General features: G+C 45.6%; 2 protein-coding genes and 2 pseudogenes across 4 annotated transcripts; 2 read left to right on the top strand and 2 right to left on the bottom strand.

Annotated features, from left to right (window-relative positions):
- Window positions 1–41,357: 41,357 nt before the first annotated feature.
- Window positions 41,358–426,025, bottom strand: LOC144829079 (putative 2-ketogluconate reductase). Of its 3 annotated transcripts, none has more exons than XM_078687852.1 (8): window positions 425,984–426,025; window positions 413,543–413,634; window positions 369,772–369,877; window positions 336,063–336,474; window positions 163,772–163,943; window positions 148,736–148,914; window positions 115,971–116,067; window positions 41,358–43,811 (listed from the first exon to the last, which is right to left on the bottom strand). In XM_078687852.1, exons 4-8 carry the CDS (start codon window positions 336,436–336,438, stop codon window positions 43,655–43,657), a joined length of 981 nt encoding a protein of 326 aa, XP_078543978.1. In that variant the 5' UTR covers window positions 336,439–336,474; window positions 369,772–369,877; window positions 413,543–413,634; window positions 425,984–426,025; the 3' UTR covers window positions 41,358–43,654. The 3 variants fall into 3 exon arrangements, with proteins under 3 accessions (XP_078543978.1, XP_078543977.1, XP_078543979.1); XM_078687851.1 differs by having other exon boundaries at window positions 425,988–426,025; XM_078687853.1 differs by lacking the exons at window positions 369,772–369,877; window positions 425,984–426,025 and having other exon boundaries at window positions 413,543–413,605.
- LOC144826847 (E3 SUMO-protein ligase KIAA1586-like) lies at window positions 105,101–107,497 on the bottom strand. The gene is given in 2 exon segments (XM_078685321.1): window positions 105,101–107,136; window positions 107,209–107,497. Coding segments are annotated over 2 exon segments (2,325 nt in total).
- LOC144830012 (18S ribosomal RNA) lies at window positions 268,212–270,608 on the top strand (annotated as a pseudogene).
- LOC144829715 (28S ribosomal RNA) lies at window positions 273,735–274,753 on the top strand (annotated as a pseudogene).
- Window positions 426,026–508,363: the final 82,338 nt, after the last annotated feature.

Below are 508,363 nucleotides of genomic sequence, written 5' to 3'. Positions count from 1 at the left end.
AATGTAGCCTGTTTTTAAGGCTGCAAGAATTTAACATGTCAGAATGTCTGTCACATGTTTCCTGGCCATTCCAAAGTAAGGCAAAGTAGATGTGACTTTGAAGGAACTGCTCCGGGATCCCCGCACTGGGGTGTGACGATTCAGTGCTTATGATCTCAGTGGAGATTTCTCTGAGAAAGAACTAGGAATACAGGTAAGAAACCATTCCTTCTTGCTTTTTGGTAATAATCAGAGGTGATTTTTCATATATTTTCAGGGCGGGGTGCCAGACTATAATTTTTCTTTTCTTAAGGAACTATATTCTAGCCAGGAAACCAGACTCCCTACCACCTCAAATATTTAAAATGTTATGTTACAATCGAATACTGAGAACCATTTTGAGAAATACAAGGAAAGTGATCGGTCTAAAGTCCTCCGCGTTGCCTATGATTCTCCACCTCCAAACTAATGTACATTGCTGCATTTTGTCCCTCGAGTATGACAGACATTCACACGAGCTCAAGAAAAGCTTTTCTTTTTAAATTGACCTTGAAACATCATAGTTAATGCGTTGGTGGAGGTGCCCAAAATGCAGCCACCTTTTGTCAGAGTTTTTTTTGTATGCTGTACCCAGACTACTTTGGACACATAGTCTTGCATGGCCTGGGAATAGGCTAGCGGAATATGTCGAGGCCATAGCCCTTTTAACCATTTAACTGCTCATTGTTTCCAAAATCTAACATTCATGTCTGGATTTTCTATGAATGATGCCTGTGGTGAATCTGGTTTATTTGCATGGACATGTGAGTGCTACAATCTGTGTATACCTTTTAGAAGACAAAAAGTCATTTGTTGTACATTTGTGTGAAACTAACTGTTAAACCTGACATGCTTTTGATAGTGTTTCGCTAAACCTTTTGCTTCTTTCCTCAGGGGTTTTTGCGTAATCTCTTTTAGTGGCCTTAGGGCTCTTGGCACCTTCCCACTGTGAATGCAGTGTGAAAATGCCCGCACCCTTCCTCCACATGTTAGGAAGTAGTGCTTACCTGATGTTTTTTTTAAACATGCCTCAAGCCAACCATTGCAGGCCTGTGGGTGCGCACTTGCAACTGTGATGATGTTAAACATGTCAAGCCAGGCCTATGTGTGCGCAATTGCACTTATGCTTAGCTTGGCCTTTGTAAACGACTGACCAACCCTGAGGGGACCTTTCACTATCACTAGGGCTCCCTTGGGTAAGTCTTAAGTGGTAAAGCAAGTGGTGGTGAAAGGCAGGGCAGGTACACCCGTATGTTCCCTGCCCAGGTAGTGAAGAACACCCATTTGTGTTTTCACTGCCTATGAGGTGTGCTCCTCCTATAGGTTAACATGGTGAATGGAGGAGATTACTCCAATCTGTAATAGTGACTTGCAGTAGAGCAGCCTCATAATGTTTCCTATCATTGGATTCACCATGACAAACCCTCTTCTGTGATAAAGAGGGATTTGTCATTAATAGCTTAGAAATGCTACTTCTAGGAAGTGGTACAAAAGGGGGGGTGATGGACGAAGAATCCGAACCAATCAAACACTCACACCCACTCAACACACTCTGCCACCCCAGTTCAGACATGGCCATATGCAAATCAGTCTGACCCTGTGCCTCATGGGAACAGTCCAGCCCGAACTGCCAAGCCATGCCTTCCCTGGACCGGAAAGAAGCTTCCGAGGACCGGTTTCTGGCATTTCAGCCGTCTTCAGCCTGGCTTGCTTGAATCTAGTGGCAAAGTGAGCAAGGGACTCACGTCTGAGTATACCATGCCAACTTATGGCGAACAAAGTGGTACAAAAGGGGGGGGTGATGGACTGAGAATCCGAACCAATCAAACACTCACACCCAGTCAACAGATCTGGGTTTAATCCATCACCGTTCTTTAGCCCACTCTGCCACCCCAGTTCTCTGTACTGGGGTGAATGTATGACATTGTTCTGCATTCTGTCCATCACCTGTTTTTGCATTTGTCACCCCGAGTGGGACGGGTATGCTCAGACGTGAGTCCCGTGCTCTCCATGCCACTGGAATCAAGCTATCCAGGCTGATGAGGGCTGAAAGCCCGAAACCGGTCCTTGGATGCTTGTTTCCAGTCCAGGGAGGACCTGGCTTGGCAGTTCGGGCTGAACTGTTCCCATGGGGCACAGGGTCAAGACTGATTTGCATATGGCTGCGTTCAAACTGGAATGGCATGGTGAGCAAAAAAACGACGGATTTAGGCCCAGATCTCTGTACTGGGGTGAATGTATGACATTGTTCTGCATTCTGTCCATCACCTGTTGTTTTTGCACTTCTAGGAAGTGGGCATTGATCTGCTCTAAAACTCTTTGTGCGCCTTTTAGTTTGACTCCGGTCAACACTGGAGGAGCACATCTGTGCATTCTCCAGAGGCCGCTATAAACATTGGGCATGCAACTGGAACAACAGCCCTCAGCCATTTGCGGGTCTGGCTGGCTAGATTAGAGGAAGAGGTTTTGACACTTGGCATCTGGGAGCCAGATCATGGCCCCACTAAAGATTAAGCTCCACATTCCACTGCCCCGTAGCAGACAGGACTGAAATTTAGGGCAGACACCTGTGGTTCAAAGGGAAACAGTCGGAATCACCCCGAACTTCAAAGGCACACTACAGTATAAATACTGGCGCCCTACTTCAGCAGGCTAGAAATACACTTATGGGGATGTGGAACAGGTGATCCTGGAACTCTGTGGTGCACACAGCCAGAGGAATCTCTTGTGCACAAGGAGGATTACTGCCATTGGAAGGGACCGTGCACCCTTCCTTAGTGGTGAGTGGATTCACCAGTTGCCTCATTTCCAGGGAAGTGCAGAGGAGCGGATCCGTGTTCCGTTGTGCATCGGGTTGCCTGGGTGCTACTTTGATCGACATGTGTCTGATCGGGTGCCTCCTTCCTCCAAGAGGCTCCCCTGCTTCATCCCCCATTCCTTGATTGTTCCTTTTGTGCCCTCAGTGCAGTGGACCAACTGCCCTCTCCTCACTCGGCCTCAGTGACTTTGTGTTGCCACTTTGTTTTACCCAGATTGGGCTTCATTACCCCTCATAATCAACTCAGCAAAATCTTTGGAAGTCACTCTTGATAAAAATCGAAACATTCAGAAACACATCAGCACCGCAACAAAAGGAGCAAACTTTCAGATGAACACCTTGAGAAGACGCAAACCCTTCCTTCCCGCAAACGACTTAAAACTGGCAGTGCAAGCACTAGAATTCCCAAGACTGGAATATGGGAGTGCTTCTCTCTGCGGTCCCCACAGATCAACGGCTGCCCCCCATAGAGCCTCAATCAGCACAGCAGCGAGACTCATCACATGCTCAAAAAGAAACTGTCACATCTTTCCTGACCCTAGAGCCCTCAACTGGCTACCTTTCAAAGCCAGAATCCACCTAAAAATCGCATGTTTGACTTACAAGGCCATACATCACAACACTCCAAGCTACCTGGCACAGAATCTAGTGCTCTACTGTGGCAGTAGATTCTCCAGGAGCTCAAATAACCTTCGACTGAAACCTCAACTTTTTGCCAAGAAGAAAACTTATAACCGTGCCTTCTCGGGTATGGCGCCCAGAATTTGGAATACACTGCCCACAGAAACCAGACTTAATCCGTCCTTCGTCTCGTTCCAAAAAATTCACTTGAACCCTGTATTTAACTTGTATTTCTATTGTGTGCTCTCATTGAACTGTTTGTTTCCTATATATACACCTGTAAAGCGCTCTGATACCTGCAAGGGTCTTGTTCGCGCTATATAAAACCTTCAAAATGAAAATGAACAGAGAATGCTGCATACAGGTATGTAAATCTACTTTACATTCTATGATAAAATCAGTACATTTACAGCACAAAAAGAGAAATGGAATGTGTGGTGAAAGTGTGCGTGCTTGTCATTTGCGTGGTAAGTGTACTTTTAGTGTTCATGGATGTACAAGCGTGGTAATGGTATGTGTGGATAAATATGCGATGTAAAGATGTGCGTGGTAAAACCATGTGTGGTAATGTCATACAACCGTTGACTAAAGATACTCTCACGGCAGACCCCTGTGATAGATGGGCTTTGCACATGCGCAAATTACATGATGATGTGTTCACTAATGCCGATGAATCCAAAGAAGTGATGTAGACCATGCTGAACTGATTGGCCCCTATTTGGTAGGAGATTACTAGGTGGTAACTTGAAGAGCCGCAGATCTCCAAATCCTTGTAACAACCCAACACCCAAATTGCTTGAAGTTGTAATGACCTTAGTACATTGTATCCTAGCAAATTATGTTTGACTGAAGTTAAAGCCCTGTGGATAGGCTTTATTTTCACATAGATCTAAATCCAACTCCAGGACATGCTAGTTTATCATCTGATGTACTTAAATATATTGGATCATTCATTGATTTGTCTGTTATTCCCTGAGGATGGACGCAATGGCGGTTAGATGAAGGACAGTGAGCTGTTACAGGTTTTGTGTAAAGGATACATTTCTGGAATTACTTCAAATATATGATGGCACTGTTTCAACTTTGAAACGTGAGGCACAGAATATTTCAGCAGAAATAACTTGTCACAAATCCAAGCTTTAGAATGCAGGCAGACCATTTAACTGAAGCAGACAAAGCGAACTGACAAATAATTAGTTCAGATGCAAAAGATATGGACCATGTGGATGTTGGAACAGGAGTATTGCTAATCGCACATGAGAAAGAAGTGTAAGAAATGGGAGAAGTGGTAAAATACTTGCATGGCAGGAAAAATGTAAAATTAGTTGCTACCCTTTACATATGGTTGTTGCCTTTATGATTTATATTGATCAGCAAGGATTTCTAGGAGGTGAGCTGTTGAGCAAAATCCTCACTTAATTTGTGAATTGTGTTAATATGGCATCCGTCCTTTAACAGTGTTTTATACCATTAAACTCATTGGAAGGCCCTGATTATTTGCATTGGAATTTTGGTTTAATGGCCTAGTCGTCGTTTTTAATTTCCTCAGTTGTTGTTCCAGTAATTTGAACATTAGATCCATAACTCTTTTCAGCTATGTAAATGTGCGTTGGAAGGGAATCCAGCCAGGCATGCCTACTTTCGCCGTTATTTGCATTATACATTGAACCTCTTGTGGTCTCACTCGGTTAACACCAAAATACCAGGTTTTGTTAGCTTGTCACCAACAGTTAGATTATCTGCTAATGACAATTAGTCTTAATCAATGTCGCACCAACATATCTGCCTGTGGTGACCACAATAGCCACTTTTAGTTCATTCTCTGCACACAGTTATTGCTTTCAAAATGGGTCATCATGACATGGCACATAAACCGTGAACCTGCATGTATTAAAATTGACAAATTCTGAACATTAGCCTCTGATGACCATGAGAAGATATAGTTGCATTGCAAGTTGACAACTTTGCTGTGTTAAGAAACTTCCCGAGGGAGGTATACTAGTAAGCTTATAAGAGTTTTTAACTGATGATTTTATTTAATGATTAATGTGTACCCATTATTTCACGTTTTTGTTTGGTATTGCATGAAAAACGTGCAAAGGAACATGGATCTTAAACTATGGGAATGTGCTGCAACACTATAGATGGTGAGAAGTTGTGCATATCTTCACAGGATCAGTAATAGATTTTCTGTTTTTAGGGCGAGATGTGTTTATCCAAGATAAGAAAACCACATATCATCACCTGCAACCTGCAGGCCAGGAAGGACAAATGTACATTAAGACAGTTAAGATCCAATTCTTCCACACTTACTGCCATGGCTTGCCCACATTTTCCCTATTCCCTATTCCCATCCCAAAAGTTGGTGAGATGTCTAAGCTATAGATAGATACCTCAATGCATGCTATTGTTCTTACTGCCTCAGTTGTGAAGAAGTGTTAACATCTTCAATGGAAAAACTTTTTTATTTAAATGAGGGCAAGTTAATTCTCTATATTCAGTTGATAAATGCTTCAGGAGGGGAGACCAGTCAGTCACAAAGTATCTGGCTTTTTGTTTGAGGGCACAGAAGAGCCCCCATGCTCCTCCCCAACCACCCTCTATGCATTGTCAGTATGTCCCAAACCAAAGGAAGCCACTTATCTTGGATTGGAGCCATAATTTCCCCACAGAGGAGTATGGGCTAAGGTTACCAATGCCATAAATGTTTACCTTTTAGATCTTTTAGGCTTTAGCTCAGTGTAAGAGAGTCCCAAATGTACCACCCCAGGTGTCTCTGTATGTGGGATTCAACCATTACCTCGGTTTCATAGAGTATCATTTCCCAATATTTGCCCATTTTTTTACGTTTCCAATGGCAGCTTCTCCAGCAAAGAAATCACTCCGCACATCCACATCTGCTGTATATTCATCATCATCCAATCACCTATTTCTATGTATTGAGTATGCTGTGTAGAGTGTGGTATATGCTGAACAGTTAGTCTATAATAATACTTCATTTGGTGTAGAAATACATTTGACTCATAAGGGCATATTAACAAAGAAATGGTGGGGCGCTGCAAACAATTTAGCAGCACCGTACTTCATCATTTAAAAAAATGCAGGGATGCGCTGTATTCACAAGAATACGGTGCATCCCTGTGTTTCTGTTGCACAGAAAAAAGCTGCCTAGCGCCAATACAGACACTCTTGTGCCATGGTGCAAGGGTGTCTGTGTTGCAGGGATGATTGTTTGTATTCTGGAACGGACACCTTCTTGCACATAAACAATAATTAAAGGCGATTTGCTCCTACTATGTGTTCTGCATTATGCAGCACACACAGAGCAAAAACAAGGCAAAATAAAAGAATTTCTCCTTGCTCCAATCTAACGCCTGCTTTTCAGTGACATTAGTTTTTAGCGCTGCCTCAGATTTACAGATCCCTGTAAATCTGGGGCAGCGTCAGTAAGCAATGTGTGTTGCAGTGGAACACCCACAGCAACACCCAGTGCAATCCGCTTTCACGCAGATACCTTTGTGAAAGGGTACATTATTTACCAAGCGGCGTTATGACACGCCAAGTGACTTAATGCCGCTTTGTAAATATGAAGCAGGGCACTGCGCCACTAGAGCATCCTAATAAATGACTGCGGTGGCACAATGCCCTTGTAAAGATGCCCTATAGTTCCTTCAATTTCATCAGTACATCCAATTTCAAAGAATTCAAAGCCTTCAGGGCATTGGCCTGCCTTGGGCAGCCAGTTAATTTATATTCTGTTGAAAATCGAGGTCAGTGCTTTTCTCCGAAGGAAAGATATCTAGCAAAAACAACTGAGGAACATTGAATCCAGTTTTCACCTAGTTGATCTTCACTGGATGCATCAGCCTGCTTCTTTACGTTTGTCACTGGTCCTCTAGGTCAAATAAGGGATTTCCCTTTGGGTGAAAATCAAATCAAACCCAACACTCTATTCACAACTTCATGCCAACCATTCATTCACTAAGACCAATATCACCAATATAGTCCTATGAAGCTGTAGAGGTGGTATACAAATGAAATAATTTTATTCTAATGCATAAGATTTCTTTTAGAACCAGTCGATATTGTATTGTTTTTGTAAACTTGTGATTAGATCTTTGTCCGATGCAGCAAATGTTTCTGTATTTTAAAGCAATGTACAAGTTCATTTTGACAAATTGAGATCAGTAATTAATTGTTTTTCTGATATGAAATTTTGAATAGGAGTGTATATGATTAGAATTATAAGACATTGTTCACGTTTCATTTTGCAGATATGTATTACAGATATCTATTACAATATCGACTGGTTTTAAAAGAAATCCGATGCATTAGAATACAAATATTTACTTTGTATACCACCTGTATAGCTTCATAGTACTATCTTGGTCTTAGTGAATGTATGGTTGGAATGTTTGTGGTCAGTGAAGTTGCGAATTGAGTGTCGGGTTTGATTTGCACCCAAAGGGAAATCTACTATTTAACTAATTGCTGCTCTGGTGCCCTGCCCCTTTGGGGTGAGCCCCCCCTCTTACTCTTTTAATTGGTTCTCTTGGAACAGTCCTTAGTAAATATAACGTATTACACAAAAACTGAGGACATCCACTTCCACACTACAATAGCAAACCTCGAGACTAGCTGTGCATCTATTAATCCCAAGAATGTATGGGCCTCAAAAGGCTTAACCTCATTTGGGTAAAAAAAATACATTTATCTGTTAGTCTACAATGATTGTATGGTGCTTCTGCTGAACTGCTCCCTACCTTTATGTTCACCACCATCAATGTTTGCTAGTTCCAAGTCATTTCTGACTCCAAGCTGTCAATCCAACCACAGGTCGTTGTCTGCCAAAATGTCATATGTTCTATTTCCTGTGCCAGTTTGAAAGGAGTATGGATTCACACTAATGGGGGATATCTACCGCCTTCATGTGTCTTCAGGGAAGTGGGTGGGTGTTAATTTTGAACTTAATAGGAATTTACAAATTGCAGTTTTGCTTCCTTGTAGGAGTGGACCTCCTTATTTTTTGGCACCCACCTCTATATTGGCACATGTTAGCAGTCTACTTACCTTGTGGGACTTACCCCATTGCTAGTGTCGGTCCTAATGTCATATGAAGAGTTTACGAAGGGCTCGCAAAATTCACATAGGTAACATGGAGAAGACACTCTGTGATTTTATTGAATTCTAAAAACGAGTGCGTATCAAGGTAAATGGCAAGTGGCAGGATAACCTAGTTGCCATATCTAAAATCACATCACTGATGAGTTGGTCCTGCCAAATATGATTTCCTTCATGGGATTGATTTTGTTTCTTCTATTTTATGGTATTTTCTCCTAATCTGAATTAAATTACATCCAAATCGGGGGGGGGGGGGGGGGTGTAAATGTCTCATTTGAAGCTCAGCGGAAGTGTTGAACTGCAGTTTCCTAACCCACCTTTTCCCATGAGATATACTTTACATCCTAATTAACAGCAATTACGTAGTTGCAGATAAATCGTATTAATTGTATCTGAAAGAGACACATTAGTGATGGATTCCTTACCTTAGAATTACCCCCAGGCATCAGACTAGATCCGGAAAGTTTTCGGCAGCAGTACCCCTGCACCTCGGAAAGTGGCATTGTGCAGCTCTGCGTCCGTCGAGGCATCGTGATCACCGGGATGACGTCGCGGCAGCTACTTGGAGGCCTGCTTCGCCCGCTGACATCCAATCTTTCTTTTTCCTCTCCAGCAAGTGCAGATCCAGAGAGAGAGGTACCCCCAGTCCATTTTTGACTGAGTTTTTTGGGACTTTTGTCTCTCTTTTTCTGAGTCTTTGACTTCTGGTGTATAAGGAAGCCCGGTTTCAAGTCTTGCGAGGTTTGTCCCCGCATGATGTCAGTGACGGACCCGCACCGGGAGTGTCTCTACTGCCTGGGTCGTGACCACGACCCCATGTTGTGCCCCGACTGCCGGGCCATAGCTCCGGAAACTTTGCGGGAGCGGTCCCGAAAGTTGCTTGAGGCCCAGGAGTCGGCTCCGCGCCATTCAAGGTCCTGGTCCCGTGGGAGGTCGAGGGACCGGTCGCGGAGCCGCCACCATCGTTCGACAAAGTCTTCGCACTCGGGTCAGGTAAGGGGATGCAAAAGAAGTCGAAAAAGCAACGCCGCTCTTCGCCTTCCCCTAGCCTGTCATGCAACATGGCTCAGGGTGTGGGTGGTGCCTCCCCCGGTGTTCCGGCGGTGCCTACACAGTTGCTGTCGGCCTACCCGCGCTTCTTCGGTCTGTCAGTGACTCCGGCCCAGCTGCAGGAGTTTCTGTAAGCCAGCACCTGCCTCTTTGGCCCGTCGAGCCCCGCGGATCCAGCTGGGGGTCCTTGCCCTTCTTCGTCGGCGGCTACGACACCGACGTCAACAGCTCCGGCCTCTGCGCGACCCAATGGATCCATGTATGGATCCCAGCCGATGTCGGTTGCCCTTGTACGACCTCCACTGACATCGACGTCTACGGTACCAACACCGGTGTCTGCCGGCTCCCCGGCCGATGTCGTCCTCGGCTTCCACCCCGACGTGGAGACGGTTCCGGACTGGTGTCGATTGACACCGATTCTGACGCCAATTGGGAATTTTTATTCCTATCTCCATCCTCCTCCATCTTTCCCACCTGCCCAGCATGTTATGGAGGATGGGTAGTACTGGGAGGGGTCTGAAGACACTCTCGCAGCCCAATGCCAGTTACACCCGGACTGGGCAGAGGATTTGGGAGATGCCGGTGATCTGGATTTCTCACCAGAACCTGGCGCACTGTCTCCTTCTACCGTGGCTACGGAGGAGGGTGGTACTTATTCAGTGGTGTTGCTTAGGACAGCAGAGGATCTCCACCTTGAGCTCCCTACTGTGGCCGTTAGGACTAACCTCCTGACAGAAGTGATGCGGCCGGCGGCTTCCTCTGCCGAGCTGCGCTGCCCTTTAATGATGCACTTTCAGACGTCCTTTTGGGCACCTGGTCCAGGCCCAACACAGGGGCTCCTGTGGATAGGAACGTGGCCCGACACCATCGCCCGGCCCGAGCGACCCCATTTTCCTCTCCCAGCACCCTACCCCTGAGAGCTTGGTTGTCCAAGCCTCTGCGTCCCCAAGCGCATTCCCTTCCGCTCCTCCGGACAGGGAATCCAAGAAACTGGAGCAGTTTAGGAAGATTATTTTCTCTTCCGCCAGTTCAGGGCTGCGGTCAGTGAACCCTGCATGCCTCTTGGGTCGTTATTACCACTCTGTGTGGGATACGGTGGCGCAGGTGCTGCCTCAGTGTCCGGAGGAGGCCTGGACGTTGCTCTCCCAAGCTATTGCTGAGGGGGAGAGATGCAACCAAGTTCACGTTTCGTTGTGGCCTTGACACCGCCAACACGCTGGGTAGAGCTATTTCCATGACAGTGGCGCTACGCTGTCACGCCTGGCTAAGAATCACTGGTTTTTCAGGGGATGTCCTGAACACTCTGATGGACATGCCTTTTGATGACACTCCTTTTTGGCGACAAGGCGGATAGTGCATTGGAGAGCTTTAAGGACTCGCAGGCTACGGCCAAGTCCTTGGACCATTCGGCCACGCGCACTCCTTCGGCGTCTGCTTTGCGCTCCTTTTGTGCCCAAGGAAGGGGCGCCCAAACACATTTGTTTCAAAGCCACAGGCTTGAGCAGCAACAGTCTCAGCCCAGGCGTGGACATGGGACCCGCCGAGGTGGGTCATGGGGCCAGCGGGTGGGTCAGTCTACCACCTCCACTGCCTCCAAACCTTCCTAGTCCGCTGTTTCAGGTCCACCACACACCACTGGGCGGCAGGATTTTCCATCACCTCCCCCACTGGTGCACCATCACTACGGACAGGTGGATTTTACAGATTGTCCGAAGGGGCTACTCCCTCCCCTAATCGAGACCACCCCTCCAGCCATGCCACCTCAGTACCACCGCATGTCGGGGGATCACTTGGCACTTCTCCAGCAGGAAGTTGCGGCCCTCTTGGCCAAGGGTGCCATTGAGCCCATTCCAACGCCAGAAGTAGGTTGTGATCGTTACTCCCACAGGGATGTGGAATTTCTATAGCCCGACATCCAGGACATGTTGTTTGGGGTCAAGGGCAACAAGTTTCTATGTTTATTTTGTCCTTGGGACAGGTAGGCCAACCCCCTGCAGCACAAACCCTTTGGCTGCCAGTTTGCAGTACCACATTATGGATCAGGGAAGGAGACTATCTGCAGTTAAGGTAATATTTTTGCCCATATGTTACTGCTGTTCAAACTTGTATTTATCATCATAATAACTTTATTTCGACTTTTCAAGTCATAAAAGTACAGAGGTTAAAATATACGATTTACATTACATCACTATATTAATTTACAGTTGTAACTTTACAAGTTAAGTTAAAGTGCAAAAAGTACCCATGGTTTTCAGAAAGCTTAAGCAGAGTAATTTTTAGATCTGTTGTTTAAAAAAATAAATTAGTATAAAAACATTAAGAAAATTCTTACACGTAATGTTAAGAATATAAAAAACACTCCAGGAACAGTAGTAAGTAAAAAGAATCATGATGTTAAACATCGATTTCTAAAAGACGCCCTCGTTTAATCCATATTGCCTGAAGGAACTTGTATTTATGGTTCATTAATTGAAAGCCTTTATTATTAGGGTGAGCGCTCTAATTAAATGTTGTAAGCGCCGACAACACTGCTGACATCGGTGCCAGAACAAAAATGTTTGCACACGTTTTCAAAGTTTAGCAAAATGGAGCTATGTATAATGCTCCCGGAATGCCTTCTGATTTGATGCAAATATTTGCAAAAGCCTGAAATCTAGATTGATGATTCTTTGCTTTCACAAAATAAAATGTTCATAAAAAACATGAAAGCAGGAAGAAAAACATTTAGCTAAACTACTGTAAAGTTTCAGGTACCCTTTCTTTGCATCATCATTTAGTAACGTATGTTGATGGATGCTAGTGTTTCCCAAAAATATTTATAACGGAAAATCTGTGTAACCAGTTTCAATAGGATTATGGAAAACAAAAACAAACGAGCATTGGCAAAGCCAGTGGGTCTGAAATTAGTGGTCAGCTTTTTAGTTATGTCTATGTGTGAGTTGTTGTGCATGGTTTTTGTAAAACCTTATTGGGGTGCGAGCTGCTAGGCCCTCACCATTATAACAAACATTGGCAAAAGCTAAAATTGTTTTTTGGTCTCAAAATGCACACACTGCCACAGTAGTTACTGGCAATGAACAAAAATACTTTGCGTGCCGATATTCTCCTTGTGAAAGAACAGAATGCTGTCAACTCACAGTGAAGCCAGCCGAAACAGAACTATAAGAAACACAAAAGGTCACGGTCAACGCCAGACCATATTAGGGGCCCAATTATTAAATAGTCTGAAAAGTGTACCCAAGTACTCCTAGAAAATATTTGTGAACTGCATTTTTCTATGGGCAAATGTGCATGTGTAGATTTGCTCATGCGAAAATCTGAGTGTTTGCAAGTTCACTTTCACTCCAACCACTTTTTTCCGAACCCTGGAAGAAGGTTTATGTCTACCTGTCATGTGTCGCAAGTCCGAGGGAACAATCAGCCCGAACCCAGCGCTCCGCGCATATCGGGGAATCTAGGAACTACATTTCCCAACTGGCAATGGGGCAGTGACGTGATGGACGTACGGAGCGTACGCATCACGTAATCAAAAGGAGCCCGGCAGCCTCGGCGTTGCCGATAATTCTTGTACCTGCTCGGAGGACGGTTTGTTTCCGAGACTATTGCGGTAAGAAAGCGGAGTTAGTCCGTGAAGCTCTGATTCCTTGAGGCTCACTGTGCGGTAACAGTGCCTAGCGAACTGGAGGCGTGGAGCCCTATTTTGTTCCTGGATATTTCTCCCGGCTGGGGGAAATCTATGGTGCGGCTGCGCCACTGGTAATTCACTGTGTAGATCTTTTCGGTGCCACGCCGGGAAAAGTGGCGTTTTATTCTTCCGTGTGTTTTCCTCTTGGAGGGGGGGGGAAAGAAGTGAAACTTTGATTGCACAAGTAATCCTATTACCAGTCCAGGAAATCGAGGCTACTCCTCATCGACTCTTTGTGTTGTGTGTTTCCATTGCTCTTTCGAGTAGGGTGTGAGATTGAACACCCTTTGCACGTTTACAACTATTCAAGCGAACCAAAACTGAGGGCTACTATTCTTCCTGTTCTAAATACTTTGTTGTTACATCACTACGTTTGTGTTTTTCTTTTCTTCATACTCGGGGGACACATGAGGCGTACATATTCAGAGGGATAGAGCACACCCATTGAGGAAAGCGTATTACTTATTTTAGGTAGGTGTGTTAGTCCGCTCATTGCGTAATACATCCCTATTGGTTCAGGATTTCATATGATGTCTCTTTGTTTGGTTCTTTCACAGCTGGGTAGTGTGCCTGGTACCACCTCACTTCGTGTCTACTTGAGAAGCATCCATTTGTATTTTTCTTTACAGGTACGAGAAGTGGCACTATAAATCCTTTTCTGTTAGGTCGGGGTTTGCAAGAGAAGTGGGTGGCTTAGAAGCACCATATAGGGAGGGTCTTCTAAACAAGTTGTTCTTTGTTGTTTCAGGTCTCCCTCCCTGCTGTCCCCTTCCTTTCCTTCCCCGGTTGAACTTCTTCAGTAGTCTGTGTTATTTAATTCAGACTCTGCGGTCGTTTTTAAGGGGAGGTAATAGGCATAGCAACACAGCCCCGAAGAGGCCAGAAAGCAGAGCCTGACACTACCATTGTCAGGAGTAAATTTCCAACATTTTTCTGTATGGGAATATATTAGAAAAGAGTTTTTGATACCCTTAAAACATGTAAGTTAGTAGGTTTGCACCGACTCAAAAGGGCACTCTGACCCTGGAACTATTGCTTACCACTACTTTCAGCCACAGTATGTAGATCTGCGGAAATGTGGCAACATAAGGGGATTGCAAGTATTCAAACAGTACTATGGTATGAGCCCTGGCATAATCAAGGAGGCTATATCAGATCTCTTATATAATGAGATTGCGGCCCTAATTTGTCGCTGCAGTACATGGCATCAAGTGGGCAAGTGGATATTGTTACAGGACAAGTAGATTTATGAAGCAACCTGCCCCATGGACAAGTAGATATTTTATTAAATTCCACTCCCCTGTTCCCGCTACTTTTTGGTTCCAAATAAGGACAAGGGCCTGCGTCCTATTTTAGACCTTCGGAACATAAATCGCTTTCTCCGGAAGCAGAAGTTCAAGGTGCTCACACTTGCTCAGGTTTTGTCTGCCCTAGGCCCGCAAGACTGGATGGTAGCTTTGGACTTGCATGACACTTATTTTCATACCCCTGTCTTGCCGGCCCACCGGCGTTAACTGCGGTTCACCATAGGCCACAAGCACTTTCAGTTCACCGTGCTCCCTTTACGCCTTACCAGCGCCCCTCGGGTGTTCACAAAAGTGATGGCGGTGGTCGCAGTCTTCCCCTATCTTGACGACTGGTTTTTGAGGACGGGATCGCCCCAGGCAGTCGTCTCCCACCTCCAGACTACAGCCAACCTCCTGCATTTTCTGGGGTTCTCCATCAACATGCCAAAGTCACATCTGATCCCTCTCGGAAGCTCCTCTTCATTGGAGCAGTTCTGGACACGGTGAAGTTTCAGTTCTATCCTCCCGAGCAGTGAGTCTAGGACATTCGGGCTATGATTCCGATCTTTCAGCTCTTGTCCTGGGTTTCGGTCAAGATGACCTTGAGGCTGCTGGGCCTTTTGGCCTCCTGCATCCTGCTGATCAATCATGCCAGATGGCATATGCAGGCTCAACAATGGGACTTGAATTTCCAGTGGGCGCAGCATAAGGGGAACCTGTCCGACTACGCCCTAATCTCAGAGGGCACTGCACAACAATTGCAGTGGTGGCTCACAAACCAGCATTGGGTCAGCAGCAGATCCCTCTCCCTTCCCCAGACGGAGTGCACAGTGGTGACAGATGCGTCCCTCCTGGGATGGGGCGGCCACATGGGAGAGGCAGAGATCAGAGCCTCTGGTCTCCGGCGGAGCCCAGGCTCCACATCAAACCTTCTGGAGCTCTGGGTGATCCTACTTGAACTGAAGGCATTCCTTCCCTGTCTCAAAGGGAAGATAGTGCAGATGTTCACAGACAACACCACCGCCATGTGGTACTGCAACAAGCAAGGCAGGGTGGGGTCGTGGACCCTATGTCAGGAGGCTCTGCATCTCTGGACATTGCTGGAACGTCAATGCATTTCCTTGGTAGTTCAACAATTGGCAGGTTCTTTGAACGCCAGGGTGGACAAACTCAGCTGCTGGTGCATGATAGATCACGAATGGTGTCTTCACTCGAAGGTGGCGCATGGTCTCTTTCAACAGTGGGGAGAGCCTTGGTTAGATCTATTCGCCACCGGAGAGAACGTGCAGTGTCAGCAGTTCTTGGAATTTCCAAGGTGCCACTCGCTCAGCGACACTTTTCGTCATTAGTGGAGTCTGTTGTACGCCTTTCCGCCTATACCACTTCTACCCAGAGTGCTGAAGAAGATCAGGCGCGACTGGGCCCAGTCATTCTTGTGGCCTGGACTGGGCTCGAAGAGTTTGGTATCCTGAGCAACTCAGTATGAGTGTGGATCCCCCGATCCAACTGCCTCCTCGGTAGGATCTTCTTTCCCAGCTGCAGGGGACGGTCCTCAACCCGAACACTTTCTTTCCACCTTCGCACCCTTCCAGAGAGGAAGAGCGGCTCCACCATCTGGACCCAAAACCTGCGCTCTCATTTTACCTAAACCGCACACAACAGTTCTTGGTGGATGACCAGCTCTTTGTTGGCTACGTAGGTGCCAAGAAAGGCCGGGCTGTACACAAGAGGGACTATCTGCCGATGGGTCGTCTTGTGTATAAAAGCCTGTTATTCTCTGGCTCAAAAGGAACCTCTGGAGGGGGTACGGGCCCATTCTACCATGGCAACAGCAGCTATTACTGCATTCAGACGTGGTGTCCCCCTGCAAGACATCTGTCAGGCAGCTACGTGGGCCTCGCTGCACACTTTTACTAAGCATTATTGTCTTGACAGCCAAGTCTGGAGAGACAGCTATGACCGTTCTGTTCTCCGTGACTTTCTGGTGTGATCTTGGTTCGTAGACCCACCCCCGGGATTGGTATTGCTGGGGTATCTATTCTAAGGTAAGAAATCTATCACTAACTTATCTCTTTCAGATGCACAAGTTACTTACCTTCGGTAACAATATATCTGAAAGAGATATTAGTTAGAGAAAGATTCCTTACCACCCCACCCATCCTCCCCGTTCTGCAAACTAATTTCTAGGGTGAAGGTCATTCCTTCAGGGCCCCAGTTTATATGCATCAGTGGTCAGTATTTTGCATGGCTCTGCGTTCCTGGCGTGGGAAGTCGTGTACAGAACTGTCGTCAGTGCGCGAGGGCGGCGTCTAAGTAGCTGCCGCGACGTCATCCCGGCTATCACAACGCCAACTACGGACACGGAGCCGCACAACGCCACCTTCCGACGCCCAAGGATACTGCTGACGTAAACTTTCCGGATCCAGTCTGATGCCTGGGGGTAATTCTAAGGTAAGGAATCTATCACTAACTAATGTCTCTTAAAGATATATCTTTACCGAAGGTAAGTAACATGTGCTTTAAGTTGTACCAGGTCATGGTTAGTGTGATTGATTTTCATGAATGTGCTATCCTTCCCATATATTTTGCATACACCAACTACCCTGTCATCAAAACATTTGACCAGTTTTTCTTCTTTATTAAATCTTTAATGCAGTAGGTTTGCCAACAGTGTATGGCGGTTTGACAAATTACATAGTATATTAGCCACAGAAACAAGTTACGGTGGGGAAGTCCAAGCTGCTATTTTGTATAGAGGTTTGAGAGAAGGTTGAGGATAGGATGCCTAGAGTTCTCGCTCCAAATTTATTAGTGTTTACCACTAGTCTTAGCTGGTTTTTTTGTTTCGGTAGTGGTTGATTGGATTGTTGTTTATATGTGCATCTACAGTGTGGTGTCAGCCAAATTAACTGGATAAGTCTATCAGGAGCACTAAACATAACTATTTAACGTTGTCATCTTGTAAATATCTGAGGTGATCCTGGTTGGCTCTCAGATCTCAGACTTTACTCACCAGTGATGATATGCTTCATGCAGTCCATTGAGAGTTAAGAAGACACATCTGGTTGCATGGTGGGTAGGGCCAGTGGCATAAAGATGTCCCCTGATTCTCCTTGTGTATCCCTTTTAGCTGTTCATGAGGCACACATCTGTTGCCACCAAGATAATGAAAAACATATACATCCAGAGGCATCAATGGGAAAAAAGCATCACCCCTAAGCCAATCTATATTGAAAGGCACACACTCTACAGGGACACAGCTGATGCAAAACCTTACCCAAAAGCTGTTGCTATATTCTGAATTTGGTATTCACAAACAAGCTTAAAGTACAAGATCAGGCATGAGCAGAACATTCCCTGAATAACGTCGATCCTGATTATACAGTATACAACCCACGGCCATTCAAAATAAAGCCCGGAAGGTCAACCCAATGTTTACTGACAAGTTTCTCCCACACTGACTTCAATAATCCCTTTAACACCATCCACACTACCTCTCAGGACATCACAATTGATTCAATTCTCAAAATTTCTACAACTATGATAACATCACCGGTCTACCCAGTTTCATAGCTCCTATAAAAACATGTCAGTGGAAAGCCAAAAAGGCAAACAGATGACTTACCTTCAACCAGTCTACCCTAAAAGAAAAGGCCGAAATCTTTGAGTGTTGATTGTGTATGACCGAAGCCTGAGGAAGACAAATCCTCTTTAAGATCCTTGTAGTGTATGTTGATAATTGGGGTTAAGGAACTTCAGGATTTAAAGTTTCTGTCACTCTGTCAATGTGACAACTTGCTTCTCATTCTAACCTTTCGTGCTGTAAATGTATTGGTCTTGTGCAGTAAACCACTGTCAAAAAGTGTTCTGCGTGAATTAAGAATATTGGTCACCAACAGATTGTTAGAATCTGCTGCTTACTGATCCGTTTATCCTTCAAGTATGAACGAGAATGCTTCAGTACAAGTGAGAAGGACTTTCTCCCCGCCACCTCTTGTTCTATGTAGCCCTTAACATATTATGGTGTCAAACATAATCTTAGTAGTCACTGCTACTGTCTCTCCAACTCTCTGCATGCCTTCCTGCACTGCTCCTCAGATTCCACAATCTAACTCATATTCTTTGAGAAGCTCATTGGAACTCTGTAGATTAAATCATCATCCTGGAGAAAAGAGACAGAAAGATGTTTTCTTCTTCACAGTCAGTATGAGCCACTTCCAGCAGCTCAACCTGTAATTAACCACAGTAACCCCTTAACAAAGGAATGGCCCTAAGGCTGTCCTTCATCCTGTGGTTTGTGTTCCTGAAAGGAGAGAATATGAAAGAGAAAATCAACGAAAGAGTTTCATCTGAAACTGGTTGCTTTGGAGCTATCGCCCACTGAAAGAAAATGTACTCTGAGGCTATAGGTTTGCTTCATGGGTTAGGGACTAAATATTATTTTGAATGGTCAGTAAGGTTGGAAGCAAGTGCCGCAGGACTAGCTAGAAGCTGACCCCTGCACTACCTCTAGTGATACCTTTTGACTTCAAGAACTCTGCACACGTTTTGCTCTCTGACATTTGCATGTAAGGACAATACTCAGGAAGGAGGAGGAGCTCTGCATAGCGATGATCTTCGCTGTTTAGCCAACGCGGAGTTCAGTGTTTAGACCTTGCAGTGAAGACGTCCGAGAAGGTGCATCTGCCAAAACTCGGAGCCTGCAACTGCTATCCATCCCAAATTGTACCCTGATGAGTGACACCCCAAACCCATGTTTCCTCCAGCTGTTGCTGAGTGAAGGCCAAATTCAGCGGCGTTAATGTCCATGCGAGGTCCTCCGTAACTCGACCCTTCATTACTGCTACTTCTTCTGCAAGTGCTTTAAAGCCCCTTCTCATTCTGTCCCACTTCTGCAACCCATGTCTGTGCCAACAGTACCTCGTGGATTTTACTGTGAGTAGCTCTGTGCTTGAAGCGAGTGTCTTGATCACTGTGTGTATTAGACACTCCTAGTTGCATGGTGAGCTAGATAGACATTCGGAGAAATGTTTACGCCATAAAAATATATTACAGTTACTAAGCATATTATGACAATAATAGTAAAGGTCTTATATCTGTTTATACATAAACAACACTTTCTGCGATACTATGGCCCATAGCTATCAAGGTATAGTGTTGCCCTTGCGACATGCAATACCTAAATGAGATTTAACAAGCCACACAAGGCCACCTTGCTTGGGGTGATAAATCTAGAGTAATGCAAGGCAGCACAAATTGCTTTGGAGCAGGGAGGCGTTCCAGGGGTGGAGCGAGGGAGTGTTCCCACACTTCCATCCATGAGCTCTGACACATTCCCAGATTTACCAATACTCGTAGACTTGGGAAAGTGTAAGAATTGTGCGCTTCCCCACCAGAGGCACACCGAGGAGAAACCTCTTTATTTGTCCTCGTTTCCTCTAAGTGTGCTGCATTCTACACACACTTAGAAAGAGGAAAAGGTGCCCTTTCCTGCACAAAAACAACCCTGCCTACTACACAGACACCCTTGCACCATTGTGCAAGGGTGCCTGCATTGGTGCTAGGTGACAGTTTGTGCACCTGCGCAGGCAGAGAGCAGTAGTACGCCACATTTCTCCTCTCTCCTATCTCCTATTCATGCCTTGCAACAAGGTGACTTGTTGCGTTGTGTGAATATTTGATAAATATGCCCCTTTGTTTATTGTGAGCGCTTTCTGTGCTACCTGGTGTAGACGTTCTAACCCCCACCAACCTCCAAGGTTAAACCTTGATCATTGAGCCTCATCCTTGCTACCAAGCAATTCTGTGAGCTCACAGTAGTACCTAGATTCTGTGTGTCCAAGGACAGCAACAATGGTTAACATAAGGATTGCCTGTCTGCTCTTAAGTCAGCAGGCCTTACATGAAGCATATTATGTGACCAGGGTATCACTTGGCTCAGGTGGCACTGGCAGTGAATTTTATGTGATTTGATTATTCCTTACCTTCAGAGCATGCATGAGGATGCTCTGGTAGCATACTTCAACATACTACAAGACATGGAGTGATTATTATTCTGCTCACACACTGTAAACTGGATATAGCCTGCTCCTCATACAAAGGACTTTCCTTAATTATGGCTAATAATAAAATGTCTTCTAAATTAATAGCAGACGGCTCACACAAATGCCATTCTTTAAGAATCAGGCAGGATTTACTCAATCAGGTCAGATCTACCAAACATAGCCAGTTGAGACTCTTCTGTGTTATCAGCAGCAGTCGCGAGCTTCGAGGCAGAAGAGGCGTTCAGTTTTGTCAAGTGACGGTTTCCTTTGAGGTTCTTCACAGGACAGGGGCGGGTGAACTTTTTCTCTCTTTGGTAGATATATACCGACTCTTTTTTTACTATACAAAAATAACTAAAGGAGTCAAATGTCTTTTTGGTTTCATATGATGCACTTTTCTCTATCCCACATTTATCACTGCACGTCTCTTCACCCAACTGTAAGCACTGGATTTTTCTACACTGCCAAAAGAAAAGTTTGAAATTCTTTAATGATATACAATGAATGCAGATGGCCCTAGAGGGCGCTGGAACGCCCCCCCCCCCTGTTTATTTCGTGTGCTTTCCTGTCTCAAACACACGCCTGTCCCAAGTTGGGGAAAAAACGTAATGGAGATTAAAAACGAAAATCCACATACACACACACACAGTGACACACAAGCTTACAGTCTCCCACACTCATGGCCACAGTCACTCGTAGCAACTCTCACACACGCATGCATGCAGAAAACTCACCATCAGTCCAATACATCCCTAAAATCAACGCATGCGCACTTTCCACAGCCTACTATCGATCGAATTGTCAGGCTGACGATCTCACCGCCCTGAAGCCAGTGAGGTCATCAGCCCGGCAATGCACCATCCACTTGTGCTGGGCTCCACCCCTCGATGACGTGTTGTAGAAGTTTGCCCTGGGTGCTTCAGGTTAAAGCCCTGCAGTGCCAGAGCTTCACGTCAGTCAAGGACTGAAGCCTCACCACTCAAAAATTAGCTGGCATTTGCGCCAAGAATTTTCAATTCTATTAAGGGCACAGAGGCGAGGATTATGCTATCTCTCTCTTTACTGTATAAATCACAGCAGCCAATAAACATGCAATTTAGTATAACAAACTACATTGTCCATGATGCTTTGCATCAGCCACGCCTCCTTAGCCCTCATAAGAGCCCTGGGAACAGTCCCATCATCCTCTTTCTTTGCTTGAACTGTAGAAAAAGTCCACTAAACCAACAATTTTACGAACATCCTCCAACATGGAAGTTAACAGGAAACCCAGTTCCATCGCAATCCTTCAACTGGAAGAAACTTCTTATTCAGATTTCTTATCTGCGCCTAGGAAAGACAAACATGAACAACCCATGATTCCTGTTTATTACTAGAATTTAGTATCAACGGGTGGGTAAGCATGAACAATCACACATTGTAACATAGCCGGGTGGGATAATCCTCGCCTCCGTGTCCTTGATAGAATTGATAATTCTTGGCGCGAATGCTAGGTAATTTTGTATTCTTTTACAGGACCCGAGGCTTCGGATTATGCTAGTTTAACGCTTTATCAAAAACAACAGATGTTATGTCTCCCACCGGCCATGGCACCGCGCACAGAATGTTCACCAAACATTTGAATATCAACACCAGCTTCTTTCATAATGTATCTATTGTCGCAGCAGACACTGGTTTAAAAGGTTTTTGTACAGCAATCAGAAGTTGAGTAGAACCCTCAGGCCACAAATGGCGAGTACATTCCTCATAAGTTTTCAAGCATTATACAACACATAGTTTATCATTGCTAGGAAAAGCATTATACTCAACATGTCTGGAGAGAGTTTTTGTACGTCCTGTAATAGTAAAAGAAACTCCTTCCAGAGTAAATACTCTACCTGTATTCGCCAATGCGTGCACATCTGATGAACGTCTACAAGCTGACAGGCATAAAAGCATTGCTAACTTTGCAAATAACTGTTTTCGTGAAAGAAGATTATTCGATGGCCAACTATTAAAGAGACTAATGACTAAAGAGACATTCCATAAACGTGAATACTTTGGTTTAGGGGGATTCGCTACTCTTATGCCTTTAAGAAGTTTACATACCATAGGGTGCATACCAACCGGTTTCCCGTCTATCTGGGTATGCCCCGCAGAAATGCCTGACCGAAAATTATTCACTGACCTATAAGCCAAACCGCTAGCTGCCTTCTCTGAAAGAAAATTCACAATATTGGAAAGGCCTGCCCCCACGGGATCCAAGTGCCGTTCCACGCACCAACCTGTCCAGTCTTTCCAGGCTGAAGAGTATCGCTTCCTAGTGGAAGGGGCTCAAGCCTGCTTGATGAAGGCTGAAGCTGTCTCCAAAACTCCTGGCAAGTTCCACTGTAGCCTGAAAGCCTCCATGCCATCAGCGACAATCGCCCCGATAGATTCAGTGGGTGTTGTTCCCCGAGAGGTCCCAGGAGAAGAGACTCCAACCAAGGGAGCATCATGGGAAGATTGGAGCTCATCTCCAACAGTACCGGGAACCATGGCTGCGATCTCCACAGGGGCGTCACTAATATCACTTCCGCCCGTTGTCTGAGAATGTGAGAAGTCACTCTCGGAATGAGAAGGAAAGGTGGGAATGCATTGTTCACTGACCCCGACCAATCCTGAAGAAAAGCATCCGTCGCTCTTGCTGCTGGATCTGGCCTCCAACTGAAGAAATTGGGAAGTTGCCGGTTCAGCCTGGACGCAAATAAATCCGTCTGACACGGACCTCATATTTCCTGCAACCATTGGAATATGCTCGGCAGTAATTTTCAGTCGCTGTAGTCCCTAAGGTGTCTTGAGTTCCAGTCCGCTATGACATTGGACTGTCCTGTGATGTATTCCACTGTTATTTGACGACTCGGGCAATAATGCCAGAAGTCTTTGGCAATCTCCACTAGCAGAGACAATCTCGTTCCTCCCAACTTGTTTATGTACCTCACTACAGACACATTGTCCATCCAAAGAAGAATGCAACAAGAGGTCTGCTTGGGAGACAGGGTCCGAATAGCAAATGGCCCTGCTAGTAGTTCAAGACAATTTATGTGCAATGCTAATTCTTGGGGAGACCACCCTCCACCTATGGAAACATCTCCGCAGCGCGCTACCTAAACCCCAATGACTGGTGTCGGATTCGACAACCACCTTGGGCTGCGAGCCGAAAATGGCTCTTCCATTCCACATTTCCACGTGGCCGAGCCACCAGCGCATCTTGTCCCTCACCTCCTATGAAAGGGGAACCAGGTCTTTATAAGCCAGACCCTTCTGCAGGTGTTGTATCTTGAGCCTCTGGTATGCTCGGTAGTGCAATGGTCCTGGAAAAATCGATTGAATGGACGATGCCAATAAACCCACTACTCTAGCGATCACTCTGAGCGAAACTACCTGCTTGTTGAGAAGTGCCACGATCTCTTTCTTCAGGTCCTTGAGCTTTGACTTTGTAAGGCTCAACTGTGCCTTCTGGGAGTCTATCACAAATCCCAGAAACTCCGTTGTCTGAGACTGAGTCAGAGCTGACTTGGCATGGTTGATTACAAACCCCAGACTCTGTAAGAGAGAAATGGTCATCTGTAGGTGTTGCGACACCACCTCTGGACTGTGAGCCATGATCAGGATGTCGTCCAGATAAATGATCAAGCGCACTCCCTGCTCCCGCAGATGTGCGACCACCGGCTTCATCACCTTGGTGAAGCACCAAGGAGCCGAGGAAAGCCCGAATGGAAGGTCCAAATACTTGAACCACTGACCTTTCCATTGAAATGAAAGGAAACGGCAGTGCAGAGGAAAAATGAGCATGGACAGATAAGCATCCTTGAGGTCCAGTCTGACCAGCCAATCCCCCTGTTGTAACAAATCCGCCAAAAGGTGGATTCCCTCCATTTTTAAATGATTCTAGACTAGGAAATGATTGAATTCCCTCAAATTCAGCACCAGTCTGTGTCCGCCACCCTTCTTCTGGACCAGAAAGATATTGCTGCAAAAGCCATGAGGTTTGTCATTGCATAACGCTATTGCGTGCTTTTGTAGCAATTCTGCTATTTTGGTGTCTATAAAAGAGCACTCTTGTTGGGAAAAATGGAGAGGCATCGGGAGTTTGTCTTGACTGGGTGTCTCGTAAAATTCCAGATGGAAACCCTGAACCATCTGAAGCACCCACGCATCATGGGTAAGGTTGTGCTAATTATGTAGGAAAAATTGTGTACGACCCCCCAACGGTAAAAGAGACAAATCTGTTACGCTCACCTGCGGAATTATGTGCGTGGAAGCCCGCTCTGTTGCCACCTCCATGGAACCTGCACCTGTTGAAGCGACGACGAGTGGGGTAAAAAGTGCCCCCTCTAGTAGAGTCCCACTCTCCTCTTCTAAGACCGTAGTCACCTCTGGGGGACCTTGGTTAGTGAAATGGCCTAACGAGCGTCCCCTGTTAAAATGGGCTTGCTGAAAAACGCGCTCAATTCCTGATTGAGCTTTATCAAGTGATGTGAAGGTCCCTACGTATTTCGACACATTCTTCACAAAATGGTCCCCAAAAAGGTTTCCCTCGGCAAGGAGCCCTGGTTCAGCTGCCGCCAGATCGTTAAGATTGGTATCCCTTCGCATGAGCAAGGACTTACGCCGTTCCGTGGATATGGAGCAATTGGCATTGCCTAGCAGGCAAATGGCCCTCTTTGTCCATCCTGCGAGGATATCTGGATGCACTGGGGTTTTAGCCTCCTCGGCCACCAAGGCAATTTCCAGAATATTTGCAATGGGCCTACCACGTCAAGGAGCTTGTACTTACGACCGCGCCACGCGCGATCGATCCCTTTCTTCGGATCTTTGGTGAACTTTTTAATAAAAGTAAGTAAACAAATGTCTATCTTGGGAGTGTCCGCCAACTTATCAGGTAGATCAGGGCGAAGGCATTCCGCCCTAAGCCGATTCCGTACCTGCTCAACAAATCCTTTCCTTAGAATTTCGTGCAAATATTCAACGACCGCAGGCGCCAGGGCCCAGTCAGCTGATCTGGGGTGCACAATATTGCTAGGATTGAATAGGAAAGGGGTATTAGTTGGGGTCTCTGGAGTAGAAGAAGCCACCTTGGCTTTCTTTTTGGGAGGAGCCCCCTCGTCAGTTGTGGTGGTATCGGTGTTAGTGGTATCAGTGTCCACATATACTCTCTGTTTACTCTTCGCTTTGCCTGCCGAGGAATACTGATGATCGGCGCTCGTAGCTGGGGGAAGCGAAGTCAGTGCACTAGCATGCGGCCATTGACTCTACTTCACCGTTTCAGTAGCTGGTGGAGTATCTTTACGTGCCTTATCCTTCTTAAACCCATGAAGCTTGGCAAAACTTTCAACTTTTCAATCTGCTTAGTGATCGGTTTGAGAGCAGCTGCCAATGCTTATTGCACAGTGTTGGGTACTATGCTTTCAATACCCCTGTTCACCGCGGATTGGACGGAGGCGTCCAGAGCCTCCACTATATTATCTTCAATGACAGTCTCCTGCTGTCCTTCATAATAAACATCCTCCTCATCTTCTTAATGTACCCACTCTTCCATTATAATAGTGGGGCAGTGTAATCAATATTCTTTAGTGATGACACTATAACACATTTCTATCTTTAGGAGGAGTAATGGGGAGCCTGCCCACTTGCACACAAAGTCACTGAAAAGTACCAAGGTCCCCTCAGCAAAGCTGTACTCAAAGTATTGCAGCCTAATATAGGCGTAGGAGCCGAAATCACTATAAAAGGAGCGGGTGCTCACTCCTGCAGGGCACTTTTCTTGCAGCCGGTTAGGCGTCTTTCCTCCACCAGCCTTCCGATGCACAAAACGAGGTAGTAAACTGAAAATGGGCTGTTCCTGGCGTTCGCAGCTCAACGCGAGCTCAAATCCAACCAAAAAAACACCCAATGGGATTGCGTGAGCTGCGCACTTTGGACGATTACCACCCGGCTCCTGCGGTGCGTGTGGGCGATTAGGGAAGCCCCAACACCGGCGCCTGAAGCGCGCGGCCCAAACTGACCTCGTTTACGCCGCCCCGCGGCTTGGTACAGACGCGCCGAGAAGCGCGATGATCCAGCAATGAACACTGGCAGCGCCGGCAATCGGAGCAAAGCTCCTGCACACGGCGCCAAGCTCGCCTCCTCAAACGCGGCAGAAAACAGCCTAACTCGTGAAACAGACACAGTAAGTAATGCCACGAAAAACCCTCCTTTAAACAAACTCTCTTAACAATGCCTATCAAAAGCATACATTGTAAGCGCAGCACGCACTGCAAATTCTGGCATACCACCTATAACAATGCACAGTATCTCGGAGGTTACTTAACTCATGCTGTGAGCAGCAAAGAAAAGAAGATGATGGGACTGTTCCCAGGGCTCTTATGAGGTCTAAGGAGGCGTGGGTGAATCAAAGCATCATGGACAATGTAAGTTTGTTATACTAAATTGTATGTTTATTGGCAGCTGAGATTTATACAGTAAAGAAAGAGATAGCATAATCCGAAGCCTCCAGTCCTGTACTAGAATCCACCCTTCCCTAATTCGTGATGGAGAGCGGTGGAGTCACGCAGCCTCACTGACCCCACCCCACTCTGTTAGTAGTTGGGCAATGGTGGAGTTAGAGTCTGGAAGCAAGAAGCTGAGCACTGGATTCTGCACAGTGAATCCACCGGAGTTTCATGGAATCCACTGCGCAGACGCCAGTTCACAGCTTCCCTCGTTATCAATCATGCTGCCTGGAGTACCTGGTACATGCAACATTGGTCCCATGCAAGAAAGTTGAGAAAATAAATAACATATAGACAGAATCAATCTATATTAGGAGTGACATGTCCAGCCGGACAGAGGTCTTCCAAAATTTACTCAATTTACACGTAGTTATATCACACAGAGTACCTTCCACAAGTCAGCCAGTGTGGAACACAAGCCTGTGCCCAGCACTCACAGAGCGGGTACAGAAAGTGAGTATAGAGAGCAAAGAAGGGCTTTATAAGGCAAAGCACATTTTTCTGTTATAGATACAATTGTACAGAACATTTAAACAAAGCACCATTGAAACACATAGTAATCACGTTTTCGTTTTTTGGTACTTTAAAGGTCGACGGCGTTTCGGACCCCTCGTGAATCATGGGGACCATCATCAGGACATTTTCATTGAAAGCCTTAACAATAATATAGCCTCTAAATGCCAGAGATCCTGATAAGGAGGCAGTGGAGAGTTGCGCCCGCCCGCAATCAGGCGAGGAGTGCCGCGGTACATTATTGTTAAGGCTTTCAATGAAAATGTCCTGATGATGGTCAGAAAAACGTGCTTTGCCTTATAAAGCCCTTCTTTGCTCTCTATACTCACTTTCTGTACCCGCTCTGTGAGTGCTGGGTACAGGCTTGTGTTCCACACTGGCTGACTTGTGGAAGGTACTCTGTGTGATATAACTACGTGTAAATTGAGTAAATTTTGGAAGACCTCTGTCCGGCTGGACATGTCACTCCTAATATAGATTGACTCAGTCTATATGTTATTTATTTTCTCAACTTTCTTGCATGGGACCAATGTTGCATGTACCAAGTATGTTCCCCGAGGTCCCTGCTGACTAATTTGGGGCCCCTTGTTGTGTTAAAATTAGCGTGGAGTACCTGAGCAGATCGCACTGCAGAGTTTTAGCTTCACCCGGCGTCCGATGACCCTTCCCAGATACACGCATACATTTCAGGCAAGTGTCCTTGAAATAAACATTAAAGAGGCAAGGGTTGGCACTGGCTCTTAAAGCCGTACACAACCTGAGCAGTGACAAGTATGCAAGTGCTTGTTTTCAGTTGTGCAGGATTTGAAAGGCCATATTGTGGAGTTAAGGCAGAGCACATACTTTTTGAGTGTCCTTGAATCATATGTGAAAAAGCGCAGCGGTTCCACTGCTGGGATGAGAAAGAAGATATATGCACATGACCCAAACAATTGCAGTAACCTGATGTGCACTATATTGCCATTTTCAGGAGCAGAGTAGGGCCCGGTGAAAAACCGTAATGCCAAGGGACATAAAGTAAAAATGTTTGAGGTGATTGTAACTTCTACTTTCTGAAAAAAAAATGCTAGGTAAGGCAGTCATGCAAGCAAGGCGATGGCAGGAATACAAGTGCTCCAGGCACTACAATCTAGTTTAGTTAGAGGTGGGCGAGTGTTAGATGCGTAATTTGCATAAGTTCCTTTTAGAATTGTTATTGCCACTGCCAGGGCGCAATAGAAGGAGAAAAAAGAGAACAAAATTGAGGGAGTGCGTGAGCGGGAGAGTGGGCAAGTAAAGAAGAAAAACGGAAAACAATATAGACAGGAAGGAATACATGGAGAGAGAAGAAGCTCATGGGGGTAGTGCCAGGCTAAAAACCTCTAAAGGGTTAGTATAGGGCAGAACAATGTTTGGACCAGGCAGGCTCACCAAAATAACTACTGCCTCCAACACAAGGATTGGGAGAGCAAGTTAGGATTTCAACCTCAGTAAATCTGAGAGACTGTATGACGTAAACAAAGGAGCTGAACCTGCCCAGGCTGTCGGAGGCACTGATCTGACATATGACGAACACCATACCATCCCTTCCAGCCTATCAGAGGCACTGATCTGGCCACTGACTTTTGGTCTGTTCACCCTGCCTTCACTCGCTTCCTACAGTAGCCGCACTGCACACATGGCATCTAGCAGTACAAGAGATCCTCTGCTTTTCATGCTGTCCTGTTTCCGTTGGTTGGGTGTGCTTGGCTTTGGGGTCATTTTGCAAGCAGACCAGTTTGCGGATTGGGCACATTTTTTATTTGTTTCTAAAGTTTTCTTCACACTTATGCTATTTTTTGATCCCTTTTTTTAAACAAAAAGCAGAAAATATGTGGCGTAAAATCCACAATTTAAATTCATGTTTTTCAAAATTTTCTTGCGGGGGGAGAACTCCTCGCACCATCCTTTTTCAGTTCCAGCTTGCTCACTTCGCTCGCTCCTTTCCTCATTATACTCTGGTACAAAAAATTGTGCCTCGCCACTTTGAAAATCCACCAGCCGCCACTGACAATATTTGGAATACAAAATCGTTTATCTGCCTGTTTTTTGCTTGTCTTGGTGGATTAATGGCTGTCCTGTCTTATAAATAGTTAAGACTACATTTTCTCTATCAAATGAGACTAATTCCCTAAGTGAACCACTGTTTCATGCAAAACATATTACCCCCGATTTTCTAAAAATTGTGTGGTCAACCTTGTTTAAATATATACATCCTTTTAAATGTCTACACCAGGTTTATGTGACTTTCTGTCAAAATAGTCCACATAAACCCTACCATTCCCCATACTTGTACCAGAGAGGGCTTGCTTTCCTTTTGTGGCCTGGCTGTGAACTTCTATCTTCAACAATTGGGGTGAGACCTGTAGGAAACTTTCTGAAATTACCTCAATAAGAATTATGTTCGAACTTGAAATATCGCTGCTTGGTCTTTTAGAGGAACAAGCACGAATCAAAAGGTGTTTCCGAAGATATTCTTGGATGAGAGGCCCTGTATGTAGTCTCATGAACAGAAAAGGTTGATTTGATTTGATTTGATTAGAAAATAAATATTCTACCAAGCTGGTCCTTATATCCATGTCAAAGATTAGAGGCCGATTTTCCAATGCACCTTCAAAGGCTCATAAAAACAATTCCTTTGTTTAATAATAACCCATCGTCATATGCTACTGCTCTGAAGCTAACTGGGTAAATGTACTTGAAGTCGATTTGCTTCCTTCCCATGCCTGACTGATGAGCCTTGGTGTTTGCTTGATATGTTGCTTTCATACTACTTTAGACATATAGGTCCCGATGTAGGTAATAGGGAAATACCGATTTCTAAATATCGAATTTTACCGATTCGGTATTTAGAAATTGGTATTTCAGATGTAGGTAAGAATTCGGTAAGAAATACTGAATTCTTAATATTCGTTATTACCGAATCTGTAATTGAGATTCAGTAATAACGAATACCTACCCATTCATTCCTATGGGCTTGGAGGCCCATAGGAATGAATGTGAAGACATTCGGTATTACCGAATCTGTAATACCGGGAGGTATTTAAAGGGTGCCAGGGTGTCAAAAGGACACCCTGTTGCACCCCTGAAATGGGCATGTGTGCACATGTGGCACACATGCATGCCCTAAGGGCATGGATGTGTGCCACATGGCACATTTCAAAATGCAAAAAAATGCTTTTTGAAAGGAAATCGCTACTTATCACCAACTTGAAGTTGGTGGTAAATAGCAATTCCTTAAGGCTGAGGTGCACTGTTTTAAGTGCTACCTATATTGCATTTAAGTAATCGGTATTACTGATTCCTTAAATGCAAGGCCAATAAGGAATCCGTATTTATTACCGATTCCTTCCCTACATCCCACATGGCAAAATACCGGTCGGTAACAGTGAAATGTAACGAATGTCACTGTTACCGACCGGTATTTGCCCACCTACATCTGGCCCATAGTTTTATATTTTAGGGTTGTCTCCACCAATAATAATGGAATATAATAAAAGAGAGGTCCTAGAGATCTAAAGGAAATTCTTTGCTACAGACGTTCTCTAACATTTTCACTGTGCACTAAAAGCATTATGACTATCTTTGACTTTTATATAGACTAAAGTAGACAGCATTCACATGAATAAATATCCCAACAACGAGAAGCCCTCTCCATTATTCCCCAATCTAATCTTGACCCCTCTTCTGCACTTACCCCGCTCTAAAATCGATCATTGCCTGAAAACATCATGTAAAATGAAGACCCCAAAGCTCCCTGCTATTGGTCTGTGTCGAAACAGAAGTACTGAATAACTCCCTTCTCAGAAATGCGCCCTGGGGCCTATTAAACATGCAGTTATAACGCCGGCCCTGCAAATGGAGTTCAGAAACTACAGTACACACCATACCTACCATTCCCAAGCAAAATTATACAAGAAAAAGTGCGAAACAACTTGAGAAATATTTTTAAAATGTTTAGTCTAATATACAAAGGCTAATTCCGGTTCAGACTTGTTAGGGGGACGGATACCTTATTGGCTACTGCCAACCACAAGCCTACTTGACCTATCAAAAGCATGCGATATGGTTGTTCACCAAATCCTACTGAGAGACCTTAGAACTGGGGAATGGGTACTGGCTCAGTCCTGGATGGATCCGTTCTTTTATAACCAACCAGCCATGGGTGATATGACTGGCACATTGTCTTGTCCTTAAAGCATGTAGTCAGCATGGGCACTACTACTGACCAGAGTAATTAAATGACACCCGTCCTGTTTGCAACATACACAGATGATATTGGTAGGTAACCATGGGCTGGTTCTGATAAACCCTAACATTATTGGAAGCACTCCCGGTGCCTGTTCCTGTATGGTGGGGGACACCCATCAACACCATTCATTTAAAGTGGCCAAACATTCTCTGTTACCCCTCAAGCTGCAAACAAAAAAAAGAGAAAACCTTTGGGGTCGTGTATGGTCCAATGCTATTTTTCAGTGACAAAGATGTTACCTTTTAGCAAAATATTCTCAGAAAAGTACATCCACTCCTACATGTGTATTCCTGTGTATAAATGACCAGAGTATACTTATATTGTGAAAACTGCACTGCTGCAAAACAGTTTACACCAGTACTTACCTATCTTTCCAGCAGAGATACCGCACTCCGTCAGGACTCTGCCGCCAAGAGACCGCCAGTCCATCAGAAACAATGAAATAGTCTCGGAGGTATACTGCCAACCTGACGGCAGCGGCATACACCAGCCGCAACATCGTTATACAGTGGGTGGAAGACCGCCAACACCACAGTCTTCTTGGGACTGCCATGGCGGAAGTCCGGCGGTAAGACTGCCAAACTCATAATCGGGCCCTAAGTTTCCAGAGTTTGGTTGGTGCTTGAGGAAGTCTGCTACATGACAACTACACTGAAATCTCAACACTCTCCCAACTTCAAACTGAGTCAAATTTAAACCGCTGCACACCATGCACAAAAAGTTTTGACCAACCTAACAGCTACAATACAAATCAAGACACTCAGAAACATAAGATCCAGCCACTCCTGTTTTATACTTCACACTAAATGTGGACATATTACAAATGAAGGGAAGACCATGTCAGTGCATGGCTCCAAACTAATTGTTAGATGAAAAGTTACTTACCTTTTGGTAACAAAATTTATGATGGATACGTTTTTCACTTTCAGAGTAGTCTTTCCAGGCGTCAGACTAGTCTGAAAATAAATCATTTTCCCTGATGGTCCTCCAGCATCACTTGGTGGCAGCACACAGCTCTAGCCATGCCTCCACCTCTATATGTACTTCACCAGAGTATATTAGGTGCCAGCCAGGATGCTACGTCAGTTACTTATATTCATTCTGTGTTCCAATTAGGCATGCACAGAGGGACGGAGATAGCCAGGACAGTGAAACATACAGCACATAATATTTTATTTATCTAGCCACTATCTTATCACGGAGAAGTGAGGGAAGTAAAGAATCAGTGGGAAGATTATTTATCCACCAGAAATTTTCTTACCGAAGCAGGTAATTAAAAATGTTTTCTAAAGGATACATCTTTAACAAGATTGCTTGCCTTATAAATGAGTCCCAAAGTAGTACCACCATGGAAAGTATAAATAAGCAATGTAGGAAATCAGGCAATGTAACCGTCACTGCATGCCTGAGACATGAGATGGTAGTGCTTGGCAAAAGAATGCAACATGGCTAAGCTTCTCTGCAGATGTCGGCAATAATATCTCTGGGTCCGGCTAACACTAGAACTGTCTAAAACCCAATTGGTCCAAACCCAATTGAAAGATCTTCATTGGCTTCCTATCAAAAAGTGTATAACATATAGAGCTTTAGTCCTCACCTTTCGTTCGCTTGACCAGGTGGCTCCTCGATATCTGTGCAACAGGTTGTCATTATCAGCTAGGAAATGTTTAATATCTGAAAAGGCCTCACTTTTAAAATATCTTCGGTTACGTCTGACAACCAGGGGCGGGCGCTCTTTTATTGTGCTGGTGTCCAAGGCATAGCATTCGCAATCCTTGACTCTTCAGCTTTTAGAGAATGAAAGCCAGTTTAGGTCCCAACTAATAACTTGCCTCTTTGATTGTGATTAATGTCTCTGTGGTAGTTTCTTTCCTTGCCTCGAGTTGAGGGATGCCTTGTTGGCAGCCATGCGCTCTATAAATTCTTTGATTGACTAATTGATAAGACACTGGACATATGGGCTCCAGTCTATGCAGTTGCACCTGCTTTGTGGTTAGATAAGGAGTAAAGATGTAAGAGGCTGAACTATTTGGAAACCAGAGACTACCTTAGGTAATAACAAACAATAGGAAGGTGCAAAAACCCAAGGGAGGACAAGCGAAGCAACTCTGAAGTTCTTCATTCCTACAGGCAGAATTAACTGCTACCATAACAACTGATTTTAGAGTAAAAGATTGAAACAGGAAATTATGCATTGGTTCAAATGATATCCCATAAAAAAAATCAAAATGAGGCTAAAATGCGTCTGAGGAATAATAAATGGTGCAATTAAAGCATGCTTTTCAGAAAATGGGTACTTGTGGCGATCTAAAGAGACAAGGTTCATCAGACACACACATTAAAGTAGACAGGGCTGCTTGATAGCCCTTAACTGCAGCAACCACCAGGCCTTGTTGAGCAAGGGAAAATGCTGATTGCAGAACTTCAGAAAGGTGAAATTTAAAGGGATTGAAGTCTCCTGACTGCTACCACTGAACATCTGTTCAGCGGCCTCAATAGCTGAATTTAACAGCAGACATTCTGTCACCAAAGTGACATCGGTAACCTCCGCAATCAATCAATCAGGGGATTTTAAAGCGCGCTACTCACCCATGAGGGTCTCAAGGTGCTGTGGAGGTGGGGGGTTTGCAGCTCCGGGTCAGCCGAAAAGCCAGGTCTTGAGGGTCTTCCTGAAGGTGTACAGGGTTGGGATACGTCTGATGTTGATTGGTTGCTCGTGCCAGGCTTTTGCTGCGATGTAAGATAAGGCTCTTCCTCCAGCTCTGGTACTGAGGATGCGTAGGGTCGCTGCCAGGGCGAGGTCGGCGGAGCGGAGGTTTCTTTTGGGTGTGTTTAAAGAGATTATCTCATTGAGGTATTTGGGTCCGATGTTGTGGAGGCATTTGTAGGCGTGGGTGTGTAGAACGAAAGTTACTCTCTTCTCGTCGGGGAGCCAGTGGAGGTATCGCAGGTGTTGGGTCATGTGCTCATTTCGTGGGGTGCAGAGGACGAGTCTAGCTGCGGTGTTCTGGACGGTCTGGAGTTTCTGTAGCCGGGATTTGTTGATTTCCACATAGAGGGCATTTCCGTACTCCATTCTGCTTGTGATGAGTGTGTGGGTGACAGTCTTTCTGGCGGGATCCACTTGAAGGTCTTGCAGAGGATGCAGAGGGAGTTGAAACAGGTGGAGGCGACGGCATGGATCTGGCGAGTCATTGTGAGGGAGGAGTCTAGAATGATGCTGAGGTTCTGGGCATGGTCAGTCGGGGTGGGTGGGTTTTCGAGAGCAGAGGGCTACTAGGAGCTGTCCCACATGGTGGGGAAGGGTCTAAGGACAAGGACCTCTGTCTTCTCTGAGTTCAGGTTTAGGCTACTGTTGCTGATCCTGGCTGCAACATCTTTCATTCCTTCTTGGAAGCTGAATCTGGTGTCTTCGGGGTTCTTCGTGAGGGAGAGGATGAGCTGGGCATAGGTGGCGTAGGATACTATGCTGAGCCCATGCCTTCTGGCGATAGTGGTGAGGGGGCCATGTAGATATAGAAGAGCGTGGGGCTGAGCGATGATCCTTGGGGTACTCTGCAGTTGATCTCTGTGGGTTCAGCGAGGAAGGGTGGTAGTTTGATCCTTTAGGTTCTGCCGGTGAGAAAGGAGCGGATCCAGTCGAGGATGGATCCCCGTATGCCAGCGTTGTGAAGTCTGGCTGCAAGAGAATGATGGGAGGCGGTGTCAAAGGCAGCAGAGAGGTCTAGCAGGATGAGGGCCCTGGTGTGTCCCTGGTCGTGTAGCATGCGGATGTCGTCGTGGCGGCGAGGAGGGCGCTCTCGGTGCTGTGGTTGCTGCCGAATCCAGACTGGGAGGAGGCAAGGATGGAATTCTCTTCGATGAAGATGGGGAAAGGAATATAGCTGGCACTGCTCAATCTCCATGCATGCAGCTGCATGGTTTGGAGATTGGAAGAGAAGATCTGACCATTTTGTGAGTAGGTCAGCTCTTCATGGCAGAGACAGGGAAGGTAAATGCTGCTTGCCTACAAACCAGCATACCCATTCCTTCTTGCCTAGACTGGGGTGATCAGAACCAGCTGTGCTTGATCCTCCTGCACCATGACGGAAGCAGGATTGGTAGAAATACACACAGCAAGCAGAAAGTTCATCTGAAACTGACTGCACCCCCAGGGAACAATTCAGAGGGACATGTATGGCACAAAATCAAGGACAGATGCTGTTCTAGGTAGTGTCAAAGAGATCCCAAAAAATCCTAATCTGTAGATCACCTCTACCACTTGGGGATGGAGATCCCCCTTGTGCTCATATTAATGGAGTCTGTAAGGTGAGCTGCTACTGGGAAGAATCACTGTTGCTGCACTCACCTCCGCAGACAAATCGGTTCACCACATGATTCCGGATCTGTTAATATAATGGATAGTGGTGGTGTTGTCTGCCAAAATGTCATTGTTGCCACCCCCCTCCAAGATGGAAAAGAAAAAGTCCTTTAGAGCGAGACATACAATGTCCTGGTGCTGCTCTGACATGATTCGGAGGTCCCTCTTGGTCATGTCGCCTAGATCAACACCACTGCTCAGGAAGGAGGTATCCGGGACCATGGTATCTTCGATCCTCTTTCATAGATGACTGAGGGATCCATCCACCAGTGCATATCCTCATACACCAGCTGGAAAACCTGCACTTGAGCCAGGCGACTTCCTTAATGTTGCAACAACTGTCTCCACAGAAATGAGTCCAGGGCACTTATCTGCTATCAGCAACCAACAGAATACACAAGGTCAAGAGGTCTAACAGGCACAAGATGTGCAGGACTGGGATGTGATCTTTAGTCAGACACATTGGAATCATCACCCGACTATCGGTCCTCTGATCGAAGGGGGGTGGTCTGAGGGGTTTGGAAGCAGCAGAGCCCTAATGGGATGGTGGGGACTGAACCTGGTGCTGGTTCCACCGTCTACATCCACTCCTGTCTCAAAAGGAGCATTACATATTCTGTGGCGTTTTGATGGGCTGAAAGACGCTACCATTGTTCAGACCGTACAGCCCTAGAACAACCATGATCTTCCAATATATTTTGTGGTACTGGTAGGCCAGGCTTAGAGTGCAAGCTGAAGTCCTGCAGTTCTTAAAACATTCTGTGGGAGAAGAACTCCAATATTCAATTGTACCCCCAAATGTAGATCATCACCAAATTTACCTCAGGCCTTTCCACTCCAACACCCCATATCTTGTGATAAGTCACAACACTCCTTAACACCAAGCCCAGCAAAATAGGCAGAGTAATAGGTAGCTGGGACCACTCAATAACTAAGTTATAGATCATTATAAGTGAAAGGATTTTATTGCAAAATTCTCAAACTAAGCATTAAAGATAAATGCAAAATATATGCCATGAAGGCTCAGATAGAGAGTAAATAGTCAGCCTCTCTTATGAAAAGTCGGAAAGGAGAAACAAGGGAACCCTACTCACTATGGAACCTAGGTGATTAAGTAATTTAAGAAGCAATGGTTCCTGTGGAATAAATACTTAACAATAGTTGGGAAGACAAGGTGAAAATCGTATTTGGCCAGGTGTTATGGTAGGTGTCAAAGAGAAAGGAACATGCATACACTGACTCAGTTTTTTCTAAAGTTGTATTCAAAAGTGAATTACCAAGTTTTCAAAACACATATGAAAAGAAATAATATTTACAGGTGGGTATAGTGTCCCAAGTGAAACATGAACCTAAGTAACATAAGTGAAGTTTTGTGACAATATATACAAGGTTTCAAAGGATTTTTGTTTCTGAAAGTGACCAAGGTTTCAGATTTTTAAATACATAGTCTCTATATAATAATAGAATACAATTTCAATGGTTCACTTTTCCTTTTTTCTGTTAACGGCGTTTTGACCCTCTTTTGGGTGTAGGGTCTCTTCAGGACCTACAATTTGAGGGACATCTGAATGCAGAATTGCTAAGGTGCAGTTGAGTGATATAACCCGTGTAGAATGAATTGGGAATACTCACTAGGAGACCCAGCCGGGTTCCCTAGTAGGGGTGTAGATTTTAGCAATCCTAATCTTTTATGTAGAAGTTTTAGCATGTTTAAAGTGTGCTGAGGTATGCCCCATTGAGCCAGTTTTCCCCACAATCTGCCCCTATCAACTGTATGAGGCAGGCCTGAGGGATATGAAATGCACCTGTCTGGAGAAGTATCACTGGCATTTTGTACATTGAGGCAAATTCCAGCAACAGTATTGTATAGTAGCAAAAGATCAACTTCTAAGTTGTCATTCTTTGTCCTGCCATAGTCTGAAACTTCAATAGGAAACACATCTGAGTATGAACCAAACATCTCCAAGAGGGCTTCGCTTTGGGCCCTGGAGAGAGGCTTGCATAATGAGTCATCCTTAAAATTCACCTTGACCTTCTCCTTTGTAGATGAACAATGTGTCCTCCTATTGACTTCAAGTACACTGCCACAATAAAATCTGTGGGAAAAGTCACTATCAACTTTGAGACTGGCACTGAAGAAGGGAGTGAAAATATGTACCCTGGCTGTCCTGGACGTTGTCTCAGGTGTTAACCCCACAGAGGAGTTGTGTCAGGCGATATTGGGTTGAACCCATGGGAATCACTAAGCCCACAGGTATGGACACTCCCTTGGGGATGAGCCAATAGAGTTGAGATTCCATCAGGAAAGGTCCAGCAACACTAGCAGGAGGCCTTGACCTGCATGGGTTGGGTTAGTGTATGATAAGAAAATGTGGGTCTTAAGGCCATTTCTGCTAAATATTCACCCACATTGAGCAAGAGTCTGCTGTTGGTGTACTAAGTTATGGCCCTGAATGCTTCTGAGAATGGGTGTGCCTCAGCAAGGATGATGACTACTTCACCTTTTTATTACACTTTTTGTATCTTAAGTAGGATGTTTTCTAAGATGAATGCTTCCAGGAAGGAATGGAAAAAAGAGGAGAAACCCTATTGACCGAAGTAGGGACAGGGTAATCAAGTGCAAAAAAATGAAAAGGTCCCTACCTTGAACTATTTGTGGATCATATCTTGTAGTGTGTTGTGCTACAAAGTACACAATGTTAGTACTAGTCCAGCAATCGTTCCAACCCCGGTTGCAAAGGAATTATAATGATACATAAACAATGAAACGGAGTGGTGAATTAACAATGAAAGTAACACAGGAAAAGCGAATAAAATAATTCAGTTTTTATTTCAAAATTTTAAAATTTCACTTGAAGAGTTTAGTGCTGTTAAAATTCATACACTGACAGATTAATCATCATGGATACACGGTCACAGTTTCATAAAGTTAAAACACGTTATGTTAATAAAACCAAAAGAAAACTACAAAATAGTCAACGCAGCGTTTCGGTGAGATATGGATCAACCACCTTCTTCAGGACAGAGTTTTCTAAAAGCAATATTAAATAATACAACAATATATTAGCTTATACATCCATAGTCACAGTATTCATGTTTTTTCACTTGCATTACCTATTTTACACGAAAAAAACATTGTTATCTAATTTCCCTTTGCAACCTTATACACATCAAATATTGTTATCTAATCTGATCCATATATTCTCTAGACCTACCTATTGCAGTATCAACAACAGAACATTTCACCAATCCCTTTATCAATTGGGAGGTTTAACGTTCTTCTTGCGAAGAGTATAGGCAGACATACCCTAAAGACACAATGACATAGGTATATATTTTAAGCTAATTTTAACAAGGTGATACCTTGACATGATCTAGATATAATTGATCTACAGTTTGCTTGTAATCACATACGCCGTACCTTTCTATATGGTACTATTCCATGATAGTTGTGTTTCTAGGAGCCACCGATACGGTAAGGAGTAAAATTTGATAATCTTAAAAATTGAAAATAAAGAAACCTTAGATTTTATGATTATTCATTCACTTGTTACCAGTAATATACTGGTTAAAGGACTAAATGTACCTTAAGAAACCAGTTCCGTTTTGTGGAGAGTTAAGGTGAGCCGTGATCGTGCCTGTAGTCTATTGTCTTTCTTATATCATATAGCAATAAAGGTACTGGAAATAAAGGATTATGGGTATTGTTGTATACTTGCAGAGAAAATAGCTATAGTTTACATTTCTCCTGTATGATAAAAAATATGATTTGGACCTGTTTGTGTTGCTGTCTTGAAATTGCAACAAAGTAAAAGCAGACGAAATCTGAAAAAAACATAACAGAGGAGAACATTTGTTCTTGTCCCGGTCATCGGTATCACTTAGATATGTATTTATTTAGCATGAGGGGTCTGATACCACACACACCAGATTTTTGATAATAATTATTAACTTTTTACGCCTTTGAATAATGGCTGATAATATGACTCCCTTCTTAGATTTAATTTCTGTGTCCATCTAGGGATATAGTCTGATGCTTACTGGGACACTATGCTGATTTATTGCCGTAGCGTGATTACTAAAGGGCCTCTGGGACCTCTTGCACGAAGATACCCCTGACCTGCATATCCTCAGGAAAACCTGGCTGCACCAAGCATCAGCACATGACATCGCCACAGCCACCTCCCCCTGGCTAGAAGACTGACAGGCAAGACAGATATCACAGGCCCAGAGGCAGAATCGCCATCATCCAGAAGAAAGCCATCAGCTGCACCAAACCCATGGACACACCTATACTCCAACATGGAATACCTGCCATTCAAGCTCCAAGTCACAGCCAACTTCACCCCAAGTGGCACTCTCATCTAAAGACCCCAAGGCCATGCACCAACTTCAGCGACACCATCATGGACTTCATCGCACCACTCACCCTCAATGCTAGCAATTACCTCCTACTCGGATATCTAAACTTCCACCTTGAAAACCACACCGACCCTAACTCAAGAGCACTCATTAAAGAAGAACTTGGAAGCCTGGGCCTTACCCAACCACTAACCCATGTCACCGGACACCTTTGGAAACCTATTTTCATCAACTTCAGCAAAATCTGAGTCAATGAGCCCACACCAGTTCCCTGGACAGACCACGCCCTTGTCAAGTTCAGCATCCCAACGCATGCGCAATGACTGCCAGACCAGTCCATCAAAGCTGGAACAACATCACTGTAAAAGAAGCCTGGAGTATCAATCTCAACACCAACTGACTCGAACACTGATTCGGCCTCCCTAAAGCCATCAAGAATTTCAGCAATTGGATCACCTCCTATACTGACTCCCTGGCTCCCTCAAACAAAGAAATATAACAAGATCCAGAGAAAATCAGACTGATGAAATGCCACTGCAAACACGTGAAACACAAATAGGTAATGAGCCAGGACAATGCTGAGAGAAGCACATTCAAGTTTACCTTAAGACACTACCACCAAATGATCTGGACCGGCAGACCAAGTCGATCCTAGCACCGACAGAAGCAAATAAATCTTCGCCATTGTGAAATCGGCCACCTCTAACTTGATTACTCCCTCACAGGACCTCTGCAACAATCTCTCAATTCTTCAGCATAAAAAATCACTGGCATTTACAGCAACTTCCCCTCAGAAGAAACCGACTCCACCATGAAGTCCATCCACTCAAGGGCCCATCGGACCCCTGTCCCAAAACGCCTACTTCAGAGGTCTGCAATCCAGCAGCACCATGCTCGCACCCATTCTGTATGCCTCCACCTCTTCCGCGACGTTCCCAAATGCTTGTAAACAGGGAATTGTCATCTCGTTGCTGAAGAAACCATCTTCTGATCCTTCCAAGCGCGCCAACTACAGACTGATCTGCCTGTCACCTTTCCTGGTCATAGTGGTAGAGAAAATCATCGACAGACACCTCACTGAATATCTCACTCATACCCCCCAACAACTTGACACCACAAAGTCTTGTTTCAGACCAAACCACCACATGGACACTGCCCTCACCGCTGCCACAATGACATCTGCTTGACTCTTGACAGAAGAGACATGGCTGCCTTCACCCTCCTGGACCTCTCTGCAACTCTCTGATTGATCTGCTTCTTTCTGACCAGAAAGACTCAATCATCCAGCCTGGCACCATACACTGGGCACCCTGCAACCTCATCTGCAGAATGTTCCACAAGGATCCTCTTCAAGCCTGACGCTCTTCAAAGCATACGTAAATACTTTAGTCAGCTTCAGCTACTTTCACAATATCTACATCCTCTCCTGTGCAGATAACATGCAACTTATTCTCTCCCTCACGGAAAAGATTACCAGAATCCAGATTAAGTTCATTGCAATAATGAAATTGCCCACTGGATGAAGACCAACTGTCTAAAGTTGAACACCAACAAGACCAAAATCATGATCTTCGGGAAGAGCACATTATTGTGGTAATCCACATGGTGGCCAACAGAACTAGGATCAACACCCATCACCATCTACCTTGCCAAGAACCTCGGAATCATAATTGACATCAACAAGGTTTGACCGCCCAAGTCAATACTGTCACCAGCCATACCCTAAAGATGCTGAGAATTTCAAATGGCTCTCAATCAGCACCTGGAAAACCATCAAACATGCTCTGGTCACATACAAGCTGGACTTTGGGAACATCCTCTATGCTGGTATCAATACAAACTCACCAGAATGCTGCAGACCATCCAGACCTCTGTGAGCAAAATCCCTCAGAACCTTCAACGCCAAACTCATATCACACCACACCGGAAGCAGCACCATTGGCTTCCCATTCAGTATCGAGCACAATTCAAAGTCCTCAACCACACTTTCAAGATGCTACATGACACTGGCCCAGAATACATCAACAATTGCAACAGCTTTCATAAACCTTCCAGAATCCTCTGCTTGTCCGGACTCCTGCTTGCACAAATCCCTTGCATATGGAAAACAGGATCTGGCAGTCGAGTCTACTTCTACATTGCTCCTAATACATAGAATGACCTACTGCTACTCATAAGACCTTCCTCCTCCCTTCTTGAATTCTGTAATAAGCTGAAGCCCTGGCTTTCGAGTAGTCCCACTAGACCCTAGATATGCCTAGACTCACACCATCTCAGCACAAGTATGCCCTCATGAGTGATAGTGCTCTCTACAAATCTGCAAAACATAACATCACTGTAGGAAAGGGACTACAGTGCTTAATATTTTATGGAGTTACTAATGTAGTTGTTTTCTGACTGTACACAGGTCGACAGAAGAATGAAGACGGTAGTTACAGTACATGAGTTACATGGATATGCCCCACACATCCACATGCAACGCTGTCTGAGTGACTACTAAATAATGCAGCCATAATTTCCATCATTAACCCTACTTACAGAATTTGTGGTCAGGTAAGAAAATATGCAGAGAAGGAAATGCCCACTAAGTTTCCAAGCCCCTCTTCATATGTATTACTAATAATATGAAAATACTGGTTTTAAATGGATTACTACCAAAGTCTGTGGTTTCTAACTGTTTGAACAGATGAAACTATGAACCAATTTGCTCCATTAACAGACCTCAGAAGGATGGATAGCTGAGTCTAACCTGCAGGGATTCAAACTTGTGACATTAAGAAAATTGCATCTGTCAACACAGAGTTCGACTTTATGTTGGAGATGTGTACTGTGTTCATTTTCATACAACTCAATATTTTAGTTTAAGGCATATATATGATGAAGGTCAAAATAATGGGGGACACCTATTTTAGAAAGGTTTATTTACTAAAAACATTCTGCTATAGATTTCACTTTAAGAAGTATTGTTGACATTTTAGGGAATGTCCTCTGGTGTCACTTAGGGATAACTTCGTTCAGAATAGGTCGTCCATAAATAACAGCGTTTATGTTTTCAACCATTTTCATCATCACCTGGCGACGACATTGATGTGTAGCACATCCAACGTGAAGTGTTATAATGACATTCTTCATTTTCAGTAAAGGATGATCTCTGAGAACACAAACAAAAGAAAAAGGAGGGTGTTTCTTTTTATTGAGCATCATTTTTGTAATTCATAGTCAATCAATCTATCAATCACCTATCTTTATTTGGTTTCTTGCATACGAACCATAAAACAATAAATGAAAATACTAGTAAAAACATTCATAGATAACATGCAAGTTAAAACAATATATCCACAGGTGCCTGAAAAATAACTAATTTTACATGAAATAGGGAAAAATAGGATATATTAAATACAAACCCACAGAGAGCTGAGGCCTACAACTTCCATGCAAAGTTTTCATGTTAGAGACTGTTTTAGGCCTGCGTAGAACAGAGGCCTCTGCACAGAAATAACATGTTACCAATGACCATACATTTAGCGAAGCTAATTAGGTTGCGTTGTTCGTTAAAAGGTTAGAACAAAGCTTGCGGTCAGCAAGTTGAGCTACTGCATGAAACTTCGATCATATCTCTCTTCAGACTCAAGAAACCAGTAGTGCTTAAGCGCAGAAGCTGCAAAATTAGGTTACCACATTTTCCATCTGCTAGAGGAACAAGCCAAAATGCACCAATCACATAAGAGCTTGCTTCCTCTGAAGCACTGCGATTTCTTTAACTTTAAAGCTTGAACACATACATAGGAAGAAATACCAGGTGCACATCCTGCCTTAGTACATACTGACACACATGTGCACGCTTCTGCCGAGATCACACCTACAAGCCAGAGAACTGGTCACTCGCTTCTGCAGAAACCACAGCTTCACAACGAACTGGTAAAATGGCTTGTTGACAGAAACCGCATTCAAAAGGTCACATAAGCTTGGCCAATCAGCGTTGAGCAAGACATAACCACACGCTGCACAGTTAGATAAATATATTTGCTTTGTTCGAATTCCGAGAACCGAAACCCACATAGGGGGTTTCCATATTCGTCGTGTGAGGTTAAGCCCACCTATCTGTGCATCTGTTTCTGAGAAATTGCTTATGCTATCTTGTATGTCCTATGTGGGCATTGCTTAGGCAGGGATGAACCTTTGTGGTTTGGAAGAATAAATAGGGCTGCTTCTGAGCTAACACCCCAGATATCAAGTTGAATCTCCTCGGAGGTGATCTGATCTTACCTGTAGTGACGGATCCTCACTGCAGTACTGTAATAAACCCATATTGCTGTGTCAACTTGTTTTCTTGGTGTTTGTTCAATTGTTTTATCTCCAATAAACATCAAGAGTCAAACAACGCATTTCTCACACGAACAGTAACAGTTAAAAGAGGGCCACATTAAAACATATGAACTCATCCGATAATAACATTAAATAGAAAAGTGCAAGACGAACTTTTGAGTGCTTGCCTTTAAACACCAGTAAAATAAAAGACCTTTCCTGGCTTTTGTAGAAAGTACAAAACATAATAAAGTGTAGCGTTTCTTTGGCTGAATGATTATTACAGCTACATGGCTGGGGGTAAAACTGTAAGAGCTGCCATGAGGAACTGCTAATAAATGATGTATTACATTTAAATGAAAACGAGTCTAAAGAAACCAATAGTAATGAGACATGTTGTCCATAGGTACGGTTCAAGTGCAAGCGTGGTCTGTAGTGGTAGAAAGGCTTTTACTGTAACACTGTCCTTGGCCGATATAGCTTTCTCGTTGGCCCTCCATTCCGCAAAAGCTTTCTTGGTCCAGAGAAAGTCCTCAGCAACTAATGGGCATATTTACAAGGAAGTGGCTTAACGCCTTGCTCCAGCACTTCTGAAACGCAGGGCTGCACTGTATGTACAAGAACATGGTGCAGCTTTGCTTTTTCTCCTGCGCGGGCGCTAATTTAGCTGCTTTGCACCAATGCAGGTGTCCCTTCTTGCAAATAAACAATCTGAAATGGCGTTTTGAAACCTCTACGTGTGCTGCTTAATGCAGCAAACATAGAAGTTGCAAAAAGTATTTTTTTAATTATTGTTTATGTTCAGAAAGGAACACCTTCCTGCACATAAACAATCAATGGCGTTTTGTTGTGTCTATGTGTGCTGCACAATGCCGTACAGATGGAGGCAGCAAAAACGAGGAGAAATTAAACATTTATCCTTGTTGTGCCAGGGTAAGACCAGGTTTTCCCTAGTCTTAATTTTGGACCTGCCCATATTTATGCCACCCTTGTAATCATCTAAATGAATGGGTGTTGTGGTGTAACACCCACTACAACACCCATTCCCCATCCCTTTCACACTGCGTATAGCGTAAAAGGGGGCCTTATTCACAAGGCGGTGTTAAGCCATATTAAGTTGATTAACGCCGCCTTGTGCAGAAGCGGGACAAAAGGGGGTGGTGATGGACGGAGCATCTGAATCAATCAAACACTCACACCCAGTCAAAAGATCTGGGTTTAATCTGGGTTTTAAGAACGGTGATGGATTAAACCCAGATCAGTTGACTGGGGGTGAGTGCTTGTATTGTCAACGCTCCGTCCATCATTTCCTTTGGTTTGCCTTGTGCAGAAGGCAAAGTCCCTATCACCACCACAATGCCGTGAAAAGTGACCTTGTGGTGGCGATAGGGGTTTGTAAATATGCCTCTAAGTTTTCAGGATGATTAAACATTTCGGGGCTGCTTACTGCGCAAAAACCAGCCTTAATTTAGCTCATCCACGGAGTACTGGCAGCAAAGTCAAGGGCCAGGCAGTCTTTTGAGAAGGAGCAATGAAATGCTAAGCTGGGTGAACCCACACCGAATTCCAGAGGAGTAATGGTTGAGCCTTTAATGTGTCCTCCAGGCACCCAATCACTACTTCCTCATGGATAATAACAGAGGATATAGGGCTAGATGTAGGTAAATCGATTTTACTGACTCATAAATACCGAATTTTACCGATCGGTAAAATAGAAGGAGGGAGATGTAGGTAAATTCTGTATTTGATTTACTGATTCTGAAAAAATCGGTATTTACCGAATCGGTAAATACCGAATCCTGCAAGGGTGCAGGGGGTGTCACTTTGACACCCTCTAGCACCCCGAATACAGGCACGTGTAACATGTGGCACACATACATGCCCTAAGGGCATGTCTGTGTGTCACATTGCACAGTGTGCATGCACACCTGGATTCGGTATTTTACCAAACAATAGGATTGTGTGGTAAAATACCGACTCTAAAGGGCCTGCGGCACTCTCAGGAGTGTCACTTACATTTGGATTTACCGAATCGGTAAAAATACCGATTCGGTATTTTACAGAATCGGTAAATTTACCGTATCGGTAAATTTACCGATTCTGTAAAATAATGGCCCCTACATGCCAATTCCTAAATACCGGTCGGTAACGGCCGAAATCGGCCGTTACCGACCGGTATTTGGGCTCCTACATCTGGCCCATAGTCTGGGGGAGGAAAAGTAGATTTCTTAAAACCATATTTTCGAGCACTTGTAGCGAAGACACAATAGTGTACTCCTATATATCGTGGCCGTATGAGGCTATGGCAACACATTTGGCTCTATAAATATCGATCATAGCCTTGATGGCCTTATGGCCCAGCCTAGAATCAAAATCATGGACAGACATAATACTTCTAGAGAGCATATGTCATCTGGTCAGTACCCAGGGGGACCAGGGTAAAGAACAGTCAAAATGAACTCCCAAGTAGGTAAATACAGGCCCACGGGTAAGTTGATTGCCTTTAACGTAATACGATTTAGTCCTGGTGTTCTGGGGGGCCTAACACCATAACATGAGATTTACTGAAATTGGGGCCTTATTTATGAAGGCCTTGCGCCGCCGGTGCGTCACTTTTAACATGGGAAAAAGTGACTCACTGGTGGCGCAAGGCCTTCATAAATAAGGCCCTTGGTGTTTAAACCGAACGGCTCATAATTTTCACTTATTGGCTGAGTGGAACTTCTGATCCCAAGGCGGTTCGTGAAATTAGGACAGTGTTGTCTGCATACAGCAATAACAGAATTGAGCGAGAGCCCACTTTAGGTATTTCTATGCCCACTTTAATCAGTGATTTTTTTCTAGGCTATTGATATATAACGTGAACAAAAAAGGAGCCAAGATTCAGCTTTGGCGAACTCCCCAGTTAAAGTGATTCATAGTCATTAAGCATGGTTTAAGTTTTTCACATATCTGTGTGCACACATTTAGTGGTTAAAACATTGAGCGATGCAGTAAAACAAAGGCTTAGAGTAGTACTTTAATACTGATTGACATCTAGCTTCTGTGTTTCAATGTTGCTCGAAATTAACATAATTTAGTCGTGCCCACAGGCGAAAAAATGTCAACAATGTATGCAACTCTTTTGGCAGGGACATTACTTTGTTTTTCGAAGTTTATCAGCTGTACTTGAAAATTTTAAATTCGTAGAGGCATTATAAACTATGTTAATGTCTCTAGTGTTCTCAATTTATTTTCTTATTGATCATTGTTGAAGAAGGAGATAAAGCTATAGTGAAGGAAGTCTTAGAACTATTATCGCACTTGAAGGTTTATATGCAACTATTTGGAGTCAGGAAGGATCAAAGAGCGAGACAATATAAAAAATTGTTGGTGAATGTGGGTCTGTGGTGGAGGAGAAAAGAAAATAGCTTAGGGATGGGGCAGTGAAAAATGACCAATTATCCAGGATTGGTGCTTGTATGGATTGCTGTGTGGCAGTGGAAAAGTTGGCATAGTAGGGGATGCCTGCAAAGGTTTGATAAAATAGGTTGGCGTTGAAATAGCATCATGGCTTAATTTGAAATATGCCTGAAAGTAATAACAATTGCCTTTATTTATATTGAGGACTACTGAAGAGAAAATATTGCCTAAAAACGACAAAACATAGAAAGTATTTTTGACTTTTTGACTGTATTACAACTACGATGTACACACTAAAGGTTATACATGATTTCAGGACAGGATGTGAGTGAACCATATACCTGTGAATTAGTTTATGTTCTCTGTGTTAATTGATAAAGGAAGCAGATTTCAGAACTGGCAATATACCATGTTGAGGTATTTGTCAGGTTCCTGACTGATAGCTAATTGGCTTCTTTAAAAGAATGCATTACCAATTACTTTCAGACTGCGGAATATGTACCGTGTCTCCACCCCACCGCCTCACCACTCTTACCTACATGGGCCGCTCCTGGTACACACTCTCAAACAAAACCTCTGCCTCAGGTCAGATGCATTTCTGCTGGGGCCTTGGAATCAACATTGGCTGCCAGAGGAAGTTGGGAACTCTGAAAGAAGCCAGCGACCTGAAGAAAGCTGGGGCAGGGATTGCAGGTATTCATTCTTGTCCAGGTAGAAGGCCTACCGGCCTGTGAGCACCATGCAGGTTTGAAATTTTGAAAGAGTGTTTAAACAAATCAAATGAAAAACAGGAGCGAGAAATAAAAAGACGAGAATAAAAAACATGTTATGATCCAATAAAGAACTCCTCGATTGGGTATGAAATGAGATGGTGCGAGTACAAAATATCATGCGATTACTGCACATGGAAATGGAGCAGAGTTTTTTTTTCATGGTGTTCAGTTGTTGAAGCTTCATGTACAGGAAAAAAGCAACAAGAGTAAACACCAGAAGGAGCTTTCCTCAGATTAGGAGAGTCCCATGGGGCGTAGCAGATCTGCATCATCATCAGTCAGATTTGTTAATTCTGCCAGTTTCTGTGATAATGCAAAATCGAACACCTTACTGATGTAGCAGTGGAAAGATTTTGGTGGAGGAAAGGGAGAAGAGAAGAAAGGATAGACTCTGCCATCATCAGAAGAAAGGGGATTCCTCACCCTCCCATTCCACTTCTGCAGAAAAAGCACCAACTTCAACAGTGGGAAAGTATGTCGGATGCAGCAAAATGGATCGATAGATACTTATTTGGGGTTTTCTTCTAGTCAGACTGTAGATGAAGACTCCCCATTAGTTTTTTTACAATGTTTAAAAGCTTCTGGGCCAGCACTCCCTGTGCATGAGAAATTCCGATCTATGATTTTGAGAGAATGGAATAATCCTGGCCATCTCACAATCCTGAGACTCATACAAAAAATTTATATTCTGCAAGATGATGAGTAATTTTTTACCAAACATTATGAAATGGACGTTCATCCTGGCTACTTTATCAGGAAAAACGTCAGAGAGGAGCCCAGAGGAAGGGGTTCCTAACAATGTAGTGAATGAGAAAACTGAAGCAGAATAGAAACAAGCATTTGCAATGCAAATCGGTCTTGCTTTTGGGACCTTATAAGCATTTCGCCATGCAGCAGATTATTGTACATTACAGCAAAGTAGCGTAGCCATGGACTGTGTGGCAGTAGATTTGGCATCAGACAAGTGAACGTGGAATTTGAGCTCCTAGGAGTTGGTTGAAGACAAATGCATTGAATTATGGATACATTTTAATTAAATGTGGAGTCTGCAAAAAAGTCTGTGTAAGTCTGTGGAAATAAAAATGCATGTTCTTATTATTTGTCGTTATTACCAGCTTTTGATGTGGAGGAACTCTGCTCCCACTCTCTCAACCATGTATTTGTAGTCTAAACTATCAGTAGTAAACTAACTGCTAGTAATCCAAAAGAATGAAAACCTAGAACGGCAACTGACACTTGGCAAGCATGTTGCACTTTGCGAACAGTGGCTTCTGATCTCTTGAAAGTGACCAACTCAAGGTAGTAAAGCAACCAATCTGAGGGTGGCAACGGCAGTGTACACAAAGGAGCACCAGTGTGCTGAGAGTTCATCATGGCAGCATGCTCTCGGAGTTCACAAGCAAACCTGTGGCGCGCGCTCCAGGCTCCACTCACCAGTGATGGTCAACAGCAGTAGAGACAGGTACCCTTTACAGATGTGGAGGCTGATCAATGAGGCGCCACCACAGAGCAAGAAACACTTCTTAGAGCAGGGACTCTGCTCTGTAAGTTCGTGGCAAGACATTGAGCCTTAGCAGAAAGAAGCCAGTGTATGTTTCTCACCAGGGGTGCACCATGGACTGTGTGCGGGGGAGGGGCCCAAGGCAGCCATTGATAGGTAGATGCTGCTGGACGAGGAAAGACTGGGCAGGGCCGGGAGAGACGCGTGCTTGTGAATGGGAGGGTGTGAGTGTGCATGTGTTTGCTTATGAGTGGATGGGTGTAAGCAGTGGTTAATTTGTAGAAAAATAAGTGTGTCATAAAAATAGAGAAGCTGAGATTCATTTTATTTGTTTTTGAGAGAGGAAAAGTCAGAAACATTGAATATGGAGGGATAAGAATGTAACCTATTATTATATGTAGGGTGGGTGTGTATGTATGGATATATGTATAATTGTGCAATGTGTACTGCAAATTGGTGAATGCATGTATGTGCTTGTGAATGAATGGGTGTGTGTACTCGTGGTTGGGTGGACGTGAGTGGAACGGGTGTGTGTGTGTGTGCCCTCCTCACTACTCGCGCATGTTACCAGCAGCCACTGCTACTGTAGTGTGGAGTAACAATTACATAAATAAACTAACTTACATCACTAAATTAATGCATATATTTTCACACGGATAAGAAATAACACCCCAGCTCAATTATTATGTTTCTTAAACCACAATTTATTTTAGCTTAATGTTGAGAGAAAAGGTTAACTATGGTCGCCCGTGCTGTGTCACAAAAACATTAAGCAAAAACAGTGGACCCTCTAGAGTTAGTTATAGCATTTCTGAATAATTATAATCTGTAATAAGTACTATATTATCTGGTGTCCAGCCGGACACAAATTTTAATCAAAGTATTTCCAGTAATTACAAGAGCAACCAACAGTAACTGTGGGATACATTCCTGCATCCAGTACATAGGAACAGAAAAACATAACAAACAGTTAAACAAAAATAATTTTCAGGCAAAAAGAAGGAGGAAGCTATAGGTCAATGTTAATTCAAAAGGAGCTTTCCATAATAGTAATCCCCCTTAAATAACATTTATTTAAGTGTGATTACTATTATGGAAAGCTCCTTTTGTATTAACATTGACCTATAGCTTCCTCCTTCTTTTTGCCTGAAAATTCTTTTTGTTTAATTGTTTGTTATGTTTTTCTGTTCCTATGTACTGGATGCAGGGTTTTATCCCACTGTTGCTGTTGGTTGCTCTTGTAAATACTGGAAATATTTTGATTGAAAGTTTTGTCCGGCTGGACACCAGATAATATAGTACTTATTACAGACTATAATTATTTAGAAATGCTATAACTGACTCTTTAAGGACCACTGTTTTTGCTTAAATATTGTTACCCAAGGTCCTTAACTACCTTTAGGGTACCCTTGTACCCCTCGAACTCGTGTCACAAACACATAACAGCAGAGATAAATGTCAGTTATTCTGGCAAGAGGGAAGGTAAAAAAGGACAAAATGAACATAGAAAAAATAACGTCACCTACTACTATGTACGTTGCACTCAATGGAAAAGGCTTCGGAAACTACTATTCATACCAACGAGCTAAGTAAGGGCAATTACCACTAATTATGAATGTGTGAAAATACCGGCAGTGCATACTCCTGCATATATTAGAGTGGAGATAAACTGTAGCTCATTAACGACCCCTTCAGCCTACGGTTTACACCTTGTGCTTTAGTCGCCAGTCGAAGCATCATCAAGTCGGAGGCCTGCAGCAGGATCAGGCGACAGTAGGCATTTTGTAATTAAACATGTTTGTGACAAACAATGGCGCCTTTGTCTCTGGCATGCATGGGGTAGCTCATTGTTTGTAAACACCAGTCGCAGGGGTGTTCCTACCGGGATCCTGTTCAGCAATGCACTTGAAGAAACAGCCATCTCGTTAACCAGATGGCTCAGAGGGGTGATGCTCTCTCTATATGTACACAATATAGAAATCCAAAAATGACGTGCGGTCACGTAAGATGCATTGTCAGTCACTGGCCTGGAAAACTGCAAAGGAAAACAAAAAAGCACTGGCACTAACAGCCCTGTTCACTGGGCTCCTCGCGGTGCACTCCAGTCGGCACCAACAATGCAGCCGACCGGCCCTACTCACCAGGCTGTGTTGTGGAGGGAATTGGGGGCAGGTGGCGATCAGCAGCACTGAGCCCACGAGGCTTTGGTCCTTTTTCTGGAAGCCTGCAAGGCTCCAATCCCCCTCTCCGGTGTCGGAGCAATTGGGAAAGCTCCATTTTCCTCTGGCCGGTGTGCAGGGCCCTCCTCGGTGCACAGGAGCCCCGCCCACACTCAGGCGCAAGACGCCTGACTTTTGGTCTTTGCGTTTCCTTTTCGCGAGGTGGGCATGCTTGTGTCTGCGCACTACTTAAAAACAAGCATTTGCAAATGCAATAGGACTCTTATTTACGCAAGATCTATCCCATGTTAAATGGAAGTGCGGGCATGAAAGAAGGCATGTACGGGAGGGGTTGGGGGAGTGGTTGTGGTCCAAGAAGTTATGAACTGCGGGAGAGAACGGGGATAGACAGGGAAACAAAACGGTTTTTCAAGAAAAGGGGCTGATAGCCTTGGAAGAACAAAAATGACGACATGGCCGTCAGGAGGCAGGACTAACAAGCCAAAAACCAATCACAATGCAGAATTTATGATTAAAGCCAATCAAAATTATGGCTGGAAAGTGGGCGGAGCTTCCCCCTGCTATACTGTATACTGCATGCCTCGCAAAGCAAGCCGCGCGTTGCGCTGCAACGCTACGCAAGACCTAAAAAAGACTTATGTAGCTGCCAATGTAGCCTTAAAGTCAGGAATCTATCTTGCATACACCGCCCTGTCTCCGGTGAAAATATTATGACTGTGTATACAAGGAGAGGATTGTTCTGAAATGCTAGTGAATGGTGGAGTTACTGGCAAGATTTCTCTTGGACGTTGCATGTGATGGGCTTTGTGCTTCCTCTATGGGAGTGGGTGGCTCTGCTGGCGAAGCATCAAGTTTGGCACAGGGACTGGAAAGCAGGGAATTTGGAGAAAGCAGCTTTATTAAAGATCCTGTTTCAGGTTTAAAGCTTTTTAGGGATCAGCTGAATGCTTTGGCAACGAAAGTCTTTCAAAGATCACAAGCATACTCTACTATACAAGGACTGAGAAATTCTTCACTCCCTTCCAGCACTACTTCTCAAGATTCTCACAAGCAGGATAAAAGAAGGAAGCCTTTAGCCATGTTGATGTTCTAAAAAATCTACAACTGTACAATCTTTGATCCAGAAGCTGCATCATGCCTGACTGTTGGGGAGCAGTTGACCCGGGAGGTCGTGTCTGAGACTTTGTGGAGGCATGGGAAAAGCATGTCTTGGTTTTTTTGGGACTGAAAATTGTTGACAAAGATACAATATAATTCAAAAGGGGGTGGTGATGGACAGAGTATCTGAATTAAGCAGAACACTCCTACCCAGTCAAAAGATCAGGGCTTGATCCATCACCGTTTTTTAGCTCACTGCACCATCCCAGCTCAGAACCTGGCTATATGCAAATTAGTCTGACCCTGGCCCAGTGCATCATGGGAACAGGGCAGACCAAACTACCAAGCCAATTCTTTACTGGAAAGGAAACAAGCTTCCGGGGACACAGAACTCCTCCAAGGAAGGACTAGGAAAGCAGGACAGCTGAGTCTCCGTAGGAGGGGGTTCTGCAGAAGGAGGCAGGGTAGATGTAGGCAGGCCAACAGTCTGCAGTCCACTCAAGATTTTCTTAATCTTATCCTCAAACGCAGAGGCCACGGCATCACACAATTCCTGGGAGACGGGGATAGCCGGCACAGTACAAGGCGGGTTAGCTAGATTATCAACCGCCTTGAACAAAGCCTGCGATTTGTTAGGGGCCTTGGCCAGCATATCTACCAGAAATTGAGCCTTGGCCTTCTTCAGCTGGATCTTATATTCCTGCAGGGCAGCTTTATAGGTTACCCTATCAGCCTCCCTATAGTCCCTTCTCCAGAGTCGTTCCGCCCGTTTACAACGGAGCTTGTGCTGTCCAAGCTCATCAGTGAACCAGGCATTAGTTCTTCTAGGTCTATCCCTCACTTTCCTGAGAGGGGCCAAGACGTTCAGAGATATCTCAATCTGCTGGCGAAAAACCTGATAGCTTTTTTCCACACTCTCTTTCACCATGAATGGTCCGGGCAACAGATTCGGTCTAATCGGTTGTTTCAGTAGACGACCAAGCTTAGTGGCACCTGGCTCCCCTGTCCTTAGTAAACCGGGCAGGGAGATAGAGAGTGGGACCAAAGTATGATCCGTCCAGCATTGATTCATGAGTCTGACCTCCCCTACTGCAATCAGGTCTTTATCGGCAAATACCAGATCTAAAGTGTGCCCTTTGATGTTGGCTCCCAATTAGTTCGCTAGAATCAACTCCCACTATCAATAATGGGTCGTGCTGCCCTAATTCGCATGTCTATTTTACCACTTTTTAACTTCCTTTTTAGTGCAGCTCCCTGTGCAATTCAGGCTTCTTTTTTTAAGAAAGTGGACGGTATGTTTTCTTCTTTTCTGTGGGAAAATAAGACTCCGAGGTTGGCACTTAGCACTTTGAACTGTCCGATCACAGAGGACGTACTGTCTCTCCCAAATATTAGAGACTATTATTATGCTATTTTTGCGCATCACAATTGTAGTTTTTTTTTTTTGATGATCACGAGGTAGATAATTTTTTTATGAGAAAGATGTTAATTGAATTTAAGATTAACGACCCAGTAAGAGTCACCAAATATTTAAAGAAGGTACGTTATAAGTCTCTACAATGGCTACTTCAACAAAAAACTCAGCTTCTGAAATACTTTGGTATTTTTAGAACGAATAGCTCAACTAGCTTAATGAATTTAAGTATAGGAGAGATGGGTACTTTGGATAAAAACATTTTGAGGCTTTGGAAAGAAAATGGTTTTGAAAAAATTAAGGATTTTATTCTAGGGAACAGTTGGAAAACCTGGGAGGGAGTAGAAAGAGAGATCCGACATTCAAATATAATTCTGAAATGGTCCTTTATTAGCCTCCATACCTCACTGAGAGAGTTAGATATAGGTAACTTATTTTATAAAACATATATAAGTGAAGTACTAAACAGCCCGACGCAGAGGAAGATTAGCACTTGGATAAAAAATTTAAATGAAGATAAATCAGCCACTCTATATGATAAGGCGAGAGATAGGTGGAGGAAGAGAGAAGATATTGAGATTAATAAATCCACCTGGGACGAAGTTAATAAATTTAATAAGTCCATTTTCCGAGCTGCAAATTTTAAACGGATGCAATTCTTCACTAAATGGTTAATTTATAGAACACCTTCGTTTCTCCACAATATATATCCTCAAGTGGAGGATAAGTGTTTTCGTTGTGAAGAAAAGGGCAATTGGAAACATATAATATGGGAATGCACCAAAATACAGGAATTTTGGAAGGATATTGAAAAATATCTTAGAAATACAATCGAGACCCAAATCTCACTCAATGAATCTACCTCAGTACTTGGTTGCTCCCCTATCTCCACTCCCAACGATGAGTCCCTATTTATAGCATCCCTCGTAGCAAAATCACTTATTCTGCAACTTTGTAAAACAGATAAAATACCGACTTTTAATGCATGGAAAGCGAAAATATCTAAGATTCAGGGAAAGGGAAAAAAATACGCACTGAGGACAGGGGCTCCTAGAAAATATGATAAATATTGGAGTGTGTTTGAATGCTAGTCACTGTGGGTTCTTAACTCTTTTTTTTACTTTCTTGGGATTGAATGTTGGTTACACTAGACTGGCTCGTTCTTATATGGCCTATTGCAAAGTCTTTTTTCATTTATATTAACATATTGCGCAATGCACATTGCACTTTAAAAGAAATATCTTTTCTCAGAATTTGTATTCCTACTATGGTATATTCGCATCCTGCCTTGTATATATTTTGTATTTTGCACTTTCTAAATCTTATGCGAAAATCAATATGTATTGTTTTCTTACATCTATGAACTCTCAATAAATTAAAAAAAAAAAAAGTGAAACTAGACCTGCAAGATGCACACCTTCATGTTCCAATTTGTAAAAGTCACCAATACAGGATTGCCTCTTTCAGGTCTGTGTACTCCCTTTTGGCATGAAACTAGACTGAGGGTGTGCACAAAGGGGATTTCTCTCCACCCCTATTTATTCAACTAGATGATTTGTGCTCCATCAAAGATTCAAGCAGCAATCCATCTGAGGATGGTAATATCTCTTATTTAGAGGAACTTGATTAAATCAATTCTGTCTCCTATAGCTGATTGAGAGATCATCGGAGTAAGATTTTGAACAAACGAGGGCATGGTGCTGCTCCTGGAATCCAGAATGGCAAAGCTACAATCTACTGTTTCTGTTTTCAGGGATCAGAAAATGTTAAAGTGACTATAGGTACAAGCGGACATGGCAGCAACTTTTTCACTTGTCTCTTGGGCACAATTTCATATCAGAATTCTTGTTTGTCATCTTATAGCTTTAGGGAAATCTGTCTTCAGGTATCAGAACATCCAGAGGATCTTGACTCAACTGATCAGAGAGAAGCTAATGTGAAGGCTAATTCCTTCTAACCTAATTGCAGGAATTCTGTTAAGATCTATGCAGCCAAGTATCATAATGACGGATGTAAATGGATAAGGATGAGGAGCAACAATGCATTAAAGGGAAATTTAGACCAAGTGGCCTTCTCTGTACAAGACTCTCTCATTAAACAGGCTGTAGCTGCAACCAATTAAGCAAGATCCTCCTCAGATTTGTGTTTCCAGTAGTGACCAGAACAGAAAACAAGATAACAAAGCCATATATAAGCAAACCAAGGCAGGGGAGGGGGGTGTGGCCAACCGGCAATCATGGCGGACGCGAGCTAGTGGAGCTCTGTGCCGTGCCCTGACATTGCAACAAGAATCCTGAGACTCGCAGACCATCTGTGCTTTCTACGCAGTGCATCGAGCAGCTGGGGAGCCGAGGTGGCTGGCTACCTCGAAAAACTGTGTGTCTGTGCTGGGCTTCGCCCTGCATGCACCGGATTTCCCAGTAGCTGAGGAATGATCGGAGAGAAGGAGACCTGGAGGCCTGGTGACGCCGGAGGGTGTTCCCACCCACGACTGGCTGGTGATGCGGCGATACCTATTGTGGAGCCACAACGCACCTGCTGGTTCTCCAATACTGACGCCCGGGGAAAAGAGGATGATATGGGCTTAAAGGAAGCCATATATGAGGTACGAGGGGATCGGCGCTCCACAAGACGGCGGGTGGAGCTGCATGAGAGCCACGGAGGGTGTGCTGCTCTGTGAGGGACGCTCAAGCTTTGCTGTGATCTCCTCCTCCCTATTACACTTTGGAGCGTTGGGGACACATTGGCTGTCCAGTGCGCCATGGAAAACATGCTTTTCAAAAGATTACAGCCTATGCCACACGCCGCCATTGGTGCATTGTTAACTGTGCAGGAGCAGACAGAGAGGGCCCTTCAGTTACTACTGATTAGCGAACACTTTCCCGTTACCGAACTGCCAGTGTAACGGGGGATTGCAGAGGCATTCGGCACACGAGGTGCAACGACTCCATTATTCACTGCAAGCCCCTATGCCAAACAGAGAAAGCGATGGCCACAAACAAGTGAATAAAAAGTAAATACGAGCTGACATAGAGGCGCACGACCATAGGAACAATTTCCCATGTAAATATAGGAAATGGACAAGTGCAAACGTATCTATAGGAATATTCTCTGCAGGGTGTGGCGCTGACCGAATTAGCAGTCTGCGGGGTCGATGACGTCAAGGGGATGCGGTGAGCCATGCTGAAAGGAGAAGAGGAAGCATATCTACAACCTGGATAGAGAGAGCTGGCCCCGACGGGGAACGATCTGGAGTGCTTTAGTGAGACATGTGCTTGTGTTCTGTGGGCACTGCACTGTATGTGATGAAACAAGGCGTCTGGCGCTACTTGCAAAGTGGAGAACATCACAGTAAATTGCAGGATCAAGCTGTACCCTTTTGTACTCCGATAATGGGGCACAACCAAACAACCGGATCCCCCACTTCAGGAGCAAACAGAGAGCAACATGCAGGATACTCCAATAAGCAGCCCAGAGGAGGATGTGATACCTCCTACCTCCAGAATGACAAGCTGGACTTGATCTTAAAAGAAATAGGAGACACACACTCTGCCATAGAAGCCCAAATAAGTACACTGAGCACCAATTTCACACTGCTGAAAGCGGACCACTCAAAACTGGCAGACAAGGTCCAATCTAATGAAATATGAAATAGCTCTAGATGACCTCATAATACCACAACAAACAATACATACCTCTCAAATAGACCAGCTACAATGGCATTTGAAAGGCTTGCAGGACAGAGTGGATGACGCGGAAGGGAGATCCCGCCGGAATAATGTGCGCATACTGGGAATACCGGAAAAGAGCGAGGGTCTAATCCTACCCAATTTGTTGAAAAATGGCTGCATGAACAAGTGGCAACGATGGGCCTGACGGAGCACTACAGTGTAGAGCGAGCTCATAGAGTCCCACCTAAACCTCTTATCCGGGTGCGCCGCCCAGACCACTTATAGCCGGAATTATAAAGACAGAGACACAATACTGTGCGCTGCTAGGGAGAACGCTTCAACAAAATTTGAAAACATAACTATCTCACTCTATCCAGACTTTCCTTTAGGGGTCCAGAAAGCGAGAGTCACATTCCAAGATGTTCAAAAGAAACTACGGGACCATAACTTAAAGTATGCTTTGTTATTCCCTGCTCGACTAAAAGGGATCTATGACCAGAAAAACCTGTTCTTTGATAACCCAGAAGAAGCAGCGGACTGGGTAGAAATTACTTTGACACCACTGATGTCACAGGCTTCCTCTCACACAAGTCAATGCCATCAGTCCAAACCAGAACGCATTAGAGGATCGAGAACGGACAAGAGATGGCACCTGGGACCTGGGTCCAATGTGAACACATCGCCGGAGCAGATCACAGAATCTCAAAGACCTGACCGCGGTGGCTCTGGTGGAGCACAATGCCACGTCCATTGCGGAAACTGTGAACTCTTCCGAAGATACTGCTGCACATTCTGACTCGGAGAATAGTTTGGCGCTGTTCCCTCTGGTTACCCCACAGACTGCCAATGATTACTAAAGTTGGATGCTGAGATTTTTGTTTCTTAGTCTGGAGCCTTTACCAGATGATTATGTAACTCCCTATTATTTGTTGCCAGATGGTTTTGTCGATCATTGTCCTTGTACCAGGATAGGGCCCTAGCTGGAGCTCCACAGATGTTAGAAATTGAGTGCAGACTGATATGTGTAATACGGCTGGTGGTTATCACTCCCCCTATAGCGAATGCACCATGTTCTAGAAGTTATGAAGGTCCTGTTTAACTTTTTTTCATGGTTTGGTCCTCCAGCGTTTTATGGGGGAACCTAGTATTGGGAGCTTTATCAGGATATGGGGACTCAGCTGTACTTAGGGCATTTTACAGCCTGCATGCAGGGACTTGTGCCCATGGTAGTACGTTCTATAGCAAAACCAATGACGCAGCCTAGTAAATATACGTACACATTTTGGAATGTTATAGACTTGGGCTCCATACATAAAAGACACAGGATCCTGGCACAATTAAATTGTAGGAAGACACATGGGGGCATATTCTCAAGGAGCTATTTCTGAGTTAATGGCACTTTATCGCAGCCAAAGTCGCGATAAATATATTGCCCCATTCACAAGCTGGTGCTAACAGCCCATAGCACCAGTTTACCTGCGATAGCAGCCACAAAAAACATCACCACAGATTACCCCCACAACTATCGCTAATGAGATGCAGAGTAGGCGTTCCCAAGCAAAAAGCCATGACAACACCACTCTGCAACATTCTCAATGACCAGCCAGATCGGTGATAAGATCCCAAAACATGAGATAAGGCGTGTTAGCAGCAGGAAACTAACACCTGCTCTGATCTGGTATAAAGTCAGACCACAGCCAAAGCTGAAAGGTTTGCCACGAACACCAGACCTATTGGCTGTGCCAGTGATTTTGCTCAGCATGTCCCATGACAGGAATTGTTGCTTGGTGTGACTGTAATGATATCAGATTTCAGTGGGAGGCACTGTTTCCTAAATTATAGAGCACAACTTGATTTGCCAGAAATTTGCTAGAGGAACCTCTTTAAAATGTTAAAGTTGGTAGACGAGATCTGTTGATACGATGCAGCAGTGTATTCTCAAAAGCGTGGATATATTCATCTAGGGCAGACTTAAACCTCTTGCACTATTTTTTGATAGGGATGATCGAAACAAAGCATGTAAGACAAATGCATAAAAACGTACAATGTAAAATATCAAAGAGAAACTAGAAAAGTTAGTGACTGGAGCTGTGACCCAACTTTCCACTGTATCACAGACAGTAGCAGGGCGGCACTATTGTCACCCGTGTTTTTAGCACTAATTTCACTTTGGATTTAAAAAGAAATACACATTTTGTATCATCACCTTATAAGTGAGATGTAGGTGCAATGTGGAAAGTCACATTAAACTCCTTGCATGCTGCGGACGGCCCCCGGCAGTCACACGTCACGGTGGGTGTGTTTGGAAGATGGCCGGGGGTTGTCCGAACTCCGTCCACTCTTCATTTCGCCCGCACAGAGCGAAAATTAGGCCAGCGCGCATGGGGTTAAAGTAGTCTAAAAAATAACTTGAAGTCCTACTTTTTTTCCTTCAATTTAGGGCCTCATTACGATGTCGGTCGGAAAGCAAAACGGGCGACTCCTTGTCGGAATTGTTTCTGACCGACTCGCGTTCGGTGAGTCCGAACGAATGCTTCCGAACACCGTTCACAAAGTATCCCATGGACTTCAATGTGTTACGACTGACAACACAGGCTTCCATAGAAAAAAGGGGTAGTTGCGGAAAACCCTGCACCCAGTGGCGGGTTCCCCATGGTGCCTACCACACTTTGTATGGTATTAAAGATGGGTCCATGGGGTACCCCCAAGGCACCCAACCGGAGGCCTGGGATGAAAGGGCCCCCAAATTCCGTTTCTGACAGCCTTTCCTTGTCGGACAGACTAATTCGGAAAGACTGTCCAAATTCGACATTGTAATCCGTTGGTCGGAAACTCGGTCCATAGAGCTGTACATTTTGGCTTAGACCGGCTTAGTGTTTCCGAATTCTAGGCGGAACCGATTCGGAAACAACCGACTGCTTTCTGATCGTAATCGGTCGGTCGGAAATATTTCCAACTCGGTCGGAAACATAGGTTCCGACACAATTTAGGAGAATCAGACTGCGGTTCAGAGCCTTTTCTGACCGACATCGTAATGAGGCACATACTTGTTTATTAATTCATTTCCTGGTCACAATGCTGATTGCGAGCACCTTCCATCTAATTTACAGCATTTTCTTCAATACTCCATAGATCTACCGTGGGGGAATTAGAAATACAGACAGCTAATATTGGCTCTGCTAGTTCTGGTAGAGCAAGTTTAAGCTTATGTAAATCTCAATTACTGGGCTTTGCATATTTTGTCTCACTCTTATTTCTCCTTAAACGTATGCTTTTCACTTCACTTTTTGCATTTGTTAGACTGTTTTTGAGCAAATAAATGACCAGAGATGTTTTTCCAATGCCAAGAGCAAACCTTTAGTGTGATATTTGTATGCAAGAGCATACTTCGATTACAATTTTCATGCCGGCGGCAGCCAAATACATCAAGGATGTATCTTGCTTGACTTTGCATGCATGGCCACACCTCTCACACAATCTTGTTGCACAAGCGTATGTCCGGTAATGCCATTACAGTCACTAGAATTATTATGTGCATAGAAAATACCCAGAATATTCATTCCTCTTTGTAATAATACATCTAGGCAGAGAGGTAGGGAGGCCCGATCTTTTTCGCCTTAGTACTATTATCAGCTTTTCCTGTGAAAGATGCAGAAAGTAATTTTATAAAGTCGAAGAAAATGTAAGTAGGGTGAGGAAGTTTGAGAAGTGATTCCTCAACTGCAAAAGATCTAGCCAACAGACAGTGGTCCACAAGGCAGTTGAAGAAACTTACTCAGATATCTGGAGCTTCTCCTAAAATTGACAATGATAAGGCATTGGTACAGGTGTTACAGGCTGCATTTAGGGCAACAAATAAGTGAGAATGAACCTTTTTCTAACAGGTATTCCAAACAGTTTCTGGTGTAAATTCTGTCAACCTTTACAGACTAGACCCAACCAATATTTAGCTAGAAAATTAAACACAATCAAAATTTTGAGCCAAGTCTGCAGTATTGCCACAAGAGAAGGGTCCAATAAAGGCATAGAGCTAGGGTGGTTTGTTGTGACCAAAGAAGGATGCTTGAGAAATGGTTTCACTAGTCATGAGGGTCTTTAGGTAAGATGCAGTGCTAGGTGAAAGGATGATAAGCATCACCATTAAAAGGGATCACTGACAGAATATTGAAATCAGCGATGCTGTGTAACAAATATCGTGTCAAAAATGTTGTTTACAAAAACATTGTGTCCCTATCCTTATAATGTTAAGTCCAAAAATATAAAAATATATATATTGTTTCACACTAATATTGCTAAAATATTGTTTCTTTATATATATATATATATTACCTACTGGCGGTCGCCAGTAGGTATATATAGTTAGGATTTTTTCTCTATGGGTTTTTTGAAAATTCTATGTCTAATAACTTTGGCGTTTGTGGACGGAATTGGCTGAAATTTTCAGGAAAATGGCACATTTTGTTTCTGAGCAGCCCCTGAAAATTTTGGGGGGGTTCATCAAGGGGGGGCCGAGAAAAAAGGGGGGTCCCAAAACGCGTTTTTCCTATGTTAATTTCCATAGGGCGGTTGGCCTCACTTTTAGCCCGAACGGCTGAATGGATTTGCACGAAACTTGGCAAAATTGTAGGGACTGGTAGCCCGATGTGCCTTTTGTAGGTCTCAATATATGTGCTTCAGTGGATTTTGAGAAATTAAGGTTAAAAAAAAGATATATATCTGTAACCGCGGACTGGGCAGCGCTCCGCTACGCGTACTTTTCGCGCAACGGAGCTTTGTGAAGCGAAGCTGATTGGTTCTCCGGCGTCTGTCAACATTCCAAACAGTCCGTAGCGGCCGCCATCTTGTTTCTCGGTAGGATCGAGAGACAAGGGGAGGCGAAAGCGAAGGGGCAAATGACCATAAGGGGGAATAGTAGATCCTCGCTGACCCCCTAGGTTTGATGTGGAGGTTTTAAAAGGGCCCCGCGGGGCAAAAAATAATAATAATAATAATAATTGAACGGCTGAATGGATTTGCACGAAACTTGGCAAAATATTAGGGACTGGTAGCCCGATGTGCCTTTGCTAGGTCTCAATATATGTGCTCCAGTGGATTTTGAGAAATTAACGTTCAAAAAAAGATATATATCTGTAACAGCGCTCCGCTTTGCGTAACGGAGGTTTGCGAAGCTGATTGGTCATTCTGTCACTGGGCTATAGTTGGGCTACATCTGGCTGATATTTGGGCTACATTTGTTTTTTTGTGTGTCTGGCGGCCATCTTTGGGCTACATTGGGCTACATTGGGCTTCATTGGGCTACATTCGGCTAATTAGCAAATAGCTCATCGCAAACTAGGAATGGTAAAGAATCGCTATTTATTCCTTAAAGTTCGCTATTTAGGAAATGCAAATAACTTTGATGATACATATGGCGGTTCATCTCTAACAAGATAAGAAGCATAGGGATACATTTATGATGACTGGCGCATCACCAGGAATGTGTTAGTCATTCTGTGCCGCTGTTCCGTCACCTATGGTGTGCTGCATTTACAATGCGGCGCATCATGGGGCAAAAACAGCACAGATGCGTGATGTATCTGTGCCGTAAAGGTGGCGCATTGCTGGAGTTGTATCGCAAGTGTGATGAAGCTCCAGCAAGGGTCGGGGGTGCCCCTGTCGCAGGGTTTCTGTTCTCACACAGAACTGTGGACAGAGGATTGGAACCTCGGCGAATTAGGGTGTCCCAAAACTCACGTTAGTAATCAAAAACTATTTAGCAAGCTAGGTACAGTGTCACATTGGATATAACAAACTCTCAATGTTTAGACAATCCAGAATATGAACTTATAGTACCTCAGGATACGTGGAACTCATGAACAGTCGGTCGTTATAGATTTCTTAGAAACCAGAACATGGAGTTAAGAAGAACAGATGTGTATTTGAAATGTTTATTTACTAATGCCGTCTTCTCAGGCGTAGTACCTTAGATAATAAAAGTACACATATTATCAGTAGCAAAATTACCAGCATAGTTACTAGTACATAAAAAGTGAATGGTGATAGTATGTTAACATGCTGTAAATGAATAAGAGTTAGCAACACTTATAAGCAGCCGCGGGCCGTGGAGGGAGTTACGGTGAGGCAGGGAGGGGGAGAAGCAGGGTGGAGAATACAAGTACACATATTATCAGTAGCAAAATTACCAGCATAGTTACTAGTACATAAAAAGCGAATGGTGACAGTATGTTAACATGCTGTAAATGAATAAGAGTTAGCAACACTTATAAGCAGCCGCGGGCCGTGGAGGGAGTTACGGTGGGGCAGGGAGGCGGGGAGGGGGAGGGGCAAGGTAGAGAGGGCTCCACCCTGCTTCTCCCCCTCCCCGCCTTCCTGCCCCATCGTAACTCCCTCCACGGCCCGCGGCTGCTTATATCTCACCCTCCCTAATACACATATTATATTATTTGCTAAGAAGGTCTCTTTGTGTTGGTTTAGGGCGTGCCCATACTTTAGTGTCTTAGATTTGAAGGAATCACATCAGCATACACCAGCTCTCTCTTCATGTGAACCGTATCAACTGTTGTGTATGTGTGTTCGGCAAAGCAATATAAAACCCGCCTCATGCCCAGAATTGGCAGAAGTTGCACTTATGTTATGAGTATGAAGTCGTGGAGATCAGACCTCATAACAATTCTGTATCGTGTTGTTCTTGAAACTTTAGCAGTCGCTGTACAGATATAGTTTAACAAGTAAAGCAGATAGTAGACCAATAACATATTATTCTCATGTAAACCACGATGAACTACTAGGTGGAAAGCTAAAGCAACAACTAAGTGTCGTGTGCAGAAGTTGCAAAAAAGGAAAAATGGCGTTTAAACCGGTAATGAGCCCATGCTAACTTAACACGGTGTAAAGATATCCAGGACCTAGATGACACCTCCTCATGATCCGGAAACGAACTGAATAAGATAATAGAAGTGCCATCTCATGAGAGCAGATTGCAAGTTTATATGTGGACGGTCCGCAAGGTAAAGCATTAAAAACTAGGAAAATTTAATGCTAAAGAAAAATAAAACAGCCAAGTACTTTATCGAGTCTTAAGCCAATAGGCAAGGTAAATAATAAAAACTTGACAAATAAGTCAATGAATTGTCAATGAAATGCTAGTACTCAGCATATCAAACATGAAAAAGGTCTATGACATAACTGTGTATGCAAAATAAGCTGCAACAGCCTCCAATAGGAAGTCACCGTCTTCATCCGAAAACAGTTCAGCCATCCAATTTAAAAGCGGAAAAGAACATACGTGCTCTCCCAGCACCGGATCCTCTATCACCATCAGAGGACAGCTCGGTGGGTTTTCAAGAAAGCTCTGTTCCAAGAAAGACTGTGCTGCCGCCAGTAAATTCCAGGGACCAAGTAGTCCATGCATCAATGCCACAGCCATAATCCTTTCGCCAGGACAAACCAACTCGTGAGTAATGATAGGAGTCATCAGCTGATTAAAGTCGACGTCAGGAGAAACCGGTCCGCAGAGACACAAATCAATGGCCCAATCGAAATCACAGGTCAGGCAGTGAAATACAGGCTGGACACAGGTGAAGTAGGAGAACCGAAAAGATAATCCATATGCCGTGCTTAATATCGCCAACGGCATTGTGCCATAATATTCTAGCATGCGATTGCGGAACAGTGTCAGCAGCTGCAGGGTCGGAGGTTGCATAGGAGGGACATCCATATTTAAAAATGTAAAAAAGCACAAGAGCGTCCGCTGGTAATGCAAGTAAAAATGCCAATCCACGAACCAGAGTGCAGAAAATACAATGAAAGGAAGAAGGGATGACTCCAAAGATTTTCTCAAATGAAGTCACGAGACCACTGGTAACAACTTTAAAAAAGTGCACCAGGGACTTTGTGGAGGATGCGTTACAGATAGTCGGAAACATGTTGCTGAAATTGAAAGGCAAATGTTAATTGAAAAAGGTTTTGCACCTCTGTATGGGTGTTCGCTATGTGAAGTACGAAAGTTTTACGGGCCGAACTCAAGGCCACCTCTCTCTGAGACAAAAGAGCTCTTATTCTTGCCATGCCGTTGAAACGTGTCTCAAGGTTGGTATTTGTGGCCAGATTGAAAACTCCCTATGTTCATGTGTGGGAGGAAATAGAACATTTCTGCAGCAAATAACCCGTTCACTTACTGTTACGATAAAAGGAATACTTTTAATTAACTCAGAACAATCTTCATTATTGAGCATCAAATAACTACCATTTTCCAACAACTTGAACGTGGGGATGATAGCAGGAACTGGCGTGCCTTGCAACACGCAAGCCATATTTGGTCGGTGTTTGTTGCATGAACCGTGTAAATGTATGTGCCTACACATTAGTGAATGATCTGGCGTCTCAGTGCATTCCTCTCCATTGAGATAAACTTCTTGATCATCTTTGAAACATCTGTATGTGTATGGAAGCGACCAGACCTCATGAAGAAAAGCACTACCTAAAGGTTCATAACGACCTATTGGTATATATTTCATACAATTTGAAAACTTATATAAAGCAAAAGGCAGCGTTATTAAACCGTGGATAAGGCATGTTGCCAAAAAACCCGCAATCCTCTGCTGATGATGTCACTGAGCATGTCATGAATGATGTAATATGTGACATCATCAGCAGTGGATTACGGGTAATGGTATCTCTAGTTTACTCCCTTATAGCTGTCTTTCTTTTAACATAAGTGTCTGTTTCCTTCCCTTATACTTACTGTTTTTGGGTCGCTTCCGGTTCACGTACCCGCGAGCGAACTGGGAAGCGAACTAAGAGAAATAGAGGTTGGCACAGTTCCAAATATTGTACCAATTTTTTAATAACGGGGAGGTAGTTCTGAAAAGAACTTTTTTTTTTATTTTTCTGAACATTTTTTTACTGTTTTTGAATTTTTCGGAACAGTTTTATATTTTTTGGGGTTTTTCTTGGAGGGGGCAATGAAAACGATTCATTGTAAAGGGCTCAACAGGAGCAACAAAACAAAAAAAAGAAGTATTTATTATTTTGGGCGTTTCGGACAAACTTGCATATGATAGTCAATAGCTCTGTTGAGCAGAGTGATGCTTCTTTGTCCGTAGGAAATGAATCCATCGCAAAATGCGCAGATGTGTTTTACATCACCAAATCTCATTTGTATATTTGGCACCATCTCCCTGCCCTCTGGTCCCGTTACTTCCGGTACAACAGATCTTCTGGCCATAATAGGGAGATTATCTAGGTCGTTCCGAAACTGTGCAGCACTGTAGTTGTTAGGATGCCACCTAGTCATATGGCGATGCATTGTGTAGTTTCCGAAACTGTATTTTTTGTCGGTCCCTCTGGACAGTCTATCTTGACATATAAGGCAAGTTACGTATCTTGCATTTACCTTTTTCTGACCTTTGGGAATTTTAAAGAATTGCCAAATGAAGTTTTCTTTCCGGCGAGATGTCCTGGGCTGCTCAGGCAAAAACTGCCTCTCTTCGTGCTCTTCCTCCTGGTCTTGTTCTTCTTCTTCTTGCTGAATTATAACTTCAGCAGGTGGTCCTCTCTTCCTTGGAGGTGGTGGGGAAGCACCAGCTGAAGCTACTAAAGAAGCCATTGCTCAGTGATCACAAAGGGTCTTTCTCTCACAATGATGAAAGTCACAGTGAGGAAAGAAGGAGGGATTTTCATCATTTGGGAAAAACAAGAGTTCTCAACCAATCAAAAGTGTTCATTTTAGATTATATGACCTAGTCTTACATCATTAGGAAACCAAAAGTGAAATGAACCAATGAAAAGTGTTATTACCAAGTCACATGACTTGCTGTGTTTACGTTAAGCGCTTTGCAGGGCCTCCCGGTTTGCTTCCAGAAACCTGCGCTTTGCGACTCGCTTCGCGTACCAGTTCGCTAACGTAGCACGTCATATGACGTATCACGCGACAACGTGAAACGTCATGCGGACGGGAGGCGTCACGATGTTGTTTTCTAACGCGGCACTTGTGGTAAAGAAACGTTTACCGGCTCGCGGTCTATTTCGCGGCATCAAGGTCAGCTAACGGGAAGCTTCCCGATTCGCGAAGCGGGAACGAAGAAAAAAAAATATTTAAAAAAAAAATTATTCATAAACATATAAAATATATTTTTGGATTTAAAGAAGAATACATTTTACAGCTACAGATATTAGCTGTTAAAAAACCAATGAAATTCACTGAAAAAACCATAGGTTATAGACCATATATAGTTAGGAATTAGCATTTACAAAACCTTGAAAATTCACTGAAAAAACCATAGGTTATAGACCATATATAGTTAGGAATTAGCATTTAAAAAACCTTATTTTACTCACACAAAACCATTGAAATTCCATATATAGTTAGTTGCACTAACTATATATCGCGCACCCGCAATCCACTGCTGATGATGTCACATATTACATCATTCATGACATGGTCAGTGACATCACTGATGACATCACTGATGACAACATCCAGTGATTATGTGTTTCTGTAAAGTTTAAATATGTTTTACATATTGAAGAATGAGTGGATGTATAAGTGTCTGAATGAAGGTTTTAGTAGGTGCGTGATTGACTGTATGAGTGAGTGATTAAATGCGTCTTACTGAGTGCACGGGTTAGTGACTAAACTGTCTGAAAGTGTGCATCAGTATGTCTGTTGTTGTGCAAGCTGCTGCATGTGTTGATCAGTAGCTATATAAGTAGCTATATGGGTTATTGATTGGTTGCACAAGTATTTGTATGGGAGACTGAGTGTGTGTATGGCTGGCTGGGAGGTGTGTGACTCTGTGCAGATCAATGTGTACTTGTATCAGTGATTCTATAAGAGAGTAACTATGTGTTAGTATATGTTTCAAAAATGTAAGGTGTTCTGTGTTTAACTGTATAGATGAGAAAATGGAAGTGTGATTGATTCTTTTCAGGACTGACTAGGTGTGTGAGTAACTCCATGGATGAGTGGCAGAGTGTGAGTGTCTGTATAGGTGTATGAGTGCATATGATAGTGTTGTAAAGATGAGTGATTGTATGTATGAATGATTGTATGAAGTGAATGTGTGTGTAGACATAGGAATCAGTGAGTGCGTATGTAGTAACTAGTATTGGTGTGTCAATGGTTTCAAAAATGATACTCTCTATTTAACACTGGGTGTAACGGAGGTTATATTACAGTGTGAGGAGATGCATTGTATTATCACATGAATGATATCATCAGTGATGTGATCATTGATGTCAAGTGAGATGTCATCAGTGATGTCATTTGAGATGTCATCAGTGATGTCATCAGTGATGTCACTGACCATGTCATGAATGATGTAATATGTGACATCATCAGCAGTGGATTGCGGGTGCGCGATATATAGTTAGTGCAACTAACTATATATGGAATTTCAATGGTTTTGTGTGAGTAAAATAAGGTTTTTTAAATGCTAATTCCTAACTATATATGGTCTATAACCTATGGTTTTTTCAGTGAATATATATATATATATACATTACAGCTCCGTGGGGTTGTCCAAGTAGCGGGTTGTACTCGAGCCTGCGTGCGCCTTCCCCAAAGCGTTTGTTGGTATGGGCAGTTGCGTGTTTGAAATAGGCCCGACGCGTTTCGGAAATTTATTTTCCTCATCAGGGGCCAGCAGTAAAGTGCACGACGTCTACCATCTCCCTTTATGAAAACACAAATTGTGCTTATGGGAGATGTAGTCCATATGTCCTGGATGGATGCACTTTCAAATTACTGCCCGTTACAAAGGCTCTACCATGAGAACCAAACAACACTCCTGTCCTTATCCATCGCGCAGCTCCACATACGCGACTCCTTGAATAGCGAGTCTCGTGGCCCCCGTTTTCCGGGGTGGTGCAACCCAGCGGCAGGACTGCCGCTAATGTATATATATATATATATATATATATATATATATTACCTACTGGCGGTCGCCAGTAGGTATACATAGTTAGGATTTTTTCTCTATGGGTTTTTTGAAAATTCTATGTCTAATAACTTTGGCGTTTGTGGACGGAATTGGCTGAAATTTTCAGGAAAATGGCACATTTTGTTTCTGAGCAGCCCTTGAAAATTTGGGGGGGGTTCGTCCAGGGGGGGCCGAGAAAAAAGGGGGGTCCCAAAACGTGTTTTTAACATTGAGTTTTCCATAGGGCGGTTGGCCTCACTTTTAGCCCGAACGGCTGAATGGATTTGCACGAAACTTGGCAAAATTGTAGGGACTGGTAGCCCGATGTGCCTTTTGTAGGTCTCAATATATGTGCTCCAGTGGATTTTGAGAAATTAACGTTTAAAAAAAGATATATATCTGTAAGCGCGGACCAGGCAGCGCTCTGGTTCGCGGACTTTTCGCGCAACGGAGCTTTGTGAAGCGAAGCTGATTGGTTCTCCGGCGTCTGTCAACATTCCAAACAGTCCGTAGCGGCCGCCATCTTGTCTCTCGGTAGGATCGAGAGACAAGAGGAGGTCAAAACAAAGGGGGAAATAACTATAAGGGGGCATAGTAGATCCTCGCTGACCCCCTAGGTTTGATGTGGAGGTTTTAAAAGGGCCCCGCGGGGCAAAAAAAAAAAATAAAAATAATAATTGAACGGCTGAATGGATTTGCACGAAACTTGGCAAAATATTAGGGACTGGTAGCCCGATGTGCCTTTGCTAGGTCTCAATATATGTGCTCCAGTGGATTTTGAGAAATTAACGTTCAAAAAAAGATATATATCTGTAACAGCGCTCCGCTTCGCGTAACGGAGGTTTGCGAAGCTGATTGGTCATTCTGTCACTGGGCTATAGTTGGGCTACATCTGGCTGATATTTGGGCTACATTTGTTTTTTTGTGTGTCTGGCGGCCATCTTTGGGCTACATTGGGCTACATTGGGCTTCATTGGGCTACATTCGGCTAATTAGCAAATAGCTCATCGCAAACTAGGAATGGTAAAGAATCGCTATTTATTCCTTAAAGTTCGCTATTTAGGAAATGCAAATAACTTTGATGATACATATGGCGGTTCATCTCTAACAAGATAAGAAGCATAGGGATAGATTTATGATGACTGGCGCATCACCAGGGATGTGTTAGTCATTCTGTGCCGCTGTTCCGTCACCTATGGTGTGCTGCATTTACAATGCGGCGCATCATGGGGCAAAAACAGCACAGATGCGTGATGTATCTGTGCCGTAAAGGTGGCGCATTGCTGGAGTTGTATCGCAAGTGTGATGAAGCTCCAGCAAGGGTCGGGGGTGCCCCTGTCGCAGGGTTTCTGTTCTCACACAGAACTGTGGACAGAGGATTGGAACCTCGGCGAATTAGGGTGTCCCAAAACTCACGTTAGTAATCAAAAACTATTTAGCAAGCTAGGTACAGTGTCACATTGGATATAACAAACTCTCAATGTTTAGACAATCCAGAATATGAACTTATAGTACCTCAGGATACGTGGAACTCATGAACAGTCGGTCGTTATAGATTTCTTAGAAACCAGAACATGGAGTTAAGAAGAACAGATGTGTATTTGAAATGTTTATTTACTAATGCCGTCTTCTCAGGCGTAGTACCTTAGATAATAAAAGTACACATATTATCAGTAGCAAAATTACCAGCATAGTTACTAGTACATAAAAAGTGAATGGTGATAGTATGTTAACATGCTGTAAATGAATAAGAGTTAGCAACACTTATAAGCAGCCGCGGGCCGTGGAGGGAGTTACGGTGAGGCAGGGAGGCGGGGAGGGGGAGAAGCAGGGTGGAGAATACAAGTACACATATTATCAGTAGCAAAATTACCAGCATAGTTACTAGTACATAAAAAGCGAATGGTGACAGTATGTTAACATGCTGTAAATGAATAAGAGTTAGCAACACTTATAAGCAGCCGCGGGCCGTGGAGGGAGTTACGGTGGGGCAGGGAGGCGGGGAGGGGGAGGGGCAAGGTAGAGAGGGCTCCACCCTGCTTCTCCCCCTCCCCGCCTCCCTGCCCCATCGTAACTCCCTCCACGGCCCGCGGCTGCTTATATCTCACCCTCCCTAATACACATATTATATTATTTGCTAAGAAGGTCTCTTTGTGTTGGTTTAGGGCGTGCCCATACTTTAGTGTCTTAGATTTGAAGGAATCACATCAGCATACACCAGCTCTCTCTTCATGTGAACCGCATCAACTGTTGTGTATGTGTGTTCGGCAAAGCAATATAAAACCCGCCTCATGCCCAGAATTGGCAGAAGTTGCACTTATGTTATGAGTATGAAGTCGTGGAGATCAGACCTCATAACAATTCTGTATCGTGTTGTTCTTGAAACTTTAGCACTCGCTGTACAGATATAGTTTAACAAGTAAAGCAGATAGTAGACCAATAACATATTATTCTCATGTAAACCACGATGAACTACTAGGTGGAAAGCTAAAGCAACAACTAAGTGTCGTGTGCAGAAGTTGCAAAAAAGGAAAAATGGCGTTTAAACCGGTAATGAGCCCATGCTAACTTAACACGGTGTAAAGATATCCAGGACCTAGATGACACCTCCTCATGATCCGGAAACGAACTGAATAAGATAATAGAAGTGCCATCTCATGAGAGCAGATTGCAAGTTTATATGTGGACGGTCCGCAAGGTAAAGCATTAAAAACTAGGAAAATTCAATGCTAAAGAAAAATAAAACAGCCAAGTACTTTATCGAGTCTTAAGCCAATAGGCAAGGTAAATAATAAAAACTTGACAAATAAGTCAATGAATTGTCAATGAAATGCTAGTACTCAGCATATCAAACATGAAAAAGGTCTATGACATAACTGTGTATGCAAAATAAGCTGCAACAGCCTCCAATAGGAAGTCACCGTCTTCATCCGAAAACAGTTCAGCCATCCAATTTAAAAGCGGAAAAGAACATACGTGCTCTCCCAGCACCGGATCCTCTATCACCATCAGATGACAGCTCGGTGGGTTTTCAAGAAAGCTGTGTTCCAAGAAAGACTGTGCTGCCGCCAGTAAATTCCAGGGACCAAGTAGTCCATGCATCAATGCCACAGCCATAATCCTTTCGCCAGGACAAATCAACTCGTGAGTAATGATAGGAGTCATCAGCTGATTAAAGTCGACGTCAGGAGAAACCGGTCCGCAGAGACACAAATCAATGGCCCAATCGAAATCACAGGTCAGGCAGTGAAATACAGGCTGGACACAGGTGAAGTAGGAGAACCGAAAAGATAATCCATATGCCGTGCTTAATATCGCCAACGGCATTGTGCCATAATATTCTAGCATGCGATTGCGGAACAGTGTCAGCAGCTGCAGGGTCGGAGGTTGCATAGGAGGGACATCCATATTTAAAAATGTAAAAAAGCACAAGAGCGTCCGCTGGTAATGCAAGTAAAAATGCCAATCCACGAACCAGAGTGCAGAAAATACAATGAAAGGGAGCAGGGATGACTCCAAAGATTTTCTCAAATGAAGTCACGAGACCACTGGTAACAACTTTAAAAAAGTGTGCCAGGGATTTTGTGGAGGATGCGTTAAAGATAGTCGGAAACATGTTGCTGAAATTGAAAGGCAAACCTGTGTACGGGTGTTCGCTATGTGAAGTACGAAAGTTTCACGGGCCGAACTCAAGGCCACCTCTCTCTGAGACAAAAGAGCTCTTATTCTTGCCATGCCGTTGAAACGTGTCCCAAGGTTGGTATTTGTGGCCAGATTGAAAACTCCCTATGTTCATGTGTGGGAGGAAATAGAACATTTCTGCAGCAAATAACCCGTTCACTTACTGTTACGATAAAAGGAATACTTTTAATTAACTCAGAACAATCTTCATTATTGAGCATCAAATAACTACCATTTTCCAACAACTTGAACGTGGGGATGATAGCAGGAACTGGCGTGCCTTGCAACACGCAAGCCATATTTGGTCGGTGTTTGTTGCATGAATCGTGTAACTGTATGTGCCTACACATTAGTGAATGATCTGGCGTCTCAGTGCATTCCTCTCCATTCAGATAAACTTCTTGATCATCTTTGAAACATCTGTATGTGTATGGAAGCGACCAGACCTCATGAACAAAAGCACTACCTAAAGGTTCATAAAGACCTATTGGTATATATTTCATACAATTTGAAAACTTATATAAAGCAAAAGGCAGCGTTATTAAACCGTGGATAAGGCATGTTGCCAAAAAACCCGCAATCCTCTGCTGATGATGTCACTGAGCATGTCATGAATGATGTAATATGTGACATCATCAGCAGTGGATTATGGGTAATAGTATCTCTAGTTTACTCCCCTATAGCTGTCTTTCTTTTAACATAAGTGTGTGTTTCCTTCCCTTATACTTACTGTTTTTGGTTCGCTTCCAGTTCGCGTACCAGCGAGCGAACTAGGAAGCGAACTAAGAGAAATAGAGGTTGGCACAGTTCCAAATATTGTACCAATTTTTTAATAACGGGGAGGTAGTTCTGAAAAGAACTTTTTTTTTTATTTTTCTGAACATTTTTTTACTGTTTTTGAATTTTTCGGAACAGTTTTATATTTTTTTGGGTTTTTCTTGGAGGGGGCAATGAAAACGATTCATTGTAAAGGGCTCAACAGGAGCAACAAAACAAAAAAAAGAAGTATTTATTATTTTGGGCGTTTCGGACAAACTTGCATATGATAGTCAATAGCTCTGTTGATCAGAGTGATGCTTCTTTCTCCGTAGGAAATGAATCCATCGCAAAATACGCAGGTGTGTTTTACTTCACCAAATCTCATTTGTATATTTGGCACCATCTCCCTGCCCTCTGGTCCCGTTACTTCCGGTACAACAGATCTTCTGGCCATAATAGGGAGATTATCTAGGTCGTTCCGAAACTGTGCAGCACTGTAGTTGTTAGGATGCCACCTAGTCATATGGCGATGCATTGTGTAGTTTCCGAAACTGTATTTTTTGTCGGTCCCTCTGGACAGTCTATCTTGACATATAAGGCAAGTTACGTATCTTGCATTTACTTTTTTCTGACCTTTGAGAATTTTAAAAAATTGCCAAATGAAGTTTTCTTTCCGGTGAGACGTCTTGGGCTGCTCAGGCAAAAACTGCCTCTCTTCGTGCTCGTCCTCCTGTTCCTCTTCTTCTTCTTCTTGTTGAATTACAACTTGAGCAGGTGGTCCACTCTTCCTTGGATGTGGTGGAGGTGGTGGGGAAGCACCAGCTGAAGCTACTAAAGAAGCCATTGCTCAGTGATCACAAAGGGTCTTTCTCTCACAATGATGAAAGTCAGAGTGAGGAAAGAAGGAGGGATTTTCATCATTTGGGAAAAACAAGAGTTCTCAACCAATCAAAAGTGTTCATTTTAGATTATATGACCTAGTCTTACATCATTAGGAAACCAAAAGTGAAATGAACCAATGAAAAGTGTTATTACCAAGTCACATGACTTGCTGTGTTTACGTTAAGCGCTTTGCAGGGCCTCCCGGTTTGCTTCCAGAAACCTGCGCTTTGGCACTCGCTTCGCGTACCAGTTCGCTAACGTAGCACGTCATATGACGTATCACGCGACAACGTGAAACGTCATGCGGACGGGAGGCGTCACGATGTTGTTTTCTAACGCGGCACTTGCGGTAAAGAAACGTTTACCGGCTCGCGGTCTATTTCGCGGCATCAAGGTCAGCTAACGGGAAGCTTCCCGATTCGCGAAGCGGGAACGAAGAAAAAAAAATATTTAAAAAAAAAATTATTCATAAACATATAAAATATATTTTTGGATTTAAAGAAGAATACATTTTACAGCTACAGATATTAGCTGTTAAAAAACCAATGAAATTCACAGAAAAAACCATAGGTTATAGACCATATATAGTTAGGAATTAGCATTTACAAAACCTTGAAAATTCACTGAAAAAACCATAGGTTATAGACCATATATAGTTAGGAATTAGCATTTAGAAAACCTTATTTTACTCACACAAAACCATTGAAATTCCATATATAGTTAGTTGCACTAACTATATATCGCGCACCCGCAATCCACTGCTGATGATGTCACATATTACATCATTCATGACATGGTCAGTGACATCACTGATGACATCACTGATGACATCTCAAATGACATCACTGATGACAACATCCAGTGACTGTATGTTTCTGTAAAGTTAAAATATGTCTTAGATATTGAAGAATGAGTGGATGTATAAGTGTCTGGATGAAGGATTTAGTAGGTGCGTGACTGACTGTATGAGTGAGTGATTAAATGTGTCTCACTGAATGCATGGGTTAATGACTAAACTGTCTTAATTTGTGCATCATTATGTCTGTTGTGATGTAAACTGCTGCATGTGTTGATCATTAGCTATACGAGAGGCTATATGTGTTATTAATTGGTTGCCCAAGTATTTCTATGGGAGATTGAGTTTGTGTGGGGGTGGCTGGGAGGTGTGTGACTCTGTGCATAGATGTGTGAGCAGTTGATTCACTAGGTGTATGAGTTCAAGAGTGCATGTGGAAAAAGCTACATGGGCGGTTGACTGTGTGCATGAGTGTATTGATGAGTGAATGGATATCTCAATGCTACATGTCATAGTAAGTACATATGTAAAACACAGTACATGTGAGAGTTGGCATATATAAATAACTGTGCATGAGAGCCACTGAATGTGTGAGTGGCTGTATGGATCATTGTGAACTTGTATCAGGGATTGTATAAGAGAGTAAATATGTGTTAGTATATGTTTGAATAAGTAAGGTGTGTATAACTGTATAGTTGAGGAAATGGAGGTGAGATTGTTTCTTTGCATGACTGACTAGGTGTGTGAGTAACTCCATGGATGAGTGACAGTGTGTGAGTGTCTGTATACACTGAGTGTATCTAAGGTTATATTAGAGTCTGAAGAGGTTTATCGTATTAGCACAAGAATGATGTCAAATGAGATGTCATCAGTGATGTCATCAGTGATGTCATTTGAGATGTCATCAGTGATGTCATCAGTGATGTCACTGACCATGTCATGAATGATGTAATATGTGACATCATCAGCAGTGGATTGCGGGTGCGCGATATATAGTTAGTGCAACTAACTATATATGGAATTTCAATGGTTTTGTGTGAGTAAAATAAGGTTTTCTAAATGCTAATTCCTAACTATATATGGTCTATAACCTATGGTTTTTTCAGTGAATATATATATATATATATATATATATATATATATATATATATATATATATATATATATATATCCAACAAAACAGGAACACCCATGCGAGGGCGGCCACAGGGAGCAAACATATTCACAAGGAGGCATGGCAGCATGCTGGCAGGCGGCTTGCTGAGGCTTCATCAACAAGATCTGTTGCCAGACGCGTTTCAAGAGTAAAGACTCTCTTCTTCAGTGGCATTGTTACTGGATCTCTGAAAGCGCTGTTCAAATGCGCACTTGATTAATAACACCTGCCGAGTAGGGCGGAGCCCGCCGCCCGGCATCCTGGATGTTGTAGTGCGCAAAGTCTTGCTACAGTGAGCGCGCCATTTCAAATGTCCAAATTAATAATAAAAGTACCCATGTGGGTTTGATGGGGACATCAGCTTGACACCCGCCCTGCTTCTTTGCTGCCAGCGTGATGAGGCTGACACCGCCCTGTTGCAGTGCCTGTCCCGCTCCCTCCTCGATCCCAAACTCCTAAGTAGGTGCCTGGCGAGGCTCACAGAGTGATGGACCGCTCCTCTCGACCGGGACCGGCCGATATAAATCCAACAAAACAGGAACACCCATGCGAGGGCGGCCACAGGGAGCAAACATATTCACAAGGAGGCATGGCAGCATGCTGGCAGGCGGCTTGCTGAGGCTTCATCAACAAGATCTGTTGCCAGACGCGTTTCAAGAGTAAAGACTCTCTTCTTCAGTGGCATTGTTACTGGATCTCTGAAAGCGCTGTTCAAATGCGCACTTGATTAATAACACCTGCCGAGTAGGGCGGAGCCCGCCGCCCGGCATCCTGGATGTTGTAGTGCGCAAAGTCTTGCTACAGTGAGCGCGCCATTTCAAATGTCCAAATTAATAATAAAAGTACCCATGTGGGTTTGATGGGGACATCAGCTTGACACCCGCCCTGCTTCTTTGCTGCCAGCGTGATGAGGCTGACACCGCCCTGTTGCAGTGCCTGTCCCGCTCCCTCCTCGATCCCAAACTCCTAAGTAGGTGCCTGGCGAGGCTCACAGAGTGATGGACCGCTCCTCTCGACCGGGACCGGCCGATATAAATCCAACAAAACAGGAACACCCATGCGAGGGCGGCCACAGGGAGCAAACATATTCACAAGGAGGCATGGCAGCATGCTGGCAGGCGGCTTGCTGAGGCTTCATCAACAAGATCTGTTGCCAGACGCGTTTCAAGAGTAAAGACTCTCTTCTTCAGTGGCATTGTTACTGGATCTCTGAAAGCGCTGTTCAAATGCGCACTTGATTAATAACACCTGCCGAGTAGGGCGGAGCCCGCCGCCCGGCATCCTGGATGTTGTAGTGCGCAAAGTCTTGCTACAGTGAGCGCGCCATTTCAAATGTCCAAATTAATAATAAAAGTACCCATGTATATATATATATATCAGTCAGTTCAGGAAGCACAAAAGCAAGGAAATCCACAGGAAGCCTCGTATGAAGGTACACATTTTAATTTAGTAATCTTGCCAGCAGTCGCTCCACAAGAACCGGCACTCCTTGCTAAGGCCAGACGCGTTTCAGGACCAAATGTCCTTTCATCAGTGGCAGCAAAAGAATAAGAGTTCGCGCTGCACACGCTCAATTTGAGTTCTAAACACCTTCCCCCAGTGGGCGTGGCACTCCTGCGGCCTTCTGGTGCTCGTAGTTCCTGTGCATAGTATTACCACATAGGTGCGCTCTAGTTTCTTTTAGTTCGTGCATGTTCAGTCTATCCCAAGTGGGTAAATGCCTGCTTCTCATGTTGTGGCTGCCCCGCTTTGTAGAAAACAAAATGTACCTGTGCAGACTCCAGCCCTGAAATAGAGCGTGCACACCTTCCTCCCGATATTCCCAGCTCATTGTAAGCCGGGGCGGGCCCGCAATTAAGCAGTGGTCTTTCCTCAACGGCCGTGCCAGCCGTTACAAATCAGTCAGTTCAGGAAGCACAAAAGCAAGGAAATCCACATGAAGCCTTGTATGAAGGTACACATTTTAATTTAGTAATCTTGCCAGCAGTCGCTCCACAAGAACCGGCACTCCTTGCTAAGGCCAGACGCGTTTCAGGACCAAATGTCCTTTCATCAGTGGCAGCAAAAGAATAAGAGTTTGCGCTGCACACGCTCAATTTGAGTTCCAAACACCTTCCCCCAGTGGGAGTGGCACTCCTGCGGCCTTCTGGTGCTCGTAGTTCGTGTGCATAGTATTACCACATAGGTGCGCTCTAGTTTCTTTTAGTTCGTGCATGTTCAGTCTATCACAAGTGGGTAAATGCCTGCTTCTCATGTTGTGGCTGCCCCGCTTTGTAGAAAACAAAATGTACCTGTGCAGACTCCAGCCCTGAAATAGAGCGTGCACACCTTCCTCCCGATATTTCCAGCTCATTGTAAGCCGGGGCGGGCCCGCAATTAAGCAGTGGTCTTTCCTCAACGGCCGTGCCAGCCGTTACAAATCAGTCAGTTCAGGAAGCACAAAAGCAAGGAAATCCACAGGAAGCCTCGTATGAAGGTACACATTTTAATTTAGTAATCTTGCCAGCAGTCGCTCCACAAGAACCGGCACTCCTTGCTAAGGCCAGACGCGTTTCAGGACCAAATGTCCTTTCATCAGTGGCAGCAAAAGAATAAGAATTTGCGCTGCACACGCTCAATTTGAGTTCCAAACACCTTCCCCCAGTGGGCGTGGCACTCCTGCGGCCTTCTGGTGCTCGTAGTTCGTGTGCATAGTATTACCACATAGGTGCGCTCTAGTTTCTTTTAGTTTGTGCATGTTCAGTCTATCCCAAGTGGGTAAATGCCTGCTTCTCATGTTGTGGCTGCCCCGCTTTGTAGAAAACAAAATGTACCTGTGCAGACTCCAGCCTTGAAATAGAGCGTGCACACCTTCCTCCCAATATTCCCAGCTCATTGTAAGCTGGGGCGGGCCCGCAATTAAGCAGTGGTCTTTCCTCAACGGCCGTGCCAGCCGTTACAAATCTATATATATATATAGCTTAAAGTAGTAAATCTTAAATATTGTTATAGAAACTATTAATATAATGTTAATTACATAAATCTCACTAGTATTTAAAAATATATATAAATATACACTTATATGAGCACACATACATATATATATATGTGTGTGTTTACCTATATTCAACACAGTTATTAAAAATGTATATTTTACGTTGTACTAATTCTTGCTTTAATTCTTTAAATTACGTACTATAAAAATAAATCACATTATCTATCTTTCTATCTCTCTCTCTCTATCTATCTACCTATCTATCTGTGTGTGTGTGTGTAAATATATATATATATATATATATATATATATATATATATATATATATATATATATATATATATATATTCACACAAAGAGTTGCCACTTTAGGATTGAGCCACACACACAGGTAGGTAAAGTTCTTTGCGGTTTATTCAGGAGGCTGCAGCATGGAGAGTGAGCATCTTGCAATGAATCAAATGCCGACACGTTTCGTGAACAGAATCACTTCTTCACAGGCACAACGATAAGAACAAACGCAGAGCATGCCGGACACTTTGTTTTATGTTCTTGGTACCCGCCCAGTGGCTGTTTGCAAAGCATGATGGTACCTGTAGTGCCGGAAGTGTTCCCTCTGTGGGGTGCTGTGCGCTTGTCACCATAACGTGAATGAAAGCCCAAGTGGGTTTGCTGAGAATGTCACTACACCCAGGCCGCTTCGTAAGACTTCCTGCACGACCTCCTGCCCTGCTGAACACCAGATGGCATCCTTTACGGACCGCTGCTATTCGGCGGGGCTCATTCCACGACCGGGTCAGCCGTTTCAAATATTCACACAAAGAGTTGCCACTTTAGGATTGAGCCACACACACAGGTAGGTAAAGTTCTTCGTGGTTTATTCAGGAGGCTGCAGCATGGAGAGTGAGCATCTTGCAATGAATCAAATGCCGACGCGTTTCGTGAACAGAATCACTTCTTCACAGGCACAACGATAAGAACAAACGCAGAGCATGCCGGACACTTTCTTTTATGTTCTTGGTACCCGCCCAGTGGCTGTTTGCAAAGCATGATGGTACCTGTAGTGCCGGAAGTGTTCCCTCTGTGGGGTGCTGTGCGCTTGTCACCATAACGTGAATGAAAGCCCAAGTGGGTTTGCTGAGAATGTCACTACACCCAGGCCGCTTCGTAAGACTTCCTGCACGACCTCCTGCCCTGCTGAACACCAGATGGCGCACAGCACCCCACAGAGGGAACACTTCCGGCACTACAGGTACATGTTTGCCAAAGCATGAGCGGTGACGTTGGTGTGGCATATCGAATATTCTCCTCCAACCCCGCATGTGTGCCGATGACTGTGTCAGTTTGTGCGCTATTTGCTATTGCGTGCCACTTGCAAAAGGGACTTTGGACTTAAAACCCCTTCAAATGGAACAATATTCTGAGTTTGGCGGACTATATGTTAATGATGATTTCTTCACCTGGGATATTTATATCAATTGTTGTGTATGGACTTTTGATTTAGCTAAGCCGTCATAGGGGATTCTGAGCCTCGCAGTCCTGCTGTTTAGTTGCGATGTTCCGGAGGCTGATATTAGGGTCGAAAGTGCACTTAGTTGATGCAATTCGAGCCCCATGGATGTTGTTATGAGTCCCAGTTCTCTTTATAGTGTTCCAGGTGATTGATAACTTTGGATGCATTTTTTCATTCTGCCTTGTCTGCCGTAACTAAGTGATGGAGAACTAGGTTCCATTTGGCAATGTGGCAACAGTGGCGGCTGGTGACATTTGCAAGTGGTGAGACGTAAAATGTTCGTCCTTCTGCAGCGTAGCAACCTAAGGGGGGTTTGGGGGAATTAATTAGCAATACCGCGCGGTTGCCAAAATTAAAGACAAGCGCTGGCAGTTAATAGATGAAACTGGTTGCCTCCGCGCGAGCAAGGTTGGCTGCCACAAAGTTTATCCAATATCCAGCAGTTAATTACAAGCGAGCCTTTCCTGTGTAAGTTACCACAAAACTTGCTGAATTTAACTGACATTAATATTTTTCACATTACAGCAAAGTCTCTGAAGCTCTCCTGTCAGTAAGCTCCGCGCACAATGAGTTCATATAATGCCAGACACCAAGACTGAGCGCTTTGTTTGCGCAGCTCAGTGACTCGCGGAGAACAATAAATCGCATTCATGTCAGAGGGCAGGCCCAGCCTTGTGCTAATTACCGCTTGGTGTTGAAATGACTTCTGTGAAAATGGGAGCAGGCAGCAACATCAAGCCATGCAAGACAGACTTTTTAGCATCCTGCAGTAAATGTGAGATAGGCCCAGGCACACAGATGTTAAAACAGCGAATTCCCCCACATATTACGCTAATGGAAACCCTGTCAGGGAAAGTCAAATCCTAGATCTGTGGTCCGTCAAAATCGAGTTAAATTCTCTGTTCTTAAAAGAATATGAATGCCTGGAGGTGGTGAAAAGACCAAGCAGTGGAGACAGGGAGTTGGCATTAAAGACTGTGCTTTGTTTAATGAAATGTTCCTTTTCTGAAAGTTTTTGATACTGCCTATGATAGAGAGAAAAAAACAGTTACTGATGCAGTGAAAGACACTGATCTTGACGTGAAACGCTTACTTTCCGGCTCCTGCAACGACATTTAATCGCTGAAGCCATCACATAAATCTTCAGATTTAATAGGGACCACATTGATGGATTATAGAAAACAGAAGAGGAACTGTTGTCAGCCAAAGTTCACATGAATGCAGTCTTTAGCAGGAGTTTAGACAATCTATGCAGCCCATGTGAATTAATTTAGTGTTTGGGAGACTTGTACATATATGGCAGTGGCACCAGAAAACAACACCCGCCCTGGGACTGAATGTCAGAACCAGTTGTGGCCTGCATGACTTGGGGGGAGGGAGGGAGGTGGGGGGGCGTGCATTTAATTAAATAAAATAAAAAACAATACATTTGAAACTTACCAGGATGAGGCATCTCTTCCGCTGGACCCGCGTCGCATCACGTCTCCGAGTCACAGATGTTGGCAAATCATAAGACAGGATGCGTCTTGGGGCGGCTACACGGCAAGATCCTGCCATTTGACAGGGCATCGGGCTAATGTACATCACCGCCCGACAGGATCCTATCTTTAGACTCCTGCATTACACTAGGCATGCGCAGCATACCTAATGTAATGACAATGGAGTGGCCGTGCAGAAATGAAACCGCCCTCAGCTCACAGATGCGCAGTCGGAGTCTGCTGGACTCCTGCTGCTCTCGCCTGCGTGCCTGCGCTGTGCGTTTCACCATGACTCATGCGCGCACTTGAGGCTGTGAAGTTCACAGCCTCAAGTGCGCGCATGAGTCATGGTGAAACGCTGAAGCACAGGGCAGAAATGTAAACAGACGAATTGCAGTCTGCTTACATTTCTTGCTGCCAGTGAGCGGTTTTTCTGACGTGTCACGTTGATTCTGCCTAGTGGGGCGCTGCCCCTGGCGCCCCTATGGACCAGTCGCCACTGTGTGGCAATATATGGTCTGTGTGTATATATGAATTTAACATATAGCACGTTTTTAAGCATGTTTTATTGATATTCAGTATTGGGTATTTGCATGATTTGTGGAGCATTGGCGCCATCTTTTTGACAATTTCTTTATTTGAGACTACAATCTCAATACTCTCATCCTTCGGGCAGGGAACACATTCATACATTGATGTATTATATGTGATATTCCTATTTTTGGCAAAACAGGATGGCTGTGCATTTTGCTGTTATTTGTATGTATATACTTTCTGTACTAGGCATTCTAATTTTATGCCATGATCAGTGTGTTTCTGCCGGTCATGGTGTCACTCACGAAGTCTGCTTTCCATGTTTATTGAAGCCTATGTGAGGTGGGAGGGCTATATATAGTTGAAATGATATGGCGCCAAACAGATTGATAAAGCCTCCTGTGCAGGCAAAATGCGTCTCTCTTTCTTTGCGGGGGTCGTGGGAGACCTGAATTTAATAAACAAGCCTTATTCATTCCTACCTTGTGTACGTGCCTCTTCCTTGTGGGGTTGTGGCGTTGGATGGACTTTTATTTATATATATATATATATATATATATATATATATATATATATATATATATATATATATATATATATATATAAAACTAATGGCCAGCTCCGATCTGCTCCTATCCTGAAAGTCTCTTGGTGATTCATCAAGCGGGGGCTGAGAAAAAAGGGGGATCCCAAAACATGTTCTCCCCATGAAATTTTCCATAGGAACCGTTCATCGCGGCTACAGCACGAAATGCTCAACGCAATTACACCAAATTTGGCAAAGAGGTAGTCCTTAGTTCAGACTTGTGTCTTTTGCTTAAATGGTATAAATCCGTTCAGTAGTTCCTGAGAAAATCACATTTAAAAGTACATATATATCTATGGCGGCGCAGGATCCGCGCACCCTGCCGAGCACAAGCTGTATGCTAATTGGCTGTTAACACTCCAAACCAGGAAGTGTTGGTAGCCATCTTATGCCTCGGTAGAACCGAGGCACAAGAAACCTAAATAAATGCGCAAAACGCAAAAAAGGGTCAGGGGGTCCCACAAGGATCCCCAGGGCCCAAAATTTTTATTATATATATATTTTTTAAATGGACAAAATCTGCGCAGGGTGCGTAGATATTGCTGATAAAAAAATGAAGCACGGGCTCCCGCGCTTGGATGATAATTAGCCCCCGGGGGCATCTTGATAAAACAAAAGTGCAGGGGCACAAGACCCCCCCACACGCCCCGGGGACTGCCACCTCTCCGGGGCTCTAAATATGTAAATTGGGGGGTCCGTGACGGACCCCCAGCCCCGGGGACCACCACACCCCAGGGCTTTGAAGAAGGTGGGAGGGGGACCGGCCAGCTCCTGCAGTGTCCTGGGGTGCCCACCTGCAGTGTCCTGGGGTGCTATTTTTCCACATGGGGACCAGCATGTTAGCTGCTCCCTGTGTGGAAAAGCAATGCCGGCTCCCGCGGGGAGCCGTGGGACTGTGGGGGGATTGGGGACCCCCCACGATTCCCAACAGAGAGGGTCATTTCCGGGGGATGGGGTCCCCGGGGTTATTAGTGGCCGGGAGGGGTGGCCCTGCGGTCCCCCTTCTGAAATTAATTAGGAAAGGCCGGCTGTAAAAAGTTCATTCGGGTCGGGGACAATCGATATTTGCCCGGCGGTATTGCCTCTGTGACCCTCTAGTTATTAAATCAAATGAAGAGGCAGGCGCTGGAGACTGGAAAGCAGGAAACAAGGTTTTCTTTATTCTCTCCGGAGGAGAACACAACGAAACGGACAGAAGGTATCGTTCTGAGGTGCTCTAACTGTATTCCTGAGGCCTGGCCTCTTATACGCACATTTATGACTTTATTGCAGATTACACATACATGTTAAAGCTTTGATGTACGGAAAAGACATTCTCGGAACTCCCCTTTGGGCCCGTTCCCATACACATTTACAGTTGAAGTCCCCACCCTAGTCACAACAGGTGATGAGCATCGCGCAGCTGGATAATCCGCCGATTCACGGAATGTGGGGGGTTTGATCGGGTCTCATGGGGTGGGGGGGCTTTGATCAACCCGGGGATTCTTTGATGGGGGAAGCTTTCTATTGTACGGGGAGGGGCAAGGATGGTATCGGCAGAGCTGGGTGTCGGCTTGGGAACGGGGAGGATGAAACGGGCACACGGGGAAAAAGGGGGTTTGCATCTAAGGGCCGGAGATCATGAAAGGAAAGCAGGGAGGTGTCGCGCTGGGAACAGGATGAGGGCCTGGGGCAGAGCAGCGCCGAAGAGGGGTTTATGACTCAAAGGCAGGTGCAAGCAGGGGGTTGGTCAGCGTGCAGGCTTAGCGAAGGCAAAGGGCTATGTCAGGGGCCAGCGGCATGCAAAAGGGTTTGTTCTGATCGGGGCATCTTAAAATGGCGGGCGCGCACGACAAAAGTGTGGCATCAGGGGAAGAGGCAAGATGGCGCAGATAATGTTCACCAAAACGTACTAATTTTCGACAGTCCTCCCTTTAACATATTCAAGACATCTTGCTGGTTCATTTTCTACTCGGGTCTATTGTGGTGGACATGAGAAGGAAAACGGTAGGAACCCTAGGTGGAAAGAGTTGTAAACAATACATTTTAACATTTCTAGTTTTCAGGAGGTGGGTCTATTTGATAAACTTTGATAAACTTGTTCAGCAGGAAAGTCATAGGAATGCAATACAAAAACGGTTCTGTAGCGAGCAGCAAGTACATATCATAACGTGAACTGGCAGGTTATTACATATTTCAGATTTGGATTGGAGCAGGATCAGTACAATGGCGGCTGGGAGAGAAATGAGGCATAGCAAAAACGGTGATTGTGGATGTCAAATGTTCGAAGTTTTACGAGTTCTCATTGTTCTTTGTGGTCTTTCGTTGGCGCTGTTGAGCACCGGCGGTGGAGCTACGAGTCCAGCTCTGTTCTAAGTTCTGCGTTGCAGGGCACGACCCTTTCCTCGCGTTTCTGGTCGGTAAGGTCCTTTTCGCCCTGTGTCCTTTGAGGTGATTGTCAGAAAGTTCCGATGGAAGAAGAGCGTTCAAAATAGTCCATAGGGTAGGTCAGAGGAAAAAGGGGGATGGAGCAAGGCCAAATTGGGAACAAACTAGGGGAACGAGAGACTTCAAATAGGCGGGCGCGTGACAGAATTCAGAGAGCGGGGACTTGTCGACAGGCACTGGACGTCGAGCAGGGGCATCAGGTCGACCCTTTCTTTTCATGCTGTCGAAAGCAGTGCCTCGTCCTGCAGCTCTTTTCTGTCGTGGTCTCGCCTTGGCTAATGTCGCAGGTGTTCCTTAGTCTGTAGTCAGGCCTCGTGCTCCCACATCCGGTCCTTCTCTCCTCCAACAGCAGTACCCTTAAACAAGTTTGAAAAGACAGTCTTTAGAAAATTTGCAAATGAAGATAATCAAAAAGTCTATTTCTCTCCCAGCTCCAGGCAATGAATGAAAATGCTCGTTCTCACAATTGGCATATGAAATGACCGGTGACGGGCCTGTTGGATTTACTTATGACTTTCCTTCATAATTAGTTCACGACAGTTCATCTGATGGTGACCCACCTTCGTGAGACGAACCTGGCGAAGATATGCTGTTCTCTAGAGTTTTACATTTACAAAGGGTACTGTGAGTCATCAACATGGTACTACACTGGTATTTTGCTGAGAGACGAACATGACTAAAACATCTCCTTTCTATAGATGCCTCCTGCCTTTAAACTACTACGGGGTTCATTTCGGTTATTTCTTTACCTTGGGCTAATCTGTTAACCTTGTAAAACATCATTCTGGATCCTACGTAACCTTTTACAGCCCGATTACTTAATCAGGAAGGACAGGGGTTTTATGGGAAACAACCAGGGACATATACAGGGGAGGTAACGGGGGTGATCATTTTTTTTTTTTGGCTTGGGTATTGCGACAATTCAGAGAGGGGAGGGTCGCGTATTCTGCGGTCCTTGTTTTATACTATAGGAGCCGTTGACATGTAGTTCCCTTATTTCGGGTCAGATTAGGGAACCTCTGTCGTCTTACCTGTCCTTTCCCTTACGGCCCCACCTGGGTTCATTGACTTCTAGCGGAAAAGGAGAGGTAACGACGCGGTCTCAGGGTGATTGTATTAAAGACAAGTTTTTTTGTGCAAATACTGACGGTATTTGAAGCCAATTAGGTGGTGTGCTAGGGGTGGCAATCTGCCAATTTTGGGGCTAACCACTCGGAAGAGTGGGAGTGCAGAAATAGAGAGAGAGAGAGAGAGAGAGAGGGAGAGAGAGAGAGAGAGAGGGAGAGAGCGAGAGAGAGAGAGAGAGAGAGAGAGAGAGAGTGAGAGTGCAACGGCAGGCTAAATAGTACACGTGCAACAGAGAGGGTGGCAGTGTATTCAAGAAAGGCTATTTAGTGCATTACACAGTAAAGGGCATTCGCGGGTCTGCGTTAGGATCTTGTAATCATGCAGTTTGAGCATTAGACAGGGTAGAGGGGACATGCTTTGAGAAAAAGGAAGGAAGAAAGGAGGTACCATTTTGTCGCACTTTCTCGCATTCTCGGTCCTTTGACCAGTTGGGTCAACGCCTCAGTCACACACACACGCATTCCCTCACAGTTTCGCATCATACGTGACATGGGTTCATTCGTCCGGTCTGGTTTAAGGGTGATCACTTTTATCAGGTTGTGCTAATTTTTCGGGTTTGTTCGATACGTGAGTAGTTTGCAGGCGTGCTTAGACACCACCCTGCGGCGCTAGTCCGCTTCGAGTATTAGACGTGGCAAGGCTTCAGATCTTCGCCACACCTCGGCTGTAATCTCTGATGTAACCTGTAGAAGGAGGAAAAAAGGGGGGGGGGTGGGGGACACAGCATTCGCGCACATTCAAATACATGGATTCATAAGTCCTTTACTTACCTCTTACTCGTCTTCCCTCCTCGGGGCAGGGTCCCTGGGGATATGGTTTCTGGAGTCGAGGGGGGGGTAGTGTGTTCATATAGGTCGTGTGCGGGGAAACGTAAAAAGGAAACCAGAGGTGCCTAGTACGAGGTATCTAGTCAAAAGGATGTATCTCACTATCGGGGTCCTTAAACCTCTTTCAACGTTGTGGCGTTCTAAGGTTCTTCGGTTCTTGGGTCCCTGCTACTTTGGAACGTTGTACTTTATAATATTTACATTATTTCATTTCACCCTCCTTTTACATTCCCTCATTTACACCATTCGTTTTACCCATCCTTGGAAGTCAAGGTCTTCCTCTACGCGAGAGTTCATGAGTCAGTCGCGTACTTTTGAAAGCGGGGTGTCGTGTTGTCGATCCGATCCGTCCTCCAGGGCTAGGCAACCATCTTCTTTTAACCTTAAAGAGAGAGCAGAGTAGGGTGCACAGAAAAGAACTTTCCCACCCATCCCATATTGTTTTAAAATAAAGCATGTAATACCCGTCCATAGTTTCAAAGACTTTATTTTGCAAAATCATTTCAGCATATGGATTATGAGGGTGCGGTCGTATTTGGCCGGTCGTGGCAATGGCTAAAGTGCATACAGTGGGGGGTTTCGCTTGCAGCAATAAAAACATCGGAAAGTTTTACTCGTTCATTTGCAAGAAACTAAAACGTCTATTAATTGGCTGGGGGTTCGAGGGCATTTTAATTTCATAATTTAGAAGCATAATCATAATAGTTGTAATCAGATTTCCTATATGCATACCGTACGTGTGCGTCGTAAATGAGGTTTACATCAGTTATAAAAATATAATACATTGTACATTTGTAATCAACATTTGTAACGGGGATCTTTTCATACTGTTCGTCGAGTGAGTTCTCTTTGTCTTTTCTAGCCAAGTGTACAAAGGATCATATAAAATCTCAGAACATCAAGTTTATATTAGTGCGAAGGAACACCACGAGGTGTTCGTAAGTTCCGATTGATACCAGCGCCATGTTGGGCGGGGCCGGCTCAGTCCGGAAGCAGCATCAGGGGGAAATGTTTCCATTACTGGCAGTTTGGACCAGAGTCCTTTTCGGCAGTTCTAGAATTCACGCTAACAGAAGGTGTGGCAATGTCATGTTTGTTTCGTTGGCGATCAAGGCAGCCGTCCCTTACCGGAAACCTGCAAAGGCCGAAGGTTCCGCCGGGGACCTTTGTATGATCTTCAAGGCTGCGGAGATGCTGTCGGAGATGGGGGCTCGTGCTCCATGGGACAAATGTTCGAGTTGTATGGCTGGCCAAAGTTACTCTAGTGGCCGGGGCCCGCCTTCCAGCGGATCCAGACGCCATTTTGAGGCCCTACAGGGGCCACTCTCGTCGAGTTTGCAAGAATGGAAGAGATCCTTCGGAGTGAAAGGAAGAGGTCCCTGTTTTGTGTAAGCGGGACGTTCAGCTGGGGTGCAGCTGTGATGCCCCCACCTGGGGGGGCGAGGGAGACTCGTTCACATCGTCTCCTTCTCCCGGTGCACTCCATGCCGCTGCTTTTCATCGCCCCGCATAAAGGTCTCTCCACATCCGGTGTTCCCCAAGTGCCACCATTGTACGTTCGGTGCTGCGCAAATACTGGGGTGCCACCATTGTACGTTCGGTGCTGCGCAAGTACTGGGGTGCCACCATGGTGTGTCCGGTGCTGTGGAAGTATGGGCACCATCGCCTGACTGGGGGTGTTCGGCGTCGGGCTGGGGGCTGGGAAACCTCCTACCGGTGGAGGTGGGAGAGGCTCGTCCGCGTCGCCTCTCCCTCCCAGCCCAACTTGGACAAATTGTTGTGGAGGTACGTGCAGGACATCCCGCCGTCCAGGACTGCTGCGGCTGTGACGGAAGAGAAAAGGAAGAGGTGCCTCGTTCTCCTCTTGACATGTGGCGGGACTACCTTAGTCTTTCCAGGCCCGTTGCGGCCGGCCAAGGAGACATGTGGCGGGACTACCTGCAAATGCCCAGGCTGCGGGCTCCTGCCTCTCCTCCGGCTCCCCCATACGTTAAGATTTCCTGACCAAGAGTTGGCGGCCGGGCTCGCCTTATATGGGTTGCCGTTGGTTGGGCGTAGCCGTAACCCTGCCCTACTTTGGAAGGTTCCAGAATGGGGGGGGGGGCGAATGTTCTGTTTGACTTTCATTTTCTACAGTTTATCGTTATTATTCCTTGTTTGTTGTGTTAAATTAAAAGTTCAAGTTCATTAATGGTCTACGGATTTTGTTTTACCATTTCTTTCTTTCCAGGTTGCTTTTATGCTAAGTTTCTGCTAACAGAGGTCGAGTAACACGGAAACACGTGTAGAGGGATGACGCAGACTTGTACATTACATACACACAAACTCAGACGGGGGACAGTACAAGTACGACATACAAAGACCCAAGACAAATATAAAAAACAGTTATTGGTCATAATTATCTCTTTCCGTCTGTGAATTTTAAACGAGGCTGGGTTCCCGTCTTGACATTGCCCGACCTAGGAGAACTTGAGCATGCCGCTGAGATTTTCCTGGCGAAATCTGTGCCATCGGGCATAATCAAACGTGGTAGTTCTGTCTGGTCTGTCTATGTAAGTCGGGTTCTTCTTTGTCTCGCGCCTTTTCTCGTACTGTCGGCCTGTCGTTCCTGTCGGCCCCTTGCCTTTACTCACGCTCAGTAGAGTCGGGCATTGGGCTTTCCAGTGTCCGACATACCTACAAAAAGCGCATTGGTCTGACCCTAAGTCTGGTCGTCCTTTGCATAGTGTCGGGGGATAAGTTGTGGGTAGCGGTGTCCTGGGGTTGTCCTGTCGGTATATTTCTCTACTTGGTTTGTCCTCGTCTTTTCTCTGTCGTTTCGTAGCCTCTCTGCGCCACATACCGAGACTGTCGAGCATAATTGGCGTTGTCTTATTATTTCGAAGGGCTATTTCTAACGTTTCTATTTTATCAAGGTCAAAGGATCCTGCCAGTGGCCACTGTTTGTCTTGGCTATCTTCGGTATACCTGTGCCATAATTTATTATAAGCTATGGTGACTAACCCATAGTTTATGAACATGTCCTTATTAGGGGTGCCTTCTAGTGGAGCTATATGGTCCACCTCTAGCACCCGGTCCGGGCTAAACAGGCTATTTATCAGTGGGGAGAAGACAGACATGACGGCTCGTAACGAGGGACTAAAAGTCAGCACTGCCTATCTTATCACTAGGTGCAAAGACTAGACAGAATATTTCTATTCTACGTTGTTTGCAGGTAGTGAATACCTCATGGATCAAAAACCAAAAGACCGACAAATGACAATGGGGAGAATGAGTAGGACCGCAAAGATCTGCGTTACCTACCCTTTTCACTATCTGCAAAAAGGGTGGTCACTTCCCTGTTTGCAGACAGGGAATCTCCAGGAAACAATATTTTGCGAACAACAGTTCAGTTTCAAGCAATTATTAAGTGGGGGAGAAAGAAGACAAGCACGGCTGCTACCCTACCTATCCTCCACTGCTTGCAAAGAGAGAGAGCCTGTTGTTTCTCTGTTTGCAGACAGTGAATCTCCAAATAAAAAAAAATAAAAATAAAACGAGCAATACTAGTATTTTGAACAATCAAGCAATCAAACAAATTTTTCGCAACTTGTCGTGGCAACACGACCTTACCCGGACCATGTGGACAGTTTCTTGTCTTCCGAATCCAGCGCCCGATCGTCCTCTTTTTCTCGTATTTCTCACGGCACTCCTGATGGTTCCCAGTCAGGACCGTAGATCACTCGAGAGAGGTCTGTTCGGAACTAGTGAAGTTCGGATGATCGGCTGCCAGACGAGGGTCTATTGGGCAAGAGCTCTCCCGATCGTTGCAGTCGTTCACTCTGTCGTCGGGACCTCTCCCACTGGATCCATGAGTCGCTGATGGGCCCCACGCTTGGGACGCCAATTGTAAAAAGTTCATTCGGGTCGGGGACAATCGATATTTGCCCGGCGGTATTGCCTCTGTGACCCTCTAGTTATTAAATCAAATGAAGAGGCAGGCGCTGGAGACTGGAAAGCAGGAAACAAGGTTTTCTTTATTCTCTCCGGAGGAGAACACAACGAAACGGACAGAAGGTATCGTTCTGAGGTGCTCTAACTGTATTCCTGAGGCCTGGCCTCTTATACGCACATTTATGACTTTATTGCAGATTACACATACATGTTAAAGCTTTGATGTACGGAAAAGACATTCTCGGAACTCCCCTTTGGGCCCGTTCCCATACACATTTACAGTTGAAGTCCCCACCCTAGTCACAACAGGTGATGAGCATCGCGCAGCTGGATAATCCGCCGATTCACGGAATGTGGGGGGTTTGATCGGGTCTCATGGGGTGGGGGGGCTTTGATCAACCCGGGGATTCTTTGATGGGGGAAGCTTTCTATTGTACGGGGAGGGGCAAGGATGGTATCGGCAGAGCTGGGTGTCGGCTTGGGAACGGGGAGGATGAAACGGGCACACGGGGAAAAAGGGGGTTTGCATCTAAGGGCCGGAGATCATGAAAGGAAAGCAGGGAGGTGTCGCGCTGGGAACAGGATGAGGGCCTGGGGCAGAGCAGCGCCGAAGAGGGGTTTATGACTCAAAGGCAGGTGCAAGCAGGGGGTTGGTCAGCGTGCAGGCTTAGCGAAGGCAAAGGGCTATGTCAGGGGCCAGCGGCATGCAAAAGGGTTTGTTCTGATCGGGGCATCTTAAAATGGCGGGCGCGCACGACAAAAGTGTGGCATCAGGGGAAGAGGCAAGATGGCGCAGATAATGTTCACCAAAACGTACTAATTTTCGACACGGCCCCTGGGGATGGGGTCCCCGGGGCCATAAGGAGGGGGGCAAGGCAGCCCCCCTTACAAAAAATAATTTTAAAAAAGGGTCATGCCCCGGGAGATGGGTTCCCCGGGGCTGATTAAGGCCTCAGGAGGGGGGCCACGCGGCCCCCGGGGTCGACTACATTGAGATTGCGGGGGGGCACACTGCTCCGCAGACCCGGGGACCGTCACCCCCTGGGGCTTATTTTTAATTTAATAATAAAAAAAACATGTGTGGGGGGCTTAAACCCCCCACACGCCCCGGGGACCGCCACCTCCCCGGGGCTCTAAATATGTAAATTGGGGGGTCTGTGACGGACACCCCAGCCCTGGGGACCACCATGCCCTGGGGCTTTGAAGTTGGCACGGCCCCCCTCCTGGAGCCCTCGAGGGCCCTGGGGACCGCCGCCCCCCACGGCCGGATCCTGCTGTGTCCTGGGGTGCCCACCCCCGGGACACTGTAGTTTGCTATTTGGAAGAGAGAGCAGGAAACCTGCTCTCTCTTCCAAATAGCAAAGCGGATTGCTTTTCCACATGGGGAGCAGCAAGTTAGCTGCTCCCCGTGTGGAAAAGGAATACCGGCTCCAGCAGGAGGCAGGGAGCCAGCGGGACCGTGGGGGGGTTGGGGACCCCCTCATGGTCTCCAACGGAGAGGGCCAGCCTCGGGGGATGGGGTCCCCGGGGCTATTAGTGGCCCGGGAGGGGGCCACGTGGCCCCCCTCCTCAAATTAAAAAAATAATAATTAATTAAGAAAGGCCGGCCCCATCCCCCCTGCCATAAGGAGGGGGGCAAGGCAGCCCCCTTACAAAAAATATGCAGCCCCCTTACAAAAAATAATTTTAAAAAAGGACCATGCCACAGGGGGATGGGGTCCCTGGGGCTGAATAAGGCCTCGGGAGGGGGGCCACTCGTCCCCTTCCCAATAGTTATTTTACTTTTTTTTATTAGGAGGCAGGCCCTGGAAATGGGGTCCCGAGGGCCCATAAATGGGAAAATACAGGGGGGCTACGCAGCCCCCCTTCTTATAAAAATAAATAAATACCGGCATCGCGCCAGAGGCCACGCCCCCTCCTTTCAGCACTCTTCAAATGCACCAGGGGGAATGCATTCCCCTTGAATACTGGGGGTCCCTAGGGGCCAACTAGCCCACCAGGATCCTCCAGTATGCGCCAGGGGGCTGCGTTGCAGAGAGGTGTTCTGAGGCCGCGCCCCTTTCTACATCTCTCTGCAACGCAGCACTGCGGCGCCTAGTGGAGATAACTGGTGGGCTAGGTGAACCCCAGGGACCCTCAGGATTCAACGGGAGTTAATTCCCTAACTTAAAACACACCACGGGGCACGTTTGCACAGTGGTGAAGAGAGGGGGCGGGGCCTGAGTTCACATTTGTGCAAACACACCCTGTGGTGCGGGTACCTCCAGTAAGTGCCACGGAGCTGCATTGCAGAGTGCTGTAAAAAGGGACGTGGCCTTTGAACACTTCTCTGCAACACAGCCCCCGGGTGCATACTTGAAGTACCTGGTGGGCTAGTTGACCCCCAGGGATCCACTGGATTGAGGAGGAATGAATTATCTAACTTAAAACGCGCCACAGGGCATTTTTGCAGACGTCACCTCAGGCTACGCCCCTTTCCTTCACCACTGTGCAAACGCGTCCTGTGGCGTGTTTTAAGTTGTGGAATTAATTATCTTTCAATACTCAGGGTCCCTGAGGGCCAAATAGCCCAACAGGTATCTCTAGAATGAGCCAGGGAGCTGTGTTGCAGACAGGTGTTCAGAGGCCACGCCCCTTTTTACACCTCTCTGCAACGCAGCACTATGGCGCTTATTGGAGGTACCTTGTGGGCTAGTTTGATCCTAGGGACCCTTAGGATTGAAGGGGACTTAATCTCTCAACAGTGGTGAAGGGAGGGGACAGGGCCTGAGGTGATGTGTGCAAACATGCCCTGTGGCGCGTTTTAAGTTGGGGGAAAAAATCCCCTTCAATCCTGAGGGACCCTGGGGACTAGTAGCCCACCAGATGCTTCCAGGAAGCGCCGTTGCGCTGTGTTGCAGAGAGGTGGTGCAGGCTGTTCCCCTTTTTACATCTCTCTGCTACACAGCTCTGTGGCACTTGCTGGATGTACCTAGTATGCTTGTGGGACTCTAGGGGCCCTCAGGATTGAAGGGGAATTGTTTCCCCAACTTAAAACGCGCCACAGGGCTTGTTTGCACAGTGGTGAAGGGAGGGGATGGTGTAAGAAAGTGGCTCTATATATACTGGACCGAAGTAAAGTCAGCCGAACTACGAATTCTGATTTACTCACCTGTTATCAGGAAAGCCCTCAATGCTGCATCTTTGAGCCCAGTACTGATCCTGAAAAGTAATTCTAACCATACTTACCAGTAACTTGAATTTCCTTCCATAGGCTAACATTGACTGGTTTTACTTGGAAATTCTTCTAAGTGTGGAGTTTTGGAACTTTAAAATATTCACCTAAAATCGTCCGAACAACGAATTCCGATTTACTCACCTGTTATCAGGAGAGATGTCTGTGCTGCATCTTTGAGCACAGTACTGATCCTGAAAAGTAATTGTAACCATACTAACCAGTAACTTGAATTTCCTTCTATAGGCTAACATGTACTGGTTTCACTTGGAAATTCTTCTAAGTGTGGAGTTTTGGAACTTTAAAATATTCACCTAAAATCATCCAAACAGCGAATTCCGATTTACTCACCTGTTATCAGGAGAGAACTCAGTGCTGCATCTTTTTTGCCCAGCACTAACCCGGAAAAGTAATTCTAACCGTACTTACCAGTAACTTGCATTTCCTTCCATTGTCTGGTTTTCACCAGAAAAGTTTCTGTGTCTATTTTCACAAACAACAAACAAATATTCCTTAAAATCGCCTGTATGACTTAAAAGCATTCTTTCAACTGTTTACAGGAGATGTACCAGTGCTGGATGCAAGATCCACTACTGAGTAAGAAATAGTAACGATAACAATACTTACCTGCTAAGTGAATTTCCTCCCATAGGATAACATTGTTGATTCTATGTGAAGTTTCTGTCAACTTTTAAAATACAATAATATTCCTTAAAAATCACTACTGTAACCAAAACGGTTTTACTCAACGGCTTACAGGAGATGTCCCAGTGCTGGATCTAGGATCCAGCCCTGTGATTAGAAAAGTAATCCATAAAGTAACTAATTGCATTTAACTAGAAATTCCCATTGAGTTCAATGTTGCATTGTGTTTGAAATTGTGTTGCCCATTGCAACAACTGTAACTACTGTACTTAAAAAGTCTATTGCCTATTTGCAAAGTATTTAAACTAAAGTAATTCATTCTGAGAAAGTATATTTTGTAATGTAATGTAAAAAATAATATATCTAAAAATGAATAATTTAAAAAACTGTAGTAAATCAGTATTAAAAAAATATATAACAATTAATACATTAAAACATTGTCATTTACAAATCCTTTGAAATTCACTGGAAAAACCATAGGTTTCAGACATGTTATAGTTAGGAATTAGCATTTTAAAAACCTTTGAAATTCACTGAAAAAAACATAGGTTTTAGACATGTTATATTTAGGAATTAGCATTTAAAAAACTTTAGAAATTCACAGAAAAAAACATAGGTTTTAGGGGTGTTATAGTTAGCTGGACATTTTAGTCGTACAAAACCATTGAAATTCCTCCGTTATAGTTAGTTTTACTAACTATAACTCGCGTGCCCGCAATCCACTGCTGATGAAATCACATATTACATCAATCACTCAATCAATCAATCAGAGTACTTGTAGAGCGCGCTACTTACCCGTGAGTGTCCCAAGGCGCTGAGGGGAGGGGGGGCTGCTACTGCTCGACGAGCCAGGTCTTTAGGAGTCTTCTGGGGGCCAGTAGGTCTTGGGTCTGTTGTATGTGGGTAGGGAGGGTGTTCCAGGTCTTGGCGGCGAGGTAGGCGAAGGATCTGCCGCCGGAGGTCGTTTGTTGGATGCGGGGGACAGCGGCGAGTGTGAGGCTGGCGGAGAGGAGCTGGCGCGTGGAGGTGAAGAAGCTGAGACTGCTGTCATTCATGACATGGTCAGTGACATCACTCATGACATCACTGATGACATCTCAAATGACATCACTGATGATATCATCCTTGTGATAGAGTGGCAGACCTCCAATCACACTAATATAACATTTGATACACACATTCAAATATAGAAACTACAATTTCTAAACAATGAACATACCAATATCACTTACAACACACCTATTCAGTAATTTTAACATCTACATACACATTCACTCATTCACCAACAGTCTTATACAGTCACTCATACATGTACTCACTCATCACATGTACTCATACACCTGTACATCCTATTACACACCGCCACTCATCCATAGATTTACTCACACACATACTCACCCATGCTAATAAAGAATAAAACATCCATTTACTTGCATATACAGTTACACATACACTACCACACGTACTTCTATAGAAACTTATCATACTTACTCTTTTAAACAATGATTATAGAAACACATACTTTTTCATACAGGAAGTCTTCAAATCTCTCACTTTCACATAAACTCACTTATATACACCAATACTAATATATACTGGGTTAAAAATTATGTAGTTACTTATAAAGAAACTATTGAGACAGTCAGTCACTCACTAACACACCCATACACACACTCATCCACCCATACAGTCCTGCACACATACTGTCTTCAAAACATACAAACAGTGACTCACTCATTTATGCATGTATGCACTAAGTAATACCACCCACTGAACCATAAAGACACTCAGACACTCATATCCTTACTCTAAAAACCAAATAATAACCCATATAGACAGTCATGTAGCTACTCACACACCTATGCAGTCACTTATACACAAAGTGAGAGACTGATACAGATATTTACAAATTTAACCATCACTCACTAACCTAGGTATTTACTACGATACACTTAAGCAGTGCATTATACAATCAATTTTACAAAAAAATAAATCATCCATTTAGACACTTATATACCATTTATTCTTCCATCAACCTTGAGATATACATATATACAACATATTTAAACTTTATAGAAACACACATTCACTGGATGATGTCATCAGTGATGTCATCAGTGATGTCATTTGAGATGTCATCAGTGATGTCATGAGTGATGTAACTGACCATGTCATGAGTTTTGTAATATGTGACATCATCAGCAGTGGATTGCGGGCACGCGAGTTATAGTTAGTACAACTGACTATAATGGAGGAATTTCAATGGTTTTGTATGACTAAAATGTCCAGTTAACTATAACACCCCTAAAACCTATGGTTTTTTCAGTATATATATATATATTGTTTTACCTGAAACATAAACAATATTAACAATTACATTCTAAAACCTTAAATAAAAAGAAATACAATTTAAAAAAACAGAAAAAGACTTTTACAAAAAATACTGTAACATTTTTAAAACAAAAATATAAACAAATACTATAAAATGAAAATTAGAAACAATTATTAATAATCAATATATTTAATCAATGTTAGGAAATGTACTGGAGTCTGGGAATAATATATATACCATTCCCACTCCAGTTTATTCAACAGTAGAGAAAGTGTAGGACTTCTAAGGGGTTATATATAATTTACCGCTCCAAACAACACACCACTAGGGAAGGCGTTGTACATCGGAGAAGTCCAATTTACTTTTCCCTCTCCAGGCTGTGCAACAGTAGGGAAAGGGTTGGATTTCTGAGGGGTTTCATTTACTATTCCCACTCCAGTGTGTGCAACAGTAGGGAAAGCATTGGACTTAGGAGGGGTAAGATTTACTATTCTCACTCAAATCTGTGCAACAGTAGGGAAAGAGTTGGACTTCGGAGGGGTAAAATCTAATATTACCACTCCAAACTGTGCAACAGTAGAGAAAGCGTTGGACTTCAGAGGGGTTAAATTTACTAATCTCACTCCAGTCTGTGCAACAGTAGGGAAAGCGTTGGACTTCCGAGGGGTTAGAATTACTATTCCCACTCCGCTCTGTGCAACAGTAGGGAAAGTGTTGGATTTCGGAGGGGTTAAATTACTATTCCCATTCCAGTCTGAGCAACAGTAGGTAAGCTACTTCACTTCTAACACACTACATATTTGAATAACCCTATTAATTTAGAAAAAAACAAAACAATCTTAATATAAACATTATTACTTAACATAAAATATATATATTAAAAAATAAACAATTAACCCATTTACAAAATTCATAAACAATGTAATGACTAATTTTCAAATAATTTTTTTAACTTAACTTAACACCCTATTTGCCTACAAACCTACAAACTCGCAACTAAAATATAATTAAAACAAATCAGTATTATATATTGTACATAATTAATCATTAATCCAATAATGAATCATGCATTCATAATCAATTATTAATTAACTATTACTTGAATTCCAACCCTATACCCCAAAAACCCACTAGCCGCACCTAAAATATAACTAAAATGTGATTATCACACAATTTACACAATAATCAATTAAATATTTAGTAATAAATTAAACATTTATTGCTAATTAATTATTTCCTAATTAACTTCCCACCCTATACCTCAATAAACTTAGCAATCCACACATAAAATAAAAGTACATTAAAGCACTATTAAATAATATACATAATTAATAGCAATCACATAATTACTTAAACATTATTAATTCTTTAAAACTAATTATAGCCTAATTAACTTCCCACCCTATCCCTCTACAAACCCAACAACCCGCTAAAGCACTATAAATTACTATTACCAATTAAATTACACTCTAAATAACTTACAATTGCAAACTATATTTAATGAAATTAATAACAATTATACAAATAGTAACATAAAATTAATATATGAAGTAAAACACATTACAATTTACAAAACCAATATTTTTTACAACTACATTATTGAAAACGATATTAGCATCAATATTCTAACGGTATAACTTACTTGAACACGATTTTGTCTTTTGACATTTCTGTTTCTTGATATTTACAACTCAATATTTTGTCCAAATACCCATTAAAAGCAGGTAGTGGGCTGGACATATTTTTTTTGAAATTACAAAGATATGTAAAAATTGCAAAGAAAAAGTAAGAGCAGTGTTACTGAAGAAGGAGTAAATGATTGTTACATAAATTCCACTTAGACATTACGTCAGGGAGACCCTATTCCCTGGGGAAACAAGTGAACTGCAGGTCAACATTTACCATGGCCACATAATGAAGCACATGTGAAAAGAAGGTAAGTTGTATTGTGCGAGCCACAAAAACAGTGAAGGGCCAAATTTACAATATGTCACCTGCCAATGATGTCATCAGAGAACCTGGTTTGGCAGTTCGGGCTGAACTGTTCCCATGAGGAGCAGGGTCAAGACTAATGTGCAGATCTGTGACTGGGGGTGAATGTTTGCATTCTTCAGCATTCCATCCATCATCTGTTCTTTTTGCTTTTGACATCCTAAGTGGGGTATACCCAGATGTAGGGTATACCCAGACGTGGGTCCCGTGCTCACTATGCCACTGGATTCAAGCTAGCCTGCCTGATGAGGGATGATGCCCTGAAACCTGTCCCAGGATGTTTGTTTCCGGTCCAGGAAGTACCTGTCTTGGAAGTTCAGGCTGGACTGTTCCCAAGAGGAGCAGGGTCAAGACTGATTTGCATATGGCTGGGTCTAAACTGGTGTGGTGTGGTGAGTAGCAAAATGATAGATTAAACCCAGATCTGTGATTGGGGGCAAATGTTTGCATTGTTCATCATTCTGTTCATCATCTGTTCTTTTTGCTTTTGTTGCCCTAAGTGGGAAATGTATGCTCTAATGTGGGTCTTGTGCTCACTGTGCCACTTGATTAAAGCTAGCCTGGCTGATGAGCGGTGATACACCAAAATCTGTCCAAGGATGCTTGTTTCTGGTCCAGGGAGGACCTGGCTTGGCAGTTTGGGCTGGACTATTCCCATGAGGAGCAGGGTCAAGACCGATTTGCATATAGCTGGGTCCATACTGTGGTGAGCCAAAAGAAATGAGGTATTAACCCAGATCTGTGACTGCAGTTGGTAGAATGTTTGCATTGTTCAGCATTCCATCCATCATATGTTCTTTTTGCTTTTGTCGTCCTAAGAGTGGGAATGGTATGCCCAGATCTGAGTCCTGTGCTCACTGTGCCACTGGATTCAAGCTAGACTGGCTGATGAGGGGTGATACCCCCAAATTGGTCCCATAATGTTTGTTTCCGGTCAAGGGAGGACCTGGCTTCGCAATTCGAGTCGGACTGTTCCCATGAGGAGCAGAGTCAAGAACTGATTAGCATATGGCTGAGTCCAAACTGGGGCGGCGTGGTGAGCAACAGTGGATTAAACTCCCATCTGTGACTGAGGTTGAATGTTTGCATTGTACAGCATTCTGTCCATCATCTGTTCTTTTTGATGCTATCAATGGCACTCACTCAAAAAATGGCTGCCCTCCTGATGTATGACCTATGTAAAACTCATAGGATGTGTGCTTTGTGTCCAGCACACATGCTATGCCTTATGCTTCTGCTGTGAATGACCACTTACTGCCTCGTTTACACCTGAGTTTCACTGATATGGTTTTTGACGCAAAGTCAGATCGCACTATCTTTAGTCAGGCTTTGCATCAAAATGTATGAATTTTTTTAGCTGACCTATCTCAAAAATATCCTTTTGCATATATGACCTGTGGGTTGGCCCTTAACAATGGTTTTGGTTCTGTGCAGAAGCCAACTTTCCACGCTAAGGACCTTTACTGTAAAGTTAATTGATGCTACAATTAGCGCTGCTTTGCATCACACAAGCTCCTGTGAAACTTCTAGCATGCATGTATCTACCGCCTTCAGGTGAGAGGGTTTGATTTGAAGACCTTCTGACACTCACATGTGCCTTGAAATGTCCCTACTGTTGACATTTTGGGTTTATTTATAGCCTGCACAGAGTCCCCATAGCTTGTAGCACCTTATTGATGTATTTAATCAATAACGGTTTCTGAGTTTCTTCCAAATTCAGAGTCTATGGTGTCTCGCTGCAGGGACTGAGGTACTGAATCTAGTCTCATCGTCATTTTGGACACCTAAGGTGTGCAATGCTTCCTGGAATTGTGATCTGATCTGCCTTGATTCTGCCACTGTGTTCACTGGGTGCCTTCCAGGCCACAAAACATTGCGTGGTGTGATGTCATAGCCTCTTTCCATGGCACACAGACTCAGTTGAACAGAATGATGTGCATTCTGCTTTTGTACAGATATCTTTTTCATCCCAGGTGCCAATCCATGTAACTACATTTCTGCAAGCGTTTGAAGACACACCTGTTATTTACAGGGCTTAAACATAGAATAACAGAGGTAGGGAGTACTCAAAGTTATTGATCTTGGGCAGTGCTTAATTTGTAAAATATGAAGTGCAGGTGCTCAAATGTTTGTCAGAGGCCACACCTACTTTTATCTGGCTACGCCCACTTCATCCACTGGCTCCACCCACTTACTATATTAGCTCCACCCACATTTTCAACTGGCCCTGCTAAAAGTCAGAGGTAATATATATCTGGCTGATCCGAATTTCAGCAAGGGAGCCTTCCTCATAGTAAGGTTTTGATAGGAGGGTCCCTTGCCCTGTGAACATTTTGAAAAAGATTAACTCAAAAGTGCATTTAAAGCACAATTTTGGAATAAATTAGCTAAAATCTCTAATGCATTGAAAAGGGACAATTTCAGTGCTGTATGTGCTGATTTGGTGAAAGGACAATACTGGGGTAGGGTATGCCATTTTTAACAGTCTATGAGTTCTAAGGTACAACTTTTACATAGCTTATGTGCCAAAATAAACCAAAATGTAGTTAAAACACACTAAACGGAGAAAGTGAATAACATCATGCAAGGTACTTGAATTAGTCAGTCATGGCACTTCCAGTGGCCGAAGGGGTATGTGGTTATTCAGTACACTAGAGTATTTTGTTAGAGAAACAATTGAAAAAAGAGGATTACCAAGTGGGCTTTTTGCTAAAGCTTAGTCCCCTGGGGGCTATATGTGCATTTATTAGACACAGATTAGTTAAATAAAATATGGAACTATGCAGTTCTGTATCACACAGACACAACAGATTAGAAAAGAGGCATATATTCCAAATATGACTTTTTAATTAAAGATTTGTATCTTACTATAAAGCTCAGAAAAATGTAATCTCCACCAAAAGGACCTAGAGCTACCTAGGCCAAAGGAATAGGTAATGACGAGGCAGTTTGAATTTCACAGTATTGCAAGTCATAGCTATTAGTGCAAAATGGCCATAGTCAGTGCCATACAAAATCTAAACATATAAAGACAAAATAATGTAACATAAAACATATAAATACAAATAAATATGTTATAAAATGAAAAAGCAAGGTAAGTCTTATAAAAACAAAATAAATTATATAAAATATAATAAATATAACATCCAAACCAAGAGACAACTATAAGAAAATATTAAATAAATTGACACTGTCAATCAATGCAAATAAATAACCTATATAAAGTACACAACAATTAAATTTCCCCAAAAGTCCAGTAAAGCCTAACTTTTTTAAAACATTGCAATGACCCATTTTTCAGTTGGACTGGGCTAGCATCTATTTTTCTAGGAAAGCCCACACACAGTCTAAATCACTTGTGCATTCCAAGTCCTCCTCTTTCCTTGCTTTACTCCTAGTGTCATCAGCTGCTCTCCGTCCTTTTGCAAGCCATGACTGAACATACAGGATTGGATTGAATCTCTTAAATGGTGGACCAACAAGATTTAAAAACATTAAAGAAGATATTGTTTCAGTCAGCAATGATGCTCTTGTAGATGTGCAAATAAGATTCATTTGAGAAAAGCCCCGCTCATATTCTGCAGTACTGATAGCAATAGTGTGCAAAACCATCAAAAGCTCCTTGAACTGCCTTTTAATTTCTTTTCCTCCAGATTCCTTATACTCTCTGTACGCACGTATGGTTTCTCGGCTGGCAATGTTGAATCTTTTACACAGAGACTCAATGTCACTTTCACCATAAAGAACAGGTAGCTCATCAGGCCAGTACTGTTTGTATAAAACTTTCACTTCGTTAATCAGTGTATCATAGTCAGCCTTTTTGTCAGCAGAATTAGTACCACCTGTAGACAGCAAACGATTTTTCAGATTTTTTGCAAGGCTACGAAAAAACTGTCCCTGTTCAATGATTTTGTCAGTGGTCTTTCCTTTGTGCAGCATCACACCCTGGAATATATTTTCTTCCATTGCCTTTTTACACTGTGAGAAATGCTTCCCTTGCCTGTCTACCATTCCCTCAAACACTGCTATTTGCCGACAAATAGCCCGATGGGCATCAATGATTGTAGAATCACGTTTCTGTAACTCGAGTGATAACTCTGATAACTCCTGAAGAGCATCATACATGAGGCCAAGATTAGCAACAAACTGGATAGATGATAATCGCCTTCCTAGGCCGGTGTACATATTTCGATTGGAACTGTCACGGGAAGTATCAACAGCTGCACTAGTAAAATGCTTGTAGAGAGCAGGATAAGCATTCCAAACAGCCTCTACTGTTCTAAAGCTTGATGCAACCCAACGAGTATCTAACACTCTACCTATTCTGCAGAGCTGAATGTCAAGAACTTCTGCACACTCCTTTAGCTCCAAACGGTTTTTAACAGATGTGGCAAACAGAGAATATAGCTTGTCGAGTACGTTTTTGAAGTGATTTGTAGCGCCAATATCTTTCATGACATCATGAACGGCAAGTTCCAGGCGATGTGCTGAGCAGTGTCAGGCTACAATATTGGGAGAGATTTTTTCTTGCAACCTCTTTACAACACCACTGTGACGGCCAAACATCACTGAAGCTCCATCACAGGCAACTAAAACCAGGCATTTGGAGAGAAAGTCCTCACTTATATTAATAGGATCTTTTTTTAGAGCAGACAGTAAACTGCTTACTATGCCGTCAGCTGACAAATCACTCAGCTCAATGAGGTCAACAAAAATATTAGCTGGGGAGTCCATGCCAGGTAGCTGCATTCGCATGTACACAATTAAAGAACTTTTCCTATTTAACGCAGTGCCTTCATCTAGTAAAATACTTATTTTTGGGGAAAGTTCAATAATTTGAGCAAATATCTTCCTCTTCATTTCTGAGGATATGTGGCGTTGTATGTTTGAGCAAGCTACATTGGAGTGCAAAATTTGACCCATATCCAGTCCATTTAACTGGTGGCAGTCTATCTCTGTTTCAAAACCATACGCTGGCCTGTTCCGCTTTGCTTCCTTATAAGCTACACGGAATATTCTGGATGTTGATGACATTTGTAAAGATTGAGCTTTTGCAGTTACTTGCAATAAAGAATCTTTTTTTGCATTTTCTAAGATTTTTAAAGTTGCAACATGAGCCTTGCTTTGTGCATGTTCTTCAATCTTTTTTCTCAATGATTTTTGCTGTTGTTTTAGATTTGTGCCATATGCCTTCACAGTAGAGTCAGTCCATTCTTTGGACAATTTCATTCCCCTGGATTTCTCAGCACCAAGATCACGGACTTGGCGACACACAGAACAGCCAAGGTTAGGGCCTTTAACAATTAACCACGGATGCTTGCGTTGGAAATATATCTTTTGATCATGTTTCCAACCTTTAGGAAGAATGCCTTTCCTAAAAACTCTGTCTGAATGTGGTTTCAGCTATAATGTGTCAAATTGTTTGCTAGTGCTTGGAGTTTCCTCTGTCTCAGTAGCAATCTCCACAGCATGATGCTGGTCATCTCGGAGAGGACTATCTTGTGTCTTTTCTTCTGTAGGTGTGATAACGCTGCTGCTAGTAGTGGTGTCCCTCTCATCTAGTGCCTTCTCTTGCACTTCATCTTCTGTGTTGTTCCCTTCATCCAGCGGAAGTACATGGTCTTTTTTAGCTACTTTATTAGTAGGCTCCCCATCATCTTTGGGCTTAAATTTTGTGAAGTAGCTTGAAATCTTCTTCTGCCCACTGTGTGACATTCTAGGGAAGCAAAGTGAAATAAAACATGCTAGACATGTGCAAAGTGTGATGTCAATTCATCTAAGTAATTACATGCACAATTATTTTTTTTGCAGTTTGCTCCAAAGAAATGTATGCATCTGCACATATATTACCATCTACAACTGACTACAAGTATAATCCAAATGGATCTTACTTTGCCCACCCAAATTCAGACCTTTTCCAATACATACGCCTGTCCTGCAGCACTCACTGAAAAGAGGCACAAAGTCTTTAAAGTTTGCCTCACTTTTAAGCGTTGGCTTCCTGTAGTATGACAACTGAAGCAGGGTAAGGTGGAAGTGTGCAAAGTTAGTTACACACTGTGATTCACAAAAAGTATTCATTAATTGACACTCAAGGCCAGAATGGGAACCCAAAGCAGCCCTGGCAAGTTTTGTTGCCAGCCCCCATACAGTGCATAGCAAGCAAGCTTATTGACTGCTAGAGATGTTTGCATGGGGGTCATTCTCCCTTCAAGAACATTTTTTAAAAAGAAAAACTAAAATGGTGCACAACATATTTAGCCGTATCAACTTTCAAAGCATAGTAAATTGTACACCTAAATGAGGACCTGCATAGCCACCAAGGCCAGAAAGCATAGTAATCTCACACTTAAGTACTCAGACAACTTGGAAATGTCAGACAAAGGCACCCAGGCCAGAAATCATAGAAACGTCAGACAAAGGCACCCAGGCTAGAAATCATGGAAACGTCAGACAAAGGCACCCAGCCTCAGGCCAGAAATCGTGGAAACATCACACAAAGGCACCCCGGAAAGAAATAATGGAAACGTCATACAAAGTCAACCAACCAGGCCAGAAAGCATAGAAACAACACACAAAGGCACTCAAGCGACAAAGCATGAAAATGTCAAAGAAAGGCACCCAAGCCAGTGGTGCTGGAACAATTTCTAGAGTGTTGGTGCTGCCCTCAATGTTACATCACTGAAGAAGTCATAAGATTGTGAAAAACCCAAACATACACTAAGGACAAACATAGCAAATGAGCCTTGCTCATTCCGGCAGAGGTGGTGAGTGTGTGGTATGTTGCAGTAGATCATTTAGAAGCCCACTGCTTGTTGAGTGGTGTTGGTGTACCCAACTGTATGAACCAAAGCTTTCCACAATACTAAACTCACCACCCCAAGTACCTCAACTTCCTGCTCTCTCCAGTGCTGTGGTAGAATTCCTGCATATCAGCTGATGCTTTGGACAGTTAAATAGCTACCAGACATTGGTAGTTGTTATTTGTTAATGATATGTATGTAGGCATAGTAGCTCAACAAAACAGCTGTAACGATTCAAGATGGCTTGACATAGGTCTTTCAAGCAAAGTGAGCCCTATGAGGAAGAGAAGTTGTATAGGGACCCTACGCCCGCCGTAACATTCGGTATGTTTACTTTGGTACCTCCAGGGCTTGGCACTTTAACTTAAGGCAATCTCAGGAATGGGCTGGCGAGGTGAGCTGGCATTCTTCGAAATGGGGAAAACGGACTTACCCAGATGATCCAGTAAGCAGACCCGTGCTTTGGGTTAGGTAAGGCCTCAAGGGCACTTTGCAGGCAGCATGTAGGCCTGTGCTAAATGCTAAGAGAGTTAAACTGCAAGCTATCTCAACTCAAGCCTCTCCCAGAGATGCTGTGCTGGCTGGCAGGGGTTCTTTATTGAGCTTCCTGCAACAGCTATTAGGTCTGTATCAATGAGGGATAACTTTACATCTATGTTTAGACTTGAGCACCTGTGCATACTTATTTACCACATTAAAGTTACACATTTGAAAACGTAAACTTCAATGTAATGACATTTGGGAGTGAGAAACAAAGTCCTAAAATACTCTAGATAATTTGGACTACAGTTTAGTTGCAGGCTACACTAGAGAAATATTTTGTCTCCGGAGCAAAATAAGGTACATTTTTACCAAAACCTTGGTGTCCTAAAAACTTAAAAACATTGCTCAAAGTTGTTGAACAATCACCGACGTGTAACGCCCTGTTTGGGAGCATTATGTAGCGGAGTACCCCGTTTCTTACATTAATTTAGTTTAATAGCGCCTCTCATACCAGTTTAAGGTGTCAGAGCACTTTGCATCATTCACACATTGCATAAATACAATCCTATGTGTGTAACTCAGTAAAGGGAATGTTACATCAGACAGGACTACAAGGTATAGGAGTCACATGTTATCCATGATTGTCATTGTAGGCAATATAGTTTAGGAGTTCAAAGTCTGAAAAAGCGCAAATGCAGAATTCAAAACATACCAGCATTGTTAGGGGTTCTCTTCAATAAGAAGTGATTTCTACCCACATTAGACCCTTTTTGCAAGATTAGGATAAAGAAAGATTAGCCCAAAAAACATATAGCGGTACTATATAACTTGCCGTTTGCATGCAGCTCTTTGATGACAGACAGACTAGTTAATAGCTTGCTGTTCTATGGTAGCATTTTAACTTACAAACTGCAAGTAACAAAAGGATCTTTCCGACAGAAGCAGTAACACACTGATCTATTTTACATTATATGCACTTTTTGATCTGCATGGTAAACGTTATTTGCAGCAGGTATATAACCCTGGCCTGTACTACCTGCCTTTCAAGCAGTCACAGCTTCCCCTAGACAAACCTCCTGGCTGGCTCTCTCCAGGTAGACGATTAATCACCAGAGTTATCTTGACATTTTAATTTTTGCCTGAATATTACTGGAGCCCAGGAACTCGGCACCAGCTGCTTTGCCTTATGCTTTCTGCCTGAGAGCATATAAAGGACAGCATAGGCAGCATACATTGGCCTTACTGAGCTGGTGCCACATTGTGTTGAGGATACTGCGGTCTCTTTCTCCTTGCAGTAACAGTATGGGAAAGTGCATTTATATATTGCTGAGATCGTACCTTTCTTTTAAGGCCAGCTCAGTGGCAAAATTGTGCTGGCTTCAAGGGTAATTAGTTTCAAGGTTGTTTATTACTTGGGTAAGGGGTTGTATGATTCCTGCTGTAGCACAAGAAGGTGGCTCTGCATTTGCGTCATTGCAAGACGAGCCCCTGACAAGTTAATTAGCCAGGCTCCCATGCCCTCATGCACATGATCATCTCATATGCCAACATCACTTCTTGGTGCAGAGCCGGCTCAGGTGACGGATTGCCATTGGTTTCTTTGCAAGCAAGATCATCACACTATATTACTTCCCCTTCTTTAGTCCACTAACTCTCTTGTAAAGGCACCTGTATTGACAGGACTGGAGAAGGTCATGGGGGTTATTAGCACCAAAATCGCTTAAACTGAAAGGACACTTTCTCTCAATTCTAGTGTGTCCCTCTCCCTCCCTAGTTGATGTATGATTGACTACACCTTGCAATATAAAAAAGCGCTAGCGACGCGCCTGCGGGTGGCCTCCAGCTTCATCTCCCACCTGGGCTCCCACCTTCTCTCCTGGACCTCTTGACTTTTTGCTCTGTCCTGGCCGACACTTTCTTGCTGTTTTCGGACAGTTTTCTCTGGACTCTAGCCCTTCTCCCATTCCCTCATCCTTTAACCCTTTTCCCCGTGGATGATCCTCAAATGTTTCCTCCCTTTTCTGCTTCCCCTTCCCTCCATACTCTTGCATCCCTCCCACCCTCCCTTTGTGCTGTGACTGCATCCACACTTATGGAACTCTGCTCTTTGACTTATTGTAATAACTCTAATCAATGGTATTTGCTTTAGACCTTGCACCATATACCATTCCTATGTGACTCTTAGAGTATATCCATGTGTATCCCCTCCCTAAGTAGATAGAGATATCACTAGTATATGCCTAGAGTTTATCTCCTCCTTGTGTGACTTTATCTCTTGTACATTTGCAATTTTTTCTGTTTGTACCTTTTTTATAACGCATGTATTCCTAAGTCCGTATGTTTTCAACTGGTTCTTATGTAAGTCAAAAATTTGCGGCTTGTAACCTTCAGTCCTAATGTTTGAAACTGGGTCCTATGTAAAGCGCTCTGACACCTTCGGGTAAAGTTTGCGCTATATAAAATTGCACAAATAAATAAATAAATAAATAAATTGTTCCTGCCTTCAGTGTGTACTTGGTTTGTGTGTCTCTCTCACCCAGGACTGCTCTCATCTCACGCCGTATCCATTGCTTCAGAAAACCCAGCCCTGCTTTGCAAATTTTAATGTGTAAGTCAGAACATTTGCGCACGCTGCTTGCCTGGCACAGCCCCAACCCCCACAGATTTTATGAGCGTGCCCGGCCTGCCCTGAAAACGAAACCGAATCCTGCCCTGGGCCTGCATCCTGTACTGATTCCAGGCAGCCCGCAACTGACCAACAAATAGCTGGTGCACACTGCTGGCAACAACAAACATGATCGTGCATCGATTCGTGATGATCAAAGTACCAGTAGCCAGCAGGGCATCAGAAACAACATTTAAGCAGTGTGACGTCCATGAACATAAAAAATTAAATCTGTAGGCCTCACCTGCGCAGATTTATTAGTTAATTCATGATATATGTGTCTGCCGGCCTACGCCGCCTATCATTCCCAGGCCAATCTTCATGATAACCAACCAATCAACAATGAATTAATTTTTAAAAAACGTAATCCTGTGCCTGCGGCCCCCGCCGCCCCCAGCCATGCCCTGCCCAGTGCCATCCCTGCCTGCCTCGCCTCACCTGCCTGCGGAAGCGCAGCTCTGCTCATCATGAGGATTATTTATTTCGGCCGGCGCCGGCCTACCCCCCCAGGGCAGGCCATCTTGTCCAGGCGCTGCTCGTAGCAGTGGTAGGTAGACCAATCAGGATGATTTTAAAAACCTGACTGGCCACCACCAGTAAATTAATTAATCACTAGTGTAAGGGCGCCAGACCCTGCCTCGCGAGTCGCGCCTCGCCCTCACCTGCTGAGCGCTCGGATGCGCTCCCAACTCCGAGTCCAGCAACTTTGGGCGGCGAATACCAGATACTCGGCGAGGGCCAGGGAGAGGTGCGGGTATGCTGGGGCGGGCAGAGAAAATGCGCGTGCAATGCATTCAATTGCATGCAATCTGCGCACGCGTCGCTTCCTCTGGCGCGCACAGCCCCAACCCCCGCAGCAAAGCCCTGCCCAATGCCCTGCCCTGGCCCCTGCAACAACACTCAACAGTGTCCCGCCCACTGGGGCCCTGATCCGCGCCGCGGCCGGGAACTCTTGAAGAGAGAGAGTAAACTGGGAGCAGCAGGCACGTGACGTCACTGACACAGCAGTAAGTACTGCCAGTGCATGCATCATCGAAGTGAATCAACAAGTTTGGCACAACACTGACAGCAGTAGCACAGCAGCGCCACGCTCTCTGTGTGTGCCAGAGTCACCAGTCAATGCACAGTGAACCGCACGAGTCACGACTTTAAAAAAATTAAATTCTGAGGCAGGAGGACATGTGCACTTAATGCCGCGTGATAGACCCGGCCCCCATAATTAAGTGCCGGCTCAAATTAAGCCCTGATCTTGGGCCCGATTCACAGAACTAACTTAAGACAAAATCCTAAACGTACTCGCATTTACTCATTTTTATATTCACAGAAGGCACTTAATCATTTTGGTATTCACAGAAGGCACTTACTCATCAATGAGTGAGTGCCTTCTGTGAATACCAAAATGAGTAAGTGCCTTCTGTGAATACCAAAATGGTAGTAAGTTTAGAATATTGTCTTAAGTTGGTTCTGTGAATCGGGCCCCTTATGTCGAAAGGTAGCAACATGAAAAAAAGGGTCCTAAACATTGCACAAGGTGTATGTATCCTAGTTGGCCTTTTGTATCACAGAAGGCTGCAGGAAGTTCTCTAAGGCTATGTGAAATATCCCTTTGTACTTGCATATCTGCAGTATATTGGGTGAGTTCTGAATGTGACTTATGCACTCACGTTCAATTTTCGCTCAAGACACTTCAAAGATCATTTCACATGATTTAGGGAAAATCTTCCTGACATTTCGGTTTTTTCAGATGAAGCATAATGGTGTGACTTTACACACCCTTACTTGACTCCTAAAGAGATTTTCTGTATTTTCATGTCCGCGGTAATGCTGAGAGAAGGATGAAACAACCTAGGAAACGTTATAAGGAGTTTTACCTGGGATATCCCAGCTCACAAGTGATTTATATGTAATCTTTGACCTGCCACATAAACCATTAACAGAGGAACCCCATTGGCAAGGTGAATATGTTTCTGGTAGGCTTCCTTTACTAAACTGTCTTCACATCATCCCACCTATAAGGATCAAATATTTTATATGTGCCCTCTTCACAAGGCCAGCCACTCTCAAATAAACATTCTAAGCCAATTAACTTTCATATACTCATCTAAGTATACCATCGGAGAAATAGACAGTTCCGCAACCAAAGACTGAGTGATCAATACATTTCACAGTCTGGTAGCTCAATCCTAACCCACCATCTTGCGCAAGCTCAGGGTATCCAAAATGGAACCACTGACCTCCATTGCTTTGGCTCACACACATGCACCATGCATGTATCAGGCAGGATACACATTTTAAGATGCTTAACCCGCAGTTGGGATTTTTATCCTGAAGTGCTGGGCCACCACATACCAGAGGAACTTTACGCAGGTTTTCCTATAGGAATCCACTCCAGTGACTTAGCTAAAAAAGATTTGATCACACGATTAATTCTTCAAACATAGGGGCCTATTAGGATGGCGGACGGACCTGCGTCCGTCCGCCATCCCCGAGGTGGAGGGACCGTCCGCAGGGGCAGCGGTGGTCCCTCCAGTGCAATTAGGATGTGACCGCCACCCTGGCGGTCACATCCTGTATCTTTAACCTTGCGGCAGGTGCTGCTTGAAGCAGCACCCGCCGCAAGGTTAAAAATGCATGTTTAACATTTACATGCACAAAGCGGCAGGCACCGCAGGGTGCCTGCCGCTTTGTGCATGTAAATGCTGGGGGGTACCATAGGTACCCCCCATGTGCACCCACCACCACCCAACACCCTGGGGGCCCGCAACGGGCCCCCAAACACCAAAGACCACATGCTTTCCCCCGGCAGAAAACCCGCCGTGGAAAAGCATGTTTCCCTCTGCATCCTAATATGGCTGGCGGTGTCTGATAGATACCGCCACCATATTAGAGCTTTTCCGCCGCGGAACTGCAGCGGAAAACCGGCAGACGGTCTCCCCGTCCGCAGATGACCCCCCTGCCATCCTAATCTGGCGGGGGGTCTTTTCTATCACCACAGCGGTGAATCCGCATCCTCCGGGCCGGCGGTGGCTTCCGCCGGCCCGGAGGATGGAGATTCACCGCAATCCTAATCGGGCCCATAGTATGCTGCCACCACTGCTCTACATGCTAAGCCCAATGAAAGGAGCAGTAGACCTCTGGCTCAAAATACAGCATGCTTAGTGCACTCCTCTAGGTCAAAGGACAAGTTCCTGACTCTGAGAAGCTCCTGAGCAGGTCTAAGCCTCTGCTCACAGACTATACAAGCCTGATACAGGGGCCAAAAATAAAAAGCCAGGATGCCAGACACATGTAGTCGTGCACTCAGGGTAAGGGTACACATCTGTTCGGATGTATGACGTTACAACGCATGCTATTACAACGCATGCCTTTACGACGCAAGTTTTACAACGCAAGTCGTTTGCAACGACTTGCGTTGGGGGGCGCTGGATAGTGAATAGTTTAATTTACTATTCCAACTCCAGTCCCCGTGGATAGTAGGGAAGGTGTTGGAAACTATTCCCTATCCTAGAGCGCCCCACAGCGCAAGTCATTGTAAAAGTTGCGTTGTAATGGTTGCGTCGTAAAGGTACTTCGTTGTAAAAGTTGCGTTGTAAAGGATGTTCCCCCATCTGTTCACTATGCAGAGGACATTCCTGTCCCAACGGACTCCAGTCTGGGTAGGGAGAAGAGAAAGTTCAAGGAAATGCCTAGGGCAGTAGGCCTCTATCACTATAAAGGGCAATACTGTGAAAGACAACTAGAAAAGCACTGCCCCAGGGCAGACGTGAATTTGCAGCTTCCTGGGGTCAGCACATGTGTGACTGACGAAGCTTCTGCTTGAAGCAACCGCTCTGACATTTACTGAGCAGGCGGTACTTCAAAGGTGGATAGAGAGTCCCCCTTCAGACAGGTCCAGTGAGTGATTGCACCCACCCAAAGGCGGATGTCTGCGGGGTCTATAGGACTCTCTTTCCCCCTCCAGCAGGCAAGCCTTAGATGGCACACAGATTTGCACCACAGAAAGATGGTCCACAGTCAGTGTGCCTCCTGATGGCCGCTTTGCCTCTGCACTGCAGCTCATAATTTGTGCAGGTGCAAAGGCAAAGCGTTCTTTTATCTCTCTCTAGAAATCCAGGTTTATCATGCTCAGAACGCTAAAAAGAAGTACAAATACACACAGGCTTGTAAGATGAAGGCTAGTAGGCTACATGTTTGGTTGACAAAAAGAAAGTACAAAATAAATCATGAAGCTTTATACCTTGGTAAGGGTTCTGGGTATGTCACGTCAAGGGCAGCTGCCTTTATGGAACCGCTCTGTAGTGCCTCCACCAATGCATCTTGATCTACAACTCGGCCTGTATTGAAGTAAGAGGGCATTTAGAGCATGTCAACAGAGCACACATCCCATTCTGGTTCCCTAACCTATTTTTGAAATTCAGTAATCAACTTATGGAAGGTTTACTCCTAAAATAGGAATAGATTTCTAACTTTTTGGGACTTGGTGAGCATTAAAGTGCCTTCCTAAACCATAAGTGCCATCGACCATAAAATAACATATATTATAATGTAAAGAATAACACAAAAAATGTAACACTTAACATAAAACACTGCAACGCAGTACAACGTAACATAACATCTTGTTCTCTATACCATTGTTTTAGTATATTGCACATTACATGTGAGATGTTCTGGTTTGAAAATTTTAATTAATTTCTTCTACATGTCATTTGTAATTCACTATAAACTATTGTTTTTGTTCAGTCCATCTTACAAACACAAAATGCTTTGTGAATCAAGCCTATTGCTCACAAACAGTCGAACTTAATTGGACCCCGATTAACATTTCCAAGGGTGGAAAAGGTGTAAATTGTTACTCTTCAAATACTTATCAATAATTATTAGAAATAAAATAAAATAATATCAATAACAATGCTAATAATATTGGAATACTCCTAAATTTGAAGCACATTTCAGACATTTTTTTTAATACACAGAAGAACCTAGCAGTACAATAGCAAATCCACTGCAATCATATTTCAATGAGCACTCCAATGCGTTACGTTTACATTGGCGGAGTATTTTTAGGTGGAAAATTCAGTAAGCCTAAATGTGACTCGACTGTAAAATGTTTTGTCCACTGTGAAAGTTTTTTTCCCCATGGAGAACCTTCTTCCCTTACATCTCCATTGAACATGGGGGTGTTCCATCCCCATTTCTGCTCTGGTAACCCACGCAATCACTCCTTTGATGGGATCTAAAATACTGCCTTTTCAGAGTGGGAAAGTTCTTCACGGGGTTTGTGAATACCCATATCATGTTTATTTGTGGGTGATCAACTAATTTTGCAGGGTAGCCCACAATGAAGGAAACATATTCAAGAACAAAGCCTAAACTTACAAATGCAATAAACCTTGCACAAGTGTATTTTATGGATGTCAAATCCCACCAATCAAGATTTCTTCAATCGGGATTGAGATTGTTCACAAAGATTTTGTAGTGACTTAGGGCCAGATGTAGGTCACCAAATACCGGTCGGTAGCGGCCGATTTCGGCCGTTACCGACCGGTATTTGGTGATTGAGATGTAGGGGGCCTATATTTTACAGAATCTGTAAATTTACTGATTCTGTAAAATACCGATTCGGTAAATTTATCGAATCGGTAAATCTATATGTAGGTGGCACTGGAAACAGTGCCACAGGCCCTTAAGAATTCGTTATTTACCATGACATACTATGTCATGGTAAATAACGAATTCCTGTGTACATGCACATCTGTGCATGTACACCTGTGCCATGTGGCACACATACATGCCCTAAAGGCATGTATGTGTGTCACATGGCACACAAGCCAGAATCAGGGGTGCAACAGGGCGTCAAAGTGCCCCCTTGCAAAATCAGTAATTTTACCGAATCTGTATTTACCGATTCGGTAATTGACATTGATTACTATGGGCCTCAAGGCCCATAGGAATCAATGGCAATTACCGAATCGGTAAATACCGATTCGGTAATTACCGAATCACACAGATTCGGTAAAAATTATCGAATTTTTTCCTACATCTGATTTACCGAATCTAGAATACCGAATCGGTAAAATTCGGTATTCTAGAGTCGGTAAATCAGATTTACCTACATCGGGCCCTCAGTTTTGTATTTCTCTTGGCTTAATACTAAATAAGTAAGCTGGAATTCAGTAGTAAGCCAGGAGTACTACAGGAATAAGTCACTCTCACCCAGACCAAAATAGCCTATTTTATGAACTCAAGAGCAACTTAAGTGCATAGAATACGCTACAAAAAAGGAAGATAATGATTTGTGGTGCCCTTTTGCATGTACATTTTATTCCTTTGATTTTATCAGCGTTTTGTAAATTTTCAGCAAGAGATTAAATCACCACCAGAAATAAGAATGATAAAAGGAGCTATCCTGGTAAGGTGCCTCGCTGACATCTGGAAATTAGGCCATGTGTTCATTCTTAGGTCTCTATTGGTTTGTACAACAGTCTAATAATTCCAATGAATGTCTTTCTTTTTATTTATATTATGTCCTTTATAAAGCCTCATTTAACTGAAACAACAAAAGCTTTAGCGATAAAGATAGCGACAATGTTAGTTTCAAAAGTAAATTTCGTCTCACATGTATAGTACTTACTAATTGTTTATTTGTTAGGAATGTATGCATTTTATATGAGTCTATAGCTACAATCGTTAATGTTAACAATCTCATGGTTAGTAGGTAAGAAGCATTTAATTGTTCAGTTAAGAGACAGTAAAATGAAAAGAGAAATAGTAACAGTGAACACAACATCCTTCAGGCTTAAAGTAGAACGATGTTAATCACAGTGATATGTCCCCAAAATGACACCTCACGTTAAAAGGAAAGTACATAAAAAACAATTATAAAATAAAATAATCACCGGATTGGACAGTGAACACAATAACCACTCTTCCCGGGTGAGATAATTTCTCAATCATAGCACTGTCAGATAATTTTCCTATATTTATAGCTTTGATATACACATTAAAAAAGATGCTACTTCTTTCTTCATTGATTATTTAGTTCACTAAAGTATGCTGTCGGGCAAGGGTCGCTGGAGATGTGATATTCTTTTGGAGTATTAGTTGTGTTTTTATTTCTAAAACAGAAGCATCTGAATTGTAAATTTTTCAGAGAATATATTATTCAACTTTTTAATTGGCCACCTTCAGTCACATCAGAGTTGCTACTGACCGCCCTGCTCTCAGAGGAATGTGCTTAATGCAGTCAGGAGGCAGGCTGTAGGCATGACACAGTTTCACAAAGAGCTGGCATTAGGGAGGTGCAACAGTTGTCGCAGCACTAGGCGCCAAGCACATGGGGGTGCCTTTTGCATGACAGGCTATGGCGAGATACGAGCAGCCTGCAGAGATTTTATATGCCTTGCATTTTTAAAAATATAATTTCCACAGCATGATAGCTCTGGAGGTTAATGCACTTGATGGTGAGATCTGTGATTTGTCTAGTCACAGTTTTGACTGCTGATAAAACAGCATAGAGGATTAATGTTTCTTCCGCAAAGCACAACATGTAACATGCAGAGCACAGATTTGTATTCTATGTAGCTTACTGCTTTTGTCACAGAGATACTCTTGTTATTTGGAGTTCATAAGTTTAAATCCTTCTAATATAACACAATCAGCTATGAACATCAAAGCTCTGCGTGCAACCCATAGGTATAGAACCCTATTGGTTTTTTGCTCAATATTTCGTTATACTATCAATCAATCAATCAATCAACAATTTATATAGCGCGCTACTCACCCGGCAGGGTCTCAAGGCGCTGGGGGGGAGGGGTCCCTTACTGCTCGAAAAGCCAGGTCTTGAGTTGCTTCCTGAAGGAGAGATGGTCCTGGGTCAGCCGTAGGTGGATGGGGAGGGAGTTCCATGTCTTGGCCGCCTGGAAGGAGAAGGATCTTCCTCCGGCGGTGGCTCTGCGAATGCGTGGTACGGTGGCGAGGGCGAGGCTGGTCGATCGCAGCTGGCGGGTGGGCGTGTAGAAGGTGAGGCGGTTGTTGAGGTACTTGGGGCCCAGGTCGTGGAGAGCCTTGTGTGCGTGGGTGAGGAGTCTGAACGTGATCCTTTTGCTGACGGGGAGCCAGTGCAGGTCTCTCAGGTGGGCATAGTTGTGGTTGTGGCGGGGGATGTCCAGGACGAGTCGTGCGGAGGCGTTCTGTATGCGCTGGAGTCTTTTCTGCAGTTTGGCAGTGGTTCCTGCGTAGCGGGTGTTACCGTAGTCCTGTCGGCTGGTGACGAGTGCCTGGGTGACCGTCTGCCTGGTTTAGGTGGGGATCCATCGGAAGATCTTTCGGAGCATGCGCAGGGTGTTGAAACAGGATGAAGAGATGGCGTTGACATGTCTGGTCATCAAGAGGGAGGAGTCCAGGATGAAACCCAGGTTTCGTGCGTGGTCCGTTGGCTTGGGGGTGGTGCCCAGGGCAGGGGGCCACCAGGAGTCGTCCCAGGTGGAGGGGGATGATCCCAGGATGAGGACTTCCGTCTTGTCTGTGTTCAGCTTCAGGCGGCTGTTCTTCATCCATTCGGCGACGTCCTTCATTCCCTCGTGTAGGCTGGCTCTTGCGGTGGTAGGGTCGTTGGTGAGGGAGAGAATCAGCTGGGTGTCGTGGGCATAGGAGATGAGGTTGAGGTTGTGTTGGCGTGCGATAAATGCGAGGGGGCACATGTAGACGTTGAAGAGGGTGGGGCTGAGTGAGGATCCTTGTGGTACGCCGCAGATGACTTCGGTGGCCGCTGTTCTGAACGGGGGGAGGCGGACTCTCTGGGTTCTTCCGGCGAGGAACGAGATGATCCACTCCAGTGCCTTCTCTTGGATTCCGATGTTGCTGAGGCGCTGTGTTAGGGTGCGGTGGCAGACTGTGTCGACGCTGCAGAGAGGTCCAGGAGGATGAGGGCAGCTGTTTCCCCGTTGTCAAGCAGGGATCTGATGTCGTCGGTGGCTGCCATGAGGGCGGTCTTGGTGCTGTGGTTGGCTCGGAAACCGGACTGTGAGGGGTCGAGGGATCCGTTCGTCTCGAGGAAGGCGGCGAGCTGTTTGTTGACGGTCTTCTCGATGACTTTGGCAGGAAAAGGGAGGAGCGAGATGGGGCGGAAGTTCTTGAGGTCGGTGGGGTCTGCTGTCGGTTTCTTCAGGAGGGCGCTGAGCTCGGCATGCTTCCAGCATTCCGGGAAGGTGGTGGTGTTGAAGGAGGTGTTGATGATGTCCCGGAGTTGGGGTGCGATGATGGAGTTGGCCTTGTTGAAGACGTGGTGGGATTGGAGAGCTCTTTGATGATGCTGAAGAGTTCCTTGCTGTTGTGGGTGTTGTTTTCCAGTCGTTCTTTGAATGTTGTCCTTTTGGTGGTGCGGATCAGCTGGTGGTGTGTGCGGGTGGCGATCTTGAGGGCAGTCATGTTTTCTGTAGTCTGGTCGTGGCGCCAGGCTTTTTCGAGGGTGTGGTAGTTTTTCTTGGATGTTTTGAGTTCGTTGGTGAACCACGAGGCTTTCTTGCTGCCTGATCTGCTGGGTGGGTTCTTCAGTGGTGCAAGGTCGTTGGCGCAGTTGGTGAGCCACTGTGTGAGGTTGCGGGCAGCTTCGTTGGGGACCGTTGCGCTGGCGGGGGGTTCTGGCTGAGGGAGGTGGTGAGCTGGTCGGCGGTGATCTTGCTCCAGCTCCTGCGGGGAACCTGTTGCGGGTGGTGGTGAGTCGTGGTTCTCCTGAAGCTGAAGTGGACGCAGCTGTGATCAGTCCAATGAAGTCCGGTGGAGTGGCTGAAGGAGATAGGCTTGCTGGAGGAGAAGACGGGGTCAAGCGTGTGGCCGGCATAGTGGGTGGGGGTGTTCACCAGTTGCTTGAGTCTGAGGTTGGCGAGGTTGTCCAGCAGGGTGGTGGTGTTGCTGTCATTGTTGTTCTCCATGTGGAAGTTGAGGTCCCCTAGGAGGATGTAGTCAGAGGAGGTGAGGGCGTGCGGGCTGAGGACGTCTGCGATGGCTTCGCTGAATTGTGTGCGTGGGCCCGGGGGTCTGTAGATGAGAGTGCCTCTGAGGGTGGTCTTGGGGTTGGTGTGTATCTGGAAGTGAAGGTGCTCGGCAGCGGTGAAGGTGTCGTCGGAGTTGCTTGTGATGCGGATGGTATTCCTGTGGACGATGGCGATGCCTCCTCCAGTCTGGTTGACGCGATCCTTCCGGTTTTCCAAGAGGGATCCCTTTAGGTATTAATGCAGTCTTATTAGTATGATACTCCCAATCATTGTGTTATGTTTCAAAACCTGCGTTTATGGACCAGATTCACTAACTCTATGCTCTTGACACAAACCTGGAGCAAAGTATTGTTTTGGCGTTTATTTTCAAGTAATAATCTAGAATTGCATTAGACAGTAGTCCTAAAGTAACACAAGGTAGCACTATGCGCTACTTTACATCAAGGAGGAGTACTATGGGTGTTACATGGATGTTCCCTTTCACCCACCCATGGATTATGAACCTAATTCCAACCCACTGACTTTGGGAAAAAGGTATTTGCATCATAAAATTACACCTAATCGATGCAGGTGTAAAGTTGGAGACAAGATTTTGTTTCACCAAACCTTCCCAACTTTGCATGTGCGCTGCACCGAACAGCACACATACAAAGTGGTAAAGTATCCATCCTTGTCAGAGCATAGAATCTTGTGCTGGAAGCTTACCCTTCCAGTATACAACCTAAACTTGATATCACACACACACACGCCCTTGCACTACGGTGCAAGCGTGTGTGCAGTGGCCCACGGCAGTCTAAGAAGAGAGAGCAACAGCACCATATCTTAATAAAGATGGTGCTGTGGTGCTCTCTCCTTTGCATGCAATGTAGTGCAGCAACTTTGGTTGCTGCGCTGCATGGGAACTTTGTAAATCCGCCCCACTGTCTCTCCAGACAAAGCTTCCTTAACTTATTAATGCCTACTAGGATGAATGCCATGTGACTCCTACACCCTGTAGTCCTTATTGTCTTAAGCAACATTTCCTATGCATTCATTTACATACTTATTTTGCTCATTGGCTCTGCACAATAAGTTTGTGATCAAAGGCGCTCTGACACGGCACTGAGATGAATGTTGCTATAAAATACATGTGTGAGAGAGGCTAAGGAGAGATGGGGCTCCTCTAAAGGCTGGTAGGGAGGGAGTATGTAAATAAGTTAATTGGTTAAAGGGATTATGTTCTAACAATGAATATCGTTCCGTTCACCACCAATGCTGGAGCCAGCCCACTTTCATATCTATCTAGACATAACATGCGACCTGTGAAACTGGGCTTCGGTGTCCTGCAGTGTGAGAAATACAACAGACCAATCTTCACAGAAGAAGCAGCACAGACTAAAACGGCCTGACTCATTAAGAGGCAAGAAAGGTACAGGTGGGTGAAATAAATGTCAACTGCACTACCTAGTGGGGAAGTGTGGCTCACTGGTTAGAAGAGGCAGACCCTGAAGCAGAGATCGGCCCGGGACCAGGGTTCAATTCCCAACGCGGCAGGGTCTTGGGTCAATGTCTGCGGACTCGATAATTCTCGCTGAGGTGCCTACACTAACCATAGGTCCCACTCTGCAACTCTGGGCAATAGCTTGCTTAATCTCCACAACGGCGCCAGGGATGCCTGGCTTCACCTTGGAGGTGCCCAGGAGGGACCATCTCACAGGGAAAGCCAGGACGGGTTTCCCAGCGGTATACAGCGCCAGGACACTCCAAGATGGAGTAACAGTGCGCTTTACAAGTATACTTACTACTACCTAGAAAGACACACAGAAGCATATTCTCAAGCATTTATCGCCACGTTGGCGCCAATTTTCTGCCGCTAATGTGGCGATATTTTTATCGCCCTATTCCCAAACTGGCGCTAACAGCCGTTAGCAATAGCTTACTACCGTTTGCGGCTGCTATTACCTTCGCCAACGGTGGTAGCGATACCTAACACTAATCATATGCAATGTAGGCATTCCAGTGTGAAAACGCACACTAACCCCACTTCGGAATATTCTCAACGATCGGCCGGTGATGCGATCAAAAAACTGCTGCTAGAGTCCATTAGCTGCTGGAACTTAAGACCAGAAAATAGCTGGTCTTAAAAATGGTGATTACACTTGTGGCTACATCTCAGCAGGTTTTGATGCGGGACAGCGCTGCAAGCAATGTAGCCGCGCTGCCCTGCTACAAAACTACAGTGCAGGAATGCGCACCATAAATAAGGTAGTGTTGTATGACTTTATTCGATATAAAATATATCATAAAAGTGTACACGTAACCAATTTCATCATTTTTAAACAATCAAATATTAAAAAGAAATGGTAGCTCGTTGTCATACAAACAGTACAAATAGCGACATTCCACATGATTAAAACAGTATTACAAAATGCGAAAGATTCCTTAAAAACTGTACAAGATAAAACCAATTTGTCATAAACAATAAAAACCACAGTGTTAAAGGGGGACCTCACTTGGATGCCAAGGTCTAAGCAGTTTTTACCATCAGAAGCTTGCTTCTGGTTAACCACGCACAGCCCAAGTTTTTAGCTGCCCCTCAGATTGTGCTAATGGAGGATGTGTCCGTTCTTAAGATACGCAGCGCCTCCCTTTAATTCTTGGCTCCCAAGTTGGTACATACGGGTTTCAGCCATTTTCTTCTCGCGTGTTTGTACGCCGGACAGGCGAAAAGAAAGTGGGGAATGGATTCTGTAGGAGAGGCGCACCCAGGGCACCTGCTATCTTTCTCAATGTTAAGATTCCACCCTACTGTGAAATCCTTCAATGTGAGTGTTCCAAACCTCAGCTTCAAATATAGTACCCTCTCTCTCGGATTTTCAATAAAATCAAGAAAGGGTTATAATTTAGAGGTGGGCTTGTGATCTAGGAACTGCTCCGTCAAGGTGCCCTGCTTAGGGTTTCGTATGGTTTCTATGGTGATCCACTCCCAGTAAGCTTTCTTAACTGCCTGTTTAGGCGGCGGGGTCTGACTTTCCCATGCCTCTGCCAATCTGATATCCCCCACAAGCTGTTTCAGTTTACATATCCACTTTATCTTGTGGCCCGTGTCTAAACGGACTAATTTGGTCAAGGCAGAAGCGTAGTTACACAGTTCTGGGGTCCTTCTCAGGCGCACCCAGAATAATAAGGGGCGTAGCCTTGCTATTTTGCTAATTGGATGTTTTCCATAATCATGGCGGAGCGGGACTAGTGGGGTCGATGGAGGGAGCGAGACCAGTTCTCTAAAAAACTTATTCTCAGATCTCGCTAAGTCTGTGGTGTTCTCAAATCCCCACAGTTCTGCCCCATAAAGGGACAAAGGCTAGGCTTTTCCCTCATAAACTTCAATGGCAGGGGCTACTGGTCTACTATGAGAAAGTCGCTGATGTCTTGCAATTGCCCCTGAAACTCGTTTGTGGGTAAGCAACATTTTTGACAGATGGGAGTTCCACTTCATCGAGTTGTTGACCCGTACACCCAAGTAGTCGAAAGCTTCGACTAATTCTAATGGAGAGTCATTCAACTTAAATAGAAATCAGCGACTGAGCCATATACCGGTAACTAAGCAGCCCGTGACCAACTTTCCGATTTTCAACTGTCCAAAAAAGTTATTAAAACCCAAAGTAGACATTGAAGAGGGGACACATCAATCACTATTAATACCAAAACTCCAAGGTAGATCTCAGGCGTATAGCTCAAAAGAAGAAGGACAACAGTTCATCGCTATAGAAGCAAGTGTCAACCAGTTAGCCCAAATTAAAAGATTAAAAACATCAACACACATAGAGGAGATCGTCCACGCAACAAGCTTAGGTACAGAGAACTCAAATAAGGTCGAACTTGCGACCCTATCGACAACATCAAGTAACGCAGACTGGAGTCTGTAAAGTATCGATGGTGACCACTCACAATTGAACATAACACAAGGGAGCCTAAAGGGTGAACAAAAAAATAATGGGAATAAACTACGACAAAAAACTTGGACCACTGAGCAAGGGATTAAACACTACACAAGGACACAGGAGTGCAGCAGGCACAAGTCAAATAAGCACGGTGGCCAAAGGGTAACGACTAAAGGTGTAGATAACAAACACAAAGTAATTCTAATCCCGGATACAACCATGAGTGTCAATGCTACTTCTAAAAGGGACAAAATAAACATAAGACAAGTTACAGCAAAAGTCGATAAGACCAAGCAGGATCAGTTACAAGTAAAGATACTTACAGAGCAGTATGTTGAACATCGAAGCATAGGACCGAAAAAAGACGTAAGGTCAGATCTTGCGACTACCACTAATGAATACACACCCAACACAGAACTACGCGGTCAAAAAAGAGCAGGCCTGAAAGTAAAAACTAATGGTGGTATGTTACCCTGAGCAAACAGGGAATGATGATCATAGCCAGCAGAAAAAAAATACAATAGATAATGTAAAGGCTAATGGAAGCAATAAATTAATGAGAATTCGGCCGATCGACAACTTACAGCTCACTTTTGTGCAGTCGAATACCACAAACCCAACAGCAACGGGAAAGTTACTTTTTATACCCAATTACAAAACACAAGGCGCACAAGATTATCTAAACCGAGGAAACATCTTATACTTGATATCGGCAATCCGGAGCCTCACCCACATAACATCTGCCGACCTACTAGCAATTGAATTTATTAACCTTGGCAATAATACAGTCAAGGAATGTACCCTCACAACTTGGAGGAATGCGAAATTGTCAAGGAGATACTCCATGAAATCACAAAATTTGAAGAGTGGGGTATCTCGCTCAAAGAAGAGGAAATCCCAGGTTATCCATCTCTCCTATTAAGAAAGCGTTTTAAAAGAGATGATCACACTTGGGCAAGTCGATCAACATACTCGGTACTGCAAGGTGCCAGGGGTGCAGAACCCCCTAAAATCGGACAGTCGGACAGACAAAAGCACAGTATAAATGACCATTGAATCCACAGTTGCGCGGGTAAAACTGAACGAAGCATTGTAAAAGTTCTTTCCTGGAATATTGCTGGTGCTAAAGAAATTTTAAACGATAATAGGAAAATGGATACCTGGGGCACCTATGATATCATAGCCCTGCAGGAAACATGGCTAACAGAACCAATTGATGTTCCAGGCAGAATAAGTTTTCATGTCAATGCTACCCGCACACAGCGTTATGGTAGAGCGAAGGGGGGTTTGGCAGTCTACATAACTATTGCATTAAACATCAAGGCCTCTCAACTGGCCGCCTCCTCAGAAGAGATGCAAATTATTAAATTTGAGAGAGCAACACAGGCTAGCATCAGAACCATCATCTTAATTAATGTATATGCTCACCCAAAAATGAAAGTAAAAAAAGAGTTATTCCAACATATTAACAACATTATATCTGGGATCCGCCTTGATCAGCCTGCATGGGAGATAATCCTTACGGGTGATTTCAACGCTAATCTTATACAGTTACCAGAAGATGAGGACAATATCATTACCGCCAATGAATGCTGGGCCGTTGAATCACAGGAGATTCCGCAAGCTAAGAAGATTGACAAAGTGGGCAGGCAACTGATGTGGGACCTCGAGAATCAAGGGTTGCGAGTGCTAAACGGAAGAACTAAACAGGACAAACCCCCCTCAAGCACCTATATAGGCCCTAGCAGCAGCACAATCCTGGATTATACCATAGTTTTGCTCCCCTTGCTGGGATTGATAAAAAATTTCAAAATTATAGGTATTGCAGATAGCGACCATTCAATGCAGCATATTGAGATCAAATTGGCACTGTGTAAACATCTACAGGCCCCAATATATGCGGGGGAAATATCAACAATCAATCTAAAACGTTTAAGGTGGACGAGCACCTCACTCCCGCAAATAGAACAGGACGCAAAGCTTTTACTGCAAACAATAATTAAGGAAAACAAACTGTCTGTAGAAACATGGTCTGCCTTTGTGAATAAACTACCTAAGACTGGCACTAAGTTTAGCGAGAAGGCTAACCAAGAGAAATATGGTCATTTCAACAAGACCACACTTGTATTAAGAAGATGTCTGAGGAAGTCCATGAGACTAGCACAAGGCCATAGCTCAAATTCACACGTCTGGCAAACAGTCCGATTAATAAGGAAACAATATAAGAAACAAATTTGGACGGGAAAAAAAATCGTATTACTGACTTCTGGACCAAAATATTGCACAATATAAAAAAATCTGATTCCAGAGCATTCTGGACACAGGTAAATTCAGTAAGCAGGTCAGTACAAGCAATAAACACGACCTGTGTTACGGAAAAGGCATGGATTCAACATTTAATTGACTCTTTTTCGATAAATACATTGATGCCGCTGATCGCAACAGAAAACATAGCACATTGTACACCCAATGCAGTGAATCAGAAGAGCTTTGTTCTTGCATATTTAAACAATCCAAGTAATGAACAGCAAGGCACTGATCATACATCCTGTTCATACGTGGAACAAGAAATTTTGCAAATAATAAAGAGAAGCAGGAAAGACAGTGCACCAGGACCGAATGGCGTCCCCCAGGCTATCTACAAGGAGGACCCCCAGTTTTGGGCCTGTAAGTTCAACAGCCTGTTCAAGTCAATAAATAACACAAGTCGGCTCCCGGAAAGCTGGAGAGGGGCGTTTATAAATCCGATCTACAAAGGCGGAGACCGTAAAAATCCAGCGAATTACCGCCTGATAGCACTTATTGACGCAAAATATTACGCGTCCCTTGTGTTAATCAACCTCATAAAATGGTCTGAAGCCAATAACAAAATTCCGGCCAACCAGACAGGGTTTCGTCGAGGCACAGGCACCATGGCCAATGCAATGGCGATAAGTTTGATCGCCGAAAAAAGTATGCAAAGTCATCAAGCACTGTACTCCTGCTTTGTAGACTTCAAGGCGGCTTTTGACCGTGTTAGCCAACAGCTACTCTCGTCAAAGTTAAAGCAGCAGGGCCTGCCAGACACAATACTGAACCCTATAATGGACCTGTACACTGATACCTGGATGCAGGTTAAGATCGACAACGGGCGCCAGCTAACACGGAAGATCAGCACGTATGACCGATTAAAACAAGGCTGTGTCTTGGCCCCACATCTTTTCAATTTATTTATGGTTGACCTAACAACAAGGCTGGATCGGATTAATGCCCACCCACCTCGGCTAGGAACACTACGATTAACACACCTTTCCTATGCCGACGATGTGGTCCTTCTCAGCCAGACGAAAATAGGCCTGCAAAGCCTTCTGCATGAACTAGCTGGATACACAAAACAAAATCTTCTTGAAATAAATAGCAAGAAAACTAAGATCATGATAATAACTCGCCGTCGTAAAGCACCGCCACTCTTCGTAATAGATAACAAAAAACTGGAAGTAGTGGATAGCTATAAATATTTGGGAATACAACTGGACAGGCACCTCAATTTTTCTTGCCATTTCAAGGTCATCGAAAAGAAGGGAATAGCATTGTTGTATGCTTTTAACAGTTTATCGAAGCAACTAAAAGGCCCCCTTTTCAATCCCCTTTTGACAGTCATCAAAGCCAAGTTGCTTCCTACAATATCCTATGGCAGTGTGCTACATCATGGTAGAAGCGCCAAGCGTCTAGATAAAATTCAAACAAGTGTCTTCAAGCGTGTTTTTGGTTTACCGTGCAATGCTTTTCCGGCTCAGGTCCGGTTTCAGTTCGGCCTGCAGTCTCAAGAACTGCAAAAAAAAATGAGACTGTTAAGTTCTGGTATGACATCTGGATGCACAAGGAAATAGAAATTAATTCCGCCATGTGGGAAGCAATGGAAAACAGTCCCGATTCTCAATATACCAAGTTTTTAAAATTTTCCCTAGAAACCTCCGAATTAGCAACCCTGTTGCACACCAAGCTACCTGTACCGACATTCAAGCTGGTAGTTAAAAAGGTGGCAAACAGTCACTCCCTGATTAATGATAAGTCAATCCTTAGCCACTGTTCACATGCCTGGATGATACTTCAATCGTATAACAAGCCCAAACCTGTGCCCTACCTAGGGCTTGCCTTTCCGTCATACATCAAATTAAAATACCTCAGCATAAGGATGGGCAGCCTTCCAGCAAATGCCGATCGACCGGACTGGAGGACCCCAGGCCCCAAGGAGTGTGACTTATGCGGTGCCGCAAAACAAAACTTTATCCAGCGGATCTGCATCTGTCCAGCATTGGATCAGGAACGTCGGAGCTGGTTAAAGGCCAAGTTCAATGAACATGGAACACGCACTTGCCGTTCCGCAATAATACAAGTCATGTGCACAGTGGACCCACAACTGATCTGTAGAACAGTCAAATTTATTACGAAGTTTGAGAACAAAAGAAGACTCATCGTAAAGAGCCAATAAATAATTTCGATTTTACTATCACGTAAGAAGTTGTACTTGCCATTTTGGGTCAGCCCACGTCCAGTGCCAATGGACCTGCACAACTCATAGAAGATCGATTAAATTTGACATTAAGCTTATGGAAAAAAAAAAAGATATGAACTCTTGCACAAGACTAATACAAATCATGATCATGTGATCTGTAACGGCATTGACTATGCATACGATGTTTTTACAAATGGTTTTAATTTTTAATTATGCATGAACATTGGTCAATTTTAAATGATGCACTTTATTTTTGTAATAGTTTTTATTAACTACACAATAAAAGAAATACATTCAACTTGATGGTGTTCTTGAACCGTTTGGATGGTGCCAGTGCCATAAGCTTGGTTTTAGAAGTATTTATACACAGGCCCCTGAAATCACAAAACTGGCTGGACCGATGTAAAAGTTTTTGCAGTCCCATTGGGCTTTTTGAGATCAATAGGGTATCGACGTCAAAAAGCAGCGTGAGCGATTTTTCTCCTGCCAGGGTTGGTGCATCGGCTGGGTCCTCCCTCAAATGGTCTACCACCCCATTGACGAATAGGGAAAACAAAGTCGGGGCCAAAACGCAACCCTGGCGTACCCCTCTGTCTACCCCTACCTTCTCTGTCAGGTATCCCTGGCGACCCCACCTAATTCTGGCGTAATTCCCCTCACGGAGGTGTATGATGAAGTCCAGAATCAGAGGGGGAATGCCCAGGTCAGACAATACTTGCCAAAGCTTGGCACGAGGGACCAGGTCGAAGGCTGTTCTTAAGTCAATGAATGCCAAATATAGGCTGCCTTTCTCGATTATCACAGATTTCCAGTATATTGTAAGGAATCTGAAGCCCTGGTCCATCGTGCCAGCCCCCTGTCTGAACCCTGCCTGAAAGTGTGACAGGACGTTGTCCTCGTCCATCCACAACCTAAGCCTCGTAAGGAGGACCCTGCCGACCACTTTCTGGACAACATCGATTAAACTAATCGGTCTGTAGTTGGCAGGGTCCTCCCTATCCCCCTTCTTGTAGATGGTCACTACCTCAGCACCTTTCCAGGAATCTGGAACAGGATGTACTCTCGCGATGAGATTCATTACCCGAAAAATGAAGAGGGCCCACAGCTTTTGGTCGTTTAATAATAAATCGCCAGGAAGGCCGTCGGGACCCGCCGCCTTACCTGGCGCTATGCTTGCGATGGCCGATGACACCTCTTTAAGCCCAAATATATCCCCTGAATTGGGGAACTCAGTGGTAAATAGCCGAGTCCCCTGGTCAGAGGCTATACTCCCTACGCCTCCCGAATACAAGCCATAGAAATGGTCAAACCATTGGCGACCTGAAATGTGATTGGGAAGCGGATCTGCTCCCCTCCTGGTGCTTATATTGATGAGTTCCCAAAATGTAGTAGAATCCTTCTGGAGTGCAGCGGATTTGAGCTCCTGCCAGTGTGATTCTTCCCACAAGCGCTTCGCTTGGTCTATTGTCCTGGAGTAAATCTTTCTTGCTAGTCTTATTTTAGTCTGGTCTTTTGCCCTAAGGGCTAGTGATAAATCCTGTCTTTTTTCCCTGCATAAAGCAGAGTACAACAGATTGGTTGCTTGTTGGGTATGAGCTTTCCTATCCCTATTGCCCTTAATGCAGAAAAATTCCCCCAATCTTCCTATGGTCTCCTGATATAGCCCAGGGAACTTGGAGTCCTGTGTAACCTCGGCGGTGGAGTTAAATAGTTCAAGGTCCATGGTCCTCTGCTCCATGAAATCCCTAATGTTTGCCAGTAACTGCAGTTGGATGGTGTTACCTCCCTTGTCGACAACATCGAGGTTCGGTCGATCGCAATGGATGTAGTGTCCTCCTGTCGTCTAAATTGCATGGACAGAGGATTGTGGTCACTATCGAGGCTTGGAATGACCTCCATATCAATAAGGTCAGCCCATAAACTCAAATCTAATAATATATAATCAATGCACGAGGGGGAATTGATCCTGTTAAATGTGTATGATCCAAGGGGGTCTGAGCGGGTCCTACCATTAGCTGCCCTTAGATTGTGCTCCAAGGTTAAGGCATTAATTTGTATGGCTCTTTGGGTCCATTTCTTTATTGGCGCTATGTTAAGTGGTGGAATGGCCCACTTGGCATCCTCTTCTACAATGCCCAGGATGTCTTCTCCGCTCAGGGTTTCGAAAGTGCAGTTAAAGTCACCTGCAACAATAATCCCCGCGTTGGTATCTATAGCAGACAGTTCTAAATCTAGGGCTGTTAAAGTAGATGTCGCTTGAGCGCCTGGAGACCCTCTAGCGTAGATATTGAAGATCTCCAAGTGGGCAACATTTTTATCCCCTCCAATCGACAGACGCAAGATGTCCTCTGAAGGGGTATTGTGTTTAGTTACAGACCAATTGTGAGAAGTTGGCCTGATGTGCAGTGCTCACTATTCTAGTGATCACTATATATCAGTCCAAACAACCCTTATTGATGATTGGTTGTAAGTCAACCTTATAGACCAGCTATCCTAGTAGCATGGATACGAGCAGTCTAAGGCTAAGACTCTAGAGGGCGTGTTAAGCCAGCTGTTTTACCATCACATTACCCCTTGAACACCCAGTGAAAGGACACCACACAAGTGTTATGAAAATAAACAATGTATTTATTAGAATCACAACAACCCTGTACTCTTTATGAGGACAGGGTGCTAGGCACACAACAAAACTCTTACGAAAATACTTTTAAGTTAGCACGTTACACAAATGCCCGAGGGGCACGAAAAACCATATACACTAAAAGTGGAATGCGAATTACTAGCAGGTAAGTAACAGTTCTAATAGGCTTTGGAATCGCTAGGACTGGACTAGGGAATCGTTAGATTACTACTAGGAGGCCCAGGGGACTCGGGTGCAGAGTGTGCACTCTCACGCGGGATGCGGGACAAAGTCTATGGAGGCTAGTAGCGGCAAAGTTAGTGTTCACGGGCGAACCCGACCTGGTAGGAAGAAAATGACAGTGGATCCTGACCCTTGGATAGTGAGGCTATGCTGGGACACCGGAGTGCCGAAGTTACCTAGCCCAGGGGCTGCAGCTGCATAGGTCTGAAAAGACGTCGGGGATCTCGTTGCCGGACCGGGAGCCTGGAAGGAAGAAGTTGCTGGCAGGCGACCAGTGAAGGAAAGTTCGATGGATCCAAGCCTGGATCAAGGAAGAAGAAACCTGAAAGCAGAGGGGACCAAGTTCTTGAATCACTAGCCAGTGATTAAGTGGGCACCAGGATGGCACCGGGCGAAGTCACCGCAGTCAGGTGAGTGGGCGCTGCTGGGCTCTGCAGTCTCTCGGACCAGGAGGCGTTGTCGGCGACCAGGATGGAGGTGCGAGCTGTCCCACGAAGGATGAAGTCGTTGGCGTCGAAGTTACCCAGGATTGGGCAACAAGCCTTGGCTAAGTCAAGCCCACGCGGTGGACTCAAAATGGCGTCTTGAGTGGACCAGGAGGGTCCGGGGTGCTCCTCTTCTGGAAGGGAGCAAGAGCCAGTCTGGAGCAACCAGACTAGCAGCAGAAATGTCGTCGGGCGTCGTCAGGAAGGCCACAAGCCAGCGGGCTAGTAGCCAAACAACGCGGTGAGCAGTAAAAAGCAGAAGGGCCCCACGCAGATCGTGGAGATGCTGGGGGGCTGCTCTTCGGTGCTGGAGCTGCTCAGGGTGGGGGCTTCTCGGACCCCAAAGCACTCACCAGGAAATTACTCGGTGGGCTTGCTGTGCAGAAGTCGTGCAGTCTTGGCGATGGCCGGTCCCTCGAGGTCTCGTCGCACCCACGGTTCTCAGCTGGGCTGTAGAGGTGGGTAGAGGTCAGAGGTGCCAGGGAAGCCGGGTCTCGTCGAGCTGGGCAGTCGGATTCCGGAGGAAGGACGTGCAGCAGACCGCAGTGTTCTTAGATGGTGCCTGCGGATGCAGGGTGACTACTCCTTAGCCACAAGGGAGAATCTTGAGGAAGAAATCGTGAAGTCCTTTCGTGGAAAGTGGTATCTTGATTCCAAAGATGATCTGATTTGGAAGGGGGCCAGTCTCTACCTTTATCTGGGAAAAAGGGGCTGGCACGCGACTAGGTCCTGCCCTATGGGTGGGACCAGGAGGGGGGTGGTTACACCCACTTCCTTGGCGGGCTTTTCCCCAGCACAGGGTCTGGAGTGACCCTGGAACTGGTTCCAGCCAGCCTATGCACAGTGAGCACCGGGGTGCCACGTGCAGTCACCTTCCTCTAAAGCCCTGCCTACCTACAATACACAAAACCCTGTCTGGGACGGTGCTGGCACCGCCCCTGGCAGGAAACCCTTTGTCCTTATCTCCTGCTCTGGGAGGACTCCCAGCAGCAGGAGGGCAGACTTGTGTCTCGGTGGCAGCATCCATTTTGTGGATGCTAAGGCTCTGTCTGACTTTTAACCGGGTTATAGGTTACAGGCATGTCGTGTCCCTCTAGAAGGGTGGAATGCTAACCCCGTCGCCAGAATTGGCGAGGGGTTAGTATTCCAATTCGTATGACACCTTACTCGACATGTTTTGATAAAGCGATACCAGAGTTGGCACATAACCGCGAAGATTATAATGCACTTAAGAGTATATGGTATGCGATATCATGGAAACGGCTAAGGGATAGATCCCGAAAGCCGCAGACAGGCTCAGCTCATGCCAGAGCACCATCTCACACGATTCCAAGCACTCTGCCTTCAGGATTGTTAAGGCCTGCCATAGGAGTGACTGATAGGAGATCTGTGTGTCCATTTTAGGGTTAGATATAGGTATACTATATCTAAAGCAAAGGGTGAGTACACCACCTTGCCCCAGCTGTCGTGCAGCCAGTTGTGTCAGTTTTAGTTAGTCAATCCAGGGGTGGCATAATACATGCTTCAGCCCCTGGGAGACTTCTGGGTACACCTCAGCCCTGGGTACAGGGACTTGGAGAGGGCCCAGTGCCAATTCAGTACCTGAGTACAATTTGGATAGAGAGAACAGCTAGGCTGTGGGTCTGATTAGCAGGCCCACAGCCAGGGAAAGTCGTAAACCAGTGCAGCAAAAAGCAAAAATCTGGGTGATCATAGGATTGCAGACCCTACTCTCCTACATGACCCCCCCCCAAACTTTGGGACAATAAACTAACCTTGACCAGGTGAGTCTTCTTGCTCTAAGTGGAAATACCTGGAGAGCCCATCAGCATTGCTGTGATCAGTCCCAGGTCTATGCTCCACTGTAAAATCCATCCCCTGTAGGGAAATGGACCACCTAAGCAGTTTGGGGTTTTCACCCTTCATCTGATTTAGCCACAAGAGGGGCTTATGGTCTGTCTGAATGGTGAAGTGAGTGCCAAACAAGTAGGCCCTCAGCTTCTTCAGGGCCCAGACCACAGCAAAGGCCTCCCTCTCAATGGCTGACCAATTTTTCTCTCTGGGTGTCAACCTTCTACTAATGAAAGCAATAGGTTGATCATTACCATCAAAATTCAGTTGAGACAGAACAGCTCCCACACCCAACTCAGAAGCATCTGTTTGGACAATGAATGGCTTGGAGTAATCTGGACTCTTGAGGATAGGTGCTGTGCACATGGCCTGCTTTAGGTCATTGAATGCTTTCTGACAGCTTGCTGTCCACTGAACTTTCTTTGGCATCTTTTTGCTTGTCAGGTCATTAAGGGGGGTCACTATGGACCCATAATTTCTGACAAACTTCCTATAGTACCCAGTCAGGCCCAAGAAAGCTCGAACCTGAGTCTGGGTGATTGGAGGAGTCCAGTCCTTGATGGCCTGTATCTTACTCTCCAGTGGCTGAACCTGGCCTCCACCTACAAGGTGGCCCAGGTATACAACCTGTGACTGCCCTATCTGGCACTTGGTGGCCTTGATAGTGAGGCCTGCCTTTTGCAGGGCCTCTAACACTTTCCTCAGGTGGACCAGGTGATCCTCCCAGGTGGAGCTAAAGACAGCAATATCGTCAAGATAAGCTGCACAGAAGTCATCCAGCCCAGTGAGGACTTGATTCACCAACCTTTGGAAGGTGGCAGGTGCATTTTTCAGTCCAAAGGGCATTACCACAAATTGATAATGCCCTCCAGGGGTAGAAAATGCTGTCTTAGGTTTGGCTTCCTCAGCTAACCTGATTTGCCAATACCCAGCTGTCAAATCAAATGTGCTTAAGAAGTTGGCAGAAGCCAATCTATCTATAAGCTCATCTGCTCTTGGTATTGGGTGGGCATCAGTCTTAGTGACTGCATTGAGGCCTCTGTAGTCTACGCAAAACCTCATCTCTCTCTTACCACCCTGGGTGTGAGGCTTTGGCACTAGAACTACTGGGCTAGCCCAAGGGCTATCTGAGGGCTCAATGACTCCCAGTTCCAACATTTTCTGCACTTCAGTTTTTATGCAGTCTCTAACATGATCAGGCTGCCTGTAGATTTTACTCTTGACAGGCAGACTGTCTCCAGTGTCAACATCATGGGTACACCAATCAGTTTGGCTGGGTGTCAGAGAGAACATATGTCGAAAGGATTGCAGAACTTGCCTGCAATCCTGTTGCTGATGTTCAGTGAGGCTGCCACAAAAGACAACACCATCAACTGACCCATCATCAGGATTCTGAGTGAGCAGGTCTGGGAGAGGGTCACTCTCTTCCTCCTGTCCCTCATCTGTGGCCATGAGCAAGCTCATGTCCTTCCTGTCAACATATGCCTTGAGCCTGTTAACATGGAGCACTCTGAGAGGGCTCCTGGGAGTTCCAAGGTCCACCAAGTAGGTAACCTCTCCCTTTTGCTCAATGATGGTGTGGGGCCCAGACCATTTGTCTTTCAGAGCTGCTGGGGCCACTGGCTCCAGCACCCACACCTTCTGTCCTGGCTGGTACACAGTCAGTACAGCCTTTTGGTCATGCCAAGCTTTTTGAAGTTCCTGGCTGGCCTCAAGGTTTTTAGATGCCTTTTCCATATACTCAGCCATCCTGGAGCGGAGACCAAGTACATAGTCCACTATGTTGGTTGCAGGCTTTTTGAGAGGTCTCTCCCATCCTTCCTTCACCAAACACAGGGGTCCCCTTACAGGATGCCCATACAGAAGCTCAAAAGGGCTGTAGCCAACCCCCTTCTGTGGGACCTCTCTGTAAGCAAACAAGAGGCAGGGGATCAGGACATCCCATCTTCTCCTAAGAGGTTCAGGTAGTCCATGAATCATCCCTTTCAGGGTCCTGTTGAATCTCTCAACAAGCCCATTGCATTGTGGATGATAGGGTGTGGTGAACTTGTAGTTCACACCACACTCTTTCCACATGGCAGTCAGATATCCTGACATGAAGTTTGTACCTCTGTCAGAAACGACCTCCTTAGGGAAACCCACTCTGGAGAACACTCCAACTAGGGCTCTTGCCACTACAGGGGCTGTAGTGGTCCTAAGGGGAATAGCCTCAGGATACCTGGTGGCATGGTCCACCACCACCAGTATAAACTTGTGTCCTGATGCTGTCTGGGGTTCCATTGGACCAACAATGTCAATCCCCACTCTTTCAAAGGGAACCCCCACCACAGGTAGTGGTATAAGGGGGGCCTTTGTTGTGCCACCTGACTTACCACTGGCTTGGCAAGTGACACATGAGCGACAAAACTCCTTGGTATTCTCATTCATATGGGGCCAGTGAAAGTGTGAGACAAGCCTGTCCCAAGTCTTTGTCTGACCTAAATGACCTGCAAGGGGAATCTCATGGGCCAAGGTGAGAAGGAAACCTCTCAGAGACAAGGGGATGACCAGCCTCCTGGTTGCACCAGGCTTGGGGTCTCTTGACTCAGAGTACAGGAGTCCATCTTCCCAGTATACCCTGTGGGCACCTGTGGCATTCCCTGCAGCCTCAGCAGCAGCCTGCTGTCTGAGGGGTTCAAGGGAAGGGCAGCTCAACTGTTCCTTCCCCAGGTCTGCTCTGGAGGGTCCCCCTGAGCCCAGAAACTCAACTTGATCAAGTTCAAGCTCTTTAGGCTCAGTTTCCCTCAGCTCTTCTAGATCAGCCTCCTCAGAGACTTGATCCTCAACCTGGGGCAAGGGGGAAGGCAAAGCCTTACCCTTACTGCTCTTCTTCTTGGGAGGTGTCTGGTCCATAATTTCAGGATCCAGCACCTGTTCAGTGGGGCATCTTCTGGCCTGTGACCTAGTCACAGCAAGCACATGTGCTGGCAAGCCTAACATCTCCATGTGAGTCCTCTGCTCCACTTCTGACCATTGTGATGACTCCAAATCATTGCCCAACAAACAATCAACTGGGAGGTCTGAACTGACTACAACTTTCTTTTGTCCCTTCACTCCACCCCAGGAGAAAGCTACAATTGCCACACTATGACTAGTAGTGACATTGCTGGCATTGGTCACCAGGAAATCAGTACCTGGCATGATCTGTCCAGGGTCCACAAAGTTAGGTGTCACCATGGTGACACTGGCACAAGTGTCCCTATAGGCCTGAGCCATTTTGCCATTAATCAAAGGTGTCTGCCTGTATTTGCCCAAAGTATTGGGACTTATTTCAGGGGACATATCCATATCCCCTGTACAGACAAGGACAGCCTGAGTGAGTGTGCCAACTAAGTGGTCAGACCCCTCAGTACCCAAGGTTAACCCAACTAATGCCTTGGGAGTGACACTACCACTACTGACTGTACTAGGGGGTGCAGTTGCTTTAGGAGCTGTAGTGGTAGGAGTCTGTCCTCCTCCTCTTTTGGTGCACTCACTAAACCAGTGAGATTTACTTTTGCAGTACTGGCACCACCTTTTTGACTGGCCTTCTTGAGTCTTCTTCTTCTGGGAAGCCTGACCCCCACCCTCTTTGGTTTGTTGGGGACCTGGTGAAGACTTCTGGTCATTTTGCTCATTCTTAACATTACCCTTCTGGTCTGCTTTCTTCTGACCACCCTGGTTCTGGTTCTGGTTCTGCTTGATCCTTGTCCTGACCCATTTGTCTGCCTTCTTTCCCAATTCTTGGGGAGAGGTCAGATCTGAATCAACAAGGTGCTGGTGCAGCAACTGGTTCTGACAATTGTTTAAAATTTGTTCTCTCATCATTAGATTATACAATCCTGTGTAATCTGTAACCTTGCTACCCAGCAACCAGCCCTCCAAAGCCTTAGTGGCACAATCCACAAAATCAGACCAGTCCTGAGACTGAGTTTTCTGGGTGTCTCTGAACAGCAACCTGTACTGCTCAGTGGTTAAACCAAACCCATCAACCAGTGTATTCTTCAGGACCTGGTAATTGTTAGCATCCTCCACCCTTGTAGTGAGGAGCTTATCTCTACCTTTACCATCAAAGGAGAGCCACAGTATAGCTGCCCACTGACTCTGGGGAATGTTCTGCACAGTGCAGGCCCTCTCCAGAGCAGCCATCCATTTCTGGATGTCATCCCCTTGCTTAAAGGGGGGCACTATTTTAGTCAGGTGTTTAGTATCTAAACCCTTCTCTCTATCTCTTGGGAGATTGCTGCCACCAGTGGGAGCTAGCCCACTCATCTGCTGCTCTCTTGCCAGGGCAAGCTTCTCTTTGGCCAGGGCAATTTCTTCCCTTTCAATCCTCAGTTCAGCTTGTCTCATCCTAGCCTCATGCTCCTTTCTCTGAGGGGAAGTAAATCTCCTCTGTGGAGGATTCCTTCTCCCCTGAGAAGAGGCATTAGAGTGCAGAGATCTATTGGAGTCCCTAGAAAGAGATCTATCTCTCCTAACTCCAAGGTTAGGCCCACTTCGGGTTAGTACTGGGGGGCCCCCAGATCCTAGCCCAAGTAAGTCTAAGTTGGTCCTAGTTAGTCTTCTGACTACCTCAAGACCCTTGTCTACCTCATCCCCAGAGAGTACCTCCTCATCCTCCTCCTCAACTGCTGAATCAGTGTTGGGGAGGTCTGGATCCCCAGAGGTTCCCTCTAAGGCTGGCATGCTCTCATGTAACTGAGAGAGCTTTCTGGCATCATATGTCTCTAAGAGACCTATCAGAAAGGGAAGGGTGGGGTTAGACCCCTGCTTCAGTTTCCTGGAGACACAGAGTTGCCTCATCTCCTGAAAATTGAGAGCTGCATATCTTGAAGTGACCTGTGGAGGGTCAACACTGACCAGGGGAGTCTCAGTAGAGTCCCCCTGAGTCGACATGCTTTTCTAGTGAGGTGTAAGTGGTGCACTTACCTACACTATATGTTTGCCTACTGATCCCTTGCTAGAGTTGTAGTTTAGGGTGTGCTAGGCCCTAGGAGCTACAACAGCTGGTTCAGTAGAACTCAGAGTATTCTAAGCTAAGTTATATGTACCTTTAGTACTTATGTGATCTTTCACAAGATATTCTTAGGGCATGTGTGGTAAAACAACAGCAAGCTCAAATCCCAACCGCTGCTCACCAATGTGAGAAGTTGGCCTGATGTGCAGTGCTCACTATTCTAGTGATCACTATATATCAGTCCAAACAACCCTTATTGATGATTGGTTGTAAGTCAACCTTATAGACCAGCTATCCTAGTAGCATGGATACGAGCAGTCTAAGGCTAAGACTCTAGAGGGCGTGTTAAGCCAGCTGTTTTACCATCACATTACCCCTTGAACACCCAGTGAAAGGACACCACACAAGTGTTATGAAAATAAACAATGTATTTATTAGAATCACAACAACCCTGTACTCTTTATGAGGACAGGGTGCTAGGCACACAACAAAACTCTTACGAAAATACTTTTAAGTTAGCACGTTACACAAATGCCCGAGGGGCACGAAAAACCATATACACTAAAAGTGGAATGCGAATTACTAGCAGGTAAGTAACAGTTCTAATAGGCTTTGGAATCGCTAGGACTGGACTAGGGAATCGTTAGATTACTACTAGGAGGCCCAGGGGACTCGGGTGCAGAGTGTGCACTCTCACGCGGGATGCGGGACAAAGTCTATGGAGGCTAGTAGCGGCAAAGTTAGTGTTCACGGGCGAACCCGACCTGGTAGGAAGAAAATGACAGTGGATCCTGACCCTTGGATAGTGAGGCTATGCTGGGACACCGGAGTGCCGAAGTTACCTAGCCCAGGGGCTGCAGCTGCATAGGTCTGAAAAGACGTCGGGGATCTCGTTGCCGGACCGGGAGCCTGGAAGGAAGAAGTTGCTGGCAGGCGACCAGTGAAGGAAAGTTCGATGGATCCAAGCCTGGATCAAGGAAGAAGAAACCTGAAAGCAGAGGGGACCAAGTTCTTGAATCACTAGCCAGTGATTAAGTGGGCACCAGGATGGCACCGGGCGAAGTCACCGCAGTCAGGTGAGTGGGCGCTGCTGGGCTCTGCAGTCTCTCGGACCAGGAGGCGTTGTCGGCGACCAGGATGGAGGTGCGAGCTGTCCCACGAAGGATGAAGTCGTTGGCGTCGAAGTTACCCAGGATTGGGCAACAAGCCTTGGCTAAGTCAAGCCCACGCGGTGGACTCAAAATGGCGTCTTGAGTGGACCAGGAGGGTCCGGGGTGCTCCTCTTCTGGAAGGGAGCAAGAGCCAGTCTGGAGCAACCAGACTAGCAGCAGAAATGTCGTCGGGCGTCGTCAGGAAGGCCACAAGCCAGCGGGCTAGTAGCCAAACAACGCGGTGAGCAGTAAAAAGCAGAAGGGCCCCACGCAGATCGTGGAGATGCTGGGGGGCTGCTCTTCGGTGCTGGAGCTGCTCAGGGTGGGGGCTTCTCGGACCCCAAAGCACTCACCAGGAAATTACTCGGTGGGCTTGCTGTGCAGAAGTCGTGCAGTCTTGGCGATGGCCGGTCCCTCGAGGTCTCGTCGCACCCACGGTTCTCAGCTGGGCTGTAGAGGTGGGTAGAGGTCAGAGGTGCCAGGGAAGCCGGGTCTCGTCGAGCTGGGCAGTCGGATTCCGGAGGAAGGACGTGCAGCAGACCGCAGTGTTCTTAGATGGTGCCTGCGGATGCAGGGTGACTACTCCTTAGCCACAAGGGAGAATCTTGAGGAAGAAATCGTGAAGTCCTTTCGTGGAAAGTGGTATCTTGATTCCAAAGATGATCTGATTTGGAAGGGGGCCAGTCTCTACCTTTATCTGGGAAAAAGGGGCTGGCACGCGACTAGGTCCTGCCCTATGGGTGGGACCAGGAGGGGGGTGGTTACACCCACTTCCTTGGCGGGCTTTTCCCCAGCACAGGGTCTGGAGTGACCCTGGAACTGGTTCCAGCCAGCCTATGCACAGTGAGCACCGGGGTGCCACGTGCAGTCACCTTCCTCTAAAGCCCTGCCTACCTACAATACACAAAACCCTGTCTGGGACGGTGCTGGCACCGCCCCTGGCAGGAAACCCTTTGTCCTTATCTCCTGCTCTGGGAGGACTCCCAGCAGCAGGAGGGCAGACTTGTGTCTCGGTGGCAGCATCCATTTTGTGGATGCTAAGGCTCTGTCTGACTTTTAACCGGGTTATAGGTTACAGGCATGTCGTGTCCCTCTAGAAGGGTGGAATGCTAACCCCGTCGCCAGAATTGGCGAGGGGTTAGTATTCCAATTCGTATGACACCTTACTCGACATGTTTTGATAAAGCGATACCAGAGTTGGCACATAACCGCGAAGATTATAATGCACTTAAGAGTATATGGTATGCGATATCATGGAAACGGCTAAGGGATAGATCCCGAAAGCCGCAGACAGGCTCAGCTCATGCCAGAGCACCATCTCACACGATTCCAAGCACTCTGCCTTCAGGATTGTTAAGGCCTGCCATAGGAGTGACTGATAGGAGATCTGTGTGTCCATTTTAGGGTTAGATATAGGTATACTATATCTAAAGCAAAGGGTGAGTACACCACCTTGCCCCAGCTGTCGTGCAGCCAGTTGTGTCAGTTTTAGTTAGTCAATCCAGGGGTGGCATAATACATGCTTCAGCCCCTGGGAGACTTCTGGGTACACCTCAGCCCTGGGTACAGGGACTTGGAGAGGGCCCAGTGCCAATTCAGTACCTGAGTACAATTTGGATAGAGAGAACAGCTAGGCTGTGGGTCTGATTAGCAGGCCCACAGCCAGGGAAAGTCGTAAACCAGTGCAGCAAAAAGCAAAAATCTGGGTGATCATAGGATTGCAGACCCTACTCTCCTACACCAATTCAACCCAATATTGACCCATGCAAGAAGCCCACCCTAAATAAGATAGCGCACTTTCCTTGGCCCCAGTCATCAAATGTGTTGCAACACTTCTCACAACGCCCTTCTTGCGACAGCATGGATGCGCTGTATTCACTGGACAGCGCTCCATGATGCAAGTAATGACAGATACGTCAGGAATCCTGACGTATCTGTCTGCGCTAAAGTCACACATTGCTGCAGTTGTGTCACAACCATGATGTAACTCCATCAATGCATAGTACTAGCCTATTCTTGTGGCACTGCGTCACCGTCACGCCTGCTATCAGGCAGGCAGAAGGTACTGACGCAATGCCATTCATGCGGGGCTGCCCAAATGTCGACGTTGTTGGAGATCCATCGGAGCGGTTGCACGCTGTAGTGTCATTGTGTGGAAGCACTGGTGGAATGTTGGTGCAGAGGGAGTTGACAAGATGTTCTTCAGTGGCCTTGATCCAGCTGCAAGAGGGTGCGATGAAGGCGGTGGCTTTGGGTGAGCAAGGTGAAGACTTGACGTTACCAATGATGGTCAGTTCAGGAGAGTCCGGGTAGTGGCTGCAGTAGACGTTCCCGCTGGCGGAGATGACATGCTCGACCCTGTGTCCTGCTATGTGGCTTGTTGCAGTGACTTGCTGCTTGCGTCTGATGTAGGGGACCTTCTCCAGGAGGGGTTGGTGTCCTGGTCACTGGGGTTGTCCAGGTGGAACTTGAGTTTACAGAGTAGGATGTCGGCAGTGGATGGGAGACCCGGGGGTGCAATTAGGTCTACAATGGCATTGGAGAATGGGGGGCTATGGTCCGGGGGGCCTGCACATGAGGGTGCAGCAGGGGATGTGCTTGGGCTTGGTCCGGATCTGGGTGTTGAGGTAGTCCATGGTCACCTTTGGGTCATTAGAGTGTGTGGTCAGTCAGAGTGTGCTTCTGTAGGTGATGGCAAGGCCTCCTCCTTGATGGTCGGGGTGCTCTTTGCGGGTGAAACTGCAGCTGTCAGTGATGGCGATGGCGATGTCCGGTCCGGAGCAGAGGTTGGTCCTGGTAGGCGAGGTGGCGTCCAGGGTTGATGGCCAGGAGGGTGCTGGCTTCATAGCGGTGGAGTGTCCAAGAGGAATGCTCCTTGGTGCAGAGCGCGGTCCATGGGCAGACGGATGCAAGCAGCGTATTCTATGGGTTGCCTTTGGCACGGGAGGCGACCATTACAATGCAGGCAGTACATCGTTAACAAAGCAACTCCGACAATACAGGTGCCTTTACATCGCATTTGATGACAATGCATTGTGAAGTCAGTAATGGGGTAACATAGAGTGTTTGAGTTGGTATGGGTTCCGGATGTAAAAAATGAAAAATGGGGTGTGTTTTGGGGTAACATATGGAAATTGGGGTGTGTTTTGGGGTAAAATACGAAAAATAGGGTGTGTTTTGGGGTAAAATATGGACATTGGGGTGTACTTGGGGGTAAAATATGGAAAATGAGGTGTGTTTTGGGGTAAAATACAAAAATAGGGTGTGTTTTGGGGTAAAATATGGAAAATGTGATGTGCATTTGGTTCAAATTTGATTATTGGGTATGTTCTGGGGGCTCAAAAAGGAATTCCAGCGTTCACGGTTGGGTTTGGGGTGCAAAGGTTAGTTTTGGGTTGCACTCACTGAAGTGGGAATAGTGATAATAATGTCTCCGCTAAGCAACACCTACTCTACTGTTGCAAAGTGGCTAGTATTAATATGCATAGGAATGGAATGCACTTCTCAATGGCACAGCGTCCACCATTGAGAAGTGCTGGGGGGGCTGGACAGCTGTGAGGTGGTAATCGCTGGAAAAACACCGGGTGGGGCGTGGACCAGGGGATGTGTGTGTGAGCGGGTGTTGTAAATATTGTAATAAGGGAAGTCTTACCTTGAAGCCGGGTCCCGTGTCTTCGTTGCTCCTGCTCTCCTGCATCTGCTTCCAGGAACAGGAAGTAGGCAGCCAGGCTCCCTCTCCTGAGCCAATCACAACACTGTGATGTGGCGGTGGGATTGGTAATTGGTAACGGGACAAGGCATGTAGCCAGGGGCTGGAGGGGTTGGCATGTTCTTCAAGCAGGCTGTAATGCAGCCCGCATTACGAACAGGGAAGTGCGCATGACTGCTTTGGGCGGCCTGAGTGGGCCGACCAAACAGTCTATGCGCTCTTGAGTGGGCATGCCAATCTGCCCATGCCATGCCCCGTGCTTGGAGCAGTCCACCCCATCCTCCCACCCGCAAAGGAAAAATAGCACGGTTACGTCAGTATGTCATCATCATGTGATGATTGTTCCTCTTCTGCACTGCTTGAAAGTAGTAGGGCGACGCTCTTCGGCCATAGCAGATGAGCTATCACTGGGGGTATCTTTATACAGGACAGTGGTCCCTAGACAAGAGAAATTTCTGGAGATAAATATAGACTAAATAGGCACTATATTCTTTGTCCAGCCGGACAGTTTTATTTTCTGATAAACAGTTTTTACAAAGAATCAAGTGTAATAACAGCAGGACACCAGCCGACGTCCAACTAACACACTTAGGAAAGGGACAAACAAAGAATGTTGGAGGCAATTTCAACAGTCTGTGTAGTACAATTCCCAATCAGACAATATTGATTGCACACTATTGCTAGCATCAAATAGCACAATTCATATACATATAGTGTGACAAGGTCGACGACGTTTCGAACCTATAACTTATTCTAGGTTCATCTTCAGGACATCAAATGTATGCCTTCTTTTAAAAAAAGTCACAATTAACTTTTTAGCCCGTACTATGGGCAACAATTGCCACAGCATATATTAATACAACAAAGCAAGGAAAGGGGGAGAAAAACAAAATACACAGATTAGGGCAATTCTTCAATAAGAGAAATGATCACTCACTCAAAGTATAGGAGATGCTCGTTATATCAATTATGACCCATTTAGAACCGAACAAGGACATTCAAAAGTGGCAAATTCATTTCCACATTCAAAATTGTAACCATTGACCAAGAAGGATATAAAAATTACAATTAGGTCAAAGGACCATTAGTTTAGCAATTGACATAGCCACGCGAAATGTGCCCAGTGAATTTCAATTGTCATAATGATGTGCAACCAAGCAGAAGGTGGTAAGTGGCCAGCGAGTGAATTCTAAGGAAATTTACACGGAGTCCTACAAGTCCCCTACACCATAAGGCCGACACCTAAAATTAGTGAAATCAGATACTGCATGAGAGTAAGTGTACCTGCAAGGCTGGTATGAAGGCCAATTGCCTGGGTATTAAGAAATTGGTCCGCCTAAACCATATAAAATCAGTGATTAGCAAAGGATTAGCAAACATTTAAAAAAAAAAACCAATGGCAACACCACTAATAAGCAGAGTACAAGGCCGATAACCGCCTACCGAATGTACAACAGGACTACCGCAACTGATAGGGAAGGATGCTGAAAAGAGAACAGTGCCGTAATTACTAAATCATAATTACAAGAATTATAGAATTACGAGTAGGCAAGTGGAGCGACTGCCAATTCAGTGGCACGCTCTTACCGTAAAGTTGCTTTGAACGGGCCGTCAATGCGATCCGCGTCCAAGGGGAAAATCGCCCACACAGCCACGAAGACCGATAACCTGGAAGTAAGAGTAGCGGGGTCATGTGACACAGAATTGGCCAATCACGCGCCTGTATTGCGCGGCCATTTCAGAACAGTCGGGGAGCATAGGTGTATATTGGTAATGCTCACACCGGCCATTCGTTCTACCAATTGTTATTTTGTGCTGCCATATCGCAACTGTAAGAAAGCTAGCAACGGGCACGTTCCCACAATGGGTAGTTTTCGGTAATTGATTAAAGCCGCACACAGTAAAAACTACAAGGAGGGAATTTGCATCAGAACAGTGCCTCATCGTAAAAGCACGGCGGCGGCCAATGATAACAGACAGCCCAAATAGTACTCTTGGGGGTATGTCATCTACGTGTGCTAGGCCTGGGCGACTCGACCCCCAGCTGTCCTGTGCTCCTTGCCTGGACATTTACACCGTGGCGCAATACGCTGCATTGTCTCCAAATCTGGGACTCAGCCAGCTGGAGCCTCAGCCAGGTGGAATTTCGCAAGCCTGGGTACGGCAGTCATTGCCAAGTCCACTGGTTAACCTCCCGATGCTGTGGATGCAGCAGGGCCCCCTTAGGCGTGAAGTTGCAGCGCTCCCGCCACACAAGTTCGGTGCAGCTCAGGGGCCTCACCCTCCACAACGTCCGGCCAGCCCAATATCATCCAGCCTGTGATGCAGAGAGGCGGCACCCACCGTTGGTAATCTCCTCCATGCACCCGGTGTAGTGGTGGATCGTAGTATGCGATGCAGACCTCCCTATGTTGGTGCGCAGGAGTGCCTCTACAATTAACAGCTCCAAGGTGTGCAAGGCGGCCTTCTCACAAAGGTCAGCAACGTGTCTCCATGCGATCTGCCAGGCTTCACAATCAGGTACGGGTGATGGACGCACCTCAGTGTCTACTGCCACGGCTCATCGACTCCACAGCTCCTCCTCACCCCACTCCAGGCTCCAGACACAGGTCCAGAGAGGCATCCAGGCTCTAGATGCAGGTCCAGCAAGGCATCCAGGCTCCAGGCTCAGGTCCAGCAAGGCATATAGGCTCTAGACACAGGTCCAGCGAGGCATCCAGGCTCCAGACGCAGGTCCAGTGAGGCATCCAGACTCCAGACGCAGGTCCAGCGAGGCATCCAGGCTCCAGGCGCAGGTCCAGCGAGGTATCCAGACTCCAGACGGAGGTCCAGCGGGGCATCCAGGCTTCAAGCTCAGGTCCAGCGAGGCATATAGGCTCTAGACGCAGGTCTAGCGAGGCATCCAGGCCCCAGACCCAGGTCCAGTGTTGCATCCAGACTCCAGATGCAGGTCCAGTTAGGCATCCAGGCTCCAGGCGCAGGTCCAGCGAGGCATCCAGACTCCAGACGGTGGTCCATCAGGGCATCCAGGCTCTCATCTTGGTCATCCTGGATGTTGGCTGGCTTGCAGGGGTTGTTGATGTGGGCTGCACTTGGCCATTCTGCGGTTTGTTGGCTTTTATGCCTATTTCCTATTGGGGTTGACTGATAGGCTATTTTTTGCATTAGGGACAAGAAAATTGATGTTGGGCAGGCTAGCATGAGTTTTTTTGCTGCTAATGGCCAATCACTGGTTTTCCCCCGCTAACGCCAGAATTCCTATCACCATCACGTTAATGTTAGCAGCAGTTTTCACCGCTGATCGCTGTAGCTATCTCCCTGTAGCGACGTGTTATGAATACGTCGTTAACAAGACGATAGTTTCCCGCGGTGCGCGGTTAGCGATAATTTTAGCCATTTCTTGAGAATATCCCCCACAGTTCAGTAGCTCATCGTTCTTGACAGTACCGAGCCCCGGTGCAACTGAACAGTTGCACCACTGATAGCAATGCCCGTGAGAAAAGATCCATATTTTCTGTAGTTAGCTTGTGTGGTGCAGTGCCAAATGATACAACGTACCTCTGCTAATGTTTATAAGAGTAGCAGATGGTTTCATCAGCTCAAATTCCTTTTTCCCAATCATGTTGACTGTCTCTGATGTCAAAGTAACTGCTAAGATCACATAGTCAGATTGCCTCAGCAAATCTTCCAGCTTTTCACAGAAGATGGCCTCAACAGATGTTTCTTCTTCCTGTGTTCTGAAAAAGAAAAAACAGAATTTAAACAATGGCATTGATGAAGAGTAGTTTTATATTTTTTACTAGCTGTGCAGTATAATCAGTCACACACGCATGCACACGCACACACACACACACACCCACACACACACACACACACACACACACTCACTCACACACTCACTCACTCACACACTCACTCACACACTCACTCACTCACTCACTCACTCACTCTGTCTGTCTCCCTCCCTCTCTCTCCCTCTGTCTGTCTGTCTCCCTCCCTCTCTCTCCCTCTCTCCCTCCCTCTCTCACCCTCTGTCTGTCTCCCTCCCTCCCTCTCTCTCACTCTGTCTGTCTCCCTCCCTCTCTCTCCCTCTGTCTCACTCTGTCTGTCTGTCTCCCTCCCTCTCTCTCCCTCCCTCCCTCTCTGTCTGTCTCCCTCTTTGTCTGTCTCCCTCTCTGTCTGTCTCCCACCGTCTCTGTCTCCCTCCGTCTGTCTCCCTCTGTCTCTTTCTCCCTCTGTCTCTGTCTCCCTCCATCTCTGTCTCCCTCCGTCTCTGTCTCCCCCTCTCTGTCTCCTCCTCTCTATCCCTGTCTCTGTCTGTTCCTGTCTCTGTCTCTAACTATGTCTGTCTCTGCCTCTATCTGTCTGTCTCTGCCCCTATCTGTCTCTCCCCCATCTGCCCCTAACTCTGTTTGTCTGTCCCTGTCTGTCTCTGCCCCTATCTGTCCCTGCCCCTATCTATCTCTGCCCCTATCTGTCCCTGCCTCTATCTGTCTCTGCCACTCTGCCGCTATCTGCCCCTGCCTCTATCTGCCCCTGCCTCTATCTGCCCCTGCCTCTATCTGCCCCTGCCTCTGTCTGCCCCTGCCCCTGTCTACCCCTGCCCCTGTCTGCCCCTGCCCCTGTCTGCCCCTGTCTGTCTCTGCCCCTGTCTGTCTCTGCCCCTGTCTGTCTCTGCCCCCGTCTGTCTCTGCCCCTGTCTGTCTCTGCCCATGTCTGTCTCTGCCCATGTCTGTCTCTTCCCCTGTCTGTCTCTCGGGCAGTGCACACATACTGTTTCTACACGTCGCCGTCACCAGCCCAGAGACCCCCCCCCCGTAATGTAAAAGCCAGCTCGTTTTCTTTCTGAATGTGCTGCTTTGTAGGGTATGTGTCCCACCACTTGGCCTGGGGGTCACAGCTGTCACGGCCCCCCCCCCCCGAGCAGTCAGATCAAAGCCCCCTTGGAGCCAGTCACCGGAATACTTCACAGGTCTTTAAAAGACCATTTAATTGTTAATGAGGCCTTGTTGTATTTGACCTCTTCTTAGTGCCCCTGCATCTCCACTCTATGCCTGAAATCACCCGCCCCCATAAATCAACAACCGGCGGTGTTTGTGGACACTTTACAAAAAATAAATATAACACAGGTACATGTCTTCAAGGTCCGCGGGCCGCACAGGAAGGCTTGCCGGGCAGCTGACAGCCCGCGGGCCGTACTATGAGTACCCGTGGTCTAGGGTATTCTCTTTAAAGTGTGCAAACTAGTCCTTCTGGACACACTCTTTCTCTTGCTTTTTAAATAAAGCAGTTTTTTTTTTATTTTGAAATGCAGCCCATTTTTCTTAATGAACAATGAGATGCATTTAAAAAAGAAAAATGTAAGTTTACTTTTCATTTGATAAGTGTAGGCAGTGGTCCATGGGACCACTACAAGGTCTTAAAACATCCCCAGTTGCAAACGGGTTACCGCCTCCTTCACGGAGTCAGAAAAGTATGAGTGTTCGGCGACCACATTCCGGGTGCATACATGCCCCTTTGACCCTCTATCTGGTAGTGACCCCCTTGGCATGCCCCTAACTGATAGCGACTCTCAAACCCAATTTGCAATTTGGCAATAGCTTACCGAAACGTAACTAGGGCTTTGTCCATTTAAAAATGTTTTTTTTCTGGCGCATACAGCCCGATTCTGCGAATTGGGCCGTTTGCGAGCTGCAAAAAGCTTTGTGCATCTGACCCAGTGTTTGCATGGTGCTGGCTGAGCGAGAAGTGGAATGAATCTTAGACCAAATCTTGGTCCAGATTTGAATGGCGAAAGTCTGCCGGAGGTCATTTTCCCACTGTAATACAATTGTGGTTTGGATTCTATTTTTAGGAACTGTACGCAAGCCCATGTAAATGTAAGAAGCACTCAATTCAAGAGAAAAATTAAAGTAGGAAATTTGTCTGGGTGATTTTGTTTCTGGCCCTTAAGAAAGAAGCAAGGTGTATGATGAAGGGTTTTAAATGTTCATATTTTAAAGCAGAGAAGGAGGATACATTATTTTGTAGTTCCTGAAATGTAAGGAGGTGATCATTCAAGAAAAGCTGTGCTAAAGTTATAATTACTTTTGGAATCCAGTCTTTCCAGACGAGCATTCTGTTATTTATTTTCATATGTTTATTTTACCATATGGGAGAAAATTGTAAATTATCTAAGGGTAGGTGTGCACGAGAAAATATGAGTTAGGCTAGGGACAAGAAATGTGCAATTGTAGTGGAATAAAAAGACTTGGAAGGTTGTGGCATGTAAACTAGATCTCGAAATAAAAAAAGGGGGTAAAAAGAAAGTTTTCAGGTTTTTGCCAGATAGTGATAGTGGGGTCAAGTCCACTCAATAAAGAGGTCCAAATCTGTTTAAAAGTAGAAGCTGAGTGATATTTGGAATAATTAGGACCATTTACTCCACGGGATCTTTGGGTTGTTGAAGCTTACACAATGATATACATGCTTTGCTTTTCTTTCATAAAAATGTAATCAACAGACTGTTTATATATTTAAAAAATACTTTGAGAGATGAACTGAAAGCATCAATAAAGTAACCTTTGTTATCAGCAGCAGCATCTTTGTAATAGTGTTAAGGCTACTCCACCAACATAAACATAGAGGTGACCATTCTCTCAGACAGTGTTATTTTTGTTTAACTTAGTGTCGGATACCAAGAAATTTGGTATGTTTTTCCATTTAAAACCAGATTAATTAACCATCCCTTTGAGGTCATGAATTCTGATTTATCAATATTCAGCCTATACTCAGATAAAGTAGTATTCTTATAAAATATTTAAGAATTAAGGAATAGTTGTGTGGGTTGGATATGAAAAGTAAAGTATTATCTGCATAAGCAGTACATTTGACCTCAGTATCTATTTTTGTAACCTGAGAACTGACTGAAGTGAAGGGTCTTTCCTAAAAAAGGCCTTAAAAGGCTTTAGTAATGGAGAACATAGGAATCTCTGCTGAGTGCCTCTATGCAAATATAAATAAGGGGCTTTTAAACCATTAACAAAAAATTAAGTGGTAGATGCTGAAAGAGCAAACTAATATTTTGAGAATATGAGAGTTGAAACAGTGCCACTGCAATGATCTGAACATAAAATCCCAAAGAACATGGTGAAAGGCTTTTTCAGCATCAACTTTGATGTTTGCATAAAACTAATGACACTTGGATGCCTGGTGAACAATGTTCAAAAAAGTCCTAGAATTATCAGCATATATTCACTCTTTAACAAACAGGATTGTTTAATTCCACTTAAATCAGGGATGACTTAATTAATGTGAAGAGTCAAGATTTTTGCAAAGATCTTGCAGTCAGTATTAGTTGGGGATGTGGGTCTGTTTTTTCCACACAGAGAGAGATATTTATCTTTCATCTTTCTTAGGGATTAAGCAGAGCATAGCTTCAACAAATGTGCCTTGTGCAGAGTTTAAAGAAAGAAAGTGTTGGATTAATAGTAACAGTTTTGGGATTAATATCTGAGAGAATAGAGAATACAACTCAACAGAAAATCTGGTCTATGGGACAAATATTAATGTATTCATTCTTTAGAAAAAAAACATTCAACTGAATCTATATCATAAACTTAAAATAACCTAAAAGAAGAAACATATTTCATATCAGTGGTTCAATGGAACATTGGCTCTTTATCAACTCTAAGTTGACAACAAGATTGCAGAAAGTCATACATGTATCCTTGGTAGCAGTTCAATGGCAAGTCTAGAACCTTATTCCAATACATGACCACATATTGCTAGATTAATTCAAATATGTTCTTTATAGAGACAACTGCAATACAGTGCAGACCACCACCTTCCTTGATCTAGCTTTAGTCTTACATACGACGGCTGACAGATTTTAATAGCAGTCCTAAAGTTATGGATTAACAACATGGAAATAGGTGAACCACAGACTTTAAACTAATAAACCCAGAGGTTCAATTTGAAACATGAACAGATCACTCACTGATCAATGTCTTGCCATAACCACATCAAGGCCCTCCTGAAACAGTGTAGGCCCAATCTTTTTAGATGCATCACTGTAAAAACAATGGCTTCCACAATACATAAAACACAGTACATATACACATTAAGATTTAACCCCCATAATAGATTTGTTCACTATCATACTCTCAAACATTCTCAGCACAATAAATAATGTAGCAACAATAGAGGGAACCTAAAACATAAAAGGCACACATTTGATTATGAGGAGGAGAAACCCTTCTAAAAACATGTAACATAGATTCCCATAATGCAGTTACAAGGGCCAAAAGTCCTACGACACTCTTCCAGTTACAGAAATGATCATCCTAAATTCATTGGAAGGGCTCAATTTGCTTTTTAATAACTTTGCAAATTCTCTTTGACATTTTATTTAATACACAAATACTTAAATACATAGGGCCATAGACAACAAAGCCAACCACTTAGCTAAAAACTTACATGCACCTTCACTACTTTTCTGTCTAGCATTTCTATTTACTCTATGGCCTCAGCAAAATCTGATATGCTTTAAAGAACATAGACAGTATATTTAGATGGCAGATTTCTGCACAAAATCAAAACTTAAGCATTTTCTCACTTTTATTCTCTCTCCAGCACTTTTTAGAGTTTAAATGCCCTACTCTCGAAGCTTCAGGTCCCCGAATCATGAAATATACAATAGTTATTCACTATACACATCATATATCAAGATTTTGGCACTTGGGTACCTAACCCCACCCAGAATGCTCAGTGTCATGACCCACTCACTGAATGTTGACTTATGTGAGATCCCAGACACTGTAATTTGTGTCTTATGTACGAATGTTTTATTTATATACATATATATTGCGATATTCCTTCTCACATTTGGGAAAAGGCTGCTGACACTCCAAAGTTATAATGAGTGCCAAATAATTCAAAACTCTGCCGTAATGTGTTTTGGCTGCCAACACAGCCTTAATCACACAACGGAGTTCCATTTTGCACTGCCACTTTTAAAGTGCACCAGTTGACTTGAACATTAAAGACATACTAAGTCCAGTGACAATTTCTAAATTATAAATACAAGAGCTTAGCATAAACTTGCATGAATATTGACAAAAAATATAATGATTAGAGCAGAACCAACTTGATTAATATTGAAACTGTAAAACAAACAGAGATATTAAAGCATCATGCCATGAGTCATGCATACTGACGTTGTTAAGTTCAAATGGTATTATGTTGCGATGTTACTTAGCATACAGCCTGTGTTGACTACATATAATAGTTCATATAACGTCCAACTCTTGAGTCCATTTCCATAAACTATTCTAATCAATAACACTGACGTTTCCATCACTACACTTTTTTGTCCCAGGAGCAAAGCAACACACATGTATATATAGTAGCATTCCAGCTCGTCTTCTCCCAAAAGCAGGCACCGGCAACAAAGAATCAGAAAAAGGTGTTTATTCTTTAACAGAAACCTACATGGGACGACACGTTTCGGTGGTCATTACCACCTTGATCAAATATATATATTTTCAATGAAAAAATAGAGTTTAAAGCTTAGTTATAGTTAGGGAAAATATATTTCCCCTATGGCCGTGTTCAGTTTTTAGGACCTTAAATATAGATAAGAAGGAGATCCCTACCTATTACCACTTCATTAAAGTGGTAATAGGTGGGGAATTTATTTATATTTTAAGTCTATGGCCATGTACCAAGGTAGTTTCACAAATGTTGTGAAATTCTGCGAAAGTACAGTGGTGATAGACATCACTAAGTTTAAATGCCTTAAAAAATACTTACCCTACTTAACTGCAGTACCCAAAAAGCATAATCTATGCACCGTAATGTATACTACTGCTAAATTTCATGTAAATCCATTCAACCATTTTCGCGTTTGTGAAATACAATAGTCTATGCAAAATGCATTCATGGAAAAACACGTTTTAGGAGCTCCTTTTATTTTTGCACCTGTTAGAAATGGGATTTTTAGTTGGCTAAGGCTTGCGCCAAAGCCAGGCAGAAACCACCACTCTAGTCAGGGCAAGGGAGTTACACGCCAAGATAACCCCTGCTCACCCCCTTGGTAGCTTGGCACGAGCAGTCAGGCTTATCCTGGAGGCAATGTGTAAAGCGTTTGCGCAAAACACACACACAGCAGCAACACACTAGGCACACCACAAAAAGGAACTCCACACAAGGTTATATATAAAAATAGCCTTTGTATTACCATAAATACATTAGATCATAATCACGCAGATACACTGTGCCACCTGGCACTGGGCAGTATTTACAGGGGATTATATACACATGACAGGGCCACGTGGGTCACTGTCATAATCAGCACTTGGTAGAAATAGTACTTAGCACAAAATAACACTTGTAGGACACAACCAGTAACCACTGGTAAAAGGCAGGTACACACTACGCAATACTATTCACCTTAGGTATAGATCACGCAGGTACACATAAGCTCGCTAGCATAAACTATACTAGGCAAAACAACCTCCTAAGCATAAAAACACAGTTAGAGGTATCACAGGAATAAAGGCAATGCACATTACGCATAAATCACATTAGGCAATTATCACAGCCAAAAATCACCGATCACCTTGCGCAGAAACACAGTAAGTACTGGCCCCAGGCCAACTGGCCTTCCGTGGGGATCAAACGCCCTTTGTCCAGCAGTTTCAGGGCTGGCTGCACACACAGCCAAAGAAGAATGTGCAAGCGTTTTTAGGGCCTAAACGATGCAGCTGCCCACTAATTGCTGGGCAGCTGTGGAACTGCGCATCGGCACCAGCGTGCCTTCTGAACCCCTCTCTGGGGCTCTGAAAGTGGTTTGCGCAATGTAGCAGCTGCCCTCTGCCAAGTGGGGCAGCTAGTGAAAAATGGCACGGGCCCAGTGAATACTGGCACGCCTTGTGCCTGGTGAGCCCCCCTCCCCGGGGACTGTCAATTCAATGGCCCTAAAAACAATTCCAACTCGGGCACCACTGTGCCCCGGACCCCTCATGGGGGCCCTACGCAAAAGTATGCCCAACGTGGCAGCTGCCCACAACTACGGTGCCGCTGTGAGCCTCAAGTAAAAAGGGGGCACAGGTAGACAGGGACTCCGCTCTGGGGGAGCGGCTCGCCCTCTTGCAAGCCCGCTCAGCAGATGTGCCCCCAAGGTAGTGAGAACGGGCAGGAGGGGGGGCGGGCACCGGCAATGTGCCCCTTCACACTCCCCTCCCCTTCGCAAACGAGCCTTACTCACCGGGCTCCTCTGCGCTGCAGGTCTTCTTTCCTCCCCGGCCTGGGGACTCTCTCCTTTGCCCGGTAGCACTCTCCTGGGCACTAGGGACTTGATCCTGTCGCTCGTCCCAGCGCGGGGTAGGCTCCTGCCTAGGTCTGGAGGGTGGTGCTTCGTCTGTGGAGCCTCCGAGGCTCCAGGGAATAGGGGGCATGCGGGGCTCTCACCGCTCACGAGAGCCCCGCTGGACGCAGCACTTCCTTTCTCCTTCCTCAGCACCACGGGGCTCTCCCTCACTCTCGGGGGCTCCGGGTGCAAACGCCGGACATGTCCTCACGGGCACACGCAGGAGCACGGGGTAGGCTCCCGCTGCTTCCTGCTTCCTCAATATGCTCCGTCCATGTCTCCTCTGCAGCCGCCTGACTTCCTGGGTTTCCACGGGCTGCGGCGGTGATGCAGTACGGTACGGGGTAGGCACCCGTTAAAATACGGAGTCCCTGGCGGGGTGGACACCTGCTAGGGATATATATAAAAACACATGGGCACAAGGTCCCTGGCGGGGTGGGCACCCGCTAGGGACATTAAACCGGCGAATATGCGGGGTGGGCACCCACGCCAAAATCGGCAGATTGCAGGGGGGGGGGAATCTCCATGCCAGGGGTTTCCTCCCTCAAAAGGATCGCAGCCTCGTGCTGCTGGGGAGATTAGAAGCGCTACTCCTCTGGGGCAGCAAAAACACAGCGCTCCTCAAATAACGCGCTTACAGGCTCTTGAAGTCCCAAGTCCAGAGACCCAAAGGGAGAGCTTCTCCTCCGCAATGAAGAGCACAGAGATAGTCCCTTAGAATGCAGGGGGGCAAGGGCTGGGCCCAGGGGCCAGCTCACAGGGCCCTCCAGTAGGGAGGCAGTCCCCAGTGGCGATCCTTTTGGCGCCCATCAACAGCAGCAGGCCCCCCTCAAGTTAGGAGCAAGAGAGCAACTTTTGCATGGGGTCACAGACCCTTTTTATACACATATTTCCTTTGTCTGGAGGGTGAAGGGCAGGGGGAAAACCAGACGCAGCTGGTTCTGGAGCACTTTGTTGTGCTTAGCCCCTCTCCCCATTCACAGGACAGGCAAAGGACATCAGACGCACCACAGGGGGCGGAGCCAGCATTGTGGAGGGAAGGCCTAGCCCTATTCAGGTCCCAGGTGCACTCCTCCCTCCCATCAACATGCAGATCTCTCCATTCACCACCGGGGCAGACCCATCCTGACTCCGGGAGTCAGGCACACCAGCCAGCTCCAGCCAATCACAAGCCAGACAATCAATTCGCATTTACCCCTGTAGGGCTTGTATCGTGCGCGAGGATTCGACTCCTGTCAAATCAGGACTCTCCATGGCACTGCTTAACTGTCGGTCCCTACCTAGTCATGCGACGGAAATTAACTCCCTTATTATGGACCACGAACTGGATGTGCTATTCCTTACCGAGACCTGGATTTCTGCCAGCTCGGGCCCCGATATGGTAAGCGCACTCCCCCCAGGTTTTCTCATTTTTCATCTTGATAGACCTGTGGGGAGGGGAGGAGGAATTGCCATCCTTTATAGGGACTCGCTTGTCTGCAAGGCTCAGGATGGGGGGGTGAGTGACTGTGAGAGCTGTCAATTTTCGGTCCGCATGTCCCCTACTGCATCCATGAGGGGTCTGCTGATTTATCGCCCACCCGGAACTATGGGAATTTTTTCTAATTCCCTTCTGGAAACTATTGCTCTTCTCGCCTCCTCTACAGGTAATTTTGTGGCGCTAGGTGATTTTAACATCCACCTTGAGGATCCCTCCAACACCCTGGGAACAGACCTGCTAGGCGATCTCAAAGCTTTTGGGATCAACCTGGCTAACTCGGGAGCTACTCATGTGAAGGGCCACCTGTTAGACCCTATATTCTCCAACTCGGACAACCTGAAGTCAGGTCCGGCGTTGGCTCTGCCTTGGACAGACCATTTTATGGTGCCCGCACAGTGGCAGTTTGACATCTTAGCTGCGCCGGCCCCCAGAGTATACCGTAGAAAGAGCTTGGTCTAGACTCCATGTGGATACTTGGGCGGCACATTTGGAGGCATCTTGTCCCCCTTTAGGGTCTAATCCGCTGGTTGCAGATGAGAACTTAAATTCCTGGCTTACTAGCTCGCTGGTCGCTCTCCTCCCTAAAAAGAAACAACTTACTAGAGGGAAGAGAGTGGGATCGGCGCCGTGGTATACATCTGAGCTGAGGGCACTGAGGAAGGGCTGCAAGAGGCTTGAGCGGACCTGGAGGAAAGACTGGAGCGAAACGAGCCGGAGAGACTATCGGGCGGCTCTTAGTACCTACAAGTCTGCTATTCGGGTAGCAAAATCCGGATTCTTTGAGGAGAGAATAGGCATGGCGGCCAACTCCACGAAGGAATCATTAAGGGTTATTAAAGAACTCCTGAAAACCCCTGAACCTCTGGTCATTCACGAGGACCCCCGTGAGAAATGCTCAGAACTGGCCACCTTCTTTAAAACCAAAATTGATAACATCCTTGCATCTCTCCCCCAGTCATCTGAGGATGCTTCCTCTGGTGGTAGCGCGAGCCCCCAGTCCAGTGTGCGAACAGCAGGGTTGGTCTCTTTCGGTCCTGTCACTGTGGAGGAAGTTTTGACAGTCATGTCAACCATGAAAAGTGGTTCTCCTAAAGACCCTGCTCCTATGAAATACCTGAAGCAGGTAGCCCACACCATCGGCGGCCCAGTGACGGACCTTATAAACCTGTCTCTCTCCCAGGGTGTGGTACCCCCTGGTTGGAAAGGAGCGGTTGTTAAGGCTCTTTTAAAGAAGCCTAATCTGGACCCAGCAGATCTTACCAACTTTAGGCCTATATCCCTGGTCCCCGGCGTCAGTAAGGTGGCGGAGAAGCTGGTGAATAGGTGCCTATCGGGCTTCTTGGAGGCCAACTCCCTTTTGGGCGATTCCCAGACGGGCTTCCGCCCTGGTCAGGGGACCGATACTGCCCTGCTGGCAGTTGTGGAGAATGCGAGAAGCATTTTGGATTCAGGGGGATCGGTGGCAGTGATCCTCCTGGACCTTAGTGCTGCTTTTGATACCGTAGACCATCAGGTGCTTCTCCAGCGGCTGTCGGGGGTGGGGGTCTCCGGGATGGCCCTCAAGTGGTTCGCTTCATTTTTGGAAGGCCGGTCGTTTGAGGTGTGGGAAGGCCACGAGAAATCATCTCCGCTACCTCTCCAGTGTGGTGTGCCACAGGGCTCCTCGTTGAGCCCTACCTTATTCAACGTCTATATGGCCCCCCTGGAGAGTGTGGTACGGCCTCTGGGTATCAAGATCATCAGCTACGCTGATGATACCCAGCTGTGGTTGGCCTTTCCCAGTCGGCTCACCATCCCGACCGGCTGCACACGTGTCTGGATAAGATCTTCACGTGGATGTGCAGCTCAGCCCTCAAGCTTAACGGCTCCAAAACGGAATTGATGCTGCTGGGGAATTCTTTTCCATCTTTATCTCCCAGCAGCTGGCCTATCTGTTTGGGACCAGCACCCACCCCCAAGCAGGAGATCAAGAGCCTGGGGGTGTGGCTCGAGCAGGACCTTTCTTTTAAAACACATGCTAAAAAGACTGCTGGCGTGTGTTTTGGCCTGCTTCGATCAGCCCAGAAGATCTTACCCCTCCTTCCAGTGGCTTCCAGGAGGTTACTTATTCAGGGGCTTATCATCTCGCGGTTGGACTTCAGCAACGCGCTGTTCTTGGGTGCGCCAGAATCTACCCTGAATAAACTGCAACAAGTGCAGAATGCGGCTGCCAGGCTCCTGACGGGCCTTCCAAGGTGTCAGTCTGCTCGCCCTGCATTGAAGGCGCTACACTGGCTCCCTGTCAGAGACAGGGTGAAATTTAAGTCGCTCTGTGTGGCCCATAAAATCTTGCAGGGGAATGGTCCACCTATCCTGGGGGATATGGTTCAGCCGTATAAGGCCTCTCGCTCGGACCATCAACACTTGCTGCAGGTTGCGAGGGTGAAGAAGGCAAGAACTGGGGGGAGAAGATTCTCTGTAAATGTGGCCATGCTATGGAATTCTCTGCCTCTGTACTTACGCGCGGAAACGAGTCTTCTTCGCTTCCGTAAGCTTTTAAAAACTCATTTATTCACTGTCTAGTTCTTGTGTTTACAGTGGCAGCGCCTTCTTCTGGATCAGCGCTGGGATGCCCAAGGGTAACCAGGCGCTATATAAAACTCGTTAATAATAATAATAATAATGACATGCCAACTTCTAGAAGTGGCACTTCTACACTAGACACATTAAATCTGCGCACACCATCGCGCAGCATTTCATCTCAAGAGTTCGCACATACCAGACCCGCCCCTGCACTCCCCACACATCAGGAACTACCATGGACACACACATTCTCCATGCATTCCTTTGGGAGGGCAGGCCAATCCCACCACACGCACTCAGATTGTGCACGCACTTTACACTGGGACACAGAGTTAAAGTGCGCAGAAGTCAAAAACAACTAACACCAAGTCACCTTAAAAAGCAAAAAGTTTAGGGGAGAACCTGCCAAAAGGGCCATGTCCAACAGCACCCCTTTAACGATTCACCACATACAGTTACATCCTCTCAAAATGTAGAAACCGCTTAAGTGCTGGAAAGTTTTGTGGTATGATTCGTCAAACAGGTGGAAAGTCCATAAAGAGCTAATATTCAAGGAATTCCTATCTTTGGGATTACTAACTATAGCTACCGAGTGACAATCAGATTTATTGTGATTAGATTATTTTTATCTATAGTATATGTTATGTATTTATTTATTGGTTTACATAGTCATGTGACCATAAATGTATCCGAAAGTTGTTAATGTAGTCATTCTGAAATGTTACTTATGTAGTTTAGTTTATTTTTTGGACTTTTAGTAGGATTGTGCTACATATGAAGCCCAAAGTGAATGAAAGCCAATCACTGTTGTTATGAAAATTAAGTTTATTTTTTGGCCTATGGGCAATTACTGTGTCCCCCATCTAATAGTTTGTGCATCTCACTGCTAGGTCACTTGCATTTTGTTGCAGAGGAGTACATAAGGAAGATGGTTTTTGGTTGGCTTGTTAGTCACAGTTATATTTTGTGAGCCAGAGAGAATGCAAAGAAGACTTAAGTAGATTAAGATGTATTCTATTCATAATGTATTTGTTTATAGGTGTTCATTAGCATGCAACCATAAATGGGTCTTTCAGTTGTTCATGTAGTAAACTTGTAATTTTACATATGAAGTCTAGTTTACTCTTCGGTCTTTCTTGCTGCTTTTAGTAGGATATATGTAATGATTTCCTTGGGCAGTGGGAAATGTAGAGAGTCACATCGTCGGCATACATGGAAACTATTAGCCTGCATGTAGTGAAGCTCAGTCCCCGATGGGCATGATGTTGTCGGAGAGGCGCCGGGGCTCCATCTCCATAGCAAATAAGGGTGGCGACAAACGGCAGCCCTGACGAATGCCACGTATGATGGGGAAATGGAACAGAGAGCATACCATCGCGGAATACACGGGCAGTGAGGAGGGTGTACAGTAGTTTTATTTGCAAAGAAAACGTAAGCTACAACTGTAGCGCACAGGTAGAGTAAAAAGACAGGGCCATTCAAGTGAGTCAAACACCTTAGTGATGTCGAGCAGAGCAGCTACTACGGAAACCTGGGGGTGCAGATGGTTCATAATCTTGAGTGAGGTAGAGCAGCCGGGAATAAATCTGGATTGGTTAGCTCTCACAATCCCGTGCAAAGAGTGAAGAGGCGATTGGCCAACAGCTTTGCAAAAATCTTGTCCACATTAATCATGGAGAAGGGCCTATAGGAATCACAATAGGAGACTGGTTTATCAGGCTTCAGAAGTGTTTCGATAACAGCCTCCCTGAGAAAAGGGGGTAGAGAATCCTGATCAAGGAAATCTTCAAACATGGAAAGCATGAGGGAAGCATACTCTTTGTAAAAGGCGGTGGTTAAAACCATCCAAAACTGGCGCTTTATCACCCGGAGGACCCAGAATAATCTGTATTGTTTCTTCCACTGTAAACAAGGAATCTAAATAGAGCCAGTGGCCGTGATCTAACCATAGTAACTGAATATTATCTGAGTATGCCATGAAATCGCATTTTTGTGGGATGGGCGTAACAGCGTCATTCTCCATTGTCTTCACTGGTTGCACATCCCAGCCAGAATCTAATTTAAACTGTGTTTCCTCATTTGGACGGCATTACATTGAGAGTGTTCATCATACCTGGATGAGATTATCAACATTTTAGGAAACTCCAGAAGCCAGAGATGCAAAAACAAGGGGGCATATTATCACCGGCCAGCGATAATTATCGCTGGCCGTACATAGCGATAGAAATATTATCGCTCGCTATCGCTGAATATTATCGCTGGTTTTCCAGCGATGTTCCTTTGAAAACAGCGATAACATTGCTGATACAAACCCGTGGTCGTATCAGCATAATCCATCTCCCATTAAAAGTATGCCTTAGTCAGGAATTTAACAGATGTTAAATTCCTGAGTTAAGGCTGAGGTAGCGCGATTTTTTTTACCGCTGCACCTCCTTGTTAATATCGCGAAGCTGCCTTCACGATATTAACATGTGTTGTTTTCACAGCCACGCCTTCTTTGCATCTCATTAGCGATGCGAGGCTGTGAAAAAAATGGGCTCTGCATCAAGGAAACACACAGTGGCATGTCCTTGATGATATTGCGATATAATTATCGCCGCTTTTCTCCCAAAACAGACGCTAAAGCGGCAATAATTATATCGCCAGCCCTTGCTAATATGCCTCTTATTACTTTTTGAAGTTCCTAAATTTGAGCCCGGCATTGCCAATTAACAATCCTTGAAATCAGCAAGGAATTATCTTCCAGCCATGCGTAGAAAACTCACTGACACTCAGAAAACAACTCAGTTCGCATGTGTTAAAGCAAATCTTGGGCAATGATCACCTAAAGCAATCAACCTCACCTTCCCAGACTTGCAGACAATATCTCCTTGGTTTTAACTGCTTCATTGTTGATTTACCATCCTCTTCTCTTTCAAAGTGCAACCATGTTCATCCTAGTTTTGATCTAAAGTACCCATATACTTTTCGGGTTCGCCTGTACATTATAAATGGTTACATAAATATAAATATAAATAGATCATTGAACTTAAACATATATACATTGATCTTTGCCTTTTTATGGGAAAGGGAGCTCCCTGATCTCACCAAATTGTATAGTTCCAGGGATTTTTAGTCACCAAAGGACACCTTCTGACTTCCAAAAAGTTTGCTCTACTTATGACATAATTTATGAGTTATGAAATTAGGTTATGTTCTTTACCTTCGCTTTCTATTGTGATACAGAATTTTCATTTCAAAGGCTCTGGCTCTCTGAGCAATTTTATATCCAATATGTCCCATTCCAACTATGCCAACGGTTGCTCCGTTAACGTCGCCTGACATCCAGTTGAAACAAAAGTTTTCTGTGTGAGGGGACACTGCCATTTCGATACCTGGTAAAGACATTAAATTAGTTAATTGTATGTCTGTCCTTTAAAGTCATGATAACTTAGACATTCAAAAAAATACATATTTTTACAATCAAATACGTATCTGTTGTACTTTAGATCAACACTTTAAGCAATCACCTCAAACATTTTGGAGCTAATCTGAAGGATCTAGGAAAGGTATTTCCAGGAAAGCTGTTTATATTCATTTTTTGTGTGCTGTTGTTCACATAATTACAGCTCACGTGTTGATACATTTAGAAGCATGAATATCTTCGACTGGGCACTGAGTAGGTCTGTTCAGTTCCTGTTTAGATTCCCCAAAGAATGGGCAAATTCTCACAGAAGCCACAATCCCACCTTGCACAGAATATATAAGTGATAGATGATAGTTGTACCGTTTAGAGGGTTGCAGCTAGGAAGTAAAACATAAAAGGAGAAAAAACTCTTTTGGCAATCTGTCTCGTTTTTGACTCAATGCGCAGATTGTGTTGGAGAAAACAGCAAGGCACCAACCAGCTCCTGATATGAGGAAAGAGTAAAAAGCCAACCAGGATATCAGGTCAAAGTCAGATTATCCTATAGGAAGATGATGTAAACTGCTTAAAGGAAAGATGGTCATAAAATAAGCATTAAACGCCTAACAGAAGACAAAAGATTACAAAGAGATAATGTTCAAAGAAAAATCCAAAACCAGCTGTGAAAAAACAGGGACAAAAGTTAATAACAAGTGCTCCCTTTTATGGGCTTGAAAAAGAAAGTGAACTCACAGGAAGAAATTCTGTGACATCTTGGATTAACATACTCCAATAACTCTGAATGTACAATCCATCGTCCAGGTTAGGGCATCTTATTTTTATTTTTTTAATTAGTTGAGAGAGGTATTACACGTATATTTACATCCATGACTTATTCATTCGTTATACAATATCAATTACTATCATTGTCATCAAAATTAATACTTATTACGAATATAAATTCAGGAAATGACAGTTCTAAAATACATATAAAGTTCATTATACACTGAAAACTCGTAGTCCGAATGCATTTAGAATAAAAAAAAAGAAAAACAAAAAGCAAAAATAACAGATCAGACATTAATACAGAATTTATTATAGCCATGATCTATATACAATACCCTACCCTAGACAACCAATTTGTTATTGGGGACCAGAGTTTCATTCCCCACATTCATACAGAGCCTGTTCCTGTTTATATATGGCAATTAAGCAGGCCAGGCACTCATGGAACCTAGGAGGCTCTGGATCCTTCCATCTAGTTGCAATAAGTAACCTGATAACAGTGGCTGAGGTAAATACAATACTGGTCTGGCCTTGATCCTGCCCTACACTGTTATCATACCCCACCATCATAAGCGAGTGGGTTAGGACCATCATTTTGCCCAAAATCTTCTCCCAAAATGTTGCCAATTCTATTTTTAGCAAGTCGAGCTTTGGACAACCGTAGAACATATGTATCTCCTCTGCTGGTCCTATCCCACACCTAGGGCATTTGTCATCCTCTCTTTTTCCCCAATTGAATAGTTTATAAGGGGTAAAATATAGATTGAGATCGTTTTGTAATGTTGCGCCTTTAAATTTGATGATAAAAGCATTTTCTTTGCCAGCAGCAATGACATATCTATATCTACATCTTCATTCTCTAGTCTGCTTGCCCATTTCGTTTCCGTTTTCTCCATATCAACCGGGACTTCATCCATCATGCTACCATACAGGTGTTTGATTTTACAGACAGATCTCCCCATGATCTCGAACAGTAAGATTTTGGCACTTGAAATTGCCTGCCTCCGTTTGCCAAAGAATACCTCAATTTGTAAATATTTAAAATAGTGCCTATCAGGGATTCCATACTCTCTCTGCAGTTCGGAAAAGAGATATAGTTGATCTATTGGTTGGATATTTCCCACTATCCTTAGACTGAGCTGTTCCTATTGGTTCCCAATAGCATCGTAGAACACTGGGGGACATAAGGATGATCGCCAAATAGGTGTTTACCTTGTAAATTTCTCTATGCTCATGTGCTTTTGAATTTTTCCCCATACTTTCCAGGCGTTCTTTATGATTTTGAATTGCGCCTTTTTGTAGTAGCTAGGTTCCAGCTGGCGGAGTAGCAATGCTCTTGCCCCTTCCCCAGGTGCCAGCTCATAAATTGATGGAAGACCCTCAACCCCGCTTTATATTGCATGAGGTAGAATAGAGACAAGTTTAGTATAGTGCAACTATACCCAGTTAAATGACGTAGTTAAGAATACACACAACACGAACAAGCAAATTACAGGGTTAACACAATTATGCAGTGCAAGAGTAAGATATGTGATACGACTCATTATGTTGGAAGATTCGATTTCCTGATTGCAAGAAGTTTTAAATGACCTTTCCTAAGCATTCTATATTCTACTAGTTCTGTGTCCAGGAATTTGTATAATACTGTTTGAGGCTATCTCCCAAAGAGTTGTGGTCTATAAGTAACAGGTTAGTATACTCACAGTGACTAGAGGTGATTTTGGGAAACGCATCAGTGCAAATTAATTTTAGTTGATTTCTCCTATATAAACCATCTTCTCCACTCAGGGTCTTGATACATGTAGTACCGCCCTCGCGTATGTCCAACTCAGCCGGCGACTTTCTTTTCACTTCCCCTGAGTAAATGTTTTGGTCAGGACTATGACAGGGTGCTAAAGCTGAGCCATCTTGTCTATGGGAGGAGCTTGCTCATTAGAAATATTTTTGTTTCCCTCTTAAATGTTGCTGTGTTTGTTATTTTTCGAATGTTTGGCGGAAGAGAGTTCCAGATTCTGGGTGCTGCTCCTGAGAAAGCTCTATCGTAGGTTCTCTTCTTCCGGAAAATGGGTGGTCTCAGAACCAGCTCCTTGGCAATCCTAGATGGTCTATTTCCTCCAGATATTCCAATTTTCTGGGAAAGGTATCTTGGTGTATTGTAGTGAAGCGCTTTGTGTGTGATGCATGCCATTTTTAGTTGAATTCTGGCTTTGTACGGTAGCCAGTTTAATACTTTCAGGTGTGGAGAGATATGGTCGAACTTTCTTGAGCCGGTGATAATTCTTGCAGCTGCGTTGAGGCATGCTTTTAGTGGTGCTGTGGATATTTTAGCTAAAGTAGTGCAACCATATTCAATCCTCGAGATGACCAATGATTGGACTGCTAGTTTGAGATCCGCTTGAGAGATGAAGGGTTTCACTTTTCTAATGTAGTTCAAATGAAAACTGGCACTTTTAGCTATTACTTTGATGTGGGTTTTCATATCACGGTTCTCATCGAGTGTGATTCCTAGAGATTTAGCCGATTCAACTAAAGTAGGGGTTCAGTTAGGGGCCGTGATCATTTTAGACCATTCCTTGACCTCTGTGTGGTACTTTGGTGGAGAAATTAGTAGGAATTCTGTTTTCTGAGTGTTTAGCTTCAGATGATTGATTGTTAACCATTGTAATGTCGTTTGTGAGGCCTCGTTCATTAACCTGATGTCTTCCAGAGATGCGATCTTGATGTATATCTGTGTGTCGTCCTGGTACATATGAAACGATATTTTGGACTTTCGAAGAATTTCCGTCAGCGGTTCGACATACAGGTTAAACAATGATGGAGATAATGTAGATCCTTGGGGGACTCCAATTGTGTTAGGGCATGAAGGTGACAGAGCTTGGTTGACCAGGAATCTTTGCGTTCTATTTTTGAGGAAGGATTCAAACCATTTAAGCACATTACCCGATATTCCCATCCTGTCCTGGAGCCTGCTCAGTAATTTTGCATGATTTACCATGTCAAATGCAGATGACAGGTCTAAGAGGATGAGTAGACATGATCTATTTTGGTCTAGGACCTGTAGGGCATCATCGACTATATGTAGAATTGCTGTTTCCGTGCTGTGTCCTGTTCTGAAACCCGACTGACAGTCATCCAGTGTAGGGAGAAATTGTCTATGTGTTCGCTAAGTTGTTTTTATACACATTTCTCTATTAGTTTGGCTAGTACAGGAATGTTGGTTACCAGTCGAAAGTTATTCAGATCAGCCGGGTCCGCTGTCGGTTTTTTGATAAGGAGTAGTTTCTGTCCTGTAACTCCAGTTCTGTAGTAGGGGTATCTCTGTTATAGTCATAATCTAGTGAATAGTCCCGCCCATGTGCGTGGACCCCGGAGCAATCAAAAATAATCTCTTACAGTGTCAAAAAATGCAGAAATGCATAGACACTTAAGAGAGAATTTAAAGACAGATAATGCAGCCTAAAAAGGCTACACTGTCCAGTACTTCAACTAGAAATTCCACCACAAAATCCACAAAACAGCAAAAGCCTGTACAGATTTCCATTGCTTTAACAGCAAACTCCCTCAGGAATGATAGAGAGAAGAACCTGGACAGACAAGCCCCATAGGCTGCCATTATGTGGCTCAAAACAGGATACTGTGCCTTTAAGAGAATCTTCCAGAACCTTCTCTCAGTATCCCAGAATGCATAGCAGGTCCAACTTACTTTCAGTTCTTTTTGAAGGCGTAACACGCCAGACCTGTAGCATTCCATAAAGGAATATATATATCTCTCTCCACCGGGGAGGAGGGAGGGCGCATATGACTATAACAGAGATACCCCTACCACAGAACTGGAGTTACAGGACAGAAACTACTCCTTCTGTAGTAGGGGATCTCTGTGTATAGTCATAATCTAGTGAATAGAATGGCAAGCCCATCCCCACACCAAAGCGGCGGTGGAGAAAAGAGAATCAACACCACTATTGTGCGAACAGATTTCGCAGTGAAGCCTGTCCAACCTGAGCATCTGCCCTAGCATCAGTGTCCAGGCAGTAATGCTTAGCAAAGGTATGAACCAACTTCCAAGTGGCCGCCTTGCAGATTTCTGCAATCGGAACATTTCGGAGCAATGCTGTCGTGGCAGCCTTGCCCCTGGTGGAATGAGCCTTAGGCTTACCTCCTACGGTCTTATTAGCTTTTTGGTGACACAGCTGTATGCAGGACACAATCCACCTAGAGATAGACTGCTTAGAGGTCGCAAGACCTGTCCTGACTGATCCATAATTGATGAACAATTGGTCTGACCTACGAATATCACTGGTTTTATCCAGATAAAATTTCAGCACCCTCCTAACATCCAGGGAATGCAAAGACCTTTCCGCTGGAGATGAAGGATTCTGAAAGAACGTAGGTAAAGTTATAGTCTGGTTGATATGAAAATCAGAAATAACCTTGGGAAGAAATTTAGGGTGATTACGCATAACAACCTTAGCAGCATGAAATACAGTATAAGGTTCTTGGCAACACAACGCCTGAATTTCACTCACCCTGCGGGCCGATGTAATGGCCACGAGGAACGCCGCCTTCCAGGACAGGTGCTGCAACGAAGCCTTATGAATAGGTTCAAAAGGCTCCTTCATCAACCTGGACAGCACCACATTCAAGTCCCATGAAGGCGAAGGAAGCCTGACAGGAGGGAATACTTTCTTCAAGCCTTCCAGAAAATCTTTGATCACAGGGATCTGGAAGAAGGAAGTCTGTGAAGGGCATTTCCTGTAGGCAGTCAAAGCAGCCAGATGAACCTTAATGGAATGGACATTAAGGCCAGACTGCGCCAGATGTAGCAGATATGGAAGGATGACATCTTCCTTGCATGTCGTAGGGTCATAGTTCTTAGACTTGCACCAGATGCAAAACCTCTTCCACTTGTAAGCATAAGAAGTCCGAGTGGAAGGTCGCTTAGCCTCCTTCAGTATGTCCATACAATCCTCTGGGAGATTCAAATGGCCATATTGCACTATTTCAGGAGCCATGCCGCCAAACTCAAAGACGAGAGGTTGGGGTGCACCATCCGCCCCCCGAACTTCGTGAGAAGGTCCGGCCTGCACGGCAGCTTCATGTGAGGAAGGAGAGACCGGTGAAGCAGGTCCGTGAACCACCACTGTCTGGGCCATTCTGGGGCAATCAGAATCATCCTCGCCCTGGATTGGGAGAGCTTGATGAGTACCGCCGGAATCAGGGGAATGGATGGAAAAGCGTACAGAAAGCTGTTCGACCAGTTGATCCATAACGCGTTCCCCAGCGTCCCCGGCTGGTAGTACCTGGAGGCGAAGTCTCGGCATTTGCTGTTTTCGGCGGTGGCGAACAGATCTATGTCTGGAGTGCCCCACCTTGCGAAGACTTCTCCTAGTACTTCGTCGTTTATGACCCACTCGTGGTTTTCCTGAATCAGTCTGCTCAGCTCGTCTGCCTGAACATTCTGCACACCTGGCAGATGAGTGGCCGTTATCGAGAGTCCTCGAGACAGAAGCCAATGCCAGATCGCCTGCGCCTCCTGGGACAGAGTGCGTGATCTCGAGCCCCCCTGCTTGTTGAGGTAATACATCGTGGTCGTATTGTCCGTCTGTACAAGCAGAGAGTTGGTCCGGAAGGACGGTTGAAAAGCCTTCAGCGCCAAGGGAACAGCCCTGAGTTCCAGGAAATTGATGTGGTACGTGGATTCCGACGGGGACCACGTCCCTTGAATCTGCAGGTCTCCGGAGTGCGCTCCCCATCCCAGGAGAGAAGCATCCGTTACGATAGTCTGAGTGGGAATGTCCTTGTGGAAGGGAACCCCTCTGAGGAGATTCTCCGCTGAACACCACCACTTCAGAGACTGAAGAGCATGTAGAGACAGTCGTATCTTGTCGTCCCAAGATCCTCTCCTCTGGTCCCACTGATCTTCCAAGCACTCCTGCAGCGGTCTCATGTGCAACCGCGCATGCGGTGTCAGGAAGATGCAAGAGGCCATCGATCCCAGCAGAGAAGACACCGTCCTTACTGTCCTGGATGGAGTGGACATGAGAGCCTGAGCCTTCCGAAGGAGTGATAAACGTCGCTCTTCCGAAGGAGACACGCTTGCTGACAGCGTATCGATGGAGGCTCCCAAGTACTGGATGCACTGGACCGGAGTCGGTCCAGTGCATCCAGTTGATGTGCAACCCCAGCTTGTTCAAGAGAACACACGTCTTCTGGAAGTGTGCTTGAGCTTCCGAGAAGGAGGAGGCCTTGATCAACCAATCGTCCAGGTACGGGTAGACAAACACCTTGTTCTTCCTCAGGTGTGCCGCTACCACTGCCATGCACTTCGAGAACATCCGGGGCGCAGACTTCAGCCCGAACGGAAGTACCGTGTACTGATAGTGATTGGTGCCGACTTGAAATCGCAGGAACTTCCTGTGTTTGTGTGCAATGGGCACATGGAAGTACGCATCCTGTAGGTCTATGGCGCAAAGCCAGTCTCCCCGCTGCAGCTGAGGATAAATCTGATGCAACGACAGCATGCAAAACTTTTCTCTGCAAATCCATTTGTTTGCCTGTCGCAAGTCCAGAATGGGCCTGAACTCGTTCCTGTCCTTCTTGCGGACCAGAAAGAACCGGGAGTACAGACCTCTTCCTCTTTGAGACAGAGGTACATCTTCTATCGCCCTTTTCCTTAGAAGGATGTCGGCCTCCGCCTGGAGCTCGCGCAGTTGATACTGCGAGCTGACCGGAGGAATCGATGGAGGAGGGCTGATGAACCGAAGACTGTATCCATTGCAAACAATATTCAGCACCCACTTGTCCTGAGTAATTTTTCTCCACTCTGCCAGAAAAAATTGAACGCTTCCCCCCACCGGAGCGGGTCACGGACAAAGGGGAAGTAACCGCTCAGGGTCGAGACCCCGCCGGGCCCTTGTTCGCGGTAGAGGACTGCTGTCCACCTCTACCCCTCTGACGTTTCTGGAAGGGTCTTCTGTATTGCTGCTGTTGTTGCTGCTGCTGTTGTTGCCCAGAAGACTGTCCCCTTCCTCTACCCTGCGACCCGAACCGTCGTTGGAAATGGCGGTAGGGTTTCTTTTCTTTGGGCTTCTCCAAGCCCACAGCCGTCAGGGTTTCAGCCTCGGCCTTCATCCTGGCCATTTCGTCATCTGCGTGTTTCCCGAAGAGGGTGTCGCCGGAAAACGGCAGATTTGCCACTCGTTGTTGCGCTTCAGGCTTGAGCGACGTCAGCCGGAGCCAAGCATGGCGTCTCTGATTGATACCGTGGCAGTATCCATGCGCGGCCAGCAGGGAGATATCCGCCGCGGCGCTGATGGCCTGGTTCAAAACCAGCATCCCTTCCTGGACGATCTCCATGAAGTCCTCTTTCCTGTCGCGTGGGACAAGGTCCGCAAACTGTTCCATGGAATCCCACAGTGCACGGTCGTATCGCCTCAACAACGCCGAGTCGCTGGAGGCCTTCATCGTCGTGGAAGACGTCCCACACGCCTTCCGACCAGCTGAGTCAATCCAGCGACTCTCCTTATCCGGAGGCACAGTGGAGGATGGGGAGGTAGCATGCAGTTTCCGAGCCGCCGTCACAATCACCGAATCAGGCACTGGGTCCTTCCGTAAGAAGGCCGGGTCCGACTCTGGAGCCCTGTACTTCTTGACAAGCCTGGAGGGAGCAGCTTTCACCACCGCCGGCGTAAGGAAGAGCTGTTCAGCAGGCTCGACCAGTCCTGGCACCAAAGGCAGTAGGGGGCGAGACAGGTGCTTCGTGTGCAAAGTCTCGAAGATCACAGAAGTTGTGGGCGTAGGGGCCGTCACCTTGATCCCCAACTTAGCAGCCCCTCTCAGGAGAACCTCCTGGAACGTGCCAATGTCATCTATCGGAGACACCCTCGTCTCCGGTGAATCCGACAATGTAGGTGAATATGAACCAGAGGCCGAACGGGACCTGGACCTATGCCTCCTATGGCGATGTCTGGATCTCGAGGAGGAACCGTGTCCACTCCTAGATCTGTCTCTCCTCCCGGAGCGCGACCTCGATCTCCTGGGCCTGGGAGGCTCCGCCGGCTTCCCCGGGTCGAACGTCTTGGGCTTAGGAGGAACCTTCGACTTAGGAGTCTTCTTCGGAGGTGTCGGAAGTCTGGGCATCGACACCGATCTCGGTGGAACCGGAGGAGGAGCACCCGGCACCGGGTCCTGCGGTCCTGATGGAAGAGCAGGTAGAGGAGGCAATGGAGGAGGGGTCGAAGCCCTCGGAGGAGGACCTCTAGGCAAAGGAGGAGGAGGAGGCGGTGTAATAGTCTTCTTCGGGGTATACACCTCTGAGTACGCCGTTCCCGGCGAGCCACCATCCTGTCCTGACTGAGGGGAGCCCCCCACAGTCCTCGGCCTGTCCTTACGACCCCCTGACGTCGAAGACCGGTGTTCAGACGTCGACCGTGGTCCCTTCGACGTCGAGCGGCCCTTTGGCGTCGACCGTTTCACACGCCTCGGCGTCGACCGGCTTCTATGCCTCGACGTCGACCCCGACCAGATGGACGATCCTCTAAACCTCGACGACGGGCGCTGACGCCTCGACGGCGACCGCGACCGCCTCGACGACGACCTCTTCGGTTGCCTCGACGTCGACCTCGATCGCCTCGACGTCGACTTCTTCAGTGCCGGAGACCTCTTCCGCCTCGACGCCGACCTCGCCTTCCTCGACGGCGGCCTTGACGACGAGGATCCCCTCGACGACGACGATGTCCTCGCCCTTGACGGCGAACGGCGGTGTCGCCTCGACGGCGAGCGCCGACGCCGGGCCCTCCGATGCCGTCCACTCGACGCCGACGACGAAGAAATCGACATCGGGTTCGACAGCGGCCTGTGTAAGACCCTCGACGTCGACGGGCGACGTTTTCTCAACCCAGAGCCCTCGGGAGACCGGGAACTGGCCGTGGACCTTCCTCTCGACGTCGTGGTCAGAGCAACCGACCCAGACGAAGACCTTGGACGTTTGCTGGACTTCCTGCCCCTGGGGAGCCCCCCAGAGGCCTCAGCATGGGCAGTAGAAGCCCTTCCAGACCCACCTTGAGCCTTCAGTCTTCTTTCTTCAAATCCCTGAAGTCTGATCTTCCTCCAGTCCTTCAGGGTCCTGCCAGAGAAGCCTCTACAGATCACACACTCCTCTGGGATGTGGGAAGAGGGAAGGCAGAGGATACACACCTCATGGGGGTCTGACTTGGCCTTCTTCCTGGAGCACTCCGGGCATTTGTCAAATAATGCAGGCATTATGGACAACAAAAGAGTGCAGAAAACCAAGAAGAAAGTCACCAAAGTACTTTAAAAGTACACAAAATCGAATTTAGTGAAAAAACCCCAACAAAACCCTTGAAAAGGGAGAGCTCAATGCTCCAGGGTCCTGCTTGCAGGAGCCGGAAAAAAGAACTGAAAGTAAGTTGGACCTGCTATGCATTCTGGGATACTGAGAGAAGGTTCTGGAAGATTCTCTTAAAGGCACAGTATCCTGTTTTGAGCCACATAATGGCAGCCTATGGGGCTTGTCCGTCCAGGTTCTTCTCTCTATCATTCCTGAGGGAGTTTGCTGTTAAAGCAATGGAAATCTGTACAGGCTTTTGCTGTTTTGTGGATTTTGTGGTGGAATTTCTAGTTGAAGTACTGGACAGTGTAGCCTTTTTAGGCTGCATTATCTGTCTTTAAATTCTCTCTTAAGTGTCTATGCATTTCTGCATTTTTTGACACTGTAAGAGATTATTTTTGATTGCTCCGGGGTCCACGCACATGGGCGGGACTATTCACTAGATTATGACTATACACAGAGATCCCCTACTACAGAATGGGTACGGCTTGCCCACTTTTTAAGCATTCTGGAAGTATCCCTTGTGAGAGAGAGGCGTTAATAATTCTTGTCCATATTGGAATCCCGATATGGCTGATTTCTTTCATGCATTTTGCTGGGAGAGGGTAGTTATAGTGGTTATTAGGTTTGATATCTAGTAGCGTTTTGGCGATGTTATTCTGGTCCAGCAAATTGAACGTATCCCAATGTGCCTTATTTTTTGCCCTATCCTCCTTAATTATTGAGTTAGAAGAGTTGGTTTTGCTCGTTGTGGGTCTTTGGCTGTCTAGGTTATCCGCTGCACTCCTGAGCTCACTTTCCAACATGTTGGCTTTGTTGGTGAAGAATGTTGAGAATTCTTCGCAGCTTAGTTGTATTTTTGTGGTTTCATGGGCCATTTGGCCAACTTGTTGGATTGTTGTTTTAATATTTCGAATTGTTTTCCGGATTCTACTTTTGGCGAGATCCAGTTCTGATCTAATAAATTCCTTTTTGGAATTGAGGATCTTCTTATTGTATTCTTTTCTGGCTTTTCTGAGGGATTTCAGTTCAGGAGATGAAGGGTGTTGTCTCCATTTTGTCTCTGCTAGTCTCAGTTTCCTTCTTTCCTCATTCAGTGTCCCATTAAACCATGGATTTTTATCCTTCTCTGTAACTCTTTTCAGTTTCAGAGGCATTGTGGTGTTAACTATATCCGTTATTGAAGTATTGTAGTGGTCCGTTAGATCATTCACGTTTTTCAAGTTGTTAAGTGGATATAGTTCCTTCTCACAGCTTTCTACTAGTAGTTCAATGTTCGGTTCTTTAGTGTCCTGTATCCATTTTTTTACTTTATCCGGTTGCAAATGCTTGTTCTTTTTCTCCATGTGGGAATCAGAAAGGTTATGGCATGGTGATCAGACCAGTCGCACTTCTCTATTGATAGGACTGAAGTGTTCTCTTTTTTTGAAATTATCCAGTCCAAGGTAGCTCCTTTCGTATGAGTTGGCGGTGTGCATACTTGGGAGAGGTTTAGCTCGGATAGGAAGTCTTTAATAGTGTTGACCTGTTTGTCATTGTTGTCGTTCCAGTGTAGATTAAAATCCCCTAGGAATATATTATTTGCGTCGTAGTTAGCGTATGCCGTGATGATCTCCATTAGTTCTTCTATGAAGGATATGTTGTTACCTGGTGGGTGATAGATTGCATGCAGGTTGCGACTTTGGCTGTTATCTTATATTGAGGTATTCGCAGGATTTGAGTTGTTCTGATTGTATTTGGCTTACTACTATGTCCGAACGGTGGATGCAGGCTATGCCACCCCTGCCTTTTTTTGTCTATCCAGTCTCACAATGCTATAGAGGGGGGCACTAGTAGGTCCATGACCGGAGATGATTCTGATAGCCATGTTTCCGTGAGGATTGTCATATCAATCTCCTGGTTAATGATGAGGTCAGCTATGTCTGATGCATGTTTAGCTGCGGACCTACAATTGATCCGAAGGCATTTCAGTGTTTTCCCAGCGTTGTTTGAGATTTTCCGGTTCGGTGATTATCTGGACTTGTTGTAAGTTATTAAGGTTGGGTTTCCTTTCATTGTATCTTGATGTTCTATTGGTATTGATCTGGACTGTTCTGATTTCCTCCCCTCTCCTATGTTCCGTCGCCTCATACTCCCGGAGTAGGGATATGGTTTCTTCTTCTGTTAAGTCTTTATGTTTCCTGTCAGGTCGATTATTCCTGTTTGATAATGGCATCACAGTCTCCTTATTCTTTCTTTGAGGGTTGTATATTAGATCTATGATGTGCTCAACTTTGTTGTGTGTGCCATCTATAGCTTCACGTAACTTTTCCATCGCTTGCATAGGGCTTATCGTGCCTAGCGCCAAGTTGTCCAATTTTGTTTGAAGCTCTTTGAATTCTCACAGGGTCTGGGGTGGTGTTTTGGGTGTGTTCCCCCACTTTTTTCGGGACTCACATTTTGTTTTCCTGTTTTTTTGTTCTGTTCTCTTCATCGGGTTCCTTTTCTTTTTGATGTTCGTTCGGATGACTGATCCACTTTTATTAGCGTTGTTGGATGCGCTTTCCAAGCTTTGTGCCCTTAATATTATGTTTGGTTGAGATACATTTCTTGTCGTTCTAGACGTCCTTTGAGCTGGAGTAGAATTGGTTATAAGTTGGGTGGCGTCTTCTATATCTAGTATTTCTCAGTTTTCAGCGAGTAACCTCATCGTCGGAGACGCTCCTTGATTGAAGCGGGGTGATGATTCTTCTCTCTGAGCGTCTATGTCGTTATCCATATGATGTGTAGATATTTTTGTTCTGTTTGTGTCATATTCGAGCGACTTGCTTTCTATCCCGCATGTGACTGTTACTTGCGTTGACTGTTGTGATTCCTGCGGCTCTCTAATTATTATGTTTTCTGTGGTAGTAGTGACCCCAGTGTTTGGAGTGACTTCTTGTTGACTCAGGTGTTGTTCAGATCTTGCGTTCTCTGAATACCTTTTTAACGTTGGGAATGCGTTGTCAAATTTTTCTAGTTCGAAGTTGGTAGCTTGTATCAGCACTGTTCCGGTCTTATACATGGTTATGCAATGGTTTGCGCTGCATCTTGGTGATGCCTTGGTCATAATATTTGTGCCATGAGGTCTATTGGTTATACATTTTATGTTGAGCATATTAGTAATGGCACTGCGCCATTTAGCCGTTCTTCTTGTAAAAAATATCAATTCAATCACGATAGTTCCTTTAACTATGTTACACGTGGGATCTGATATCAGCGTGTCTGGGTTTTTCCTCAGGTTATGTTTTAATTTTTTTGTTACATTCTTAGATAGTTTGGTATGATACTTTATGATGTGGGCGTTCATGCTTACTGGCTCTGAGTAGTTGTCCGTCATGATAGTTTAAAGGTCGGGAAAGTTGCAGAAATAGTTGCTAAATACTAACCATGTTGAATGATCCAGTACACTACTTGTCTGGTTAGATTTTGATTTCTCTTAGATTACCTTCTGTTTATTCTGTGTAGATAGCCCAAGGATCAGTGATTTTCCAATAATTTTCCTTGATTTAAAGGGTATTTCAAGATGGCCACCACTTTTACATGCCTTCTCTGTGATCTGTTTGCCTTTCTCTCTTTCTATTGCTGAGTAGTCCTCTTCCACTTGCCTTTACATGGGGCTACTTAGAAGACCATAGCAGTCCTCTTTCCATTATTATTATAATATATTTGTTTTGTATAATCTTTATTCGGTAAAAATTGCTCACCATAAAAGAATACATTTTACAACAATAAAACAATTTTAAAAACTATCAGCAGTAAAATCCATGTTTATTATTATTATTATTGTGTCTTTTATAAAGCGCACAGCTATACCCAACGGGGTGTCCCGGCGCTGATTAAAGGTGAACAGTCTATGTGGGCGGGGAATTACGAGCAGAACAGAAAAGTTTTCAAGGATTTTTGGAATTCAAGTTCCGAGTTACTTCTACGGAGATCCAGGGGCAGTTTGTTCCATCTCTGAGCGGCTCCTAGCTCGAAGGTTTTTCCTCCCGCTCGGGCTTTTTTGAATCTTGGGGTGGTCAGCAGAAGTTTGGTGTTGGATCGAAGGGCTCTCGAATTAGAGTAGGGCCGGAGAGTCGAACATAGATGGGCAGATCCAAAGCCCTTAATAGTGCGATAGGCAAGTGTCATCGCCTTGAACTCTATACGTTTGCTCATGGGGAACCAGTGCAATTTCCTCAAGTATGGGGAAATGTGCTGTCTTCGGTGAGGCCACCAATTAATCATGCGGCAGCATTTTGGACCATTTGAAGTTTCTGACAGAGGCTTTTGGTAAGACCTAGATACAGACCATTCGCATAATCAAGATTGGAGATAATGAGGGCGTGGACAATGGTTTTCCTGTTAGCACACTGTAGGTAGTTAATACATTTTTTTATGGTTCTTATCTTGGAAAAACAGGCAGCTGAGACTATGTGGACCTGATTTTCAGACGATAGTTTATCATCCCAGCGAACTCCTAAGTTTTTGACAGAGTCCTTTGGGGTGGGGGCTTGGCTCAGATCTTCCGGCCACCACAGGTTCGAGCTAAGTGGAGATGGCTGATTAAAAAAGAGCACCTCCGTTTTACCTGCATTTAATCTTAAAAAGTTAAGGTCCATCCATTTTGCGATGTCTCTCAGGCAGGTTTTGAGGGGGTCAAAAGCACTGGAAGATGGATCTTTAAACATAAAGAGCAGCTGAATGTCGTCCGCATAGGACGTCGTTTTTATGCCTGTGCAAGAGATCAGTTCTGCCAATGGAGAGAAGTAAACATTAAATAGGAGAGGGCTTAGAGACGAGCCCTGGGGGACCCCCCATTTCAGTGGCCTAGGTGTTGAAGTGTAGGGAGGGATGTGGACCTGTTGAGTTCGATTAGACAGGAACGAGCCGATCCACTTAAGGACCTAGCCCTGAATTCCAATGGCCCTCCGTCTATTAAGCAGTAAAGAATGAGAGACGGTGTCGAATGCTGCTGATAAATCCAGCAGCACCAACACCGCCCTCCATCCCTGGTCTAAAGTCCAGCGCACAGAATCAGCCATCTCGATGAGGGCCGACTCTGTACTGCAGCCCTTACGGAAACCATGTTGGGAGTCATGGTAGAGGCCATTGGTCTCGATGTAGCCGGCAAGTTGCTGATGGGCTAGCCTTTCTAAAATTTTGGCCGGGGTTGGGAGGAGGGATATCGGTCTGTAATTGGCCGGATCCTCTGGATCTGCATTGACCTTTTTTAAAATAGGGACCAGGAACGCATGTTTCCAAGCCTCCGGGTAAATCCTGGAGCTTAAAGAGGAGTTCCAAATGGAATTGAGGAAGTAGTTGAGAAAGGAGGCTAGTGCTTTATAGTGTTTGGCAGGCCATGGATCCCCTGGGGAGCCCGACCTGCATCTGAGTAGCTCTTGAAGGGAGGACTCAATTGAGATTTCAGCGTATTATGTGAGAGCAGGGCCCACAGAGTGGAGCGCTGCCTGTGTTACGGGGAGGTCAGCCTCATCTCTAGTCGGAAAAGATGCATGGATCCGAGCAATCTTATTCTCAAAGAACTCTGAAAGAAGAGTACAGAGTTCCTGAGAAGCAGGTTGCTTACGGATCAGAGCTTGAGGATCAGTAAATGATCTTACTATCGAGAACATTTCTCTAGGGGCATTACTAGCTCTATCAATCTTCTCGGCTAAGAAGATTCTTTTGTGCTTTATGATCTGTTTCCGATATTCCTTGAGGGCTTTACGATAATTAGATTTATTGTCACTGGAGTAATCCAATCTCCAATGCCTCTCCAGCACCTTACAAGCGGACTTTAATTGGCGTAATTCGTCCGAGAAACAAGGGGTAGCTGGGGAGGATCTGAATGTCTTGATCGGCCTGAGGGGTGCCAAGGAGTTGATGGCCTTACAGACCCATTCGTTCAAGTTAAAAATACGTGAATCCACGTCCACAGCCGGGGAAGGGCGGTCATCTTTAAGATGGACTTCAAGAGCAGATGATGTAATTTTGCTCCAGTTTTTGCCAATTTCCTAGGGGTGGAAGGGGGTCTGTCCCTGCGAGTCATAAGGGTGGAGAATGGAATTAAAAAATGGTCTGACCATATGACTGGAATCGGGTCGTCAATTCTCATACCTGTGAGATTGGAACAGATTAGGTCCAGTGTGTGTCCGGCTCTATGGGTAGGATATGTCACTAACTGGGACATGTGGCAGGCGGAAAGGGAAGATAAAAGATTGGAGCTCATAGAGCAGGACAGGGCTTCTACATGCAGATTACAGTCGCCAAGGACGGTGTAATTGGCATAGCGGGTACAGGCTAGAGTGATGTATTCTAACAGTGCCTGAAGATGAATGGGGCTGGAATTAGGTGGGCGGTACAACAGCAGGCCCGCAAAAGAGACAGACGCTGAAAGGTTAATGCAGAAGGGGAGCCCCTCAATACAGTCAATTGGGTCAAAATGGGGGGAGGTGATGGTCCATTTATCTTCATGAATAAATGCCAATGCCCCACCCCTTCTCCCGCTATGGCGATTAGCGCAAATAATACTGAAGCCATCCGGGACCGCCAGAGTGATCGCTGGGTTAGATTCCTCTTTTAGCCAAGTTTCGGTTAAAAACAAAAAGTCCCAATCATTATCTAAAAGGGATTGCTGTATGTCGAGGGAATGTTTAACCATGGGCCTGCAATTTATCAAGGCGGCCTTAATAGGTATTGTCAGGGTAGGGCCACGTAAAAGAGGCAAGGCAAGGGACTTATTGGGCTCCCGTAGATTCATAGAAGAGAGCCCACAGTGCCTACAGGTTATGTGTGATCCTCGGGGATTGGCGGGATCAGCTCGGGTGTGAGAGCAGCCCATAGGGAGAAGGGCAAGATTTTCCCATCGGGAATAAGTAAGGTCTGGCTGGTGCAGCTGGCAGCATGCCCGGGCCCGGCCGCATTCTGGTCACGGATGGGCGCAGACGGGCTTTCCTTTGGCGCGCCGTCGGCGCAACCGCTGTGCGCGTCCGCTGTGCGGCCGGGTAGGTGGGACCATTTTATGCTCTCGAGGGCGGGTGAGGTAAACAACTAGACTTCCACCCCAGCCTACCTCCAATATGGCCGCTGTGCTTCCTCTTCAGCGCCAAGTCGGCTGAGGGGAAGAAGACCTCCAATCAAGTAAGCGTCAAATTGTAGGCAGGCAATGTTAAAGATTAAAACAATGTGCAAAGTGGCAAGCAATAATTTAAAAAATCGGGTTCCTACGTCTCCGGTTTTCCGCCTCAGAGACTAGTATCACGGGACAATCTGCTCGCGAAAAGCAGATCGCATCTTTTATGCTCTGGAGGGCGGGGGAGGTAAACAACTAGACCTCCACCCCCAGCCTTCCTCCAATATGGCCGCTGTGCTTCCTCTTCAGCGCCTAGTCGGCTGGAGGGAAGAAGACCTCCAATCAAGTAAGCGTCAAATTGTAGGCAGGCAATGCTAAAAGATTAAAACAATGTGCAAAGTGGCAAGCAATAATTAAAAAAATCGGGTTCCTAAGCCTCAGAGACTAATATCACGGGACAATCCATTGTTCTTATTTGCTGCTCCCATTTTGGAAAGGATAATCTACAGCCATATACTCTTCACATTGACCTCCTGCACTCAAGATGGCCGTATACTAAGTCCTGGAGTGTGTGCCGATTGAGGATGCAGTGACCTCAGTTAAGGGGGGGCTACTGTAATTGACCACAAAGCTGGATGTCCTCGGCGGCCGCCATTTTAAGGTCAGACATGCCGGGTTTTAGCTCCTCTGTTTTTACTTCCCCTTCCAGTGAATATTTCGAGTCTATTTCCTGGCGTTATTTCCTATTTCCTTGCATTAAACACCCACCTACACAGGGAGTCCGCCGTAAATCGCGCTGGCATTTATCCAGGTGTACTGCAGCTGCGTTGCATATCGGGCAGTACATCACATACCCATGGGCCCCTGTGTCACTGTCCCGTCGGCCCGTGCAGCATCTCTCTTCATTGGGCTCCCATCCCATCTCCGATTCCATTCAGCACAGCCGTGCGCCGGGACTCCTCCGCTTGCTCGCAGCCCCCTTACTTATCATGGAGGCGAGGCGCCGACTGCCTGGGGCATCGATCTCCCAAAAATCGTCACAGTCGGCAGGCAGCCCAGATGCCCTCCGTCGCTCGCAGCCCCCTCCCTTCAGCTGAGGCAGGACATCCGCCGGTGCAGACTTTTCTCTTTCCGCTTGTTACCGCTGATGGCGGGCAGCCCAGACGCGCTCCGCTTGCTTTCCAGCTCGCTCGCAGCCCCACAATTGAGGCAAGACATCAGCCTGGCACAGACCCATTGGGGGCATCCATCTCCTGATAACGGCCGAGAGTCTGGGTCTCAATCCCAGTCCTTCGCAGCCGCCCCACCCCGCAGGGGGTCCATGCAAGAAACCGGACCGTCAATCCCCGGCACGCAGCTGGTGCATCGGTCAGGGCAGCGACCTCTCTAAGGCACGACCAGGCTCCCGCCAGCTCCCGCTCCTGGACAACTCTTCTCCCGGTCCTGGAATTCCCCAATCCCATGAGCTCTCCGGCCCGTGTCCTTAGATGTGCAGTTGGTTCAGTGCTGACGAGGCGACGCTGTGTCTGGTAAGTACCCCACTTCTGATTCTTATGAGCGTGGGTGGATGGCGTGGTTTAATCAGGGATTTAGCCACTTTGGTTATCCCGAAACCCAAGAGCTCCTACTCCTAACCTTACCATATTGCCAAATAAAATGACTAAATATAGAATCTAGTTTTTTAATTATTGACCCTTCTATTTCTAGTGGGAGTGCTCTAAATAGATACAATATTCGGGGAGGATTACCATTTTGAGAACATTAAATCTCCCTATGATGGTCAGATGCAATGAGTTCATCCGCCTAAGGTTTGTGGCTATTTTATTGGTCATTGGATCAAAATTCATTTGTGTGATTCGATCTATATCTGAACTAATCCTGAACCCAAGATAGGTGGCCGTAGGTACTTGCTGACTATCCTAAAAGATAATATTTTCAGTACAAATTATTTCAGTCTTAGAATTATTCAGTAGATACCTCGACTCCTTTCCGAATATGATAGCCATGGCTTCTATTTCCTTTACTGCCTTCTCTGGATTAGATGTTAACACCGCGAGGTCATCTGCGTAGGCTAGTACTGCAGTATCGAACCCTTGAGGTACCACCGGAATAATGGCCGGATTTTCAATAATCTGTTGGATGAACAGATCTATGTATAGGGCAAAGAAGATTGGGGAGCGGGGATATCCCTGCCTTGTTCCCCTTGCCACTCTTTGCCCATCAACTGGAGCTTCGCATGTGGTGCCCTATACATTGCTTTGATTGCAGTGATGACCAGAGGGCCAAATCCCTTGGCTGCCAAAACTCCCCATAAGTACTCCCATGCCACCCGATCAAATGCTTTTTCCGCATCCAGGAGGATAATAGCCAGCTTCCCGTTGGTTTCCTTGGTGATATCAAACAATGCCATGGCTTGCCTTACATGATCTGTAGTGTCTCTGCCAGGTATGAAGCTGTGTTGCCAAGGCAATAGGAGACTGGCTATGACCCCCCCCCCCCCCGAAGGCGATTAGCCAAAATATTTTAATACATTTTTGCATCCGCATTGATTAGAGAAATAGGTCTATACGAAGTAGGCTTATCAGGGGGCTCATCTTTCTTTGGGAAGATAACAATATTTTTACCCCTCCAAGAATCTGGCAGGTGCCCAGAATATTGTACCCCAAAAACAGATCCAGTAGCAGGGGGGCTAGTTCTCCTTTAAATATTTTATAGAATTCTGATGGTAACTTATCAGGGCCTGATGCTTTACCCGAGGCCAGCTGCTGTATTGCAATTTGTACCTCGTCCAAGGCCTGTACGGATTCCAGCCTGTCCTTCTCACCCCCCCAGCCTCCTGCACTCTTCATTTTGCAACCTCACTGATGAACTTCCCTGAGGGCCCTGTACGTCCTCCATATAAAGGTCTTGATAGAATTTATGGAATACAATAACTATATCCACAGAGTCTGTGTATGAGACCCCTCTACTTGGTATTATGGATATCTGACTATTCATAGATTTCTGTCTCGTCTTTAGAGCGAGAAGTCTCCCAACTGTTTCCCAATACTCATGCCTCTCAGCGCTATGGGTCTGATACTCTGTTGCTGCCTTTTGGGCGTAGTACGAGCGTATCTCTGCTTTCGTCATGGTAATATCTAACTGAGTTGTGGTCACATCCACCCCCGCATTATCTTACCCAGATGTTCTCTTTCTAAATCCCGGAGCTTGGCTCGCAATTGCTTACTCTTCAGCTGTTGTTGCTGGTTTTTCTATGAGACGAAGCTGGCCATCTCCCCCCCTTAGTCCTGCCTTGAGCGCATACCACACCATATTGAGCGATGCGCTATATCTATTCATATTAAAGAAATCTATTATCCACTTTTTAAAATAACTAACAAATTCCTGATCCACCAACAACTTCTGATCAAACGTCCATTGATATGGCTGCATTTGTATTTGCTATAGTTTTACCTCTAAGGTCAAGGGATTAGGATTGGACATTAATTTCTATCCCTGCCCCACCCAGAATCTGCTTTGAGATAAATAAATAATCCAACCTAACATATTTTCTATGTGGGTGAGAAAAATAAGCGTATCCGGGGTCAGAAGGAAACTTAGAGTCCCATACTTCCTCTAACCCATTACTTTTGATTATTGATACCAAGGCTCTGTATAGTTTAGGCTTCCGTCCTTGATACCTACTGGACACTGAACTGCCAACTCCTAAATAAATATTCTACCAGGACCCATCTACCTCCAGCGTCACCCAGTATCCATTTGGCTAATCCTATTTTATTATTGGCAAAAAGGGCCACCCCTCTAATGTTGGAAGTTTGAGAAGAACTTGCCATTAAGATGTACCTCTTTATCGTAATTAACCTCCTCTTATCCCATGGTATGTGTGTCTCTTGGAGACAGATAATATCTGTGTTGATAGATTTTATCATCTCCATAGTCCTGGTCCACTGATTCCTATCCCCTAAACCCTGTATGTTAACGGAGCAGATAGTAATCTTACCCATTTGGTCTAGTTGAGTAATCCTTCTTAGTTTCCATATCAAACCGTTTCCCCCCTCTAACCATGGAGGGAACAATTTATTCCAGTTTCTGTCATTCTTCTTAATAGTTTACAATCTTGCTTGAAAATCTTGCTAACTACCTCTCTGATTTTTTTCGCCCCATTTCCCCACCACCCGGAAAGAACCCTTACCCCTTGACACCCATACCTCCCCTCTCCCCTACTTCCCCTAACCTCTCCCTTCCCCAGTATCTTCCTACCCTCCCACACTCCCTCCCATCTTCGAGAAGAATCCAGACAGCACATCGATCTGTTGGAAGATGGAAAGCGGACTGCGAACACCATGAATTGTCATGCATACTATATTACAGATATAGGGAGAGACAAAAAAGAAGAAAAAGAGAATAATAGAAAAAAATCCTCCTCCCAGTCAACTACAAATAAGGGTACCAGGATATCAAAAAATCTGTCCTAGCCTTTCCTGACCTCTGTTAATCTGAATTTATCCCAGCCCATTAGGGTGCTCAGACTTCAGCCCTGCCAAGAACTCTTTGGCTTTTATTTCTGATGTAAAAAAAACCTTGTTGAACCTTGCCAGACTACTTTCAGTGAGGCTGGATTATTCAGAAAAACAATAGCACCCTTATCCTGAAAGGGTTTTATTAGCTGGCCAAGTCGCCACCTTCTCTTGACGGTGAGGTGACAAAAGTCCGGTCTGATGAAGAAGGTGACATCACCTACATTTCTCCTAGCCATGGGTCTGGCTTTTTCTAACACCGCCTGCCTCAAAAGAAAGTTCCCAAAAAAAACTATAACGACCCTTGGCTTAGCCCCTTCCATGACAGGATGTCTCGGGATGAAAGGTGTCATGGGCACTCGTTGGACCTCTTGCTGCCAGTTCCAGTCTGAGAGCTCTGGGAATGCTTGCCGGAAGAGATCCGAATGTCTGTTTCCTCCTTCCCTTCTGTGAATCCCAGGACCCTCCGATTATTACGCCGCTGGTGATTCACCCTGTCCTCTAATTTCCATTGTATATCCAACATCTATTTCTCTTGTTCTTTGGATTGCGTAAATTTATCAGCCACCTCCGTCTCAACATAGCTGACTCTAGTTTCGAGCTCTGTAAGGCGCTCCCCTATAGTATTACAGGTTTTTGTCAGTTTTCTTACTGCACCCTGTACTTTCCTTGCAGCACTCTAAGCTTTGCGGGCGTCCGCCCGTGTCTCTTCCCGGTGCTGCATGATCGTTTGAAGTACAGTTTCTAATGTCGGGGGATGCAAGCCAGTAACGCCCTGCGATGCTGTATTAAGGGCTGCATTTATCGAATCAGTTAATGAATAGGCCCATTTCAGACTAGCTGCCCTTTGTAAATGATGCCCAGTTTTCTTGCCCCAGATCCGTCGAGCTGTCATGAAGAGGGAACCCCCGATTCCCCGGCCTTATCTGGGTTACTGTCATTTTTGCTAGACACAATTGAGGATCCTGAGCCATCCGCCGACCATTCAGGGTCGTCAGATAGGGGGAGAAAACTGTCATTGGGATCTATCTCAGCCTCAGTATTTAGATGTGATATGTCTTGATCCTGAAGTTGGGAGTGGGGCTGATCTGTAATGTCCGCTTGGTGGGCTGCCTTTATTGTTGGGGGCCCATCACCCGTTGTTTACCATCCTGGCTCCCCACCACCTATCTTCTGTGCTCCCTCATTCTCATCATCCTGGTTTGAAGATGGCATGCTCTGTGGTTAGGGAATCTTATAGGGACATACTTTGCCCTAAATTGAGAAACTTATGGCTTTCATGCTCCCATAAAGAAGTACCCAAGTTACACATTCCGTGCATCATGAGATAGCTTGGAAGCCTGCTGCAAATACTCTGCACCCCTAGCAAACGACATACGACCTTTCATGTCCCTTCAGGTTTCAGAAGAGCTGAAGTGGTTTCAGTAGTCTGGGTGCTTCGCTTTGAAAATGGGGCAGTGTGCAGTAGCACGCTCAACTGTAGTGTGTAAATGGCTTCTTCTGCTGCCTGATCACTGGGGAAGCTTTTGCTCTTTGTGCTATTCTAGGTATGAAAGTGACAGTGTGTGGGGCAATTAATCCTCGGTGTAGAAGGCACTGAAACATTCCACAACTACCTCATTTCATGTGGTTTAATTGTATCAGAGATGTGGTAAAGCAGCATCAAAAGTGAATCATATCTCCCAATGATCGACTTTACAATGGACATCTGAACCAGGATCATATGAGGAAAAAGCATTAGTTCACAAGATTTAAACTCTGGAAATCCAAAAAGCAAAGCCCAAGAGAGCTGGATGTGTGCTCCATGGAGGGACAGAAGACGTCACTCCTGCACCAACAGCTTCCACGTGTTTTGTGGGCTTTGACGCCCGTTGCATTCAAGTGCAAAAAAATTAGGAAAAAATAGGCAACAGACATTCCCAGTTAATGCACCTAGAATATCGAATGTCATCTCCATATCCATCAGGACTGCGCAAAGAGAGTCCAATTTAGGAAATAGCTGAAGATGCATGTCTTAAATGAACATTGCAAACACAATGAACATTGCATCACGGTGCATTAAAAATCCAACTCTGCTCTTAGAACCCAGCTACTCCTCAAATTAGTTGCTAACTGTAACTTTGCCTTTGACCCTGTGCACCACTTCATTGTCATTTGGCTAGGTTTGCACAACAGAAATACCATATAAATACAGACACGCATATATACATTATTTTTATTTTAAACTAAATTATTCAAGAATTGTTTGAGTTCTGTTAAAAAGTGGGACCCATAAAATAAGAATTAGGGGACTTCAATTTTTAATTGCAGAAAAAATAGTGATTTCTTCGAGAATGTTTGCTAAATTTCTCATCCCTCCCTTTACTTATCATACAAACTCAACTATCAGCATCATAATCACACTTCCTACGCTTCAAATGAAAAAATCCTGTTGGACGTAATAACTCCTATGTCTTATTTATGTATTTATTTATTCAGTGTTTTCTATAGCATGAACCAGACCCTGAATTGGGTGTCAGAGCGCTCTACATTTCAACCACTTCGATATCAGCAGATTTCCAATTCTTTCACGTCAAGAACATGTTTATGAGTCTTCTATGAGGATCAAGAATCATCTGATATACTCCGTTATCTTGAGAAATTCTATTGTTGTATTCTTTCTTCAGGACACTTGCAAGAGGAGGAAACCGTAAAAGGATGGCCTAACTATCTTCTAAACCATGAACTTCAGGGTGAAAGCAGTCAACGTAAACGAGATCAATAATGAGTAGGTGTATGTAGATGTTACTCTCCCCTACTAATATTTCTTAATAGTAATAGCACATTTTCTGTTAAATGTTTGAATTGCTCCTGTGATTCTGAATACCAGTGTATTTTGCTCAGACTTGTGTGGACGTTTGGTAGAGCTCACTTTCAGATTTCAGTGGCAGTTCATTGTCTAATGATAGGAATGGTTGGACTCCTAGAAAATAATGGAAGAAGCATGTGTGCAAGAATCTCAGGGGGCATATTCACAAGAAGTTATCGCCTCGTTAGTGGCACCTTTCTGCCGCTAATGCAGCAATAATTTTATCGCCCTATTACCAAGCTGTCACTGCCGTTAGTGACAGTTTTTAGGCAAAAATGTCTGTTGTAAAGATCCCCACTTCTGTTAGCGATAATTTTATGCAGGAGAGGAGTTCCCGTGCAAAAACAGCCGCCAACTCCACTGCTCCATATTCCCACGGGGATTCTTGAAGTTCTGAAGACCAAAAAAACTGTCTCTAACTGCATTTTGAGGCAGTTACTTAAGACCAGAAAATAGCTGTACTTAAAAATGGGGCTAACACTTTGGGCATCATCTCAGCAGGTTTTGGTGCTGGACAGCGCTGCAAGCAATGTTGAAGCGCTGCCCTGCAACAAAACTACAGTGCAGGAATGTGCACCATCAATAAGATAGTGCGCATTCCTGGGCCTCACTCATGAAAACTGTTGCAGCGCTGCGACAAGACCGCGTTGCAACACTTCTCACTACGCCCTTCTTGCAACAGTATGGATGGGCTGTATTCGCTAGACAGCGAACCATGACGCAAGTAATGAGAGATACATCAGAAATCCTGACGTATCTGCGCCATAGTCACGCATTGCTGCAGTCGTGTCACAACCATGACGCAACTCCATCAATGCATTGGTCCAGCCTATTCCTCTGGACCTGTTGAGTTCGATTAGACAGGAACGAGCCGATCCACTTAAGGACCTAGCCCTGAATTCCAATGGCCCTCCGTCTATTAAGCAGTAAAGAATGAGAGACGGTGTCGAATGCTGCTGATAAATCCAGCAGCACCAACACCGCCCTCCATCCCTGGTCTAAAGTCCAGCGCACAGAATCAGCCATCTCGATGAGGGCCGACTCTGTACTGCAGCCCTTACGGAAACCATGTTGGGAGTCATGGTAGAGGCCATTGGTCTCGATGTAGCCGGCAAGTTGCTGATGGGCTAGCCTTTCTAAAATTTTGGCCGGTGTTGGGAGGAGGGATATCGGTCTGTAATTGGCCGGATCCTCTGGATCTGCATTGACCTTTTTTAAAATAGGGACCAGGAACGCATGTTTCCAAGCCTCCGGGTAAATCCTGGAGCTTAAAGAGGAGTTCCAAATGGAATTGAGGAAGTAGTTGAGAAAGGAGGCTAGTGCTTTATAGTGTTTGGCAGGCCATGGATCCCCTGGGGAGCCCGATCTGCATCTGAGTAGCTCTTGAAGAGAGGACTCAACTGGGATTTCAGCGTATTATGTGAGAGCAGGGCCCACAGAGTGGAGCGGTGCCTGTGTTACGGGGAGGTCAGCCTCATCTCTAGTCGGAAAAGATGCATGGATCCGAGCAATCTTATTCTCAAAGAACTCTGAAAGAAGAGTACAGAGTTCCTGAGAAGCAGGTTGCTTACGGATCAGAGCTTGAGGATCAGTAAATGATCTTACTATCGAGAACATTTCTCTAGGGGCATTACTAGCTCTATCAATCTTCTCGGCTAAGAAGATTCTTCTGTGCTTTATGATCTGTTTCCGATATTCCTTGAGGGCTTTACGATAATTAGATTTATTGTCACTGGAGTAATCCAATCTCCAATGCCTCTCCAGCACCTTACAAGCGGACTTTAATTGGCGTAATTCGTCCGAGAAACAAGGGGTAGCTGGGGAGGATCTGAATGTCTTGATCGGCCTGAGGGGTGCCAAGGAGTTGATGGCCTTACAGACCCATTCGTTCAAGTTAAAAATACGTGAATCCACGTCCACAGCCGGGGAAGGGCGGTCATCTTTAAGATGGACTTCAAGAGCAGATGATGTAATTTTGCTCCAGTTTTTGCCAATTTCCTAGGGGTGGAAGGGGGTCTGTCCCTGCGAGTCATAAGGGTGGAGAATGGAATTAAAAAATGGTCTGACCATATGACTGGAATCGGGTCGTCAATTCTCATACCTGTGAGATTGGAACAGATTAGGTCCAGTGTGTGTCCGGCTCTATGGGTAGGATATGTCACTAACTGGGACATGTGGCAGGCGGAAAGGGAAGATAAAAGATTGGAGCTCATAGAGCAGGACAGGGCTTCTACATGCAGATTACAGTCGCCAAGGACGGTGTAATTGGCATAGCGGGTACAGGCTAGAGTGATGTATTCTAACAGTGCCTGAAGATGAATGGGGCTGGAATTAGGTGGGCGGTACAACAGCAGGCCCGCAAAAGAGACAGACGCTGAAAGGTTAATGCAGAAGGGGAGCCCCTCAATACAGTCAATTGGGTCAAAATAGGGGGAGGTGATGGTCCATTTATCTTTATGAATAAATGCCAATGCCCCACCCCTTCTCCCGCTATGGCGATTAGCGCAAATAATACTGAAGCCATCCGGGACCGCCAGAGTGATCGCTGGGTTAGATTCCTCTTTTAGCCAAGTTTCGGTTAAAAACAAAAAGTCCCAATCATTATCTAAAAGGGATTGCTGTATGTCGAGGGAATGTTTAACCATGGGCCTGCAATTTATCAAGGCGGCCTTAATAGGTATTGTCAGGGTAGGGCCACGTAAAAGAGGCAAGGCAAGGGACTTATTGGGCTCCCGTAGATTCATAGAAGAGAGCCCACAGTGCCTACAGGTTATGTGTGATCCTCGGGGATTGGCGGGATCAGCTCGGGTGTGAGAGCAGCCCATAGGGAGAAGGGCAAGATTTTCCCATCGGGAATAAGTAAGGTCTGGCTGGTGCAGCTGGCAGCATGCCCGGGCCGGCCGCATTCTGGTCGCGGATGGGCGCAGACGGGCTTTCCTTTGGCTTCCCTTTGGCGCGCCGTCGGCGCAACCGCTGTGCGCGTCCGCTGTGCGGCCGGGTAGGTGGGACCATTTTATGCTCTCGAGGGCGGGTGAGGTAAACAACTAGACTTTCACCCCAGCCTACCTCCAATATGGCCGCTGTGCTTCCTCTTCAGCGCCAAGTCGGCTGAGGGGAAGAAGACCTCCAATCAAGTAAGCGTCAAATTGTAGGCAGGCAATGGTAAAAGATTAAAACAATGTGCAAAGTGGCAAGCAATAATTTAAAAAATCGGGTTCCTACGTCTCCGGTTTTCCGCCTCAGAGACTAGTATCACGGGACAATCTGCTCGCGAAAAGCAGATCGCATCGTTTATGCTCTGGAGGGCGGGGGAGGTAAACAACTAGACCTCCACCCCCAGCCTTCCTCCAATATGGCCGCTGTGCTTCCTCTTCAGCGCCTAGTCGGCTGGAGGGAAGAAGACCTCCAATCAAGTAAGCGTCAAATTGTAGGCAGGCAATGCTAAAAGATTAAAACAATGTGCAAAGTGGCAAGCAATAATTAAAAAAATCGGGTTCCTACGCCTCAGAGACTAATATCACGGGACAATCCATTGTTCTTATTTGCTGCTCCCATTTTGGAAAGGATAATCTACAGCCATATACTCTTCACATTGACCTCCTGCACTCAAGATGGCCGTATACTAAGTCCTGGAGTGTGTGCCGATTGAGGATGCAGTGACCTCAGTTAAGGGGGGGCTACTGTAATTGACCACAAAGCTGGATGTCCTCGGCGGCCGCCATTTTAAGGTCAGACATGCCGGGTTTTAGCTCCTCTGTTTTTACTTCCCCTTCCAGTGAATATTTCGAGTCTATTTCCTGGCGTTATTTCCTATTTCCTTGCATTAAACACCCACCTACACAGGGAGTCCGCCGTAAATCGCGCTGGCATTTATCCAGGTGTACTGCAGCTGCGTTGCATATCGGGCAGTACATCACATACCCATGGGCCCCTGTGTCACTGTCCCGTCGGCCCGTGCAGCATCTCTCTTCATTGGGCTCCCATCCCATCTCCGATTCCATTCAGCACAGCCGTGCGCCGGGACTCCTCCGCTTGCTCGCAGCCCCCTTACTTATCATGGAGGTGAGGCGCCGACTGCCTGGGGCATCGATCTCCCAAAAATCGTCACAGTCGGCAGGCAGCCCAGATGCCCTCCGTCGCTCGCAGCCCCCTCCCTTCAGCTGAGGCAGGACATCCGCCGGCGCAGACTTTTCTCTTTCCGCTTGTTACCGCTGATGGCGGGCAGCCCAGACGCGCTCCGCTTGCTTTCCAGCTCGCTCGCAGCCCCACAATTGAGGCAAGACATCAGCCTGGCACAGACCCATTGGGGGCATCCATCTCCTGATAACGGCCGAGAGTCTGGGTCTCAATCCCAGTCCTTCGCAGCCGCCCCACCCCGCAGGGGGTCCATGCAAGAAACCGGACCGTCAATCCCCGGCACGCAGCTGGTGCATCGGTCAGGGCAGCGACCTCTCTAAGGCACGACCAGGCTCCCGCCAGCTCCCGCTCCTGGACAACTCTTCTCCCGGTCCTGGAATTCCCCAATCCCATGAGCTCTCCGGCCCGTGTCCTTAGATGTGCAGTTGGTTCAGTGCTGACGAGGCGACGCTGTGTCTGGTAAGTACCCCACTTCTGATTCTTATGAGCGTGGGTGGATGGCGTGGTTTAATCAGGGATTTAGCCACTTTGGTTATCCCGAAACCCAAGAGCTCCTACTCCTAACCTTACCATATTGCCAAATAAAATGACTAAATATAGAATCTAGTTTTTTAATTATTGACCCTTCTATTTCTAGTGGGAGTGCTCTAAATAGATACAATATTCGGGGAGGATTACCATTTTGAGAACATTAAATCTCCCTATGATGGTCAGATGCAATGAGTTCATCCGCCTAAGGTTTGTGGCTATTTTATTGGTCATTGGATCAAAATTCATTTGTGTGATTCGATCTATATCTGAACTAATCCTGAACCCAAGATAGGTGGCCGTAGGTACTTGCTGACTATCCTAAAAGATAATATTTTCAGTACAAATTATTTCAGTCTTAGAATTATTCAGTAGATACCTCGACTCCTTTCCGAATATGATAGCCATGGCTTCTATTTCCTTTACTGCCTTCTCTGGATTAGATGTTAACACCGCAAGGTCATCTGCGTAGGCTAGTACTGTAGTATCGAACCCTTGAGGTACCACCGGAATAATGGCCGGATTTTCAATAATCTGTTGGATGAACAGATCTATGTATAGGGCAAAGAAGATTGGGGAGCGGGGATATCCCTGCCTTGTTCCCCTTGCCACTCTTTGCCCATCAACTGGAGCTTCGCATGTGGTGCCCTATACATTGCTTTGATTGCAGTGATGACCAGAGGGCCAAATCCCTTGGCTGCCAAAACTCCCCATAAGTACTCCCATGCCACCCGATCAAATGCTTTTTCCGCATCCAGGAGGATCATAGCCAGCTTCCCGTTGGTTTCCTTGGTGATATCAAACAATGCCATGGCTTGCCTTACATGATCTGTAGTGTCTCTGCCAGGTATGAAGCTGTGTTGCCAAGGCAATAGGAGACTGGCTATGACCCCCCCCCCGAAGGCGATTAGCCAAAATATTTTAATACATTTTTGCATCCGCATTGATTAGAGAAATAGGTCTATACGAAGTAGGCTTATCAGGGGGCTCATCTTTCTTTGGGAAGATAACAATATTTTTACCCCCCCAAGAATCTGGCAGGTTCCCAGAATATTGTACCCCAAAAACAGATCCAGTAGCAGGGGGGGCTAATTCTCCTTTAAATATTTTATAGAATTCTGATTGTAACTTATCAGGGCCTGATGCTTTACCCGAGGCCAGCTGCTGTATTGCAATTTGTACCTCGTCCAAGGCCTGTTCGGATTCCAGCCTGTCCTTCTCACCCCCCCAGCCTCCTGCACTCTTCATTTTGCAACCTCACTGATGAACTTCCCTGAGGGCCCTGTACGTCCTCCATATAAAGGTCTTGATAGAATTTATGGAATACAATAACTATATCCACAGAGTCTGTGTATGAGACCCCTCTACTTGGTATTATGGATATCTGACTATTCATAGATTTCTGTCTCGTCTTTAGAGCGAGAAGTCTCCCAACTGTTTCCCAATACTCATGCCTCTCAGCGCTATGGGTCTGATACTCTGTTGCTGCCTTTTGGGCGTAGTACGAGCGTATCTCTGCTTTCGTCATGGTAATATCTAACTGAGTTGTGGTCACATCCACCCCCGCATTATCTTACCCAGATGTTCTCTTTCTAAATCCCAGAGCTTGGCTCGCAATTGCTTACTCTTCAGCTGTTGTTGCTGGTTTTTCTATGAGACGAAGCTGGCCATCTCCCCCCCTTAGTCCTGCCTTGAGCGCATACCACACCATATTGAGCGATGCGCTATATCTATTCATATTAAAGAAATCTATTATCCACTTTTTAAAATAACTAACAAATTCCTGATCCACCAACAACTTCTGATCAAACATCCATTGATATGGCTGCATTTGTATTTGCTATAGTTTTACCTCTAAGGTCAAGGGATTAGGATTGGACATTAATTTCTATCCCTGCCCCACCCAGAATCTGCTTTGAGATAAATAAATAATCCAACCTAACATATTTTCTATGTGGGTGAGAAAAATAAGTGTATCCGGGGTCAGAAGGAAACTTAGAGTCCCATACTTCCTCTAACCCATGACTTTTGATTATTGATACCAAGGCTCTGTATAGTTTAGGCTTCCGTCCTTGATACCTACTGGACACTGAACTGCCAACTCCTAAATAAATATTCTACCAGGACCCATCTACCTCCAGCGTCACCCAGTATCCATTTGGCTAATCCTATTTTATTATTGGCAAAAGGGCCACCCCTCTAATGTTGGAAGTTTGAGTAGAACTTGCCATTAAGATGTACCTCTTTATCGTAATTAACCTCTTCTTATCCCATGGTATGTGTGTCTCTTGGAGACAGATAATATCTGTGTTGATAGATTTTATCATCTCCATAGTCCTGGTCCACTGATTCCTATCCCCTAAACCCTGTATGTTAACAGAGCAGATAGTAATCTTACCCATTTGGTCTAGTTGAGTAATCCTTCTTAGTTTCCATATCAAACCGTTTCCCCCCTCTAACCATGGAGGGAACAATTTATTCCAGTTTCTGTCATTCTTCTTAATAGTTTACAATCTTGCTTGAAAATCTTGCTAACTACCTCTCTGATTTTTTTCGCCCCATTTCCCCACCACCCGGAAAGAACCCTTACCCCTTGACACCCATACCTCCCCTCTCCCCTACTTCCCCTAACCTCTCCCTTCCCCAGTATCTTCCTACCCTCCCACACTCCCTCCCATCTTCGAGAAGAATCCAGACAGCACATCGATCTGTTGGAAGATGGAAAGCGGACTGCGAACACCATGAATTGTCATGCATACTATATTACAGATATAGGGAGAGACAAAAAAGAAGAAAAAGAGAATAATAGAAAAAAATCCTCCTCCCAGTCAACTACAAATAAGGGTACCAGGATATCAAAAAATCTGTCCTAGCCTTTCCTGACCTCTGTTAATCTGAATTTATCCCAGCCCATTAGGGTGCTCAGACTTCAGCCCTGCCAAGAACTCTTTGGCTTTTATTTCTGATGTAAAAAAACCTTGTTGAACCTTGCCAGACTACTTTCAGTGAGGCTGGATTATTCAGAAAAACAATAGCACCCTTATCCTGAAAGGGTTTTATTAGCTGGCCAAGTCGCCACCTTCTCTTGACGGTGAGGTGACAAAAGTCCGGTCTGATGAAGAAGGAGACATCACCTACATTTCTCCTAGCCATGGGTCTGGCTTTTTCTAACACCGCCTGCCTCAAAAGAAAGTTCCCAAAAAAAACTAAAACGACCCTTGGCTTAGCCCCTTCCCTGACAGGATGTCTCAGGGTGAAAGGTGTCATGGGCACTCGTTGGACCTCTTGCTGCCAGTTCCAGTCTGAGAGCTCTGGGAATGCTTGCCGGAAGAGATCCGAATGTCTGTTTCCTCCTTCCCTTCTGTGAATCCCAGGACCCTCCGATTATTACGCCGCTGGTGATTCACCCTGTCCTCTAATTTCCATTGTATATCCAACATCTATTTCTCTTGTTCTTTGGATTGCGTAAATTTATCAGCCACCTCCGTCTCAACATAGCTGACTCTAGTTTCGAGCTCTGTAAGGCGCTCCCCTATAGTATTACAGGTTTTTGTCAGTTTTCTTACTGCACCCTGTACTTTCCTTGCAGCACTCTAAGCTTTGCGGGCGTCCGCCCGTGTCTCTTCCCGGTGCTGCATGATCGTTTGAAGTACAGTTTCTAATGTCGGGGGATGCAAGCCAGTAACGCCCTGCGATGCTGTATTAAGGGCTGCATTTATCGAATCAGTTAATGAATAGGCCCATTTCAGACTAGCTGCCCTTTGTAAATGATGCCCAGTTTTCTTGCCCCAGATCCGTCGAGCTGTCATGAAGAGGGAACCCCCGATTCCCCGGCCTTATCTGGGTTACTGTCATTTTTGCTAGACACAATTGAGGATCCTGAGCCATCCGCCGACCATTCAGGGTCGTCAGATAGGGGGAGAAAACTGTCATTGGGATCTATCTCAGCCTCAGTATTTAGATGTGATATGTCTTGATCCTGAAGTTGGGAGTGGGGATGATCTGTAATGTCCGCTTGGTGGGCTGCCTTTATTGTTGGGGGCCCATCACCCGTTGTTTACCATCCTGGCTCCCCTCCACCTATCTTCTGTGCTCCCTCATTCTCATCATCCTGGTTTGAAGATGGCATGCTCTGTGGTTAGGGAATCTTATAGGGACATACTTTGCCCTAAATTGAGAAACTTATGGCTTCCATGCTCCCATAAAGAAGTACCCAAGTTACACATTCCGTGCATCATGAGATAGCTTGGAAGCCTGCTGCAAATACTCTGCACCCCTAGCAAACGACATACGACCTTTCATGTCCCTTCAGGTTTCAGAAGCGCTGAAGTGGTTTCAGTAGTCTGGGTGCTTCGCTTTGAAAATGGGGCAGTGTGCAGTAGCACGCTCAACTGTAGTGTGTAAATGGCTTCTTCTGCTGCCTGATCACTGGGGAAGCTTTTGCTCTTTGTGCTATTCTAGGTATGAAAGTGACAGTGTGTGGGGCAATTAATCCTCGGTGTAGAAGGCACTGAAACATTCCACAACTACCTCATTTCATGTGGTTTAATTGTATCAGAGATGTGGTAAAGCAGCATCAAAAGTGAATCATATCTCCCAATGATCGACTTTACAATGGACATCTGAACCAGGATCATATGAGGAAAAAGCATTAGTTCACAAGATTTAAACTCTGGAAATCCAAAAAGCAAAGCCCAAGAGAGCTGGATGTGTGCTCCATGGAGGGACAGAAGACGTCACTCCTGCACCAACAGCTTCCACGTGTTTTGTGGGCTTTGACGCCCGTTGCATTCAAGTGCAAAGAAATTAGGAAAAAATAGGCAACAGACATTCCCAGTTAATGCACCTAGAATATCGAATGTCATCTCCATATCCATCAGGACTGCGCAAAGAGAGTCCAATTTAGGAAATAGCTGAAGATGCATGTCTTAAATGAACATTGCAAACACAATGAACATTGCATCACGGTGCATTAAAAATCCAACTCTGCTCTTAGAATCCAGCTACTCCTCAAATTAGTTGCTAACTGTAACTTTGCCTTTGACCCTGTGCACCACTTCATTGTCATTTGGCTAGGTTTGCACAACAGAAATACCATATACATACAGACACGCATATATACATTATTTTTATTTTAAACTAAATTTTTCAAGAATTGTTTGAGTTCTGTTAAAAAGTGGGACCCATAAAATAAGAATTAGGGGACTTCAATTTTTAATTGCAGAAAAAATAGTGATTTCTTCGAGAATGTTTGCTAAATTTCTCATCCCTCCCTTTACTTATCATACAAACTCAACTATCAGCATCATAATCACACTTCCTACGCTTCAAATGAAAAAATCCTGTTGGACGTAATAACTCCTATGTCTTATTTATGTATTTATTTATTCAGTGTTTTCTATAGCATGAACCAGACCCTGAATTGGGTGTCAGAGCGCTCTACATTTCAACCACTTCGATATCAGCAGATTTCCAATTCTTTCACGTCAAGAACATGTTTATGAGTCTTCTATGAGGATCAAGAATCATCTGATATACTCCGTTATCTTGAGAAATTCTATTGTTGTATTCTTTCTTCAGGACACTTGCAAGAGGAGGAAACCGTAAAAGGATGGCCTAACTATCTTCTAAACCATGAACTTCAGGGTGAAAGCAGTCAACGTAAAAGAGATCAATAATGAGTAGGTGTATGTAGATGTTACTCTCCCCTACTAATATTTCTTAATAGTAATAGCACATTTTCTGTTAAATGTTTGAATTGCTCCTGTGATTCTGAATACCAGTGTATTTTGCTCAGACTTGTGTGGACGTTTGGTAGAGCTCACTTTCAGATTTCAGTGGCAGTTCATTGTCTAATGATAGGAATGGTTGGACTCCTAGAAAATAATGGAAGAAGCATGGGTGCGAGAATCTCAGGGGGCATATTCACAAGAAGTTATCGCCTCGTTAGTGGCACCTTTCTGCCGCTAATGCAGCAATAATTTTATCGCCCTATTACCAAGCTGTCACTGCCGTTAGTGACAGTTTTTAGGCAAAAATGTCTGTTGTAAAGATCCCCACTTCTGTTAGCAATAATTTTATGCAGGAGAGGAGTTCCCGTGCAAAAACAGCCGCCAACTCCACTGCTCCATATTCCCACGGGGATTCTTGAAGTTCTGAAGACCAAAAAAACTGTCTCTAACTGCATTTTGAGGCAGTTACTTAAGACCAGAAAATAGCTGTACTTAAAAATGGGGCTAACACTTGGGGCATCATCTCAGCAGGTTTTGGTGCTGGACAGCGCTGCAAGCAATGTTGAAGCGCTGCCCTGCAACAAAACTACAGTGCAGGAATGTGCACCATCAATAAGATAGTGCGCATTCCTGGGCCTCACTCATGAAAACTGTTGCAGCGCTGCGACAAGACCGCGTTGCAACACTTCTCACTACGCCCTTCTTGCAACAGTATGGATGGGCTGTATTCGCTAGACAGCGAACCATGACGCAAGTAATGAGAGATACATCAGAAATCCTGACGTATCTGCGCCATAGTCACGCATTGCTGCAGTCGTGTCACAACCATGACGCAACTCCATCAATGCATTGGTCCAGCCTATTCCTGTGGCACTGCGTCACCATCACGCATGTCGTCAGGCAGGCGGAATGTACTCACGCAGTGCCGTTCATGAGGGGAAACAGCCTGAACAACGAATCCTTAACAACAAGTGTATTAAACAACGAATCCTTAACCACGACCTTTACCAGAACCACAAGCTCATTAACCACTACTGTTCACGAACAAAGACCACCTGAACCACAACTTACTAAATCAGAGGAAAGAATCAAAATGTAAATAATTAATCTTAAATGCAAGTGCAACTATAATAAAATAATTTGGAACTGGATGTTGATTTTTGGTTATATTTAATAATTTAGGAATGTGTAATATTATTTTAAATATTCATTTGTACATTTCCTGATTTTAATTACGATGTAGAAATATTAGTTTGTTTAAATTTAGCATGTTAGGCCAGTAGATTGCACTGTTGGTTTGTTTTTCAGTGATGTGATTAAGAACAGTGCTCAATGCAACTGTTAACTCTGGTTGTCAAAGTTGAAATGGTTACAAAATGGTGGATGGCCGTTTTTTTCTATGTTTCATTTAAGTGAATTCTTTTTACAAATAAAAATATGTACTTAAATCCAATAAAAATATATATATATTTTCTGTGAGAGCTGTATTTTTTTAACTTTGTCAGTATTTGTATAAAACGATTAGATTGATAATTTAAAGATTATTTAAATGCATTTTTTTTTAAAGTCTTGTTTAGTTTAATGAATTTTTTTTTCAAACATACAATTGTTTAAAAGTAGTGGTAGATTCCGGTAATACCAACAATGATACATTTTCGTGGTTTAGTACTTCGTTGTACAGAACGTAGTGGTTTGGCTTTGGTAGTGGTTTAGCCTTCGCGGTTTAGGCATTCGTTGTTTAAGTGGTAGTTGTTTAGTCATACAATCATTCATGTGGGGGGCCCGAATGTAGGCGCTGTTGGAGAGCCATCGGTAGTGGTTGCACTATGCGGTGTCATCGTTTGGAAGCATTAGTGGAGTGTTGGTGCGGAGGGAGTTGACAAGATGTTCTTTGGTGGCCTTAATCCAGCTGCAAGGGGGTGCGATGATGGCAGTGGTGTCCGGTGTGGGCAAGGTGAAGATGCAATATTACAAATGATGGTCGGTCCAGGAGAGTCCGGTGTTGTGGCTGTAGTGGAAGTTCACGCAGGCAGAGGTGACATGCTCGACCATGTGTCCTGCTATGTGGTTTGTTGCGGTGACTTGCTGCTTGCATTTGATGTTGGGGATCTTCCCCAGGAGGGGGTGGTGTCCTGGTCACTGGGGCTGTCCAGGTGGAACTTGAGTTCATCAAATAGGATGTCGTTGGTGGATGGGAGAGCCTGGGGTGCAATGATGTCTACATTGGTATTGGAGAATGGGGGGGTCATGCCCCGGGTGCCTGCACTTGAGGGTGCTGCAGAGGATATGCTTGTGCTTGGTCCGGATCTGGGTGTTGAGGTGGTCCATGGTCATCCTTGGGTCATTAGAGTGTGTGGTCAGTCGGAGTGTGCTTCTGTAGGTGATGGCAATGCCTCCACCTTGATGGTCACAATGCTCCTTGCGGATTATACTGCAGCGGTCGGTGATGGCGATGTCCGGTCCGGAGCAGAGGTTGGTCCTGGCAGGCGAGGTGGCGCCCAGGGTTGATGGCAAGGAGGGTGCCGGCGTCGTAGCAGTGAAGCATCCAAGAGGAAGGCTCCTTGGTGCTGAGCGCAGTCCACGGGCAGACGGAAACAAACGGCGTAGCCTATGGTTTGCCTTTGGCACGGTAGACAACCATTACAACGCAGGAATTACATCGTTAACAAGGCAACTCTGACAACGCAGGTGCCTTTATATCGCATTTGATTTCAACGCATTGTGAGGTCAGTAATGGAGTAATTTAAAGTTTTTCAGGTGGGTATGGGTTTCAGATGTAAAATATGAAAATTGGGGTGTGTTTTGGGGTAACATATGAAAATTGGGGTTTGTTTTGGGGTGAAATATGAAAATTGGGGTGTGCATTTGGCTCAAATTTGATCCTTGAGTGTGTTTTGTGGGCTCAAAAAGGAATTCGAAGGTTCACGGTTGGGTTTGTGGTGCAAAGGTTAGTTTCGGGTTGCACTCACTGAAGTGGAAATAGTGATATTTATGTCTCTTCTAACACCTACTCTACTGTTGCAATATGCCTAGTATTAGTATGCATTGGAGTGGAATGCAATGTTATGGCATGCGTCACAACTACGTATGTGCCTTTGGCACCCAAGTGCACTGCCATTGAGAAGTGCTGAGGGAGCTGCACCGCTATGAGGTGGTAAACACCATCAAGAACATTGGATGGGGCGTGGACACGGGGATGTGTGTGGGAGCTGGTGTTGAATTTTTTTTAATGAGGGAAGTCTTACCTCAAAGCATGGTCCCGTGTCTTCATAGCTCCTGCTCTACAGCTTCTGCTTCCATGAAAAGGAAGTAGGCTGATAGGCTCCCTCCCCTGAATCAAACACAATGCTGCGATGCGTTTGTGGGATTGGTAATTGGCAACGGAACAAGTCATGCAGCCTGGGGCCGGAGGGGTGGGCATGTTCTCCATGCAGGCTCTAATGCAGCCTCTATTGTGAAAAGGAAGTGCGCATGACTGTTTTGAGCGGCCTGAGTGGGCCGACCAAACAGTCATTGTGCACTTGAGTGGGCATTCCAATCCACCCATGCTCTGCTCCGTGTTTGGAGCAGTCCTACCCATCCTCCCACCCCCTGAGGATACATAGCATGATTACATCAGTTAGTTATCCCTTGTTTTTCCCTTTTGAATCTGTTTTTTTGGCTTCTCGCTTCCCGCCGCTGCTGCGCCTGCGGCCCGCACACCTGTCCTTGCCTGTTCCGCTTCCCAGCTGACCGTTTCTCCCCTGCCCCTTCTTAATGACAGCTGCTGCAGGTCGCACTCGGCTGGTACGCCAAAGGCGTGCTTAAGGCAAGCCCGTCTGTGCCCATCCGCGACCGTTTGCGGCCCGACCGCCACCAGCGCCATGAACCCTGGATCTTGAGCCACCCAGTGCTACAGCACAGCCACCCTCCACGCACTCAAGCCTGGAAAACGCAGAGACTGCCAACAGGCCCCGCTAAACATGACCCACAGCCAGTTCCCCTGCCTCCACTGCCGCCAGACCTAAACCACCGCCCGGCCTCCAACACAACCGACGCCAGCACCAGTGACACTCAAAGATGCATCCTCCTCAACTTGCGCTCCGGGCATAAACACGCTGTGGAAATCTGGAACCTACTCTCACCCGACATTGCCTTCTTCACAGAGACCTGGACCGACGCCTCCTCTGCCTCCGCCATCAACACTGCCATCCCGGCCGGTAACAAGATCCAGAGGAAGATCCATCCCAACCACCCTGAGAGGGCCTCGCTATCGCCCACAGGAGCACCCTCCACCTCACCACCTCCAGCGAAACCTTCCCCTCTGCCGAACACCTGCACTTTCAGATCCAGACAAGCCACAACTCCACACTCCGAGGAACCCTTGTCTACAGACCCCCCGGCACACGGACACCCTTCGCCACCACCATCACCGACTTCATCGCAGCCCACGCCATCGCCTCAATGAACTACATACTCATTGGAGACTAGAACTTCCACCTCGACAACCCCAGCGACCCCAACTCGACCATCCTTCGTGACAACCCTGCCAACATGGGACTTAAACAACTCATCACCACACTGACCCACACAGCAGGACATACCCTCAACCCCATCTTCGCGGCAGGGAACAGCCACACGACGCACCCGCCATGGACCGACCACCACAGCGTACACTTCGCCGTTGACAAACTCAAGGCACCCAAACCAGCACCATGCCCACCACGAAGGAACTGGAGTAAGGTTACCGACAAGCAACTAAACTCCACCCTCACCAGAGACGACCACACCTGGACACCCGACTCCAACTTCGCAGCCAGAGAACTCTACACTTGGATCTCCAACTGCGCGGAAGAGCTCGCCCCGCTACGCAACCCTGACAAACAGTGCCCCAGGAAAGCTGCCTGGTTTACCACCAATCTCAAAGTAGCAAGACCCTCCTGCAGACACCTGGAGAAGAACTGGAGAAATACCAAGATACCCAAAATCTACACCACCTACAAGGATGCCATGATGGACTACCACAACCAAATCAGAACCACCAAGAGGAACTTCATCCACAACAAAATCCTTGACAACTCTACCAACTCCAAGCAACTCTTCAGTGTCATTCAGGAATTCACCAACCCATGCAGCAAAGCCACAGACATCACCCTGTCCCAAGACCTCTGCAATAAGCTTGGAACCTACTTCTACTTCAATATCAAAAACTTCTACGACAATTTCGCCGACCATCCACCAGACACCACAGCTGGCCCCCCGCCCCCAGACACACCAGCCAGCCCACCTTCTCCTTACCTGGACATTGACACCGTGGCCCAATCCACTGTACTCTCTCCAAATATGTGACTCAGTCATCATGAGCCTCAGCCAGGTGTGATTTCACTAGGCTGGGTACAGCAGTCGCCACCTAGTCTGCTGCTGGTCCTCCCAATGTAGTTGATGCAGCAGGGCTCCCTTAGGCGTGAAGTTGCAGCGCTCATGCCACATATGTTCGGCGTAGCACAGGGGCCTCACCCGCCACAGCATGCGGCCAGCCCAACATCATCCGGCCTGTGATGCAGGGATACGGCACACAGGGTGGTCATCCCCTCCATGCACCCAGGTGTAGTGGTGGATCGTAGTATGCAATGCGGACCTAACTATGCTGGTAAGCAGGAGCACCTCTACCATTAACCACTTGGCTGCTAAGGGGTTTTCCCCTCCCGTGCTGCAGATTTATGTTTCCCTTTATACATGACGAGTTGACCTTGTCATGAGCACAGCTCCAGTGTGCCTCATGACGAGTTCACCTTGTCATTAGCATGCAAGTGGTTAACAGAGCTCCATGAGGCGCAAGGCAGTCTTCTCACACAGGTCAGCAACGTGTCTCCATGTGACTTGCCAGACTTTACCACCAGGTACGGGCGATCGTCACGCCTCAATATCTACCGCCGTGGCTCATCGACTCCTTAGCTCCTTCACATCCCACTTAAGTATGGGTGAATTTTGCGAATTCGCGGTACACGTATTCACGCGAAAGCGTACTCGCGGTCCGCAAAATACGCGAACTTTCGTGAGATTGCGGATTTTTTTATTTTTGCGTGTTCGCAGGATTTGATTTCAGCGCTGCTACCGCGAAGTTACCCATGCGGTCGTACATGGGTGCAGCCATCTTGTTTTTACTGTTCGCTTTGCGTATTTCCGTTTCCGGGCGCTAGTTGCATGCTCGCGTTGTGCATTTCATGTTCTGTGGCGCAATTGCGTGTTCGTGACCGTTTTCGCATGCTCGCGGGGAAAATATCGCGCAAACTTACCCTCGTGGTTGCAATGGGCGCGGCCATCTTGTTTTTCATTCATTGCTATGGGTCTGGGCATGCCTTTTCTATCCTGTTTCAATCTTTGTAATCCTTTGTTTGTTTGAACTTTTTTAAAATCTTTTTTACTCATTATCTATCTCTCTATTTTTGTGTTTTTTTCAACTTTTTGTTACTTTAATAACTACTTTTTTTAAGCTCTCTCTTTTTTCTTTTATTTACTTTGTTTTCCCTATTCTTTTCTATTTTTCCTTTCTTTGACCCAGGACCATGGCAAAGGGAGCCGGCAAGTCCATGGGGAGGAGTCCCGCACCCCGTAGCCGGCTCCCTTGCAGGCGTTTAAGGGGGGAGTCAGTAAGTCCCAGGGAGATCTTCAGCGTGGTGGAGGTGGCCGCACTGGTCTTCTTTGTGCAGAGCCACCTCCCCAAGACCATCGTTGCAGGCGGCAGGCCCGGTACCGGGTATGACCTCCGGGAGCGTCGCCAGCTATGGGGTAAGGTGTGCCGGGCAATGTATCGGGAGTCAGGGGTCCGGCGCACCTACAACCAGGTGACGCACCGGTGGTCGGACATACTGGACTGGGAACAAGACCTGCTCGACCTGCTTGGTGTCGAGATCCCTGGGCTTGGTGAGTACTAGTAGATATTTAATAACTTCTTTGTTTTCTTCTGCTCTGTGTTATATTGCAAATATATGTTTTTTCCGAAGAGCAAGAATGCTGCCAATTACATTGCAGGGAAATTATGTTTCAAAAGCTTATGTGATTGCAGGTACTCGCCTGCTCAGTCAGTGGCGGTGCTACTATGCTTACTTGTTTTCAATTTTGTGCTCATTTGGCCTGAGTGATTATGTATGAGTGTACTTTACAGAACTGCGTAATGCTAGAGAGACTAGAGACTCAAGTCCAGTCCTTCCTTTGTACTCCTGCCACTAAGAAGAGATAGTGGTGGTGGATTGATAGGTTGAGTATATTATGACTTGTTATTTAGTATGACATTTTTTAGTGGTCTGCAAGCATGATGGACTGTGTCTGTCACTTCGCATGCTGCTGAGTGCTGCCAGTCCTAGTAGAACCTTTTTGTAGTTGGTTTAGTGAGTTACATAACTTTCCAAGTAGACGGTCCGCGAATCCAGCAATACTAATATCCTAGCAGACCACATCAGATAGATCAATACATTTAGTGCAATTGTTGTTTATTTCCCCGAAATAATATGTTATTGTTTTTTTGAAATGTTTGATTTCGTTGACAACAATCATCCATGTTTGTGTCTTTCTTTCATGTACATCAGCTCCGCCCTGGGGCAAGAGGAAATAGGTGGCGGTGGCGGCACCGGCGGAGCAGGAAGGTCAGGATCGGTCCGCCGAGGGCTCTTCTGCTGGCCCAAGTAAGTTTTCCTGTTAATATTAATAGTTATACTTCCCTAATTTTTACAGCACCTATTTAATCCAAATGTTCATCATAATTCGATTTTTTCCTAAATCGTCTTTGATCTTCTTGTAGACTGTTTCTAAATTCTTATCCTGCCTCTACTATGACTCTCTGTGCTACTACTATTTATTATTATTAGTCTGTCTGTGTAGCTAGCTGTTGAACAAAACTCCTATTCAGCAATAGCTCTAGGCACTGAGTGCAGTCCTCTGGGTTGTCCATAATGTCTATTGAAGTCTTCTTAATGTTTATGCTTTGGCAATTCCCAACAATAAAATAATGTCAATGGCCACCAAAAATAAGATACTAGTTTACTTTTTGATTGGATAGGAGGACATACTACTACTGTTGCAGGGACTATTCTGCACATACAGAACTATGGACAAGAAATAGGGCATTGGTGATAATAGGCGCAGTTAGACTTTCCACATACCTCTGTCATAACAGAAGTTGAACCCCCAATCTCCTTACTGACTAGCCAGTGTGTCAGAGTCATTATTTAGCTCCCGAATGCAGCGATGATCCCCAATGATTATACAACCCATAACATAAGACTACGGAGTCAGAGTCCCGACCTCTCAGAGTCACGGAATCATGCTTGCAAATTGCAAACCCTTTCGCTCCCTCACTCATGACCAAAAAACACAGAGTCTATGTAAGTTTTAAAGCTTTATTAAACAACTAGCTCTGTGTGTACTCTGTATATTAATTGTCAATTGTGCATTATATAAAAACATTTATTAAAATCAACTTCATAGAAGAGAAACAGTGAACTCTTGAAAACTGAACAGTGGCTGCTTTTACACATTAATTGTGGGAGACCCCTCACCTGGTTGGAACTTTGAGTACTGGTGGTAATGATGATGAGTAACATATTGCTCTTGTTTGTAGAAGGGAAGCTTCTTTCTGTTATGAGAAAAATGGTGCGTGTTAAAAAGCATGCATTCATCAGTTGTGCCAAAAAGTGCAGCATGTTATGGCTAAGCATAAATAAAAACACCCTCCCCTTCTGAAAGGGGAATTTTCAGTTTACACTAGAGACTAGTAACAAATAATTAAATGTGTTTATGTATTAACATTATTTTTCATTCATAGACAAAATAGGGAGTGGTGTATATGACATCTAAAAATATGAAATGTATTTTCTAGGCGGAACAACATCGGCACAGCCCACCACCAGTGCCGGGGCCAGCGCGGAGGTGGTCACTGCAGGGGCGGATGCGGTGCCACCAGTGCCAGCAGGAACTGCTGTGGGGGATGCCTCGGTAGTGGCGGGAAGTGGTAAACTATTAGATTCCTTACTTATTGAGATTGCAGAGTAGGCTCGCTGCATGGGGTCTATATGTTGTACAGTACAAGTACACTTTACTGTTAAGAAGACTTACAAATTTAGAACTTGACTTTGCATTAGCAATAGTATTAGTGGCGGGAGTTGACGAGTAACCAATGGCCTCCTCTAAATTTGACTTCAACGCAGCTGTGAAAGTTTTATCGAGAAGCCAAGTCAGATCAGAGATGAACTTGATGGATGGCATGAACGAAAAGGGAAAGAAGGGTGTATGGAAGGACGAGCGAGTTAAATTAATGACTGGCAAAGAATGATACGTGTTTTTGAATGCAGGCAGAAGTGGCTAGTAGGAATCTGATGCATGGCTGGTTGAAGCAAGGATGGGTGGAAGAGAAAGGAAAGAGGACTGCCTGGGTGGGTGAAACAGAAACTGTATGTGTGCGCAATATATCCTTTGGGTCAAATTCAAATGCAAGTCAAGCACGGATGCATGGCTGGCGGTTTACAAAATAAAATAAAAAGGGTCTTTTTCGGTGAGAAAAGTAAGGTTTGTCCAGTTGAGACATTAAGAAGAATGATTGACATTTACTTTGAATGGATGAATGCCTGGATGGTATCTTCCTCATAGATAGCATAGGTGTATGTAGATTAGACAGAGTAGACGGTCACTGGATGAAGAGTGTTAGTTTGAAGAGCATGTAACACCGCACGTCCGTGCCAGAGTAGCAAAGTCGAGGAAAGTAGAAGTTGTAATTTTTCAGAATACTCCCTTGACTAACAGTAGTTTGCAAGCACAGCATATATTGTGTATCTATATTGTATAGTTCACATTATCAAGTCAAGTCAAACAAGTGCCTTCCTCCAGCGATTACGGGTACCACTCACTACCTATGTTAATAATTTGTTTTCAACTCTGTCATTCATGTGTGGCCTATCGGTGTTCACTCAATCAATAAAAACAAAGCACCTAAAGTCATCCCTTATATAAGCAAATATCATGTTAAGGGATAGATAATCATATTATCCTCTTAATTTTCCTTTTGTAGTAGTCAAGGGCAGGGCAGGGTGAACGTTAAATTAATTGAGCAGTAGCACTTGTTGTAACTTGTAACAGAGTATGGCCAGTGCCACCCGTAATAGAAAAGTAAGAGCTTCCCCACCTGCATGTACTGGTAACAGCAACGCGAGTCTGCGTCATCATGGCTTGCGTCTGTTTTTCTTGGGTGCAAGCTGACTGCGCTGGCATTATGCCGGCTTCCACAATTTTACGCACTAATTTTGCTAAACAAGAGAGAAGAAGAAGACTGGTGTACTGTCTGAGTCTAATGTAGTGAGTCGATAGTGCTATTAGAGTTCCTGAAACTCCCACTAATGTTAGAGCAGAGGCCGACGAAGTGGGAGGTTAGATAGATACATGCCACAAATGTATGTTATGTACTGTGCTTGCAAGTTGCTAGTGCTACTGTGACACAATTTTCTGTTTAATTATTTTGTGTTACTCCTAAAGAGTATTGGTTACAGTATTTTTCACTTTCTTCATATAGATACTCCTTCTAAACTATCAAGGAAGGAGTTGGCTATCCGGGCCAGGTGACGGAAGCTGGAGGCAATTATCGCCGAATATCGGCGGCTGGTGGCTCAGGAGGAGGAGGATGACTCGCACTCAACAACAACAGCGGCATCCTCCTCCACTGCCCCATGGTCATACAGCCAGCGCAATCCTCCAGTGGTACGGCGCAGTGGTCCGGCAGCCACCCACCGCCGTCGAGCAGCGAAAACAACAGCTGCCCCCCACAGTACCTGCAAGGCGCGTGTGCGCTGCCTAACCCTACGAGTGGCCTACCTTGAGCAGGAGGTGGAGAGGCAGAAAGTCCTTCTCAAGGCCCTTCGGAGAGAGCTGAGTGACCACCTGGCCACAGGACACCGCCGGCCAAAGTAGAGAGAGACTGTCCCTTGCCCCTTTTTTAAAGACTTTTGGGGGGGGGATTGGGCGTTGAGGTTTTTGGACTTTTGGGGACATTTCATGGACATTGGTTGGGGTTAGGGAGGGGGGTGGGTCGGGTCTTGTGGGATAGTTTATTTTTGTTATGGCCGAAATAATTATTTATTTTCCACTGAAACATAGCCTATGCGTTTTTACTGTTTTGTGGGGGAGGCAGGGGGTGGAGGGGGGGGGGTTAACTGTACGTTTGTTTTCCTAACACTTAACTGGCTGGTTGATTCAAATTGTCTAAGTAATCGCCCAAATTTGTACAAAAGTGCCACTGACAGAGTTAGTGAATTCAATTGTCCTACTACTTTACTAGTACTACCGTCAGTCTCTCCTCTCCTCCTACTCCATTATTCTTCCTCCCCCAAAATGCTTATCTTACCTGTGATTTGTGTTTGAGAATAGGGCTAGGCACAGGGCTGGCTGCATGGCAAATGGCGATTAAGGTTGGCTATGGAATCCTGGACGGATGAAATGGCATTGTTGTGGTGGTAGTAGTAGTGGAACACACTGGCAGTAGCAGCATATGAAAAAAAGGAAATGAGACATTGAGTGGCCTGAGAGGAGCATTAGAACAGTACGATAGTACAGTACACAAGAACAGTGCCATGAATTGTAGCCTAAGCAATGCTAAAGTATTCAATCAAAAGTTAACTACTAGCTGCGTGGATTATGGCTACTACAAGAACTAGTACTGAAGGACACAGTAGCGTAAGCTTTCGTCACGTGTAGGAGGATGTTGTTGATGATGAATCCACTCGATGGCGGACATGAAATTCTGAATTGATTTGCAAATACTCATGGGTGTGTGTCAAGCAGAATAAGAATATATCCTCGAATTCCTTGACCTGCCTTGAAATTGATTTTCTGTTGCTTTTGACCGTATCCTCCCCAGCAAGCGTGTGGAATTATTGGTGTCATTTAGTCACACCTCAATGAAAACCACACAGCCCGGGGGAAGAGATTTAGGGTGTGAAAAATGGATGGGAAATGGGTTTTTTTTGGGAAAGTTTTTTGGAGAGAGAAAAAAACACAGCATGGACAAACAACAAATGAAGAAAAACAAATCTTTGGATACGAAGATATCCATAAATTTTTTAAGGGACATTAAGGAAGTGCGTGCATGAAGTTGTTTGCTAAATGGATGGTTAGGTTACTGAAAAGTAGTACTTACTACAACTTACTAACTAGTACTAAACAATTAGACAGTACGGGGTTGCAGTAATTATGCAATTTCACTTGCCTATCTGCCCTCAGAGAGAATAAACACTTAGTAGTACATTACATTAGTTTTAAAAATAGCAAAGAAAGTTATCAAATAGCTTTGGGGATGAATTTGAAGCAGAGAGCAAACGCACAGAGTCGCACTCATAGAAGTTCACAACAATAACATTATTTAAAAGATAAGGACAAGTGCCGTGGATACTGTAACTGTATGTTGTAGTTGTCCTGGTCAAATTGGGAAGTTGCATGCATCCAGCCATTCCTCTTATTCGCGGTACTCCTCCATTCCATCGGGCGCTCCGTCGATCAATCTTGGTGACCACACTGTCCACTGCCTGCCGGGCGGATTCGGAATTGCGGATTGCTATGGTAAGCCTGAGTTAATGTTTTTCCCATCGCACAGGGTAAGGGCCGGCCTGTAATTGTTGATGGAAAAACAGAAAGGGATATTAAAACACCCCGGAGGAAAAATATAAGGTACGGTGTGCAGTGCAAAAATAAAACTTTCACTTTCAGAGGCGACAGTATACATACATGCATCGTTTCTAAAGTGCCTACTCTGAGTTTCTGTTTCCAGGATAATAATTAGCACACAGCAGGCCAGGACCATGCAGACGGTCAAGGCAGGCACCACTGAGTGAACCAACCTCCTTGTAGCATACTTCTTTGACATAGACAGACAAAGCAGATCTAATTTTATACAGCAAGCCACATAGCCACAATTTTACATGAACCGCTGTCTGGACTCTGGCATAACATTACACTGGCTCGACCACTCCATACCATGACCACAACTAGACAGACATGTAGTTCTGCTGTGGTTGTTGTTGACTTGTTTACCTGTTTGCCACTCACGAAATGGTCATAGTTCTTCCATAAATCGACAAATATGATCCATCCATCCCAGTGAGTGCCTGTAAAGATATTATGTAACTTTGGTCATGACTCATCATCATCATGGTGTTGGCAAACTCAATGTTGTTCATGCAGTCACAGTCTACACACAGTGAGTCCAAGGACATTTTCCATATTAAAAAATGCAACGTAGTGGCCCCTGCAGTAGAAGTACAATTTGCATAAAACAAGGTAAACAGAGTAGACTTGAGTTAGATTTAGTGTGTAAAAGATTAAATAATAACGGAACACATAGGATTAATTTCATGCACAACAAACAAACATCAATTGCTTTCATCAGAGCCAGACAGCCAGTGTTCTCCAGTGCATGCCATCTCATCATTCATTACCTGTTCCACTTTTTGTCAGCATCTTATTCCTAAGTGAAGGGCCACAGGGCAGCCTCTCGTGTCAATTTCAGAAGTAACAGTCAGCATAGTCAGTCATTCCAGTCCCACTTCTTTTGAGGGGACTCGTCTACGAAGCAACAGTTTCTTGATTCTGCGTAATCCAGCCATCTGCCTTGAGGGAAATGGATAGGGGGATTCTGGAGGAGGAGGATAGTGGAGCATGACTGAGTTGTGAACTTCAGAAATGCAGACAGCGGAACCTTCAATAAGGAAATAAGACGAAGACAGTGCTGCTGATGGATTTGTTGTGATCAGAGTTTTGTTGTGCTAAACGTTGCAAAACAAAGAAAGACACACAGAAATAAAAGTGAATAAGGACGAAAAATAAAAGTAAGTATTTCAAGCTTAGGTGTCAGGGAAGTAGAGCTCGTCCTCAAACTCTGTGAATAGAAACAGGAGTAGGTCAGCTAACAGAGAAGAACTTCCGTCACCTAAGTCGGTGTCCTCTTCTTCCTGCGTGGATTCACGTATTTTGTAATATGGTGGTATGAAGTGCTGATTCATCTTGATCATTGTTAACCTCTCCACATTTTTGGGCGAGAGGCGGGTCCTTTTTGAAGTTACAATGGCACCAGCAGCACTGAAAACATGTTCAGAAGACACGCTTGCGAGTGGGCAAGCCAAATAATTTATATCCAGCTTGGTGATCAGTAGCCATTGAGGCCTTTTCACATACCAATACACCAATGGGTTCTGATCAAAGAAAACCTCTGTTGGGTCATCCAGATAGACCTGCACCATCCACTCAAGGTCCTCCAGGTGTGCTCCACTTTGCGTACCATCTGTTGCCTTTGCATCAACACTGGAACGAGCAAACCCTTGATGAGTTATCCAATCGTCTTCCGACAATATTATGGCTGGGCCTGGGGCAGGTGATGATGATGACACGGTTGCTGGTGTCGGTAACGGCTCTGAGGGAAAGTGACTGCTTTCGGCCACAGAAGTGGACCTTGACGCTGGATGGCCTGCTGCTTCAGTAGTACTTGTGGTGGTTCCTTCAATTTCCTGCCGCTCTTTTTCTAACCGAGTGTCTGACAGAGCTAGCCAATGTTTGTACTTGGAAACATCTGCTTCAGAAAAAGGAATGAATGTATTGCTGGCCAGTGCCTTTTTGTACCGTGGATCCAGAATAGTGGCACAAATGTAATGTTGTTCTTTTTTTTTTTTTTGTCCTCATCTCACCTTTCAAGCCTCTGCGGGTCTTATGAAGCCGCCTTCATGATCTGTGGGCCCCACGGCTTACCGCACTCGCTTGGGTCGTCCGACCGATCCTCATCTTTGTAAGGGACCCTGGTGTAACCACCTCTAGCCTCATTTCTTTCATAGAAGCACCCCGTGCGTCAAAGACATACTCATTGATTACCAAGTACTGCTCAAACAGAAGCTCAAGCATGTAGAAGGTTGAGTTCCAACGTGTTGCCACCTCCTGGATGAGTCCTCTGACTGGCACTCTACGGTCAAGTTGAATCATCCTCAGCTGCTTACGGGCCTTAAAAGAATTGCTGAAATGTGTGCATATTCTTCGGCAGGTGGTCAGTAACTAGCTGACTGTGTTTTCTCTTTTCCTGAACAATAATGTTAATGCTGTGCGCCAAACACAGCACACTGAAATAGCCACCATCAGCCATGGCCTTAACTATATTACTGCCATTATCTGTGGAAACATAACCAATCATGCACTTTCTTGGCAGCATCCATTGAAAGACCTTACTGTTAAACTCCTCCAAAATGTTTACTTCAGTATGAGATTTCTCCATGGCAAACATGGCTACTGTTGCATGTTTCCGAGTAGCTTGAAAAATTGTGACACTGTTAACCCCTGTAGCTATCTTCTCTCTAACCCCCGCAAAAGAGACCCAGTGTGCAGTGATGCACATGTAATCAGCGGCTTGGCAACTGGTCCACATGTCTGTTGTCAGGGGGATAGTGTGAACAGCACTCTTCTGCAAAGCTGCCCCAATCACGTCCAGCACATCTTGATGTAGTGCTAAAACCGCAACTCTCGCAAAATAGGACCGGCTAGGAACCTTCCGTTTAGGGCAGACTGTTGCCACAAATTCTAGAAAACCCACCCCTTCCACGAAAGAAAAAGGGAGAAGGTCCAGCGCTAACATATTAGCCAGCATTGTATTATACAGACGTGCCGTTGGGTGGTTGCGTTCGATTGGCGCCTCCGACCAAAACATGCTTTTAATGATGGTCTGGACCGTTTTCATATGTGATGATGATCCAAACTTCTTCAACCCAGTTAGGCTCATTGATGTACTTTTTCGCATTGGTGTCTCAACCAGACTCTTACTGTGCCACCTATATGTTGCTGGGGTAGAGTGTGTGGGCGCTACCACTGCAGTGCTGCTGCCAGGCCTACTGTGTGTACCGGAAAAAATGTCTCTCGCTTCTTCACCTCCCCACTGCACGATCAGCTCCTCGTCATCAGATGCAATATGAATGGCTACATTTGGATTTCTACTTTTGGCTTTCCGGATGTTACTTAAGTATGCCTCCCACTGGATGCTGTGGTGTTTTTGGCGATTACCTCTTTGGCCTCCGGTACCATAGTTGGTACTAATCTTACCCCGACTAATTACTTGTTTACAAATCGAACAAATAACTTGGTTTTCTGCCTTTTTGCTAATACTAAAGAAGTCCCAAACTGGGGAGTTGAGATTTCTGGTGGTGGTGGTGGTGGAGGTGCCACTTTCAATGCCAGATGAAGTGGAGGATGGGCGTGGCGGAATTTGACTCTGTTGTGCACTTACAGCACCACTACTTGAGGTAATGGAGGTCGAGCTGGATGGAGGTCCCTGCCAGCCCTTCTGAAGATAAAATATGGAAGCTGTAGGTCGTGTTGGTGTAGTAGTTACCTGTGTTGGTGGTGATACCAGTGCCACGCCGCCCACATCCTGCACAGCAGCATTTCGGGATAGGGTAAAAATGTCTGTCTGCTGCATGCCCACTGGGGCTGGAGTGACGACTGTGATGAATGGGTCATCATCGTCAGACTCTTCATCAGCAGCAGAATACACCACTTCCACTTCTTCTTCGTCATCACCAATAACTGAAAATCCTTGTGGGAACCTTCCTTTTACCTAGCTTTTTTGGCTCATGGCGTGCCTCCCTCTCAGACTGAATTGGTGGGTGCCAATCAAGATCTAGATCATCAGAAGGAAGGGGGCTTGAAGAAGAAGTTGTACTAGCCCCCCTTTTCCTTGCAGGGGATCTGGAAGACAATGGATCATCAGAAGTGGCTTGCTCGGCTGATACCTCCGCATGAATCTCGATTTCCTGATGTGCCGCTACTTCTGGAGGAACAAGTATTGTGGGTAGTTGTGCCTCTCCTTGCGCCTCTACTTGCGCCTCTCCTTGTTGCACCTGTGGTTGTCGTTGCGGCTGTGGTTGAACACTCGTCAGATGAGTTACACCCTGCGTTGATTGGATGCTACTTTGCGATGAGTCAACGCCAACATCACTGGTCGATGGTGAAAGAGCAATTAAAGTGGCTGCCTCTGCGGCACTCATGGGCTTGGGCCTAACTTGGTGTGGTGGCACTGAGACCAATGAAGCGGAGGTGCTGCTCCCAGCTTGGTCCCCGGCGGACACCGCTGCTGCAGGCGTTGTTTTTTTTCCCAATAAAAGTGGCAGTCGGCACACCAGTGTCCTTGGTAAGTGGCTTCACTTGCTTCTTCTGCTCCTTCTTACTGGCAGTGGCACTGGCAACTTTCTTGGTAGAGGAGCTACGGCCACCTTTCTTTGGGCCCATCTTCTTCAGATGTCAGAACAGCAGGACGCAGTTGCACGAGTTGCAGAGTTGTCTGTGGCCACACGTGACGTCACCTGATGTTGTGCACACACCACAGCAGGACTTCTTCCTGGCACTACAACAAGTGATGATGATGAGGATGATTCCTGGTTCTTTGTCTTTGTGCACCTAAAAGCAAAGAAGCCAAAGGAACATCAGTTAAATAAATGTTGCATATGTCATGCTTCAATTAATACTATGCAACTAGGCATTTATTATTATTAACACGACACACCAGAAAACGGAGAGACCCAAAATAAAAATTGCAATTCTAATCAAACATGGATGTTTAAATTAATAGAAGAGAGACCACACATAGAGAGTTGTTTCATGCACCCATTCATAACCCCAGGCCTACTGGCCCGCAAGCGTGCCGTCCTATGGCAAAAACTGCCTGGACTCAATATGCCCCCCCACCACAAGGCCAGGCCCTGGACCAGGCCCCAACAACAGCCAAAAAATTGAAATACACAGAAAAATCACCCCAATACAATGCCACCCATGCCCTAAATGATATTTAAATTCAAGAGACCCCACAGAAAGACATGGCCCATGCACTGCTGAGTACCCCTGGGCATAATGGATGAAAGCAAGACAGACTGGGTGCAGGCCTATGACACAAAGCACATTGCTTGTCTTCAAAATGGCCCCTAGACCCCAACCCACATGGCCAGGCCCTGGACTAGGCATCAAAATGGCCCCAACCCACATGGCCAGGCCCTGGACCAGGCCCCAACAACACCCAAAAAATCGAAATACACACAAAAATCATCCCAATCCAATGCCATCCATGCCCTAAATGATGTTTAAATTCAAGAGACCCCACGGAAAGACATGACCCATGCACGACTAAGTACCCCTGGGCATATAGGATGAAGGCAAGCAGACTGGGTGAAGGCCTATGACACAAATTCACACTGCCTGGCTTCAAAATGGCCCCTAGACCCCCACCCACATGGCCAGGCCCTGGACCAGGCCCCAACAACACCCGAAAAATTGAAATACACACAAAAATCAACCCAATCCTATGCCATGCCATCCATGCCCTAAATGATATTTAAATTCAAGAGACCCCACAGAAAGACATGGCCCATGCACCACTGAGTACCCCTGGGCATGATGGATGAAAGCAAGGCAGACTGGGTGAAGGCCTATGGCACAAAGCACACTGTCTGGCTTCAAAATGGCCCCTAGATCCCCACCCACATGGCCAGGCCCTGGACCAGGCATCAAAATGGCCCCCACCCACATGGCCAGGCCCTGGACCAGGCCCCAACAACACCCACAAAATCGAAATACACACAAAAATCACCTCAGTCTAATGCCATCCGTGCCCTAAATGATGTTTAAATTCAAGAGACCCCACAGAAAGATTGTGTCCATGCACCACTGACTACCCCATGGCCTACTGGCTAGTGTGGCTTTAACACGCACCCCAAAATTTAAAAAAACTTCCACATATAATAGTGAGCTATTCAATTCCATGCCATCCATGCCGTAAATGATATTTAAGTTCAACAAAACTCACAGAAACAGTTGTGTCATCCACCCACGACTAACCCTGGGCCTACTGGATACTGTGGCTACCCACAATATGTTTTTTTTAAAGTTGTGAAAAAGTTTATAAATTGTAGTTGCAGCAACTGCAATGCCCCAAACAAACAACACCAACTTACTTGTAAAATCTCAAATCGAAAAGTGATCTGAACAAAAAGTCCTCAAATACAAATATCCAGCAGCAGCCACAAAGAGTAATCCTTCCAGCTCCAGATCCAAATGAAAAGTGACTAGGACATGGACAAAGCACTGAGAGGAGCCTGCTGGACAGGAACAGTACGTTGGAGACTCTGGGGCACTTACTTCCTCCCACCCCCCCAAAAATGGCAGCCAACTGTCAATCTGAGGAGTTATTCTGATCCAAATCATCATTTTCAGAAGGTTTATGCTGCCAGCGATAGATTTCTTGAGCAGAATTGCAATTTATGCGACTTCGGGAAAGCGAGCTGTTCAAATCTTCCGCCAGATGTCAGTTGCGTGTTGCATCTACGTAGTCGCTATTGTTTACTCTCGCGATGCGTGATCGCGGGCCCTTATGACGTATTCGCGTTCTGAAAGTCTCGCAGTGCAAGATGGCGGGACTCCATGACGTACTCGCGGTCGAAAAGTCTTGCACGATCATGCAGCCAGATCCAAAATGGCGCAGCGCACGCAAACCGGTAGGAAAACAACTCGCGAACTCAGAATCACGGTATGTCAACGACACGCGTGCAAAATTGTATTTTTGAAGCGCGACCAAGCAAAAAAAATCGGCCAACTCGCGAATTGCGAATTCTTTGACAATTTCGCACGATTTTCAGACCGCGAAATTGCCAAAAATGCACAAATTCCGCGAGCGGAACAAATTTTCAGCCCATGCTTAATCCCACTCTGGGCTCCAGACGCAGGTCCAGCAAGGCATCCAGCCTCCAGCAGCAGGTCCAGCGTGGCATCCAGGCTCCAAATGCAGGTCCAGTGAGGCATCCAGGCGCAGGTCCAGCAAGGCATCCAGGTTCCAAATACACGTCCAGCAAGGCATCCAGACTCCAGGCGCAGGTCCAGCAAGGCATCCAGGCTCCAGACACATGTACAGCAAGGCATCCAGGCTCCAGACGCAGATCCAGCAAGGCAAACAGGCTCCAGGCGCAGGTCCACCGAGGCATCCAGCCTCCAGAAGCAGGTACAGCAAGACATCCAGGCTCAGGTCCAGCAAGGCATCCAGGCTCCAGACTCAGGTCCAGTGAGGCATCCAGGCTTCTGGTGTAGGTCCAGCAAGGCATCCAGGCTCCAGACACAGGTCCAGCAAGGCATCCAGGCTCCAGAAGCAGGTCAAGCAAGGCATCCAGGCTCCAGACACAGGTCTAGCGAGGCATCAAGGCTCTCATCCTCGTCACCCTAGATGTTGGCTGACTTGCAGGGGTTGTTGATGGGTGCTGCACTTGGCCCTGGCTGCTCCATTCTGCATGTTATTGTTTTTATGCCTATTTCCTGTTGGAGATTGACTGATAGGCTATTTTTTGCATTAGATGCAAGAAAACACACGTTGGGCTGACTAACATGAGTTTACTAGCCGCTAATGGGCCTATCGCTAGTTATCACCCACTAACGCTGGAATTCCTATCTCCATCCTGCTGATGTTAGCGACAGTTTTCATCGATGTTCCCTGATACTATTGCCATGGAGCGAGGGCTTGTTAATACGCCGCTAACATGGTGATAGTTTTCAGGGTTAGGCGGCGATAAAAAAACTGCACCTAACTGGAGTTTGTGATAGGTAGCGCCGGTCCTTGTGAATATGCCCCTCAGTTTGAACTTTGGAACAACTCCTCTCAATCTTTCACAAACGAAATGATTAACAGGAAAGACTTAAACTTACTACACACCACCATCAAGAGAAACTATTTCACGTTAAATGGCACCATACATTTGCTTATCCAAGCAATTGTGAATAGTGCTGCAACGGCTCCAATCATTATTTAACCTGACCTTAACAGGACTCCAAACTCATCACTTCACTAACTTTAGAATATCAGAGGGATTACAGATTAACCTTCTGTTTTAGTTACACACACTGATGATGGGTGACTTGAACAGGGAACTTCAAGGCCTTTACTTCACTTCGAGGTGATCAATAATAATCAAATTTGTTAGACGGATTCTATTTGGAGAACATTATATTTGTTATGCAAAGCCCAAGAAGGAAAGGTTTGTTAGCTGTAACACACTTTCACTATCATAGGATCTTCATTAAGTTCAAAAACACGGCCTACCTTTACGCATGTGATACCTTACAGACAGTTCTTGAAATGAAAAAATAGAAGTGCAGGTACTCTGTACCAGAGCTTGTTTCTAAGAAGTGCTGGTACTCTCCAATTAAAAGTATTACGTCATTCTTGAGAAGTGCCGGTACTCTCCCTCTCAAAATAAATAGTCCTAGCTCTGACTATGCCCTGTTCCCATGGAGCAGCCAAACATTTTTAAAGCCAAGCCAAACATCCTGGGTACTGACTAAGGGGCATATTTTCAAGGACGGCGTTAAACATTATTGCTGGTTTAGTGGCAGAAAACTGCAGCTAAAGCGGCGATAATGGGCTTGATAATATGCCCTTGGGAATTCCAATAAAAGTCCATGTTCTGGTCTGAACATGGGCTTCTATTGGAATTCTCCAGGGCAGCCCATTATCTCCGCTTTAGCGGCAGTTTTCTGCCGCTAAACCGGCGATAATTTTAACACCGTCCTTGATAATATGTCCCCAAGTTCTTCACTTCCCAAATCAGTTTTGGGAAAAAAAGAGTAAGAAGCATTTTGGTAAATGACGCTTTTTAAGCAGAGGAAAAAAAAACAACTACAAATGTGCGTTTTCCTTGAACTTTTCCTAATTAAATATAACTTAAGTACATTACCGACAAATTAGGCCATATCTACAGATCTACAGATGGAATGCATTTTAATAATACACCACATGAGGGGCATATTAGCAAGAACCTCGTTAAAATTATCGCAGATTAAGCGCAGGAAACTGCAGCTAAAGCGGCGATAATGGGTTTGCTCATATGCATTATAGAATTCCAATAGAAGCCCAGGTTAGATGTGCATCACATCTAAACTGGGATTCTATTGTAATTCTATAACGCATATTGGCAAGCCCATTATCGCCGTTTTAGCGGCAGTTTCCTTTCGCTAAAACGGCGGTCATTTTAACAAGGTTTTTGCTAATATGCCCCTGAAATCTTTTAACCTCAATAAGACTGCTGAATTCATAGTTTTTCTGATTTATTTATTCTTCTCCATTGTAGTGTTGGGTTTCTCCTGTAACACTTTGGTTTGCTACGTGTGGGGGTTCCATTGATATATTAACATAAAACAGGCTGTCCTGTCTCATAGTTAACTCTGTAGAATGGAAAACATCACAAAACACAAAGGCACTTTTATCTGTGTAGTTTGCTGCACTGCTTTATATTCGCCAGTATCTATTACGTTTCCTCTTTCAGATTAAATGACAGTTAGCCTTAGGTGGCTTAATCGGCTATTTGCTTTGCCTATTTTGACACAGTGTACAATCTAGTTTCTGAATCACTGCACTTTAGTGTAAAACTGGAGTGTGGAGGAGATATAGTGTAGTGGCTGAATTGCAGACTGTGTGACTGGAAATCCTTGTCTGAAATCCCGGCTTCCCCGCAAGACCAAATTTTAGGAAAAACACTGGGGCATATTATCAAAAAAGTGATAAAATTATCGCCGCTTTGGAGGAAGGTTGTTTCTTAATTTTTTCTTCAATGTTTATGTCTCCAAAGTATTATTTTTAAAAATTGGTACTTAATGCTATAATATAATCTAATGTACTAATTGTAAACACTTGCTATAATTTATATGTACATGATATTGCACACAACTTACTCCCGGAGGAGTATCTTGACACCTGCGCTGAGCAGGCATAGTAAAGACTGTCTAGAACAACCATGTTTTTCTGCATCTTTCTGAAATTTATGAAATTGGGGCAGGAGTGGATATAGAGCGTATTATTCCAATGACGAGGAGCCAGGTATGAGAAAGCTCTACTGCCAAGTCTGGCAGTATGGATACGTGGAATCTGCACAAAGGCTTTATCAGAAGATCTTAACTATCTGGAAGGCAAGCAGTAACTCAGTTTTGAACGAAGATACACAGGCTGAGACTGATAAAGAGTCTTGTGAGTCAGGCCAGAGAGCTTGAAGATTCCCCTTTTTTTATGGGCAGCCATTGTAATTTTTTAATGAAGGAGTCCAAGATGGTAAATTACAAATCAACCGGGCAGCCATACTCTGAAGGCTCTGTAATTTAGACACCAAGGTGTCATGTGCTGCAACTAGCAATTCATTTCCATACTCCAGGCAACTAATTATAAGTGCCTGGACCAGGGTTTTCCTAGAGGTGGAGGTAACCAGGGAAATACTTTTTTCAATACCCTCATAGTGGCATAACGGGTGCCACATGTGGCGTTGACCTCGTCTCTTAAGGATACTGTCCGAACAAGTTTCACTCCTAAATTTCTCACCACATGTTTAGGAGTGTGGCCTGGTCCAAGATCCGAAGGTCACCAGTCAGCTGACTCCAGCTTGTGTGCTTTGCCAAACAACACAATCTAAGATTTCTCCCTATTTAATTGGAGATAGAAATTACCCATCCAGTCAGCGATCTTCCTCATGCAGTGCTCAAATTGTTTTTGCACCATATATGGCTCCGGACCGAAAAATATAAGGTTGATTGTCATCCATGTATGACACAATCTTCATCCCGCAGGAGCTCACAATATCTGCCAGACATGCAACATAGATGTTAAATAAAGTCGGGCTCAGGCATGAGCCTTGAGGGACTAATTTATTAGAAAGTATATTTCTTGATTTAAACGGACCCAAATAGACCTAATGGATACGATTTTCAAGGAAGTCCTTGAGCCAAAGCAATGCCCTAACATGGATACCTACTTCATGTAGTCTGCGGATGAAAATGGAATGGGAGACCGTGTCAAACGCGGCAGACAGGTCCAATAGTATCAGCATGATAGGGGTTCCTAAATTAAGAGAGAGGTGTATATTGTCAGTAACTACCATCAGTGGCGTCTCAGTACTGTGTTGTGCTCTAAAACCCGATTGTTATGGGTTTAACATTCACTGTTCTTCTAGATAAGATATGAGCTGTTTGTAAATATGGATCTCTAGAATTTCAGTGAACAAATGTAGTAGCAAGATAGGTCTATAATTAGTGAGATCTTCAGGACTGACAGAAGGCTTTTTGAGAAGTGGATATACCTCTGGATACTTCCAAACTGATGGCAGTTTGGCAAATGTTAATGAAAGATCAAACAATGATTTTATTGGAGGAGTCAAATAGTTAGCTAGACTGGACATTATCCTAGGTGGGCAAAGGTCTAGCGGGGAGCCTGATTTTGCCAAAATTAGCATCGCTGCACCTGTTCCACTGAACAGGGTTGGAAAGCCTGCAGAGTAGCTGAGGCAGTAGGATGAGATTGACTCAGATCCAGAGCTGTGTCTGGGATTTCTGGGTTTACACAAAATCTCTTATAGATGACATTTATTTTATTTTTAAGACAGCTACAGAATCGCAGAAATTCTGGGATGACAGGACAGTAGTGATGCAGACAAGGGGTTTCAAAAAGCTGTTTAGCATTTAGTAAAGCTCCCTCTCGGAATTCCCCACTAGGTAAGCTGTTTCATTCACTAAAGATTTAGTAGCCAGCCATGGTCGTTCTAAACATTTGCATTACATTTTTTCCTGTTGCAAGTCATTGGAGTATCAGGGTGCTGTGTTTCTCCAGAGACAAGGAGAAGAAGGGAGTTTCTTAAAGGGGGCTATTTGATTAAGATTATCTGTTAAAGATTTATGGTAGGCACCCAAAGCGGCATTGATGTCCATAACGTATCACAAGGTAGCTGCCGTAAAACATTCTGAGAAGGAGGTGGGAGTGACCGCCTTCCAAGAACGATAGGGTTTACAGAACTCTTTCTTGTTTTTTAAGGAATTGTTTTTGTGTAAAATGGAAAACTTAATCAAATAATGATCTGAAAATATAATTGGGGAAGGTAGATCACTTGTTAAATCAGCTACATTTGTAAAAATAAGATCCAAGGTATGTCCAGCCCTGTGAGTAGGTCCAGTGACAATTTGTTTCAGCCCTAAGGTCTCCATATCAGTTAGGAACTAGAACACTCCTTGGTCGTTAATCAATGGAGAAATTTATTAGAAGCTAAAATATGGGGTGTGATAAATAAGTTAGTATCTGTCTAAAATCTTTCATGGAGGCAGGTGGGCGGTAAATCAAAGCCCCCTTCCAGACTTCAGTTGCCGATATTGAGAGTTTAAAGATGCACAGCTCAATCCATTCTGAAAGTAAGGCGTCAATTATACTTGCAATTATTAAAAACACGCTTTTGCAATGCAATCAGCCTCTCCTCTGGGACCTTATATGTATTTAGCTATGCAGCACATTAGCCTGGGTGCTGAAACATCTACTGTTCTTTAACGTGGAGGGAAAGTAAGCACCAAACTGCGTGACACGCCAACGATGGGAACACATGAAGAGAAATATTGCCTTTCAGCGGGAAATGGTATAGTCCAAAGCTCTGTTTTTAATATAAAATCAGGGCCTTCGGTAGTCATATCCCTAAGAAAACAAGATTTGAAAAAAATATTATTGTTAACAGGTCCTTGTGGAAGACAATTTCTACGGACTGGAATCTAGAGAATGCTAATGTGATTCTGGTATTTTACTGACCTCTGCTGGTCGTTTTCTATCAAGAAAGTTAAATAGAGGCAGTTGCCAGAAAAAAGAAAAAATTCAAGTCTCTCAGCAGAAAGCAATCCTGCTATTTCACTGATCTTTACTCGTTGTTTTCTATCAAGACAGTTAAATAGGGGCAGTTGCACAAGCAGGAAGCAATTCTGGTATTTTACTGACGTCTACTGGTCATTTTCTATCAAGACAGTTAAATAGAGGCAGTTTTACAGAAAAAAAGTCTGACTGTCACGAGTGCTGCGCAAGTACACCTACTTGCCAGTCCCTAAACCTTCCCTTAACTTCATGTTAGTCACCCCTATGGTAGGCCCAAGGTCAGGGTGCATTGTAAGCATAAGGTAGGACAAGCCTGACAAGGTTGGCATGTCCTAATAGTGAATTACAGCCATATTCGTTTTTCACTATTGTAAGGTAACCTGCTCTCCATAAGTTAGAATGGGCTGCCAGGATTATTAATGCTATAATCCTAGCGGGCTCGGGGAGCATGGTGCAATGTCGAGTTTGGTATCCCTGAACTCAGGGTTTAATAACGCATCCGTGTGGGTGGATGGTTTTTGGACTCTGTGTTTGAAAATAGCACTTTTAGAAAGTGGCTATTTTCTTGTCTGACTGTCTACTGGTCTCTGCTGGTTTGGTGTGCGTGTGACAGGAGCTGGGTGGCTCCAGAAGTCTGAATGAGTCAGTGTGGGGTGAGTGGGGCATTTGCATTGAGAGTAGGGGAAGAGTAGCTCCTGATAGCCTGCCCTGCCTGACACAATGCTGGTTCCACCTCCTGCCAGGCGACTGATGGCTCTGTGCCTGCCAGGGACGATCCTGGCCCCACCTCCTACCGGGCGACTGATGGCCCTGCCCCTGCCAGTGACAATGCTGGCTCCACTCCTGCTGGGCGGCTGAAGACTCTGCCCTGCACAGTGAATAGGCCAGGTGCCTCGGCCTGGCAACACCCACAACAAACCCAGGATGGGGGGAAATTCCCCTGCATGGACAAAGGGATCAAAGCCAAAAAGGGGTATAAGAGAAGGACCCCTGAACTGAGATTTTAGATCACTTTTGACAAGGAAACCTGAACCAAGGACAAGAAGCCTGCTGATCCAAGGACTTGCCTACCCCTTCTGCCCGTGTGCTGTTTGTTGGGGGAATCCTGCAGTTGCTTTTTTATTTTTGCCAAGGAACTAGGAGAGAGGAACTGAGTGTGTACTCTCAAGCTTTGCCAAGGAAATCTCCAAGGGCTGGAAGAGTGCCAGCCTCCTGTTGAAGTCACAGGGCCAAAGGACTTCATTTATTTGCTGAAAGTGCTTGTTGCTGGAACCTGAAAATCCAGCACCTCTGAAGAATCCAGCAATCTCGACGCCGACGGCCGCCGCCGAATCCAGCTCGACATCGTGAGTGCAGCTCCCGTGTCCCGCACCTTTGACGCCGGCCACCGGGCCCGATCGACGCCAGTAGCGACGCCAGTGAGTAGCGAGTTCGGCTCCAGCTCCAAGTGACCCTGTGTCGCCGCCGCCGCTGATCGCATCGTCATCGAGCCCTCTCGACGCCGTGAGCGCTGCTCACACTTGCAACATCATCATCGACATCGACGACGACGTCGTATCCTGCTTCGCCTCGTGAGCGCTGCTCCTGCCTGACATCTGTCGACGCCGCTGCAGATCGCCCCGACCCCGAGGCCCGATTGACGCCGGAGACGCGACGCCAGACATCTTGACGCTGCTGATCATCGGGTGCTTCACTTTTCCAAGGTACTGTGTTGTAGGGGTCTGTGCGACTCCAGGCTCGACGTAGCGTTCCTCGCGGTCGACGCCGAACATTTGGATTAATTTTGCCTCGACGTCGTGTGACTCCCGTGGGGGTTACATTGTTGCCAAGAACTGTGATTTAAAGAAGAAGAGTTGCTTTTGTTACTAAAGACTTTGTGCTAAGAAGAAACCGTGCTTGAACTATTATTTTTCCTTCCAAGAGTATTTATTAAGATTGTGGTATATTTTTGTCGTTATTTGGTCTTGTGCTAAGCCTTATATAACCATCCTTATTTTTATAATGCTACTGTGTCGTGTCCATTTGTAGTGTATTCACTTTATTACTGTATGTGGTCATAAATGCTTAACGCACTGCCTCTGAGATAAGCCTGTCTGCTTTGCCAAGCTACCAAGGGGGTGAGCAGGGGTTATCTAAGTGTGTGATCCCCTTGCCCTGACTAGAAAAGGTGTGTCCCTATTTGTCAGAAGTGTATACCTCTCTCTGCCAACTAGAGACAGCCGCTTCTAACAGTCACACTTAAGTGGCTACGGCACACCGGGCCAGCAATCTTCTTTTTTCCTTTTTTATTTCAGGTTTATTCAAGGAGTAGTGGGGAATAAGAAGCGGAGCGGCTCATCACAGTGAGTCGCATTCGGTGGATCCGTTCTACCAAGAGTGGAGCTGAGAGGCTGGACCAGAAAGAAGCAGAGCAGATCATCAAGGCTAGATGCGTTGGGGGACCCGTTTTTTGCCTGGTGTGGAGCTGAGCGGCTGGACCTCGCCATTCAGTCAAGCGGGGACAGGCACAGAAGGGAGAGGAGCCGGGTGTGAGCAATTGCGAAAAAAGGTACGAGCGGTTGGGGGTAGGCACACGGGGAAGGGGGTGCATTTCTTGAGCGCTTCCACCACTGCGTGTAATGGTTCCGCCGGCCCAAAAAATAGTTTAAGGGATTAAGAGAGCGCTCCATTACTGCTCTAATTTCACCGATGCCAAACTTTGGAATAGCTCGCTAGAGCACTCCCGCAAGCGCACCACTTTGCCACAGTGAAAAGGGAGTTAGCAGCAGAACACTGGGTGGCAGGATTAAAAGCAATTTTGCAACGGGCGGCGAGGGTAGAAATTCGAAGGAGGGCGTACGTTTATATTGTTCTTCTGTGCCATACGTTTTCAAGGACTTTATAGAGAGTTTCCCGCTACAGCGCTCAGTTTCACCAGTGACAAGAGTGTTTTAATAGCTCTATAAGGCACTCCCGCAAACGCGCCAAACTTTCTACAGTGCCAGGGGGTTGTAAAAGCAATATCACCCTTTTTAAAAACAGCGATTTAATACTGGGTATACCAGGGGGTGCTAGTAATAGCGATAGCACCTTTTTATAACAGTGTTGTTGATACTGGGTACCTGGGGTTGCTAGTCTGTGTGGGCTTGATTGTAAGAGGAGCCTGGGTGTGAAGCGCATTTGGAGGATCACTGTGTTGGGGTGTGATACAGTGGGGCGTGCACGGTAAAGCAAATATTTGTTGTTCTCCCCTAGGCTGCAGTGTTGTCGACACAGCCAGAGCGGACAGGACAGTTTCCTGCTTGGCGCATTAAGGACACTGGTGGTCAGTCTGTGCAATATCCTGGGGGAAAGCTGATGGACAGCGCCAGCAAGCCAGCATTTTCATTGCTTCCGGGAGCCATAGAGGGTTAGAGTGGGCGACTCACCTGAGCCTACTGGGTTAGCCAGTGGGTCGTGGCTCTGGTTGGGTGAGTGAACAGGCTGGCTGGGGCTGCTGCTTTGCACAGGTAAGATTTGCCACAGTCGATTCGGGCTGTGTGCAGGTCGTGAGTACAGGGTGCGTGCAGGTAGATACAGTCAGGAATCTCCATCTACAATGGCCCCTAAGGTGCGGCGGAATGAGAAGAGGTCACGCACCGATCTAATGCTGGAGGCTTTAATGCAGCAAGTCCAGGTCATGGGACAAGCCCTCAATAGCTTGCAGGAGAAGGTGGATGGTCCCGAGGTAGCAGGGGGGTCCCAAGACGGACTATTATTCTGCCTAGATCCTACTCCCAAACCTTGCCAGAACAGAACAGGGTCAAGCCCAGCGGGAGAGGGGCAGGGGGGCCAGGGCCGGCACCAAAGGAGTCCATGCCGGTACCACCTGCACTGCGCCAAGCCCTCAGGGTAGTGGGGGGCCTAGTACGTCAGTGCCTACCGGGTCAACAGAGGGCCAGGTCCTTGTCACAGGGGTACCTCTGGGGGAGGGTCCATTAGGCGCCACACCTGAGCAGCCAGATTTAGCGTCCAAACTGACGGCAGTGTTACCTTGGCTAGAGAAGGTGGGGGAATGGTCTCACGCTGCAGGGACATCCAGCGGCAGTGGCGATGCAGTCGAAAGACCCAGACAAATAATGGCTGAACTGGGGAAAAAGAGACCAAATGGAGTACCGGCATTACCGGCGGGGAATACAACACCCATTGTTACGGTTCTGAGCCCTGGTGGCGAAGGCGTGTTGGCAACAGTAAGCACACCAAAGGACACAGGAGCACAAAAGACGGCTGATGCAGCAGCACCAGCAGGTATAAGTAAGATGCTGCCTCCTTTAGGCTTGGGAGAGAAGCGTTCCGATAGGGAACAGTTGGGGATGACACTTATACCAGAAGACCAAACAGAAGATCTGGAAGGGGCATATATCAGCATTTTTTCCCTGCTGATAGATGAGGCAGAAAGGGAGGAGGCAAGGAAAAATAAATATTGGACACACCACAAAGAGTGGGCAAACATCATTTTGAAATACAGGGTAGAACAGAACTTGGCCAATTGGATTCAAGGTTTCACTATATAAATGGCAGTCATGTTAGATCGCTTTCCAGGGGTTGGGCCTGAAATGGCATGTTACCAGAATAGAAGCACCGTCGCGCACCCAACTAAGGGGGACGATGGGTAGAAGGAATACAACAAAGATTTCAGAAGGACGAAGGCGCAGGACCCAACATTGGGATGGAACCAGACAGATATGTTTATTCATTTGAAGCATTTAGTCCAAGGCCCGTCAGACATGTGAAAGCAGGCGTTTTCAGCCCTTTAGAGCAGGCTCCTCCGGTAACGCTGGGGCATGGGGAGAAAGGGTGTCTGTTTTGACTACAACAAGAGAACCTGCAGTAGAGCACCAGGTACATGTAAGTTCAAGCACTCCTGTGTTTTCTGTGGTAACACGTCCCACCCTGAGTCCAGGTGTTTCAAAAAATCCAGGATCAAAGGGGTCAAGAAACGGGAATGAGGAAGCGCAACTAGAGAAGGCTAGATCCCCTGTTAACATCAGCGCCATGATCCCCTGGCTAAAAGTATACAACTGCCCCGAAGCTGCTGGGACTATCAGGTACGGGTTTGTGGAGAGTTTCAGGATCACGGCGCAAGACTTCAATGTGGTGGCACACTGTAGAAATCAGCTTTCGGTTAGGTCCAATGAGTGCATAGCAGAACAAAAAATTCAGAAAGAGGTCAAATTGGGTGGAGTGGCAGGCCCCTTTGTCAACGTCACAATGAATACCTTTGTATGCTCAGCATTGGGGGTGGTCCCAAAGAAAGAGCAAGGCGAAATCCGACAAATTCATAATCTTTCAGCACCAAGAGGTAATTCTGTGAACGAGGCAATTTCGGACTCAGTGTGTAGTGTCAAATATGCATCTTTTGACCATACGGTAGAAATGCTCAGGTCCCTAGGGCAGGGGGCGTTATTGGCCAAATCTGCAATTGAGTCCGCCAACAGACTGCTGCCAGTGCACCCATTAGATTTTCACCTGCTGGGTTTTCAATTCCAAGGGAAGTATTAAGTGGACAAGTGAATGCCAATGGGGTGCTCTATGTTTTGTGCATATTTTGAAAAATGTAGCTCCTTTCTGGAGTGGGTCTTCAGGCAGGACACGGGCCATCAATAGGTGCTACATTACCTTGATGATTTTCTTTTCTTGAGGTCCCCCGGGCTCGGGGAATGCAGGACAGCACTATCTAAGATTTGCGTCATCGTGCGTGATTTTGGCATGCCATTAGCACCAGGGAAGACTGTGGGTCCGAGCACACAGATTGAATTCCTGGGTATTGAGCTGGATTCTGTACAGGGGGTGTCGAGGCTCCCAGAAGAGAAAGTGAAGGATTTCAGGGTAGCTTTGCAACATTGCCTAGACAAGGAAAAAGTTAAGTTGCACCAGTTGCAGCAAGTGATGGGGCAGTTCAATTTTGCATTATGCATTATCCCGATGGCATGCCCTTTTTCCCGCATCATTGTTCAGGCCATGTCAGGTCTCAGAGAGAAGCATCACCACACCAGACTATCCAGCGAGGTTAAGCAGGACATGCTCATTTGGAAGGCATTCCTGCGCAATGTCAGTGGTAGGGTGGTGTGACCAGGGCGCCTAGGTCCAGCCCGGAGTTGGGCCTGATGACTGACGCACCAGGGATTGAGGGTTTTGGTGCCATTCTGGTGCCTGCGTGGGTGGCACAGTGCTGGCCGGGTTGATGGAGGGACTCTGGGCTCACAGGCAACATAAGCTTCCTGGATCTCTTTCCCATCCTGGTGGCGCTATCCGTATGGCACGAACAGCTGATAAACCAGTCTGTAATATTCTGGTCTGACAACATGGCTGTGGTGGAGTGCATCAACAACTAGACTGTGAAATGCAGTATGATGCTGCATTTATTAAAGGAGTGTGTTTTACAGTCTATGAAATTGAACGTACTTTTCAAAGCCAAGCATGTGCCAAGTATATTGAATCAAGCAGCTGACGCATTGTCTCGTTTTAAAATGCAGGCATTCAGGTCGCACGTCCCAGAGGCAGCGGTACACCCAACACCTTTCCCAGAACAGCTCTGGCAACTTGCTGCCACCAACTATCAAACCTCATGGCAGCTAACCTAGCGCCCAGGAGTATTTACGAAGGGGCGTTTCGTGTCTTTTTGGCACATCTTTAGAGAAATGTGGGAGCAAAAGTTGCTTTAGCCTGGGTCAGTGGTAGCGTATCTTGCTTTCACGAGGGAGCAGGGGCGCACTGTAGTGGGGGACAGGCGACATATCACGGCAATATCATTCTTTGCAAAAGTAAAAGGGTCGGGAGATCCCACGAGGAATTTTGTGGTGCGCCAAGCCTTGAAAGGCTGGCAATGCTTGCAGGGGGCCGGCCCGATGTTCGCAGACCAGTAGGGCTGGAAACTTTAGCAAGTCTAATGGTAGCCCTACCGCGGATTTGCGAATCCGCAAGTGAGGTGGTGTTGTTTCAGGCAGCATTTTGCCTCGCATTCTATGACGCCTTCAGGATCGGAGAATTAGTACCAAAGAACAAAAGGGATTGGCAGGGTGGCCTACAGATAGAACGGGTAAGCCTAGGCAGGGACTCCCTGCTGATTTCCATACATCAGTCCAAAACTGATCAGGTAGCCAGGGGGGAGAGCATAGTACTACACAGGGCAGGGAATCATACATGCTGACCCATTGCCAGACTGGAGGCCTTTATAGCACAACGGGCGCTGGTCATGGATGGGCCTCTCTTGATACATAGGGATGGGGCACCCCTCACTATATTTCAGTTCAAGAGAGTAATGGTTCTGTCCATGCAAAATGCCGGGCTGGATGCAGCTAACTTTGGGACCCATTCGTTCAGAATTGGGGCAGCCACGGAAGCAGTGGCCAGGGGACTGAGGGAAGACCAAGTCAAGATGATCGGTAGGTGGTCCTCCAACTGTTATAAGAGATATGTGCAGCTGCACATGCTTTAGCATGTTTGTTGAGAATTGTCATGCCAATTGCAATTTCCTTAAACCTGTGACTCAGAGGGGCGGTGACATTAGTACACTGTGACAGCGTACTACTATCGAAAGTTGGGTATGTTAGCAGGCATGACAGTGACGGTGCACTTACCTATCTTATTTTCACATTCACTTGCAGTTTCTTCAACCTGTGACTCCGGAGAGAAATATGCTTCAGCCCCCAACCTTGAGAGGACAAGGACACCGGGGGAACGACAGACAAGCTAAGAACAAGCAACAAAGGTGATGGCGCAAATGCACTCTTGGCCTCAGGAACAGTGAGAAATTTGGGTTGTGGGGCATTTATATGTCTGCCGTTTAAAAGCTTTCTTTTCAGAGGCCTACGAGGCCAGGACACGTCAGTTAGGGACAAAGATGGTGTGCAAGGGACAGGGAGATCTGCATGTTGGGCAATTCAGGGAGTTGGTCAACCACGCATTAAAAGAAAGGAGGGGACCACCAGCAACCTGGATTTTACACCTAGGGGGTAACGACTTGGCTCAACTGGGAGGAGAGTACTAGTGGAGGACCTGCTCACCGAGGTAGGGTGGTTGTCAAGGAAGTGCCCTGAGTCAATGATCGTCTGGTCCCACATGATCCCTAGGTTCCAGTGGAGAGGTGGGGAGTCGGTGAAAGCAGTGAATCATGAGGTAAAGCGGATCAAGAACAAGTTCGATAAACTATTCAGGACTCCGAAATTTAGGTCAATATGGCATAGGTACATCAGAGGGTATCAGTTTTTTCTGCAAGACGGGGTTCACCTCTTATACAGAGGGAATCAGGCTTTTATGGAAGACATCTTAGCCTGGGTCGAGAGTATGTTAGGACGTAGGACATGACCTTCTTAGAGGGCTGATGTGGAGGCCAGATAGTCGGGCAACTACGCTGGCCTGTGGTGGTAAGGTCATGATTGGTAAGCATAGTCTTCGGTCCTTAGCGGTCAGCACCATGTAACTCCAGGGGCAATGACAGCTGGTAAGTAGGCTGTTGGGGTGCGGGGGCCGGGGGAGTAATTTCTTCCCAGTGGGCCTGTGGCCAGCCCCGCACACACAGGCACATCATGGCGCCAGTATGCAGAAGTCTGCAGACCCGTGATGGAGTTTAAGGCTCAGGGCGTAGGGGGGGCCGGGGGAAAATCTCCGTTCGATAAGCTGTACCACCTGTGCAACCTTTACTCCAGTAGAGGATTTGTGGTACTGGGGATCTGGGGGCAACCAGTCATTGACCTTGCCGTAGGCTGTAGAGGGGACACGCAGAAAGTGAATATATGCATTGTTAGATTTACGGTAGGAGTGTCTTGTGTATTAGAATTTCTTAAGGTTAGCCATATAACATCATTTTGTCTATCAATGTATCTGTACTTTCTGCGTTAAAATATTGTATATAAATGTTACTAACAAATGTTTTTTAATACTGTAATAAATACAAATCCAAAAACATGTTGTCTGTCACAATAACTGGTCTAGGGGAGAGAGTTGTTGGCCATTCCTCATAGCTGTGGTGGGTCCAGTAGAATAGGGGGGCTAAGTATGTGCCGGGACATATGGGCAAGGATGAGGGCTAGAATAGCCCGCGCCACCATTATGGCGGTCGCACCTGACCTCGCGGAGGGAGGGTCGCCGCGCCAGTTGATGAAGCGGTGCCCCCTCACCCCCGGGCCAACCTATTTGCGAGTTTGAACCAGAAGCAGAACAATGTCATGCATTCTCCCCAGTACCGAGTACCGAGATCTGGGCCGAAATCCATCGTTTTTTTGCTCACCATGCCATTCCAGTTTGGAACCAGCCATATGCAAATCAGTCTTGACCCTGCGCCTAATGGGAACAGTCTAGCCTGAACTGCCAGGCCCTCCCTGGACTGGAAACAAGCATCCTAGGACCGGTTTCAGGCTTTCAGCCATCATCAGCCAGGATAGCTTGACTCCAGTGGCATGGAGAGTACAGGACTCACATCTGAGCTTACCTGTCCCACTCGGGATGACAATTGCAAAAATAAAAATTGATGGATAGAATGCAGAACAATGTCATACATTCACCCCAGTACAGAGATCTGGGCCGAAATCCATTGTTTTTTTGCTCGCCATTCCAGTTTGGACCCAGCCAGATGCAAATCAGATGTGCTCCTCCAGTGTTGACCGGAGTCAAACTAAAAGGCGCACAAAGAGTTTTAGAGCAGATCAATGCCCACTTCCTAGAAGTGCAAAAACAACAGGTGATGGACAGAATGCAGAACAATGTCATACATTCACCCCAGTACAGAGATCTGGGCAGAAATCCACAGTTTTTTTGCTCACCATGCCATTCCAGTTTGGAACCAGCCAGATGCAAATCAGTCTTGACCCTGCGCCCAATGGGAACAGTCTAGCCTGAACTGCCAGGTCAGGTCCTCCCTGAACTGGAAACAAGCATCCTAGGACCGGTTTCAGGATTTCAGCCCTCATCAGCCAGGATAGCTTGACTCCAGTGGCATGGAGAGCACGGGACTCAAGTCTGAGCATACCCGTCCCACTCCGGGTGACAAATGCAAAAAGAACAAGTGATGGACAGGTTGCAGAACCATGTCATACATTCACCCCAGTGCAGAGATCTGGGCAGAAATCCACATTTTTTTTTACTCATCATGACATTCCAGTTTGGACCCAGCCATATGCAAATCAGTCTTGACCCTGCGCCCAATGCAAAGAGTCTAGCCTGAACTGCCAGTCCACGTCCTCCCTGGACTGGAAACCAGTATCCAAGGACCGGTTTCGGGTTTTCAGCCCTCATCAGCCAGGATAGCTTGACTCCAGTGGCATGGAGAGCAAAGGATTCACCTCTGAGCATACCCGTTCCACTTGGGATGACAAATTTCAAAAAGAAAAATTGATGGACAGAATGCAGAACAATGTCATACATTCACCCCAGTACCGAGATCTGGGCCGAAATCCTTTGTTTTTTTGTTCAGCATGCCATTCCAGTTTGGACCCAGCCATATGCAAATCAGTCTTGACCCTGCGCCCAATGGGAACAGTCTAGTCTGAACTTCCAGGCCAGGTCCTCCCTTACACCCCCCACCCAAAATTCTGGTGTCTGTCACAATAACTGGTCTAGGGGAGGGAGTTGTTGGCCATTACTCATAGCTGTGGTGGGTCCAGTAGAATGGGGGGCCTAAGTAAGTGCCAGGCCATATTGCTTCTGCATGGCTGCCACACACTCGGTGAGTCCAGCGTCCTTATTGCACCTGTTTGAATAAGCACTTGCATCCTACAGGTGTCATGTTCTTTCATTCATTCATTAATCCATTGTGTGCAACAACCTCAGTCCGTACGTTTCATCTTCCTTCTGCTCCGTGTTTAAAAAGCACGTCCCACGATTTCCCAAACGAGGGAGAACGTGTTTCCCAAGAAGTAAGAATTTTAAACTCCTCTCTTCTGTGAGCTTTTCTCTTCTGGCCTTGCTGATTTCCGGTAAAATACACCCACATGATTGAAAAACAGGTGAAGGGATAACATCAAAGGTGGATGGAAAGTAAGCGGTTGGAGTGTGACAGCAGACCCTGGTGGAAGCGCTGCTGTGTGATCCATAGGGTAGAAGTGCCTGGATGCTGATAAGGGTACTGATGTTCGCACAGACGGATGCTGGTCTTCTTCTCCCTGTGCCTGTGCCTGAAATGTGTGGGTTGAGGGTGTGGGGGGCTGAGGTAGCCCTTAACTTTTGGCAACTCACTGTATATTGCGCACAGCCCATGTTTTTGTGTTTCCCGCGGGAAGGTTGGCCAAGCATTTCTAGGAGGTTTGGCTTTATACTAGGTGATTAAAGAGTGATCAGTGTGGTACGACGAATGCATGGGTGGTTTAACGCAGGGTGCATTGGTGGATAACGCAGGGCGATATGTGCCCAATGGGTGTGTTTAGAGGACCATGGGGCTAATATAACAATGATGGCTATTGATCGCCAGTACCAGACCACTCGTATTCACTGTCCACTTTAAAGTCCATGGCCATTAATGGATCCTATTGTTGGGGTCCAGGGATGAGCGAGGAGCAGAGATGAATCTCTTCATGCGCTCCTGCTCTCTTGAGGGTGAGGGGTGGCTTCAGTGACTGCCGGCGGTGATGCATTCTTGGCATGGAGTCTTCCACCCATGCTGCTCTGACAGCACCACCGTCCCAGCGTGATGAATGACTTGGGACAAGGATTCGTATTTCCCTTGCGGAGAGGAGGGCAGCCCTGGCACGCCTTGATCTCCATGCTCTCCCCTGTCTTCTCCCCCAACCCCGTCCATCATCAGTGGATGCTACTGGAGTTTCAACAGCATCCCTGTCACTCAGAGCTCGCTGCGCCTAAGGTTGTTTAGCGGCTCGCATCACTCAGGCAATTACTCTTGGCAACACCAATGCTAAGCAAGCATTTGAAATGCAATAGGACTCACATTTATGCGAGAACTATTGCATTGCATTGTGGACAACGGCAGTGCGGGCAGGGGGAGGGGGTAGAAGGGGGCGAGAAGGCACAGACAAAGTAGTGCTCACAGTCTAAATAACACATACCCTACCACGTAACACTCGAAGTAAAGGGGCCAGTAGCCATGGGAGGGTACAAATGACAAAATGGCCATAAAAAGGAGGGACTATCAAGCCTCATAATCAATCAGAAGGAAGTATTTACAAAAGACAGTGACACAAGCCAATTAAAAACATGGGCGGAGAGTGGGCGGAGCTTCCACTGCATACTCCATTACTGCATGCCTCACAGAGAGAGCTATAGGCTCAACCTAAAATAGACTGTTTTGTTATTTACATGACAATGGCTATGTGTACTTTTTAGTTTTAGGGTCAAGCGATGTTCACAAGTCTACCCGGCTCTCTCTATGATTTTACTGGCTTACCTACCTGTGCCTACACCTAATGCTTTCATGGCCGTTGATAAGAAAAATAAACCTGTAGTCCAAAGTATTAGATTTCGTCAAGTATAAATTCATTGTCCCAGGTTTACAAATCAGGGTAGCAAGTAATATTACAGCACTGCATTGGATGAACTGTGCCATATTTACAAAGAAGTGGTGCATTGAGGCTCTCTTCCTGGCACACTTTCAGCAGCTATTCACCAATGCAGGCACCCTTGTGCCATAGTGCAAGGGTGTTTGCAATTTGGTCAACATAGGTTTTGTGGAAGGGGTACCTTTTTGCATAAAACCTATGCAGTAAGGAAATTTCCTCTTTGCATGTGTGCTGCCGAATGCAAAGAGTAAAAAAAGAGATATACAAATATTTCTCCTACTGACGCCAGCCTTAGGGAGGCACAGGATTTTGGCACAAATCCCTGACTACACTTCTTTGTAGATATGCATCTGTGTCAAAATCCGTGGGTGGATGCACTGGAAGGCCCATGCACAACCCATGGAATATCCGCCTAACCCAAAGTAATGCAAGGCAGTCCCAACACTGAATTAATTAAACAAAAAAAATCATATTCATTTACTCTCACTCTGATTGTCTTGAGAAGGGGTAAATGCTCAGTCTACATCTGAACATCACACTGAGCCCAGGACTGGGAGCACAAAGAATCTACCACCTGGGGTATTTGTCTGAGCAGGTACAAGAGGGTGAAGGATTCATATATATCTATCACTTGGGCTGCAGTGCCCATAGTGTTGAAGTTCTGCACACCTGTATGGGGAAGTCACTGCACAGGCAGTCTACATGTCCATGTGGGAGACAGTAAACTCATTGCAGCAGAGTCCTACTCCCAATCCAGTGCTAGGGGAGGGCAAGGCGAAATACATTTTTTTTACAACAATCGGCAGCAACTCACAGGGGTGGGAAACATATTATAACGCTTCTCCTGATCAGTTGGTAAAATGGGTTGGACATGGTGTGAGGCACAGAAGCATGAAAGTTATTAAAGAAAACAGAGCCAGCATGAGATCGGTTCTGTGATGGAACGCTCAGGCCTCGAACTAAAGCTGGGAATTTTCCAAATACATTACTGAAACAACAGATGCAGGACACTTGGCAGGACTAGTACCACACCCAAGTTGCATGCATTGCTGGAGGAAAGACTATGATTGCCCCTCCTTCATCATCGATGTTGGACAGGCTCTAAGTTAAAACGTATCTGCCCATTTCACCTTTTGCAAATTATCACCAGCAGGGGTGTTCTCAAGTTTCTTCCTGCCTAGTAACAACTGACAGGCTCACCACTCATAGTAGGGCTGGGTGAAGTTTGCGTACCGCCACAACGCACACTACGCAGAATTTTGGAGAAATGTGTGGAAAACGAGGGCACGTCCTGAGGGTCCGTGTGCCCGGGACAGGGGTCCCTTGTGCCTGGGCAGACTCCCTGATCTCCCCAGCCTGGTTGGGTTGGAAAGCAGGGAACGGTCCCAGTGCCTGGGTTTGGTAGCCCCCGTCCCACAGCCTGTCAAGAGTCCATCTGCCCGGGACAAGGGTCCCCGGTGCAGAGCCCCGTAGACCTGCAAGGCTCCAGGCAAGTCCTCCCCCGGGCAGCTGGGAGCCAGGAGCGCTTGCAGGCCTCCCCATGCCTGAGGCCCAGCGTGGGGTTTCAGAGCCACCCTGATCCCTGCAGCCCTGGAGCCCTGCAGCCCCCGAGCCCTGCAGCCCCCGAGCCCTGCAGCCCGAGCCCTGCAGCCCCGGAGCCCTGCAGCCCCTGTGCCCTGCAGCCCTGGAGCCTGCAGCCCCGAGCCCTGCAGCCCTACAAGGGCAGGCGGGGTGGGAGCCCTCCCGTGAAGACTCAGGTGGGCAGCTGGGAGTTCTTTCGGCCCCGGTCATCTGGTCGCACCTTTCCTCTCAGCCATCTAGTCGCACCCTTTGCTTTCCTACGGGGCGACCAGATGGCTGGGCTTCACTGGAAGTCCCAATGAGGTGCCATTTGCCTCTCAGATCCCAGCCAGGGTTCCAGGAGGTCGGCACATTCACACCCTGGGTCCCCTCCGTCACTCTGTGTTCACGGGTTCCAAGAAAGAGGGGTAGCCTTCCTCCAAATCACATGGGGCAAGGTATGCCCGGACACCTCTCCCGGGCTGGTGGTTCCCTGCCGGTGACCAGATGGGCTATGCTCAGACAACACCTCTCCTCCGTCTGGGGGGGGCTCTGGGTCACGGCATGGCAAAGTGCCCAGGATGGGCTCCATGGTTCCCGGGCAGTCTTCCCCCGGGAGTCCGGGGCTCCCTCCTCCAGGCCAACGGCATCTCAAAGTGACCGGGACGGGCTCCATGGGTCCCAGGCAGATGTCCCCCGGGCGTCCGGGGTTCCCTCCTCCAGGCAAACGGCAAGGCCAAGTGCCCGACATGGGCTCCATGGTTCCTGGGCAGTCCTCCCCTGGGCGTCCAGGTCTCCCTCCTCCAGGCCAACGGCATGGCCAAGTGCCCGGGACGGGCTCCATTGGTCTCGGGCAGCACTCCCCCGGGCATCCGGGGCTCCCTCCTCCAGGCCAAGGGCATGGCCAAGTGCCCTGGGTGGGCTCCATGGGTCCCAGGCAGTCCCCCCCGGACGTCCGGGGCTCCCTCCTCCAGGCCAACGACATGGCCGAGTGCCCGGGATGGCCTCCATGGGTCCCGGGCAGTCCTCCCCCGGGCGTCTGGGGCTCCCTCCTCCAGGCCAAGGGCATGGCCAAATGCCCTGGACGGGCTCCATGAGTCCCGAGCAGTCCTCCCCCAGGCGTTCGTGGTTCCCTCTTCCAGGCCAACGGCATGGCAAAGTGCCCGGGATGGGCTCCATGAGTCCCGGGCATTCCTCCCCCGGGCGTCCTGGGCTCCCTCCTCCAGGCCATCGGCATGGCAAAGTGCCCGGAATGGGCTCCATGGGTCCCGGGCAGTCCTTTCCCGGGTGTCTGGCTCGAGAGCTCCGGTGGTCCACCTCATGCCTGAGGCCCAGCCAGAGTACCTGAGCCCCCGAGCCCTGCCCTGCATGGGCAGGGAGGAGCCCTACCGCGAAGGCTCGGGGTGGGCAGCTGGGAGTCCTTTCGATTCCGGCTGGAAGTTCCTATGAGGTGCCATTTGCCTCCCGGATCCCAGCCAGGGATCTAGGAGGTCGGGCACCTCCGTGCGCGGGTCCCCTCCGTAACTCAGCGAGCGCGGGTTCCCAAAAAGAGGAGTAGCCTGCCTCCGGGGCTGGTGGTTCCCTGCCGGGGACCAGATGGGCGATGCCCGGGCAACACCTCTCAGTCGTCTGGGGCTGCCTCTTCCGGGCCAGCGGCGTGGCAAAGTACCCGGGACAGGCTCCATTGGTCCCAGGCAGTCCTCCCCTGGGCGTCCGAGCAAGAGAGCTCCAGTGATCCTCCCCATGCCTAAGGCCCAGCGTGGGGTTTCAGAGGCCTGAAGCCCCGGAGCCCTGCAGCCCCGGAGCACCACAGAGAGGTAGCCTTCCTCTGGATTACTAGGGGCAGGGTATGTCGGAACATCCCTCCTGGGCTGGCGGTTCCCTGTCGGGGACCAAATGGCCCCTGAGCCCTGCAGCCTCTAAGCCCTGCAGCCCTGGAGCCCCGGAGCCATGCAGCCCCAGAGCCCTGCAGCCCTGGAGCCCTGCAAGGGCAGGCGGGAGCCCAACTGCAAAGGCTCGGACAGGCAGATTGGCGTTATTTCGGTCCGGGCCATCTGGTCACACCTTTACCCTCTGCCATCTGGTCGCACCCAATGCTTTCCTATGGGGCGACCAGATGGCCGGGCTTCCCTGGAAGTCCCGATGAGGTGCCATTCGCCTCTCCGATCCCAGCGAGGGCTCCAGGAGGTCGGGCGCCTTCGCGCCCTGGGTCCCCTCCATCACTCGATGCGCATGGGTTCCCAGAAAGAGAGGTAGCCTTCCTCTGGATTACTAGGGGCAGGGTATGTCGGAACATCCCTCCTGGGCTGGCGGTTCCCTGTCGGGGACCAAATGGTCTGTGCCCGGGCAACACCTCCCTGGCGTCCGGGGCTCCCTCCTCCGGCCCGCTGCGTGGCAAAGTTTCCAGGACGGGCTCCATGGGTCCCATGCAGTCCTCCCCGGGTGTCTGGGCCCGAGAGCTCTGGCAGCCCCACCTGTGCCTGAGGCACAGCAGCCGGGGGTCTCCGAGCCCCTGGGAAGCCGAGCACCCGAGCCCTGCATGGGCAGGCGGGTGCCCTACCGTGAAGGCCTTGGGGCGGGCAGATGGGAGTCCTTTCTGTCCCGGCCATCTGGTCGCACCTTTCCCCTCGGTCATCTGGTCGCACTATAGAAGCTGAATTAGAAATAATAAATGATTCCACACATACGACTCTCTGTCAGCACATAAGATAGCAACGTTTATTGGAGACCAACATACAGCAAATTATAGGCCAAAACAGCAAAGGATGTAGCATCATAACATACGTAGCACAAATTAAGCATAGTTCAATTGACCAATTAGCAAGGGTTTGAACAGTCGTATACCACGTATACCATGTAAGGTCCAAACTATACTAAACTATACTGTTGCTGACCACGTGACTCAAGTGAGCACCTTCTGGGACTTTCCACTGTAATGTAAGATATAAGTCTGGTACTTTTTCCAGTTATTAATTGCAACATAATAGTGATTACCAGAAACATATTGCAAAATGGGATATGCTGAAATGTACGTGTACGTGCCTAAGCTAGCATCTTCCCTTGTGCCATGTATCTTGTTTCTGAGCAAGCCTTGCGTTACTAAAGCTGTTTCTATGAAACTAGGAAAGGTGCAAGCATCCTGTGCAAGGTTTATTATGTTAACTTAACAGGGCTTAGAAGCTTACTGCATTTGGTATCATAAAGAAAATGGCTTCTACATTGCGCCATCTGATAAAGAATCACTATCTCCTAACCCCTCACCTCCATGTCCTCTCCTTCTTCATCATTATTGGTATGGTGTTCATGAGGTCTGTACCATTTGTTATGGGGCATATAGCGTGCACATCAGGATACGAAGGTTGTGCAGCATGCTGGGCAAACCTGGATCATCATGCACAGTGTAATTAATACAGTGATTATTACAATAATCAATTCCAATATCCATGATCCCCAGCTTGCTAGCCATACCATGAAGTCTTCCCACATGCTCCCTGTATGTATTCCATGTGCTTTGTCCCTAATGTCTGTAATCTTGTGTATTGCAACATCTATATTGCGGCTGTTGTCAGGTATATACGAACAGCACACCTTATGTATGACGTGGCATACTCCACCCTCTTTGGCCTGAATGATGTCTAACGCAACTCTGTTCTGCATCACTACGGCCCTCATGGCGGTCAGTTCCTCAGTAATGTTTCCCATCCCTGCTGCTGTTGAGTCAGCTAGATCTTCAGTCATTCTTGCTAGCTGATGTATTCTCTGTGTGGTATATATAATCCCTGCACCAGGGACCATCATCCCAAGGCCTCTCATTACGTTGTCAGCCCATTCTGGTGTCCTCCTAATTCTCCTTGGCAGTGGGCTTTGGCGTGTGATCTGTACTATGTCAGAAAAATTTGTATTTGCGGTGTGATGGAGGCAAGATAACAACTGCCCTACCATCCTGGTGGCAAGTAGAAGTATGCCCACTGTCCGCATACGAAGAATAGTCCTTTGTATTCTACTAGTCCAGGGGAGTATCTCTCGTTATTGTTCCTAATCCGTCATAGCCTTGCTGTGTGTGTGCAGTTACTCTCACCTACGAAAATTTGTTCCACGTTCAATTCCTCCTTAATTCCCTTTAGTTTGTTTACCCTGTCTTCACAATCTAGTAGTCCCTTGTTCCCTTGGGCCATTTCTGCTATAGTGCATGCAAATGAAAGGCAATTTTTCCATGCGTCTTTCTGCAGTAACTGTTGTATTGAGCAGCTTTTTCCCTCCTGTGGCAACTTGGGTATTCTTTTTGGCGGTACCACCTTGTTATTCTGAATACAGGAAGGGGCAGAAGGAAGTTGTGCTACTTTAAATCTGGGTACCTTCAACTCTTCTTCCTTCTTTGTTCCCAAGTTGTTTCACCCTGCCCTTCCTTTCCATCCTTCATTTCTAGAAGTCTTATCAAATGTTTCTAATATTTCCTTATCCCTTCTTGCTGGTTGCATATTCATACATGGCCTTCTCTTTCTCCCAGGTACTTCCCCACCCTGCTTAGTTGTAATTCTGCTACTCTCTGGTTGTGCAACTGCCACTGTCTTGTTATGCTGATTGAGGAGAAAATCTCGCATTAATATGCATCCTACATATTTGGGAACAGGCAGCACATTGTAGTTCATGCTGTTCTCTGTATCTGTTGGCAAGTGTGTGCAAACAGAACATCCAGATAAGCTCATTATGCGTACATACATTTTTAGCATTTCAACATATTGGTTTCCCTTATATTCATCCCACATTTCTCTTTCCCCTCCTGCTTTAATGTCCACCTTCCCCAAAGTGTCTTCATTTACAAAATCTATTAGTCTTTCATCATTAGTTATATTTTGGTCCCCCTCATCCCCCTGTCGGCCATTGATGAACGGTATTTCAATGTCTTTTGCAAATATTATTAACAGTGCAGTCACTATTATCCCTGGGACTGGTGTCACCATTGCTCCTATCCCTGATGGCCATTTTCTCTCTGGTTTTTTCATTCTTGGCATTGTTCATTACTTTCACTTGTTCACTTAATGTCCCCGATAAGACCAGATCCTATGTCTTCTATTGCATAGATTACGCAATCCAAAATGTCAAGGCGCACGTCTGCAATATCTTGTGCTGTTGTTTGAAGTCCAAAAGTGGGAAATGAAATGTCTTGCAAGATCAGGTCACTTAATCCACTCAATAGCGGGGGATTTGGCATAGTCAGTTCCAGCACACTATTTAGGTCTATTCTAGGACACAACAGCCTTATATGAATAATTAGTTGTGACTCTTCTACCCTCACCTGTATAGACCTAAGCCTTCCAAATCTGTTTGCTGGCATTTGTCATAAATGTGGTCTACTTAGGTGTTGGCATATCCTTAACCAAGCATTCAGTTCAGTTATTTGATATTTCAAAGTCTTGTCTTTGGTATGTAACAAGCGTGCTCTGCACCTCCTAGGGGTCTATTGGTGCAGACACCAGTCAACAATTTGGAAGAAAATGTTGGTGCCTTGATGGTGTCCCGTCGGAGGTTACTAGCACATGACAGTTGGCGCTCCCTTGGAAAGCCACTGGAACAGGCGTCTTTGGGGGGTTGAAACCCAGGGGACTGGACCTGGACTTGTTGTGCGCAGTGACTGCCTTTGGTATCTTCTGTCCTTTGTTGGAGGCCTAGCCTGTCCGAGCAAGTATCTACCTCTGGTGTCTTCTGTCTTTTGTTGGAGGCCTAGCCTGCCCCGAGCAGGTATCTGCCTCTTACTTCCCGTTGGTCTTGCGTGGTGGATCGAAGGTCGTACCTGCGTGGCGCTTCAGATGCCGTTGGTGGTTCTGGTGGAGCTGGTTCTCTGCTGTCTGGTCCTTACGATTTCTTAGCATGGAAGCTGTGGATCTAGGATGTCAGCCCTTGGCACTTGACTGCTGTTGCAGTGTGTAGAATAATTTGGTGGGGTCCCTTCCACTTTGGCTGGAGACAGTGCCGTCGGGTGTGAGCCTTTACCCAGATCCAATCACCAGGCTGCAGATCATGTGGTGGTGGGGTTGTTGCTTCTGGAAGGGCCTGCAGAACCTGGCGGTGAAGATAACATAAAGTCTCTGTTAGTTTCTTACAAATACATAAAAGCAGATCATCTGTTACTGATAGTGGGGCCGTGGACATATTGCCTGCAATGTTCATGGGGCGGCCAAATATTATTACGTGCGGACTGAGCTTTGTTACCCTGTCTGGTATGCTCCTCATTGCCAGCAGGGCTAGTGGTAGTGCATCTACCCATGAAAGTTCCGTTGATGCAGAAATGTTTCCCATCTTATTCTTCAACACCCTATTCTTTCTCTCCACCGCGCCCGCTGCGGGTGGGTGATAGGCACAGTGTAGTTTCTGTGTGACCCCAAGTCCTTTACATATTCCCCCTATGACATGGGAAATGAATGCTGGCCCATTGTCGGAGCTCAGAAGGGCTGGTATTCCAAAGCGTGGGATAAGTTCCTGTAGGAGCAGTGCTTAATTTGTAAAATAGGAAGTCCAGGTGCTCAAATTTTTGTAGGAGGCCACACCCACTCCCCTTGGCTCCACCCACTTCCTTCACTGGCTCCACTCACTTACTCTATTGGCTCCACCCACATCCTGACCTCAACTTGCATGGCTGAAAGCCACGTTTAACACCCTATCTGAATTCTTACCTTGGTAATATGATGGTTGACTTGATATATGTTAATTTTATTAAGATATCCTTTCAAAGGAGGTCAAAAGCCAAGGTAAAACCGCAAAAAAGACTGGATGACATGACTTTCGATCTCTTCTTTCTTTGTCTGTCTCTACATGCACGTCTCATCCATTTCTGACCGTGTCACTGTCCCTCTGTGCCTATCTCTTTATCTTTCCATGCTGGTCTCATCCCATGGGACATCTCCCCTTTCTGTCTGTCTCATTGTTTATTCTTCTCTGTCTATCTTTTTATGACTGTCTGTCCTTGCAACCTCTTCCCTTTCAGACTGTCTCTGCATGCACATATTGTCCCTTTCCGTCTGTTTCACTGCCCCTCTGTACCCATCTGTTTATCTTTCCATGACTGTCTCTGCTCGTGATACCTCTTCCCTTTCTATTTGCCTTACTGTTTGTCCCCCTGTGTCTATCTTTTTATGACTGTCTGTCCATGCAACCTCTTCCCTTTGTGAATGTCTCTGCGTGCAGGTCTTGTCCCTTTCTGTCTGTGTCACTGCCCGTCCCTTTGTCTTTATTTTTCTAGGACTGTCTCTGCTCTTCCCTTTCTATCTGTCTGTTTTACTCTTTGCCCCTATATGTCTATCGTTTTATGACTGCCTGTCCATGCCACCTCATCACTTTGTGACTGTCTCTGCATGCACATATTGCCTGTCTCACTGCCCATTCCTCTGCCTCTGTCTCTGCCTGTGAGTGGGCTGCCCACCCTGCCTGCTTGTTTTAAAAGACGTGTAAAAATGACAAAAAAACGCCTTTGCCTCAATTATTTGCTTGACGGAGTTTCCTAAAAATACTCATGCGAGACATAAAAACCCCTCCCTTGGCGGCTGCAAGCGTGCTGTGACTGGAACCAGTCCCCTGGGGCTTGGGGCCCAGGTGGGGTCTGTGCCGGCGTGCAGGGGGAGGGGGCTGGCCCCAGGTGGGAGTTAATGCAGGCGAAGGACAGCATCACAGCTTCGCTGGGAGTGGGACTGTCTGCTCGTCCGTCTCTCGAGTACCAAGTTACTCAGACTGTGCCACTGCCAACTTCTCCTGCACAGTACTGAGTGTTGTGCAACTTCAACCAGTCCAGTAGTGAGGTAAATAATAATATCAAAAATAAAAATCAATGACGTGCAGCAATGCTTGTAGACCCGGCCCTGATAATTAAGTGCCGGTGCTAAGCACCGGAAAGCACCGGCACAAATTAAGCACTGTGTAGGAGGCATTTAGCAACTGTATGTGCATCACAGTTCTTTGTTGGGTATGCTTCGGTCCACTTACTAAACATACACACAATTACCAACACATGTTTGTAGTTGTGGGTGGGGGGCATGTCAATGAAGTCCAGCTGGAGGCTCTCAAATGGACCGTGGGGCGGTGGGAACTGGCCAGGTGCAGTCTGTGTACCTTTCCCAGTATTGTATTGTGTGCACGGTGCACTGCCTGCAAAGTCTTTCTGCTATTTGGCGAAATTTGCTGTTATACCAGCACTGGGAAAATAACCTGATCATCCCATCCCTGCCAACATGTGAGGGTCCATGAAAAAGGCGTGCCATGGTTGAAGGTAGGCATATTTTTCCATTTGGCCCTGTTCATGATCCCTCCTTTGTTTGCACACACCCTCCTTTTACCCACTCTTCCTTTGCTTCTTTCTCCACTTTGCTCTAAATGTGTATTAGGTCAAAGTGTAGGGAATCACTGGTAAACTCTGTGCTTTTGCTGGTGCTTGTCATTTGTACCATAGCTAGCTGACAGCCTGTCAGCGCTATTCTCTTTGCTTCCCCATCAAAGAATGCATTTCCCTTCGACACATAATCTTTTGCTGAAGTGTGTGCTGCACATTTGATGATAGCCACTTTTGATGGTAGTAGCAGGGCATGGAGGAGGTCATTTATCAATTGGGCGTGTTGTATTTGTTGCCCTGCTGATGTCAGGAATCCCCTCATTGACCATAGCTGGCCAAAGTCATGGACCACTCCGAAGGCATACTGGCTATCTGTATATATGTTTGCTCTTTTTCCTTTAGCCAATGTGCATGCCCTTGTTAGTGTCACGAGTTCAGCTGCTTGTGCGCTCTTGGCATTTGCTAGCCGTCCCCCTTCCAGTAGTTTGTTAACTGTGCCCACTGCATAGGATGTCTGCAAAGTTCCATTATCATCCTGAAGACATGACCCATCTACAAACAAGTCCCCTTGTGCATCGGGAAGTGGTGTGTCTTTCAAGTCTGGGCGCACCTTCGTGTGTCTGTCAATGGCTAATACACAATCGTGAAATGCATTCATCTAACTCGTGCTCTGTTGGCAAAAGGCATGCTGGGTTCAAAGTGGTGCACCTCCTGATGGCAATGTGTGGTGCTAGCAATATCAATTCATACCTAGTACGACGTGCATTTGTCAGGTGCTGAGTCTTAGTGGACGTGAGTAGGGTGCCCACTGCATGGGGAACGTGCAAAATCACGGTGTGTGCCAGCACTATGCTCTCTGACTGTTCTACTGCTAGTGCTGCTGCAGCCATGGCTCGGAGGCAAGGCGGAAGTGCTGATGCCACTGGGTCTAGTGTGGCTGAGTGGTATGCCACTGGGCGGTAGTAAGATCCGTGCTTCTGACTCAGCACCCCCAGTGCGCACCCTTCCTTCTCATGGCAGAACATGTGGAAATCTTTGCTGTAATCTGGGAGGCCTAGCGCTGGTGCTCCGTTCAGTTCGCTTTTAAGTCTGTTGAATGCCTCTTCACAATCTGGTGGCTAAGGTACCTCGTTTGGGACCTCTTTGTGTGTCAGGGCTTGTAATGTTTTTGCAATTAGGGTGAAATTTGGAATCCAGTGGCGACAATATCCCGCCATCCCCAGAAAGGCCCGAATCTCTTTTTGTGTGCGTGGTCTGGGAAAGTGGGTGATGGTTGATATCCTTTCAGGTAGTAACCTCCTGGTCCCTTTGGACAGCTCGTGGCCTAGATACTTCACATCCGTGAGGCAGAACTGTAATTTCTTTGGGGAAACCTTGTAGCCTTTCATCGCTAGATGGCACAGGACGGCAATAGTGTCCTGAACGCAGGCCTCCCTTGAAGGTGAGGCCAGTAGTAAATCATCTATGTACTGGACAAGAGTTGAGCCCCCCTTCAACACTAGGGAGTCTAGTTCTGTCTTTAGTGCATTCGTGAAAATGGAGGGTGATTCTGTGAACCCCTGAGGGAGCCTACACCAACAAAATCATTTACCCTTGAAACAGAACGAGAAATATGATTGGCTGTCAGGGTGCAGGGGGATGGTAAAGAAGGCGGAGCTCAAATCCAATACTGTGAAGTGTGTGGCTGTAACTGGGATATTAGACAATATTGTTGCTGGGTTTGGAAATACTGGGAAGGAAGGTATCACTATTTGGTTCAATTCTCTCAGGTCTTGTGTGAAATGGTATACAGGGGCCCCATCCGGGCCCTTGGATGCTTTCTTTACAGGGAGTATGGGTGTATTGCATTGGCTAGAACATATCTCCCTTATTATTTCCTGCTTCAGGAGGTCCTGTATTACTGGTGCTATGCCCTCCTCCCCTTCCTTTGAAGTTTTGTACTGTGGTACTCTCGGAAGCCGGGCTCCTGGCTTCAATGTGATCTGTACTGGTGGGTAATTCAACACCTGCCGTATCTCATTTGCACTGGTAGCCCAGACTTGGGGTGGCACACAGTCATGCAGCTCTGATGGTATGATGGGGTCAGTGCAGGTCATGAAGGCCTGTAGCATCAGACCATTAGGTCTGCTTTCCAGGAAGACCCCTGTTGGTGAGCAATGTATGGTGCATTGTAATTTACAAAGCAAATCCCTTCCTAGCAAGTTCACTGGGCAGAATCTGCGGATGATGGTTGACAGTTATGGTGCCTACCCTTAATTGCAATGTCAGTCAGTCAAAACAAACTTTATTTGGTTTGTTACAACCATAAAAGTACAATTTACATCTTATCTTACTAAAAAGGATAAAATAAAAACAGCGACAGATACATAGCACGGCGGTATCAATAGACATATTACTTCTTGGTATACATATGAGTACTATCATTTTTAAAATCAGAGTATTATACCAATTAAATTAATAAAATCACTTAATTCATACTATACAACACCTCCTTAAACATGCAGCACTTACTATTTTAAACACTAATTGTTTCAGACTTATTTAATATCGAGGATCTTACTCTGTGCAGTTGAGGAACCCCTTAACTTTTTTCATATATTTCCCCAAGGCACAGGCTATATCCAAGTTCCCCATTTCCATCAACAATTTAGCGGCTTGCATCCTGTTTGTAATATTATACTTTTTAAAAATCGGGCCTAAAAACTCCTTTCGTATATCTAAAAACCACAAACAATCTAATAAAATGTGAGTAATATTGCAGGTAGTGCCTAAAGTGCAGGTGCAATTCCCATTACATCCCATCATTTGATTTCGAGCTCCAATATTAGCGAAACATGGGTTTATTCCAATTCTCATTTTTAGGACTTCCCGCCTTAAGCTATGGCTTGGTAGCGATCTACATAGGGAAAATGTTGGTCAAGCTCCCAGGCTGATGTCATATGGGCTACCGAGCATTTTTGTGAGAGATACTCCCGGTAATAGGTACGAGACATATCGGTTCCTTGAAGCCTTAGTTCCTTCTTACCTATTATTATATGGTCTTGTAGCGGGCAGACCTTCAGTTCGAGTACCCTGTAGGCATTCCTTATTGATACTCTAGACTCTTTTGCCCAGGGTAGCTCACTCATGGTAATTTCCTTTTTGGCCCATTGGGAAATTTTGAGGGACTCTTCAGCTCCCAATCGCTGCCAAAATCGTACAAGGGCCATACAGGCGGTTATCGCCCACGATGATAATTCCCAACTCAATTCTTTCCGCCTGTACCATAGAAGATTTAGGCAGTACGAATAGGCTTTTTAATATATTTCCCTCCTCTCTATCCCAAGAGGTCTTACCGCTTAGGTAAATGACTTCGGCTCCATACAAGAATTGAGGGGGCACCATTGCTTGATAGGCTTTCAGGACCGGTCTATCCGACATTTCTCCATAGATATTATTGAATTTTTTTAAGCCATTCACGGACGATAATGCCCTCATTTTTAATGCTTGTATATGAGTATACCATTTCAGGGTACCAGAGAACCACATTCCCAGATATCTATAATCGGCTACCCTCTCAAGCAATACTGTGCCCAAGTACCAAGAGAACTTTGTTTTCCTCCTACCAAAGCTAACAATTTTTGTTTTCTCCATGTTCACTACTAATTTTTTGTTAGTACAGTATTCTTTGAATCGATTTAATTTTCTTTGGAGCCCTATCTCCGTCTGATCCATGATTACCAGATCATCCGCATAAAGGAGGCACGATATCTGGTTTCCTCCCAGTTTTGGGTTTGCCCCTCTAATCTCTCTTAATTTTTGGGGTAGGTCTGCTAAAAACAGAGAGAATAGTAATGGGGCAAGTACACACCCCTGCCTTAAGCCGTTCCCAATTGGGATTCTCTTCGTCAATCCTCCCTCCTTATCCAGAATTATCTGTGTCCAGTTTTCAATATGCAGTGCTTGGATTAGGGCTAGCAGGTCACCCGGTATTTCATACCGTACCAGTGTTGACCACAGTTGCTCCCTGTCCACCAGATCGAAAGCTGCACGGAAGTCCACGAAACAGCAGAATAATTTCCCCCCCTGATCGATAGACTTCCGTGCAATGGACCAAAGAGCAAAACAGTGGTCAACCGTTGAGTGGCCTTCTTTGAACCCCCCCTGTTCTGGTGGTACTATCTGTTTATCATCCACCCAATCCTTTAATAAACCCAAAATTGCTTTAGAAAATACCTTTTCGCCTATATCCAATAAGTTTATTAGGCGATAGTTTTTTGGGGAGTTTACATCACCTTTTTTATGTATAGGCCTGACAATTGCCCCTTTCCAATTATCTGGAAACTTGCCTCTTTTTAGTATCTCTTGGAACATATTAGAAAGAAACTCAGCCCACCACTCTATGTTCGTTTTTATTATAATTGCTGGTAAATTGTCAGGTCCTGCAGCCCGTTTTAAGTTTAACCTCTTTATTATACCTCTAATGGCACCTGGGGAGAAGTGTACTTTAATTTCTTCCCTTATTCCAGGCCAAACATTGGCCATTCTTCCCTCCCTGTCTGGCCATATACCATAGATTTCTTCCAGGTAGGTCACCCACTTGTCCTCTGGTACCGAGCAGTGTAGAGTTCCTAAGACTTTCCCCGTACATTCCTGAACTAACTTCCAAAAGCCTCTCACATTCTTTTCTTCAATTGTCTCAAGTAAATTCCCCCAACATTTGTCCTTAAAGGTTCTTTTTTTATCTCTAATAGTGGCCTTATATTTTATTTTTAGATTCTTATTTATTTATTTATTTATTTATTTTTGGCATTTAATATAGCGCGAACAATTGCCCGCAGGCGTCTCGGCGCTGTCTCTTAAGTTCTATTACCGCTTCCTCACTATAGTTAGCTCTTAGGCGTCTCTCCTGTTTTCTAATACTGGCCTTTACCTTCCGGCATTCACCATCGAACCAATGGTTGGTACTACTGGGGTATGATTTCGCATTATTTACTAATTTATGTTTACCGTGCTTTAATTTTATCCTGAGGCATTCTACCATATCCCTTATTGTATCCTCATACCAGGTTATGCCCTCCTCTGGTGCTAGGTTATCTAAGTTCACAGTTAACTGGTGTGCACTCAGTTTTTTTATATATTCATCGGTAATTCTCGTAGTTAGTCACTTAAGTTATTCCACCTCTACTGGTAGCACTTTTTGTCTGTGTGGAGAACTATTCACCTGGAGTTCTATCTGCAGTGGGTAATGATCACTACCCTCTAGCCTAAGAATTTCAAATTGTTTAATTAGATAAAAGTTCCAGGCCTGTATGAATGCGTAATCTATTGGGCACATTTGATGCCCTACTTTAAAGGTACGATTCGCGGGCCGGTCTGCTTCCTTTCTTCCATTTACGCAGACCAGACCCATGGCACCCAACAGTTGCCCAAGCTCATCATCTTGGGTTGAGATCTCACAACTGGGAAAATGTGCGAGCTCTATTTTGTATACTCCTAGCATATCCCTCAGCCAAGGGTCCGTTTTAATGGGATTTAATCTATGATTGAATCATTAGCACATCTCTTGGATAGCAATCGCATAGGTATTCCAGGTCTGATTTTAAACATTCCAGGTCAGCCCTATATTCGTTCGTTTTACCTTTCTGTATGTACACATTGATAATATATAGATTTTCGACCCCTAACATATTGTTTAGGGTTCGCACCCTACTACCCAAAGCCCAATTACACTTGTGTTCTAGGGATTCCATGTCTTTGGCTATCCTTGTTGAGACCAGCGTCATCTGGCCACCAGAGGGTCTACCTGATAAGTTCTTTTTTGCAGGTTTTACGTGGTGAGTGAAGCCTTCCGTTAAGGGGTTTCGTCGCACAGCCAAGTTTCCTGGAAGCATACAATGTCATTTTCCTTCAGGATGTTTTTGAAATCTTCCTGTGGCATTATTCTATTGTATCCATTTACATTCCAGGACAGAATGGATAGGCTGTGCAACGACCCGTCTTCCTAATCAATGTTGCTCATGTAACCGTCTTCCTCACCATTCATGTATGCCAGTTCTCTATATCTATTCCCAGCAAGTACATCTTCCCCATCCCACCTCTGATCTTTTGGTTTTATCGTAATTTCCAGGGCATCTTGTTTGCCTCTCCCGAGGCTAATCATTTTTATTTGTCTTTCTCCTAGGGCTACATGGTTTCTAAGGAAAGAGTTCCCTCTTTTGTTCTGTAACACCTCCTACCTTTTTACTATTCTAATTCCTTCCCAAAGCATCTCGGACTCTGCCTTTTCTATTGCATCTTTTATTAAGGCTGAGTGGAGTAGGAGCTTTGTTATTTCCTCCCCCTTGCTATTCGCCGTAAACCCAACTTCTTTTAGATCAGCAGTACTGACATATCTTAGGCTGGGGCACATTGCAAAAGACGATAGGAGCTGTGAGCAAGTCCCTTCCTAGCAAGTTCACTGGGTAGAATCTGCTGATGATGGTTGACAGTTATGGTGCCTACCCTTAATTGCAATGGCTGTGTTAGATATTCATCTATTGGTTGTCCTATCATTCCGACTGCGGTAATCTTTATTCCTGAAAGTGGTGCCTCCGGCGTCACTGACGCTTTTAGCATTGATCTTTGAGCTCCTGTGTCTATCAAGAAGGTTACAATTTTCCCCAAAACTGTCCCTTGTACATATGGACCTGATTGATCCACTGCTATTGCTGGAGCTATTAGGCAGTCTTTCACTTTCAAGCATCCCTAGAATAAATCCTGGGGTGGCAGTTGGAAGCTATTGTCCTGCTGTCCCCACCTGTCCCTCCCTGCCCAGTCCTGTTGTGTTGGAGGCATTTCGTTAGACGTGTACCCCTGCTGTTCATTGTTTCTATACTCTGTGCGCTGGGCATTATGCTGGTACTGTTGTTGGTCCTGTCCCCTATTCTGAGTATGCCTGCCTTCCGCATTTTTCTTTTTTATTATGGGGCAGTCAGCTTTCCAGTGCCTGAGGTCCTTACAGTAGAAGCAAGCTATAGATGGGGGTGGTAGGGAAGCTGACCTGTTATTCAGTTGCCTTCCCGTACCCTTTCCCCTACCTCGGCCCCTCCCTCTTCCTTGCTGGCTTGTGTAAAACATTTATTGCGCTACCATTAGTCTGACCTTTTCTTTCTTTATTTTCTCTGCTTCCATGGTCTGTACATTGGGCTGATAGTCAGAGCAGTACCTTGTTGCTGCCAGCACCTTTTCTATTGGGTCCTGCTGCCAGCAAACAAAGGGGGTTTGTAGATGTGTTTTAATAGGGGGTCTCAGACCTTGGACAAACGTGGTGACAAAGGCTGACATAGCTTCTCCCATTGGAGTTTTTAGTGCACTGTTCTGCTGATAGACTTGCAGAAGGCGGTCAAAATATGAATTCACACTCTCATCCTTTTCTTGTTTAGTATGTGTGATCTTGTTTCAATCTACCTTGTCTTCTGGCATTTTTTCTTTTAAATATTTCACTACTTCTTTGTATTTTTCATCTACTTCATCTCTTGGTGCTCCACCCTTCCCGCCTCCCCTTTTGGCTAATCCACTTTCCTTTTACAATCTTCCAACAGATCCTTTGGAACTATTATATTGAATAAAGTATCAAAGTCTCTCCATAACAGTCCCCTGAAAACTGCCATCCCGTCTAGCTCAGTGTACCATTTCCTTGGCTCTTCTCTTAGCTTCGGGAAGTCATTTGTAAAACACATAATGTTTTGTCTAGACCAGGGGACATGGACATATGCTAATTCGTCATCCTTACTACCTGGTATTTCCCTAAGGGGCATCATTAGTATTGGTGGGGTGGCCGGTGGTGGTGCTGTTGTTCCTGTGTGAGGGTTGAGGGTCTGAACTACTTCCAGCACTGCAAATGTGTGCACCAGCTGCTTCCACTGTTGCAGTTTGTCTACCGCATATTGTAGTCTATCTTTAATTTCTTCTTTTTTGTATGTCTGTAGGTCTGAGTCTGTGAAACTGAACCTCGCTATGTCCAATCCATACTGTGCAGGTAGTGTTGGAATTATACCTGTAGTATCTGTGCCTGTGGCCTTTATTCTCTAGACATAAGCACTATGTGCTTGTGCACCCTTATCCATTAACTGTGCGCGTGCTAGAGTCAAGGCTTTTTCTATATATAGCCTGCTGTGGTGTTGGGTGAAGTCTCCTACGGCTAGTGTTCCTGCCACCATCTGTTCTAGTAAATCCTGACACTTGACTGTGTCTGACTTCCGTACTCTCCTCGGTTGTATGACGTTACAATGCATACTTTTACAGCGCACACCTTTACAACGCATTTTTACAATGCAACATCCATTACAACGCATTCCATTACAACGCATGCCATTACAACACATTTTTAAAAACTACCTTTACAACGCATTCCATTACAACGCATAAAACCTTTACACACATACCATTACAATGCATAACATTACATTGCATGTATGGTAAGTATTGGATAGTGTAGGGGATACTTCGTGGCACGTCTTACCGGCAGTAACTCTTGGCAGCTGTTGATCTTTCTTGGCGTCCCTTGCCTTCACCAGCTACTCGCGGTACCCGCTCTCCGGGTCCCGCGTCGTGTGGGCAGTAATCTGCGCCAGAGGGGTTAAAGGACTTCTGTGCCTGCGGGGCTGCGAGCGAGCGGAGGCGCAGGACTTCCAGTCCCAGGAGCGCCCGCCCGCCCTCATCCTCTACACCTGGGCAGCTCTCCCTGCAGGCTCCTCCCCCTCAATCCAGCTCCTACTAATACATTGGTCTAGTCCCGCTGCGCGGGAGCGCGCGGGAGTGCGTCCGGGAGAAGCCCGGGACAAGGGCGGGACCGTCTGTGGCCGTCCGGGGCCGGCCAGGGTTGGGCCACCCCACTGTCATTATTATTAATATTATTGCCCTATTTCCTGGTATCCTTATGTTTGTTTTGAACTGGCGTATTACCAGGACACTGTTGTTGCTACATTGCTGGTAAAACAGTGTCTTACAGTTTTTGTTGGGGTTATTGTACTGACTGTTGCACTTTGTGGGACTTGGAAGGTTATTAAGGGGCCCGGTTTGAAAATGCCACTCCGGTCAGGTAGGGAAAGGCAAGTTCAAGTTTCCACTTCCAATGGTACCTTTACAGGTACTATTGATCAGTTTTTTAAACGCTCCACTTGTATACTAGAGAAGGAAATAGCTCTTGTAGAAAAACGCCTTTCATTAGACATAATTACGGGTAAGCGTTCTTCACTTGGAAAAATTAGTGAGGCCGTCTCCCCTGTCCCACTTTCCCAATTGAACATTGCTACTAATAATATTAATGCGGATTTAGTGGTTGCTAGTGTATCTGCTAGTCAATCTTTGGATTTAGAGGGGAATGGTATAGATAGTGTACTTGTTACTGCCCATGACCCTTCAGTGGACAGTAGCACTACTTACCATGACTCATTTTGTGATGAAACTGGTCTCTCAGACTCCCCTAATCTTACCCAAAGCACGGAGCAGGTAAACTTAACTATTATTTCTCAGTGCTCGCCCACGCAAAATCATGGTAAACGGAAAAGGGTAGATTCGATCAACATAGGGGGTCACTGTAAGGGTCAGGGAGCTCCCTATATATCCTCTACACAGAATATCACCTCCACAGCTGCGGTTCCTCCTGAGGAACAAAACGTCACAGTAAATATAGTAGAAAGTTTACTCCTAGCTAAGATAGAGCTATTGATTAAATCTTTACTCATACAGTTATTTGAACGGACTAGACTATTAAACTCCAAAATGGATTCTTTGGATATGCTAGTAAAAGAGAATATAGCAGTAACAAATAGAATCCACACATCTTTAGCTTTTAAAGGTACAGATTCGAAACTTTCCAAGAACAACCAAGTGATTTCTAGGGACGGGGGTACTGGAGTAAAAGCAGGGTTACCCATTACATCAGTTCCACAGCATAAACCCGCTCCTGTCTTAAAGGGAAAACAGACATCTGAGAGTATAACTCAGCACAAGGTTAGTACTGTATTAAATTCACAGCCCCCATCCAGAAAACAATCTAATCCTATCGGCCATTCTGACCAAAGTATACGGCCCAGGATTAATCCTGTACCTAGGAAACAATGTGTGAACCTCCCCCCTGAGTCACTCCCTTATACCACCATTTTAACAGGAGTGGCCCCTTTAGGGGTTGGCAAGAGGGAAATACACAAAGATTTATATAATAAGGTAATATTCTGGCTAAATAAAAACCGCCCACTCCCTCCTAATTCAAACATAAAGATCCTTAATGTCAGGAGGGTGGATTGGGTAGGTTACTGTAAAAAAGATCTTGAGGGGGACTGTGTAGTAATAAGTTTCAGGGAGCCCTAGGTAGCTGATTACATTTCCAGGGAACCCAGATATGGTAGACTTGGGGATGTTCAAACACTATCCCTTCACTATTTTTACCCTACACTACATTCTCATAGTGCCGAAACACCGCACCCCCACTTCCGAAGGAATAGACCTAGGGATAGATATTATCAAGAAACACCATCATATCCATTGTTTCAGTCTTATCTATCGAACCGGTTTGCCCCATTATCGGGACTGGAGGGAGTGGACTGACTTAACAATGATCCCATGGTCCCAAGGTTGCTGGGTGATACAGGAAATTGCTCATTAATTAATACTGCAATTACAGTGGACACGTTCCACACAGAGCTTGAAAAAACCTCCCAAGATAGGATAGGAAGGGGGGAAACATTAAGCCATACTCTCACCTTGGAGACCAGTGGGGGCAATGCTATTTCTGTTGATGTACGGCGTAAGCCAGCTGTATTTACCCTTAAGATATTATCCTGGAATATTGCTGGGTTGAAGGGTAAATTGGCAGAATCTGATTGGGGGTCTTTTGTGGATCTACATGATATAATTATACTGCAAGAAAGTTGGTCTATTGATGCAATTTATCGGGTTGGTTATTTGAATTTTTTTAAACCAGCCAGCAAAGGTTTAAAAGGTCGCCCTTTTGGGGGTCTTGTCATCTGGATCAAACAATCCTTGGGTTTTAAAATCTCGGACCTACCGATATTGAGCAACGACATTCTAGCCTTAAAACTGAGTAGCAAATCAAGTCAAGATCTCTCTCTGATTAATATATATGCCAGGGGGTGTCCAGGTGGGAGGTCTTCAAAAACGGCAGAGGATTTCGATTCCCTACTAAATACCATTGATAGGGACGAATGTGTATTGGTGGCTGGGGACCTTAACTGTTCTTTTGAACCTGTCCCCAATCTGGATAACGGGTGTTATGGTGAAGTCGACCAGATTTGGAACATTCCCCTCCTAACCATTCCACCGGTCAAAAAAGTAACAGAGGCCGTTATGCAATGGTTGGGTTTATGTCTTGAATGGAATCTACGTGCAGCAAACGGGAGGACAAAATCTGACCTGCTGGGTAATGCTACTTTTGACAACGCTCATAACTCGAGCCGTATAGATTATTTCTTAATTAGGATGGAGTATTGGAGTTTACTTGAGGATATGGAAATAGTTCCAAGGTCAGAAAGTGATCATAATCCTTTAGTGATAAACTTAGTGACACATGGTGATCTAAAGAGATCTAGTGCAACACACTTAATTACTGCTGAGGCTGTTCTTATGAACGATTGTAGAAGGGTACGGTGGGCTAGGTTTCTGGAAGACCCAACCATTGTGGATAGGGTTTCACTGGTGGTGTTAGAAGCAACTAAATTGATGGTGCCTATATTAGAAGATGCCAATACACTGGATCAAATTGCGGTGATTCATGAGTCCCTCTTTAGCCAAATTAAAACTTTTTTTATTAAACCATCTAATAGAAGGAAAACTGGGTCGGTCCATTTAGGAGCTAAATGGTATGATAAGACATGTCGTCTTGCCCATAGCTCTTTGATAGCTGCCATTAAAACCAGATCAGTTTTAGATATTAAGACAGAAAGGGTAAACTATAAAAAGGTGCTTAAACAGGCGAAGATTAATTGGGATGAACAACGTTGGCTAGATCTGTATAAGGCCAGTATTTCGACTAACCAGCAAAAATTCTGGGAAGTAGTGAAATGGGGCGGGACAGGGGACCAGCAAACTCCAGTAAACTATGTCCCAGTCGAGACATGGGTTAAGCATTTTTCGGTGCAGTTTAGTAATACGAATTTGCCAGCCCGTAATTTAGGAGAGACTTTTAGTGCTCGGTCTGTAATCCCCATAGATGACCGGATAGTCTTTACGGAACAAGAGGCTGTTAAAGCTTTAAAACTAGTTCAGAATAGGAAAGCCCCTGGAATGGATTGTGTTCCAGCGGACCTTTTTAAGTTTGATCAAGATAATTGGGTCCCATACATTACTAACTTAGCAAATGCTATAGCTAGAGGTGTCAGAGTCCCGGACTCTTGGAGAGGGGCGGAGATCCTACCTGAGTACAAAAAAGGGGATAGGACTGATGCGGGAAATTATCGCCCCATCAGTCTTATCGATGCCCTGCAGAAGGTAATCGCCAGAATGCTGTTGGGAAGAATCCAGTGTTGGATGACAGAAGAAAACATCTTGTCCCCACTGCAGGCTGGCTTCAGGGCCAACATAAGCACAGTAGACCAGGTACTTAGATTTGCTATGATCTACTGGAAGACTGTGTATTTAGGAGAAGGTACAATATACGCAGCATTTGTGGATCTCAAATCTGCGTTTGATTTGGTACCCAGAGTAAAATTGTGGTCAGCTTTAAGGAGAATGGGTGTACCAACTGCCCTTCTAGAGTTCACAATCAGGCTGCATGAGGAAAACTTTGCTAGAGTAAGGTGGGGTTGCCAGGGACAGGTGACCGACTCCTTTCCTGTGACCCGTGGAGTGAGGCAGGGCTGTGTCCTGGCCCCCACCTTATTCATACTTTTTATCAATCAGGTTGTTCAGTTCCTCTCAGCAACACCGACAGATGCACCATCATTGGGTGGGACCAAATTCCCCCTCTTAATTTTCGCGGATGACACCCTAATTTTAGCTAAAACTCAGATGGGTCTGCAGTTAGCTGTAAATAAGTTTACGGATTTTTGCAGCCAAAACGACCTCGAAATTAATGTTTCTAAGACGAAGTTTATGGTCCTGACAAAGAACAAACCTCGGAGGGGCCATGTAACGATGAATGGGACTAGCTTAGAACAAGTAGGGGTTATGACTTACTTAGGAGTTGTTATTGATTATAGGTTACGCTGGAAAGAACAAATTGAGGCCCTTAGATTAAAATTTGCACGACTATCGGGTTGTCTTGTGAAAGAACAACGTTGCTCTTTGACCAAAAGAGTTCTACCGGGGCTCAAAATCTATAGCGCCAAAATTAGCACCGCAATACTTAATTTTTTCGCAGCATAGTGAGTCTCCCACCATCTACACCATCTTTACCACTTATGTTTGATATGGGCTTTCATACCATTAAACACCACGCCCAATATAGGATGGTTGCGTTATGGAGACGCATCTGGTCCACCCCAGAATTAATTATGTTTGCCAATGAAATACAGGATGTAAGAGCGCAACAAGGGGCGGGGGATGTACCCTGGTTTAAATCAATTAAGAATACTCTATACAGAATGGGTCTCCATTTGTTATGGACTGAGCCGGGTAACCACATCTTTCCGTCTAAAAAAGAATTTAAACTTCTTTTCTGGTCCTCAGTTAAAGAAGAATACGTTACGCTTTCTGAGAACTTAAACCTGACTGGCATGTTTTTGATCCATAAAGTAGTCCCACACACAGAGACCTATTGGGACATTATTCTTAAAAGTTCCGATAGGAAATTATATCATCAGTTCCGGGTAGGAACTTTGCCACTAAGAGAATTCACCAATAAATGGCATAATCAACAGTCCCTGTTTTGCCCTTTCTGTCATGAGCAAAAAGGAATCTCTAAGGCATTTCTTGTTTGTATGCCCAGCATACTGCGAACCACGCCATAAATGGCTAAAACCTGTATGTAAAAGACTAAATACCAGAGTACGCAGTGAAGCAATGTCATTAATGAAATATAACACTACCGAATGGCTGTTTATAGGAGTGGCAAAATTTATAGGGTGGGCCTGGTTAATTAGAGCAAGGTATATACGAAGAGCCAATAGCTGATTGCTAAATATGCTGGACATAACCTTTTCTCCTCTTTTAGGGATGGAATCTCTGTAATGCTTTTTAAAATATCAGTAAAAATCTGATATGAACGTCTTCTATGTTATTTAATCGATCTTTTAAAAACTAGATCTATGATAATGATAATATTAATATTAATAGTTTGCATATAATTGTATATATTTATTGTGTGTGTTGTATATGTATTTTTATTGTGTATGTCTTTTATGAAGAAAAATTTCGAAATAAAGACGTTAAAAACTGAACTGAAACTGGATAGTGTAGGGGAAAAAATTACTATTCGAACTCCAGGGAATGCAACAGTAGGGTAAGTGTTAGATAGTGTAGGGGTAAAAATTACTATTCTAACTCCAGGGGGTGCAACAGTAGGGTAAGTGTTGGATGGTAATGGTATGCGTTGTAATGGTATGCTTTGTAATGACTGCGTTGTAATGACATGCGTTGTAATGGTATGCGTTGTTGTGTCATGCGTTGTAATGGTTGCGTTGTAATGGCATGCTATGTAATGGATGTTTCGTTGTAAAAGTTTCATTGTAATGGTAGTGCGTTGTAAAAGTTGCGTTGTAAAGGTTGTTTCCCCTCTCCTCTGTGTTGCGGGTGAGCCCTGTGAGGATTCAGTGGCACTATTTAACTTGCCTAAACTGTCCCTTCTATTCTGTGGTGCAGACTGCTGAGACCCTTGTTTTGCCTGTCATGTACTGTTTGCAGGACGTATGTACAGAGTTCCCAAACCAGGGACTGCCACTGTGTTATTGACATAGTGTTGTCTGATGATGTGTCATCGAATTGTTGTAGCCATTTGTGGCCTATTAATTTTGGTTGTGTTATGCTTCCCTGTGTACATTGAGCCTGCAGCTGGCTTTTCTTATCACTATATTTTCTGGTGGCGTGGGCTGCCTCTATCCTCATTAGCTGCAGGACAGCGATGTCTTGAACGGTGTCCAAGTCTATTTTGGCAGCGTCTTCATTGATAAGTGTGCGTGTTAAATCTACAGCATCTTTCTTTTGTTGCTCGGTTAACTCAGAGGGTTTTTCTATGGGAGCAGAGTGTGAGATTGTAGTGAGTCTCATCCTTCCCATGAGAATGTCTTCTAATATTTCCTCAGCATTCTCTTTCTGCTTTTCTTTCTCTATCGCTATGCAAGGGTATACTCCTACAATATCCAGTTGCCCTTTCCTTCAATCCTCTTCTGTTTTCTTCTTACTTATCTCATTTAGCACCCTATTTTTAATCTCTAATAATTCCCTGTGGACCTTCGACTTCACGTCGTTAGTTTTGCGTTTGTCACGCAGGGCCAAATTCCACGGATAGAATGACTCCCATTCCATTGGGCGTATTTTCTTTCCTTTCATCTTCAACATTTATCTCAAATATGACAGTTTTTTTATGTCGTATGTTCCCTGCCTGGGGAACTGCAAGTCTGGTTTCCTAGCTGTCAAGTCATGCCATTTATTTATAAATAGTATGGAGTGAAGTCCTTTGCTTAAGGCCACATTGTATGCCGGAAAGTCTTTAGGGGGGGCCGGCTGACTGCTGTCTAAATTATTTTTGCAGAGTGTGTTTCCCATTGTGAGTGATGAGTGTGGAGTGTGTGAAGTGCAAGCGCTAACCTGGCCTGTGGCACAGGGACATTTCAGACACACCAGACAGATGGGTGGGGTCTAGCACTATTCTATGAACGGACAACACAGTGGGAAAACTAACACTATCATTTGCCTCTCAGCCACTCTCGAATTGTTATGGTAGTAGAGGGAGCCATTCGTCAGGCAAAACAGATAGGTCACTTAATTCAGGTTCACCCAGGCATTCATCAGTTGGAATGAGAAAGGTCTCTGGGTGCTAATAACTGGCGTCCCATGAGATGAAGGAAAGGTGACAGGAAAGGGTTTTAGAAGAAAGATTGATAATTCCGTCCCCTTGCAATCTTCCATCAACCGGTACTTGGGTGAAAGGGGCGGCTGGGCGGAATTATTTGAGAACACTCAGGCAATCACGTAAACAGTGCAAGATGGTGAACCCTGCATTCAGTGCAGACAAACACATGAAACATAAAAAAAATATATATATATTCTGGCAGCCCTGGTCGCAGCGCTGGCAGAGAGTCTGGTCTGTGTACTTGTAACTATGTGCAGTGTTTTTACACTAATCCCAGAAGAGTAACAGAGGAAATGAGAACAATATTATTGTTATGTCAACGAACATAAGGAACGGGATACAAAGGGGGCTATTTTTCAATACAGGGCGAATCTTAAGAAGTCAGCCAGTCAGTCCATGATAAATGGACGATGACATAAATGGACGGGTGACCCCCCAGTAGAAATCTTTTCTGGCAGATGCTAACAATACTCTCAAAACCTAACCATACTTTGCCACAATATATGAGAGGCATATAACAATACACAAATAGAAAAATGCAAGGAACCCAAAAATAACAGACAACAAGACAACTGATACTCCCTTCTCTCTGTGCCTAGGAAACTCCCTAGGCACAGCTGGAGACAACCTCTGGCGTCCAGTAGGAGGCAGCGCCCCACTGGGTACCCAGGTCCAGTGGCGCTGAGGTGAGTTAGCTGGACTCTGACCTGAGTTCATGGACCCTTAGAACTGGCACCCTGAGAAACTGTTGCAACCACAAGAGGAGCCGCCCAACCGGCCACAGCCTCCACGATATCGTTCCAGCACAATTAGGAAGTGCAATAACCTGGGGAGCAAAACTGCCACAGCTCTAAAACGAGGGGCTAACTGCTACAACCCAACCTGGAGTACTTAAAACCCCCAATCAAGACTTACCGGTGTCTGTTGAGTCTGGCAAAGTGTACCGACCTCTGCTTCAGTCAATGGGAAATAGCTGTGAAGGTCCTCCACCCCTATCAGCCGGGGACTCTCTGCTAGCAACACAGGGGGTGCAGTAGGTCACCCTCCTTGGTACAACGTCAGCTAGGTGCTGCCAGGCACCAGGGAGTCACTGCGTGCAGGGAACTTGCAGATGGACGCTGTCACCGGCCAGGTGGGGAGGGTATCTGGACCAGGAACTAAACATAAAGCAAAATTGCACATGTAAAAATTCAGGCAGAGATCGGCCGCAATGGCAGAGGTCAAGAGGCACGCACTGAACACGAGGAGAAAGCCTGTTGGTGCTCGTTAGCAAACGCTGACGTCAGACAGAAGTACAGTCTTCATCCGAATGATGACAGGCTGTGAAATAAATTATGAGAGCCAGGAAGAGGGCACAGCAGAAAGTGATAAGCACAGTCTCTACAATAGCCATTGGCACATCCCACAAGCTGTGGAAGCATACGATATCAATGTTGCCAGGGCACAGGCAAACAAGCCCAGGCATCAGAAAAGGAAAGTCAGCTGGAGAGGGAGAGTAAAGCACAGTGGAGAACTGTCACCAGAAAAGGGAAGTGAGATTCAGATGGAGAGGGAGAGTGAAGCACAGAGGAGAACTGTTAACTGGGGGTCAGACAAATGTGCTGAGAGAGAGAGACAAAAATACAGGAACCAGAGACAAGACAAAGTCAACTTCTGGGCAGGCAGTCCTCCAGCATCCAAGGGAGGCAGAGCAGAGAGAAGGACAAATGTAAAAGTTATCGAACCTCAGGCCTCCGAACTCTGGTGGAAGCTGGAGTCCAGCAGCCAGTCCGTGAAATCGTCAGTGGTCTGGAAGCTGCATTCTCAATCAAATGTAGAAGCTGCAATAGAAATAATAAATTATTCCACACATATGACTCTCTGTCAGCACATAAGATAGCAACGTTTTTTGGAGACCAACAAACAGCAAATTAACGTGCAGCACGGAGACATCAGCAAAGCCACTGAATGTCCAAAGAGGTGACGGGTTTGACTGTTTATATAAGCCAACACCACAAAGGATGTAGCAACATAACATACGTAGCACAAATTAAGCATAGTTCAATTGACCAATTAGCAAGGGTTTGAACAGTCGTATACCACGTATACCATGTAAGGTCCGAACTATACCGTTGCTGACCACGTGACTCAAGTGGGCAGCTTCTGGGACTTTCCACTGTAATGTAAGATATAAGTCTGGTGCTTTTTCCAGTTATTAATTGCAACATAATAGTGATTCCCAGAAACATATTGCGAAATGGGATATGCTGAAATGTACGTGTACGTGCCTAAGCTAGCATCTTCCCTTGTGCCACGTATCTTGTTTCCGAGCAAGCCTTGCGTTACTAAAGCTGTTTCTCTGAAGCTAGGAAAGCTGCAAGCATCCTGTGCACGGTTTATTATGTTAACTTAACAGGGCCTAGAAGCTTACTGCATTTGTTATCATAAAGAAAATGGCTTGCACGCACCCAATGCTTTCCTATGGGGCAACCAGATGTCTGGGCTACCCTGCAAGTCCCGATGAGGTCCCATTTGCCTCCCAGATCCCAGCGAGGGCTCCTCACGGTGCGCATAGGTTCCCAGAAAGACGGGTAGCCTTCCTACGGATTACTAGGGACAAGGTACTCTGGAACCTCTCTCGGCTTAGCGGTCCTCAGCTGGCAGCTGGACGGGCCAGGATGCCGCCCCAGCCCTGGGTCCGTCCCTGGGCCTGTCGTGTGGTAGGATGCCCTGGATTGGGTCCGGCGGGCCCGGGTAGACTTCCCCTGATGGGCTGGGTCCAGGGGCCCTCGGGGAGGGCAGCCTCCCCACCCCGGGCTCCGCCCTCAGTCCTGCCATGTGGCAGGGTGCCTGGGACGGGATCCGGAGGGCCCGGGGAGGTGTCCCATGTGCCTCTGGGTCTGGGAACCCCGGCTGGATCCAGTGGCCCGGCTGGGCCCCGGGTCGGGCGCTCCGGCCCTGGTCCCCATTCCCCGGCCTGCAGCACTGCCAAAGGCCTGGGATAGGGCTCGGTTGTGCCCGGGGAGCCTCCCCTTGCTTGGCGGGGTTCCGGAGCACCTTCTGGGGGCCCCTGAGGGCCCCAGGGAGGGCGGCCTCCCCACCCCGGGCTCCGCCATGGGTCCTGTCAAGTAGCAGGGTGCCCAGGATGGGGTCCGGAGGGCCCGGGGAGGCGACCCATGCGCCTCCGGGCCTGGGAGGCCCGGCTGGGTCCAGGGGCCCCGCCGGGCCCTGGGTTGGGTGCTCCGGCCCTGGGCCCTGTCCCCTGGCTTGCCGCACTTCCAAAGGCCTGGGACGGGGTTCTGTTGTGCCAAGGGAGCCTCCCCTTGCTTGACTGGGTTCAGGAGCTCTGGTTGGGGGCCCATGGGGGCCCCGGGGAGGGTGGCCTCCCCACCCCGGGCTCCGTCCTGGGTCCTGCCGCATGGCAGGGTACCCGGGACGGGGTACGGAGGGCCCGGGGAGACGCCCCCTGTGCCTCCAGGCCTGGGAGCCCCGGCTGAGTCCAGCCCTCGGCCCTGTTCCCGGGCCTGCCGCACTGCCAAAGGCCAGGGACAGGGGTCCGTTGTACCCGGGGACCCTCCCCTTGCTTGGATGGGTTCAGGAGCTCCGGCCGGGGCCCTTGGGGGGCCCGAGGAGGGTGGCCTCCCCATCCCGGGCTCCGTCCTCGGTCCTGCCGCGTGGCAGGGTGCCCGGGATGGAGTCCGGGAAAGCTTCTCCTGCGCCTCTGGGCCTGGGAGCCCTGGCTCGGTCCATGGGCCCGGCCATGCCCCCGGTCGGGCGCTCCGACACTGGGCCCAGTACCCTGGGCTGCTGCTCCACTAAGGGCCCAGGACAGGCGTCCGTTGGTCCCGTGCAGTCCTCCCCTGCTTGTCAAGGTGTCCACGGGCCCCGGGTCGGAGGGCTCATCGGGTCCCCCTTCCAGCCTCCATGCCCCGGCGCCCGCTCACTCTTTCGTTGGGGCACAGGGTGACCAGTTGACTTCCCTTTCGGTCCGGCCATCTGGACCCTGGATCCCCTCGGCCATCTGGTCGCCCGGATCCCCTCAGCTATCTGGTCACCTGCAATGCTTTCCTATGGGGCAACCAGATGGCCCGACTTCCCTGGAAGTCCCGCTGAGGTGACATTTGCCTCCCGGATCCCAGCGAGGGCTCCAGGAGGTTGGGTACTTTCACGCCTTGGGTCCCCTCTGTCACCTCATGTGCAAGGATTACAAGAAAGGGGGGTCATTTTCCTCCAGATTACTAGGGAGAGGGTCAGTCAAACCTCCGTGAGGTCCGGCGATTCTGAATCAGGGGAAGGCAGAACCTGGGCCCGCCCGCCGGGTCCCCCGGGGGCCTGGGTACGCTTCTGCCTCTCAGCCCCTTGGCGATGGTCCTTTTTCTCTGAGTTTGCTCAGGCGTACATCGTGAGGTCCGGCGATACTGAGACATGGGAAGGCAGCACCCGCAACTGCCTGCCGGGGCCCCCAGGGGCCCGGGTACGCACCTGCCTTTCAGCCCCTTCCCGACGGTCCTTTTTCTCCGAATTTGCTCAGGCAGACCTCCGTGAGGCCCGGCGATGCTGTGATGGGGAAGTCAGCTCCCAGGGCCCACCCGCCGGGGTCCCCAGGGGCCTGGTTACGCACCTGCCTCTCGGGCCACTTTCCGATGGTCCTTTTCTCCGAGTCTGCTTGCCCCGGCAGCAGGCAGACAGGGGATGCTAAGCCAGCATAACCCCTGCGCAGAGTGGCCTGCCAGGGGATGCCCCGGCTGTACTCTGATCGATTGGGCACTCTCAATCCATTTAGAGATGGACTGCTTGGCCAGCCTCAGCTGTTGTTTCAAGCAAAGAACTTCCACCCTGCATGGACCGTCCGTCATTCACCCTTCCTAGCAGAGCGTCCCCGGCAGCTCATGCCCCTCAGTGGTCTGACCCGAGCGGAAGGGGTCAGGTGGTGCCAGGCCCTTGGATGCTGTCTGTCCGGCAGGTCTGTGGGCCCTGTGGCCACGCTGTGACCCCTCTCCGCCCAGCATGTTTCCACAGCAGCTCGGAACAATCGTTATAAGGGGTTCCGCTGTCGCCAGGCCCTGGCACCCCTGCGTCTCGCTCAGGCTGCGCCTCGGCCTGCCTCTCCCTCCCGGGGGAGACGGCTGGACCCGCCGGTGCCCATGCGACCACACTGCTCCACACCCCTCCAGCGAGCCCTCCCGCCCAGGCGGGCGGGCTCCTTCCCCTTGCAGGCTTCTGAGAGATAGAGGGTTGCGTGAAGGTTGCCGGTTTGGGGAGATGGGCATGCGGCTCCCACCACGTCATCAGGTATGGCTACCTGGTTGATCCTGCCAGTAGCATATGCTTGTCTCAAAGATTAAGCCATGCTCGTGTAAGTACACATGGCGGGTACAGTGAAACTGCAAATGGCTCATTAAATCAGTTATGGTTCCTTTGATCGCTCCATCTGTTTCTTGGATAACTGTGGTAATTCTAGAGCTAATACATGCGACGAGCGCTGACCTCCCGGGATGCGTGCATTTATTGGAGCAAGACCAATCCGGGCTTGCTCTGCCACTTTGGTGACTCTAGATAACATTGGGCCGATCGCACATCCCCGTGATGGCTACTATACATTCGGATGCCTGCCCTATCAACTTTCGACGGTACTTTCTGTGCCTACCATGGTGACCACGGGTAACACGGAATCAGGGTTCGATTCCGGAGAGGGAGCCGAGAAACGGCTACCACATCCAAGGAAGGCCGCAGGCGCGCACATTACCCACTCCCGACTTGGGGAGGTAGTGATGAAAAATAACAATACAGGACTCTTTCGAGGCCCTGTAATTGGAATGAGTACACTTTAAATCCTTTAACGAGGATCCATTTGAGGGCAAGTCTGGTGCCAGCAGGCGCGTTAATTCCAGCTCCAATAGTGTAAGTTTCATGGTACAGAGACAGCCCTCATTAAGGCAGCGGATGACATTCGTCTGATTCGAGATCAGGGGGGTTCAGCATTATTGGTTCTTCTGGACCTATCGGCCGCCTTCGACACGGTCGATCATAAGATCTTGGTCGATCGTGTCGAGGGGATGGGCGTTAGTGGCCTGGCCAAGAAACTGCTAGCATCGTTCCTGGCGGACAGATCTCAGGCGGTCGCCTTGGGACAATTCGAGTCAACGGAGTTGTCCCTCCCATGTGGGGTACCCCAAGGTTCATCCCTGAGTCCGACACTCTTCAATATCTATGTGTCGGACCTCGCAAACACCATCAAAGCGCATGGGATGAACCTTACCTCATATGCTGACGACACCCAGTTGATCCTGACGGTCAGGGATGATGGGGAAGCAGTGGCAGAAAGTTTTAAGGCAGGACTGCTGGCTATCGGACGATGGATGTCCGGAAGCCGCCTAAAGCTGAACTCTGAAAAAACAGAGGTGGTAATGTTTGGTCGCCTTAGTCCTAGCTGGTCCCTGGCATGGTGGCCACCATCTTTTGGAGCCGTGCCTAAACCAACTACGAAGGTGAGAAACCTAGGTGTCACCTTCGACGATAACCTGAACTTTATGGCTCATGCCAACCAGACGACCTCGGCAGCTTTTTATAAACTACGCCTGGTAAGAAAGATCCTACCATTTCTCCCTGAATCTGTGGGTAGAACCCTGATAAGTGCTCTTGTTTTGTCAGCACTAGACTATTGTAATGGCTTGTTTGCCAACGCTCAAATTAGAGTTATTAAAAAAATGCAACTAGTACAGAACGCGGCGGCCAGGTTACTCTCGGGTGTTCCGAGATTTAAGCCAATAACTAACACCCTAAGAGATCTTCACTGGCTGCCTGTAAAAAACCGAATAAAGTTTAAAACCTTGTGCATTGTATATAAAACACTACACCAACAAGCCCCACAATTTCTGAGAGATCATCTTACCCCATATCAGCCTTCTCGGCCACTTCGGTCCGCAAAGATGAACGATCTGGTAGTACCACGCACTAGATTGGTTAACTGGGGAGACAGACGCTTCTTGGTGGCTGCCCCGAAATTGTGGAACACACTCCCGCAAACCATAAGATCCAGCCCTAATTTGCTGGTATTCAGGAAGCAGCTGAAAACATGGCTGTTTAACCTCTAGAGTCCAGAAGCCAAAGTTAGGAGAGACTGCAGTTTACAGCGCCGAGACGCCTCCGGGCATTTGTTCGCGCTATACTAAATATTAAAAAAAATAAATAAATATATTAAAGTTGCTGCAGTTAAAAAGCTCGTAGTTGGATCTTGGGATCGAGCTGGCGGTCCGCCATGAGGCGACCTACCACCGTCCCTGCCCCTGCCACTCGGCACCCCCTTGATGCTCTTGACTGAGTGTCCTGGGGTCCGAAGCGTTTACTTTGAAAAAATTAGAGTGTTCAAAGCAGGCCAGTCGCCTGAATACTTCAGCTAGGAATAATGGAATAGGACTCCAGTTCTATTTTGTTGATTTTCTGAAATGGGGCCTTGATTAAGAGCCAGGGGCATTCGTATTGATCCGCTAGAGGTGAAATTCTTGGACCGGTGCAAGACGAACCGAAGCGAAAGCATTTGCCAAGAATGTTTTCAATAATCAAGAACGAAAGTCGGAGGTACGAAGACGGTCAGATACTGCCGTAGTTACGACCATAAACAATGCCAACTAGCAATCCGGCGGCGTTCTTCCCATGACCCGCCGAGCAGCTTTCCGGAAACCAAAGTCTTTGGGTTTCAGGGGGGAGTATGGTTGCAAAGCTACAACTTAAGGGAATTGACGGAAGGGCACCACCAGGAGTAGAGCCTGCGGCTTAATTTGACTCAACACGGGAAACCTTGCCCTGACACGGAAAGGATTGACAGATTGATAGCTCTTTCTCGATTCTGTTGGTCGGGGTGCATGGCCGTTCTTAGTTGGTGGAGCAATTTGTCTGGTTAATTCCGATAACGAATGAGACTCCTGCATGCTAACTAGTTACGCGACCCCCAGCGGTCGACGTCTAACTTCTTAGAAGCACAAGTGGCGTTATGTAAAGAAATAACACTGCTTGAAATAACTCATGCCTTTGAGAACTCCAATTTAAAGAAAGCAGTGGAGCCTGATAAGATTGATCTGAATGACTTGTATAAAGTGCACAGCAGACAACCAAGACTGCTGCCCAGAATTCTATCGTCTTTGTTGATGATGAGAAGAGTACCAGAAATTATCACAAAGAACCGATCAATCTTTTATACCCAAGAATGTACCGATTAGTGAACTTAAAAAAATCAGTAACTGGCGTCCAATTACCATCGGTACTGCATTCTTGAAGTTATTCACAAAAATATTAATTAAAACTCTAATTTTTTGTTAATTTGAATACGAGACAAAAAGGCTGCATGAAGGTGAGAGGTTGTCTCGAGAATCTGCCTCTCCTGCAAAATATCATGAAAGGGGCACAAAAAAATAGAGCAGGTGTGTTCATAGATATATCAAAAGCCTTCGACTCTGTCAGTTATGGTCACATTATACAGAGTCTGGCAAGGCAAAGAGTTCCATCATACATCAGAGACATAATAAAAGACTTATACACTGAATCAACAACATCTTTCAAGGGAAAGAACAACAAAGCAACTCCTGAAATAAAAATGAAATCTGGGGTCAAACAAGGTGACTCTTTATCCCCACTACTATTTAACATTGCCAAGGATCCTCTGATCTGTGATCTTCAGAAAAAAGACAAGGGCTTCACATTTTGATCAGATGGTCTTATTGAGCAAATCACCGCTCTCACCTTTGCCGATGACACTGCAGTACTGGGAAGGAATGAGTACAAATCTAAAAACCATTGAAAAGTTCAGTAAAAATACAGGATTAAAACTTAATGTGAAAAAGACACATGGATTTTATATCAGTCACCATAAAAATAAAATAAAGGTTAACAACTGTAAACCATGGCAATTTGAAAAAGAAAATATTGAAAATATTCATCCAGGAGAAAGTGAGAGATACCTCGTATTGAACTTTGATCCACACACTGGTCATACAAGCAACAACAAAATTAATGAGGTTCTTGTCAATTGGGTTCAAAAACTTGATAATCTACCACTTAAGCCCACCCAGAAATAGAAATTTTGTGTCAGTACTTGATACCTAAACTATTATTCAAATTGGAAATGACAGGAATAGAAGCAAAAACGTTAAATGTTCTGGATCAAACAATAAAAAAGTATGTCAAACATTTTCTACAGCTTCCTGCATACACATTTGATGGTATCCTATACTCGAAAAGACCATTTGGGGGCCTCAGTATACCAAAACTATGTACACAAATTGGTCTCAGTAAAGTCAATAGTTTATTGTATCTCAGGGCAGCTCCAGATCTGTACATAGCACCTTCGTACATGTATGCAGGAGAAGTAATAAATGAGAAAATTGATAAAATCTTCAAAACGCCCAAATGTAACATTTTAGACAGTGGGTTTCTGAGTTATGATTTGAATTTGTTAGCAACATATGATTGGAGAAAGGAAGAATTTGCGAAATGGGCAAATCTCCCTGTCCAAGGTGATGGTATAAAATACTTAGCAAGTAATCCAACATCAAACTTCTGGATCAGCAAGCATAACAAAATGAAAGAAAACCAATACATAGCTGTGCTGATGTTAAAAGCAAATGTTTTATCTACTAGGGAAACCATCACTAGAGGAAGAAATCGTACATTTGCTACATGTAGTTATTGTAATAATGTTTGCAAAACAATTTCTCATATTTCAGGCGCTTGTCCTAAAACCAAGGACATTAGGATAAAAAGACACAACAAAATTCTGGAATTGCTCATTGATAGAGCAAAAAGGTGTGTCTGGATGGCATATAGGGAACCTCATGTTAAGAATAATCAAGGTGAACTACGAAAACCAGATATAGTGTTTACCAAAAATGGTACAGCTGTAGAGATTTGATGTTTCAATTCCATATGAAAACTCACAGAATTCCTTTGAATTGGCGTGTGAGAGTAAAGTGAAATACTATCAGGATCTGTCACAGCAAATCAAAGATCTCACAAAATGCACCACTGTAAAATTTCATGGCTTATTCGTAGGATGTCGTGGTATTTGGCCTCAATGTAATGATGTTGTTCTGGCTGATTTAGGTTTGCAAATGTCATTCCCATTCAAGAAAAATGTTTGCCTGACTACTTTAATGGACACTCTTAAAATGTGCTAAGTATTCATGGACAATTGAGTATCAAGCTTATACTGAGATGTACACTTTCTTGCCGAACACATGTCACCCTTATAAAGCATACTATTTTAACATATAGGTTTATAGTGGACATAAGATTTAGTATAGATGTGAATTTTTATAATTTAATAGATGTGCATTTTCTAGGTAGATGTGTAAATTGTAGATGTGTATTTTGTATAAATGTGTGCTTATAACAATTTAGATATAGTTGTGTACATCATACTTATTGAAATGTCTTGATTGAGGAATAGGTCTCAAATAATCTCATACACATAGTTATCATACATTGATTATTGATGTCCTGCTAATCATATTTTAATTTCTCAGGACAGTTCGTAGACAATTTTAAATTGTTGAAATAGTACTGCAGGGTGTACTATCTCCGGCCTATACGCGATCCCAGTTCCAGTGAGGGCAGCGTTCAGTGTGACTGTACTCTGGAGCGAAAGAATTGTTGGAAGCAAAACCGAATTGATGCTGATGGGCAGCATAATAACCCAGAATGAGCCACGCGAGGTGGTACAGATAGCCAAATGCCTCGTCATCTAATTAGTGACGCGTATGAATGGATGAACGAGATTCCCACTGTCCCTACCTACTATCTAGCGAAACCACAGCCAAGGGAACGGGCTTGGCAAAATCAGAGGGGAAAGAAGCCCCTGTTGAGACTGACTCTAGTCTGGCGTAGGATAAGTGAGAGGCCCTCGGGCCGCCATTGAAATATCACTACTCTTATCCTCTTATCGTTTTTTCACTTACCCGGTGAGGCGAGCCCCGTGGGGCTCTCGCTTCTGGCTCCAAGCGCCCGGCGCCCGCCAGGCGTGATTTGCTTCGGGGACAGTGGCAGGTGGGGAGTTTGACTGGGGTGGTACACCTGTCAAACGATAACGCAGGTGTCCTAAGGCGAGCTCAGGGAGGACAGAATCCTCCCAAGGAGCAGAAGGGCAAAAGCTCTCTTGATCTCGATTTTCAGGATGAATATAGACCGTGAAAGCGGGGCCTCACTATCCTTCTGACTTTTTGGGTTTCAAGCATGAGGTGTCAGAAAAGTTACCACAGGGATAACTGGCTTGTTGCAGCCAAGCGTTCATAGCGATGTCGCTTTTTGATTCTTCGATGTCGGCTCTTCCTATCATTGTGAAGCAGAATTTACCAAGCGTTGGATTGTTCACCCACTAATAGGGAACGTGAGCTGGGTTTAGACCGTCGTGAGACAGGTTAGTTTTACCCTACTGATGGTGTGTTGTTGCAATAGTAATCCTGCTCAGTACGAGAGGAACCGCAGGTTCAGACATTTGGTGTATGTGCTTGGCTCAGGAGCCAAAGGGTCAAAGCTACCATCTGTGGGATTATGACTGAACGCCTCTAAGTCAGAATCCCCCCTAAACCGTAACAATACTGCAGTGCCGTGGAGCCTCGGTTGGCCTGGGATAGCCGACCTCTCTCAGGGGGCCAGTACATAGAGCCGCTCACTTGGGGACCGGAGTGCGGATGGAAGGGGGCCGCCTCCATTGCCCTTAGTGCACCGGATGTTCATGGGGCACTCGGTGCTAAATCATTCGTAGACGACCTGATTCGGGGTCAGGGTTTCGTAAGTAGCAGAGCACCTACCTCGCTGCGATCTATTGAAAGTCATCCTCTGAGCCAAGCTTTTGTCTCTTCATGCATGGGTGCCCGCGGACGCCTCCCTCCACCACACCCAGGGGTGGGTCCCTCTACTGCCCGGCCGGCGTGAGGGATGCGGAGTTGGTAACGCGGGTCCGCGGGAGGCCGCCTCCACCACGTGCCCTTCAGCACGGGGCCATTCCCCTCCCATCCCTGAAGAGTCGGCAGGGACCCTGCAGGGTCGGCAGGGTGAGCAGATGGCCTCCCCTTCCCGCTGCTCCCGGGCAAGTTGGGCAGGGAGGTGAGCAGCAGCCACCCGGGGGAAGGAGGCTCCAGAGTGGCTGCCTTGGTGCGCCCGGCCACCCTCGCCGGACTGCAAGGGCGACTGGATACGGCACCCTCCCATGTCATCTGGGTGCTGGGTCGTCCTAGACCATCTGGTCGCCTGGCTGCACAACCAGATGGCCCTGCAGGCAGGGTGACCAGATGGCCCTGCGGGCAGGGTGACCAGATGGCCCTGCGGGCAGGGTGACCAGATGGCCCTGCGGGATGGGTAACCAGATCGCCCTGCAAGCTGGCGGCCGGGCTAACTCCAATTTTTGTCCTTCCCCAAAATTCTATAAGACCCCCACTACGTGGGGGCTTAATAGTCGAGGAAAAGGGGATCCCCAGGCAGGCCATTAGGGAGAGGACGTGGCCTATGCTTAACCCTCCTTGGTTCCGGCCGAGGGTCTGGGTGCTAGGGACAGGGGTCCACCAGGGCCCGGGGAGGCTCTCCCTGGCCTGGCTAGGGTTCAGAAGAAGGGACCGGCCGGGCTTGAGCTCCGTCCGGCAGGCCCCGGGGTGCGTGAGCCCCCGTCCTGCAAGCCATCAGAGGGTCTGGGCGCTGGGGACTGGGGTCCACAGGGGCCCGGGAGGCTCTCCCCGGCCTGGCTATGGTTCGGAAGCTGGGACCGGGCCTGGGGCTTGAGCTCCATCCGGCAGGCCCCAGGGTGTGTGAGCCCCCATCCTGCAAGACATCAGAGGGTCCGGGCGCTGGGGACGGGGGTCCACCGGGCCCGGGGAGGCTCTCACCGGCCTGGCTAGGGCTCGAAAGCTGGGACCGGACCCGGGGCTTGAGCTCAGTCCGGCGGGCCCCAGGGTGCGTGAGCCCCCCCTTCCTGCAAGCCACAGGCACTGGAGACGGGGTTCCACCGGGGCCCGGGGAGGCTCTCCCCAGTCTGGCTAGGGTTCGGAAGCTGGGACCGGGCCCGGGGCTTGAGCTCTGTCCGGCAGGCCCCAGGGTGCGTAAGCCCCCCGTCCTGCAAGCCAGCTGAGGGTCCGGGCGCTGGTGATGGGGGTCCACCGGTCCCCGGGAAGGCTCTCCCTGGCCTGGCTAGGGCTCGGAGGCTGGGACCGGGCCCGGGCTCGTACTGCATCCGGCGGGCCCTGTGGTGCGGGAGCCCCCCGTCCTGCAAGTCAGCCGAGGGTCCTGGCGCTGGGGACGGGGGCCCACTGGGCCCGGGGAGGCTCTTCCCGGCCTGGCTGCTTTCAGAAGCAGGGTCTTGGCTGGGGAGCAGGGGTGGCTGGCTAATCATCACTTAGACACTACCCTGTTTGTCTTTAGACCCGGAAACAGCAAAGAAGCTTCCCTGCTCAAAGCAACGGAAGAGGTAAGGATGGCAATGGATAAGGGGGGCTCTGCAGTGATGATCCTATTGGACCTATTGGCTGTGTTCGATACTGTAGACCATAAAACCCTTATCCACTGCCTATGTGGAAATAGGAGTGAAGGGAAAAGCTCTGGATTTACTCACCTCTTTCCTCAAAGATAGAATCCAATCGGTATATTTAGGAAAATTAATCCACCCCTTTCCCTACTGTGCAGAGTCCCCAAGAATCATCTTTTGGCCCCACGCTTTTTAATGTTCATGTGGCCAAATTGGATCCACTGATTAAAAGTTTCAATTAGAAGGTAACGTCATATGCTGACCATAACCAATTAATCATTTCTGCAGCTAACAAAGACTCATCTGGCCCTCAAAGATTTCGGAATTGAATTGAGGCTGTCAGTAGTTGGATGAGTAGACACTGCCTGAAACTCAATTCAGGTAAAACAGAGAGTATTGTTTTCTGGAAGCCTTCTCCAGCCTGGTGCCTTAATTGGTGGCCGGAGCACTTTCCTCACCCCCCCTTCCTGTCAGTAAAGCTAAAAATTTGGGAGTCATCATTGATGACAACCTTAATATGGACACCCAAGTATCGCCTGTGACCTCTTCAGCCTATTACATCTTCAAAACGATCAAGAAAATCCTCCCCTTTATTCCCGACAGCTATAGGAAAAATCTGATCACGGCACTAGTCCTATCCAAATTGTACTTTTGCAACAGTCTCTACCTAAACATCCAAGAGAAACATATGAGATGGTTGCAGCTGGTTAAAAATGCTGCGGCTAGAACGATTCTTAAGCTTCCTAAGTATCATTCTAACACCCAAGGAGTACGCAAGCTACACTGGCTGCCTATTTGCAGCCGTACAAAATGTAAAGCCCTATGCCTTTTGCATAAAGGATTGCACAACACTGGACCAGAAATTCTTAGATCAGCTTCTAAACGATACGGATACAGAGATCCCTGCTTCACTAACTCCAACATTTTAGCCATTCCAAAAATGTTAAAAGCGCACTGGGATTGCAGAAGCATCATTTTTGGTACAGCCAAACTATGGAAAGGTCTGCCATCTCATTTCAGAGCCATCCCTAGACTCTGATAACCTTCAGGAGGGAGACTAAAACTTGGCTATTTGACCTCTAAACCTTTATTTTCCTCTTTCTAGCCTACTTCCGCCTAGACACCCTTGGGAATACGCACACTTTAAAAATTCCCTAACATAACATAACATAACTGGGTGAGTGTCTCCACCGGTCAGTGTTACTGCTTTCTTAGCTAACTGACAAAATCTTTTCTGCAGCATGTGCACCTTGCTAAGTCATTCACGCCATGCGCAGGTACAGTATCAACTTATAAAGACGTTGTTTAGGACAGAAACCAGGCACTATGGAAGAACCTTGTTGGAAACCATACCCATATAAGAACCTATCTGGCCATTTTCCCAGGTACGGTTTATACAGTCACCAGCATGTGGATTCACCAGTTTGCCCTACCTAGTAACAACTGACAGGGCAAACTTAAAGTAGAACACAAGAGCGACAGGATGGGGATATGGGTAGCTACAGGCCTGCCCCTCTAATCTGGGTCAGGAACCATTTCAGCTGAACATAGCGATGGCATTGAAACTATGTGATTGAGCATTGAGTTACAGCAAACTCCTCTCCTACAGTAAAAGAGCTCTCCTCACTTCTACCCCCAAACAAGTTACAACAGTGTGCATAGCATGGTGACATGATAATGCTTTACCTAGTATAAATGGACTCTAACCCTGAGGCTAAACACATTTTAAAGTTAAATGTAGAGGACAGAGAACAGGGACGACCTAAAAATGAATAATGCTAAGCATCCAAGGGCGTGCATACTTACATAAACAATATATATTTGTGACAGAAGTTCAGGTGGAGGATGGTAAGAGACACCGCATACGCAATCTGCATGAAGGCAGTCTCAGAAGCTGCAGCAAGTGTGGGGGAGGGCAGGGGGGCTGGGGAGTGCGACAGCAGCATTGGGGGGGCTTATATTAAGTGCTGGTTACAAGACTGGGAGATGAGCTGGGATTTGCTGTGGTTGCCTATAGATAAATTGGCACAGAAGGGGCAGATATTCTTATGTCACATTATGAATATGGTTATCGCACCCAATCTTACATTTGGTCCTTTTTGCAGACATGCCTTTTTAGTCTATAGATAGCTGGTTGGGGCAAGTGGGTAAGACCATTGGGTGTCAGTGAAACGTTTTCAAGTTGGTTTACTAGTCGGTTTTAGGATGGTGCAGCAGTTTGGGAAGAAGGCAGTTATCAAATACTAGGCAAAAATATTGAGTGTTTTACTGCCACGTAACGTTGCTGTTGTAATTTGTGTTTTGTCCCCTTACACTCTGAAGACTCGCTACAGCCTGTTCTGTATTGTGTAGCATTCAGGGTAAACTAATATACCTGTAGGCACTAAAGATAGTGGAAAAGGTATTTTGGCCTGTGATGCTTAGGAGCCATTTAAGACCTCCACCACCGGGACTCAAATTATGCAGGATAGGGTCTCATTTCTATTTCCTGATGTATCATTTACCATTGTTTACACATTATATCACTTTTCTGGCGTATAATAATAAAACCTACATATATAATAACTTGCTAGTATACTTTAGTAGTGCTGCAAGTAATTGAATAAAACAAACACAAGGAGATGATGGACGGAGTACTGAAACTTTTCAGACACTCACCCACGCTCAAAGATCTGGCTTGAATCCATCATCATTCTTTAGCTCACTTCGCCACCTCAGTTCAGACCTAGCTATAAGCAAATCAGTCTTGACCCTTTGCCTCATGGGAACAGTCCAGCCCGAACTGCAAAGCCTGGTCTTCCCTGAACCGGAAACAAGCATCCTGGGACCGGTTTCTGGGTAACACCATTCATCAGCCAGGATAGCTTGAATCCAGTGGCAGAGTGAGCAAGGGACCCACGTCTGGGCATACCCTGCAAACGTAGGGCAAACAAAGCAAACACAAGGAGATGATGGATGGAACACTGAAACTTATCAGACACTCACCCCTCACTCACAGATCTGGGTTGAATCCATCATCATTATTTAGCTCACTTCGTCACCTCAGTTCAGACCCAGCTATATGCAAATCAGTCTTGGACCCTGTGCCTCATGGGAACAGTCCAGCCCGAACTGTCAAGTCAGGTCTTCTCTGAACCGGATACAAGCATTCTGTGACCAGTTTCTGGGTAACACTTTTCATCAGCCAGGCCAGCTTTAATCTAGTGGCAAAGTAAGTAAGGGACCCATGTCTGGGCATACCCTGCCAACTTAGGGCGAAGAAAGCAAACAGGAGATGATGGATGGAACACTGAAACTTATCAGACACTCACCCCTCACTCACAGATCTGGGTTGAATCCATCATCATTCTTTAGCTCACTTCGCCACCTCAGTTCAGACCCAGCTATATGCAAATCAGTCTTGACCATGTGCCTCACGGTAACAGTCCACCTAGAACTGCCAAGCCAGGTCTTCCCTGAACCGGAAAATAGCATCTTAGGACCGATTTCTGGGTAACACCATTCATCTGCCAGGCTAGCTTGAATCCAGTAGTAATTGTTTAGCTCACTTTGCCAACTCAGTTCAGTCGAAGCTATGTGAAACCAGTCTTGACCCTGTGCCTCACGGGAACAGTCCAGCCCGAACTGCTATGCCAAGTCTTCCCTGAACCAGAAAACCAGCATCCTGGGACCGGGTTCTGGAAAACACCCTTCATCAGACAGGCTAGCTTGAATCCAGTGGGAAAGTGAGCAAGGGAAAAGTCCAGCCCGAACTGCCAAGCCAAGTCTTCCCTGAACCAGAAACCAGCATCCTGGGACCGGTTTCTGGATAACACCTTTCATCAGCCAGGCTAGCTTGAATCCAGTGGGAAAGTGAGCAAGGGACCCACATCTGGGAATGCACTATCAACTTAGGGAGAACGAAGCAAACACAAGAAAATGATGTAGGGAGCACTGAAACATTTCAGACACTGTGTGGCTCACTGGTTAGAGGAGGCAGACCCTGATGCAGAGGTCAGACCCGGGACCAGGGTTCAATTCCCGACGCGGCAGGGTCTTGAGCCCAAATGTCCATGGACTCGATAATTCTCGCCTCGGTGCCTACTCGAATCATGGGTTCACACTCTGCAGCTCTGGGCAATAGCTTGCTTAATCTCCACTACGGCCCCCCCGCGGCGGGATGCCTGGTCTTCACCTTGGGGATGCCCAGTAGGGGTAATCTCGCAGGGAAAGCCAGGACGGGTTCCCAAAGCAAGCGCTAAGAGACCTGTCGGTGATTTGGCGCTATATAAATCGAAAATTAACATAACATAACATAACTCCCCCCCAGTCACAGATCAGGGTTGAATTCCATCATCATTCTTTAGCTCACTTCGCCACCTCAGTTCAGACCAGCTATATGCAAATCAGTTTTGACCCTGTGCATCATGGGAACAGTCCAACCCGCACTGCCAAGCAAGGTCTTCCCTGTACCGGAAACTAGCATCCTGGGACCGATTTCTGGGTAACACCATTCATCAGCCAGGCAAGCTTGAATCCAGTGGCAAAGTGAGCAAGGGATCCACATCTGGGCATACCCTGTCAACTTAGGGCAAACAAAACAGACGTACGAAGAAGATGAATGGAGCACTGAAACTGACCAGACAATCACCACCCAGTCACAGATCTGAGTTGAACCCATCATCATTCTTTAGCTCACTTCACCACCTCAGTTTAGAGCCAGCTATATGCGAATCACTCTTGACCCCCTGCCTCACGGAAACAGTCGAGCCCGAACTGCCAAGCCAGGTCTTTCCTGAACCGCAAACAAGCATCTGGGACCGGTTTCTGGGTAACACCCTTCATCAGCAATCTAGGTTGACTCCAGTGGCAAAGTGAGCAAGGGATCCCCATTTGAGCATACCCTGCCAACTTAGGACGAACAAAGCAAACACTAGGAAATGATAGACGGAGCACGGAAACCTTAGAGACCCTCAAAGCCAGCCACAGATCTGGGTTGAATCCATCATCATTCTTTGGCTCAGTTTGCCACCTGAGTTCAGACCCACCTATATGCAAATGAGTCTTGACCCTGTGCCTTATGGGAACAGTCCAGCCTGAACTACCAAGCCAGGTCTTCCCTGACCTGGAAACAAGCATCCTGGGACGGGTTTCTGACTAGCAACCTTGATCAGCCAGGTTAGCTTCAATCCAGTGGGAAACTGAGCAAGGGACCCATATCTGGGCATACCCTGTCAACTTAGAGTGAACAAAGCAAACACAAGGAGATGATGGATGCAGCACTGAAAGTTTTCAGACACTCACCCCCAATTAAAGATCTAGGTTGAATTCATCATCATTCTTTAGCTCACTTCGCCACCTAAGTTCAGACCCAGCTATATGTAAATGAATCTTGACCATGTGCCTTATGTGAACAGTCCAGCCCAAACTACCAAGCCAGGTCTTCCCTGAACTGGAAACAAGTATCCTGGGAATGGTGTCTGGGTAACACTCTTCATCATCATGGCTAGCTTGAATCCAGTGGCAAAGTGAGCAAGGGACCCACATTAGGGCATACCCTGCCAATTTAGGGTGAACAAAGCAAACACAAGGTGATGACGGATGGACCACTGAAACTTTTCAAACACTCACCCTGAGTAACAGATCTGGGTTGAATCCTTCAAGCTCACTTTGCAACCTCTGTTCACACCCAGCTATATGCAAATCTATCTTGACCCTGTGCCTCATGGGCACAGTCCATCCCGAACTGCCAAACCAGGTCTTCCCTGAACCGGGAACTAGCATCCTGGGACCTGTTTCTGGGTAACACCCTTCATCAGCAGGCTAGGTTGAATCCAGTTGCAAAGTGAGCAAGGGACCCACATCTGAGCATACCCTGCCACCTTAGGGTGAACAAAGCAAACACAAGGAAATGATGGACAGAGCACTAAGGCTTTTCAGACTCTCAGTGCCGTCACAGATGTGGGTTGAATCCATCCTCATTCTTTAGTTCACTCTGCCACCTAAATTCAGACCCAGCAATATGCAAATGAGTCTTGATCCTGTGCCTTATGGAAACAGTCCAGCCAGAACTACTAAGCCAGGTCTTCCCTGAACTGGAAACAAGCATCCTGGGACCGGTATCTGGCTAACACCCTTCATCAGCCAGGTTAGCTTCAATCCAGGGGGAAATAAGCAAGGGACCCATGTCTGGGCATACCCTGCCAACTTAGGGCGAACAAAGCAAACACTAGGAGATGATGGACGCAGCACTGAAAGTTTTCAGACACTCACCCCCAGTTACAGATTTAGGTTGAATCCATCATCATTCTTTAGCTCACTTCACCACCTCAGTTCAGACCCAGCTATATGCAAATCACTCTAGACCCCCTGCCTCATGGAAAGAGTGGAGCCCGAACTATCAAGCCAGGTCTTTCCTGAACTGGAAACACGCATCTTGGGACCTGTTTCTGGGTAACACCCTTCATCAGCAGGCTAGGTTGAATCCAGTGGCAAAGTGAGCAAGGGACCCACATCTGAGCATACTCTGCCAACTTAGGGCGAACAAAGCAAACACAAGGAAATGATGGATGGAGCACTGAAGCTTTGCAGACTCTCAGCGTTGGTCACTGCCTTATGTAAACAGTCCAGCCTAAACTACTAAGCCAGGTCTTCCCTGAACTGGAAACAAGCATCCTGGTACCGGTATCTGGCTAAAACCCTTCATCAGCTAGGTTAGCTTCAATCAAGGGGGGAAATGAGCAAGGGACCCATGCCTGGGCATACCCTGTCAACTTAGTGCGAACAAAGCAAACACTAGGAGATAATGGATGCAGTAATGAAAGGTTTCAGACACTCTCCCCCATTTACAGATATAGGTTGAATCCATCATCATTCTTCAGCTCACTTCACCACCTAAGTTCAAACCCAGCTATATGCAAATGAGTCTTGACCCTGTGCCTTATAGGAACAGTCCAGCCGAACTACCAAGCCAGGTCTTCTCTGAACTGGAAACAAGCATCCTGGGACTGATATCTGGGTAACACTCTTCATCAGTCAGGTTAGCTTGAATCCAGTGGCAAAGTGATCAAGTTACCCACATCGGGGCATACCCTGCCAATTTAGGGCGAATAAAGCAAACACAAGGTGATGATGGACGGAGCACTGAAACTTATAAGACACTCACCCTGAGTCACAGATCTGGGTGGAATCCATCATCATTTTTTAGCTCACTTCGCCACCTCTGTTCAGACCCAGACTTATGCAAATCAGTCTTGACTGGGTACCTCATGGGAACAGTCCAGCCCTAACTGCCAAGCCAGGTCTTCCCTGAACTGGAAACTAGCATCTTGGGACAGGTTTCTGGCTAACACCCTTCATCAGTGAGGTTAGCTTCAACCAAGTGGGAAAGTGAGCAAGGTACCCACGTCTGGGCATACCCTGCCAAATTAGGGAAAACAAAACAGACATAAGGAGAAGACGGACGGAGTACTGAAACTATTCAGACACTCACCCCCCAGTCACATATCTGGGTTGAACCCATCATCATTCTTTAGCTCACTTCACCACCTCAGTTCAGACCCATCTATATTCAAATCACTCTTGACGATCTGCCTCAGGGAAAAAGTCCAGCCTGAAATGCCAAGCCAGATCTTTCCTGAACTGGAAACAAGCATCCTGGGACCTGTTTCTGGGTAACACCGTTCTTCAGCAGGATAGGTTTAATCCAGTGGCAAAGTGAGCAAGGGACCCACATCTGAGCATACCCTGCCAACTTAGGGTGAACAAAGTAAACACAAGGAAATGATGGACGGAGCACTGAAGCTTTTCAGACTCTCAGCGCCAGTCGCAGATCTGGGTTGAATCTGTGGAAAAGTAAATTTTGTCATGTTCTATGTCCCTACGTGTCATCCATCATATGTTATGTGTGCATGACCAATATGCATATGTATTCCCCATGTCCGATTCAAGACGCAATTATAGTTGTGTCCACCTCTGGTATGTCATTTCCCAGTTCTCGTGAGTAATATGAGTATCAGGCCTATGTAAAGTTATGTTGCCACGTTTCTCAGTGTGCACGTTATTTCATTATAAAGTCCCCGTTTCTAGGCCTCAACAGGGCCCGGACATCAGATTCAGCTCCTGTCTCCCGAACCCTCGCTGAGGAGCGATCCAGCCCCCACCTGTATCCTCGACCTTTCGCTCACTTCCTGCCTCGCAGTGCCCGGTGCAGCTTGGCTCTGCCTCTGAGTCTGCCAAGACTATGTTATGATTCCAGCTATCAGTTTAGTCCTCCTTCTCTGCATTCCCAAGCTACTGAACTGCATCAATAGTTTCCGTCATTGTCTAGCCTATTCGGCCCCATGTTAAGAGAAATACTGTATTTAATGGTCATTTAATATTCTTCATCACGCACTACATGTAGAATAAATGCATGCTCTAGCCTTAGAGTCTGTTAGCTTTTCCCCTCATGACTTCTAGTTATATCAACATGTTCCCTAAACATTAGATACCAGATAGGGTTTAGGTACATGTCGCTCCGACCCTCCAGACTTTAGTCTCTGCTCCTAGCACAGAGTTCATAGCCCCCAGCTTCTCCTAGTAACACGTCATTGCCAGTTTGCGCGCACCATCAGGTTAGAGGTCCCGGCTCCTTAGGTAGCCCCCTCCAATGTTTCCGCCCATTCATGACATATTCTGTTACATTTGCATCACATGTCTATGTGCACACCCAGTTACAACCTCTTTAGCCCTTATCTTTCGCGACTGTTTCGCGTCATGCCTCTTGCTCCACCCACTGCTACGCCTATTGCAATGTAATGCTATGTGTTTGCGCTATGTATATATGCTCATGTACTGTTATTAAAAAGTTATTCCTTCCTAGCCTTCTTGTCCAGATCCTGGCAGCGCTGCCAGGCTTGCCATCCTATTCCGTGCAGGTTGTCCTGTTCCTGTCCTTATGCTGTAATAAACCTGCAAAACTCCTACTACCTCGAATTTTGACTCTTATTTATTGAGCTATCTGTTATTCATTCATTCATTCAAAAATAGATCCGGTATTATTTATTTATATACCACAGAATGGCGCCCGAATAGGGACTTGCCCTTTCCCCACGCGTCGGTGAAGCCACGCCGACCCCCTGACCCTCTGCAGTCGTGACGGAACTCTTCTGCGCAGTGGCAGATATTTCTGCTCAAGTATCCCTCAGGCCCACGGAGAAGACGGAGGAGGCGGTCCAGCATCCAAACGAGACGGTGGAGGAACGCGGCGAGTCCCGACCAGAGCCCAAGCCAAGAGTCCAAGGTCCGAGGTATCCGGAGGTCCACCCGTAACTGAAGTCCGAAGTTCGTCGTCCGTCGTCGTAGCAGTCCAGTCCAGTCCGAGGCCTTCCGTTCTTGCTGCCCGGTGAGTACCGTTACTGGGGTGGTATCTAGACAGGGTCAATTTAATTGACTCTGGTCTGTGGGTTGGTGGTACACAGTCCCACAAACGAAGTGTTCACTTCGGTGGATACGGGTCCTGACGTGTCTCTTTAAGAGACCGGTAAGTTTCGTACTGTTTCAGCAGTGCATCTAGTTTCTGTTCTAGTCAGTTCTGTTCTCGAGAAATTTCAAGTGTTCTGTTCGCAGTATTTCCAGGTAGTATTCTGTTCGAACTGTTATTTTAAATGTCCTTCATGTATTTTAATGTCGTGGTATGAATGGGGGAATAAGTATCGTGTTTATTGTGTATTGTATTATGTCCAGATTATAGTCCAGTCATGCCGCTCTTCTCAAAATTACGTCAGTTAAAGACTAGAAAGGGTCTGCTGGAAGCAGCAGTTCCCGTCCCGCCCAGGGACAGTCCAGGTCACTTTATGTATCAGAAACATGGCATAAGTGCCATATTGTATCTAGATTTATGGGTAGAGTATACCAAACAGTTAGAAGAAAAGTATAGATGGCCCGTATCGGGTACATGGGATGCCGAATGCATCATGCGAGTAGAAGAAGCATTATGGAAAAAGAAAGCCAGACAATCACAGAAAGATGCCATTGAGTTATGGCGCAAAGAAGCTCATAAAAGAACCGAAAAAGAAATCAGAAAGTCAGAACTAAGTAGAGAATCCCAAGAACGAGCCCAAGAAAGGGAATTAATCGAGATAGGTGAACGAGTTAGAACTGAGCAATCAGACAGACAGAGGAACGCCCTCATTAAGGGTATGTATCCTCTTCTTGCCGAGGGCTTGCCAAAAGCGACCCCGGAGGCATCTAGTAATTTCCCGCCACCGTTAGTTCCGACCAAGCTACGTCACAAACCGACCGCAGCTGATATTTTCATCTCGTCCTATTTGGACGACACAATCCCTGAATATGTAAATCCTGTCCGCGCTCCGCCAGTCCCTGTAAATCAGGTAATTCCTACTCCCCCAGACACCGGGGTGCCCTTAACAGCCCCCCCGGGTCAGCCCGCCATACAAGTCCAGCCCACGTTACAATTACCCACCCTGCCAGGACGAAAAGCATCAGTTGATGATTCTAGTTTAGGGGCTGCAGGAGGAGGTCTTCCTCAAACCCCGCCGCCATACAAGCGTTTATCAGCACTCGAATTACATGCTCAAGCATCACAGCGTACTCCTAAAAGTAATAAGTCTGTTGCAGAGATCAGGCAAACCCTTGGCGAATGTGTCTATGACCCAGTTCCAGGCGAGTTTAATATGGTTTTATATTCCGTACGCGTAAGGAGAGTGACCGAGTATCTAGTCACCCTACCGAATATGAAAGAAGATCTAGACAGGATATATCGTTTCATCCGTACAGGGGATGACCCACAAAGTATTAGTGATGCCATGTCTCAAAGGAAAGCCGAGATTCAGCGCATGATATTAAAGTTCTTAATTAACTGTCTAATAAGAGAACAGGATCATCCGTCTAAAGACCCGGAAGAAATGAAAACTCTAACAAAGTGGAGTGATAATATAGCCGAAGGAAAGCACAATACCATTGGTGCCATGGAAAGTATGTACAAGAAAATCCGTAGAGAGATAATAAAGATACACGAACAGCGTAAAGCAGCACAAGTAAGCGAGAAAGAAAGTACCTCTGATCCTGAAGAAGAAGACGATGAGAATACCGCCAGAATAGCGTATGTAGGAAAACCTAGATTTCCAGATCGCCATTTACGTCTAGAACACAAGCCAATTTCCCATCATTCAGCACCAGAACAAGGTTCCCTAGAACAAGTATTCCAAGCTACCGATCACATTCTGAAATCACGAATCGGTTATAGTGAGTTAAGTACCATGCATGAACAAGAAATAGTTCGGTCAGCAGTCCGATGGATTACTGATTCTACCACTTTTCCAGACGAAATAGTGGCACAAATGTTTCTGAAAATGCCCCCAGCTGAGCAGCGACTGGTGGGTATGTATATGATTCAGCACCTCATTACTCTGTATGAGGGTCAACATTCTGATCCAGGCCCGTTACATGATATCCTGAACGAGTTACTCCAGTACAGATGGAGAGGTCTAGGTACCGATTTAATTAGTGTCATTCTAGAACAACGCCATAAATATAGAATGTTCTTGAACCCGCATTTCGTTCATGTCTCACCCCCAGAAAGTAAATCATTCTACATAGACAGACAGAATCCGTTACGAGAAGTCCACCCAGTCAGAGGAGCGGGTGGCGAAATGCAGCGAGTGTTTGTATACACTCCGATCACAAAGATGGAACTTCTAGAGATGAAGAAATTAATTCCCTGTCATGACAAAGATCCAGCAGGGTACCATAGAGAATTAAAAGACATGCTCCGTATGGGAGAATACACTTACCCAGATATCATTAAAATGTTAAAAGTCCTGTTGCCCGCCGGGGTGTATGAAAAGCTCAAAGAGAAAGAATGGGAGGTGGGAGAGAAAAAGATAGATTGGGCAGTCCTAGAAGCAGAAGATAAGATACGTGTACCAGGTACTGGTCTAGGAGAGAAATGTAAAGAATTACCAGAATTATTGATTCAAGTTTTACCCAGATTATTGACAACTAGAAAAGAAGACTGGGATGCAATCTCAGCCTGTAAACAGAAACAAGATGAAGATATTAGTGATTTTTATTCTAGGTTTGAAAAGTGCTTTAGTATCAATAGTGGCCTCAAGACAAGTAGTGAGTCATACCCTCATCTTTTTGTTACTAAATTAGTCGAGAATTCAAGCCCACAAATTAAAAAACGAGTTCTGAAAGTCGAAAGTACCTGGCAAGCTAATACTCCGTCCCAGATGCTCCAGATGCTCCAGTATCACCAGAATAGAATCAGAGAAGAACAAGAACACGAAAGAAAACGTATGAAAGACACAAAAATGAAAGTGCTAGTTGCACAATCTGTTCCTTACGACAGTCAGAAGAGGGGTCCGAATCAAGCCAGTCATCCTGCAGCACCCGTTAAAGGGAACTGCAATTATTGTAAACAGCCAGGTCATTTCATAAACGAGTGTACAGTTCTGAAACATAACATAGCTACTGGTAAGACTAAAGAAAGACCACGTCCGCCTAGACAAGAACAAGTTTCACAGACTCCTCAGTCACAGAATGCACCACAGACAGTTACAGCACCGCAGCCTATTGCTGCAACACAGCATGTTACATCGCAGATGTACCAGTATGCACAGTCTGAGTATCCAGAGTATCAGCAGTATTCATGAAACAGCCTAGAGAGGGAGGTAGGCTTGCCTCTCATCGAGATACCTGTAGATCAAGAGGGTCCCTATGTTCACAGTCAAGTATTAGGGAAAGACAGAAAGTTTTTGATTGATACAGGGGCAAGTAGGACCACAATTAGTCACGCCGAAGTTCCAGGGGCTCCGCTCTCAGGCTCTAGAAATGTTTCCCTTGGATTTTCAGGAAAGCCTATCGTAAATGAGATTTCAAAGCCAGTCACTCTAGAAGTAGGTCCATTGTCCCGCACTACTGATCTGTTACTTACTAAGTCATGTCCAGAAAATCTGTTAGGCATTAAGACATTGAAAGAGTTAGGTGCAGTTATATGTTGTTCCCCCGAGGGAATACGATTGTTCCTACGTGACTTTAAGGGTCACTATGTATTACGAGATTTTGATTCAAGACTGTCTAATGTTCCACAGCATTTATGGGCGCAAGGTCCAACTGATGTAGGTTACATGCAAATCACACCCCATCGTGTGACTCTCAAACCAGGTGTAGTGTTACCACGAATCAGGCAGTATAGATTGCCACCTGAGGCTGTAGCAGCCTTATCCAAAATTATAGACGAGCTCATGGCTCAAGGAGTAGTTGTAGAAACTGACTCCAATGTATGTAACTCTCCGATCATTCCAGTCATGAAACGTACTGATCCAAATGCACCCCCGGTATATCGATTAGTGATTGATTTACGAGAACTTAACAAATGTATTATTCCTCAGTACCCAGTTGTCCCAGATATCTCTTCCCTATTGACAGCCATTGATTCCGAAGCCATGTTCTTTACAGTAATCGATCTTAAGAATGCATTTTTTAGTGTTCCCATCCATCCAGACAGCCAGTTTCTTTTCGGATTTTGTTTAAATGGAAGGAGCTATATGTTTACACGAGCTCCTCAAGGTTTCACAGAAAGTCCTAGTATTTACAGTCAAGCACTTAAGAGACAACTAGACAATATTCACATGCCAACTGACACTGCCCTGCTCCAGTATGTCGATGATCTATTGATCACAGCCCGTTCTGAACGTGACTGCGAGCGAGCGTCACTGACGGTTCTGTATTTCCTAGCCGAGATGGGGCACAAGGTGTCCCCTTCGAAGCTTCAATTCTGTGTCCAGCAAGTGGTTTACTTAGGACACTTGCTGTCCAAGAGGGGTAGGCAGTTGACACCAGACCGCATCCAGTTGATAGCGAGTCTTCCTCAGCCCAGGACCCAGAAGGAGGTACGTGCCTTTATCGGCCTTACTTCTTATTGTAGACAATGGATTCCTCAGTATGCGTTTCTAGCCAAGCCACTGATACAGTTAACGACACAGGAGGCAGCCGTATCGACTGTCCTCCCTTGGACATCTGAACATACACTTAGTTTCAACGAGTTAAAGAAAGCTTTATGTCAAGCTCCAGTTCTAGCTACACCGAACTACAGTAAGCCTTTTACACTTTTCGTCACTGAACGCGAAGGTACAGCATTATCTGTTCTCACACAAGATCAAGCAGGACAATACAAGCCGTGTGCTTATTTTTCTAGCACATTAGATCCAGTCGCCCAGGCTTTGCCCGCGTGCCTCAAGTCAGTTGCAGCCACAGCACTAGCTATCAGACAAAGTGATTCCATAGTTTTAGGACACTCCCTGACAGTACAAGTTCCACACTCCGTGGAAGTTCTTTTAAATAGAACACAAACACAGCACTTGACAATTGCACGTTTAACGGGTTATGAATTGACACTGTTTCAGCCACACATAGAAATCAGACGCTGCAACGTCCTGAACCCTGCTACACTGTTGCCATCAGCTAGTTCAAATTCTGCCGCACACAATTGTGTGGAAGTAGTCAACATTACGACAAAGCCAAGACAAGACCTGACAGACATTCCGTTACTAGATCCCGACCTGACACTTTATGTGGATGGGTCATGTATGAGAACTAGTACAGGAGATTTAGTTGCCGCGTATGCAGTGACTACTGACACTGAAGTTATTGAGACACACCGCATTGACACTCTGTCCGCTCAAGCAGCAGAGCTAGTTGCTCTGACACAAGCTTGTATACACGCCAAGGAAAAGAAAGTTAATATTTACACAGATTCACGCTACGCATTTGGAGTCGTACACGACTTTGGAGTGCTCTGGCAGGAGAGAGGTTTCATGACTTCTCATGGAACCAAAATTCAGCATGGTTTCCTTATCCAAGCTCTGTTAGATGCAATACATTTACCGACATCCATTGCTATTATGAAATGCAAAGCACATACGAAAGTTACTGACATTATTTCCCAAGGTAATGATCTAGCAGATCGCACAGCCAAGCTTACAGCACAGACTCCAGACATTCAAGTTAATCCGACACAGACACAAACTCCAGATCTGACTACATGTATGACAGTTAAGGACCCCACCCAGGATGTCATAGATATCCAGTTACATGCTACTCCCGATGAAATCAAGAAATGGTCTGAACAAGGAGGGGTCCAGACAGATCAAGGATGGGTAACGAAGGGTAGAACCACATGGTTTCTCCCCGACTCTATGGTTCAAGTTATCATTAATACCGCACATAGTCCAGCACATTTAGGAGAAAAAGCAATGTTAGACAGTATCCAGAACATTTGGTTCAACAAGCATTTACGAGCTGCAGCCAAGCAGAAAGTCCGTACCTGTATGATATGTTGTCAGTTTAATCCAGGTAAAAGTGTCCCGGTGGAACAAGGGGGATTCCAGCCTCCAGACCACCCTTTTGAGGTCCTCCAGATGGATTATATTCAGATGGAGCGATGTCGAGGTTTCAAGTATGTTCTTGTAGTTGTATGCGCTTTGTCCAGATGGACAGAAGCATATCCAGTCCCAGATTACACAGCCGCGACCACTGCCAAGCAGTTGGTTCGTGAGTTTTTCCCTCGTTATGGACTCCCTAGAGTCGTATATTCTGATAACGGTCAGCCATTCTCATCTGAACTCATGAAGCACGTTTCCCTGTTGTTAGGGTACCAGTGGAAGTTTCATTGTGTACGCCATCCTGAAGCAGCTGGTCTGGTCGAGAGACATAATCAGACTCTGAAAATCCGAATTGCCAAAATATGTAAAGAGAAAGGTGTGGACTGGCTAGTAGCTCTGCCAGTTGCTTTGTTTTATATGCGCATGGTCGCACATTCCAGATCAGGTCTGTCCCCGTATGAGGTCGTTTTCGGCCGCCCCCCTAACATGTGGGGTACTCCTAGACCCCGAAGTATTACTGATGTTTCATGTAATATGCTGACAGATTACCTAGCTTCCTTGATGTCTGCCCTCAACTCATGTCGTTCACAGGTTGCCGCCGCATTTCCAGACAATACCGAGGTGGCCCCGCATGAAATCGTTCCAGGTTCAATGGTCCTCGTACGTAACTTCGACAGATCAAGTCCGCTGGAGCCACGTTGGAAGGAGCCCCGTCAGGTCCTCCTCACCACCCGTACAGCCGTGAAATTGGAAGGACGCCGCGGCTGGGTACACCTTTCGCACGTCAAGAAATTCTACGGATTAAAGCCGGTCTCCAAGAACATTTCCCAGGATTTAAAAACTTGTCAAAACATTGTTCCTAAGGACTGTCCCGCAAATGACATTGACACAACCCCTCCCCTGTTAGAGAAAACTCCGCAGCAGGAGTATAAGCAAAAGCTACGGTCTAGTAAAATAAGTCAGCCAGTTTGATTGTATAAGTCCTCCCCTAGGTGAAACGGTTAGACTGTTTCTGACATGTATAAAATAGACCCCCATAGTGAGAGAGTCAGTCAAAACTCAATCCGATGTATCGTTTTTCTAAGTTTCATATTATTTCTCAGCCTTTTGACTTCCTGCACTAGTTACGCATTTTATCTGTGTTTTCCAGTTCCTCATGTAAATAAGCATTCTAATATTACAGTAGAGCACACGTTTAGTGATCTGCCTCCTCATGAATATTCATACCGCCTCGCTATGCGTAACAATACTTTTATCCGCATGTTGCATTATTCACACCAGACCAGCAATGCCACTAATTGTTGGGTGTGTGGTCGACTCCCCCCTTTCCAGACGTCAAAGGGAGTTCTGCCACTCTTTCCTTATCCTTTTTCACATAATGGTTCGTGTGGAGCATGGTCCACGTTAACGTCATCCTCAACAGATATGTCTTTTCTTAACAGCACATGTTTCCCAGACAAGCATGGTCCCCCCCACAGAACAGGTTTAGATCTAGAAAATGAAGTGTACAATTTAGGTAACTATTCGTCGAATTTTATGGTCCTGAATGTTCAGTCTGATACTACTCCAGACTCACCTACTATTTCAGTGTTACCAGTCAAAGGCGAATTATGTGTCCGAAATTATGGTTCTATACACGTAGGACATAGTGATTGTACTACTATTGTCAAGTATAGTGACAGTGGGAAATCTATTTTTAAAGCTTCACGTCATTCTTATTTTGTTTGTGGTCAAACTGCATATGTTCGTCTGCCCCTCGATTGGGAGGGAACCTGTTACATTGCCTTCCTACTGCCACCTGTTTTTCTAGCCCCACCTGACTACCATAGGAATTCCTACCTAGTGCATACTAGACACAAGAGAAATCTCCCGATTGTCGACTATACTGAAACTGCTGCAGAGCAATTCATTGATATTGATAAAGGTGTTTTCCCTTATTTAGGTACAGTTGTAAATAGTAAGCTAATCCGTAGGTTAACAAGAACCCTTGAAGCTGTAGTAGATGAGACTGCCTCCGCTCTAGGTAACTTAACCGAAGAGCAATCCTTTATGAGAATTGTTGTGCTCCAGAATCGTCTCGTCCTTGACGTCATACTGGCCGATAGGGGCGGGGCCTGTAGACTCATCGGATCCAGTTGCTGCATTTTCATTCCAAATAACGCGCCGTCTGTTTATTCAGCTATAACCAGACTTCATAAAATTGCCCATCTGTTACACCAAGATCCAGGCACCTGGACATGGTCCGGTTGGTTCTGGAATATAATTTCCGCCTGGGGATGGAAAGTCCTGTCCTTTCTAGGTATCGCAGTAGCGATCATATTCAGCTGCTGCCTCTGTATACAATGTGGCCCTGCGATTTGCGGCATGTGTGCTACCTCTTGTATTCCTAGTCCCAAGCCCCGTTCTAAATCTCGTTCCAAGACAATTCGAGATGAACAAATGGTACTGTATGAAATGATAGATGGTATCATGAATATTGATGTTTCCTGATGGAAACGTAGTGACAAGAAGGGAATGTGGAAAAGTAAATTTTGTCATGTTCTATGTCCCTACGTGTCATCCATCATATGTTATGTGTGCATGACCAATATGCATATGTATTCCCCATGTCCGATTCAAGACGCAATTATAGTTGTGTCCACCTCTGGTATGTCATTTCCCAGTTCTCGTGAGTAATATGAGTATCAGGCCTATGTAAAGTTATGTTGCCACGTTTCTCAGTGTGCACGTTATTTCATTATAAAGTCCCCGTTTCTAGGCCTCAACAGGGCCCGGACATCAGATTCAGCTCCTGTCTCCCGAACCCTCGCTGAGGAGCGATCCAGCCCCCACCTGTATCCTCGACCTTTCGCTCACTTCCTGCCTCGCAGTGCCCGGTGCAGCTTGGCTCTGCCTCTGAGTCTGCCAAGACTATGTTATGATTCCAGCTATCAGTTTAGTCCTCCTTCTCTGCATTCCCAAGCTACTGAACTGCATCAATAGTTTCCGTCATTGTCTAGCCTATTCGGCCCCATGTTAAGAGAAATACTGTATTTAATGGTCATTTAATATTCTTCATCACGCACTACATGTAGAACAAATGCATGCTCTAGCCTTAGAGTCTGTTAGCTTTTCCCCTCATGACTTCTAGTTATATCAACATGTTCCCTAAACATTAGATACCAGATAGGGTTTAGGTACATGTCGCTCCGACCCTCCAGACTTTAGTCTCTGCTCCTAGCACAGAGTTCATAGCCCCCAGCTTCTCCTAGTAACACGTCATTGCCAGTTTGCGCGCACCATCAGGTTAGAGGTCCCGGCTCCTTAGGTAGCCCCCTCCAATGTTTCCGCCCATTCATGACATATTCTGTTACATTTGCATCACATGTCTATGTGCACACCCAGTTACACCCTCTTTAGCCCTTATCTTTCGCGACTGTTTCGCGTCATGCCTCTTGCTCCACCCACTGCTACGCCTATTGCAATGTAATGCTATGTGTTTGCGCTATGTATATATGCTCATGTACTGTTATTAAAAAGTTATTCCTTCCTAGCCTTCTTGTCCAGATCCTGGCAGCGCTGCCAGGCTTGCCATCCTATTCCGTGCAGGTTGTCCTGTTCCTGTCCTTATGCTGTAATAAACCTGCAAAACTCCTACTACCTCGAATTTTGACTCTTATTTATTGAGCTATCTGTTATTCATTCATTCATTCAAAAATAGATCCGGTATTATTTATTTATATACCACAAATCCATCATCATTCTTTAGCTCACTTTGCCACCTAAGTTGAGAACCAGCTATTTGCAAATGAGTCTTGACCTTGTGCCTTATGGAAACAGTCTAGCCCGAACTGCCAAGCCAGGTCTTTCCTGACCTGGAAACAATTATCCTGGGAAATGTTTCTGGCTAACACCCTTCCTCAGCCAGGCAAGCTTCAATCCAGTGGCAAAGTGCGCAAGGTACCCACGTCTGGGCATACCCAGCCAACTTAGGGCAAACAAAGCAAACACAAGGAGATGATGGACGAGGCACTGAAACTTTTAAGACACTTTCAATCATCATTCTTTAGCTCACCTTTCTACCTCAGTTTAGACCCAGCTATATGCAAATCAGTCTTAACCCTGTGCCACATGGGAACAGTCTAGCCTGAACGGGCAAACCAGCTTGTCCCTGAACCAGAGACAAGCATCCTGGGACCGGTACCTGGCTAACACCATTCATCAGCCAGGCTAGATTGAATCTAGAGGCAAAGTGAGCAAGGGACCCATGTCTGGGCATACCCTGCCAACTGAGGGCAAAAAAAGCAAAAAGAAGACGGAACACTGAAACTTTTCAGACACTCACGCCCTGTCATAGATCTGGGTTGAATCCATCATCATTCTTTAGCTCACAACCCCACCTCAGTTAGACCCAGCTATATGCAAATCAGTCTTAACCCTGTGCCGCATGGTAACAGTCCAGCCCGAACTGGCAAGACAGGTTGTCCATGAACCAGAAACAAGCATCTTGGGGCCAATTTCTGGGTAACACACTTCATCAGCCAGGCTAGCTTGAACCCAGTGGCAAAGTGAGCAAGGGACCCAAGTTTGGGCATACCCTGCCAACTTAGGGCGAACAAAGCAAACACAAGGAGATGATTGACGGGGCACTGAAAGTTTTCAGACACTCAGCCCCAGCCACAGATCTGTGTTAAATCCATCATCATTCTTTAGCTCACTTCGCCACCTCTGTTCAGACCCTTTCTCGGCAGGCTTGATTATTATCTCTTGGTTGTTTTCTAGAGATTCCTATGCCTTGTGTTGTTCCTTATTAATGTTCCATCGGACATAGTTTTGTTTGTTCACTAGAGCTTCTAGGTCTTTCAAGACGTTCTTTTCAAATAAAACGAATTCCACAGGGATGGCACATGTTGGCGGGAAGAAGGTTTAAAGATATTGTAAGGCAGAATAACGGCTGTCCGGGTTCCGGGGTCGATCTGCAAAATATCCTTTTAGCCTCATCTTTATATACAATATAAACTAAAAGACCTAAGTGTCCCGATGGGTTTCACCATAACATTTCGATATGTGCACTAACCTTAGGTCCACTCTGGAGTGTACCTAATGTTCATGCAATCAATTTAGAGAGGAAGCAGATAGGCTGGGGTCCTGGTTAGCAGGATCCCAGCCAAACTAAGTCAAAAACCATCAAAACACCAGGAAAAAAATGGGGGCAACCATGTAGTCAGATTCAACCTTCCTACACACAGTCCAGCCCAAACTGCCAAGCCAGGTCTTCCCTGAACCGGAAACTAGCATCCTAGGACCGGTTTCTGTCTAACACCCTTCATCAGCCAGGAAATCTTGAATCCAGTGGCAAAGTGAGCTAGGGACCCACGTCTGGGCATTCCCTGCCAACTTAGGATAAACAAAACAGATATAAGGAGAAGATGGATGGAGCACTAAAACTTTTCACACACTCACCCCCAGACACAGATCTGGGTTGAACCCATCATCATTTTTTAGCTCACTTCACCACCTCAGTTGAGACCCAGCTATATGCAAATCATCCTTGACCCTCAATTAATCAATCAATCAAGGCATTTGAATAGCGCGCTACTCACCCGGACGGTCTCAAGGCGCTTGGGGGGGGGGGGTCCGCTACTGCTCGAACAGCCAGGTCTTGAGTTGCTTCCTGAAGGAGAGGTGGTCTTGGGTCAGGCGGAGGTGGATGGGGAGGGAGTTCCACGTCTTGGCCACCAGGTAGGAGAAGGATCTTCCTCCCGTTGTGGCTCTTCGGATGCGGGGAACGGCGGCGAGGGCGTGGCTGGTCGATCGTAGCTGGTGGGTTGAAGTGTAGAAGGTCAGGCGGTCGTTCAGGTATCTGGGTCCTTGGTTGTGGAGAGATTTGTGTGCGTGGGTGAGGAGTCGGAACGTGATTCTCTTGCTGACGGGGAGCCAGTGCAGGTCTCTCAGGTGTCCAGAGATGTGGCTGTCGGGGGATGTCCAGGATGAGTCGTGCTGAGGCGTTCTGAATGCGCCTGAGTCTTTTCTGAAGTTTGGCTGTGGTTCTGGCGCAGAGGGAGTTCCCGTAGTCCAGTCGGCTGGTGACGAGCGCCTGGGTGACCGTCTTCCTGGTTTCGATGGGGATCCACCGGAAGATCTTCCGTAGCATGCGTAGGATGTTGAAGCATGACGAGGAGACGGCGTTGACTTGTCTGGTCATCGAGAGGGAGGAGTCCAGGATGAAGCCCAGGTTGCGTACGTGGTCCGTTGGTTTGGGTGCGCTGCCCAGGGCAGGGGGCCACCAGGAGTCGTCCCAGGTGGAGGGTGATGATCCCAGAATGAGGACTTCCGTCTTATCTGAGTTCAGTTTCAGGCGGCTGTTCATCATCCACTCGGCTACGTCTTTCATCCCTTTGTGTAGGTTGGTTCTGGCGGTTGCTGGGTCTCTGGTGAGGGAGAGAATCAGCTGGGTGTCGTCGGCGTAGGAGATGATGTTGAGGTTGTGTTGGCATGCGATGGCCGCAAGGGGGCTCATATAGATGTTGAACAGCGTGGGGCTGATCGATGATCCTTGTGGTACCCCGCAGATGACTTCGCTGGCCTCTGATCTGACTGGGGGGAGGCGGACTCTCTGGGTTCTTCCGGCGAGGAAGGAGATGATCCACTCCAGTGCCTTCTCCTGGATTCCGATGTTGCTGAGGCGCTGCACTAGGGTGCGGTGGCAGACCGTGTCGAACGCTGCGGAGAGGTCCAGGAGGATGAGTGCCGCTGTTTCCCCGTTGTCGAGCAAGGCTCGGATGTTGTCTGTGGCTGCGATGAGGGCGGTCTCGGTGCTGTGGTTGGCTCTGAAACTGGACTGTGAGTGGTCGAGGGATCCATTCGTCTCGAGGAAGGCGGCCAGCTGTCTGTTGACGGTCTTCTCGATGACTTTGGCAGGAAAAGGAAGGAGCGAGATGGGGCGGTAGTTTTTGAGGTCGGTGGGGTCCGCTGATGGTTTCTTCAGTAGGGCACTGAGTTTGGCGTGCTTCCAGCTCTCTGGGAAGGTGGCGGTGTCGAAGGAGGTGTTGATGATGTCCCAGAGATGGGGTGCAATGATGGAGTCGGCCTTGTTGAAGATGTGGTGAGGGCAGGGGTCGGTTGGTGATCCGGAGTGGATGGAGTTTATTGTGCGGATGGTGTCTTCGGTGTTGATCGGGGTCCAGGCGTGGAGGGTGGTGGTGGGGGGCATTGGTGTGGTCGTAGGGTGCGTCGGCTGTGTGCTGAAACTGTTGTGTAGATCTGCGATCTTGCTGTGGAAGAACGAGGCGAGCGAGTTGCAGAGGTCTTGCGATGGGGTGATGTTGTTGTTTCCGGCGCTAGGGTTCGAGAGCTCTTTGACGATGTTGAAGAGTTCCTTGCTGTTGTGGGCGTTGTTGTCTAGTCGTTCCTTGAATGCGGTTTTCTTGGTGGTGTGGATCAGCTGGTGGTGTTTTCGAGTGGCGAGCTTGAGGGTGGTCATGTTGTCTGGTGTCGGGTCTCTGCGCCAGGCTTTCTCGAGGGCTCGGCAGTTCTTCTTAGAGCTCTTGAGTTCGTCTGTGAACCAGGATGCTTTCTTGTTACCGGGTCTTACGGGGGGGTCTTCAGTGGAGCGAGGTCGTCTGCGCAGTTGCTGATCCACCTTGTGAGGTTGTTGGAGGCTTGTTTGGGGTTCGCTGAGCTGGCGGGAGGGTTCTGGCTCAGGGATGTGGCGAGCTGGTCGGCTGTTATCTTGTTCCAGCTTCTGCAGGGAACCTGTTGCGGGTGGTGGTGGAGCGTGGTCCTTCTGAAGCTGAAGTGGACGCAGCTGTGGTCTGTCCAGTGGAGTCCGGTGGCGTGGCTGAAGTAGATGTCCTTGCTGGAAGAGAAGACGGGGTCAAGCGTGTGGCCGGCGTAGTGGGTGGGGGTGGTCACCAGTTGCTTGAGTCCGAGGTTGGCGAGGTTGTCCAGCAGGGTGGTGGTGTTGCGGTCGTTGTTGTTCTCTAGGTGGAAGTTGAGGTCCCCAAGGAGGATGTAGTCAGCAGAGGGGAGGGCGTGCGGGCTGATGAAGTCGGCGATGTCTTCGCTGAATTGTGTGTGTGGTCCCGGGGGTCTGTAGATGAGGGTGCCTCTGAGGGTGATCTTGGGGTCGGTGTGTATCTGGAAGTGCAGGTGTTCGGCGGTGGTGAAGGTGTCGTCGGGGTTGGTCATGATGCGGATGGTGTTCTTGTGGACGATGGCGATGCCTCCTCCGGTCTGGTTGACGCGGTCCCTCCGGGTGATTTGTATCCGTCCGGGATGGCGATGGCGATGTCGGGTGCTGAGGAGGCGTTCATCCAGGTTTCCGTGAGGAAGGCGACGTCTGGGGATGTGGAGTCGAGGAGGTTCCAGAGTTCGACGGTGTGCCTGTGGACGGAGCGGGTGTTGAGCAGGATGCACTTCAGGTGGTTGCTGCTGGTGCTCGGCTTGGCGGGTGCGGTGCAGGTCCGGATGCAGGAGAACTTGCAGGATTGGCAGGTGAAGGGTCCGTGGGTGCGTCCTGGGGTGGCTCGGTGGCAGCCGGGGGTCCGCCCGGTGTTGAGTGCTTTGAGGGTGGCTGCGTCGTAGGTCCGGCGGGTGGGCTGGCATCTGCGGGGGCCAGGGGTTCTGGCGCTGGGCGCGGTCCAGGCACGGACGGGCGCAGATGGCTTACCTTTGGCGCGCCTTCGGCGCACAATCGGCGTGCCCGCTGCGCGTATGCATGCCCTCTGCCATAAAAGGATAGTGGGGGTCGGGCGAGGGAGGAGCAGCTGGGAGGCGGGAGCGGGGTGGCGAGTGGGGGGGGGAGCGTGCGGAGATGCTGGAGGGAGCGGGGTGGTGCCACGGAGGAGCAGCGGCAGGGAGCGGGGGCAGGGAACAACGATGAACAATGGGACAAAAACTTACAGGGCAAACACGAGAAAAACGAGAAAACGGCAGCAAAATAATACTGCTTACAACGAGAAAAACAAGCAGGCATAGGGACAGTCAGGGACAGGAGCCAAACCAAGACAAAGGCAGTCTTGACTCGGCAGCGGCGGCGACAGCGGGAGGAGAACGGGCACCCTCGTGGTGGCTACGCGGCAGGAGGAGCGACCGGACTGACCAGGTCAGTTCAGGTCACTGCTCCTTGCCCCATGAGCCTCTACTTATGTACCTTTGTGGGAGGGAGGAGCAGCTGGGAGGCGGGAGTGGGGTGGCGAGTGGGGGGGGAGTGTGCGGAGATGCTGGAGGGAGCGGGGCTGGGGCCGCGGGGGAGCAGCGGCAGGGAGAGGGGTGGGGCAGGGAACAACGATGGACAATGGAACAAAAACTTACAGGGCAAACATGAGAAAAACGAGACAACGGCAGCAAAATAATACAGCTTACAATGAGAAAAACAAGCAGGCACAGGGACAGTCAGGGACAGGGGCCAAGACAGGGGCAGTCTTGACTCGGCCGCGGCGGCGGCAGCGAGAGGAGAACGGGCACACTCAAGGCGGCCACGCGGCAGGAGGAGCAACCGGACTGACCAGGTCAGGTCAGGTCACAGCTCCTTGCCCCGTGAGCCTCTCCTTATGTACCTTTGTGAGAGGGAGGAGCAGCTGGGAGGCAGAGCGGGGTGGCGAGTGGGGGGGAGCATGCGGAGATGCTGGAGGGAGCGGGGGTGGGGCCGCGGGGGAGCAGCGGCAGGGAGCGGGGTGGGGCAGGGAACAACGATGGACAATGGGACAAAAACTTACAGGGCAAACACGAGAAAAACGAGAAAACTGCAGCAAAATAATACAGCTTACAACGAGAAAAACAAGCAGGCACAGGGACAGTCAGGGACAGGGGCCAAACCAAGACAGGGGCAGTCTTGACTCGGCGGCGGCAGCGGAAGGAGAACGGGCACACTCGAGGTGGCCACGCGGCAGGAGGAGCGACGGACTGACCAGGTCAGGTCAGGGACCCTCTGCCTCAGGGACCCTCTGCCTCATGGAAACAGTCCAATCTGAACTGCCAAGCCAGGCCTTTCCTGAATTGGAAACAAACATCCTGGGACCTGTTTCTGTGTAACACCCTTCAACGGAAAGGCAATCTTGAATCCAGTGGCATAGTGAGTAAGGGACCCACATCTGAGCACACCCTAACAACTTAGGGTGAACAAAGCAAACACAAGGAATTGATGGACGGAGCTCTGAAGCTTTTCAGAATCTCAGCGCCAGTCACAGATCTGGGTTGAATACATCATCATTCTTTAGCTCACTTTGCCACCTAAGTTCAGCCCGAGCTATATGCAAATGAGTCATGACCCTGTGCCTCATGGGAACAGTCCAGCCGAACTACCAAGCCCGGTCTTCTCTGAACTGGAAACAAGCATCCTGGGAATGGTGTCTGGGTAACACCCTTCATCAGCCAGGCTAGCTTGAATCCAGTGGCAAAGTGAGCAAGTTACCCACATCGGGGCATACCCTGCCAATTTAGAGTGAATAAAGCAAACACAAGGTGATGATGGACGGACTACTGAAGCTTTTCAGACACTCACACTGAGTCACAGATCTGGGTGGAGTCCATCATCATCCTTTAACTCACTTCGCCACCTCTGTTCAGAGCCAGCCTTATGCAAATCAGTCTTGACCCTATGCCTCATGGGCACAATGCAGCCCGAACTGCCAAGCCAGGTCTTCCATGAACTGGTAAAAAGCAACATGGGACCGGTTTCTGGGTAACAGCCTTCTTCAGCCAGGCTAGTTTGAATCTAGTGGCAAAGTGAGCAAGGGACCCTTGTCTGGACATACCCTGTCAAATTAGGGCAAACAAAGCAATCAGAAGGAGATGATGGATGGAGCACTGAAACTTTTCAGACACTCACACCCAGTCACAGATCAGGGTTGAATCCATCATCATTCTTTAGCTCACTTCGTCACCCTAGTTCAGACCCAACTATATGCAAATCCGTATTGACCCTGTGCCTCATGGGAACAGTCCAGCTCGAACTGCCAAGCCAGGTCTTCCCTGAACTGAAAAATAGCATCCTGGGACGGATTTCTGGGTAACACCCTTTATCTGCCAGGCTATCTTGAATCCAGAGGTAAAGTGAGCAAGGGACCTACGTCTGTGCATACCTTGCCAGCAAAGCAAACACAAGGAGATGATGGACGGAGCACTACAACTTTTCAGACACTCATCCCAAGTCACTGATCTGGGTTAAATCCATCATCATTCTTTAGCTCACTTCGCCACCTCAGTTCAGACACAGCTATGTGCAAATCAGTCTTGACCATGTGCCTCACTGGTACAGTCCAGCCTGAACTGCCAAGCTAGTTCTTCCCTGAACCAGAAACCAGAATCCTGGGACCGGTTTCTGTGTACCACCCTTCATCAGCCATGCTAGCTTGAATCAAGTGGCAAAGTGATCAAGGGACTCACGTCTGGGCATGCCCTGCCAACTGAGGGCAAACAAAACAAACAAAAGGAGATGATGGATGGAGCACTAAAACTTTTTAGACACTCACTCCGAGTCACAGATCTGGGTTAAATCCATCATCATCCTTTAGCTCACTTCGCCACCTCATTTCAGACCCCGCTATGCAAACCAGTCTCAACCCTGTGCATCATGGGAACAGTACAGCCTGAACTGCCAAGCCAGGTCTTCGCTGAACCGGAAACAAGCATCCTGGGGCCGGTTTCTGGGTAACATCATTCATCAACCCGGATACATTGAATCCAGTGGCAAAGTGACTAGTGAGCAAGGGACCCACGTCAGGGCATAACCTGCCAACTTAGGGCATACAAAGAAAACAGAAGGAGATAATGGACGGAGTACTGAACCTTTTCAGACACTCAGCCACAGTCACAGATCTGGGTTGAATCCATCATCATTCCTTAGCTCACAAGGACAGCTCAGCTGAGACCCAGCTATATGCAAATCAGTCTTGACCCTGTGCGTCAAGGGAACAGTCCAGCACAAACTGCCAAGCCAGGTCTTCCCTGAACAAGATACAAGCACCATGGGACTGGTTTCTGGGTAACACCCTTCATCAGCCAGGCTAAATTGAATCTAGTGGAAAAGTGAGCAAGGGACCCACGTCTGGGCATACCCTGCCAACTGAGGGCAAAAAAAGCAAAAAGAAGGAGATGATAGACGGAACACTGAAACTTTTCAGACACTCACGCCCTGTCACAGATCTGGGTTGAATCCATCATCTTTCTTTAGCTCACAACCCCACCTCAGTTCATACCCAGCTATATGCAAATCAGTCTTAACCCTGTGCCGCATGGTAACAGTCAGCCCGAACTGGCAAGACAGGTTGTCCATGAACCAGAAACAAGCATCTTGGGACCGATTTCTGGGTAACACACTTCATCAGCCAGGCTAGCTTGAACCCAGTGGCAAAGTGAGCAAGGGACCCACGTCTGGGCATACCCTGCCAACTTAGGGCGAACAAAGCAAACACAAGGAGATGATGGACGGAGCACTTAAAGTTTTCAGACACTCAGCCCCAGCCACAGATCTGGGTTGAATCCATCATCATTCTTCAGCTCACTTCGCCACCGCTGTTCAGACCCTTTATCAACGGGTTTGATTATTATCTCTTGGTTGTTTTCTAGAGATTCCAATGCCTTTTGTTGTTCCTTATTAATATTCCATCAGACATAGTTTTGTTTGTTCTCTAGAGCATCTAGGTCTTTCAAGGCGTTCTTTTCAAATACAACCAATTTCACAGGGAAGGCACATGTTGGCGGGAAGAAGGTTGAAGGATATTTTAAGCCAGAATAACTGCTGTCCGGGTTCCAGGGTCGATCTGCAAAATATCCTTTTAGCCTCATCTTTATATACAATATAAACTAAAAGACCTAAGTGTCCTGATGGGTTTCGCCATAACATTTCGATATGTGCACTGACCTTAGGTCCAATCTTGAGTGTACATAATGTACATGCAATCAATTTAGAGAGGAAGCAGCTAGACTGGGGTCCTGGTTAGCAGGATCCCAGCCAAACTAAGTCAAAAACCATCAAAACACCAGAAAAAAAAGTGAAGGCAACCTTGTAGTCAGATTCCACCTTCCTACACACAGTCCAGCCTGAACTGCCAAGCCAGGTCTTCCCAGAACTGGAAACTAGCATCCTAGGACCGGTTTCTGTGTAACACCCTTCATCAGCCAGGCAATCTTGAATCCAGTGGCAATGTGAGCAAGGGACCCACGTCAGGGCATTCCCTGCCAACTTAGGACAAACAAAACAGACATAAGGAGAAGATGGACGAAGCACTGAAACTTTTCAGACACTCACCCCCCAGTCACAGATCTGGGTTGAACCCATCATCTTTTTTTAGCTCACTTCACCACCTCAGTTGAGACCCAGCTATATGCAAATCCCCCTTGACCCTCTGCCTCATGGAAACAGTCCAGCCCGAACTGCCAAGCCAGGCCTTCCCTGAACTGGAAACAAGCATCCTGGGACCAGTTTCTGGGTAAAACCGTTCATCAGTAGGCTAGGTTGAATCCAGTGGCAAAGTGAGCGAGGGACCCACATCTAAGCATACCCTGCCAACTTTGGGCGAACAAAGCAAACACAAGGAAATGATGGACGGAGCTCTGAAGCTTTTCAGAATCTCAGCGCCAGTCACAGATCTGGGTTGAATACATCATCATTCTTTAGCTCACTTTGCCACCTAAGTTCAGACCGAGCTATATGCAAATGACTCTTGACCCTGTGCCTCATGGGAACAGTCCAGCCGAACTACCAAGCCCGGTCTTCTCTGAACTGGAAACAAGCATCCTGGGACTGGTGTCTGGGTAACACCCTTCATCAGCCAGGCTAGCTTGAATCCAGTGGCAAAGTGAGCAAGTTACCCACATCGGGGCATACCCTGCCAATATAGGGTGAATAAAGCAAACACAAATGATGATGGACGGACTACTGAAGCTTTTCAGACACTCACCCTGAGTCACAGATCTGGGTGGAGTCCATCATCATCCTTTAGCTCACTTCGCCACCTCTGTTCAGAGCCAGCCTTATGCAAATCAGTCTTGACCCTATGCCTCATGGGCACAATGCAGCCCGAACTTCCAAGCCAGGTCTTCCATGAACTGGTAAAAAGCAACATGGGACCGGTTTCTGGGTAACAGCCTTCTTCGGCCAGGCTAGTTTGAATCTAGTGGCAAAGTGAGCAAGGGACCCTTGTCTGGACATACCCGGTCAAATTATTGCAAACAAAGCAATAAGAAGGAGATGATGGATGGAGCACTGAAACTTTTCAGACACTCACACCCAGTCACAGATCAGGGTTGAATCCATCATCATTCTTTAGCTCACTTCGTCACCCTAATTCAGACCCAACTATATGCAAATCCGTATTGACCCTGTGCCTCATGGGAACAGTCCAGCTCGAACTGCCAAGCCAGGTCTTCCCTGAACTGAAAAATAGCATCCTGGGACGGATTTCTGGGTAACACCCTTTATCTGCCAGGCTATCTTGAATCCAGGGGTAAAGTGAGCAAGGGACCTACGTCTGTGCATACCTTGCCAGCAAAGCAAACACAAGGAGATGATGGACGGAGCACTAAAACTTTTCAGACACTCATCCCAAGTCACTGATCTGGGTTAAATCCATCATCATTCTTTAGCTCACTTCGCCACCTCAGTTCAGACACAGCTATGTGCAAATCAGTCTTGACCATGTGCCTCACTGGTACAGTCCAGCCTGAACTGCCAAGCTAGTTCTTCCCTGAACCAGAAACCAGAATCCTGGGACCGGTTTCTGTGTACCACCCTTCATCAGCCAAGCTAGCTTGAATCCAGTGGCAAAGTGATCAAGGGACTCACGTCTGGGCATGCCCTGCCAACTGAGGGCGAACAAAACAAACAAAAGGAGATGATGGATGGAGCACTAAAACTTTTTAGACACTCACTCCGAGTCACAGATCTGGGTTAAATCCATCATCATCCTTTAGCTCACTTCGCCACCTCATTTCAGACCCCGCTATGCAACCCAGTCTCAACCCTGTGCGTCATGGGAACAGTACAGCCTGAACTGCCAAGCCAGGTCTTCGCTGAACCGGAAACAAGCATCCTGGGGCCGGTTTCTGGGTAACATCATTCATCAACCCGGATACATTGAATCCAGTGGCAAAGTGACTAGTGAGCAAGGGACCCACGTCAGGGTATAACCTGCCAACTTAGGGCATACAAAGAAAACAGAAGGAGATAATGGACGGAGTACTGAACCTTTTCAGACACTCAGCCACAGTCACAGATCTGGGTTGAACCCATCATCATTCCTTAGCTCACTAGGCCAGCTCAGCTCAGACCCAGCTATATGCAAATCAGTCTTGACCCTGTGCGTCAAGGGAACAGTCCAGCACAAACTGCCAAGCCAGGTCTTCCCTGAACAAGATACAAGCACCATGGGACTGGTTTCTGGGTAACACCCTTCATCAGCCAGGCTAGATTGAATCTAGTGGAAAAGTGAGCAAGGGACCCACGTCTGGGCATACCCTGCCAACTGAGGGCAAAAAAAGCAAAAAGAAGGAGATGATAGACGGAACACTGAAACTTTTCAGACACTCACGCCCTGTCACAGATCTGGGTTGAATCCATCATCTTTCTTTAGCTCACAACCCCACCTCAGTTCAGACCCAGCTATATGCAAATCAGTCTTAACCCTGTGCCGCATGGTAAGAGTCAGCCCGAACTGGCAAGACAGGTTGTCCATGCACCAGAAACAAGCATCTTGGGACCGATTTCTGGGTAACACACTTCATCAGCCAGGCTAGCTTGAACCCAGTGGCAAAGTGAGCAAGGGACCCACGTCTGGGCATACCCTGCCAACTTAGGGCGAACAAAGCAAACACAAGGAGATGATGGACGGAGCACTTAAAGTTTTCAGACACTCAGCCCCAACCACAGATCTGGGTTGAATCCATCATTATTCTTCAGCTCACTTCGCCACCGCTGTTCAGACCCTTTATCAATGGGTTTGATTATTATCTCTTGGTTGTTTTCTAGAGATTCCAATGCCTTTTGTTGTTCCTTATTAATATTCCATCAGACATAGTTTTGTTTGTTCTCTAGAGCATCTAGGTCTTTCAAGGCGTTCTTTTCAAATACAACCAATTCCACAGGGAAGGCACATGTTGGCGGGAAGAAGGTTGAAGGATATTTTAAGCCAGAATAACTGCTGTCCGGGTTCCAGGGTCGATCTGCAAAATATCCTTTTAGCCTCATCTTTATATACAATATAAACTAAAAGACCTAAGTGTCCTGATGGGTTTCGCCATAACATTTCGATATGTGCACTGACCTTAGGTCCAATCTTGAGTGTACATAATGTACATCAATCAATTTAGAGAGGAAGCAGCTAGACTGGGGTCCTGGTTAGCAGGATCCCAGCCAAACTAAGTCAAAAACCATCAAAACACCAGAAAAAAAGTGAAGGCAACCTTGTAATCATATTCCACCTTCCTAAACACAGTCCAGCCTGAACTGCCAAGCCAGGTCTTCCCAGAACTGGAAACTAGCATACTAGGACCGGTTTCTGTGTAACACCCTTCATCAGCCAGGCAATCTTGAATCCAGTGGCAATGTGAGCAAGGGACCCACGGCAGGGCATTCCCTGCCAACTTAGGACAAACAAAACAGACATAAGGAGAAGATGGACGAAGCACTGAAACTTTTCAGACACTCACCCCCCAGTCACAGATCTGGGTTGAACCCATCATCTTTTTTTAGCTCACTTCACCACCTCAGTTGAGACCCAGCTATATGCAAATCCCCCTTGACCCTCTGCCTCATGGAAACAGTCCAGCCCGAACTGCCAAGCCAGGCCTTCCCTGAACTGGAAACAAGCATCCTGGGACCAGTTTCTGGGTAAAACCGTTCATCAGTAGGCTAGGTTGAATCCAGTGGGTGGCAAAGTGAGCAAGGGACCCACATCTAAGCATACTCTGCCAACTTTGGGCGAACAAAGCAAACACAAGGAAATGATGGACGGAGCTCTGAAGCTTTTCAGAATCTCAGCGCCAGTCACAGATCTGGGTTGAATACATCATCATTCTTTAGCTCACTTTGCCACCTAAGTTCAGACCGAGCTATATGCAAATGACTCTTGACCCTGTGCCTCATGGGAACAGTCCAGCCGAACTACCAAGCCCGGTCTTCTCTGAGCTGGAAACAAGCATCCTGGGACTGGTGTCTGGGTAACACCCTTCATCAGCCAGGCTAGCTTGAATCCAGTGGCAAAGTGAGCAAGTTACCCACATCGGGGCATACCCTGCCAATTTAGGGTGAATAAAGCAAACACAAGGTGATGATGGACGGACTACTGAAGCTTTTCAGACACTCACCCTGAGTCACAGATCTGGGTGGAGTCCATCATCATCCTTTAGCTCACTTCGCCACCTCTGTTCAGAGCCAGCCTTATGCAAATCAGTCTTGACCCTCTGCCTCATGGAAACAGTCCAGCCCGAACTGCCAAGCCAGGCCTTCCCTGAACTGGAAACAAGCATCCTGGGACCTGTTTCTGGGTAAAAACATTCATCAGTAGGCTAGGTTGAATCCAGTGTCAAAGTGAGCAAGGGACCCACATCTAAGCATACCCTGCCAACTTTGGGCGAACAAAGCAAACACAAGGAAATGATGGACGGAGCTCTGAAGCTTTTCAGAATCTCAGCGCCAGTCACAGATCTGGGTTGAATACATCATCATTCTTTATCTCACTTTGCCACCTAAGTTCAGACCGAGCTATATGCAAATGAGTCTTGACCCTGTGCCTCATGGGAACTGTCCAGCCGAACTACCAAGCCCGGTCTTCTCTGAACTGGAAACAAGCATCCTGGGACTGGTGTCTGGGTAACATCCTTCATCAGCCAGGCTAGCTTAAATCCAGTGGCAAAGTGAGCAAGTTACCCACATCGTGGCATACCCTGCCAATTTAGGGTGAATAAAGCAAACACAAGGTGATGATGGACGGACTACTAAAGCTTTTCAGACACTCACACTGAGTCACAGATCTGGGTGGAGTCCATCATCATCCTTTAGCTCACTTCGCCACCTCTGTTCAGAGCCAGCCCTATGCAAATCAGTCTTGACCCTATGCCTCATGGGCACAGTGCAGCCCGAACTGCCAAGCCAGGTCTTCCATGAACTGGTAAAAAGCAACATGGGACCGGTTTCTGGGTAACAGCCTTCTTCAGCCAGGCTAGTTTGAATCTAGTTGCAAAGTGAGCAAGGGACCCTTGTCTGGACATACCCTGTCAAATTAGGGCAAACAAAGCAATCAGAAGGAGATGATGGATGGAGCACTGAAACTTTTCAGACACTCACACCCAGTCACAGATCAGGGTTGAATCCATCATCATTCTTTAGCTCACTTCGTCACCCTAGTTCAGACCCAACTATATGCAAATCAGTATTGACCCTGTGCCTCATGGGAACAGTCCAGCTCGAACTGCCAAGCCAGGTCTTCCCTGAACCGAAAAATAGCATCCTGGGACGGATTTCTGGGTAACACCCTTTATCTGCCAGGCTATCTTGAATCCAGGGGTAAAGTGAGCAAGGGACCTACGTCTGTGCATACCTTGCCAGCAAAGAAAACACAAGGAGATGATGGACGGAGCACTAAAACTTTTCAGACACTCATCCCAAGTCACTGATCTGGGTTAAATCCATCATCATTCTTTAGCTCACTTCGCCACCTCAGTTCAGACACAGCTATGTGCAAATCCGTCTTGACCATGTGCCTCACTGGTACAGTCCAGCCTGAACTGCCAAGCTAGTTCTTCCCTGAACCAGAAACCAGAATCCAGGGAGTGGTTTCTGTGTACCACCCTTCATCAGCCATGCTAGATTGAATCCAGTGGCAAAGTGATCAAGGGACTCACGTCTGGGCATGCCCTGCCAACTGAGGGCGAACAGAACAAACAAAAGGAGATGATGGATGGAGCACTAAAACTTTTAAGATACTCACTCAGAGTCACAGATCTGGGTTAAATCCATCATCATCCTTTAGCTCACTTCGCCACCTCATTTCAGACCCCGCTATGCAAACCAGTCTCAACCCTGTGTGTCATGGGAACAGTACAGCCTGAACTGCCAAGCCAGGTCTTCGCGGAACCGGAAACAAGCATCCTGGGGCCGGTTTCTGGGTAACATCATTCATCAACCCGGATACATTGAATCCAGTGGCAAAGTGACTAGTGAGCAAGGGACCCACGTCAGGGCATAACCTGCCAACTTAGGGCAAACAAAGAAAACAGAAGGAGATAATGGACGGAGTACTGAACCTTTTCAGACACTCAGCCACAGTCACAGATCTGGGTTGAATCCATCATCATTCCTTAGCTCACTAGGCCAGCTCAGCTCAGACCCAGCTATATGCAAATCAGTCTTGACCCTGTGCGTCAAGGGAACAGTCCAGCATAAACTGCCAAGCCAGGTCTTCCCTGAACAAGATACAAGCACCATGGGACTGGTTTCTGGGTAACACCCTTCATCAGCCAGGCTAGATTGAATTTGGTGGCAAAGTGAGCAAGGGACCCACGTCTGGGCATACCCTGCCAACTGAGGGCAAAAAAAGCAAAAAGAAGGAGATGATAGACGGAACACTGAAACTTTTCAGACACTCACGCCCTGTCACAGATCTGGGTTGAATCCATCATCATTCTTTAGCTCACAACCCCACCTCAGTTCAGACCCAGCTATATGCAAATCAGTCTTAACCCTGTGCCGCATGGTAACAGTCAGCCCGAACTGGCAAGACAGGTTGTCCATGAACCAGAAACAAGCATCTTGGGACCGATTTCTGGGTAAAACACTTTATCAGCCAGGCTAGCTTGAACCCAGTGGCAAAGTGAGCAAGGGACCCACGTTTGGGCATACCCTGCCAACTTAGGGCGAACAAAGCAAACACAAGGAGATGATGGACGGAGCACTGAAAGTTTTCAGACACTCAGCCCCAGCCACAGATCTGGGTTCAATCCATCATCATTCTTCAGCTCACTTCGCCACCGCTGTTCAGACCCTTTATCAATGGGTTTGATTATTATCTCTTGGTTGTTTTCTAGAGATTCTAATGCCTTTTGTTGTTCCTTATTAATATTCCATCGGACATAGTTTCGTTTGTTCTCTAGAGCATCTAGGTCTTTCAAGGCGTTCTTTTCAAATACAACCAATTCCACAGGGAAGGCACATGTTGGCGGGAAGAAGGTTGAAGGATATTTTAAGCCAGAATAACTGCTGTCCGGGTTCCAGGGTCGATCTGCAAAATATCCTTTTAGCCTCATCTTTATATACAATATAAACTAAAAGACCTAAGTGTCTTGATGGGTTTCGCCATAACATTTCGATATGTGCACTGACCTTAGGTCCAATCTTGAGTGTACATAATGTACATGCAATCAATTTAGAGAGGAAGCAGCTAGACTGGGGTCCTGGTTAGCAGGATCCCAGCCAAACTAAGTCAAAAACCATCAAAACACCAGAAAAAAAGTGAAGGCAACCTTGTAGTCAGATTCCACCTTCCTACACACAGTCCAGCCTGAACTGCCAAGCCAGGTCTTCCCAGAACTGGAAACTAGCATCCTAGGACCGGTTTCTGTGTAACACCCTTCATCAGCCAGGCAATCTTGAATCCAGTGGCAATGTGAGCAAGGGACCCACGTCAGGGCATTCCCTGCCAACTTAGGACAAACAAAACAGACATAAGGAGAAGATGGACGAAGCACTGAAACTTTTCAGACACTCACCCCCCAGTCGCAGATCTGGGTTGAACCCATCATCATTTTTTAGCTCACTTCACCACCTCAGTTGAGACCCAGCTATATGCAAATCCCCCTTGACCCTCTGCCTCATGGAAACATTCCAGCCCGAACTGCCAAGCCAGGCCTTCCCTGAACTGGAAACAAGCATCCTGGGACCTGTTTCTGGGTAAAACTGTTCATCAGTAGGCTAGGTTGAATCCAGTGGCAAAGTGAGCAAGGGACCCACATCTGAGCATACCCTGCCAACTTTGGGCGAACAAAGCAAACACAAGGAAATGATGGACGGAGCACTGAAGCTTTTCAGAATCTCAGCACCAGTCACAGATCTGGGTTGAATACATCATCATTCTTTAGCTCACTTTGCCACTTAAGGTCAGACCCAGCTATATGCAAATGAGTCTTGACCCTACGTCTTATGGGAACAGTCCAGCCGAACTACCAAGCCAGGTCTTCTCTGAACTGGAAACAAGCATCCTGGGACTGGTGTCTGGGTAACACCCTTCATCAGCCAGGCTAGCTTGAATCCAGTGGCAAAGTGAGCAAGTTACCCACATCGGGGCATACCCTGCCAATTTAGGGCGAATAAAGCAAACACAAGGTGATGATGGACGGAGCACTGAAACTTTTCAGACACTCACCCTGAGTCACAGATCTGGGTGGAATCCATAATCATTCTTTAGCTCACTTTGCCACCTCTGTTCAAACCCAGCCTTATGCAAATCAGTCTTGACCCTATGCCTCATGGGCACAGTCCAGCCCGAACTGCCAAGCCAGGTCTTCCGTGAACCGGAAAAAAGCATCTTGGGACCGGTATCTGGGTAACAGCCTTCTTCAGCCAGGCTAGCTTGAATCTAGTGGCAAAGTGAGCAAGCGACCCACGTCTGGACATACCCTGTCAAATTAGAGGCAAACAAAGCAAACAAAAGGAGATGATGGATGGAGCACTGAAACTTTTCAGACACTTACACCCATTCACAGATCAGGGTTGAATCCATCATCATTCTTTAGCTCACTTTGTCACCCTAGTTCAGACCCATCTATATGTAAATCAGTATTGACACTGTGCCTCATGGGAACAGTCCAGCTCGAACTGCCAAGCTAGTTCTTCCCTGAACCAGAAACCAGCATCCTGGGACCGGTTTCTGGGTACCACCCTTCATCAGCCAGGCTAGCTTGAATCCAATGGCAAAGTGATCAATGGACTCACGTCTGGGCATACCCTGCCAACTCAGGGCGAACAAAGCAAACACAAGGAGATGATGGACGGAGCACTGAAACTTTTAAGACACTCACTCCGAGTCACAGATCTGGGTTAAATCCATCATCATTCTTTAGCTCACTTCGCCACCTCATTTCAGCCCCAGCTATATGCAAATCAGTCTCAACCCAGTGCGTCATGGGAACAATACAGCCTGAACTGCCAAGCCAGGTCTTCGCTGAACCGGAAACAAGCATCCTGGGGCCGGTTTCCGTGTAACATTGTTCATCAGCCAGGATACATTGAATCCAGTGGCAAAGTGAGCAAGAGACCCACGTCTGGGCATATCCTGCCAACTTAGGGCAAACAAGGAAAACAGAAGGAGATGATATACGGAACACTGAAACTTTTAAGACACTCACTCCGAGTCACAGATCTGGGTTGAACCCATCATCATTCCTTAGCTCACTAGGCCAGCTCAGTTCAGACCCAGCTATATGCAAATCAGTCTTGACCCTGTGCGTCAAGGTAACAGTCCAGCCCAAACTGCCAAGCCAGGTCTTCCCTGAACCAGAAACAAGCACCTTGGGACTGGTTTCTGGGTAACACCCTTCATCAGCGAGGCTAGATTGAATCTAGTGACAAAGTGAGCAAGGGGCCCACTTCTGGGCATACCCTGCCAACTCAGGGCGAACAAAGCAAAAAGAAGGAGATGATATACGGAACACTGAAACTTTTCAGACACTCATGCCCTATCACAGATCTGGGTTGAATCCATCATCATTCTTTAGCTCACAACACTACCTCAGTTCAGACCCAGCTATATGCAAATCAGTCTTAACCCTGTGCCGCATGGTAACAGTCCAGCCTGAACTGGCAAGACAGGTTATCTCTGAACCAGAAACAAGCATCCTGGGATCGGTTTCTAGGTAACACACGTCATCAGCCAGACTAGCTTGAACCCAGTGGCAAAGTGAGCAAGGGACCCTCGTTTGGGCATACCCTGCCAATATAGGGAAAACAAAGCAAACAGAAACAAAAAAGGAGATGATGGACAGAGCACTAAAGTTTTCAGACACTCGCACCCAGTCACAGATTTGGGTTGAATAGATCGTTATTCTTTAGCTCCCTTCGCCACCTCAGTTCAGACCCAGCCTTGTGCAAATCAGTCTCGACCCTGTGCCTCATGGGAACAGTCCAGCCCTAACTGCTAAGCCAGGTCTTCCCTGAGCTGGAAACTAGCATCTTGGGACAGGTTTCTGGCTAACACCCTTCTTCAGCCAGGCTAGCTTGAACCCAGTGGCAAAGTGAGCAAGGGACCCACGTTTGAGCATACCCTGCCAACATAGGGAAAATAAAGCAAACAGAAGGAGATGATGGACAGAGCACTAAGGTTTTCAGACACTCACACCCAGACACAGATCTGGGTTGAACCCATCATCATTTTTTAGCTCACTTCGCCGCCTCTGTTCAGACCCAGCCTTATGCAAATCAGTCTTGACCCTGTGCCTCATGGGCACAGTCCTGACTAAACTGCCAAGCCAGGTGTTCAATGAACTGGAAAAAAGCATACTGGGACCAGTTTCAGGTTAACACCCTTCATCAGCCAGGCTAGCATGAAACCAGTGGCAAAGTGAGCAAGGTACCCACATCTGGGCATACCCTGCCAAAGTAGGGCAAACAAAACAGACATAAGGAGCAGATGGACGGAGCACTGACACTTTTCAGACACTCACCCCCCAGTCACAGATCTGGGTTGAAGCCATCATCATATTTTAGCTCCATTCACCACCTCAGTCCAGACCCAGCTATATTCAAATCACTCTTGATCCTCTGCCTCATGGAAACAATCCAGCCTGAACTGCCAAGCCAGGTCTTTCCTGAACTGGAAACAAGCATCCTGGGACCTGTTTCTGGGTATCGCCGTTCTTGAGCATGCTAGGTTGAATCCGGTGAAGAAGTGAGCAAGGGACCCACATCTGAGCATACCCTGCCAACTTAGGGCAAACAAAGCAAACACAAGGAGATGATGGACGCAGCACTGAAACTTTTAAGACACTCACCCGGAGTCACAGATCTGGGTAAAATCCATCATCATCCTTTAGTTCACTTCGCCACCTCATTTCAGACCCAGCTATATGCAAATCAGTCTCAACCCTGTGCGTCATGGGAACAGTACAGCCCGAACTGCCAAGCCAGGTTTTTGCTGAACCGGAAACAAGCATCCTGGGGCCATTTTCTGGGTAACAACGTTCATCAGCCAGGATACATTGAATCCAGTGGTAAAGTGAGCAAGGGACCCACGTCTGGGCATACCCTGCCAACTTAGGGCTAACAAAGAAAACAGAACGAGATGATGAATGGAGTACTAAAACTTTTCAGACACTCAGCCCCCGTCACAGTTCTGGGTTGAATCCATCATCATTTTTTAACTCACTATGCCAGCTCAGGTCAGACCCAGGTATATGCAAATCAGTCTTGACCCTGTGCGGCATGGGAACAGTCCAGCCCAAACTGCCAAGCCAGGTCTTCCCTGAACCAGAAACATGCATCCTGGCACTGGTTTCTTGGTAACACCCTTCATCAGCCAGGCTAGATTGAATCTAGTAGCAAAGTGAGCAAGGGACCCACGTCTGGGCATACCCTGCCAACTGAGAGTGAACAAAGCAAAAGGAAGGAGATGATAGACCGAACACTGAATTTTCAGACACTCAGGCCCAGTCACAGATCTGGGTTGAATCAATCATCATTCTTTAGCTCACTTTTCCACCTCAGTTTAGACCCAGCTATATGCAAATCAGTCTTAACCATGTGCCGCATGGTAACAGTCCAGCCGAACTGGCAAGCCAGCTTGTCTCTGAACCAGAAACAAGCATCCTGGGACCATTTTCTGGCTAACACCATTCATCAGCCAGGCTAGCTTGAACCCAGTGGCAAAGTGAGCAAGGGACCCACGTTTGGGCATACCCTGCCAACTTAGGGCAAACAAAGCAAACACAAGGAGATGATGGATGGAGCACTGAAAGTTTTCAGACACTCAGCCCCAGCCACAGATCTGGGTTGAATCCATCATCATTCTTTAGCTCACTTCGCCACCTCTGTTCAGACCCTTTATCGGCGGGTTTGATTATTATCTCTTGGTTGTTTTCTAGACATTCCAACGCCTTTTGTTGTTCCTTATTAACATTCCATCGGACATAGTTTTGTTTGTTCTCTAGAGCATCTAGGTCTTTCATGACGTTCTTTCCAAATACAACCAATTCCATAGGGACGGCTCATGTTGGCGGGAAGAAGGTTGAAGGATATTTTATGCCAGAATAACCACTATCCGGGTTCCAGGGTCGATCTGCAAAATATCCTTTTAGCCTCATCTTCATAAACAATATAAACTAAAAGACCTAAGTGTCCTGATGGGTTTCGCCATAACATTTCGATATGTGCACTAACCTTAGGCCCAATAACTTAGCCCAGCAACTTCTATATCAAAATGAGTGCTTACCAGCATCGTAATATGCTCGAAATAACAAGCGTCCCAGTAACGGTCTGTGAGTAGTCTGTTACGCTCGATGTTGAACTCAAAAGGTCTGTTCAGCTATAACTACACCTGTGCATAAGAGCCATTAGGGAAAATATAGCAATAATATATTAGGTATGATCCTCCCTAATAAAATGAAAGCAACTTTAGGTGCTTGTATAGCGGCAAAATAAAATAATGAGGACTTAAGAGCTACAATCGCCTTTTTTAAAGAAAAAAGCTGTAAAGAGGTATGTCAATGGATCAGTAGCTAGGTTGTTATAGCTGAATCTTCTTTATTTCACAGAAAGCGAGTATATATGGGGAGCGGCTGCCACCCATCGTCGTAACAAATTCAAATTGGTAGATTCTGAAAGTGATCCTCTTTTCCTCATCTTTTAGCTATGGCAGGAAAGGTGCTTCCAACTCTCCTCTTTATGATTAATATGAACAGCAGTTCATCAGAGTAATTGTAATTGTATATATTTTTCTATTTTTTTATTCTTCAGTGTCCTACATTAAAGACCACAGCCCTGAGGGAGACCTTACATGAAATGATTTGGTCCTCATCTTAAGGTCGAAACGCATCATCAAAACCCCCTTATTTTTTCCCCTTGTTTCATTCACTTCTTGTCACTATCACGATGTCAAGTGTTTCAACATACTTTAAAGGACTGAAGAGAACAGCAAATGTTTAGTTTAACCCACTAATGTAGGTTAACAATGATAAAACTGTGTGTTAATATGAAATCTGACTTCCCCTTTTCATTTGGACCACTGAGTTATTGATGACTGAGGAACAATGCAGTATTTTTTCCCCGTCATGATTGATTGCATTTTGTAAAATATGTCAATGACCAAGAAGATGTCAGAAATTGTTTTTTAATGTATAGATCAGAAGCGATCTTTCTATGTGTACTGTTTATGAATTTATAAATATTGTACTGAAATGCTAAAAATAATTTTTGACGATGAAATAATTTTGACAAAATCTAAAAAACCAAAAAAAGAGTACGAAAATAGACATATGAATAATATGTGTGAATTAAAGGAAATTCACTGTGTTTGAAAAAGTATTTATTTGGTAAAGACAATCTTTTTTTGCTCACAGGGTTTGCAGTATTATAGATGTTTAAAAGGAAATGGTTTTCATAAATTGAACAGTTATTCAAGTAACAATTTGTACTTGGATAAAAATCGAGTTTTTGATTTTATGGTCGTAGGGGTAATTGTGCTTCTGTACTCTGTCATGGGAACAGTCCAGCACGAACTGCCACGCCAGGTCTTCCCTGAACCGGAAACAAGCATCCTGAGACCAGTTTCTGGCTAACATCATTCATCAGCCAGGCTAGCTTGAACCCAGTGGCAAAGTGAGCAAGGGACCCATGTTTGGGCATTCCCTACGAACTTAGGGCAAACAAAAAAACACAAGGAGATGAAGGATGGAGCAATGAAACATTTCAGACACTCACCACCAGTCACAGATCTGGGTTGAATCCATCATCAATCTTCATCTCACTTCGCCACCTCAGTACAGACCCAGCTATATGCAAATCAGTCTTGACCCTCTGTCATATGGAAACAGTGCAGCCCAAACTACCTAGCCAGGTCTTCTCTGACCTGGAAACAAGCATCCTGGGACCGGTTTCTGGCTAACACCCTTCATCTGCAAGGTTAGCTTCAATCATGTGAGAAAGTGATCAAGGGGCTCACGTCTGGGCAAACCCTGCCAACTCAGAGCGAACAAAGCAAACACAAGGAGATGATGGACGGAGCACTGAAACTTTTAAGACACTCACCCCGAGTTCCAGATCTGGGTTAAATCCATCATCATTCTTTAGCTCACTTCGCTACCTCAGTTCAGACCCAGCTATATGCAAATCAGTCTTGACCCTGTACGTCACAGGAACCGTCCAGCCTGAACTGCAAAGTCAGGTCTTCACTGAAGCAGAAAACACAATCCTGGGACCTGTTTCTGGGTAACACCCTTCATCAGCCAGTCTAGCTTGAGTCCAGTGGCAAAGTGAGCAAGGGACCAATGTTTGTACATACCCTGCCAACTTAGTGCAAACAAGGCAAACAGAAACAGATGATGGATAGAGCACTGAATCTTTTCAGACACTCACCCCCAGTCACCGATCTGGGTTGAAACCATCATCATTCTTTAGCTCACTTCGCCACTTCAGGTTAGACCCAGCTATACAGAAATCATTCTTGACCCTGTGCCTCATGGGAACAGTCCAGCCTGAACTGCCAACCCAGGTCATCCCTGAACCGGAAAAAAACATCCTAGGACCGGTTTCTGGGTAACAACCTTCATCAGCCAGGCTAGCTTGAATCCAGGGGCAAAGTGGGCAAGGGACCCACGTCTGTGCATACTCTGCCAACTTTGGGGGAAGAAAACAATCACAAGAAGATGATGAATGGAGCAATGAAACTTTTCAGATACTCACCCCAGTCACAGATCTGAGATGAATCCATCATCATTCTTTAGCTCACTTCGCCACATCTGTTCAGACACAGCTACGTAGAAGTCAGTCTTGATCCTTTGTCTCATGGGAACAGTCCAGCCCGAACTACCAAGCCAGGTCTTCCCTGACCTGGAAACAAGCATCCTGGGACCGGTTTCTGGCTAACACCCTTCATCAGCCAGGCTACCTTGAATCCAATGGCAAAGGGAGCAAAGGACCTACGTCTGTGCATACCCTGCCAACTTAGGGCAAACAAAGCAAACACAAAGAGATGATGGACGGAGTACTGAAACTTTTCAGACACTCACCCCCAAGTCACAGATCTGGGTTATATTCATCATCATTCTTTCGCTCACTTCGCCACCTCAGGTCAAACCCAGCTATATACAAATCAATCTCCACCCTGTGCCTCATGGGAACAGTTCATCCCGAACAGCAACCCAGGTCTTCCCTGAACAACAAACCAGCATCCTGGGACCTGTTTCTAGGTAACACCCTTCATCAGCAAGGCTAGCTTGAATCCAGTGGCAAAGTGATCAAGGGACTCACGTCTGGGCATACCCTGTCAACTCAGGGTGATCAAAGCAAACACAAGGAGATGATGGACGGAGCACTGAAACTTTTAAGACACTCACTCCGAGTCCCAGATCTGGGCTAAATCCATCATCATTCTTTAGCTCACTCTGCTACCTCAGTTCAGACCCAGCTATATGCAAATCAGTCTTGACCCTGTACGTCACAGGAACAGTCCAGCCTGAACTGCAAAGTCAGGTCTTCCCTGAAGCAGGAACCACAATCCTGGGACCTGTTTCTGGGTAACACCCTTCATCAGCCAGTCTAGCTTGAGTCCAGTGGCAAAGTGAGCAAGGGACCAATGTTTGTACATACCCTGCCCACCTAGGGCACACAAAGCAAACAGAAACAGATGATGGATGGAGCACTGAATCTTTTCAGATACTCACACCCAGTCACAGACTAGGGTTGAATAGACCATCATTCTTTATCTCACTTCGCCACCTTAGTACAAACCCAGGCTTGTGCAAATCAGTCTCGACCCGGTGCCTAATGGGAACAGTTCAGCCCTAACTGCCAAGGCAGGCCTTCCCTGAAATGGAAACAAGTATCCTTGGACTGGTTTCTGGGTAACACCATTCATCAGCCAGGCTAGCTTGAACCCAGTGGCAAAGTGAGCAAGGGACCCATGTTTGGGCATACCCTGCCAACTTAGGGTAAACAAAGCAAACACAAGGAGATGATGGACGGAGCACTGAAACTTTTCATACACTCACCCCCAGTCACAGATGTGGGTTGAAACCATCATCATTCTTTAGCTCACTTCGCCACTTCAGGTTAGACCCAGCTATACAGAAATCAGTCTTGACCCTGTGCCCTGTGCCTCATGGCAACAGTCCAGCCCGAGCTGCCAACCCAGGTCATCCCTGAACCGGAAAAAAAACCTCCTAGGACCGGTTTCTGGGTAACACCCTTCATCAGTCAGGCTAGCTTGAATCCAGGGGCAAAGTGAGCAAGGGACTCACGTCTGTGCATTCTCTGCCAACTTTGGGGGAACAAAACAAACACAAGAAGATGATGAAAGGAGCAATGAAACTTTTCAGATACTCACCCCAGTCACATATCTGGGTTGAATCCATCATCATTCTTTAGCTCACTTCGCCACCTCTGTTCAGACACAGCTACGTAGAAGTCAGTCTTGATCCTTTGTTTCATGGGAACAGTCCAGCCCGAACTACCAAGCCAGGTCTTCCCTGGCCTGGAAACAAGCATCCTGGGACTGGTTTCTGGGTAACACCCTTCATCAGCCAGGTTAGCTTTAATCCAGTGGGAAAGTGAGCGAGGGACATTCGTCTGGGCATACCCTGCCAACTTAGGGCAAACAAAGCAAACACAAAGAGATGATAGACGGAGCACTGAAACTTTTCAGACACTCACCGCCAAGTGACAGATCTGGGTTGAATCCTTCATCATTCTTTAACTCACTTCGACCAGCTCAGTACAGACCCAGCTATATGCAGATCATTCTCGACCCTGTGCCTCATGGGATCAGTCCAGCCTGAATTGCAAACCCAGGTCTTCCCTGAACCAGAAACCAGCATCCTGGGACCTGTTTCTGGGTAACACCCTTCATCAACCAGGCTAGCTTTAATCCAGTGGCAAAGTGATCAAGGGACTCACGTCTGGGCATACCCTGCCAACTCAGGGCAAATAAAGTAAACACAAAGAGAAGATGGACGCAGCACTGAAACATTTCAGAGACTCAGCCTCAGTAATAGATCGGGGTTGATCCATTATCATTCTTTATCTCACTACGCCTGCTCAGTACAGACCCAGCTATATGCAAATCAGTCTTGACCATGTCCGTCATGCGAACAGTCCAGCCCAAACTACCAGCAGGTCTTTCCTGAACCGGAAACAAGCATCTTGGGACTGGTTTCTGGGTAACACCATTCATCAGCCAGGCTAAATTGAATCTAGTGGCAAAGTGAGCAAGGGACCCACATCTGGGCATAATCTGACAACTTAGGCCGAACAAAGCAAAAAGAAGGAGTAGATGTACGGAGCACTGAAACTTTTCAGCACTCAAGCCCAGTCACATATCTGGGTTGAATCCATCATCATTCTTTAGCTCACTTTACCACCTCAGTTCAGACCCATCTATATGCAAATCAGTCTTAACCCTGTGCCGCATGGGAACAGTCTAACCCGAATTGGCAAGCCAGGTTGTCCCTGAACCAGAAAAAGGCATCCTGGGAACGGTTTCTGGGTAACACCCTTCATCAGCCAGGCTAGCTTGAATCCAGGGGCCAAGTGAGCAAGGGACCCACATCTGGGGATATCCTGCCAACTTAAGGCAAACAAAGCAAACACAAAGTCATAATAGACGGAGCACTGAAACTTTTCATACATTCACCCCCAAATCAAATGGAAACCAGCATCCTGGGACCTGTTTCTGGGTAACACCCTTCATCAGCCAGGCTAGATTCAATCTAGTGGCAAAGTGAGCAAGGGACCCACATCTGGGAATCCCCTGCCAACTTAGGGTGCACAAAGCAAAAAAAAGGAGATGATGGACGGAGCACTGAAACTTTTCAGCCACTCAAGCCACTCAAGCCCAGTGCCAGATGTTGGTTGAATCAGGCTAGCTTGAGTCCAGTGACAAAGTGAGCAAGGGACCAATGTTTGTACATACCCTGCCAACTTAGGACAAACAGAGTAAACACAAGCCGATGCTGTACGGAGCACTGAATCTTTTCAGACACTCACAGCCAGTCACAGACCTGGGTTGAATAGATCATCATTCTTTAGCTCACTTCGCCACCTCAGTTCAGACCCAGCCTAGTGCAAAGCAGTCTCGACCCTGTGCCTCATGGGAAAAGTCTAGCCCTAACTGCCAAGCCAGGTCTTTCCTGAACTTGAAACAAGTATCCCGGGTTAGATTTCTGGGTAACACTCTTAATCAGCCAGGCTAGCTTGAATCCAGTGGAAATGTGAGCAAGGGACCTACGTCTGGGCATACCCTGCCAACTTAGGGCAAACAAAGCAAACACAAAGATTTGGTGGACGGAGCATTGAAACTTTTCATACACTCACCCCAAGTCACAGATCTGGGTTGAATCCATCAGCATTCTTTAGCTCACTTCATCACCTTGGTTCAGACCCAGCTATATGCAAATCAGTCTTGACCCTGTGCCTCATGGGAACAGTCCAGCACGACCTGCCAAGCCAGGTCTTCCTTGAACCGGAAACAAGCATCCTGGGACCAGTATCTGGCTAACACCATTCATCAGCTAGTCTAGCTTGAACCCAGTGGCAAAGAGAGCAAGGGACCCACGTTTGGGCATACCCTGCCAACTTAGGGCAAACAAAGCAAACACAAGGAGATGATGGTCGGAGCACTGAAAGTTTGGGTTGAATCCATCATCATTCTTTAGCTCACTTCGTCTCTTCAGGTCAGACCCAGCTATATACAAGTCAGTCTTGACCCTGTGCCTCATGGGGACAGTTCAGCCAGAACTGCCAAGTAAGGTCTTTCCTGAACTGGAAACAAGCATCCTGGGACCGGTTTCTGGGTAACATCCTTTATCAGTCAGTCTAGCTTGAATCCAGGAGCAAAGTGAGCAAGGGACCCACGTCTAAGCATACTCTGCCAACTTTGGGCGAACAAAGCAAACACAAGAAGATGATGGACGGCGCACTGAAACCTTTCAGACACTCACCCCAGTCACAGATCTGGGTTGAATCCATCATCATTCTTTAGCTCACTTCGCCACCTTTGTTCAGACCCAGCTACATGCAAATCAGTCTTGATCCTGGCCCTCATGGAAACAGTCCAGCTCAAACTGCCAAGCCAGGTGTTCCCTGAACTGGAAACAAGCATCCTGGGACCATTTTCTTGGTAACACCCCTCATCAGCCAGGCTAGCTTTAATCCAGTGGCAAAGTGAGCTAGGGACCCACGTCTGGGCATACCCTGCCAACTTAGGTAGAACAAAGCAAACACAAGGAGATGATGGATGGAGTACTGCAACTTTTCACACAGTCACCAACAGTCATATATCATGGTTAAATCCATCATCATTTTTTAGCTCACTTCGTCACCTCAGTTCAGACCCAGCTATATGCAAATCAGTCTTGACCCTGTGCCTCATGGGAACAGTCCAGCCCGAACTGCCAAGCCAGGTCTTCCCTGACAGGAAAATAGCATCCTGGTCAACCGTTTTTTGGGTAACACCCTTCATCAGCCAGGCAAGCCTGAATCAATCCAGTGGCAAAGTGAGCAAGGGACCCACGTCTGGGCATACCCTGCAAACTTAGGGCAAACAAATCAGACATAAGGAGAAGATGGACGGAGCACTGACATTTTTCAGACACTCATCCCCCAGTCACAGATCGGGTTGAACCCATCATCATTCATTAGCTCACTTCGCCACCTCCGTTTAGATGCATATGAGTCTTGACCCTCGGCCTTATGTTGGAGGCAAAAAGTATTCATTTAGTGAAAATGACTGCATTTTCACTGTACTCAATTGTATGCGTTGTTATAGTATGTGTGGGCAAGGCATGCGCGGTAATGGTATGTGTGGTTTACATATGTTCAATGTGTTTTATTGTATTTGCGTGATTCGGACATGCATGGTTTACACTTGAGTTGTTCAGGAATGGTCGTTGTTGCGCTTGCGTTGTAATTGCATTATTTAGGCATTCGTTTTACCATCATAAAACCAGGGCTGGACTGGTAAGTCCGTGCACCGGGCAATCCCCCGGTAGGCTGGAGGGGGTGGGTGCTGGTTTTGCGACAGGGGGCCGGTTCTGCTGCTGGGGCCGATTTGGCCGTGTGGAACCGACCCCTGCGTGAGTCAGAGACAGTCATTACATTAAGAACAGCCAGGCATTACCTTCTCTTTCCTCCTTTCATTTATTTGCTCCCCCGTGAAATGGATCCAAAAAGAAAAACAAGTTTGCTGGAAACGTCTCTTTTTCTGACATTTTTCAATTTCTAAATGTGCAGCCTCGGGGTGGAGAGAAATAAAACATTCAGAATATGAAAAATAACTAACTAACTAACTAACAAACTAAAGCAAGACAGGATGGTTGCAAGGTGGCCAGATTGATTTATTCACACCTAAACCCATTAGCGCCACTTTACACTGTATGTCAGTGAAGCGCTACTTTTGTTTTCTCATCTCTCAACATTGCTTACCCTGGATGGGAAAGTGCACGATTTCTGGAGGTACTGAAATACCTGCTTGATGGGTGATTTGGAACACAAAATATGTACAGCGGCTTTGTGTTCACAAACGTGGTCTTTTTAAACCATACTCCTTATGTTTTGTAAGGATATAAGCAATGGGCATTTAAACGGGTCACTTCTACGCCCTGTAGTCATGGCCTTAACTTTTCAGGCAAAAGCACTCACTAATTTCTGAATAATGAGTGTAAAAAGAAAAGGGTAACAATTTTGTTTCCTGCTTACATTACACATGCTTTACTAAATCTTGTATTCCCTATGAGTGTTTGCTTTTTTCTAGAATGTTTTTTTAGGCAGCATATTGCTCCTGTCTAGTGCGTGATTTGAATTGAGTCACATCTAGGTGTTTACAGCGGGTTAGTGCAGTGCAAGTTTCTCTCAGTGGAGCAGTATGGTGTTCAGTGGGGGAGAGGAGGGGGCCCTATGGTCAGAGCTGCTGAATTTGGAACTGGAGAACCATGTTCAGCCTTCATGACCATTTCACCAGACCACTCTCCTGAGGGAGCACATTTCCATGCTAGTCCTTAGAAGGTCCCACAAGACCATTGAAGCCCTGGTGTCTTAGCACCAACAGGTGGACCCTACCAGTGGCAAGTGTGGTTTAACCTAGAAGGCCTGTCCGCTACAATTCATTCTGAAGTTCACCTTCAGTCTTGCAGGCAGGCCTATGAAGCAGCACACCATAGAGTGACAGTGACTGTCACTGAGATCACAGGACCCTTGAGCAGGGTGGCTCTAGGGCAGTGTGAGCGCACCTGGCACCGACCAGCCGCAATCCATGCAGGTAACAACAGTGGGGCAGAGGGGCCGGGTAAGGGGGATTTCGAGGGGTGAAGCAGAGGGAAAATTAAATAAACAATCAATTTTCCCTCTGCATTTTCCCTCAAAATCCCCCTTTATCCGGCCCCACCACCTACCGCTCTTACCTGCACGGACCGCGGCTGGCACTGACTTCAGATGGGGTTGTCGTGTTTGCAAGTATAATATGGTTTGTTAAAGCACTTGCTGCCTCCTTCCTGGCCTCCAACAATTTTTGGCAACAATTAAAATGTCATGATAGCTCCAGTGATTCTTGTTCTTAGTAGAGACAAAAGGTGTTTAGTCTAGGGGACATTTTGACTCATGGAAAGAGGGTTAATGTGTCTGCTGCTAAAAACATGTACCATACAGATCACAAAGTGCACATAATGTAAATAGTGTAACTGCAACAAATGAAACTGGTCCTAGGATGCTTGTTTCCAGTTCAGGGAGGACCTGACCTGGCAGTTCGAGCTGGACTGTTCCCATTGGGCACAGGGTCTAGACTGATTTGCATATGGCTGGGTGCAAACTGGAATGGCACAGTGAGCAACAAAACAATGGATTTAGGCCCAGATCTCTGTACTAGGGTGAATGTATGACGTTGTTATGCATTCTGTTCATCAATTGTTGTTTTTGTATAATGTAAATAGGTCAGTGGGTTCCTGCTTTTGCCAGAGGCCCTATTGTTACTTGCAGTTAATAAGTTAAAATCCTAACATAGAACAGTGGGCTATTAACTGTAATGTAAGAGCTGCATGCAAATTTCAATATATAAATTAGAGTGTTATGTTTTTTTCCCCAGTCTTTGATTATCCTAATGTTACAAAAAAGGGTTAATTTGGGTAGAAATCAATTCTGATTATTAAACAGAACCCCCAACCATGGTATTACGTTTTAAATTCTGAGTTTGTGTTTCTCCAGACCAATCACTATTAAGCTATGCTGTTTACCATTATGGTTGTCATGTGACTCCTACACCTTGTAGTTCTTTTTCTTATGTAACATTTCCTATACAGTGATTTACACACGTATGATTGATTGTCTCTGTGTAATATGTGTGATGTAAAACACTCTGACACCCTACACGGGTATAAGTGGTGCTGTAAAATGTATTTTGACATTTTTACACATGCTAACAGCCTTTGAAAAGATTTTTACTTATTAGTACCAGTGGAACATACAACTGCAGCAGTGAAAAAGGTGACCAGTCAATCTTTTCATGGGGCCCTCCACTTCACAGCAGCACAAGTCACATTTGTTAGTAACTTTTGATACGTTTGAGGTATAAACAATTTAATCGTTAAAATCATCCAATTATGAAACAGATGATGTATTATGTGGCAAATATGATAGAGCCATAATTAATGGAAAACATTTGCAAACTAGGATATTTTGCCATTCATGTTTGAACTGCTCTTGTGGAAAAGAGAGGAGAAGTGTTGATGACAGAAACTCCATGGCTGGGAGACAAAAAGCTTGCGATTCCACTTTTAAGGATATTTGGGACATTCTATGATTGGAAACGTAACCCACTTTGGAGAAGGCGGAGAGACTTCGCTATATTTCAGCTAAAGCATCACTCGGGCCTTTTCCAGAACTCATTAGAGAATACACACACAGCAGAACTAATTGTCAAAACGTACATTGCCTCACTCAGGGGAAACCTAACCGGTCTTCTGTTACTTTTTAAAAAAATATTAATATTATGGGCCTTTTTTTCTTCAATTGACTGAGAAATTCTGACACTTCCCTTTTCAAGAACGATTCAGCGATTGCACTCCTTTGGCAGAACAACTCACCCCAAAGGGCACCCAAATCTTGCAATTGCACTAGACCGCTACAAAGATCAGTCATTCTTTATAAAAAGCAGGAAAAAAATACCTCAGCCCACACACAGCATTGCTGCAAACGGGTTAGCAAATGTTTAAAATAAATAAGTGGGTGTTCACTGTCCCATATTGCTTCATTCACCTCAGAAGTGCAGTCACTGTCATGTGTTGGTCTGACCCGGTTCTGGCCCGGGGTTTGGAGCCGTCTGTTGGAAGTGCTGGGGTGGGATCTCCCCCGCTCTCCCCGGTTGGGTCTTCTACATGTATTGGAGAACGTGGGCGGAAACATTTACAAACGTCACCTTCTGCTGTTGGGTCTGGTGGTGGCTAAGCGGGACCTGGCGAGGGCATGGAAGAGTGACCGGGCTCCGCCACTCGGGGCCTGGAAGGCAGGTCTTGACTACTATATGGGATTGGAACAACCCGTGTTCGAGGCCAGGGGGTGCCCACGGAAGCACTTTAAAATCTGGAAACGGTGGGCAGACTACAGGGGTTTGACTCTGGAGCCTCCGGCTGCCCCGGACGATGATTTGCCTACAGTAGAGGACCTCCGGGCCTAGAGTGACACTCGATGATTGCTGTAATGTGATCAATTGTTGGAGCTGTTGTGATCACGTGCATTGGGTTAGGGTGGGATAAGGGGTGGGTAGATGGGACACTGGGTAGTTGGGGTGGCTGGGGGTGGTAGGGGGGTTCTTTTCCCTTTTCTTTTTCCTTTTCTCTTTCAAATGATTGGGTTGTACGTATATTGAACTGTGCTTTGCCACTTGACAGTGCCTTCCTGATTGTGGAAAACTGTAATTATCCCTTGCCTAATCAATCAATAAAATCTGTTGTGAAAAAAAGAAGTGCAGTCACTGACCTATCACACTGCACCAAGAAAGGAAATCAGTCCTCTTTAGAAGTGTTACTTCCGGTCGCACTGACGAGTAGCAGCTCTTTGCAAAAGTGGTGGTACCACAAGGGTTGAAGTACACATTGTCTTGTATACTTTTTACTATAACCCTTTGCACAATTTTTTGAAGTTAAGTGCGTTTTTTAATGACTTTATGCTATTTTATATGAAGAATAAATTGGTTATATTTAAATTCATGTTTTGTGCTCGATATTTCATTTTTTAGTGTTCTCTGTAGGAATGTCTGTGATTTATGACTGAGTGCTCCATAAGGTAGTCATTTACTATGCTTTAGAAGTTAATACAATCTAATATGTAATGAAAAATGTGTTGAAAAAATGCTTTGTTTTGGCCTTTCTATCTCAAATTTTCTTGGGGGGACAAAACTCCCCCTAGTAGTGGTTGCTCACTGCGCTTGCTCGCTAGACACCATATGGAGGCTGGTCTCACTTTTACTTTGTTCTCTCTGATTCACTACTTGAGTCTATTGTTGGTGCTCTCTGAAAGAAGGTCTATGGGTACATATGACTTGGTGGGTAAGCTGGTGCTCTTTAAGGTCATCATCTACTATTTACTGTGCTTTGAAAGTTGATACAGTTGAATATGTAATGAAAAATGTGCTGTAAAATTCACCATTTTGGTCTGTCTTTTTCCTAAATTTTCTTGGGGGGAGAACCCCCCTAGTAGCGGTCGGACTCGCACGCTGTGCTCGCTCGCTACAGACTGGACGGGGCTGGTCTGGAAAAATTTGCCTGGGCTGCTTTCAGTTCCCAGTCCGGCCCTGCATACAACCTAGTGGGGGGGGGGGGACATTTGTGCCTGACAGGCCAAGCCATAGCTGAAAGCAGGTAAGCCCAGCTAAGCCTGCGGCGTCTGACATGTGTACCAGCGGATGTGCCTTAAAAACTGTCTTGACAGCCTGACCCTCGCTTAGAGCGAGGAGCCGAGAGATCCCATGATGTGTGTATCGCATAATTCTTTATTTAAAAAAATGAATGGTGATAAATAGGGGCTCATATAAAGGGACTGTCACTGTTTAGGTCTAAACGTAGTCTTCAGGTCTCAGTTTACCTTTGTGAATTGGGCCCTTAATGTTTACTTTACTTACACTTTATAAATGCTAGCCAGACGTTTTGGGTGATATCAGAGCTGACTGAGTGCAGCAGAAGACACAACACTGACACATCTTCCCTGAGGAAAACACTGAAAAAAACTCCCTGGAGGAGCAACTGTTTCATTTCAGGCGAATGGATGAACAAGCAGACAGAGGCCTTGCACAGAGGCCTTTCAGATATTTATAACACAAGAAGGAGATTGTTCCTCTATTCAGACGGTGTACTGGGGATTGCTACCTTACCGAGAACCAGATCACTGGAAGATCTGAATTTCAGATCGTAATGCCCTCACACATCTGTTAGGGTGTCATGCTTTATCATAGGCGATACAGAAAAGGGGGTGGTGATGAACAGAGTGTCTGAATTAAGCAGACCACTCTTACCCAGTCCAAAGATCAGGGCTTGATCCATCACCGTTATTTATCTCACTGCCCCATCCCAGCTCAGAACCTGGCTATATGCAAATTAGTCTGTCCCTGGCCCAGTGCATCATGGGAACAGGGCAGACCAAACTACCAAGCCAATTCTTCACCAGAAAGGATACAAGCTACCGGGGACCGGTTTCTGGCATTTCAGCCTCTTCGGCCCGGCTTGCTTGAATCCTGATGGAGCAGTGAGAAAGGGACTCATGTCTGAGTATACCCTGCCACACCTATAGTGGCCAAAAACGATACAGAAAAGGGGGTGGTGATGAACAGAGTGTCTGAATTAAGCAGACCACTCTTACCCAGTCCAAAGATCAGGGCTTGATCCATCACCGTTATTTATCTCACTGCCCCATCCCAGCTCAGAACCTGGCTATATGCAAATTAGTCTGTCCCTGGCCCAGTGCATCATGGGAACAGGGCAGACCAAACTACCAAGCCAATTCTTCACCAGAAAGGATACAAGCTACCGGGGACCGGTTTCTGGCATTTCAGCCTCTTCGGCCCGGCTTGCTTGAATCCTGATGGAGCAGTGAGAAAGGGACTCATGTCTGAGTATACCCTGCCACACCTATAGTGGCCAAAAACGATACAGAAAAGGGGGTGGTGATGAACAGAGTGGATCTAGCCCTGATCTCTTGACTGGGTGAGAGTACTCTGCTTAATTCAGAGACTCTGTCCATCACCACCCCCACCTAAATAATTTTGTCCACCCTAAGCGTGCAAGGGTATACTCAGATGTGAGTCCCTTGCTCATTGCACCATCAGGATTCAAGCAAGCCGGGCCGAAGACGGCTGAAATGCCAGAAACCGGTCCCCGGAAGCTTGTTTCCTTCCCAGTGTAAGAATTGGCTATTGTAGTCTGGTCTGCCCTGTTCCCATGATGCACTGGGCCAGGGACAGACTAATTTGCATACAGCCAGGTTCTGAAACTGGGATGGTGCAATGAGCTAAAAAACGGTGTTGGATCTAGCCCTGATCTCTTGACTGGGTGAGAGTACTCTGCTTAATTCAGAGACTCTGTCCATCACCACCCCTTGTTGTAAAAAATGCTTTATCATAGGGCGCTCCTCGTCAGACCGGCACTGCAATGTCTGACAGGCCTGGTGGCTTCTTCGGCGGAGTTCTTCAGATCTGAGGATGCCATATGTTGTGGGTGCACGTGGGCAACTGCAGTGAATGGTGGTGTATAAAAGGTGACTTAAAATAGTCACCGGAACCCAGAGACTTTAAATTTAGTATGGGCCCAGGACTAAGTAAAAACAGTGGCATTATCTAGAGGTCCTAAGGTACCAGGATAGCTTATGTGTGCTTGGTCAACATGTTTTGTGTCGTTGGAGACCAATCATCGGGTAGCACTTCTTCAGGACCGTGATAAACAGAAGGAAAAGAAAAGGCCCCCTAGTGGGTTCGAGGGACTCCCCGGGAATCAGGGATGTCCGATTGAAGTGTATCTGATCCCAAGAAAGAACCAGAGTGATTTCTCCACCTGAAAGGAAGAAGAGAAGACAAAACAAATGGAAACTGCGACATAAAGATTCCATTATACAATGTGTGACTACATGCGATTAATATATGAATAGTCTGGATAGTTTATCTAGCTATTAAATAACAACTAATATTGGACTCTTTAAATATCTCCAGCCTATAGATGTGCTCAGGGTCTTAAAGATTGACGAATCACCTTACATCGAAAACCTAATTCATTCTGTTTCCGATTGCTACTACTATTGACGATAGGTAAAGATTTACAATTGTTACAAATGAATTTTTTTATTGAATTTTTTTTATTCTCTTGATTGTGACTGCTAAAACAACATATTAGAACTGTGAGAAATACTAAGTGATATTACAGTTGAGAGACTGATGTTAATATTCTTTATTCCCTTTAATTTGATCAAATTCTTTTTAGGGGTACAATATGCACATAATGGGCTGCAGCTAAGGAATGTTATAAGTTTTGGAAATGTCAGACTACTTTTTATATAATTGATTTGAAATGGTTAGATTTTGGGTGCTATATGCTTCTAACTAAATGTATATATTGTATTGTTAGGTATTATTGGATATGATATAGAATGAACAATAACTGTTGTTCTATATTTTTTAGGGGTCTTTACATATATCTTTTTTGTCCTGAAGATGGTCTCATCAATCAATTTATAGAGACTAAAACGTCAACTTTTGCTTTTTCTTCGTCAAAATCACTTCACAAATTGTACCAAGGAAGAAAAGCATCCATTAGTGTTTCAATGAAGTGTTTTTGTAAAAATATGTACTTCTTGCAACACTGTTGATATACATAAGCTGTACCCTTTTTGTTTAATTTTTTTAATGTATTAAATACAAACTCTTCATATACACCCGTTTCTGTTATCTATACCTGGATCATTTGGTATGACTATTGTAAATTGAATCAGAAATAACTGTTGCACATCTGCACCTTAGACTAACATTTGTTTGGGTCTTAAAGTGATAATTTTGTCACAAACATTGAACACAATAAAAACTAAATCCCTTGAAGGTACCTTTACCCTTTCCACTCTATGATGAAGCATGAAACCCTAACAGGTGTGTGAAGGCATTACGATCTGAAATTCAGACCTTCCAGCGACGTGATTCTCAGCCAGGTAGCAATCCCCAGTGCACCGGCTGAGTAGAGGAACGATCTCCTTCTTGTGTTTTATATGTGTTCTTGGAGGAGCATGGAAGGGGGACCTCTTTAAATAACCTGCTCTTCCGTACACGCCCTTTGGTTTAACCGTTCAGATATTTAGCCAGCACAGTCTTTTCAAACACAATGCTCATTTATAAATCCTAGTTCTAAATGCACTTAATTTTGGCAATGAAGCAAACATACTAAGGTGCTGAGGTAAAATATGATTTGCATATGGTCACATAATTCATTCAAGCAGGGAAGCTGAGATATGACACCAGGTTTCTTATTGCCTATAGCTTTGAATGGGGTCAGCACTGCTGTTCTGCCAATGATCCCCTTCTAGACGAAGTGTAAATGTGGCATTTGCCTGGATTCCTATGGCTTAAGGGTGGAGACCAGGTGCTGGAGTGGGAAGGGATGAAGATAGAGCTCTCCTTTTAAATTAATTAAGGCCCTCATTAAGGAGGGGCTGCTAAATACTTGTTCTTCTTGAGTAGTGCAGGTTTGCGAAGATGGAAAGTGTGAAGAGTGGAACTACAGTTTCTTCTGTTCAGGTGGGAACTGTTCTAGGCAGAGCTTTTCCTTTTCTTTGTCCGATTACTGCTACAGGAAAGCTGAATGTCAACCAGATACAGGATCTCAAACTTCATTGTGCCTATCTTGTGGGTGCTTCATCTTGAAGACAGCCCCAGTGCTACTTGCCATGAGAAACATTACTTTATATAAATTGACTAAAACAGATTCTATGTTCCTTTATCCCACCCTGATCATCAGATGGAAAGGGAAGGAGTATCTCAAACAAACATTTAAAATGCAGCTTTCCTGTTTTCCGGTTTCTTTCAATTGTTTTTTATGGGCAAATGAAACCCTATTAATTTATCTGTATTTACCCTGAGGGTGATGGATGTGTGTGTGTGTGCGCTGGTGTTCTCATTGCATACAGTGGTATTGTAACACATTCAAATCGTGTTTCCTTCTACAGTTTTTGCATGCAATCCAGAAAGTCTCCACAATAGATTAAAAGCCCTGCATGGAAAGAAGCCTTGACTTAAAATAATTGTCAACTTCTTGATTTCCATCCTCTATTTGACTCCGCTTTATAAATTCTGCCCACTCTAAGTCACATGCCTGTTTGCCTTAGTCCTTACTATTGTATCTCGGTAAATATCCCACACCTCATTAAAAAAAATACAACTTTTCCTTTAAAAGTCACGCCCTGCATCCTAACAGGTCATCTCCTGTAGCTCATCTATTAATACCGCAAATCTATGCATGAAATTCCAATATCTACGTCTTCCACTAAAAAACACACCAAATTCCTGCTAATGATATCTATCACATAGAAAGTGGATTAAAGGCATGCAATTTTTCCCGTAGAGGACAGGACTAATCCCAATAACTACAAATATATATATTTATTTTAAACTAACGTGGAACCTGGGGAAGGGTACTGCCCAGTCTAAAAGCACAACAGTGCGTCATGGGCAGTAAATGCTATATAATACAATTATAATACAATATGTAAACCACATTAAAACTAATAAATACCATAACAGCAATCAGACGATTGTAGTCCATACTGGCTACGCTTAATAATTCCCTTTTACTGCTTGACACTTTTACATTCAGAAAAGACAAAAATGATAAGAGTCATATCCATTATCCAGTACCGCACCAGTCCAAAGCAAAAAATCACCTATTACCATCTGATCAGGTGTGGAATAACTGAAAATATCTGCCACATGCCGATGGCGAACGGAGGACTCTAATTTAGTTAGAAACTGCAGGCCCCCCACTAGGTACAAACTACGTCCAGTACTGGGCATCTCAAAATGACAATCAATTTTGGGATATTTACAAAATCGATCTTAGCAGATTTCTCCATTACTTCTCCCTTTAACCTATGCCTGCTCGGGAACATAATCTTTAAAAAAAAGAACTCAGAATGGGCAACCAATACAGTAACCAGCTAAGTGGTCTATAAACATAAGAAATACCAAAAGGGACCTGCAGAGCTTACTGAACACCATAACCTGGGTGCCTGTATCTCACACTTCTCCACATCACCCTGCTGGGCACTGTGTCCTATAGCACAATAGCTGCACGTCAGTGATCCTCATGTACAACATGGGAACACTTCCCACACAGGATAAAAAAAAGACAACACACGTACATCCAAACTCCCTTCACAGTGTGTACGCTACACATGCACGCATCGCTTCAGTGTTTCACATAGGGGTAGTAAGCGCTACATAAATGTTGCAATACAATTCAATAAATTTAATGGATTCAAGAGGAACTAGGGGGTTCATTTTCTGTTCCAGAATTGGGTACCTGATGTCATAAGTGCTGGTGGACACTTACTCTCTCACCTACAGTAGTGCTTGCCAGGTTGTGGTGTAAGACTGACAGATGCCAAGAGTGGTTTGGGAGTGTATCTATGCAATTGTTAGGAGCTTGATAACCTATTTGGCAGTAAGTGTTTGTGGACAGTAGTGTGTATCCCCTTTGTCCTACTCTTGCCTGACTCAGGTAACTCCATAAAACTTTTACCTTTGTCTCCTTTGTAGTTACTAAGGGGCGCACACTTGACACATAGGTTGCTTTGTCTCTCACATTTAGGGTTGGCTCTCTGGCTGGATTACATCAAAGTAATAATCAATCTGATGCCAAGGACTATAAAAATGTACAGTTATCAGTGTGAAACATACATCAATAAATTACCTCTTTTCTTAACCTTTAAGGCTGATGAGTGTACCTTACATATTTCTTGACGTCTCAGAAGCACCTCAGTACCCCTGGGACGATGACCATTTGTTAACAATGTCAAAAATAACAGACACAAGGATTCTACAATCGGACAGATTGAAGGCAATCATGTACGTATTTAAAAATGTTTAACCATTACCCTGCAGCAAATCTCGAGCCGATGCCAGCAATAAAGTTATTGCCAAGTCAGCAGTAGAGCTGCACACTTCCTGTGGAGTGTTTGTCACTTTCACACCAAATGCAGCGATCATTTTTAGGTCCAGGTGATCAACTCCAGTTCCTGATGAAGCGATTACTTTCAGGTTAGGAAGGCTCTGGAGGAGCTCTCGAGTAATTTGAAGCTTTTTTCCCCAGCCAAAGACTGATGTTATCTTTCTGGAAAAATTGGTTTTGTTTCCCAAGAACTCCTCCAGTGTAACCAATCTAAAGTGTTTCTGCAGGTAGTCCAAATGGTCGGCAACAACGCCGTTTGGTCCTCCAATGTCATGCACTAATGTACAAGGAAGCTCTTCCATGGCTTGTTGGGGTTAGTCAAACTCAGAACGGCCTCTCTATAAGAACACAGAAGAGTTTATTAACAGTAGAAAGACTTTATAGAATTTGTGAACTGACTTTCTTTCAAAACATATAAATCAAAATATGCACTCAAGTTTCTTAAACGTTCTCTACATAGTTGATGGTCCAATGATAAATGTTCAGTGTCACTTAGGGAGAGAAAAGGTTTGAAAGAATTTTCGTTTTTAACAGCCCTGGAAAGGAAACAGCTTTGCGTTCTAGTGACAGGAGACAATTGGCATCATACAAACACCTGGCATTAACAACACATCAAGCGAAGACCCAGCATATACCCAGAGAACCCCCTTTTAAAGTGATTAGATTGGGAAATTGATCAGGCTGAGGAAGCAATTAATGATTATCCTGACCTGTAAGTGTTTTGGAAGACATAGGTGTCATTACTGAAGTGCACCCATGCATTTTACAACATGGCGACATGCACAGAAACATTCCAGGCACACGTAGAGCCAATATGTGTAACTGTTTTTTAGTGAAAAAAACGTGCAATATTCGGGGTCCAACAATAGACAACACACTTATGCACAGCTTGTGAATCTTCAGCAGGCTCATCCTTCAAGAATGTACTTTATTATAGATTTCTGCATTTCTGTTACTCTGCAAAGAGAGTTACTAGAAGGAACTCCCTCACACGAAATATGTCAGTTGAAGTGTTAGGTAGGCTAATAATAAATCCTTATACCTATGATTTTGGTTAATCCATTATATTAAAAGTAATACACAGTGATTTTCTTATTATACACGTCATGAATTCGAATCTTTTTTAAATCAGCAGCTAAAAACGGTAAATTTAAAAATACTAGAAAGCCAAACAATATTGATAATACATAAACAGTAAATAGGCACTTAAGCATTTTACTCTGTCTGCAAAGGGCCACTCTGATGGCCATCTCAAAACGCCTGATTTGTATTCGGGAAATCGCAAACATCAGATAAAAATGGAATTCAGCATTTTCATACTGGAATGTCATTACAAGTTTAAAGAGTATTTCCAAAAATCATTTGGTATGATTCTGCCAATCACTGTTGTGAAGTGGTATAGAAAGACGAAAGCAAACACATAACTCTAATGTATTGCGGAAAGTGCAAATGACCCTATGAGGTGTATCATGAAATTGTGTACTAGATAAATTCATTCCTCAATTAGGGTGGGTTTAAAAGGAATATCTTCACCTTAACTTACATGGGGGCTCCTTTGTGTTATCTCACTTTCCAGTGGACACGTGGCAGGAATGTTTCACTCAGTTAATAAGTACTAATTTAATATACAACAATTGTCCCCATATTATTCAGTTCACACAAGTATCAAAAATGACTTAATGCGTTAAAACATTAGAATGATCTGTAACTGTATTGGTAGCATATATCCTTCTTAATGCTTCACTGCATGTTTTTATAATTTTGGCACACATTTAAAAGAGACATTTTCCTACTAACACAACGGGAAGTAGAAAAAATAACACAATTCAAATCCTTTGGACAAACAAACGACAAAACCTTTTTCTTTCTCAATCTCACCAACAACCTCAGTCATTTAAATGGGGCAACCATGGTTCTCAAATGTTAAAAGAAATAATTAGTTCCTGGGTCCACTAATTCATGTAAATAGTCAGTTATGCAGCATGGAGTCTAGTGTAAGTTTAATGCTACTTATACAATGAAGCAGATCCTCCGAGTGGCAGTAATAAATGTATCTTTTAGCCACTGCCGAATTTCATCATTATCAAATGTATCTCAGGTAACTCCAAAAAGAAGTGCACATAGAATGTTACGTGCTAAAGGATAGTCACTCCAGATGGACTACATTCTTCGATTTTCAACAGTTCCTGCATGCTCACACTGTGCATTTTGGAGGTGATGCCATATTTTCAACTATGCACCAAGAGACTAAGGGGCTTATTTACAAGCCCCTTGCGTCGCCAGTACGTCACCTTTTCCCATATTAAAAGTGACGCTCCGGAGGCGCAAGGGGCTTGTAAATAATCCCCTACATTTTTATACATACCAGACCTAATTCTACGAGAACTGCCACAATGGGGGCGTATATCTGAAGTTGTAAGTACCACTTGCCTTATGTTTTGAAATCATTAATAGCAATACGTTCTATCTCATTTAACACGGCAAAGGGGGTTGTCTCGACATATCCTTTCAATAAGCAATCCTAATGTTTCTGCCAGCCGCTCTGAACAGCCTATCCAGACCCACAGCATCAGAAAATGATGCCATCTGATGTTCCATATGATTTTTCAAACAGGATTCTGGTGGAATATGGCTCTCAAATATCTACATGGCCCTAATTTCTCCAATTGTTCTGAGAAAATTCCAAAGACCAAACAGACTTCTTATTGACTGTTATGTTAGCATATCCCATCATCTCATTCTCACTTTTATAACAATTTATGTACAATTTAGAATCAGCATGTTTCCTTAGAAAACATTTAAATCGTGTAACCTGTGGTGCATGCATATAAGATACAGACTGAGAATAAAAACATGTCAGATGACCTCTAATTACAGGTGTTTTTTTATTTTTTTAACTTTTGCCAAAACTCACTGGCAAGAGAAAACAAGCATTTACAATGCAACGGTTTCGCCTTTGGAAATGTTAAAGCTATTTGCAATGTAAATGACAATGCCATTTATTTATCTGTTTTCAAAACCAACACATAAATACAAATGTTGTCATTTACAATGCCAATAGCTCAAACTTTTCCAAAGGCGAAACCGTTGCATTGTAAATGCTTGTTTATATTTAGCACCACTCAGCCCCAAATAAACAAGGTGTGAAACAAGGTATACAACGTTATTTGAGAGCACTCGATGGAAATAAAGGTGCTGGTATTATCTCAGCTCATTCGTGAATCTGCCACCGTTCTGCACTCTTGATGTTCATGCGTTCAGACATACGGTGGAACTGATCTCTTCAACACCGATTAATGTCAGAGTAAACCACAGACATAGGATATGTAAAACTGAAATGTAGGATGTAGCATACTCGCCAAGCTGGAAAAAAGCATTAACTCATAATTGATTTAAAGGAAATAAGAGTCTTTTTTGCGATGAGCTTCAAATTCGGTCAATGCAAAATAAAAATGTTAATAAACCCTTCCTTAAAATATCTGTGGAATTATTTAATTTCCCCACAATGCTACAGGCCTGAAGGTAAAATAGAAAGTAAAGCTTCTGGACTATTTTGAGGAAAGTTGCACTTCCCCAAATACTTGAGCAATAGAGTTAGAATTGTACATTTGACCTCAGTCACCGCAAAGCTCACGCTGCCGTAAAGGTGCAACTGAAGGCAAGAGTACTGAACAGCTAAAAGCCACTTTTTACCCAGTCTATCAGGGGACTACTGGCCTGTGAAATACCTGGGCAACAAGCACTGGCAGCTGTGTTTTTGAAAGAAGCTCCAGTCTCAGGACCCGGTTGTCTGTTTTACTGCCATAGTGATTTAATCAATCTGTGCACATTAGATCCTTTGCTGCTACTTGAGCACAATGAACTACTACTTCCAGCTCTCTCTGTGACACAATGATTATCAGGGACGTGTAGAATCCACGAATGGAACCTTTTTTGAAAGTCAAAATGTAAAAAAAAGCTACACTGCATTTGCCACTGGTTGTGGACCGTAACCTATGATTTATAGAAATCTGTTAATTTTATCTCCAAATGCGGAGTTCATTTTCTCTTCGGAAATCTTAATCTCTTTGCAGTAAGATGCATTTGCACTCTGGACTGTTAACGGACAGATTTTACATGCTGCTTGGGTTGAATTGTCCATTTTGTGGGAAAAGGGTTTACCAGGATAACCCACAATCTTACCACCACCTTTGGGATCGCTCACCATTGTGTACAATGTGGAGCCCACGATCCCTAAAAGACTGTTTGCATGCTATATTCAGAGTTATCCATATAAGATTAAATAAATGCTTGAATTTCAAGTACAACACGAATGAGAACCTGTCACCTAAAACACAAACAGAATGCCAATAACGTAGATGAGGTTACTGCTTTGGATAATAGTTGTGTATTCAGTTTGAAAACAAATGTCAAATATTCAGGGCATGTTTTTGACTAAAAGGGTTTTGTGAGCAAGTAGGTGTTCAGAAGACATCACTTTGGTACATCATTCAGGTCCCTTCTACTTTTTGCCACACAGTAAGCATGCAAGCGGATCTGCACGGTCCAAAAAAAAAAACACATAAGTACGTTTTGAGCTGGAGAGTAGAGTCTTGATGCAACTTTACAACATATTCAGTGCGTGCAACGGCCGAGCCATGTTTGAAGTTCCCAAACGCTATTCACAAGAGTTCACTCCGAGCCCGGCTCTCCCCTCCCCCACACAAAGAAGGAGGAGGGGCTCGAGCTGTGTCTGATGCTCCGGATTCCTCGCTGACCCCTCCCGACCATTGCTCCGGCTGACCTCGGGCCTCTCCTCGAGTGTCTCTGTCCTGCACCCTCATTGTTTCACCCTACCCATTCACTCTCCCCTGCTTCTCGCCAGTCCGTCTTTAGCTGCCACCTCTTAGACGGCGGTCACCCCGGCGCGCTCTCTTTGGGGGTCTGCCCCCTCCACGCACTTGTGGCACACACTGCCGTCTCCAGTATTTCTCTCTGGATCATCTTTATGTCCGAAACTCCGGAGTCTTACTTTCTTTTCCCCGGCTTAGATTTTGTCCTGTTACTTTATCACCTGTTGTCTAGCACCCCTCTATACTCTGCACCCCCACCCAGTCCTGCCGTCTCTCCTGTCACTTTCTTCCCGTGCCCTTCTCCTCGGCTGTCCCCCCCGCCGCCCCCCTCACTGGCCTGTCTCACCCCTCCCCGCTCTCTAATCCTCTCTGTGAAGTCGAAGCTCTCGCCTCTGCCTCTTTGTCTGAAATTCTGCAAGTCAGCACCACCGACCCTCACTGTCAGCGCTCAGCCCAGCTTTCCCTTCTCACCTGCCCTCTCTGCTCCAACTGCTGTCACTCACGGCTTTCCCCAGACGGTGGCAGCGGCTCTCATGGAGGTCTCTCCAGCTCACACACACACTACCCCGTCCTCTGCTCTCAACCCTCAGCCCGTGCTTCCGCCCTCCGCTGCCGTATGCCAGGTCTGAAATCTAAAACAAGCACAATCCCCAATGGAAACAACGACATAAACAAGCACGGGTTCTACCAAAAAGCCCAAAGTAGATTCTCACTTCGACAACAGCGAAACATACGACTGAAGAGAAGAATTTATTGACATTAAATATATAGCTCAATCAAAGTTCAAATGCGCACTTGGAACAATTATAACACTATAGGTGCTCGTTAATTTTTCAAAAAGAAAAATTAAATGGGAGATGCACAAAATATTTCGGACTTGCTGAATTTGATTTAATTACTATTTTTTTCAAGCTAAGACCCTTAAATAAAAAGTTATTATTAAATAGCTTTCTCAGTGAGACTGTTCATGTTAACTTTACCGGTAAACATTGACTTCTAAGATGGCCACCACGTCGCTTACACTAAACAGTGCTTCTGCGTAGATGGACAGTCCCTAACTTTCACGTATGGTGAACAATTACTTTCCAAGCTTGCTCACTGTCAAACTGTTGAAAGAAGCTAGTTTTCCGATGGTAATCTAAAAGCGAGAGCATAAACTAAGAGACTGAAGCAATACATGTGAAAAGAACAGTGAAAATGTGGATTTAGCGTACAAAAATAAACAAGTCAGGTCCCAGCCGCGCTGTGATTGGCTGACGTCACGGGGGTGTCCCGGGCGGCAGCCAATCACAGCGCGGCCCAGGAATGACGTCACGGGGGTGTCCCGGGCCGGCAGCCAATCGCAGCGCGGCCCGGGACAAAGGGGCGGGGCTTAAAAAAAGCACCAGAAACGCCCCCGAATCGCGTTTTCGAGAGAAAGCGCGATTGACAGCCTCTGCCTCCCAATGGCTAGCCTCCATTTATGGAGCTAGCCAATTGGAAACAGAGGCTGTCCTAACCTCACTACTAAAGACAATAGATTTCGACTGGGAGGGGCTTCGCCCCTCGCCAAAAGTCGAAACCTAAAAAAGTATAAATGCAACCCTGAATTCCTTTCAGGATTTGGGAGCGATGTAACAGTGAGGGTGGATATGTTAGATTTTGAACTTATTACCACAAGCAAGCTAACTTAAGCGTATACAATAAATCCTCAGTTATCCATACTAGCTAAAGCTTTCACGTTAAAACAAGCATTTTATCTGTAACAAATATTTACAACATACACTTTATACAACAGGAGTCTCCAACCTCTTATGTCCAATAAAAATCATCTTGAGCTACTAATATTATGAGAGTTGTAATAGTGACCACCATATGCAAGATTCCTAGCAGTGTTCACCACTGTGCATTGGGTACAGTTGCCAGTAGTAATGCTTTATCCATGTGAAATTCCTCTACGTTGGTAATGCATAACAACCATAGCTGCAATGTCCAGGCCACAAAGTTAATAATATTAGTAAGAGGTCTTCCCAACACCAAATGATTTTTCATTCATTTCAATCAAATGTCAACTTTAAATATATTTTTAAAATTCAACCATTTTTCTCCAAACATTTGCTTTGAGTTCTGCAAATGCACACATTTTTCTCTCAAATACACACTTTTCATTTGTGAGATACATATATTAATTCAACCAAGCAAAAACTAATTGAGTTAGATGGGCTACGCACAAGAGAGCTATTTATTTGTACTGGCGAGCTACCAGGAGCTCACAAGTTACTCATTGTAGAACCCTGTTATACTGCATAGCAATTAATTTTCATAAAATGCATACAATATTTTTTTTTAATGCAAAACAAATATCGTTCTTGGATTAACTGACCAGCAAGCAGGTGAGGCGGTAGAAGACTGTCTTAGGGTGCCCAATCTTACCACCAAGAAAAACACTATCTCAACAAAGGCCCCACTGGCATGGGTGAGCACCAAGTAGACAAAAGAAGATAGAGTGGCTCTACACTAATTAATATTAACACTTCCCGTGTAAGACAAAAAGAAGCTACCACAGGGTCAAAGAAAGTTTGATCATGCTCTCTCCATCAACAAAGACTCGTACCACTGAGTCTGAGTGCATTCATCTGACAGCAACACATACACACGTGTTAGAGTCTCTATTTATTTAATTGATTTATTTAAGAGTTTTATATAGCGCTAGCCAGACCCGAAGGTATCGGAGCGCTTTAAAGCATTTGTCACTCGTAATATACATTGTCACAGTAGTATGTACAATGACTCATGATGCATCACATAATATCGTCATAGAAAGCACAATGTCGCTTGTAAGATATATTAACACAGTAGTATGTACAATGACTCATGACGCATCACGTCTTGACGTGGTAAAAAGCACAATGCATTGTGACGAGAATAGATCAGGGAGGGTGGATAGAGGAGGTAGTCATGAGGAGAGTGTGGTAGAGGTCTTAATTACAAAGTGTCTGTGTGCTGCTATGGGCAGGCCTCGGCGGATAGGCGATAGCTATCCATTCGGGAGAGATCGGTTAAGGAGGAGGTCTTTGAACTGCCTTTTGCATTTTAAATAGGAGGGATTAGTCCTGATATGGACTGGTATGGAGTTCCAGATTTTGGGCGCATTTCCTGCGAAGGATCGAGATGCGTTTTTTTGGTTGCAAGTTTTCAGAGGGATAAGGAGTAGAGTCTTGTCTGACCAGCTTTCTGGAGTTTGGAGGCCAGGTAGGCGGGTTTCCCTGTGTGCAGCACTTTGTGAGTGAGGTAGGCAGTTCTGAAGTTGGCACACATTTTGATTGGGAGTCATTTTATCTCTCTGAGTGCAGGCGAGATGTGGTCATATTTCATTACTCCGGTGACGATTCTGGCTGCTGCGCTCAGAGTTGATGTGAGGGTAGCTAGGTGAGATTTTGCTGATCCTGTGAGGGTTGCATTCCCATAGTCCAGTCTGACAGCACAAAGGACTGAGTTTCATTTTGTTGAGTAGTTTAAGGTTGAGGAAGGCGCTCTTTGCACTAGACTCAGTTTCCCATAGAAACTGTCCACACACCATCACTGGCTCCCCTATTTCTATGATATTCACACAAAGAAGAAAAATTGACACACCACACAGATTGAATACCTTCAGCTATTTCCAGCAACTCACAGACCCACTGCGATGTGAAGCCCACCCTGTTACCTTCAAGAAAACCCAATTCATGCACAAGAGAAAACATAATACACCATGGTTGAACCACCCTCAGTCCAGAGGAAAGCAGTCAGAAGCCAGGAAGTTAACCAGTTACAAATTAAAGTTTACAACTATTTGAAAGTGGCCACTGTTGCACCTCAACAACAGCATTATCAATCTAAATTTCGCACAGTAAACTGGTCCTTCCAACATCACCTAAGGAGGATCCGTACTTCCATGTCATTCAAGCCAGACCCAACTGATGCCAATCTTGACATTCAACCCGTTCACCCTGGTGCAGTCTCGAGCCCACCTTGACCATGATCTACTTGCCCTTAAGTATCTGTGAATGATTTGCCAGTGGCTCATCAGTGATCTTGCAGAACACCACATGCACATACTGTTGTAATTTTACATTGGTTCCTTCCCCTTCACGTTCCCCCCTCCCCTCCCCTGGTAGTGGTTTAGTCCAGCTGTCAGACTAGAGGCAGCCTTAGAATGTTGTGGGAGATTGTCCGCCCAGTTGGGAGCACCTGATGTGTATTTATCTTATTAAACTCAGAGAACTATTTACTGGTTTTAAGTGTATTTATTACACTTTTCTGGCGACGAGGGTCAAGGAGCTGAGCCAGGGTCAGCGTGGTGCCCCCCCTGGATGAAATTCTACTGGGACGGAAAAGAATAAATTTGTCAGACGATCAACTTACCCTGCGTAAGGACTTTGATTTTGAAACTCATCAGCGCTGTCTATCTTCCCTGCGCAACTGCTTCGATATTTTGAAGAACATTGCGGGAGAGGAGCAAGGTGAATTGTGTATACACCACAGCTGGGGGCCGCTTCCCGTCTACCCTGTGGCACTCTGTGTTTCTTGATCACTGCTCCGGAAGTCCGTCCACCGCCTTCTACGGACGTTCGGAGGTGAGCTGTGGTGTGCTGGATTGATTCGGAGGCGTTTTCTACTGTCCCTTACAGCCATTGTGGAGGCGACGCCGGCGGTGAGTCAGGCGATCGGCGTTTGTTGGGCGCTCTGAGTTGCCTCGTGAAGTGGAGGTCTTCATGCTATTTACGCGTCTGGTGACTTTGCTTGTTGGCGCCGTGTAGGAGGCGGAGCGGCCCGGGTGAGCAGCGCCTCCTCAGTGCGCTTTCCCTTCGTTGTTCTTTTCGAGGTGACAGCGGGGGTTACAGCGGCGCTGCATTAGTCATTTTCTCTCACTCCAGCAGGGTGAGAAGGGTGGCTTGACATTCAGAGAGGCCTTTGCTGCACCATCGGGTTTCGTTTGACGATCTCTTCTGAGGTACTTGAGATCCTCCCAGGAAGTTCCCGCCTACAACCGAGCTTTGTGGGTAATGAAGTGACAGAAATAGGACTTGATTTGTTTTTTTCAGGTGAAGAGAAAAGACAGCCAGCATTTATTTTCAACATTGTCCATCAGTGGGGTGGTTTACATTTCTGTGTTTTTTATTTAAGGTTTATTACCTGAGCAATATTTCTCCTGTTATTGTGACCTCTCTTTCCTCCTCATTCATTTCCTGGTTTATTTTTAGTCATCTCATTTCCCCATCACATTTAGTGTTATCCAGTGGATGGCCATGGCAGGAATGTGCCAACCTCCACCATTTCTAAATGACCTAGGGGAGCCCGAAATACCATGGAAGAGATGGGGAGGGATTTTCAAGTCCTATCTCATAGCAATAGGAGGTGGGAATTATAACAATGTGAGAAAACAGCACATTTTGTTACACAATTTAGGCATACATGGGAGAAAAGTGTTTGAGGATATAACTGGCAGACTAGTTGATGATGAACAAGAAGAAGTTGAAGGGGTGAATGTATATGATTATACCTTGATGAAACTAGAGGAACACTTTAAAATTAAAATAAATGTTGTTCTGGAGAGACATAAATTCTACAAAAGAGCCCAGAAGAAAGATGAAAAAGTGATTAATTATGTAGCTGTTCTTAGGGGTTTAGCAGCTACGTGTGATTTTGGGGCACTTACTAATTCTATGATAAGGGACCAGATTGTGAGGTGCACAAATGACCCAAGAATACAAGAGGAACTCCTTACTAGGAACCCTGACCTGGAAGAAACATTGAGCATAGCTAAAGGGTTGGAGCATACAGCCATGTGTATGAAGGAGATGAAAATACATGAGGGAGCAATCAGAGAAAAAGTGGAAAGCAAGGTATCACATGAGGGGGAGACCATTTGTAAGGTGGGAGAGAAGGCTAAGGGTGATCAGCGCAGCAACCCTCCGGGATTACTCTGTTACAAATGTGGCAGCCCAAGTCATTTAGCGAATAACTGGAAGTGCCCCGCCAGGAATACTCTGTGTAGGAAGTGTAACAAACGAGGGCATTTCTCCAAGGTGTGTAAAAACTTCACCCAGAAAGTACATATGGTGGAAAATGTAGAAATTGTAGATGAGAGAGATAAAACATATATCTTCCAGGTGGGGGATGAGGAAGAAAATGAATGTAATGTTTATCCCACATGTGAAATTATTTTGGATGGTAAGAAATTTGTTGCTTATGCAGATTCATGCTCCCCTTACACACTTATAGACAAGAGGGAGTTTGATGAGAAGTTTGCAGGGCAAGGAGTAGTGTTAGAGAAGGCCGACATTAATCCCGTTGGATACTTCAAGGAGCGTATACCGCTTGAGGGTATGACAAAAATGAAAATATCCTTTAAAGATAGGCACACGGTGGGGAAGGTGTATGTCTCCATGAGAGGTTCTAATCTGTTGGGGTGGAAAGATCAGAAGAAGCTGGGCATTAAGCTAGATCCCAACAACAAAGAACAGGTGCTTTTAGTGGAACCAACCAGTGTAGCAGAAGATGTAACTCAAGAATTTAAGGAGGTGTTTAGCGAGGATTTGGGAGTGTTAAAGAACTATGTGCATAAGATTACTCTCAAGGAGGATGCTGAACCAGTGATACACAAAACACGCTCCATACCTCTACGCATGAGAGAGCCGTTGAAAATCGAGTTAGACAAATTGGTCAGACAAGGGGTGATTAAAGAAATAGAAACATCTTCATGGTTGGCCCCGGTCGTTCTCACGACCAAGGATGGAGGAAAGAACATTAGGTTGTGTGTAGACCTAAGAGACTTGAATGCAAACATCCTGATCGACCGGTACCCACTCCCCAGAATTGGAGAAATGTTGACCACCATACAGGGTGCCAGGTACTTCAGCGTTCTGGATTTGTCCTCGGCATACTATCAGGTAGTGCTACATCAGGACTCACAGACTCTTACGGTGTTCACCACTCCATTTGGCAATTACAAATTTCTTTGGATGCCTTTCGGCTTGGCCTCGGCGGCAGCAGCCTTCCAGCGGGTGTTGCAACACGTCCTTAGGGATTGCAGTAAGACTATGTGTTTCCAGGATGATATACTAATCTATGGCTCCGACGTGGAAGAACATAATGAGAACCTAAGAGAGGTGCTAAAAAGACTGAAGGAGGTAGGATTCACCACCAGATTGAGTAAATGTAAATTGGGGGTGAGTTCAGTGGATTATTTGGCCATACCATCTCCGAAGAAGGAATCAAACCAAAATGTGATTTGGTCAATGCTGTCAGAGATGCACCCACACCCACCAACAAAGAGGAAGTGTTGTTGTTTTTGGGACTAGCTGAATACATGGCCAAGTTCATAAAAGACTTTGCTGTCAGGACACATGCCATGAGAGAATTGGTCAAGAAAGACAACAACTTCGAGTGGGATGAGAAACAAGAAATGGCTTTCAGAGATATAAAAAATGCCATAATTCAGGCACCTTCCATTGGCAAATTTGACCAAGAAAAAGAAATAATAATAACCACTGATGCGAGTAACAACGGAATTGGAGCAACCCTATCACAAAGAGGAGAGAAGCAACTTAGGGTAATTGCTTTTGCGTCAAGAACACTTACTTCTCCAGAAACTAACTATTCGACAGTGGAAAAGGAAGCACTTGCCGTATACTGGGCCATCAAACACTTCAAATTCTATGTGTGGGGAGCACCATTCGAGGTGCACACAGATCACAAGCCGTTGGTTCCTCTGTTTTCAAAGAAGAACATGGAAGAAATGACCCCGCGCATTGCCAAGTGGGTTTTGGGTCTTCAGGGTTATAACTTCCGGGCGGTGTACATTCCTGGACAACAGAATAGAGCAGCGGATTTCCTCTCAAGAGCTCCAGTTCGTAGTGTAACAGAAGAGGAAAAGGTGGAAGACACAATCCTGGAGATAAGCTTAGCAGCTGTAATGAAGGAAGATTGGCATAATCACATGGAAAGAGATGAGACTTTGAAGAAGGTGAAGAAGCACATTGTCATGGGTTGGCCGAAGAAGTGCAAAGAGTTGGAAAGGGAGATCCAACCGTATTGGAATGTGAGAGAAGATCTCTCAGTGGAGGCGAACTATATCATGAAGTCGGGAAAACTAGTTCCCCCGGAGGGAGTGAGACAGCATGTCATCGCCTTAGCCCATGAGGGTCATCTGGGCAGAAGCCTGTGCAAATCCAGATTGAGAGCAGACTATTGGTTCCCGGAGATGGACCGAGAAATGGAAGAGAAAGTACGTGACTGTTACGCATGCAGCATCAGTGACAAGTCCAAAGTTACCAAGCATTCACCTCTGATACCAGTGGAAGTACCTCGGCCCCTTGGAAAAAACTGGGATTTGACATCACGGGACCCATTCATGGAAGAGGCCCACAAGATTGGTACCTATTAGTACTAATAGACTACTATTCCAACTGGATTACTCACAAGTTTGTAGTGAACATCAGTACTAAGTCCGTTATTTGTTTCTTGAAGGAGGTGTTCTCGAGAGAGGGGATACCAGCAACACTTATAACGGACAATGGGGTCCAGCTGACATCGGACGAAATGAAAGAATTTTTGAGAGACTGTTCAATTTCCCATATCCGCACGCCGTTGTACTGTCCCAAGGCCAATGGCAAAGTGGAAAGGGCGAACCGTTTACTTAAGGAGAGCATCAAGTTAGCAGGAAAATTGGGGAAAAATATGGAAGTGGCGGTAATGGAGACATTATGGGCTTACCATACTACCCCCAACTCCACCACTGAACAATCACCTTTCGAGCTAATGAGAGGAAGAAAAGCAGGTTCTAAGTTGTCCCCACAGTGGATGGGGAGAGACATTCACACTGAAGTAGATTCGGAGGAGATGAAGAGGAGAATTGAAGACAAGCAGGACAAGTACAAAGAGTGGTACGACAGAAAGTGGGGGGTGAAGGAAAAGAACCTCAGTAGAGGACAGTTGGTGTACATCAGGAGACCAGACAGAGTGGGGAAAGTTGAGGACAGGTTCTATGCCCCAGGAAGGATAAGGGAGGTCAAGAGCAATGTCGTAGTTATGCAGGACGGTAGAGTGTGGAGTCAAGATAGAGTGACTCCTGTCACGTCCAAAAGTGATCAGTCGAGGGAGGTTGGTACACAGCCAGGTGACAGAGCTGCTATTCAGGGGCAGCGTAGGGAAAGTCACAGGAAGAAGACCGCTCCGTCCTGGCATAGGCAGTATAGCATGAGATGATTCCATACTATAGAAATGTTCCATTTGCAGCATAGCTTGAGATTATTCCTTTCTACAGAAATGTTGTGCTTTATATCTTTTAACTAGGTCTGGTTATTGTATTATTGTCCGCCCGGCGGACCAAGGTTTTCACCCTCATCGTTTTCCCCTCCCCCCCCTTTTCTCCACTCCCTTCTTTCCCTTTAGGGAGGAAGATGTGTTGTAATTTTACATTGGTTCCTTCCCCTTCACGTTCCCCCCTCCCCTCCCCTGGTAGTGGTTTAGTCCAGCTGTCAGACTAGAGGCAGCCTTAGAATGTTGTGGGAGATTGTCCGCCCAGTTGGGAGCACCTGATGTGTATTTATCTTATTAAACTCAGAGAACTATTTACTGGTTTTAAGTGTATTTATTACACATACACATGTACACAGCCCACATGCAATCACATGGCGACTCGCCCAAAGTGCCTGTTCAATCGAAAGATGGGCTCTGAAGGATATCAGACTCAAGGGAGTAACACAGAAAGACTTCAGAAACTCTTAACAAATTTGCAGGGCCCTCAAAAGCAGTCTTTGTAAGTCAAGTATCGCAACCAACATGGCAACGCCTTCTTTGATAAATAATTTGACCTTTTGGACAATGACCACACACTATTAAAAATATCACCTAGGTGGACAGAATCTGAACGCTCTAGGCTTCATCGTGCTGTGTATGCTGCTGGATGTATGAAGCGGTTCTCATCAGTGTTTGTGCCTTAGCACTCTAGACCGGTTAGAAACAAACAACACGAGTGACAAGACAACATCCTGTTGTGAAATGGTCGGCCACTTTTGTGTCGATTGACCATGAGCCTGAAAGAGCGGTGTTCCCTTCTTGCACCCTACTGCTTCTAATTGATCCCTGAGGAAACTTAACAGCACAGCCCTATCTCCTAGATGGTTGTCTCTCATACATCACCGCACGTATCCCTCACAGGTATGACTGATCTAGTAACAATAAAAAGGAGTTGGGCGCATACGCTTCACTCCGTTTTCAAATAAAGTAAGCACTCATGTTGCTCTTTGTTGCGTGAGGCCAACACAACATCCTGCGCTCTTCAACATGATCCCCAGAACAGGCTAATTAACGCAGTGTCCTAAGCAGAACTTTGAGAAACAGATGTTTATACAAACACTTGAGCAAAGGGATACAATCAGAACATTTGTTTAATTTATTTCCGTTTTGTTGCACTTTTAGAGTTTTCGATATCGTATCTTACTACAGAATTTGTGTGCCACTACTAAAAATGAATGCACCTGATGGAGCAAGGATTCAAGAAAATGGAACTTGCTCGGATCAATTCCTCATTAATAAGAACTAACCTCTAAATATAGAAAAGAAGTGAAAAATAACATACGCACAACATTTACATATTGGGAAAAGTGTTTTTTGCATGCTTAAATAACAAAGAATAAATTGCAGAGCGATCAAATACCGCTTTAAACCGAAAATGTTTCTGCACATGTGCAAACCAAAACCTACGTAAATAACCATGTGCTTAACTCGTTTGAGTGGGAAACTCTCATGCATGCGCAATAAGTACTAACTTTAGGTCTTGAGGCACATCGTGCCTAGCATATGCTTGCCTGATTTCAAAAGAAGATGTTGCTGCTAAGGCTTCTGCTTAAAGAAAGAGCATTTCACATGGGATTGAGTAGGAGTGGGTGGTGAGCAGTGATAATTACATATTTGAGAAAATAACATCTGTTTATGATTCTTTTATTAATAGCGCACATTTAGGCAGGTATACCTTGACAATGAAAGAAAATGTTGCAGGAAGAAAGATTGCACTGCGCATGTCCGGAAAGAGATGAAATGTGCCCTAGTGCCCGGAAAGTTAAACAACTGCCAAAGACAAAGGACAGTAGCTGTGTGAACATGGGAATGTGTGATATTTGTCAATGGAGCTTGAATAAAATGTTATTTAATGAGTTATAAAATGTGTATGGGAAAGAAAGCCATTGATAAGCTAAAGGGGAAGGGTTTACGAAACAAAAGGGTTTAAATAAATTGGCCGTGTCAGCATAGTATGTTGTGAACTCCCCTAGTCTCAACCAACCATATTTTATATTTTACTGAGATTTGCAACTTTGAGGGTTGGACATGCAGAAGTAAGAGTATCACTAGAGTGACTGAAGTCGAAGGGTTTATGGATGTTATGGGACGTAGATGCTGAGTGAGGTGTGGACGAGAGCTGCTGCTGCAAAGAAGAACAGACTGGGAACATTCATTCTTGAAAGACAGCCTGATTCGATTGAAGATTGCGGAAGAATATCAAGGAGGGAGAGAGAATAAGAGAGGGTTGCGCTCAGGTGCATTGGGGTTCTAGATTCATCCTATCCTGATACTGTCCTATAGTCTTTGTCTCCTTATTCTTAATCAGGAGACCTGCACCAGTCCTTTGGGTTTTCTGTTTCACCAGTTGGTAACTATTATTCTGTCTTATATTTGCATATCCTTTTGCAAATGTGTGAGTTATTATGCCTTTTGTCTCTTTATCTATCCACTTCAAATGCATTGAATTGTTGAATGTGTCTGTGAATTGAATGTATTTGATGGATGAAAATGTTCTCCCCCATTAAAGTTGATGGAATTTGCACTGTGAATCTGTACAAATGAGCCTTAATTTTGACTGAATTATTAGATAAAAATGTAATGAATCTTACCCAAAGTCTGTGAATATTTTATTAAAAGTTGTAAGTTATAATTAGTTAATTTGTTAATATCACCATCAACTACTCGGCTAAAGGTCCATTGACCAAAGGAAGAGTGTTGATCTGTGAAGATTAGTTAGGAATTGATTAATCAAGATCAAAGTGAATATAAAACTTGACCCCCAGCGGAACAGCCAGGAAACTTGAATGTGTATATGGGCCCAATTTGAATTTATTGTTGACTGTGAAGTGTTAATCCTTGGCCTTCTGCTGGATCAGTTTTTCTGGTAGCAGAGCGATTGTTATTAACGATTAGTTTAGTGATTAATGATTATTGATTAGTGATTATTGTTTTGATTATTAACTATATGTTTAACATTAAAAAAGTTAGAGTCCTGTTCTATGTTGTCTAGAAGCGCAGGTACAGATATACCTGGGAATCCCGGAAACGGAATTTAGAAGAGTGTGGTAAATGGAAATCACACTCCAGGTTACTCGTTTGTTGTCATAATACTGAGAAGCTAGGCAGGGCTGGCAGTATATATTAGGGACTATAATGTATAAGAGTAGAGTTTGAGAGATAGCAGAGAGCTTGCCAGGTAGGTCCCTCCCCCCTGCTGCAGCTTAGCTCCACCAGAGCCTTGCACCCTCGGTCTCTGCTGCCCATTCCTGGGCACTGTCTTTCCTCGCCCCCGTGCCCCTGCTCGCCGTTCCCGCCGCTGCTGCCCCTGCGGCCCCGCCCCCGTGCCCATTCATTAACCCTGCCTCCCCCCTCCCAGCTGCTCCTCTCTCCCTGCTCCCCTTAAACTTGGTGGCAGCGAGCGGTGAGGAGAGCGACCCCATACCTTGCCAGGTAGGTCGCCCCCCCCCCCGCTGCAGCTCAGCTCCACCAGAGCCTTGCACCCTCGGTCTCTGCTGCCCATTCCTGGGGCGCTGTCTTTCCTTGCCCTCGTGTGCCCCTGTTCGCCGTTCCCGCCGCTGCTGCCCCTGTGGCCCCACCCCCATGCCCATTCATTAACCCCTGCCTCCCACCTCGCTGCTTCTCCTCACTCCCAGCTCACCTTAAAATGGCGGCAGCTGAGCAGCGCACCTAAGGCAAGCCCGTCTACGCCCGTCTGTGCCTGGACCCGCCCAGCGCCAGAACCCCTGGACCCTGCGAACGCCATGACACCAGACTCCATTACGACGCCAGCAGCCTCCACGCACTCAACGCCGGCCTAATTCACACCTGCTTCCAGGCCACCCCGAAACGGACCCACGGACCCTTCTCCTACAACAGAACCACCAAACTTCCAAGGACTGGATCCAACCACCTCCGCTGCATACTCCTCAACACCGGCTCCACACGCAAACATGCTGTCGAGCTCTAGGATCTGCTCGACACCTCTGCCCCAGACGTGGCCTTCCTGCCCGAGACCTGGTGGAACGACTCCTCGGCGCCCGACATAGCCATAGCCATCCCGGATGGCTACAAGATCACCCACAGGGATTGCGCCACCGGAACCAGAGGAGGAATAGCCATCGTCCACAAGTCCACCCTCAAGGTCGCCACGCACGCAGACAACACCCTCAACACCGCCGAACACCTACACTTCCGGATCCACACCGACCCCAACACCACCCTCAGAGGAACACTCATCTACAGACCCCCCGGACCCCGGGCTCAGTTCAGCGACTCCATCGCCGACCTCGCCAGCACCCACGCACTCGCCTCCACGGACTACATTCTCCTCGGGGACCTGAACTTCCAGCTCGAGAACAACAACGATGCCAACTCCGCCACCCAGATCGACAACCTCGCCAACCTCGGCCTCAGACAACTCGTCACCGCACCCACCCTCACCACCGGCCACAAGCTGGGCCCCGTCTTCTCCACAAGCACCCACGTCGCCTTCGACCACACCACCGAACTCCACTGGACCGACCACCACTGCATCCATTTCACCTTCAAGAAACCAACCACGCACCACCGCACCCAACAGCTGCCTCGCCGCTGCTGGGGCAAAGTCACCGAAGACCAGCTGATCACCACCCTCGCCCAGAACCCACCCACCGACCCCACCAACCCAGACACCGCAGCCCGCAACCTCAGACAGTGGATCGACGGCTGCGCCAACACCCTCGCCCCGCTCAAGAAACCCTCTAAAAGGCATGCCAGCAAGAGAGCCACCTGGTTTACCGACGAACTCCAGACCTCCAAACGCGCATGCCGGAAACTTGAGAAAATATGGTTCCACGAATGCACACCGGACAACCACGCAGCCCACAAGGACGCCACCCGCAGACATCACCACCTCATCAGACTAGCCAAGAGATCCTCCTTCAAAGACCGCTTGGATAATGCGCATGACAGCAAAGAGCTCTTCAGCATCATAAAGGAACTCTCCAACCCCGGCGCCAACGCCAACGACATCCCGCCCTCACAAGAACTGTGCGACTCACTTCTTCCATCACAAGATCGCTGACATCCACGACAGCTTCAACACCACGACCGCCCCAACTATGCCAGACTCCACCTCCCCTGTGAACACCACCAGCGCCATCGCCTGACCTCCTGGTCCAACGTCAACGACAACGAGACACGCAAGGTCATGAACTCCATCCACTCAGGGTCTCTGTCAGACCCGTGCCCACACCAAATATTCAACAAAGCAAACACAGCCATTGCACCCCAACTTCGGAAGGTCATCAACATCTCCTTCGAAACAGCGACATTCCCGGAAAGCTGGAACCATGCCAAAATCAACACCCTCCTCAAGAAGCCCAAGGCGGACCCCAAGGACCTCAAGTACTTCCGGCCCATGTCCCTGCTCCCGTTCCTGGCAAAGGTCATCGAAAAAATCATTATCAAGCAATTGGCCTGCCACCTGGAAGAAAACAACATCTTGGACCCATCCCAATCCGGATTCAGACAAAACCACAGCCCTCATCGCCGCCACAGACAACATCAGGAGCCTACTAGACAATGATGAAACATCAGCCCTTATCCTCCTAGACCTGTCAGCCGCCTTCGACACAGTTTACCACCGCACACTAAAGACTCGCCCTCATGAAGCCGGAATCCAAGAGAAGACCCTCGACTGGACCACGTCCTTCCTCTCTGGCAGAACCCAGAGCGTCCGCCTCCCACCCTTCCAATCCGAAGCCACCGACATCATCTGTGGCATCCTCCAGGGCTCATCCCTCAACCCGACACTGTTCAACATCTACATGGCCCCCCTCGCACAAGTGGCCTACCATCACGACCTCAACATCATCTCCTACGCTGACGACATCCAGCTTATCCTCTCCCTCACCAAGGACCCACACACCGCCAAAACCAACCTTCACGAGGGAATGAAGGCCGTCGCCGACTGGATGAGGAGCAGCCGGCAGAAGCTGAACTCGGACAAGACAGAGGTCCTCATCCTCGGACCCACCCCCTCAGCCTGGGACGACTCCTTGTGGCTGACCACACTGGGAACAGCACCAACACCCACCGACCATGCACGCAACCTAGGATTCATCCTCGACTCCTCCCTCTCCATGTCTAAGCAGGTCAACGCCGTCTCCTCCTCCTGCTACAACACCCTCCGCATGCTCCGCAGGATCTACAAGTGTATCCCGACCGAACAACAAAAACAGTGACACAGGCCCTTGTCAGCAGCAGACTGGACTATGGCAATGCACTCTACGCAGGAATCCCAGCCAAACACCTACGACGACTACAACACATCAAAAACGCCTCCGCCCGACTGATTGTCAACGTCCCCCACCGCAGCCACATCACCCCCCACCTGAGAGACCTACACTGGCTCCCCGTCAACAAGAAGATCAGCTCCAAGCTCCAAGCTCATCACCCACGCACACAAAGCACTCCACAACGCCGGACCAGCCTACCTGAACAGCAGACTCAGCTTCTACACCCCCACCCGCCAGCACCGCTCCACCAGCCACGCCGCTGTCCGCCACATCCAACGAACGACCTCCGGCGGCAGATCCTTCTCCTACCTCGCTGCCAAGACCTGGAACACCCTTCCTACCCGCATACGACAGACCCAAGACCTACTCATCTTCAGAAGACTCCTCAAGACCTGGCTCTTCGAGCAGTAGCAGCAACGCCCCCCCCCCCCCTCCCTTCAGTGCCATTAGACCCTCATGGGTAAGTAGTGCGCTCTACAAGTACTCTGATTGATTGATTGATTGAGAGCTCGCCTGTGGAAATTAGTTCTTACTCAGAAGAGGAGTATCCCTAGAAAAACAGGTTCTTCCCGAGCTGAAGTGAAGGATAAACAATGTTTTTTTTTACTTGTAGTGACCGGAAGGAATTTTGTCTTTGTAGCGAGTGAAGAAACTATCTTTGGTTTTAGTGGAGCAGACAGAGTAGCACTGTTTTTATGTTGTTACTAACAAAATTTTATGAAGAAAATTTAGAAAGGATGTTGTTGTATTACCTTGTAAAGGGAGGGTCAGTATCAGGAGCCATACTGACGTCACAGAGAGCTGCTCTGGTATTGGTTGAAGCAGTGGGTATGAGAAAACTGCAGATTGTAAATGGAGGGTCAGTAGTAGGAGTAATACTGACGTCACAAAGAACTGTGTTGGCATTGGTCAGACGAGTGGGGGTATTATAAGCTCTGATTGGTTAATAGACAGGTAGTGTGCTGGTATTGGTTGAAGAAAGGAGTACGTAGTGAGCCCTGACTGGACTGTTGGTGTGAGTCGGACTGGTATAGGTTGAGTCGTTAACGAACAGGGTTTGTGAAAATACGGAAGAGCTTTTGGGATTTTGCCGACTGAATTAGTTAAATTGCAAGAATCGGAAGGATGAAACTGATTAATAAAATTAAGATTTTTTTTTAAAAGGACAAGCGTATTGTTCACTAGGGAGGGAATTCTCATGCCACCTCCTAATACGCCTGCTTCTTATATGATGAAGGAAAGTGGATATCATACGTGTGTATGGTTGGAGAATTGGGTGGAGTATTCAAAATATGATGGTGTTTTAGCTTTCCCTGAGCATGGTACATTCAATGTAAGAATTCTTAAGAATTTGAGAAATAGGATCAATTCGTTAGAACCAAATCCTAGGTTAACACAGTATGAGGCTTTAGAAGAATGGGAAGTTGAGGCAGTTGAACGAGAGAAATACAGAGGAGGCAGAAGAATAAATAGAGGATTTTTAACCAGGTGCCCAGTTGACACTCAAGGAGACCAAATGAAAAGATGGAGAAGGGCTGTAGTAACGGAGGGTTTACACCCAGTATTAGTGTCTGAAGATCAGAAAGGGAGCAAGTGTAAGGAAAAAATGAAACACATAGGTGGGACAGGAATGGGGTTTGATGAGTCAAATGATGACTAATTAGAAGATATTTTAGTAAAAAGACCCGCCTCGTTAAGAAAATGCTAGAGATACAACTCCAAGTGCCCCTATGATGGGAACTCCATTGATTCCACAAGTTCTATATGATCCAACAGTTATTCGAGCCTCACAAGAAAAAGAAAGGGATGCATTGAATAAAACAAAAGTAGAAATAATTCAGAAAATAAATAAGTGTGGTTTAAATACCGAAGCATTGACAGTGCCAGTAACTATTGGTCCTGTTATTACATTGTATGGTGATAAACGAAGTGCACCAAAATCACAAAATATAGTAGTCACACAGAATAGCGCTAGAAAGGAGATAGACATATTAGAAGATCAAACTAGTCAGAGTGATTCAAATGTTTCATTATTGGAGCCCCCAAATATTGAGACTGTGACTGAAACCCCAAAGAGAATTTCACCCATAGATGCAAGGAGGAAAGTATCAACATGTCACTGCAGTGGCAGGAAATTCTACTGGATTTTCTCCTTAAGATCTGGAGGAATGGGCAAAAGGATTAGAAAAACAGAAAACGCCCCCAAAAACTATAGATGTAAACAAGTTGAGGGTAGATCTGGAAGAAATGATCATTGGCACGAAAGGTCTTGACAAATTATGTTCCTTTGGAGATGAAGAGTTGTTTTTGTGTAAAAGTATAACTTGGAGGACAAAGAATCTTCATGAAAAAATAGCAGAAGCAGCTTTAGAATTTGGAATAGAAACAGAGAAATCAAAAATACTACAAAAACCCTATAGATCAGATTTACTGAGAAGGACTTAGAAAGGTTGAATGCATCAGGAAGAAGATTGCAAATAAATGAATTAATACACATTTTGAAGAAATTGGGAGACGTAGATAAATGGAGAAGTAGATGGTCAAGGAAGAAATATGAAGCAGCTACAAAGGAAATATCCACATTTCCGTTGAGGGAGATAGAAAAGGTCGAAAGGATGTGTCCGATGAGAGAAGTCCCTGGTGGTGGATATGTTCATGTTCCATGGAGTAGGCAGGATATTTTTTCCTTTACAAATGATTTTCCTAGATTGCGAGGGAAACCAATTAAATGGTACAAGCAAGTAGAAAGGGTTTGTACAAGTTTCAAAGGGTTAGTTGAAAGATCTGGATGGCTTGGTTGATATAGTGGTCCCTACAGATTTAGGGACAGAATGTAAAATTACCGTTGATTGGCCAGCTGAAGAATATCCTAGAGACGCAAAGACAGGTGCGCCTTCAGAGGAAGTAATGATGAAATATAATCAAGTGATTACCTTTCTAAAAGGAAAAATTCCCCCTAAAGAAACAGATTGGGTTAAAATAGACAGAACAACTCAAGAACTTAAGGAGTCAGTACATGAATACTATGAGAGGCAATTGTAGGTATTAAAGCAGTATAGTGGGTTTGAGAACATTGGTGATAAGGATATGGGACATCTTGTGTATTAATTTGTGTATGGACTAAGATCAGAAATTAGTCAGATGATTAAACAGCATATGCTTTGTTGGCATAGCAAGCCAATTGAAGACATCCTAAGGTACGCAAAGTGCTGTAGTGATGACATTGATGCAAAACATTTAAAAGAGAAAATGATGTGGGCACAAGTGAAATTGGCAGAACATCAAGAGGTAGCATCTAGTTCTCAAAATGACAACCAGACGAATGTGCAGAATCAGAATAGTCAAGTATTGAATGGAAATAAATGAAGAGGTCAAATGAATAGAGATTAAGCGAAAAGGTAATACCCTTGTCAAGGCTGTGGAAAGCTTGGACATTGGAAGAATGAGTGTGGAAATATACAACAGAATAATGGGGTAAATCGCATTTTAAATCCACAGATGCAGAAAGAGGTGGTTGTGAACCAACACCAACAGATAGTTTCTCCTCAGTTACAGGTGCCACAAGCCCCTTTGCCCAACAAATTGAACGCTCAGGTGCTGAGATATAGTGTGAACACCGGATTCTGAGGAGAAAGTGGTAAGAATGCACAAACCGTTCAACAATATTGGATGCAAAGTGATGAGAGTGAATCGGCAATGAAACAATGACGGTGCCTGAGGGGGGAGGAGGAGTGCGTACTTGGCGCCTCTTTGGCGGTAGATCAGTCAGGTCCTTTTGTGGATGGAAAAGTTGAAGGAAATGACATCACTTTCCTAGTGGATACTGGCGCCACCCGTTCTACTGTGAGAACAGCAGAAATCCCAAACCTACCCCTCTCAGGAGAAACTATCCAAGTTGTAGGAGGCTCAAATGAACAGATTAGGACCCCAATCACAAATCCAAAAGAAGTGAATATTTGAAATTTCAGAGACATGCATCGGTTTGTGGTATGTGACTCACGTCCAGTAAACCTATTGGGTAGAGACTTACTTTGCAAGATGAACTGCACCATCTTTTGTATACCTGATGGTGTGGCTTTGCAGACACCGGATGAAGATGTGGCTTTCAAAATGATGCTAACAAAACAGGGAACAAAAGAGGATGAGATGTTTTCACTTCTTAATGAGAGTGATTTACCTGATGAACTAAGAAATACAGTGAGATCAGATGTGTGGGATTTTATGGGAAAGGAGATTGGTCTAATGGCAAGGGTAGACCCAGATAGAATTGTGGTAAAAGAAGGTATCACATATCCAAATTCACCACAATACAGAATGAGTCCTGAAGTCAAAGCAGGAGTTGCCCCAGTCATTGATCAAATGTTTGAACAAGGTATTCTAAAAGAAATATTGAGCAGTCCTTGTAATTAGCCAATCATGAGACTTAAAAGCCCAGTGGAAAATATAGAATAGTGCAAGATTTGAGGAAAATAAATAAAATAGTAGTACCCTGTTGTCCTGTAGTGCCAAACCCCGCAGAGAATCCTTTATCAGATACCATGGGATGCACATTGTTATACAGTGATTGATTTGTGCCAAGCATTCTTTTCGATTCCATTGCTTCCGGACAGTCAATATCTTTTTGCTTTCCGGTTCGGAGACCCTGTTTTGGCATGGTGCCGAGTTCCTCAAGGGTACACAGAGATTCCTTCAATTTTTAACCAGATTCTGAAAAGATGTTTAGAGAATTTGGTTATGCCTGGAAAAGGTGTCCCCAGAAAAATTACAGTTTTGCAAACAAGAAGTTCAATATCTGGGACATATGATAAAAAGAGGAGTCAGAAATGTAACACCAGAAAGGATAAAAGTGATTTGACATATGAGCCTGCCTAAAACTAAAAAGGAGGTGCAAATGTTTTTGGGAATGGTTGCATATTGTCGTCAGTGTATTAGTGGATTTTCACTGCTTGCAAAACCTTTAATAAGGTTGACACTAAAGGATATGATGGATCCAATTGAATGAGATGATGAAAGTGAGGAAGTATTCATAAAATTGAGAAGTTGTTTGTGTCAAGCACCAGCACTAGGAATGCCAGATTATACGACAGAGTTTGCTTTGTTCTGTTGTGAAATGGAAGGTTGTGCACTTAGTATTAACCCAGAGACATGGATTGTCACAACGCCGAGAAGCATACTTTTCTGCCACTCTGGACCCAGTAGCTGCAGCATTACCTCGCTGCTTGAAAGCAGTAGCTGCTACTTGTGTGAGACTGGAACAGAGTGAATCAATAGTGATGGGACACCCTATAAAGGTGTTTGTACCACATTCAGTTGAGATCCTTTAACAAGGAGACAGACTCAACATTTGACCCATAGTCGGCTGACCAAGTATGAGAGAGTAATTTTGGGTGCTGAAAATGTAAGTGTGATAAAATGCACAATGATGAATCCAGCAACCTTGTTGCCCGATTCCTATTGCAAAAAAGTGAAGGAAGAAATTGATCATGATTGTTTGGATGTGACAGAAATGTGCACAAGGCCTAGACCCAACCTCCTTGACATTTCATTGGAAGAGTCAGACTTTGTACTGTTTGTTGATGGGTCATGTTTAATGGTAGAAATATTGCTATAATGTTTTCTTCCCCCTAAACGCACTGGGGTAGCGACTACTTACCCCCAGGGCTTTCCGTTGGGGTTGGTTCCTCGGTGGCATCTTGCGGAGCTCCGGAGTGGTTTCTGGCTGGGCCCGCAATGGATTTTGCCGGTGCCGGGCTTCAGAGGAGCGGAGGGGGAGGAGCCTTGGCCATAGAGTTGCAGCGTTGTGGGGTCCTGTCTTGCCTCCTGCCGAGGGCTTCCATGCAGCAGACCTCTGGTGAGCGGACTCGGGGTTTGTGGCTCTGTAGGCGTATGAGGTGCTGCAAGGCATCGGACTGTTTGCTTTGCCTCCCGGCCGGCACAGCAGGGCCCAGGGAACCCCGGGGGGACTGGGGACTGGAGATTGTGTGCTTTGGGAGCTGAGCAGGCTGTGAGGAGTCGCGGGACGCTGGGAGGTTGCAGTACACCTTGAGAAGAGGTTTTTTAATTTCTCTTCCTTCATTTTCTCGGCAATCGGCTGCCTGTCCTAGGCATTCGTGTGCTGGCCAGAGGAATTGAGGCTGGAGTTAGCAGACTTGGCAGTTTTCCTTAAACCTCAGTGCGTCCTTCCAGGACTACAGCACGGTCTCTTGCACTGGTATTCAGCCGCCCTGGGCTGAGAAGGGGGTGCAAAACCCGGAGTCTTCTCCGTGAAGCACAAGGGTGTTCCTCTGTGGGTGAGGTTAGCGCAGCAACAACTAGGAGGCGGAAGGAGGTGGGGGGCCCATGGCTAAGGTGAGTGGGGGTCCTAAGCAGCCGTCAGAGCTGCAGGAGCCGGTTCAAGAGCAGGAACAGCGGAACTTAGCCCTCTTAGACCCCGTGCCTGCAGTTACGGAGGTTAGGGGGAAACCTAGGGCCAAGCGAGAGGGCAAATTTTATTCTGCATTGATGGTATCACATGGTGTTAAGGGCCTTGGAGTTATTGAGAGGAGGGGCGAACCTCAAGTCGATACAGCTGATATTGTATGCAGTGTTAAGGCTCCCCTTTTCCCACAGGTACCTAAGGGTATACAACGGTAACCACGCATTTTTTACAACGCGGTACCGTTACCACGCTACTTTTACCACGCAAGTCGTTACCACGACTTGCGCTGGGGGGCGCTCCAGGATAGTAAATAGTTTAATTTACTATCCAACTCCTTTCCCTAGAGTCCACGGGGACTGGAGTTGGAATAGTAAAGTAAAAAATTTACTATCCAGCGCCCCTCCACGCAAGTCGTTGTAACGACTTGCGTGGTAAAAGTAGCGTTGTAATGGTACGCGTTGTAAAAGTACGCGTGGTACCGTCATATATCCGTACCTAAGGGCTCCAGCGCTACTAGTGCCTTCTGGTCGCAGGGTTTGAGTCCTGAGGTCGGCTGCAGTACTACTAAAGCGTCTTCTTTTCTGTGTGCGGAGGTTAAAGCCATACGTTCTAAGGGGGGTAAGTTAGTAAAAGCTCCCAAGGCCTCTAGGGGTGCTAAGGCTGCTACTCTTGCTCTGAGACAGGGTTCAAAGATAACACCTTCTCTTCGATCATATTTTAAGGCTGTTCCTCAGGTTTTGGATCTAGCTAGAGAGATTCAGGTTGCTACCTCCCCGGCCTCACCCTTTTCTACTCCTTTTTCTCCGCTTGTTTCTGCCTCTGTCTGTTCGTTTGGGATAGACTCGGTGATTTCCATGGAGTGAGGCCTTTTAGACCTGAGCAACATGGCTGCAAGTAGCGAGTTACAACCGCTGTTAATAAAGGGAACGCCGATCGATAAGAACTTTGATGAGCAGGCTGAGCTGGGAGAACTGGTATTAGAATCAGAATTCGATTTGCTAGGGCAGTTCTCCACACAAGTTAGTGACCCCCAGCCAAAACAGCAAGAACAACTAAAGCTGTGAATAGAGGAAAAGGCATCAGTAGAGATACCAGTGCAAGTAGCGGAAGCAGCGAACTCTGAGCAATTAAACTTATTAGAGTCTCCACTGGGGAACCAGACCACTGATGCGGATTGTGCTGATCCTATACAGGAGGGAAGTATCGGGGATTCCTCTGACATTATGTTAAAATCAATGTTCGTATTCTTGACTTCGGATATAAAAAAAGGGTTTGAGGTCTCCGCTGCTAATCAGGCGGAAATAAGGAGCTTTTGTGAGTCGCTAGACAATAACATTGATGGCCTCAACTCTGGAACTACAGCCCTCGAAGAAACAGTGGCCGGACTTTCACTCTACTTGGACCAGGCCAAGGTTGACATTGCCACAATTAGAAAAGAGGAGACCAATCTCTCTGATCTGATGGAGACGCTAGAAAATAATGCTTGACGTAGTAATTTGCGGATTCTGAATATACCGGAGGGAAGTGAGGGCTCAGACATTAGGCAATTTGTCATAAAGCTATTAAGGGAGTCCTTGGAGGTTGAGCAATCAGAAGAACTCTTGAGTGTGGATATCCAAAGGATCCATAGAGACCCTTTTAGGAAAAATCCTCAAAGAACCAAACCAAGGAAGATTCTTCTTAACTTTCACACCTATAGCCTCAAGGAGTCGGTTGGGTAGGAAAGCAAAAAAGTTCCTCATTTTTTTCCTGGTCATTCTTGATTCTCTGTTTTGTTTTGAAGTGATCTTTGGCATGATCTCTTTGCATTGGGTCGATAATTTTTTTCCTCTGGCAGGCTCCAGTAGTATTGTGGGTGATATGCAACCCAGCCATGAATAATGGCAATTTCTCTCCTGGAACATCAATGGCCTTCGTACCAGTCCCCGTAGGGACAGGATTTTACAGTATCTACGTGATTGTGAGGTGAGGGTTATTGTTCTCCAGGAGACACATGTGACTGAGATAGAATTTCATGCGCTAGCTACAAAAAATCCATGGGTGGATTTTTTCAGCTCTACAACGCAATTTACCCATAATAGGGGAGTTGCGATTTTGTTAAAAAAATCATTGAAAGCTCGTTTAATATCATTTATGCTAGTAGATCCCTCTGGGAGATGGGTTATCGCTACAGTTATTATTTCAGGGGGGCAATTTACTATTGTTGGATACTACGGCCCGATTCTCGATGACCCCTCTGTCCTGGAATCTCTATTTCTTCACTTACTTTCCTTTCCGGAGCCTGTCATTTTTTCTGGTGACTTTAATTTAGTTCTTGACCCTTTGTTAGATAAGTCATCAAGCAGTCAAGCTTTGATTCACTCGAAGTCTAGAACTCTCCTGTTGGCCAATATCAAATTATATGGTTATCTAGACATATGGAGAGGTAGGTCGGGGAGGCAAATGGGAGTCTCTTTTCGAAATTACAAGTACCATCATCAATCCAGGATTGACTATGTTTTAATCAGTCGGTCACTGGAAAAGGTAGTGAAGAGTATCACGTATCACCCCTTACATCTATCCGATCATTCAGCCGTTTTGATGACATTGGCTATGACTGATTCGCTTAAAGTTGTTCCTAGAAGTCGGTCCTTTGATCGTTCTTTGCTGGTGATTCCGGATGAGATTTCATTCTTGATAAAAGAAAGTGAGAGTTTTATGAACATTAACATCGGTTCGGCTAACTCTGTAATAGTTTGGAACTCATTCAAGGCCTTTCTACGGGGTCAAATAACTAGTAGGGCCTCTCATAGGAGTAAGGTATATAAAATGGAAATATCCTCTAGTGAGGACGAGATAGCTAGACTCCAAGGTGAAATAGATCTGCACTCAGCTGCCTCCCCTTCTCTTTTGTAAAATCTAAAGATTAAACTGGTTCGTGCAAGGGGGGAGTTAGATTCAACGCTTAATTCCCATATCCTACAGAGGTGGGAAGTAGGTCAAATTGCCCACTTTCAGTACGGTGAGGGTGCAGGGGAGCTTTTATCTTGGAAAGCAAAGACCGATCGGGTCCGGAATAACATTAGCTTAATTAAGATTGATAACGCTTCATATTCTTCAGACGAGGACATCAGGACAATCTTTCGATCTTTTTTCGAAGATATTTATACTGAAGATAAAACTATTAACCAAGCCTCTGTTAATGCATGGCTGAATGAGATCTCTTTGCCATCATTGACCCCACAACAATCTATCGTATTAGACCAAGAGATTACCCAGGAAGAAGTTAAAAAAGCTATTCAGAGCACCTGGTCTGGGAAGGCGGCTGGACCAGATGGCCTCCCGGCCGAGATTTACTGGGCTCTTGAACATGGGGTTGCTCCTTTTCTAACCATCTTGTTTAATCAAATTTTTCAGCAAGGGTTGGCACCACCGAAATCTTGGGATAATGGTTCCATTACCTTAATCTTAAAACCAGGTAAATCACCATCATCTTGCGGGTCATACCAACCAATTTTGATTCTAAATGCTGATTATAAGCTTTTTTCTTCCATCTTGGCTAATAGGTTGGGTTTAGTTGCGGGGGGTACCTTACATCATGACCAGAGAGGCTTTGTTAAGGGGCGGCATCTTTCAGATTTGGCATACGATCTTATAGGGGCCATTGATATTGCTTCTCATGCCTGTTTACCATTGGCTGTTCTCACTCTCGATGCCACCAAGGCCTTCGACAGGGTGAATTGGTCATTCCTGTTGGGGTTCTTGGCTAAGTTTAACATTGGTGAAGGCTTCTGTCGGGCAGTGAGACTGCTCTATCGGAATCCTACGGCCTCTCTGTTGGTGAACGGAGCATTGACTGACACCTTTAACATCTCGCGTGGAACGCGGCAGGGCTGCCCTCTTTCCCCTCTTTTGTTCGACCTATACATTGAGCCCTTCGCACAGCAATTGAGAGACAATACCACCATTAAGTCTTTCAGCTACAGGGGTTGGGATCACAGGGTGGCCTTATACGCGGACGATATTTTGATTTTCTCTTCTGATCTTAATTCTGCCTTGACGGCTGTCATCAAGTTAGCTCAGAACTTTGGCAAAATCTCCGGATATGAGGGTAATGCCTCTAAAACAGAGATTATGACCTGGAACCATGAGCACCTACCAGTTGGGGTTCACCCCGGCCCACGAATGCAATATCTGTGGTTGGAAGTTGTCCATGACATTAATAAAATTGTCGACACTAACTTTTCTCGTATTGCTCGGGAGTGTAGGCAACTTATGAGATCCTGGACCTCGTTGCCATTATCAGTCATAGGGAGGGTTAATTTAATAAAAATGACGGTCTTGCCAAAGATTACTTTTTTGTTTAATACCATCCCTCTTTATTTTAAACCTTCAATGTTTGTCAAATTACAGAGTGATGTCAATTCTTTTATATGGGCACAAAAAGCATTGAGAATAAGTTGGAAAAAGTTGAGATGCCATAGAGAGAAGGGAGGATTGGCAGCCCCAGACCTCCAAATATATGCTTGGGCATTTCAACTAAGTCATTCTCGAATGTTGCTTAAAGTACCCACTTGCGCTGGAATTGGGGATATGTTCAGAGCAATGCTCAGCGGGGATGGCCTTGCACAGGATGGGTTTCTTTTTAAGTTCGGGAACCCAACATTTATCAAAAAAATTAAACTGAAGGTTCTACAAGGGCTCGCTAAAACATGGGCCAAGGTTAACGCCATCACAATGACTGGTTACTCCTCAAGTAGGGCCCCCCTTTGGGATTCACCCGGGAGCCCTAGGTGGCTCATGGACAGTCTTGCTTTGCCCTTGAGGGAGGCCGGCCTGTCAGTTTGGGGTGATCTATTTGTTGATGGAGTATTATTACCATGGGAAGTTTTAAGTTCTACAGTTGGCCCTAATTTTTCCAGATTTAAATACATTCAAATAGCCAGCTGGACACGCTCCCAGGCCACCCCTAGGTCTAAACATCTACTAGGGGGTGGCACCTTGATAGAATCCCAACTTGTCGATAAACCCCCAGCTAAAAAAGAAGTATCATTGTGGTATCATCTAATTCTGGAGGAGATGGAGGGTGATTTCCAACTGCCAGAAAAGCTTTGGGCAACATCTTTTCCAGATTTGGAGGTGGGAAGTCTTTGGCCCACTTCGTTTAAATTGTCATGGGACATTGTCAAGCCAGCCTGGCTTTGAAGAAATCATCTCTTTGTTCTGCATAGGGCCTACTATTCGCCCCAAAGGCTTTCTAAATTTTTGACAGACCGTCAAGTCTCCTGTGCAAAGTGTGGGGCAATAGCAGCATCTGATTTACATATGTTTTATGATTGTCCACTTCTAACTTCTTTTTGGCATTCTATTAGTATTTCTCTTACAGCCAGTTTGGGTTACCCGGTCACGTTAAATCCTGCTTTAATTATTTTTGGAGTTACGGAGGGGGTAGTGGGTCCTTCAAAAAGTTTGCTCTTTTATTCCATTCTTCTGGCCAGGAGGGAGATATGCATGAAGTGGAAGGATTCAGCTCCACCCTCCTTCTTCGATTGGCAGGCCTCAATATTGCAGGTATCGAAACTCGATTTATTAAGATCAGGCAACCCGAAGAAAAGAGCATTCTGGCATCTTTTAAAAACTTCGAAAAACGAAAGAATAAAAATGAAATGAAGTGAAATTTCTGAGAGAGTTTGACAAAGTTTTTTCGACATAGAAGAATACATAAGTATGAGACCATTAAGGTCATGATAACATTGTGCACAACTCCACCTGCAAGTGGGATTTCCGCTTTCTCTATTTTTGATCTTTTAAAATGGGTATTGTTCTAAGACCAAATACAGGTTTTTTTTCCCCCCCATTTGGTCCAATGATTACGCTGCTTTTGGTTATTCCCGATTTTCTCTGCGAGCAGAACCCCAACCTGTAAAACTTTATCTAGGTTGTGGGTACTCCGGTGCAGCAAACTATTACCCTGAAGGTGCCTGAGTGAGGGCCGAAGGGAGTTGGATCTCACTAATTGGTAGGCTGGTATATATTATGCCTTCCAAACCAGATTTCTGAGGTAGTGAGCCACTCTTGACTGACTCTTACAACAGACCAGGGTGGATAATGAGGACCAAAAAAACCCCCCAAAAAACATGGTATAATCCAAAGTTTAGAGTAGTTGCCGAAAGTCTCTGCCAAAGATGTTTGACTTGCCAACTGCAAATTTCAGGGAGAAAGACAGTGGTCAGTTGGGGAAATATTGGAAAAGCAGAGAGACCATTGACAAGATTGTAACTAGACTTCATTGAGTTGCCACCGTGCAACGGTTTGAAGTATGTCCTTGTCGTTGTGTGTCGGTTTTCTCGGTGGGTAGAAGCTTATCCAATGAGGAGGAATGAACGTCTCACAGTTGCCAAAGTTCTTCTGGGAGATCTCATTCCTCCTTTCGGATTTCCAGTCACTTAAGAATAAGATAGAGGACCTCTTTTAATAATAAGATAATTAAATTGATTTGTGAAGCTTTCACAATTGAGCAGAAATTACATTGTGCCTATCGACTTGAAACTTCTGGAGTGGTTGAGCATTTAAATGGCACAATAAAATCCAGGTTAGAAAAATAGTGTGCATTCACTTCACTGAAATGGCCTGACGCTTTGCTCCTTGTATTGATGAGTCTTAGAAGCATACCTGACAAAGAACAGGATTAAGTCCACATGAAATCCTCATGGGAAGAGCAATGAGACAAGCATTTGTACATGACAACAAATTGGTGAATATAACTGATGATCTAGTGTTAGAATATTGCAAGGGACTAGCTGATCTGGTACGTTTTTATCTTACCAGGTTGGAGAGGATGCAATCACAGCAGAGCCAAACCAAGCTCATGATTTGTGTCCTGGAGATTGGGTTGTGGCGAAGAAGCACACGAGGAAATCGTGTCTGGAACCTAGGTGGAAAGAACCACATCAAATCAGATTGGTTACAACAACACCAGTAAAGTGTGCTGGTTTGCCAAATTGGATTCATGCCAGTCATACGCAAAGAGTCCTAAATCCACCTGAACGACAAAAGCAGTAACTGGTATAACAAAGAAAAGAGCCAGAAGCTGAAAGTTGTGAAGTCGGAGAAATCAGAGAAACAGACTCAGAAGAGCGCATTGAAGACGAACAAGCAAGTACAAGTAAAGTAGAATTGGGCACCAGCTACTGGGACTGAAGAAACTTCTGTAAAGACCAAAGGAGAGATTGAACTTGAAAGATCAGAACGAGCCTTTGAAGAAAACCTAGAATCAGCTCAGTCAGAACTGGAAGAAGAACTCATTGCAGAAAACCTAGATCCAGTTTAGTTAGAATTAGAAGAAGAACGCATTGCAGAAAACTTAGATCAAATTCAATTGCAAGAAGGAAAAGAAAAATAATCCATTGTAGAAAATTCAGATCCAGTTCAATTAGGAAGAGGGAAAGAATCAATTAGAGAACATTCATATCAAAGCCAGTCAGAAGAAGAAAGGAGAAAAGGAGAGAGTCCAAAACAAAGACAAACAACAGAAGAAGAGACATTAGGGAAATCAGAACAAGACCAGCCAAGAGAAAGAGAAAATAAAAGGACACTTGAAATAGGTGAAGAAGGTGAAAAAGCAGGACAGTCAAAGAGGGTCCGAAAGAGTGATTACTGGCCGAGTGGAGTGAAAAGACTGAGATACATTCTGATAGGTTTCATTTCTCCATGCCCCGCCCACTGCATACATTATGCTTTTGAGTTAGCAGAATGTGTCTAACTACTGATATATTCATTTATGCATTTACGTTTATATTCTTCTATTAGTTATTCATTTATGCGTGTGACATTATTTCAGTTTTCTTAGCTTGGCCTGTGTGCCACCATTTTTGAAGCATTTCTCTCTGCGTGCGAGTTGCACTTGCTCATCCCCCTCCCGTAGGAATAGGAATATTCCACATGTCAGCAGTTTTGTCTCTCAGCTCACTGTGACTGAAACTACTAGCGAAACCTCTTATCACTCTGTTCTCATGTGCTGGAGATGCTAAGGCCTGGCTCCGTGTCCTTGGAGCCAGAAGAGAGAATGTTGCAATTCCAGGTGCAGATGCCTCTTGTATGAGGCCATTGTTTATCCTCTCCGGGGTCCAGTACTTTTCCAGTATGGGCGTGTTTTACTCTGCCTTTTTCTATTATAATGTGTTACTGTGATGATATGAGTCAGTCCTCTCACCACACTCTTAGAGAGTGAGGTCAGACAGGGCCCTCTCATATGGGAGTTTGTGGCCTAATAAAATTGCTTGTTTATTCTTCTCCACTGTCCGGCTGACTTATTATTAGGTAACTATAGGTGAGAGTGGTAAGTCACTCAGGTGGATTTGAGCCACGCTTATCAGATGGCGCCCGAATAGGGACTCCGTGATAAGGATCTTTCTCACCCGTAAGTGGGTAGCAGAAGGCCGGGGACCCTCTGGTCGGCACGGTGGGCCCGGGTACCCACTTTGATGCCGAGCTTGGTTCTCGCAGCGCTGCCCCACCCTGCTGATCGGGAGAGGTCCTGGTTCATGATCCTGCACCGGAGTCCAGAAGGCGGAACCTTGGAGCTGACCGTGTTGGTCCCAGCAGCCGGCGGTGGAGAACGGTGGATGTCGGTTCTGCGAGCAGAAGGTGAGTGGTCCGACTGTTGATTGAGGGAACTGGGATGCTCCATGAGACCGGTGTGTCTCTGAGACCGGTGTGTCTCTGGTGATTGGAGGAGCCGGTGTGCTCCTGGGGCTAGTGTGCTCCGGGGAACTCAGAGTGCTAGTGGCGCTCTGACAGACTATTGGTGATGAGGGTTTTGGGTGGATGTCTGTTTTAGAGCACCCGACCGGGTGGTACTGAGACTGGAGTGTGGCTCACCACGGTTAAATACTGGGAAAGGACCCAAACCCCTAGTGTGAGTGGTTTGATGGAAGAGTCCCAGATCTTCCGGGGTAAAGTGCGCAATGGTCTGCAGTGCCGCCCGGGTGGCGGATGTGTCCTCCAACTTCAGAACAGTTAGTGTACTGTTCGGTCTGCGGTAGGGTCCAGGTTCCCCAGGACTTGGTCGACGGGCCTTGTCCCATTATGGTAACACGTGTTTGGCAGGGATTCAATACATAGGACGTGTGTGTGCGTGTGTGGTTGTGTGTGGAGATAGTTGTTTGGTTCTTTTGTGCCTGGGTATGTGTGGGTTCTTTGGCCGTATCTGATTGAGTGAGTTTGGTGGTGTTTGATGGAGTGTGCAAGATGCCGTGTTTCACTAAGTTGCAATGTTTTAGGTGTTGCTGCAGTTCAACTGATGTCAGATTGGCCAAGAGCCAACCCGCTCATTTAGAAGACTCTTGATTTTGTTTAATATTTCTGATGCAGTTAAGATAGATCACTTGCAAGAGAGATTGTTTGCTAGGCACTGCTGTCAGAGAATGTTTGATTCCTAAGGTTGTGGCAGAAAGAGGAAATTTTAGTTTTAAAAGAAGACAAAATATGTACATTTAAAGTTGCTTTTAGTGGCTCAGTGAGCCAATGTGAGCAGTGATTAAGAGGATGGGTATGTATTTCATGTAACATGTTTTATTTTTTTTATAATTGGTTTGGGTTGAGAGCAGTCTGTGGGCTGCCTTTTGGTTGTGTAAATGTTTGTTTGCATGAAGTGAGTGCGTCTTGTTGCATAAGTTAGATTGTCTGGTCCTTGTGAGCTATCTGAGATGGGTGTGCCTGACTATCAGTGTGTTTTTCGTGTAGTTTAAAAGTGCATGCAGGGCTGTGCTCTGTGGAAAAAGTATTTGGTTTCTTCCATTTCCTCAATTTGTGAACAGTAGAAGATGGAGAAAAAGGGATTTGATTACCAGTAATAAGAATGTACATTAATAGAATGTAGGAAGAAGTGTAAAGTTAGAAAGAAGAGAAATTTTGAATGTTACAAAGAGTTAGGAAGGCTTATTGGCTTTGTCAGCGCCAGACCGAGGAGACGAGCGCGAGGCAGATTTGACCTTGGTGGTGAATGCCAGGGGAGGCGGAAGGCTGGCTAGCAGCCCAGAATTCTTAGCAGACGGTGAAAGTGAAATGCAGTTATTTAGTACGTTTTAAACATGACTTGTTGAATGAATGTGTTTCAGCCCACAATTTAGAATAACAGTGTGGGAATATTATTAGGTTCTGGAAGGGTTGAGTAAAGGGGAGAGAGTGTGGGCAGAGCTCGGAAGATTATTTACAATGGAAATATAGATGCTAGTAACACAGCACAGTAGATGTGACCTTGTGTGATGACCACATTCCAATGGGTTCGCAGAAGCACCGAGAGAGCGAGAGGGGAGTGCAGGCAGAAGATTATGGGGGGGGGGGGGGCTAGGAGACTCTGCTCCTGGCACAGAAAGCAGATATACACAGTTGGAGCCAGCATCAGCGAGTCTGCATAATTATGAGTTCTGCTCTTTCCAGCGGACTGCTGTGGGTTTGGACTGAAACTGTTCAGAACACATGTGATTTAGAATTAGGAACAAAATTAGGAATAACTTTCAACAGGTTATTTCATTTGGACATAGAGAATTACACTTTAACATGGCCTAGTCTGAGAAAAGAAGGATTGTTTTGAGAACAATTAATTTACTAAATATGTTAGTGAGTGTTACTTCTATTGTTTGAATGGTATTCAGTAAGTGATTGATTTGTGTGCAGTTTAATGGCAAAAAGAAAAGAGAGATTTATTGGTTGTCTGTCGTGTTCTAGTTCAATAATAATTGAGTTGGGGGGTCCCTGATTGGCATACTGATTAGTGTCTTTGCTAGTGGATACCAGTGGAGAGTACTGATGATGCGAGGGCAGGTAAAAATATTGACTGTGTTGCTCATAGGAGCGGCCTGGTGGGAATGTATATATGTGTGTAATGTCTATATGTGTGTAACAGTATTTGTATGCAGTTTGTCCATGGGACACCATTTGGGCCCAGTGCCCCACCCGCTGAGTGTGCAAACGTCTGCTAGTGTGCACTGGAGTATTTAGTATGTTCTGGAGGTGAGAATATGGCGCCCTTTTGTTTAAAGTTAAGGAATGGCATTGGTTATAAGAGGGCTCATTTACACAGCGAAAGATGATTGTGCAGAAATATTTGGTATTTTAATAACAAGAATGAAAAATTTTGCGCAAATATGAAAATTCCTGGCTCATGACAAGTGAATGAGGTGCTTGTAAATGTATATCTTTTCCCTTTTTGATGCTGCATTAAATGCCATTACCAGATTGTCATGTGATTTTCAATGCTGCTAAATGTTTCATATTCTTGGCTGACGGTTAAAGAGGTTAGAAATGGTTCTTGTCTAAGACAGCAGACAGGGTTTTCAGAATGGAAAGTGAACGGTGAATTGGTATGAATGAGTTCCAAGCATAGGTTTTACGGTAAGTATTTGTGGAAGGTATTTTTACTAAGTGGTTGTTTTTGTCCAATATTTTCTGTGTTGTTGTTTCTTTTGTGTGTGTGTTTTGATTTGTTTCGTTTCAGGGTAATGGGAAATATTTTTATCTGCGTGTTACGGTGAGTATTGATGCAGCTTTGTGCTGGACAGATTACGTGTGCACTGACACCGCATGATGTATGATATGTATGAGAAAAAAATATAGTCCTTTCAGTAACTAATATTGTGTTTTCCCTTTTGTGGCCTTTGTGCTATTGTGTGTTTTATGGTTTCTTTGGCTTATTGTGCATTGCTTGCTCTGTTCTGCGTGGATGGTATGCTGATCGATCTTAAGCTTGATAAATTAAGTAGGCCAGCACGCTGGGTTTTGGGCCACAGGCTCACTGTGCAGGAAATGCATGGCATCGTGTTGTGTGTCGCAGCTCATTTGCATGCGTTACAGTGAATTTTCTATGCTTTCTGTGCTTCACACAGCAAGTATACCTGCTGCCTTGGTATGCTTGTTTTTATTTTCTGTATGTCTCTGTATTGTATTGTTTTGATAATTCTATTATTGATACTAGAACAAGCTCCTCTATGGGGAATTTGTTCTGGTCCCTAAATTTCACAGACAACACTTCAGCAGTGTATGTCTATTTGGTTAAAAGGGGTATGGAAGGAAAATACGAGAGTTCTACGGTGTACTTATGGTGTTGTGTCACAAACTTGACCATTACCTAAGTAATTTTTGTTCATTTATAGATTTTCCTTTTGTGCCATTTCCCTAATGAATGTCGCATAGTGCCTAGATATGGGGGACTTCAGCTGTGTCCCAGTTCCATTCCCTTTTCCTTACTACTCTTCCTCAGATACGTTGTATTAGATATTAATAGGCACACATATCATTTTATTGCAATGACATTTCTACATGTGCTAAAAGATGTTCTAGCCCTCTCAAAAGTGCTATGTATCCCCTAGAATATTGCTTATGCTCAGGGCTACACCCAGTGGTTGATGGTATTGACTGAAGTGAAATATGTTTCAGATTTCCTTCTGTCAAAATGGGGTAGGAAGCTAGCTCCCCGCTAGCTCTCATATACATTAAAACTAGGTAACATGTGTATTGTTCCCTCCTGTCCTGCTTTGATCTAAAAGGGGAATTAGACGTGGGTAGTTTTGTTCTACAAGTGTTGGGTAAACGGAGAGTTTTTATTAGAGAATTATTTTAATTGGATAGGGATGAAAGGAAGGGAACAGCCCAATCAATCAATCAATCAATCATAACACTTGTATAGCGCGCTAGCGAGGGTCCCAAGGCGCTTGGGGGGAAGGGGTCCGCTACTGCTCGAACAGCCAGGTCTTGAGTTGCCTCCTGACTAGTGTTTCCTTATTTGACCTTTGAAGGGAACAATAGGTCGGTACCTTTGTATCACATTCCTAGGTAACAACACCATTATTGTGCAGCACTAAGTAAAGGTGTACAAGTCTCTTATCAGTTAGCCGGTATAGTTGAGCTGATATTCCTTATGAGAGCTGTTGAACAGGTTTTCCCCTAAATAAAATGTTACATGGTCTAGATAGTGAGAAAGGTGAAAAGATGCTTGTGTGATCCTCAACAGTAATATTAAAGATTTGTAGAAGTTAGTTTCCTGCTGCCTCTATAATATGTGAGCATGGTCATGAGCAAAACATATAGTTGTTTTGAGTAAAGAAAAAGAATATTAGAAGTGTTTGAAGTTTTTCACAACAGTGAAGGTTCATAAAGTAGACGCTGTGTGCTCGCTATAGGAAGAGCGGTTTGAACTTCCCTTTTTGCTGTTTCTCAAGTGCAAATGGGGGAATACAACATGTCTGTTTTGTTTAATTTTTTCTCTTCTCTTAGAATTCAATAAATGCATACGTCCATCTACAGGTAATACAGCGAAAAGTCAGATATGTAATGTATTACCTATTGTCAGTGCACAAATTTATTGATAGGTACGATGTGTTCACCTTCAAATTGACATGGGTAAAGCAATATGAAAGCACAGAATAGACCTCATTTGGTTTCTTTGAATTTGAATTTTATTCATATGCCTTGTCTAAAGATCTTTGTTCTATTCATCAGCAGGTAGCAGACACACTGAAGCCGCTGCCTGAGGGGCCCGGCCACAACTTCAACCCAGGGGACTGGGTTGTGGTGAAGAAAGATAAGCGGAAGTCCTGTTTGGAGCCTAGATGGTCCGAACCAAAGTTGGTGCTCCTCACCACCCGCACCGCACTTCGAGTGGAGGGTCGGAAGGCGTGGACGCATGCCTCCCATGTAAAAAAAAAGTTCCCCTTCCTCTACCCTATGATGCGTGGGTCCGAGGTGGCGTCGCAGATCACGAGACGGAATGCGTGCCTCAACACCTCCCCTTCTCTGATGCTTTACTGATTGGGGAGGAGCACAACGAGAACGCGCGGAAGCCAGCCCTGAGTACAAGTAGTGAGACTTCTTTTGGTCACAGTGCTCAAACGACAGAAGTCACCTCTTTTCAAAGTGATCCCCAATTCTGTTCTCAGACCCCGAAGTGCGAGGGAGCACTCGCTATAACTTGCGGCCCAGGAAAGAGAGGCGAAAGAACTGAGCACTGGAAGAAGGGCTGAGATAGGGATTAGGAGTGGACTATATTCAACAGGTTAGCCTAGTAATAGGGATGGACTGCTGAAGGAGCCCTGGTGCACTTCTGAGACACTGCTGAACGGGACACTAGAGTTGTGCGTGGGCCCAAGATCAGTGCTCCTGAGTTGCTGCAGTTGTGTGACTCCGTCGAGGGATTAGGGTTTGCGAGACTGAAAGCCTGCCTATGAGGCTTTACCAGACATAGGGAGAAGAGCCCTTTTGAAGGGTGAAGCACCCCTCTGGCCGGTTTTGGAGTGTCTGGAACTTTTAGTAGAGCCCCTAGTGTCTGGAACTTTTAGGATATCCCCTGGTCTGTTCATTAGGTGAAATGTATCCCTTTGGCCGTCCTATCCCCGAAGAGGAGCAGCCCCTGCGGCTCCTTGTCCAGATGTCCCTGATCATTTTGGTTCTCATGGTCTACAAATTTAATATTGAGTTTGTTTGTATCCTAACTGTTGCTTTCATATTTCTCTTTAGAGAATTAGTTTCTTGTTGCTTGACACATACCTTCATGAGTATTATTTCAACGTCACCTGAGAATATCATTGGTACTCTAGATCCTCACGAAGAGGAGCACTGGGAAGTTCATTAGGATGATGTAGTATTCAAATGTTGCACCTGACACATGTTATTCATAGAACAGCAAAACAATTATTGGGTGTGTGGGTCATTGCCTTCATACACACACACAGGGGTGGAAAATTGTTGCTTGTATTCTTGCCCTATGGAAGTAGCTGTGAGTGTTAGTATACTTTGAGTGGTTTAGTAATACACATTTCTCAGCCTGATAAAATATTTACTCCAAGGATGTTAGATATAGGTCCTAGCTGATAATGCAAGTGAGCCCTCAGTATTGGATTCAATAGGGTGTTTTCCTTGATAATGACAGTTTGATCTTATTTACATTAATTCCTGCTCATGACTTAAAGTGTGATGTATTTAGATTAGTCAAAAAGGAGGGTGCCTCACACCCAGAGAATAATTATTGTCTTCGTAGGTATTGCAGGGGTTGTTGTTTTACTTGTTGCCTCTGCATTTCCTGCCCTATAGTATGCTGCACTACTTCTGTGACCATGACCATGCTGTGTATAATGTGACAGATTGCTGGGTCTGTGGGTTACTCCTTTCCGCTGCAAATACGAAGAACAGGTTACTGGCACTTCCCTTGACACCTGTGAATAGCTGCGTGGGCTGGTACATTTTGATTGGTAGGGTGAAATTCTTTCAACAGCCTGATTTCCTGACTCCCCGACTGGGTTGTAGGAAATGTAGGTGTATTACTGACTTGCTGCCTCTGTGTTTATTGCCTTCCCCCCTTGTTGCTCCATGTGTGCCAGCAATATACGAGTTTCCAGAAGGCCAACAAGACCACATCCTGTTTCCAATGCTATTGAACTTCATGAAATTCACTGGCTAAAGCTTATTGATGATGATATTTTGATCAGTATAGTGTCTTGGCCCTTAGAATTTGATGTAAAGGCTCTCCTTTTAGTTAATAAAGTTAGCCACAGTCTGCTAAAAGGAGGGTCTGATAGGTTTCATTTCTCCATGCCCCGCCCACTGCATACATTATGCTTTTGGGTTAGCAGAATGTGTCTAACTACTGATATATTCATTTATGCATTTACGTTTATATTCTTCTATTAGTTATTCATTTATGCGTGTGACATTATTTCAGTTTTCTTAGCTTGGCCTGTGTGCCACCATTTTTGAAGCATTTCTCTCTGCGTGCGAGTTGCACTTGCTCATCCCCCTCCCGTAGGAATAGGAATATTCCACATGTCAGCAGTTTTGTCTCTCAGCTCACTGTGACTGAAACTACTAGCGAAACCCCTTATCACTCTGTTCTCATGTGCTGGAGATGCTAAGGCCTGGCTCCGTGTCCTTGGAGCCAGAAGAGAGAATGTTGCAATTCCAGGTGCAGATGCCTCTTGTATGAGGCCATTGTTTATCCTCTCCGGGGTCCAGTACTTTTCCAGTATGGGCGTGTTTTACTCTGCCTTTTTCTATTATAATGTGTTACTGTGATGATATGAGTTAGTCCTCTCACCACACTCTTAGAGAGTGAGGTCAGACAGGGCCCTCTCATATGGGAGTTTGTGGCCTAATAAAATTGCTTGTTTATTCTTCTCCACTGTCCGGCTGACTTATTATTAGGTAACTATAGGTGAGAGTGGTAAGTCACTCAGGTGGATTTGAGCCACGCTTATCAATTCTGAAAAGGGGAACAGGGATAGAATTAGAACAGGTAAATGAGGTGTCAAGTCAGGTAGAGCAAGAACAATCAAGAAGAAGATAATCAAGATTGTCAAAGAGAGGAAGAGTACCAAACAGAAAATATAAGCCTTCGGAGAGGACCTATATAATCCTCGAAGACTTCGAAAATCTTGATCTAAATGGAGAAACAGAAAGTGGCATTGTTGAGGGATCTGGTGAAAGGGAACTGAGACCATGTCAAAGAAAAGACTTTTATACAAAGGGTGGATTTATTGAGAAATGTTCAAGCCAAAGAAGAAAATATCAAAAAGGGGAAAAGAAACTGAATAAAAGCTGAAAGCCTTTGAAGTATGGGATCACATAAAGATTTTAGAAAATAAGTTTAGAGAAAAAATTAGATACTAAAATAGTGGAAGTACAGATGGCTGAACATCCGAAATCTAGTTTAAAATGGAGATGTGTTAAATGTTGTTTGTGTAGTGTAGGAGAGTGGGGTCTGCAATCCCATGGCCACCCCAGATTTTTGCTTTTTGCTTCACTGGTTTAAGACTTTCCCTGGCTGTGGGCCTGCTAATCAGACCCACAGCCTAGCTGTTCTCTCTCTAAATTACAACCATGTACCTTAGGTGCATTTTACCAATTGGTACTGGGCCACCTTATCAGTCCCTGTACAGCATACCTTAGGTATCCAGGGCATAGGTGTACCCAGGGCCTACCAGGGGCTGAAGCATGTATTATGCCACCCCTGGCTGGCCACCCAAACAGACACAACTGGCTGCACGACAGCTGGGGCAAGGTGGTGTAAACACCCTTTGCTTTAGATATAGTATTCCTATATCTAACCCTAAAATGGACACATATATCCCTATCAGTCACTCCTATGGCAGGCCTTATCAATCCTGAAGGCAGAGTGCTTGGAATTATGTGAGATGGTGCTCTGGCATGAGCTGAGCCCGTTTGCAGCTTGCGGAACGAAGTCCAAATAGCTGTTCCATGATAACGCTATACCATATACTCTTAAGTGCATTATAATCCTCGCGGTTAAATGCTAACTTTGGTATAGCATTATCAAAACATGTCGAGTAAGGTGTCATACGAATTGGAATACTAACCCCTCGCAAATTCTGGCGACGGGGTTAGCATTCCACCCTTCTAGAGGGACACAACATGTATGTAACTGTGAACCCCGGTTAAAGTCAGACACAGCCTCAGCTCCACAAAATGGATGCTGCCACCGAGACACAAGTCTGCCCTCCTGCTGCTGGGAGTCCTTCCAGCAACGGAGGCCTGGACAAAGGGTTTCCTGTCAGGGGCGGTGCTAGCACCATCCCAGACAGGATTTTGTGTATCCCAGGTAGGCAGGGCTGAAAGGAAGGTGACTGCAAGTGGCACCCCGGTGCTCACTGTGCATATGCCGGCTCAAACCAGTTCCTGGGGCACCCCAGCCCCTGAGCTGGGGAGAGACCGGACAAAGGAGAGGGGTGTAACCACCCCCCTCCTGGTCCCACCCATAGGGCAGGACCTAGTCGCGTGCCAGCCCCTTTTTCTTAGGATAAAGGTAGGAGCAGGCCCCCTTCCCAAATTAGATAATCTTGAATCTTGAACTACTTTCCACGAAAGGAACTCTTGACTTTCTCTGAAGACTCTCCCTTGTGGCTAAGGAGTAGCCACCCTGCACCAACAGGCACCATCGAAGCTCTTGCGGTTTGCTGCACGTCCATCCTCCGGATCAAGACTGCCCAGCTCGACGAGACCTGGATTCCCTGCCATCTCTGACCTCTACCTACATCATCCAGCCCAGCTGAGATTCGTGGGTGTGATGAGACCCGTGGGACCGGCCATCTTCAAGACCTGCACGACGCTTCACCAGCACGACCCCCGAGAGACCCTCGAGTAAGTGCACTGGGGTTTGAGAAGCCCTAACCCTAAGCAGCTCCAGCACCGAAGTCCAGCCTCCCAGCATCCACGAGATCTGCGTGGGGCCCTTCTGCTTCTTTGCTGCTTGCCACGTTGTCCGGTCACTTGCCCGTTGGCTAGTGAGCCTCTGGACGACGTACCACGACGTTTTCACCGCTGGTCTAGGTCCCCTAGACTGGCCCTTGTTTCTTGTCCAACAAGAAGTGCCCTGGACCCTCCTGGTCCACTCCAGACGCCATCTTGACTCCACCGCGTGGGCTTGCCTTTGCCAAGGTTTGTTGCTCAGATCCTGAGTCCAGCATCGCCGACAGCCGACAGCCTCGTGGGACAGCTCGCACCTCCAGCCTGGACGCCGACAACGCCTCCTGGCCCGTGTGACTGCAGAGTCCAGCGTCGCCCACTCACCTGGTCGAGGTGACTTCATCCAGTGCCATCCTGGTGCCCACCTAATCACTGGCTAGTGATTAAGAACTGAGTCCCCTCTGCTTTCAGGTCATCTCCATCATCGATCCAGGCTTGGATCCCTCCGAACATCTTCACTGGTCGCCTGCCCGCAACTTCTTCTTTCAGGCTCCATAGACTTCAACGAGGATTCCCGACGTCTTTTGAACCCTATGCAGCCGCAGCCCCTGGGCTAGGTAACCCGAGCATTTCGGTGCTCCAACGTAGGTTCACTATCTAAGTGTCCAGATCCTTTTTCGTTTTCAGTCTACCTAGTCGGATTCGTCCGGAAACAGTAACTTTAGAAACGCTAGCACCCATAGACTTCTTCCCGCATCCCGCGTGAGAGTGCACACTCTGCACCCGATCTCCTTAGGCCTCCTGCTCGTAATCTTAAGGTTCAGTAGTGTAGTCCTAGCGATCATGAAGCCTCTGGATCTTGTTACTTACCTGCTAGTATTTCGCATTCCACTTTTTGTGTATATGGTTTTTCGTGCCCCTCGGGCATTTGTGTAAATTGTGCAACTTAAAGTATTTTCGTAAGAGTTTTGTATTGTGCTTAGCTCCCTGACTCATAAAGAGTTCAGGGTAGTCTTGTTATAAATAAATATCCTTTATTTTCATAACAACTTGTGTGGTGTCCTTTCACTTGGTGTTCAAGGGGTATATGTGATGGTAAAACAGCTGGCTTAACACGCCCTCTAGAGTTTAGCCTGAAGACTGCTCGTGTCCATGCTACTAGGATAGCTGGTCTGAAAGGTTGACTTACAACCAATCATCAATAAGGGTTGTTTGGTATGATACACAGTGATCACTAGAATAGTGAGCACTATACATCAGGCCAACTTCTCACATTGGTGGGCAGCGGTTGGGATTTGAGCTTGCTGTTGTTTTACCTCGCACGTATCCTAAGAATATCAATTGAAAGATCACATAAGTACCCAGGTACATATAACTTAACTTAGAATACTCTGAGTTCTACTGAACCAGCTGTTGTAGTGTAACAGGGCTTAGCACACCCTGACTACAACTCTTAGCAAGGGATCAGTAGGTAAACCCATAGTGTAGGTAGGTGCATCACTTACACCACACTAGAAGCATGTCTACCCATGGAGAGTCTTCAGAGACTCCCCTTGTGGTTGTTGACCCTCCACAGGTCACTTCCAGATATGCAGCCCTTAGCTTCCAGGAGATGAGACAATTGTGTACCTCCAGGAAACTAAAACAGGGTTCTAACCCTACCACTCCTTTTCTGTTAGGTCTCTTAGAGACATATGATGCTAGAAAAGCTTCTCAGACAGATGGGAGCATGCCCCCCTTAGAAGGTACTCGTGGTGACCCAGACTCCAATCTCCCTGAAACAGAAGATGTAGAAGAGGAGGAGGAGGAGGAAGAGGAAGTCTCTGGGGATGAGGCAGACAATGGTCCTGAGCTAGTCAGACTTACTAGGGCCAACTTAGACCTACATAGGGAAGGATCTGGGGGACCCCCAGTACTGATCCTAAGCAGGCCTAACTTTGGAGTTAGAAGAGATAGGTCTCATTCTAGGGACTCCAATAGATCTGTGCACTCTCATGCCTCTGCTCAGAGGAGAAGGATCTCTCCCCAGAGGAGACTGACTTCCCCTCAGAGAAGAGAACATGAAGCAAGTATGAAACAGGCTAATCTGAGGATTCAGAGGGAAGAACTTGCCCTTGCCAAGGAGAAGCTTGCCTTTGCTAGAGAGCAACAGTTAAGTGGGGTAGTCCCCACTGGTGGCAGCAATATCCCTAAGGATAAAGACAGGAGTTTTGATACTAGACACCTGAGTAAAATAGTGCCCCCCTTTAAACAAGGGGATGACATCCACAAATGGATGACTGCTTTGGAGAGGGCCTGCACTGTCCAGTGCATCCCCCAGAGTCAGTGGGCAGCTATTTTGTGGCTCTCCTTTGAAGGTAAAGGTAGAGATAAGCTCCTAACTACTAGAGCTGAGGATGCTAACAATTACCAAGTCTTGAAGAATACACTGATTGATGGGTTTGGCTTAACCACTGAACAGTACAGGTTGCTGTTCAGAGACACCCAGAAAATTCAGTCTCAAGATCGGGCTGACTTTGTAGATTGTGCCACTAAGGCTTTTGAAGGCTGGTTACTGGGAAGTAAAGTTACTGATTACACAGGATTGTATAATCTAATTATGAGAGAACAAATCTTAAGTAATTGTCAAAATCAGTTGTTGCATCAGCACCTTATTGACTCAGATCTGACCTCTCCCCAAGAATTGGGAAAGAAGGCAGACAGATAGGTCAGGACAAGGGTCAAGCAGCAGAACCAGAACCAGGGTGGTGGCCAGAAGAAAGCAGATCCCAAGGGTAATGAGAATAAGCAAAATGACCAGAAGTCTTCAACAGGGCCCCAACAATCTAAAGAGGGTGGGTCCCAGAATTCCCAGAATTCCCAAAAGAAGAAGAATGGTCAGAAGAAACCATGGTGCTAATACTGCAAAAGTAATACTCACTGGTTTAGTGAGTGCACCAAGAAAGGCCCAACTCCTACCACTACTGCCCCTAAGGCATCTGCACCCCCTAGTACAGTTAGTAGTGGTAGTAATCCTCCTAAGGCTATAGTGGGGTTAACCCTGGGAACTGAGGCAGGCTCTGACTTAGTCAGAGCACCTACTCAGGCTGTTCTTGTTTATACTGGGGACATGGATATGACCCCTACAATAAGCCCCAGTACTCTGGGCAAGTACAGGCAGACGCCTTTGATTAATGGAAAAATGACTCAGGCCTACAGGGACACTTGTGCCAGTGTCACCATGGTGACACCTAACTTTGTGGACCCTGACCAGGTAATACTGGGAGCAGACTACCTGGTGACCAATGCTAGCAATGCCACTACCTCCCATAGTATGGCACTTGTTAACTTCTCCTGGGGAGGGGTAAATGGCCTCAAAAGGGTTGTTGTTAGTTCAGACCTCCCTGTGGACTGTCTTTTGGGCAATGATTTGGAATCCTCCTTATGGTCAGATGTGGAGTATAGGACTCATGTGGAAATGTTAGGTTTGTCAGCACATGTCCTTGCTGTAACTAGGTCACAGGCCAAGAAATGCCCAGCTGAACTAGTGCTGGATCCTGGAACAATGGACCAGACACTACCCAAGAGAAAGAGCAGTAGGGGTAAGATTGACTCTTCCCCCCTGCCTCAGGTGATGGATCAGCTCTCTCAGGAGACTGACCCCAAGACCCCAGAAGGAACTGTCCTAGAAGAGCTTGAGCCTGAACAGGTTGAGTTTCTTGGGACAGGGGGCACTTCCAGGGAAGACTTGAGGCAGGCACAGTTAGACTGTTCCTCTCTTGAACCCCTCAGACAGCAGGCTGCTGCTGAGGCTGCAGGGAATGCCACAGGTGCCCATAAAGTGTACTGGGACGATGGACTCCTTTACTCTGAGGCAAGAGACCCCAAGCCTGGTGCTACCAGGAGGCTGGTCATCCCCTTGTCTCTGAGAGGTTTCCTTCTCACCTTGGCCCATGAAATTCCCCTTGCAGGTCACTTAGGCCAGAATAAGACTTGGGACAGGCTTGCCCCCCACTTTCACTGGCCCCATATGTCTGAGGACACTAAGAACTTTTGTCGTTCATGTGTCACCTGCCAAGCCAGTGGAAAATCAGGTGGCACAACAAAGGCCCCCCTTATACCACTACCTGTGGTGGGGGTTCCCTTTGAAAGAGTGGGGATTGACATTGTTGGACCAATGGACCCCCCCACAGCATCTGGGCACAGATTTATACTGGTGGTAGTGGATCATGCCACCAGGTATCCAGAAGCTATTCCCCTTAGAACCACTACAGCTCCTGTTGTGGCAAGGGCCCTGGTTGGAGTTTTCTCCAGAGTGGGGTTCCCTAAGGAGGTGATCTCTGACAGAGCTGCAAACTTCATGTCAGGATACTTGACTGGTATGTGGAAGGAATGTGGTGTCAATTACAAATTCACCACACCCTATCACCCACAATGCAATGGGCTTGTTGAAAGATTCAACAAGACCCTCAAAGGGATGATAAAAGGGCTACCAGAAAAGCTTAGGCGAAGATGGGACATCCTTTTACCCTGCCTTCTGTTTGCTTACAGAGAGGTCCCACAGAAGGGGGTTGGTTACAGCCCTTTTGAGCTTTTGTTTGGGCATCCTGTAAGAGGACCCCTATGTCTTGTGAAGGAAGGATGGGAGTTACCTCTCAAAAAGCCTAAACTTGACATAGTGGACTATGTACTTGGTCTCCGCTCCAGGATGGCAGAGTACATGGAGAAGGCATCTAAAAACCTGGAGGCCAGCCAAGAACTTCAAAAAGCTTGGCATGACCAAAAGGCTGTCCTAACTGTTTACCATGCAGGACAGAAGGTGTGGGTGTTGGAGCCAGTGGCCTCAGCAGCTCTCCAAGACAAATGGTCTGGACCCCACATCATCATTGAACAAAAGGGAGAAGTCACCTATTTGGTGGACATGGGAACTCCCAGGAGCCCTCACAGAGTACTTCATGTGAATAGGCTCAAAGCATTTGTTGACAGGGAGGACATGGGCTTGCTCATGGCCACAGATGAGGGACAGGAGGAAGAGAGTGACCCTCTCCCAGACCTGCTCACTCAGAACCCTGATGATGGGTCAGTGGATGGTGTAGTCTTTTCTGACAGCCTCTCTGAGCATCAGCAACAGGATTGTAGGCAAGTCCTTCAATCCTTCAGACAAATGTTTTCTCTGACCCCCAGTCAGACAAACTGGTGCACACATGAGGTGGACACTGGAGACAGTCTGCCTATAAAGAGTAAAATCTACAGGCAACCTGACCACGTCAGGGACTGCATAAAAACTGAAGTACAAAAGATGTTGGAATTGGGAGTCATTGAACCCTCAGAGAGCCCTTGGGCTAGTCCTGTAGTTCTAGTGCCTAAACCTCACACCCAGGATGGTAAGAGAGAGATGAGGTTTTGCGTAGACTACAGGGGTCTCAATGCTGTCACTAAGACAGATGCCCATCCAATACCAAGAGCAGATGAACTCTTTGACAGATTGGCTTCTGCCAAGTTCTTGAGTACATTTGACCTGACAGCTGGTTATTGGCAAATCAGGTTAGCTGAGAATGCCAAGGCCAAGACAGCATTTTCTACCCCAGGAGGTCATTAACAATTTGTGGTGATGATGCCCTTTGGTTTGAAAAATGCCCCGACCACTTTTCAAAGGTTGGTGAACCAAGTTCTCACTGGGTTGGATGACTTTTGTGCAGCATATCTAGATGATATTGCTGTCTTTAGCTCCACCTGGGAGGATCACCTGATCCACCTGAGGAAAGTTCTAGAGGCCCTGCAAAAGGCAGGCCTCACTATCAAGGCTACTAAGTGCCAGATAGGGCAGGGTCAAGTTGTATACTTGGGCCACCTTGTAGGTGGAGGCCAAGTTTAACCTCTGGAGAGCAAGATACAGGCCATAAAGGACTGGGCTCCTCCAACCACCCAGACACAGGTCAGAGCTTTCCTGGGCCTGTCTGGTTATTACAGGAAATTTGTCAGAAATTATGGAACCATTGTGACTCCACTTAATGACCTGACAAGTAAGAAAATGCCAAAGAAAGTTCAGTGGACAGTTAGCTGTCAGAAGGCATTCGATGAACTAAAGCATGCCATGTGCACTGCACCTATTCTCAAGAGTCCAGACTACTCCAAACCTTTCATTGTCCAAACAGATGCTTCTGAGTTGGGTGTGGGAGCTGTTCTATCTCAGCTGAATATTGATGGTCATGACCAGCCCATTGCTTTTATAAGTAGAAGGCTGACCCCTAGAGAGAAACGTTGGTCAGATATTGAGAGGGAGGCCTTTGCTGTGGTTTGGGCCCTGAAGAAGTTGAGGCCATACTTGTTTGGTACTCACTTCAAAGTTCAGACCGACCATAAGCCCCTCTTATGGCTAAATCAAATGAAGGGTGAAAACCCCAAACTTCTTAGGTGGTCCATTTCCCTACAGGGGATGGACTTTACAGTGGAGCACCGCCCAGGAACTGACCATGGTAATGCAGATGGTCTCTCCAGGTACTTCCACTTAGAGCAAGAAGACTCACCTGGTCAAGGTTAGTTTAATGTCCCTAAGTTTGGGGGGCTGGGGGGGTTATGTAGGAGAGTGGGGTCTGCAATCCCATGGCCACCCCAGATTTTTGCTTTTTGCTTCACTGGTTTACGACTTTCCCTGGCTGTGGGCCTGCTAATCTCTCTCTAAATTACAACCATGTACCTTAGGTGCATTTTACCAATTGGTACTGGGCCACCTTATCAGTCCCTGTACAGCATACCTTAGGTATCCAGGGCATAGGTGTACCCAGGGCCTACCAGGGGCTGAAGCATGTATTATGCCACCCCTGGCTGGCCACCCAAACAGACACAACTGGCTGCACGACAGCTGGGGCAAGGTGGGCGTAGTGGGCGTAGTGGGGCTCCGCGGAGCAACGCGGAGAGGGCGAGAAGCTACGCCCACTCCCGCACTCCGCGTAGCCCCACTACGCACCTCCCTCCCGCTCTCCCCTACATACATTATTTAAGCAATTACCTTGATTAAAACAATTTTAAAGCACTTACCTTGTCCGGGGCTCGTCCGGGGCTCCCTCATTGAATAGCGTCCTTTCCTGGATACCAATGCGCATGCGCAGACAGCCCCGCATGCGCATTTCTCCCGAGAAATGCGCATGCCCGGGCAGCCGCGCATGCGCATTTGTTTCCAGGAAAAGGACGCTATTCAAAGAGGGAGCCCCGGACGAGCCCCGGACAAGGTAAGTGCTTTAAAATTATTTTAATCAGGGTAATTGCTTAAATAATGTATCTAGGGGAGGGCGGGAGGGAGGCGGGTGGCGGCCGACTCGGCTACGCTCACGGAGTGGGCGTAGTGTTGCCGGCTACGCTGTCTACGCAAAATGCGTAGAAGGCAACACTACGCCTACTCCGTGGGCGTAGCCGCATCGGACGCCCAGGGTTAGTGTAAACACCCTTTGCTTTAGATATAGTATTCCTATATCTAACCCTAAAATAGACACATATATCCCTATCAGTCACTCCTATGGCAGGCCTTATCAATCCTGAAGGCAGAGTGCTTGGAATTATGTGAGATGGTGCTCTGGCATGAGCTGAGCCCGTTTGCAGCTTGCGGAACCAAGTCCAAATAGCTGTTCCATGATAACGCTATACCATCTACTCTTAAGTGCATTATAATCCTCGCGGTTAAATGCTAACTTTGGTATAGCATTATCAAAACATGTCGAGTAAGGTGTCATACGAATTGGAATACTAACCCCTCGCCAATTCTGGCGACGGGGTTAGCATTCCACCCTTCTAGAGGGACACGACATGTATGTAACTGTGAACCCCGGTTAAAGTCAGACACAGCCTCAGCTCCACAAAATGGATGCTGCCACCGAGACACAAGTCTGCCCTCCTGCTGCTGGGAGTCCTTCCAGCAACGGAGGCCTGGACATAGGGTTTCCTGTCAGGGGCGGTGCTAGCACCATCCCAGACAGGATTTTGTGTATCCCAGGTAGGCAGGGCTGAAAGGAAGGTGACTGCAAGTGGCACCCCGGTGCTCACTGTGCATATGCCGGCTCAAACCAGTTCCTGGGGCACCCCAGCCCCTGAGCTGGGGAGAGACCGGACAAAGGAGAGGGGTGTAACCACCCCCCTCCTGGTCCCACCCATAGGGCAGGACCTAGTCGCGTGCCAGCCCCTTTTTCTTAGGATAAAGGTAGGAGCAGGCCCCCTTCCCAAATTAGATAATCTTGAATCTTGAACTACTTTCCACGAAAGGAACTCTTGACTTTCTCTGAAGACTCTCCCTTGTGGCTAAGGAGTAGCCACCCTGCACCAGCAGGCACCATCGAAGCTCTTGCGGTTTGCTGCACGTCCATCCTCCGGATCAAGACTGCCCAGCTCGACGAGACCCTGATTCCCTGCCATCTCTGACCTCTACCTACATCATCCAGACCAGCTGAGATTCGTGGGTGTGACGAGACCCGTGGGACCGGCCATCTTCAAGACCTGCACGACGCTTCACCAGCACGACCCCCGAGAGACCCTCGAGTAAGTGCACTGGGGTTTGAGAAGCCCTAACCCTAAGCAGCTCCAGCACCGAAGTCCAGCCTCCCAGCATCCACGAGATCTGCGTGGGGCCCTTCTGCCTCTTTGCTGCTTGCCACGTTGTCCGGTCACTTGCCCGTTGGCTAGTGACCCTCTTGACGACGTACCACGACGTTTTCACTGCTGGTCTAGGTCCCCTAGACTGGCCCTTGTTTCTTGTCCAACAAGAAGTGCCCTGGACCCTCCTGGTCCACTCCAGACGCCATCTTGACTCCACCGAGTGGGCTTGCCTTTGCCAAGGTTTGTTGCTCAGATCCTGAGTCCAGCATCGCCGACAGCCGACAGCCTCGTGGGACAGCTCGCACATCCAGCCTGGACGCCGACAACGCCTCCTGGCCCGTGTGACTGCAGAGTCCAGCGTCGCCCACTCACCTGGTCGAGGTGACTTCATCCGGTGCCATCCTGGTGCCCACCTAATCACTGGCTAGTGATTAAGAACTGAGTCCCCTCTGCTTTCAGGTCATCTCCATCATCGATCCAGGCTTGGATCCCTCCGAACATCTTCACTGGTCGCCAGCCAGCAACTTCTTCTTTCAGGCTCCATAGACTTCAACGAGGATTCCCGACGTCTTTTGAACCCTATGCAGCCGCAGCCCCTGGGCTAGGTAACCCGAGTATTTCGGTGCTCCAACGTAGGTTCACTATCTAAGTGTCCAGATCCTTTTTCGTTTTCAGTCTACCTAGTCGGATTCGTCCGGAAACAGTAACTTTAGAAACGCTAGCACCCATAGACTTCTTCCCGCATCCCGCGTGAGAGTGCACACTCTGCACCCGATCTCCCTAGGCCTCCTGCTCGTAATCTTAAGGTTCAGTAGTGTAGTCCTAGCGATCATGAAGCCTCTGGATCTTGTTATTTACCTGCTAGTATTTCGCATTCCACTTTTTGTGTATATGGTTTTTCGTGCCCCTCGGGCATTTGTGTAAATTGTGCAACTTAAAGTATTTTCGTAAGAGTTTTGTATTGTGCTTAGCTCCCTGACTCATAAAGAGTTCAGGGTAGTCTTGTTATAAATAAATATCCTTTATTTTCATAACAACTTGTGTGGTGTCCTTTCACTTGGTGTTCAAGGGGTATATGTGATGGTAAAACAGCTGGCTTAACACGCCCTCTAGAGTTTAGCCTGAAGACTGCTCGTGTCCATGCTACTAGGATAGCTGGTCTGAAAGGTTGACTTACAACCAATCATCAATAAGGGTTGTTTGGTATGATACACAGTGATCACTAGAATAGTGAGCACTATATATCAGGCCAACTTCTCACATGTAGTACTACAATACTAGTCTTAATGTGGTTATTGTTAACAGTGGTGCTCCCTGCCCTAATAGTAACTAATACTAAGAATAACACAAATACTAGTGAGAGAGTGAGTACAGTTACTAAAAGAACAACGACTACTACAAATGTAAGATGAATGGATCAAAGCATGTATTATCATGACCAATCAACTAGTGATTCGCCATTTAATGTATTCACTAAATTCTTGTATCAGTACGTAAATACAATGAACTTGAGTAATTTTTATGTGTGCATGAAACTACCCACTTCTTTCTCTGAAGGTGTAACATACCATCATCTTCCATTAACTTATGGTGTAACTTGTAGTGTTATAACTAGTTTGTTTTATGTTACTGGTAAGTTGCAATACCATTATAGTACTATGGATTTAGTCTTTTCAGAAATTCCTATTCGTAGAAATGTAATCCCTGTCCTTAGTTGCAAGAATGCAGACTTTATGGATGAATTTTTCCTAACAACAAATTCCATAGACATAACACACCCTCATAAAAACAACCTTACATGTCTTTTGCATGATGAAGAAAAAGATTTTTTAAACTTAGTAGAAGAAAGAAGACAGGATTTCCCAAAAAAAGTCGCTGAACAAAAAGTCACATGTACCTCCATGGGTTGCTTTAGAAGGGGACTATAAGAAAGGCGAGACTCATGCTGCAATGTCCCTAGATTTGTCAACATTGGGGAAATTCTGTCTACATAGACTAAAAACTGAATATAACAGTGTCTTCATTGCTACTAGTGAATGTGAACATACCTTCCTAATTACGGGGGGATGGGGATTAAAAGGAGGAACTGATCCTGTATTTCCAGGAATTTATTATGTGTCCGGTAAAAATGCCTACTATAGGTTACCGGCACGATGGTATGGCCGTTGTTATGTTGCCATTGTATTTCCGACGTTATACCACATCACTAACAACAATGAAATGAGTGCAATAAGTAAAGGACTAACAAGAAATCAAAGAGCAAGTTTTTCAGAAATAGTAGGTGACATATTTGGTGCACTGATATGTCAGCTGGAGTCGTATTGAATTCGCATAAAATACATCAATTATCCACAGTGGTTGATTGTTTATCAACAGATACAGCTGGAGGATTCTTAATGATCAATACTGAAATGGTTGCAACCAGATCTATGGTTTTACAAAATTGACTTGCCCTTGATATACTATTGGCAAAAGAGGGTTGAGTCTGTGGCACGTTGAAAGTTCAACACTGCTGCACATATATCCCAGACAAAAGTAACAGTATTGAGGGATATATCAAGAATATTACAAAGATCAGTAAAGATTTGACCCAACTGGAAGTTGACGGTGTTTGGGAGAGGCTTAGTAAAAGTCTTTCAACTATAGGTAGCTGGTTTTCCACTTTTGGAAGAAGTTTACTGGGGAACATATTAATCCCCGTAATTACAATAGCATTGTCGATACTAATGATAATAATGACCTACAAATGTTGCAAGAGAAAAGTGAGAACTGGGTCAATAATTGAAATCAAAAGTAGAAGGATGGGAAGAAAGAGAAACAGGGAGGAAATTGGGCTAGAGGAAATGAGAGACAATCTGTATGGCAAGATGAAAGAAATGAACTTAAAACAGAAAAATAAGAGAAGTGTGGAAAACAATGCAGATACCAAGATTAAATGATGAAGTTGGCACTTAGCAATGATGGGTATTTTATGATGGCTCTAAAATGCCATCAGAGAGGGGATTGATGAAGCAAGGATTCAAGAAAACAGAACCTGCTCGGATCAATACCTCATTAATAAGTACTAACCTCTAGATATAGATAATAAGTGAAAAATAACATACGCACAACATTCACATATGGGGAAAAGAGCTTTTTGCACACTTAAATAACAAGAATGAATTGCAGCGCAATCGCCGTATCCCCCTATATTGTCTGCACCTGCCACTCATTGGGTCTTGCAAGCCCTTATTTCTAACTAGTATTATATCACTCATGGACTATTACCCTACTATTCCCGTTACCATCCATCCATTTATCTCTCGTCACGTGTGTACCCCTTAGACATTCCCTGTATCTTCTCTATGCCCTCTTTCCCACCTGGTGCACACCTGTATCGTCTCTAATATCAGTAATCTGCATTCATTTCTCATTTTTGCCTTACAATTTCTCTGCTGCTCGTACACTTCTCTTGCCTAAAAGCTACACTCCTGTCCCACCTCTCCATCGCGCATTCCTTCTCGTTCTCACCTATACAATTTATCTTTAAGGCACCCTCTCAAGCCTTTCCCGCTGCACCCATTCTCTCCATAGCCTCCCTTTGGTATTCTCGGCCCTCTGGCCCACCGCTGCCCACGAGTTAGGGTGACCTGAGATGGGAGAAGGGTGAAAGTAATTAGCCCTCTCCGCGCCCCCGGCGCCCACTACCTACTTAAAAGATTTGCACATTTCATGAGCTTTCTTAATTAAATCTCAATAAAAGCGGGGACAGCAGCTTAGTTCATGGAGAAAAAGTGTACAAACGTTATTGCATGGAGCAAGTGTTGGTTGAACGTTCAAGGTGGCAAATCACCTATACAAAAGAGAATTCTCAACTATCGATTTTGCATACAATTTTGTGCACTAATCTGCTTGGACATGATACCCATTTTGCCACAGTTACTTTTAAACTTGTATTACTCCGAATTTCAAATGTCAGGATTAATTGTTACAGATCTGTGCATTAGCTCATTTCACATCGCTGTCAATGCTTCACATTAAAAGGTTTTTCGACCTGGAGGAAATCCTATGCTGTCCTGAAAAACTGAAGGTACTTGAGAGCGTCTGCTACACTACATAACCAATGTTTTTATATAATATTAGGACTAATGGCCCAAGTGCAGTTAAGATGGAAGTAGGAAGTGTGTGTACTTGACATCCAAGAAGGACAAAGTCCCATCCTTTCCTCCATGTAAAAATCTCTGCCACACAGGACCAAGTGTGAATCTGAGGATCAGCAAGAGAAATTAGCTTTGTCGTGGACAGTGCAGGTTTAGTGTTGAAATTTAGCATTGTGCCAGAATCGGACAGAGGGTATGAAATACGGTGGCAGTATCTGCAGATAGGCCTAAGGCGCACTTATAGGAGGTTGTTGGAGATCTGAAGATTGTTGGGAAAGGTGTTCTAGATCCAGTGCAAGGAGGCCTTGAGCCAGACCTGAATTTCCCAGGTCATTAGCAGAATTTCTCGCTGTTAGGTTTGTGGTGCATTTTCAGCAGTATATATGTTTGCAGAGTTTACAGAGCAAAACTGCTGGTTGGCAATGGGGTGCATTGGTAAAACTTTACATGTTTTTATTGTGTGTGTGCGCGCGCACGCACATGTGTGAGCATGTGTGCGCATGCATAACTTTGTGTGTGATCCTTCTGCTGGAATCACAAGGAACTCAGGTGATTGTCATTGTGGAGCACAGTAAGTGCTGTGAAAAGGGCTCGAGAGCCAACCATGTGAGTTTTGGCTGTTATTAGGACACAACGCAATAACTGGAATATCTCATAATCTGAAAACCAGTTTACCAATAGTTCAGAGTAGAAGGTACATGCTTTGATTTTTACAACTTGGGCAGCCCAAAGGTACCGACCTTTACAGTGTTCAAGCGGTGGACATCATCCACCATATTGAGAATACTTATACACTGATTTACCACCAAATCTATAATTCAGCCTTTGTTGGCTTAAACTGAGAAAACAATTAGATTAGATGGATGAAAAACTGAAACACACATTTTTTGTTTGCAGTTAACTACGTGAGAATTCAGGTCTGTCATAAGACCATATGCTATGAACAACAATTGTTTTATGGGTAGAGCTTTTTGTGGACAAAAACCCCAAGTACATCACTAGAGTTTTTGAAATAAGTTGAGAAGTGCTCCAAGAGGCGTGTGTTGGTCCCAAACCAAACCTAATATGCATACAAAAGTGCGTTAGGGCGGAGAAGCAGAGGAAGAGCTATACTAGGTGGTCGATGTGATGCAACACGAGGCAAGAGAGTGTCTGAAACCCTCCCTAAAGTATCCTTAACATTTTGGTTTTAATGCTATAGAACAAGGGGAACTGACCAATGAAAAAGAAGGCATAATTTTGCACTAGCATATAGCCCTCCGGCAAAGTAAAGGTGTGATTATTGAAAAATGTTGTTTGTTCGGGTGAAATACACTTATATAGACCATGGTTCAACACCATTAAAGCAGCCCCCCTCAAAAAATAGAGAGACAAATCAGTAGGAAGAAGTTATTACAACTTAGTTGATTGATGCCCAGTACGTTCTTTACGGATTGCCACTCCTGGTAAAGATGAGGACATCACCCCAAAGTCTGACTGAGAAGATCACACTCACTGGATAGGGAAATATGAGCCACAGTCCTCTGAATCAGCCAGCCTCCTGAAAGAACAAAGAGTCTAGTGCAGAGACTACACCAGCAGAGGCAATCACTTGTCTCCTACTATCAGACAGTGTGAAAGGTCAGGTTTCTGAAAAAGGGAAGAAAAACACAAGGATAGCCGCATTTAACTAAATCCCAAGCTTGGTAATCAAAAGACCCAGACTGAAGAAGTGGAACAGAGACCCCAAAGTGAATCACAGTGCTTCAACAGTCCTTCGAAGGATAGGGGCCTGGGGCTGCCAGCTGCAGGGGTGCAAGGTGAGGATACAGAAGACAGCACCTCGTTACAGACCAATGCAAATAGAGCAGATCATGGAGCTGTGCTCTGGATAGTGTCTTAGCAAATCATTGCACATTAAATAAACGCTGGCCGAAAGAGTAAGCCAGAACCTTGCCCTGGCGTTAGATCCTGAACATAACAATCCGGATAGTGCACACATGAGCACTTTTAGAAAGGCATATTTATTGCAGCTGCAGCACATCTCCTGCATAAGCTCACTTGGATGATTCATTGTTTATTTAAGCAATAGAGGGCCACAAACGCCTTCTCGAATGCATACATTTGGTGCATGTAAATATTCAGGTGATAGAAGGTCATTGGAATAGATCAGGGATCCATACTGGCATCAATATGTCTGATTTAGCAACAAAGGGGAAAGCCTCTCAAAAACCTGAAGTACAGAGAATAATGAACAGACACTAGGCTATGCAATATGCTGCAACACCTGGCCAGACCACGGTCCATAAGGCAACCAATCTGGCAGTTATTAAGAAGGTGTTTGCAGATGTTGATTCATAGCATTGATTCATATCACTCTGCCACTAAAGATGCTGAATTTCAGCACACTGGCAGCAAGCAGAGAGTCAGTGATGCTTTATTGTAAGAGTCTGTCTATGTCTCTACCAAAACCAGGAGAGACTACCCGAAAAATAAGTAGGCTTTCTTCAGCTCTCTGAAATCTTGTTGAAAGGACCAGTACTCAGCTATGTCAAAGACAGGCAGCTGTGAGGAGTGTTGATAATAAGTATGTGCTGGCACTTGTGTTGCATGAACCTAGTTGGGAAGCATTGGAGTACTACTAATAGGTGAGAGTAGGTGGAGCGATACCAGTGTATATGGGTTAGTAGGCAACTGGTAATTCTATTGTGAGGAGAAATGCTTCTTATCATAATGAGGATTCAGATTCTTACTGAATTGCAGGAGTAGCGGAACAGTACAGATGTCAATAAAGATATTGTTACAGATTCTCAGCACACATTTAGAAATGGTCTGCCTTTAGATTTTGCCTTCTTGTACTTTTAGGTCTAGAGTCTAGTGACGCCCAGGGCCGGACTGGTAATGCTGGGCACCGGGCAAATCAGACATGATGGTGCACACTTGTCTGCCATGGGCATGAATCTCTATTTGCTACAGTTACGGGAAGCCGTGGGGTAAGCTCTTGTGTCAGGTGGTGGGCAACAATATTGGGGCACACTAGGAACTCAGTAGGGGAAACATATTGCAGAGGGGGTAGGCTGAAAAACTTTTAATGAGGGAGTTTTCCTGAGTGGTGGTTTGCAAAAACGTTTTCATCATTGTTCGAATCATTTTTATTGCTCTTGTCCCCCCGAAGCATTTTGAAAGTGGGGGTTGGAGAGAGTTTATACTTGCAGAAGGCAGGAACTTGAAGGTTTACAGTTTTAAGAAGCAAAGTTAGTTGGTTAGGTTTAGGATGGAGAGTACAGATGCAGGGTCAGACAGGCAAGTTAAGGGAAGTGTGGGGAGTAAAATTAGGGGTGGTGGTAGGACGAGCAGTAGGTTTTATTCATGTATAAAGGTGGATAGTTATGTAAGGCAATTTGCCTAGGGTGCTATAATGTGTTTGTGATGAGCACCTGCTTCATTTAAGTGCCTTTTTTCTAACTGTCAGCCATCAGTGCTGTACCCTCTCCCCCAGTAGGGGCTTGGGGGCAGCTGACCAGGGAGGTATGCCACCCAAGGCATTTTTAGGCTAGTGGTTAAGTCCAGGAGGACTGCTGGTGTTTTTTGGGCTATGTTGGTAGGAGGGGGTGAGGGCTGCATGCTAGGGATGGGTTGAGGTGTTGTGATTAGGTGAACTTGGTGGCTGATAACCTAACCTTAGTAAGGGTCTGAATTTTTGGGTGCGCCCACCCATGCCCCCACCCATGCCCTTTTTTCATCGTAGGACAGTTGGAAAGTGCTTGAAGTCTCAGGACAGGGACAGGGAAGCTGGAATAGCGTTGTCGGTGTGGAGCAAGTGCATGGCTGGTGGTTTGCTGAGAGGTTTTTATGGATTGAATTGGTTGTATTATTGTTGGGTGTGGTGAAGCAGTTTGAAAGGGAGGGTGGGAGTATTAAACTGAGATCAACTCAGGCAGGCAGGCTGTTAGTGTTGCCTAAATAAACTTCCACACTAACTGTGCGTCCAGAGTTGGTTTGTATTGTTCATGTTCATCGTTGTACTCCTGCACAACCCAAATCAATCTCAAATTGTTGCTTTGACTCTCACTTGGGCACATTGGTTTTTAAACAATATTATAATTCATGTTTTCAATACCTCTCCGTTTCCATACCATGAATCACTCGTATGTCCACTCCCAAATTTTGGAGCCACATGCATGGTTTGCATCTTGGGTATCTATGACTCCCCGCCATGTGCAGTGCTCCCACTGACATTCAAGGAGTAACTTGAATAAACTGTGAGTGGGGTTCAGAAGCAGCACAGAAACCTGAGAAGACTCAAAGCAGCATTTGCAAGCACCCCCAAAGACTCATGTGTTATTCTCTGTGGAATGACGTGTCCAGAGATACACAGCACTGGCTGCGCCAACAATGGTAAATACTACAAAGACTTTCTGTTTCATCTAAAGTGAGTGTTATTATGCCCTGCCCTGGAATTCACCATTTTGGTCTGTTGTTTTCCAAAATTTTCTTGGGGTGAGAACGACCCCCAAACACCCCTAGTAGCGGTCGGGCTCGCTCGCTGCGCTCGCTCCCTACGCGCCGGACGGGGGCTGGTCTTCCGAAATTTGCCAGGGCTGCTTTCAGTTCCCAGTCCGGCCCTGGCTATAATCATCCCGGTAAATGTAAAGAAAACTATAACTTACAAACTCGTAAATAATGGAGTATCATCGAGAGCTGGTAAAGTAATATTTGTTATAGAGGCACATGAATATCGGCAGACAGAGGTATTCTATTCATGGATTCACTTTCCTCCAGCAGATAGTGGAACACACGAGTTTCACTACTACAAAGTAGAGAGACCTCCAGAGGAATACGTTCCTTACGAGGACATTGAAATTCCATTAAATTACCAAGAGCATCAGCTCTGGTTTGAAGGCGCCCTGAAACATGAAAATCACATCACAAGGCTCGGTCCACAAGGTAGACCAGGAGCTAAATGGCCGATACTAGCCAGCTATGCACCACATCCTGACATAGAAAGTATGACAGGCAGATTAATTAAAATACATAGACAATTTGTTCAATATGTCATGCGGACCTTAACAGTACAACCTACTGTAGGGATTCCACAGCACACCTCTCACCAGGGGAACACAAACAAAATCACACCACAGACTATACAATCAGTCATTGGTAAAATGCCTGCCAAAAGGGAACAAATTCCGTTTTGGTTAGCACAAAAAATTACTAAAATTGAGGCAGTATTCCCTGATAGTACACCTCATGAGAAACACAGAATTCTGACAATCTGTTTACCAATGGGGATAGCACCACATGTGGAGGACTGTGACACTTGGGGTACAGTCTTTGCTTCAATCTACACAAAAACACATGGTGTCCCGTCTATGGCGGTAATACCAGACGTTCTGAGACAGATTCAAAATGAATACGGTCCAGAACCGGCCTTAAATCTAGCTATGAAATTACTGAAAGATTTCAAACTGGTCTCGGCTATACTATTAGCCAACATTAAAGGTTAAGCAGCATCCGTGGCAATCCGCCAAAAGTTAAAAGAAACAGATATAACAGACCAACCACATGAGCTTGCATGAATTATTGAAAAATCATATGAAGAACTAAGAAGAGATAGTTTGGGTGGGAAACCATTAAAACCCCAGCTAACTGAAAATCCTGAAACAAGTTTTTTATTAAAAATAATCTCACTACTCCTAAAAAGAAGTGGGAAAATACTAAACAGACACTTCCTAAAGAGAAACATTCTCAGTCCAGAGGGAGATCTCCCCAAAAGGGAGATAGGTCTCCCCAACGGGAATCCTCTGAAAGAAGGTATAACCTTAGAAATAGGGATACTTTAAGAAAGCCTGACAGATATCAAGATACTGATACTCGTTCCTCTCGTACCTTTCAGACTTCCTCGCAGAAATCCGAGAGGAGAGGACGATCAGAACAGAAAGAGGAACGTGTGAAGTCCAAAGAAGAACACGACGTTCCAAAAAATAAGAAAACCCAATTCACAAAAAGGAAGGTAGCAAGCATAAAGATCAGACATGCCGAGGATTTTTAGGACACAACTCAAGAACGGGGAGTGGGTCCAGACAATGCTAGACAGCGCAGCAGAAGTCACCATAGTTCGCAAGATCCTGATGGATCATCTGGAGACAGTGGACTTGAATGAATGCATTGAGGTTGAAACTGCCGACACCAGGGTTGGTGTACCTCACAAGTTATAGGAAGTAACACTCCGGATGGAGGGGGACATGACTAGAAAATTTAGAGCACTCTTTTGGGAGAAGCTCTCTAAGGGCTATGACATACTTCTAGCTGAAAAAGATTGGCCACCTGAGTTTGTTAGGGAGTGCCCACATGGATAGGAAGTAATTATGCCAGCCTTCTCAAATCACATTCCTATTCATAAAAAATACACATATGCCAGAAAATGGGCTGTGGCTCAAGCTCCAGCATTATATAAAAATCATACAGGATGGGATGAGGATTCCCCTCACCATAAAATCCAGTTAAAAAATCAACCTACTGCACAAAGGCAGTATCCAGTTAAGCAAGAAGCTAAAAAACAAGTCAGGGAGATCTTGAATCAACTTGAATACCAAGGGGTGATTGAAACATGCACCTCGTCAATGAACAATCCTTTGTTTCCTGTCTCCAAACCAGACAATTCATATTGTCTAGTTTTGGATTAGAGACACTTAAACTCCTGTTGCAAAACATTTGCAGTACAAAATGCACATAGTGCAGCACTGATGAATAAGATCGTGTGGAAAAAATATAAAACCACATTAGACATTTCAAATGGGTTTTTCTGTCAAAACATTGCACCTGAAAGCAGGCATTTGACCGCTTTCTCAATTATGGGGATACAGCGACAATTCTGCCGTCTCCCCCAGGCATTCAAGAATAGTCCAGGGTTATTTTCAGCCAGAGTAACAGAGTTTCTACAAACGTACGATGATGAGGCATTATCATATGTCGATGACATCTATCTTACAGATGATGATTTGGACGTGCACTTGAAAAGAGTGAACACCATAATACTTGGGTTTGCTTCTGAAGGGTACAAATTCAATTTTAAGAAATCACGAATTACCCACCTCAACGTCCTATTCTTAGGATACGAGTTATCAAGTGAAGGCAAAAGCCTGGTAGCAAACTTTCTAGAGAAATGTGCGCTGCTCTAAACTCCAAGAACGCAGAAGAACTTACAGTCAATTCTAGGTTTCCTGAATTTTGGAAGAACATATGTTCTGAATTACGCAGAAAGGGTAAAACCTCTCTACGAACTAATCAAACCTGATTTCAAACCAACTAATTGGACTAAAATGCACACAGAAATTTTGCGTTCAGGGCAAACAGACATGTTAGCAAAAACACAATTAGAAGCACGTGATAATACACGCAACCTTGTGATCCGAATCATCCCAGGGAGATGCGGATACACGTACCTGACTTTTAATGAAGGTGAAAAAATACCAATAGCATATACATCACACTTGTACACACAAGCGGAAATAAAATTCACTTCTACAGAAAAAAGTCTGACAGCGGTTCAAATTGCAGTAGCAAAGGAGAGAGCCCTGGCACAGGGTCAACGCATAATGTTCGTTACACCTGTACCTGCCTTACAGGCAGTGACAAAAGGAAGCATTCCCAATGCAAAAGCTTTACATCCAAGATGGATACAATGGGTTAACTCTCTTGCTGCAACAGACGTTGAATACGTGTTTGACCCCTACTTGAAAACACAAGAATTCCTACAATACGAGTACAAATGTCCCCTGCCGACCGAGATTCTGCCTCTAGAACATTACGGATGTATAATCTATACAGACGGATCAGCACAGCCCGCAGTTGGGGGTAACCAAGCCTAAAGTGCTGCGTGCGCGATCATTGAAGGTCGTTGGCGCGAAGGTAAATTCAGACCTATGGTCACTAAAACTCAATCACTCGGAGACCGTACAGCTCAGCGAGCTGAACTACAAGCTTTCAAGATGGGGCTTGAAAATGCCGATCGCGAATTCCCCACACTAATAGTGTGCGATTCATATTTCTGCGTTGTATCTTACAACGAACACTCGCAGAACTGGGTTCAAAACGGTTTAAAAAATTCAAAAGGTGGCACAATTAAGCATAAAACGCTTTGGGAACAAGTAGTTCTTTTGCAGAAAGAACTACAAAAAACTCATGTGATTCATACACTGAGTCATCAACGTGATGGCGTTCACGTTGCAGGGAATTCATTGGCTGATGAAGCCGCAAAGGCAGCTGTGCAAACCGTTTCCGTAGCTGCGATCACTCGGTCAAAAAAAAAAAATAGACAGCGAAATAATGCAAGCTGTCACTGCTTCAGTCAAAGACAGTGGTAAGACACTCCCGAAAGGCTTTCCAGTAAAGTACTCATATATAACTGATGCGAATAATGTTCCGTTTGCTCAAATCCCTGGAGTGGGGGATAGGGCAATTCCAAACATGGAACATAGGTTAGGACTAATCTTAGCAGCACATGAAGGTCTAGCGTCTGCACACGCAGGGGTTTTCGCCACAGTATCATTATTAAAACAGAGATATTGAGGCCGCGCATGAGAAAACATACTAGAAATGATGTTCTAGAATGTGAAATATGCCAGAAAATAAAAGTTTTGACAGTGAAACGCCCCTTCTTATTTCAGATAAACCACTCGCATGTGTTTACCTGGACCACTGTGGTCCCTTAACAAGGGATGGCAACTATAAATATATCATGGTCGCAGTGGATTCCTGCACAAGATTTATTTGGATGTGGCCCCAGCGCACGGCAGAAGCCAGAACTGTTATAAAGGATTTGCGAGTCTTTATCAGCACATACGCAATAGGCATGCTACATTCTGACCAGGGTCCTGCGTTTGGCTCTTGAGCTTACAAGGAGGCCATGGCTAGTTTGGGCGTTGCATTGCGGTATTCTAGTCCCTTCCATCCTGAGGGTAATGCGGTAGTGGAAAGAAAAAACCATGACATAAAGCAATCCATAACAGCTAAGGTATTAGGTTCGGGTGATGGGTGGGTCAAACATCTAATAAGTGTCCAACGTAGTCTTAACAATCTGCCAAGAGATTCTCTGGGTGGAATCACTCCTTATGAATTGTTGTTTGGTACTAGAATGTTAATTGAAGACCTTGATTGTCAAACTTCAATGCTGGAACAAAAACCCTTTGATGTCAAAGATCGTTTGGCTGTTTTACAGGACTTAAACGAAAAAAGAAGAAGTATAAGTAACACAACACAAAAGCCAACATCCACTGAAGAAAAACCACCTGTCCCAGCAAGACCTGTCTGGATTCCAAAGATTGGGGATCTAGTCAGAGAGAAGATCGCGGTAAAGAAGGAATTTGGGCCTGCTTACAGAAAAGCAGTACCTGTCTTGGTAATCCAAGGAACAAGATCAGTAGTACTACCGCCCCTTGCTGGTAAAACCGAGAACAGAGTTGTATCCATCGACCTGGTCAAACCACAATCATGTGGCCAATAATAAGTAGTAGGCCCAGTGGACTCCGCAGAAGTAGCAGAAGACCAAATCTCGCTACTATTCAAGAGGTTCAAACTGAAAGACTTATCACCTTTGATAAACCTGCAGTGAGGAAAGAAGGACTATGCAATAAAGCCATGGAAACAGTTTGTCTAGAAACACCTGTCTACAATGATGTAGCCTCTGACTATACAAACATGACAAAGGAAGAAGCAGCTCCAAAGATTGATAACAATCCTGATGCAATTCTAACAATTGACAGAACTGCCTCTGGCTATTTTATCAACTTTGATACATTTTCTGAGGATCCTAGTGAACCCGAAGATACGCCAGCAAATAAAACTCTCGAAGTAAAAATAAAAGAACTACTCCTTCAACTTGAGAAAATATACCTGGTTTCACCATGGTTTGAATTTTGGATTATGTTAGGAGTACTTTTCCTCCTCCTCTGGCTCATTCTGGTTTTGAGCTTGGGAAGAATGATAGATGTAAAATATAATACAATGGACACAGCAAGTCAGAAAATCAACTTGGTCCTGACACCTCATAAATCTTCCCATCGTGAAAGAAGAGATCTGTCATTAGTGAACATCACAGCCGTTCATATACCTGGTGGTATAGCATGGGACAAAACTGAGTATGACATCTATGGCCCGGTAGAGCTTCTGAAGATTCCGCACCAGTTCAAGATCTCTTTAAGTGACTTTGTATCACCAAACACATTTTCTGATGATTGGGACTTTGAGACTATTAATAATATGATGTCAGATTTAGAGATGTCAGCTACATTTACTGATCATGAATACTTACAAGGTTCATCAGATTATGAACAAATGTATTGTTTTAATCATTATGATCACCATTTTTTGCATTAATCTGCAAACCCTAGAAATGTTTATACATATAATCAATGGGAACACTGTCCAACGCCGCCAAAAGGCAGCTCAAAAACGTTCTATGAAAAGTTTCCATACTTCACAGGGTTTAATGTTACAAATCCAGAAACATTTTATTTCAGTAATGAGAATAAGAATGGAATGAAAACAATGTTGACCAATACTAAACAAATTTATTTTGCAAACTTTTATGCTCAGCTGTCTACATTAGGTTTTGAATTTTGGAAAGACAACATCGAGACAAAGACTGTCTGGGGCACAAAAGACTGGCAGGTGCAAGGTTTAGAAGCCCAGTGAGAGCCTACATTATACCAGAACAAATACTGTTTTTAAATGACACTGTTCAACAAACTTCTTGTCTTGGCTTAGCTAAGATAAAAGATTTAAATAAACGGTCTATACCTAAACCCACATCTGACAGTGATAATACTACTGAAAAGGAGGTAGACGTACCATATATTTTAAAACAGAACTGAACTAATCCTGATTGGAAAAGATGATTAATCTGGCCCACAGACACTAATAACTGTCATGATAGATTCCTGAAAAAAACACAGGGGTTGACAATAAATAGGCCAGATCAAAGATAATCCCAGAGACAACATCCGGGTAAAGTAACTACTTATAGTGTAGGAAAGCTATGCCTTGAGAGGCTAAAGAAATCTACATTTCCGGAAATCAAACAACACTTATCTTTACTTAAAGAAGGCAATGATTTGCGAGATTTCTTAATGGGGCCTCGCAAACCACGTCAAAAACGCTTCATATACGCCGGTATATATGCTGCGTACAACGAATCTTAGAAAGTGACGCAAATAGAAACTGCAGAAAGAATACGAGAAATTGATCGTATTCATTTAGAGAAAACTCTCTCTGTAGTGGACAATGGGTTAACAACTCTGTCCTCCAGAATATATTCATTGGACAGCATCGTATCATCTGCAATTGACATAATAGAGCAGGATTTGCTAATGTTACAACATGGCCAGTCTCAATTACGTTCTATAATGCAGCTGGGCTGGACGTTGCAAAATCTGCGTTCAGGCTATGTGCCATGGCGTTTAATCAACACAAACATGTCATTGTTTTCTGCATTGAACCTTACAGATAAACAAATATCTTTGGCACAAAAAGGAGCAGACTATACGGAGCTGAGCATTGAAAAACTGGAAAGATTACAATTAACAGTTTCTGAGAAGCCTGTCATTGAATGTATAATACATGGCACCATTACGATACCCAGTGACGATTTTCAAGTTCGAGTATTGTCTACAGCATATACCAGTGGGCCTGTATGAAAGGTTGGGTAAAGACTACATTAAGTCGACCTGGACTTTACCTTACACACATAAATGTTGGAATAAGGGGAAAAAAGCAAAGTGCAAAGGTATTAATTTACACGGAGCCTGCGATGGTTCTGCAAATAACCTTTCATGCCATCTGCACGGGACACCCTCCACAGTGATAGAACCAATTTTCAGGCAACTATCCAATGGCAGTTACGTTATGCTGAATGATCACAGCTGTTGTGGCATGTTTCCAGGAAAAGCTTATCTAGTTAGTGTGTCGTTCATGGTCACTTGTTGTATGCAAGTATTGTATCCAACGCACAAGGCAGACAGAGGGACGGACTTATGGCCTTCACTGAATATCTCTTCTATACGGATTGATACTTTAAGCAGAATGAAAGTCATTCTTTTACAGAAAAATGTGCCACTGACCTCGTCTAGAGAAACATATGATCTGCAAGTTGCAATTATTATCAACAAACTGGCCAGTACATTTCGCAGAAATTTTAAGTCAAATCTTAAACATGTCTAATACCAGCAGCATCCCACATGTATTTAAGACAATTTTTTCGGGACTGTTAACACCATTTAAAACAGTCCTCTGCATTTTTCCAAATTTCATACACTCTGTGTTCGGTGGCCTGCCTCTCATCTTGGGACTAGTAGCAGGAATTCTATTTTTATTCCTTCTGCTCCGATATGGCAAGTCCGGCCACCAGCAACACCCAGACTACCATGGAACAAGGCCTCCTTGCCATGAGGTATCGTGAGAGAATTTCACAGATTCTTGGCTTGGCTCGTTTAAGAGATCTGAACACAACCTGGTTTCTATTGTTCAGACAAATCTGGCAAGATTGCATCTTACCTGTTCTTTGATGCCGGCTTTGCGGACAGGAATGCGTGTTGGACATTTGTCTTACACTTCCATCAGTACTGCCATCGGATGTTGACACTTTGCTAGGTCCAGTAACGGCTCATGCATCGTATTGCCCCCAACGGCTGCCTATTCTGATGATGGCATTCATTGAGGTCTCACCGGCAAGTCTAAATGAGGGTGAGATACTAGGATCTGCAGGCATACAGGTACCATCTACTACGGACATTGCTAATGCATCAAACGCCAACGGCAATGATCCACACTTCTGCACTTTTGATCTGCTAACAGAAGTGGTTCCACTTTCACCTACTACGGAAGACGGTTTCTTTGCCAGCCTAGACGATCTGATGTTTTCTCCTGACACTCCTGAGAATAACTTTTGATTATTTCACACAGCGTTCTCTGAACTCTGAAAGTCGGCCTTCATTTTTTCAAAACAATCTACTAATTAGAACTTTTTCCAAAATAGAACTTTTGGCACAGAGTTATCTCCTTAAAGTAGAACTATTCTTGGAGAACAAGATTTCTTTTAAAAGACTTCCTAATGACTATATTTGGCCTAATAATCAGAACAAAAACGTCTTATAAAGTATGATATGGGATGGTCTTGAACATTTATTTTTCCTTTCTGTAAAACTTCAGAGACGTTTCATGAATATATTTTTACTATGATAGAATGTATACTATGCTTCATGTCTATAAAGATCTGCTTATTCTATACTCATTATATTCAAACAAGCCTTTTCAAATGCAATTTTGTATGTTGTATTTTGGGTGGGATTGTATACACCAGCTTTAGATATGTTCAGTGCTTACAGGTTTAGTTTTATTGAACTTAAGATCGTGGAGTGGGTGTTGTAAATGAATCTAGGACCCTAGTGTAAATTTTCCTGATTCATGCCCTTATATAGGTACGGATTATCCTATCCTTATATAGGCATAGAAATCATTACCATATTTAGACTGAGCCTATGCAGCCCAAATATGGCATGGCTACTTCCACTATGTTCCAAGAATCAGCAAAGATTTCTTAGAGACATCCCCTTGCCTGAATACTAATTTATCTAGGAAATCATGGAGTTTTCGAAGAACTGAGTCTTCTATGACGTTATTAAGTCCAATCACACGTCAAACTCGGCACCTTCATATTATAAATATGCATAGATTTGCCCAAGCAGACACACGGTGGTTTGGAGCAGATCGACTAACTACTTGCCCGACGCCCTGTAGCTGCATGTGCCGAAGGAAGCCGACCCTCCAGCTGACGCACTGAGAGACTCTGTCTTTTCTCCTGCCGAGAAATCCAGCTCCAGTGTTTCCAGGCTACCCTTGTGGGTTGCTGGGAAATCGAGTCCTGAGAGAGAGATACAAGACCTCCTTCATTCTAAACCAAGGTATGGAGCTGATTAGACCCTTAGAGAATTCTCGATCATATTCTTGGCCGAGAATACTAAACTTAAACTACTCCTCACTTACTTCTTCCCTTGTGCTAGGCTTAGGTCAGGTACACCGGGGTAGGCGTATTTTATAAGCACCAGTTGAGTACTTTTAGCCATAATTTTAACACTGTATGTATTTTATCCTTTTTAAGGCAATTTATGGCTTAGAAGCTATATCATGCTTTTACAGTACTACTTTATAATACTGTTCGGAATATACACTCTGTACTTTATTACCGGTATTACGATTTAGCAGTACATTTCTTATACTTGAGAAAGAAGACTGTTCAATAAATACTTTTATTGAAAACGCCCGTCTCTCTATTTTCTCAGCACCTCTGGTGAAACGAAGCATGCACGAATGCACGAACCGGACGCCGGTTTCGGGGTACCGACGGATAGAGCGGTGCTTCCCCTTTCTCTGAGCCGTGGCCAGGTGGGGTGAGGTCTATACCTCTTACTAGCATGAACTTGAACAAGAGGGAGATGAACACCTAGTGAAATCAGGTGATCTCTGTATCTTATTTTGATTTGAGCACTTATTTGTTTTCTCACATCACATTTGCAGTAGCCGTTAGTTGATTGGTCCTGAAGAAAGCAATGACAAGTCTGTCGCTATATTGCTGAAACATGTCGACCACCTTAAACATTCAGACAGTCTATAATCTGTGACTGTCATTTGACTACTTTTTTAGACCAGGAGGTCAGGGAACACCAGAATAAAGTTATAAGTAACCTCTCCATCCTGTTTTAGCATCACTTTTCTTAGTATCATTTTTTAGTTTTCACCTTTTTGAGCACTGCTAACATCAGTCCCCCCCCTGGTTTTGATATTACAATCCTCAAAACATGAGTGGCAAGACCATAGTTGGACCTTACTGACCGGCGGAGGAGCTCCTTTTTAACATCTGGACCCCCGACCGTGACAGTTGAATGGCCGTCTCTGGCATGGTCTTGATGGAATCCCAAATGATGAAGGGCGGTTCCGTGTGGTGACTGATGGGCATCCTTTCATGACCATTGTAGGGATGACCCTTGTTAGATACATTGGTTTGAGTTTATTCAAATTTTTGTGTTTTTGGGGTATACCGAGCATGGTTTGTGTTTGAGACCCTCCAATATATGTGTAGACTCACTTGGTAAATGTAAATGTAAATGTAAATGTAGTTGAGCTTATATAGCGCACAGCTACCCGCAGTGGGTTTCCCGGCGCTTGCTTAGGGAACCCTTCCTGGTATTCCCCTGTGAGATAGCAGGGTATCCACAAGGTGAAAGTCAGGCATACCGCCGCGAGGGGCCGTTGTGGAGATTAAGCAAGCTATTGCCCAGAGTCGCAGAGTGTGAACCCGTGAGTCGAGGAGGCACCGGAGCGAGAATTATCGAGTCCGTGGAAATTTTAGCCCAAGACCCGCCGAGGCGGGGAATTGAACCCTGGTCCAGGACCGATCTCAGCTTCCGGGTCTGCTGCCTCTAACCCCTGAGCCACACTTCTCCACAAAAACACATCCAACTATCACCAAAACTTGGGCTTTTAAATATATGGGAACCCACGGACTTGTCAGAAATAGAGCAGCAATGGGTAGCTCTGGGATACCTATTAGTGAAACGAGCTATAGTAATGCTCTTGGGCTCCACTAGATTGCCGATGACAATTGGTTGGGTGGCAGAAAAGGACAAATGTATGATTGCTGAGAAAACTATCTATAAACAAAGAGGTTGCCCTAAAAGTGGGATAAAAAATAGGGAGGCTGGAATGCCTATAGAGGAGAAATTTGTACATCACCCACGGACGATCAAGCGATGAGGAAAACCAGACTTGGAGACCACCTCAATCCTTAATAACTGTAAAAATGCACTTTGATAGCATATGTTACCGGAATGTTATACCCTCTGTAATACTGCAACTTTGACTCTGTGCCTTTTTTCAATATAAAGTTTTTTTTTTTAAAGTGCTTAGTTCTCCGCCCTCAGCAAGATAGAAGTCATAGTGGGAGGTTATAATGGAACTGGATTTGACCGGGTACTTACTGGTAATCTTCATTACCCTTAGTCCATCTCGTCCTTGTTACAGTTGTTACGACATGAAAAATATCGATAAGTAAACGGGTCATAACCCCTACGTCCCTCGTTCACGTCCTGTTTATTACTACATGAGGTATATCAAAGCTGAAAGTCCTTTGACGGAATAACGGAAGGAATCACAGTATTAATGCAACACCATCGCTTTGCTAGATGCAAATACCAGAAAACACACAACACATAAAAAAGAAATTATATGCCAAAGTTCAAAACACCTTCAGCCAAGCTGAACTGCAAACCAGAAACATTTTTCAGGCAATAATGCTTAAGTATGTTCTGAGGACCAGGTGGCAGCCCTACAGATCTCTTGCGTAGAAACTTCCTGGATCCCTGCCCAGTAGGGGACCATTCCTTTTATGGACCTTCCTTGAACCGGAAGATCCCCTGTATTAAAGGGCCAATGAGATTGTTGATTTAGTCCATCTATTCAATGACATAGAGGTTGCCTTCTTGCCTCTCCCACACTGTCCAAAGGTTACAAATAAGGAGTCAGTTCTCCTGAATTCCTGAGTCCTAGAGGCATTAATCAAAACAGCCCATTTACTGTCAAGCGGATGTAATACATGTTCCTCCGGAGAGGAGGGAAAGGGAAAGAAAAAGGGAGAATAATCTCCTTGGATCTATGAAAAGTTGACTTAACCATGGGAAAAAAGACACGATCAGGTTTCAAAACAACACCATCATCCAGAAACTGAAGAAAAGGAGGACAACATTTTAAAGCACCCAACTCCCCAATTCTCCTGCCCGATGTGATTGTCACAAAAAAAAACACCTTATAGAAGAGGAACATTAAGTCTACCGTATCCAGAGGTTCGAAGGGATGAAACTGTGAAGACCATAAGACAGCAAGAAGATCCCAAGCAGGAATAGCTCGAGTTTTCAGTGGTCTCACCACAGGAAAAACTCAGACAAAATCTAGAAATCGGAGATTGTACTGCAGAACAAGGTTCACAAAAGGTCCTAAGAGCCCTTATAGCAAAGCATTGAATCTTTAAAGCAGAAAGAGAAAGATTACAGTGAAACCCATTGTGGGAGGCTGGCTTAGTATATGGTGCTCACTTATGTAAGTGTAGTACCCTTCACTAATTCAGACAACCCTTATGGTGATTTTAGTGGTCTTAGACAACTTTAGAAAGCTCTCTAAGTGATAGCTGTGGTGGACAGCAGCCTTTATGGTTAGTCCAGAAGGAGTGTAAAGCAGCTTGTTTTACCACTACTTAATCTTATGGTATAGGTTAAGTGAAACAGAACCACACAGTGTAGTTATAAAAATATGTATTTATTATTAACACTCACTAACACCATGCAATATCTCCTACCTGGAGATATGAACACAATACAGACAATACTTTATCAATAGAATACCTAAGTAGCACAAGTACACAGTGGTCTCCAGGGGGAGACCAAACCATGTACTAAAAGAGTGGAGTACGAACCATGACCTAAGTCGAGAATGGTCCCAGAAGACGTAGAAGAGCCGGGTACCCAAGGATCTACCTACGGCGAGTATCTAGGAACTCCACAGAGGTCTTGTGAAGAGTGGGAACATGACCGCGTGCTTAAGGTAAGTCAATAGGTAAGACGCGGTTGCAGTTTTAAAGAAAAAGGAGCCCTTCCCAGTGGACCCTGAAGAAACCCTGTGGAAGATGGAAGGTTGGAGAATCACCTCACCCGTGGATACCCCAGGAACCAGGATACCTACACCCGGAAAGGCAGGTGCATAGGTACAGTTACGTCAGAAACTACCGTAGAGCACGATGGAGGACTTCAGTAAAGATGCCACCAAAGAAGATGAGAGGTACCTGCAAGCAGAGGGGAAAGAGTCTATGCCACTCAGGAGTGGCCAGGTGTACGGGAGAAAAATGCCCAATGATGTCGGAGATGCTGGAGAGTTGACGGTGCTCTTAAGGTTGAGAATGTGTGGACCAGGCGATGCTGTGGAAGACTAGGAGCTGTTAACGAGCTGTCCCACGTCGGATGTAAAGAACCAAGGGGTCAGTGTCCGGCAGGGGCACCAACAAGCCTTGGCAACGGCAACCAACATAGTTGTAGAAAAAGTGGTGTTGGGACCAGCAAGGTCCACGTGACTCACCATGAGCAGGTAAGTCAGAGTAGGCCAGAGCCAGCAGGGAGCCCACTGGAGCCAAAGAAGACCCTCGAGAGGAACCACCCGCTGGAGGCACAGAAGTCGCAAGAGGACCGTGAGCAGCTCAATAAAGGATGAAGGCCCATGGTGCAAGGGATGTGGTGCACGTGAAGATCTTGGCTGTAGGAGATGCTTGAGGCTGGAGCTTCTTGGAGCCCGAAGATCTCTGGAGGAGAGATTCAACAAGCTTTTGCAATGGAAAGTGGACGCACTGCTCAGGGGTTCTGTTTCAGCTGTTCCGACGAGGGATACTGGCGTCAAACTCAGTGAGAATGCAGTGCTGGCCTTGAGGGATTTGCAGAACTACCACCTGTGCTACTGAGCCTTTCGGTGTCTGGGGGAGCCCGGGATTAGCAGACCAGTCAGCTGTGCTGCGGTGCCTGCAGATACAGGGGAGTGACTCCTTGACTCCAAGGGATATTCTTTCAAGTGTCTTGGATGTCCACAGGCCCTGTGAAGAACCTGTATGGAGCACAGGCACAGACGCTGCAGGAGACTTGCAGGAAGCGGCCAGGAGCAGCAGGAGCCTTCCTAGTTGCAGTCTCGGTTCACAAAGCGAAGTCCAACTTGTCTAGACGGTTGAAGCAGAAGTGATTTCGGATCTGAATCCTTTCCCATGACAAATCTATGGACCCACCTACAGGTAATGCCTTAAGAACCTTAAGGAGACGGTCTGGATGATTATGGGGTCCCTCCCAGGGGAGGGGCTGGACAGTGGGGAGAATACTCCCATGTCCTTTGTCCATTTGTGCGCAAGAGCGGGAGCGAATGGCTCCCTGAACTGGTTTCAACTGGAGTGTGCAAGGGGGGCACCAACTGTGAACTTTAAAGCAGTGTAGTGGCTCTGGCAAGTGCTCCCACCCTGTCCCAATACAGTAAGTCCTGTCTGAGAATGTAAATGTAAATGTACAGGAATTTATATAGCGCAAATCACCAAGCGGTTTCTAAGCGCTTGCTTAGGGAACCCGTCCTGGTATTCCCCTGTGAGATAACCCCGGCAGGGTATCCGCAAGGTGAAAGCCAGGCATCCCGCCGCGATGGACCGTTGTGGAGATTAAGCAAGCTATTGCCCAGAGTCGCAGAGTGTGAACCCGTGAATCGAGTAGGCACCGGAACGAGAATTGTCGAGTCCATGGACATTTTAGGACTCAAGACCCCGCCGAGCCGGGAATTGAACCCTGGTCCCGGGCTGACCTCTGCTTCCAGGTCTGCCTCCTCTAACCAGTGAGCCACACTTCAGAGGTGGTCACACATCCCTGTGACAGGAAACCTATTGTCCTACCTTCACTGCACCTTTTCCTTGTTATAAGCTATTAGAACATGATCTTTGTAAACATTCTAAAGCACCTTCTAGAAGGCAGCCTCATCAAGTTAATTCTCTGAACCTGTCCCTTGTTACAAACAATTAGAATGTGCCCTTTATGAATGTTCTAAAGCAGTCTTATTTAAAGACCGCCCACACTCCTCCCCTTCGCTTAGCCTCTTTGCCTGTCACTTACCTGTTTCACGGCTTCCAGTACTCGGTGTTGAGGCTCCCTTGATCCTCTTGCTTTGACTTCACCGCAAAGATCCTCCTGCATTAGTCTCGTACCTGGATGGAAAGAAGAACAAGAAGAAAAGGAGAGATGCATTAACAGACTTGATTTTACTATTCGCTGAGGTCATTTGCAGCATCGCCCTGCAAACAAAGATTACCAGTATTTTTGTTCTACTGTTGGCAGGGCTCTGCCAGGGAGAGGACTTGGGTGAAGCTAACCCCGTACAAATTTGCTTGTGGGTTTGAGGCTGAATTCATACTCACTACAGTTATCAAATTTTTGATAAAGGGGCTTCTATGGACAATCAAAGTGAAAATGAAAACACAACAACAACACTACTAAAGGTTGGTTGAGATTTGAAAAACTTTCATAAGGTGATACCTTAAGAGATAGAGTTAATACTAGAATAAAGCCTTATTAATTGTTTGTTTATAGGTACCATATCTGCCAGTACCATTAATCAGACTGGTGTGAAGGCCTGCTGCAGGGTTGCTGTTGCATAGACAAGCCCCAGCATCTTTGACTCAACACGCTCTCCATCCTAACTGCCTTCCCCCCGGGATTTGCTATTGGAGCAGTATCTCCTGTTGTAAACCGAGGGCAGGTCTCAGGAGGATTTGGGAACTAGTGTCGCTGCCCCATTGAAATCATCTGAAATCCAGGCGGGTGGCTTATGACAGAAGGATAAGCCACACACCTAACATTCTTTTCGGGTGGCGCCATGACCAATCAAGATCAAATAGTCATGGATCATCTAGCATGTGCCTTATCAGGAGACCTCAATGACACTAACAATCTGTCTGAGTTAAAGCAGCAGTTGCAACTAGATCTGAATAGGTTAAAAACAGAAAGTGCAACATTTAAGGAAGAGTTTCAATGAGAAAGGGCACATGGAGAGACACTAAACCCAATGATATTTGCCCAACTTTGACCCGGCCCGTGTTTGACGAACCATTTCAGAGAGGTGCGTTTACAACTACTGACCAGAATCTGCATGTATCTGTCTCTACACCCAGGCCTGTGCCCTTAGCAGCTCCAGGGTGCTTTTATGGCGATAGAACTAAATTTGCATCCTTTATGAGTCAATGCCAATTACATTTCCTATGCAAACCTCAAGCGTTCCCCAATGAAATTGCTATTGTACCGTTTGTAATCTCCTATTTGCTAGTTGTATCCGCTAACGTGGCAAATCCTTTAATAGAAACAAATGATCCACTTGTGTACAACTATTCTGCTTTTAAGGCTGTCATGACTAAGTTATTTGCAAAACATGTTTTTATCCAAGAAAGTGACAATGAGTTATTAAACCTACGACAAGGTTCTAAGGACCTGCTGACTTATATCACTACTTTAAATTGACTGGTGGCGGAAGTTCACTGGCTGGAACAGAAAAGAACATCCTCATTCTATCAAGGGTTAGGAGATGACGTTAAAGACTCCCTCTCACACATCATTTATCTACCTGACGATTGTGCAAAATGTATTGACCTTGTGGTTAAGTTAGTTCACTGATTGGGTGAGCGAAAGGGTGACCGATCTCACACTGACACCAGAGTAATTGTTCTAAAAACCAAAAAGAAGAAGTCAGTAAGACTCTTAATACTGAACATATGCAGATAGGAGGTATAAGAGGTCCACTGTCTAATGAGGAAAAAGAACGTCGCCACAAATTAAGCCTATGTCTTAATTGTGGCATATCTGGCCATTTTGCTAGGGAATTTTCTGCAAAACCAAAAAAGACTATGGCTGTGGCTAGTGTAGAAGTCAATCAAGAACAGGTAAAACTAAGGCTCTTGATCATAAGGGAGATTGTCTTGTCAAGAGAAGCTGTACAGATCTCACAATATCTGATATATCTCGGAACACAAATACCACAGCATCTGACTATCCGAGTCACAATAATCCTATCCCCACAGCAGAAGCACAAAATATCCATGTTTATTGACTCAAGGGCCACAGGCAATTTTTGGGCCCTAGCTGCCAAGCTCTGGCTCACAAAAGTTTCCAAAGAAAACCCTGAGCCTGTGCGAGCAGTAGATGGTTCAAAGTTGTCTTCTGGACTAATTTATTTTCTGACAGAGGCTCTAACCTTAGTGTGCGATAATGTGCATACTGAATGACTTGTCTTTGATCTAATAGACCCTCTCAACTTTGAGGTCATTTTGGGAATACCTTGGCTAGAACACCATAATCACAAACTTGATTGGGTACACCGCACCGTAACCTTGACTCACCATTCTGCACTACGACCTGCTATTAAGAGGCTCCAGAGATGGGAATTCCTCTGCAACGCACTGTGGTCCAAGGAACAGAAAATCTTAAACTACCCAAAGAATATCAGGAATGTTAAGATGTTTTTGACCTAGTTAAAGTTCCCCAACTGCCCACACAGAGTGTTTGATTGCCACATAGATCTCCTCCCAGAAGCAGGGATGCCCTGCAGTAGAGTTTATGTGTTGACAGAACCTGAAATTCGATATCTACGCAAATATCTGGATGAACTACTAGAGATAGGTTGTATACGTCGCTCCAATTCACCTGTGTCTTCCCAACTCTTCTTTGTACCCAAGAACTCTGGGGAGTTGCGGTCATGTGTAGGTTATAGGGCAGTCAATAAAGTAACTATTAAGAACTGCTATCCTCAACCGCTAATTCTGGTACTACTTGATCTGGTCAGAAATTCCACCATTTACACAAAAACATATTTATGGGGAGCTTAACACTTAATCTGTGTATGAGAAGGTGATGAATGGAAATCCGCCTTTGGGCCCGATTCACAAAAGTAATCTGAGACAAAATCCTAACTGTTATGCCCTTCATGCTTTGAAATGCTGGGGCAGCATATCAATATTTCATTAACAAGGCCTTGAAGGAGTTTTTGATGTTTGTGCAATCATCTACGTAGATGTCATTCTGATTTACTCAAACTCAGAACAAGAACATGTACAGCATGAAGGTGCCAGCTTGCAGCGCCTTAGGTAAAAAGTTATTTTTGCTAAATTTGTCAAATGTTCCTTCCATGTACAGTAAGTAGAGTTTCTGGGGTAGCACTTATGTCCAACAGGCATCACCATGGTCGCCAAAAAGGTAGAAGCCATTACCTATTGGCCAACTCCAACAAATGTCAAGGAAATTCAACAGGTACTTGGCTTCGTCAATTTTTATAGTCGTTTTATCCTGCACTTTTCAGAGATAGTGGCACCTATACCACAGCTGCTAAAAAAGAGGCAATGTTTTGTGTGGTTTCCAGAAGCCAATCAGGCGTTGCAACTGTTACAAACTAAATTCACCACTGCACCCATTCCTCAGCATCCCAATCCAGACCAGCCCTATTACATTGATGCTGATGCTTTACATTTAGCAATAGGAGGAATTTTATCTCAAATGAACCAAAGAACTGGCCACATGCATCACTTAACCTTTTATTCCAAAAAACATCCACCAATGAAGCAAAACCATTCAGTGGCTGAAAGAGAACTTCTGGCCATCAAACTGGTATTCAGTGAATGGAAGCATTACCTACAGTGGGCTAAATATACAGTCACAATATTCTCAGATCATATAAATGTACAATTATTTAGCTCCGTTAGAGCTCTCACCCCCGTCAAATGTGATGGTAGCATTTCTTTAGCGAGTTCGATTTCATCATCACCTATTGCCCAGGGACCCAGCAGTTACAGACTGATGTTCTTTCTAGACTGGAGTATGCTCACTCTTCCCATTCCACATCAGATGCCCCTACTATCATTTCACCAGAAAAGATAGTCGCAGTCAGAGAGTATGACACCGTTATGGCCACCTTACATGAAGAATATAACAAACTAAAGACCAAAGAATAGATCAAAACACCTAACCATGCTATCACAGTGAAGCTGTTCCTTGATGCTCAGAAACTGTAGATCCTTACTATAGAATAAAAGACGTCAGATAATTCAATGGAATCATGACACAGCATTAGCAGGATACCCAGGTATAACAAAAAGCCTAAGGAATTGTCAAAAAACCTCCTGGTGGGACAACATGTGGAAGCAAATACAAGAATACGTATCTCGTTGCCCAACTTATGCACAAAACAAGAACACTCACACTGCGCCTGCCGGCTTATTACAGCTTCTGACTATACCCCCATTTCCATGGCACACTATTATTCTGGATTTTATTACCAACCTTCCAGCAAGCAGTACCTTCACTAACATTTTAGTAGTTGTAGCATGTTATAAAGAATGGCACATTTCATCCCCCTCAAAAAGATACCCACCGCCGCAGAATTTAGTTAGACTGCATGGTCTACCAACTGAAATCATCTCAGATCACAGCATTCAGTTCACATCTAAATTTTGGAGAACACTGTGATCAGTTAGGAATAATGGTAGCCTTGTCATCCTCCTTCGACCCATACACCAATGGGAAACTGAACTGGTCAACTAATCCCTAGAAGCTCCACTAAGATGCTCACTATCTACGTATAGAGGACAAGGGGATCAGGCCTTACCCCTAGCTGAATTCACTTATAATAACCATACCCACTCAGCCCTTCTTCTTCATGCCAGGACAGCAACTTCGGGCACTTTCCATTGATATATCTGGAGTTTCTACCATGCAACCATCAGTCACAGAAATATTAGAACAACTGCATGAGATTAAACAACACGCTAGGACAAGTTTTGCAAAAGCCAAATTGGTCATGAAAGCACAAGCTGACAACCATAGAACCCTAGGTACCTATATACAAGGAAGGAGACAGGGTATAGTTATCAACATGACACCTACAACAAGAAGGCCAAAGGAAACTACGACCATAGTTTATAGGTCCTTATGACATTATCATGATAACTAGCAGTCCGCCCCAGCGTTGCCTGGGGCAGAAGGGGGCTGGGGGCAGCATTTACGGATTGTGGCAGTGTTGCCCGGGGCAGAAAGGGGCTGGGGGCAACATTTCAGGCTTGGGTGCACTCCTGCCCCGGCCCCCGCCCGCCCCGACATTGCCCAGACTGCCTCCCGCCTGCCTCCCTTGATCCTCCGCTTTGTCTTCACTGCAAAGATTATCCTGCATTCGTCTCGCTCCTGGATGTAAAAAATACCCAGAAGAAAAGGTAAGATGCAGTAACAGGCTTGATTTTACTTTGCGCTGAGCTCAGTTGCAACATCGTGCTGCAAACAAAGTAACCAGTGTTTTTGTTCAGCCTGTATATATTGTTGGAAGGGCTCTGTCAGAGAAGACTTGGGTGAAGCTCACCCCGTCCAAATTTGCTTGTGGGTGTGATGCTGAATTCTTACTCACTTCAGTTTCAAAAATCTTGAAAAAGCAGCCTCTACGGACAATCTAAATGAAAACAAAACAACAACAAAACTAAAGGTTGGTTGAGATATAAAAAACATTCGAGAGGTGATACTTTGAGACAGAGTTGTTATTACACTAAAGCCTTATTATTTGTTTGTTTATAGGCACTATATCTCCCGGTACCATTCATCAGACTGATGTGAATGCCTGCTGTAGTGTTGCTGTTGAGTAGATGAGCCACAGCATCTGTGACTTTTCAAGCTCTCTCCAGCCCAATGCTCTTTCACCTAGGATTTGCCATTGGTACAGTGTCTTCTCCTGTAAACTGAGGGCAAGTCTTGGGAGGATTCAGGAACTAGCGTTGACGCCCCATTGGAATCATCTGGGATCCAGGTAGGTGGCCTATAACAACCAGTATCAAGTCCCCTGTCTTCTGCTGGAAGTTGGAGAGAACCCTGTGAATTAATGGAAAAGGAGAGAATGCATACAGGAGATGTTATGGCTACTACATCACCAAAGTGCACACTCCCCCAGCTTTTTGTTCTGGAAACCTCGAGCAAAACCTGTGTGGTTGAACATTGTCCTTGGTTGCAAAGAGGTCCAGATAATGTTTGCCGATTCGCTTGCATATCTCCAGAAATATTGATCTGGACAGGGCCAGGCCCTGTGACGTCTGGAAATTGCTGATGAGGAAGTCGGTCTTCACACTTTCGGAACCCCTGATGTTGACTGCTGATAGTTGCAACAAGTTGGTCTCTGCCCAAGAGCCCAACTGTGTTGCAATCGTATTGAGGATGTCTGAGGGTGTGCTTCCTTGATGATTGATGTAGGAGACTGCCACTGTGCTGTCAGTCTTTATCAGCACATTCTTCTGATACAGAGGAAGATGGAAAAATGTCAGTGCGCTGAAGATCGCCATTCCAGGAAGAACCACTTGAACTGTCAGGATCTGTCCAGAAGTGTGAGTAGCCCAGCCAAACGTGCGGGCATCTGTAGGGAGCACTATATGAGGATCCAGATGCACCTGGACCCCTTTGGAGAGGTTCACTATGTCGATCCACTAAAGAAGACTCTGTCAATCTGCCTGAGACAGAGGAACTAATTTGTCCAATAAATGACGTGCTGCTGGCCAATGTCTGTTTAATTGCCACAGAGGAGGGCAGAGGTGCAGCCTCGCCCACTGCACCGTCTGCACCATGGCTGCCATGTATCTCTGAACCTCCAACCAAAACCTCACCAGAACTTGAACCCTGGAGATCAAATCCTGCACAGCAGCTTGTAAACACAGGATCCTCTTCTCAGGCAGGAAACCACCCCCAATCTGATCCTATGAAGATGAGATCCTTGGAGTGGGGCAAGTGGCACTTCCGAAGATTGAGGAGAAGGTCCAAACTGGAGAGAACCAACCTTGTTAAACCCCAGAAGTGACTGATCTGGCTAAGACTTGGAGCATGTATGAGCCAGTTGTCAAGGTAGGAAAAAAACTGGATCCCAGAAGATGTAGGTGTGCCACCACTGGAGCCATCATTTGGTGAGGACCCTTGGAGCTGATTCAAGCTGAAAGGGAGGACTATGAACTGCCAATAGCAGTTCCCCACTGCAAACCTCAGGAATTGGTTATATTTTGCGGCAATGGGAATGTGTAGGTAGGCATCCATAAGGTCCAAGGTTATCAGAAAGTGAGTGAGCTGAATCAGAGGGATACTTCTTTGAAGGTTTTCCTAAATAAAAGATGTGAGATTTTTCAGATTGATAACCAGATGGAAATCCCCTGATGGCCTTGGAACCAGGAAGACATTAGAATAGATGCCTTGACCCCACTCCTCTTTGGGGACAGGATCAATAGCATCCTTCTCTTGAAGCAATGAAATTCCCTCCAACAACGCCCTCCTCTTGACTGGTTTCAAGACAAGGGAGTATGAATGGTCCCCATTGTCACCGGAGGAGACTAGAAGTCCATTAGACAACTTCTGGTTATCGTGTTGTTCCTAGAGCTCATGGATGTACGGATAACAACGGAGTATGGATGCTGTAGGGGCTTGTCGGAGTCCTACAGAAGGGCATCCATTTTGTTGGATGTAATGCTCTCACACACCCTTTCAGGTGTCATGCTTCATCATCTGGGTTGCTCCTCGTTGGGTCGGCGGTGCAATACCCAACGGGCGACACCTCGAAGCGGGGCTCTTTGGCGGAGATCTTCTATCCAACTGCCGTTTGGTGAAGTGTGGGTGTGGGCCAGAAAAGCGTAGACGTGTATGTGACTTTAAATAAAGCTAGGAGTACCATGATCAAGTTTATTCTGGGGGTCCCCTGCTTTAATTAAAAGGAGAAACTAGTCTGTACTCGATGGAATATTCTGTTTCCTTCTTCGAGACTTGACTAGTATGTGCAGGAAGCGGTCGGCATGTTTCCCGCATGTGTGCAATGACTAGTGATTCTTCAGGACCTTAATAAAGAGTTTGGTTATAAGGACAACTGTCAACGTTGTATGATCTGCCTAAGTATCTGATATTTTATTCAGACAAAGAAATTATCAAAGTGGTGTACCTGTGTTGCACTGTATCAGCCTGTATAGGGAGACAAATGGAGCAAATCACAACAGGTATAACATCATAGACAATCCATGGTGACCTTGTACAAACAGTGCTTCATGCTAGTGAAGGTGCAGCTAGCATGTGAGCTTAAAAACAATTTTGATTATATTCCTCAGCACTGGATGACTTTCTGGAAGTGCATCAGAACTGATTCATAAGAACAGGCTTCTCAAGTGGCGTAAAACCCATATTTTCCTTAATGTGGGTTAACCAGTCTCCATGCAAGTCCTTCGCAATATATTTCTCCTTGAAGTCCGAGGAGACCGGAACTTCATCAGAAGACCTCAGACAAGGATAGCTCCTCTGTGTCTTGACTCTACTTAGCAGGAAGAGGAGACGTTCCCTTAAAGGCAGCTAGAGTCTCCAGCACACTAATGTCCCATCATTCAGTGTGGTGCTTGCTTATGATTATAGCCAATAATAACCTAAGCACGCAGAAAACCACGATACCTACCGCCATTCTCCAACCGGGCTCCTAAATACTGTAGGACGTGCATTCTGGAAATGAAAGCATGCGCACCATTGGGAATATCCCACTGCACAGATGTCAGTCCGTATGCGCAAAATCCTGATTATTTCGCAAACACAGGACTGAAACACGCCCTCCTTGCCCTGCTTGCAGGAGAAAGCAAAAGAGAAATACCCACGCCCAAAATCCTGCCATGCGGCAGAGACGGTATTGGGGCCAGGAGCCATCAGGACTACCTCACATCCTGCCTGGTCCTCAGGGTAGGGTAAGGGTGGGTGTGTTGTGTCAAGCGCAGTATAAACTGCACAAATGATGAACTGGGAGCATAATTTCAGATGCGCTACCCAGTAGTCTGCGCTTTCCAGTGTAGCCAAAGCTGCAAGGTTAGGTGAGTTGTGTGTGTGTTATTTTACACACAGCTGTTATCCTACAGGTGACAGAATAATACTTGGCCGTGGGACACCATTGATACATTCCTGCACAGTTGCAACCACAGGAAACTGACCAGTAGATGCCTGCCTCAGGAGTCCAGACAAGGCCTTGCAGCATAATAACAAAATACGGGAAGCAGCTGAGGGTGGTCCGAAAGTGAAAACGTTTCTTTCTGACAGTTAGTGTATTAGTACCATGCTCCTACCTTTCCCGGCACCATCTCGTCTCTATCCAACCCGTCCTCTCCCTTCTGCAATGGGCACCATTGCAGCCACAAGCACCTTGAAGAACACCTCCCATCCCTGCCACTGTGACTGTGCCCCACCGCTACCTCCGACAGTGCCCCTCTATCCACAGTGGCCTTCTCCCACTATCCCAGTGCCCCCTCTCCCCACAGTGCCTTTCTCATGTGTAGCTCAGTGCCCCTCCCTGCAACAACAGTCGCTCATTCCTGTTACAGTACCCCTTGGCTCCCTCCCTCATTCTCAGAGCACCCCTTCCCACCATCGCGTTGTATTAAAGCATGCATTGGGCCCTGAGTATCCATACTTTGAGTTCGCATGTGAGACCGCAAAGCCCTTCTCAGTCTTGGCCACTCGAACCAGGAGGCTTTCCCAATTACCCCCTAACCAGAGAGAGGATACACAGGGAATTTCTCAGCTTTGACCTGGAGAGAAATAGCATTGATTCAAAATGTGCTATCAGAGGGGCTAGGCTGTGTTGGGTGCTCTGTACCTCCCCCCACCCCTACAAGCCTGCTGAGATCTATCGCCCCACACCTTCTCTTCACCTCCAAAGACCCATGTCCCATAAACCCCTGCTGCATACTTACAGCCTTATGTCCCTGTTGGAGAGAGATCAGAGTTGTGTCTAGTAGAAGTTTTGACTGTAGCACAGAGGGGTAATGTAGAACATGTACCATGCAGATGACAGAACTATATTATGTGGATAGCTCAGTCGGTTTCTGTTTTTTTATCACAGACGTCCTTTTGTTACTCGCTGATCATAAATTACAATCCTAATATATAGCACAGGCGGCAGACTCAGTTGAATTTTGTGCTTTATTAGTTAAAAAGTATTTGTGGAAGCTTGTCTGAATGGAGTTGAATGTCTGACTTCATTTGAAAATAGGTGGCAGTGGGATTTTGCGACTTATAGTCTGATCATGTAATATAACTATTTGTTTGAAGCATGAGAGTGTGATTCTCCATCAAGGCATAATCCCAATGGTATAACTGACACTTTATTAGGTTTTATCAGGAATACCTATTGTGACATAACAAAACATCTTTTTATGGCATAAAACTTAACACAGTTAAAGAATCGCTATTGTGTGTCTTGGACAACACTGTTGTGCATTGATGATTCACGCCAAGAATGATACACTCCTGCCACCTCTCAACTTTACATAATTAATGACTGTATATTTACAAAAGCAGAGGTGTACCCTTTGCTTGCTCTATCTCAGTATCTGCTTTTCTTCCTCCTCTTCACACCTCACACCTTCTCTTCTCTCCAATCTTACTTCACCTTCTGCCCTACATCTGTGTTTTCTCTTAATCACTACATCCCCTCAATAAATGCTTTTCATTGTTCACCTTTCATCTTTCCCTTCCACTCTACTCTCACACGCTCCCCACTGTTCGCTTTTCTTCCCTTGCCTTTCTCCTCTTTTCACTTTTCCTTCTCATCACATTCCACTCCAGTCTTGCAATCCCAAACTCTGCTTTTCACATTTCTCTTCACATTGCATCTATCTTTGCCTTTAGACCTCTCCTCCTCCCTCACTCTCCCTTTTATTTTTTTCCTTCTTGTACATATGTTTATATCTACTCCAGGAATCTGTGTTCTATCTCAGGGTCATACATTGAAATCTTGGTGTGGCCACTTAGTCTTTCATCTTTAGATAAAATTAGTGCAATTGAGCTGGATAACAACATTTTTAATTTGGTGTCAAGGCCCCCTCTAGTGAATATGGGCTTTACAAACATACATGGTGTGTTTCTCCCTCTATCCCTTCATTTCTTCCTTTCACATTCTTTTCTTATTTCCTCCTTCTTTCATCCATTACTTATTTATTTCCTTACTCCAGTGCTCCTCTTCCTGCCTGCATTTGTTACTGCCTTCTTTAATGTATTCTTGCCTTCATTCTTTTCTTTCTTTTAAACAGCGCAGGGCAAGACCATTTTCTTTTGTTTGCAAAGCTGCCTCAAGTCCTCAAATTACCTTTCTCTAATTTGAGTTCACTTTTAAGTTTTTGTCATAGGTTTCCAATATGTTATATTGATTTGTATAGCGCACTAATCACCCAGGAGGTATCCAGGGATTTAGGCACGTGTGTAGGTGTGAGGTGCCTGAGTTGCTTTTGTGAAGAGCCAGCCTTCATCTTCTTGCGGAACTCAATAAGGGAGGAGGTGACTCCGATGTGTTGAGGCTTGTGGATGTAGCCAATAAAGGGAAGTGGGTGGGGCCACTGGAGGGAGTGGGCGGAGCCCGGGAAGTGGGTGTGGCCTCATTAAAGAATGTGAGCACCTGCACTTCATATTTTACAAATTAAGCACTGCCTATGCGAGAACAGAAAAAAATATGCTTGTGAAAGAATTGTAAATTCACTGTCGAGCATGTAATAAAGCATTACTTGAGCCATCAAATTGTATTTGAAATATATAAATGTGGTGCTTAGTTTTGCTGTTATAGGTAAGCTGATGTCTTTGAATCTAACCAAGCTGTAAATGTCTACTGTAAACCTTCACACTATGCTCACCTCAGCAGAATGTCAATATTTGGGGGAAATCTACATTATAAAGTGTTACAACAATGTGCATTTTGTGCATATAAGTATGTTCCGCAGTACATTAATTGTTTTACATGTAGAGAAATGCCTTCCTAGGGTGGGCATAATTGGGTAATTTTTTAACCTTGTTTTTTGACATGCTAAAGGTAAGTGAGCAAATCAGGTGTAAAAAACATTGGGAATTGTTATGAATGCTCAAATATGTACAGTTTTGTGGGTATTCATCATCGCCTTCCTTTCCCTGCCCAGGTGAGAACCCTGCTTTCTACCCCCTAAATCCATAAATATAGTTTAGTATTCGAAGTGGCGTTTTTCTCAGTAAGATGTAAACAAACCCATCATTGTCTATTTACACCTTTGCATCTGGCCCCAGTGGCGTAACGCAAAAAGATGGGTCTCCCCTGCAGAACATGATGAGGGCCCCTGTGTCTCATCCATCTCACAGATTTTCATAGGCCTTGTGATGAAAAAGGGCCCCCGGAATAGCCCTACAAGGGTCGCCCCCACACCCCACCCCATGCACGGCAAGGGCAGCAGGGGCTTGAGTTACACCCCTGTCTGGCCCTTCTCCTCTTGTGACAGGCTGAGGTAATGGTGTAGGGCTGGTAGCCCTAAACCTAAGTTTGCACCAGCTGTACAAATTTTTTGTCTTTTCAGTGCTCAGCACAAGTCCTTTGCAGCGAACTGGCCTCACAACATCGCATTCATATAGCCACTGTATTAATTTTAGCAGAATTGTGTTCAATAATTGTATAATGCTATAAATGTGTATTTAAACAAAGGATACCCATATCTCCCCTGGCTCTGTCCCGTGGCTCAAGTAATAACGTACTTGCCTGTTCGAATTATCTCGTTGACCGCTGTGAGCTCTTGCTGGTCGCTGGGATGTCTCTGAACCACTGTGTATCCATGCAACTCTATTTTACAGAGAAGCAGGTGATTAAACAGGTTGTAAACCATTAGCTCACACAAAGACATTACGTTCTGTTTCTTAGACGTCTTCAAGTGTATTTTTGCTAAGTACAAAATATCATACCTTGCCAAGTGAGGCAAAGAGGAAGCCGGAGTCAGTAGTTTCGATTGTCCCATTCTGTGTAACTCGGAGTGCAACTTGTCTGCAGACCTATTTTCATATCATCAGGGCTGGACAGGCCTTTTATTCCACCTGGCGTTCCCCGGTTGGCTGGAGCCCTGGGAGGCTGGTTTGTAAATCCCAGGCCCCTTCCCGGTCTTTTTGAGTTCCCCAGCTCCTTGAAGCAGGCATGTGGAGTCTTCGAGGGGGTGGGGGTGTACTACTGAGAGAAGCGCTAGTGTCGAGCACCGCTACCGCTTTTGTTACAGGGGGACGATATTGCAGCACTGTTGAAAAACCGGACCCCAGCTACGAAACAAGCTCCAGTGGGTCAAAAAACACCCCCCACTCTTCCCCCCCACCTACACCTGATGCCCACTACGGCCTGTCTGGCTCTGGGAGAATGATAGAATGGATAGAGAGAGAGAGAGAAAGAGAGAGAGCGGGCCTGTTTGAGTAATATTGTCTGGCTGCTTTTGGTTCCCCAGTCCAGTATTGTTCCACAGTATTATATTCTTAGTGTGATTACTTTCATCTTCAGGTATTTTTGCTTTTGGCAGTTTATAGAAAAGTGGGTTATATTATGCAGGCCTATATTTGAATTATACTAAATGAGGCATAATGTTGGGCAGCGGCGGCTCTTCCATTAAGGCGGAGGAGTGTCGTCCGCCTGCAGCGCAGCAGGTAAACACAGAGTAATAAAATGTGGGACGGGGCAGATTCCCGCAGATTGCAGGATGACATCTCCAGGTGCTCAGTGCGCATGTCAGATTGGTGAGCTGTGTACTGCCAGCCCATCCGACATGTAGACCTCAGAGCCAGCCATCCCAGCGCTGTAAAACAGCCGGGGGATTACAGGCACCCTGCCTCTAAATGAATGCTGGGTTAGTCTGCTCCAACCAATCCTTGAGCTGCTCACATGCTGAAAACACCCTGAGAGCAACTCCAGAATTAGGTGGATTGGCATGTAGGAAGTTAACCACATTCCTTCACTTTCCTGCTCGTCGTCCGGGAGAGGAGAGACACTGACCAACAGCATCTTGGCAAGTTTTTCCGTGCCGCGCCCTACCAGTTTTTAAAGTTACTAGCCACCCTTGATGTTGAGACCTTAGGGGAAGACCAAATGTCTTTGCTGTAGTTAGTGAGGACATTTCAGTGTTAGCCATTGGACCTTTTAGTGGCATGTGAAGACATGCTAATATCTATTGATTTGCATCTTTTTTGATTTGTTTTTAGTGACTTCCTTTATACTCCTGAAAATGCCAGTATAATTAGAAGCGGTTACAGCACAATAGAAATGTTTATTCTTTTTTCCTGTCCTGATCTAATTACTGCATGTTCTCCATTTTCAGTGGGGGGGTATGTGTTTCTGGCCAGTTAACATGTGTTAATCATTTTCAGCTTTAATACTCCACAAGGTCCGTATTTTTCCTTGATAGATGCTGAGCCTGTCCCTTTCCTGAGGCTCCAGCTTTGTGGATGTTAATTGCTGGTAAGTGCCTTCATTTCAACTGTGTGCCTTTCCACCAAGCTGGGGGGCTGCCATTGTAGACAACTCATGTATGCAGACAGTCTGATGTTGTTGTGTCAGATGTATGTCAGCTTACGGTACATATAATACTAGCTTAGAATAAGTAAGTTCTACTGAACTTAGGGTTGGGCAAGTCAAGGGTTTATCACACCCTTTCTCCAGAGAGTTTAGTTCCCACTAGGTTAGGTAGGTGCAACACCTCACCACACTTAGTATGTGTCCTAAAGAAGATGCCATTGTCTCTCTGCCCTCTAGAGACAGTGAGCTTTTATTCCAAGAATGAAAAGGCCTGTGTGCTTCTAGAAACTGAAGACAGGGAGAAATGCCAACATTCAACCCATCATAGAGGCCTTACTTCTAGATGACCTTAGGAAGACCCCATGGGTCATATGAACAGGAGAAAGTAGGTGGGGCAAGGAATAAGGACAGGTCAGGAGGTGACACCTTTGATGACCTAGGCTCAAACCCTTGCCAGGTGGAACAAGAAGGTTCCCACCTGGACAACTCAGATCTTCAGGGAGATGAGGAAGAAGAACAAGATGCCCCCCTGTTCACCCCTCCTGGAAGTGTGCAGAGTTTACCAAGCAGATCAAGCTCTCCCTCTGCAGAATATCATCACTCAGGACAGTCTGTAGGGCCTCTGTATCTAGCAGGAGGGACCACTCTTATGACAGGAAGTACCAATTTCTGGAACTTGAGAAAGCTAAGCTTAGGCTCAGGCAACAACAATTGGCCCTAGACAAAGATTGCCTAGATGTCCAGAGAGCTAGAAAGAAATTGGCACTAGAGTCCCATGGTGACAGCAACAGTGTCCCTAGAGTTAAAGAACATTCTTTTGACAATAGGAACCTGATCAAGACTGTCCCTCCCTGCCATGTTGGGGATGAGGATAACTGTGTTAGAGAGGGCCTGTAAAGTTCAAAGGGTCCCTAAAGAGCAGTGGGCAGCTATCTTGCTGACAAAGGTAGATATAAGCTCCTCACTAATAGAGAAGAGGATGCTGACAATCATTCAGTCTTGAAGAGTGCTCTCATTGATGGGTTTGGCTTAACCACTGAACAGTATAGGATTACGTTCAGAGCCACCCAGAAGGCACAGAATCAGGACTGGGTATTCTTTAAGGATAGTGCCATTAAGGCTCTGGAAGGCCGGTTGCTTGGCAGCAAAGGTAATGATTTCAGGGGATTGTACAATTTGCTTATGAGGGAGTAGATCCTTAATAATTGCGAAAATTAGTTGTTGTATTAATACCTGGTTGACTCTGATCTGACTTCAACCCAATAATTGGGAAACAAGGCAGATGGGTGGGTCAGAACTAGGGTGAAGCAGAGAAACCAGAACTATGGTGGAACCAAAAGAAGCAAGATGCTAAAACTTCAGATAAGGGTGGAGACAAGGGTAAGGATGACAAGACTTCATCAGGTCCCCAAAAGCCTGCATCTGGAGGGGGGTCACAATCCAACAAAGCAAAACGCAAAAAGAAACCTAGTTGTTACTCATGTAAAGAAAAGAACCATTGGACAAAAGATGCAAATTGTCCAAGGGCCAAGGATTCAACTCCAACCACCCCTGCCCCTAAGGTAACTGCTTCACCTAGTACAATTTCAAGTGTTACAGGGAACAAGATATTAGTAGTGTTAACCTGGGCTCTGAGATGGGTTCTGGCTTAGAACTCCAGATCAGGCTGTACTTGTCTGTGATGGTTGCATGGATATTGCCACCCCACTTGTCAGTCCCAGTAACCTGGGCAAATACATACAGCAGCCTTTGATTAATGGTAAGGAGGCATGGCATACAGGGACACAGGTACAAGTGTCACTATGGTGACAGAAGATCTTGTGAGTCCTGACCAGATCATACTTGGTGGGATGTGCCAAGTGACCAAGTCTAACAATGTCAGGACTGATCATTCGTTGGCTGTTGTTAATTTCAGCTGGGGAGGGGCAACTGGTCCTGAGAAATATGTGGTTAGCTGAGACCTTTCAGTAGAATGCTTGTTGGGCAATGATTTGGAGACTTCAACCAGGGCTGAAGTGGAAGTTAGGGCTCATGCAGCAATACTAAGGGCCAGATGTAGGTATCCAAATACCGGTCGTTAACGGCCGAAAATACAGATTTTTGGCCGTTACCGACCGGTATTTGGATACTGAGATGTAAGGCATTAAAAAATACAGATTCGGTAATTTTACCGAATCGGTAATTTTACAGAATCTGTAAATTTACCGAATCGGTAAAATTACCGAATCTGTATTTTGAAATGTAGGTAGCACTGTAAACAGTGCTACAGGACTTTAAGGATTCGTTATGTACCACCAACTATTATTTGGTGGTAAATAACGAATTCCTATGTAAATGCAAATATTTGCATTTACACCTGTGCCATGTGACAGACATATATTCCCTTAGGGCATGTATGTGTGCCACATGGCACACAAGCACTAATCAGGGGTGCAACAGGGTGTCAAAGTGACATCCTGCCACCCTTGACTTTTTCGGTATTTACCGAATCGGTAATTTCCGATTCGGTAATTAACATTCATTCCTATGAATGGCAAATACCGAATCGGTAATTACCGATTCGGTAAATACCGAATCTTACCGATTCGGTATTTTTTACCGAATTATTATCTACATCCCAAATACCGATTCTGAAATACCGAATCGGTAAAATTCGGTATTTTAGAATTGGTATTTTCGGATTACCTACATCTAGCCCTAAGTATCTCTGCAGATGTGTTTGTTGTGACCAGGTCACAGGTCAAACTGACTTCTACTGAACAGGCCCTGAATTCTGGAAAAATGGACCAGGGGCCTTCCAAGAGAAGGAGCAGGAGGTATAAGGCTGTGTCTTCCCCCCAGGCTCAGGAGGAGGATCAATCTCTTGGGGGAGATGGTCTCAGTCTCTTTGAAGGAACTGTCTCAGATGAACATGAACCTGATCAGGTTGAGTTCTTGGGGACAGGGGGCCCTTCCAGGGCAGAACTGAGTCAGGAACAGCAAACAGACAGACAGCAAGCTGCTGCTGAGGCTGCTGGGAGTTTCAGTGTGTCCCACTGGATCTATTGGGATGAGGGGCTCCTTTACTCAGAGGGTAGAGACCCCAAGCCTGGTTCCACCAGGAGGTTGGTCCTACCTCTGAAGTATAGGGGCTTCCTGCTCACTTTGGCACATGACATTCCCTTAGCAGGACACCTAGGCCAAAGTAAGACTTGTGACACGCTTGTCTCTCATTTTCACTGGCCTCACATGTCAGAGGACCCCAAGGAGTTTTGTCGCTCCTGCACCACCTGTCAAGTCTGTGGTAAGGCAGGTGGTACCACAAAGGCCCCCTGATACCACAACCTGTGGTGGGGGTTCCCTTTGACAGGGTTGGGATTTACATATTTGCTCCCATGGATTCTCCAATTGCATCTGGGCACAGATATATTCAAGTGGTGGTGGACCATGCCACTAGGTACCCAGAAGCACCACAGCTTCTATGGTGGCCTGGGCCCTCCTGGGAATTTTTGCCAGAGTGGGCTTCCTTAAGGAGGTCTTAACTGACATAGGTACAAATTTCCTGCCCAGTTATATCTCTACAATTTGGAAGGAGTGAACAAAAAATTCACCACACCCTATCACACCCTATCACACACAATGCAATGAGTTGGTTGAAAGGTTCAACAAATCCCTAAAGGGCCTGATCATGGGCCTCCCGGAAAAGCTGAGGCGAAAATGGGATGTTCTGTTGCCCTGCCATCTCTTTGCCTACAGAGAGGTCCCACAAAAGGGAGTTGGCTACTGCTGAAGAGTCCCATATTACTGGTAGTAATTCTAGAGGAGGAGAATTCCGAGAAGCCCAAGAACCCCAGAGACATCCTGCGCGAAGTCCTGGGGATCAAATCAGTTCTTTAATTCCACAGGTAGTCTTGGGACCTGCTCTAATAACAGTAGATGTGACTGTACATAAGATGCCACACGCTCCCCATGGTTCCATAGAAGAGCCCCTTGGTCTCAATCCAGCCGAGGATGTTCAAAGTAATGATTTCACTCTCCCGGATCTAGATTTAGAACTCTGCAGGAGATATGTTTCTTGTGATCCCAGCAGGATTATGGAACTAGAAAATACTCCTACAAAAACAGTCCTTATAGGTCTAAAATTATTCAGCAGTACTCCATCAAATAAATCAAATAGCTTCCTTTTGCACTCCCTCACCTCTATGGCCCCTGATTTAAATATTAATGAGACCTCACCCAGTCAAATACCTAGGAAGGAGATATTAGTCTTGGACTCACTATTATCCCTAGAATATCTATTATCCTCTATTTTAACGTTACTTGAAAAAATTGTAGGAGGTTCTGATTGTGTGTTGGAAACTGTAACCCAAATCCTAAAGGTATTGTTAAAAAGTAATCAGGAGAAGGAGGTTAGTTTAAAAACTGATCTCAAACAAATAGAAGGAGAAGTAAAAATAGAAGATGTTGTGGCAAATATACTTGAGAATGCAAATAGTCATCAATACTATATTAAGCATGACGTGAGTTCTCAAACTGATAAGCAAATGAATAAATCAATACAGCTAAATTATGATTTAGCTCAAGAACTAAAAGACTCGGTAGACTCAGGGAAAAGGATAGATAGGGAAGTTTTCCCCATTTTTAGAACCCAGTTAAGTGATGAGAAAGAAGATGCTTTAGGAATAGTATATTTGGAAAAAAAAGAGAGAAATGGGAAAAATGGAAAGAATAGAGGGAAAAAGATTAAATCAATACGAAGAATCTCAAAAAAGAAACAGCGGAGAAATCGTTTTAAAGAAAATATAGAAGCCCCTGGTAGTAAGGAATCTCTCGCTGAATCACTGCAAAATGCATCACAAGATACGATTCAGGAAAATGAAGCTAATCTTGTGAATCCAGAGACTAAAGATCTAGCATCAGGGCCAATAGTGGCCTATGAAGCTTCCATCTCAAACATCGCATATCCTACAACAGTATTTGATAAATTCACAATAGAGGGGTCTTCATCCGTGATAACAGCAGAGCAGCGGAAGTCTGTTAGCCTTTCCTCTTCAGCACTTAATCCTTTGGCTATCCCCTTTTCCGACATTGTAAAAAGTAAAGTTAGATCGAAGAAAACTGAGGTTGATCACATCAGGGAAAGTATAGACACATTCCAATTAGATTTTATACCTGTGTTTGATACGGATTTAATACTCAATATGTCTCTGCTTCTCAAATATTTTCAGGAGATTAAAAGTTTAAAACGTATTCAAAGTAGTGATATAAGCTTAGTCTCCCTTCTAAAAACAGAAGTTGGCTATAAATCAAGGGTAAGATTTAATTCCAAAATTGTTGTTAACCTTGTATTTCCACAACAAATTTTTATTGTTTGATCAGGTAAAAGCATATATGTGGCTCTCCACAATCAGGAGATCACCACCAAGTATCATGACACGTTTTAGTATTATTGCAAAGCCTAATCAATGAAAAGAGTGAAACAAGAACCCCCCCTCCTCCACCCCCCTTCCCCAACCACCCAACTGCCCTTCTACCCACCCCTTATCCCTCCCTAACCCTATGCACGTGAGTACATTAAGCCTTCAGTACTTGGTCGTAATGTGCTAGGTATGGCGTACCTCCCTAGGCCTGTGGGTCATCCTCCACCCGTATTCCATCCTCCGGTTCTGCGGGAGGTTCCAGAGTCAATCCCCTATACTCCGCCCACCTTTTCCAGATTTTATAATGCTTACGGGGGCATCCTCTGGCCTCAAACACCGGGCGCTCCAGCCCCATAAAGTAGTCCAGTCCAGCCTTCCATGCACACAGTGGGGGGGCTCGCTCTCCCTTCCATGCTCGTGCCAGGTCCCTTTTGGCAACAACTAGCCCCAGTAACAAGAGATGGCGCTTGTATATATTTCCACCTACACCCTCCAATACATGGAGAAGCCCTAATCGAGGGGTGCGGGGAAGATCCCATCCCAATACCTCTGACAAACAACTCCAAACACCACTCCAGAATCTGGTCAGGCCAGCACGAGACCACACAGTGTGCAACAGCGTACCCCTCTCAACTCCACAGCGCAGGCACTCCGGGGACACGATCAGGCCCGCCTTCCACAACCGCTCCCGGGTGTAATAGGCTCTGTGTAAATATTTGAATTGAATTAGCCTGAGTCGTACCACTATGGCAGTCCCTCTTGGGGACTCCAGTGCCTCCCTCCAATCATCGTCATCTAAGGGTCCAACATCTTTCTCCCAGGCATCTTTGAGGGGAAGTAGGGAGGTGGAGCAGTGAGTGACTAGTGTTTGATAGATTCGGGATACTTTCTTATCACCGAGGTCTCCCATGAAGACTTTCGCCTCCACTGGGATGAATTCCGGTAGCGACTCCAAGTCAGTGATGCTAGGTGCTAGCGCATGACGAAACTGTAGGTACCGAAAGAATTGGGTCTTGGGCATATGGAACTCGGTCCTGAGCTCCTGGAATGATTTGAGGGTGACCCCGGTCAGAACATGTCCTAGTGACGAGATCCCGATGGCGTCCCATCCACCAAACCCCGTCAACGAGGCCAGCCCGGGGAGGCGCCCGTTCCTCCACAACGGCGTCTCTGCTGTTAATCTGCCCCACCAGCCCATGCGACGCAACGCTTGTCGCCATATAACAAAGACCACTCGTGTGGCACATGGCAACTTTCTCCTCAGCCTGTATAGGAACATGTGTAGCTTGTTGTCACCCATCAGCGAGCGCTCCAGGGCATATGCTGGGTCTCCTCTGTCCCCATACCACCATTCGTTAAGTACTAGCAAGTGGGAGGCCTGATAATAGGACAATAGGTCTGACGTGGGCAGGCCACCACAATACGTGGACAGGAAGCATGTCCGCAGCGCCACCCTGGCTGCACCTCCAGCCCACAGGAAACGGCCCAGAACAGAGTTAACCTGCCGAAACCACTGGGGAGCAATTAGGTGTGGGTAGTTCTGCAACTGGTATAAGAGGCGCGGGAGTGCGACCATTTTGAAGATCGCAGACCTACCAAATATAGTAAGAGGCATCCGGGACCACGTTTTGACATCCGTCTGGACCCTCTCCCACACTGGTACCACGTTACGTTCCCATGCAATATCTGCGGATTCGGAGAGCAACACTCCCAGGTACGTCAATCCCCCGGCCGCTACCTGCAACGCTGATGCCCAAGAGTCTGCCTCTACCCCGCCACCCAACACCCATAGGGTGGACTTACGCGGGTTTAGATAAAGGCCCGATACCTCACCAAAAATACGCATAATTTCCAAAGCCAGGGGCCCGATCTGTTTAAATCTGTAAGGAAGAAGAGGACATCGTCTGCATATAGTGCAATTGTATTGGTGAGTTTTCCACCCCACTCAAAGCCCCGCATCTGTGCGTCGATGCGTACCCAAGAGGCCGGGGGCTCCATAGCCAGTGCAAATAAATATGGGGAGAGCGGGCACCCCTGTCGGGTCCCCCGGCCGATTGGAAACCTCTCGGAGACCGCCCCGGAGACCCGCACAGATGCCGTGATATCGGTATAGAGCAGTTTAATGTAGGAGATAGACACCGGGCCCAGATTGAGGCGAGGCAGGAGCGCAAACAGGTATGTCCAACTGACCGAATCAAAGGCTCTATCTATATCTGCGAGTAATAGAGCCGCCCGCTCCCCCGTGGCCCCCATAGCATCGACCGCCGCCTGTGCCCGCCTGATGTTGTGCCGCGTCGCCCTATGTGGCATGAAGCCGGCCTGGTCCGGGTGGACCAGGTCAGTCACATACGGGAGAAGGCGGTTCGCCAATGCCTTAGCCAGCAGTTTAACCTCGATATTGAGCAGGGATATTAGGTGATAGGAGTCCTGTCTGTCTGGGGCTCTGCCCGGCTTTTGGAATACCACAACTTCGGCGTGTCGCCAGTCAGCTGGCAGTCTACCCTGTGTTTGCGCCGCCTCCAGTGCACTCCGGTAATGGGACCCCAATTGGAGTTGGAATTTCTTATAGAATTCACCCTGTGATGAGCTGTCCCAACGCGACTCCCAGTTCCTCCGCCGTTAGGGGGAGGTCTAGCGCTGTTCTGGTCTCATCTGAGACCGCCCTCGGAGGCAAGTCTTCAATGAATTTAGCGATCGCTTCCGCCGATAGACAATCTCGCGGAGCATATTGCTCCATATAATATCGGGCGAAACTCGCTGCCAGGTCAGCTGGGTCCATGATCGCCACACCGTCCCCATCAGTGAGACCCGGCAGCGTAAGTGGTTGGAGGGTATGTTGACATAACTTATGGAGCATGGTACAAGACTTATCCCCCCACTGATAGACTCTACTCCGCGTGGCCAGCCACGCCTGTCTAGCCTCATCAAGTAACACAGACGCATATGACTGCTGTGCCTGCAGGAGCAACCTCACCGCCACCTCATCTCCCCCTCCCTGGCACCGCTGTTCCAGAGTTTCCACCTGCGTGGCCGCCTCAGCGATGGCCTCTCGACGTCGTTGACGGGCCGCCGCACACCATGCAATGTCTATCCCTCTTATGGTGGGCTTCATGGCTTCCCAGACCACAACTGCATCTATATCTTCCACTAGATTTTCCTGCCAGTAATGTGCAATCGCACCCCGCAGATGCTGGATGTAGTCGGCCCGCTGGAGGTGCCACGAGGACATCCTCCACCGGAACGGCTGTCGTGTCTTATGCAGCTCGACCCTGACGGCCACCGGGGAGTGGTCAGACAACCCTCTAGGCAAGATCCCCGCCTCCAGCACTCTATTCAGGAACGCACTGGGCACAAAAATATAGTCCAGGCGCGAGAAGGAGCCATGCACCGCCGACACATATGTGTACTCTCGTACTTTGGGATGCATATGTCGCCACACATCCACCCAGCCCATTCCCTCCACCATTGCATTCAACCGGGTAGGGGCAGCAGCTGTCAATATCCCCTGCAATCTCCGACGGTCATACACACATCCATTACCTCATTCCAATCGCCTCCCAGCACAGCCAAGGACTCCGGGATGTCCGCCCACACCGCAAACAGCTTCTCAGACAAGGACCACTGCAATGGAGTGGGGGCATAGATACTCCCAAAAACCACTGGTTCAGTACCCACCATCCCCTTGATAAAAATGTATTGACCCTGAGGGTCAGTCCATTGTCTCTCATGGATGTAGGCCAACCTGCGATGTACCAAAACAGCAACCCCTCTGGACCCCGGAGAAAACCCAGCATGATAAACCTGTTGGTAGCCAAATCTCTGCAGGCTAAGCACTTTCGTTCCCATCATGTGTGTTTCTTGTAGCAATAATACATCCGCTGCCTCCCTCTTCCCCCACCGCAAAATCGCCCCCCGTTTGATCTTGTCAAGCATCCCCCTGACATTACTTGTTACGACACGCATGGACTCTCTGGGGAGCCCTGGAAGCGGCGCGTCAGCCATAGTCTAATGGAATGAACCAAGTAGGCCCCCGGCGCCACACCCAAGCACACAGCACAGTCATTAGCAAAGCAGTAGGAATCACGTGCAATCCCCCATCTACCCCTGAGCCCCCAACAACAACCCCCCCACCCACCTTATCCCCAACCAGACCACTCCATTCCCACCCCCCTTCGCCCCTTGCCCTCCACCCCTATACCTCATAGAACTCTGAAGTATCTGTCGCGGCATGGGCAACCTCGGGCCCAAAACAGAGCGCCCAAGGTCAACCATACCAATGGATCCCAACTACCCCTGTAAACAATAGAAACACCCCCGCCAGTCAACTCCCACTCTAGTAGGAGGCAAATAGCCCCTGTAAAGTAGCACCCCGAACCCCACCCGGCAACCTCGCACATGTTCAAGAAATCATTTAGAAATAGCAATATAGGTAGTGTTCATCCATCTAGGCGATGGGACCTGGCTATGCGACTCCCCTCAGCTGGAGCCCGTGGAATCAACGGATAGACACAGTTCTCCTTGGTCCCTCAATGGTCCTTTCCAGAGTGATCGGAGTCTATAGACGCACCATCTTGTGTCCCACTGAGGGAAGCGGAGCGCTTCCGCGATCTAGACCTCCTGTTCCTTTTGCCCCAGGCAAGCTGGTGCCCCTGGTCCTGCGACGATCCTCCCGAGTGGTCTTGGTTCAGCCCCGGTTGGGCATGCGGCCTGATCCTCACTGTCTCGTCTGTCCATTTAAAGACGTCTTCCGGGGTGTCGAAGAAATGTGTCCGTGACTGGAAGACCACCCGTAGTCGGGCTGGATAGAGCAAGGAGTACTGAATCTTCAGACCTCGTAGTTTCGCCTTGGCGGCAATAAAGGAATGCCGCTGTTGCTGCACGAGTCTGGTGTAGTCAGGAAAGATCATGATCTTCTGATTCTCGAATAAAATGGAATCCTTGGCCCGTGCTTCCCTTAAGATAGTATCTCTATCATGGAAATTCAGGAGTTTAGCGATTACTGGTCTGGGCCGCTCTCCCTCCGGTGGCCTCTGTGTCAGGGCCCGATGGGCACGCTCAATTACAAAACAATTGGATAGAACCCCCGTGGGTAGTCAGCTCTCCAACCATTGGGATAAAAAACGTTCCATGTTGCCTTTCTCGCATCTCTCCGGAAAACCCACAAAGCGAAGGTTGTTCCTGCGTGCGCGCCCCTCGGCATCCTCCACACGGAGCGCAAGGCCCCTTTGAATGTTTTCCATCGCCACCATTTTCTGTTTCAGGGTCCCAACGTCGTCCTCCACCACCGAAATTCTGGACTCCACCTCTGTGATTCGTGCCACTGCATTCCGCAGGTCCTGACGCAGCAGGGTCACGTCCGCACCAACTGCTCCAATCTTGGCGTCCAGCATATCCCTGGACTGGGTGATTGCCGCCATGAGCGCTGCGTTGTCCGGCCCTGCTCCATGGCTTCCTCCAGACGCCCCGGGCCCCCCACTTGGCCCCGTAAATTTATCGATGGGCCCCTGCTTGGAGGGACCGCCGCCCCCTCTGGTCATGTCTGCGGTCCTGCGCTGCTGTTTTCTGAGCAGATTGTCCCAGCGCAGACACCTCGCACTTCCAGTAGTGTCCAAGGGAGTCTAACCAAGTGTCTTTTTTGCTCCTGGACGCAAATGTCCCCCACGCTGTTATCGTCGGTTACTGGGGTGGCTCCCTGGTTGTTATCAGGGCACTTCCTTCTAGCCAGTCCCGGTGTGTCCGCCGCGGGGCCCCTGGCCTGCCCCCCACCTCACTGACGGCCTCGTGGTTCCGCTTTCTCGCAGCCAGACAGCCCCCGGCCTCTCTGCGCTATGGCGTCGGGTGCCGCGGGCTCTGCTCACTCCAGCAACTGGTCACCCTCGCTCATCGGTTAATCACACCAATATGGGGGGACCGGGGGGGGGGGTCACTCACTTGTCGTCGCCTCGGAGTCCGCCACAGGGCCGCGCCAGGCACGGGCACGATTCTCGCCGGTCCGTCCGGCCACCCACTAGTTCGCAGCCCTGGGGAACACAGCAGCGTTATGCCCAGCCAGCCGGATGAGGCCACACACACACCAGGGGCCGCCGCTCCTCAGGTCCCACTGCGTCTCTGTTCTGTCCGATATCGGACTCCAGCACCATCGGGCGGGAACCACCAAACTCGAGGCCTCGGCTTCACTGAGTCCAGGTAGGCCGCTGCTCCCCTCGGGTGTCCTCTGTGCACCAGTCTTCCCAGCCGCCACAGCAGAGATGGCCGAGGACCCGTTCGTTGCTCCGCTGTCCCCAAGAAGCTCCTGGCCCAGGCAGAACGACCGTGCAGCCGGCCCTCGCGCGAGCTCTCCGGCCCGGATGCGCCAAAATCGAGGCCCCGGCTTTGCCTTCTGGGACTAGGCCGCAGGCCGTCGCTGCCGATTCAAACGCACTGGACGGTCCAGGAGCGCCGCTTTCTGCACCGGAGGACTCCTGTCACCTTCCGCCACAATTGCCCCACAAGCGGTCCGCAGTTCGGGTCCGGGGGCCAGGATTATGAGTCGGATAAGTATCGGGCCGGCGGGAGCTTTAGAAAGCTACGTCCGCCATCAACGCCCGCTAAGCCACGCCCCGTTAACCTTGTATTTCAATGGTCAGAAGACCTACAAAGTAGGGGGATCGATGTTACCCCTTTTTCCGAGAAACCTCGAATTAGAGCCCTCGATAATAAGTCCATGTTAACACATGTAGTTTCATGTAGTAAAGATCGCCCGTATGATACGGAGGAATTAAAAATCTGTATTACAAAAAATGGCAGACGAGTGAATTTTAAAGATTCTATTCCACTTTACTCTCAAGGGGACTGTAAAGAAGAGAGTTCTAACTGGAAATGGCTTCCTGGTGTTCTATCAAGCATATCTAATAATAAACTTCCACAACAGCCATCCCCTTAGCAATGAATTAAAAATAATATCTTGGAATGCTGCAGGAATAAAGAATAATAAGGAAAAGTTACAATACATATGTGCACTTGGTGCAAACGTGATCTGTCTACAAGAGACCTGGTGTACAGAGGAATTTCTATGTAAGGAATATTTTATTTTAGATTGTATGGCAGTTCCATCTAGGAGAGGACATGCAAAGGGAGGAGCAGCATGCCTGTTGTCAAATAAGATAAAATGGAACTATGACTACTATAAAGATCCTAGTAATCTTTTTCTGGCAATAACGTTGTATAACTCTGATAATGATGTAAAATGTAAACAATTGACGTTGATAAATGCTTATATTCCTCCTGACGCCTGCCATGATGTACTTCTGAGGAAGGTTTTCTCTTATATTAAAAAAGTCAATGAAGTAGAACTCTCCTCCCATATAGTTTTGGTAGGGGATCTGAACTGTAAAATCTCGAATTCCACTCTGGATATATTCCGAAATAAGGAAAAAGAAGAATCCTTACAGATTCCACAAGCACTTCTTCCACAAAATATTAGGACAAATAAGAGGGGGAAAATGCTTGTGGATGAGTTAACAAAAGTTGATGGCATTGTTGTAAATGGAAGACTCCCCTCTGATATACCAGCGAATTTTACTTGTAAATCTAATAACAGAGAATCTATTTTAGATTATGTGGCAGTGGGAAGTACATCCTTTTCCTTATTGAAGGATCGTAAGGTTTTCAATTCTCTCTATAGTGACCATAAAATATTAACTCTCACTGTAAATCTAGATCTTCTCGGGTGTGACCCATGGTCGCTAAACGGTGAAGCAGTTTGCTTTGCTAAGAATTCCGGGAAATGCTATTGGGATACTAAGGCTTTTCTGGGTTTGGATAGTATCTTAGAGGCTACTGTAGATCAATTGGCTAACTGGAATGGATCAGAAATTGCTAGTTTTACTGATTTTATGATGAAGTTGATAGCTATTGCTGGGAAGTCAAACCAAAAAAGAAGCATTAAAGTAGCCCCTAAATCCTTACATCCATTTAATCTTGTAATAAATAAGTTGATTAGAGAACAGTACCTTCACTACTCCTCTGATAGATATCGTACAATATTGTTTTTAAAGAGGAGGAGGACTAGGGCAAAGGTAAAGTTAAGAAAAAGAGGGAAGACAACATTTGGATAAATTTGAGAGAAGCAGTGTCAAAACGCCAAGTAAGAAAGTATTGGTCTCTCATTGGGGAGGGATGTGGAGCTAGATCATGTCCTCTCCCAATTGCTATTGAGGAGCATAAATGGGTTAGTTATATACAGGACCTATATGCGAGTAATGCAGCTACAATTGTATGCACTGGACTAAAGGAAGATCTATCATTATATGGCTCGCCATCTGAAAAAGATATTGAAATGGCGATCAAGGGGATGTGGTCCTCCGGGGCGATGGGCCCGGATGAGCTACCAATTACGGTTTTAAAACAAAACGGTAAAATGTGGAGTAAAATCCTTTATCCGGTGTTTAACTACTTCTATGCAAACAAAATGGTCCTCCCATCTTGGAAGGGGAGTATAGTGGTCCCCCTTGTTAAGAAGAAAGCCCGAGATGCCCCTAAAAACTATTGTCAAATTGCCCTTTTAGATGCAGTAGGTAAAGTTTTTGCTAAATGCCTCTTGATGCAAATAAATGATTGGGTGAATGGGGGAGAAATTTTACCTTTTGAACAAACAGGTTTAGGTCAAAACATGGAACTATGGATAATCTAACGGCTCTACAGGTAATAAATGAAAAATATGTTAAAGTCAGAGGTGGAAGAGTGTACACAGCGTTTATAGACTTCTCCACAGCATTTGATAAAGTAGGTCGATTATTGCTGTGGGGAAAATTGTCGAACCTGGGTATGCCAGGCATCCTCTTGGAGTTAGTCCATGCCCTCTATACAGATACCTGGTGTAGAGTCTTATTGGGAGGGGAAAGAGGTCTCTCCCAAATAATTCCCACTGTAAATGGCCTAAAACAAGGATGTTTATTGGCCCCTCTACTTTTCTCACTTTATATCTCTGACCTTCTCTATGTTCTGTCTCAAAGTGAAGGCATTGCCCCATTATTGGTGGGAAAATCAATTGTTTGTTTACTCTATGCGGACGACATTCTAATACTGGATTTGACGCCGAGGGGATTAAATAGTCATCTTCAGGTGCTTCATGAATATGCAGAGGCCCATTTTTTAAAGATAAATGTAACTAAAAGCAAAGTAATGTGCATGCACGGTAGAAAAAAGGTGAAGTATGGAAACTTCGTTTGGTCTGTAGGTGGGCAAAAACTAGAACTTGTAAAATCCTATGTCTTCTTGGGAAAAACGGTGTGTAGCAATTTAAGTGATAAAACACACATAGAAAATAATATTCTTAACGCAATTACACAGGGTAAAAGTTTGGGTTCCCTCTATAGGTCAACTGGAAGGAGACACTTTGGAATGCTATTGGAGGTCTTTCGTGCTAAAATTCCTGCCTCTTTGTTATATGGTATGGAATTACTTGACCTAGGAAAATGGGGTTTCCTAAATATAACAGAAGGCAAAATTTTACGGAGCCTAGGCTCAGTTAACTCTGCTTGTCCCGTGGCTGCTTTAAGGTTGGAATTTGGATTAAGAAGTACCTGGGTAAAGGGACTTGTGAGGATAGTACGCTGGGTTATAAGTCTTGCAAAGGGTGAGATAGGTACAATAAGATATTTTATCCGGAAAGAATTACTGGGAAGTTTAAATGAGCAATCTCTAATTGTTAAAAATTTTAGAGCTGCGGTAGACTTACTTCAACTGGATGAAACTGTACTTTTCACCCTAGCACCATATCAATTAAAAGCCACTCTGAAACAGGCTACCAGGAAACTGAATTTTTCGAGGGATAGGGAATCCCGCATCTTAAAGAGAGGCACCGACCCGTCTATTGACTCCTGTATGATAAACAAAGCACAGGCATATATCCCTTGGAACCTGCCTCATGGAGTGTGCCGTTTTTGGTTATTAATGAGGCAAGGTCTACTCACTTTAAACAACTTACTATCTAAATGGTATGGTTCCTCTCCAGCCTGTAATTTGTGCAATAATCCTGTCCAGGACATTATGCATGTACTGTTTATTTGTCCTGCTCTATTATTATGTCGTTGTAAATGGATTAGGCCTATCTGTTTATCTTTATCTATTCTCTCTGCCTGGGCTCTGACAGATTCCATTTATGTACCACCAAATACAATATTTTGTCATAGAATTTTAAACTTTTTAAAGTGTTTTTTAGATATATATTGAAATATATATATGCTGGGTATTATAGTTAAAATTGGCTTTACTCTGATGTTTTTTATATTTATAGCATTTGTATATTATAGCTGAATGTTTTGAAAATGTAAATTTCAAATTTTATGTGGTTCTCTTCGGAGTTCCAAGATCATAAATAAATAAATTGTCAATAGAGCCCTTTTGAACTTTTGTTTGGGCATCCAGTTAGGGGTCCCTTGTGTTGGGTGAAGGAGGGACCGGAGTTACCTCTGAAACTTCCCAAACAAGATATAGTGGACTATGTACTTGGCCTCCACTCCAGGCTGGCTGAGTACATGAAGAAGGCCAGCAAAAACCTTGAGGCAAGTCAAGAATTGAAAAAAGGTTGGCATAACCAAAAGGCTGTACTGACTGTTTATCAGCCAGTACAGAAAGTTTGGGTTTGGGGACAGGGCCTTCCGGTCCCCCAATTGTTATGGGGGTGTGGTGTGTGTGTGGGGGCAGCCTGCTCGATTCTGTGAGCATTATTGTTGCGGCGGGCGGGCTGAGTGGCTCCTGCTCCCTCCTTCCCCCCCAGGCCCTGAGGGCCCAACACCGCCGGATTTGCTGCAGGACCGAGGGTAATGATCAGGGGACTCTGCGAAGCGCCGTTCTTCCCTAGAAGAGCTAAGGGCGATACCCTGAATAACTGCTTGGGGGCCGGTTTTGTAGATTCATGGCTACATTGCCCTCACACCTATGACTGTCCACATACCTGGCTACATGTGCCTTGTGGGGCACCGGGGGCCAGCTGACCAACAGTATCACAGCGCTTCTTCTTTTATTGGCTCCTCATAACCCAGTTGCTTTCATACCCCGGCGGACACGGGAAGATCACTTCACTGGGGGTACATTCTGGTCCCTGATCCACAGCATATAGCATGACTCTCCTAAGTGCATAGCTTTCACAGGCTTCTTCCAATCCCGCGGAGCTGAAAGGTGCTGTTCCTACGATGTCCTCCCCTGCTACGCTTGGCTCATGGACTTCATTGTTTTGGGGGCCTCACATTCTGCGATAACTGGGGCCTGAGAACTCTCTGGGCTCGTGCTGGGGGTACGCATTGCTGGATACCACGTGCAGAATCAAAGCTGCCCCAATCTCCAGATTGAGTTTCTTGTCCTTAATGCCAAGATCGCTGACTCGGCTCCCATCCACGACTGTCCAGCCTCGGTGAGGCCTTTGCTCCATCCTTGATCCCCACCAGTACGCTTGCCCCACGGTGCATCTCACAGTAGAGCACATTCCACATCCTGCGGCATGGGCTGCAAAGACCACAAGCAAAGGACCCTGCCCTTTGGGAAAGTGGCGGACAATACTATTGAAGATCCTTCCGACATGGCAGACGGTGCCCCAGGGGCTGAAGATACAGAAGACCTACCCGCGCTATCAGCTGCATTGCTCCAGGAGATGAGGGCGGGATTCAAGGCCTTGGATGGCAGATTCAACGCATTGGATAAAAGCTTAACAGATATGGGTACTAAGGTCCAGGCTCATGACCGTCAGCTTGATGTAGCGGAGGCTCGAATATCAGACGTTGAGGACAGCGCGGCGCGGTCCCAGAAACGACTGGACAGGGTGGAAAGAATCCTGAAAGAAGTCTTGATTAAAAATGTGGACCTGGAAGTGCGCAGTCTAGGTGTACCAGAAACGGCTACTTCTGGTCGTATAGATGTCTTCGTGGAACAATTGCTGTCGGACTTGTTTGGGAGGTAGGCCTTCACTCAGGGATTTGTAGTAGAATGGGCACATAGGTCGCTGGGCCCACTCCCTAACCCTGGACTTCCCCAGGACCCATCATTGCAAGGATTATGAACTTTAGGGATCGTGACTCTGCTTTGCGTTTGGCCCGAGAACGGGGCAAAATCCACTGGCAGGGGTCTAAACTATCCTTCTTCCCAGACTTCACTATCCTGGTTCAGGACTCCCAACGCAAGTTCAACGGGGTGAAGGCTACCCTAAGGAATCTAGGGCTACGGTACGGCACGGTATGCTCTACCCGGCTAGGCTTAAGGTAGACGTGGGAGGCAGATCCCACATTTTTGACTCTCCGAATGAAGCGCAAGAGTTTTGTTGCACTTACAAGAAGGACAACAACAAAGTCGTGATTACTGGGCGGGTTTTCTCTCCTCCACAGAGCGGCTCAGAGGCCAGCATGGAGCTGTTCTCTAATACAGGAACTGGAAAATCTGTTACTTCCTTATTGGCTTTCTGTCACTGATGCTATTGATAATGTTACTCTTTCTTCACTGAAGTTGTCACTTGATTGTCCGGCCGGTGTGGCGTTGCCATGCTTTAAGGTATACACCTTATTTTGGCTTTGGTTTCTGCAGAAACAGCGGTGTTGGTTTGATGTTTTCATGTTTAGTTGTGCATTTCATTGGCACCGCCAGAGGGTTCAATGGGCATGGTTTTGCCTCGCTAGGGAATGGGTGAGGCTTGGTGGTGGAGGGGAACCTTGCAGTATGTTCAATGTTTTAGGGAATGTATACACAGGTCATTGTTGCAAGGCGTTTTTGTAGATTTGTTGCTAACAGGTTTAATGCTGTAACCCTAATATGATTCAGAAAAGGGGGTGGTGATGAACAGAGTGCCTGAATTAAGCAGACCACTCTTACCCATCCAAAGATCAGGGCTTGATCCATCACCGTTTTTTAGCTCACTGCACCATCCCAGCTCAGAACTTGGCTATATGCAAATTAGTCTGTTCCTGTCCCAGTGCATGATGGGAACAGGGCAAACCAAACTACCAAGCCAATTCTTGTACTGGGAAGGAAACAAGCTTCCGGGGACCGGTTTCTGCCATTTCAGGCGTCGTCGGCCCGGCTTGCTTGAATCCTGATGGTGCAATGAGCAAGGGACTCACATCTGAGTATACCCTTCCACGCTTATGGTGGACAAAATGATTCAGAAAAGGGGGTGGTGATGAACAGAGTGCCTGAATTAAGCAGACCACTCTTACCCAGTCCAAAGATCAGGGCTTGATCCATCACCGTTTTTTAGCTCACTGCACCATCCCAGCTCAGAACTTGGCTATATGCAAATTAGTCTGTTCCTGTCCCAGTGCATGATGGGAACAGGGCAAACCAAACTACCAAGCCAATTCTTGTACTGGGAAGGAAACAAGCTTCCGGGGACCGGTTTCTGCCATTTCAGGCGTCGTCAGCCCGGCTTGCTTGAATCCTGATGGTGCAATGAGCAAGGGACTCACATCTGAGTATACCCTTCCACGCTTATGGTGGACAAAATGATTCAGAATGATTTCTGAATCGTTTTTGGCCACTATAGGTGTGGCAGGGTATACTCAGACATGAGTCCCTTGCTCACTGCTCCATCAGGATTCAAGCAAGCCGGGCCGACGACGCCTGAAATGGCAGAAACCGGTCCCCGGAAGCTTGTCTCCTTTCTGGTGAAGAATTGGCTTGGTAGTTTGGTCTGCCCTGTTCCCATGATGCACTGGGCCAGGGACAGACTAATTTGCATATAGCCAGGTTCTGAGCTGGGATGGGGCAGTGAGCTAAATAACGGTGATGGATCAAGCCCTGATCTTTGGACTGGGTAAGAGTGGTTTGCTTAATTCAGACACTCTGTTCATCACCACCCCCTTTTCTCAATCGTTTTTGGCCACTATAGGTGTGGCAGGGTATACTCAGACATGAGTCCCTTGCTCACTGCTCCATCAGGATTCAAGCAAGCCGGGCCGACGACGCCTGAAATGGCAGAAACCGGTCCCCGGAAGCTTGTCTCCTTTCTGGTGAAGAATTGGCTTGGTAGTTTGGTCTGCCCTGTTCCCATGATGCACTGGGCCAGGGACAGACTAATTTGCATATAGCCAGGTTCTGAGCTGGGATGGGGCAGTGAGCTAAATAACGGTGATGGATCAAGCCCTGATCTTTGGACTGGGTAAGAGTGGTCTGCTTAATTCAGACACTCTGTTCATCACCACCCCCTTTTCTGAATCGTTTTTGGCCACTATAGGTGTGACAGGGTGTACTCAGACATGAGTCCCTTGCTCACTGCTCCATCAGGATTCAAGCAAGCCGGGCCGACGATGCCTGAAATGGCAGAAACCGGTCCCCGGAAGCTTGTCTCCTTTCTGGTGAAGAATTGGCTTGGTAGTTTGGTCTGCCCTGTTCCCATGATGCACTGGGCCAGGGACAGACTAATTTGCATATAGCCAGGTTCTGAGCTGGGATGGGGCAGTGAGCTAAATAACGGTGATGGATCAAGCCCTGATCTTTGGACTGGGTAAGAGTGGTCTGCTTAATTCAGACACTCTGTTCATCACCACCCCCTTTTCTGAATCGTAACCCTAATATGGCACAGTTAGGTAACTTGCCTGGGCCTTCTGGTCTGTCCCTTATGTTGTGGAACGTAGGGGGCCTCAATAATACCCGCAAGAGACGCCAGGTGATCAATTACTTATTACGACATAATATCGATATAGCCTGCTTACAGGAGACACACTTGTCCAAATCAGACACTGCACTTGTTGCCTCAAGCTGGGGAGCACATAGATATTTCTCTACTTACAGTAGATACGCTAGAGGGGTTGCCATCCTGCTCCATAAAAGGATTCCTTTTTGGCCGGGTAAACTGATAGAAGACAGTGAGGGCCGTTTCCTAATAGTCACAGGTATGCTAATGGGTCACTTTGTTGTGGTGATATGCGTCTATGGTCCGAACGTGGACACTCCAGATTTTTTTCATTCCTTACAATTACATTTATTGACATTAAATTCCTGTTTGCGTATTATGGGTGGAGACTTCAATTTGTTGTTAGATCCCATGAGGGACAGCACTTCAACATCCCCTGACGTGAAACCCCACGCTCGCATTGCATTACAAGACATTTGTCAGCAATTTTCCTTGGTAGATGGGGAGAGTACACACAAGGCTTTGCCCACTGCATACACTCAATATTCAGGTTACCATGACACCTGGACCAGAATTGACTATTGGTTGCTTTCCCCGGGAATAGCTGGCTGGTTCCGGGCAATTACCACACTGCCACGGACTTATTCGAATCACTCTCCCGTGGTGTTGAGGCTTGCTAACCCTCGTCCTGGGGATTTGAAAGGCAGTGGTGATTTCCGAGTAGGGCACTTCAGGATCAGGTTTTCCTTGAGGAGGTTTGTGGGGCCATCAAAGACTATTTTGAAATAAACACTGGATCTGTAGATAAATGGGCGGTCCTATGGGAGGGGTTTAAAGCATATATACGGGGAGTGTGCAGTGCCAAAAATGCGGGCGCCCTAAAAGATTTGCGTACTACCCTGGCACGAATCGAGAGGGACATAACGGCATTAGATGCGTAGTTGCTTGAGAATGCCTCAGAACGAGGTGGAAACTCAGCGTTTGGCTCTGTTAGTAGGATTTTGTGATGCCGTAGACAGGTAATCACTACACTTGGGTAAACATCACACGACCAGGAGATACGGAGAGGGCGAACGGCCTGGCAGGATTCTGGCACACATGTTCTGCCCGTGTACAGCAGAGCATCCATAACCGAAATGAATACCCAAGATAATCAGTTGGTCTATTCTACCCCTGAGATTAGGGACACATTCTTGACTAATTTCAAAACCTTTTACAGTTCCAGAATCGACAGCAATCTTGGCGCCCAGGAAGATTATCTATCTAAAATCGCGCTAGTTTATCTTGAGAAATATATGGCTATTCCAATATCCCAAGAAAATATTGTGGAGGCCATAGATGCACTCCGTGGTTCCTCTGCTCCGGGTCTAGACGGGTTCTCTGGAGACTTTTATAAGGCATATAAAGACATTCTTGTGCACGATTGATAGAGGTTTACGCAGAATCGCTGGAGAAGCAAATTCTTCCCCCTTCTTTTCGAGAGGCTGTCATTATTCTTCTTCCTAAACCTGGCAAGGACCCTTCTCTGTGTGGCTCGTACAGGCCCCTCTCCTTACTGAATCTGGATTATAAAATATTGGCTAAGGTGATTGCCATCATGGTCTCTTTGTTAATGTAATTTATTATTTCCCCTGCTCAGTCTGGATTTGTTACCCACCGCTCCACTTCGCTTAACCTCCGGACCCTTTTTGCAGTTCTTCACATGATAGAACCCAGGGTCCCCGCATTGGCGGTTCTAATAGATGCCAAGAAGGCCTTTGATTCTTTGGAATGGCCCTTTTGTCTTTCAATAATGCGCCGCATGGGAAAGCCTGAGGGTTTTGTTTCCACCACGGCTCTCTTATATACTTGCCCCACAGCTAGACTGCGCATCAACAACACGTTATCTCAACCCTTTCGCTTGACACGAGGCATGAGACAGGGATGCCCATTGTCCCCTTTATTGTTTATTTTAGCTATGGATCCTTTAATCAGGCACTTCCAGGAACGTCACCTGCACCGTGGTCTGCAGTTTAACACAGGTCCATTATTGGTGTAGCTTTACCCAGATTATACTATTCTATATGTGAGGCACCCAGAGACTAATCTTGAACCAATAATCCAGAAAATCTTGTGATTTCACGTTTTTTCGGGACTTGACATAAACTGGCACAAGTCTGTAATCTTCCCATTGAAACGCAGCAAAGCCCCCACGCCCCCCCCCACTGTGGGAGTGCGAGTATCCACTTGAAGGGTGCCATGGCACAGTTAAAAATCTCGGCATCCACATACATCTGGACACGTCCAATATAATTTGTCTAAATTATGGATGTGCGGTAAGCTCCTTGGAGACACAGGTGGAAAGATGGCTTTCTCTCCCACTGTCCATGGTGGGCAGGGTAGCCATTCTCAAAATGATAGTGCTTCCTACATTTTTATATTTTTTTAATAATATTCCCATTCCCCTCACTCAGTCCTTATTTTTGCAGTTACGGCAACACCTTCTAAGATTGGTCTGGGGTGGTAGGCGCCCTCGGGTTAACTGGCAGATTTTGACTCTCTCGAATGAAAGGGGAGGTCTCGGCATTCCCGATTTATATTTATATTATTTAATTGCACAGTGCAGTTATGCCTACGCTTGGTATCACCCGGACGCTCGAGTTCCTTTCCTGAGACCAGAGGCAGATTTAGTGCTCAGTCAAAACTCGTCCACAGTGCTTCCCAGGGGTATCCCTAGGGACCCACTTGACAAATAGACAGTATCCACCACTAGCTGGGCATGGGAGAAGCTTCAGAGATGTCTGAGGCTAGACATACTGTACTCCCCGGCTTTGCCGCTCCCAAACTCTTCATGGCTCCCCATCACGGGAGAAACTCTAGTACAACGCACATTGACCAAATTTGATATTCCCGAATGATCATGTCTTCTCTATGTCAGATGACGCCCGATTTTAAGACAGCTCTTTCATGGATGCCTTCATAAAGCGACGCATGCACTCCACATACCGAGCAGCACTCCCTACATACCCAGTTGCCCCGGACCCTGCAGCCCCATTAACATTGATAATTGAGAGTGAAACAGGCACTCATCTTATCTCTAAGATGTACAGATCATGCGCTAGCACACGCCCACTTACTGATGTTAAAGTACGTACGGCTTGGGAACGTGATTTAGGCCGACCCATATTAGATGAACAATGAGAAAAATGTTGCATGGTTACGAAAGAAGTATCCCTCAACAGCAGGCACACACGTATTCATTTTAAAGTCCTCTGCAGGCTATACCACACCCCAGCCTGGTCACACAAAATAGACCCTTCTGGGCTGCACCATTGTTTGAAATGTAATGCCCCTCAAGCGGACTTTGCCCATCTTACATGGACTTGTCCTAAAATACAACCATATTGGGAACAGGTACACGCTACTTTGGGTGAAATGACTTCACTGTCGCTGACCCCCACGCCGGAAATCGCTCTCATGGGATACACAGTCAACATTCCCAAGAAGATCAGGAGGTTTGCGGAACTTGGGTTCCTGTTGGCCAAGCGGGAGATAGCGCTAGTATGGGGTAAGAGAACTGCCCCCACATTACAGGCCTGGCTGCGTAGCATTGCATATTGTAATGTAAACTGTGAAATTTACGTCTCCCTAATGCCAAGCTCTTCATGTCCCAAAGATATATGGGGCCCATATAGGGCGTATGTTGCTGAGAAGTGTAGGGACTCTGCGACACAAATTGAAAGCGTCATAGTCCCAGAGGGAGTGGGTTGATGGGCTATGAAGATGTCATATGAGTTCTAATATTCAATGCACCCTAAACTCACCATTTCTGTTAAGGGCACGTCGCATGGATTGGAACGGACTAGCGATCTTGTAACTATTACATTGCATGATAAATTGACATGTTGACACATTTTATGTGGGACGAGCCAGGTGCGGGAAGTATGATGAACTCCTTTATTAGTTGATCTAGTTTTTAGTTGAGTTACCTAATATTGTGATTTGCAAATTATTGTGCATCATTGATATGTGATGGAATGCCTGACAATGTAGTGCAGTGATATTGTTTATTTCCTACTGTATACTAAAACATAGAGATTTAAATAAATAAATAAAATAAATAAGTAAGTGTCTTCTGGGAATACCAAAATGGTAGTAAGTTTAGGATTTTGTCTTAAGTTAGTTCTGTGAATCGGGCCCGTGATTTACAGGCTGACTGACCATGTCAGAGATTAGATCAGGACTGAGGTCCAAAAGATGGTGGAATTGGGAGTGATTGAACCCTCAGATAGCCCTTGGGCTAGTCCAGTGGTCCTGGTACGCACACCTCATACCCCGGGTAGAAAGAGAGAAATTAGGTTTTGTGTGGACTACAGGGGGCTCAATGCAGTCACTAGGACTGATGCGCACCCTATTCCTAGAGCAGATGAACTCATTGACACTTTGGCCTCAGCCAAGTTCTTGAGCACATTTGACCTCACTGCTGGACACTGGCAAACCAGACTAGCTGAGGACGCCAAACCAAGAACAGCATTTTCAACCCCTAGAGGACATTATCAATGTATTGTAATGCCCTTTGGTTTGAAGAATGTACCCACCACATTCCAAAGGTTGGTGTTCAAAGTTCTTACAGACCTGGAAGCCTATAGTGCAGTAGATCTTGGTGTTATAGCTGCCTTTAGTTCCACCTGGGAGGATCACCTGGTCCACCTGAAGAATGTTTTGGAAGCTCTGCAGAAAGCACACCTCACTATCAAGGCCACCAAGTGCCAGATAGGGCAGAGTACGGTTGTGCACCTGGCCCACCTTGTGGGTGGAGGCCAGGTTCAACCATTGCAGAGCAAAATCCAGACCATCATGGGGTGGATTGCTCCCACTACCCAGACTCAGGTCAGAGCTTTCTTGAGCCTGATTGGGAACCACAACAGTTAAGGCTAAGCTCTATGTGCCCTATGAATAGTGTGCATTGTTATAAAAAGCAAGAACTATATAAAATATGTTTTAGGTGCCCTGGTAAGGAAAAACAGCCAATGTCGCTTTTCCATATTGTAGTGCTGCTAGCCCAATAGGCTGACATGGGAAGGCTTTATTAAACTTAATAAAGTCTAACTTTTGATTGGAGCTAGCTGGCAATATCATTCAAAGTATCAAAATGGTTGCAATAAATCTAACAACTCGCCAAGGTCAGATTTATTGTCTTGAAGTTAATTGACACTGCCCTGTAGCAGCCTCTTCTGATTGGTAAGCCTTTTACGACCTTGCCAAGCCAAGTAGTTGTGAAAAGGCCTGGAGCTGCAACAATACAGTCATTTGGGGGGAGTAGATTTGCTTCCTTGAGAAGGCAGGGAGTGGAAGGGTTCTGGGGGGATAAGTTGGACTTCAAAGGCAGGAGAACATATGTCACAGTTCTCAGACCAGACCCCACGTCCTTGATCCTCCATCAGATGGGAGCCCTCCTAATTAGTTTAGGAGAGGGTCTGGAAGGTGAGTTTATTCAGTTGTAAACCACACCTAGGGGCAGGGTTACACAACCACACACTCCAAGGAGCTAATTTCTCCATGTTGGTTTCTGGGAGTATAGTGCATTCTAGGTCAAAAATATGACACACTTTGCAGGAAGAGGTCTTAATCGAGAGAGGCAACTTTATCCCTGTTGGTTGGGACTCAGTCCCAGAGTCCCAGAGTTGGGCTCTGGGACTGAGTAGCCCAGAGCCAGTCTACTCTGGGCTGGCTCTTCTTGCCAGCCCAGAGTAGAGAATAAATATGGAAAAGCTTCAGATCAATTCACAGACTGGAACTTTAGAAAAAGAAGGGCCTCGTATTGCACCACAGAAGACTTGTACTCAGGAGGAATGCACCTGCTGCACTCTCAAAGCTTCACAAAGAAAGGACTGTGCCTGATTCAAGGAAAAGGAGTGGACTTCCTGATCAGCAGCATGTACAAAAGTGCTTAAAGAAGTCACCTGCAGCAGACAAAGAGAGGAGTACCTTTACTGACTAGCTACAACTGAATTTTCCTGGACTGCACAAGTGCATTGTCAGAAATTGAGTGTAGCCCCCAATTGGCAATCCAGTGCTTCTGAACTCTTGGGTGGCACTGCTGGACACTTCCCTCCCAAAAGAAAACCACAAGATATAACACCTGAAAGTTTGGAAAGCTTATACATGGTTTTACCAAAAAGCCACAGGAGAAGGCCGGCTTGACTTCGAGAGACAAGCCACTGTTGTCAACTTAAGAATCAGGCTCATCATGCTCGTTTGCTGAAAGCTTCAGAGCTCCGTGCCATCGATGCCAAGGACAAAGACTTCCAGAGACTCACCAAGGCATCACACTGCAGCAAGTCACCGTTGTTGATTCAAACTCTGGATACAAGGAACCTGAGACTAAGCCCGAAGGTAAACTTTTTGACTACAATGTAACGCTTACCCTATCCGACCCACGCTCCATCTCAATCGGCTTAAAACTTTGACTTTGTACCATGCAACCAGATAGTTGTGAGTGGTGCTTTAAGCTTTTGGAGGTAGAATACACATTGTTTTATTTAATCTTTAAACATTCATATCTCTGGTTCCCTACAGTGGATGTTTGCTGTTTTGGTGTCATTTCAAAGATAACAATATTTTCTTTGCTGATAAATTGATGTTTGATTTTTATTGTGTTGTGTCATTTACCTATTTACTGTTTTGATGATATTAAAGGCTTCAGACATACTTGTCTCCTAAGTTAAACCTGAATTCTTATTTGCCAAGTTACCAAGGGTTGAGCAAGGATTAATTTATTAAGACTTGACTGGACCTTATTAGTGATTGTGGTAGTATTATTAGCTGAAGGTGAATGCCCCCACCTACAAATAATCCACTTTCATACACAGTGCCCAGTGGTATTTTAATCAGTGGTTAAAAAATGATAATGGTCCCGAAGCTACTTCTGTGGTGCGCAATTTAGATGTCCATTTTGACAATGATCGCTCTTGTGAGGACCATGCCAATAAGACTGCTACCTCCTGCTGCTTCTTACTCTATTTACTTCAGAAGATTTTGCCATACCTCTGCTCATCTGCCACGGCACTTCTTGTGCAAAGTATAGTTTCGTGCAGACTTGATTATAATAATTACCTACTTCTAGACTCTCCTAGCTTTCTGTTTAAGATGTTGCAGCGAGTTCAATCTGTTGCTGTTAAATTGATCTTGGATAGGCCTAGACTAACATAATCTTCTCAAGTTGCATTGGCTGCCAGTTTAATTCATAGTTAAAACTCTTTGTATTACTTTTGGAACAGTGCAGAAGAAAGGTCTCCGTTTTTCCAAAGAAAATTCCAACGATATGTTGCTCCTACAGCCTTGCTATCTTTGAAAATAAATCTTCTCTGCAGCCCCAAATTTTTCAAAGCTAGCTCTGGTATTTGGAATTTTTAAGTGAGAGCCGCACAGCTCTGGGACAGCCTGGCACCTTCTTTAAGAGGCTATCTAGATTGACTACTGCTTAGAAAGGCCTTGAAAACATGGATATTCCCAGTACAATGAATGTTAAGATGAAATATTTTCAAGTTGGTTTTCAAGGAGCAGATGCCAGGTTAATTTTGATGTCACTGTTTGAGCTCTATAAATGTTGTTTCAATTCAATAAAAAATGTGACAGATTTGAAATTGTTTGTTTTGTTGTTCTATGCTTCTGCAAATGGGTCATGAAACACATGTTGCAATGAAAATGTTGTCATGATCAGGATTGGTGTTTACTATAAACCAGGATGGTGGCAAAACCTCTTCTAAAGTTCGTTCCGTGGAAGTTACAAACCTACCTCTCTCCGGAAGATAATTCCAAGTTCTAGGGATCAGTAATAACAAAATTTTAAATCAGGGGAGATGCTTCGCAGTGCCAGGACTGACTGCCTGTGAACCTGTGAGGGCCGCGAAAGGAACTCGAAGTCCCAGGAAGCTGAGGGGCTTGCACCTGACGACCTGCCCCTCCCCCCTGTAATCCGGGGCTTTAAAAAACTTCTTGCGTCTCCCGCTCCACGGGAGATGCTTCGCACTGCCAGGACAGACTGCCTCGAACCTGTGGGGGCCGTGAAAGGCACTCGAAGTCCCAGGAAGCTGCGGGGCTTGCACCTGATGACCTGCCCCTCCCCCCTGTAATCGGGGGCTTTAAAAAACTTCTCGCGTCTCCCGCTCCACGGGAGACACTTCGCACTGCCAGGACTCATTGCCTGTGAACCTGTGGGGGCCGCGAAAGGAACTCGAAGCTGCGGGGCTTGCACCGGACGACCTGCCTCTCCCCCCTGTAACCGGAAGAATTTAAGCACCCAGTGCTTCCCGCTACGCGGGATGCGCGCAGGCGGGTGCCGGGCAAAGGGCGGGCCGTCTGTGGCCGTCAGGGGCAGACAGAGGCAGGGCAGGGCCCTGTCCCTTGGCTGTCTGCCGCGATCTGCAATCCTCCGAGGACTGGTAAGAACATTGACGGTTCGGACTTAACAACGTTGGTTCCCCATAACATGAGCTCCATTGTTTAAAGAGATATCCCGTCCTTCTATTCTTCCTGGTGTGATAACCAATAATAATTTGTTTCCATTGCTCCTAACCCACCCTATTTACTCTCCATTAATTGAGAACTCCTGTTATAAGCATTATTCTGATGGAGAAACAAAAGTCTACTGTGGGCACTTTGGATGCTTTCTTGGTGAGAGCGAAATCCCTCCTCAACCATGAGATCCAACTAACTGAGCGCAGGCTTTCGCTCGATCCTTTACAATTTCCGTTGACCAGGTAGGAAGAACTTACAAGATCACTAACCCCAAAGATACCTATCTCTCTAACACCTTCTCCCTCCCACCAGAACATCCAATCCCAACCCTCTAACACCCTAGAGAAGGAGATTGATAACTCTATTCAAGGAGGGAAAGGCCCCCAAAGCCCCCGAACTTGGAAACAAGCTAAACAAATGAAAGGGCGGGCAATAGGAACGAAACAGAAGGGAGGCAAGTAGGCCAACGAGGGAAGGGAAAAAGATTGCCATAGCCCTAGTTTTCCGGGAAAGGCTTCAATGCAAATCCAAACAGAGGAAGCTCTAAGCCATCCTGAAGTACAGACAGGTACCCTCACTATAACCTCTAAAGATATCTCAGAAGACTTGAGGGTTTATATGGAAGATCTTATAAAAAAACATCTTAGAAGTAAAGCTTAGAGATATGACATCACAGTTGACCTCCCTCCTTGATGAAAGATTTGCCCGTATTGAGAATAAGTTAGAACAACTGAAGGAGGACGTAGATTCAATTAGCGCTCGTCTGGAAACCTCAAAAACGACCCCAGTTAGTACAAACTCTTCCCTAGCGCAAAAGGGTTCTTCCAGCCAACCCTCCCAAGAGCTTAAGTCTGGCTCCTTATAGGAGTCGCAACTAGAACCTCTAAAAAACCCTGTAGTAGAGGACTGCATAATAAAGGTTATTGCTAGGGTGGAGAATACCCGAAATCAAGGGCAGGATAACAATAATTTTAATTTCAATAATTCCAATAATTCTATTGCTCAACACAGATAATTTAAATTTGCCACCTGCATCTTGTCCCTATGTCCTGGTTCTAAAGGGGGTTCCACCTTTAAAACAGGGACAGACCGAATCCTGGTTTTCCCTTCGGAATAAATTAGTAGACTGGCTGGTGAAACATAAGCACTTTAATCCTCAGTTTACAAATCAAATTCTGATGGCCCAAAGAATAGGGTGGGTGGGTCCCTCCTTAAAATCTATACAGGGTGACTGCATCGTCATTAATTTTAGGACGCCCAGAATGGTTCGTTCCCCCCTAATCCCCAAAGAAGTACTACCTGCAATACAAACATCTATTCAGTCCCTTCCGTTTTTGTTTTTTTATAAACCTGTTCCCAAGCCCAGTGTAAAATCAAACGGCTCTATTATAACCTCTAATAGATTTGATCTATCACTTTTAGAGGAGGTGGACTGACAACCAACTTCTGCATTGGGGCTTGTTCCTCATATAGTTGAGGGAGATAGTAGGGATGAACCAATCACTTCAGCTTGTATTTCACCTCTATTAGCAGTGCATGTAACAAATCCTCTGACCATACCCTTCAACCCTAGCTTGGGCCTACCAGAACAGGATCAAGAATCTCCTGTAGCTAACCATGCCAATAAATCACTCTTACAGTGCCTATCAAAAATAAACGATACAGATTTAGTCCCGGCTTCCTCGACGGGTACTGGGAGTCAAGAGGAAGGAGGAGGCTTAACCATAGTCTCCCTGCCTGAAATTAATGTTTTAAGAGGGTCTCCACTCAGCGTAATATTTTAGAATATTGCTCGCCTCTGCTCTAAGATTAATCAAGGAGAATGGCTTACATTTGTGCAGACCTATGATATCTTGTGTTTACAAGAGACGTGGGCTGTACTACCAATCCACTTAAACGGATACAAAACATTCTTCTCACCAGCACTTACTTCAACATCAGGGCGTGCAAAAGGTGGGTTAGTGGTGTACATCTCAAACCTAACACAGGTGAGAGAAATTAGTACCTTAAAAAACAAGGAGAACTACCAAATAATCTCAATAGCCTCAGATAAACTGGACATCCTTGTGTTGGTCAATTTCTATAATTACTTAGAGCAATCAAAGTTAATATTGACGCTGAAGGAAATTTGTTATTTCCTCCTAGACTTCATTAATAACCACCACGGGAAAAATCCCATAATTGTTTGGGGTAGAGATTTTAATTTATCTCCCTGTGTAAGAAATGATAACATAACATGCAGCCTTCTAGACGAGCAGGAAAATAAAATCACTCACTTTCCCCACTCTAGTATCGGGACGTGCTTGAATGAGACGATGTCGCTCCTTCAATTGGCCTTCGCAAATGAACTGTTATCCCCCATTGTCCCCTTAAGTCCAACTTTCAATGGTGGAGGAGCCTCTACCTGTATAGATTTTATTTTTATGGGAAATAGGGCTTCAACCTCCATAACTAACTTTAAAACTCATGACTGCGTATTTAGCGATCATTTTCCGATTTCTATCACTCTTTCTGCCCAGTTGGCATGAGGTAGAGAAAACTCGACGAGGTTTTATGATGAGGAAAGTCTGACTATGAACAGACTGAATGGTTACTCCATAAAATGGACCCGTGCAGATCCTGAAGCGATAACTCAAAGGTTGTCAGAAACTCCACCACTGCAATTAACTCATGTTTGGCGGATTGTACAACTCCGCAGGAGATTCTTGACAACTTCAAAATAGTAATTAAATCCGTTAATGAAGCTTTAACTGTCATTTCTAATAGAAAAAGAAAAAATAGGGTTGGTTGGTTCAACTCATCTTGTACAAAAGCCTACTCCAATCTTAAAATCGCTCTTAAAAAAACCAACAGAGATAGGACAGAGGTAATCCAATTTAGGAAAATATACAACAAGGTCCTACGTCAAAGAAAGTTGGAATTAAAAGAGGATTTATGGGTAGCTTTACATAACAGTTGTGCAGCCAATGATAGTGTAGTGATAGTGATAGTGATAGTGTAGCCTTCTGGGAAGTTATAAATGCTCCATTTCTTTCTGGTCCAAGGGAGACCAGTAACATAGAAGTCACAATCGACGAATCGGACTGGATAGCTCATTTCACGCAGATTTTCAGCCTAACGGAGAATATAACCCAAAACCAGTGTAATCAAGGGAATACCAGCAATAGTCCAAGGTCCTCTTCCACTTCATTGGCCCTAGATTTTACTCTGGCAGAAGTGGAGCTCGCCTTAAACGGTAGTAAAGGGGCAAAGGCCCCAGGCCCTGATGGGGTACCTGTCGATTTTTATAAATTCAAAATGGATCTATGGGCCCCAATATTGTTCAGGGTCCTAGAAGCTACGGGAAAAGTTGGTCTTTTGGATTCATGGTCGGAATCCATTTTGGTTCCGGTCTTTAAAAAGGGGAATCGCAATAGTCCATCGTGCTATCGCCGATTTCACTACTGGTCTCGTTGGGAAAGGTGGTGGCCTGCATTTTGTTAGAACGCCTTCAGTACTGGATGGAAGATAATAGTATTTTATCTGACCTCCAGTACGGATTTAGGGAAGGCCTTGGTACCATCGAGCAGGTCCTCAACCTGACGTTACTCAGGAGTAAATATGTGAACGTGAAGGGTGGAAGATTACACATGGTCTACGTTGATCTTACTGCAGCGTTCGACTGCGCAGGTCGCACAAAACTCTGGGACATTCTAACAGCAATGGGTGTTGAGCCTCTCTTGGTTAACTATCTGCACGAGATCTATTCCAATGCGACTGCTAGAGTGAGATTTGGTCTGGGGGGCCAATTATCCGCACCGTTTAGGGTTGAGCGGGGAGTAAGACAAATGGTCTGGAATCAGCCATGTTGGAAGGGTGCCAGGACCTACCCCTAGTCCATAATCGTCCGATCCCCGCACTCCTATACGCGGATGACGCGGTGATCATCGCTCGTACTCCCCTTGAACTCCAACGCTCAGTAACTTGATATAATGTACTTATGTCGAACCTGGACTTAAAAATGAACATCAAAAAAACATTCATCATGACTTCTGGTCGGAAATTAAGGAAAGGGAGTGACATCTATATAAACAACTCCAGGGTGGACCATACTCCCACTTACCCCTACCTAGGAGTTGTAATAGAGGAAAAGGGAACCTGGAGAAGAGCTATAGAGACCAGAAAATTGCTGTTTTTAAAAACTACAATGGCCCTAGTAGCTTCCCAGAGATTAGGAAAGCGACCCCCGAAGAGATGTTACGTATTTATCAGGCCAAATGCGTCAGTACAGCCATTTATGGGGCGGGGGTGTGGGGATATGTACAGGCAGAATCCATACAAAGAGTGGAAAATAGCTTTCTACGATTCTTACTTGCAGTTCCACAAAGTGCGTCCACATTCAGTTGCCATTCGGAATTAGGCATGTCCTTTATCTCTGATATCATAAGGATCCAGCCAATTCTCTTGTGGCACCATCTTTGGACGTCAAATAAGTTAGCGTTTACTCAATCTGTTGTAACAGACTGTCTCATACTTGAAAACGCCCAAAAGATTCAGTGGCTGCAATATGTTAGGAAGTTTTAATATGATCTTGGGCTGGAGAAATATTACCATTACCCCCTTGAAATGGCACAGATTCCAAGGCAGCTGTTAAAAAATCAATGTTTAATGCATCTAGCAGGTCTTCGTCTGTTGGCTGAAGTTAATAAAACCTCTGTTCAGCACTCCTTGTTAATCCAAACATCTTTGACGATTCAGCCATAGTTAACTTGGAAGTTATCCAGCTATGATAGACTTTTACTGATTCGATTTAGATTTAACATCTTCCATCGATTTGTCCCCTTTCCAACGGTTAATGACTGGTCTAAGCTGTTGTGCCCTTTTCCTTGTGATGGAATATCCCCTCAATCGCTTTTACACTTAACCCTATTCTGAAAATTTTACATTGAACCCAGAAAGCGATGGCTCGTATCAATTTTAAAAACTCTGGGCCTACGCCAATGTCGATCCGCCTTTATGGTCCTTCAATTTTTAGAATTCGATCTTTTAGCTAGAAATATAGCCAGGTTCTTAAAATGTTGTATTCGACGCAGAGCTAATTTGTAATTTAAGATCTGATGCACTTTAAATCTCTGTTGTATGTTTTTAATCGGAAAACCTTAAACGTTAATTTTATTATGTAAATAGCCCATTGTGATGATTTTAACAAATAATTCATGAATTTCTTTGGAAAATTCATTTTTAAGATGTTTATACTTTTATGTTTTTTTCCAAATGAAACCGAATGAAGTAAACAAACAAACAAATCAGGTTACAAATGTCCCTGGTAAATTTGGCCAAATGGAGAATAGGCACCAATTTATTTTTTGTGTTATTCAAATCCTGTAAACTTTTTGGGAAGGGACTTGCTTAGTAAAATTAATTTCATGATTCATTGCACTCTGAATGGTGTTGCTATTGAAACACAAAATGAGAATGCTATGTTCAAAATATTCAAAATTGTTCATATTCAAGAGTTGAGTTATTTCCAGTTTTGACCAAAGAAGAAATGCCTCTGGTTTGAAGACATACTGTCAAAATTAGATATGAGGTTTTAAAGCAGTCGGTCAGTGTAAAGATTACATTTTATGCAATATTTTGTTGGATGAGACAATAGAGAACTTCAAAAGATGCAGAAGAAGGACTGAAGCCACCAATTGAAAATATTATTGAGCAAGGAATCCTCCTGGAGGCCCTTGGTAGTTGTTGTAACTCTCTTGTGATGGAAATTAAAAAGCCAAATGACAAGTCGAGAATCGTACAGGATCTCCGCAATATTAACAAGATTGTTTTTCCAAGTTGTCCAGTATTACAAAATACAGCAGTTATTTTGTTTCATTTTTCATCAGAGGCATATTGGTTTATAGCCACTGATGCATGCCAAGCTGTTTTTTCAATTCCTTTAGATGAGTTATCACAATTTCCTTTTGCATTCCAATTTTTGAATAAACACAAAGGTATACTGAAGTCCTTACATTTTTAGCCATATGTTAAGGAAAGCTCTAGAGAATTTGACGTTTCCATGTAACTCAGTCTTGATGCTATATAGTGATGATCTATTGGTCGCATCTAAGACAAAAGAGGACTGTAAATCTGAAACCATTGCCATGTTGAATCATCTAGTTAAAAATGGACATAAAGCTTCCTCAACTAAAATACAGTGAAAGAAGTCATCTATCTTGGACTCCATATTGAAAAAGGTGTGAAGAAAGTCTCAAAAGAATGTTTTTCTACAATTCTAAAATTGAGACAGCTGGCCACCCAGCGGGAGCTACAGCTGTTTCTTTGAATTGTTGGATGCTGCTGTAAGTGAATGTCAAACTTTTCCTTGATTGCAAAGCTTTTGGTAAGGTTTCCATGTAGCAATATCTGAGATACGATACCATTTGATGATGAATATATTGATGCATTTAGGAAATTGAAAGAAAGTTTGTGTCATGTGCCTGCACTCAGAATGCTTGATTACAATTTGAGGTTTTTCATGTTCTTCACTAGAAAAATGGATGTTAGCTTTCCATTCTAGTACAGAAACATGGAGGTTTAATGTGTCTAGTAGTCTTTCTTCTGTATTGTATCCAGGAGCTGTAAGTTGATTGAAATCAGTTGCAGCTCTTGTGCTGCCATTGACCAAAGGGAAGGTATCGTGATGGGCCATACTTCAATTGCATATGTCCCACATTCAGTTGAAATCCTTTTGACAAGAATAAGAAGCCAGCATATAAAGAACAGTAGACTGACTCGTTATGAGTATGATCTCATACTTTCAGCAGTGAATATCTCTATTAAAAATGTAATTACTTGAGCCCAGAAACACTGCTTCCTATTTTAGACAGGAGTTGAGGAGACAGGGAAATTATGTTAAGATCGATGATAAACCAGAAAGTAATTGTACTGAAGTGACTGAGTTGTGTACAAAACCAAGACCAGCAATTAAAGAAACACCTTTGGACATTACTGATGTGACATTGTTTGCTGATGGTTCTTACTTAAGAGACCAATATGGAACATTGAAAGCTGTCAATAAAATATGTTCAATTTCAGAGACACTAGAAGGGTCTACTCTACCAAATGGAACTTCAGGACAAGTGACAGAACTGGTGTCCTTAACAAGGATATGCTGTTTGTCAGAAAATGTGGATGTGACAATTTATACAGACAGCCAGTATGGATTTGGATTTGTCCATGACTATGGTCAACTATGGTCACAGAGGGATTTTATGACATCTTAAAGAGCCCTTATGAAGAATTCTGCTTACATATAGGATTGTTTGAAAGCTTTATAAAAGCAAAAGATGATTGTGTTTTTTAGGTGAGTAGGTCATAAAGCTGGACAGGACATGGCCATGTTTGGGAACAAATATGCAGATCAGTTGGCAAAATATTATACACTACAAGATGAGACTGTTGTGCGGGAAAATGAAAATGATTCAGTTCAAATTTTAGAAAATATTTTTTTTTTTATGGATTCCTTAAAAACGTTTTTTAGCAAATTGAGAGATTTGTAAGAAGATGCACCAGAAAATGAAAAGAGAAAAAGGGAGAGACTAGGCTATGAGAAAAATGATCAGGATTTCTCTGTAAACAATGAGCTTCAGTTTGTGCCACTAAAATCAATCTTATATCCTTTGTGTAAGCATTTTCATAACCAGACTGTTAGAAATGGTGTCTCTAGTTGGCACAGGTATTCACCTTCTCCGAAGAGGGACCACCACTCTTGTCAGAATGAGTCAGAAACACACCCTAAATTGACCTGCACTCACCCTCTGGTATCTTGGCATAAAGCAATCAAGCATAACTTAGGAGGCAATGTGTAAAGTATATGAGCACCACTTAATTTCAACAACACACTGCAAACACCACAAAAAGATTCCACACCAGTTTAGATACATAGAGGATATGTGTCTGATTAAAACAAGACAAAAATGACAAAAATCATATAAGCAGAACCCAAGATAGGAATTTTCAAAGATTCAATGTAAAAACAGGGCTTAGAAGTCACGAGCGGTCAAAATGTTACTTGAGGTCACAAGAGACCATTGCAAATCAAAGGTTCAGGCCAACCGCAATCAACGGCAGGCTCACTATAGGAACCAGACTGGTCCTGCTGAAAAAATACCTTGGTTGGACCTTTTGCAGATGTCGAGAATCTATTGTGTCACTGTCGAGCTGCACAAAGATGGCTGACATCTTTGTTGAGCTCCATTGAAGTGGATGCAATGCATTGTCGTTGAGCTGCCCTGAGAGTCATTGTCGAAACGTGCAGGCTGAGTGCATTCTTTATGGTCGAACAGCCTCTGTGTCGGCATCATAGGGCGATGCAGCTGAAATTCTCTCGCAGTCGAGGCAATGTGTCAGTTTTTGCAGAAAATGGCTGCAGAATGCACTTCTGAGGTCCAAGACTGGAGGAGGCACCTCAGGTAAGTGTAGGACTCACAGACTGCCGAGTCCAGCAGCATCAGCAGAGTTGCGAGAAGTCTTTTGTGTCCCTGAGACTTCTGAAAACAGGAGGCAAGCCAGCAAGCCCTTAGAGAAATTTGGGTACAAGGATGTAGAGAGTAGGTCCAGTCCCTCTCACTCCCAGGCAAGAAGCAGCAGGCAGCTGGCCAACACAGCAGAGCAAGTTGCAAAGTGGAATTCTTTCCTCTAGCACAGCAATCAGCAGGCAGCAGGCAGCAGGCCAGCACAGCAGAGCAAGCAGCAACGTGACAGTTAGGCATACAGTACAGCAGCGCTTCATCCAGGCAGAATGTCCTTGGTTTCAGAAGAGTTGTGATTTGATAGCGCCGGGGGTCCAGTACTTATACCCAAATGTACCTTTGAAGTAGAGGAAACATCAAATAGGCCTTTGAAGATCAAAAGGTCCCTGCCTTTCCTGCCCTGGCTCCAGAGACAATACAGGGGGGTATGCATCCCTTTGTGTGGGGGTAGGCACAGTCATATTCAGTTGCAAGTGTTAGCCCCTCCTTCCCAATCTACATCAGGAAGGCCCATCAGCCTGGTAAGGGCCATCAGGAGGCAAATGTTACTCCCAAGCTCCCTTTGTGTGACTGTCTAGAGGGAATGAACAAAGCCCAGCTATTGCCCAACCCAGACAAGTGTTCAAAGACAGGCAGAGGCATTGAATGGTTAAAATAAGAAAATGCCAATTTTCTAAACTTTCATTTTCAGACCTGCAATTTATAAACAGACTTTACTAAAATATGTGTTTTTAAATTGTGAGTCAAAAGACACCAACTCCAATTTTTGATCTGCTCCCAATGGGAAACTTAATTTAAAAGATGTTTTTAGGCAATTTCCATGTTAACCCATGGGAGAGATAGGTCTTGAAGCAGTGAAAAAAGAAATTAGCAGTTTTTAACTACCAGGACATGTAAAACTGCACTCTGCCCAAAGGGCTGCCTAGGGGCTACCTTAGCGGTGTCGTATATGCAATAAAAGAGAAGATTTGGGCCTTGCAAGTAGGTTAATTTCCCAGGTCGAAATGGCAGTTTAAAACTCCACTCAAAGGCTCGTCAATGGCAGGCCTGAGCCATCTTTAAAAAGGCTCCTGAGTGGAGGGCACAATCAGTGCTGCAGGCCCACTCGTAACATTTAATTTACAGGCCCTGGGCACACATAGTGCACTTTACTCGGGACTTATAAGTAAATTAAATATGCCAATTGTGGATAGGGCAATGTTACCATGTTTACAGAGAACAGAGCATATTCACTTTGGCACTGGATAGCAGTTGTAAAGTACCCAGAATCCTAAAGCCAGCAAATCAGGAGGTTAGGAGGCAAAACGTCAGGGGAAACCACGCCAAGGATGCCGGGTCTAACAAAGACGCATGCAGGTAGAGATAGTTTGGTTAGCATTTTCAAAAGGTACTGGAAAAATGTAATTTTTTAAAATGCTGCTGAGGATGTTTTTAGTCAATGTCTTGTGTGTCACCTACGTAATCAAGGCAAAAGAACAGTTACTGTTATGAATCACATTAGCAAATTAGAAGGCCCATTTGTAAGACTCCAGGCAGATTTTATTAAGATGCGAAACTGTTAGTGTTTGCAGTACATCTTAGTGATTATCTGCTTATTTTCAAAATGAGTGAAGCATTTTCCACAAAGAGGACAGATAGCCTTACAGTAGCCAAATTGTTGTTGAGGGAGTTGATACCGCGATTTGGCCTTCCACCTTCTATTGGGACCCATTTTTAAAAAGGAGGTTTTACAATTGTACAACATTTGAAATCAATGAGAGGTTTCATTATAGGTATTAACCTCAACCTGCTAGTGCTGTGGAGAGTGCAAATGGAACTCTCGAAAACAAACTGCCAAAAATATGTGCTTCAACTGGTTTGAAGGGGCCTGATGCTCTTCCCCTTGTTTTGATGAGTATGAGTAGTACACCTGGGGACTGGTTTATCGCCCCATTAGATTATCATTGATAGAGTGATGAGTCTTGCATGTGTACCTTCAACTGCACTAGTTTCAATAACTGCTGACATCGTCCAACATTTTTGCAAAGGTCCGGCTGATATGGTGAAATCTGCCTCTCATCAGGTGAATGTGGCAACAAAGGAAACAAAGAATATTGCCTGTCACTGATTGAACCCTGGAGATTGGATTGTAATCTGAAGTGATCCTGATTACGAATACTGCTGTGAAGTGTGCCTCAGTAGATCCGCACTGCTCACACAAAGAGATTGAGAGTCTGAAGCAGTGAATGAGTCAGTTGGTTCAAAAACAGGCACCCAAATTCAAACTCAAAGCCAAGCTCAAGTTTGCAGTGTAAATCATGGAGAAGTGTGGCTCACTGGTTAGAGGCGGCAGACCCTAATGCAGAGGTCTGGCCCGGGACCAGGGTTCTATTCCCGACGCGGCAGGGTACCGGGCTCAATGTCCGCGGACTCGACAATTCTCGCATTGGCGCCTACTCTAATCATGGGTCCCACTCTGCAACTCTGGGCAATAGCTTGCTTAATCTCCACAACGGCCCCAGTGGCCCTGGGATGCCTGGTTCCACCTTGGGGGTGCCCAGTAGAGGGCATCTCACAGGGAAAACCAGGAAGGGTTCCACAGCGGTATACAGCGCCAGGATACCCTGAGTAGGGTGGCAGTGCGCTTTACAAGTAAACCCACATTTACAATCCAGAGGAGATTGAAGAAGTTGAGAATTTCAAGACAGTGAGCAAAACCAAAGTAAAGGAGTGAAGTTTCAGGTTAGTGAGAGCTCTGAAAAAGAACCTTAAATTACTAAAATCCAATTTGAAAGCAGAGATCAGAGTGAAGAACCGTTAAAGTGCAAGAGTCAAAGGGTTGAGTGGCAGCAAGAAGAAGTAGTCTCTGATCCCAGCAGTGAGAAGTTGCACTTGAAGATAAAAGTTACAAAGACCTCCATAGGAAACAAGAAGTTCACTGTGAAAAGAGCAGACAAGGACAAAACTGATCAGAGTTCAAGCTCAAGTTTGAGTCTGAGATCAAGTCAAAGCTCCTTGGAGAGTAAAGAATCTCTTGACAAAGACTGTGGTTGAAAGAGAAAGAGTTGAGGAAGATGTTTCAAGGAATAGAACTTGCAAGAGAAACATTATGAACCAGTAGAAAATAAATCTGAAACACCAATAGATCCTGAAACTAGTGGAAGTGAATAACTGGTTGCCAAGAGATCACTGAGGAAGAGAGTTTAAAATTAAAAATATGCCACGCCTTAATGACTGCCTTTAGCTACAAGAAGGAGAAGAAGATGTAACTGAGTTGGATGCCTATAATGTTCTAAATCAGTGTCAGTGCACGTTTGAGAGTGAATCAGAGACTGAGTTTCAAAGCCCATGGACCTAAGTACTTCCCAAAGATATACCCAACAGACGGCCTTGGCCGCATCAAGTGTCACAACGGCCAAGGGATCGTATCGTGCTATAGCCAAGTTTAAGTTAGCAATTAATTGATGAGTCTGCTCCTGGATATATCTCCCAGGTATAAATCCATTTTGGTCAACATTAATCAGCTGTGGGGCTATCTTAACCAATCTCCCTGCAAGAATACTCATAAAGATCTTATAGTCAGCTTTCAGCAAGGAGATTGGTCTATAGGAGTCCGCCCTTAGATGCTCCTTCCCAGGCTTCAAAATGAGCACGATGGTTGCTTCTTTCCAGGATCTGGGAGCCTGACCTTCCGAGCTATATACTGAGTTAAATAAAATACCCAACATCGGAACCAATTCTTCTAAGAGGAGTTCATAGACCTCACTGGGAAGCGCGTCCGCACCTGCTGTTTTATTTTTTTTGACATTTGCTTATTTGTACTCTGATTTCACTCTCGGTGATTGGAGCATCTAATCTTTCGCAGCTTTCAGCTGTTAGAGTGGGTAATGATTTCTCCCTCAACCATGTCTAGGGTTCAGCGTTAGGCACTATCTGCTCCCTATATAGGTCTGAGAATAGTGAGAAAAGGCGCGCTTGCATGTCCTATAAGCTACTCGACGTCTCCCCACTTTCATTTATCATTAATTCATTGATGTTATTCTTTGCACAGTCTACTCTTGCTTTCCATGCCAAGAGGGCTCCCGCCTTCTCTTCATACTCAAAATTCTGCATATTTTTGGTCAGCCATTCCCCTATATTCCTGGCGGGCATTGTCCAAGTTCCTCTGAACTTGTAACAGCCTTTCAGAGATCCCGCGATTGAGCCGAGTCCTCTCTGCCTCTAGTTGAAAAAAAAATTCCTCCAAAGTATGTCGTTCCTGTGACTCCACCCTATTCTTCGAGCACATGAGACTATGTAACAAGCCCCTTAGGTTCGCCTTAAAGGCATCCCAGACAAAGTCCATAGATGTTGACCCAATATTTACTGAGAAATAGTCTAGGGTAGCAGATTTAATAGCCCTCGCTATCTCTACATCCAACAACTTAGACCTTTTTAATGACCATCTAGGCCTTAAATTGTACCTCTTTCCTGCAAAGGCAAACATCACAGGGGCATGGTCTGATATATGACTGGGCAAGACTGTTTAAAAGTCATATTATCTAGACTAAGCCTATCAGTTAGGACATAATCGATTCTGGAAGAGTGGCCGTGTTTCTTGAAGTAGAAAGTAAAACCCTGTTTATGGCCCATCTTTACCATCCAAACGTCAGCGAGCCCCATATCATGTAACATATTTTTTTAAGGCTCAACGTACTCGGGGTGCCCCTACATAGTGGCTCTGATTGGATCTATCCCTTAGGGGGTCAAGAAGGACATTAAAGTCATCTCCGATAATTATGGGCGAAACTACTTTAATCAGTTTAGATTGTAATTTACAAATATGCATAGGATCGTTGATGTTGGGGCCATAAAAAGAAGCACATATTTACTCTGATCCTCCAAAATCTAATATGGCCACAATCCATCTCCCTGTTTGGCCAGTTTGAATTGTTTTAATAGTACATCCTGCCCTCTGTTTTATCAGAATAGCCACCCCTTTACTAGGAACTGTCTGCTCAGAAGTACAAAAATATTTTACCCAGGGATACTTAGCAAATATAATACGACTCTCTGCATAGCTTAAATGCGTCTCCTGAATAAGGCAGACTTGGGCAGAGGATTTGTCTACGAGGGCATCTTAATCCATTGATGTTCCACAAGATGAACTTTACCTCGCTACTCATTGGGACAATTTCTACCATCAAAATATGGGAAACCCAGAACAGACGGTCTAATATAAAGGTGTGATTGAGGTTGTTTTTTAGATTTGTTCCCACTGCTCCCCACCCCGTGCATCCCACCACCACCCCTACACTCCCCCAGTGTACGTCCCCCCGGGGAACCCTCCCTTCTATTCGGCTATAAGCCTGTTCAGCCCCTGTCCCTCGGGCTGATTAAAAAAAACCTTTAACTTTTACATTTCATTTTCCAGGTCTCACTAAGTAAAGGACCCCTTTACTTCCACGATTGCCCCCGTTACACCCTACCTCAGTTTTTTATCTTATCAATAAGTGCATCAACCTCCTCAACTGAACAATACATATACATGTGTTTATTCCACATAATGCGTTTTGGGCATATTTCTATTCAGGCCCTGATAAATTGCTACCAAAGGTCTTCAACAAAAATTCTCTTAAACGGCATGTTAACCTCTAGTTTTAACATCCAAAGAGGAACAAGACAGGGTTGTCCCATCTCACCCCTGCTGTTTGATATTTATATAGAGCCCCTGGCACAAGCAATAAGATCGGATGACCTGATTTCTCCTTTAAGGTCCCATAGATATTGCAGCAAGTTGGCTCTCTATGCCGATGACTTGATGCTATACACCAATGATCCGGTGGTGTTAATACCAAGGGTCGAAGCATTGTTATTTATTTTTTAATATTTATAGAGCGCTGCATATACCCGTGGGCGTCTTGGCGCTAAAAACCATTATAAACTCTGGAAAAGTGAGGAAATGAGCCAGTTAATTGAACAGATGTGAGGGAAAGAAAGAAGAGTATTAGTGAGAGAACAGCCAGGTTTTCAAAAGTTTACGGAACTGAAGGAGTGTGACACTTTGTCTGATGTTAAGAGGCAGGGTGTTCCAAAGTCTGGGGGCCGCCACCAAAAAGCGTCGGTCACCCCAGGTAACTGTTTTGGTGCGAGGGACGATCAGTTGGCTGAGAGAGGCTGATCGTAGAGCTCTTGTGGGTTTGTAATGCTGTAATTGATCTTTTAGAAAATGTGGTCCTTGATTGTTGATTGTTTTAAATACAATGCAGAGGGATTTAAAATGAATTCTTTTTTGTACAGTAAGCCAGTGTAGATCTTTTATGTTTTTGGAAATGGATTCAAACTTTGTTTTGCCGAAGAGAAGGCGAGCTGCCGCATTTTGTATTGTTTGAAGTTTTGCAATTACTCTAGTTTGAGCATTAAGGAATAGCCCATTGCAATAATCCAAGGATGAAAGGACAAGGGCAGAAACCAGTGTCTTAATGGCAGAGTCAGGGAGGAAAGGGCGTATCTTCCGGATCATTTTTAATTTCAAATGTGCTGTTGATACTGTTTTGTTGGCGTGGTTCATGAAATTTAGCCCATCATCAAAGATGACACCGAGGTTCCTAACCTTCGAGGTGGGGGTGGGAGGAGTACCGAAGGTCTCTGGCCACCAACTGGTAGGCCAGGCAGGTGAGAGTGGTCCCAAAATGAGTACCTCGGTTTTTTCCGAGTTTAGCTTTAGGCAGTTGGTAGCCATCCAGTCTCCAATATCTAGGAGCCCTTTCTTAAATTTTTCAGCTACTTGCTCTCCATCCCCTTTAATCGCCAACACAAGTTGGGTGTCGTCGGCGTAAGAGGTTAGGCTCATCCCATGTGCTTTGATGGTCTTAGCAAGGTCCGACACATAAATGTTAAAAAGTGTCGGACTCAGGGATGAGCCTTGAGGAACTCCACAAGGGGCAGAGAGTTGAGCTGATTGAAAGGGTCCCAGAATGACAGCCTGCGTTCTTTTGGCAAGGAAGGACGCAATTAGGTCTCTGGCAGTGTGACAGATGCCAAATCCCTGGACACGGTCGACCAAGATGTTGTGGTCGACCGTGTCGAAAGCCGCCGATAAATCTAACAGAACCAGTATGGCAGTGCCACCCTGGTCCCTGATTACCCTGATATCATCAGCGGCTTTAATCAAGGCTGTCTCTGTCCCGTGATGTTTCCTGAACCCAAACTGTGTGTTGTCGAGGAGCTGGTGTTTTTCAATAAATTCGGAGATCTGGGTGTTCATGATTTTTTCAATCACCTTCGCCATGAAGGGTAAACTGGCAATAGGGCGGTAGTTTTTTAACTCAGTTTTGTCCAAGGAGGGTTTTTTTAACAGAGGTTTTAGTAAGGTGTTTTTAAGGGGGTCCGGATAAATGCCTGACAGCAATATTGTATTGCAGACCTGCGTGAGTGCCGGTATGATGATTTCCATTACCGGTCTGAGTACAGAGAGAGGGCAAGGATCCAGTGGAGATCCTGATTTAACAGTAGATAGTGTGTTTTTTATTTGGTCCGGAGTGACCGGTTGGAAGCTGGGAAGCGTGTTAACTGGGAGAAAAGTAGTTGAAGAGATTGTAGTGGGAAGTGATTTGGAAGAGAAAGCCTGGAAGATATCATCTACTTTGGTGAAAAAAAAGGAGGCAAGAGAGTCGCATAGCAGTTGTGACGGGGGGGAGTGAGGTCCGGGGAATTACCTGATAGTGCTTTAGTGATTAAAAATAATTGTTTACTGGAATTCTTGGCTTTCTCAATTTGATTGCTGTAGTATTCTTTTTTTGCTTCCGCTATCATGGTTTTATATAGTGCTAAGGATTCCTTATAGACTGATTTACTGGTGATATCATAGTCTTTTCTCCAGGTTCTTTCCTTAATACGGTTAATCTGTTTTTGTGCCCGTAGTTTGTCATTGTACCAGGGGGCGGAAGGCTTGGCTCTGTTGCTGGAATGTTCTTTGGACGGGGCTGATTGGTGAGTTGCCTGGCCCATCCAGTCATATAGTTGCTGGAGCGCTAGATTGGGGTCCAAGGCAAACACAGGGTGGGTTTGTTCCAGTGTGAGTTTCAAATCGTCATAATTTATATGTTTCCAATCTTTGAAAGATTGTTTGGGCATAGGTTGAGGATTGATATTACAGTGATTATTCGTGGCTATATTTGCAAAGATTGCAGAGTGGTCAGTCCAAGGCATAGGCAGAATATTGGTAATTTGCAGTCCTTCTAGGTTAGAAAAGATGGGATCCAAAATGTGGCCTGCTTGATGGGTAGAAGATGTGACAAGTTGTTTTAGCCCTAGGGTACCTAGATCGGAGATGAGGGCGGCAGAATCAGTAAGGTGACCTAAATCTAAGTGAAAGTTCAGGTCACCTAAGATCGTAAAATTACTTTCTGTGGCTACGGATTCCATCATGGTATTTATGTTAGATAGGAAGGTCGTCTTTGCTCCTGGAGGACGGTATATTAATATTCCCTTGAAATTAAACAAGGGTGAGAGGTTGATGGCGAATTGCATGGCCTCACATGAAGTGGATGGAATAGATGTCGTTCTGACAGGATAAGAATCTCTGGCAATTATGGCCAGCCCACCCCCTCTTTGTTTAGGCCTGTCCTGACAGTAGGCTTTAAATCCCTCTGGAACAGCGATGACCAAATCTGGCTGTGAGGTGTCATCCATCCAAGTTTCGGTGATAAACAGTATATCTAGTTTAAAATCAGTTATAAGATCAAAAATTTCCTGCCTATGCTTACCGAGCGAGCGAGCATTTATAAGAGCTATAGAGGTGGCAGCGCCCACATCATGTTTGGTTATAGTGCAGTTAATTTGGGAGAGTATTAGTGGGATAATGTCGTTACAGTGAGGGCAGATGATAGCGGTATCCTTGTGGATTTCCGATGGTTTAATATTTGAGCAATTGGCCAAAGCGAGTGGTCGCAGCGCAAGTAGGTTTTGGCTAGTATAAGTTTTGATATCACCTGATAGCTTTTGGGCAGGGGTTGTGGCCCTGGGCCCGGTCCCGGCGCGGACGGGCGCAGACGGGCTTGCCTCTGGCGCGCCGCCGGCGTGCCCGCTGCGCCCGCCCGCTGCGCGGACGGGAAGTGGCTTTACTTTTAAGCATCAAGGGGGCGGGAAGGGGGGGAGTGTTGGATAGACTGGAGCGCAGCCCTTCCCTCCTCAAGATGGCGGGTGAGGTAGGAGAGGTCACGTGACCGCGACCGAGAGGGCAGCGCTGTTGTAAATAAGCACAGCAGTCGCGCTTTGCAGCGCGCGATGATCACAGAAGGTAAGCGCACTGGTTTAGCCACCCAAAATGTATTTAAAAATACATCGATTAAATCACTGCCCTATGCGTGGACAATGTCAGCTGAGAACAGGTATTCGTTTTTTAAAAAAGTAAAGAGAAGAAGAAGAATAGATAGAAGAATTTGGATCCCTATCAGGGTATTTAGCTAACACTTCTAAAACTGAGGTGCTGTGTTGGAACATTGATAGCTGGGAGGGCAGAATGAGTAACGAGTTTAAGTACCTGGGCATTACTATAGTTAAGGACTTATATAAAATCCCCCAGATTAATTTGCATAAGACTATTAAAGAAGTGGACTGTCTATTTGCCAGATGGAAGAATCTTCCCTTAACAATTTTCGGTGGGGTTAATTTAGTAAAAATGGTCATTCTCCCTAAGGTAACATACTTGTTTAATGCCATTCCCCTCAACTTCCCCAGTCAGGATATTTGCAAAATTCAAAGCAAGATCGGAAGTTTCATCTGGGCAAATAAGGGCACTAGATTAACGTGGAAAAAGCTGAGATGTAAGCTTATTAAAGGGGGGGCTTTCTCTCCCAGATATTGGTTGGTACTCTGTCGCCTTTCAATTTAAAAACATCCGGATGCTACTTGTAAAACCAGAGGAGACATCTTGGGCCAGGCTTTTGGGAGAAATGGCCATCGTGGAGGGTGGGGGAGACGGCTTTCTGTATAAATTCGGGGCACCAAGGTAAATCAAAAAGGTGCGTCTGAAAGTTCTTAGGGCTGCCCTTAGCCTGTGGTATAAGGTCAGATGTAGATGGGGAATCGGATACAATTCTGAATTTGCCCCGATCTGGGACTCCCCGGGGACCCCGTTATGTCTAAAGTATAGCCTTACGATTCCAATAAAAAGGGTGGGTATCAATATATGATCAAAACTCTTATCCTCAGAAGGAGTCCACCCCAGGGAGGTTTAAAGAGCTAATGTTGGAAGCAGTCTTTCCAGATTTAAATACCTGCAATTAGTCTCCTGGTTTGCAGCAGAACAGGGGGACATACGAGGAGAGTGGGACTAAGCAAATCCTGCAAGAGGTACACCTTAAGAGAAAAGAAGTTTTGATCTGTTATAAGATGTCCTTGGAGGCTGAAGATGTGGAATATCCCCCGCAGCATGTAGTCTGGAATCAGTCGCCCATAGACTCTGATATTGAAGATCTATATAAATCCTCTTTGAAGCTTCTTTATAAATATGTTAAGCTAGACAGCTTAAAAAGGAACCATTTTTTTGTTGTCTACACGCTTTATTATACACCGGCAAAGACTGCTAAGTTTACACCACTATCCTCCCCCAAATGTCCAAGATGTGACCTTCTTAAAGCCAATGATATTGATATTTTTTATGAGTATATTGAACTTTCTGTAGGGGAGTGGAGGAAGTTCTATCTGGCATTTATTTTTAAAGTCAAAATCAAGGTCAATGTCACTCTGATTCCATTTGGGGACGACGACGTGCTTAGCAAGAAGCTACAGCAGATATACAGAGGATTGTTGTTATATCTGGTTTTAATTGCCCGGAGGGAAATTTGTAAGAACTGGAAAGATACGCGACCCCCAAAGTGTGAAGATTGGTTAAAGGCTGCGTTTTCTATGGCCCGCTTGGATCGGGGGGAGAAAATTAGAGTAGTGTGAACATCTGGCAGGCCCTACTGTCATGGGGAAGAGATTTGAGACTGGTATAGTTCCTCCTGGTCCTCTGATTACACCAAGCTTCAAACAAAGAGGCTGGCCTGGTATGGACCTAAGCGAATGCAGTAGCAGTGGGCGCAAAGATCGGAAGAGTGGCTTCTTTTCAAGAATTGCATACGCTTATTGGTGAGATCAGGAAAACATTTTTTTAAAAACAAAAATCAGAGACTTATTTTGAGACAGAAGCAGAACCACTTTGAATTGAATAAAGAGACTTTTGAAATTACTTATGAAAATGTTTGAGACTACTCTTGAACAAAGAGAAATAAATCTTAGAATGAAATTAAGTGAACTTTTAAAATAAACTGCTGAGCTGAGAAGGTATTTGAAACTTTTGTTTTGATTATTGTTTCAACAAACTAACAAGAAAATAAGAGAAATATTGTCTTGAAAAAAATGTCTTGTTGCTCATTTGTCTCAATAAATATTGGAATGCCGGAAATGCTGTAAAATTGTAGGGCTAGTAACACTAACAATATTAGTAGCTTTAGTGGGATTGTTGTTGTGCTTACTGACTCCTGTGGGATATATTTCAAATCGTATTAATAATGATAATGTTGAAATCACTAAAGAAAGAAACAGCCCAAAACATGATGTACCAATACATACAGGATATTTCGTTGGTGGATTTAAGGATGATGCATATTCCAAAATGATTAGAGACTATGTAGATGTAATGAACATTAGTGGTTGTTATGTTTGCATTTATCTTCCTACGTCTGCTTCAAAGGGTTCTACTTATGTTCAGTTGCCTAAATTCTTAATCATGTAATGTGTATTTTGCAATTTTTTATCAACAGGAATTTCTTTTTTCTTATTTGACTGATTTGAATATGTCTTTAGAAGATTTTCCTATTAGAAAAGCTAATAGGGAAATTAAATAAGGTAAATTGACGAGAGTGATTGCACAAAAAAGGTAGGATACTATCCCAGTTCAAGGTCATGGATGTCTTTTGAGTAGTGAAGAGCATAATTTAATTAGGGGGTACAATGAGATGGGAGTAAATATTGTGAGAAACTGGGAAGAACAGACAATTGCATCTAAACAGATGAAGGAAGAGGAAGAATTCAGATTGTCAAGGTTACATCCTAGATTGAGAATGAACCTGGAAATGATAGGTGAATTGTGTATGGTAAGCCATAGTTCTTCACAGAAAGTTAAGGTAGAATTAATAAGAGAGACTGTATGGTCACATTTATGAAGTTAGTATAAATTATATGATCTGTGTGTGGGATAACTGCATATTTCAATTTGCCAACAAACTCAGTAGGTTCATATTATTTAGCTTTGATATTAGATTTTATCATATGGATGAATTAAATGAAGAACATAATTTGAGACATTGTCAGGGAACAACTCCGGTCCTAGGCCCCACCATGTCTCATTTGTACCCACCCCCTAGGCTCCTTGGCTGCCCATGGTTATTATCCTTTATAGGGTTTTAAATACTGCTTCTGCATTCAATATGGCAAGATTCTATTGTTCGTAGCAAAGCTTGTTTAATTCAACCTGTACATGCCAATGCTTGTTTAATTGTAGCAATGCTTGTTGCACTGCCTTCATTATGACATGTGATAGTCAACTGTCATATTGGTGAGTGTGTCAAGCCTTGTGCAACTGCATGTGGAGGGGCGTGGTTTGCCATGTGATAGTCAACTGTCATAATGGTGGGTGTGACGAGCCTTGTGCAACTGCATGTGGAGGGATGTGGTTTGCCTCATGTGGAGGGGCATGGTTTGCCACATGTTTACAAGCACCTGTCCTGTTGGTTATAAAATGGCGAGCCCTGCACATGCCTCTGCTTGGCTTATTTCCTGTATTGCTGCAGGTTGCTGTCTCAACGTCTCTCCAGCTGTCAGTCCCAACGCCCAATCCGACTTTTTCGACTAGGCTTTCAAGACGATTCCTCATACGTCAGACAAGCTAAGTGCTGCACATTTCTTCTGCTTGTATTTTCATCTTGCCATGAAGCTCGCATTTCAAGAATGGTGCCACCACCTACTGTGAGCACTACATACTATAACAATGCATACTGACCATCGCAATTTACAATTTTTTCAAAACATCAAGGCCTTGACACCTTGTCAACTCCGCTGGCTCTTGTTCTTTAATGAATTCAATTTTGTTATTACTTACAGGCCAGGGAATACACAACAGAAAGCAGACACGTTATCATGTTTAGGTTTCTCCTCCTCTGACTAACATCAGGAAGAGGCAAAGCCTATTATACCAACAAAACTGTCATTTGGGTGATAGTGGATTAACTGACCAAGATGGCACATTATGTCCCATTAAAAGACATTCCCACTGACAAAACACTAGCCACCCTATTCATACAACATATTGTACGACTCCATGGGCTACCTTCCACAATTATCTCCGATCGGGAACCCCAGTTTATATCACAATTCTGGCGGAGTTTGTGCTCCTCCTTGGGAGTGGACGTTCGCTTATCCTATGCATACACCCCCAAACCGGCGCACAAACAAAACGTACAAACCAATCCTTAGAACAGATTCTGCGGGTCCTTCTTGCCTATTGGTCTATTGACTGGGATACCACTTTGCCGCTGGTTGAGTTTGTGTACAACAATAATGCACATAGAGCGACGGGTGTGTCTCCCTTTTACTGTCTGTAATCATTCCAGGATGCTTCCTGTCTTAAACCCCACCATAGCAGAGAAACTCCCTTCAGTTCAGGAACACCACACATGGTTGAACAATATCCAGCTCCTAGTTCAACAACACATACCACACTATCAGAAACAAGACAAGAAGCAGGCTCACAAGCATAGAAAGCCTGCTCCCAATTATCAGGTGGGGGACCAGGCATGGTTAGCTACAACAAATCATCATCTAGCTGGTCCAAAGAAGTACACCCACATTTTCTCAGCCCCTTCACAATCAAAAAGATTGTTAGCCCCTTGGGCTTGGAGCTTGATTTACCTGATGACTTCAGGGTACATCCTCTGTTTCACGTAACCCTCCTCCATCCTTATTCATCAGATACCAGCGTCACTCACCCACCCCCTCCAGTGCATGTGAATGGCCATTGGGAGTTTGAGGTTACCCGGTCCTTGATTCTAAGTCGGTCCGGGGCCGATTATACTATCTTCTGGTTTGGAAAGGTTATGGGCCAGAAGACAATTCCTGGGAACCCACCTCCGCTGTCCATGCCCCGCTGCTTGTCTGCCATTTCCAACTTCGGTGTCCCACAAAGCCCTGTCCTCTTAGAGGTTCTTTGGTGGGGAGAACTGTCAGGGAACAGCTCCGGTCCCAGGACCCACCATGTCTCATTTGTACCCACTTCCTAGGCTCCTTGGTTGTCCATGTTCATTCAGGGTTTTAAATACTGCTTCTACATTCACTACTGCAGGATTCTGTTGGTTGTAGCAATGCTTGTTTAAGTAAACCTGTAAATGCTAATACTTGATTAATTGAAGCAATGCTTGTTGCACTGCCTTCATTATGACATGTGATAGCCAACTGCCATATTGGTGGGTGCGGAATCCCTGTGCAACTGCATGTGGTGGGGTGGGGTTTGCCTCGTGTGGAGGGGCATGGTTTGCACCATGTTTACAAGCACCTGTCCTGTTGGTTATAAAAGGGCAAACCCTGCACATGCCTGTGCTTGGCTTATTTCCTGGAGTCCTGCAGGTTGCTGTCTCAACATCTCGTTGTCATTTCCAAAGCCCGTTCCGATTTCTACGATTGGGCATTCAAGAGGATTCCTCATGAGTCAGACAAGCTAAGTACTGCACATTTCTTCTGCATGTCTTTTCATCTTGTCAGTGACTTCTTGACCTCATGCTTGCCTACTTATTTTGCACTCGGTGTAGAACATTAACCAGTGACTTACTGAAGTGGCAGCAGTGCTTTTGAAAGTGATTTTCTTGCTTTCTGTCTAACGCCCAAATATGAGACTTTTTGGAAAAAGAAAACAAAGACTTTTAGTGTGCTTATCGCCCTTTAGGAATTAATGAACAGTGTTTGTATTCAATATTTCCTATTTTTAGTATTGTGGCATAATGGGCTGTACTTTCTTGTTACAAGTTCAGAAATTGGAAACTCTAGTGCATGTTATGAATGGTGATATTTGTTCTTGAAGCACAAATGCACGTTATAAATGGTGACATATGCTTTAGCACAAATAAACACACTACATAGGATAGGGTCCGAGGGCTAGTTTAATGACTCCATACTAGATACATGCCCCCAACAGTGACCTAATTAATACAGAAATATCTAGGAGTCAAAACAAAAGGCTCTCATCACAAACAACTATCGACGTGACACAAAAGAGAGGGTGTGAGCTAAATTATTCAGTGACTAGACATGATACTATATCAACATATTCACGTGAGGCACGACCCCAGGGTGAGAATTTTCCCATCAGTTGTCTATCTGTACCGCCACTGTTACATCATATGGGTACTCCTTACCCAGGAGTTATTGGTGCGCACACAGTCACACAAGTGGTAAGAGTAAGAAGACCCTTGTTTTTTTTACCAGTGAACGGTATAGGTGTAATATGACAACTAAAAAAGCAGTGCAAGTGAGTGAGTGGTGAGAAGATAAAATTAGATGAGACTGAGTAGAAATAGAGACTTTAATATTTTCTCTCAGCTCCCCAATACTAAAAACAAAAGTGAAATAACAGATTTAACAAAATATCTGTTCAGCAAGTGGTCAACATGTTTCTGCATATAAGGAAGATTACCTATGCATTCATCGGGACCTAGTTGTTGCTACTGCTGTAAAATAAGTGAGGAAAATAAAAAAGGAATAATATCACCTGATTATCAGGTACAGATGCTCCACCACAATCTACAAAAAATAATCACATCAACAGAACATGAAGGTGACAAGAGACAAACATATTTATAAAAATACACTCATCAGTAGTGTTATTTTTGTGATCATGTCAATTTTTGTTTTTAGACACATATTCACTCACCCTATTCGTGTGGGGATCGCGCCTCACCTCACCTGGCTGCAGCTCAGGTAAATGAGGAGCACCGCTCTGTTTATAAAAAAACACATATAAACAAAAGCATTACACCGTTTCTCCCACCGAGGGGTTGAGTCTAATCTTCAGACCAAATTCATAAAGTCGTGTCTGATTGTACCTCACGATCCTTCACGAATCAGAAATACTGTATTTATTGCCCAGATACATTGTTAATGTCTTATCTCAAGATGGTGCTAAGATATTAAATATCTTATGTGCAATCTCAGTATCTTATCTCAAGGTGGTACTACGATATTAGATATCTAATATCGATGATATATCACTAGGGGATTTCTGTCAGACACAGCCTGTCAACAAGGGAGGTAGCCGTAAATTGACAATTATTTGGCACGATAAATCAGAAACAAGCCACCTCTATACTTAGGCTCGCCAAGCATGCCAGATCGCATAGCTCCGTTCAGAAGTGCTACCATCCTCGAGCCCATCACGTATTGTACTTTGTATTAGTCTGAAGTGAAAAGCACCTCTCAACGGGACATTGCTGCGCTTACCTTTCCGTCTGTGTCTCCGGGCGTTCCTCTGCGCTAAACTTGGGGAGTAGTCTATTTGTTTAACCCAGATACATCATGTGATTACGACGACACATATCACGTGTCGCGCCCCTTGATTACATCACGGCGTTACACACGGAATCCTGGTTAATGTAGTTGCGATTCCGTTTCGTATGCAAATCATTCCAACCTATTGCGAGGGACTCATAAGGATCATGCACACAAGGCGTCTCATTACGCAATTTTTATAATCCAATTTTCGATTTTTAAGTAGTCTAAAGATAACTGTGATAAACTTTTTCACCGCTGTGTGTGGGAAGGGCGTAGTCTGTTTATTTATCTTGGATGCATCATGTAATTGCGACATCTCTTTTGCAGCGGCGGTCCCTCCGTGCTAATTAGGATGTGACCGCCACCCTGGCGGTCACATCCTGTATTGTTATCATGACGGCGGGTGCTGCTTGAAGCAGCACCCGCCGCAATGATAAAAATGTATGTTGTGCATTTGCATGCACAAAGCGGCAGGCACCTCGTGGTGCCTGCCGCTTTGTGCAGGCAAATGCAGGGGGGTACCATAGGTACCCCCCATGTGCACCCCCCACCCCCCCTTCATCCCTGGGGGCCCGCAACGGGCCCCCAAACACAAATCCGTATGCCTTTACATGGCGGAAATGCCGCCGTGTAAAGGCATCTTTCAGCAGACATCCTAATATGGCTGGCGGTGTCTGATAGACACCGCCAGCCATGTTAAAACATGTTAAAGGCGTCCGCGGCGGAAAAGCTGCGGACTGAAATACGATCCCCCAGCCATCCTAATCTGGCGGGGGGTCTTTTTCAGTCCGCAGCGGTTTTCCCGCATCCTCCGGGCCGGCGGTGGCTTCCGCCAGCCCGGAGGATGCGGGAAAACCGCAATCCTAATCAGGCCCATAGTTTTGAACAAGTTGTTTTAGATATAAAGGGTGCTGTTATTCCTTCTGTGGGAGTAGTGATGAATGGTGTGAAAATGAGACATTTCTCTTCTGTAGTATATAGGTTTACAGTAGATACAGCAGGGTTTTTAAAGCTAGTAAATGTAAAAATGGTAGCTATTAGAGCTATGGTGATGCATAATCATCTATATTGAGATATTATTTGGGCGAAAGAAAGTAGCGTTTTCTTGTGATAAAGGCTTAGAGAGAATGCACTTGTATAACAGTAGAGTTAAGGATTCTTTTATTACTAATCTAACTAATCTTTCACATGAGATTAAAGGCCTGATTTAGATATCAGCAGACAGGTTACTTCAACACAACGGAGTAACCCGTCTGCCCATATCTAAATCAGGCCCCAAGTCTTTTAAGGAACCTGGCTTATGGGAAACTGTAGGTTGTTGGTTTAGTCGGTTAGGAAAGAGTTTTGCGAAGGTTGCAGGGTAATTTGATAATATAGGTGGTACAGTCTAGGTGGTCCTGCTTTACAGACTATATTAACTCCTATATTAATCATAATAATTTGTGCAATTCTCCTGTTTCTTTTTCTAAAATGTTGTGAATGTATTAGTAGTAGATATTGAAAGAAGGGCAACTCTAAAAACCGAGTGAAGAGGACAGGTCTGATGGAAATGGAATTAGAAAGTTTAAGGTTCACTTTTAAAACCAGTTAAAGAGAGTGGAGACAAATTTGTGGAAGAAACCAAAGATGACAAAGTACAAACTAAAGGCTGAACAATGGAGTTTATTAATGGGTTTGAGTGATTATTAAAAAATAATCAGAGGGTAGAGGCTATGAAAGCTTTATCTAAATGTGCAATTTTGGGTGATAATGTATTTTTTACATACTAATGATTTTTATAATGAAATAGTTGTAATCGATGAATTACTAATATTGCATTTAAAAAATGTCATTTAGAGGTTTAGAAGTGTGTTTATTAATGAAGCTTAGTTACGCTGCATTTCTGCAGTGACACCATTTTATTAAAATAGATGCTAGTTTTGTTTGTCCTGTTCCTCTTGCTTCTGCTCATTATCCCTCCTAATCAATGTCCCCCTGCATGTCTTCTTTCCTTGCGGTCTTCAAAGAAAACACGTACACTGTGAAGCAAATGGTTACTTACGTAGAGAGACTGTATTGTGAACGAAAATGTCTCCTGATCCTAATGTAACTTGTTGAGGACACTTCCACTGGAAGGTCTGATATAACCTGGTTAACATACACTAGTGCATGAATCTTTGGTGAAAATGTTTCATATTGTGTTGAACATCTCTGAATTATGTTGTTTCTGTCAAAGCTAAGAGATTTACTCTGCCTTAGACATGGGTTAGTGCTATAATAGTTTTACTGACGATCAGGATTCTGATTTGTCCAATGTGTGCTATTGCTCGCCATGCCATGCTGAATTAGCAGTTTTTACTTTTTACCTATGAATAAATTGTGTATAAAAACCCTTGTTTGGGTGGTGAGCCAGGTGATTTTCACTTTCCTTTCAAGGATACTGTCCTTCCCATTTAAGATTTTTGCTGTTTATTGGGACTTGGGATATTTTTTTTTATTTCTATGTAATCTGTATCTGAACCTTGAAGGCACTGTATTTTTTTCTGTATTGCCTATTTTGAGATTCTGTAATAAAACCCTTTAACTTTTCAGCAATTTAGGAGTTAGTTATTGAGTGGACCTAGTCATTTATTTAATTGTTCTGCTATTTGTTGAGCCTGATGTTGAAGGGTGGTGACTCTTATCAGAAGATCAAGGGTGCTAGGGCATAGCTGCTGAAGGTAAATTTGGGGTGATCAAATATTGGGGTGCAATAAAAAAATTGGGGTTCTGCTAACACAATGAGGGGAGTTTTGGGGTGGAGCGTAGGCTAGGATATGGGAAGCCATATAGTGCCTCTGCAGTTGCCAAGAGGGGAACCCGGCAGGCCCCTACTAGAAGATGACCTAAACCAACGGACCACTCCAGAGATAAGGATTGCCTTACTAGGAGTGCTTAAGGACTGTGGTTCTTACAAGGGAAGGGGTAGCACTATCATGAATACAGTCCTGCCAGGACACACGCTACCATGCAGTGCTGACCTAGAGTGCCTCACCCCCAACAGGTCATTGCAGACTCTGTTTCCCATCCTGGACTTGTGTGTGATACATCCTGTACTTTTGAGTGTTAGCCTCGGACACCAAGCATCGAAAATATACGACCTCCGCCAAACAAGATCCATACGCTTAACCTCTAACACTTTAAATAAATGGAACACAAATGAGAACATTACACAGGACAACTGGTGTCTAATATGGAAATCAGTATTCTCACATAAAATCACTCCAACTCTATCCCAAACAAAATGCTGGCTTCTCAACAGGACATTTTGGACCACCTCACCTGCATAAATTATCACTGAGGGAGAGTTTGACATGCTGGAACTGTAACAAATCGATCGGAGGCCTCCCACACCTACTATTCCACTGTGACACTATCTCCCTCTATTGGAGACAAATATTTGACTTCATCCAGTCCCTGTTGGGAATCTGGCTAAACATTCACTACACTTGTCCACGGATTTCTAGACCCACAACTCAGATCACCCAATGATAGGCTACTAGTTGATATTTTACTAATTGCGACCAGCAAATCCATTCTAGCTAATTGGAAAAACACAGTGGCTACTACTTTCAAGGCCTGGTTACATTGTATACTTTGCCTGAGAGGGGCTGATAATATTTCCCTCCAAAATTCCCCCTGAAGCCTCAAGCTAGCCCAGTTTGCAAATAATTGCACAACTATTTTGCCCATTCTCAGCCCCCATGAATTATGTACTGTTGCAATTTCTAAGACATAACCAGTCATTCATAAAACACTTAAAGCCCTACTCCTTCTGCTAACATCCTATCTAGCCGACTATTGCCTTATCATATCCCCAAATGTGTCATGCCGCCTTAACAGCTCTTGGACTTTGACTTCACCTGTGTGGTCTGTATCGAAGTGATATGCTATATTCGATTCAGTCACGTCCTGCTATTCATGTCTACATTTTGACCACTTGGGTGTTAATCTACCTATCTTTTGGTTTTTATTTCTTAGCCTTGTTTCATTATATTATTGTTTTATCTTCATTCTACATAAGATGCAACGTGTACTATTCAGGATGCTATTCAAGTACTAAAGAAAATGTGTATCGTTCATGTATATTACTCAGAAGATAGTACCCTTTGCCTGTTGGATCCACATGCACTCTACACTAATGTGACTTGCAACTTTTTGTTTGTCTCTTCCTTGTCATAAAACTAATAATAAATAAAAAACATTTCCATCCATCTTGTTCTCTTTCCACTATCCTCACAAACTTGCTCTACTCATGCTTTTCTCAAACTCGCACCATTACCTAGCTCTCATCTCAGACTTCCCTTTGACTCACTTTCTCCCTTCTCCCGATTTCTCAACACCCAGTACCATTCCTTCATTCTGATATTATTCTGTTTAACACTCCTGTTTCCCGTGTCCCTTGCTCACCTAATCCCACACTATCCAAAAACGCTATTTACTCTCCCTTTATGCTTTTCCCTCCACATTACCTTTCTCAACCTTTACCTCCTATGGATTACTGCTCCATATTCATACTACGATCAGAGTTTTCATAAATTGCCCATTTTATAGGCAATAAACCCCTTACCAACGATTTCCCTCCTCCACCCATCATGCATACTCCCTCCCATAATGTTTGTTAAAAAAAAAGGTCAACCAAATACCTGCCATTATTAGGTTAGCTCCCCTTTAAACTCTTAACAAACTCAAACTATCCTGTCCTAATGTTCACACCATTTCGCCCTCCTACTCTCTCAGTTCTCTATTTAGTGACTGTCTATCAAGCCTCCATCATTAATCTTCACCAACTCTCCTAACAATCCCATTTTTTGGTACTCTCTTCATAGAGCCACTCATCACACCAACTCCACTCATGGTGTTAGTGTGGGCTTCAACCCTCCCGAAAATAGAGGAGCTCATGATATGTTAGAAAATCTGGAGGGAGTTCTCCATGTATAAAAATTGGAAATGAGCGGAAAACTAACTGTTAAAACTACCTCCCGGTGAACCCTACAAATGTATATTCATGTCCCCTGTGGGTAGGGTGTAAAAGGGTGTTTATTTAAACCATATACACAAGGTCAACATGTTTCTGCTGTCAATCAATCAAGGATTTAAAGAGCTTGGCTAATCACCCATGAGGGTCTCAAGGCCTTATTGATACCCTCTAGAACGAGGTGTGGAGGAATTCATCAGGACCCAAATCCACTCTGTTAATATGCAAAGCATTTATGCAGTACTCAAACAGTAATAAATTCAAAACACAAGAAAAGACACATGTCAAACCAATTTAGAAAATTAAAGTACATTTTAATAAATACGATACCAAAAAGACAAAACTCCGAACAGTAGAACTGGAGTTTTTAATTTTTAAATTCTCATTTTAAACATAGCACCAAAGAGCATTAAGCTCCGACAAAGGTCATCTGGTTGACCTTGACTGGGCAAGGGTAAGTTTTAAGGCTGGCCGTGATGGAGTGTGGGCCACATATGAGGAGGACCAGGCTCGTCCCAATGGAAAAGTTACCTCCCAAGCTCAATAGTCGCTGATGAGAGCTGACAGTGGGCTAGCATCAATGAGAGAGAGAGAGAGCTCGAAGTCGACGAACTTTGGTGTTGGGTTGAAGACTCCATGGAACCGTTGATTTATTTGGGGGGGGAAACTTAGATGGGAAAAGTTCATGTTTTTGCTCTCTGCCGGTCTCCAGCATTGATTGAGTCCTCCTCGATGGCAGTTTGACAAAGATGCATTATGGAGTCATGGGGGCCTTGGCATCAACCGATCACGATGTCGATTGGAGAACATAGCGTGAGCTACAGTAAAGTCAGACTCAGTGATGATTCATCCTCGCTACATCAGCTTGGCAGATTGGTCCCGCTCTCCAGATGGTTCTACAGAACAAAGGCCAAGCAGTGTTCTAAGGAATGTGCTGAGAATGCCACATTTTTGCCCTGTGACCGACTGTGGGTAGGAAAAATCCTGGCCTCTCCCTAACAAATGGGCTAAAAGTTCTTTGGGCTGACCCTACCCACTTTTGCAGCACTTCCTGTGAGTTGTACTGCAAACAGTCCCACAATGCCTTTCTCTGCCCAAAACCAACATTTCTGAATAGCACTGCCCAAAAAAGACATTAGCTACAGACAACAATATACTGCAAATCAACAAGCCTAGCTACATAGTGACAGACAGTACAACAGAGCTGGATGACCAAAATAAAGATTTTGAGATACCACTCGATATGGTAAAATACCTGCATTGTGAATATTCTTGATACATAGAGCAAAAAGGATCAAGAAGTGCACGCTTTTGGATTACAGGGTAAAGGCAGCCAATGGTCTAGTCACACTGATTGCTACTATCCAAAGTTGGAAACCGCGTGTTAGCTTGCCTGCAAATTACTACCCAATATTCTACAAGATTACTAATTGTAAAATGTATGTCCATGCCTTCGTACTGACAAGCATCCAGCCTCAAAGCAATCATGTTAAGAAGCAAATAGGCAATCAAAAATAGGGAGGCGATAACTTTGCCAGACAGAAAAGAGAGTTTTTTAAGCTGTAGGTACATTCAGATCCAATCAAGATACTGTACACAACGAATGCTGCAAAATGAATTGGATATTTGCATGTGACACAAAATAGCCCTCATTGCGAGACTGGTTATTTCATCCTGAGCAATAACTCTGTGTGAAATATCCAAGTTGCAATTCCAAGTATGTCTGGGCCCGAAATTATTGGGTCTTCAAACTGCAGACCTGTTTTCTCCAGCCCCAGAGGCACATAACCTGTCACAGTTGCTGCAGGGCAGAGGCTATTGACTGCAACATTTCCCAGGCCCGCCCAACACCTGCAGCAGTCTGGAGGGGCTAGATAATGCTTAACCATGACAAGCATGACCTGCATGTCTGCCTCTCCTTAGCCGCAAACAGCACTCCCACTAAAACATTCCACTTACTTAGAGTAGGTGTAAAATTCCAGCTGCAGTGTTTTACTGAAATCAGGCAAAGCTGCCTGGTAACTCTGAGTCTAAGCACCTATTCCCCATTTTGATGAGAAACTCATAAATGAGTCACTTTGGGGCAGAGATACAATCAGGAATGCAGATTCCAGTCCCCTCAGTATCAAAGGCTGAGCACCTCATGATGGCCTACAACTGTGTCATGCTTGATCATGACCTAGTAGGGTGTTTTCAGTAACGTCAATTGGCCAACTGAGCATATGTATCTCAAGCTGCAATGCCTCAAAAGCCTGAGAAGGACATGGCTATTAATAAATATTTTTCTGAATCCAACCACAAAATCCAAGATGTAAAGATTACAGTTTATAAAAGTAACTTCAAGAGAGAAAGGGAAAGAAAGATCCATAAATTATAGGATCATGTTATTCTTTCTATATTGGTAAGTTGCTTAAATACTGCTTCATAAGTCACCATGCCTTCATGTTAAAATTCTAGCTCTTCCCCACTTCCTCCGCCATTCAGAAACCTCCCACCTATAATCCAAAGGAACTGCTGGCCTGACTTGTGGCTCAGTCCACCTAAACTCTTCTGTTCTTGTGGTCTTCCGGAGACAGCAGCATAACACTCAATTGACTGCCCCAGAACTACAATATTCCCGAAAGCACTGACATGGCAGACAGTAAAAATGTTTCACACAATGGAGAGCGAGATAAAATCAGATCAGTGTCAATCTACAGTTTACAATCTTATCACATATAAGCAACCGCTGCTTTGAGAATTCTCCTCTGGAATTGTGTTTTATATTCTGTCAGGATGTGGTAAACTCCCTTTGCCTTATCCTAAAGGATAGGGGGGTCCACATATATTGGAGTAGAAGCCTCCCTCACTTATCATGATATGCTTCATCATTGGTGCCTATCCACACCCAGGTAAGATGATACTACCCAGGCAGACTGAACCATAGATGGAATGGGAGTTCTTAGCTAAAGCAATACTGGATAAGCAGGGATCACGATAAGTGATTCTTAAAAATACCTCACGGTATACCCAAACGCAATGCTTTATTTGGAGGGTAACTGGGGTATGAATACAAACGCGAACTTGTTGGGTTCTACTGAATGTGATTGTTCAGTTGTACCCCTTTTGCTGTGCCAACATGTTTCGGCCCTCACTAGGAGCCCACGTGGATCTGGGGCCTTTCTCAAGCCTATTTTACTGTTCTATTGTCCCTACTTCTATATTGTGCACACATTCCATGCACCAATATGTTGTCTAATGGATTCACCTGTCTTCTTTCTGTCCTCAGTATATTTTCTGGGAAGTGAGAAAAAAACATTATTCTTTTTTGTACTCGCACTGGCATTTCATTAGTGTCTCATCCATTCCTATATGTTGGACCGTGTTAAACTATATTCTATGCATATCTTTATTTTGTGCACAACACTATGGCAAAGGATTTCCCTATTGCTCTGTGTTAAAACATATTTGGTGATCCCATGAATATTTAAAATATTGTGGTTGTTGGTTTAACTATGTACAACTGAGATCTTTATTCAAAAGACACCTATATCTCAATAGGTTGTGACCTCTATTATAGGTCCGGATGCAACTTCTACATGTAGTGTTTGTAACATTATACATTCATCCTGTTATAGTCCCCTTGTTGTGACATACAGACTCCAGCATTTTCGCGCGTACCCACTGGTCTGTTTTTTCAAGGGGCATGCGGACCAGGCAGGAGGTGCTGTATTTTAGTCACACACTACGAGAGGAAGAATGCTTAAATCAATGTTATGTGCTACCCTAAATGTTACCTGCCAATTTCGTATGCGAGTTTCTATTGTCATTTTGTCTTTTATCACTATTTGTAAGCTTGATTATATATGGTCTTTTGTACACACTAGTACCTTTTTTTACTTTTTATTGACATTTTCAAGGAAAGTTCATGTTACAACACAACAGGCCAGCATAATACCAAATCTGCAGAAGAGTTTAAATAGTCATAGTCTATATAGTACAAATACATCTGTAGTAATTCACGCCCCACCTGCTCACTTCCCTGATTCCCATGCGATATAGACTCACACATGTTCTATAAAATCTATGCAAATATTTAAAGTGAATTAATCGAAGCTTGTAATTAGGGGAAAGCTCTGTAAGCTGCCCACAGCAGAAATCCCACTGGGCGTCAGTCAACGGAATAGTGAGTTCGCTGTTCCAGTTCTGCAGGGATTTAGGTGTCACCAACGGGGCAGTGCTTTGCATGTGTGTGTACAGTCGTGTAATGAGTTTACGAGGAGATGGGGTCTCAACAAGTTCTCCAGTGTGGGCAGAGGCGGAGGGGCCATCGGGAAACCCTCCCAGATGGCGCGGCATGCCGTACGCAACTTATGATATAGGAATAGCTCAGCAAATGGCACCGCTTGCCCCTCATCCGCCTCCAGGGGAGGGGGACCTGACCATCTCTCCCGGACACAGGTCAGCGAAAGTTGGAAGTTTCATCTTTTGTTCCAGTGTCTTCCTGACATCATCCTGAATGCAAGGCAGCATTGGTTTCTGCACAAGGGGGATGGAGGGGGCATATAACACCGGGATATCCACTCTCTTGCGCAACTTGTCCCATGCCCAACGTAGTGTCCCAGAAGTGTCTATATCTCCATGAGGGTGACGCAACGTGTTGTAGATCGCCACCTTGAGCGGGACAGGAGCCATCGGTCAGTATCGACTGCCACATGGGGTTGGAAGTAACCCTGGGCGAAGCACTACGCTACGCTCGCGGAGTTTGCGAAGTTTTCGCAACTTCGCACTACGCGAGCTGCACGTAGCACAGTGCGAACATGCGTAGTGCAGTGTAGCGTAGTGTAGCGGTAATTTTTTGCTTGTTCGCGGTCCTGAACGTCATGTTCGCGACCGCGAGCAAGCAAAATGACATCCCAGCGAGATTCTCAATGCGAGGAGGTCAGGTTTCTCATTGTGAGTGGTTGCGCATGCTCGCGACCGCTCTCAATGAGAAACTACCTGTTCGCGTTAAAAAAGCTGCTGCTCAAGTAATAATCTACTCGAGCAGCAGAAAACTACAGCTCGCACTGTGCAAGATGCCGTTTTCAATGCTTGCACAGTGCCGAATGCTTGTCCGCACTGTGCAATCATTGAAAACGCATCTTGCACAGTGCGAACATGCTACTACGCAGCTCGCGTAGTGCGAAGTGCACTTCGCGTAGCTTCGCGTAGCGCTACTTCGCGAACTACGCCCACCCTTAGTTGGAAGGTAGTCGGATGGACACAGTAATGCAAGAATTGAGCCTGGGCGCATAGTGCTTAAAGATGCATGTCTGGGGTGCCTAGACCACCCTGCTTCAACTGGAGTGTCAACAAATCCCAGGATGTTCTAGCCTGTCCACCCGACACCAGGGAAACCATCTGCGACTTCAGGGTGTTAAAAAAATGCTGTGTGAAAGGGATCAGTATCTTAACAATTACGTACAAAAACTTCGGTAAGATGACCATTTTTGCCAATGCTATCTTCCCGGCCAGAGACAACAGTAACCCAGACCATATTTTAACCTTTTTTTCCAACCACTTGACAGCCCACCCATAATTTAGATTCATACTTCCTGTGTGTCTCGACTTATCCATACCCCCAAATATCTAACCGCGTCAGCCTCCCATCTCTGAGGGAACTCAGATGTCACCGGGGGCGTACCATTTGTCAGTGGAAATATCACCGACTTGGCCCAGTTGAAGAAGATACCAGCCAAACCTCCGAACCAAATAAATCCCCTCAAAATGGGGTCCAAGTTCTCCTCTTGATTGACAATGTAAATAGTCACATCGTCTGCGTAGAGGGAAATGAGTAGGGTCCGGGAGCTGAACCCTAGGCCTCGGGCTGTGTGATGTTGACGGATGCAGCGAGCCAAGGGCTCCATCGCAATTGCGAAGAGCAAAGGAGAGAGGGGGCACCCCTGCCTGGTGCCAAGCGAAATAAGAAAGGGGTCTGAAAGTAAGCCATTCATCCTAATTCGAGCACTCGGTAGAGTGTACAGCAGCCTAATGCGGTGAATGAAGAGCGGGTTAAACCCCATGCAGCCTAAAATTGCAAACAGATAAGGCCATTCAAGCGTATCGAACGCCTTTGTGGCGTCTAAAAATACAGCCGCTGCTCATACGTCTGGGTGTAAATAATGCGGCACCGAGAATATAGTCTGCAAATTGTGAGAGGTCGACCTCCCGGGAATGAACCCCGACTGGTCGGGGAGTGCAATAATGGGAAGCAGGGGCTGCAATCTGTTTGCAATCAGCTTGGCTAGGATTTTAACTTCCACATTTATCATCAATAATGGCCGATAGGAATCTATCTCCATTTGCGGCTTCCCAGGTTTTAGAAGAGTAATAATGATCGCTTCCCTCATGGAATGAGGTAGCACTCCATCCTTCAGAGCCTCCTCATATATTGCCAACAGCCGAGGTGCTAGCTCCTCCACATAGGATTTATAAAAGGACGTGGACCGGCCATCAGGGCCAGGGGCCTTATCTAGCGGTAATCTTTTTATAACCTGGCCTACATCTTCCACAGTGAACGGAAGATCCATATACTCTCTATAGGACCGATTGAACTGGACCAGTGCCAGTGAATCATGGAAAGTTTGAAGTCCCTCTGGACATGTCTCCTGGGTAGTAGTGTACAAGTGAGAATAAAACGTGGAGAACGCATCCAGAATTTCTGCCTGGCCCCTGATAATGGCACCTTGTGAAGTTTGTATTTCATGGATGAATGCAGTCAACGGGGAGGAATAAAATTGCTCCTCAAGCTCCTTTATCTGAGTTTCCAGTGAGGCAATTGTGCCGCAGATAGCCTTTAACACTCCCGCCTGCCGGGCAATCCACTGACCCCTGATAACTACATTGAATGCCTCCCAGAGTGAGGCCTCAGTAGCTACAGAGCCCACATTGAGGTGAAATAATCAGTAACATCCATCCGAATTTCCTCCTTGAAGGCTTCATCAAGAAAGGCATGCGGCAGGAGGCGCCAGGAGAAAGCACGGGGGAGAAAGCCCGGGAGCGACTGTTTCAATAAACATGGGGCGTGGTCCGACAAGGAGAGCGGCAGATGCAAAATGTCAGAGGTCCAAACAGCAATATCGCGTGAAACTAGCCAGAAGTTCAAGCGGGACCAAGCACTGTGATGATCAGAAATACATGCGCCCTCTCTAACAAAGGGGTGTCTCCTATGCCATATGTCCAGTAATTCCCCATCTGAGATTATAGGATTTAAGGCGGCCCTGGCAGCCGGGTGTAGGGGGCGAGCCGCCCCCTTCCTGTCCATGTCATCGTCTAGGATAGCAAAAAAATACCCTCCCCACAGTATTGTAATGCAACCTGTCGCTCTGATCTTAGTCCAGATATCCTGAAAGAAATTGTGGGGTCTACATTTGGGCCATATACCGCTACAATAACCAGGGAAACCCCCAGCACACCATGTAAGAGTATATATCTCCCTTCGGGATCTCCATGTGCCTCTCCCTCCCACCAGTCCACTCCCTTTCTGACCAGCACAGCCACTTAGTTAGAGTAAAACGAAGAGTACACATTCCCCCACCTGTTATGTCGTAGCCTCTGCAATAGTGTTACATTTAAGTGTGTCTCCTGCAATAAACACACGTCTATATTATGTCTGGATAAGTAAGCATGTACGAGTCTAGATTTCCTGCTGTCGTTCAACACTCTGATGTTCCACGTAAGAAATGTTTGTGTTGTAGCGTGATTTCGTGTGCAGTACCCTGACTTATGTGGACTTAGTGAAGGCCCAACAGTTTCCAAATACAAACTATGCATTCAGAATAACAAGATGCAATCATACTGGTGAAGAAACATAAAGCATTCCCTACCCTCCACCGACCTCCCACCTCCCACTCCAACCCCCCAATGAGGTTGTAGAATACCCACCCTTAACAAACTAAGACTCAAAAAGCCACAGAGTGGTACAGGGAACCTTCCCATGGGGGTGCAGCGGCACCGCCAAACCTCACTGTTCGCACAAGGTGGCCGGGAGTACTGTGGTGAGTGTTACAGGTCCATATTAGTAATACTAAATCGTACAGAACAACGACACATAGTGCAAACCGTAACCCAGAGCAACAAAGCAGACAGTGCCTCCCCAATCCGGTATCATAGCATTACAGTCACCCAGGCTGATGAGCTATACGATACTCATGTCAGTCATTGTCACTAAGCTGGCCAGCTGCAGACATCTCAGCTCCTCGGGTTTCTTTGTTTTTCTTCCCTCACACATGTTAGGCAAACTTCAATGCAGACTTCGCATCAGTGAAGAAGTGGGCTGTGCCATTGTAGTGGGGCTAAGCCTTGCATTCACACAGTTAGCATGAGCTTGTCAGAAGTTTAAACGCCATTTTATCTTTCTGCTGTCTTTTGCACACAGCACACACTTTATTAATTGTTTAGAGTTAGGCTGAGTGTTTTGCTTCACATGAGAATAACTTGTTTTTCTACATTGCTAGACTTGCTTTGTAAGCTTAGTCTGCACAGTGGGTGCCAAGGCCTTCAATGTTATTTCAACACTGTGGCTGTTGTTCGAACTGATCAGCACACGTTCTAGACATAACACATATGTAGCTGCAGCCACCTCAGATACTGGCGCCTTCAATAATGCACTGTGTTGGCATAATTGAACACACTTGGAGAACATTCGTATACTGAGAGCTTGTGCAGAACTTGATGTAATTCACTCCTGCTGATCCTTGAGGTATGGGGTCACCTATGCAAGCCTAAGAGACCTTCTTTAGTTATAAAATAACCTATTAGCAAGGGAGGGTGAAATATAGGTATATATTTAACCTGTTTCCATTTAGCATTATAACATGCTTTACCCCCTTGTATTTTATGGAATAGTAACTATGCTGACAATCTTATTTCTTATCATATGTCTGCTTGTATTAGCTAAGATGCTGCACCTGAGATCGCAGCGCTAAAATAAATATAGTTTTTGGTAGACCCTAATTCACTGAGGTCCTGAGTCTCTGTGCACAGATCTGTGTCTGAGCAGAATCCCTGCAACACCATCATACAAGACCTTTAGCTTGGCTGGGTATATCAGGGAATAAGGGATCTGTGCTTGCAGAAGGATACATTTGGCTGGGAGAAATTCTCGACGTGCCGCCTGTACAGCCGGGGTGAAGTCCGGGTAGAACGAGATGGTATTGCCTTTGTGTGATATCTAACCCTTCTCTGTAGCCAGCCACAAGATAAGATCCCTATCTTGATAATTCAATAGCTTCACCAGGATGGGCCGAGGCATTGCCCCAACTGGAGGTTTCGGCCACAAGGATCTGTGTGCTCTCTCCACCACGAAGACAGGGGATAAATGGGGATCAAAATGGTTGTGAAGTAGATCCGCTACGAAGGTCTCCATTTTGGATATGGCAGTAGTTTCCGGGATACCAGTAATGCGTAGGTTGTTTCTACGCAACCTCGCCTCCAAATCATCGTTCTTAGCCTGGATACTTCCTGACAATTTGTCCATATGTAGTAGCTGTTCCTTAGTTTCTACCTGGAATTCGTGAAATTCGGTGTAGCAATTTTCCAGGGCATCCGGCGTGTCTCATGTACATTCACCTGGGTATTTTACCAAGTCCATTTGCATAGTCAGGGTATCCAGCTTTGAGTCTTTGTTTCGCAGGCTGGAGCGCATCTCCAACATGAGGGTACACATGTCTTCACCCTGATCCTCTGCGCGTTTGTCATGTTGTCCGTCCGCCTGCGCATCCGGGTCTGATTCAGTATGACGCATGGCACGTTTGTTTTCAAAAGTAAGTTTTGGTTGCTTATTGTCTTGTTTACCCATGTTTCAGAGACAATAAAGAGGTGCAGATCACAAGGAGGGTCAGCCTGCACTCGACACGTCTCGTCGCCACCCAAATGCAGCAAGTGCGTTGTCAGCTGTGCTTGTACCCTTCTCTCCCCTAAGTGCCTCTTAATTCACCCAGCGCTTCGTGCCACACATCCACCCGTTCCGGCCTACCAGTAGTTACGCAGGTTTTCCATACTTCCACAGGGGTCCAATATAGGGTCTCAAAGCAGATGTTGCTTGCCACCAGAGAACCACTCCACAACTATCAGTGCCACAGAATTAACACGCTGTAACCGGCTATGTGGGTGGTAGATGGGCACAATCCACCAAGGGACCTCAGAGGCACAGAAAGGATGTTGTGTGCCAGCAATTGTAGCCCTCTAGAAGGGCAGCTGGGTGACTATCCACAACAAGCCGCAGCCCGAGGATCGCCGCAGCACCCTACGCCAGTCAAATCGGGCAAGGCCCCACACTCACTAGTCACCTACTCAGGCTCCTTCAAAGGCACACAGCATGGCCTCCACTGGATGACAATTCCTTTGTCCGGGTGGTCCACAACGGTGATAGCCAGCCTGATCCAGAAATGGCGGATTCTCCGCCTATAGCGCTTTGCACCTGCTCGAGCGCTCCTCGCCAATTCCAACACCCACGCTGAAGCTGCAACTCCTCTCAATGCGGACTCTGTGGCAGCAGCAGTCCTGTACCGAGTTGCAGAGCCAGGCTTCCGACCTTCTCCTCTGCATCAGATCTCGGCCTTAGTGCAGCGCGGTCCTAAAATGGCAGCGCAGGGTTTCAGCTATGTCATCTCACTCCACCTCACACGCAGCTCCGGGCAGCAATGAGTAGCGGCGGTTGCAGCCAAACGCTCCACAGTTCCTCTGTCCCTCTCAGGCAGTGCACATAACTCAAATCTCAGGGACGCTGCGGCAGAGGAATCTCCTCTTCTCCCCAAGTCCGCGGCCTACGACCCACCAGCAGCCGCTGGCTCGATTTTCAGGCTGCCCGCCCGCAGCTCAACCGAGGGACCCGATTACCGCCGGCAGTTGGCGGCTCCACAAATCTCCAAGCAGCTCAGCTCCAGTATAGCCGCAGGTCACAGGGACGACATCGCCAGGGTCCACAAGTGTTCTGCCACCGTAGGCAATAATAACCACCTCAACAACTCTCCCTATGTAAGGAAGTACAAGGATTTGTTCCCGGCTGGCAGAGCTCACTCACAGAGTGGTCATTCCGCTGTGCTGCAGACCACGCCCCTTTTATACTAGTACCTCAGTATCAAATGGGTTGTTGTTATCATAGATCATTTTGAAGTCATGGACATAAAGGCAGGCTAGGCTTGGAGAATAGGCACCACCCATTGATGTTTCATGGGTCTGTAAGTAAAAATCTCCCTCAAATTTAAAGTAGTTCTTTGTTATGGCCATTTTTGCCCAATCCAGGACAAACCTCTTTGGTGTGTTAGATTCCCATTCCTCTCTTCTCAGTACGGTCTCTATAACCTTTAGGGATGCCTCTTGTGAAATGCTGGTATAAAGTGCCTCGACATCTAGTGTGAGAAAGATGTCTGTGGTTTTGTTAAATTTCAAAGTCTGGAGTAATACAAGCATATCTCTTGTATCCTTGAGATGGGAGGGCATGCTTTGTACCTGCTGTCTTAAGCAGTAAAGTGTTAATTTTGACAAAGGGTTCCAACACAGACCCGATGCCTGAGACGATTGGCCTGCCAGGTGGTGGATGTTTGTCTTTGTGCACCTTCGGTAGAATGCAAAAGTAAGGTGTCCGGTGGTGTTCCTCTTTTAGAAATGCCACCTCTTGTGTTGTAATCCACTCCCTCTCTTTTGCTTCAGTCACCATTGTGTGGATTTAGTCTATAGTTTTCTTTGTAGGGTCTCGGTGTAGTATTCTATAGTTGCGGGGATCATTCAAGAGTTTCTTGCATTAATTTCCGTACAACTCGAGGGGCATTGCTACTGTTTCCCCTTACTTTGTCTGCCGGTTTTATTATGATGTCTTACATGTTGTCAATCTCCTTGATAGCACTGCGTTCCGCTCCTCTGAGGTTGTTAAACACGTGTCTGTCATTGTCCTTTAGTTTGTCCACTTCCAGGGTTACTGCTTTTTCAAAAGCTAATAAAGCAGGTGGCAAGGTGTGGTTTGGTGAATCGAAGGTCGACTTTTTTCTCAGGGTAATATTCTTATCCTCCTCTGCTTGAGGTAGTATGTCTTTGTCAGCAAAAAAGACAGAACGTCTTAATCTACAGAAGAATTCTGCCAGTTCAATTCTCAAATCAAATAGATTTGATTTTGCTGTGGTGACAATGCCCAGTCCCTTGATGAGTACTGTTTCTTCAGTTTCTGTGAATGTTACCTCACTCAAAGTTAATTATTCCAGAGGGTTTCTGCTGCTGCTCGGTTGAGTCTCCTGCAACGTCGGTTACTCTTGTTGGGGTTGGCAATGCACTGTTGGACCTCTTAGTCTTCCTCTCCCCTGGTTTGGGCCTCTCCCTAAAAAAGGCGACTCGAAAGATTACCACTGGTAACAAAATTGTGGAGGTTGAAATAGTGGCTGAACATAGGGTCCCCATCCCTATGGTTGTGGCTGAAACGGGCCGGTGGGTTGGTATTGGCCCCTGTTTCTTCGAGGGTGTCCCGCTCTTTTTTTCACAGACAAATCTGACTATTCCGACACGGATAGTGCTGGCTCTGGGAGGTACTTTAGCGATTCCTCAGGAGAGGGACAAAACCGTACATAATTCCATGTACCTCCCGGAGCCTGCTCTCTGTGTCGGAATAGTCAGATTTGTCTGTTTCACTTGGACTGTAGTCTGCTTTCGAGTAGGGGAAGGTGCCTACAAAAGTAAAACATTTCAGATCTTTTTGGAATTTGTTTTTCTTTACCTGCGTTAGATATTCTTTGTGTTCATCGATGATTTTATTATTCTCCTTTAGTTTCTTCCTATAGGTTGCAATCATCAACTGTGTGTTTAGCCCATTCTCAATGGTGTTAATTTTGACAAGGAGGGCATCAGACAGTCTTTTTGCTGTTTGTATGATTAGGACCATCCAGTCTCTTGTGCATTTCCATGCTATGAGAGACCAGCTGCATCTGAATTCTGGATCATTCAAAAAAATGCAGGGTGCATTGGAGACAATTAGGCAGTTAGGAGCAATGTTTCCCCAAAGATATTCGGTCATAATGGCTCCATTTAACAGTGTTTTGAGTTAAGTGCGCTTCAGTTTAGTGAGTGATTCCCAGTCACCAGTGTTTTGGTTTGTTTTTGCTAGGGTTGATTCAGAGATTAGGGAAGGTGCCGATAAAATTGTGGTTATTACGTCTTCATCAAATTCAAGGCCCTCCGCCATTCCTTACCTTAGGTAATGGTCGGTTTTGACCTCCTCCTCAAATCAAATTTGGTTTGAGTGTTCTTGATCCTACTTGGTTTCCTATGTTTTGTGTATATGTATGACTCTCAGGGCTGTGGAGGCCCCTCTAGACTCTTTCACACAATGGAGAGCGAGAGAAAGTCATATCAGTTGCAATCTCCTGTTTACCAATCTTATCACATATAAGCAACCGCTGCTTTGAGAATTCTTCTCAGGAAAACTCTCCTACGCTATGATAGCTTCCACCCTAAAGCCCTTAGGGAAAACCTACAAGTAAGTCAGTTCCTTAGACTGAGTAGGAACTGCACTGAGAAAAAAACCTATGAGGAACACGCAGAACTGCTAGCAAAAAAATAGAAGAAAAATCTTACCCCAAATGTCTGGTGAAGATCAAGATAGCGAAACACAATCCAAGAGAAACACTACTGGAGACACACGCAAAACCAAAAAACACCGGGGTAGTATGCGTAACCACCTATGGCACAGAATTCAGTACAGTGAAGAGAATAATATTGCGACACTGGAAAACCCTGAGCTCTGCATCATTGAGACTAGAGAAACCAATGTTTGCGTTTAAGAGAGGGAAATCTGTTAGGGACTCTGTGATACACACTTGTCCACAACAGACAAATGAGGAAAACAACACCTTGCAAACAATGTGGAGCCTACCTAGAGTAGTGGGCCACTTCCCATGTGGGAGTTGCAACGTCTGCCCCCTGATCAAAGCAAGCAAGGAGGTAGATCTGAGGCTAAGAAACCCATGGGAACTCAAAAACATACAAACTGCACCAGCAACAATCTTGTATATGTTATTACATGCAAATACCAGCTAAGATATATAGGCAAGACAATACGTCAAATTAAAACACGCATTAATGAACACCGGAGTACCTTCAGGTGTGAAAAAACTATCACAAAATTGATGCGCCACTTCCAAACAACTGGCCACACAGAAAACGATTTCACCTGGAGGGTGATAAAGAAATTGCCAACAACAGTAAACGACAAACAACTACTAAAACTGGAACAAAGATGGATCTACTGCCTCTCAAGCACGACTAGGGGATTGAATAAAGAGATACCCTGGACAACTCTGACAGGAATCTCCAAATATGCTAGATTAGAACATATGAAGCATGAACTAGGACCTAAAAAATGTAGTGAATGAGTTAACACAGTCAGAAATTAAATACACAAAATCACAACCCAGTGACTCTACCAGAACGATAACGGCATGCCATTCCCCAAAAAGAAACTTCTTTACTAATAGGATGTTCAATGAGGCATATGGGTCTCACCATTCTTCCCAATAGAGTATGCCTTCTATTACAGGAGAGTTTTTCTCTTAAAACGGAATAACATAATAACAAGTCATTTCAATAATGACCTTTATAGTGACATCTCCTAACACATGGTCAATGATGACTAATAATAATGCACACAGGGGTCCGCCCCACCCCATTTTATCCTCCGCAAAAGAAGAACATTTTCTTCTAGCAGTGTGCACACAACTTTATTGACAACAACAAAAATAATTTCTCTAGAGTAGGAAATAGCGGGTACGCTAACGAGTACCCACCACAAAGGAACGAAATCACAACAAAAAAATAACAAGCTTACAGAATCATCCCCTTAAGCAAACTGAAATATAGATACAGAATGTCCCCATACTGGACATGGTTCCGTTCCGGGCATGGAACTACATTTCCCAGCATTCTTGGGTCTTTCAACGCACGCGTAGCAAAATGTCGCCGGCAACGTGCGAGACATCCCTTCAAAACAGACCCACTCGGCCAGACCCAGTACACGGTGGCGGACAGAGTGGGGTCCTGTAGGTAATTCCGCAGTGCTGAAATCTTTAAAGAAGTAAGTGATTTGAGTGATTGAGCTTGGATGAGTGTGACGGGTGTCTGTCCGTGACATCGCCACCCCCGGGTATAGAGTGAGTGTTGGAATGCTACTAAGCCACAACATGAGAAATTGGCGCAGAGACATAAGGGGAGAGCAACGGCAGAATTTTTGATTCCACATTTGTTTAAAAAAAAAAAAATTGATAATGAGAAACCTTGAGCATGAACCAAAGCATAAATTGAGGTTTCTAGATTACGCAGCGGACCCGAGGCAGATTTACAAAGATAATACTACTGAGCGGGAACGCCGATGATAACGGAGAGTAAGAGTGTGTACTAAAGACCATATATAATTAAGCTTACAAACAGTGATAAAAGACAACATGGCAATATAAACTCGCATACGAAATTGCCAGGGAACATTTAGGCTACACATAATATTGATTTAAGCATTCTTCCTCTCGTAGTATGTGACTAAAATACAGCACCTCCCGCCTGATCTGCATGCCCCTTGAAAAAACAGACCAGTGGGTAAGCTCGAAAATACTGGAGTATGTATGTCACACCAAGGGGACTATCACAGGATGAATGTATAATGTTACAATCACTACAAGAGGAAGTTGCATCCGGATGTACCATAGAAGTCACAACCTATTGAGATATAGGTTTTTTTTGAAGAAAGATCCCAGTTGTACATAGTTAAACTACAAACCACAATATTACAAACATTCATGGATCACCAAATTTGTTTTTAACACAGAGCAATAGGGAAATCTTTGCCATAGCGCCATGCACAATATAAAGATATTCATAGAACAGAGGATAACAGAGTCCAACATATAGGAATGGATGAGACACTAATGAAAAGTAGGGGCGAGTAAAAAAAGTAATAATTTTTTTTTCTCTTTCCCATTAACTCTACAGAGAACAGAAAGAAGACAGGTGAGCTCATTAGGCCTCACATTGGTGCATGGAATGCGTACACAATATGGAAGCAGGGACAATAGATAAGTAAATAGCCCTGACGAAGGCCCCAGACCCATGGGGGATCCTAGCAAGGGCCAAAACATTTTGGCACAGCAGAAGGGGTTTAACTGAACAATCATATTCAGTAGAACCCAACAAGTTCACGTTTTAATTCATACCCCAGGTGCCCTACGAATAATGCCTAGCGTTTTGGTATACCTTGAGGGGGGAACATCCTTTACCACGCGGATTTTACTCCGCAGTACCCTTTCAACGCGTCTTTTACAACGCAAGTCGTAACCACGACTTGCGCTGGAGGGCGCTACAGGACAAGGAATAATTTAATTTACTATCCAACACCTTCCCTACTGTACGTAGGCTGGTGTTGGAATAGTAAATTAAAAAATTCCTAAGTCCGCACCCCTACAACGCAAGTCGTGGTAACGACTTGCGTTGTAAAAACGTGTTGTAACGGTACGCGTGGTAAAACCATGCGTTGTACCGTCGTACATCCACCTTGAGGTATTTTTAGGAATCACTCATCTGGATCTCTGCTTATCCAGTATTGCTTTATCTAAGAATTCCTATTCCTTCTATGGTTGAGTCCGCCCTGGTAGTATCATCTTACCTGGGTGTGGATAGGCGCCAATGAGGAAGCATGTCACAATAAGTAAGTGAGGCGTTTACTCCAATATTTATGGATAGCCCTATCCCTTAAGATAAGGCAGAGGGAATTTACCACATCCTGACAGAATATAAACAAAACAAGCATTGGAAATGCAATAGGTCTCGCACCATTAGAGTTAGTGTTTTTAGAATTGTTTATGGGGTTTTTTTGTAAATGTTTAGCATTTTTGTTTCCTGTAGCCAATGCTAAAGTATTACAAATAAAAAAAGCCATAAACATTTCTAAATGCTCGAACTGAAATGGTCTGAGAACTATTGCACTGTGTGAGGGTGAGGGTGAGTGAGGGTGAGGGTGAGTGAGGGTGAGTGAGGGTGAGGGGTTGAGGGTGAGTGAGGGTGAGTGAGGGTGAGTGAGGGTGAGGGGTTGAGGTTGAGGGTGAGGTGTTGAGGGTGAGTGAAGGTGAGTGAGGGTGAGGGTGAGTGAGGTGTTGAGGGTGAGTGAGGGTGAGGGTGAGTGAGGGGTTTTGGGTGAGTGAGGGTGAGTAGTTGAGGCTGAGTGAGGGTGAGTGAGAGTGAGGGTGAGTGAGGGGTTGAGGGTGAGGGTGAGGGGTTGAGGGTGAGGGGTTGAGGGTGAGTGAGTGAGGGTGAGGGGTTGAGGGTGAGTGAGGGTGAGGGTGAGGGGTTGAGGGTGAGTGAGGGGTTGAGGGTGAGGGGTTGAGGGTGAGTGAGGGTTTGAGGGTGAGGGGTTGAGGGTGAGGGAGGGTGAGTGAGGGTGAGGGGTTGAGGGGGAGGGGTCGAGGGGGAGGGGTTGAGGGTGAGTGAGGGTGAGTGAGTGAGGGTGAGGGGTTGAGGGTGAGTGAGGGTGAGGGGTTGAGGGTGAGTGAGGGTGAGGGGTTGAGGGTGGGTGAGTGAGGGTGAGGGTTTGAGGGTGAGGGGTTGAGGGTGAGTGAGTGAGTGAGGGTGAGGGGTTGAGGGTGAGTGAGGTTGAGGGTGGTTGAGTGAGGATGAGTGAGAGTGAGGGTGAGTGAGGGGGTGAGGGTGAGTGAGTGAGGGTGAGGGGTTGAGGGTGAGAGGGAGGAATGCGGCCTGCTCTTCCTACTTGTGTGGCAAGTATTTAAAGTTGCTGCCGTAGCTCAAGCTGCTGAGACGGGGGGACATGGGGGGCTGCGACAAGGAAAGGATTGGCAGGGATGGCGCAACAGGAAGGCTCTCACTGGACGTGCGTGGCTCCACCTAATGCAGGAAAAGGAGGAGTTTCTGACACAAAATATCTGTTGAAAATTATAAATTTAAGTAGGGAAGCTGTGATTTGTCCCGATTTCCTGGGTCCACTGTGTACAAATCGGCCAGTCAACGAGTGTTTATTCGTGTTTTCTTATGTTGAGGCTTTGGTTTTTTTTTTTTACCCCTTAGTGCAGTCTTCTGCAGTTTGTAGAATATAGCGTGAATTCGATCAGAAGGGATCAGAGCACTTTGCGTAAGCGAGAGTTACATTACACTAGGCCACATGCATTGTTCAAGGCATCAGGAAATTAGGGGATTTGCCCAGAATCTCAAGAGTTTGAGCCAAAACTGAGATTGGAACCGGGTTCCCGAGTTCCAAAGACTGCAGATCGGGCTGAAACACCACATCGCGTTTAGAGGGAGGCAGAACCCACATGATGGAAGCTTGGCTCGTTATGGGGTCGAGGTTCCGGTTTTATGAACATGACAATTTAGCTGTAATGAAATAAAGGATTAAATAACGCAATGCCTTGCAGCCAAAAGGTTAATTTAGATCACGGTTTCCTTTTATTATTTACAGCATTGTTCGGGGGGGGGGGTGGGGGGGGGATATAGAAACAACACGAGGGTCAGCGTGTGGGTTAAAGTAAAAGCAACATGGTGGAGGGTGTGTGCAGGCAGTGGAGCTAAGCATCAGGATGAGCACAACAGGAAGGGGACCGAGCCCTAGCCGTACTTGCAGTGCTGGGAGACGTGAGGCAAGGGATGGGAGTGGAGGTGAGGGGGTGTTTCAGACGTGAATCCTGTGTTAATGAAAAGAAGGCGAGATCTCACTTCTTATGCTCAGCAGTCACTGCCACTCCCAGCTCTGTAATTCAAAAGTGAAAGCGCTTGCTAAACAAACAATTCATCCTCTCGTGGTCTAGAAGCTGCAATTTTTCACAAAAACACATATTTCGGATGCTATTTATTAGAAATTTAACAAGCATTTGCACCGGAGGCCAGTACTTACCAGCATAGTCCTAGGTCTGTACCGCATTGATGCTGGCTGCGGGTCGGCGGCTCTTTTGCCGAGGATGATCTTCAGAGCTGGGAAGAGAGCAGTGGGCTAACTCGGGAGGGGGCGGAGCGGGTAAAATAAACAAACGAGACGGAGGGAAGAGAGGGGAGGGGGGAGGAGAAATGCGACACGGCGGGAAGGGGAGGGGGCGGAGCGGGTTAAATTAAACAAACGAGACGGAGGGAAGAGAGGGGAGGGGGAGGAGAAATGCGACACGGCGGGAAGGGGAGGGGGCGGAGCGGGTTAAATTAAACAAACGAGACGGAGGGAAGAGAGGGGAGGGGGGAGGAGAAATGCGACACGGCGGGAAGGGGAGGGGGCGGAGCGGGTAAAACAAGACGGACGTGCACGCGCTTTTAAGCTCAATGCGCATGCGCATTGAGCTTAAAAGTCACGGGCACTGCAAGGAATCGCCACGATTCCTTGCAGTGGATAAAGAGTGGATAAGCCCCCATAGTCTCGCTTGCTCGATGCGCATGCGCATCGACAGGCGAGACCTAAAAACAGAATTCCCGAGGAGAATTCTCAAAGCAGCAGTTGTGTATATATGATAAGATAGTAGAACTACACAGGCTTCCCAATTCAACCCCAAAATGACCATAGTTCAAAATTTTATTACATTTTATGATACAGTAACAAGGACACTGACACTAAATAACAGCAAAATATGTGTCCATTTATAATGACATCATACATATAGAATAAAAATAATAAAATGTAAAAAATAGGTTTACAATAATAACCTGAATACACAATAAATTATAACAAGCATATTTAGTGACCTCTAAAATCAACTATTAGTAAAATAATCAAGAGTCTTCCAAATTAAAGATTTGATAAAAGGTGGTATTATTCTTATTAAAAGAAAATTGAATCCTATTTCTCATATATAATATCAAGTCCCACCAGATGTTTGTAGATAATGCATTAGCAGATTTCAAATTCATAGTAATAGATTTGATAGCAGAGAAGATTTACTTATAAGAATTTCATACGAAAGAGAAATATTGAGATGACAAATGTGTGAAATTGTATACCAATATCAGACCAGAATTTAAAAATGATTGGACACATTGTCAAAAATATGATTTGTCAATTATTACAATAATAATGATTTAATATGAATGAATTTGTTTGACATATAGATAACGGTAACCAGTTTGAAACAAAACAAATCTGTTTCCACTTTTGTATGGTATAGTTATCAATTAAGATTCCAAAATTCTATTATTTTTTATAACTTGAAATATTTTGCAGAAATACATTTTTAACACAAAAAGATGATGGACAGAATGCTGAACCTTGTCAAACATTCACCCCCAGCCACAGATCTGGGTTAAATCTGTCATTATTTTGCTTGCCATGCCACCCCAGTTTCGACCCAGCCATTTGCAAATCAATCTTGACCCTGCTCCTCATTGGAACAGTGCAGCCTGAACTGCCAGGCCAGGTCCTCCCTGGACCAGAAAATAGTCCTGAAGCATAACAAACAATGGCCCATCTGAAGACCGTGCCCGGCTCTCAAGGTGAAATGTGCACCCCGAGGCATCACTGTGGAGAACTGAAGGACCGTGAGAGCAGTCCACGTGCAGAGGGAATCCCAAAGCAGGGTGCGAAAAGACTGTGTGCAGTTCTGTGAACCCAGTCCACACCAGCTCCTGCCCCGAGGATGCAAAAGTGCTGTGAGGCCTCAGCAGTTCCGCCTTTCACCTGCACAGCGATCCCAATGCACAGTGCATGCCTCAGCAGCTCCGCCTTTCACCTACGCAAATATCTCAATGCAGACAACGTTCACCTGGGCAGAGATCTCGACCAGACACTGTAGGCCGCAGCAGCTCCGCTGATGCTGCCAGCCTCAGCAGCTCCGCCTTTCACCTGCGCCGCGTCCTCAGCAGCTCCACCTTTCACCTGCGCTGAGACCTCAACGCAGACCGCGCACGCCTCAGCAGCTCCGCCTTTCACCTGCGCTGAGACCTCAATGCAGACCGCGCAGGCCTCAGCAGCTCCGCCTTTCACCTGCACCGAGATCTCCACGCAGACACTGCAGGCCTCAGCAGCTCCGCCTTTCACCTACGCCGAGATCTCGACGCTGATTCGCTGAACTGTCCCTTTCTCGAACACCGCTTTCTTGGTCGGGGCACAGTGCCTCTCCCTGTGTCAGAGCAGAGGCCATTATACCGAACCAGTACCCCGGTAAGTTCAGCCCAGAGCATCGCAGGAATTCATGATTTTACTAGAAAGGGAACTGTGAAGCATTAAAGTAAATACAAATAAAATCCAATCCAAAAAAAGCTTTATTCGACTTATTAGGTCATAAAAGCACAGAACTTACATATAAAACAAATACACATGACTTCTACAAGTAATTAATGAAAAGTCATTGCAAAATCAATGCACACGCTCTAGGATGGATATACGTAGATATCCTAAAAACAATATAAACAATGTAAAAATATTATATCAAAAATTAGTTAGCTAAAAAAAGTCATATAATTAATTTTTGGACAAACTGTCATATTTAAAAAGAAAAGCAATTAATTACACAAACATACATTATAGTAAAGCATATATGTTTAGTGGGCTGTTATCTCGTTGAGGGACCTTGCTCTGATTGCCCACACCCACCCCAGGAATTTTGCCATGGCTACAACTATCACTTCGGTTGTGTCGCTTCTGAGAATTCTTTCTGCCTCCTGTGCCCTTCTTGTTCCCAAAAGCTTGCATATTGGAGACAGCCAGGTGCGCCGCGGGGCTTTATAACCATTACATTCAAACAGTACATGGGCCAATTATTCGTTACTGTACTTGCACACGGGACACAAATCATCACAGAATGTGGACCATTTGCTAGTAAAAGCTTTTAAAGGCAGTGTGCCAACCCTAAACTGGAAATATAATTTCCACTCAAAGGGCTTTGCAATAATATCCCAATATTGTTCTAACTCGGGTATAGATTTGCAGCACAGGAAATGGCGGAAACACCAATTCCTCACTAGGTCTGTCTGAGACATTTCCAATATTTTACCTTCAGGATCTGTTTTGAAGGAAAAATAGAATTTTTGGGATCCTCCCATAGCGAGCTCATACCCATATTTAATAAGGTGGCTCTAAGCTGTCTTAAGCCATC

This window comes from Lissotriton helveticus, chromosome 4_1 (genome assembly GCF_964261635.1).
Source record: "Lissotriton helveticus chromosome 4_1, aLisHel1.1, whole genome shotgun sequence".
NCBI classification, from domain to species: Eukaryota; Metazoa; Chordata; class Amphibia; order Caudata; family Salamandridae; genus Lissotriton; species Lissotriton helveticus.
This window is presented reverse-complemented; position numbering and strand designations above follow the sequence as displayed.

Excerpts from the sequence above, each read along its gene's own strand:
- LOC144829079 (XM_078687852.1), bottom strand. The coding sequence starts at position 336,438 with ATGGAAGAGCTTCCTTGTACATTAGTGCATGACATTGGAGGACCAAAC. Across the intron at positions 163,944-336,062 it reads GGCTCGAGATTTGCTGCAGG|GTATCGAAATGGCAGTGTCC; the intron begins GTAATGGTTAAA and ends TGTCTTTACCAG. Across the intron at positions 116,068-148,735 it reads TCTTATAAACATTAGCAGAG|GCCGAGTTGTAGATCAAGAT; the intron begins GTACGTTGTATC and ends ACTTCAATACAG.